The sequence below is a fragment of the Scatophagus argus genome, chromosome 5, assembly GCF_020382885.2.
Source record: "Scatophagus argus isolate fScaArg1 chromosome 5, fScaArg1.pri, whole genome shotgun sequence".
Taxonomy (NCBI): domain Eukaryota; kingdom Metazoa; phylum Chordata; class Actinopteri; family Scatophagidae; genus Scatophagus; species Scatophagus argus.
Genome location: NC_058497.1, coordinates 8,771,532 through 9,308,802, shown reverse-complemented (window position 1 = coordinate 9,308,802; position 537,271 = coordinate 8,771,532). Strand labels below are relative to the sequence as shown.

At 40.5% G+C, this 537,271-nt stretch overlaps 27 protein-coding genes and 1 long non-coding RNA gene across 81 annotated transcripts; 9 read left to right on the top strand and 19 right to left on the bottom strand.

The window, feature by feature from the left end:
• Positions 1-12,633: 12,633 nt before the first annotated feature.
• pcp4b (Purkinje cell protein 4b) lies at positions 12,634-43,961 on the bottom strand. Its single transcript, XM_046390503.1, has 3 exons — positions 43,680-43,961; positions 22,928-22,979; positions 12,634-13,356 (listed from the first exon to the last, which is right to left on the bottom strand). The coding sequence occupies exons 1-3, from the start codon at positions 43,686-43,688 to the stop codon at positions 13,226-13,228; spliced, it is 192 nt and encodes a 63-aa protein (XP_046246459.1). The 5' UTR covers positions 43,689-43,961; the 3' UTR covers positions 12,634-13,225.
• Positions 43,962-65,868: 21,907 nt separating this feature from the next.
• Positions 65,869-81,050, bottom strand: igsf5b (immunoglobulin superfamily, member 5b). Of its 5 annotated transcripts, none has more exons than XM_046390403.1 (11): positions 80,769-80,814; positions 79,708-79,794; positions 79,135-79,200; positions 77,538-77,852; positions 74,342-74,469; positions 73,923-74,088; positions 73,215-73,346; positions 68,534-68,558; positions 67,771-67,859; positions 66,705-66,781; positions 65,869-66,027 (listed from the first exon to the last, which is right to left on the bottom strand). In XM_046390403.1, the coding sequence occupies exons 2-11, from the start codon at positions 79,754-79,756 to the stop codon at positions 65,917-65,919; spliced, it is 1,158 nt and encodes a 385-aa protein (XP_046246359.1). In that variant the 5' UTR covers positions 79,757-79,794; positions 80,769-80,814; the 3' UTR covers positions 65,869-65,916. The 5 variants fall into 5 exon arrangements, with proteins under 5 accessions (XP_046246359.1, XP_046246361.1, XP_046246363.1 ...); XM_046390405.1 differs by lacking the exon at positions 80,769-80,814 and adding an exon at positions 80,902-81,050 and having other exon boundaries at positions 65,871-66,027; XM_046390407.1 differs by lacking the exons at positions 79,135-79,200; positions 80,769-80,814 and adding an exon at positions 80,902-81,050 and having other exon boundaries at positions 65,873-66,027.
• Positions 81,051-82,462: 1,412 nt separating this feature from the next.
• On the bottom strand, positions 82,463-94,108 carry sh3bgr (SH3 domain binding glutamate-rich protein). 19 transcript variants are annotated; one of them, XM_046390468.1, is made up of 12 exons: positions 93,691-94,108; positions 92,340-92,525; positions 92,127-92,207; positions 91,156-91,245; positions 89,245-89,457; positions 88,618-88,647; positions 88,512-88,532; positions 87,091-87,117; positions 85,569-85,595; positions 84,711-84,737; positions 84,074-84,135; positions 82,463-83,177 (listed from the first exon to the last, which is right to left on the bottom strand). In XM_046390468.1, the coding sequence occupies exons 1-11, from the start codon at positions 93,733-93,735 to the stop codon at positions 84,118-84,120; spliced, it is 765 nt and encodes a 254-aa protein (XP_046246424.1). In that variant the 5' UTR covers positions 93,736-94,108; the 3' UTR covers positions 82,463-83,177; positions 84,074-84,117. The 19 variants fall into 19 exon arrangements, with proteins under 19 accessions (XP_046246424.1, XP_046246425.1, XP_046246423.1 ...); XM_046390469.1 differs by having other exon boundaries at positions 88,618-88,644; positions 89,245-89,460; positions 93,691-94,106; XM_046390467.1 differs by having other exon boundaries at positions 89,245-89,460; positions 93,691-93,901.
• Positions 94,109-94,360: 252 nt separating this feature from the next.
• LOC124059919 (lebercilin-like protein) lies at positions 94,361-97,829 on the top strand. Of its 2 annotated transcripts, none has more exons than XM_046390359.1 (9): positions 94,361-94,543; positions 94,865-95,084; positions 95,204-95,469; positions 95,698-95,940; positions 96,071-96,208; positions 96,377-96,446; positions 96,553-96,671; positions 96,889-97,000; positions 97,268-97,829. In XM_046390359.1, the coding sequence occupies exons 1-9, from the start codon at positions 94,502-94,504 to the stop codon at positions 97,657-97,659; spliced, it is 1,602 nt and encodes a 533-aa protein (XP_046246315.1). In that variant the 5' UTR covers positions 94,361-94,501; the 3' UTR covers positions 97,660-97,829. The 2 variants fall into 2 exon arrangements, with proteins under 2 accessions (XP_046246315.1, XP_046246314.1); XM_046390358.1 differs by having other exon boundaries at positions 94,364-94,543; positions 94,862-95,084.
• A 13-nt stretch (positions 97,830-97,842) lies between these two features.
• Positions 97,843-101,903, bottom strand: get1 (guided entry of tail-anchored proteins factor 1). 5 transcript variants are annotated; one of them, XM_046390489.1, is made up of 6 exons: positions 100,916-101,028; positions 100,510-100,655; positions 99,818-99,983; positions 98,872-98,939; positions 98,481-98,595; positions 97,843-98,271 (listed from the first exon to the last, which is right to left on the bottom strand). In XM_046390489.1, exons 2-6 carry the CDS (start codon positions 100,597-100,599, stop codon positions 98,198-98,200), a joined length of 513 nt encoding a protein of 170 aa, XP_046246445.1. In that variant the 5' UTR covers positions 100,600-100,655; positions 100,916-101,028; the 3' UTR covers positions 97,843-98,197. The 5 variants fall into 5 exon arrangements, with proteins under 5 accessions (XP_046246445.1, XP_046246446.1, XP_046246448.1 ...); XM_046390490.1 differs by having other exon boundaries at positions 100,510-100,652; XM_046390492.1 differs by lacking the exons at positions 100,510-100,655; positions 100,916-101,028 and adding an exon at positions 101,755-101,903.
• On the top strand, positions 101,166-104,843 carry si:ch73-281n10.2 (Non-histone chromosomal protein HMG-14A-like). Its single transcript, XM_046390501.1, has 6 exons — positions 101,166-101,333; positions 102,404-102,433; positions 103,433-103,462; positions 103,575-103,613; positions 103,726-103,851; positions 103,953-104,843. The coding sequence occupies exons 1-6, from the start codon at positions 101,319-101,321 to the stop codon at positions 104,022-104,024; spliced, it is 312 nt and encodes a 103-aa protein (XP_046246457.1). The 5' UTR covers positions 101,166-101,318; the 3' UTR covers positions 104,025-104,843.
• A 1,629-nt stretch (positions 104,844-106,472) lies between these two features.
• On the top strand, positions 106,473-128,281 carry brwd1 (bromodomain and WD repeat domain containing 1). 3 transcript variants are annotated; one of them, XM_046390266.1, is made up of 44 exons: positions 106,473-106,716; positions 106,830-106,888; positions 107,008-107,037; positions 107,253-107,312; positions 108,219-108,369; positions 108,571-108,669; positions 109,806-109,966; positions 110,215-110,436; positions 111,449-111,549; positions 112,324-112,394; positions 112,582-112,682; positions 112,828-112,868; positions 112,979-113,080; positions 113,896-114,049; positions 114,172-114,306; positions 114,756-114,884; positions 115,112-115,260; positions 115,553-115,629; positions 115,777-116,007; positions 116,141-116,324; positions 116,729-116,819; positions 117,133-117,243; positions 117,372-117,442; positions 117,654-117,879; positions 118,060-118,176; positions 118,593-118,700; positions 118,926-119,050; positions 119,303-119,385; positions 119,697-119,808; positions 120,131-120,192; positions 120,350-120,505; positions 120,673-120,793; positions 120,967-121,092; positions 121,225-121,291; positions 121,560-121,610; positions 121,747-121,872; positions 121,996-122,148; positions 122,410-122,570; positions 122,875-123,041; positions 123,594-123,719; positions 123,802-124,002; positions 124,092-124,427; positions 125,437-125,592; positions 125,706-128,281. In XM_046390266.1, the coding sequence occupies exons 1-44, from the start codon at positions 106,680-106,682 to the stop codon at positions 127,130-127,132; spliced, it is 6,774 nt and encodes a 2,257-aa protein (XP_046246222.1). In that variant the 5' UTR covers positions 106,473-106,679; the 3' UTR covers positions 127,133-128,281. The 3 variants fall into 3 exon arrangements, with proteins under 3 accessions (XP_046246222.1, XP_046246221.1, XP_046246220.1); XM_046390265.1 differs by having other exon boundaries at positions 117,133-117,255; positions 123,808-124,002; XM_046390264.1 differs by having other exon boundaries at positions 117,133-117,255.
• Positions 128,282-129,253: 972 nt separating this feature from the next.
• On the top strand, positions 129,254-153,036 carry LOC124059905 (mitochondrial intermediate peptidase-like). The gene is made up of 19 exons (XM_046390336.1): positions 129,254-129,712; positions 129,860-130,033; positions 130,902-130,990; positions 131,174-131,260; positions 131,380-131,443; positions 131,622-131,804; positions 132,391-132,547; positions 132,762-132,810; positions 133,381-133,441; positions 133,624-133,676; positions 135,308-135,461; positions 135,695-135,772; positions 136,173-136,380; positions 137,363-137,472; positions 137,703-137,777; positions 138,648-138,764; positions 142,815-142,936; positions 143,932-144,005; positions 152,658-153,036. Exons 1-19 carry the CDS (start codon positions 129,566-129,568, stop codon positions 152,756-152,758), a joined length of 2,103 nt encoding a protein of 700 aa, XP_046246292.1. The 5' UTR covers positions 129,254-129,565; the 3' UTR covers positions 152,759-153,036.
• Positions 153,037-154,340: 1,304 nt separating this feature from the next.
• tnfrsf19 (tumor necrosis factor receptor superfamily, member 19) lies at positions 154,341-173,744 on the bottom strand. 2 transcript variants are annotated; one of them, XM_046390434.1, is made up of 10 exons: positions 173,562-173,744; positions 172,734-172,825; positions 171,806-171,919; positions 166,458-166,636; positions 166,161-166,246; positions 159,856-160,020; positions 158,241-158,369; positions 157,946-158,048; positions 155,695-155,978; positions 154,341-155,085 (listed from the first exon to the last, which is right to left on the bottom strand). In XM_046390434.1, the coding sequence occupies exons 2-10, from the start codon at positions 172,797-172,799 to the stop codon at positions 155,081-155,083; spliced, it is 1,131 nt and encodes a 376-aa protein (XP_046246390.1). In that variant the 5' UTR covers positions 172,800-172,825; positions 173,562-173,744; the 3' UTR covers positions 154,341-155,080. The 2 variants fall into 2 exon arrangements, with proteins under 2 accessions (XP_046246390.1, XP_046246391.1); XM_046390435.1 differs by lacking the exon at positions 173,562-173,744 and adding an exon at positions 172,973-173,014.
• Positions 173,745-176,528: 2,784 nt separating this feature from the next.
• Positions 176,529-201,831, top strand: sacs (sacsin molecular chaperone). 2 transcript variants are annotated; one of them, XM_046390259.1, is made up of 11 exons: positions 176,529-176,778; positions 178,859-178,920; positions 179,157-179,265; positions 180,486-180,636; positions 182,917-183,007; positions 183,086-183,171; positions 183,675-183,786; positions 184,087-184,233; positions 184,955-186,440; positions 186,820-186,911; positions 188,820-201,831. In XM_046390259.1, exons 3-11 carry the CDS (start codon positions 179,243-179,245, stop codon positions 200,369-200,371), a joined length of 13,740 nt encoding a protein of 4,579 aa, XP_046246215.1. In that variant the 5' UTR covers positions 176,529-176,778; positions 178,859-178,920; positions 179,157-179,242; the 3' UTR covers positions 200,372-201,831. The 2 variants fall into 2 exon arrangements, with proteins under 2 accessions (XP_046246215.1, XP_046246214.1); XM_046390258.1 differs by lacking the exon at positions 176,529-176,778 and adding an exon at positions 178,652-178,759.
• Positions 201,832-203,031: 1,200 nt separating this feature from the next.
• sgcg (sarcoglycan, gamma) lies at positions 203,032-215,230 on the bottom strand. Of its 2 annotated transcripts, none has more exons than XM_046390460.1 (8): positions 214,929-215,230; positions 210,844-211,041; positions 210,159-210,263; positions 208,501-208,588; positions 207,594-207,713; positions 205,812-205,884; positions 205,519-205,642; positions 203,032-204,518 (listed from the first exon to the last, which is right to left on the bottom strand). In XM_046390460.1, exons 2-8 carry the CDS (start codon positions 211,036-211,038, stop codon positions 204,351-204,353), a joined length of 873 nt encoding a protein of 290 aa, XP_046246416.1. In that variant the 5' UTR covers positions 211,039-211,041; positions 214,929-215,230; the 3' UTR covers positions 203,032-204,350. The 2 variants fall into 2 exon arrangements, with proteins under 2 accessions (XP_046246416.1, XP_046246415.1); XM_046390459.1 differs by having other exon boundaries at positions 210,844-211,045; positions 214,929-215,228.
• A 3,069-nt stretch (positions 215,231-218,299) lies between these two features.
• rps25 (ribosomal protein S25) lies at positions 218,300-220,969 on the bottom strand. The gene is made up of 5 exons (XM_046390499.1): positions 220,853-220,969; positions 220,153-220,242; positions 219,843-220,026; positions 218,490-218,588; positions 218,300-218,367 (listed from the first exon to the last, which is right to left on the bottom strand). Exons 1-4 carry the CDS (start codon positions 220,853-220,855, stop codon positions 218,494-218,496), a joined length of 372 nt encoding a protein of 123 aa, XP_046246455.1. The 5' UTR covers positions 220,856-220,969; the 3' UTR covers positions 218,300-218,367; positions 218,490-218,493.
• Positions 220,948-223,355, top strand: trappc4 (trafficking protein particle complex subunit 4). The gene is made up of 5 exons (XM_046390487.1): positions 220,948-221,334; positions 221,680-221,854; positions 222,277-222,380; positions 222,807-222,933; positions 223,084-223,355. The coding sequence occupies exons 1-5, from the start codon at positions 221,160-221,162 to the stop codon at positions 223,160-223,162; spliced, it is 660 nt and encodes a 219-aa protein (XP_046246443.1). The 5' UTR covers positions 220,948-221,159; the 3' UTR covers positions 223,163-223,355.
• A 156-nt stretch (positions 223,356-223,511) lies between these two features.
• slc37a4a (solute carrier family 37 member 4a) lies at positions 223,512-229,051 on the bottom strand. The gene is made up of 9 exons (XM_046390372.1): positions 228,897-229,051; positions 227,987-228,706; positions 227,532-227,764; positions 226,162-226,405; positions 225,554-225,712; positions 225,383-225,468; positions 224,604-224,717; positions 224,328-224,466; positions 223,512-224,056 (listed from the first exon to the last, which is right to left on the bottom strand). The coding sequence occupies exons 2-9, from the start codon at positions 228,288-228,290 to the stop codon at positions 223,890-223,892; spliced, it is 1,446 nt and encodes a 481-aa protein (XP_046246328.1). The 5' UTR covers positions 228,291-228,706; positions 228,897-229,051; the 3' UTR covers positions 223,512-223,889.
• Positions 229,052-229,457: 406 nt separating this feature from the next.
• On the top strand, positions 229,458-233,296 carry cfap45 (cilia and flagella associated protein 45). Its single transcript, XM_046390357.1, has 12 exons — positions 229,458-229,717; positions 229,821-229,931; positions 230,014-230,132; positions 230,542-230,686; positions 230,765-230,935; positions 231,062-231,240; positions 231,500-231,629; positions 231,773-231,919; positions 232,027-232,140; positions 232,303-232,496; positions 232,642-232,866; positions 232,977-233,296. Exons 1-12 carry the CDS (start codon positions 229,715-229,717, stop codon positions 233,041-233,043), a joined length of 1,605 nt encoding a protein of 534 aa, XP_046246313.1. The 5' UTR covers positions 229,458-229,714; the 3' UTR covers positions 233,044-233,296.
• A 37-nt stretch (positions 233,297-233,333) lies between these two features.
• Positions 233,334-257,808, bottom strand: LOC124059888 (clathrin heavy chain 1-like). Of its 2 annotated transcripts, XM_046390271.1 has the most exons (32): positions 257,284-257,806; positions 254,924-255,131; positions 250,756-251,024; positions 250,088-250,249; positions 249,773-249,886; positions 249,425-249,598; positions 247,513-247,710; positions 246,922-247,122; positions 246,377-246,529; positions 246,050-246,172; positions 245,670-245,807; positions 245,357-245,521; positions 245,056-245,236; positions 244,775-244,938; positions 244,527-244,652; positions 244,201-244,343; positions 243,832-244,066; positions 243,592-243,714; positions 243,204-243,349; positions 242,926-243,109; positions 242,618-242,810; positions 242,283-242,440; positions 242,004-242,168; positions 241,694-241,801; positions 241,361-241,528; positions 241,011-241,160; positions 240,746-240,877; positions 240,482-240,592; positions 240,115-240,285; positions 239,735-239,956; positions 235,041-235,116; positions 233,334-234,932 (listed from the first exon to the last, which is right to left on the bottom strand). In XM_046390271.1, exons 1-32 carry the CDS (start codon positions 257,323-257,325, stop codon positions 234,802-234,804), a joined length of 5,034 nt encoding a protein of 1,677 aa, XP_046246227.1. In that variant the 5' UTR covers positions 257,326-257,806; the 3' UTR covers positions 233,334-234,801. The 2 variants fall into 2 exon arrangements, with proteins under 2 accessions (XP_046246227.1, XP_046246228.1); XM_046390272.1 differs by lacking the exons at positions 233,334-234,932; positions 235,041-235,116 and adding an exon at positions 238,466-238,525 and having other exon boundaries at positions 257,284-257,808.
• Positions 257,809-258,229: 421 nt separating this feature from the next.
• Positions 258,230-280,907, bottom strand: vaspb (vasodilator stimulated phosphoprotein b). 2 transcript variants are annotated; one of them, XM_046390409.1, is made up of 14 exons: positions 280,436-280,906; positions 267,968-268,139; positions 265,413-265,593; positions 264,374-264,440; positions 262,874-262,971; positions 261,997-262,232; positions 261,684-261,805; positions 261,418-261,469; positions 261,229-261,256; positions 261,072-261,111; positions 260,803-260,859; positions 260,074-260,143; positions 259,796-259,853; positions 258,230-259,697 (listed from the first exon to the last, which is right to left on the bottom strand). In XM_046390409.1, the coding sequence occupies exons 1-14, from the start codon at positions 280,438-280,440 to the stop codon at positions 259,663-259,665; spliced, it is 1,221 nt and encodes a 406-aa protein (XP_046246365.1). In that variant the 5' UTR covers positions 280,441-280,906; the 3' UTR covers positions 258,230-259,662. The 2 variants fall into 2 exon arrangements, with proteins under 2 accessions (XP_046246365.1, XP_046246366.1); XM_046390410.1 differs by lacking the exon at positions 260,803-260,859 and having other exon boundaries at positions 280,436-280,907.
• A 7,434-nt stretch (positions 280,908-288,341) lies between these two features.
• On the bottom strand, positions 288,342-290,406 carry snrpd2 (small nuclear ribonucleoprotein D2 polypeptide). Its single transcript, XM_046390500.1, has 3 exons — positions 290,250-290,406; positions 289,238-289,417; positions 288,342-288,743 (listed from the first exon to the last, which is right to left on the bottom strand). Coding segments are annotated over exons 1-3 (357 nt in total). The 5' UTR covers positions 290,252-290,406; the 3' UTR covers positions 288,342-288,568.
• Positions 290,407-293,212: 2,806 nt separating this feature from the next.
• foxg1c (forkhead box G1c) lies at positions 293,213-295,756 on the bottom strand. The gene has a single exon (XM_046390411.1). It carries the CDS (start codon positions 295,118-295,120, stop codon positions 293,900-293,902), a length of 1,221 nt encoding a protein of 406 aa, XP_046246367.1. The 5' UTR covers positions 295,121-295,756; the 3' UTR covers positions 293,213-293,899.
• A 1,202-nt stretch (positions 295,757-296,958) lies between these two features.
• Positions 296,959-299,521, bottom strand: pglyrp5 (peptidoglycan recognition protein 5). Its single transcript, XM_046390495.1, has 4 exons — positions 299,112-299,521; positions 298,793-298,988; positions 298,435-298,553; positions 296,959-298,290 (listed from the first exon to the last, which is right to left on the bottom strand). The coding sequence occupies exons 1-4, from the start codon at positions 299,122-299,124 to the stop codon at positions 298,115-298,117; spliced, it is 504 nt and encodes a 167-aa protein (XP_046246451.1). The 5' UTR covers positions 299,125-299,521; the 3' UTR covers positions 296,959-298,114.
• A 127-nt stretch (positions 299,522-299,648) lies between these two features.
• polr2i (RNA polymerase II subunit I) lies at positions 299,649-301,744 on the bottom strand. The gene is made up of 6 exons (XM_046390498.1): positions 301,580-301,744; positions 301,329-301,383; positions 300,939-301,012; positions 300,772-300,846; positions 300,134-300,185; positions 299,649-299,985 (listed from the first exon to the last, which is right to left on the bottom strand). The coding sequence occupies exons 1-6, from the start codon at positions 301,639-301,641 to the stop codon at positions 299,923-299,925; spliced, it is 381 nt and encodes a 126-aa protein (XP_046246454.1). The 5' UTR covers positions 301,642-301,744; the 3' UTR covers positions 299,649-299,922.
• A 68-nt stretch (positions 301,745-301,812) lies between these two features.
• On the bottom strand, positions 301,813-303,050 carry LOC124059970 (complement C1q and tumor necrosis factor-related protein 9-like). The gene is made up of 2 exons (XM_046390496.1): positions 302,886-303,050; positions 301,813-302,422 (listed from the first exon to the last, which is right to left on the bottom strand). The coding sequence occupies exons 1-2, from the start codon at positions 302,989-302,991 to the stop codon at positions 302,028-302,030; spliced, it is 501 nt and encodes a 166-aa protein (XP_046246452.1). The 5' UTR covers positions 302,992-303,050; the 3' UTR covers positions 301,813-302,027.
• Positions 303,051-305,471: 2,421 nt separating this feature from the next.
• Positions 305,472-312,849, bottom strand: LOC124059982. The gene is made up of 4 exons (XR_006843469.1): positions 312,744-312,849; positions 311,906-312,179; positions 309,838-309,936; positions 305,472-307,315 (listed from the first exon to the last, which is right to left on the bottom strand). It is a non-coding gene; the product is annotated as an uncharacterized LOC124059982 (long non-coding RNA).
• lbhl (LBH regulator of WNT signaling pathway, like) lies at positions 311,495-312,866 on the top strand. The gene is made up of 3 exons (XM_046390497.1): positions 311,495-311,586; positions 311,956-312,256; positions 312,742-312,866. The coding sequence occupies exons 1-3, from the start codon at positions 311,515-311,517 to the stop codon at positions 312,810-312,812; spliced, it is 444 nt and encodes a 147-aa protein (XP_046246453.1). The 5' UTR covers positions 311,495-311,514; the 3' UTR covers positions 312,813-312,866.
• Positions 312,867-314,376: 1,510 nt separating this feature from the next.
• On the top strand, positions 314,377-316,932 carry c5ar1 (complement C5a receptor 1). 2 transcript variants are annotated; one of them, XM_046390453.1, is made up of 2 exons: positions 314,377-314,512; positions 314,932-316,932. In XM_046390453.1, the coding sequence occupies exon 2, from the start codon at positions 314,945-314,947 to the stop codon at positions 315,980-315,982; it is 1,038 nt and encodes a 345-aa protein (XP_046246409.1). In that variant the 5' UTR covers positions 314,377-314,512; positions 314,932-314,944; the 3' UTR covers positions 315,983-316,932. The 2 variants fall into 2 exon arrangements, with proteins under 2 accessions (XP_046246409.1, XP_046246408.1); XM_046390452.1 differs by lacking the exon at positions 314,377-314,512 and adding an exon at positions 314,635-314,724.
• Positions 316,933-317,070: 138 nt separating this feature from the next.
• Positions 317,071-327,498, bottom strand: LOC124059906 (dapper homolog 3). The gene is made up of 4 exons (XM_046390337.1): positions 326,993-327,498; positions 320,940-321,072; positions 320,453-320,563; positions 317,071-319,712 (listed from the first exon to the last, which is right to left on the bottom strand). Exons 1-4 carry the CDS (start codon positions 327,221-327,223, stop codon positions 318,205-318,207), a joined length of 1,983 nt encoding a protein of 660 aa, XP_046246293.1. The 5' UTR covers positions 327,224-327,498; the 3' UTR covers positions 317,071-318,204.
• A 1,811-nt stretch (positions 327,499-329,309) lies between these two features.
• Positions 329,310-404,798, bottom strand: gramd1bb (GRAM domain containing 1Bb). Of its 19 annotated transcripts, none has more exons than XM_046390298.1 (23): positions 389,332-389,385; positions 387,530-387,711; positions 386,363-386,452; positions 382,429-382,455; positions 351,398-351,608; positions 347,604-347,627; positions 345,021-345,041; positions 344,349-344,372; positions 339,150-339,234; positions 338,434-338,537; positions 338,221-338,316; positions 337,903-337,983; positions 337,666-337,781; positions 336,754-336,916; positions 336,396-336,588; positions 336,081-336,224; positions 335,845-335,963; positions 335,602-335,744; positions 335,385-335,488; positions 334,965-335,259; positions 334,367-334,474; positions 333,842-333,962; positions 329,310-332,876 (listed from the first exon to the last, which is right to left on the bottom strand). In XM_046390298.1, exons 5-23 carry the CDS (start codon positions 351,509-351,511, stop codon positions 332,787-332,789), a joined length of 2,145 nt encoding a protein of 714 aa, XP_046246254.1. In that variant the 5' UTR covers positions 351,512-351,608; positions 382,429-382,455; positions 386,363-386,452; positions 387,530-387,711; positions 389,332-389,385; the 3' UTR covers positions 329,310-332,786. The 19 variants fall into 19 exon arrangements, with proteins under 19 accessions (XP_046246254.1, XP_046246255.1, XP_046246252.1 ...); XM_046390299.1 differs by having other exon boundaries at positions 386,363-386,449; XM_046390296.1 differs by lacking the exons at positions 387,530-387,711; positions 389,332-389,385 and adding an exon at positions 404,497-404,798.
• Positions 404,799-441,932: 37,134 nt separating this feature from the next.
• On the bottom strand, positions 441,933-505,646 carry clmpb (CXADR like membrane protein b). The gene is made up of 7 exons (XM_046390425.1): positions 505,026-505,646; positions 458,912-459,063; positions 454,214-454,418; positions 451,294-451,461; positions 449,838-449,960; positions 449,190-449,331; positions 441,933-447,241 (listed from the first exon to the last, which is right to left on the bottom strand). The coding sequence occupies exons 1-7, from the start codon at positions 505,072-505,074 to the stop codon at positions 446,905-446,907; spliced, it is 1,176 nt and encodes a 391-aa protein (XP_046246381.1). The 5' UTR covers positions 505,075-505,646; the 3' UTR covers positions 441,933-446,904.
• Between the last annotated feature and the right edge of the window lie 31,625 nt (positions 505,647-537,271).

Sequence of the window (537,271 nt, the reverse complement as noted above, 5' to 3'; positions counted from 1 at the left end):
GAAATAATTTTTAGTGGTCTCAAAGGGAAAATTTACTCTCTATTTAAGAAGAAAATAGAATAGAAACTGCTGAAAACATGAACATAATTTTAGTGCTGCAGAATATTTTTTTGATTTTATTATATTCTGTTGATCATGTTGTGATCCCTCGGATTGATTTTATGTCTGCCCCTTTTGGAACCACTTGACATACAGTGCCGTACAGTGCATCCAGAAAGTATAAACACTGCTTCACTTTTTCCACATTTTATTGTGTTACAGTCTCATTCCAAAATGGATTAAATTAAATTTCTCCCTCAAAATTCTACATAAAATACCACATAATGACAAAGTGAAACAAGTTTGCTTGAATTCTTTGCAAATTTATTAAAAAGGAAAAACAATAAATGTAACATGTACATAAGTATTCACACCCTTTGCCGTGACACTCAAAACTGAGCTCAGGTGCATCCTGTTTCCATTGATCATCCTTCAGAGGTTTCTACAACTTGAGTTGAGTCCACCTGTGGTAAATTCAGTTGATTGGGCATGATTTGGAAAGGCACACAGCAGTCTATATAAGCCCTCACAGTTGACAGCGCATGTCAGAGCACAAACCAAACCATGAAGTCAAAGCAATTGTCTGTCTGATGAAACAAAGATTGAACTCTGGCATGAATGACAAGCGTCATGTCTGGAGGAAACCAGGCACTGCTTATCACCTGGCCAATACCATTCCTACTGTGAAGCATGGTGGTGGTAGCATTATGCTGTGGGGATGTTTTGCAGCAGCAGGAACTGAGAGACTAGTAAGGGTCAAGGGAAAGATGATTGCAGCAATGTACAGAGACATCCTTGCTGACAATCTGCTCCAGAGTGACCTGGACCTTAGACTGGGGTGAAGGTTTATCTTCCAACAGGACAACGACCCTGAGCATAAGCATAAGCATACACCCAACATCACAAAGGAGTGGCTTCAGGAAAACTCTATGAATGTCGTTGAGTGGCCCAGCCACAGCCCAGACTTGAACCCTATTGAGCATCTCTGGAGAGATCTGAAAATGGCTTTGCACTGACGCTCCCCATCCAACCTGATGGAGCTTGAGAGGTTCTGCATTGAAGAGTGGGAGCAACTGCCCAAAAGCAGTGCCAAGCTCATAGGATCATACTCAAAAAGGCTGTAACTGCTGCCAAAGGGGCTTCAACAAAGTATTGATCACAGGGTGTGAATACTTCTGTACATGTTATATTTTTATTTTTAATAAATTTGCAAAAAAATTCAAGCAAACTTGTTTTACTTTGTCATTATGGGGTATTTTGTGTAAAATTTAAAAAAAAATGAATTTAATCTATTTTGGAATGAGACTGTAACATAACAAAATGTGCAAAAAGCAAAGCACAGTGAATACTTTCTGGATGCACCGTATATGATGAATTTTAAGGAGAACACTTGTAGTTTTGGTACATAGTATATCAGCTTTTCATTTAATTTCTGACCTTATTAGATGACACATCTCTTACAGTTTAAGTTGAAGGATCACACCGCTGAGTTTTATAAGTTTGCCAGGCGTACACGCACACAGTTGTGTAATATTGTCTGTGGATCTGGAGGAGTGTGAGAAAATAACCCTGGCAATGTCAACAGGGTTATTTCATCCTGGGCATGTTACATACAGTATACATTTACAACAGAAAGCCTCAGTTAGAAACTGGTAGCATGGAGATGTCTAATGGAAGACCACACTGAGCCATTTGAATTTAGCATCCAGAAGTCCTCCAGTTCTATGGAAGTGCAGTACTTAATTGATGAAGTACTCCTATCAACAGAATACCTGTCATTTAGAGTTACAATAATATGTACTTTACATTTCCCTGGGATGATTTGAGCCAGAATGCTAAATGCAATGTAATTTTAACAATAGCTTTCATTTACAAAACGTAGACTTGGCTGTAAAGCACTCACAAGCACACACAAAATATTTCCAGATCAAAAGATTGCTTCGGCAATAAGTTTCTTAGATGGCTTGTTTAAAGACTTTGTTTGTTTTCTTTACCATTGACAGTAAGTACGGAAAATATTTTTAGATTAACATGTTATCCAACCTGAGCTATATATATGTGTAGAAATTGATATCATCCATAAAATACATATATAAAATACATATAACTAGAAGTATAGTAAGAGAAGATTTTCTCTCCTGGCTGCTTCAACACACCCTCACAAATCAGGCAGAGGTGAAGAACCTTGGCACGGTGCGAACATGAATGAACACCCTTAAAAAGGCATTGAAAACAGGTGTGCATTGATGCAGTTATGTCTTGGTGTCGATCAACAGATGGCGCTGTGCAGTCACTGAATTTGATGCTTACAGGGAGTGAGCTTGTGGCACTTGAGCAGGTGGAAATGAATGGTTCAGCACCAACACTATTTGTGACAACCTGGAGAGAGACATCAAGGGCAACACAGCAGTCTGTCCCAGTGTGTGTCTGCCATTTGCAGGAGCACACCACCCTGAACATGGTGAATTATTCATGCCACCGCTGACACTGGAACCCAAATCAGGTTTACACTGTCACAGTGATCCCACAGCGTCTGAGAACGTGGAGGAGACAGCAGAGGCAGGAAGAAAATTGCATGAACACACTTAACATACAAATATAAACACACACAAATACAGACACATTATAATAATCTTTAGGGAGATCACTGCCACTGATGTCAAATTGAGCATTTCTGTTGCTTAGCAGAAATTGAGAAAGATTATCTGTTGTGTGTGTGTGTGTGTCATAAAGAGGAAGGAAATGTCCTGCAACCAAAACTCATCTGCTTCAAGTCTTAATCATTAACCTGCTTATCCACAAGCAAAACTTTGTGCAGCTACTACAAATAATTCCAAGAAAATAATCACACACACAAGATCTAAAATTTGCTGTGGGAAAATGAAAATAACTGCAGTTTCCGTGCACTCACCTCACTGGTGTGTGGTGATATAATGAAGACAGATGATACACCTGCACACCAAGAAAGACTTTACGACTGTGCAGTTGCCCTCATGCATTACGAAGAAGCAGCACTGAGTGTTAGTGAGTGACTCGCCTCCCGGCTGCAGGCCATTATCACACCTCCCACTGCGATCAGCAGCCGGAGAGGGAAACTCTGCAAGAGAATAATGGGAGGAGGAGGTTTCAAATCTAATACGATTGTAAAGTGGTCCCCATCCCTTTTTGTCTAATCAAATCTATTCCTTTGAAGTGATTTTAAGCTAGATGTTATAGCGATGTTGATAATATAAAACACGTTTGGGTCAGTTTCACATTTAGATCGAGAAAAGCTGGACATTCAACCATTCTTTTACTTAACTATTTCAGCCTTTTTTTCCCCACTAGACTTTTAGTTGTATTAACTGTTTCCCCTCAGATTTTAACTAACCATATGAAATATTTAGCTGTTTTAGCTTTGTGAACTCTTTGTCCATTAAAGGTCGAATATAATATTTCTGATTTTGAACATTAATATAGCAGCAAACAACTCTTATGTAAAGATATGGTGGAGTGATGGCATCCTGAGCAGAGAATGATTTCTCGCTCCCTCTGTCTGGTCTGTCAATGAGAACTTTTTTGGTCTTTGTTTTCATAACCAGGTTGTGCTTATTGAAAACAACTTTGAGTTGATGGCCCAAACCATCAGCATTTGTATAACTGAAATCATACAAATAATAATTTAGATTATTTATTTCAAATTATTCATGAGCCACAGTCATATCCTGTTGAGTGGACAACAACCTCTGGGAATCACAGAGAAAGTGTGATTGCTAATTTTCTGAAGAAATCCTTGCCTGCTATATCGTTAGAGCACATTTTTATAAGGCCTTTTCTTTTAATTGTCCACTGAGGATACCATAGCATGACGTACAATGTCAGTGAACAGAGGCAAGTTAGGAAAAGAACAGTGCGCTCCCAACTGACTCTTATAATGAGGTGCCTGAAGAGTTGGTAGGAGACAGGGGGTTAATTTGGAGAGCATGAAACGGAAGGACTTTCCCCCTGTGTTCACACAACACTCCTCAGATCAGTCTCACCCTCTCTCCACACTTCTCTCTGCGCTCACTCTCTTCCATAGCCATTATTTTTGTTCTCTACTCTGTTTTGACCTCCCTCTTTCTTCTCTCTGTCTCACATTGCTCTATTGATCCAGCAACTCGTCCGTCCTTGTCCTCAGTGAAGGACTTGAGGAGTACAGCCTGTTTCTGACAAGAAAATTGTTTCCCAGGAGTTTCTTTTGTCAGATATGACAAACCGAACGTGTTCTCAGAAACTAGCTGGTTATTACACCACAGTTTTATTAGCACCGTGGACTTTGGGTTAATTCATAACCTGAAATATTTACAAATGTTAATATAGAAAAGTGATATTTAATAGATGCTGCAGAGCTTTCTCATGAGCTTGTTGGTCAAGTAAACAAATTAATTGAAAAGGACAACTCTAGTACTCTAGATAGCTACAGCCATTTTAAACCTTCATGTTTTTATTAAGTCTTCGCTTCCAGGTTAGTCCAGCAAACATAGCCTGTTTATTTTTACTTTTTACCCCTCTCTGAGCTCTCTGCTGTTTGTATTAGTTATTAATCCATCCTGCAAAGACATCCTCAGTTACAGATAATAAACATCAAAACACTATTATCTGTTGGTTTATTTAAAAATCTGCGAAGTATTTTGAGTGAGAGCGGAGATGAGGATTTTTACATGCGATTTGATTATTTAAAAATGAATAACGCCGCCACTCAAATTACTTTTTGTTGATTGAAGTGCAATCTACAGAAAAAAAATTTGAAGTATTTGCTATGTGAGACATTACAGATCACATGTCCAATGTTTGGACAACACTGAGATCTGCAGAACAGATGTGCATTGACTGATGTACACATTTTCTTCTTCTTCTTCTTCTTGTGTGCTATGTTAATGACCACAATTAAATGATGGAGAGTCTTATAAAGAGAGGTCAATGTCTAAAGGGGCTGTTAATTATACTTGTAATTGGTCATAGATAATTGGACAAGGGAGGAGTCTGTTGAATGCACTGACAACATAATATTTCTCTAGACTGATGGTGAACAGCAATTCCTTGATTTCACTACGTGGTTGAACGACAGAGGTTTATCGCTCAAGTTCAAACTAGTATAATTCACAAATTGTAAACTTCTTGGACCTGTATGTAATCAACCACGACAACAAACTTATTACAGATGTCTCTTATTGCTTACAATTGCAATGTGAGATTACATAAATGGTTGGACAACATGGTTGTGCACTGACTGACAGACACATGTTCTTCTTGGTTCCCATGTTAATAACCACAATGAAACGATGGGAAGTCTTGGGTCTTGTCTAAAGGATCTGTTAATTATGCTGTAATTGGTCATATAATCGGACACAGACCAGGAGTCTGTTAAATGCATTTCATCACAGAACAATGTAACGCTGCTGTACTTTTTATCTTTAATGAAGTTGGGAGTGTTTGCACGGTCCTAATACAACCAGTGTACAGAGTTTGAATCCGACCAAAGTCACTGTATTCACTCTGTGCATTGTATTGTCCTGTAGTATTGTAGATAAGTTTCCACCAACTGCCTCACTGTATGTTTGGCACACATAAGTATTCTGATCTGATCTCAGGCTGTCACCAGAAGGGCTCAAAGGGTAACCAACGTAACTGGCATCATAAAGCAAAAGTCCTCGTTTTCAGTAGGACTGTAACACTGTCAGACTAAATAACATTAAATCTTTCAGAGTATTGCATCACCTTTCGCCATTAAACAATGATGGATTGCAAGAGAGGCATGTTGTCTGCTCAGTGACTACAAATCTTAGCAACTAATGAGGGTTCCTCTCTGAATTCCGCTGCTGCTGATGTACCTGCATTGTTAGTGTCTTACTGTACGGCAGATTACCCATCAGCTACAGCGACAGCACATTTTACACTATGGACACAGTGCACCTGGCTGCTAGACAATGGACCAAGTTGACTATTTCCGCAAGACAAATGATCAGCTCATTGGGAAAGATAAGAAACTTGAATGCCAGAATTGCATACTCTCTCTCAGGGTCTCAGGGTCTCAGGCCTGAAACTACTGACTGAAAGAAGTGAGTCTGTGAGAACAGACTTTGGCTGTGGTAAGAACAAACACCAAGTAAACCTCAGGGAAAAACACTGAATCTGTGAATGTAAAGAATCACTTACCAATATACTAACTATATATACATTTATCTGGGTGGCATGGTGGTGCAGTGGTTAGTACTGTCCCCTCACAGCAAGACTGCAGGATTTCCAGGTTCGAATCCCTGTCTAGGGCCTTCTGTGTGAAGTTTGCATGTTCTCCCTGTGCTTGCATGGGTTTTCTCTGGGTACTTCCTCCCGCAATCCCAAAAACATGCATGTTACGTTATTTGGCTACTCTATGTATTGCATGTAAAGACATACAACATACAACTGTAGTAGGACAGAATAAGATGTTCATATAAATATAAATATATCCAAGACAATCCGCAACAATTGTTATGCAACTGCTGATTTAGGGTACTGACACAATTTTTTGGTCCAATTCAGGCACAGATTTCCAATGACTTCCGCAATAAAGGGAAAAATTTTATTTCCATTAAAGCAATAGAGGGGTATGTGCCTCTGTTTATTTTTAGAGCCTTTAAAGCAGATTGCCTTGTCATTTCCAGCTTTTCATCTAGAGAGATAAAACTGTTCTGACCTTTATAGTCTTTCTGTGACTGTGTATATTATTTTCTGACCAGTGATGGAGGAAAAATGGAACATTATTTGGGGATAATATTCTGAAACATATCCTGACCTTCAGGTTAATCCACAGTGTCTGACAAATCAAAATGCAGTGCTCCTTCAAATATATGTTAATGCATTCTATGACATTATAATTTCCCCACAAAAGAAAGAAAGATTTTCAAGAATATAGAAAATCCTGTATTGCACCCAGGTTTGAGTTGTTGCTGTTGGTTGTATCCTTCAGTGAGCTTGGTCTTAGCGACTGAACAGCTTCGTGTATATACTGTTTTTTGTTAGCCTCCAAAGCTTTCATGAGATGTTTACATGAGATGACGTTGACGTGAGACATAAAAGGGGTACAATGGACCCATGAAGAGATGCAGCTGCTCGTCAACGAAGCTACATGTAAAATCCAGACTATGCAATGTTGGCATCAAGGTGCCTTATGTGTAACAACACTTCTATCACCACCATTTAATGACTTGAAGACAGTGCAGGATGGATCCGTGGCATCAATTACCACATCACAGCAGAATCTAGGGGATCAGTTTGAAGATTTCTTACAGTGTTGTTTTGGGATAGATTGCCCACTGCTCCTTCACTGTCTTTAGTCAGCTGAGTAGAAGCTGCCCTGCTGCTTTAACCCGTGTTCTCAGATATAAAAGGTTGTGCAGTCAGAAAAGTTGTACTAAGCTGCTATGTGATCACTTTTCTGTCAAATCTCCTCTGAGCTTTGTCATACTATTTTACAGTAGTCACTAACAACATAAGATGACATGGCTTATTGCCAATGAAATAAAGGGCACCAACTGCTCACTGAAATACTTTATCATGTCTTCTCCAATGAGTGGCACCTTAAGGGTCACTTTTCATGTGCACACCAGGTCACCAGTGATCAGCATACCATCTACATACATGATACGTGGCAGGTGAAATCCTCATTATCATACATAACGCAGTAGTTAAGACAGGAGAGAGATAATAACCATAGATGAAAGATCATCATATAGCACAATACATAGTCCCATGAAATTACATCATTAACTAAATAGTCTTTGAAGCAGGATTTGCAGCTGTGAAGGTGAGGTCCCATTAGTGAGGGAGAAAACCAGGTTTAAATAGCACCTGGTTTCTGGAGTTGAATCACAATCACAGGGTCAGTGGAGCAGCGGTACCAGCTGGGGTTAAGGTACCTGTGACAGTGTTCAAATATGTAGATAAAATGAGAGAATATGCTTCATCACACATTAGAGAGTGTGGGATGGCAGATAAAAGGAGAGAGAAAGAGGGATCATTTTAGCAGCAATGATCTTTCACAGATGGTTCACAGCAGCAGGTTTTCATTTGTTTACTAAATGTTAAGGATCCTGTGGCCTGTCACATGATTATCTTACAGCATAACTGTTCACAGTCTGACAGAACATATTAAGTTATTCTGATTGCTGTTGGTCATCTGAAGTGACATCTTTGTGCCGGCCTGAGCCACAACAGAAGAGAAATCGGTGACTTGATTTTGTTTCCTCCCCCTTTCTATCATCTGCCAGTCCTGCAGGCTTAGAGATTTTACACTGCTCACTCATTATGTACTGGAGCGGCTACAGCAACTGTCACCCCGAAAGCTATGGGTCATTGGTCATCAGCTGCCTCTGAACGTTACCTTTGCCCTACAGCCCAAGAGATCCTTTCAGATTAAAATGTCATGAGCCATTCATAAGATTATTATTACTCACTCAGGCAATATGTAAAAGTATCAACAACTGCCGTTGTGCTCAGATTTCACCAAGATTATTCCAGCCTAGTAATCTTTCTATATACAGTATCATATTGATATATTAATCATTTGGCATGTGTGGTTCTCTGTCTTTGGTTGTCCCCTGCGACTGACTGGCGACCAGTCCAGGGTGAACCCCGCCTCTCGCCCGTAGTCAGCGGGGATAGGCTCCAGCTCCCCCGCGACCCTGACGGATAAGCAGTATAGAAAATGGATGGATGGACTCTTACTGGTGAAAGTGATGAACAGAACTTGATATATTCAAGCCTCTATAAATTATAACTATAACTGTGCTGCAAATGTCTTGCAGTTGATAAAATATTTAGAATGGGCAGGTCCCTTTTGACTGTTAAATGTAATACAACAGATAAGTCATAATCATGCCAATACTTAGACAACATCACTCTTGACAGGCTGATAACTGTGCTTTGTCATACTGCTACTGTCAGTAGACCAGCTCAAGTTTGGGAAATGCAGACCAAATACAGCACAGCCATGACTGATAGCCACAACTCCAGAGTCAGCTGTCAGATGACAAACGACAGACAGAAAATGTGAAAACGAGTATGGTACTCACCACTCGCCACCATCACTGTGGACAAGTCCGGTAAAACAAAAATATTGGTGTAAGAAGACTCCTAAAACTTTATCAAATAAATTTAAACATTTTATATATTAAGTTAACAGACACTGAATAAGGTGTTGCTGCTAACTGAACTGGATAACCAAACTATCCAAACTGTTTGATCACAGTCAGAATGGTGACAATTGTGAAAATCAGAACCTGCTCAAAAACTACCAGAATTATTATAATCATCACCACAGTCCAGATAGTGTGTGATCGCCTCAGTGTACCCTACGCTCAGGAGAAACTGAGAGGAACTTTTTATCTAAATTAGAACTTGCTGTGTTGTGCTTTACATCATTAAAACTGACAGCTTGCCTTAAGTGACTAAGATCTGTAGACTTCAAGATTGGCATGCAAGTGGTGTTTCACGCAAGAACATTAAAACCAACTCCTCAACAACAAGGATGCTAATATGAAGTTTAATCAGCTTTTACATTGACAGGAAGCTTTTTTTTTCTCTTTTTTTTTTTTTTGTTTTGCTCTGCAATATGAGAAATAAGTTTCATTTTATGTTGTTGTTGTTTATGTATCAACACTTGTTGTTTTTTTTTTCTTCTCACTGCAGGATTCTTTGGGTAAAATAATAATGTTTAAAACCTTTATTGTGCAACCATAAACAAAGTCAACTTTAGAGACAAAAGAATGCATGTGTCCAGCAGAGAGGAGAAGTTTGATATGAGATTTTGTGATGAGATGCACAGATTAACTCAGTTTTTGAAAACTTTGTGAAAGTGAAAGTCTTTTGTCTAATTCCAGTAAAGGCATCATTTGTGCACACAGAAATTCCTCACGCCCAACTCACAGGCACATTCACTTGTTGATTAGGTCAAATTCATGTTGCTGTTAGTGTGACTGGCTACTAATGTCTAATGTACATTTAATGACTGAAACTATACGGGAATCATCCATCTCCTCGTCTGCAGGGACTCTACAGTGGTGCTCAAAATAGCCTTGATTGACCGACACAGAGAAGAATGCATGAGATGCTCATAATGTAAAACATGTGTATACATGACAGGAACCAATATGAGCGGATTTGTTTTTTATTTTCAAGGAAATATATTCAAATGCATGCGCCAGTGGATTTGGGCAGCAGTGTGTGAACCAGTCACGAAAATGTCAGTTCTCATAAGAACACGGATGATTAATTATCATCAGTAACCACATGTGTGAAATGGATTTCTGTAGCTGTCCACATAGAAGCAAAGAAAACAGTACTATTAACACTGAATTCATCTTTGCCTTCTAAGCAGTGGTGGAGTAAGGCAATGATAATCTGAAGGACGATACCGCCTTCACATCCTATATGTTGCTTTAACTGACCGTGACAGTCAACAGAAATGCCCCACCCACCGCTTATCATTCTGCTGTCTGCAGGACTGATATCCTACAGGCATAGCAGAGGCACGCAGTGACTTTTGTAGTTTCATTCTCATTGCATGTGGAAATTTTTCACCATAATACATTTTCATTCTTCATTCTCAATCCATTATCTAAAGAATGGTTGATATCTGCCTGTGGTATACAGCATATCCAGGCTGTATTTATTCTGTTGTCTAAAGCTGTTGTGTCTTAAGTACACTGTAAGGTGCCTCAGATGACTTTTAAACCACACTCAAAATAGTACAACTCTGTCTGGAGACTGTGGTGCTATAATCTATCTCCAATTTCGAGGTGAGGGAAGTACACCTGCCAGACATACTCCAGGGACCAAGTGAGCACCCACAAGTGATGACACAGTTCATTGACAACCTCCCAATCTGAGAGGAGAGGAGAGGAGAGAGGCTTGTCATCTTGAAAGATCAGAAGAAAATCTCCATATGTTAATATTGTCATTTAAATACCATTACCATATACTCACACAAACACAAAGAAGAGACTGGCAGAGCCCAGGATGGGTTGCTATTCTCTGTGGGCCTTTGGATGACTTGGAAAGATGGTTTTTAGTAGTCATCTGGGTGGAAAATGAAACATGCAGGCAAACAAACAAGGAACTGCAGTGAGACTTTTATTTCCACAAGGCAGTGACCTTCACTGGGACTCTAAAGGTCACTGCACAGTCGTCGCCTTTAAGGGAAGCAGGGAGACGATGGCACCAAACCTGCTTTGTATTTATTTGTTTGCAGGAAATTCAAACGTAAAGATTGTACAGTAGTGTCACTGAGAGTTTTTACAGTTTTTACTGTTACTGTTTTGTTTTGGGTTTTTTTGTTTTTGTTTTTGTTTTTTTGGTGGGGGTTGGACTATATCAAAACATAATGAAAATTTAAACTTTGACTGTTTCACACTGTAAAGCATCTGGATGTGTGTATCAAGGAATCAGGCGTACTTGTCATGACAATTTAATCCTCTCAGGCTTACAAAGCTGATCTGCTGTGACGATCAATTCCCTGGGGTGCAAAGGTCATCACACGATAGAATATAGTCCAGTGAGCCACCCTTGTGCTCTTGTTCCTCCTAACCTTTGATGGTTTAAAGTTCTGACCTGCTCAATGCTGTTCAGTGTCATGTTAATTGTAAGACAACTTTTTCTAGATTCAAAGAGTTCATTGGAACAGGGTCACAGAAATCCATCCAATAGTTGATGAGGCATTTGAAGCTGGACAAACGTGGTGGACTGGAGGACGTGGTGGACAGACACTGCCATTCACAGAGCCATGCTGGTAAAGTAGCACATAAGATATAGGCAGATTTCTCACTAAGGAGCTAGCAAATGCTGTGTTTGTATATGGCATAAAATATAATGTCCCATTCTATTCCCTTGAAGTCTTACACTGTAGTACAGACAGTGTTTTTTTTACCAGTATTTGTGTGCTCTCACAGTTTTCCTTATGCAAACTAATGAGGGAGACTACATCATGTGCCTGAGCAGTATGCTGTATAATGATGGGAGCTTTGTGCTATTCTGTGATCCATTTTAAAAGGAGTAAGGCTTGTTTGTGACAGCTGCCTCACCACCAAAATCTTGGCAGCCTGGTTATTTACACGGAGCAGAAGGAAAGTCAAACAAAGTATGGAGCAGTAGCTGGGCATCTAAGACAAGAATCAAGATGCCAACGTTCCCGCAAATTTATTTATTTTTTTCTCAAACTTCTGTCAGAAACTAGAAAGAAATGCAAAAATAACCTCCCACAACAAAATATCAACCTACAATCACAAACTATATGGTATTTATGCAGGTGTGTGTTTTTAAATTGCCTAAAGCTGAGAACAGCTCAGTGGGAATCACAGAGCCAGTTAGCTTATGGCTCTACCCAGAGAAGGTCATCAAGCTGTGAGGGGAATAGATTCAGCTGAGCTCATTCTGAAGAGCTTTCTATTTATGGTTTGTCATCAGAATATATTGTAAGTCCCTCTGCTATCCCTGCACAGCATATATTAATGCAATGTATTAGACATAGTGCAGCACTTCAGCAGCCACTTTTGATATGTAGCTCAAGGCATTTTTGACATTTACATGCACTGTACACAAGTTCCACACAGAGTCTTTATTTATTCAATGTACATTGATACACAGCTTGACATTACCATGCAGGTAAGAAAAAATGCCTCTGGGTGAAATATTCTGTTCAGGATGGAAAGCTCCAGGCTAGGTTTCCTAAAAACTACCTTCTCTCTAACATCGGCTTTTGCTCCATCTACTCACACAAATACAGGTGTTTTTTTGGGAAATGTCATCCTTAGCAGTGCAGAGAGGGGTGGAGCAGAACTGAGTATGAGGCTAAGGTAAATACAAAAACATATTCTAACACAAACACCAGCTAGACTTGACATGACATATGGAAGAGGGCAGAAACCAGATGTTTATAACCCTTTCTATTGACTATTGATACAGCAGTCAAATAATAAATAATAATAATTATACTAATAGGATAATGAAAATTCACAGACATGTCATAAGATCGTCAGGCTATTGCATTCCCTCCGCCCTCAACCCCATCACAACCCCTGTAGTTCCAACAGGTATGAATTTGTTTACATGCAAATGTCACACCATCGTCACTGTGCTGTCGCTTCCACCTGCCGTCTCCACACACAGTGGCAGAGCAGCGTGGGGCTCACTAGGACTTCTCATCACGCTTCTTCTTCTGGAACTTCCTGAACTGGGACTGGATGGCGACAGCCGCCTTTTCAGTCTCCGGATCTTCCATGTCGATGTCGAAGTCCTCCGGGACGTCTGTCTTGGACGCATCTGGAAGGAAAAACAAATGAAGGGTGTGAAGCAGAGCGATGTAGAAAGATTGGTGTGAGTCACATGGCCAAAAACTTGGACAATATTGTTCAATCATAGCCATGATTAGGCGCGGTGCGAAACACACACATATGTATATATAGATATAAAGAGTTCAGAGGGTGTCTTTGAGCCTTTCCTAAAACACAATAGCAAAGTGTACAATGTAAGATGCAATTGTTAGCATGTCCAGCTAACTCTCTGCTGTTACCCATCTTTGGAAAGATTACACATCACTGAGTAATATTTCAGTCATGGATGTTACTATATACCAAATGATGTTTGGCATATAGCACCCTTTTTTGCAGCATTAAAAATGAAAACAAGAACAATGCTGCTTCATTATGTCCTATGAACTGGATCATCAGCTCATGTGGATAAAAGTTTCTCTGAAATACAGCTTTAAACTCACGTCATTTAGCGCAATATCATGTATGTAGCCATAAACTGCATATTTACAGCACCTTTACTGGATTTTTGTTTGAAACAAGTCAGCTGAGAAGATTAAGAAGTCAGGCAGAGACGATATTTTCAGCTAATTCATGGAGCAAACATTAGCTTACTAGACAGCTGATGACATCATTTCAAGAGCCAAAATGAAAGAGGGTGAGAATCAGAAGCTGCTGAAGTAAAAGGGGAATTTAATGACCAAAATGCAGCATAGCTGTAAGGCACTGGAGGTGTTGTAGCCATACACTGCACTCATTTGCTGGTACTCTCAAAAAACTAATCTATCTCAAGATCAATATTGTCACAGTAAACCAGGTGCTTTTCATTTGTCAGTTTGAGAAACAGTAATGTAATATAGTGGTAGACAGTAAATGTGCACCAGTGTTCCTCATAAACTCCTCCCCTCATTATAATAGTGAACAGAGTTGGGGAGAGCCTGAGCAGTTGTTTCCCAGGTCAAAGGCCAAACCATGAATTGATCTCCAGTTCTTAATCTTCTCTGGAGCACCCTGACCAAGAGGACACAGCTGTAATCCCAGTAAGAACTGATACAAGCTGGTTTGAGCAAGCATTAAGAAGAATTAGTGTTTTTATCTCCCGATCAGAGAATTTAAAAGTAAAAATACAAAAGACTAGTGAATCTATTAGGAAAGGACTTTTAGCCATGAACTGACGGACACAGATCTCTGTACCTGGATATACTGTCTGAAAAGCAGGAAATATATAATGTGTAGTATATAACTGCTTTTATGTCAAACATGCAAAACTTGTATTCACATATATTCATGCGTGTCACATGTGATTATGTCACATACATGTTGCTTGTTTTATGCCATAAAGTCTTAATTAAATAACTGAAGCATTATCATTATCATCATTCATGCATGAGTTCTCTATTGCAGGTTCATACAAGCAAAATAATGCTTTGTTTGAAGTAAGAACCATAACGCTAAGAACAATGATTTTGTAGACTTGTAGGATGTTTGCATACACATCAATGAACACTAAATGGGTTGTAGATAACAAAAAAAAAAAAAAAAAACAGAGAACAGAGATTAAAAACAGACTAAATGATCCAGCAAAGCTTATTGATTTAAAATCTGTCACATGCTGTTAGTTCACAGAAGCACAGGAACATGTTGCTGAAAGGAGAGCAACAGAGCTGCAGGCTATAATGAAGCAGGGATATTCAGGACTTCAAGAGGTTACAGCTAGCTAACATTTATCCAAGGAAGTTTCACTGCGGTTCTTTCATCTGTCTGTGACAGCTTATGTCACCAAGAATAACAGTCAGGAGACGTGTCTCGGTGGTCCAGCGAAGGCTGTGATCCCAGCTCTACTTTGTGTCTGTGGCATTATACAGGATAATTACAACGGACTGGACAACAAAAGTGGTCGCTTAACCATTTATCAGTCTGCAGTGAGAATGAAACCTAATCATGACCAGCTGTTTTATCCTTTTCATTTTTCAGAGTAACTACTTCTTTCTCTATAAAACTGGGGTTATTCCATTTCTCTGCCTTGCAACACTCATGCAAAGAATTGATCTGCATGAATTTAATGAGCAAAAAGGTAAGTGCAGAGAAGCACGCAAGAGACAGATAGATAGATAGAGAGAAAAAGAGAGGGAGAGAGAAGGGGAGAGAGGAGTACCGAAGGCAGAAAAGCAGAGAAGCGACTCATGTATTGACTTAGCAGCTAATCCCTGGGTTCCCTTGGGGCTGAGCTTGAGTACCTCTGTCTTGCCGTTCAAGGAGGAGACACTAACTGCTGTGTCAAGCCGAGCTTCGAATCCTGCATTAATTGATATTGAATTTTCCAGTGCTCTAATGCCTGCTGTTTTCATCCCAGCAGCATTAGTTATTGAGCTGTGCCTTCTGCCGTGTCAACACTAGACGTGTTCATAATCTTTGTACAACAAGCTGGTGACATTTTTCTGAAAAGTGTCTAGATTGTCAGAGTGGAAGCACAGCCAGGATGTGATCTGGTGCTGCCTTCAAGAACTGGAATGAATATTGTAACAACAGAGAACATTTTCTCTTCATTTTAGTCACAGAAACTTGTGTCAAGATTGTGTCAAGATTTTTAAAATATTCGTAGTTTCCTAATGCACTCTAAGTCTTTCGATCTGCAAATGCAACAGTCGGTGACCTGTTACTTTGGCATTCAACTAGTTTTCATTCATTGAAGTGATCACTGAAAAGCAGCATTTGCTCTGTATTGTGTATCATACAATGTCAGCAATTTCAATTAAATATGTGCTGTCCATGTTTTAAAAAACACTAAGTCTAGCTAAACCACACCATCATCCTGAGAAGGCTTAAAGTCCTGAGGCCAGATTTTTACCAATTTTTATAAGATAGGAGACGGTGGACGAATGTGACAGTGAGGGATCATTCTCCTCGTTTTGGGGATTCATCTCCTCCTCAGCACACACAACTGATTATCAAACCTATTACCTCTGGCAGGACTTTCACTGTCCCTGTCTGCATCTAATGGGACTGTAATATCTGCTGTCAGAGTGCCATTTTGGATCATCTTGGCTGTGCTTTCAGCAGGGAGGAGAAAAAATTTATATATTTATTTGCTGAAACAGAAGCCTGCAGTCTCCTCCAATAGATTTACTTTTATAAGACATGGTTTTACTGCATGTTGCCAACTTTTTTAAACAGAATGGGCTCTTATGTGACATTATAAGACCATCCTTGGGTGGTTGTCTTTCAAAATGTCTTTTAAAAGCTGTTCTGAAACCCAGTTAAAACTTATTGATTTCACTGCTTAAAACCAGTTGAGCCATGAGAGGGATTTGTGGAAGCAGAGAACTTTGAGACTTTGAGACAAGAGAGACAGATCGTGGACAGTAAAGCAAAACTCAGTGTTTTACACAGTGTTTGATCTGCTTGAGCTTATAATGCTGAAGTGAGTGATACATTTGTAAGTAAAATTTTGCATTTGCAGTTAGCCTTGTGTTTTGGGCTTCTGAAAAAAAAAGAAAAAGAAAGAAAGAAAAGGAAGAAAACTTTCTTCAAGCAGGTAATATTTTTTTGCTCTATGCTCTGGGCATTTCTTTTCTTTCAGAAAGGTACTATTATCGCAGATTTCAATGTCTGAATGCCAGGTGTGACAAAGAAACACCTGAATGCTCAGTGAGAGACCCACAGCTCCCTAACATTTGTTACCTGCAAAAAGGGAAAGTGCTCCAAAGGGTGAAATGCTGCCTGGAGTGCTGTAAGAATCATATGGTTTATAAATCAAACCACCTACCCACACTGGATGGTGAGCAAAATCAACATTTGGTGGTTGCTGCTGCTTGGACGTGATGATGATGTGTTACTTTACTAACCTTAATATCATTAAAGATACCTTCCTAAGGGATTTTTCATGTGTTCGCTGTATGTCTGCCTGTGTGTGTGGAAGGAATGTCGGAATCTATGTCTTATAAGACTTTATGTAGTTGACATGCAGTTGACCTGAGAAGCCTCAGTGCCTGTCGCCCTCAGCATATTTTATGTTGAGAGGCTCCCAACTGGAAGTAATGATAAGATGTCAATCTTTTTGGTGTTCCTGTGTAACACACACATTGTCTGTCTCCTGTCTGGTGAAGTGATGATACGAGATTCTCTACAACATGGGACATACTGTGCATTTTGTTCTTTTCATATCCAGCTATGTCCATCTATTCAAGCTGTACAGAGATGTTCAGATATGTGTTGTAAGAAATGTTTATATCCAAGTCAGGACAACTTTAAAGTGAGCGATTTTTTTTTTCCTTTTATTCATCAAAGTGAAGACTGACCAGAGGTTTTTCCGCATCACAGAGTTTGTGTGTGTATGGATATAAGTCAGTGTGTGAAAGTCAAGAAAAACAACCCTGAAGGCCCTGAAACACCAGAGGGGCAGCAAAGCGTGAGAGAGACCACAGCGATCAATACACAAATACACATGAAGGGTTGGGTCTGTATTGATGTCTGCTGGGGGCTCGCTTTTTCAGTGTGTGTCAACTTTAATTCTGCTTGGGGGAGGAAACATCTATGTAACTTACTTGAATGCAGTCACACATTTGCAAAAAAAAAAAGAAAAGAAAATGTGGGATGTTCAAAGACCTGCAGAGGGAACGTGTGGTTTCAGCAGCTCCTTCTAGCACTGAATGCTTCTGAAACAGCAGTATGGTGTGGATTTACTCACAATATCTGACAGAATAAGAAAAATTCATTATGGCCATAATTGAGTACAGTAAAGCTAATTAAAAAGTGCATAGAAAATGGGTCATCTTCACTTTGAGAGCTTGTCGCAGGCTAATTATAAAAGGATGACTTTGATCTCTAAGGTGAGCCAATTTGAAATTACCCCTGTGCCCGTATGAAACGAGGGGGGAGGTGCTGTTGGCGTAGCAGTTTCCACATTATTCTACTCCATAATACTCCATGAGCTTACATTAAGAAATGGAGCAGTTTCCATCTGTGATGTCCCGCATGAATAAGCAGATGATTATTTCAAATATGATAGCATCGTACCAAATGATTACCGAGTGTTAACCTACAATGTTTCTGTCAGTGTGGTCAGTTTATACAGTATGATGTAAAGTAAGGCCAAGCTGTCCCAGCCATTGCAGTGACAGGGACAGGTTGTGTTGGATTGGGACTCATGAGGTCAGCAAACATAGGGAGCATATGGCCCAAATACACGACATCTGGACTCCAACCACATTGACCAATGTCACAGAAGATGACTAAAAGGCTTTTATAAGGGCAAAGTGTATGTGAAAGTACACATATTGAGGTAAACGTAAGAGGGAAATATTGTACTTAACTACTGAAAGCTTTAGTTACTTGTTGGTTTGCAGGTTATGATTTTACATACACAAGCTGCGTTACTGTATGATGCACTGCAAAAGCTACTCAAAATTAATCATTCTGTAATTAAAGCTGGTGTTCAAATAATGGCATAGTTTAAAACAAGAGAAAATAGCACTGAGGAGAATCACTCTGACAGCTCACATGGTAGATTCACCATAAAATGAGTTTTCCTGTATCTCTTCCTGCATTTCTAAGCCTGTCAAAACAATAGCAAAATGATTCTATGGGTTTCCATTTTTACACAGAGGCTGTTTCAACTCACATCTGTTCATTCACATTCACAGCTGCTTATGTCCTGTGAAGTTGCTGCCAATAACACTTAACACTTGCAGATTTGTCAAATAAAAACCCTTCACATAATAGGAGGGATTATAACCTTTGAGTTGCTGGGACACTTTTGTGACACTCTGTGCAGGAATAGTTTGAGTAGAGCTGCAAGATATTTGCTTAACAGGTGTCAAAATATAGAAAAATTGATAATTAGTGAATGAAAACAACCCTGCTGTTGCAGAAAATAAATGGCAGCAGAGTGGGGAGTGTGACACCTCTGTGTTGTTGTACTGATTGTATCAGGGTAACGAAAAAGTACATTATACTTAATTTATCAAGATAATAGGTACACACAGGAAGTGTTGAGGTGGTACCAACAGTAAATTAAAATAAGAACAGATTGGTAAACCAGGCGGCGCTCAGTCAAAACATGATTAAATCCACACTGAGCGTACAGCGCTCAGTACAGTTTGTATTCTGTGTCTCAAAGTAAACAGCATGAGGCAGCAAAGTGGATAAAGTCTGATTCAGGTGTGACCATGTGCCAAACATTCATTCTTGTGCCGTTATCTTCACAATAAACAGCTTCACAGTTATCAGGTGAAGAGCTTTTGCTGCATTGCTGAGATGCATCACAGTTTCATGTACTTGTACCTACCCAGTTCAAAATGAGTTCCTGTGAATAATAATTCATATCTCTGTGGCTGTCCTTGAGCCTGTGAAAGGTTGTCTCTAAAGACTACTGTGTGCTGGTGGTATGCAGAGTGGGTGAGAGTCAATGGCAGCGTTGCTCCCTCCTCACCCACTCTGAGAGCTCGCTCTCTCTACAATGAGAGGCAATCTTCAGACACGCTGGGAAAGCAGTTTTTCCAGCATCAAATTAATTGTCAAGGTCAGACAACAAAGGAGTGTTGTGTGTGTGTGTGTATGTGTGTACTGCAGACTGTGTGCCTTCCCTTACTTTCTCTTTTCATTAAGTGAACAGAAAGGTAGACCTGAATCCTACAGGCAGTGAAAAATTAGTCTCCTGCAACACAGCGTTTTAATTCAGCCAACTGCTTGAGGTAATCTGGATCCCATTAATTGCTGTTGGTGAATAATGTTGCTGAACGGTGACTCTGTTTAATGGAGTGATTATATTTTTCAACCAGGGTCAGAGGCTGTTGCCTGCTGTAAAGCTTCCTTCAGTCAAGAGCGTCAGAAGGGGCCATCGTTCTCTCCAACTTTATGCTCCCACTTTAAGTCACTTTCTGTATCCCCCGTTTCATTCATTATTCACTCTCAGACATTAGGTACAATAAAGAGGGCAAACATACAGTAGAACGGGAGGAATACAGTGTATATTCCAACCAACAGAAATGTTTCAGTGCTGCACTGTTTAAGACATTACTCTAGCTGCACTAAACTATAGCTATCAATACTGTGACAATCTGCACACTTCTGCAAATATGTCATGAAAGTAAAATACAGTTAAGCCAAAACTGAACTTCAGTCATAATAATTTTACATCTCCAATGTCCACAACTCTGCCTGCCACTTCAACCCTTGAGTCAGTGCAGAAGAAGCACAAAGCAGCAGCAGATGTTTATCGTTCGCCTCCGACTCCTGTCAAGTAAACTGAATTATGGTAAATTGAGAAACAGGACAGAAGAACCGCTGGGCATGTTGGACAATAACTTTTCAACAATACCAGGTGGATTGCAGTTCTTTGAAACTGTGAGTGGTGAGTTTTTGATATATTTTTAACAATAGCATCGATATGGACACAATATTGGAAAACTCAATCCAAACAGTGGCCTCGGCTGCTGTTCAATAACCTTACACACTGTAGGCTACAAGCACACTTCTGAAGTGAATCAGGCACCCTTTCCTTCAGTCACACATAATATGGTATTTTACACGTTGTTATTTTCAAGCTGTTGCCTCAGAATGCATAATAAATTGATTGTGAATGTCGATTGATCATTTGTTTCTCTTTGAGGTGGACTGCTTACGATATTTAAAAAAATCTAACATTATCATTTGAGATTTCTTTCATTATTTTGTATAAGGCAACTTCTAAATTTAGTCGCTTCTTTATTACATTTTTGTACTCTTAGAATTTCAGCGTTACAACAGCAACTTCTGCTTCTTCTTCTTTGACCTTTTCAGACTGAGAGTTTGTGAGTTTTCTGCAATTCCCTGAGGATCTGTGGGAATGTGTTCAAGGTTGCATACTGTTTTGTACTAACTGTTGTGACACATGCATCACTAGCTGTATGACACTTTGAATCTCAGTCATACTTAAATACAAACATACTTTAACCCATGTAGCACAATAGGGACAGTTGCTGTTTCTAATCATGTAGAGCAACAAACAAACAAACAAACCAATCCTACATTTTTCACACTACAGTGAACCTGAAAAATGAATTAAGAATCTGACAAGAAGATGCAGCTGGTCCTTCAAGGTTTGGTTTTTCTATGTGTTGCTGTTATTCTGGTCTTGCTTAAAAAAGAAAGACAACTCTTTCTCACTGATTCCCTCCATTGAACATCTAGGGCCAACAGTGCTGCTTATACTGCACAAAGTTTGGCAACAGTCAGCTGCAGATGCTCAGTGATGTCCCAGCAGTGGCCCAGGACCTCACAGCCTGAGACATACCTCAAAAAATTACTGAAATACCAAAAAAAGTATGAAAACTGTGTGATATGACTGAGCTAATTAATTTATTTGGTGTGATTTGTGTAGTTTATCTTAGATCAAAGAAAGAATATAACATAGCTGTTTAATTACTGTCATTTAAAGAGAATATGTAGACATATAAAATGTTGGCAGCCAAAGTCTGGCAGCCAACCCATCATTTCAAACTCATTACCAAATTAAATCTTTTTACATCAGTCATATCAGAAATTTGATCATTCTAAGGTTAAATTTATGCTAAAATATCTGGTTTTCCTTCTATACCTAAAATAGTTTTGAATGCATTTATTGAAAAAAATTACTGGGCACACTATTTTTTTTAAATCCAAATGCCTCATTCTTCTTGCATCCATCTCAAAGTGTGATCTATTGCTGAGTCAGAGCAACACATCAAATCACTGCCATGATTTAGAGGAGGTGAAAGCAGGGAAGATATTAGTTTTCTCGTTGAAGCCTTTATTTGCTTTGCTGTGATAGGTTTAATGACAGAAAGCTCAACAATAAACATGATTTGTAATGCACTTGGTGCACGGAGCTGAACTTTATTTCCCCCAGGACAGAACCGATATAGACAATCTATCCCTGTTCAGGGAGGCAATCATCAGAGAGCTGGATTTACAGAGGCTGACGGTCATCTTACTTTTGTCTCCTGGTGTCTCCATTATTTTACCCAGCTGAGTCAGGGCATTAAAGCAGAGAGCAACTGTCAACTTTGTTAAAAGATTTATAAGAAAACTGTACAGTGGTATAGTACATAATCTCTGTGACACCAAACTGTGGTTAGCAGAGAGCTCATTTGCTCTCAGACAGGACACAGCCTTAAAATTCCTACATTGTGCTGTACTTTATTTTTGTGAGTCATTACAGGTACAAACTACAGAAAATGATCCATTTCTGGAGCTCATGCAGTCTTGACTAGCACAAACTGATGAAAAAAGACAAATGAACTGATTCAAATGTTTGTTAAATGTTCTCCATGTCATGTAAACCATGACATGACATGGAGACATGACTTGTTGGATCATGATGAGATCTGACAGAAAGCCCTGAGGCCAAGTTTTATGTGTGTGTGTTTGTGGACTCTGATGGCAGCCGTCCTTCAGACATTGTTACCGTCAGTCATGTGAGATGTGCCTTTTAAAGCTCGTCTCAGGTACATGGGACCACATGTACTTTAAACTGCAGCCCACTTATCATTAAAACTGATGCAGTTAAAAGTGAAACCCCTGAAAATAAATGTTGTGATGTCAAAGGGTTTTTTGTTTTTTTTCACCTTGCCCTCCAGATGTCTTGTTGGTGCCAGCAGCAGCTCCGGATCCTTGTCTCTGCAATGCAAAAACATCAAAACAGAAAAAGAAACATGAATAAGATGGACATTTCTTTTCACAGCACATTTTCCTCAAACATTAATCCACCAGACTTGAGAGCACAACAATAGATGCTTTTCAACAGTCTTGTCATCATATCCAAATGAGTTGAATATGTGCCACTGCTCAGTGCCCTTTACTAATTAAGTCTTGTCCTCATGATCGTTCTGTCATCTACTGGGGGCTAAGCTGCCACCTAATCTGATAGCACGCTCTCCAAAAGCCCCAACTCTGAAGCATTTTAGCCAGTGGGGTTGCCTTGTTTTGATCACATGAGCTGGGTGTAGGAGACCCTGCAGGCTGAGGGCTCGGTGACAGGAAAAAGCCCCTGAAGACGATATACAGTATGACCAGGAGTGAAATGATGCCTGACAGAAAAATACTAACTAGAAGCAAAGCAAATGACCAGCTTCCTACTGTATTTATGTTTGCTTGTGCTTATTGCGCAGAAGATGGCGAATTGGAAAAGGTCCAAACACCACAGCTCATCAACACATCATGTGTGCTTTCATAAAACTGATTAATTAAGACTTGAGTGAATACTGGATCTTCAGCTGCAAATACAAGCTTACAATTGAAAGGCAAAAGTCAATGAACAATGAACAAAATTCCTTTAATCATAAATATAATCTGGGTGTAATTTAATGGAGTGTAAACATCGTGAAACATTTATGAAACCATGTCCCCACTGGCATCAAAATATGCAAATGAAATATGCGTTATGCATTTCTAAAGTATTTGTACATTCTGCATATATGAAGGGTTTCATTCAATAATATCCATTTACAAGAGAGAAAAAACACACACCTCAAACTAAGCAACTGTGAGAATTCATTAAAGTTCATACATTCATACAGTGTCAGTCCTTCTTGGCCACATGGTTGTAATCACATTCACACTCTCATTTAAATTCACTCCACATCACACACAGAGGAGTAAAAAATGTGCAGACAGATTGATATAAATGAGAAAATCACCTACAGTACAAAGTCTCACAAAGCCCCACTAGCTGCCATAACATAATCATTACTTTTACATACTAATACAGCAACATTTATCTAAATGTCAGCTGTGATTATCCTACAGCCATCTACTTGCCACACCATATTACCTCTGTATTCCAAACACACTCACTTTCCTAACTGCAAACAGGGACTGATCTCCAGAGAAATCACACACAGAGTGGAAGTGTTAATGTACATGTCTCCTCCATTTTTTCTGACATGTGAGTTTTGTCAAAGAGCATTTAAAAACACGAGGGAACTCCAGTTTTTGGGTTTTACGTCACAAGGAGATACCTACCATCTTACAGACAAATAAAAGTTCACTTGTATTTTTAAATGCTTATAGATACATTTAAAAGTCCACATAAAAACCCCTGTATGGCATTTTGAAATAAAACCTTCTATCTCTGCACTGAGGTCTGCAAGGTTCAGGCAGGTTCTGACATTGTTAGAGGCGTGAAAAGCAAATATTAAGCTTGAGAGGCGTGCAGGAGTGACACCCCATCACAATGAGCAGATTACGCAAAGCTATTCTTAGAACCATATTATAGTCATGCTTTTAATATGCAGCAGAGCAGGAGAGAGAGAGGAGGGATATCACAGGGATATGAATGATAAAGGAGCCAGAGGAAGTATGTATGGCAAAGAAAAGGAGCCAGGATTGAATGAGGAAAGAAGATACATTAAAAGCATCTTATTAATCACACAGTATTTAGGGGGCAATGGGGGGACACGTCCGCTAAAAAGATTTATTTTGTTGCAGAATTTTCAAAGAGTTTGAAGTTAAACGTGCATGATGCATATGTAAAATGATTATTCAAAAGCCCATAATCATGAACTTTCTAACACTCAGCAAGGTTTTCTTAACTTGAAATATTTTCTTTATGAAATGTTACACTCGCTCAGAGTTAGATGAGACGATAGATGCTAATGTCATGTCTGTCTGTCACTGGTTTATGGTAAAACTCATGGTGACGATATCATGAGAGCAAAGACATACTTAAGATTTAGAAATAAAGCAACTTTCTGGAACCGAGTAAAATTATTGTTTCAGGGTGAATGTGACCTTCGTCCTGGCATTTCAAAAACTTCAAGTGTAATGTTATAATAAAACACTTTCTGAAGGTAACATTAGCATGGTGTGAGTTTATTTTAGCATAAAGACTCAAATTAAGTAGGAACTGCTAGCCTGACTCGGTCTGAAGGTAACAGTAAAAGATCACTAAATAACATTTTAAATCATGTTTTTATTATTTTAGTCCAATTACAAGCTGCACTGCAAAAATGACGATTGTTTTACGGCTGGTTTATGTGCTGTCAGTTTGTGCTAAGCTACATTTACCAGTTACTGAACATACCTTCATTTTACCATACATTCTGTATGGGAATGCTTTTCTTCTTCTCATCAAACTCTTAAAAGGCGACAACAAACATGCATATTTCCTATTCTTTGTATTTTTGCTGGTTCTGTATTCTTGGTTTAAACTACCGACTTGAACTGCAGCAAAATTTCTTCCAGACATCTTACTCAAAAGGTTTCAATGCATTTGTTCAAGAAAAGAAGATTTTAGACCTCCTTAATGGACATTAAAAACTGGTGAAATGGAGATTCCATTTATCACAGTGTTCACTGCTAATGCATGCTAAAACACCTGATAGCATCAACTGATCCTTTGGTTTGCTGCTCCTCCATATCAGCCCATTCTAATTAATTCAGCTTTACCCATCCCCATTATAACTGATGTCCCTGGGCCTGTTTTGGGCTCCCTTGGTGGCCAATTTATCTTCACAGCCACAACCAAAGAGCAGGTGGGATTCAGTGGAGATAAAAAGTGTAAAATCTCCAAACTGCAATGCTCTGTCACTGCCACAGACCTCACAAAAAACAGTCATTATATATATAAAGGTAAAAGTGGGCTCCAGGAGAAGCTCTATTCAAACTGGATGGTCAGTTGAAAATGATGACGTTTATGACATTTTTTGCCATGTTTGTGATTTCCTTCTGAAAACCACACATGACGGCAGAGGCTTGGGAGTTCCTTTACTGTCAGTGTATGTCAATTTGAACCTGGTAATATTTATGCAGGGAAAAAAACAACGTATGATATGAAATTATAGCAGGAATTACAGTGTCACTCTCCTTATCTTGCACAGTTTATTGCCAGCTGGCAGACAGGTTGTCAGCTTGTGTTTTCATATGCACATCCTGGGTGGGAGCTGTGATGGTGGGATATTTTTTTTTCCTGTAGTGTAGAGGAGGATGGGGAGAGGAGAGCAGGATCAATATCTCCCTCTGTATTTATACAAACATTGGCATTGGGAAGATTAATGACCAGAATGCCTCCTCTTGTCTGGAGAAAACAAGAAAATGGGGGAAGAGAGGGAGAGTTAAGGAGCACAGCTGTTAGTCTTTGCAGTCAAATAAGTTTCTGGAGCCTCTTAGTGACCAAAAATTAAACTGTCATACCTTTCAGAGGGTTAGATGAGAAGATCAATACCCTCTATCCCCTGCTCATTATTTAGAAACTACAGCTGGAAACAATTAATGTAACACAGTTTAGCATGAAGATTGTTGAAGTTTGAACTTTATTTTTATGTGTTGTGTCCTATATATTTACATGTATATAAAGTGAAGGAATTTGTTGGCCTGGCATCATTCACACAAATTTGAATGCTGTGCAATTTGTAACAGATGTTACGTTGTACACATAGCTGTAAGATAACGAGCAATATATTGATGAATTACAAATAATTTGCTTATATAATGCTTATAGAGGAAATAAACTCGCCTCAGGTGTAATACTTCCTATGCTGTTTATATGTTTTTGTTTTGTTACAGGTTTGACTTTTCCTATGTGCTCTTATCATCAGGACTTAATGAGACCTGGGTGTATTTTTTGCAAAGCATTTTGTAAAACCTGTGAAGGAAAAGTGTTATACAAATAAAAATGTATTATTATTGTATAGTATTTCCATCAAACATTTCACATGGATTGTTTTTTTTTTCTATTCCTTCTTGAACAAATTCAGAGCGAAAGCACTGGGGAATTGGCACAGTAAAGAAAAAAAAAAAAAGGAAAAAAAACAGATCAAGGAAATGGTTTCATTTAGGTAGCATGATCTGGCTGCCTCCTGGGGGATTTAGCTCCAGCTACTTTCACCACAACCTTTTCACAGCTATTCCTCCATTCGTTCAAAGGTTTCCCATTTGGTCATGTCAGATGAGTTTCTATGCTTTAATAGCTAGAGAGTCAAGAAGGCATCGTGCTATGTGTCCTCTTTTCTGAGCTTCTCTTTCTGCATTATTAATCCAATGCTTTCAATGAATTTCAAACAGCGTATGCCGTGCTTTGATGCTGTGGAGAGGGATGGGTGGTGGTGGTGGTGGTGGTGGGGTGAAGCATCCTTGCAAGCTCGGAACACAACACACCCGTGCCTTTTGAGAAGAAATGTCTAAATTGAGGCTGATCTTTGACGCATCTTTTGTTAAAAAGAAACATTTTCGTGTGAGTATGTGCGTGTTGAGCAGTCAGGCTAATCAGAACTGTACCTGCTCTCTCTTTTCATTTGTCTGTCAGGAAGCAACCCAATGTGAAAAAAAACTTTTCAAATTGCTTTGTGGTGTTTAACATTAAAGTCACACGGCTGAGCTCTCTTCAGCTCCCCTGCAGCTCCAAACAAATATCAGAGGCAGATAAGAGCGCAGTTTTGTTCTTCCCTGTTACTAATCCCAGTTCAAAGAGAAGAGCTGAGTCTCTCAATCAGCCTCTTGTGATGGCCATGAAATGAACTGGTGCCTGCGTTGTTGCTACAGTAGCTACTCCTTCACAACACACTAATGTGGCTCCAACAGAGTGAAATGGAGAGGGAGACCAGTCAGTCCATACTACACTGCACCAGCACCCTCTGCAAACAAAACTGCCCTCAAGCTCATCTGCTCTGGAGTTACTCACGATGGAGTAACTGGAGATTTAATTCTGATGTAACATTGCAGCATTTTTCCAAAAAGCTGGATACTGTATTACGGGCAAATGCAGATTGCGAAGGCTATATTGTTATAGCTGCAGCTTTTGTATCAACATTCCCATAGGCATTTAAGATAAATCAAAAGCATGAAAATCTAGGTTGATCCATATCTTACAGACTTCTATGTCTTCTTCATGTTTGATTCTTACAACCCATTTGAGCTGTTTGATGCCTATGACAAATATACATTCACACATGAGTAACGTTCCTCTTGTGCTAATTTTGTTGTTAAATACCATGTCATGCTTCTGTTGTTCGCTGAAAATCTGTTTATCCTACAAGTATAAATGAAGTACTTAAGGTTTTATGAGCAGAGAGGTGGAAATTACATTAAGCGAACACACTTGGTGAAGTTAAGCCTTCACTAACGATGAATCTGCTGATTGTCTTCCTGACGCTGATAACCTATTGATTGTTCACTATAATATGGTTTAATAAGTGGAAAGATGAGGCCATCAAATTGCTTGCTTGGCCCAACTAACACTGTTAAATCCAAAGACATTTAGCTTAATATTACATTATACTAAGAGAAGCAGCAGATTCTTACAATTTAGAAGCTCAAACTAGGGAATGTTTGGTACAAATGATTACTGTAAATGATCATCAAAGTAGTTGCTGATAATTATTCTGCTGACTTACTGACTGAGTAATCATTTCAGCTCTATAAAAGTTCAGTCTGATGCTCCATTCAATTTTAAAAATAGAAATATAAAAGCTTTATTTTTAAGGTTAATAGTTAAATGAGCTCATATCTGTCTTTCAGAAAGTATTTAACCCAAAAGGAGCATATTGGATTCTATTATAGTGCTTTTAGTCATGTGAGTAGGAGTTCAAATGCAAAAAGCTAACATAAATGACTCAACCCATGACCCTTACGATTCGGTGTACCTCGTCCCGTCTGAGGAATCTGAACTCCTCTGGAGCATGCTTAAAATGTTTTCATAAAACTAATAGTTGTAGAGTTTTAAACACCTATGATTAAAAAATAGAAACAAAGAAGCAAAGAAAGAAAGAATGACAAAAAGAAGAACCACTATAACCAACAAAATTAGAGTTAGGCGGTCTTATCATGATATCAGTGCTCTTCGTCACCATTAGAAACCTCTGAATCTCTCCTCTGAGATAATAGCATTGTAGGCGGAAGTGAAAACCACAGTGCTGTACTCAGGGCTTTGCGAGGTATAACAGGTTTCAACTTGGCTTAAATACAAGACGTGAGTTTAGGTCATTTTGTTAATGGCTGTTCAGCTCAGTGCGAGGGTGATGAGAAAATATAACACTCCCGAGGGCAGTGGGGAGAAGAGGAACCATCACGGCTGAGCAACCCTGGGGCCGAGCCAAGTGTAAATTGCAATAACAGCAGCTCAATGAGAGAGATTACTGAGGGGAAAAGGGGCTATCCTCACTCTGCAAATAAGACCAGTGGTGAACAAATCAGCATACCTGTGGACGTATCAGGGCATTCAGAAGCGAACACAGACGCAGAAAACAATCAAGTGGAAGGGAAAAACAGTAATTACGTGATGTTGACAGGGGAGATGGAGAGCGAAGAGATACATATTGTGCCTCTCATTAATCATTAACAGTTTCAGAGGGACACAAGGCTAACAAACACTGTTTTGATGTGTGTATTTCTGTGTGCCTTTAGGTGAAATACACACACACAAACAGCAGAGCTACTGTAGCATACTGCCTGCAAACTCCACAGTGGCTTCATCAGAGTTTGTGCCTCCAGGCTTTCAATTAGGATACTTCAAGGCGAAAACACACACACACACACACACACACACACACACATAATTTATACAGGCACACTCTCACAAACACAGGGTGAGTCAAGCGGAATAACAGAAGATTCAGTGTGCATATACTGTAAGCACATTTACAAATCAGAGAAATGTTAATATGTTTTCATCTCTGATTAGGCACACATCAGGGGATGGAGAAGAGAGAATGTGAGGAGGTTTTCTGAGAGAATCCTTAAAAGCATTCAGTCCTTTCACACTGCTGAGTACAAGTCTTTATTTCCCTCACTCAAAGCCAAACTCAGTTACCTGCCCTGCACAAGGCAAGCTGCCTCTTTCCACCCAATTTGTGTCGTATTTCAACTTGATTTTAGTTCCTGTGTGGTAAAATTCATACATTCAATAAACTCCCAGCATTGGGATCATTTCTGATTCCGTGGATGTCAAAATTAACAGTGCTTGAATCCCAAAATCAAACATGTAGCTTTAAATTTCATCCTCGTGTTATTTTGCCTTAATAAAGCAGATCCAGGAGTAGTTTTGAGGCATGATACACTGTGTGCATATATTATCAAACTTATTAGCATTAACACAACACACTGCATGAACAGAATGCACACGATAATAAATAAAAGTAGTGCAATGAATATACATGTGAAGAAGTAAAAGCGACAATTTTTCTCTAAAAATCTGCTCAATTATGCTTCATTAAAACTAATCTGAAAAGTGCAGTTTATTCAGACAAGTTCCACCACTATTAATTAGTGAGCCTTAATTAGTGAAATTGTTTCTTCCCTGCTTTCAGTCTTTATGCGAAGCGAACTGGCTGCTGGCATAACATAAGAGCATCTTGTGATACAATGATCTGCGAGACACTTGCATTAAAATGAAAAAGTCACTGTGTGTACTTTGATTCAACACACTGACATGGATGGATGCATGTGGGGAATAAAGTGGCCTTGTTTCCAGTGACAACAGTGGCATGTTTGAATGATGTGGTGTGTAACTCCGCTGCTGATGCTGCCTCTGAGGCGGCGTTCAGCGTATGGAGGAAGCTGCTCTGCTGAAAGCCTGCACAGTAAAAACATTGTTTCTCTTTTGATCCTCTGACCTCACTCTCCTCCTGCCTCTTCAGCTCTTCAGAAATCAGCATGCTCATCCTCACTAGTAGTGGGTGTGGAGCGCGAGTGTCTCTGTGTGCGCTTTACTACGAGTGTCTGCATGTGTATGTGTGAGTGCGTGTGTGCATGCCTGCGTGCTACAGACCACTCATCTGTATGAGCTCCATTGGCAGTTACATAAACCATACTGTCATCGGGCTACAGGGCATACTGAAACACTGCCAAATCAGTGCTGGGTCAATAGCTCTCAACTGCAGATTTTTTGGTTTTTCTTTCCTTTGTTAAGCAGCCAGCACACATCTGGCTGAAAGTGAGGAGGAAGTGGGTGGGTTCTTACTATTGCTGTGTAGCAGAGGTCAGTAATTACCATGAAACGTTTGCTTTCCCTGGGACGTTTTTCATCTGAAAAGACAGACACTAGTTTGACCACAGTAATTAGGATATAAAGAAAGCCATGTAAAAAGCACAGATAAGCATGAATTAAGGCTGAAATGTATCCACACCACCAGTCTATATATGGATGAGGCACTAAAGCCAAAAATCACCCTCTGCAGCCTCTGGCACTGAGAAAATGACCTCTTTTTAATGGTGACACCATTCATTTAGTTTGATTTTCCTCATTAAATCGTTTGATAACGTTTGTTGTGCTTGCCAAATTCTGTTTAGGGAACAAACCTACTTTGGGTTTTATGAAAATGATGCCATTTTTCAACCCAAGTGCTCCTGTTAATCCCCTTGCTGTGTGCAGGTGTGGGAATGACAATGAGATGGAGGTAGGTTGGTATCTTTTTCTATCCACAAGCCAAGTGTGGACACGTGTTTTCTCCTCAGTGTAGCCTTGGGGGCAGGTAGAGCGAGTCAACGGGGGGAGAGGAAGAGACGCCGATTTGCCTGTCACAAATATCAGCTGTTTGACCGAGAGTGGCGATGCTGGGACCTTGGCATGGTCTGATCGTCGAACCACGAGGCACAGGAACTCAGCTGCACACTTCCTATTTCTTTCATGGCAGCCAGAACTCCTGAGGTGACACTGCTGAAGTGATCAGGGCCCTGATGCTGAAGGTGATCTCCTTCTCAAACAAACACTAAAGCAGCAACTGATCTCTTTCTCAAACACACAAGTGCGGGTGCTGTCAAGCCATCGCCACACAATGCACACACCTGTCAGTGTGTGAAACATGCATCCGGTTGTTTTTGCTTCCTGAAGTTCAGACTGAGGAGAGTTTTTGCTAAAATTATGATTCGAAGCAGAAAGCAGGCCAGCTGTCATGTAACCAAGGAGCCGTCCTCAGGAAAGCTGTGATCAAACCGCTCACACTGACTCACTAACTTCTTAGCGATGAGCAGCAAAACTGTGGGTTCACATAATGTGGTCGACACCAAGCCAAGAAGCACTAATGCCTCCATGCCCCAGAAAAGCCTGAAATCACAAAACTACAAGTGACTTCTAGAATAAAAAAATAATTTGTTTTCATCTTAATCCAGCTGGTGTTGTGCTAAAAAAAAATCTTTGATTCACAGGAATTTCCACTGAGAAACATGATGAGGGAAGGCAAGAGAGAGAAAGGAAGGGGGGAAACACATTACAGCTCCTCTTTAAATTATTCTTTCAAACTGCTGTCCGTTATGCAACTTAATGAGCCTTGAAATTGGCGAGATTACATTTTTCGGCGTTTCTTTCATTAGTGTGGGTTTCGCCAATCTCTGGGGATTGGTTTGCTCACTTTGGAATTGCACAGCGCACTGCTGCGGACTGCGCTGCAGTGATGAAAGGAGCGACAAACCAACCAGCAGGCCAGTAAACAGATGAGGAAGTTTCCTGTGATCAGCCAGGGCTTTGGTTCAATCAGCCAGCTGATTTACAGAAGCTGTGCAGCAGGTTAAAGTATACCTCCCTGCAACAGATTTTATCATGTGGTGGACGATCTGTTTTTTTCACTTAAATAATAATGCTAATAATAATAATAATGATAATGATGTTGATGATGAGCTGACAGCTGTTTTCAAAGCAGATATTTCACTTAATTTTACACAACAGCTCAAGTTTGGGGCTTTTTTACTTTGCAGCTGCGAGTTAGATGTGAAGCAGCCAGTCTGCAGCCATTAACTTAGATCAGCAAAAACACTAGAAGCAGGTGGAAACAGAAAGCCTGACTCTGTCCAAAGGTAATAAAATCCACCTCCCAGCGCCTCTAAAGCTCCTTACTTTACATTTTGTATCTTGTTTGTTTAATCCATTTGAAAACGACACATCTGAGGTGTAAAAATGAATCATGTTGGACAACTGCTTTACAATTGGAAGAAATTACTGTCCAGCAAAAATGAGTGAGAAAAAATAATTAGTTTTTATCTGAGAAGACCCAATAAGAAGCTTAACTGAGATTAATAATCAAAATCAGTGATTTAATTTTCCCAAATTATGCTGCTGTTTCATGGCCCCTGTTGCAAACTTAATAAGTATAAATTTCATAAAAGTGTGAGGACTGACTCCACAGATATTAGTCAATGGATCCTCGTCACTGGCAAAAATGCGTGAATAATTTAAATTCTCTTCTATGCATATTTATTTTGAGATTTTCAGTCCATTTCAGATGTTGGGAAAAAAAAAGTTGACGAACCAATTTTAATGCAAAGTCTACTTAGATTTTGACCAACTTCTGTTAACTGTTGTTTCAAACATCAAGAATAAACTGCTGGTCTCAGCTTTAAGTGAAAGGACTCCTGTATGTTCTTAGAATAATCGCATGTTTGGATATCTGCAGGTCCAGGACAACTTAGCAAATGACATGTGCTGATGAAGACAAATGTGACTCGATGGCTCAGGAACAAGCAACATTAAAAGCCCTGTATCTAAAACTTAGCTGGACCATGTGTTGATTGAGTCCACTTGAATGTACATTTGTCACTGTCTCCCACCTGTGTGCTTCTTCACAAACTGAATGTGTTGGTCCTTAGTTAGTTTGACCCGGAAAGCTGAAGATGTTGTCAGACAACAGTGTCCTGCATCTTCTCACTTTGACTCTGTTTTGTGGGTAATCGAAACAGCACTTTTGTAGCACATGAAATGAGAAGATAAATATTGTGGACCCTGAAAGCTTCTTAGTTTGTTAATCTGCTATAACTGATTCATAAGCCTGGCTGGTATAATGTGATGATTGATGTTTTGGCCTCAGCTACTTCATCTGGCTCAGCAACACTGACAATTTTGGGCACAAGAGCTGAGACCCAGAGAGACTTGTTTAGAGGCAGGCCAGCTTGTTGGCGGGCATCTCTGTTGCTCCAATCCAAGCGGCCATCAGCTGCGAGGGGGGTCCATGTGACACAGAGAGTGCTCGCTATGTAACCAGGCGACCCAGATAATGCTCCAGTCTGCCTTTGTGGGCCAAGCAGCAGGAGAGTTAGCTTTGCAAATGAACTTAAAAGAGCAAGGTGTTCAAATTAAGACCCTAATTATGAGGAATGATGAGTGTGTCCCCTGCTTGTGCTGTCCCATCAGAGACTGTTGGATAGAAACATCTCACAGAACAACTTCCCAGGTAGCAGATAGCCAGGTATTTGATGTGATAATATAGTGAGGCATGAGGAACAACTCATAATGTGGATACCATTCCACTAATAGAGCCTCCATACCCAGTGGATCCCTAAAGACTCAAAGTCAAAGTAAGCAAAGCTGAGTGGTGGATGAAAATGAACATTGAAGATTTTTGAAAACAATTCTATTTGTTCATTTGTTTCTGGGGTTATTTTAAGACTGAGCAGCTTGCAGAGTACAAGAGTTCGCTGCCGCACTCAGTGGCCAGTAAAAACATATAAAAAGCAGAAGTAGGCCAAAGACAATTCAAGCAGAAACAACATAAGGCCAAACTGCCTCTTCTTCTTTCTGTTCTTCAGGTCTAGGAGAGAGACACATGAGTTGCTCTTCCAGTTAGGGCAGAAAGTGTAGAAATCAGCAGCTCCGGATCATGTTGAGGAAATCGTCAGCTCAACTTCTCAAAATTTCCTGCACCTCTCCCTTTTTGGACTGATAAAGCAACATGATCAAGCTATCCAACATGGTTTGTTTTTAAATGCTTCCTCATACGTTTAAATGTGGTTCTGAGGCACTGTCTTATAAAACAATCCCTCAAAAGCTGCAGTAAATTTATAGTGACATCTGCAGAGGGCATGTGTTGGCTCCCGGCTTGTGACCGCGAGGACGGCGGGAGTTTGTGACAGAGTTGCTTTGAGGAAAGACTGTGATTTACACACACAAAAAAAAGCCTGAGAGACATGGGGGTCTTGCAAAATTTACAAAGAAAGACTTTCACTAAGTTTGTGTTCATTAAGCACCTTTTGTTTTGTTTATTTCACTGTTTGTGTGTCTTTGGGTCTTTGGGTGTTGCGTATGGACCCAGAACACATTTAACATCATCATCCAGGAGCATGAACAAGTCGGTCCCCAGTTAATTAAGAGTTGAGATGTGATGACAAGCATTCATTGTCAGCAGACAGTAAATCTACATTTCACCTCAGTGCCAAAAAAACAAAAAAAAAAGCAACCTCCAACCACATTGCCAGCTGCCAGTTTGTCTCATTATTGTCTGTTACATCCAGAGAGATGCAATATTAACTTTGAGCAGCAGCTTTTTTTCCACTTGAGCTCCTTTGGAAATGAGCACAGCAGTTAGGCTCCATTTAGTCCATAATGAGAAGATCACAGAATACCGTCAATAAAACTACAGCATTTTACCCCAACTAGTCCAACACAGTGCTGCAGAAAGACGATGCAACTGTCCTGACCTTCAAGTGTTCATGCTAAGAGACACAACCTGCTGCCTAGTGAGGGAAACACATTCAACTCAATTCTGCAGTTCAATAAATTCAAGTGTTTGCAAAAATGTGATAATATGAGTTTAAATGATGCTTTAACCAAGCAGTTACATTCATTAATGCTCCCAATCATGTAAGTGTGCACACAATCTACTTAAGATTTACACCATCGTACAAATCCAAACAATGCAAACAACAAAAACACAACATAAAGTGTTGTTTTACACACACACAAAAAAAAAAACATTTTGATTTTAATTATAAAGTACATTACAAAGTGCAATGCCTGAAGTCTGACCTGTGGTGGTCACTGTTTGTTCTTTACAGTTAGATACAGGCTTATAACGCAGTAACAACAAACTAGCAGTGAATATCCTAAATGAAAAGTGCAATCTGGGAAGCAAACGTCTTCATGGTTCATCAGAGTACCAGTCTGCTTCAGAAAACTCGCCAGCTGTTCTGCACTGAAAGTGTCTGGTTGCAGTTGTCAGTGCAAACCACAACAGAGGAGAAAACTGTCTTTATGACTTTACATTGAAAGAAAGTCTCCACACAGACGAACAGTTTGAACTCTTTCTTGAACACATGTTCACTTAATATGTGGTTCCTGCTTCTTCTACCATGTCAGAGATTACAGCGCAAATGCTGGCCGAAACATCAGGAGGCACAAATTCATATCTCGCCATGTAAGATGGAAGTCTAGTCAGACCTTTAATGAGATCTACAGTATTCACAGGTGCTTTACAACATACAAAACCAGCTGAAAGACAACATGTCCCTATACTGTATTAATTTTATACATGAATTAAATAAAGATAAAGAAGAACAGAACATACCAGAGATTCTCTTCCAGCTTCCATTAAAACATTACAGTGGCAACATCTGGTATCTTTACCATTTGTAAAATCAAAGCAAACTGACAATAAGAATGCAATCCAGAGGTTTCACTGAGCTGTCCAAGAGCACATTGACTGTGATAACTGAGGGGATAAAACTGATCACATATCCGTGTGCCTCTGCCAAGGTTTTCCCATTTGTGCAGATATCTAAAGCGGGGACCCTGCAGTCACAAACCTGTTTCTGTAACCTCCTTACTTATTAGATTGGCCTGCAGACCCCAGCAGCCCCTGAGGTGTTATTTTCAACTTCAAATCTTCAGTGTGATGCTGTAATGATTTTGTGGGAGGTAAATTTGCAGCAAGCAGCAGTAATGTTGCTCTGCTAATTCAGCCCTTCCCCACCCACTCGACTTGTAGGGTGAATGACTGAAACCTAAAGACCAGCACGCACATGCATGGCGCACTACTGCTGACATCGCTGAAATGTGTGATTTACACGACTGCATGCACAGAGAAAAGATGGCCATGATGTATATTATTGATGTATAATGTTTGTTCATTTTTTAAATGTTAAATTTGTCATAATTTTTCAGCTTTCCTTTTTTTTTTTTTTTTTTTTTGTAATTTAATTTGACAGCAACTAATCCATCAGCCCCAGGGTGTAAAGGGTTCGATAAACACCTTCCAAGGCACTTCACCAAAGCAACATCCTTAATAAAGATGTCAATTTATTTTATTGATTCACCTAAAGTCACAATAGGTGAAGCTGAGGAATTCAGACTCATCAGCTCTGCGCACACAGCTGGTAAATTTATGCCAGCATAATAATCAGACAACAGCCACACATGCATTAAGAAAACTGTTTTCATCCCAGTCATTTAACCACCCAGTGTGTAATAGTTTCACTGTGCATTTGGCACCAATCCAAGTGATTTATGGCGCTGCGACTGAGTAAATTGCCACTCATATCTTCTTTGCTGTTGATAAAGAATGTGTTTGTTGATGGAGCGTTTGTTGATTAGACTCATGGGGGAAGCTGAGCCTGATATGAATCAACATGAAGATAATGAATATGCTAATAGTGTTAGGTCATTGATGTGATTGTTTTATAATGGAAATAATAGATTTGGTTTAAAGATGCCTTTAAAGCTTTAAATGTAGTGAGTTTTAAACGGTTAAAGGGCTTTTTGTTCTTGTTTTAAGTTGCTGAAATAAATAACAAACTCAAGGCTTGATGTTATAACCTCACTTTATGGAAGATTTTATAATATATGTTACCGGCCTTTAGTGCATAATTTAAATCACAAAAGAGGAGAGCACCAGTATGACATTAATTTGAAAGCATTTTTAAGAGTAAGACTGAATTTATTTTACTTAATTTTGTTGTAAAGAAGATTAAGAGTCTACAAGTATAGGATATTCTTAACTCTTTAGTGCAATTATGTTCACGATCTTAGTTTAGCATGTTGACCCATGTTGAGGCTGATAGGAACATTGCTAGTTTTGCAGGTATTTGGTCACAAATACAAATACAAAGTCCTGGACAAATTAATTATTTACAAATAATAATTGATGCTGAATGAATGTCTAACCAAAAATCACCAAAGTTATTATAGTCATCCTAAGGAAGACAAGGGCCAGTGGACAAAATTGTACCAATTCATCCAAGTGTTGTTGAGATATTTGAAGTAAATCCATCCATGACATATTAAAACTACTTTTAAAGGACAAAAAGCATTTGTGGAGACCAAATGCCCTCAAAATGCTTTAAGCTCGTGCAGATTACAACAGCAAGAGACCGACTGACAACAATAAGTCACAGCTGGTTGAGTGTTTGGGGTTTTTTTTCCTGCAAGTTTACATTTTAGCCCATTTACAAAACCAAGTCAATTTAACCTTGTGTACCATTAGGATGAAAAACAAGTCCTCCAAACATGGTCCATCTGCCTATTGGACAGTGAAACAAGAATCTGACCGACAACATTAGAGGCGACACAGCAGATCTATAAAATCCATCAGAGTCCCCTAATCCAGTAGTACGTGCTCTAAAGCTGCTTAATATCTGAATGTTTGGCCAGACCAGTTCTGCTGTGGGCTTACCAACCTGGAAGGACTTATCTTTTGGCTTGTGGTGAGCATAACTGATTTCTACCCTCAGATACTGTGGGCATTTTGAGCATCAAGCACCTCGTGCCACTCATGGTAAAACCTGATGATTTCAGTTTTAAATGGGATGAAAGACAAATGCCTGAACTCTGCAAAACAGAGGTATAAAGACATTCCCCTAATGACAACAAGTGATAATGGAAGTCACTATTCACTGTGTTGCATGTGATTTGATGTGATGCATCAAAAAGCAGCACAGAATGCAATTTTGTCTGAAGACCTTAAGATGAGTTCAGGGACAGAGTGAAATTCAACTATTCTAATGAAAAAATGTACCTAACTAACCATACAGTGTAGTGCAGTTCAATAGGCTCGCTTTGATTAGCAAGCAAAGGTCTTAGTCTCTAAAAACTGTGAAGCTGCTCAAAGTTGCCACGTTTGTGCTGACTACTTATATGATGACCTCATCTTTACATCCTCAGTTGGGGTTATTTCAGTCTAAGTGCTTAGAGAAATTCCAGTCTCTGCTTAAAGTGGATTAAACAGCTTTTCCTGTCAAATTTATGTTTCCTGTCCAAGGGCTGCTGAAATCAGCCAGGTTCAAAGTAAGGCAGGGCTCATTCAGAATAGCCTGAATACCACCAGTGATTTTTCACTAAAGTTATCCACATAACCAAAGGTGTTTTTTTTGTTGTTGTTTTTGATTTGTTTTTTTAATCATTGAAATCTCTAAATTTCCAGTGAAGCTGGTACTTGTAGTAATGATCTGGCATCCAATCAAGGCTAAGTTTATGCTCATTTCTAATCAAGCTAATTAGCATTTCTGTCTGTTTCCAGATGGGCAAACTTGCTTAAAAATGTTGCAGGTCATAAAAAATTTAGGGTTAAAAAAAAGAAAAATGCTCAAATGCACATACACATACATCCAACTTTTCATATATTTGCTCATAAACACAACCACTACATCTGTGTTGGTATGTTAAACTACAGTAGTTAATTAGCACAGAGCAGAATATGGATGGGAGGCGGCAAAATGAGATCAATAAGATCTAAAAATATCTCTGCCTCAGTTTAGACACACATCTTAAAGGTTTGAACAAAGCACTACTTCTTCTTGTAATCACCAGCTGTGACAAAAAAAAAAAAACATTCTTTTAATAATTTACTAATTTTTACCAGTGAGAATGAGAGCAGATGTTCATCTAACATCTAACTTGTGTAACGTCTAACTACAGTGCCATGTAAAATATTTATATTAACTTAGTTCCGACTTCAGAGGGTATATTTGCTCAAAAGATGCTTCTTTGTGCTTTGTCAAGTAATGCTATTTTACATTGGCACAGCTTGTATACACCCCCCACCCACCCCAAAAAGCCTATTACTTATAGGAAGCTGCAGCTTTTTTGACTTGAAGACGGCTTAGTTATGAGTCAGTGACTGCAGGAAAATAACAGCAGAGTGTAGTTTGCAGTCCAAAAATACCTGTGAGTCAACACACTGACCACCTACAGGCAACTGTGAAACCTCCCAGTGATGTGGAGCTGTCTTCAAATTAACTACAAGTGCTAATCCCACTGTAGCTGCTAGTCTTTATCTATAGGGATGACAACACGTTGCATTATTGCAACAGTGTTGTTGTTGTTGTTGTTGTTGTTGTTACTGATTTGCATTGTGTTTGATTCAAACACGAGTGTAGTCAATATCATTAATTATGACTTATAATTATTCATTATTTTACCTTCACGTGTGCCCTTTCCTGGGCTGGCTCAGTGGTCAGGTTTGTGCTGCGTTCAGGTCACATCATTAATTACATAATTACAAGCAAGTGATTTGGAAAAAATGCTCACGTCAGCCTGTTTCTGAGTCAGAGACATCGCGCAGTCCTCACTGCGACTTGGTGAAAAGAACTACAGGAAATGTTAAATGGTTGTCAAAATGGATGCAAAGTCATCATCACTGGCAGGTACATGTCTATAAAATCCAATATTAACAACTGATTCAGATAAATTACAATTATACATGTTTGTATCTGGTTTGACACGTTAAGGAACTGATGCAAATACATATCCCCAGAAAAGTGTTTAAATGACTCCCAGATCAAAGTGACATGAGCTTTTCTTATTCTTCCCATTGTGTTGACACAGAGTGAATGCAGCATTATTCAGACAATAATCTGTGCTTTTCCTGTAGAGAAATGTTGAACTATCTGCTGTGAAAAGATCTATTCTGAGGGGGTTTGTGGAGTGTTGCTTAATTTCACTGAGTCTGCCTCACATTTCTAGATATCACAATGTTGCTCTGTAATCTCAGAGAATTCAAAACATGTCAGATCTGTGAACACAACACCACAGAGGGGGAACGAGCTCAAACCACAAACTGTATGTGTCAGTCCTCAGAAAGTTGAAGGCTGACTGTCCTGATGTTTAGTAACTGTGTCAGTTGCTTAAACTGCAAAAGAAAAAAAATAGATATTAAAGTGTCTGAGTCAGCCATTTTCTTTCATCTGGAGCACCTGGTAGTTTTTCAGTCTCTCTTGTCAGCTTGTTCATTCCTCCTTGACACAAACACACTGACAGAAGTCAGAAGCTTCAGGGATCGTTCTGTTGGATTTTTGAAGCTCTTTATTATTTTTAGGTTGCTGATTTTGCCATGAGACAGAGAGAGATGGAACAAAAGGTAAAAATCTGAGCTTCATTGTAGGGGTAAAACTGTGCAGGTATGCGTAGATAAGGAGGGGTGAGAGGGAGGTGGAGAGAGCAGGGGCAGAGAGGGAGGTGGAGATGAGGGATGGAGCGCTGCAGTGCTGACCACTGCGAGACTCATCCATCCAGAACATGCTGAGCTGCTCTGCTTCAGTTACTGGCTTCTAGTCAAGTTTGGAGACTGAATACATTCATGACTTTGATTGAGAACAGCTCCACTCTGCACTCTGACAAAACATATCAACTCAGCAGGAAAATCATTTCACATCCCCTTCATTGCCTCTTCTTCCACCTCCTCCTCTTCTTTCTTCTCACAATTGCACCATGACTTTGTTAGCCCTAAAATTACACCTCTTTTGATCAACCGGTAACGGCAGCTTCTCTTTACTTTGCACATTATTACTAAACAAAAGGCTCAGGTGATTTTGCTGCCGGCAAGAGCTTCAATTATTCAAAGGCTGTTTCAGCTCCTGTTGTGTGTGCACCCTGAATTCATCCTTTATTGAGAAGGCAGGTGAATGATTTGTTAACAGCTTGCAGGGAAGTATGGTGGACGTCTGCAACTGGCCCATTTGAGGGAATGACATAACCCACACGCGCCTGGCTGCAGGACTGAACTCGGATAACGCTGCCTTCTTAACCTGAGGGCTGCTGTTGGTGTGTGTGTGTGTGTGTGTGTGTGTATGTGTGTTTGGATTTTTTTTTTTCAACCTAGGTACTTCAAAGTTTGAAGTGCCAGGTCTGAGGAGGTTTAAGGCTGTTGTTACACACTCTGGAGAACCAAATGATTTTCAACTATGTCACAACTCAAATTGAATCATTTGTGCATCCATCTCTGCCTGTGTTACCTGTTTATGCCAACATGTGCACATGTATAAACACATTTGCATGTGAACATTATAAAGCAAAGATATATCCACATATACATGAAAAAAATAGTCCCATAGCTGCAAAATAGGAAAGTCCTGGCTCCAGTTAGTGCTCTCCTCCATTTCCTACTGTATTGATGTACTGGATGCACTAGAAATTACTTGTCTGACAAAGTGTCAAAGCAGAATTGCAGGGCAGAGCCATTCATGTTCAGTCTCAACTGTTTTCAAATGTCACAACAAGCACTGGCCAATGCAAGTTAGCAGATTTTCATAAAAATAAATTGCATTTTCCTTAAGTACCAATTGGTATAACTTTCATTCGTATTTTAATGTTAATACCCGAAACTGGATGTGAACTGAACTTTGAAGCCCCAAAATCTGGTGCAAATATTTCAAACATAGACAGCTAGGATGACTCGGATGCAGAAGACAGACTCAACCAGTTGACACGCAAAATAAAGCTTCAGTTTGGAAATAGTGATCAAAGCATCAGTTCTTTATAAGACATGGGTGCAATCATTGCTGCATCGCAATCTTAATATCTATCATATACCGTCTACTGACATTTTATAACATGCCTGATAATGCCCGACCTGAAACACAAGTTGCTAACAAAGCCAGAATACTGTAGGGCATTTGGTAATAAACTTAATTGTTTGTGTAGAATAAAAACTCTCCATTAAAAAGAACTACTAATAGCCTCCTCCCTCCACATTCAAATGAGCTGGAACATCTGTGACTGCTGTGGGAGAAGCTAACAGCAGTTTTCCATTGCGAGCTGTAAGCCCCCTGTGGTTTCTGATGCCCAGGACTACTGAGTTATTTATACTGAGAAATAAACCAACAGTAATATGCAGTTTGATTGGTACAGTCGCCTCAGTGTAACTATCCACCCGCACTCCCACAATGCAGCCTACTATAATTCACACGCTGTCACATACATCACCTGCCAAATATTTCAGCAGGCTCCTTTAGATTACCAAGTTCTTTTCTCATAATCAAACAGAGACAAAGTAAAAACTGTTCAATCCTGCCACAAAAAGCTTCTAATCAGCGCTCGATTTTCTCCAAATTGTGTTCCTTTTGTTGGAAAACCACGCAGTTCAGTTCAAGTCATAGCTAAACGTGAAGGAAATACTGTTATCTATCGTAACTCCACTATACTATCGCTTCGGGTGGAGTGACCGATGGCACATCGGCGCGTCCTGGTGTTCCCTACACTGATGCTGTTCGGCGCACTTTGACAGAGCAGCTGTACAGTATCTGACACTGAATTAATCACATCCGCGCTGCAACAGTGCATGTCGGATGAGAAATCTCATTAGTTGAGACAACTAGCTCTTTTCAACGTATTTTCTCTTCGCGCATTAGCGCACGGATCGTGCGTAATTGGATTAATCCCCTCGTCTCTTTCTTAATATCAAGTGGTCCTACCTCGCTCATGATGGACGGTAAGGTCGAGGTTTCTCGGCTGCTTCCAGTACACGAAGTTTCAGCAACAGTGGTCTTTAAAAGAATGGCTCGCCGTGCACGGAGAAGCTTTATAAAGTGTTAAGCCCAACTCCTCCGTGTCATCACATCACCAATAAACCAATAGGAATGCCGTGGGCAAATGTGTCTCCCAAGTCACCACCCAACTCCTTGAAATATTCATTACGCTGTGTAAGCCCTTTTCATCATGATCAGCCAAACGGAGCTTCCTCCTCCTGTTGACGAACACCAGCACTCACAAATGTGAGCGCTGGGACGCATTTCATGCTCCAGTCGTCATGTCATCAATAAAGATTTTTATATCACTACATGTGCTATTGTCACTCCCACCTGAATGTGTGCACTAGTGCGAGGGTGTGAACTTCATAACAAATACCCTGAAGTGAGACCGTGTTGTAGCTACCCTTTTGTCTTTCCTGTCCAATACGAGGCATGCAGTTTGCCCGTGGTACTTGTAATGTGACATAATATGCTTCTTTCAGTTTATATCCACTATAATGTCACTACATGACATTTAATAGTTATTTTATTCTATTAAATGTGTTGTGATGTTTGCCTGGCATTCCCCTCACTTTCACTGCCGGATTAATTCTATCTAATAAAGGTTTTCTGTGGTATAATAACATAATTACATTTTCTCTGCTGAATTCCCAAACAACAACAAGTTAAATTTATTGCATCAGAGAGAATGAGCTCTGCATTCTAACTTTATTAAATTTCTTTTAATAGAGAAACAAGTGATTTTTCAGAAAGGAGATGCTTATTTCTAGTGGAGTTGTATAATGCTTATGCATCAATCTAACTGCACGCAGCCCTATCCAATCCCTGCTTTTCATTCCCTTCAATATCAATTTCACAAATTGAGGTAGCTAATTATTGTTAGTCCTAAATCTATATATCCATTTGTAAAATTCAATACAGTCTGTGTTTTTCAACTTGAGCATTCAAATAGTGAGCAGCAGCTTCAATCAAAAACCCAGAGAGTAACCTCCATCTGCTTCCTGCACATCTAAATGGAAATAGGGACAAATAGAAACAGGACAAACATTCACAAAGCTCTGGTGCGGATGCAACATGAAGGCTGCTCAGCTTCCTTATGGTGTGTCACCGGAGTGCCAGCAAACTCTCAATAGAGCCTTGATGGATGGGAGAAAAGGAAGTCGATTACAAATGAAGCCTAAGTCTCTGCTGCTCTGACCTGACCTGTGCGTCTCTGAGAGACTGTCTGATAAGGTTTTGCACTAAAAATGACTTTGCAGTCTTTGTTTTGCAAAAATATCTCTGCTTAAGATAGTTGGAGGGAAAGGATGTCATTTTGTTTTGCCAAGTAGAGCAGATGGTACTGAGGTTTTCATGGAAGCTTGAAGATAGCAAGACACATTGCAATCTGTGAAGGCTGCAGTGTAGTAAATTAACTGCAGGGAAGTTAGACACACTGGTCAGATCAGACGTGAAGAAGTGACTCAGAGGTCTTCTGTGCCTCGGTAGTGTGGCTTTGTGTAGAAAACAGAAGCCCTAATAATGCTAAATGACTAAAGATCCAACACTACATCTTCCACACCAACACCCACATTCAGATGATTTTGTATCACAGAGAAATTGTATCTGCTAGAAGCAGCTCAGCAGGCATAGTAAAGTTTAAAATGTGTATGTTTCAGATGCACATAAATGAAACATGCAAGTGACCCTTCCCACAGAAATACTAGAATGAATAGCTGTGCACTGGAGGAGGGACCCACTGAGAATGCCTACAAGATGCAGATTTTTTTTAGCCATGTCCCTGAGGCTATTTGTCTTTGCAGATGCATAATTTTGAATGTTCACACATACAGATAACAAAAGTAAATTAGGTGCAATTAGTTCATCCAAAAATCCAAGCAATTGGTGAGTGTCCACCCACCTTCTTAAAGGTACACCTTCAGGATGTAAATCAAGTCTGTCAAGGTAACATAAGCAAATGTTTAAGTGCCTATCAGCCGCAATTAAAATGCAAGTGATCGGAGATGAGAAAACAAAGAGGAAGAAAGGAAGATAAAGAATGCAAGTACTTTTTGTCCAAGGGGTAGGAAAGCAGTGAAACATTTAGGAACAGGCATATTGTCAGTCAGTTATGGCGAAGAAACATCAGATGGACATTTTGAGAGACAGCTGGTTGTTCCACAGGAGACAGTAAGCACACCTGAAGGCAAGATTTGATGTTTAAGTCAGAGGAACAAAAGACTGAATGTTTTGTACAATGGATAAAAGGGGAACATGAAGGGAAATGTGCTGGCATTGTGTGTGTGTGTGTGTGTGCGTGTGTGTGCGCAGTTTTCTATGCTACCTGGTAACCTGATTAAAATAGCTGCCTGAATAGAACAATCTCTGATTTGATGAGTGTAATATAAACCAGCGGTGCTCCTGGACTCAGTGGATCCTGGATTAACAACACATAGTGCAGAGTGGCTTGTTACACTGCGGTTTCTGTGGTTTTACAAAATTAACTGTTTCTGATGTGAAAATCCTGTCAAGGTTTGGCACAATCTAAGATAAGATAAGATAAGATTAGAACTTCCCACAGGTAATTGTTGTGCCAGGGTTGCAATACAAAGAAGCATACAAAAGTAGAAAGTAATTTCCCCACAAAATATAATAATATATATAAAAAATAAAAGAGTACTATTAAAAATAATAACAGAGTATATAATATATACATGAGATATAGATAGATAATGGCAGATAAGGTGCAGATACAATCTTAAAGTGTTAATTGTAGTGCAGGATAAATTGTTTTGTCCTGTGTGGAGAAAGGGGATGAGTTGAAGAGTTTGATAGCCACAGGGAGGAAGGACTTCCTGTGGCGTTCTGTGGAGCACCTTGGTAGTCTCAGTCTACGACTGAAGGTGCTGTGGCAGGATTCCAGTGTGACTTGCAGGGGGTGGGACTTGTTGTTTAGGATGTTGAGCACCTCTCTCTTCCTTTGTTGAATGCAGTCTCATAGGATATTTCCTTTAGACCACAGGTTATCTGTATGTGACATTGCACTCATCCCTGAAAAACTAAATGTTATTGTTCCTTGATTGTCTCCACAGGAATCAGAGGCCAAAGTTCAAGCCCAAAACACAGGAGGTGGTGGCAGGTCAGGGTGGTGATGAAGGGCACTTCAGCAAACAGGACTTCATTTGAACATTTTGTTGTGCCAGTTGTGCTTATTAAAGATGCATGTAGGTAGTGTATTTCTTGCTCTATTAAGTTACAACCAAAGTGAGAGCTGAAGATAGATAGATAGATAGATAGATAGATAGATACTTTATTGATCCTTAGGGAAATTCAAGAAGATGCATAATGCATAATGAAGATGTTATTTTGCTGGTTGAATATATAATATTGTTCAGTGTTTCTTTGAACTTTCTGTAAGATGTCTCTAGTTTTTGTCTTTTATCTTATCCATGGGGTAAATATGGTGATGCCGTTCTGTTATATTTCCATCAGGGTATTGATTTATGAATTATTCTGAAGTAACACCTTTATTTCTGCTTTGTCGTTGTGTGACTTGTGTAGAATCTATTTTTATGCTCTGCATTGTGTGTTTATGTGGAGGTGCTGATGATGTGATGCACACACATATGTAAATGTATGTTAACTAAGCCTTTTGTAGATGTTTGCAGAGATTTCTCCAAGATTAAAATGCAGAAATCATCATCATTTTGTAATGATATAATAATGTGTGATATTTGCACACTTCAAATGCCTGCAGACAAAACTGCTTCTTTTTTATTCCTGTTTATTTCAGCGGGAAAAAGATATATGGAATAAAATAACATAGTTATTACAAATGACTGAGTGAATGTGAAGAGAGTTTTCTTACAGTAAAACCATGAAGCCCACCCCCCCATCCCTACGCGCACACACACACACACGCACACGAGCACACGCACACACACACAAACACACTGAATCAATCTCACCTTTATTAGAGGATTTCTATCACAGACAGTTTTTTCTTTCATCTCAGTCTGAAGAAGCCAACCTCAGCCCAGCAGGTTGGTGCACAGAAACACAGAGAGTGACCTCAGTGCCCTTCTTGCTGCAGGCCAGTGCGGATAAAAATAAACGCCTTCACAGACTGCTGAAACTGTACAAGAATGAAACAAATGTCAAGAATAAAATATCACTTTCATCATTACTGTTGTTTTAAAATGCATTATAATTACAGTTATAGAGCATGTCTGACGTACAGTATGAGACTATTTTATTTACCCTGATGTAGTAAACTCAAATGTAGTAAACATTTAGCACTTGCCCATAGTGAGCATATTCTCACTTTGCTCTATGGTGGCTGAAATAGTGTGAATCTACTATGTGATGACTTTCTCACTATTAGATCAAGTTGCACAATTTATAGAATAAAGCTGGTAATATTCTGCATTTTGTTATTGCCAACAAATCCTATGTCAAGACCATAAATCAGTCAATCATCATAAATCCTGTAACACCAAATATGTGTTAATCCACAGCTGGAAATAGTCACCAATTACTGTGGAAATTACAGCTGTTTGAGTAACAATTTTTTGCCAAAAGCTATGATGTCTAGTTCTGAAAGTATGCATTTGTGACACATAGATGTTTGATAGGGAGTGGAGAGTCACATAAAGGTTAGAGAATTCAGAAAGTTTTGGGAGATGTACCAACACAGTGTTTATTTTGGTCTGTACCTGGCATTTTTTACATAAAGAAAACAGTAAAGAACAGAATTAGCCTTTAAAGCACAGCACAAGACATACAGTAATTAAGTGCCTGTCAGTTTACAAGCTTCTCCCAGAGCTCTCAAGCCCAAGATCTTTATAAGAACAATTAACTCCACCTGACTTTAGATTACTTTGCCAGTCTCTGTTTTTGCCACTGCTCCTTTAAATTATGTATTTTATTAAGTCTTCTTAAAAATGAACTGCTCCATACTAAAATCGTTTGTTTGAAACCCTTCTGTGAGGACCACATGCTTCATCAGTTTATGGAAAGGAAAGGAAAGGAAAGTGACATATCTTGTCATTGGAGGGAACTCACTCCAACGAAATTTGTTCTCTGCATTTAACCCACCCAAGTGACGTGCACACACACACAGCAAACCCGGGGCAGTGGGCGACCGCGTGCAGCGCCTGGGGAGCAGTGGGGGTTAGGTACCTTGCTCAAGGGTACCTCAGCCATGGACACCGGGACGGGGAATCAAACCAGCGATCCACCGGTTACGGGTCCGACACCCTAACCGCTGATCCACAACTGAATTGGTCATGCTTCAGAAAGTGGTTGCTTGTTTTTGACATTTGCTGTTGTCTCAAAAGAAGCAGTTATCTTGTTGAAAATAAACTGTAAAAAAAAAAACAAAAAAACAAAACTGAGATGGTCCTCTCAACTATTGCATACTGACTGGACTGACTATTCAGCAGTTGTTGAATGAATGCTGAGATTGCTGAGAATACACTCCGTTTTGCTCACCATCATCTCACCATCATGTTGTCCATCTGCAGTGAGATCCAGGTCCTTATGTCATCTGTATTCCTATAGCACTGACACATAAAGTGAACTACACATGAGTACTGCATAAAGGACACTGTACACTGTCATTGTACTGTAACTTAATAGCGTTTGGCTTTGGTACAGTACTTTATTTAATGTACTTATCACATTCTACCACCGATAATACTGCACTGTGGGTAATTGAACCTGTTTTTACTGTATTACTGCTTCTGTTGGCCTGGTGTGTTTTCATTAGACCCGTTAAGACCAAATAAAAAATAACTGGACTGGAAAACTTGAATTATTCACATGCAGTAGGATTCACAGTTTCCTTGAATCACTGAGTACAATAGTCACACACACAATTTGTCTTGGTGACACTGGTGCAGACTCAGTGACAGCTTACAGAGCCTCACAGTACACACAGTTTGAACAACAGGAGCTAAGTGTAAAATATAATTCACAGTCACTGTGTACTGCGGGGGATTCGATCAGATATATGATGCAGTCAGACGAGTGCACAGTACAAATCAGTCCACACGTACACATTCACCCTGCAGCCTTACACAGCTATGTGTTCTCATGCAGTGTGCTATACAGTCTGATTGTATCTGCAGAGGGAAGTGATTTATCTTTATCATTATGTTATTTCAGACTGCACAGGAGGAGGAGGCTGAGCTGCAGTTACAGATTGCTGCCCACAGAACCCGGCCTCAGATATGTATCACTAGCATCATGAAAAACAGCATGCCCATGGCTTTCAATTACACACACGTAATACTGTTTCCTATGACTGGCAACAATAAACAATATCCTTCCACAGTTCAACTCAATTAAACTGGACAACACATCTTCTTTTTCCTATTTTGTAAATATCACATGATCCAGAGAGAAGGAAATTAGTATTAGGAGTATTTTTGTTAAGCTCATAAAAATGATTTAATTTGTTCATAAGTAAATAATAAATCAAGTTAATATATCTGCAACAGAAGTTCAGGGCCTTCAGATTTTCATATCAGTGTGTACCATGAGAATGAGACTGGTAATTTGTAAAAACGTTAAGAAGAAGGGAAGAAAAAACACATAGCGAACAAGATGACTGTGAAAACAGTGAGATATAAAAATCTCTACACTCAGAATTGAGAACAACCAGATCAGAGCAGCCCAGAAGAAGAGTGAGAGGATCAAAGGTGCCTTTGAGAAGGAACGAAAAGAAGTGAAGGTAGACTAGAACAGTTGGTCACAAGGAAATAAGAAGATACTGAATCACATGATTACACGAACTAGGAGACACAAGAAAGTCAGACAGAAAGTAAAAACTAGTAAAGCCAGGCTTTGAAAAATGTAAGCCTTATATGAAGGTGTGTATGCAGAATAAAGACAAAAGTGGAGCTGATGAGAAAGGCGAGTGCAGCAAAGTCAGTTAAGAGGAGGACACCTCACTCCACAACATTCAGCTTAGCTGCATCAGCTGATCCTTTTGCTATGGCGTAGTGGTTCTCTGGACTCAAAAAACAACATCATATTGCATCAGGACAAGCATTTGAGAGCAAAATAAAAAGTCATGGAGCTAAATAATGGAGTAAAATAAATGTCCCTGTTTTTATTAAGTGTCACAACAGTTTTTCCATAACTATACACAAATGTTTTAATTGCCTAATAACCATAATTTGGGCTGCCATTATAACTTAACTGTATTAAAACAAATTTTCAAAAACATCTGCCTTGGATGTAAAAATGTTTTCACTAAACGAATGGAGTTTTGGAAAGTTGTCAGCACTAATTTGCAGAGTCCCATCCTAATTACAGATTCTGGATCACAAAATTATCATAATTAATATATAATATAAATAATTATCACTTCATGTTAAGAGGGATATTTTGTTCTTTGGTGTCAGCTGTAATCTCTCAGTGATTTCTACACATATATACAATATCCAATCAGCATTAGATTTCAGAACTTGTGTATCTTGGAGTGGACTGAACTGACAGGAGTCAAATCTTTCTTAACGCTCAGTTTAGTCTGTCTGCTGAGACGCAGAACAAAGTTAGAAGGTGAGGAAGAGGGGCGACCTCATTTCTCTTGTATCAGGTTGTTCTTTTTGTTTGCCTTGAGCCACTGAATCACTCAGCACTACATCTGTTGTCTCCACACATTTGATTAAAGTACAACAACGCAGAGCTCACCACCGGTCCATTCAAAGTGCAGCTCTTATAATTCTGGCTGGTGATGCTGAGATGTGTGACTGCAATGTGATGTTAAATTTGTGCTGATTCTGCTGGAGTGGAGCAGACTGATTCCTATGACCCATAGCTAACAACCTTATATTTAATTTACAGAGCAGTAATTCCTTACTGTGTCTTCTCTACCGTTAAGGAGGGTATCAAACAATGCTTTTGCATGCTTCTCCAACTTTGAATAAAAGGTCAACAAATGTATTTCATTTGGGTGAATCTGCCAGGTTTTTCAGTAATTGGGACACAGAGTTACTGTTCTATGTTGCAGGCTAATTTTGTGACAGGCCAATAAGACAGCTATTTTACAATGAGAAAACTAGTGCCAAGCAGAGGTAACTTCTTTCTTTGCCAGAAAAAAACCCTTGTTTTCATTGCTTCATGGAAATGAGAATAAAAACAATGGACTATAAAGATTTAAAATACAACAATCTCCTCCCCCTAAACTGAAAGCAGCAAATGAATCTGTAACAACAGAAAGAAATGCACCCACTCAAGAAAACAGGAGGAGCAAAAGAAAAAGGGGTGAGGAAAGGTTTCTCTGGATGTTGGTGTGAGACTGGTTTGGGAGTAGTAAAGAGTGAGTTCGACTAAATTCGGATTAGTGAGCTCACCAGCACTGACTGAGGAGGAGATAGAAATAAATGAGTCCCAAATAAATTTTTCTGCTTTGTTTTGTTATGCATATTTGATATTTTCAAGATGCAAGCAGCTCATTATCATTCTCATCCAATGTATATAAAAAGCTGGTTGAGAATCAACCGTTTAGTGATTAGGGTGGAGAAGATGTGAGCATTTTTCTGGGAGTTAGACAAGGAGGCCAGGGAGAGCAACCACTGCGACAGTATTACTGAATGGAATAGAGTCAAAAAGTAACTTCCACAAAGTAAATAATGTGGGCAAAGCCAAAACATGTTCATCAAAGCTGCTGGAGCCTGCTCACATTGATCAAAGGGTGTCAGTGTCAGATTTAATATCGTATCACCTGACCTTTGTCCAGTAAATTCAGTGAGTGAGCTTTAGCTGGATAAGATGGTGTCGGGCAGAAATGGAGAAAGAATGGATTCTGTCTAGAAAAAAAGAGATAAGAAACACCTTATCTGTTGTGGACACTGGTCTCCAGTACTATGAAGCAAGAGTTTTAGGATAATTCAACAGAAAATCTTTAGAGTTCTTTCTCACAAAATCACAAATCTGGATGAAAAGTGAGCTCTGGGACAACTGACACCGGGAAGCAAACATTTTATACGGTGTATACAGGTCTTCAAATATTGCAATAGCTCTCTTACATGTTCCTGAAGACATGAGATGCAGAGTAACCTTTGGTCCTTTTGCCAGTACTGCCTCCTCTTCATATTTAAGATTTAAAACATTCCTCTTATATCTTCCTCACACTCACTGAACATTGTGTCAAAGGAGCCCAGGGACTTTCTCCTTGTTTTTATGACTGTGGTTGGCAACTTAATCTAATAACGTGAGCACAGTCACCAGCGGAGAGCCCAGAGACAGGTGCATAATGAAATTTCATGCAGGAAAAACCTGACAGCTCTGCCTGTCTTCTTCATGATATACAACTATTGTCTCTCTCCTTCCTTTCCCTGTTCCTCTGCTTTTCTCTTCCTCTTTATGTTCTCTCTTTATAATCCCCTTCTCTGACGAGCTCCCAACTGCCGTCACGCACCTCGTCACTGTCCATGCTTGCGATGATTCCCATCGTCTGCTGTGGCCACTTCCCTTCGTGGTGAAACGCTGCTCCTCATCAGACTGTGCAGAGCCATTTTTATAATAAGTGCTAGCTGCTGGGCACTGACAGCCACAGAACCAATCAGCCTCCATTAGCTGTGTGCTCAGTGAAGACAAAGTAGGGTACAGCTAATGAGATGCCTACTGTGTGTTTGTGAAAGGACAAAAAAACATGGCTACACTAGATCAGTGCTGCAACCAAAGGGGGCCTTGACGCAGTAAATCACAAAATTGTTTTATCTATTTTCACAACCAGAAACAAAGACTGAGTCTAAATATTGAGTTGCAATTGACCAGTAAATGCTAATGTAAATTAATGCAAATTAATGAGACAATTGGTGCCACTCTCATGTCTGTACACTAAATATGAAGCTACAGAGGGCAGCTAGTAAGCTTACTCAACTTGGATAGTAAGCAAGACATACGTCAGTTACTTAGCTGTAGGGCTGTTGTTGCATTTTGTTACTGGGCTGAGCTGGGCTAGCTATGTCCCCCTATTTTCAGTCTTTATGCTAAGCTAAGTTGTACCCTGGTATCCTTACTTAGCTTTATTTACCGTACATATATGACAGTGGAATAGATATTTGAATCATGAAAGAAAATTTAAAAAAGCTTTATATTTCCCAAAATGTTAAACCTTACCCCTTTAAGTTCTGCAATATACTCTAAGAAGACAAAGTGGATAAAGCACCTCCTGATCATGGAACTTTATTCATATCTGACTCTCATGCAATATGGACACACAGCCCCTGTCATGTGAATATGACAAAGATGAACATGCATCATGCATGTGCATTTCATACAGGCAAACATGCTCCCACTTGTTCTCTTTTCACACAAATACACACACACACACACACATAAAGTCAACTTCCTGACCCTCTGCACATTCATTTTCCCGGCTGTGCAGCTCTCCAGCTGCCATACCCAGTGGGGCTCTCCAGCAGTGTACAGGCAGTTCATTTCATGTCTTAGCTCTGCACTCTGTAGTTATTAGTGCCTAATTACTAGGAATGTTGCCAGTCAAAGGACAGTGATGAGAGGCTTTCAACACGTCATGCACCAGTCAAATGTCTGACTGAAAGAGATGACAATGAAGGAACTGGAACCCACTGACTTGATGTCGTCAGAGTGAATTTAGTGCTCTTTGCCACCTGGTGAGGTCTGGATTCAATTTATCTTGCCTTGTCTGTACTGCTGATCAATACTGCACTGTCAGCACCTGCACATGGATTGACTGGTCTTAGAACATTGGCATTATTGCTGATTATTCATATCAGGGAGAAACACACTGATAGTAATTGAATCCAAGTCCTTTTCACCATGTAAATCAATAGCAAATTAAGGATAACTGGATTGTCATTTGATTGCAAAGTCGATTTGATGGTTGTATGCAATTTTGTGTGTCATGACAACTCGTACATGAGGAACTGAGGAGTCTGAAGAAGTTGCATGTGAAATAAAATACACAGGACAAACAAAAACAAACAAAACCTATAGACATGTACACGACAGAAAATGTCTCTTATTATTTGATATGGCATTTATATGCAATTTTCTTTGGTGTTTTATTATTTACAACTGCATTTGATCAATTGTTTTCTACATGAGTGTTTCAACTGTCACACCTTATGTTTAGGTTATGCTTTGTCTTTTGGTTTTTAGTCCATGTGCCTTGTTTCATGTGTGTCATGTGTGTTTCCATGTATTAGGTTCTAAGTTTTAGTCATGTCCTGTTTTATTTTGAAAGCGTCACTTCCCCTGTGTGTCTCTTTTTCATGTAGCTTTGTTTGGTTTATCATGATTGTTTTCTCCTCCCCTTACGTGTTTCACCTGTCTCTCGTTATGTTGTCTATTTAGTGCTCGTCTTCTCCGTCACTCTTTGTCAGGTTGTTGTTTTGTCTTCACGTTCTGGAATTGCTTGCCAAGCCATGATTTTTTTTTTTTTACCAGTTTTTTGCTGATTCTCGTGCCACAGTTTCTCTCTCACAATTTCTCTGTAAAGCATTTGATGAACATTTGTTGTTCATGTAATGAATTAAAACATTCACTGGTCTATTATTCTATCCATCTTGACCAGAATGTTGCTTCACCTGTTTCCTGATCTGTAAATGTGACATAGTTATTTGTGGAGCACTCATGCCAGGAATATTTAAACACCTTTTACATTACTGGGACCAGGTTTATGAAGCTGTTAAAAGCAGCTGAAGTGTTTTTATTGCCACATGATGCTTTACACATAAACAGTAACTCTGTAAAACCAAAAAGGCACAACCAGAAACAAACATCATGCACAGCAAACAGTCTTTATACAAACAGTTAATAAAAGCTCAGAGCTGTGAGAGTTAAAATGCCAGATAAAGTCAGACGCTACAGTGACACATCAGAGAGTTTCATTTGGAGGTAAACAAACGCTCTGTTTGGCTGAGTGCAGCTTTCTTGCTGAGACAGACAGACTTGCTTGCTTGCTACCTTGGTGTTTCTGGGATGAAGGACAATTCTCCACCATTTCCTCAACAGAAAGGATGTAAAATCAAGATGTTCAAGAGCATCCACGAAAAATTCCACTCTGGGGGAGGTGTGCAATTCGATTGTTTCACACTGTCCTCATCTCAACTGGGAAAGAGGGAGAAGCTGTAGATTCACCCATTAACCGAATAACGATGTATTTCAATCCTGAAAGAAAGAACCAGTCAAGTCAGCAGCAAACGACAGAGCAGCCATGATGAGTCAGTGCTTAATTACTTCACAGCCAGAAGACCTTGGTTTCCTCCAACTTCCCAATGACATTATTGGAAACTGGTTCTGAAGATTACTTCAAGCCGTATTTTATGAGACATGAAATTGCTGAACGAAGCCTCTTGAACAGGAGCACAAAAGTCTCTGGCAGAGCATGAGGGTACATTACTGTTGGCCTATCAATATCCATTTGCTTGGAAACCTATTAATCATTCCTCATTCACCCAAGTGCCCTGGAGGAAAGAGGAAGACAGAGACAGGCTGAGAGATCAAGACAGATTCATTTGGGTTGCCGGAACATGTGGAGACATTTTTAACACTCTCAAAAAATTAAACCAACTGAATGAGACAAATGGTTCTGTTAAATGGATATAAACTGGTGGGAAGTCCAAATATAGCAGCAAAGATCCAGTTAGTACGATAGACCCCAAGTGACATCACTGTGACCATACGGCATTGAAGAGGGCTAGTGTCTAGACAAGCTTGTACAGGACATAGAGAAATGTATTTCAAGAAAAAAATAATTCCAAAATAGTAAAATATGCAAGCGCAAATACACTGTGTAAAAGAGAAGGCTTCATGGGTCTAAAATAGGTTTGTTTGAATTCAAGGTTTGAACTAAAATGCCAAATTAGAATTAGAATTTCACAGATTTACAGAGAAACTTTGCACTGCTGAGGTTGCCAAATGATTTGGCAAGATGATCAGAGGCCTTACATTTTTCACTCAGTTCTTGGAGTGGATATTTGTCCTGGTAGCTGTTTTAGCTGCAGATATGGTGGTTGAAGTGAGAAGCACTTGCTTTTAGGTTTTAAACATTGTTTTTCTGTCTAACATGGATTCTTCAGTTCTTCAGCTATATATCTTCTACAGTCCTTGAATCAGTCTGTTTGTTTATTCTGTGGTAGCTCATGAACCAATCTCTTGTGCATAGACCTTACAGTAAAAGGGTGTGACCAACATTCACATTTTTCATCTCGTCTGCTGCAGGGCATGAAGCCTATGTTAAAGCCTGTCTTCTCACTTAAAGGAAATATGATGTCCTTGACAGACAACCAAATGAAACACACATTTACCTTGTTACCTTGTTACCTACCATTTACCAAATTAGAGATTTTTCTGACTACGAACATTGTTGTTGATGTAGCCCACACAGCAAAATATATAACATCAAATTTTAATTTGGTCTTGTAGTTGGCTGAGATCTTGTTTTTACATTTTAGTGAAATTAATAACTTGATTTTGGACTGTTGGCGAGACATCTGATAACATCACTTTAGATTCTGAGATATTGTGATTGGCATTTTTCATTTATCATATTGATCAAGCAATCAATCAATTGCTTGATTGTTTGCTTGCTTGATTGGTTGGTTGATTAACATAATCTGCAGATTAATTATGAATGAAAGTAATCATTAGCTGCCGCCTTTCATGTAGCCTTATGGTATGGAAATAAAATATGCTGTCCAAAAAAAAAGGAATTGATTAAAAATGAAATGAAATGAAAATGATTTTTAAAAAAAACAAAAAAACAAAAAAATGCTCCACATTTAAGATGCTTATCAGCATATGACATTGGATTTGCCATATTCGATTGAGCGCATAAAACCAAAATACAATCATCAATAGGAGCAGTTTATTAATGAAAACAGTAGGGCTCACCCTGAAGCAAATGCTTTTCAGATTTTGGCAAGTTTTTTTCAAACAAGTGCAAGTTATGTGTCAAAGGCTGTTAGAGTGAAGAATTAGCTGACTTTAAACAAATAAAGCTGCCACTGCAATATTTCAAACTGACATCAATTATGCAGTGAATGCATTTGTCATGTTGCTGCCATTGATTGGTTTGTGTTTCCGTTAAAGAGAGGGCGGTGCTCCTAACAGCCATGAGGACGTGGTGCAGAATTTGATATGGTTATTTCAGAGAAAACAAGAATATCTATCATATTGAAGGATAGAATAGGAGGAAAAGAAAAATCTCTCCTTGATTTCAGTGGCAGCATTTGAAAATTATGGGGTTATAACATGTTAGGTAACATTCAAATAAATGTAACTATTAACAAATGTAATGAAATTCTGTTAGTTGCTTTTGAAATTACATTACATGTCTAAGATATCATGAATTTTTATAGTTTACTGTAGACTCCAGTCCTTACACAACAGAAAAATAAGCCATAATGTGAAGCATTACTCACTTCCAGTACTGTGTCTTGAAATGGTTAAAACGTAACTGTGGGCTGGGGAAACATGATATTCTAGTGTGTCCAGGCAGAGGACATATAAGGGGATCATCCAAAAATGACAGCTGTACCATTTGATAAAAAATGCTGCAGTAGACTAAGCTGCACTGGCATGTTGCGACGAACTGAAAGCCGCTTACAGGACCAACTACATTCTCCACTTGCACTTTTTGCACCTGACTCAGCATTTCAGGAGCCAAAATATGCAACAGATTTGTCTAAAATTTGCTAAAAGACACTAAGTCACACAGCAATGGGCTGGCATATAAATGTTTTTGAGTATTCATTTGTTCCTAAATTTGGGAGGAAAGGCAAAATCTGCCTCTGCTTTCTGTGTGCATAAAAGACACCACTGAATTTTTCCCTTTTACTATTTTGAGGTGGACGGCAGATGACACGTGGGCGGCTCTCCTATCTGAGCCTGAGGTGGATTCTCACATGCGGAGTAAATACATTTCTTTCATATTCCCCCATTCTCCCTAAGATCGAATGATCAAACCTACCTCTAACATAGAGGTAAAACCAAAGTTCTGGATGCCTTGATACAGGAATAAATGTATATCTGATGGCCCTTTAGAAGAAGTTCTTCTAATATTTCAGATGCTCCTAAATTTATCCTACATCAAATTGAAGATATTTCTAATATTTTACCAATCTCGTTTAAATAAGAGTGTTTTTAAAAATTCAAAAAATAAAGCTTTTGACTATTCATGTACATTATATTACAATCTGTTTCTGTTTTCTTGTTTACTTGGAGTAGTTTAGAGTAGTTTTAGGCAATAAGTCAGCTGCCTGTTCCAGGGATGGCCGGGACATGGCAGAGAAGAAGCTCTTGTGTTTCTGTGGGAATTGCTTTAACAGGCTACTGCACAGGTTGTCAGATTGAGCGACGAGTCAGGACTGGATTTTATGAGAAGTGCTTTCTATTACAAGAGCATCGGCATGTAAGTCTTTTTGGGTGTCCATTCAATGACAGCTGGATATCATTTATCAGGACAGCGCTATTAGGGGATGTGGTCTGCAGAAAAGCTGACGTGCTCAACTGTTACCCCCTCACTGCCAATGTTGTTGCCTTGGCATGACAGATAGGCAAATCATGAGACATGAAAAAAAACACCAGATGAGTTTGTCCCTGTCCTTTCGAGAACTCTGTGTTCATTAAGAGTATGGGCTTGATCACAAGTGGTATCAGTTTGCCTGGTATCAGTCAGGGCAAAAACAAGTAAAACCATAATTTATTTAGCAACTAACTGTTCTTCTAAATCAGCATGCAAGTATTTTAAATGGCCAAGTTGTGTACCAACCATGCCTGCAAGAGATAAGTTAACTGTTAGTGGTGTAATCATCTTAACCAAAATTTCAACTTACTACAAACATTTAAAAATGGGATGACAATTTGAACACAGCTTCTCCTAAGGGAGGTATTTTGCGGTCACCAGCATTGGAGGGTTGGATCCTGGATTCTAGATCAGGTTGGTATCTGGGGAGTCTGCAAGTCATTTTTGTGGTGCTTGAGACATTCCTGAGCTGTTTTCAAAGTCTAACGGGGTGCGTTGTCCAGATGGGGGGAGGCTGCTGCTGATGGGAAGAGCCATTGCCATGGAGGGGGTGGCATGTATTTGATCTGAAATGTTTAGGTGGATGGTGTGTGTCAGAGAACATCCACATGATTGTCCAAGGGTGCCCAAGGAACTCAAGGTTTCCCCACAGAACACTGTATCTATTGGCATGCAGTAGAGTTAGTTACATACCTCCTCCAAAGTTACGAAACAGCCAAGACATGCCAGTTCAACCTGCTCAGGTTTCACCATATTAATCAGTACAAATCAATACTGATAAGTTTTCACGTTTTAATGAATGTATTGTATCTGAAATGGGAGTCAAGACTTACCTTTTCAAATTCAAGTCACTTTGAAACATTTTATGTTTCAGTGGATTTGTTTCAGTAGCAGATATTTGTTTCAAGAGCAATACAACTTTTTATGTTTGAATGCCAGTGTTTGTTTTTTCAGTTTAAATTCGGTTTTCAATGACAAATACTTTTCAATTTTTCAACAAATACTTTTTTTCAGTTTCAAAATTCAATTTCACCGTTCTAGCCCCATTGATGTTATTGGAAATACGTCCCAAACAGGTACTAGGAACGATTAATTAGGGACCCCACACAAAAGACAATTAACTCTATAATTGTCTAGTTTTCTCTCTCTCACACTGACTACTGAAAGGCTCCTAGCGATGTGCTGTGGTAATTAACCTACAAAGTTACTTGCAGAGTTAAATGGCTAATAAAGGGGGCCACATGCTAACGAGGTCGTGTCAAGGATTTTAGCCTCAATTGCTGATAATGGCACTACACACATAATACAGTGGCACAGAGTTACTTTTGAAAACCTTTCATTTGGTGGAGACCCCATGCTACAATGCTCTTGAAAACATTAGCTTTCAATAATGAGAGGACGTGTTACGTTATTCATCACTGGTACTCTATCAGGGTTGGCCCTTGAGAGTGTAAACCACGAACAACATGAACCACTTCATTTGCCCTGACCAGCACTGAGAGGGCTCATTTAATTCAAGTCGACCAACACAGTGGTATCCTGAAGCAGCAATGGTTTTACAGTCTGTTGTGCTTGAATACATATTTATGAAGTTGACAGTGAAATGTTCTGAGGGTATTATCATATTCATGTTGGAGGAGGAACAGCCAAGTCCTTGTGGCCTTGTGTATTATAAACCTCTGATAAGAGGTGATGTTGGTATTATCACTTGAGGTGAGGAGTTTTATAAACTTATAAAAGTAAACCTTGCTTGTATTCAAGCATCATAAATATGAGCCTATTTTTGTCATGCACTTGTTTATGTGCTTGGTCTTAGACATACAAATCAATGTCCATTACATTCAGGCCCTTGACAAACAAGTCCACACTATGTTTATTAAGTCTATCCCCACCAGATAACTTGCTTTCTATTTCAAATTTGAGTTTTTAAATCTGGAGACTGTGGCGACTTTCCCATGTTGGTGCACAGGTAGCAATGGATTTTCTGTCATTTGGCATAGATTGGTTTTTCCAGAGCTGATGGGAGCAACAACAGCAGCAAAGGAGTAGGCTTCATTTAAAAGATTACAGCAGAGGCAAACACAAAGTGTGCATCAAGAGGACATAACTACTCTCACTGAGATAAGGGTGGAGGAAAAGGTTCTGCACTTCAACTTTAGAGAAGTCTGGTGTTATTCTATATTTTCTTATTGTTTCTTATGAAGCAGTTTGACAATATCATGTATTTTCTATGTTGCCTAAACCTGACTTCCTGCTGTGGTCCTGCTTGACAACAACTGTTTGTACTGTACCACCTGATATAGTTATGCATTATTATTATTACTACTATTAATATTACTACTACTACTATCAAAATCATTATTGTTAATACTGTCACCCCTGCTCTCTTGCTCTCTCTCTCTCTCTCTCTCACTCTCTCAACCCAACCGGTCAAGGCAGATGGCCGCCCACATTGAGACAGGGTCCGCTCCAAGGTTTCTGCCTTTTAAAAGGTAGTTTTTCCTTGCTGTTGTCGCCAAGTGCTTGCTCATGTGGGTTTTGTTGGGTCTCTCTAAAAATCAAATTAAAGAGTTTGGTCTAGACGTGCTCTAACTGGAAAGTGTCATAAGACAACTGCTGTTGTGATTTGGCGCTATACAAATAAATTGAACTGAACCGAATTGATATATCTTATGCCTGTTGGACCACTGTGGTCAGGTACTATTCACTTTTAAACCGGAACTGGTACCTGAAATTTGCCCGACAATATCTTTTTGGTACCTTACTCTCTTTGTTATAACAAAAATGTAATTTCAACTGTGAAAACAATATGTCAGTATGGTATAACACCAGCATTACTTCAAAGGAAGAGCTAGTTCAAGGACCTGGCAGCAGCTGGAAAACTTTTTATTCTCAACCTAGATAACTTGATTAAAATAAAGAGATGATAAAATATTAATTCAGTATTGAACTATACTGTATAAAAAATAGAAAGCAAGCAAAGCAAACATAAATAACAAACAGTAGAGGGTAGCAATACCCCATTTCAGCATCTGCCTTCAAAGAAGAAGAAAAAATACAGTGCTTGCATATAATATTTCCTCATATTGGTATGCACCAACTGATTTGATGTACCATTGACTTCATTCTAAGGTTTGCGACATTTCACATATTGTATAATTAATTAGATAAAGTTGTCTCATTTAAAAGTCTGTCATTCATGGAAGGTTCGACTCTCCACAGGTGAAAATATTTCACAAAAAATACACTATATGGTTTTGTTTGACTAAAATTTGCTAAAAATGACAAATTTAATCTATTTTACAACTGAAAAAACACATGAGCCACCTTTTAATATTTACATTTTCAATAGGAAACACTGAGCTCATAGCAACACACAAGGCAGGCAAGTTGGAGAATCCAGGGAGCACTCTAGCACAGATATTTGTAAATGTGAGGTTTTAATGTCCTTGCTCTGCTCAGCGTCTTCTCTTCCTACAGCAGTTCACTGACTAGACTGCTAATGGACCCTGACGAACAGGAAGTGGAAAGCAGAATATAACAAGCCACTGGAGACATCATGTTGTACTCCAGAGAGCCATTAGCCAAAGTTTCCATTTATTTATCCATACAACAAAAAAAGTGTAGTGGCCTCTTGCTAATTGCCAACAGAAAACTGTTGAGGTAGTTGGGGAGCTACACCCTAGCAGCAATTCCTCTTCTGTTGTCCCTAATGGTTGTGTTCCATTCAGTAATTTTCTGTGATGCATGCAGGGAGGAAGGAGATACCTGCTGTACTGACAACCCGTCCCTTGCAGACTGGAGAAGTTTGCACAATGACGTAACGGTCTGAAAGCCACTGGAAACTGAGCATGTGCAGTGTGACTGTAGTGTCACACAATGACATAAGGAGAAGGTCAGTTTGTGACAGACAGGAGGGGCAGAGCAGACAGAGACTGAGAGACAGGGACTTCAGAAGACTGCCATAGTTATGAAGGGTGAAAGTGAGGGTTTTTGTTACAGCCTAACTGTTGGGAAGGCGGACACTGAGCGGCCCTAGCTGGCTCTTTTAACTTTAGATCTCGCCAAACAATATGAGCAGACCATTTTGTGGAGTGTAAACGACACCCATGGAGTGCACCGAGTAAGCCCCAGGGAAGGGTAAGGTTAAGGTGGAAAACAAAGCACTAAAACAGGTCATGTAATGGGCCTCTCATTTTGCGCCTGTCTTTGTCAGGCTCACTGGAGGAAACCTAATTTATTTAATAGCCTGCTGCCTTGATGCCAGGCGTTTGGTGCGAGAAAACAGAAGGCGGCGATGACAAAAGCGTAGCAGGAGAGAGAGAGGGGACAAACACTGTCCTCACACTCACTAGTGAGATGTGATTTCCAAAGTGAAGATCTGTGTCAGCCATCTGGTGATAGAGAATAGCAGGAAACTATGTCAGCATGCTATCTTCAATAATGCAACCATGCATCCTGTCACTACATTACTGATGATTCAAGGGGAAATTCCTGTGAAACATGAATCTTTTGTGTAAGTCCTATATGCCTCTATTCAGTTCCAGTAAATTTATTTATCCTTTTTGAGTGTCTTTCTGAAAAGAAAAGAAGAAATAGAATTACCATCAAGAAAATGTCAGCACAAGACAAAGCTTCACATCTCAAGAGTGGTGTGGTAAGTATTCAGTGTTAAATTCACCAATGGGGAGGTTTGTGGGCTAGCAAAGGGTCTCTTGACACTGTTTGTGGTATGGCTTCAAGTCCACCACTTTGGTCCAGACTGAAATATCTCAACAACTGTTGGATCATTTGCCATAAAACTGTATACAGACTTTACACCCAGAGGATGAAGAATACTGACATACTCCAGACTTTACCACAAGGTTCATATTTGTGTTTTCAGTGAAATATCTGAACAACTATTGGATGAATGAAAAAGGCATAAAATAGATTGACTGTATGCTCCTCCAGTGATCTGTGCACCACTGAGGTCCCTACCCAGTTTCTTCCTGACCACCCTGTTTCAGGAGGTAAGGTAGTCTCTCCTTCATACACTGATTCTTTATCATATGAAAATATACAACTACATAATCATGTTCAAAATAAAATGTAATGTGTTTCCTGTAGTATTTGCATTTAGCCACTACACCATTTTCTTCTGGGGTTGGAGTCATTAAGGTAATCAAGGTTACCAGCAGAGATACATCAAATCTGAAGCTAAAAGTCCCAATCAGGATGTGCCACTAGCCCCCACTGAAATGAAAGAATTGTTTCCCCTTCAACAAAGCACAAGCTGTCAATTGTGTGCCATTTTTTTCAGCCTCTATTCAGTTGTGAGAGGTGACAAATAATGAAAAAAGTCATAACATTATCCAGAAAGAGCTTATTTCCCAACTGGCACAGATTTTTAATAATATAACCAAATAAAACTAATCATTTAATTTACATTAACAGTCAAAATGGTGTCTGAAATGTGAAAACATAAGTTTTTTTTTCCTGACACCAGCAATATCTCCTCTTTAATGAATGCCACCTCTATTAATAACAGCAGTGCTGATGAAACTATGGTGTATGAAGGATTCCTATAGCTCAATCTCCATCACTCTGGTCCCCTCCATCCTGTACTATTATAAAATGCAAATGTTATGTCACCCATTTCATGCAAAGATAAATCTGTTATTCTGTGCATTATTGCGGAAAGCCTCGCCACCACATCGTTCTCATTGCAGCACCAGTCACATACTGTTAATTTACACTCCAGCCTTTACCACTGATTTTATTTTATAACAATTTCCTTTCCATGACTAAGAAATTAATTGAGTTTGGAATGAAACCACATCTGAAATAGGAAAAGATGCATATACTGGATTATGGCCTCCCTGAAAACAGGATTAGACCTGAGAGAACAGGCTACTCTGAGTTAGCAATGAAACAGTGTATTATAAGTATTATATAAGTAAGTATTATATGAGCAGTTATATTGTTGGAGGAGAGACTTCTTTTTATGGATCAAAAAAGTGAACTAACCCCAAATTTAGCCTAGGACTTGTTAGCCCTGCTCTGGAGCAGTTAGATATAATGTAACCATTAGTTGAATATAAGCCAAGACTAGTAACAGAACAGTGTGAATTGCATAGTCCTGGCCTTAGGTTAGCCCTGAATCAACATTATGTGTTTGTGAAAATTGGCTAAGTTATCTTGGGGTCAGACTTGGGATAAAAATATGCAGTGTGAAAAGCCCTTTTGGCATCATCTATTTCAACACTCAGCAAATACTGATGGATGTCACATCAAACAGATAAGGTCCTAAGCAAAGCTGCAACAATAAGTTATAATAAACTCAAATGTCTCTTTAAATGCTGATGTCTGTCTATAAAAGCAGATATCAATTTTTGTCCAAATTACTATGGCCTGTACAAACAATTTCAGTACAAGAATAAAAAGGAACACAAAATTAAATTTAATGAAGATTAAAAAAGAACGTTATTTGTGATTAAAAACAAAAGTTGACATATTTTAAGGATGCATTACATGTTAATGATAAAGGTATCACAATGTTTCACATGTATCGCAAAATAATTGCTGTACACACATACATAAGTTTAGATCACATAACACGAACTTCTACAAGAATGTCAAATATTATAATATGCAAACACATTGTTACCTCAATTAACCTCATAAAAAACATATTCAAACTGTAGTGATCCTCCTGACATTCTTGGAACTTTCCTCGGAAGGACACACCTGGGATTGGCTTTGACCGTGTAGAGATAGGCTGCTGGAGGACACAACATCAGGGACCTGGGATACAACATCAAATTTAGGATTTAGTGAGCACAGTAAATGCACAACAATCAGAAGAAAAAGCTACGAACTGAGATTCCTGTTCTGACAACTTTCCTGTAAACAACATGATTAGTGTACAATCACCTGTAGACATGGGAACAGGATGACTGGAAGACAACTACAGCCCAAATCCTCAAACTGATTGTGCTGCATTTTTAGTATCTTCCAGATAAGATGATCTTATTTGACAGACTCAAAGCACCTCAAGTCAAGGCCATTGTACATCAGAGGTTATTGGGGAAAAAGCCATTTAAACCAGTCTACAGAATTAATATTTTATATTATCCAGAATTAATACAACTATTAACTATACTAATACATCAATTAGTCGATTAGATCTATATATCTATCTATCTTGGGGCAGTCGTGGATCAGCGTTTAGGGTGTCGGACCCGTAACCGGTGGATCGCTGGTTCGATTCCCCGTCCCGGTGTCCATGGCTGAGGTACCCTTGAGCAAGGTACCTAACCCCCACTGCTCCCCGGGTGCTGCACGCGGTCGCCCACTGCCCCGGGTTTGCTGTGTGTGTGTGTGCACGTCACTTGGGTGGGTTAAATGCAGAGCACAAATTTCGTTGGAGTGAGTTCCCTCCAATGACAAAATATGTCACTTTCTTTCATCTTTCATCTTACCTTGTTGAAGGTGACAAAGTCCATCTGGCTAGCAGTATGGCCACCAGTTTCCACCCTCACCTCACTGTAATCTGCATCTGCAGGATGAAAAACAGCAATTTAGCCTGATCTAACCTCACAGCCCTCTGATCAGCTACAGCATACTTTGGACAAACGCTGACCTCAGCAAAATATTAGAAATTAGTCAATTCAGTGGTCCAACATGTATATCAAGTAAACAAAATTTTACAATGGATTTTAATCTGTTTCTGTCTGACACACAGAATAAAATGTTTTGCTTGACTGTTTTGTGTCAAATGTCCTTTGTAGCTGTTCAGGTATCCCTGATGTAAGAACTGCATTAAGCATTTGATTAAAACATGAAGCCATTTTAAAATGCCTCACGCAGCAAAAGATTATGCTATTATATTATCAACAACATTATAATATGGTACTAATCACTGTGTTCATGTACTGTGAGTGTGTAAGTGATAGAGTAATAAGTAAAAGGGCCATGCCAGTGTTTTTGCATGTATTTACTGTATATCCCATACTATACAATCATGTACTTTTTGGTTGCAGGGTTTTAGGAATTTCCAGACATCCACTGACTGCATTTCCATCCAATGTGACTATTGATTAGTGATTGACTTTTCTTTGACAAAGTAACATTATTGTTGTGGAGAATCTAAATGCAATAAGTTCACCACTGACATAATAATAATAATAACAACAACAGCAACAACAATAATAATAAATTAATACAGATTTCATGTTAAATGCTATAAATTTCACAACTCATTGCGAGACAACTGATTGATTTTGATGTTGAGTCGATATGAATGGGAACCAGCACATTCCTGACACAGCAGGAAAAACACATCCAAAAATATAACAATATCTAACATCAAATAGTGTTACACATTTGTAAGAATGTGACTCACATGTGCAGCTAGTACAGCAGTAAACTTAATGATTGTAATTTAAATCTACAGTTTGTTAGATTGAACTGAAATCTTTTTCTGTACCTGTTGCTACGCTTGTAATGAAACAGTTATAGCTGATGAATTACACATCACTCTCTCACCTGTGGGATCTTCACTAGAGTATCCAGAGTTGACCTTCCCCCCTGTCACCTCAACAACCGAGCCTCTCCCGCTCCATGATTGGTCAAAGCTGCAAAAAAATCAACGGTTCAATAGAGTAAATAACCTTTAGCCGAGACCCGGCAGAGCCACTTCATTAGAGGCTGCACAGTTGTGAACAGACAATTTTCTTTTCTCACAAAGCTGCATTGTGACAGGGGCCTCTGCATTGTTTTTATCACAAAGCGCTTTGACAGATTAAAAATGAACATTATTATAATTTTTCACTGCATTTTATTTGACCCAATCACTTCAGTGTGCTCAGTGGAAAACCTATAAAATCAGCTGCATGGGAAATGCTGACAAATATAATGCTTAACATGTCTGCTTTTTAAATGAGCTAATGACAATTCAAATTTAAACTAAGTTGTTACAAAATGTAATGACTATTTAATGCTTGTAATTTCAAATTTATGTCTTCAATTTACTTTTATAATGAGAAACAAAAAATAGCCCATTCATTCATTCTCAGAAATAAGTATTACATATGATTCGACATTCATGCTGAGGCTCCACATTAACTTATGTAAAGTATAAATGGAGCTCAGTACAGCTACATCTCTACTTACATTCTCAGCCTCTTTCCCTCAACATGTCACAGCTCATCTAAAAGTTATTTTTATTTTTAAAAAGAAGTGAAGGGTTTCATCATTTAAAAATAGTCCCATAAAGTAAAAGATGGCTAGAAAAGCTCTTAAATCTTACCTTATTGCCTCCTGTGAGCTCAGTTCTGAAAGGTAGAAAAAAAATATGAGGCATTAAGTTCACAGAACTATTATGAGCTATCAGCCACTAACTTTACTATTTTCACTGCATTGACCACAGAACCAATGTGCTCACACTACATTGTGCTCTACAGCAATATGAAAGCTGTAAATGTCCTCCCATTTATTAGTTTTGGGTTTAGCACTAATATCTTAGCCCCCAGTCAGTTTGCAATTCAACAGTGAAAGCTGGAGCTGAGTGTTAATGAGTTTTGTAACACGACTTCATGGTTGTGTTTGCCAAAGGTCCTCCTGGCCACAGCGAAAACATAACAATATAACAATGGTGCAGATGGTGCTTGCCTCAGGAGAGATATAAACTGTTCCTTTTACAGAGACAGAAATTGCCTTAATCATTATATTTTAAATCCCCACTGTCATGCTGTCCAAAGTCTTTGAGGGTGACTATACTGGATCCCTTCTCTTTTCCTAATAATTACAAAGCGTACATTACTCCCCATTGAGGTGGATTACTAAAAGAAGAGCTTAGTGACTTGGACGTATTCCACATCCTCTAACATGTGAAACATCCTCATGAAGTTAATTTAACTTGCTTAGGGATGTTACATTAAAGCTGCCAGGACAATGGTGAAGGAAGTATGAGAGTCTCAGGTACAGAATCAGCTGCCAGAGGAGAAAGGTCATACCTGCTTTATGATAATCCCTTAGCTCTAAACCATAGCCGTGATTTGCAATGGTCCACAATCAGTCACAGGGATTAGACTGACTTCTAAATGTGTGACTTAGGGCTACTTTTTGTTATCGCACACAAACAGGCCTCCTCCACCTCCTTGTACAATAAAACAACAGAGATGGCACTCTGGAAAGATCTTGGCAACAGACTTTTTACAACATCACACAGGTGACAAGTAGTCTGACCACATTACTAAAACGCTGGGTCAAGCTATGAGTTCTATAAGGGTTGTAGTTTTAAACCCTTATTACCCGTAATGGGTTTTGTAAGGCAAGTTGGTATAGCCTTAGTCACCTTGGACTTGGACTGGAAAACAAAGAGTCATAAAGAAACAAAGATTATTTTTTTCAAGAGTTAGATGAGAAGAAAAAAACACCCGTTTTTGTCAGATATGTGTGAAGGTACAGCAAGCAGTCAATTATCTTTGCCTAACACAAATATTCCAAACAAGAGCAAACAGCTATGACTCTGCCCAAAAGCAGTTAAATCCACCTGCCAACACCTCTAAAGCTCATTAATTAACAAATAGATCTTGTTTGTTTAATTAAAAAGAAACAACAAAAAAGCAAAGTAAAGATCACAACCAAGATACAGTCAGCTTCAACTTGAGTTTATTTAATGTGCACATCATCCAGCGGGTCTTTGTAGACTTTACAAGTAAAAAACAGTAACAAAAAAAAACAAAAAAACAATATTACGCATAAAGAAACATACATATGTGTTCACACACACACACACACACAAAGATGTTAATTAGACAACAAGGTGGAGGTTAGCAAAAAACACAGAGAGTGCAGTGTAATCATAACAGGATCATCCACAAAGAAAGCAGTCAGCGATTAGGGCAGCCAAACAGACGTGATTTGAGTCTGGGTTTGAAAATATCAACAGAGCTTGTCTCCAGTGCACTGACAGGCACACATATCAAAAGAGTTCTTAGTAAATCAAAGAATTGTTAAGCAACCGGCATCAAAGAAACGTAAAGGACATTATGGACTGTATAGAGAAATAACGACATATATATGGGAGCCTTGTATGTTAAAAGGAGGATTTTGAAATCACCTTTTGGTGGTCTGGTGGGCAATGCACAGACTAACGTGCTGGTTTTATATGATCTAACCTTTGCCATCGTGGGAGGATTCTGTTAGCTGCATTCTGGACCAACTGGAGATCTTTTATTACTTTAGGTAGGCTAGAGAAAAGTGCATTACAATAGCCTAATTTGGAAAGGACCGAAGGCATGTTATATTCTTATATTCGAGTGTGGCTCAAGCCTAAGAGAAGGCCTGAATACTATTCCCAGATTGTAAGGGTGTGAGAAACTGTGCAGCCATCCATCAAGGTTAATGAAAAAGACTGCAAAAAGTGATATGAATCTATATGGATCACAGCCTTGTGTGCATTGAAATGAAATTATTGCACATCCAGTGATGATTTCTCAAATTTAACCAGTGTGGAGGAAACAATGACTGTTATAGGAAGATATATTGTCATCAGCATAGCAATAATATGATATAATATTGTGCTATGTTTCTTGAAAATATAACTCTAGGGGAACACCACATTAGCACCATACAATTATAGTATGTCCAGCTTTGCGTTCCATTATTAAAGTATAAATTAAACAAGAAAAGTTCAAATAGTTAAAAGCGACACTTAAGTCTAAAAACAGCAAGATAGATGAAAGATTGGAGTCTCTTAATAGTTCATAGGTTTCCCTAGCTGTTTCAGTGGAGTGGATGGAAACTGAAACTGGGTTCACACTAACCAAGAGGTCTCTTTAACAAGGATGTAACCACAGGTGTTTTAAAAGCAGTGGGAACAATACCAGAGCTTAGAGATTCACTGTTAGCAACAATGTTTTTAATTATTACAATTTGTACATGCCAGTTCAGAGATTGTGTTACCATTGGAGAGTGTCATACTGGTTGTTTGACTCTTCTTTTCTCAGTATTTGTGCTAAACTTTATGCTAATTAAAGGAGCTGTAGCTGTAGCTTTGTTTTTAAGATACAGACAAGAGAATTGAATCCAGTCATTAAACTAAAAAAGCAAATAAGCATGTTTCCAAAATGTGTAGATATTTCTTTAAATGTACAGGATAAGCTGAGTGAAAAAGCTTGATGGGACACTGTGTTACAGTACAGGGTTGATAGCCTGTCCAAGGTTGCCACATTCCCACCAAACACCTATCAACTTATCTGCACATCTCAACGGCCTTTATCAGACCGTCCCACTGGTGTGACTGGCATCGATTGGAGATGAACTCAGTAACAGACATGGTATTTTCTGCAATATCCTGTAACACTGTTCTTAAATCATACACTAGTAGAAAGGCCACCAATCATACGAAAGTGGAAGCACTTTTTCATGGCTAATATTTAATAGAGGACGATATTGTAAAGCACACTAGCACAACGTTCAGATATTGCAGAAGATTTTGATCATAACAAACAAAAGATAGAACTGAGGAAATCAAGTGAACAAATAAAGATACATTACATTTCTGTTCTTCACTTATTGTTCTATGTGAATGGCTCTGTAAATATCCTGTTTCTGATACCCATGAAATGCTAACAACACTGCATTAAGTAATGGATGTACAACTGTAACATGTATGGTGCTTCATTAGTTGTGTGAAATAGTTAAAGTGCAGTCCAACTGAATCACATTTAGCCACCTCTTTTTACTGTCAAAATGATTTTTGAAGGTTCATTTTCGATAATAAAAAAAAAATCTTCAGGAAAATATAGAAATGTTCCTTTTACTCTTGGCCTCGCACTGGGTTTGTCATTGTGTCTGGTTGATTGACAGCAGAGCCAAGCTGAGCACCAGCAGGGGAGTTACAAGCTGTGGGCAGATGATGTTTTGTTAGCACTTGTACTTTGAATAAGAGTTAGTTTATGCCTGAACTGAACTGGTTCAAAAAATTGTTGTCTGACCTCAGCAGAAATCAGAAAGTGTTTTTTGTTTTGTTTTTTAAAAAAAAAGACTGGAAGGTGAAGCAAAAAAATAGTCACTTAGTTTCACTCTCATTGTGTTGTCCTCAGTTCCTTACATGAAAAGTGACTGAAACTGTTAAAAAAAGAGCTAGAAAAAGAAGTTCAAACTTTTGCTTACTTTCTCACCTTCATCACAGTGAAAAATTGGTGTAAATGTTGTGTTGCAATATTGGCTATTTTTAGTCTGTGGCTCTTTTGTCGTGTAGAAGAACATTGATATTATGGCACATATGGTTACTTCACAATCCAATTCGCTGTATGAAAACAAATTCTCCATCAGTTTGGATGGACAACCAACCCAACGGGTGAGCAAAAAGATGGCAGGTGTAATCATTAAACCAAAAAATCTAAAATGTAATTTCTCTCGTTTGGATTCTGATTATGACTTTTAATATATTTCTTTTCTCGTAGTAAACAGGGCAGATAAGTATGTTGGTGCAGAAAAAAGATGTGATGCTTATTTTCAGTTGGACTTTAACAACTACTCAATGAAGCTACCTTAATTGGGACCGAACTGTCTTCACACATTTTTACTGTGTAACTGTTGAAATGTTTTGTTCAAGATCACCTCTGCAGTAGCTGTTCAGGGTGTGGATAAAAAAATCATTGCTCCCTCCCATTTGAATTGTTCCAGTTGTTCTGGGATTTAAACCTGAAACCCTGCTTTCATACACATACTCCTTGCATCTTTCTGCTTTGTGCTGTTTCCTGAGAAGAAAAGCTTTCTGCTGACAACTAATGTTCCATCTTAGTCAGAAAAAATATCGCGTGCCCTTGGTGAAGGCCAGCACAGGGCAGTGCCGAGTCAGAGCTTGTAACCACCTATCTTCTTCATTATACTTTAATCACACATTCTGTACTGGAAAAGTGTAGGGGAAGGGTTTTTTTTTCCACCTCAAGCAACTTAAGTAAGAGAAAAGTGCCTACTTGTTTGTATCCTTTGTCTGTACCAGAGGACAGTGCAGATGCAGAGCAGGAGGAGCAGCAGGATAGCAGAGAGGGAGGCAGTTATCGCCAGCGGGACTGTGCAGTCACTTCCTTCCTGCTCCACCTCTGTAACTGAGGAGAGAAGGTCACATCAGTGTTTTGGTAAAGAAATGCTGAAGCGGTGTTGTTACTTTGCAGTTCAATTACAGATTTGCAGGCACAGTCCAAAGAAAGCTGTGTTTAATTTCCTGTTTTAATTTGCAGCAGTGGGCATGAGGGTGTTTTCTGGGGGATGCTGCTCGGAGTGGATTTCACAAAAATGTGACAACAACAAATGGAACATCACTAAGATAATAAAGTTGCATTTGGATTTCGAAGGTGTAGGCCTAAAAGAGGTTTGCAACCTCAGCTCCACTTCTGTGACTGTGATGCAAACTCATGCAGTGGTGATTTGTCAGCTCCTTTCTGTTCCACTCTTCAGTAATAATGCTCAGTGATGATTCAGAGGATTCCCAAATGAGAAATGTTGAAAGAACAAAATGAAACACACAAAGAGAGACAGATTTTAAAAAAAAAGACAAAAACATGCAGACACGTAGAGACGGAGAACTAAACTAGGGCACAACAGAGAGAGGATTAATAGAGACCTCTCTGTGTGCCTTTGTGTGCATGCATATTTTATTTAATTTAATGGCTGTTTTCACCCACCCACTGTCAGGCGGATGCTGCTCTTCAGTGGTGTGGGGAGGGCAGACACAGAGGCCAGACAATCCACACAAGAGCTCTTTGCTGCTGTCACACGGAGGCTGCTGTTCACAGTGAAGAGGCTTCTCCCCGATTCTTCAGTACTGATGTTGTATTCACCCTCGCTGATCTCCAGAGAAATAAAATGAATATTATTTGCATTCTGCTGACAAACTGGATGTTTACATTCTCAGTTGATGGAATTTTGCAGAGTCTGTAAAGATTCAAAACAGAACTGAAGGAACAGCTGAACCCAAAACCAAATGCAAAACTCAAAGTTCTTGTAATGTGAGTGTCTCTGTGATCTCTTTTATTCTAAGTTCTAAAAACTACCTCTTTTAATGTAAAGATAATAGTGACGAGGATTCGCAGTATGTACTTACCATTTTGTTATTCACCTGCCACTGCAAAGTAGGTTGAGGATACCATCCTGATGCTTGGCATTCAAACAGGACCGACTGCCCCTTTAAGGCCAACTTGTCATCCCCAAAGACTTTCACGCTGCCCTTTTCTGTAATTGGATGAAAACAATTTTTTTTCTTATTTATGTTCATGCATGCATGTATACTGTATATCCTTCTGTATGACAAGTTTATGAAAACTGACAAAAACTGGGTAAGAATCTTTGAATTTCATCAACAGTGTCTTTTGAAATTCATGTGGTTGCGTGCAGATATTTGAACCCAACAATGAGTATCACCTCCTCAGTTGGTCTGCTCACTTACAAAAGACGGATTTCATTCGTCCCGGGTGATTGATCGCATGTCTCAAAGTCTCAATTGCCTGACAAACGTTTCTCCTCTTTTCCCCTTCATCTCCTTCCATGCCAGCCAAATAAGCCACTTAAGGCCTTGAGAGATACAGTATCTCATATTTGAAGTCTATTGTCTGGTAAAATGAAAGGCGGTGAATGCAACAGACAATTGCTATAGACAGAAAGATAATTACAGAAGCTTTGGTGCTTTGTCTAAGCGAATGACATGTCTGTGTTGATTTCGGTTCAGATCCTCAGATGTTTTGTACGGATTATTGGCTGTCCCTTTTTTCCAGGGGTTTTTGTTCGATGCCGGATTAGGTGTCATAAACATCATGCCATCCAATTGTAAAAGCGACCGGTTCTGATAGTGGACTCCAGCTGCTTTCAGAGAATCTCAGCACCAGTGAATAAAGGTTGGCGAGGAACCAGCAGGCTCATTTGCAGTGACTGATGAAGGGCTCTAGGCGATCATGGCTGATTGATACATCTGAACAGAAAAAGGAACGACTTCATCACTCCCTCCCAACGCTCCAATCTAAGTGATCCTTGAAATAAGGTTTCATAAGGTTTGTTAATCACTGTAGGGGAACTCTGAAGACTTTGTGCTGCTGTGTCAGGCTGTGTGAGGCAGGGAGTCCTCAGTCAACTCTAATTCCAATGAGTTTTCAGCAAGGATTCTCAGAGGGGAAACTGCTATTTGAAGTCAGCAGACCTGTACGTGTCTGTGCAAAGGATTAGTGTTACATGAATGGTATATAAGACATTTATTGTATATGTGGGTATGAATTTATTCCAATGAGGGGGGCTCTATGCCCTACAGGCCGATCATCACAGGCATGTTCACCCTTCTCTGATCAATTGATTATCAAAGAGTTCTCTTTCTCTGCAGCGCAAGTCTTCACTGCAGATCCTGCTTGTACTCAACAGGGCATGCAACCATATTGATTTGCTCCAGTGTAAGGCTCAAGTACGTGTGCTGTATTTGCGCATGAGTGAGTACTAGAATCAGGCAGAGAGGGCACGGCAAGAGCAAGTAAGAGCGTATAGTCATGTTTACTTGATCTTCATATCGGACAATTAAAGTAGGGAGTGTGGATGATCGCATACAGAGTCAACCAGCCCAGTGCAGATTTGTGGCCACATTCCAACAGTATATTTGGAGCTGCAGTACACAAATCACAGCCAGAGTTGCTGACTGTTAACTGGCTGTGCCAACATGCACAATTAATTCAAAGGCTGTGTCAGGCCATAGTGATCCTCTGCATCAAGACTGGAGGGTCTGATTCACCATACACTACTGCTAATGGTCGCATATGTCAGCGGGAATTTGTGGTCCTGGCAGCAATGGAGGTTCTCTCCATAATATATTGGAGGCGATGGGTCATTGGTTTTGTTTCCTCTCGCTTTTTGCAGAGGAGATGTTTTTTATTTTTGTTTGTTTGTTTTTAGCTGAGCTCTCAGTTCAGTTTGTACATACCATACATGCAAGTAAGCTAAACGGTGAGGTCAAGAGACGTACGGGTCCATGGTCATTTATGACATTTTTTTCATCAGGCAAATCTTTGAACTAAGGGACTACACAAAAATATTGTGTTGGGGGTCACAATCCCTTCTTTTAATCATGATTTTTAATTTCATTACAAAATTCATTCTCTGCTCTCAAAAAAGTTAGATAACCCTCTCAGGAGTGAAAAGGAAAAAAATTGTGTACCCCTTTCTGACCTTCCCTCCATCCATAATTTTGTACAGTGCCTAATTTGTGTGGAAATGAAACTGTTTGTGAATGATACGGCCAATTTAAGTGCAGAAATTGCTCTTGAACTTGCTCGTTTAGATGTCAAGTGATATTTTTCTTTAGTTATTAATATCAGGGAAATCCCACTTGTTAAAATGCTGGTTCACACTGCAGTGCCCTCCAGCTCGAGATAATAACACTATCAGAACTGCCGAGAACTACTGGTTCTTATCAAATCCTGACTCTTAACTCTCCAGCAAATGTGTCACCAAGTCCTCACACAGCCTTTGGCACAGCATCGACAAAAAATATGCACTAAATGAGGGGAGGAGAAGAAATTGGTTGTAAATCCTACTCTGCTGCCTGGTCTGACTGGCGTGGAGTCCAGTACTTTCCACCTGGTATTTATGTCTGAGGGCCAATCAATTCCTATCCCGACACCACCCACACTGTCATCAACAATGTCACAGAGAGACTATCAAACATGCCTGGGCAACACTTCTCCACCACACAGTCCCAAATGATTTCCCACCTTTGATATACACCATGAATGATCACTCAGGTGCTAGATGAGCTCTATTTATAGGAAACTGAAAACTTCTTGAACCCACACTTCAAACAAATTAAAACGAGGGCACTTAATTAGGATGAGTACATTGGATGCTGAGGCACAACACTACATTTTATTTGTCTCTGGCTCGTTGTGTTCTTTTTTAGTGAGTACAGATTACGGCATGTGGGTGGGCACAGTTAAAGCGGCTTTTGCTTCGTCCCCTCATTTACCCCTTTCTCCACATACTGCTTTTTGCTTTGTCAAGGTTAAATTCGGTATGTTTCTGCTCTCTTACAATGCAATGGCTGCAGTTGAGGCTCGCTATCTGCTTGGTTTCCTTTGCTGCTTTGTGCATGAGGAAAATGAGTATCCCTGAGAGGCTACACAAAAGCCTTTGAAATTCTCTGGAGCAGAAATAAACAGTGTATTGCTGCCTTCCTGCTACAATGAATCAAGGTAACACACACAGAGGAGTGTAGACTCCTGTGAGTCTCTCTCACACTCAAACGTACATTTACATATGAACATGCAGACCTTGTACAAACAGGCTTGCTGATTTCCTTTCAATGCCCTGGAGGTCACAGGTCACTTGTCCCTGGTTCTGCCTCTCTGTGTTCTTCAGGACAAACACCCAGCAGTCTCCCGGTGAGTCACAGTTTTTCTCGGCTGTCGAATCAGTGTTGACGGAGGGAAGGACACCGGTCTCGTTGGAGATGGTGATAACCACCTCACCGTTTAGCAGCCACGTCATCACAGTCCACTGGGGGTTGGTGGTGCTGCAGGTAAACCGGGCCTCCTCTCCTCGCAGGACAGTTAGTGTTTCAGGTGACAGCTTCAACTGAGCTCCAGCTGTTATAAATACAAAAATACAAAAACAGACCTAAAACACATTAGCAAGTCCTTGCATCTTGAAGTTGAAGTAGTAAGTAGTTTTTGAAGTAAGAGAGGCAGGGTACACCCTGGACTGGTCGCCAGTCAATCGTAGGGCTGGCACACAAAGACAGACAACCACACACTCTCACACTAAGGGAAAATGTAGAGTAGCCAGTTAACCTAACGTGCATGTTTTTTGGGATTGTGGGAGGAAGCCAAAGAACCCAGAGAAAACCCACGCAGGCACAGGGAGAACATGCAAACTCCACACGAAAGGGCCCAACCTGGACCCCTCTTGCTATGAGGCGACAGTACCAACCACTGCACCACCTTGCTGCCCTTATTTTTTATTTATTTATTTTTTTATTACATTTTATTGGTTATGTACTCAACTATTTCTTGACTGTATGCAGTGGCTTCCTGGAGTCCTGCCGTCAATTAGCAGAGACTGTATTTCCCAAAATGTTGAACTATTCCTTCAGCAACACCTAATAAGAGCAGTAATATTAATGTTATATTAATGTTTGGGCACTCAGGATTTAGAAGATTTATATACAAAACCTAAACCACACATTATTTGAGAAGAGATGTTGCATTTCATGGTCAAGAGATAAATTGAAACTAGCAGGAAAACCATAAATATAGCGGAGAATAAATGGCAGATAAGTAGAAGCATCCACACTCAGTTTGTTCAAAGAAGAGAAAAATTATTAAGCAGTATTGTTTTAGTCAAATGTGAGCCAAGAGTTTTTTGTCATTAATCATAGTGTAGAAATCTAAATCTTGCTATGACAGAGGAACCGGTGTTTGTCATTTTCAAACAAATTCCAGACGTGGAGTCAGAGATGAAAGGGAAGTGAAGAGTGAAGAAAGGCAGAAAGAAAAGAATGATGTCAGCCTTAGAGGGATAAAGAGACAAAGAAAGAGAATGACAGCAACAACTCCCTAAATCTGTTTCTTACTCTGGCTGTCCAGATGGAGATTTGTGATTTGGCTGAGTGCATGAATGAGGGCAAATGGGATTTAAGAAAGAAATTCTGACAGAAAAAGGAGAGTGTAAATTAATCTGTAGCTGTCATCAACGGGCCATGGAATCATTGTGCAGGGTAAACATTTAAACAGGAACCTGCAGAATCTGATGAGGCCTGAAGGATTACACGAGGACTAAAACAGAAGAATAGACTTTATGAGGAAACATTCATATCTAGTGTGCTCTAGCTCTACAGAAACTCTATAAATATCACCCAGACATATGCACACAGATACGCATCAATGCACAGTTCCCCAGATGGATTCCAGCATATATCTTTGCGTCTTTCTTTCACTGACAAATTAAGAAGAAGACTAATTAATATTGATAGTAAACCATGAAAAATGAAATACCAGGTTTACATCACAGTACTTACGGTGATATATAACTTGTTTGTGGTGAGCTAACTGTGTTACCTTCTACAGCCAGCATGCAGAATCATAAATTATGCATCTTTTTTGGAAATGAGACCTTGGAAATATCTAGGCCAGCCTATACAGCTATTTCTTTTCATTGCAATCAGAGAATGGCAGACTAATGAGCATAATCTGTGCATGCTCCCACTGGGACCACAAACCAGTGACTCTGAAGTCCCCTGACCACTGGATACATCTTAGTGTTAACTAGATAGGCAGCCATTTTGAAGAAAATTAATTATAAAGTGCAGATAGATCATTAGGCTCTCTAATTAGATTGTCTGTGGGTTTAATCTGAGGGGTGCTGCTATTAAGCGCACCACGACACTGAATATGGCCATTAATATCAGCGAACTGCTGTGTTTGTTTTGAGGTGAACTCTCACCTTGAATCCTGCATGAAAGTAGGAGGACTAACACAGAATAGATGTCCATGCTTAATCGGTCATTCCATCGTTCAGTGCTGAATGGATCTGAAAAAAGAGAACTGAATTATTCCCTAAAATGTGGTACACATAACTTTGTTGCCAAGAAGATGAATGCTACTAATGTTGTTGATCCTCTGATTTTTCCTCCAGGCCACCATTAGATTTGTGATGTCAAATTAAACAACTGGACAAGTACAGGGTGGATGTCCATGACATTAGATATTCATGTCCCCCAGGTAATCTTGACTTCATCTTTAGGTCAAAATTTACATTTGTTAATTCCATTGATTCATAAAAAAATAATAATAATAATGCATTTCCATCAGCCTCAGCAGTACTTTGTATTAAGTGCGAATTATCAAATATTAGCATGCTAACATGCTAAAGACGATGAACCTAATAAACAGCGTACCTGATAAACACCTGTGTGTTAGCACTGCCATGTCTGAAGTTTACATTTAGCAGAAAGCACCACTATTCCTAAGTACAGCCTCACAGAGGTGCTAGAATGGCTGTTGTGGTGTTAAAATGTAAATTAGTATCATTAACATATATAACATCTTTTAAGACGAAATGGTAATAACATTATGAGTTTTGCTAAAGTTTCCTTAACAAAAGAAAAACAGATCAGAAAAATTAATAACACTTATTTTGTTTGTTGGAATTAATTCCTGTTTTATCAGTTCTGAGCTTTACTCAAGCTTGTGCATTCTTGTCATCTCAAACATTAAACATTGAACTCAATGATTTAATGACACTTGAATAAATGAATAAATGAACAAATGCAAAAATGTCTAACCAACCTGAAGAGACAAAGCAAGTTACAGGAAATGAAGGCAAGCAGAACCTGAATAAATGCTTTCATGCAGCATGGTCATCTCTGTGTATTTCTTTGTTATGACCACAAACTCTTCAGCAACTCCAGGGAGTTTTATTTCAATTTAATTCAGGAAAGAACTTGTTTTGATTCTCCAAATTATCCAGTAAAATCAAAGAAGTCTTGTATATAAGTAACTTACAGCACTGCACATGTCTCTGGGCCCTTTCTTTCACACACAGCTGAAAATAGCATCTCCTGAATAAAACTGAAATCCACATTAAGTGAAAAATAAATAACCACAATTCCTATAACACTGTGTCTGTTTGACTCACCTCAGTCTGGTGTCTCTGTGGATCAGCAGCAAGTGTCACAAGCAGTGGGTACATATCAACAATGCTGCTTTTTCTTCATGCTTGTTCAGCCATGTCACCCAAAACTGTCCTGTTAAATATTACCAAATGCAGTGGGTACTTTGCCCCATGCTACACACAGATGTAAATATACAGACTGACTCAGACTGCAAACAATGTCCCTTGAAATTCCCCAGGGGCCTCACAAGTAGACCTCCACCCTCTTCCAATGAATGGATTTGAACACAGTGGATGATGTATCTGCATGAGAAACATGGCAGATGAAGACAGTTATGCATGCTTTAATAAGCTTTAGGCATACTAGTGGCTTGGCTCTGGGCTGCAATGCCAGTCTGTCTGTAGGTTGGGCCACCACTTTCTTTCAGACTGAAATATCTCAGTAACATTTGGATGGATTGCAATAAAGTAAACAGACATTCAAGTTCCCCAGAGGATGATTCATAATAACTTTACTGCCTGTAACACTACTATGAGTTCACATTTTTGGCTTCTAGTGAAATGTCTCAGCAACTTTTAAATGGATTGAGAGTCACAAGAAATTTGGTTGACACTGTCATGATTCTCTGGCAATGTGTCATATGACTGCTGATGCTGCAACTTTTCCCATAGCACCACCATGAAGCTAACACTTGTAGTTTTTCCTGATTTTCTGTAAAACTACAGATTGCCATCTAGTTTTGTTCCATTATTTGGAATGGACTGTAATACCTAATCTCTTAACTTTTCAGATCATCTTTAAAGTTAACAGGTTACAGTAGGCTACTGGTAGCACTCCCAAGGAAATGTTTGTTAGGTTACTTATTATTAGTTTATTTATTGTTTGTTAGTTATTCATTATTTAAATTGATTTGTTTGACTGTGTTTATTTTATGTTACCACTTCTTTGCCTCAGTGATTGCAATCATACTGTCCTGACCATATTTGAAAAGGCAATAAAGTATTGAATCTTCACTGTAGATCTCAAGATGAAGCTGTATTTTGTGTTTAGTATTAATTAGAACATTAATGTTGTAATGCTGTAATAAGATGGTGAAAATTCACTGAGAGCACGCTGATGTTAGCATTAAGCTCAAAGGACTGCTTACATGTGCAGCCTCACTGAGTTGCTACCATAGCCGCACACTCTCATTTTAAAGAACTTTGGGCTAGTAAGGTCACACGTTTTAGGGCGTCATGTCACACCTTTTGTCGTTTCAGTGACTTGACTCTCAATTTGAAAAAAACAATAAATTCTTTGGTACTTCTACTTGGAAACTATACAGCAGTGATGCTGTGTTGATTACAGACAGATATATATTTAGCACATCAACAACACTGGTATTGTTAAGTATTTATTGTAAATGCTGTATCTGATTATTACTGTGTATGTCCCCTCCACTTATTCCCAGGATCTCTTGGGACAAGACATTTACTTTATTTTCCTGTTTGCCCTTGCACTGCTCACACTGTACAATGGTCCACTGGTCTATAAATATGTCAACAATAGACTTAAAAATAAAACAAAATAGAATGACTGAGGGTCTTTTATACCAGTTTACTTTATTGCATTTTTCATTCCATCTAAGTCTTAGTCACATGTTTCACACATGTTTCATTCAACAAAGTGCATTGATTAGACAGAAGTATTGGCAGAAGTAGCTACAGTTTGCAGTCTGCAGTGTGTGTGTGCACTGTTTTTCTCATGTAGCCATTAGAAGTCTTAGTTTGCATTTATATATTCAGTTGATAAAAGGAGCCATCAAGGCTCAACACTGGTAAAACTGGGATAAAAGGACAGAACACATACTAGAGAGTGAGGTCTGAATCTTTGAATCTGATGTGGAGGACACAAGCAAAGGTATGCCAAGGTAACATATTTTTGAAAAGGTCACTGCATCTTTGGGTTAGAAAACTAGAATTTCTAAAGTATGAGATTAACAAAAGAACAGTTTTGTATTTTACAAAAGCTACTCATTAAAAACAAACTGACACCATTAGACTACTCCACGCATTTTCATTACAGTATGTCTCTATTAGCAAAATATAAAAATTAAGTCAACATTGCAGTCAAAAGGGAAAGGGATGGGGCAGATGTGCGTGGGCGGTTTTTCAGTTTGGATGGAGCCTTTCAGCACATGACCGATGGTTTCCAGCAGGGTTCAGTGCGGCCTCAGGGACGTGTGAAGGGGATGTCTGATGGGGCTGAGAAGGTCAAGCATCGGGGGTCAGAGAGACACAGAACAGGAGGCTTCTTCAGGCTGAAACACAAGGCAAACAGATGAAAAGAAGAAAAACGAAAAGAAAGAAAAAAACAACAAAAAAATCGAGGTCACGCGTTCCTCAGTTGTCTGTGGTCAGTGAGGCAGCCACCACCGCTGCTACAACTGTGCCACCCAGCATGCCCGCTCCTCCGGAGGCACATCTGAAGCTCACTTAGCAGCTTCCTTTAACAAGGCATGACAGGGGCTCGCAGGGGCTGGGAGACAGCTAAGAGGAGGGAGAAAAGCATTGCCATTTCTTCAAAGCCTGCTCTGTGGCTCTTCCTGCAGTGGGTCATCTCTGATATGCATAGAAGGACTAACAGACGGGTGCTGAAGATTAGGATTATTAAACATCATCATCCACCATCATCATCATCACTGCCACTGCCTCGGAGGAACAAAAAAATAAAAAGAACTGTGGAATATTTTTGTTATGGCTCCAGATGATCCCCAGGCACTCTGTGTGCTCACTGAAGCTGTCTGCAGATAGAAACGGTAGCGAAAGTCCCCAGTAAACAGGCTGCTGCATTATTTTGTTACCTCTGACTGAGCACCTCAGAGTACATGTTAACATAAAACACAAGACATCTCCATATAGATGCTGTGAGCTCTATCACACAGCTTCATGCAGTAGGCGCAGTAGTCAGTATATTAGGCAGAGACAACTACTTGTTATAATGTGGTAGCCTTCATTTTGATAGCAGGGTCAAAACTGTTCCAAATACAGGTTTATCTTTTTAAAGAATCTGGTTACAAGAAAGCAACACCACAGGGACCTACAGTACTGCAGTTGTGTTCATGTTACTGCTATTAAATCACTTTATGTGTCACTGCCCCCCAGTGGTAAAGGAAAAGCATTGACACAAAGCAGTATAGAAGGTACAGTGTTTTACCTGAATAGCAGGAAGTCAACATCACTGCCATCGCTTGCCTTTAATTACTCAGCCTCTTCCTCCTGTTAAAAAGGAATCATCATGAATTATTTACAAATACTGACAGGTAAAACAGTGAAAGATAACAGAGGTAGAAAATGTATGAAAATCTTTGTGCTTTTTGAGTTCTGTAGAATTATGTGGTTCTAGCAGGTGGTTTTGCAGGCATAACTTGTGTTTGATGCAGTCTATGTTATTTGTTATTTCAGCGCCCTCGTATCAGTGACTCAGGTCAGATTATTTGGAAGGGGAGCTTTAAGCGTAGATTTCAGAGAAAAAGATTATAGTTGAAGCTGCTTAGTTTTTTGTTTTTTTTAATAAAAGCAAAGATCATTCCTCCGACAGATGGTGTAAAAAAAACAAGAGTTTTAAAAAACAACTGTCTTTTATCTTACTGGTCTCTGTTGTGACTTCTTATGTCAACAAAATCAATGATAACTTGCTCTAAATTACCAAGATGTATTATTAGTGTGTATTAGTGTGCCCACACAGATCCATCCGCTTAATAAGAGTGAGACAAGAGTTTCTGCATCCATGTCAAACACAGGCAGCAGTTCAGACGTGACAAAGGGGAATCCACCCGCTGCTTTAATACTACCTGTGTTTCTTCTACATCTTCTTCTTCCTTTGACGTGTTAAAAAAGAGAGAAAAAGAAATGGGCTGTGTGAGGCCGTGGTCCAAATGGCAGGAAAGTGAGAGGACTTCACACGTTAGTGGTAGCAGTGAGGTTGGGATAAAAATGGAGAAGAAGTAACCTGAGAGAAGTGTGCTCAGTAGAGATCGCAGCAAGGAGGAGAGGAAACGAATGACCCACAGATTTGTGTATATGCTGAGATGAGACAAGAGTGGTGCTTAAGACGGTGCACCTTACAGGGTGGTTTAAATTTTAAAGTTTGTTTGAGCGTAATCATGTTACAACTGCTCCTTGTTGGTTAAGTCTGATGACTGCCCATGTGAAGTAAACAGCACACTCACCAAGGGAAAAGGGACGTAATCGTAATATCATTATAATTAGATGCCACAATCCCTTGATGTCATCTTGTCATACAAGATGACAAATACCAAACACCATCACACAACCCCAAAGCCATGACTTCGTAAAAAAAAAAAAAGACATGTCCTCCTCCCAAATTTTTTACCTGCTCTCAAAGTATCAAAACAAGAAGCATAAAAATGAGCTGGGAGACTGACAGGAAATGCCTGATTGGATGTTAATTCATTCTCAATGCAACACTGAACTGACAACAAATATCCTGTGGTGCCAACTTTGAACTAATAATCACCAGTAAAAATCAGAGCTGAGTCATGTTCCCACACAGCTGCCAACTGGGAAGGACAGTAGAAACATTTACACAAATCTGTACATACAGTCTGTATGCAACCAGATCATGCATAAAAATCCCAGTATGATTCACACCATGCAAAACATGGACAAAGATTGCAATCCAAATATACCTCTTGTACTTCAGCCTCTTCTTCTTCCTAAGGGAGATGAACATCATGTGTTGTTAAGTACGTGAATGTCAAAAAGAAAGAAAGGAGACTGATGTAATTCAGCATAAGTGGTCCATGTGTGGAATTTTTATTACCACACTAATAACAGCACCAGGTTTAAATTGTCATATTTATCATGCTGCACACCATCAGGCATCTCCATGAAAAAGAAGTCCATGCAGGATAGAGAGAGAAAGAAGAAAGCGGAAGGACAATGAAAAGCTCTATAATCTACAAGACCTGAAAATAACTAGACAACACAAACCACGGAAAACTACCTCACCGCCATGTTCGTCTTGCTCCTGTAATAAAGGCTGGACAACGACAAAAAGATGGAAAGGCAGAGAGGAACGAAGGCAAAGCAAAGCAAAGCAGAGAAGGATTCATGACAGAAGACCTGGCAGATGTTGGAATGTGTACGAAAAGCAGAGCACTTATTACACAGCACTTTGAGCAGGGACCTGTTTTTAAGATAGACATTTTATTTACTTAGACTAATTTTAGGGTTCACAGTGTTTGCCTCTAATGCTGGCAAATCCTGATTTGGGATCTGAGCTCTCTAGGGAAGTCAACCCCGCACTAAAAAATGTAGTGAGTCACTGGGAATGAAGCATGGGAATTGATCACACATCGGGACTTAAGCAAGAAGCTTACAACCCAATGGCCTAATGTGTAGATAGACAAACTGTGTGTAAGCATGTGCACAGGTTTTGGTTTCAGGTATGGACGAGGCAAAATGAAGCCCAGGGTCTTCCTGTATGTGCCCTGAGTGGAAAAGCCTGAGTCAGAAGAATCAATATTCCCTATATGTTAGTGAGTAAATCAAACTGAAACTGATGAAGTGAGTCGGTCAGGGGACATGTTTCACCCTGTCCCCCTGAGACACGACATCTCTGTGTGTGAGCACATGCTCAAATGAGTGTATGTGTTTGAGCTTGATTGACTGAAAACAGGGATGCAGAAGAGAGAAAAAGTTACTTACTTATTGTGAATTCATTGCACACATCACAGAATGCAGTATCAAACTAATGTGACTTGGGTTGTAAAAGGATTTTATATTTTCACGTATTTAAAATTAATTCTTATACTGGCAATGCCATTGTGAAAAGCAGGCATTCAGAATCATTATTGCATGTGTTTGTGGAGACAACACACACTTGAAGTTGCGATCAAAACCTCTTGCTATGTCCTCAATCTTGCACTTTACTTGTTACTCTGTTTACAGAAACGATGTGCTTCTCATCCAGCCAAGTGATTGGTTCCTGGGACTTAAAAGCAATGACAAACTATGCCGACCATGGGAATACCTTTGGTAGGACAAAGTTTACCCAAAACTAGTGAAAACTGACACAATGTTTGATATGCTGAGAGGTGGCAAAGGAAGCAAGACAATGACTGAAAGAGATAGTGTCTTTAAGAGACTGAAAGAGGCAAGTTGAGGAAGGCTAGAGGCAGGTAAAGAAAAAATATCAAATGAATCTACCTCAAGCTGTCGTAGCTCTTCTTCCTCCTAGAAGGAATAACAGATAGCAGGTCAGCAGGCTGAGTGGGGAGCAAAAGAGCACCACAGGCATGCGCTATAGCAAAATCAAACTATGGGGATAGTTGAGGTTGTCAGGAAGCAGCTACAGAACTGGGAAAAAACGGAACAGGATGTTAGCAGAAAGAGAGGAGAACAAAATGGTAAAAAATAGAATGGGGTGATGACAAGAGAACAGATAGAGAGGGAGAGAAAGAAGAAGTCTTGAAGTGAGCAAACTAAAAGAGTATACAGATGAGTGGGAACAGCAGACCAAGACCCCCTTCCAACCCAATCACAGCAGCCTTTCCTGATTTCTGCACCATCAAACCCACACTGTTGATGATTACATGGAGGAACCGCAGAAAGAGACGATCACAGACGCACAGTTACCTCTGACTGCAAATCCTCTTCCTCCTGGAGGGAGCAAACCGAGAGATGGACAAAAGAAGGGCAAAGAAGGGGTCAAATGCCATATGGTGCGTGCACAAGGAACAAAACTGGTGTGAACACCAGAAGAAAGACCTCTGAAATCTGACTGATGTGGACTGAGTCAGGAGGTTTAAAAGTACCGGAGCATGAACCGAAGAAAGATGTCTTAAACTCCTTTTAAACAGTTTCTGTGTGGGCATACCAGGGCGTACAAGTGTAATGCTTGTAAATGCTTGTGTACAGTGAAAGGAATACAAAAATAAAAACCCCCACAGCCCGTGGACAGAGAATTGAAAAGATTGTACTAAAACCTGCATTTTGCTACTACAGTACACAGTTATTTACAGTCAATGTTCATTCGTACTTCAAAGCACCATCTGCCTGACATACTGGACATTAGAAGATTTGAGGACTGGACTTACTGTGACTTACCTGATAAATATTGAGTATAGACAATTATACATACTGCAACAAATTTCACATGAATATTGATAAAAGAACATTAGTGTTCAAGTGTTTCACTTTCAGATGAGCCCTGAAACAAATCATAAATTCATTTCACAGTTAGAGTAACAGAAACCCTATAGGTCAGCTCATGTTTGTAATCATTATTTTAGACAGATCACTGGCAAGCAGACGTAGCTGGGCACTGGAGAGGGAGAGCACTTATTGCAACCCAGAAATGACTGACAGAAAAGGAAAGAGTTAATGAACACCCACTTAATGTATTTCACACACATTTCAAGATATATAATTGATAATGCATCTTGTATTGGATGGAATTAATGACAAGGAAACATATAGTATCAGGTCTACTGAGTGCAGGCTTGTCTTACTGCAAGTGGCGTTGGCACAATGCACAGCTGGTATTAACTGCTCTTGTTGTTGCGGTTTGTTTTTATTAATAACACCCTTCAGATTTAGCATCAAGAACACCCAGCGTCTCTTCTTACCCTGTCATCATCAGCTTCTTCCTGTTTGGGAAAAGAGAAAGAAATCACTAAAACTCAGTTCTTTTAAGTGTAGTTCAGTGTTTTCACAAATGTTTGAGAGGCCTACCTGCTCTTCTTCCTCCTCTGCATGGGCCTGCTAACAGAAGATATGGGACAGCATTAGGAAATGTCAGACCCTCACATAATACATACTTAATTCCACACACATGTATATCCATAATGAAACACAACCTGCAGGGTATTTGAAGGACCCTACAGACACACTTTGACGAGGACAGTTAATAGTGAAAGGATATGCAGTGAAATGCGGGATGGATCATCAAGGCAAGAGGAAACAACGTCATCAGCAAAATACACAGACACATGGCGTGTAAATAAACAAAAGTTACAGAAATACAACAATACATGAGGTTAAATGTCCCATGGTGCTGAATAAATGGGGAACAGGAATGTCACACATTTTTGGTTAATAAACAAATCAACACAGAGAGAGAAATGATGAGGAGATGCAGTACGAAGACGACAGGAACTTAAAAAAAGCGGCAAACCCTTAATGTGGAAGAAAAGGACGACACTGACATTAAAAGGAAAGTGGAGATGCTGAGGGGAGGAAAAACAGAGCATTCCAGGAATGATGGGAAGATGGAGGAAAAGACATTCAATTCAAAACATTCAAGAGATGGAAGAAGAACTAAAACTATGGGAGGGTAGATTCTAGTTAAGTGGCAATTACTGTGTCTTCCGTGATCTCATCTGTTTCTTCCACTGCCTCCTCATCCTCTGCGGGCGCCTCATCTCCCGCTGTGTTTTCTTCCATGGCTTCATCATCTGCAGTCTCTCCCTCTGCTACCTCATCCTCCTCGCCACCCTCACCTTCCTCCTCATCAGCTGCCTGTGCCTGCTCCTCCTCTCCATGTGCATCTCCATTACGCTCCTCCACTGGAACCTCCTTATTGTAAGGCGAAAACAACAAATGGGGGTCAAAGAAAACAAATGATGTCATAAAAATAAAACCCTGAATATTTGTGACAATCAGGCACGGCTTCAACAGCACTAAGATGGTCAGCTCATCAGCTGGAGCAGTTGATAAACTTCATGGTTGTTAGGTGTTAGCTAATCCTGGAAATAAAGTGGAGGAGGAAAGAAGTAGAAGTTAAAAGATGGAAACTGGAGTTTGGTCTCTTTGTCATAGGTGTCATGACCTTCAAGGAATATTTTAACATTTTTACCAATGCAAATATTACACATATTTGCTTTCTTACCAGTTAGATGAGATCGGCTGCAAGTCTTACATTTGAACAGTAAGTAAAACTACAGCCAGCACCTAATTAGCTTAGCTTAGAACAAATGCTGGAAGCAGAAAGAAACAGCTAGCCTAGCTCTGCCTGAAGCAATAACAATAACAATAATCACCCATTAGCACCTCTAAAGCTCAGGAATTAAAACATTCAATTTTTGTTTGTTTTATCTGTACACTAACTGAAGTGTATAAACAACAATTTTGCAAGAAATGAGATAAGACATGACCGCGCTTTAACGGTGCTGGTGAAGATATTTACCTTTGTACAGAGCCAGGCTAGCTGTGACCCCTGTTTCCAGTCTTTATGCACAGCTAAGCTTACCCAGCTGCTTGCTGTAGCTTCACATTAGCATACAAATATGAGAGTTTGATTTTTGTTTTTTAATTCGACTCTCAACCAGACAGGAAATTAAGCATATTTCCCTCTAATAAGTCTAATCAGGAATGTTTCAAAAGAAGCAGAAAAAGCACAAAGGCAAATGAATTCCTGCTGGAAACAGAATGCAGCTAAAATGAACTCCGTTTGCACTTTCTTCTTGCTGCGCTGCATCAAACCCTGGGGGATAACAAAAGAGGCTCAGCTAAGCAGCAGTTTTTAGAAAAAACTACTGCTTAAACTACTTTAAATACATTTAATCTTCTTCAGCTTTTTAAAAAGTAGAAAATCAGATGAGTTGCATAAGTGCTATTGCAGCCATGTCAACATCCTGTACTGCAATGAGTAAAGTTAAAAAAAAAAATTAGTGCAGTAAAATCCTGCTTATGAGGAAAGTTTGCTCATATCCTGGACTTAAAAGTTTCAAATACATAATTTCATTGTTAAGCTGATTGAAGGTAGAAATTATGTTCGTGAGGACCAGTGGGAATTTTCTTTTGGAAGGAAAATTGTTAGAACAACACTGCACTCAAGTATAAAAGACACAAAATTCTCTTAACAAGTACTCCTTTGAACAAAACCATAAAAATGAAACAAAAATCAAATTTCACTATGCAAACTAAACACACTACACTTCATACAGTACTAATTATAGAAATGATTGTAGGAACAAGATGCTTCACAACTACAGTCTGCACAATAAAGCAAAGTTACAGTGTTATAATGAGAACTCAGGACATTGTGTTGTTATGAACTGAAATGTTTCACTCATGCAAACACAAAAAAATTAGTTGATGTGATGACTGGGACAGAACGGCAAAAAGGAAATTAAGAGTGATCAAGCTGACAGGTGTGGACAGAAGGGAAATTGTTCAGTTATACTGGATGAAGAGGAAAAGATGAAAAAGATGAGACACGGTGAAAGGAGACAAAACATGTGGGGGAAATGAAAGTAACGACGGAATTACTATTGATTCATCGGGGTCCCCATCTGCATTAGTTTCCTCTGCATGGGTCCCATTCTCCACAATGTGCGCCTTTTCGGCCTGTACTGCCTCCTGTGTCAATGAAATGATCAGGTTTAACAATTCTGAAGTTACAACCACTCTGACAAACCAAAATGGTTTTCCTCGAAAGAAAAGTCCATTGTGTCTATATCAACATATTTAACAACATTTTGAGCCCACCTCAGTCTGAAGTAGTGATATCTAGATTTTGATTCAGCATCTACCAGGTCAGATGTCAGTTATACTCAGAGGTGAAAGTCCCATTGTCTTCTGTATTTCACTTAGTACAATGACTCACAGGTGTACAATTTCTATGAAACACCCCAATATGAATGAACCTTGATCTATTCTGGTGTGCAGATGATCAAGCACTTATACATGCTTCGTCAGAAATCAATTCTGAATTCTGCTGTAGGCATTTAAGTATGAAAACATGATTATGAAAGTTATGAAATCTGGTGTTCCTCATAGTGTTCTGGACTATGTGGCATGGCTTGGAAAAGCTTGTGCAGCTTTACAGGATCTGGTTTCATTTAGTTTTGCTGCCTGTGTGGGCTGTATGCATGACACAGTAATAAAAACATCATCACACATATAGGTTCTTGGCAAGAGCTCATTTCAAGCTCTATGCATGGATTAAAACACATTGCTGGATATACTTAAGTCGACTGCAAAGATTTAAAGATTCTGCTGAAAATAGTTGTATTGTTGTAGTATTTAACATTTTAATGGAATATTTTCACTACAAACAGTCCTCAAGAATATGATGTACTGCAGAGAGCCAAAGCAGAATTAGTTTGAGTCAGTGTGCATATCCCGAGGGACAACTAACACCTGTTGATGTTGTCCCAATACAGCAGATTTACTGCCTGCCATGGGAGTAAAACAAATTAGATTCTGTTGTTTAGTGGAAAACAGAAAACAGTTCCAACCTTTGACCCAGGAGGAGGTGGCAGCCCCAGGAATTCATACACTGAATTGTCCTCCTTGGCATTGAAGAATGTTTCATAGTCCTGCATAGAAATACAACAAAACATCCTTTAATGATTCACTTTATCTTCTATTCCTACTTACTCATCATGTGCGCTGAGTGGAACAGGTCTGCACATTTAATGAGTGCTTGCCTGTTGTTTCTGGGTACTTACCCCACAGTAGTTGTCTTCATTGAAGATCTGAGGGGGCAGGGGGATGCCGTTGGTGGGCTTCTTCTCCACGGGAACATTCTGCCTCATCCACATTCGGTTCTCCTCATTGCAGGCGATGTCAAGCTGAGTGTAGTCCACTTTAAGAGCCTCCAGGAAGCCGACCACATCTTGCTGCTTCTTCTTGATCTGGAAAGCAGCAAAATAAATAAAATCTACACTGACTGCACAGTATGTGGGAAGACAGCTACAAATATAATAATTAATATTAAAATAACTTCAAAGATGATAGTGTGGCATTCTGGTGTTTCTTTCAGGATAATAAGCATGAACCATTTTAATTTCAAATCTGGTACATAACACCATTCTCCTGTCCAACAAATGAACATATAAACTAGAACTCAAATGATTAATTGCCAGCTATTTTGAGAATCAAGTAGTTGCTTGAATTATTTATCAAGCACAAACTCTGTTTACCTGTGTGGCCAAATGTTCCTTTCTACAAGTTGGACATCTTTGTGCTTCAGACTAGTTTGACAGCAAATGTAGTATGTAATGCTGGGCTTTGGGAAACTGAAAGTGTTTTTCATTTTATTATCATTATTATTTTCTGACACATTATTGTCAAAACAAGTAATCAATTTATTGAAAATGAAAAATTTTCAGCATTAGTAAATACATCCCATGAAATCCATGAAATGTATAAGTATTGGCAGGATTTGCGTTTTGTAGTCATTTATAAACACACTATGGAGACCTTGCACCTGTTCTTAAATACACTGGGTGGAAGACAAAATCCCAGCTCTATCTTGCTGTCAGACAACAGTGCTGTCCAACTGGGCCACCATGTCACTCCATGGACTGGTTCACACTGCTTATTTAACTTTGCCTAAAGTAGATCTAGAGGATGAATCCACCCCTCTCTGCTCTGTTGTTTTTTGTTTTTTTGGTTGTTTGTTTGTTTTTTCAAGGTAAATCCAGTAGTAGTGGTATGAAAAGGATGTTTTCAGGGTAAAGATTCTCCTCCAACACTGGTTAGCCTGTGTGGTCTAAAAGAGTCTGTGGGGTCCATGACACGAACAGCTTTGGGAGCCCCTGTTCTAGAAATCTCTGCGTGTGAATCGCATCGATTGTAAGGTAATTTAGCAGCCCTGAAGGATCGCTCGAGCATAAATCTAAGCTTCAGTCAAGTAATAAACACGCCAAAGGGCTTTAGGTGCGCAAAATGAAAGCCAAGTGACATTAGTTTCGAGGTTTAGCGCTTTTGAGTGAGCATGGGTGAAAGTCCTGCTCCGTTTTTACAACCAGGAAAGTTTCCTCTAACAGAGAGCAGTCGCACAGGTTCAATGCTTACCGCTGTGGATCCCGATGAAGAGGCGAGAAATACTTTGATGACCATTTTGTTAAAATATATTTTGTAGAGTATGCAACAAGTAGGCTCTTAAAGGAGCAGGCAGTCTCCTCTATTATTAGAGCGCACCGAGAACGGGGCACTGAGATCACTCACTCACTCACACACACTCACACACACACACACACACAGCTGAGGCTATTCTTGTCTCCAGGCCCCATTAGTGCAGGATTGGCGGATTGGCCCCTAGGGGCGCAGCACCACACAGACTGATTGGCAACTTCAGCTGTCCGTCCGCGCAGGAGACAGTGAAGTTAGTTTCCAGCTCCTTGCTGGGTGCATATATAGACAGAAATAGCACCATAGGCTGTACGTCTTTGGTTTCCAAACGCTGGAACTCGGGCCTGTTTGTGGTCCTTAAACAGGGTTCTCCAACGCAAAGGGGAAATGGCTTAATTCACTGGGGCTGGAACTATGGACTAACAGTTCACTTCCGTGTATCAATATTACCCCACATCTTCATTCAGAATTATAGACTTTGAAAATACAATTTGAATGGATGCAATAGCCTACAAACGTGTTGTGCATTTTTTTTCTCATTTGAATATGATGTTAATAAAATTTCACATTGAATTATTTCTTGCTTTACTTTGGATCTTGACGTGCTGTTATGCTGGTTACCATGACAACCTTGAAAGTAATTTTACAGAAAGTACCCTAGCAAACCCCTAGCAAACGTTGATTTTAAAAAAAAGAAGAAGAATTCAGGGTTAATTGCTTAATATTTACAGCCTGCAGACGTGCCGTCGGTGGTATGCGACAGGAGAGAAAAGACTCCCCTCAAAACCAAGAACAGGTATGGTGGTCTGGTGTTTCCAGGCTACATGAATTACAAATGAGAAGGGGAAAAAACAATCTTCTTAAGTTAATGGTGGCGTAAAATTGATTTTAAGTAACTTAGTCAACGGTTACAGGCCTTTTGGAACAAAATAGCTCCTGAGCAACTCCTGAGCAGGGTGTTTTACAGGCCTCAGAAGGGCAATTTAGGTTGATTTATTAACATCCTTTTAATGTTTTGTATTAATTTAGCTAGAAATAGATGTCCTGAATCATTTGGATTGTAAAATTAAATTAAAACCCATCTTTTTATTAACTTTTTCTTCTTTTCCTAAAGAAGCTTAAAGAAGTAGTGGATGTGAGAAAGCAGAGCCTGATGCAGCACAAGAATGAGGGTGAAGGTGACGCCATGTGCTGCAGTATGGACACCTCCAGGTGGTCCACTCCCTCCAGCCTGCACTGTGCCTCTAATAGTTTACACTACTCATCAGACTTTGAAGACAAAGCTGACTCGTTTGCGGACAAGACCCCAGAAGCCAAGTCACCCAGAGGGAAAAAAGGTATTTTATTTAACACAATTTTAAAACTGTGTATTAGGATTTACGCTTGTTCATAATGTAAACACACCGGATGTAATTCAGTCTATCACATACTGTTTTTCTCCTCTTCACCTAAAAAGCAAAAGGGCCCCACAGGCCACAGGCAAAAAACTATGCTACAACCCTCCATGTCTTCAAGTTGCCTCCAATCAAGCCCCTGCAGATTTCAAGGCCTCCGCTTGATTCTGACAACTTCAATTGCATCAGAGAGCTGAGGAGCAAGGTTTGGGACCTGAAGCAGCAGCTGAGCGAGGTCAAGACTGAGAACAAGCTGCTGAAGAAGCTCCAGCATCGCCACACGATGGCACTGCAGCACTACCAAGACTCAGAAGGCAGCCTCTCACAGGTTAGTTGGTTGGCTTTGGTGATTCTTGTCCTCACTGCTCAAATTTCATTTACAAAAACAAAGCTTTTAGTGGATATTCACATGTTCACTGGTTCGTCACTCCAGGTGGAAAAACTGAATTCTTCATGCCCTTTTCTTTAATTCTCCAATGAATGCCTGTATAAATTCCCAGTATTAATAATGTCAGGTTTCTAAATCACATTATCTTGATGCCATCCCTCTTCCCAGATCCTCACCAAACAGAATAATGAAGCCCGAGTGCTGCAAGGGTTGCTACACGAAACCCGCATCTGCCGTGACAATCTGGCAAGGCAGCTCCAAGCTAAGGAAAACAAGTTGCTAAACACAAAGGCCAGTCTCCAGCACCTACAGCAGCTCAGCCAGGATCAAAGCCTGCTGGAGAGGGAGGAACTCACCGTCAGGCTAACCAACGCCACTGCCGAGCTGGAGGAAAAGGACAAGAGGATAGTGGTAAGTAGGAGCAGGAGGGCAGGATGGTGGTAGGTGATACTGTTCACAGTTAGATGAGTCAGGGGGCGTCACATTCTGCATAATAAGATATACCTTTTTATGGTTTTATTCCTTTAATATTATAATCTAGGACTTGGAGAGGAATCTTGAGTTATGCCAAGCCTCATTCAATCGGCAAATAATCACTGAACAAAGAAAGATCAACAAAGCGAGACAGGTATCCTACTACCTTCAAGAGCAACTATGTCAGCAAAGCAAGGAAATTCAAGTAAGTTGCTAAGAGCTATTTCCCAGGCAATAGTCTGTACACCTGTAGTCACTGTTAACATGCAGTATTGTTTATCATGCAAGCTTTTGCAGTGTTGTCCACATGATGATTTCCTAATCTAAACATCAGACTACATATACAGTGGATCTTTTGTTTTCCCCAATACAGGATAAACAGAGAGTACTGGAAACACACAATATTTACTCCCACAAATTTCAAAAAAGATTGACCAAAAAAGGTATAAAAAAACACCACAAGCTACCCAAGCACAGTTTGGTCATATTTAATTTGTTGTCACTGAGTGGCTTGTTTTTCTGACAGTGTTTTCTGATTTACATACACAGAAAGCAAGACGGTTCAAACAGATGGGTTAATCCTTCTCCCCACTGAGGCGGCAAGGCTTCTGAAGTTGGACATTACGGAGACTGATGAGAGACTGGAGGAGGACAGCTCAGTGAAGGAGGTATGTGATTCAAATGGTGTAAGGCATACTTTTTGGGCTTTTACACCCTGTTTTACTCATCTATCTACGGTACATTTGTTCATTTAAATATTGATTTATGAATGTGAATTGAGTTGAGACATTAGGACATTTGGGGATGTTTCTTCATCTCTGCAGACTTTCCAGGTGCATATTTATGAATTTGTTTTATAATAATAAAAACTGTGTATCATTTCAGTGTTGTTACAATCCAGTGCAGGAGTTTTTGCTAATAGAGACCCCAAATATAGAGGTTTCTGCAAATGTCACATTAGAAGAGAATGTCCAAGAGGATACTGAGACATTTGCAGGTGAGAACTTAAATGTCACATACTTATGTCTTACTAATGTCTCACGTACGTCATACAGTATAATGACAAATTAACACTATTGGCAATGTACACATGCATAGTTTTAGAAAATAAGAGATACCACCACGACTCTCAGGATATACAAACAAGGCAAACATTACAATATTAAGAGCAGACTTAGAATTTGGCCTTGTTGGTGGAGCTGTTTTGATGTGAGATCATTCAGTATTTTTGAAAAAAAAGTGCAAAAGTTGAATTTCTTTTTAGATGCCAGTCAGCACAACAGCTGTCCAAAAGAGAGGCTAGAAGATGACACTGAGGGAGACAGTGTCATAGAAAAGGAAGCATCAGAGGTTCCAAAGGTGTCTGAGAAAGGGCAGGAAACAGAGGAACATGAAAGTTCTGAAAAGTCTCTGAATACAGCTGAACCTAAGAGAAATGCAAACACACCCCCCAAAATCAGATGCAACTACACCTTCAAGCGGTCTATTAAGAACCTACACAATGGAATCCCTGCATCCTCCAGGGTGGATCTGAATCCCTATGAAAGCTCCAAGAGCCTGATGAGTGTGGAAACCCACAGCTGTAAAATTGGTGCACTTCATCTGCCAGCTGGGAAATCAAGAAGAAGTGCAGTACGAAGCCCTCAGTGTGAGTAAAGACAGAAAGAGCAGACTGATGAGGATCCCGTAAAGTCACTGATGTAGTGGCTATACTTTCCAGCTGCCATACACACAAGAAAATTGTATGAGGGAATTTCAATTGTACTGATTTTCTCATCCTGAAATATTTCTAAATAAATTACTTTTTTTTAGATTCAAGCACAACACAATCCATTGTGATCCATTTACCTTGTTTTAATCCATTACAGTTTTACTTCAAGGAAACCAACTTGTTCTTTGCTATAACATTATAAGAAACAAAGGCCTTTCTTTTATTATCTTTACTTAAAAAGACATTTCAGTAATTCTCCACAACATTATTTTGAACTAATATACAATCAAAAAATCCTCCTGATTAACTTAAAATCAACAACAACAAAAAAAATCTACATCACCAATAGCCAACGCACAAATGCTGTTCATTTTACATGCTGACGTGAAGCAGCTGACAAAAATTTTGACATAAAAGTGTGACCTTCATCAACACAATTTTGTGCAATAATTTAGAAAATCAAAATCAACTCAGTTGAAGTCACTAGCTGACTGCATGGAGACCCAGAGTAACTACTTTGTTGCAAACCACCAACCAGCATGTGATTCCCACTCCACCTGAAAGAAAAGAGCAGTGATGTCAGTGGATGAATAAAAAGCCTATGTGTATATAGTATGTATTATTTAAAAAATCCATCTAAATGAAAGGAATGTGTTTTTTTTATCTATACAGACCCAATTTCTGTTGTATTACAAACAAAACTAGGGAGTTATTCATCATGATTTGTTGGTGAATTATATTCTGTCAAGTATGAAAAACAGTTTACCTGCCACTCCTGTTGGGAAGGCCACAAGGCGCTCCACAGGGGCAATCCATTTACTAGGGACCACCGTCACTGGATCAGAGTAATATTTCCATATCAAGGAGATCATCAGAGCAGCCTAACAAATACAACATAGGAATATGAAGGCATACAATATGTAATAGGTATTTTTTTAGCTTGTCATTATGCTAGCAATATCCAGTTTTACATTCTATTTCTAAAACTGGCATAATAGAAGGGTACATAAACAGTACTAAAATAGTAATACATATTAACCGGAGGTTTTATATTCAGGCCATATTCATACTTCAACAAGAACTGAAGAAGTGCTCGCTACGGGTCTCATACTTACATTAGAAATGCATTTGTGTTTCTACTAAGAATTTCCACATACCTGCAATATATAAAAGACAATGTTCACGACCCATTTCATTTTGGCTTGTTGTGCTGTTCTTGATTTCACTGTGAGAAAATATGCAAGCGTTAGTCTCAATACACTGTTCTTTATGGTGCTGCAGCCTCCAGGTTCTTTTAGTCCGTTAGTCAAACTGAGTCAAAAAATCCTGAGACATCATTATTTGAATCACTGAAAAAGCCTGAAACCAGATTAAGCACTGCTTTTTTTCTCTTTTTAAGCATGGCAAAGAAAAAACCCCTCAGAAATATTTATTGCATTGAGCAAAACTTTTGTTCAGTATGGACATTTCACTTTTTCTTCAAACAATGGACAGGTCCCTAGGTATTTACTGAAGTCATGTAGAGTATGACATGGGTGAGATTTCAACAGCACATAGTTGGAAAAGAAAAAGCTCACAACAGAAACAGTCTGAAACAGCCTTTGCTACGTTATATGTGCATCATACTGACATTCTGTTTAGCCACTTCCTGTCTGTCTGTGAACAAGACAATCCTGAGACTGACAGCAACAGGCAGCAGCTGTTCCCACTGAACACTCACAGTATGTTATCCAAAACTTCCTGCCACTTCCTGTGGTTGGTGGTTTTAATGCATGAATCTGCTGTAGGACACACAAAGGTGTAAAAGTGATTGAAAACAATCTGTGAACCTACAGGAGTTGGACTAAATAATAACAACACAAATACAAATCAACAGCTCAGCAACAGATGCTGCCTTTTTAAAGCTTATGTTCAATTTCTGTTGGGATTGATGTGTTGATTGGTATTCAGAGACCCTAATTTGTATTGTTGCTCTATGTTGTTGCTGGATGACTTTGTGAGTTCTGAAGATTTGCAGTCTGTGTAATTGCAATGGACTTAATTTTGGGGCTCCTGCCACATGCATATGCATGTCAATCACAAAAACCAATAACTGTTTCTCACCGTGTGTTTTCAACTTGTCTGTCATCTTGTTGATTTTGCGCTCCAGTCTGGCATATCTAGCAAACTCATCCATCATGCTAATTGAGGACTGCTCCTTCTTCATCTCCTGGATTTCGGCCCTCATCTCACTCTCCTGCTCAGCATCTTTCTGAACCATCTTTGAGAGCTTGAAACATGAAAAAATACTATTACTGAGAAAACAGAATCAAGGTTGATGTAAGCTATTGTTTATTGATGCAGAGGCTCAATCTTAGTGTTGTTCAGCGTTCCTGTGAAACAATGAAAGGCTATCACCTGAATGTCTCTCACCCTGAGTGTTAGACTACACGTCTCATTTTGATTGGCTCTGTTTAAGCTAGGTTGCCAATAGTTACACGAGGTTAACGTCACAGTCGGCTTATTACATTTGAACAATGGTGCTTCACTTAAATGTTTCCTCTCATGTGTAGTAAAGATATACGGAAATCTCGGGAAAACCCCACCCTCTGAACAGCTACATTGTTCCAATCTAGCTAGCTATCCGTTTAGCATTTACCCATTAGCTTTAACTTACTGTAAGCTTAGCTAGTCAACAATGGTAGGCTGTCTGTGATACAAGTCTTCAGGAATCACATTCACACGTATCATGTATAGCTATAGTATGTACCGTCAAGACAAACCCTTCACATACTCAGGCAGTAGCCCCTACTTACGAAAGAAGAGATGGTCGGCAGGAGGGTTTTCATGAGATTGCACAGAAAGACCGACCCCAGCACAAGAAACCACGCATAGCCGGCCGCCATGTTTTGTTCCTGTTACAGTTAGCCTCCTAACATTAGCTGTTGCAGCTGTGGAGCTGCTGAGTTACACAGCACACACAATAATTAGATCATTCAGGTAATGTTGGTTATAGCCAACTGTTTATAAAAGCTAATTCTTAAAAATCAACTCTAGCGAACTTATTTCGTCCTATCATCTGATATTTAAGTTATCATAAGAACTGCTGCATTTATAACATACGAGAATAATATAATTTAGAAAAAAAACTGGAATTTAGATCCTTCGTTATATATTATGTTTATACACGTGCATTCGTATTTGATATTAGTATTTATTTACCTCCTAACAATTACATGGTTGCCATGAATTTGCTATATCTGGAAAGCAACCTGGAAAACAATCCGTGCTGAAACGGGGAAAGTTGGCCGGGGTCGACTGATTGGCATACAATCCTGCCCACACAGGTAAGATGTTATGGTTCAAAAATGTGTAGCCCGGCCGTCAAAGCCAATCACTGGAAACAGGGGGCGGGGGATAACTCCTCCTGGTAGGTTGGTAGGATAAGGGATAAAATATACCGAAAGGGGGATCCAATCCGGTTTTAGCTAGTTCTCGTACTAGTCGGACGTTTATGTTAAGTTACAGATTGTTCTGGAGGTGTGGAGCTGACTGACATAGTTTCCTAAACTCTAAAAAGATTTAGTTATTCTAATTTTACCTCTGTCATACAACGTAAGGAACAATGGGAAGGAAGAAGGTAAGTTAAATAATACACGTTATGTGAAATATAACACAGTGTATATATCAGCATTCGCTCAAACGCACAAACTCGATTTCTCTTTCGCTACGGTGTGCGTTTTCACATCGCACTGTAATGTAACTTGCCACAGCGTTTCCATGTGCGTGCATGAAGTCGACCTATGCTGTGCGCAGCTCTGCCGTGTCCACCCTTTTAATAACAGGGAAGTGGCGCCTTTTTCTTACAGTGACACGCTTTTTCAGCAACAAAGTATGTAAATTTCATGGTGTCCTCTAATACCACTACCTGGTAGTTCATTTGCTTAACTGTCTATCTGGCTGCGGTTTAATAATAATTTGGCTTCACCGTGTGCTCAGATAAAACAAAGAGGTGTACCCACTGTCGTTGAACAGGTTGCCATTTCAGGGGAATTTCTTACCTAATTGCCTGTGGGTATTTGAACTTAATAGCAGTTGTAGGCGTTACGTTGCTATTTACGCAGCTGTTTGCCTTAGGGAATTCGTTTTATGCAGCCCACACTATTGAGATTTTGACCTCTGCCTGCGCGTACTTTAAAGCTGGCGAGCGTCACCCTTGAGGTGTTCAGTCTTTTCTTGAGGAGCGTCATGGCAGCTGAAACAGCATCGGAAGGACAGCGACATGTGTGGTCGTTTTTAATTAGCCCGTATAATAACGTCGGAAAGTTTTCTTGATAAAGTGAAGTTAAAGACACACTTGGAGCACATAGTAGCGTGGCTGTATTTATGTACGAAAGCGCATGTGGAGCGACACTTCTCTCTTGTTGAAGTAGCCACAGCACCATGCTTGGACTAAAACGTTTGTGTCTTATGAACGACGCTCTACAGTTCTTGCGGGGATCAACGAGTTCATGTTAAATGTTTTCTTTAGTCAATTTAGAAACGTGTCTGACTTCCCTCCCCACTTTAGGGTTGCATAATTTCTTAGTGACTTAAGGGTAGGGAGAGGTGCCCATCCCCCCTTTGCATTACACACCCACTTTAGCTCACTCATGAGTCGTTGTTGTCCATGCTTTATTAATTTATTTTCCCCCTCTCTGTCTCTCACAGTCCACCAGTGGTGCAGATGCAAGTGCTGAGGTTAGTATTCAAGTCCTGAAACCCAAATGGATCTCGACCCTCCCCAAATGAAACCCAAATGAACATTTTGTTCTACTTAAATTCAGGAGAAAAGTGAAAGTCTTGTTTGAGACAATATGGCTTTTGCAGAGTTTAGTGCAACCCAGTTTTAATGCTGCTCATGAAGACTGTGGTTCTGAGGAGGACCGTGATAATCAGCAGGTCTTAATGTACAGGTTGTGTTCCAAACATGTGCAGTTTATTGGGTTTGAGGAGCTGCACAGCCTATAGGGGGTGCTGGTTAATATACATCATCTGTATATGGTTTCTCAGCTGACTTTGAGTCGGTAGCATAAATACTACCTTTACCTTTACCCTTTGGACAGTTTAATGCAGCATTACTTTTAATTTATGATGTTAAGCATACAAAATCTCATACTACTATTCGCTATATACCGGTAGTTGTTTATTTGTAGAGAAATGAGAATAAGTGTAACGGTAGAAATGTAAGTTTCAGTCTTAGTTTCATCAAGGTAGTTTGCAAACAAACATTTTTTTTAATTTCCCCTGTGAACTATGTTGTGTTTTTACCTCTTTCTATAACTAATGAATCTTGAAAGTACACATTGCTACAAAAGCTTTTGATTTGGCCCTAAATTTGGTTGTAATTTGTCAATCAGAAGTCAGTGCCTTTTGAAGGAGTTGCAAGGATTGTTTAATAGGGTTTTTGAACTGATAAGTAATTTTATTCATTTATTTTTCTCCATACTTAGAGTTTATCACATCACAAGTTAAAAATTGCATTAAAAAAAACAAAACACATTACAAAGCAAAAAACAGATACCAAACTGGGGCATCTGGTGAAATTGTTGATGAAAGAATCAGGAATGTTTTGGAGCCTGACTTGTTTTAAGGATGAATTTTATGGGGAACAGCCTTCTGTGGACTCACTGTGATTTTGTAGTATGTGTTTCAGTACTTTCAAATGACTGAACTAACAGCTTGTATGTTCTTCTACAGCCAAGGAGAAAGTCCCTAAGGTTGTCAGAAGTAAGTTCTGCAAAAATCACGATGTTTTAATAGAATCTGTGCATATTGGACTATTCTATACATTTTTTATTGGTGTAATATTGGATATAATCATGCGGTATGTGTGTTACAGAAAGAGACAGAGCCAAAACCACAACCAGAAAAGAACAAGGTAAAAAGAGAAATCTTGTCAGTGCATAGGAGGGTTTTATCCAATTAAATTAACTGTTATTCTCTACGCAATTGTATATTTCACACTGCTTGATTTGCTTTTGACATGGTAGGCACCTCCCAAGACCAAAAAAGCAAAAGAGGTAGTAAAGGCCAAACCAGAGGAGGAGAAGAAAGAAGAAACTCAGGCAGAGAAAGAAGAGGTTCCTGCAGAAAACGGGGAGGCCAAAGCTGAAGAGGTATAATAAGTTTGCCACTTCATCATTTTTGCTTTGTGAATGATCTTTTAGCTGTTTTGCACTGTGGCAGTATTCAAAAGCATGTTTTCTCCATCCCCCAGCCGGCTGCAGCAGCGGATGATGCAAAAGAAAAGGAAGGTGGGACCGAAAATGAGGAAAAAGCAGCTGAGTAGTAGTGACACCCCGGAACTCACTTGCCAGTGCTCCCTGGACCTCGTTTCTTGTACAATGCAGAGATTATTTTTTATCTACTATTTTCATAAGATGGCAATGTTTTTAGGGACATGGTTGCAGAGATGCATTAAAAAAGTACTACAAATTCCATTTTCATGGCTTCTGTGAAGGGTAAGTTTCAGTCATTGTATTGGGGTTTTCTTTTCCTCTTTTTTTTATTGTTTTTCATCTCTCTGGCTTCTTATTCTTTTATCTTTTAGTTTGTAGTTTCCTGCATGATGTGCTGTCATGCTGATATCAGGAATCGGATTAACACCGGGCGAGTTTACCTGAGACATTCCCGAGACATTTTTAAAGGTTTTTTGTAACCTGTGCTGTTTTGGAATTAAATGCATTAAAATACTGTGTTTCACAGGGAATAGGATGATTGAAACTTGAGAGTTGTGGTCTCGGTGCTAAGCAATTCTTGTTCACAACGTTCACTTTAATCATGCTCACTAGTACTGGAATTGGTTTGGTTAATTCTTTTTTTTTTTTTTAAAGCAGTGAGTGATGGTACCTTTGCAGACAGATAAACTCATACATATTTTCAGCTGTATTCAACACACAATGCATTACAATTAACCATACTTAGATGATTTTCTCCTCAGTCAGCAACAAGCATGTGCCACAAATTTGTGGCTGTATCCATTGTGGTTTTTGGATTCTTATACCAATGTACAGTTTTCTCCTTTTTTAAAAAGAAAAGGAAATGGAAAAAGTGTTCTTTGTTAGTTTGGTATAAAATGCCAATTAAAGAGGGAATTTTTCTTAAGTGATCAGTTGTTTCTCATCAGTTATGTTTTCTATTTCATCCTGCATATTAAGGTATCAAGTCTTATACAATACTGCCTACTTAATTTTTTTATTATTATTATTATTATTGTTCCCAGGACTTTATTTTGCTGTGGTTATGCTATTTTCTAATCACTGCAGCAAGAACTAGATGGTAAAAGGCTGATAATTTTTAAATATCTGAAAGTAAATGTTGCATTTTTGTTTCAGATCCATTTTCCAGTTAAGCTTGCTAAGGGAACAAGAGGAGGTTGATGCATATTAGATTGACAGATGTAAAGAGAAAATAGTAGTAGAGTACATAAACTTAAAATAGATGGACTAATTTCTTAAATGCTCAATGAGTGATGAGTAATGAATTACTACGCACACTAACGGAATGTCCAAAGTAATGTGCAAAATACATACTCTCATTTACTACCAGACTATTAAAAAAAAAACAACTTATTTTTAAATTCGTAAAGTATTCCCAGGAATTTGGATGAAAGTATAAAACCATCTACAGCAACATGAGCTGAATTAGATGCTTGGGGCCCCAAGCAAAGACAAGCTACTAGGCCCTTATCGACCTTTCATTCTGCATATTTTGCAGAGCATTTTTATTCTGGAAAACTATCTGGTATCAAGTTTCTTGTGTGGTAATATGATTAAATATAGTTAAAGAAATATTTGTTTAGGAATATGCATTGTATCTATCCAAATAATGGTCTTGAAACTATACTTATGCATTGACACAGGGCTTTAAGATAAGTTAATAAATCACGATCATCCTTGAAGCCCTTAGGTTAGTTGATGTGCTATGGAGCATCTTCCCATATCACAAACACCTGGCACACAGTGTGGCCTCTGGGGATCTGGTGGCTTTCTTCACCCAGAAGAAATTATAACAAGTCTGGTATAGCCAATCCAGTCCTACATATATATATATATATATTTTGGTATTATTGTTTTTAAACAATATCCTTGTGACCTCTCATAACATATCTCACAGCCCTTTTCACTGACTGAAGTGACTTGTTCACGTTTTTATTAACACACAGCGCAGAAAAGACATTCTGCATGTAATACTTACACTTTTGACAAATACATACTACATATTTTTAGACTAGAATATTTCTACCTATATTTGAAAGGGCATGAGTACTTTTTTCCCCACTGTAGTTAGGGGAATGCTGTGCTAACATATCTAATAAAGAATATATGAGAAGCCTACCAAAATAAAACATCAAAAAATAGGACTTGAGCAGTATAAACTCAGTTTTAAGTACTACAGAAGACATGAACTCATTAACAATATTATAGTACATTTTCCCATCAGAGGACTGGTGTGATAATTTTACAAAATTGGTCAAGAGATTGGTAAAAATTGGCAACCATTACTTATGACGTCATGTAAAGAACTCACGACCTTGGTCACTAAAAAGGGGGCCGCCGTGTGATTACTGCGATCTGTGTAATTTAAAAATACATCTCTTTAATTAATTTTTTCACACGTGGTGTTGGAATTATATCAGTGCCGGGTGTTGCACTCAAATAATGCAAATGTTACGTCCGTACAGGCTAACGTTCACTTTTGTCTTTTGTTGAAAGTACTCCTCCCCACCCCCTTTTTCCTGTGTTACTCCGCTGTGGCGGAAGTAAGTCGTATCACCGAGGCCTCATCCTTCCAATGGCGACTGCAAACAGGCTGAATAGAAAGCGGGAGCAACCGTGGAGGGGGTCAGAGCTGTGTAACCGAAATTAAATAAATATATCCTATTCTCTGTACTCATAAAGTTAGCCTAAAATTTGTTTCACCTCTTCAAATCAAGGCCGATTCAATGGCCAAAAATCGGAACATTTCGCTCCTTGAGTCGGGTAAGCTGCAGAAGTAAACCCAATTGATAGCTTAATTTACAACGATATCGTTCGTGCTAATTGATATCCCAACTGCTTTTCTCACGGTTAATGTCCTCACTGTTCAATTTCAGAGCTCTATTACTTGATTTCTCGTTTTCTAACAACGGGTCCATGTCGGAGAGCGGCTGAGGTGAGCTGGCGTGCCTTGACTGGCACTGTGTGTTGTATTTCAAAATAGTTGACTAGCTTGTTGATAATATAGTTAATAGGGACAATCTAATCTGAATCGCCTGTTTTAATCCACTGCAGGTACTGGCGAGTGAACTAGAGGAATATCAGGTGTGTATCTCTGCTGTTTCTGTTGCTTGTTAACTGCTAGCTGCTATCCGTCGGTCTTGACTGAGTCTGGGCATAAAACTTGTCTCACTCAGTCGACTTTTTAATACCTCTGTACGTCTCATTCTTTTGACATCACCCTTTTTTTTAAAAGCTTAATATGTACCTGCTGCTGTTTTCTGTGGTGACTCCGCTTTACCAAACTCTGTTTTCGCCAGCTCTTACCCGGGAGATTGGACTGGCTTGGAAACGAGCATCCGAGATCATATGAAGATGTGGTGAGCTTTAACTGAATATCTGCTAAGTTCATTGTCGGCGGTTGTTATTGTCTTGTGACAGGGAGGACTCTGTGTCCATGCTCTGTTCTTGTTTACGGTCTTTGTTCTTTTTCCTGTTGGACTACCTACGTGTTTCTTTGAGTTGAAATGGCAGACATGGTCACAACTTGTTCCCTTTGACTTAAATTTTCAGAGTGGATTGAGGTTTAATCGGTCAGAAAATGGTATTTGGAAAGAGGGTTTAATAATATTTAGACCCGACTGTTCTACTGCAGATAGGGTGGGTAGTTCGGCTTCTTGCTACGTCGGACAGCTCCAGTGACCAATCAGAAACCGAGGTACGCTGTCTCTGCGTCGGTTTGCATGTGACCTGAGCTGTGATTGGTCCATAAAAGTGAAAAGTTTTGCATAAGAAGCCACGCCTTTTGGAATAGGAGTTGAGAAGCACATGAAACCACAAACTACCCTGTCAGATATTTATCCTGACAAAATTGTTTAGGCAGGCTGCATCTCTTGGAAAATTACTAGAAATGTTTAATATGATACATAAAATCCTACAGATAATCTGATATCATATATTTGTGTAATCCGTATTAAGGCAACTGGTTTTCATAATTTGCTTATTCATTGTTTAGTTCATGAAAATACCAGAAAACAGTCAAATACAGTGATCATAAGTTTTAACCACCAAGACTGACATCTTCACATTGCTTATCTTGTTGAATCGCTGCCTTAAATCCAAACTCTGAAACTGCGATGACATAAAACAAAGATCAGCAAATCTTTACATTTAGGAAGACTGTTAAGCATTTTAGTTTTATAATTGACTGTCAAAATTCTTGTTAACCAATTGTTTTTGCTGGACTTGTATTCAGTACCATGTCTCTACACTGTTTGCCTTGATAGGTTGCGGCCAACAGACATATTGCACCAGACCATTTGCTACGAATATGTAAGCAGATTGGACCAATTCTTGACAAAGAGGTGCCATCATGTGTCCCAGGTGTATACTCTCTCCTGGGTTCCGGAAAGCAGTCGATGCTTAGGACCGCAAAAGGTACACAAACTTTAATCCTTAAGTATGACAGGCATTTAAAATTTTATTTTCTCATTACTGTAAAGTGAAAATTCTAAAGACACTTTGCATAAATGGTTTGAAAAGGTTCTCAGTTTGTGTAGTTAGAAGAGCTGATACTTTCTCAGAAACAGCTGGTAGTCAGCTGAATCGGTCTGTGAACTTTTTGTTTTGTTTTTTCAGACTGCGACAATGTGCGGTTTCAAGCTTCATCATATGCAGCCCTTCATCGGGGGAGACCACCAGAGAGGCCTTTGAACTGCAAGAAACCTCTTCACCTTGGTAAGTCTGACCGCACTCAGTATTCCCCTGTGACATGTTTTAAAAATAAAATGCGAATGGATATGCCTAGAACTAGTACTTTATACACGCTATTGCTTGGCAGTATTTTTAGATGCCTCTCCTCACTTACCATGTGTGTTATGTGTAATTGTTTAGTGCACTCATTTTAGCAATATGAAGAATTAAAACCCTCATTCAGTCTTAAAACACCGAAAAACTGTACACACTGTGAGGTCACTGTGTATTCCTTTTTTTCCCCTGACTGAAATTTTAGTAAAAGGCATTTTGTGATGCTGCGCTTGACAAATATCAGTTTGGTTTACTGCTATGACATAGCAACATTGGGTGCCTTGATGTAGCATTTCTTGCAATTAATGTAACAATTACATAAGTTATTATCTCTTCTCTTGGTTTGCACGGAATTGGTTTATCAGTACTTCACCTCCCTGGTTCTTTAGCATTTTGACAATTCCCGTTTGCCTGTTCAGTTGAAGCATTTATCTCATGTGCACCGTTACATTAATAACAATGATTTCTATTTAAAATTTGTTTTTGCCTCATAGGTATAATATATTACACATATAGGCCTTTTGAATTGTTTGTTAATTTAAAAAATGCTATTGAAGTTACTCAGCTATGTTTGGGCTTCTTAAATACTCAAAATAACTTCTCTTTGGGACAGTGAGAACTTAAAACAGATAAAACCCTTATGGACAGTGTTCTTGTTTCTCTGATATTTTGTCGTTTCCCATAGCAGCAAACACAAACCAGATGCATCAGACGTCAGTGTGTCAGTGATATTGTTTACAGATCACATTTGAATTGGGGATGGCCTGTTTGTTTTTATGTTAACTTTTTGAGATCTAATGTTTATAAAAAGAGAGGTAGAGCTAGCCAGTGAGAGGGGCAAGCTAAGCTCCGACCTAAATTTATTTGGTTCTCTGTTTCGAAGCATAAGGTTTATTGGAAGTCACACGTACTTGGTTAATCTCAAGAAGCTTGAATTTCCTTATACTTATGTTCTTCCCATGATGATAATACACCTTACTGCTACTGTATTTGTGTTGATCCCATTGTTGTTGCAGCACAGTAATTACATGACTCTATTCTGATGATTGGCATCTTGTCGCCAACAGTGAAAGTCTTTCGAGGAAGAGAGCTGACGGGAGCACAACGCTTCAGCTCCATCAATCCTGTCAGCAACTATGAGCGCATGCGGCTACATAGGCGGATCCTGGGGCATCTGTCTGCAGTGTACTGTATCGCATTTGATCGTACTGGTCTCAGGATCTTCACAGTAAGATGCAACTTGTCAACACACCCCCCTACCCAAAAATAACCGCCTATTTAGTGTGATTTTTAATTGTGCTGTTTTAAATACAGCACATTTATAAATTTGGCACTCGACTGACTGTGATTATCATCGGATCCAAGTTGCTTATGTAATAAGAGAGGCCTCAAATGCAAGACCACCATCTTTACTTTGTACCGCAGACTCGTCTTCTAATGAATACTAAAGTACAAATTATTGTTTTTTTTTGTCAGGGCTCAGATGACTGTTTGGTGAAGATCTGGTCTTCATTTGATGGGAGGCTCCATTCGACACTGCGAGGACACTCTGCAGAGATCACAGACTTGGCGGTTAATTATGAAAACACATTAATTGCCGCAGGAAGCTGTGACAAGACCATCCGTGTATGGTGCCTTCGTACCTGTGCCCCTGTGGCTGTGCTGCACGGGCACAGTGGATCCATTACCTCCCTACAGGTAAAGGGATCTCTGTTATGATAATACGCTGGTATTTTAGAAACAGGGCTGTTCGGTGTTTTTAAAAGACAAAATGGAGTGGGTTACATTTTTTTATGCAAAAGTAATTTCTCATCTGTTGAATAGGATATGTATTATCCCTTTACTTTGGGAATGCTCAATTGTAAAAATCAGTCAAGCAAAGGAGTAAAATCCACAAATACCTTTTAATATTTTAAGTATTTCTGGTCATTCAGCTCTCATAAGTGCATTGACGGATAAGTTTATTATAGTAGCGTCATTTAGACATTAGGTGGCAGGTCATGTTTTTGCTGGACTGAGACTGCCTGAAGTAAACACAAGAAAAAGAGGTAGTATCAAGTCTGGCAAAGTCTTGTTTTATTCAAAGCGTGGATAAACATATTTATTGTTGGCATGGTTGTCTGTGCTCTATAATTTGCCTTCCGTTTCAGTATTGTCAGACCACAAATTAAATATGGACCACTGGCCTGGAAAAACAATATTGATATGCTTGAGTAGGGTAATATTTTTCTTTTGTGATACTGTATCATTTCTCAAACATTTTTTATATAACTTTTTTATTTATTGAATAGTTTACATGCCAAGATTCGTGGCTGTGGTTAATTTGTGTTGTGCTTAAACCCCTGACAGCTAGATAGCAGCACTGTAAGCTATCGTCAGCCTTTTGACTCTTTCGCTCTAATATAACAATGTCAACTGAGATAGGTTGTAAACGCATATCACTAGTATAAGAACACAGGCCTATGAAACAATATATCGCCTTGCTTACAGTATCACAATATATTGAACTGTAACCTGTGCATTGTATTCTTATCAATACACACTCTTATTCCAGCGTATCATTCACACTTTTGGCATACACTACAAAATAAAGTTAAACTTTGAGGGGATGGTAATATTTAACTCTCCATGTACAATTCATATCTGAATTTTAATTTAATTTTGTTGGAGTAATTGAGGTTCTTGATCTGTGAGCTTTTTGTGTTTCCAGTTCTCACCGTTTGCCAAGGGCTCAAAACGTTACATGCTGTCCACTGGAACTGATGCTACCGTCTGCTTCTGGCAGTGGGATGTCAACAACATCAACTTTAGGTGAGTCCTGCTCTAAATGACCATTTTATGATCAATATTCCCAAAAATTTGGTTATAATATTTAAAAAAGACGATCATATGGTTAAATAATATTAAATGTGTTTCATGTGGATAGTTATGAGGAAATATGATTTTTAAAAGCTCACAAAGAAGCAAAACATTGAACAGTGTGTTCATAATTAGAATGAATGTTCACACTGCTGATCTGCTGATATTTGAACAAAACATAGTCTTATTTGTTTGTATCAGTTCAACTGACGGGGCTATCGGCAAACAGTTTGACAGTTAACTGGGCTGACAGGTTTTTTTTTTTGGTTTTTTTTCCCTTCTGTCTCAACACTTAATACAGTCCCTAATATATCTGCATTCAGAGAACTTCCTTTATTTTGATAAACTGAACTAAGAAGCAGTTAGTTGTATCAAGCCAGCAGGTGAAAGCATAAAACCTCTAAACTAATAACATACGAAGACTCAACCTCAATGAGAATTACTGATCGTCTGTATGTAGAAAGAAATGTTAACTTGACTTTTGGCCTGACTGTAATCACACCTGTCATCCTGAAATGGCAGTTAGAATGGATGAAACATAAAAGGATGTTTTGTTGAAGGATGGGCCAACACCTAAACAATACTGTACGTGCAGAACTGGTACTACTGTGTATCAAGGCGACACATGCCCTGCTCCTATACTGTGCCTTTGTGTGTCAGCAAGGTTTAGCTATTTTTCCTATTTTGTATGAGATCAGTAACATTTTCACTACGTTCTGTTTAAAGTGACCGTCCACACAAATTTACAGAGCGGCCAAGGCCAGGAGTTCAGACTGTGTGCTCCTCATTCAGTCCAGGTAATTAACATTTGATGTAGTTTGATATTTTGAATGTTCTTGTTGTTGGTATACATGACCTGTACATATTCTACTTCATGTGTTTTACCATGTAGTTCTCAGGATTATCATCTAGCTTACATGCAATTATTAAAGATAGAAAAGTTAACTTCTAAATTTTGGATTAAACACTTTTTTTTTTGTTCAGGTGGGATGTTCTTAGCAACAGGAAGTACTGATGATGTCATCAGAATATATTACATGGGAAGCGGGAGTCCAGAGAAGATCTCAGAGCTCCACGAGCACACGGTGAGCACACCCAAATGTTGAATGTTGTGTATACAGTGAACATATTGACGTACACTTTCAGCTGCATGCTTGTTGTCTAAAGCCGAATGTTCAGTGTGCTAAACCAGTGTAATGATCACTCTCCATATTTCTGCGCTCTTTCCAGGACAAAGTTGACAGCATCCAGTTTTGCCACTCAGGTCAAAGGTATAGTAAAATCATTGTACTCACTCACCATTGATTTCTCATAGTATTTATACTCAGTTAAATGTAACAATATATACAGTAATGGTGCAGGGAGTTTGTTGGTGTCTTAGGTTTGTGAGTGGAAGTCGAGATGGAACAGCGCGAATCTGGAAGCTCCATCAGCGACAGCAGTGGAGATGCATCTTGCTCAACATGTCTGCCACTCTTCCAGGGTAAGGGGCGCCAATGTGAGTGTGGAGACGAATGAAGTTTTTGCGTAGATTCCTGAGGTGTATCCTCAGTGTCTGTGTCATTCTCAAGAAGAAAAAGTGAAACAAGGATGTATGCCACAGGATATGCAAAGACAAGATTCCCATTTTCTCTCGGAGCTTGTACTTGTGCATGTGCTGATGTCAGCTGAGAAATAAGTTAAGTGCGATTACAGGTTGGGAAGTCAACTTTTAATCTTTACAAAGACTAAAAGTTGAAATGTTATTATCTATAGGTTAGATTTCTGAAAACCTTTGCCTGCTGGTGTCAAGAATATTGCAAAAATACTACATTGCATACGTTTATTGTTGTATTCACAAATACATTCATCTCTTTAAGTTTATTAGTGGAACAATCCTGCCTCCATATTTGTTTTGTTTGACAAGATGCCCGTACCTCCATTCACCTTATTGATTTTTGCATACATTTGTATTAGGTACTGTGTGCTCAGCTGGCATTACATAGGTTTGGTTTTTTGTTTATATAGCTGGTGAAATCACACTGAGATTGCAGTAATTGCACCCAGTCTGTTCAGTATTAAAAATTTTGATTTTGTGGTGAGTCTGCTGAGTTTCTTTATGGAGCAGAATGGAAAGCATGCTACCGGTTTGTTTTGAGCAAAATTTAAGCCACCACCTAGTTTATCTTTTTCAGCAAAGTGAAGGAGAAAAGAACATGAAGCAAACAGTAAAGCTGCCAGTTATTTAATTGTCATTTGTGTTGAGTAATCAGTCATTCTTATCACTTATTATTTTCTAATTTTTTTTCCCTTTTTCAGTGTTGAACCAATGAGCGAAGAGGAAAGCTACTTCAAACCCAAAGTCACCATGGTAGCGTGGGATCGCCAGGATAATACAGTCATCACGGCTGTTAACAACCATCTCCTCAAAGTGTGGAACTCCTACACAGGACAGCTGCTACATATCCTTAAAGTAACTGCACACAATGTTTTGTTTCTCTTAGTAAAAAATAGCATAGTATCACAGCCACACGATTTAACCTCGATAAATGGACCAATTTTAAAACCAGAGACTAACCTGAACATTGCTGTCAGGGCCACGAGGCTGAGGTGTTTGTCCTGGAGCCGCACCCTTTTGACCCAAGGATCATCCTGTCTGCCGGCCATGACGGGAATGTCTTCATATGGGATCTGCTGCGTGGAACAAACACACAGCACTACTTCAACATGGTACACTCACACTATGCACCATCAGAATATTCTGCAGAACGTTCTGCCCCAAAAACAATAATAATCTATTTATAGTCCTACCATGACAGGCGTGACAAAGACAGCAATAAGCAACATGGTAACAGAATGGTCTCTCTCATTTCCCCTGAATCTGTTACACTATAATTACAGTCCTATTTGTAGGATTTTTTTCACTTTCCAACTGTTTTTCTTAAGGTCAACAAGTCTGACTATGTAATTATGTAATTTTTTGTTCTCTCTTTTACTTGTACTGTACTTGTGATTTTTTTTTGTTTTTTTAAGTAGAGGTCAAACAAGAAAGGAAAAATCATGCAAAGATACACTTTGTGAACAAGTACTGAAATATTGTTAAAAACTCTGCCTTTGTGCGGAGTTTGTCTCCCTCACTAACGAGTTTCTTTACCTGGGGTGATTTGTTTCTTGGCCAGATTGAGGGCCAGGGTCATGGAGCCGTTTTCGACTGCAAATTCACACCGGATGGCCAGCGTTTCGCCTGCACAGACTCCCATGGCCATCTGCTCATATTTGGCTTTGGCAGTTCCAAACCATACGAGAAGGCAAGGAAAAATCTCACATGCACATTCAGTTGTTTATACCAGCAATTGAATATTGTTACTGGTTGAAAACTACATTAATAACAACAGTGTTCCATTTTGCAGATTGAGAAAAATATTACAGTCGTTGAATTTGCACAATTTCAAAGCCCATTGTATAGTTTGAAAATGTATACAATTATGTATCCAAACATAAAAACAACTGCTTCTTCCTTCTGGTCTCCACATAGCTGCCAGACCAGGTGTTCTTCCACACAGACTACCGACCACTGATCCGGGACACCAACGGCTTTGTGCTAGATGAACAGACGCAGCAGGCACCCCATCTCATGCCACCGCCCTTCCTGGTGGACGTGGATGGAAACCCCCATCCTCCAAGGTAGACATAAGATTCTTTCCATTATATAGCAGCAAAGCAGTCTTCAACCATTAGCTACAAGTTCAGATATTCAAATGTTTAGTCCACGTAATTTCTCATTGTCCTAGGCCGCGATGATAAACATTAATAAGCAGAGTAGTTAAATTCTTTTATTTTTGATCTTCAGGTTCTCATATCATGGGCAGTGTTGGATTTACTTAAAGCTAGTGTTGGCCAGGTTGCTGTGTTCTATTTAAAATACACCCTGATGAACTTGTGCTGTGTTTTAAATTTTCTTTACTCAATTTTTCAGGTACCAGCGTCTTGTCCCAGGGCGAGAGAACATTGCTGCTGAACACCTTGTTCCTCAGCTGGGATACGTAGCCACCAGTAAGAATTGAACCAACCATAACTGACCCTTTTTGGCCTAATTTTTTCTGCTACAGAGAAATGCTTGATCATTTTCCAACTAGCCCACAGTGTTTGACCAGCTGCCATCCTACTCATGCACTTGGTCTCCCTATTTGACATCTTCAGGTGATGGTGAGGTGGTTGAACAGGTGATCAGCCAGCAGACCGCAGAACATGAGGAAGTTGCAGTAAGACGCAGTAGCCTTCTCGACGAGGCCATCCGACATCTCCAGGAGCAACAGGATCGGCAGAACCCTGCTGGGGTGGAGGCAGCACCCAGGCCTGGAGCAAGACCCGAAGGGCAAGCTGAGCCACGTGGCCCAGCCTTGGCACCAGCACCAAGCACACCACGTAGAGGTATCAATACACCACCAGTGATTTATTTGATTACTTTCTTTGACATATTGATCCGGCTAGCTTTGTGATTCCCTGAAAATATTGCACAGTCATTGACTGAAGGTTAATACTTATTATTTTTCCTTCATTACAGTGTCTGTGAATGATAGAGCAGATGTGCAGTCCCCGCCTAATGTGGGTCTGCGCCGCAGCGGACAGGTGGAGGGTGTTCGGCAGATGCATCAGAATGCTCCTCGCAGCCAGATGGCCACAGAGCGGGACCTGCAGGCCTGGAGACGCAGGGTGGTGGTGCCTGAACTGGCATCTAGCAACTACAGGTTAGGGACTTGAGATCGCAATATTAGCTTTACTATCCACACTCTTTGTGGTGTTTTTATATTGGATTATGTTTGTAAGCATAATTGATAAATTTTTGTAGTATGTTGTAGTATTTCAATCTGACCAAAATGAATCTCGTACTCCCGTTGTAAATCCGATCAATGTTCAAATAATATCCAACCTAATTCATTATTTTACACACTGATGGCAAGCAAAACTTTGTTTCATAGTCAGAAAGTCAGTCATAAATTTATAATAACAACAGATTAAATGTCCAGTATAATTATTTTTAGATTGTAAGCATAGGACATCAACAGATGTTTGACATCCATGGCATTTGTTTTGCTTCAGATTTTCTTTCTGTTGCGCCTCACTTTTAAATGTTATATAAATTGTTCCTCAGGGACCAGGAGGACATTCGAACAGCTAAAGGAGATGAGGAGGTGGCTTTGTACAACACAAAGAAACGACGCATTATCTACAGCAGCTGTCGAGTAAGTTTCTTCCCTTGTCAAAGTAGTAAGTCTTGAATGTCAACTAGAGAAATGGTTTGTGTACCTCTATTAGGCAGTACATACTGAAAGTAACTGTACTGTCTACAATCTGCATGTAACAGTGTGTTAATTAAAAATGTTGTGTTGGATGGCATCAGAGTACATTGACTCTGCCCTCTGTAGGATTGTGTTCATTTGATCAAACTTTCAAACAATTGTCTGCATTTTCCAACTTTTTTTCTCCTTTGTTCACAACAATTTCTGTACAAAATCCTTTGCACTGGTGTTGAGTCAGTCCCATCTGTCCCTTCAGGATGATTCAGATGATGAGCCTCCCACTGCCAAGCGAGTGCACGGCCACGGTGACACGCTGGAATTCATGGACTTGTCATGTGAAGAGGGAGAGGAGACTGCGAGCTCAGAGGTACACACTGAGGTATCACATTTCCCTGTCTCCTGTCACTTTGGTAAAGGTGTCATTTACAAGCACCTGGTGTCTTTTTGGAGGAGTTTTAAGCAGTTTCTTGTTTTTGTTTTTTTTAATCTGTTCAGGACAATGAGCTGGATGGCAGTGATCTGGATTCCTCCAATGATGAGGAAGAGTGGAATAGTGACAGCTCAAGGTACAAAGTTAACAGTCATTCTTCAAATTTGTTTGAACTGTTTTAGCGTACCATATAAAAGGGTTTTCCTGAATCACCAAAACTTCTGATAATAACACAAGCATACTGACTTCCATGTTCCATGTTAAAATAGGTTATTTGGTTAAGGATCAGTATCGTCTGTTTTCATTTATGTTTCATGTTGTAATCCTGACTGCTTTTGATTGGACAGCCACACGTCTAGCGAGTACTCGGACTGGACGGCAGATGCTGGCATCAACCTGCAGCCCTCCACCCCTGTCTCGTCACGCAAACGAGTGCAGCGCAGACTCAGCACCTCTGAAGAGGAGGAGGAAGAGAATGAGGAAGACGAGGAGAAACAGCAGAGTGACGAGGAGGAAAAGCCTGTGAAGAAAAGCAAAGACAAAGCCAAGAAAGTGAAGAACAAGTCACCCAGGGTGAGTTATTAAACATAGTGCATGCAGTGTGTAGTACTGCACTCATCACTAAACCTGATATGACTGAATCGTAACTTGTTCCCACACTCCACTTTATATTCTGTCATTGTGGAAATGTGATGATGTATTTTGTAATAAATATTTTAAAATGTGTTCTCATTTGCTCTCTACTCCGATCAGCGTCCCAAGGCCAGACCATCCATCAACAGAGAAGTCTCCAATGAGTTCAGGCCCTCACCATGGATTACTGATGTCATTCCCAGGAAGTCTCCTTTTGTTCCCCAAATGGGTGATGAGGTATGAAAATTATAGATGAGAAGAGGCACTTTACAGGACCATGAGAAATCATGTCATAGACTGGTTTGGTCAGAAATAGTTGGATTTAACATTTTGCTTTTTTGGACACACTGCTTTAGCAGAACAGAGAAACGGAAGCAGAGGAAATGTAAAAAGAATCTAAAAACATGGATAAAGTGTACATATGAACGTTAGAAATTCACGCATGCTCTTGTAAAACAATCAATTTTAACGTTGGACAGGCTGCATAATTGGAAAGAGTGGGAAATGATTTATTTAGAATTACTGACAGTATGAATTGTTCATAAATATACATTTGCTGCGTAGATGGAACCTGAATACTTTTGGAAGATCTTGGCAGGGCACCTTTTTCCACATAGAGAAGTAACACTCTAAGCTCTGAATCTGTCTTTCAGGTGATCTACTTTCGGCAGGGACACGAGGCCTACGTCGAGGCTGTGAGCCGAACTGAACTGTACCCCATCAACTTAGACAAACAGCCATGGAAGAAAATGGACTTGCGGGTAAGACAAATCATATAAGGAGATAAAACTGTGTTGGCGGAAGTGAATCAAAAATATACATGTAGTTCTAAAGAAGTTCAAACAAAATGCACAAAATATTGACGGATATCATGAAAAATGATGGAAATCAAGATTACAGTATAGGTACATAGGACACAAAAATCCTTTTCTGTTATTGTAAATGTTGTCACATCTGTTAATCAAAATGAAATGCACATTTCCCAGGACCAAGAGTTTGTGAAGATCACTGGGATCAAATATGAAGTCTGCCCTCCTACACTCTGCTGTCTGAAGCTGACTCTTATCGACCACGGCACTGGCAAAATCACAGACAAGTCGTTTTACGTTAAGTAAGCACCTCACTGATTGTACAAACCATATATGAACATTATGACTCTTATATGAGATATTTAGTATATGAAAATAATAATGCCTACATTTGAGCGTGCTGTTATGATAATAAAATTCTCGCTTGCGAAATTTTGAGGATTAAAAAGAAAAGTTTTTGGCTTTGACCTGCCCTCTGACTCTCTGAGTTTCACACTAATTCTCAGATGTTTATTGTACTTCCCCCATTAAAGTGATGCTGATTTCTCCTACAGGTACCACGACATGCCAGATGTGATAGATTTCCTTGTGTTGCGGCAAAGTTATGACGAGGCACTTCGTAGAAACTGGCAGCAAAGTAAGTAGTTGCAGCTTGTTAGACTTGTTCATTATTAATTTGTTTTGTGACCGAATAAATGTAAATAAATGCCATGTAAATGTTTCACCCATTTAAAAACTAAGTCTACACAAGAGGAAGGTCCTGTGATAGGGAAAACGTTTGCTACTTCTTCAAGGCAAAAATTAAGTTTTGTTCGCACACTCTTTAGTCAGTATTTTACACAAACTGTACAGCTCTCTGCATTTGAAACAGATATATTTTACTTTTAAATATATGTTGTTCATGTTTTTAGTGTTTTTCCTCCTGCTGAAACATCTTCTCCTGTGTAGATGACAGGTTCCGCTCAGTGATAGACGATGCCTGGTGGTTTGGGACCATTGTCTGTCAGGAGCCCTACCAGCCAGAGTACCCCGATAGTCTCTTCCAGTGCTTCAAAGTCAGGTGGGAAACAGCACATATTGTGATGAGAGGGTAACTAGAAATACTGCCAGCATCAGTACCAAATATTAGCTAGTTTTTAGGATGTACTACTTGTGGGTCACAAGTGGCTTTGGCTTGTCTGCCTCTTGAGATGGCCACTGAGACATATAAATGAATACAAATCCCAAACATCAAAACAAAACTATACTATATTTAGATACTTTTACAGATTACGTGAATCCAACCGACCAGTCAGGACTAGTCCTTCTGTCCTCTTGTGGTAATTAACTGAAGTAAGTGCGATTGTTGAATTTGGCAACGCTTGTGGTTGTGTTCTCACCAGATGGGACAATGGGGAAACAGAGAAACTGAGTCCTTGGGATGTGGAGCCTATTCCAGATGATGGTAATTAAAGACTATTTGCTTTTGTTTTTTTTGTTTTGTTTTTTTTACTATGTTGTTGCTGCCGTGTCTGCACAGAGACGCAGTGCTGAGGTCTGTTTGCATAGGAAGGTTAATAGGGTTTCAGTGCATATTGAACAAGTCTGTCTCTGCTGTGCAGCCCAGCAGCCAGAGACAGAAGGAGGTGGTATCCCTGTGACAGCAGATGAGATGTGCGAGCTGATGTACAAGCCTCTGCCGGGGGAGTGGGGGGAGAGGAGCAGGGACGAGGAGTGTGAACGCATCATTGTTGGCATCGATCAGCTCATTACTGTCGGTGTGTGCATAAACAGGCATTCTTTAACTTTCTTTTCTTTACTTTCACTCACATAGTCTGTCTTTCACTTGTCTGGTCAAAGCTCACACACACTTTAGGGGTATCTGTGGGTTCCTTTAAATATATCCAGTTATACTAACCCACTGCCCCCTGTGTTTCTGTTACAGAGATTGCAGCTCCCTTCTCTGGTCCTGTGGACTTAGTCCAGTATCCCACCTATTGCACTGTGATTGCTTATCCCACTGACCTGGGCACAATCAGACTGCGACTCATGAACAGATTCTACAGGTCAGTCCCGTCAGTCTTTTCCTCCACCTTCCTGATAATGCAAGCAGATCAAAGCATGGAAGTATTTTCCCTGTTGACCCAGCTCTTTCCTTGAAATGTCCTGTTTAAAAAATACAAAATAACTGATCTTTTGTACGGTTTGTGTGTGTTTACGAATCCCTGGCGATGCACAGGCGCCTCTCAGCATTAATTTGGGATGCCAGATATATCGCACATAATGCCCGCACTTTCAATGAGCCAAGGAGCAAGATTGCCCACTCCGCAAAAATCATCACAAACGTCCTGCAGAAGTTTGTCAAGTAAGTTTTACTAATTGTTCATTTAGACTTGTTTTCAAAAAATAATTTATTCATTATCATGTGATGACACCCAGATTACAGGGACAGTACTATTCAAATAAATTGTCAAAATAATTTACCCCTCTTTTCTAGTAATCCAGCTTGCACAGATATCATGGAAATTTACAATGCTGTGGAGGAAATGGATGATGACGATGAGGTAAATCTGGCTTAAGTAGTATGATATGTATTTATCATGTCTTGCTGTCAAATTACTACATGTTAGTTTGACTAGCAAATATATGCAAATAACAGAATGCAAATAGAGTGGATGATTAATAGATCAAGAGAAACTTAATTACTCGTGAGCACTTACAATTGATTGTTAGGTAGGTTGTTTTCCATTATTAATTGCAGCCCCCCCCCCTGCAGTTACCATTTGCTTTATGATCAGAATCAAGTTATCAAAATTTGATTTGCTTCAATAGGAGGAGGACCCAGAAGCACCAGGAACATCTTCTGGACACAGACTGCGTCAGGTAACTATAGATAGTATGAAGAATAGGAATAATGTATGTTAGCCTTTTAATATGTACAAGTGTTACATACATGGTTCAGTAGCAGCATGTGTTAGGTGTCATGCCGATTTCCTGTCCTTCTCCTTGATATTTGCAGCGCTCTGTAGAGGTGCCGCCTGACAGAGATTCCTGGAAGGAACAGTGCAAGAATCTGCTCAATTACATATTTGAGTGTGAGGACTCAGAGCCTTTCAGACAGCCTGTGGATCCTCAGAACTACCCGGTAAGTCAACACAGCATATTAAGGGCATGCCGTCAACAAGATAACACCGGCAGGTCATATTTTGAGTTTTTCTAGTGTTTTGGAAAAGATGAAGTCTAAATCATGCCTTGTGTGTGTGTCCAGGACTACCATGACATCATTGATACTCCAATGGACTTCGGCACCGTTAAAAGGACTCTTGGGGAAGACAGATATGAAAACCCTATAGAGCTGTGCAAAGACACACGGCTAATATTTGCCAACGCTAAAGCCTACACACCCAATAAACGCTCCAAGGTAGGCGGGTAATTTAAGTTGTGGCATGAATGTCAGATTAACTGCTGTCCAGTGCACTTCACATAAGTTAACGAAGAAAATACAAATAAACAAACAAACCCTTCTTAAGAGCAGTCTAACTTAGTGCAGGTTGGAGTTCATCTAATAAGATCTATTATGGGTCTAGATTTTGGATGGAAATATTATTTCATTTTATGCATACTCTTACTTTAAGGTTGAGGTTATGGTTTTAACTGACTTAAATTCTTTGTCCTGTCCTAGATTTACAGTATGACCTTGCGGCTCTCTGCCTTCTTCGAGGAACAAATCAGAACAATCATATCCGAGTACAAAACTGCCATCAAGAGCAGTGATAGGCTCCGCCGCAGTCAGAGGTTCCGCAAGAAAATGCAGCAGCAAGATCAGCCCTCGGCCACAGCAAGGTCTGTTTGAGTTATGCATTTCCTCAGCTCACCTGCTCAAAACAAGAGGAGCGAGATTCCTGTTTGAATGAATGGGCAGGAATTCAGATGTGCCTTAAAATATTGTCGCTAACAATTCTTGCTTGTTACTGTGTTGTTGTTGGGGTTTTTTTGTTGTTGTTTTTTTTTGGATGCAAACTAATGCAGAACGAATGCTTAACAATTATCTGATAATCCAGTCCAAACTGGTCAGAGCATTTAGGTCTTTGTGTGCATATGATGGCCTATCCCTGTTAATGGTTGATGAAATTCTTCTTTTCTCAAGTCAAAAGAGAGCTGATGTAAAAACTCAGGAAAAAGTGGAGTCGACATCAGTGACCAAATCTACCTCAGCTAAAGTGTCTGTTCCTGAGAGAGCCAGGAGGAGTCGAAGCAGCAGCTCAGGGCAGAGCTCGTCAGAAGACGACTCCAAAGCTGCTTCATCAACTCCAGGTATGCAAGACATTCTTTGCCTCGTACTACCTGTTCATGGTGATGATGGGACTATTGTGAGGGTGTGAAGTTGTATAGATAAATATATAGATAGATAGATCCTGAGGGGAAATTCATAGTTCATATTTTTACTTTCACTTGTGAGGTCTGTTAATGTAAGTCTGTAGTGATTGGTTTATAGTTGACCTCAGTTGCTTGTATTGTTGTAAAATAGATCTTGACTTAAAATGTCCCTCTCTATTCTGTCCCCAAAGTGGAGGAATGAACTCCCCACTGAAGTCACAACAGTAACGTCTCAGGGCTAACTAACCTTTTCAGACTACACCTTGACACCTCATGCTAGCTTCCATCGCTCTTCTTAAAGAGAAAACTGCAGTGTAGTTCTCTAACAGATAGTTGGCTGTTAATACAGGAGGAATGCATTTCCTGTTATTGATGATGTCTTGCTCCAGTTCCTTTTTTTGGGTTTTTTTTTTTTTTAAGTTTCAGTGCAGTGTTGTACTGCTTTGGGTGAATAATAATAATGTAATGTAAATATTTATTTTGCTTTAGAGTCTGACAGTGAGAGCGAGCTGAGTGAGTCGGAGGAGGAGAAACGTCCCGGTTCTTCAAGGCACCACCAACTCAGACAGAAAGCAAGAGTTACAAGACGCAACTGTGCCAAAAAGAGGAACAAAGGTGAGAACAATTTCCTGTTGGTTTTAAAATTGAGTGTCAGAAAAAAGTTGTGAATCATAACTGGAGCTGCTGTTGATGCCAGTTGCAGAGAGTGATAGTGAGGAGGAGGAGGAGGAGGAAGAAGACGAGGAAGAGGAGGAGGAATTTGATAGTGACGGTGAAGATGGAGAGGATGGAGAGATGTCCTCCCAATCTTCAGGTCATCGCTACCCCAGCAGGAGTAAAAACAGCAGGAGCACACGGCTGACCAGAAACAGTGCTGGTACAGACAGGAAGCGCACAGGTAAACACCAGTGTCTTCAGCCTGACACGCAACCATTTACACAAAACCCACCAGCCATCATGTTAAACATCCCTTTTGGCCATTTTCAGAGGGCAGAGCCGTAGTGAATGGTCATGGCAGCAGGTCGTCTCGCAGGGAGAGACGTCGCCACCGTGACTCCGACAGAGCCACATCCCAGGGCTCCGACAGGGAAGAGGATGAGGAAATCACTGTGCGCAGGTCACTCAAGAGAAAGACGGCGAGAGCAGCTGTGAATAGGATGAAACTCCTTGAAGCTTTCAGTGAAGACTTTGAGGAGGAGGAGGAGGAAAAAGTGGAGAAGCCAAGGAGGAGCAGCAGCCGCCTCCGCCACACAGTCCGGGCCAGCAAACGCACCGCAGTGATCCAGAGCAGCTCGGATTCCGACGAAGAGCCTTCAACGCGGGGTACTTTTATTGTGCAGTCCTTAGTTTTACAGTCATGGAAAATACAGATACGTGGCTCTCAGATCTTCTAACAGGAAACGGTCCTTTTACCTCCTTCAAATACGTTCAAGATTTCATTTATGTATCATATAACAAAATACTAGTTGTCGTCCCCTTTTCAAACACACAACAACAAAATTATATGAATAAATAACAAGCAATAGAAATAAGCGTTTTTTACGGTGGAGGGTGCGTTTATTTTCCTGCCGGACAGCAGCAGGGTGAAAAGGCTGCAGTGGGTGTTGTGTTTTCACTTCCTGTGGGCTCTACGCAGTCACCTCACTGATAGCACAGATGCTCAGTAGATACCAGTGAGATTCTGGACGAGTTTGATCAACCACTGGAGAGCCTTCCTGTTCTGGGCCGTTTCCACGCGGGATGCTTTCTGTTGCAGCTCTGTAAAAATGAACAAGAATTTGGCACAAGAATTTAGCCTAAGTTTTCTGAAGAAGTACAGTTGTTTTTGAATAATACATAATCTGATGATTTTAGACTGTCAGCATGTCAACTGGGGAGCCTGTGCCAAAAAAGACCCATCGTTATTGCAGTGTTGTTTTGGTGGTGCAAACGGAGAAATTCATAGACTGTTTCAAGCCTGACTATAATCTGCAGGACATTTCAAAATTAAGACAAAAGATAACAGTTTAGAGTGTGCGTCCTGACTGTGATTAAATAGATTGTCATTTTATGTTTCTTGGCCAGACCTCCCACCCCTGTTTCTGAGCTGTCTTTATCAGAGGTGAGGTGTGTGGTGTCCTTGACAGGTTTCCTGTGATGTTGATTCCTAGGAACCTAAAACTGTTCACCTGCTCCACCTCAGCTGAACTGATATAGATGGGGTTTTGTGTCTGCCTTCATTTTTCTAAAATCAAAAATCAGCTCCTTGGTTTTGTTGATGTTGACCCTCTTTTGTTTAAGATAGCTTACAGGATAGATTTTTATTCAGATCTGCTGTTGTTTCCCTTTCCAGCTTCTCGAAAAACAAAGGGGTCTGGTGATGAATCCAAGGACGAAAGGGATGGCAGTGACAGTGAAGATTCATCTTCCTCCCAGAATCGGCAAAATGGAGACACGAGGTCCAGCAAACAGAGGACATCAAAACAAGCTGCTACGACCAAGGGAAATGGTGAGGAAATGTCCTTCTCGGTCACTTTTACTATTAATTTCTGGTTGCCACTTGCTTGGACTTGAGATGAAAGTTTCTCTAATCACTTGGACTTTTTGTCCTTTTTCCTGCAGACACTTTGTCCCATGTGAACGGACACAGTGCAAAACATCACAAGTCTGACAGCAACTCTGAGAAAGAGGAAGCTGCAGAGGAGAGTTCTGGAGAAGCAGAAGAGGAGGAGGAACAGGATGCTGTGTCTCAGAAACCCTTGAGAAGCACAGCAACCACTTCAACCAGGAAAAAGAGGATCACAAGTGAGGAGGAGGAGGTAGAGGACACTGAACGAAGGACCACACGACACAAACCTCCTGCATGCTCAGATGAAGAGGACAAAGACTACAGGTCTCAGAAACATCCACACCAAAATGGAAGAAACGTGGAAGCTATCCACAAGGACTCAAAGAAAACGAGTAAAGTTTCACCTTCAAAAAGCCAAGATAAACAAAAATCTGCCTCAACTAATAAACTGGATGGTGCAGAATCAGAGGAACTCAGTGATTCTCCAAAGAGATCCAGCCCACGCAAGAAAAGACTGAAAAAAGATGAACAGGATGTAGACAGCAATCACTCCAGTGAGGATGCTGAAGTTGAAACAAAGTCAAAGAGGCCAACTAGAAATAAGAGTAAATCTAAACGGCTTCACAATGACACCTCTGATTCAGAGAGTTCTGCGCAGGAATACAAACCCCAGAGGAAGTCTAGGAGGAAACGCTCCACTGGATCATCGGACGAAGAGTCGGATAATTCAGACAACACGTCAAATCGACGAAAGAGCCTCCGAGCACTACCAAAAATGAAATACATCAGTGACAATTCTCTCTCTGAGGAAGAGTCTCCTTCTTCAAGTCAGGGTAAACAGAGAAATGGTAACAAAACAGCCCCGGCGTCTAGGGAAGTCAGGAATAATAAGAGAGAGTCTAACAGAACCTCTCCCAATGGAGCCAGGAATCGGCCGTCTTCCAAGAGAAAACGTATTTACACCTCAGACTCTGAAGATGTGGAGGAGGGTGGGGAGAAGGAGCCAGTGTCCAAGAACAATAAAAATAGCTGGTCGGGCTCCAAGCGTCCCAAAAGGGAATCCAAACAAGAGGATGGCAACAGCAACGAGGAAGATGCCTCTTCCCAATCTGATTCCAGGGAGGAGGAGGAGGAAGAAGATGCTGGTTGTTCAAGGAGCGGAAAGAACACGAGGCAACCAAAACACAGACGAAAGGAAAGCAACAGCAGCAGCAATCACAGTTCTGACTCAGAAAGCGAACAGTTGTCCTCAGCCTCTGAAAACTCATTTGCCAGCTCAGGGTCCCACAGCAGTCCAAAGAGGAGAAGTCACAGACGGTCAAGGGTTGGTGAGAGAACTGCCTGCCGCCAGCTAAGGCAGCGCCGCCAACGGTCCGTCTCAGAGGACAGTGATGAGTCATACAGCAAACCACAGCGAAAGACACGTGTGAACACACGAAACCGCGGGAAGCGGACAGTAACTTATCACGACAGCGAATAAAGGACATAGCAGCTGGAACTACAGAGGGAGACGGACATTAACTGGACACCTTAAAGACACTTGATGGCCATGTTATGGTAGTAGCACTGGAGTCCTCGAGAGAAAATGCTGTGAATCTGTTTCATTCAGGGATATTTATATTTTCTATGAAAAACATGTTTATAGATGTAATACAAATTCAAGCATTTGAACTGCTGGTTTTCGCAAGGATACAGAGCAAAACACCACCTCCCATACTGCTTGTTGTGATACGGCCAGCAGAGTAACCATTCTGGGGAATCTTGTCAGCTTGGGTGCTATCTAATATACCTCTGTTTAATCAAGCATATTGCTGGCTTGCACTAAAATACACTGTAATGAGGTATTTCATACACTAGTTTTGCATTAGAAACTCAGGGGTCAGCTAAGTTTACTGTAGTCTCAGACATGCAGTTGTTTTTTGAGCTAAGGTAAGGACAAGAAACAATTCCAGGTCGGCAGATGTCCAAGCACACTCACTGGGACAAAACAAATCCGTGTTCAGATTTTTGACTACAGCACTCCTTTGTAAATCCACACACTTAATGCTTGACTGTATTGAGTTGATATGAGCCAAAAGGACGAATATGAATTCTTTCCCCCCCACACCATTTCATTTTCTAAATTTAGTTTTGTGTTGTATTCTAGTGAATAGATGTAAATATGTGATTGAGATTGACAATGTCTGAAAGGTTTGGATCAGTCAGTAGCAAACCATGTATTTAAATTTGAAATTTTTTTTTTTTTTTTTTTTACTTTTTTGTTTCTTCTTCTTTTTTTTTTTACAGTTATCTGCATCGTCTTGCCATATGTCACAAATTGGTACCTTTTTGCCAAGTACAAGCAAAATACTGTGATTTCTCATATTGGGAAGACGTTTTATTGTTGTTCTGTGTTACATACTTTCAGTATTAAATTCTTTTTCAGAGTTGACTTAAATCATTTTGCCATTCACATGGTTTAGTTGTGTTCATGGGGAGGTTTCTAAATACAGTCGCTTTATGACATTTTGCTTAATGTTTTTCGTAATACACCTTTAATAACAGACTTGGCAGGAAAACTATTAAGGCAATGTGGTTGTGGAGTGCAATGAATGAGTTATTCCTCCTATTAATAAAGACATCATTTCAAGGGTGTGTTCTGTGTTTCACTTTATCCTGTTTATCAACATCATGACAGTCTCTTCGTATTTCTGTAAAATGGCCAGTCATTTTGTTATGTTGTGCTCTCTGCACTGGGCTCCTGCAGGTATTACAGTTCTCATTTAGTCGACCCATCATTCACAAAATCTGAATAAATGCTGTTCCCATATTAAGACTGCATTGCTCTTGCCCAGTTCAATTTTTTGTAGGTATAAAGAGACAACAATAAATACAGTAATACATATGCATTATCATTGAACGGGCCTTAATACTGGTTTGCACAGTGGTAATTAGGTTCTGGCATATTATAGTCCCAATTCCATTTGTGAAATTGGGGAAAAAATACAGTACTTCTGCTTACACGGAATTTGTGTCAAGATTCAAAACAAAACTTCAGTACTTTAGGGATTGCTTAAAGGGACTAAGTGTGGATCCCATTATCTTCATCAAATCATTTATATTAAGTTGACATCTGACACCCATTGAAATGTTCGGCATCTTCCTGGACGGAGAAATAGATATGTGTGTTCCCGCAGGACAACATCGATTTTTGACAAAGCGCGTCATCTTCCGTTTGGAAATTAACATACTTTTATTGCAAAGGGGTTTTCAAGAAACAGCTTCCGTCGCTTATTTGTGACGACATCATGTAACTTTTTTGGTAGCTTATCGCACTTTCGATAGATTTGATTTGCGTGGTTTTAATTACTGTTTTTACATTATAGATATTCCACATTATTCCATTTGGTGTACAGCGACATTTTATTTTGACCCTCTATTTGTTATGACGTTTTCAAATATATACACACACACACCTATTTTTATTTATTTATTTTATTTTCTTCCACGAAAATACCACCTGCTGCAGTTATTTAGATTGGCTTTCTTAGATTAACGTGAGCTAACACAAGTCATCCTGAGTTACACACTCCAATACAGTAGGTGGCGATATGCACCTTTCAAGTTGGTTGCAACACGCCAAACCGCCCTAGAGAAGAAGAAGAAGAAGACATGAGCTAACATGTGAGCAGTTGCATATGTTGTATTGATAGGTACGCTGTCTCACACATGACAAAGAACAATTAACGTTATCTTTTATTTCCCCTGAAGAGAAAGGCTTAGAAATTATTAAAGTTACATCAGTTATTTACACTCCCGGCCTTCGCAAACAAGCTAACGTCGGCGCTAAAGTTTAGCATGTCCTCTGTCAGCCACTGTCAACACTGCTAGCTTCAGCAGACATCAATAACACATAAAAGTAGTTTAGTGGAAAATGTCGGCGTGTAAAAGGTTGCTTTACTTGGTAAAGCACAGAAGCTTATGGACGCATGTTCGGAGAAATGTCACAACATGGTCTCCTGTTGGTGCTGCTTTTAATACCAAAACACACAGGAGGTTGAATCTGTTCGAGAAAAACGAGGTTTGTATTTTTATTTTATTTTTTTTAATGCGTCTGTTAAGTAACACCACTGCTACATCAATTTATCATTAATCGTTGCAATAATCTAAATAGAAGTTGCACCAGCTTGTGGTAAAAATGGTGTGTGTGTGTGACCTCTGCTTACAGGGTTTGTTTGGAGTGCCAGAGCTGAGCTGTCCTGCAGGCTTCGAAACTATCACAAAAAAAGCTCTGAAGAACACAGAGCGTCTGTTGGAAAAGGCTTGTTCTTGTTCGCCAGGGGTTGAGACAGTCGAGTCTTTTGACCAGCTTTCGGATGGTTTGTGCAAAGTAGCTGATCTGGTGAGTTCAACATCCAAAACGTGCTAAAACTTTGCATTACAACTGGCCAATGGTATGATTTAAGCTGTTGTCATTTCATGGATGCAAGGACACTCCAAGCTACCCCAGGTGATCTGTAGCAAGTTGTGATGCAGCAGTAGTGACCAGGTAGCTGTTTTGGAGGGCAGCATCAGCCCCACGGTGTGAACAGTGTTAGACTGGAATAGAATAAAATATAGTAGAACAGAATTTTACTGTCCCACCAGGGTATAAAATCAGCCTTTGTCTTATCAATGATTGCAATAATTACAGTAAACACCACACATACGTCACAAGTGACCATGCAATACATATTCCAAAATATTGATGTCTGCCAGCATGAGCATATTTTTAATGTTGTTTCGTGTTGTCCATTCTATTGATTACACATCAGGCAACATGTCTTTTTATTCAGCGGAGGTGTTCCACAGCAAAAAGCATTACCCCAGATTCAGCATGGAGGGGGATGTAAACCGCATCACTGTGCAGAGCATCTAATGATTTACCAACAGTTTTCCCAGCTCTTCTAACAACCCTAGAAATAGTCATGGCGCTGTAACAAACAGAGATGCTGAGCGCACAAATGCTGTCAGAAATGTAGTTTGTTTTCAGTGTATGTTATATAAGTTTGCTGCATGTGTCTACAGGAAAAACTGATCCAAGTTGGCAAGTAACGGGTTGCCTGTGATGATAAATTACATTATTATGACAAATGTGAGCATTTGTGACCATAATGTTTAACACTCTTTACTTGGGAAGCTGTGCGCCTACCTCTGACTCATGTATTGGTCATCGTGTACTTCATGTATTCTCTGAAGAGTAAACTGTCATATTTTTCCTCCTATAACAGGCAGACTTTGTAAAAGTAGCACATCCAGATCCAGAGTTTCGTGAAGCTGCAGAGAAGACCTGTATAGAGATTGGAACAGTTGTGGAGAAGTAAGAGGAAATATATTGCTACAAAGCTACAGATAAACACCACGGCATGTGTAGCTTATGACCAGAGGGAAAACATATTTCATTGTAGCTCAACATTAAAAGACAGAAGTCTGCATGCTACAGTTGAGACAGATGTCACGCCACACATGACAGATGTTCAGGTTTGCTGGTTGTATGTTTCAGGCTGAACACGAATGTTGAGTTATGCCAAAGCCTGAAAAAACTTCTGGACAACCCGGAGATTGTGGCTCAGCTGGACCCTGATACGAGGTAATTTTACCGTTATTTATTTAGGATATGACTTTATTGTAGCTAAAGCATGTGTTGCACCTACTTTGCAATATCATGTCCAAAGATGGTCAGTTAATGGTATATCTCTGTCTTTCCAGACGAGTGGCAGAGTTGTTCATGTTTGACTTTGAAATCAGTGGAATTCATCTGGATGTCAAACTGGTGAGGTCGATGCACTGTGTGATTTCCCCAGCATCAAAACAACCTGTGAAACATGAATGTGTGCAGACAAGTTATCGGCGATACATAAAAGACAACATCATGTTTTAATGTGTCTGTCCCCTGTCCTGTACACCACAGTGTTGTGCGTTCACTGAACTTGCTGCTGTTATCTGTGCAGAGGAAAAAGGCTGTCGCACTTCATGTGAAGCTGCTGGATCTAAACAACGAGTTTCTAGTCGGCTCTCACATGCCCAACAGAATTGCGAGGTCTGCGATTCCGGAGCATCTGCACCAGCAATTTGCCAGTGAAGGAAGCTTCATCCAGATTGGAGGATTACATGCAGATTCCCCCAATGACTTGGTATGTCCCTGGAACATTTCCTCCTTTTGCTCAGCAGATGGCGCCTTTGCCATGTAACATATCATAGGGCTGGATGTAAAGGCAGTTTGAAAGTGATAGCAGCCTGTTCTGTCCTGATTTGTAAGTAAATAATAATATCTTTTAAAACACTGAAAAAAAGTCTGTACAGTTTTTTGAGAGTGTTTTTGTTAACAAAATGTTCAGTGTCCTGTCAACATCTGATCAGCGATGAGTCATTCTGTTAGCCATAGCATCTGTCCTTATATGGTAGTGTAGATCAAATTTTAATATTTCAGTGACTTCAGTTTGTTTTTTTATGTATCAGATTTTCTGTGAGTTTAATATCACAGTAGTGATGCAGATGCGATTATTAGCTCACATGATTTAAAAGAGAGAACAGTATGACACAGGGATGCTTTAACTCAAATACAGTCAAAGCCACATAAAAACAATCTGAGAAGGCGGGCGAAGGTAAAGTAATGTTTGTCCAAAGTTAGCATTGATTAGTGGATTTCTTGTTCTGCACCTTTGTCATTATTTTGCATTTTAAATGTCATGTTGTATCTGACCTCTCTTCCATTTGTAGGTGCGAGAAATTGCCTACAGGATTTACCTCTATCCAAATGCAGATCTGATGGAGTGTCTGGAAGAGCTGCTGAAATGCAGATACAAACTGGCCAAACTGGTGGGCTATGAGTCCTACGGACACAGAGCCCTAAAGGGAACCATGGCCAAAACACCAGGTATCATCAGTCAGAACTGTGACTGTGTCGTTGTCTGGTGGAGAGAGTGCGAAAAGTATTTCAGTATTTACTTTACAAAAACTGTTATCAAGTTAATTCTCCTTTTATTGGTTTCATAAAAGTTTCAGAAATGATTTTTCCAAGCTGCGTTTTCTATGCCATCGGCAAACTAGTAGATAGTTTTACTTAACTTACTTTTTATCACCCTTTGCAGAGACGGTGATGAGCTTTCTTCAGTTGTTAACAGACAAGCTGTCAGACAGGTACAGTCTACTCCAAAAGGTTTTTGCCAAAGATGTGAAAAAACGTACAGATCCAGTTTATCATGACTGTCATGTCATTAAAGGCTCCGTTTAATCGGTGCTTCCCTTTATTGTCCAACTTAAGCTGGTGGCCCACCGCGGTATCTTAAATTAGTGTTCATATTTCCTGAAATGAGTGACCCACACTTTTGTTTACTCTTACAGGCCAGCTGATTAGTTCTTGTCAGGTTTCCACTGTAGACTCACACTCAGAAGGCCAAAGGGTCTTTGTGTTGTTTGCGTTTTCTTCCTTGTTTGCATATATATTCTGTGTGTTTGGGATTTTTCACACTCTCTCAGAAAATGTAAGTCAGGTGGACCAGAGACTCTCAAAACACCCACAGGTATGAGTGTGAGCCTGTTACCCTGGCAGTCTGTCCAGGGTGTTTCCCTGCTTTCAGTCAAATGCATGCTGGGATAGGCTCTGCCCTCCCCTTGACCCAACTAGAAATAGGTGTTTTAAGACTGGAATGAATGCCTCGAGTCACTTGGTTCATAACATGTTTGTGTGTTTTTCTTTTCATCCCACAGAACAGGTAAAGACTTTAATATGATGAGAGACATGAAGAAAAAGCTCAACCCCCGAAATTCTGTGAGTGTTGTTTTTCCTTGTTTCGGAGAATGGTTTCCTGACCCACACAACATGACAGCAAATCCTGATATTACACATTCCCCTCTATCACTGTGTTATCAGTGTAAGTTCTGTTTTATCTGTTGTAGTCTAACTAATTTGATGTCACATGGAAATAAAATAGCGCTGTTATGATTTTACAGGAGCTCATGCCGTGGGATCATCCGTTCCTCAGCGGTGTGTTGCGCGCTGAAAGGTAAGTGGTTGGGATCACATTGTGACATATTTTTCAGCCTGCTGTCATTTGATAAAGTCAGCTTGATCAATATCAGTTTGTAATGTCCTGTGCCGCCGCGGTGGAAGTTGTTGTTGGGTCCCAGCTCATCCTCAGGTGTCAGGTGTTACAAAAGGTGTGAAAGGAGAAGCCTGGGAGCTTTCAAAGTGGTCTGTCCAACTCCTTTCTAATTCAGGACAATATGATCTACTAGGATCAACCTCTCCTACTTGGGCTTGTTGTTTTTTTCTTTGTGGGTTTTTTTTTAGCATTGTGTGCTTTAGGCCCAGCAGTTCTTGCAGTCCTACAAAATTGTAAATTGTAACAGTTACTGCTAGCTGCTTCATAATATTTTAGATGGGGCCTTTCGGCATATTTAAACAGCTATTCACCTTTGTGCTTTTGAAATTCCAGCTGCCATATTCTAACTTAAACTCTTATTCATCCCACTGACTGTCAGGCTTTTTTTTTTGCTTTTCTTTTTTTTCTGTTCTTAATGAACTGCACTTTTCCCTCACAGCACTCACCAGAGACTAATAAAACGACATCTGAATGTTCCAGAGAAGTTTTAATTTTTATAGCAGACATTATAGATCCCTCATGTGTCCTTTGGCTTTAGGCAGCTACCAAATTGTGTCTGTGTGTGTGTTACTGTGTGTTGGTGACTGTTTCCAGAGTCTCTGAGGAGAAGTGGGTCTGTTCGCTTGTCCTCGTCTCTCTCTCTCACGCTTCCAGAAATTTCTAGTCCTCTCCTGTTCGTGGTTTTGGACTCTGCTAGCTGGCTGCAGATCTTTAAAGAAATCTATGATGCAGTCTGATTGCATTAAAAAGCAGTTTCCCGTGAGCTGCTTCTGTTTCCTACCGCACAAGCTTTAAAAACCTGCACACACGCACGCACACACAAACCCCAAAGCTGTTACTCTCTCTTACAAACACGCTAGTCACTATGTCATGCTTTTTTCTCTCAATCACTCACTCAATCATTTTCTCTTTATCTCAACTTTTGCATCAGTAGTTGTTTGAACTGGAAAGTGTTCAATCCATATTGACAAGGGGCACTGGTTCTGTGTGTGTGTGTGTGTGTGTGAGAGAGAGAGAGAGAGAGAGAGAGAGGTAAACAGAGCAGTGCTCAGCAGCTGTCTGTTATTCATCACTGATAATACATTGGATGTGGTGTTCAAGTTAAACAAGCATTTTGGTTTGGTGGTCTTTATCTAAAGTGCTTTATGGCAGCATGAATGCATCCATTTTGAGCACGGGTGGGCCCACATCAACCCTCCCCTCACCCTGAGCTTTCTGGCAGTCTTGTGGTTTTGATAATGGTCAGAGAACTTTTAACCAGACTGCTCAGTAGCCCTCAGAGCAACATTTACAGAAACAATGTGCTCAGTTTACAAATGCCTCAGAGTGAACTACGTGTGCATCGTGTCTGCATTAAAAAGAGCCTTTCAATACGTTTAGTCTGTCTGAAACTTGAGTCATAGAAGGCTTTTTGTAATGGTATTCTTTAGGGTGAAGATTGGACGCCTTCCTCTGAGGGTCATGTGATGCAGTCTCTCAAAATGTCTGCCTCCTTCATTCCTTTGTTTTGGTTTATGTTTTGCTCATGGCAGGTACAACATAGAGCCCAGTCTGTACAGTCCGTATTTGTCTCTGGGCACCTGTATGGAGGGTTTGAACAACCTTTTCTCTCAGCTGTACGGTGTGTCCCTCATGTCTGAGCACCCCAGCGCTGGCGAGGTCTGGAGCGAGGATGTCCGCAAACTGGTAACCAGCACTAATGATTACAAAACATCTTGGGATTTAGTCAGTTCTTTGTTCTAATGGAGCATCAGTGCATCTTTATGTAATATGACTTGATGTATGTTGTTGTTGTAGAAGTCCTCATTTTGTTCTAGAAAGATTGTTTCCTACCATGTGGTAGCAAAATCTGTATTTCTAAAGTTTGTATATACTTCTTGTGTTGATGTGTGTGTGTGTGTGTGTGTGTGTTTTCCCAGGCTGTGGTACATGAGACAGAGGGACTGCTGGGATATATCTACTGTGACTTTTTCCACCGACCTGACAAACCTCATCAGGTGTGCATACACAAACTCATCTAAATAGTTTTTACGGGTTCACACTGGTTTCCCCTGTGAAAGCGCAAATCTTCTTATTACACCTCGTTTCTATTTCTCTGCTCTCAGATATGTTTTATTGGCATAACAGAATAAAAGGTTATCAAGTCAAAAAATATAACTGAAAATGCCGTTAAATAAAATTTGTCATTAAATAATTGAAAAGAGTGTAAAGTCCTTTAACCTTCAAACAATTGATTCAAAAATCAGTTGACAGCACTGGGGTGCTATTAATTGGTTTAATAAAACAATATAATAATGATATGCCATGTAGTGTGTATTTCAGTGAAGAAAGTAACATTTACTAATTAGATCAGTGACAAAATCTGCATCTTCATCTACAATCTCCTCCTCCTCCCAGGACTGTCACTTCACCATCCGTGGCGGTCGCTGGTGTCAGGAAACGGGTCAGTACCAGCTCCCAGTTGTGGTACTGATGCTGAGTCTGCCCCACCCAACCAAGAGCGCCCCCACCCTGCTCACTCCGGGCATGATGGAGAACCTCTTCCATGAGATGGGACACGCCATGCACTCCATGCTGGGACGCACTCGCTACCAGCATGTGACAGGTACGGCGTGAGCAGGTTTTAATGGGAGTTACAAATAACCAAAGAGCAGGAGATAATTGAGCCTGGACTGTACACATGTATCATTCAGTAGCACCCAGCAAAGTTAAAACAATCCACAGATGTGGTGAGGGGACCGATACTTGACATATTAATGGCTATGCATTTCCCAGAGGTCGCAAGCCAGAATTATGTTGTTAGAGACAGAGCTGTGGGTTATTCATTACAGTGTGACGAATTCCAAATAGAGAGTAAATCCGATTAAGCCCTGAGGAGAAGTTTAGATTGTCCTTGGCTACCAAAGCTGTCATTCAATACTGTTTCACTTGTCCGATAAAGTTGATGTATGTCTTCTCCAGTAATTCAAGAGCCCCAAAGTATTTATTTTACACTAATAACGGTATCCATTACCTCAAATAGAGGCTGTTTCTTCAGTGAACTCCATGTTTACACCTGTTTAAATGTGTTAAAACTCAGAACAGTTGCATTTCCAGTAATCTAAAACCCCCTTTCTCACTTCTCATGTCAGGTGTTGCACTTGATATTACATTTAAAATTCGGCGGATGCTCAAAGTGACGTACAGTATTTGCAGACTAAAGCCTTGTTTCCACGCAGCTCTGTGCAAGTAAAGTCCAGGCATTCCTGTGGAAACCTTCATGCTCTCTGGTGTGTTTGCAAAGTTAGCATAAAGTTTGTAGACACATTTAGCAAATGCTGGTAAAATGCTTTCTGTGATGCCCCTGTGTAGACTAGGGGCATCTGTACTGTAACAAAGGGTATAAAGGGATGATTTTTCTCATTGCACCACAGATCTCTTTAGTTTTTAAGCACTGTCCTCGTGAGAAGCGCTGTTAGCATGAATGCCGAGCTACAGAGTGAGTGGTTGCTCTACGTTGACGTGTACAGGAAGAATAAAACAAAGCCACACCATCCTGTGTTTACGTCTTTTGTTCTTATATCTAAGCTCTGACATTTCTCCTGTAGGAACCAGATGTGCGACTGATTTTGCTGAAGTTCCCTCCATCCTCATGGAGTACTTTGCTACCGACTATAGAGTCATCAGCCAGTTTGCACGTCATTATGAAACTGGACAGGTACACCCAAACCCTCAGAATAAAGAGCGCTATGAAGACGAAAAACAACATTATTGAATGGCTGTAGAGGGATATTTTCCAGCACATGATAATCACTAATAATCACAATCAGTAATATTAACATTTGTTATTCATTGTGTCACATTATGCCAACCTTTTTAATCCATTTTGTATGACGCAAGACAGCAGCGTAATTCAAAATGTCATTGTGTGTGTCATTGTCCACTCAGCCTCTGCCTGAGAGTATGGTGGCTCGCCTGTGTGAGTCGAAGAAGGTGTGTGGAGCTGCAGACACCCAGCTGCAGGTACAATGACCAACCTCACGCACATCACTCACAGTATGTTTAACCTTCACAAGAACCCACAACTGCAGAAAAGTGAGTTCTTCAAGTACAAGAACTTGATGAAGGTTTAGAAATGCGCCTCGCCATAGACAATTAACAAGATCTGGTTCTTAAAGAGGTTCATAATGCCTTTGTCAGATATTGGAAGTTAAGTTATCTCCCCTTTCAGTCGCAAATGTATTTTTCCCCTTGTTCCCACTGTTGCATATTAGAGGTTCACTGTGCACAGGTTGAAAAAAACATGATTTGCCACATCAGAAGTAGTTGGGAACCCAATCCTGGTACAATATTTAAGTGTGATGTGGAAACTTGAAATTTCCAGTGCACATACACTGAGAATGGACTTTACAGTGAAAAAGGAGACACCCTGTGCCCAACAGTTCATAGGTCGTAGGACTTTAAACAAGGGAGAAGCAGTAGTGGTTATTTTAAGGATTTTAACAAGATAATGAACTGCTTTTGAGAAGAAAACATTAAAAATCATTTCTCAAAGTGGAGTATTTTATACACGTCTTAAAAGATATCTGGAGGGGGTCTGTGAACCATTTTTTTTTTCCTTGTGGAACACTGCTGGAACAGTGATTACACAGTCCCAAACTAAAACTAAAGCCAGAAGAGACACCCATTTAAAAAACATTTGAAAGAGCCTAAACTGAGGGCTTATGTAAAGTTTAAAACTTGTTTGTCTCTACTCCCATGGAGAACTCAGCCACTGTGGTGCGGTACGCTGACATATCCGGGCTGTATTTATTTTCTGTATTAAATGTGCAAGTGCAGGACTGGCTCAACAGTAACTGTGTATGTTGTTTTATTTTTATTTTTCCTGGGCAGATTTTCTACGCTGTCTTGGACCAGATCTACCATGGCAAACCTCAGAACCGCTCCACCACCGACATCCTGAAGGAGATGCAGCAGAAATTCTATGGCTTGCCTTACACGCCCAATACGGTACATCCCAGTTTGTCTGCAGTCTTTGAGGTTGATAATTTGGGGAAAGTTTAGTGCATGACTTTCTTCTACCCTGTTTTCCCTTTGCCTTTCTCTTTTGTTCCTCCTCTTTTTCTCTGGTTTTATATCTTTTACCCAGGGCACAGCAGTGTTTAAAGGATTAAAGCCTGTTTTTGAAGCCCTGCTAAAATAACAAAGCAGAAGTATATTTTAAATGTGCTCTCCCTGGGGGAAATATTCAAAACTCTTCCTCCTGGTGCTTTAATGAAAAAAAGTTCTCCATTTCCCCCACTTTTGCAGCTGTCGGTGAGGGGATGAAGCCAGGAAGGAGAAGGGAATCAAAAACACATAATTTAGCCGGGAATGGCCTTCATAGGGCATTTATTCTAGGCTATAATTATGTAGGGTGCCATCAGGAATAGAGATTACAGAGCTGCTCTGTATTCTCCCAAAACATGAGCATTTTTCCTCACTCCTACTCTGCTGCCCTGCTTTGTGGTTCCCTCTGCAGAGATTGTGGTTTATGTTATATAGTTTCCCACTGTCGCAGTTATTCCCCTCCAATGTTTCAAACCACACTGAAAGCTGGAAGAGACACTTTCACCTCCTTGTGCACAGCAAACCGCGGCAGGATCGTTTTTCCTCATTTGAACTGAACACGGGAATGGAGGATGATTGCAGCGTTTAGGTTTCTTGAGTTTGATCATCATTGGATCAGAGCAAGTGAAAACAGATTTGTTTAGATCCTTCGATGACAGACTTAAAGTTGTTTTCTTTTTTAAATCTGCCCCCAGTTTGTCTCTCTCTCTCTCTGTCTCTTCACCCGTCCTCATGGAAACACGGCTTAGGAAAAGTTTCCACAGTAAAGTGAACATTTGAGTGGCTAATAGGTTACGGAGAGCCACAGATTATAAACATTAGGGTGATACTGACATGTGTATAGTTTATAGAGTGGGGCTATCATTTCCCGCTGAGCGTTGAGAGAGGATCAGCTGTGAGTAACACAGACCACATGCTCGCCCTTGAACCGAAGATAATATTTGGAAATAAATGGCAGAAAGCAAGGCGCTCTGCACGCTGTGTTAACATTTCTCTAATGTGCAATTCTTGGCCTGAATATTTTAGGGCTAAGTGGTTTCTCCACTTTTTACTGAGCGGTGTTCTTAATGGACGCTCAAGCATGTATAATCCACATTCTCTTGTAAAACTTGCTCTTTAGCTCCACGAACAAAACACCACGAGTTGAGTTTAGAAAGAACAAAAAAAAATGCCTTTTATCTCACAAGAGGAACAGAGTAAAAAGCCTGTGTTGACTTTGTCTCCTTTGTATGTAAGGATCAAAAGGATATCTGGCTGACATGTCACCCACTTGCACTCTCTCACATAAGTCGACATTAATCATTTGATGTGAGGCACAGGGATTGGAGACGAAGACCAGCTTGGAAGTCTGAAAATCATTTATGTGACACATTATAACGAGTGTTTCAAAGCATCCTGTCAAAGTCTCAGACAGCAGACCAAACGGCTCTTCAATAGCTTCTTTTTTGTTTCCAGAATATCAGCAAGGGAATTGAAGAGTCTTCAAGTGAAAGGCTGGCTTTTAGGTTTAACACTTGATTTAATGAACAGCAAAGCACGAAACAGATGTTTGTTTTGACATTGTGTCAATATATCAATTAATTTTTCCCATCTTTTCTGTCATGCGGATGTGAATTAACCCCACATAGCTAAAACAGACATGACCGAAGGTACTCTACTGTGTCACTGCTGTGTTCAGCTGACCAAGCAAACTCGGTCAACTTCAGTTTCAGAGCGCTTTGCTGAGTGTCGTCAGGTTGACACATTGCATCTCAAGGATTTTTAACCCTGTTGGATCAGACGTCAGAGCAGCTGATGATGAGCAGTCCCCATTTTAAGCTCTCAAACAACTGTTTTAAAAGTTTGTTGCACTTTGTCATCCGGTAACATAATTTTGAATGTATTTATCATGAATTTGTTTGTAACACAGTTACAAATTATTTTAAAAACGTCACAATACATTTTGTGTTGATTTAAATCATGATAATGTCAAGGATTCATTTTGAATTCTTGGCTGTACCTTTGAACCTCAGTATGTTACAATAATTTGGTTCTGATTTCACAATACCACCCTGTCAATATAACCCGAAACTTGTGAAACAGACTTGATAATTTTGTCAAATTATTGAAACTGTTCCTAGAAGTAACCAGTGCCTTATAAAGTGAATATGCTGCCTTTAAAATAAGATCTCTCTCTCTCTCAATGAGGCTTACCAGATCAAAGCTGCCATAGTCAATATTTTCATATAAACAATAGATCACATGAATGTGAGTGAAGTGAAATGGGCTGCTTGTTGTGACAAAACCGCAGAGAATTATCACCCAACTCTCCTGTTCACCTCGGCTCTATGAGGCTATTTAGTGTATTTTAATTCATTATTTTATCACCCACAACTTTACTGTTTCAACATCAGCATTCATTTTGTTCAGCATCCAAACAGCAGACTGACCAAGTTATCAACTAAATAATAAATGCTAATGTTACTTCATAATATCTGCTGCATTTGTAAAGAAGCAACTGGTTGCTAACAAATTCAGAATAACAACTGTACATGGTGATGATAAATTATTCTGTTTGTTTCTGACAAAAAGTCATTTTCAGAATCAGAATCAGAATTCCTTTATTTATCCCTGAAGGGAAATTCTTATTCTTACAGACATTGCACATGCAGTATTCCCAACCAAGAAAGGTTAAAAGTGAAGAGTATAAAAATAGGATAAACAAAAACTAAAATCTCAAAGTACAGGTATTTACACTAAAATCTCAAAGTACAGGTATTTACAATGTGTTCAAATTTTTTAAGAAAATTTAAAAATACAGGTATGTACATGTGTAAAAAAACCAATATATACATTGTATATATAAAGTGAGTGAGTGTGTCCGTCACAGTGCTGAGTTTAACAGTTTGATGGCGACAGGCAGGAATGATTTCCTGTGTCGCTCTGTGGTGCATCGTGGCAGTAAGAGTCTTTTTTTATCATTTCTAATGTTGTTAATTAAATAGAATAACCTGCTGTATAAGGGGTTCTCTTCATTAAATTTTAGGCTGCAGAGGTTCACATTAAGCCACTTTAGCCACCGTGGACAATACAATGCACCAGGATTTTCTTTGAGGATCACGTAGGTCATTTAAGTCTGAACACAGTTCATAAGTTATCTAGTTGACAGTTATGTCACTTTCAGCTGGAGTTTAAAGTTATTATTATTTTTCATGTGAAGATGTAGGATTTTATTCTCCAGTCTGTCATGTCTTTTCTAAATGGCTGAATGTGTGAGTGTTTGCCAGCTGAATTCCCCGACTCCCCGTGTGCAGAGATCATAAAAGAGCTCGTCTTTATAGATATGGAGAGGGGCCCCCGCAGGCACCTGCAGGAAGCACAGAAGAGGCGAGAAGGGGGCTTTCTACCCTTTAGGAAATTCCATGTTTTCTTCTTTACAGAAGGAGTTGACAGGTTGAGGTTTAATGTTTTATGGTAAAGGTTTGTTGGAGGAAACGTGTTTTTATTCCATCAGTATAGTGACATCAATAAGACAGCTGAAAAGATTAAAATGGTTTAGTTTAGGCTTTTTGTTTGTTTTATTTTTTCTGTCCGTAGTTGAAGCTTTTAAGTTTCAATTGAAGTTACAGCCTAACTTTCTCTCTTTTTCTGCAATAGTTAGGAATCATGGAACAGCTTCCTTCAACAGGTTTTATGAGCAGAAACATTTGAGGCTTTTAAAGCTGTCATGTTCACCCTCTCACATTGTAGCCAACAAACACCTAACACTTTTCAGCATCTCAAAACTAGTGCATAGTGTCAAGGGGTAATCGTAGACTCTCAGAGTGTAATCTCTTTATTCTGGATTCAGAATTCTGTTGTATGTTCTCTTTTTCTGTCATATCCACTCTGGGGAAGTAGACCCTGTTGATGTCTTTTCACTCTGGTGAAAATCTTAAAGTTGTGCCTTCTCTTTTTAAATTTCCTCCACAGGCATGGCAGCTGAGATTCAGCCACCTGATTGGTTATGGGGCCAAGTACTACTCCTACCTCATGTCTCGCGCTGTGGCCTCAATGGTGTGGAAACAATGCTTCGTTCAGGATCCTCTTAACAGGTGAGACAGCTGCTTAAGGTTACAAATTCACCTACCAAATCGAGCATGCAGGGAAAACAACCTCTAATGAAAAAGCTTGACGTGAGACAAATCACTGGGCAACTAGTGTTGAATAAAGTCAACTGAATTTCTGTGACAGAACTGCAACACAATGACATGGAGATCTTGTCTAATGGAAAAGCTCAATGCCAAAGTAAAAGAAATGACAACAGAGTTATGGATCTGTGGCAGCCTTTTATAACTCACATGCATGGTGGTCCAATGCAAAGGAGGCACATTGGAGGTTCGATTATCTTTGTTTGGCTTTTTCCTTGTGCTACAGAGGACTACTTTATGTAAATGTGTTTGAAATGTATGTGCTGTTTGAGACCTGTACTGTTTAACTTCCATCTCAAATGAGATGTACTGTATTTGACGACGTGAAGCCGCACCATAAAGCTGTCTTGTATTTAAAGTTCGGAGACAGTTGCCCCCCTGACAGGCCGCCCACACTGGATACTGTTTAAGTGTCTGCCGCCCGACGTTGAAGGATGTTAATATGAAGCTCACACTGACTTGGCAGGAGTTTGCTATAATTCACAGACACTCACCAGCATCCACATCACCAGATCCTGCCTTATCACAAGTGCTTGCCTCCGGACAAAGCACAAAGACTTTGTTTTGAAAAACGAAGCCTCCGCCGTATCTCCATCGAGTTGAGCCCTCCAGCATTTTCCTTCTACCTCTCCATTCTCTCTCTTTCTTTTCCTTTGCTGTCTCTCTGCCTTCCTTTCTCCCCTTTCCCTCTGAGATTGTTTTAGTTCCACCTGCAGTTGTCAGATCTCTGTTTCCTGTCACCTGTCTGTTATGAACAGGCAGCTTAGGAGACTTGGCCCCGGGCTCCGAGTGACAGTGGCAGTGGTGGACGGGTTTACAGAGTATGAGGAGCCGACGGGGGAGAATACAGGTGTCTGTAATCTTATCTCCTTCTCTTCTGTTTCTTTCCCCTTTGTCAGGGACATGGGTGAGCGTTACCGTCGGGAGATGCTGGCCCACGGAGGAGCTAAAGAGCCCATGCTGATGGTGGAAGGTAACTTGAGGCACTTTGTTTTACCACCACTTCATCTCAAACTGTTTGGCACATTTCGGCCACATTCACACTAATTTAGGGTTCTCGGCTGATCTTTTGACCCCCACAGCCTTCAGGCGGCGGTCGTCCCACCTTGTGCAGAACATCTCTGCCCTTGGCAGATTTTGCTGTTTTGTACCACAGTTTAACATGTTTAGGATTCTTCAGAGTTCATCTCCAGGTTTCCTTCAGTTTCCGAAGTGAAATGTCAGTCCGTTAGCTTCCAGCAGCACCGCTAAAACACTACGTTACTCTAATGTCATAGATTGGTTTTGACAGGCTGAATGGTATCCTTTATGAAGCAGAAAAACATCCCTGAAAAAAACATTACTAGTTATAATCTGTGTTGGTGGAAAAGTGTCTTTGCATAAAAATCAAACTGTTAAAATCAACATGTGTAGAAGATTACAGTGAAAGAAGAAATAAAGGAGTCCATTGGGTATAAATAACCGTCGGACATGCTGAATAGACATAATATTTAATATTTTTATTTTAAATAAGACTCGGTGTCTTCATTCTGTCCATTGCAGTCCTGGTAAAATTTTGCGTTGTATCACCGGCCCATCTGGAAGTGTATTACTAACGTTTTAAGTTTGTCATCAGACAGAAGCAGCTGTAAGTCCATTAGTCAGGTTGTGGTTTTTTTCAGGCGTTCACAGCTGCTGCTGCTGTGGTTTATTTGTGGTTTGGCCTGCTTCAGCTCCCACAATACCAGTTTAACACACCTCCCAAGGTTTCTTATCTCTGTTTACAGGAACGTTGTTAACCCACAGACACAGCCAGCCCTTCTGTGGTAGGTTTCTGTAGTATAAACTGTCGAGTCAGCTCCTTCTGGCAACCGTACACTATTCATGACAGTCCAACCCTTTTCTGAGGTCAGTTATTTAATCTGCTTAAAAAACCATTCCTCCTAAATGACATTATGCTGCTTTTTTGAGCATAGACAAAATCCAGAAGGAGGCAAAGACAGACATAGATGATTATGGGTTTGAGTCTTAAGAACTGCTGACTCTGCAGGGCTGAATACTCAGACAGCTACGTGCCACCGTCTGCTTAACCACTTCTGATCACCTGCATTTTTCAGTCATGTTAGTGATGTAGCGCTAGAGATGCCAGCTGGTTGGTCCACCACTTTGGTCCAGACTGAAATATCTCAGCAGGTATCACATGGATTAAGGTGAAATTTGGTACAGACAATAATGGACCCCAGGGGTTGTATCCTATTCATTGTGGTGATCTCTTCAATTTTCAGTTTTCCTCCAGTGCCACCATGAGGTTCACATTTTTGTTTTCAGTGAAATGTCTCAACAGCTAGTACTTACTACTTTACATTGCCGTAAAGTTTGTTTACATTTGCATGGCTGTAGACTCTTAGTCTCGAGTATATTCTGCCGTGTCTTTTGGTTTTTCTCAACGTTTGTAGCTATCACACTGTAGGTGATCAGGTGATGTAACTTTAGCAAAACCTAACGAAAAGATAAGTAGGAAACATCTTATTTCTGTAGCCCTCTTCCTTCCTTCTCTCTTCTCCCATCACTTCCTCCTCTCCTCGTGGAGCAGTCACTGTAGCATGTCTGGACAGGACAACAGAAAAGAAGGTGAGAGGGAGTGACAATATCAGGTAACATTTGGGAGTGTACTATAAATCTCTCCCTCAGGGTCAGCTCCAACCAGGGACAGCTCCAACCAGGGCTGCGCCCAGCCTCTGAAATTACAGCCACCAACAGATCAAATCCTTGTTATTAAATCTACTGACCAATTAACTGTTGTTGAACTGACATTATTTGCTTTTATGGCTGCCTTTGAAGTGAATGCTACTCTAATTATAGGCCAAGGCCCTATGTGCAGGATAGTTATCAGCTTCACATTGATCCCTCAGGCTCTCATTCCCAGCCATAAGTTATTGTTCAAGCCTCAAGACAAAAAAAAAAAAAGAAAAGAAAAGAAAAGAAAAAAGTCTGCTTTGGGAATAATACTTAATAAATAACAGAAAAATAACAGAAAATGTGTATAAAATTAATTTCAGTCACATTTTTAGCAGTTTCCCATAATACAGTTTTCAGTCCAGTTTTACTCCATGCGGCTGCCTTTGTAATAATCATCTGAAACCCGTTTCTTTTTTTTTTCTTTTCTTTTATCATAAAATCTATTCCATGTCTGGTGAAATGCTCAAACTCTGGAAAAACATCCCTACGTTTTTGAAAGGAGACTCATCCAGCCGTCTCGCCATTTTGATGGCTACATATGTCCTCATAATTTACCTCAACATCATAAAAGCCATAGTCAGAGTTATAAAACTACATCAGTGCATGTGCTGAAACATTTAGCTTTTCAACACTAGTTGCTGTGGGGTTGAGAGGTTCATAGCGACCATCTTGAATTCCTACTGGAGAATGGAAAAGGATTTTGAAGCGAATAAGAAGGGCTCTTTTATGTCAAAAGCATTACTTAGGCCAGAAGACTCGAGGAAGGAGACAGAATCCAGATCCAACCCATTATACATAATCCTTTCAAACAAAGACTCTTGTAAATGGAGGTGTGTAACATTTCCCTTCTATCCCCTTCGGCAAGGTGGCAGAGGGGGCACAAGGGCATACAGGGAACCGGAGCAGGCCCAGCAAGGCTAATCAGAGGCCAGTCTTTATCTGCGTGGCTCCCTGCCCGCTTCTGGATGTTTCCCAGCAAAAGACGGTGTTGAAATGTAAACCTGGCATTAAATCCAGGGCAGCAGCGTCAGTCCGAGAAAAAGTGAGAGTCAGGGAAGAGAAAGGGAAGGAGAGAGTGAAAGGTGATCGACTGACTGAACTGAGACTCGGCTTCTGCTACAGAGAGGGCTTTCATGACCCAGACTGTTCCCATAGCCCAGACCAGTGAGCACAGAAAATGGATCTTCTTGGGCCCGGTAGCCAAATCCCTGGACCCTGTTAGTTCTTTGTCCAGAGGCAACTTCACTGAATGGTTCTTATGACTCCATGCATATCCACTAATAAACCCCAAGAGCACGGTGGTCCACAGAGTTCCACAGCACTTTTCTGACAATGATATAGGAGTTCTGTCTGAAGTTAACTGATCAGACCTAAAACTGCAAAGTACATAATTTATAGCCCTTACTTACGTGATTTGTGATGAAAATGATCTTTTTAGTGTGCCATACTGTGCAGGTACAGAGGGAAGTATCATATCGATGATTTATTGATAGTAGTTTGCCTCTTGATGACAGCAACTCTTTGAAGAAAGAAGTAATAAAAGTCCCAAAACGTTCAAGGTGATCAAGGTGATGAGTTTTAAAGAAATGTGACAGCTGTGTAAGGGCTGATAGTTTTAGGTGTGACTCACAGTGCGTTAGGTGAGTGTGGCCTGACAAGGAAATACATCAGCAAGACAAAGCCAAGCCAAGTTAGCTCTGTAATGCTGTAGTCTGGCACATGCACTGCTTTGAGCTAATTGCTAACATGCTGATACTTAGCAGGTATAATGTTTAGCATCTTCATTTAGTTTATGGTGTTGCTAGTGCTGAACACAAAGTAGAGCTGAGGATGATGTGTCTTTCGTTAGCTTTGTAGGTATGCAGTCATTGACCATACTGTTAGACAGATTACAGTTTTGACCGGATGGTGGTGGTGGATGAATAGTCAGGAGAATCACCAGTGCCAATACAATTTGTTCAACAAAACGTCAAGGAAAAAGTGAACAGTATATTTCACTTAAAACCACAAAACTGGAGCTCATGGTGGCCCTAGAGAAACAGTGAGAGGATCATCAAATCAGTAGGACCATGACTGTCAAGAAATTTCATAGAAATCGATACCATGGTTGTTGGTAGGTTTTCTTTCAGTCTGGTGATACACGCATTCTTGTGTGGCTAAAACTCATTTGTTTGCATAAACATTTCTTAAATAGCTGTAGATCCGAGGCACGTTTTAGAATCTCTCGCAGTGGACACATTGGGTTGCATCAGTCTGATTTCTGCATGTTAATATCGGTTAACTTCGTATAGGTTAGGTTAGTTACATTAGGAGGTTCGTTTGCTGAGTTTTGTATGGTTTATCTTCAGCAACATTGTAGGTTTTTCTACTCTTTTTTTTCTCCTTTTTTCTCTTATGTGAAGGCCCTTACTCAACAAAGAGCCTCCCAGTGCAGTGTTTGTCATCACCCTTGTCCTGCTTGCTTTCTGGGCCTGTCTTAAGTGCTGTTTGTAGGAAAAGCTTCCTGAACTTCAAAGATATAATTACAGAGGCAGTGAGTGGAAAGCTTGCCTCCAGGTTTGACAGAAGTAACTGCTTTTCACACCTTGACATGTTGTAAATGTTTACGAGTGGTGACTGAACAGCTACTGAAATAGCCAGAAATGTGTTTTGAAATTTTAACATTGTTAATATTGTTTCATGCACATACTGGGATTATGACACTACAGAGCCAGTGAGTCCGAGGCTCAAGTTAGTGCACGTTGCCGTTTGTTCACATTTCAGAAGTACAAATGTGGCGTACTGCTGCTCCCTCTAAGGTGTAATTGGCCTCTAAAAGCAACCAATTAAAACATGAAAGAACAGAACAGAGCCAAGCCCATGGGACTGGGATCAATAGCTTTTCTAATACAACCAGTTTCAGCTAAACCCTCTGAGCGGTGAGACTCTTTTCAGTAGTGCTGATGGGCGCTGTAACAGCAGAGTACATGTCAAAGTAAAAGCGCTTTGCGGCTCCCAATAAAGAAAGATATACATGTGTTTTTCTCTAAAGCAGTACAACTTTAGAAGTTGACTAATTTGACTAATGATCAAAATTTCAAAATTAAACCTACATCTATCCCATATTAAAAAAATGCTTATAAGCGTTCTTAGAAAAATGTAGGTCATCACAGAGTTTATTCTCAATTTCTTTATCTGTGACAGAAAACTCTTTGTCAGCAGTGACGCGGATGTTTAATAAAATCAGCCAGCAGTAGCTGCAGGCTGGGCAGCAATCTTGAAACATTTCTACTTAATTCTTGTCCCAAGAGCTGTCATTAGCAAAGCTCAGAGCTGTTAGCCAGCCACATAGGTCTTCATTTGACTGATAACCATCGCCCACCACCCTTCAACTAAATAAATTATACTGTGCAAGCTGTGTATCTTCTCTTGTGAGAGATAAAGCTCTGTTTACTCGAAATATTTATTTTAACTTTGAGTCTAAGTTCAGTCGTAGAAAAATACATGAAGTTGCGGCTACGTTTAGAGATCAGAGGGTGGACACTTTAACGAAAGGTACTTTTCACATGGATGTGCATCTTAAGTAATTTTCTGATTGACAAATGTAGCAGTACTAAGAAAAAAAAGAGACCCTATCCATTCCCAACAAGAGCTCTTGAAGTACCCCTGAGCCAAGCTACTTAACTGCCAGTAGCTCAGCGAGGCTGTTCAGAGGCTTAAGTGTGTGTAACTGTGACTCCACAGTTTGCCGTTATTAAGAAAGATCCACTTTTATTTTAAAAACAGTTTGTTCTTTGTCTTTTAACACCTGCCATTTCATTCAAACTGCTGGCCAAGTTGGCTAACGCTCCAGGCCCTGAGATGACTGTAATAGGTAGAAGCCTTATTCTTCAATGGCTCTGTCAGTGCCATTATGAATGGAAATGGAAACTCTTAAATCCGGATGACTCACATGGCAAAGCCTCTGTCCCAAGGCTTTCCTAACAATGGACACAAAGCACAGCCTATGTTTAATTTGGCTCTGGTTTTCCTCAGTGCATCGCTAGGAGTGAGTGTATACTTATGCCCACTTTTATGCTGCCAAGCATACAGAGAGACTCGTACCATATCTGTGCTGCGAGACTTCACTGGAACTACTTTGGTGAGAAGTAGTTCCAGTGAGGTCTGTGATTATCCAGTGTGTGGGGAAAAACATATTGCCATTGAATTGTTTGGTTTACTTTCTCGAAGCTGTGAGCACCACAAATAATAATAAAAAAAATAATAATCCCCTCCCTCATATTTGGGTGGAGGCAGAAATCTCTAAACCTGAATAAATAAAACTGATGAATACTGCTGGTGAGCGTACTCCTCAAACTCAAATTAAAAGTGCTATCACTGACACTGTGCAAGTTTTTGCAACAGTTTCGCCATTTAAATGTGTGGTGCCGTTCATTCAAAGGCATCCATTTTCTTATGCCTCAGTGCTTACCTTTTTACAGTGTGCTGATTGTACCCCTCCAGTCTGTTTTGTCTGACTTGGCTCCACCTCCTTGTGTTCACGTATAAACGCAGCTCCTCAGATCAGATCCTCCCTCACCATGTTGTTATGACTTTGAGGTTATCTGTGCATTCCTCTGAAACTCTCCCAGGGATCTGGGCTGAGAAAGGACTCACTCCTCACCACTTATTGTTGTGCCTCCCTTCATCGACTGTTGGTCGCCATGTGAGTCCCAGGTGCTGACACCCAGAGCTGTTGGTGATGAGAAGCCAGCGAGGGCGCTGTTGTTTACCTGACGAACCCCTTTAACAGTTACACCTCCCTTTCCATCTCTGTCTCTCTCTCTTGCTGTTCCCTCCTCCTCTCACCTCTCTCATCACTTTCGTCATGTTAACTATGTTTGTTTAACACACTAACCTGTGGCAGGCGAGGCTCCAGACGTCAAACCCACCCCCCCCACCCGTGGTTACACAGTCAGGAAATTACATCTATTAGAGAAAGTGCGGGTGACGCTGCAGACAGCGTGTGGAGAGTTCATATTGTTAGCTGAGCCCCACAGCCCTGTCCGCTTGCATGGAGCAGAAGTCAACCAAGTAAACAACAAGTCAGAGCATGTGTGTACCTGAGCGCTTGTTTCACTCACACTGGTGTAGTCACTGGGAAGGTAACTACCCCGCGATCTTTGATGCTCCCGTCTGAGCTTCAGGGATGCCGTTCTGTTATTGCCCTCTGACCTTTGTGCAGAGTTGGGGAAGAGAAAAGAGGATGTTTACACAAGGTTTAGTAGGTGTTTACTTTAAGTACTCACATACGTGTTAATTTGGTGATGTCTGTAGTTTTTGAATTTAAATGTCTTTTTTGTTTAAAGAGCACATGCACCCTAGTTACTATGGTATTACATTTTATTGTATTATTTAAGCGACATGCATGTTTACTTGTGATTATGTTAACGTGAGCATCTAAATGCAGCCTCACACAGCTGCTAGTCGGGCTGTAGACTCTTGCATGAAATGACTGAGAAGTCATGTGCAGGAATTTTGAGCTGATATGTTCCCTTTCGCTTCTTCAACACTATGACTATACCTTGGATTGAATTTCAGAATTGAAATTACCATGGTTAAGCACTTTTCTGTTTCAGTTAAATTGTATTTCCTTAAGATGCCAGGTCACTGAAGATGGATTTAAATTCGACTTGATAAGCTGGTCTCAGTGTCCGTTCTCTTAAGGCCTATTAATGCAGCTTGAGCTGTTCGTCCCATTTGGTCTCCATTTTAAAGGAGCCATCAGCCGTCACACAGACGTCAACAGTGGTCACGGCATCAACATTCTGCAGCTCTTTAATTACAGCTATCATTTATGGCTGTAAGTCGTCTCTTTCATGTGGCTGCCTTGTTCCCAGGAATTCAGGGGCCTTGTGGTTATGGACCCCTGTATGTTAGTATCATCTTGTAGCTAAGGGGCAGGGTGCTACCAGGGTAAGAGGAGATGATAATCCCTACTCTGGGTGCTCTCATGCAAGGTGATTCACTACAGGCTGAGCCAAACCTGCACTCAGTTTACCTGCTAAGCCACTTCCAGAGTGGCATCAACATGGGCTCCCAGTATATGTTTGTGTGTGTGCGCTTGGCTGTCCATGTCTTGTTGTGTGTCCAGGCATTCAGGATCACTGTGTGAAACTCTTTGCGTCTCTGTTCATGCATGCCTGTGCAGACATGCTTGAGTTTGTGTGTGTGTCTGTGTGTGTATGTGTGTGTGTTGGAGGTGACCCATGCAGGAAAGAGAGGGAGGGGGAGAGCGCCTATTTACATTGGCAGCTACACAAGGGGAAATGAACTGACTTCAAAGCGGGCGTGCAGCTGAATTGTAAAGCGAGCAAGGGAGTCCTCCACGCATGAGCTGGCAGACAGGCTCTCAAAACACAGACAGACATTCCCAGGGTTAGCTCGCCGGCTGCACAGTCATATTTGCTCTACAGCACTAGTCATAGTCTGCTGTAACGTGTGTGTGTGTGTGTGTGAGCTCTATATCACCCCTATGAAGCACTATAAAATGTGAAAAGTGCTATACCTTTTGTTAAAGATACGCAGTGTGTTTCTGGGTTTGTTTGCGCCTCTTTTTGGTACAAGGAGTATGTGTGAGATGCAATACAAAAAAATGCTGCACATCAGAGGAAGTGCATTTAAAGCAAAAGTCTACAGGTGCAGTGGCCTGTATTCACGAACTTAATTAGATTTTATATTTATGTTTTGCCTCTGCTCTATTTTGTAAAACCACTGCAATGACAGCTGAAATGTCCCATAAAGCTGGACTTTTGCTGTCAGAATGAAGTGATGGAAAATAGAAAAACAGTTCAGCCCAGTTCCCCTGCCAGAGCTTTTTCTTTCCCAGAGACACATGTGGCTCAGACACACACTCAAAAACGTGCTGCTTTATGTCTTTGTGTGACAGGGATGCTGCAGAGACAGCCAACCATTGAGGACTTTGTGGATGCGCTGGTGTCGGAGCTCAAACCAGACTTTGAGACTTTCATCATGGACTCTGAAAGCTGAAAACAGCCTTGAACCTTCACAAGTGAGCACTAACGATGCTGAGTCAAGAAGTGAAAGACACGACAGCAGACATTGCACGTAATGTAATGACTTATTTGATTCATTTGGCCAGGTTTACTGCTAATATTATGGCAATATGTTAAGAATTAAGCACTTGATACCAAGCCCTGAAAACCCCTGATTATGTCTATAAACTGATTGTTGCATATTGTGCTAAATTGCATCCCATTCATATATACTACTTCCCCAGTGGTGCCCATTAATGGTATTTAAACTGATTACTCTTTGTTTAATATTGTTTGTATGTACATTTTCTTCATCTTTTGTCAGCACTGAGCTTTGATTGAATTTTGGTTTTCATCAGTTAACTTACCTTTATTCTCATTAATTCATGATCCCACAACTGCTATCCCAACGTCAAAAATCCATTTTCAGCTCACACACTAGCAGAACATTTGTTTTTTCCTGATCAAATCAGCGTGAGGAAGAATACTTAATCTCCTCTTCCTGACATGTGGTCATTGTTTAGGCTTTAAATTAATACCACTCCATCTGTTTTGTCTGTCAGGAGCTTTGAGGGAGGAGGAGGAGGAGGATTGCTGGGTGTGGCAGAGGTCAGAGAGAGACATTCAGCACTTTGTCTCATGAATTTTCAGTCAGAAAATGCAAAGTTGTGGTCATTTCTGACCTGCATTGTCTTAACTTTTGTACTATAATGTAGAAATACAAGCCAGCTAGATTATTATGGGAAGTAAATAAGTTTTAAGTAATTTTTTTACTTCACACTGTGTATGAGTTGATCATACATCATTTTAAAAGCAGAGCAGTATGTAGTATGGCTTCTAAAGGAGTTTTTCCACATTTACGGACGCTCCAGAACATCTCATCTGCTCGACAGACTGTATGTTTCCATACAGGTAGCTGCTCGCTGTAGTCCTCGCTTGCCCAGCTCAGATATGATACTGGAAGGTGATGGCGTGCTTACTGAAGGTGTGAACACACCATCAGGAAAGAGAAAAAGAGCGAGCAGTTTGACTGGCTCCAACATGACTAAATTGACATTTCAGATGTTTTTAAATGAGTTGAACTGAGAGACAATTTTCTCAAAGAGATTCATTACAGAAGCACACAATTTTCCACACGAAAGTAAGTTCTCTTGCATGACAACTACTATCCAGCCAGTCATATACTGAAAGGTGTTTCTATTATTTTTTCCATCCCATTTATCCAACCTAGGTACTAATATGTCTATTTGTCTATAACGTGAAAAAAGGGGGAAATTCCTATCACAGTTTGTCACAAAATTCTTGTTTTATCTGACATAATGTCCAAAACTGAGTGGTTAGGCAATTGTCACAAATAATTTTCTTATTTTCTGTTGCTTGACTAAGAGTTTCAAGTCTCCTTACAGTAAGGGATCATGCAGGATTCAGCTGTTTTGGAGCTGAAAGCAGATTAGAGACAAATCGAGAATATATCAGCCTCTGGCATTGTCTTACACGTGTCCCCACAATTCGATTGAAATGCATTCATAAATCGCTTGATTTAACAAATTCAATAAATATATTTGTCAGTCAGTATGTAAAGTTGTTCAAGTGGTTTATTTACAAAAACAGTATGTGGAAGTGACTATTCACAGCCATAATCACTATAATTGTGGGAAGAAAAGCAAACATATCGTCAGTCATGTCTATGTTACAAAAATATTGACCTATTTAATATTTTACAGTATCTACAAAACATCTATCACTTTAAACATTCCTCATCTTAACTTGTTCCATATTATCAAGATTGTCTTTAATGTGCAACATAATCACTTTTGAAACTTTTCTTCACACCTCAAATTTTGCAACTGTTACCTTGTACACACAAAAGCTTCATAACACCAGCTGCTGGATCAGTGGTACAGTTTGTGTTCTACATGTGAAGATGCAAGACATTCTCAAGGCAGAGCAGAGGCTCACTTTGATTCACTTCGCTCTGCTCTATCAAGTCAATACTCCTCTACAATCAAACTTCATTTGATTTCACCTTCTGGGCCAGCAAGTTCACATTATGTATGTATGTGTGTGTGTATATGCCTTTGCCCTGGTGCTTTTCCTCAGAAGTGCTTCTGATTGCATGTACTTATTCTGTTTGGACCCTTTGACAAGGGCTCTGAGGTCAGTGGCAGGCATTTCAAAGGGTTGGTGCAACCACACTTGAGAGTGACTGCTGTGTGTGTAGGGGGGGACTAGTGCGTAATCTGATATGGGATCTGGCCGCGGCTGTTGTTGAGTCCAGGGTGGTTCAAGGTTGGAACACGAGCCAAAGAAATCCATGTCATCCTGGAAAGAGAGCAGGAAGAGGAACGCAGACACACAGCGATTAGTAATGTATCCACCCAGAGCCAGCCAGGGGCTGACTTAAAACAGGATAGTCTTGTCTACATCAAAGAGCTCTCGGTATCTCTTGTTTCTTTTACCAGCTGCTCTTCACGGACACACACACTGCAGTGTCCCAAGAGAAGTCCAAGTGTTATAAAACAGGTTACAGTAAAATTACACGTAGCACTTTGAATCTTCTGTGATTTATTCTGTTAAGGACTGAAGGAATCAGGAAAATACAGTGAACTTCGAAACATTCACACTCAGAGAGTCTGTTATTTATTTCATGTGTTTTCTGAATTGGAAGAAACCATATTTTTTCATTCTGCGTGGTCTACTTTTACATACTTCACTAATTGCTTGACACTGAATAATCAGAGGATCGTTTAGCAGTTTGCTTTCAACTGATTTCAGCTGCCAAGGGAGTGTCTCAACACACCTACTGAAACATTCATGAAAACTGATTCATATCCATAGAAGCAAACTAAAGGGGGCTCAGTAGAAGTATGTGTGCAGTTAAATGGTAATCATGCAAAATTATTGATCTGTTTCTGATGTTTTACACCTCACCTTCGTGACTTGAGGAGTACTGTTTGGAAAGAAGTGCATCTGTCACAGCATCACTGTAGCTCTGCCTGGTCCTCTCAGGTGAATTCTCCCTTGACCTGCACCCTTCCTCTTCCTCCCCTTCTTCCTCCACTTCCATCATTCCTGCAGGCTCAGCGCTGCACTGCGACAGTCCCAAACACTCTGCAGGCTCTGAACTCCCTCTTGTCCCACCAGCCTCTTCGCAGACAGACTCCAGATGTCCTCCCAGCTGTACCGGGGTGCCCTCCTCATCCTGGTTTGTATTTCTGTGCAGAAGAATAAAACCAGTTCACACCATAAATCTCTGTTCACAGCCACACCCTTTCTATGAAATGCCTATTTGTTCACAGTGCTTAAGATAATCTGATTACCACATGAAATTGTTAAACTGTTTAGCGTTTGGCTGCCTGTTGTTCGCAGGTTTACTGTGGGTGCAGTGATCACGAACTGATGATGGGTGGCATTTTGTGAAGTGAACTCAAGTGTCCCAGCAAATGCTGAGATGTTGACTGACCCTAAGCCCCAGTCTCCTGGTTCAGAGCCCTGTGTTTGACCCATCCGTCCACCATGACCTTCATCCTGCGTGGACTTTGTCGCTCTTTACACCAGGCACAGTGCCAGGACTTCAGTTTTGTCTGGACCAAAGTAATTTTGGCTGGACCTTTGAATTATTGAAGTTAATAGTTTCTGCCTTCCTATGACAGGTTCCAGCTAGTCTCACTAAAATAGAAACAACTGACTGGCACATGCGGGTAGTTTGCTCAAATCGTGAAAATGTGAGAAAAAATGAGTGTTCTCTATCATGTTTATTTTTGCAGATGATTGTGTAGACAAATACATCCATTCATTTAGAACGCAAAGGGTTTTAATCTTTAATCTAATCAATTAATAATCAATCATCTGGCAGGTTGATCCAAAGAAATTGAGGCCTGAGTGACCTGGACTGGCTTGTAAAAATAGAGAGAGCAGCACACTGTACTGTCAATTCAACAACTTGTCTCAACAGAAACCCTCTATACGCTTTCAAGGCAATATAGAGATGATCGAGTCAGGCAGGAATTTTCAGCTCTGCCTCCCATAAATCTTTAAAGGTATTTGCAAATCAATGCCTGTTGTGCCACAACAATGAATTTAGCTGTAGACTACAATTGTAGATTGACTTTTCAAACTGTTTTCTCTGGCCATCATCTGCCGCTGACCTGCCACCTTCACACACTGGTAGAAACCTAACAAATGTCTTTCACTTTTTTAGGAAGGGGGCAGTTGTTTTCGTCCTTATCGTGCATTAAATGTTCATTTTGATGATTTAAAAGCAAAAGTACAGAAAACATACGGTATGTTCTCCCATTACATGACTACCCACAGTGCCACGCCTGCTTTATACTGCATCACTCGGCTTTCTGGCAGAAACCCCTGAAGCCAAACTTCTCCCTTGTGAGATCAAAGAGCTTTAATAAAGACGCTTGGCTCTTGCAAACACCACAGGCTCAAGATGATGAGACATGTATCTCATTTACGTGCGTATATACATACGTGGCATAAAAGTGTTTCAAACTATTATCAGTTAAATATTATTTTATTTTACTACTGATTTTACTATCTTCATAACAATAATCTGATAAATATTTCCTGCTTTGTAAGAGAGGGTCTGACTGGACTGTTGTTGGATGTGGAAAAATCATAACCTCAAACTTGTTTTTGGTGTCCGTCTGACCACTGTTTTTCTGGGGTATTCTTACTTTACATGTTTTATTGTACACAGTATATCCTATGTGACTGAACTGAGCTACAGTAATCATCCACTATATATCGAGCCATATGTGAGCTGTAATTTATTTACGTTGCAAAGGCATGCATTTGTGTATATGATTCTGATTCTGTTTTGTGTGCTGAGTGATTGAGTTTAGTTATTAGCCAGCTGCAAAGGTTCAGTGCAGTCAGCAGAGCGTGGGGCAAACATTGCATGGTTTTATAGTCATTTCCCCTCTGGGCTGAAAAATGTCTGTAGTCGTGTTGCCAGAGGTGTTCACCAAACACCATCTTATGTTCAGTAGTATTGCAGTATGTGAAATATGTGTATCAGTGCACGCGTATCAACTGCAGCTGCTCAGCCTGAGTTGGTGATTACGTTCTTTGTGTTCTACCACCCACTTGCCGGTTTTGAGGAGAGGAAAGAAAAAAATTGTTCCAACTTTAAAATTTCTGTCACATTTTTGTGCCTATTCATCCTCACCCTTCACTGAGGCTCATCTGGGACTGGAAGGGACTGTTATCCTGGCTGCGGCCCAGACTGCAGCTCTCATCGCAGCACATAGATGGGATCAGATGGACTGGACCTGAACACCACACACACACACACATATGCAATATTACACAAATGGAAATTTGCTGTCATCATCTTGTACTCTAAAGACACAAAGAGGCCACTCCATGCTATACTACTGACTACTGAGAATACTTTCCTTGCTATGATCAGAGGTTTGATGCCAAAACAGTCGACATTTTCTTTAGTCTGAGGCACAACCTACCACAGGTGTGTCCTGCACTTAGGTGACACTGGCAGCAGGGTCTCTGGGGAAAATCATGGAGCCAGCGGGGATCCAGGCAGGACAGCTCTGCTCCACTGTAGGGACAATCCTGGGACCTCAGAGAGGCCGCTGAGGAAACATGTTGGAGACAGTCAACCACTACAGCAGAGATGTTCCACCACTTCAATCACAATAAGGTAGCCCTTAAAAGGGCTTTATTAATAGTCTTTATTAATGGTTAATAATTTGCTTATTAATACTTTATAAAGGAGCAACTTTTGGGTGGCCAGGTTGTGAAGAATGTCCTTGATTGCTAAATGGATTTCGTGATTACCAAACCAAAGGGATAAACAAAAGCTAGAAGTTTTTCAACAACCTGGCAAAAAACATGGTCCTATTCATGGCTCATAATTGATCTGTAAAGCATTATTAAAAGATTTATTCACTGTCTATGTACAGGATTTCCTTATAAGAAGGAACTTATTAAACTTTAAGAAAAAAAATATTTATTCCCTATCAAGTATAATAACAGAACCAGTCTGGAATTTTTTGTGTAAATGCTGCTGTCAGGTGAAATCCTCTCAGCTCCAGTTGTGTTTATCTGACTAAATTTATATGTTCTCATATGTGTTGGGAAATGCCTCACAACCCTCGGGTCCATGAGGCGATTAAAATTCCTTTGTATAATTTTAAAAAACAACCGTGTTGGCACTTTGTAGCAGCCTGGGTGAAGGGTGGGGTGCCTGTTTGTGCCGAGTAAAACTACTGGCAAAATATTTAACCCAAGCATTCACTTCACACCATTAGAGTGAGAAAAACACACAATTGCAAACGCCTTGGTAACTTCTACCACATGCTTTGTTTCAAACAAGCTAACCAGGGAAAGGTGATGTCATTAATTCTTGGCCTCGGGATGTTTCACATACTCAGATACTTTTGGTCTCAAGAATGCTGCTCATTATACAAGTTCCTGCAAATATGCAACATGAGGGTTTAATAAGGCTTAACACTGGAGATCACAACTGACAGATGAACTGGCACTCTGTTTGCATAGTTAACAAAAGAGTGATGAAATCATGCTCATCCAAATGGATGTACATTTTATTTATCTTATTAAGGGCTCTAAGTGCTACTCACGTTTAACATATGGATATTTAAAGCCTACACGACATTCATGCATTAAATGTTCAGTGTTGCAGTCTCTACAGTGCACTGGGAAATTAAAAAAACAAAACAAGAACAAACAAAGACTGCACACAAGTGAACACATTTGGTATGACGTTGTGTGTATATCTTGATGAAGAATGGGTTTTCCTCCGCTTTTGGAAATCTTGACTAAACTGTATTGGAGATTCATTGGCCATCCACTGAAATGCCAGCATCTGTTTCAGTACACTTCCTCCACAGAAAACAAGCTACACACATAATTTTAGGCCTCTGCATTGGTCTTAAGACTGCACCAATGCACTGCTCATTGCTCAATTTAAAGAAGCACCTAAAGCTCCAGCTCTTGTTACAATGCTTTTTTTTTTTTTGGCATCGATTGAACACACCTGTCCTGATTTCAGTGATACATTAAAAATGTGAACAAGTGTGTGCAGATGTTGTGACTCACCACTGGGTTTCTTCTCCAGCAGCTGTCTCTTGCAATAGATAACACACAGGACAAGCAGAGCCAGCAGCACAGTGGCCAGAGCGCTGCAGATGACCGCGGCCAGGGCCATGTCCCGCGGGCTGGTCACCACCGAGGGCAGCGGCACCAGGTTCACGCGCCCGCTGCCTGAGAAGAAGGCAGAGTGAAATAAATGTGAAGTACAGCTGAACGGCAAGGCGTGAAATGTTGGATGGTTCTTTAATTGACTACATGACAGCAAATTTCAAGGTGAGTGACATTAACATATTGTACCTGCGTAAACAACCTAAATGGAGAGTTTAAGGCACAACAATTTATCTCTCTCATTAACAGCAGTTATGAAAAAGACAGGATAACACACGACAAGGTGTACTTTCTTCGTATTATCTGACACTCCTCAGCAAATCAGAACTGGAGACAAATTATCCCCTTTAACCTCGAGCCAGTCATCTCTTTGCTAAAGTCTAATGAAATAAGCAGAGGAGTTCAAAGAAAAAACGCCTGTGGTGGATTCTCTCTTTATCTGACTGTCTCGTTCCCCACAGAAGATGATTTACAGACATCATCCACTCCTGCCCCGAGGTTCCCTCACATGAGACTCACAAGCCCTAAGACATGCTGGTCAGGATTTTGAAACAGGGCCGGTATGAGTGAGCGGGTGACGGAGGGAGGAAAAAACTAATTGGACACAGGACACGAGTGTTTTTGCACTTTGGATGTCATTGTGCACATGGTGGTGAGTTGTGTCCACACAGTGATTAAGCCACTGTTAAACAGGTCTCCTCCTGCCCCGTCTTCAGGACCCTTCACGCACTCTCACTGCTGGCCTCAAGAATGCTCCTCATTATACAAGTTTCCACAAATACGGAACATCAAGATCTGATACGGAATAACGCTGGATATCACACCATAAGACAGATGTATTGGCACTCATGTTTGAAAAACCTGGCCCCAGCGACGTGTAATTATCCTTTCAAGCACTCATCAGAGATAAAGGCGCAATACGTGATCCAAATGTAAATGAAAGGGGAGCAAAACAAGTGGAACTTTCAATCACTCTCAATCTTTCCTTGTTTCTTTAGAAAAAGAGATGAAAACAGATTTATGATTGATTTACATGTTTTAAAGCTGTGTTTGTTTTTGAAACAACACAACACTGATGAATTATAATCTCATAAAGTTGTGATGTGGAACATGTTAGCACATCTAGAAAACAAGTTTGTGGCCACTTGATGAATTTAAGTCCAAAATTTACTCACTTTTAGCTCTACTTTTGCTAAATCCTCCAATATGTTCACTGAATGTGATAGTTTGTTTTCTTTTACATTACACAAAGTAATTTAATTCATTTTTAGCATAAAAACTGTTGATTAGTGTAGCTTTAATGGTTGCTTTCATCATGAGTATCGTAAACACATCACTTGCATTTTCACGTGATGAGGTGACAAACACAAAGTAATTATATTTCAGTCCTTATATGCTTAAGTTTATGTGCATGAATTTAGCTCAGATTTACACTTTTTTTTTAAAAAAATGAAAATAAAGAACATTTGGGCCTTGAAACTATTGGTAAGAAAACCACAATAACCCAATGTTTCATACTCCGAGAAGAAACACAAACGAATCCCTCACATTCCAGTCGAGGGTGCATCACTCATTGTGAGAGAGAAATCACTTGTGTGTATAATTACTCCACAATCTTTGACAGGTGACATGTAATTCAAAATGAAAACACTCCTCTGGAATTGTACAGATAAGCACCAAGTTTACTTTCTGGCTACAGGCTGAGACCGAACTGTGACAATAACAAATCATTTGTCTTTCTGGATTTACTTGTAATCCTAAACCGGCACTATCCAGAGCAACATGCTACTGATCTTCTGTAGCTGTTCATTAAACACACACACTGTGTACAAAGAAAGAGTGAATGACGTCCAGTGTGATAACGGAAAGATCGAGGGGCAGCGTCACATCAGTGTGTGAGCTGCATGACACCCTCACCTCTCTGCTTTGTAGCTTTAAGAGGAAGTAAAAGAAGAAACGGGTGTATGTCTGAATTCTCAAATTGACTGACATTTTTCTCAGAGGCTAAGTACATGTAGCTTCACATAATTGTCTCTGATCATTATCAGTAATCAAATATAATTTTCTGATCAGTGTATGTATGATCCCGAGGGCGTGGGTCACAGCAGAGCACACATTAAAAGTGTGCTAGTACGACACTGTGAAACACAGAGCAGTCAACAACATGAGCGCAGAAAACAAACAGTGAGAGACTGTTAATATAACAAACGACTTTTTGCTTGAGAAAATCTTTTTCAGTTAGCTCTGCTGTTTGCTTTTCACTGGATTAATCATAAGGGGAACGTTTCAGCCTTTTCACGTCCACAAGCTCTTTGTTATGCAATGTAAACATTGCTTTGGGCATAGTTTTTGGCCAGTTTTTTATTCAGTCAGATAGGGGATGAGGGTATTTTCACATTCCTTCTAAGAGAAAAAAATAGAAAATCTTAAAGAAAAGATCCAAAACTAAAATACATGCCTACATTCCAGCGTCAGAGCTTTAAAAATCAATAGCCTAAAATCACTACCACTGCTCTCATTAGCTTACATAAAGGTTTATGTATTAAAGGACTTTGTATAATTAAGCTGAGAAGTTTGTATTTCATCCCATCATGCTTTGTATTTGGGTTTGAGACTCATGTAATTAGTTGTCACAGCAGGGATCACTATAACAATCTTCAAATGCACAGAAACCGCATTTGACTGGTAATCTGTACATGTAACATCTGACCGTCGTGTTTACATTTGGTCTTCACTGTCAAGGTCAAATTCAGCTCATCCAAGGTGAGCATCATCTGCACCACAACACAAAGGCAGCCTGTTATCAGAGGCCCAGCAGCTGCAGCAAACACAGATAAAACACTGGTCCATTGAAGAGACCTCACCTGCTGATGTTATCTCCACACAAACCAGACCAATAAACCACTGCCTTTCAGAGACTCCCTGTTGATTTTATGGAAAGCCACATACTTCAAATAAAAAAGCACTTCTTTACACCTCAGAAGGATCTTTGACTTTTGTCTTTTAAGAGCCTCTTAAGAGGAGAACTGAGCGCTGATTTAACCCTGAACATGTTTTCTGACTGCAGTCCTCTTTGGTTTACACAGTATTTTATATTTAAAGTAAAGACATGCATGTAAGATGGATGAATTTGTGAATCTGTATGGTTTAATCACATTCACATTCTCATATGACTCAACTGTCATATGAAAAATAGTGAAGGCATGACCAAAGTTTTTGTTTGATTAGCATGAACATGAAAGAACTAACCTGAATAACATGGATCCAGGTATTTCTTGAGACAGGACTATAGCTGCTATTGATGGTAGGGTGTCATTTAAGTATCTCTAATGGCTACATGTTATGATGAACTGTAACTATGATACATTTAAGGTCTCATACTTAACATGAGACATGAACACACTTAATGATCCTGTATTACTTTACAGTGGCTTTTATTGGCTATACTAAATGGTTTATTGCCCTAGCTGTCTGGTCACCTCTACAGTAATTAGTTATTTTAACTACAATTATGATCAGTATAAACAAGGGAATTAAGATGTTGCCTGCTTTGCTCTGGCTTTCAAAGATTGGAAAATATAACAGCTTTGTTGCCTTTTTGATTTAATGCAATGCAAAGCTTCTCCAGATGCACATGTGATCTACACAAAACGCCTTTTCAAGAGCCTTCTCTGAACCTTAGGTGGCCTCGTGTATTTCCGGGAGTAGGCCTATTATTAAGCAGAAAAGATAATAAATCACTATTTTGCATTCTTATAAACTGAAATGGGATATGTCTGCTGGAATGATTTATAACTGTCAAAAGTGTAGCATCCAAGGTGTTATGTGTTTATGGAAAAACACTTAATAATCATTACTTCGTGTAATGTGGCGACACCAAACATCATTATGCTGGGAGGTAGTGGTGTGATGATTGCGTGACAACTGGATTAAGACAGCAGTGAGGATAAGCTGATTATTCCAGCTGCTGGCATCTGTGTGGATTTTGTGAACAGGCTTTTGACTATTGAAAGGCTGAGGTTTAAACTGCCAGAAGACAGCTGTAGTTAAGAATATTTCCTGTAAATTGCCAGCCTGGTATGTTTTGTACCATCAGTGTCGAGAACCGAGTGCACGGACCTTTGCGGTCAGTGAGCACGCACAAGAATATGATAGAATATGTTTTCTTCTTGTCACAAGTTGGAGCATTGAGGTTATTGGGAAGGACAAGGACAAAGATTTGTTGGATCATGTTTCCTTTGGATAGTTCTCATCACGAGGAATGTAAAAGGGATAAGACAACTATATGAACCATTTCTTGTAAATATGTAAGTAGAGAAAGATGGGCTATCCCAAAATATCATAATTGATATTTTATGGCAGGATTTCAAACCCACACCAGTTTTCTCTTTATTTAATAAAGATAGATAACATTCCCATCTGATTTTGAGTACTGGTTCAAAAAGGAATAATAGCAATACAGGGATAAGCTACAAAGTGCAGGTAGGTTTCTTTCTCCTTATGTGGGTACATGAATGCATGTGTGCATGTATTTATCGACATGCCTGTGTATGTGTGTGTGCGTGTTAGTATGGTCTAGTCAGCTCAGTAAAAAAAAAAAAAACTCCAGCAGATGAAACACACTGAAAGAATCCATAAAATACAATCTCCTTTTTACTCAGCCCCAAAAAGCCACCGGGGAAAAGGGAGGAGAAGAAAGGAGGGGTAGTGTAAGATTTACAGTCCACCCCAGTCGGGACTGCCTCCCCTGCACAGCTGCACCATGGCCCCCGGGCCAGTGTGGCCTATTAGAATGATCTGCCTTTTAAGTTTTCACCACCCTCCTCAAGATAACACTGAAGGGAGGGAGAAAGACTTTCAAACATTTGGAAATTCTCTGCCAAGAGTCCCTGTGGAAGCAAACTACCAGCTATGTTGTCAGACACAATGGTCATTTTGTCTTCCTGTATCAGACTGGGAAGCAGTGCAGATGGACAAATGATCAGACAGAAGGAGGCCAGTTGTTCCAAGGCCGGCGTTCATTACACAAACAGTAACGCTGCTTGCAACAATATTTGTAAAGAAAATAGAAAAGGGCACTAAATTAAAACCCAAACAAACGCATGGATGGTCTGATGAACTCGTGATTCCTTATTTTTGGGGCTTGTGAGCAAAGAGCTACATTTTTTTACAGTTTTTTATTTTTTTTTTTAGTTGTCCAATATCCCAGAGCTGTCTCCATTTATTTAACATAGTGGTGCTAACCCTGGCCGAGGCTGCTCTGATGCTCATGCTGCCAAAAGTCTCTTCCGAAACAGCTGCAGCCTCTTCTGCCATCAGGAAGCCACACTCAATTACCGAAGGTATAAGTTCACTCGCCTGTTGGTTTTATGTGGAAACCTGAAATCATAAGGTTGTACTTAACTACTTATAATGGCCGGAAGACAGAAGTTAATTGGATCTGCGGCCTGCTGGAATGCGAGCCCTGCTTTGTGAACATACTGTAACATACCTCATGTCTACTTTTTGCATAATGGATCTGTGCAAAAGGTTGTAAATTCTGCGGTTTGAACCAGCACACCCCCAGTTGTGTTAACCCTGGTGCTGAAGCAAAACCATGTGGAAGATCGCTGATGTTTTTTTGTTTTTGTTTTTTTCAATGCTATAGGGACGCGTTTTGTCTAGGAAAATCAATGGAGGTTTTGTTCAAGGAAGTTTGCTCATTTAATCCAAATTGAGTGCTGAAAATGAGTGACAAGTTCTGAGCTAATATAATCCAGTGTTGGCAAATCCAGTATTATGTTAGAGGTATCCATTTCAGCTTTTCAACTGCTCAGCTTGTAAATCCAAGCATTTATTTGCACATATAGCATAGCTGCTCAGCTCAGTGAGACTTAGTGAATGAACTATGGCTCACTCCACCCTCTAAAGGCTGTGGTCCTGGTTACTCCAAGGACCTTGTACTGGCATGTTGTGTGTGTACAGACTTTGTTGTGGCACTGCAGCCTGAGTTTTGGTTCTTGTAGAATCTGGCTACGAGTTCAATAGTGTGCTGTAGCTGGTGATGTTTGCTTTTAGACTATTGTATCCCTGTTGTTTCATCTTAAAACATCACCTATTGTGGGCCACACTGAATAGCCTGCATTCATGGGAACATTTAACAGAATGTCCCACTGATGTCAGGCCAACTGTTAGAAGAGGTAAAAGAAAAGGAAGGTGCTTACAGTGAGGCTCATAAGGAGGTGGAGGGTCCCCACAGGGTATACACTCCATGTCTTGGAAACCACTTAATTTTGTCTTCCTGTAATATCTGTCGAAGACACAAAATTGCACGTTTTAACCTTCAAAGCTGTTGTGAACGCAAACATGCACAAACTCAGTTCATAGAGTTACATGTTAACGATAGCGGCATGTTGTAACATGCTTCTCATCTTTTTGTCAGACTATTATTGTGAAAAAAAAATTTTTTTTCTTCCAACCATTAACACAACTGTTTGGTGGATATGTGTCTGTCCTCTTACCCTGGCAGACAGTCGCCACACACAGCGTTACTGGTGGTGGAACAATTGCCCTTCTGGAAGCGGTTGATGAGTCCACAGTCCAGGCAGGGCTTGCACTTCTGCAGGCTCCGGTCCTCTTTGAAGCGACTGCTCCGGCAGGGCACGCACCGGGCATCCTCTCCATAACCAAAGCCACATTCCTGGGGGGATTAGAGGGAGAAATACACCGGGTAAGAGGTGGGGTCAGCGGTTTGGAGAGATGTGCAGCTGGTGAAAAGAGGGCTTGAATGTGGACTACTAGGGGTCTGGAATTAAAGAATGATCTTGGCTTGAGGGATCAGAGGAGAACAATGGTCTGCCTCTTTTGAGAGTCCATCTTACACTGGCAATAATCTCCCTGACTCTCTCAGTATGAATGAGCAGCCTTCCGCTGCAAGACCCAGAAAGGCCAGGCATTTCAATAATAAAGGCCCTGGGGGACACCCACTGTTGTATTATTGCAAGTTTATTGCTGTGTTTTTGTTTGACTGCCTCTCCGAGCAGACTCAGTGAGTGTCCCGTTGATTGAGAGGCCAGTAAGCAAAGGAAACGCTTCAGGAAGGGGGCAAGGATTATGGAGAGGTACATGGAGAAAATAAGATGAATACTCTTTTTGTGTTCAACAATTGAAAGTGCACTTTAAAAGCACAGCTTCCTACTTTTGTGTGACTGATCTAATGCTGAGCCACCTACTCTGGACTTGTTCACCTGATCCAACCTAAATCTAAAGTCTGAAAGATATGTTTAAGAAAAACATCAAATACAAGACACACACACAGTTTTCTGTGACCAAAAATATTTACTGAATATCAAACATCTTAGGTTGTATTATATTAGTAGTTTAGTTTATTAATTTATATTTATATTTCAGAGGCAGATTAAGACCTGTTCAGAGAAAACACTGCTTTCATATTCTATATAGCAGTTGGCAGTACTAAAAACATCTAAAAGTCTGGTATAGTGTAGAGACAAAATTTAACATTTCCGGGGAGAGGAATCTAGCCTCAGCGCTGAATTAACACTAGATTTATTATTTGTGATCATTACTCCAGCTGTTCATTTCCATGTGCCAGTGTTAGCCTTGTTTTGTCTCTTTCCTAATTGGTGCTCTGTCACATCCCAAAAAATGATGTTGAAAGACTGGTGACCTCAATGACTTACTGACATTTACATGACAGCTCATCTTACTGTACACCACACCGAGTGAAAAGACCCTGCAGGGATGACATCATACATTGATCATTCATTATCAGCTCCAGAGCAGCTGCCCTCCTGTTGTCCAATGTTGCCACACTCCAAACCCTGGAGGATAGACAGGGGCTAGGGTAGGATAGTGGTGGCTGTGCATGTACGTGTGTTTGTGTGTGTGTGTGTGTTGGGGGTGTGGGGGGCCCTCGTATATCATTAAAGTGAAGGCCAGCTTCAAACAGGGCTTCTCTCTTCTCTCCTCTCCTCACCCGTGTCCCATTTCACTGCCCGGGCATGCAGTCCTGCAGGAATGTGGGCACACGAGTTTGATATGGGGGTTGGGTTTGGGGAAGCAGGCTGGTGAGAAATAAAAAGGGAGGTTAGGGGCAAGGATGTGATCGTGTGATGGCACCGCAGTGTCGGGACAGAAGATGAGGATTTCAGTCCTTCCAGCCAAACACATGTGAGCCTGACATTGAACCCTCGGGCCAAGCCTGGCCCAAGGTGGACCAGTGGAGTCTGGGCTATTGCAGCTGTCGTTATGAACTCGCCATATAAGGCCCTGCTCTCCAGCAGGGCAGGGAACTGTGGAGGTGGGGGGAAACAGAGGGAGGGAAAGGAAGAAACAGAGAAAGAGTGAGAAACAGAGAGGGGGTGGCTGATGAGTGATAAAGAGGGGAAAGGCTGAATAAAGAAGGGTTGGCCGCCCACTGTTGCAAGCCATGATTTTGTCTGTCTGAGGGGAATGAAGCTCAGACTGAGCCAAGGGAGGCTGGAAAACTACCACAGCAATGAAGCCTAAAACTGGTCCTTAAGAAAGCACTGTAGACCCAGCCACTGCAGGATACCTCGTAGTGGTTCTGTGACCTATTTCCACATGAAGTAAGGGGCCCAGGGATGATTCGCCCCCACTAAGCCCAGCACTGGCACAGGCTGTGCCTGTGGGGCACCACATGGCAAGATGGGGACTGATGCCACGTAGACACAAGCAGGTCAGAGCACCGAAAAAAATGGAGAAAGCAGCCAACTTCTGGCCCTCTAATCCAGGCAGCACAGATCATCAAGGAGTGATCTCCTTCTTCTTTTATCTATGCTAACAAAGCTCAACAGGGCTGACACCCTGCACTCACGGAGACTGGTTTAGCAGCTGAAAGAAAGACTATACACAGAGGGAATCTGTGATGTTGATGTTATCATTATATGAAAAGGTGAGTACACAATGTGTAAACCTTTCTCAACACATGACTACCGCAAAGCAGACACCAACATCAACAGAAGAATACATATTCAGTCTGTTAAACCTCTCTCAAACGACCATATTTTCAGGTTGTTGGGAGAATACAATATTTGCAAAAATGATACATAACACACACCACAAACAAAAGGAGTTAATGCTCTATTACATATAACTGCTAGCAGGTGAGACATGCTGCTTTTATGTTGCTCTGCAGGTACAACTTATGATCTCATGTGGATACTTTTCAAATACAAAACAATAGAATAATAGAACAATAAAACAAAGCTTTTGGGGAGAAAACTACAAGGGAGTCTAGAAAAAAAATAGCCAATTCATTCCCATATTGCACTTTAAGGTTATTTCACGTCAAAAGCCAACAAAAAAAGCAGATGCTTAACATCCCCTTTCCCCATCGCCGTATCTCCTGATCTAGTTTTGGTAAGACTGCCAAGCATAACAGCAGTGTGGAGGGGAGAGCTGCCTAGGACCTGAAACATGTTCAGACGCACAGATATTTCTGAGATTAGGAGGGAATCGTGGGGGGTGGGGGTGGGGGGCAGTCAGATGATCTGGTAACGAAATAACGCTGAAAACAATGCTTGTTAATTAAATGAGTCTTATTGTTTTTTTTCTCTCTATTACATTTTGGGTTGATTTTTTTTTTTTACTGGCTGGCCTCTTTAGACACAATGCAGCTAAAATTTGGGAACTTCCCCTGCTTTTGCATTACCTGCACCTCTGTCTCTCTCTCTTTAGCCAGTGCCATCCAAAAGTCTGGGAACTGGGAGTGTGGCTGGAGGAAATGTTACACTCTTGCAACATAATGCATGATGTTGAAACATCAAAGATGTGTTCCTGCTTTTTTTGCCACTGGCAGTTTTCCAGAATGCACTGGAAAGCAATCCCCCCCACACACACACTCCTTCATGCTTGACACAACACAAGAGACAAAGCAACTTACTATGAATGAAACCTAGAATGAAATATGTCTGAAAAGAATAACTGCTTTTAATGGACGTTCCCTGTGTGTGGGTGGTTCTTTTAGCTACAGTTAGTGTGAAGTGGCTAATTGATGTTTGTCAGCCGCCTAAGAGCGGCTTCCAGAGGCAAACTTCCAGAGCAAACTGGGGCACATTCCTCTAGGATCTCTATGGCAGCTGCACAGAGTGACTCCAAAAGTCTGCTTCGATCCCAACAGTCAGTCTAGCCTTTCAGAGCATGGACAGATTGTCTTGGTTGCACAGAGCTCAGAACAGAAGTTGTGTCTCTGGGAAAGTTTCTCTGAGTGCAGGCCTAGGTTTCCACTGTGAGCCGACATCCCACTACCTTCAGAGAAAGAATGAGGCAGCCAATTATTAACCAGGACCCCAGGGTGGCTAGTGGCGCTCATGCCTGTTGAGCTGGCAGAGGAACACGAGGACTACTGAAGCGTATTGCCAACCACAGAGTGCATGTCTGTGTGCGCTGAGATTAAAGGCAACTGGGCTTAAATGCATGTGTGCAACAGATGTCAAGGGTGATACAGAGTTTTTTTCACTAGCACTCAAAGATGTAGTGAAGTGTAAACCTTCCTAAAGTCAGTTTACCAGCCTTTTGAGTTGCAGATTATTTTCTACTTAAGGCTAGCATTCATTTTAGTTACAAAAAAAAAATGTTAAAAAAAATAATAAAGACTAGGTTGTGAGGGCAAACAGTTTCTTCTGAGACCATTTAGGTTTGAGTCCTTTCTTATTTTCTTAGGCCCATCAGTATCTTTTGACTATATAAACAATTTTGATATATTTTCACATGCAACCATATGCCAGTTCATTAGGTACACCTAGCAAATCGAATACAACAATCCTGTATCAAACCCGACGTTCACAAAGGTTATAATGCTCAGTTTTTGTTTAAACTTTTTTTTAGTTCAGCTTCACTCTTGTTCTGGGGCGTTTTAAACTGTGTGCAACGAGATCAAAGGGCTGTTCCTAACATTTAGTCAACCACTGCCAATTTTAATGGGATTTTACAGTATTCGTCAGTCCGTGTACTACAGTTAAAGTATTGAAAGACCTGTCTTTCACTTTGGGAGTAACTACAGGTTCCAATCCAGTCTGGTGTTTACTGTCTCATATTAACCTTTTTAAATGTTAAAACAATGGAAACTGCACAGGTAGAATTATCTGTTATCTAATAGTAGTATATGCAAAAACTAATAAGATTTCTTAATAAGTTTGAAATTCAATATGTCGTCTTTACATCACTGTCTACACAGATGCATAGCTGCTGCCAGAGAGGACGGCCTTTGCTGACACTATAGAGGCCTGTTTGCACAAAGCTCACAAAAACCTGTGGCTAAGATGGTGGAAAAAACTGTATTCCCATATGAGAGAGCAGCAAGCTTAGGCATGGCTTGCCTCAAACAGTGAAGACAATGCATTGGACAGGGTGCAATGGGGAAAGACAATGGAAGCCATTCAGCTGCTGAAGGTCAAAAGTATGGGTGTGACTGATTAAAGAAGGGTCGGTGTTCTACAAAAGCTAATAGCAGCTCGGCTGTTCTCTGCATGAAAGAGAGGAAGTAATAAATAATGTCAGTTCCCTGGACTAGATACACTTTTCTAAACAGTGATGTCCATTCTTTTCATGAAGTCAACAGTTTTACTTTTATTGTGGAGATTTTTCTTTTCCACCATGGGAATAATCCAGTCCAACTTTTTTTCAGCTTAAGGAAGTTGATTCAACTGACCTGTCGTGAATCCTTTGTGTTACTACATTTTCCTTTTCCTAAATAAACAAGTGACAATACTTTTTCCTTTGTGCAGCCCCGTTAACAATGCTCCTGAATGAACACGGCACTTCAGAAAGATCTTCTCTATTAATACATGAGTTAATTTGGGTAAATCCAAAACAATTATGTTCCAACCTTTGATAGCTCCTGTCCTGCATCACACTGCTTGCAGGGTTTACAGTTCCCAAAGCGGTCCTTGTACTCCTGTTCTCTGCATTCTCTGGTCTCCTCCTCGGCCCTCACAGGAATCTGAGCGGGACAGTCATTTGGTAAAGGTTAGAGATTCCTATATTTCATTACCACTTTCATCCATAACAGAGAGAACAGACTGAATCCGAAGCTATGCATCATAATCTCAATAATAGTTTAAGGGGATCAACCCCCGCCTTGGACTGTTCTTAAAAACAAGTCTGATACTGTTGGGATGAGATAAGATGAAACTTTAATGAGCCCTGTGGGAAAACTCCATAGTTGCAGCAGCAAAAGCAACAATTCGGGCTTGCCAAAACCAGAGAAGACAACATAGATAGCAAATACAATCAGGACAGTGCAGTGAATAAAAGTAAAAATGACCATCTGCCTTGTCAGTGTGAGCAGTAAGGGTTTTACAGACACCGACAAGCAGTGCAGTTCAAGTTCATGAGCATGGGACTAAAAGTTCATAGTCTCTGCAGTTCACTTTTGCAGAAATTTCCCCCAGAAGCTGGGCTTTTCTCAGTCGTCATGGAGTAGGTGTGAAATGCGATTAAAACGCTTCGGAAAAAGCTGGTAACTGGACCACGAGTAAAGATTTTTTGTTCAACTACTATTTCCTAGGTCAAGAATGAACTTTCACACTCAAATAAAACAAAGTAGAGTAGAATTAAACTAAATGGAGCAGAAAATGTACTCATTTACTGTGTGTGCAGTGTATCTCCTACATGTCCTTTTAAACTTTTACAAGACTCCTGCAGACAAGCTATTATATATACTCAATAATAATATATTTTGGTTTAATAAAAGAGCTTAGCAGAAACAATAAATTGTACTGTATACAAAATTAAATAACGGAAGAGATGCTTACCAGGGTTGAATATATGACATGCACGGCTAATAAGAGCGAGAAGGCGTGTTGAAGCATCCAGACCATTTTGATGAGCCACTTGTTGCCTGTAGCTGAAACACAGACACGACAAGAAAAGACTGGACTTAGGCATGTTATTCTACTGTTTTCCTCTATAATACACAATCAATAATTTATCATGAAGAAAAACATGCTTGGTCAAATTTTCATGGGTAAATAAAAAAAATATATATCATTACATCAATATTCATAACAAGCATGCCCAAATTAAATATGATGATGAAATATGATGATACAGTGTGGAATAAGCAGGGACTCTCAAGGGTTAATACCAGGGGAAAGCTGGATGTACAATGAAGCAGGTATGGGTCGAGAGCCACACATTAAACCATAACCACACGCACGTGCAGCAAAGTTAAATGACGCTGTTTGATTAAAGGCCCATCATCAGCTGCCACAGTCCAGCCCTCTGTTTGAAGCTCAGACAGCTTTCATAGCTTTACATGACGAAGAACCGCTGCTTAATAAAAATGTCTCCAAAAAATAAAACCCTCAGAATACTGTCTCCATGTAACGACATCCCTGACTAAAAATCACTAAAATATCCGGAGGCTAAAATACGTGTAAAGCGAGAAGGAGTATCAGCAGTCTATTGCACATCTGGTGTCATTAAAAACAAAACTATTTTAGGCTTCTTACACTGTTCATTTCAGGACTGGACGTTTGTCGTTATGCCTTGTATTGTGAAATTAACCAAAGTCTTGTTCTATATCGTAAGCGCAATGACTGTGAATGTCCAAAGCTAGTTAAAAAAAAAACGTTTCTTACCTGCAAAAAAAAAAGGAGCCTGTTGCTCAAAGTCGTTAAAAGTCGAAAGCAGACCGGTGAGAGGTGTGGTGGTGTGTTTCCCGCACCGGTCTGCTCACCATGTCAGCGCTGCTGTCCCAGCTCCAGATCAACACTGAGCAACGGCGGACCGAGGACAAACTCTGCGCCCAGATCAAAGGCGGAGAGGGAGGGAGGGAGGGAGCGAGGTGGGGGTGGCTTCATGGATCTGAAGCGCCTGTATCTGATCTGTGATCAGTCTGCACGACATCAAAGACCTCAGTCCCACAGAGAGCCGATCACACAGCGCTCAGTCAGCGTGTGATCGATAACAGCGTTTCCATTCAGCTGCTTTGTCACGAGAGTCGATGTGGAAAACAGACGAGGAAATCTCTCTCCAGTGTGTGTGTGTGTGTGTGTGTGTTTGTTTGTGGTTTATTTGATGGTTATGCTGTTTTATGCCAGTCTGTGTTCTGATGTTTGTGCACCAGCCAAGGCAAGCGGTTCCCAAACCGTGGTCCGTGGACCCCTGATGGTCCTTCACAGTGTCTTTGCGAACAAGTTTAAAGTCATATTTACCGTAATGACCGGAAGTTATCCCAATGACATGTTATACAGACCACAGAGATATGGAGCTGCAATGTCAGTAACATTATTCTGAAACGGGCTATTCTGCACAATGAAAACTTTGTATGCAAATATTTTTGTACTTTTAAGTAAATTCTGAATGCAGGACTTTTACTTGTTACAGAATTGTTCTACTCTATGGTATTGCTACTTTTACCAAAGTAAAAAGATCTGATGCTTCTTCCCCCAATGGTGTAATGCTGGGTTGTAGTTGCTCGAGGTTGTGGAGGTACTTGAAATTAACTGGGGAAGTTTTTCATCTTTATGAGTTGCAGATTTCATGACATCAGTGTGCTGCTCCAGGATTGGCTGGTCACCGGCTGTCTTGTTATCCATCTGCTGGGGAAGAGCAGGGTTCAATTTTAAGGAAGTTCTTGATTTTCTCCTCTGTATAATGGAAAATATATGGTTAATTCATGGATGCAAATCATTCAGTGTGTGTTCCTCCCTCTTCCTGAAGCTGAGCCACAAAGTTATGTACCTCATAAAAACAAATTCCTCCAAGTAAATATTAACAGTGAAGAATCCAGTAAAGATGGTTCCTTTAAATCTAAATGTAAACAAAAATGCCAGATATCATATTGTTTATGGAGTGGGTTTCTGTATCTAAGCTCTTTCTACACACACTTTATTTTTTGACAAATCCTAAAACTCTAAATCCTCTTAAAAGGTTTATTGGTTTGACATTCTGTGAAGATGGTAGCAATAAGAGTTTCACGTGTACATGATCATAGCCATCTCTGGCAAAAAACTTGTGTGTGGTGTGTGTATGCACCAAGGCAAAGACACAGAGGACAAAAGTTCAGCACTGCAGCAAAAGTGGCCAATTACTGTACATGTCTGGACATGTTGCATATCAATTCCAGGAAATCAGCATTTACTTTACAAATGCATTTAGTCTTTGCTTACTTGCCTTAGGTGGAATATTAATATTCAAATTGCTTCATGTGTCCAGTGCTATTTCTATTATTTCTATTATTACTTAATAATGATAAAACCGTGTCATGCTACTGTCATCATCTTTAAGAGTTTTGATATTTTTTTAATGAACACAGAGAAAAAAGGTTTCACATTGTGGTGGTCACAATAAAAGTGATCTTATGTCTCCTGTTAGTGTTTATACTGTCTGGATTCATTTCCTCTGTGCTAAGGTCAAAGCTGAAGATGGTGACAGTGACATCACTGGCTGGGATAGCTTATAATACAGTCTGAGCTTCTCCCTCATACAGCAGGAAATCTAGACTTTGCTGCTGACTCCATCTACTGGGGGGATGGTGTCATGGTTTATAGCTTATCTCTAGTGCTGTTGAAAGTTTGATGCTGTGTGAGTTTACTGAAGTCTGCAGTGAAGCATCTATTGGGGCATAAATACTTATTCTATTCTATTGCATTTCTTAAAAAGACTGATATTCTATTCTAGTATAGACTCTACAGTCTACAATTCAGCTCTATACTACTGTAATATAGTCTATTTAATATTACAACATCCATCCATCCATTTTCTATACCGCTTATCCGTCAGGGTTGCGGGGGAGCTGGAGCCTATCCCAGCTGACTACGGGCGAGAGGCGGGGTACACCCTGGACTGGTCGCCAGTCAATCGCAGGGCCAACACACAAAGACAAACAACCACACACTCTCACACTCACACCTAGGGGCAATTTAGAGTAGCCAATTAACCTAATGTGCATGTTTTTGGTATTGTGGGAGGAAGCCGGAGTACCCGCAGAAAACACGCAGGCACAGGGAGAACATGCAAACTCCACATAGAAGGGCCCAGACCGGGATTCGAACCTGGAACCCTCTTGCTATGAGGCGACAGTGCTAACCACTGCACCACCGTGCCGCCCAATATTACAACATATTGTATATTTTTTGTGTGCTGCATGTAACATCCCATGGCAAACAGACTCTTATTCTATTTAATTTTAATTCTATTCTATCTATCCATTCTATCTATCTATTCCATTCTATTCAGTCTCTGATGACTCTACACTATTGTAATATATTCACTTAAGTATTACATAGTATCTTTGCAAACTTCACACATAGGTTCATAATATTCCGTGGCAAGTAGACTCTCATTCCATTTAATTTAGTTTGATTCTATTCTATTCATACTGCACAATCTCTGTTTCCAGAGTTAAAGTCTATGACTAAAGTCTGTTCCAAGTCTATTCCAAACCTGTTATTCTATTCTATTCTTTTCTATTCTTTGAGTGTACATATCTGATCTGTATACTACCCTAGTGTATGAAGTATTAGATATTTTTCGCACATTCTATTCTATTCTATTCTATTTCGCCCATCCCATATTTGCTGGTGCGTTGCGTCCCATCGGAGCTTCATACAGCAGCTGTCGCTTTAAGAGACCTGTGCTTTAAAACCTGCAGTATGAAAGTGTCCAGAGGTGTTCCCGGGTGTTAGATATTTCATCTTTTGGCCATCTCATTCTAACGGCGATCCCTTAAGTGTGCAGGTGGGGTTCCACTCTTGTGGAGACATTTACAGGAAGTTGAGCTCTCCGCTGCAGTGCAGAGGACAGGACAGAGATGCTGCACTGATGCTGCTGGCAGAATGCTTGTTTCCTAACGTGAGTAACCATTTCTCTCTCCCTCTCCAATGCGGCATTAAAATGCAGGCTACAAGGGGCGACAGGGTACTAGGAAATGTATTTTGGCTACAACGATATTTAAAGATTATAAAACAATGCATTTTTCTGTGAATCGATTTTCAACTGGGTGGAATTGAGTACCGAATAGAGCTTTGAGAAGCTGAAATCGTAGGTTACAGTACTCTAAGTTTGACGTATAATTGGTTTTGTATTCTGGACAATGAAGGGCTGCTTCTCTGCAGAAGACTTCAGTAGATTGGGTGCGTGTCTTCAGGAAAGCCAACGCGATGCAAAGGAGAGCTATTTCTATATTTAAAGGTGCTGGGAGTCCTTGACTTTGAAGTGGTGATGATGATGATGTCACTTTTCTGCGTAGTCCTGCCCGTTTCGTCTAAAAAAGGACTGCACCACAGTGAACGATGTTTTCAAAACAGAGTTTGCATAGTCTGTGCATCAGATATCAATGTCAGAACACCGTCTGGACAGCCAGCATCCAAACCAACCCAAATGGAAATAGATGAATAGTGGAATTATACTGCCCAATGCGGTGTAAAGGCTTTTCATGTGATTAACCCTGGGCCGTAAAATGTGACTGATCAGCGTAACAGAAAGGGCCTAACCTCAGCCACTGACTATGGTCTTCAAAGTTGATGTGCGCACCTCGACTGCAGTGTGCTGGCGTCTGATGCATTTCTGGTTTGACTACAACTCCCACAATGCAGCGACATAAGCCACCCAGGCTCACTGTAATGCAGCTGCTAGCAGTCACTAGTGGTGTTTGTTTAAGTACCTACATATTTGTCACTACTGTCACACAATCGCATATTAGATGGTTCTGTTACTAAGAGTATCTTCAGGCTGATATTTTTGAATTCAGCCAAATTCAGCAAATGCCTCTGAGTGAAAAGTATGAGTCAGGAGTATGCTGGCAGGTTTAGTTCTATTTAATAAAATAAATAATAAATGTATATGGTATGGTAAATATATTTGTCAACAAATGATTGTAGCTATTGAACAATGAACAAAAGAATGAAAATTAAATGTATAAAACTATGAATCTTAACAATTAAATGACCTCTCAGAGCAGTAACAGAAGGCCAGTCAGAATAATTTACATATGGAGCCAGTTAAGATATATTATTAAGTTTGATGTTTTCCCCTGAAATCCGAAAGCAGAGTGAATGTGAATCAGGCAGGAAAGAACTCCAGTTAATGCTGATTTGCTTCATGTTTGCTGAATGTGAAACTGCTTACCTACATGGTAGCCATTCCAACTTTTGTCAATAATGACACATTCACCAGTAGGCTATTTTTCTGCTCATGTTCTGCCCTCAAGTGGCCAAAAATCAATTAATGTAGCTTTATACTCTATCAATCAACCTGACCTTTCTAGTACAGATGCTCATTGTTTCAGCGGATGGTTTCAAGCCTTGGAAATAGTCCAGCTGCCAGTCACTCACTTATCGTTGTCAATGCAATGGTAATATCAATAGGTTTACTTCCGGAACACTGGGCTTAGTAGAAAAGCACAGGGTGAGAGCCCTTCACTTGCAGTCTCTGCAAACGGTGGAACTGAACTGAGAAACTTGAGTCATGTATACACTAGTGTACACTTTTACAGTATTGAAATATTAGCTATTTAAAGTGCAACAATTAGTCCAATTAGAATCAGTAATACCGCACACAAGATACTACGCATGCGCAAAACAAACCGAAACAAACTACTCATCACACTGTTTTAGTATTACAGAAGTAGAAGAGGATTATGAAGTATTACATAAGCCTCTCTGCGAAAGTATATATTGAGTAGTCTCGGATATAGACCATTTCTGACTCAGAGCTAAAGGGTTTAAGGTAGGTGGGAACATTGACTCTTTTTGACGGGATTTAAGACGACACGGAAGTAACCGGGAGGGAAGCCTCTCGCTTCGTCTCCAGAGTTTTTGCTCTTACGCACAGTGTAATTCTTTATTATTAGAACATCGCCTTTGAAGGAATCAGTATGGTGATGATGGGTAATAACCATGTCACTTGCTATTGTTGTTGTTATTGTTTCCAGGAACACATCCTGCCGTGAAATGTATCAGAGGACCTTTAGCGGCTCGCAGTCGACAGATTCAAGTGAGTGGGGGTGGTGGGATAGTGAGATAATGATCCGAAAGAGGCTAGACAAATCACCCGGCACCGGCGAGAAACGGTTGAAAGAAAGTCTCTTAGTCAAAATCACAGCAACATATTGATTTAATAGATTTTATTGTGTCGTAAACATTACCGACCGACAGTTAGTATGTATTTATTACACAATTATGCTAACAGGCAGGTGTTTGAGGAAAATAACGGTCTCTTGTTTGTTACAGCCGTTTTCCCGGTGGAGTATTCCTGCGCTCAGTGCATAAGATAGTCCAATGAATGTGTATGTGCTGGGACGCATAGCAACAACGAGATGGCCAACTGTCCGGACCCGGGGTGAGTTTAATGTCTACTGTAATAGTGCTGGTAACATTACTAGCGTACTTAATGTTAGCAGCTAACCCGTCCTGCTGTAATACTCCACTAGTTGTAAGATTGTTATTAGATTGTTCTCAGATGGAATGACTGACTTAACGATAACAGGAATGACGCTTTCTCACCACTGCAAAGTGTCAGTCTGTATGTTTTTTAATAGCAATACTACGGGTTCACTTAGTATTGTGTGGTATGGGCTGTGCTGGCAGCCACACCCACTCCAGCTCCAGTGAATGCACCAGTGCGAACTTGGCTGCAGGGGTCCAGTGTCCCGCTACTGAATAAGCAAGAATATTTTTGCTTTATTACTGTTAACGTGTTGACAGGCTAACTTACAGGTTTACCTTACATAAGTAAGGTAAAGCACACATGCTTAAATAGCAGCACGGTTCATATTATAGTGGGTGGTAGCTGTTATAATATTCATGAGGACAGAGTTGACCAGTAACAAAACAACGGCGTCGAAGGCCTGCTGATGGAAGACAACACAACTCTCTTGAAGATGGGGTCAGTCGGTGCTTTTAAAGATTTTTCTTTTTAAGGATAGTATATCAGCCTGCAGCACTTGAGGGCAGCAAGGATGCAGGCTGTATTTAAAGGTACACTGATCTCAAAATCTAAATCTAGAGCCTAATGCAGATGGCACTAATGGACCACCAACAGATGGACCTGGTGGGGTCTCCCGTCTCACGTTTCTTCCCAACCTAAACTTTGATCAATAATGACTGTAAGCAAGACTCTCGTATCCCCTGAATGCATGCATACTGAAGAGCTCCAAATAATCAGGGGTTTAATTCATTAAAATTTGTTCAACATCAAATTTGAAAGAAGCTGAAACTTAATACTGTACATGTATAAAGATACTCCATGAAGAATTGTAAACACTGAATTTTAAAAACTGGTCAGTCCTCCTGGTAGCTTGGTGGTTAAGACACTTGCACACTACAGCATCCCCTTTTTGATTCTGGCTGGGGAGCTTTGTTGCATTTCACACCCTTCTTTCTCCATATGTTTCCTGTCTGTGTCTCCATTGTCAATATTAAATCAATACAAAAAAAACTTTTCAAATCTTCAGACTGCTTATTATGAGAATATTTCCCATACTGATACTAATTCAAAATCTCTACCCACTCAAAGCTTTCATTCAAACCTCGAACATAACTTGTGTCTGTAATTTCTAGGTTGCCACGGGTGACAGTTTGTCATGAATACATTGGCCTGCGGTCCTACCAGGTCTCTCCCTTCACATCTGTTCAAGATGTCAAACAGTTGATATATGAGGAGACAAATCTCCCTGTCAAGGAGCAACGGCTGACTCACAATGGGAAAGTGGTAATTTATTCTTTTCTTCTGACAACAGAACAATTCGTACTTTTTCCTGGTAGGCGTAGCATAGCTTATATGTCACAAGAAAACAGATCCAAATTATGTAGCTCAGTGGTTATTACTTGATGTCTAGTAAAGATGTCTGTTTTTTGTGTTCATATGTGAGACTAATAATTTTGAAGTTTTTGGCTTACTATGATGAATATATTGCACTGAAACAACAACTGGATTTGCTTAAGTATTTTAAGCCCCAATATGCTAGTGATAAATTAGTGAATAATATAACCTAAGTTACGGTAGATCAAAGAATGAATGAAAGTTTTGACTTTTTGTCTGAGGCAAAGACAAACACAGAAATGTTGGTTTTGAAGTAGTTAAGCAGAGATCCATGCCAGTTGGTGTTGAGCCAGTATTTGTATCCTCATCATTCTTTGCTGCACTAAAGAGTAGTACTTTGTAACATACTCCCATTTCTATCTATCTATCTATCTATCTATCTATCTATCTATCTATCTATCTATCTATATATCTATCTGTCTGTCTGTCTGTCTGTCTATCTGTCTGTCAGTCTTTTTATCTATCTGTCTCTCTAACCACAGAACCATGCAGTGGTCCTGAACACATTATCAGCTCAGATGACTGCAGTCAAATAATGTGACTCATAGGCAGCATGACTGGGCATCTCATCGCCGCAGTGTATTGAACAAAACACCATTGTGTTCTTACAGTTTCATAAATTACGGTCTGACAAGCGCCGGTTATCTTTCATGCTATAAAAATCTTATTTTGCATCACACAGATGTGTCTGTATAGTTAATTTGAGTAATTAATTAATTAGTTACCCTTTTGGTGGATAAATGTGCTATATGACTCTTTTGTGGTAGTTTGTGTTGGCTGTGCACTGGGCATGGCCTAACATGACTAGTTGATTCCCTGTCTTGGGGCTCAGCTGATGGAAAGCACCAGGTGGTGGTCAGGGTTTGGCAGCTCCCACTTGATCTCATACGCAGAAATTAGCTGCAAGCCACACTCACAAACTAGTACCACACACACACACACACACACACACACACAAGGTCAGGTCCTATAATTCAGACAAGAGGTTTTAATAAAAGAAGTGTTTAATTCTTGAATTGTGGTCTGACTCTGAGTATTATCTAAGGTACACTGTTTCCCATAGACAAAGATTTCTATTGCAACCCTCCAGATATAAATATATATCTAAATTTCAACTTGGGTTCCTGTTGTGCCTGATGCAATTAAAAATGTGCAGCAATCTTATGGAGAAGGCAATGAGTGACACGCTGTGCTTAACTTAGGAGCGGTATGCACTTCAGGAGAAAGTGTAGGTCAGGTTTAGCTCGTTCTTTGTGAGTTTCAAAAGCATTCTTCCTTGTAAATGCCTATCTGCGAGTGCTTACAAATGAAATCTAACATTCAGGCCAAATGAGGACAAACACTTGAAACTATCACTGGTATTTGTATGTACACCCTTGGTTTAGGAGAAGAAAATGTACCCTCTGTTCTTTAGCTCAATGTTAAATAGACAAAACTTAAGAAATATATGCATTTAGATATTCAGTTTTATTGCAGAGTTATGTTGAAGAGCGACTACTTTAGCCTTTAAGCTCTTTATTTGTCTTGTATTAAATAACAATACGACATTAAAGACTTAAAATCCCTCATCCTGAATTGTACTAATGATTATTGAAGAGTGCAGTGACCATAATTAAGATGATGGCTGAGGGTTTTGCTTATGTCGAGCTCAGTTTGCAAGGCAGCATTATGATGTGCAAAGACTGCTGAGTGCAGTGGGTCACAGTGTCACCTTGAAAAGCCTCAAACAGCAGGGGCAGCAGTATCAGGTCTGGTGCCAAATCTGGCTCCCTGCTGCATTGATTCTGAAAGATGCACCAGGAAAAGATCGTCTGTCACGCTAATGTGTGCAATAATACAGCCCAAAAGATTGATACATTAACTTTGATGGCCAGAACTATAATTTCTGTAAGTAGTTCTCAAAAAAGTGACTTGTGACGTAAGTAATTTTTACATTGTTCACATCTTTATATCTTTCACAATAACACTTTCCTGACACATTGTACATAACAATTTGATCAGATAGTCTGGTAAGATTTCTGCACCTTTCCAACAGCATTTTCCATTTTTAACAGACCAGATCATTCAAATGTATTTGAATTTGAATGATCTATTTCTCAATAAGACACACTTAATTATACACTAGTTATACAATAAATTATGCTTTGTCTCCATATCAACCCCGTCCAGCTGGATGACAGTGTGCAGATCAGGACCTTGTTGCTTGCCGGAAGCCTAGAAATATCTGTCACACTGGAGGGAAGAGGCCTTAAAGGAGGAGGTAGGATTGAAATCACCATATCTCTGCAAAGTAACCAGTTCTTACAATTGAGAGGCTTACTGAGCTTGGCTTTCACAGGGAGGTTTGGACAGACTACACCACCGCTTGTTGAATTTCTGAAAGATATTCTGAGGAGATACCCTGAGGGTGGACAAATTCTGAAAGTGAGTCACGCTACATTATTATTTTTCACATTTTTCATTAACAATAAATGCATTTAGCAGTATTGCTTTGTGGATGTTGGCCTGGTACAATTCCCTCAAACAGGATAAAAGGATGTAGCTTTTATTCTTACTACAGTTGCCTCTCTATTAGTTGTTGTATAAACAGGTTTTTTTGTGGAGATTTCTCCCAGGCAAAGGCTGTAGTCACTAATACAGATGTCATGGGATTAGGAGTGAGAAAATATGTCAAGACTGCACAAACACAAAGAGCAATTTTATTTTGGCTTTACTTGCTGGCATCAGCTATATCACCTGATAAAAACAATGTTAGGGTAAAGCATCCCAGTGTGGCCCTCCTCTCTAATAGCGTGCTCATTTTACCAATCCTTTTTGATTAAATGTATCCACCAAAGATGATATCATTGGACATATTAGATTTCTCAAAACCACAAGGAAGGCCATGCCTTTATAAATGTGTGTATTTCTTGCATTTTATTTTGAAGGAGTTGATTCAAAATGCAGAGGATGCTGGAGCCACAGAAGTCAAGTTCATGTATGATGAGACAGAGTATGGAGTGGAGTCACTGTGGTCACCTGACATGGCTCAGCATCAGGGTGAGTACAGTAAAGAATTAAGCACCTCAGGATAGTCCAGTGATCGGTGATATACTGTTTTTAATTGGAGGGCATAAATTCAAACCCTTGTGTTGGCAGGAATTTGTCCTGTTCAGTCATTAAGCAGGTGTTCTGTAGCTGATCATCTGCTCTGACCCACCTTTGAACAGGGAAAAGGGAAAACACAAATACATTTGTTACAGGGATTATTAAAATCACACATTAGTCCACTGTACCTTTACTGTATATTTTATATTTTTAGATTGTGTGCTGACCTTGTGTTAACACATGGTTTTACAGGTACAGCATTATATGTCTACAATGATGCTGTGTTCACTGTGGAAGACTGGAATGGGATTCAGGAAATTGCAAGGAGCAGGAAGAGAGAGGATCCTTTGAAAGTGGGAAGATTCGGGATTGGATTCAATTCTGTGTACCATGTGACAGGTGAGGACTGTCACTCTCGCAATGCTGTTTCTTACTTCTGTTATCATTGTGCTTACTTACAGTACAAAGCATTTCCTCGTGTGGAATCAGTGGTTACAAACTACCCTGTGTGAAGAACTTTCCTGCCAAAATATTTCTTGTGTAACTTGAATGTGAACTTGTGAATGTTTGCCAATACATTTTTTCTATGCCAGTTAAGTTGCAATGCAAACAACCAATTTGAGTTGTACATCAGTATCAAATCAGAAAATGATGTCCGTAAATCTTTGGCAGTTCTATCTATGGCAGTTTTAATAAATACTTAAAGCTACCAAGCAGTACAACGCTATCTCTTAAATCCTGGCATATAATTACTTTATTGATATATGTTAAAAGCAAATAGTTCGTTAAAAGAAAGCTCTTTCTTAATTTTAAATTAAAGAAGGGTTGCAAGTATTGATTTTTTTCATTATCAGCTAATCTTGTCAGTTGATTAGTTCATTATTTGATCTTTAAAATGTGACTAAATATTTAAAAATGCCCATCACCAGTTCCAAGATATTTAGTTTAAGCAGTGAATTGTCACTTTGGAAAAGCTGAAAGTAGGAAATGTTTGTCATTATGGCATGACTTGAAATGACAGTGATAAACAGTGAGGCAGTAAATTAAAGCACAATGTAGAAATAGCAACATGTTTGAGTTTTAATTCATGGATTTTTGTGTTTTTCTTCTCAATACTTAGATGTTCCCAGTATATTCAGTGGAGACCAGATTGCCATGCTGGATCCTCATCAGACCCTGTTTGGGGTGCATGAGTCTGGACAGTGTTGGAACTTGAAGTCAGACCTTAAGGAGATCACAGAAATGGCTGACCAGTTTGCTCCCTACTTTGGGATGTTTGGGAGCTCTGAGAAAACCATTAAGGATGGCAACTTTCCTGGAACGTTGTTCCGCTTCCCGCTCCGGCTGAAACCATCCCAACTCAGTGGCAACATTTACAACAAAGAAAAGGTTTTGGAGCTCTTTGAGTCCTTCAAAGCGGATGCAGACACTGTGCTCCTCTTCCTTAAGAGTGTTCAGAAGATCTCCTTGCATGTGCGTGAGTCCGATGGTACAGAACGAATGTTATTTCAAGTTACAGCAACAGAGAATACTGATGACAAGTTAGAAAGACCAAATGCACTGAAGACACTGGGTCAGGCTATAGACAGCTACGGCAATGGTGTTCCCAGTTCCACCATCACATGTGTCACTTACCAGGTCAACATAGAGACTCAGGATGAAACAGCTAAAGAGACTCAGAGGATGACGTGGCTGGTTTGTAATGGAGTAGGGGGCAGAGGAATGTGCACTGAGTTGGACTCTCTGGCTGATGATTTGAGATTTATGCCTACCACTGGCATTGCTCTGCCTCTTACTCTGATTAACAAAGAAGACAGAGGTGCCACATCTGGTTTCTCAGGACGAGCTTTTTGCTTCCTTCCCCTTCCTCCTGGAGAGGAGAGTGAGACAGGGCTTCCAGTTCATGTCAGTGGCTTCTTTGGCCTCACAGACAATCGTAGGAGTATCAAGTGGCGGGAAGTGGACCAGTGGAGGGATCCAGCAGCCTTGTGGAATGAACTACTTATAATCACTGTCATCCCTAAGGCTTACTTCACGCTCATAACTGAGGCTATCAAAAGAGTGCAAACTAAAAAGGACCAAGACTTTCCATTGTCCCCTAAAGGGACCTATGGGGCCTGGCCAGACCCTAAGCTGGTCAAGTCCCGCTGGAAACCCATCCTCCAGCCACTGTTTCATGACTTGCTCCGACAGCAAGTAATCTATTCCCTCAGTGAAAGCTGGATCCAACCAGACCAGGCCGTGTTCTCAGAGCTGGACACAGAAGAGGACATTTCAGAAACTGTGATCAACTACCTCCAAAGCTCAGGAATGCAATTGGCAAAGGTGCCTGTCACCGTGGACTTTGTCTTGGCTACCTACATGGCTGAGTTTGGTGAAGTGAAGAAGGTAACTCCCTCTTTGTTGCGGCACGTGATCAGAAAGTACAAACACAAAGGATCCTCACAGGAGAAGCTGCTGCTTCTGGAGTTCACCCTTAGTGATGGCAATTACAATGATTTGATTGGACTGGAGCTCCTGCCACTGCAAGATGGGACATTTACAACATTTTCATCTTCTGTCAGTGAAAAGGATTCCATTTACATTGCGTCTGAAGAACACCCCAGGTAGAGATAAAATGAAAAAAGTGTATTTCCACTACACTCAGTGGCAAAGACAGTGTTTGTGTTTTAAGCAAACTTTTGCAATTCTCGTCTAAATGACCTCAAGTCTCCCCTTGATGTGCATTTAACTTTGACTTAAAAAATCATTTTAATAAGTGGAATCAGTACAATATATATATATTTGTTTGCTTGAAATCATATAGTATTTTTTTTCTTTTTTTGGGGCTAAATTGCATTTTTCTTTTGCTGCTTAATTTGAAGTCAGATGAATGATAGCTTCAAGCTTTTTGTATGAAAATCTTTCTGTACATAAATCACATGTACATGTATAATTTATTTTTGTAAAATGTCTCACATTAATTTTCTGTTGCTTTGTCCTAAGGTGTCTGTATCCAGGACTTGAGGGTCGGTTCATATTGGAGAATGTTAAACCTTCAGTGATGGACAATTTGAAGAAAGCAGCCAAAAGCAGAGGTAATGTAAAACATTTAATATACATGCAATCTCTTCTTCATAAATAACTATATGTGTAAACATCCTTGGTCCCAAACAGTGACTAGAAGACTTCTATATTATGAAATATTTTGACTAATTTACTTGTAATCTTAACAACAGCTGTCAGTAAAACTGTCCCTAAAAATCTTTGCTTTAGAATAACGGATTTTAAAGCATTGTGCTAAGTATGATTCATAGTTAAGTCTGAAACTGAAACGTGAAAATCTTCACTGCCCATGTGACCATGCTGGGACTACTCCCTCTCCTGCATTGCCAGCGGGGCATTACTGTAAATCTAGTGCTGCTGGTAATTTAGGAGAACATCAAGGGAACAAGAGTGAACATGCTGACTCACTGAAGAGTTGTTTTGGGGCCACACATTCCACTTGATGCATGAGATCAGATCCTGAGTGCATTCACTGCCATACTAAACCATGACTGAGTATGGCAGCAAGTCAGGCAAAAGAAATAAGCAGATAGAGAATATTGTAATTTAATATAACTACAGCTACTTGGATTCTTTTTCATTTTTGTTTGGCTATTAATTTTTGTAAGAAGTAGCATTTATCTGTTTGAAATGTTTACTCTCTTCGCCCTCTTTGGGCCCACCCCTGTGGATGATATTAGTGTACCACTTGGATCCTCTTACATCACCTGACCTTCCCCTCCCCACCCTTGTCTCACCATCGTCCTCTCTCTCAACAACTACTTTTTTCCAAACTGTGCATTAGGATGAGACAGGTTCAAACAATAGATAATTATGTACAGATGCTAAAAGATTTCAGTGCAGCACAGCCATCATAGGTACACTTGTGTGTTACTCAGACAAGTCAAAATCTATACCATGTGTGTAGGTATCTCTTAAAGGGCTAATTTTTAAAATGTTTTTAAAATCGATGGCCAAATCTTAAAATTTAAGAAAGAGAGTAAAATTCATCCTAGAACTCTAAAAATCTGTCACTTGAATTACAGTGCAGCAGTATCTTTGGGGCTGCTCTGGTATGTATTTCAAAGTGTGTTAAGTGCTGATGCTTTTTATTACTAACCTAAACTAATGGATGACTAATGAATGTAAATGGTACCATGGTAACTGCAGTGATAAAATTCTCACAATAGTAAGTAAGAAGTAATATAAACAACAGCTAACGTGTTTACTGAAACACATTAATTCATCATTCCAACTCATTTTTATGGGTTTCTTGCAATGTTTCATGGTGCACTTTATGATTTGCCATGTTATAGTAATTATCAGTCTCTAACTGAAATGGTTTCTGCTGCACTGAGTAACACTGACTAAAGGATAAGATTTGATTCAAGACTGACAAGATTATAGGATATATCTTACAAATCGTGTGTGATTGTGTGTGTGTGTGTGTGTGGTTTGTGCAAGTGTGTTTGCATGGTATATATCAGCGATATAAGATTGATTGGCTTCTATAAGATTGAGATTCTCATATGTGCTGCAATATTGTTTTAAGTCTTAAATATTGAGTATCCATATATTGATATATTTTGTCATTTTTAAACAAAATCTTATCAAAGTGAATTTGTTTAATCTTGCTTTCTAATTTATTTAAAAACAGTAATTTGTAGGTCATTAAGACAGCTATTTCCAAAACACCTGTAATATTTTTCCAGATTCCTGAAAAAGAGAACAGTCATCAGTCATCTGTTGTGCTGCCCACTTTACATGATACGACCTTGAAAAAAGTCTATTGCACCTTATCATACCTCGATGAGTGAAGTCCAAGGGGAAAAAATTATTTTCATCTTCAGAATGCTGCATTGTGTAATAACAAGAACAAACTTTGTCACCTTTGATGATTAACACTCAGCAGCTTCCATAATAATAACTGAGGCTAATTATTTCCCCTGTTATTTGAACAGGAAGACCCTGTACTCAGCTTCAAGTGCTCAACCCTGAAAGATCAGCTCGACTTATCAAGGATATCCTATTAACAGCCTGGCCAACGAGAGACTTAATTGTTCAGTGGGAACCAGGGAACAGAGAGTTGAAACATCCTACAGTTTCTTGGTTGAAGATGATTTGGAAACATCTCTACATAAATTTTGCTGATGACTTAAGTACCTTTGAAGACTTGCCTTTGATCCCGCTTGTGCCACTTGAGGAAACCATGGACATGGTTAAGCTTGTGCGTCTCAAAACTCCATCCCCCATAATTCTTGTGGATGAGGGAGAAACACCAGCTTCTGAAATCCTTCTTGACATCATGGAAAAGCTCGGAGGAGTAGTGATGAAAAAGATGGATTCATGTTTGCAGCATCCTGAACTCAAGAATTACATTCATCCTTCCTCTCCTGGTATGCTTCTGCAAATTATGGAGAGACTGTCTACACAACGGTTGTCCACCCAAGTCTCATCTTTCTCAGTCAAAGAAAAGATTGCACTCAGAAATTTTCTTGCAGGGCTAACTGATATTACAGAGAGAGAAAGGCATACCCTGCTTGAGCTTTCCATCTTTGAGAAACTGGGGACATGCTCTGAGGGTACCTCAACATTTACATCACTGAGAGGAGCTAGAGCTTTACATCACAGAGCCAAATATCCTCCAGATGTAAAGTTATCCTTAAATCTTGTGGGCTGCAGTGATGAGGAATCAATCCGCCTCATCAAGATGCTAAATGTAGAACAAGTGAAAACAACAGAATGTTTGAAGATGATTATTCAGGACATTGAGAGGGGGTTCTACACAACAGATGAGGTAACCCAAATCATGCTTTGGGCACTTAAACACCTGGCATTCCTAAAAAATGAAAACTCATCTGTCATTGGATGGCTCTCTGCTCTGAAATTTATTGAGCTGCCATGTGGAAAGTCAGTCAAAGCCTCTGATCTTTTTGATCCTGAGCTGGAGATTCTACAGAATCTTTTCTTCATGGAAGAGAAAACCAGATTTCCCACCAGTACATTCACATCTTCCTCTGATGTTCTTCATTCACTCAGGCAACTGGGACTAAGAAATGAGGTACAGCTCAGTGAAAAGGATGCACTCAAAGTTGCAAAAAAGATAGAGGAATTACAAAGCAGCAAAGAACCCGAGTGGGACTTCATAATCAAAAAGGCAAAAACACTCCTGCTAATACTCAACAGACAAACCAAATTGGTAAAATCAGCTGATGCTCAGACATCATTGCTAAAACTTAAATGGGTACCTGTCTGCAAAGAAAGACCTCTAACCTATCCTAAATCCCTTGCTTGGGTTGGAGATACTCTCAATATCTGCTCTTTGTCTGAGATGTGTGACATTTCCCATGCAGTGCTTGTGGGATCTGCAGTACCACTGATTGAACACACATCTGCAGGTATGAAGAAAGCACTGAAACTAACTGTGGATCCACAGGTGGATCAAGTATTACAGCATCTGAAATCAGTAAATGACTGGCATAAATCTCAAGCATTCACCACAGAGGACTGGTATCAGTTCCAGCAGATCTTGTTTGAGATTTATGGTTTCATGCAGGCTCATCTTGAGGACGCCAGAGAAGCAATGAAATCACTACCTTTTGATTGGGTGTGGACAGGGAAGACATTCTCATCACCTGGCCAGACTGTTCTAAAACCCCTCGCTGATCTTGACTTGCAGCCTTACCTGTACTCCCTGCCAAAGACAATTAGAAAGTTTCACAAGCTTTTCAAGTTTTGTGGTTCAGTTGAAGAGGTTTCCCCAAGCCACGTGTTTGAGGTCATCAGCACCATCCGACAAAAATGTGAAGGGCAGATTACCAAGGAGGAAAGCAAACATGATATCCTACTTTTGATCAACATCCTGAGATGGCTGTACAACAGTCAGATACCTGTAGATACCAGCATGCACGTGCCAGTTCTTTGCTACAAGGAACCAAACAAATTAGCGATGAAGCCCATTCATGAATGCACCTACTGTGACATCAAGGTCGACGATTTGAATGACTTACTTGAAGATGCATCAGAGCCCATTATATTAGTCCATGATGACATACCAATGAAAACCGCAGAATGGCTGAAGGTGCCTTGTTTGAGCACAAGGTTGATAAACCCAGAGAACCTTGGATTTGAGCAATCAGGCCAAAGAGAGCCCCTAACAGTGAGAATTAAGAACATCTTAGAGGAATATCCTTCTGTTGCAGACATTTTTAAAGAGCTTCTGCAGAATGCTGATGATGCAAGTGCAACAGAGTGTAGTTTCCTCATTGACATGAGAAAAAACACAGACATTCGAGAGAATCTCCTTGACCCTGGCATGATTGTTTGTCATGGACCCTCCTTGTGGTCTTTCAACAACTCTGTTTTCTCAGATACAGACTTTCTGAACATCACAAGGTTAGGTGGATCAGTGAAGAGATGTGAAGCAGACAAAGTTGGAAAATTTGGTTTGGGCTTCAACTCAGTGTATCACATCACTGATATTCCCATCATACTGAGCAGAGAGTTTATGATCATGTTCGATCCGAACATAAATCATATCAGCAAGCACATCAGAGACAGGTCTAATCCAGGGATCAAAATCAACTGGAGCAAACAACAGAAAAGGCTGAGAAAATTTCCCAACCAATTCAAGCCTTTCATTAATGTCTTCAATTGTCAGCTTCCTCTAGCTCAGGACTCCCCATACAAATACAACGGTACACTGTTCAGACTCCCATTCAGGACAGAGCAGGAAGCCTCGCTAAGTGAAATCAGTAGTCTGTACTACAACACCACAGACATCTATTCTCTGGTTGATGAGTTCAGCATATGTGGCCATCGGTTCATTCTGTTTACTCAACATGTTGGAAGTATGGTCTTAAAATACCTGAAATATGAAGAACCAAATCCAGCTGGAGCACAAGATGTCGTCACCATCAACAAAAGTGTGTGGTCATCCAAAGCCTCATATGGACCTCTGAGCATCTTAAAATCTGCGGCAAAGGTTATGAAGAAAGTTGCAAGTACCAACAGGGTACCTGCTGATGTTCCCAAGTCTGGTTGCATCATACGCATTTTAGTGGAGGAGTTCCATAATGTGTTCAAACGCATTGTCGATCTCCACTCACCACTATTCAGGGGTTCAGAGGAAGATCCTAACCAGTACTTTGAGATGGCTGCTAAAGGTGTTCAGACAAGAAGACTCACAGATGAAATGCCCCAAAAGGCAGTAGAGGTCACCAACTGGCTCATTTGCTCATGCATGGATGTAACGGAGGCACTCAAGTTTTCCCTCAGTGATAGTGGAAAAAGACTTGGACTAGTGCCCTGTGGTGGAGTGGCTGTTCTGCTCTCAGAGGAAGAAAATCGCAAATGGACAGTGAAGACAAATGCCACACCAATCGGAGAGGTGTTTTGCTACTTACCTCTCAGGATCAAAACAGGTTTACCAGTCCATATTAATGGCTGCTTTGCTGTTACATCCAACCGCAAAGAGATCTGGAAGACCGACACTAAAGGACAGTGGAATTCTGTATTCATGAGACATGTCATTGTCCAGGCCTATTTGGCAGCACTCACAATGCTACGTTCGATGGCTGAAAATGGAGAACTGCTTGACTACAGCTATTATGCAGCATGGCCAGATCCGAGTCAGGTGCATGACGACTTCACACTGATCAGCCAGGGTGTCTACCAAGAAATAGCCAAAGGAGGTGAGAGTGACCATGCAAAGGTTTTCTCTGATGGCAAAACCTGGGTGTCAATTCAGTATGTTCGATTCCTTGATGATACCTTGCTCTGTAGGCCAGACATTGGTCCTGCCGCTTTCAAGATATTCTTGAAATATCTCAGGAAGAGTGGGTCACAAAACCTCTGTGCTGTTGAGCTGCCTGACTGGGTGAAGGAGGGATTTGATGATGCTGGATGTAAAGGGAAGTTAATGGAAAACACCCTAACAGAGAAGCAGTTCTTTTCAGAGGTCTTTTTCCCTCACATCCAGGAAATTGACAAAGAGCTTCGAGATCCACTGATGCATTATGTTTTGAATGAGAAACTTGAAGATTTTGCATCAATTCTAAGGGTTACTCCTTGTATCCCATGCTCTGGCCCCAATAAGGAACTGGTTTTACCTTCCAGACTCATTCATCCAGAGGGAAGAGTTGCTAAACTCTACAACACAGAAGATGGAAGATTTCCCGAAGGGACTTCAAAAGACTACCTAAACCCTGTGTGTTTAGTGAAGCTGGTGCAGTTAGGCATGGTTAAAGATGATCTATCGTGGGAGGACCTGATTGAGCGTGTTCAATCTGTTAATGATCTCAATGAAAATGACCACACAGCTGCATGCTTTCGTAGCAGTATACTACTCAGTCTCATCGATGAGAAACTGAAGATGAGAGATCCAGGAGCGCCTGAGCTCTTAGACAAGCTACAGGACATCAAGTTCCTTCCATTCCTGACAAGACCTGCTGGCTTCTCACTGCCATGGCATGGAAACAACTTTTCCCCAACAACAATGTTCTCTGCAAGAGAACTCTTCACAACTGAACATCAGGACACAGTGTGTCTGCTGAAGCCAATTCTGAATGAGAATTCTCCATCTTTCAAAGGTTGTGGTGCAGTGTCATTGGCTGTGAAAGATTGTCTTGGTCTAATAAGGAAACCTTCAGTTGGATTGGTCATTAGTCAACTCAAGAAACTGTCTCAATCATTTGATGGTGTCACACTGTATCAGGAAAACATAACAAATGCCTGTTACAAGTTTCTTCATGAGGAAATGCTGCAGGATGAGAATGCAAAAGGGCAAATAACTGAGGAACTGAAAGCATTCAATTCCATCCTGGTGGAGAACACATATGTCAATCCCTCCAAAGTTGCATTCCTCCTGAATTTTGATGCATCTCCACATCTTTATCAGCTTCCTAACAAATACAGAAACAGCTGCCGTGAGCTCTTTGAAAATGTTGGAGTACAGCCCAGCTTCACGGTTGAGGATTTCTCAGCAGTTCTTGAAACTGTGAAGGAAGAATGTGGCCGAAGGTCACTCACAGAGGAGAACTTCCAGTTGTGTCGCAGAATTATTAGTGAAGGAATATGGAGTTTGATACGAGACAAGAACCAAGAATACTGCCAGGCGAACTATGGACAGATTCTGTTACCTGACTCAAGTCTAACGTTGCAGCCATCAAAATCACTATGCTACAATGACTGCCCTTGGATCAAAGTCAGAGACTCTTCTGTGAAATACTGTCATGGGGATATTCCAAGAGAGGTTGCTGTGAAATTAGGAGCAGTCCCAAAACGTCACAAAGCCTTGGAGAGATATGCCTCTAATGTCTGCTTCACTCCACTTGGGAGTGAATTTGGACAAAAAGAAAAACTCACAAGCCGAATTAAAAGCATTCTCAATGCTTATCCATCAGAAAAAGAAATGCTGAAAGAGCTGCTTCAAAATGCGGATGATGCCAAAGCCACTGAAATTTATTTTGTTTATGATTCAAGGACACACCCCACCGATAGAATATTTGATGATAAATGGATCCCCATGCAAGGCCCTGCACTCTGTGTATATAACAACCAGCCTTTCACAGAGGATGATGTCCGAGGTATACAAAATCTCGGAAGAGGAACAAAAGAAGCCAATCCAGGCAAAACTGGTCAGTATGGTATAGGATTCAACTCTGTCTATCACATCACTGACTGTCCATCCTTCATCTCAAACAATGACATTCTGTGCATCTTTGATCCACATGCACGGTATGCACCTGGGGCTACATCTATGAGTCCTGGAAGAATGTTCAGAGACTTGGACTCTGACTTTAGATCTCAGTTTTCAGATGTTCTAAACCTTTACTTGGGGGTTCATTTCAAGTTAGAACGGAGCACCATGTTCAGATTCCCTATTCGCTCTATGGAGATGGCAAAGACATCAGAAATCAGTTCTGTCCCCGCATCAGACAGAATGGTGCAAAACCTTCTGGATAAGCTAAAAACTGATGGTGCAGAGCTTCTGATGTTCCTCAACCACATGGAGAAAATATCGATCTGTGAAATTGACCATGCATCTGGAGAATTAAAAGTACTCTATTCTGTAACAGCCAAAATAACAGATGGAGATCGGCTAAAACGCAAACAGTTTCATGCCTCTGTCATTGATAGTGTGACCAGAAAGAAGCAGCTCACTGCCATCCCAGTCCAACAGATAACCTACTCAATGGACATAGAGGATACTGATGGAAATTTAACGACATGGATGATCTGCAACCGATCAGGGTTCCCTGACATTGAAAATGTCTCAAAAGGTGTGGTCTCCGCTCACAAAAATGAAGACATAACTCTGTTTCCACGTGGAGGGGTAGCTGCATGCGTAAGTCACAACTACAAAAAGCCCCACAGAGCCTTCTGCTTTTTGCCTCTTTCACTGGAGACTGGTTTACCTTTTCATGTCAATGGCCATTTTGCCCTAGACTCTGCTAGAAGAAACCTATGGAGAGATGACAATGGAGTAGGGGTAAGAAGTGACTGGAATAACAATTTGATGACATTACTGATAGCCCCTGCATGTGTGGAGCTGCTGATTCAGCTTAAGCGTAGGTACTTTCCAGGTCCTGATCCCACCATGACCATAATACAAGGAACACCACTTCATGTTGTTAAAGATACACTGCGGAAATATCTGTTCTTTTTCCCAGTCAACAGGCTTGATATACAACCAGATTGGTATTGCCTGGTTAAAGCAGTGTACAACTGTATCCATGCTGACCTTAAGCGCCTGCTTCCTGTAGTCAGAGCAGCACACAGTGACAACTCTGACATGCACTCTGTCATTTACATTTCATGGGTGAATACATCCACTGCAAACAAAGGCAGAGCATTTTTTGATAATCTGCTACAAGATGAGCTTCAGCACTTGAAAAACACAGAGTACAACATCACCTCAAGGAAGTCTGTTGCCGAAAATGTCTACAGGCTGAAAACATTGCTTCTGGATATTGGTTTCAACCTGATTCACAGCTGCGACGAGACAGCAAATCTCTACTTGTGTTTGGAAGATGCAGGAATACCAGTGAGTTACGTGACACCAAGAGATGTCCGCAACTTTCTTCACACTTTCTCATCACCAGACACATCTTGCCATGTTGGAAAACTCCCCTGCCGTCTGCAACAGTCAAACTATAAGTTAGCTCATAACTTGAAGCTTCTAGTCGACTACTGCTTTAAAGATATGGAAGTGGATGAAGTCAAACTTGAGGGTTTACCTCTCTTGATAACAATGGACAATATGCTACAGGTGTTTGATTCAAAGAGACCAAAGTTCCTGACACCACACCATGAGCTTATTTCATCACGAAAAGAAATGTTCATGAACACATTGTACATTAGGTACAGCAACATCCTTTTTAAGGAAGGAGCTGCAAAGATCTTCGACATCAGCTGCTTTGGTGACCTACTGGGGTCTGTTCTTCCAAGAGAGTATAGAACAAGAATCCCAGTAAAGTGGAGAGACACCTTTGCAAGTGAATCTTGGCTGAAGAACGTGTGGAACTTCATCAGTGAGAGTATCGCTGTTAAAGAGAATCAGGTGGACATCAAACCCAGTTTTGACACAATGCTTGACATTCTGAAAGACTGGGCTTTGCTACCTGGAATCAAATTCATGGCAAGAGAGAAGATAGTTGTCCCTGAGCATGATGTGCTTTTACCTCTGAGTTTGATGAATATAGCCATATTTCCACATGCCCAAAATGACAAAGTATTTCACATCCTAATGAAGGCAGGGTGCATTCAGCTCGCAGTGAACAAGATCTGTGTCAAAGAGAATCCCATTGTGCCTTTTCTGGCACAACACACAGCAAACACTGAAAATCCATCAAGTATTCTGAAAGCTCTAGAATACATGATTCACACATCCGCGTTCAAAGCAGGAAACTTGACTGACAGGGACTTTGAGGCTCTTCTGTTGTATTTCAATTGCAACCTAGCTAACCTCACACAACAGGATGCACAGAGCCTGAAACTCCTCCCATGCTTTAAATCAGTTAGTGGGAGATATGTAAGCATTGCAAACTATGGGGCAAACTTTGTCCTTGCAAAAAGCATTCCCACTGCAGATATTGACAAATGGGCTCACACAACCTCCTCTGCCTTTCTTGCTGACAGTCCGCAGCTGAAAGAACTGTACACCTTCCTTGGCTGCATGCCAATTGATGACTTAGAAGTCTACCTTCAACATCTCCTGCCAAAGTTTGAGAGTCTTTCCTATGATGCCAAAGTTGAACACATTGTCTACTTGAAAGAGAGACTTTTGTCAATGGAAGAATCGTGTGAGACGAAGGATCAGCTCTTTGAGAAATTGGAGGGACTGATGTTCATATTTGATTACTCAAACAGACTCAGGCCAACCAAGTTTTTTTATGATGAGACAATAAAAGTGTTTGAAGTTATGCTTCCTTCAAAGTCATTCATACCAAGTGACTTTTTTAAGAAAGTCGAGCAAGTATCAAAACCAAAGAATGGGGCATTGTTGCTCACCTCATGGATAACCTTTTTGAGAAATATTGGTCTCAAGCATGAAGTGTCACAGCAACAAGTTCTTCAGTTTGCAAAAGAGGTCAGCATCAAAGCCCAAACAGAGAGCTGGACCAAAGAAAAAGTGCAGACCATTGTTGATGCTCTCTTGAACCACATTTTCAAAGAGAGGACGGACCTATTCCAGGGAACTTTTCTGAAAGAGCTCTCAATGATACCATTCCTGTGTCCTGAGAGAGCCCCCAAAGAACTCATCAAGCTTCATTCACAGTACCAAGAGATGAGTGGCACACTGCCTCTGATCCGCTTCAGTGGGTCTCAGGTAAATCCAAAATTCAAGCAAACAGACATCATTCACTTGCTTTGGACATCTTGCCCAATTCTACCTGAGAAAGCTACACCACTAAGCATAAAGGACCAGGAAGGGAGCACTCTCACTGGCCAGGAACAGCTTGACCAAGTGCTGAACATGTTAGGGGTCAACTTGGACCCACCGTTGGAGAAGGTCATAAGTAACTGCAAGAACATCTGCAACATATCCAATCCAGATGATGAAATGGTGAAAACCAGGAATAAAGTTTTAAGGTCCACCTACGAATTCCTCAATGCAGACAAAAGAGATTTCCATTACCAACTCCGTGGGGTAGCGTTTGTCATGGTTGAAGAAGGCTGGAAATTGCTGAAACCTGAAGAGGTCGTCATTAATTTGGACAATGAATCTGACTTCAAACCCTACTTGTACAAATTGCCTCTAGAGCTTGGTACCTTTCATCAACTGTTCAAACTTCTTGGCACAGAAGATGTTGTGTCAACCAAACAGTATGTTGAAGTGCTGTGGCGAATTTACAGAAGTTCAGAGGGCAAACAGCTTGACCCAAATGAAATGAGAACTGTGAAAAGGGTTGTTTCAGGATTGTTCAAAGCTCTCCATAATGATCCAGTGGAAGTTCGTAAAGATCTTGAGAGTCTCAGAGATCTAACATTTTATCTGCCAAGTCATGATGGCAGATTAGCCAAATCCAGTAGCTTGGTTTTTGACGATGCCCCACACTATAAAAGCAGAATTCAAGGTAATGTTGGAGTTCAGATGCTTGTGGACATGAGCCAGTGCTATCTGGGCAAAGATCATGCTTTCCACACAAAGCTGATAATGCTACTTCCACAGAAACTGAGGCCTAGACTGCTGAGTAGCATTCTTGAAGAACAACTTGATGAGGATTCTCCAAAAATGTGCCAGTTTGGAGCTCTTTGCTCTCTTCAAGGTCGCCTTCAACTTTTGCTGTCGTCAGAGCAGTTTATCACGGGGCTGATCAGAATAATGAAACATGAGAATGACAATGCATACCTTGTGAATGAGGAAAAAGCCATACGTCTCTGCAAAGCACTTTGTGAAGGACTTAAAGTTTCTTGTTTTGAGAAACTCCAGACAACTTTAAGAGTGAAAGGATGTAGTCCCATCCCACACAGCCGCAGTGAAACCCTTGCCTTCCTCAAGAGATATGGAACAGCTGTGATTCACCTCTACATCCAACATTCAGACAGCAAAGACATTAATTTTCTCTTAGCACTGGCAATGACACTGAAGTCTGCTACAGACAATTTGATTTCTGACACATCCTATCTGATTGCCATGCTGGGCTGTAATGACATCTATAGGATCACAGAGAAGCTGGACAACCTTGGGGTTAAGTATGACTCAACTGAGCCTTCACAACTTGAGCTACCCCTCCCTGGAACCCCCATACCAGCTGAGATACATCACACACTACTCATGGATCCCTTGAATGTGTTTTATCCAGGAGAGTATGTGGGTTATCTTGTAGACTCTGAGGGTGGAGACATGTATGGGACCTACCAGCCTACCTATACATATGCCATCATTGTTCAAGAAGTAGAAAGAGAAGAGGAGGAAAACACAAATTTCCTTGGAAAATGTTTCCAGATTGACATTGGTTACAGTGAGTACAAGATAGTCAGTTCTCTCGACTTGTACAAATTCTCAAGACAAGATGAAAGTAGCCATGTGCGAGACGCCAGTACTCCATCAACTCCTACGAGTCCTAACAGTCATTCTTCTGGTCTACGAATGATCCCTCCTCTTTTTGCTGGTAAGGAAAACCTCAGACCTCCCCCTCAAAAACACTCTCCAAAAAAGATCAAGCTTCATGCATTGCCTGAAATTCTGAAAGAAGTGACCTTAGTAGTTGAACAAGCTTGGAAGCTTCCTGAGACAGAGAGAAAGAAGATCATCCGCCGATTGTATCTCAAGTGGCATCCAGACAAAAATGCAGAGAATCTGGACATTGCCACAGAAGTCTTTAAACACTTACAAAACGAGATCAACAGGATGGAGAAGCAGTCTTTGGCTGATCAACAAAATACCGACAGAGCTTCCAGGAGATCATATTCCACATCATCATCCCGCTTCCACTCAGAGAAGTTCTCTTTTCAAAGGTTTTATTCATCATGGAACCAAGAAGCAACAAGTCACAAGTCAGAAAGGCAGCAGTTCAGGGAACGTCATACAAGCTATGCAGCTTCATCACACTCTCAACGTTTCTTTGTGCCCCCTACTTTCAAGACAGTTGGAAATCCTGTGGAAGCCCGCAGGTGGCTGAGACAAGCAAGAGCAAACTACTCGGCTGCTCGGAACGATCTTCACAAAAATGCCAATGAGTGGGTCTGTTTCAAATGCTATCTGGCCACAAAGCTTGCACTGATAGCTGCCGACTATGCAGTTAGAGGAAAGTCAGACAAAGATGTGAAACCAACTGCTCTAGCTCAGAAAGTTGAGGAGTACAACACCCAGTTAACAGGCCTCGCCAATGATGTTCAAATCCTGGAAGGATATGGTGTGGACAGTTTGAGAACTCGCTATCCTGATCTCCTGCCGTTTCCACAAATTCCCAATGACAGGTACACATCTGAAGTGGCAATGAGAGTGATGGAATGTACCGCACGTATTATCATAAAGCTCGAAACTTTTGTGCAGCAAAAAATATAATACTGTTGTTCAAGATGATAATGAAACTATGCATATGCATATATCCTCCGTGGAATAGAGGAAACGCGTGGCTGTGTGCAATACAGATCATGTACAGTATATCAATTTGAATAAAATTTAATTATCCAGCTGGCAGCTTATAGTACATATGCAGTTTCTATCTGTGATGGGGGTTCTGTGGCCCATGCACAGTAAATAAATGTATGGCTCCCATTACTTATTAGACTGTCTCAATATAGATTTGCTGTAATATATTAAAAAAAAAATCTGCATATGCTGTACATACAAATGCCTAAGCAATATGTGTTGTTTACCAAAGTCCCCACATTGAATATATTTGCTCTGAGTTAAATTAAAAATATGCTGCTTTTTTTACTTTATCTTTTATAAAAAAAATATAAATACATATATATATATTTTCTTGCTGCAGAAAAGCAGTTGAGTGTACTGAAATGATGCGCTTATAATGAAGAAATAAATAAATCCTCAAACACTTCAGTTGCAGTCATGCAAGGTGTCATCAAGTCAAGGAAATTTCAACTATGTATGTAATTTTTTTTTTTTTTTGTATTTTAATCACTAATTTCATATCATTTCTGTAAAAGTTGTAAAATTTTCTGTAATATAGCCAGTCACTTGTTTATGGACAAAGCACTTTTTTGAAAATCCTCATATACTTGCACTTGGATTTATAGAACACTTATGTCACCCCAGCAACTTGGGAGAATCCAACTGTGAATGGAAAACTCTTTATATTACTTTGAAAGAAATAGTTTTTTTCACTGAAGATTTTTTTTGTTAAAGCAACGTTAAATGTTTGTTGTGCTCTATAGAGTAACAATTGGTTACTATTTTGCGTCATTAACTGTTCATATATGTTCTAAACCTGTAAACCATGTGTACTCTGGGGCTCTACAAAGACCAAGTCTGCTTTGATAACTTAAACTTATCTTTGGAGAGGGCAATGGTGACTGTAGCTCTGTTTTTGCTTAAAGAATCAACTAAACGTATCTATTTTCTTTATGCAGATGGCATGTTTGGGAATTCTCAGTAGGACAGTGTGATAAAATAAAGAGCCGCATATATTTGCCATAATTTGGGCACAGCCCTTAACATGCTAACCTTTGCCAGCATTAAACCATGTTCATACCTTTTTGGCAATTTCTGGTTTAAGGAACATAAAACAGCACCAAACTATGGTGCTTGTGTGTTTTTACTGTATTTTTGCTTATTTTACTGTTGATGTGAAGGACTACACACAGACTGACCACATATTGTAAATGTCATTTTCAAACATAATTTAAAATGTGCTTCATGGTACCTGTTGTCTTATTACCCCTCAAGCTTGAGGTGATACAACTGAGTGTGTCTCCATGACTAACCCGTGGAGAATCTTGTCTGTCGTACATGTTGATGTACACTGTGCCATAGGAAGGCCTAATAAATTCTCCTTAAACAAACTGTTTCCACTTTTGTTTCTAGGTTTATAAAAGAAGGAAAATTAAAAAAAAAATGATAGCTGTGTGTTTGTGATTTAAACTATTGGCATATTTTGTATTGCATCAGATTGTACTAAGTAATTTATTTGCCTGCCAAACAACCTATTTGTTTTCTAAGTGGAGAAATATTAACTCAGTTATAATGTAGTCTTTATGGTGGGATTGGTGGGACTGTCACAGCCAGTAGGGGCTCTAAGTTTATATGTGATAGAGAAAAAAGTTTAGTTGTGGAATAATGATGAAGTTCACACATAACAATAAAATCTGATTGATATGACTTTTTTTCATTGAAGTGTGACCCATATATGATTTAATCACTTAATTTGAGAAATCCTGATTTGACCAACTGGTACCAACATTGGTATTATCATGTAGACATATGCACAAAGGCCTCAAATGTGACAACAAATACTCATTTGGACCTACTGAATAAGATCAGAAAGTTTGTTCTCTTGGTTTGCAGGCTTAAGTCCATTTGTTTATGCTGGCGGTCAGATAATCTGTTTTGTGCATCCTGATGATACTGCAGAGCTTGTCCACTAGAGCGCATTAGAGAGCCAAAAAACATGTTTACAAAATGATTAAAACTGCATGAGCTATACTATATAGACAAAAGTAATGTAATGGCCCTGCTTTTTAGGGGCTGGGCTGGGCCTCTTCCTTCTAGTGAAAGGAAATCTTAGCGGTTCAGCATGCCAAGACATTTTGGACAATGCTATGCTTCCAACTTTGTGGCAACAGTGTGGGGAAGGCCCTTTTCTACTCCAGGATGACTGTGCTCCGGTGCACAAAGCAAAGCCCAGGATGAGTTTGGTGTGGAAGAACTTGATTAGCCCACGCAGAGCCCTGACCTCAATCCCATCAAACACCTTTGGAATGAACTGGAACATCAGTATTGGACCTCACTATTGCTCTGCGGCATGAATGGGCTAAGATTCACATAAAAAAAACGTGATGTCATTAAAGTCCCTGTTCATCTGACTATTACATGTCAGATAACCCAATACTTTTGCCCATATAGTGTATCTCTACATCACAGCTTTGGTGCATAGACCAACACAAGCAACAGTGGACCTGTAATATGTAATGCATTAACTAGAAAACATGAGCCCTATCATTTGAAAAACAAGAGGACAAGAATGATTCACTGTCACTGACACATAGAAGAATAGCACAAAGTTTATTCCCATACAAAATTAATAAATACACATTACACACTTCAAAATATGCCAGAACATAACTACCTATCTACTTATTAACACCGACAATGATAATACAATACCATGAGATGGCAATTTTGCTAAAAACAGTCTTGCAGTTAAATTATTGCTAAACTCAATTTAACATCACATCACAAAATATTGCCTTTTTAACATAGTGAACCAAAATCTTAATATTGTGGTAGAGGTAAATGTTAATTACCTGTCATGCATATTGTGTGAAAAGAAAATCAATGCATATATGATGCAAAACGCAAAATAATCCTATAATGTTTCCACTCAGAATCATAAACTTCCCACAACCAAAGTACATTTATTAGACCTGTTTTGTATGTTTGCGTTTTGCCGTGGTAATGTTTTTTTTATCAACACTTAGATGTGAATAATGTTACTGAACAAATACAGACTGTCTTGTAGCTAATGCATAATTATATGCTTAGGTTTTTAGGCCTTAAAAATTACACAGGCCAAGCATACATAACATTATAAGCTGAAGAAAAAAAACCAAAGATAATTACACACGTGACACCACACTAAAACTTTATTATGCCTTATGAATACAATATTTTAATCTAATGCCTATAAAGCAGTTGAAACAAAACAATAAACAAGTGTGTTGCCTGCTGTCGTGGCTGAATTTGAGTTAAGAAAAAAAGCAGATAAAAATCCATCTCTAAATTACCTAAAGTGTCTGTGACAATGACAAAATATATACCAACAATTCTATATTTTGTTTCTCCAATTAAATAAAGCATGCTAAACACCTAGACAAAAAGTTCCATACCAAGGGCTTGGAATAAGAAGCATAAGTAAACCAAAATCAATAAACATTATGATTAACCCAAGCCCTTGATATGCATCACTTTTGTTTATTGCACCACAAGATAATATTGCATAGGATGTAAGCTGTTACCAGCTCCTCATTGCCCAGCCAAGATTGTATGTATAAAAAAAAAAAATCCACAAAGCTCTGATGCAGATAAATTTAGAACTGAGTGCCAATTTGTTTCAGCTGAATAGTTAGAAGGTCATAAATGCAACTAAACGGATGCATTTCATGACATCTTCAACATGTAAGCCAGCAGCCATTTGTATTTTTGCAGGCCTTGATGTGCCAGTGGCATTTTAACACTGAGATCATCATAGATCCACTGTGGGATAAAGATTTAAAAAAAAAAAAAGTCAGATATAAACAGTTGTGCTTGTTGCCTCTCAGAAAATGCATCTACTGAGAGATCAAAAATTGATTACGTAGTCTTTCTAGCACTCCTGATTCTCACTGCAAGTGGAGGTGACTCCAGCCTTGGACAGGAAGAGCTTGCCGCTGGGACAGACACAGACCTCATAGAGACCCTGAGCATTTCCAGAAACTCCTCCTTTGCTCAGGGGCAGGCTCGGCATGCGTACCGTTTCAGCGTCCAGCACCAGCTGCACAGCAGACAGCACGGAGAGCAAGGAGAACAGAGTGGGATTGAATACACAAGAAAATATCACTCTGCTTCATTCTTCCCGCCTAATGCGAGTCCATACGTATAGCATGGCACAGAGTGCGGTGGGAGATGTCCAGTCCCTAACCAGCTGCTGGTCCGTAAGGAAGATATAACAAATAGAATGTGATACAAAGTCCACCATCATGTGACAGAATAAAAATTATGTGAGCACTCAAATAACTTTTACAATTATCTATGACAAGTTCACCCAGTTTTTTACCCTATAGCAAGAAAAGAGATGAGTATGGTATGGTATATGGTATAGGCTGAAACTGCGTTGACATACATGTGCCTGGAATTAATTCTAAAAGGTGAAATGCTTGGGAAAAAAAAACTTTATCTAGTTCAGCCATTTAGTTGCACAAGAGTAATTACCTAGCTATGATTCAGCCAGAATCACCAAACTGCCTCTGCTGAGTTCACATCTGTTGTCAATACTATTTTTTTTCCAAATCTGAGAAACATTCAAAAGGTATTGAACTCATCACAGAGTTTCAGATAGATATCTCTGTGCTCTTTTTGGCCATCTAAAGAACTCCTCAATCTAACAAATACATATTAACTAGAAGTCCAAATAGTTTGCATAATGTCTCTTCTTACTGTCAGTAACCTACCTCTACAGCCATAACCATATATGTCAATTTTTACAACAAAATTAAGAAGAAATGTAGAACTAAAATAGAACCTGTAATCCATAAGCTATTTTAGAGAAAAACATCCAATAAATGGAAAAGCACATCTAGTGTTGTACGTCACTTGATTGAGGCACTTTTGGGTGAAAAGCTCCCAGGTGTGGCTGTTAGAGATTATAGAAGCATGAAGCTACATGTTGCTGAAAAGCATACTTTGTATTATATACTCCAGTGATGGTCAAAAGAAAAAACAGACCAGAAGTTGGTGTATAGCAGATTTCAAGAAGTGTACAGTGTTTGTCTTACCAGTCCTATACTAGACTGCAGAATAACATCCATGTTGGAAGCGACCTCAATGTTGCCAGCCAGTGCTTTCATATGAACGCCTTTTGGTGCGTCCATACTAAGAGAGCGAGTAGGAGACTCCAACCTTAAACAAAAACAGCGCAACATTATATAACTTTTTATATACTGTAGCTATATAAAATTATAAGAACAGCTTTCATCCTTATTATTCATCATATTACTTCTTCCACAAATAGGGAATCAGTCTTTATGTATTATCCAATAATAGGACCCATGCAGTACAAGATGGCCACCTCAGATCTTTTAAAAGTTCTGATCTCAGCAGGGGCACCTCCACTGAATGCTGGAATAATGCTCCTTCAGGACCTGATGGAGAAACACATTCACATACTTATATATCACAATGCACATCACAAATATCACAAATATTCTATTACAGAAAGTATAAGAAACCCATTACCAGTGGAATCCTCTTAAGGAGCCCCAGGAGTTCCTGGACCTTACTTTGAAAACCACTGAGTTACAGATCTACTGCAGTCTGAAGGCCTGATGCATATGTGTATACTGATCCTGTAACTGTGTGTGTAACATTTTTAATACAAGACACAGATTGACATCCATCCATCGTCTACACCGCTTATCCGTCAGGGTCACAGGGGGGCTGGAGTCTATCCAAGCTAACTACAGGTAAGAGGCGGGGTACACCCTGGACTGGTCGCCAATCGCAGGGCAGACAACCACACACTCTCACACTCACACCTAGGGGGCAATGTAGAGTAGCCAAATAACCTACCTGCATGTTTTTGATATTGTGGTAGGAACCCGGAGAAAACCCACACAGGCACAGGGAGAGCATGCAAACTCCACACAGAAGGGCCCAGACTGGGATTCGAACCTGGAACCCTCTTGATATGAACCACTGGACTGCCCATAGACTTATACAAAAAGTTAAAATTATAAGATAACTAAGATAAGTCTACCACTTTGGTCCAGACTGAAATATCTCAGCAACTATTATGTCAGTTGGCATCAGGAGACATTCATGGTCCCCAGGGCAGAAATACATTTTGCTAATTAGAAAATGCTAGCATGCTAGAATGCTAATGAAAACTAAGACGGCAAACATTTTGACTGCTTAGCATGAGCATGTTAGCATCATCACAGTGAGCATGTTAGCATGGTGACATTAGCATTTAGTTCAAAGCAGAGCTGCTAGCATGTCTGTACTCTGCTGCACAGAGAACAGTTTACAGTTTGTTCTTAAAAAGGAAGAGTGTGTTGTCTGTTCACTTTGACTTCCATAAATAAGGCAATGCTAAAGAAGAAAGCGAGGCAGTTTGGGGAGACACAAGGTAAAACTGGATGCGATACCCCCACAAACCATGCAGAATGTGGATCCAACTGTGGTGGATGTAACTACTCGACAGAAGCTTTGTTTCAAATATCTTACTAAACAGCTCCTCTGCTGCTGCATGCTGCTCTGTGTGGATCAAAATGACCCCAGGCATTATGAAGCGATCAGCTGACACTCTGTTCAACATTAATCAGCCACCACAGTGTGTGGTCAGTGACACACAACACCATCAATACACAAACACATTGGATGCAGAGAGGCAGAAAAAAATGGGGGATGGTTCAGCCTGCTATTGCAGTTCTTTACCCTTCCATGCCTTGTTGTAAAATACGACATACCGTGTGGTAGGCGTTATATTTCTCTCACTGTCTCAAAACCAAAGATGAAATAATAACACTTAATGTAAATGGATCTCACCTACATGGCATTAATGCATGTTCAGGTTTAGATAACTGAGCTCCTGACATTTCATTTCTATGTAGGTGTACTTTAGATATATCCATGCACTCAGCTGTATGACATAAACAATTATGAAAATGACTGCATCCATTCTTTGTCCTTAGCTGATGGATTGCTGCAGAGAAATCTGCCATGAAACCAAACTGCCTCTGCTGAGTTCACATCTGTTGTCAATATTATTTTTTTCCAAATCTGAGAAACATTTTCGCCAAGAAGTGTGCAATGTTTCCAAGAAAATAGCAGGTGGTGGACACTGGTGTACCTGTGACTCGTAGTTTGTCTGGTCCAATCACAGTCTGGTCGCCATCTGCACTGAACAGCATGTTGTCATTGTGGGAGTTAATGAGCAGATTTCGAGCATGTCCCTGAGCCTCTTTTGGACCTGCAATGATGAAAACAACAACAGTTAGAATACCTGAAGGAGTTTGGTAATATTACATGGAAATATTACAATAATCAAAATCAAATATTTCTCTTCCTGTATACCTTTTAGATCTGCGGTACTTTTAGAATATAATGGCCATTGACTAAATAAAATGGGTACGTTAATCCATGAGGTAGAGAGTAACATATCTGAGGTTATTTCATTTTACCCCTCACTATGTTAATGTTCCCACTCCTGTGAGAAGCAAATCTAAAGCAGGTAGATCAGTCAGTGTGATATTTAACACCTTCAAATGTGAACCGGCATGTAATCTTCTCTAACAAGCATTTCACTTTTTAGAACTAAGGGCCAAGAGGATGCAAACTATGCTTTTTATGACTTAATGATCATGGACACATAACGGCACAGAGAAAAACGGCAATTAGTTGGGTCATTTGTTGGCCTTTTAATTATGACAAAATACTCCAACGCAGCCGTCAGTGAGCCATAAAGGAAGCACAAATATGATCCTCCACATGCCTCAGGCCCTCTGTGTAATACAGAGTGATCCAGAGGCAACGGTAGGGAGAGGAATGTTGCACTTAATGGATTTTAAATGGAAATCTAAGAGATTATAAATGGAAAGATGGCTTCTTGTCACTGTTAATGTTGGATGAGAAATTGCTGCAGGACAAATGTGTGAATGACTTTACCATTGCTCCCATACATCAAAGGAATACTTTGTCATGCATGAGTGCTATATGTGTCTCTGTGTGTGTACATGCGTCCTCTTTAAGGCTCTTACCCACTGATATCCTCCCTGTGACATCACCATTTTCATTGCGGGCATTGAGGGAAACATTTTCTGATGAGTGCACTAGAAGTGACGAGTCCTGGAAAAAAAAATGCCTGTTTTCTATGCTGTGTAAAAGCAACCGATGCACATTTTTTAAAAAAACAGAGAAAATAACACATATATTGAATGAAAGAATACTTTCTTAAAAGTTGTACAATTTGACGTGAACGATGAGGATTTTAGCCATGTAGCCACAGCATTCCCATCAGCCTCATCTATATTTGGTAGCTGTGATTTTAGCAAATGTTAGCCTGATAGAAATCTCTACTGAGATGGTGAACATCATAACTACTGAACATTAGCATGTTAGCATTGTCCTTGTGAGCATGTCGGCAGTAACTGGAAAAAAATAGATGGGAGAAAAATATGGCGCACACACACACTGGCTGAACACTTGTTCTGTCATTTTTGTTCATCAGAAATGTTCCCTTTAACAGACGGACATAAAAACATTTTCCAGTACAAACATGCCAGACCAGGAGAGAAAGATTTTGCATAATCTGAAAATTCAAAGGTTTTTCTTGTTAAAGACTGGCCTGTGAAGAATTAGTAAGTGATTTATTAAGCAGTAACAGCTTTTCAACACCTTCTTTTTAGTGTTTCATTCTAGTTTTCCTCTTTTTACAATGTTATGGCAGTGCATATTTCTTCATTTGTATTTTTATTTTTGTACTTTTTTTGAGGGGGTTGTCTTGTTGATTTTATGGTTACTAAGTTAAAGAGGTGTCGATGTGCCATACAGGACATAGGCTGCACCCTTTATAAATTATGCCTTATTCGACAGTGATACACAAACTTTACACAAATGTTAGCAGAGGACTTGACACTGGATAACTGAGAGAGAGATTACTGAAAAACTAAGCTTTTACAAAGTGTTTAAATGAGGCAACCACAGCAATAAATCATCGCTGCTCCTCTGCAGCTGTAAGGACGCCCTGTTTATATAAATGATCTGCAAAACTAACTTCCATGTCGAAGGTGAAACAGCGGCTCACTAAATCTTGAATCTCAACAGAAATCCAGACATTAGAAGAAGTGTCCGTCCATAAATGAAGAATACAATGCCTTTTTAATGAGGCCTATAAAGCAGGAAGAATGCTACAAAAATTGCTGCTATGAGCAAGAAAAGCCATAACATGTAAACAACTGCAGAAAAGTGTTCCCATCTGCTGCTAGCAGGCGGGCCATAAACTACTTTTCACCACAAATATCCCTGAGGTTAATGGGGAACTCACTGCACCACCACGTGCACCATGTGGGACTGCCAAATCCAGCTTGCTCTGACACATCTCCCAAAAAAGTACAGTCAGAAATATGTAGTTTGCTCACTACAGCTGGACAAAAACTGCTGTGTCCTGAGTGTCTGCAAAGGATTAGATTTTGTTGATCACAGCACATGTAGTCTGCTTAAATCCAACTCAGAACAAAGTTTGGTAAACAGCGAGATAAGATAATGGCTAGACTGTCAGGTCACTGAAATGTGCAAAGTAGTTTGGTAATGAAGAGGGAGGAGAGCAAACGGTAGAGGGGGAGGATAAGAAGAATGGCAGAGTGAAGGAAAATGTGGGAAGAGGAGCAAGAAAAGTGTGCGTTCCTGATTATCTTACTTCTCTGGAGTGGATCTCCTGAGCATAGACAGGGAAAAGAAACTCTGACTCGCCCTCCTCCAGCTTGACCCCGTCTGAGTGTACTTGGAGATATCCCATCCCTTCCTACAACCAAAACAAATGCACACGCACAGTCAAATGAAGATACAGCAAGATTGGTTTAACAGGCAAATGACAATGTACAAGTGAAGCTGTATGATTAAGTGTAAAACAGCTTTTTCTCAAAGTTAAGAATCCCAAACATGGCATGTTAGGAGGTGAGGAATCTTGATTTACTTGGAAACAGACGTAACACTTGTGTTCCCTGTAGTTCTGGGCACTCTGAGAATAAACTAGACAGCAGCTCTAGCTGTGCAGGCATTTCACAACTGTGTGTATATGTGTATCTAAGTGTGTGTGTCGGTTTGTTGCATTTCTTGGTTTGCTTCTGCATAAATCCACAGCCGCCATCTGGACTGACAAGGAAAAAAACACATTAACTATCTCTAGACAGCCAAGCATCACTCCATGATAGATAATGCTGCTGCTTATTCTGCTAATAATAATAAAAGGTCAGCAGATCAGTGTGTTGGACAAACAATCAAAGCCTGAGGATATAAAGAAAATCCATGCAGGAAAAAAGGGGGCAAAGAACAGAGTGAAAACTGCCCCAGCTGAAAAGCCTACCAAGGTGAGTCATGCGTACCGTGTTGAACCACATCACCCTGAGGATCCAGATGGTGAGGGCGAAGTTGACCACCAGTATGATGATGAGCAGCAGGACAAACAAGTAGAGGCAGCGCTTCCTCCAGCCATAAATGCCGATCTTGTGGACGTAGTCGGGCACCGGCCTGGGCACGCTGCTGCCCTGGGTGGTGGTGACATACTGCTCACGCACCATCTGCTGGCTGGGCATAACACACAAAGACAGGTACATGGGCAACAAAACAGATGTTAAAAAGAAACACGCACACACATATAAAAACGTTACTCTGGCATAACATACCACAAAGTCAGTGGTAAATTGTCAAGGATCAGAGAAAACAGGCCATGGAAAGTAACAGTATGTAAAATAGGCTAACTGGATACACAGAGAATCTGACAAAACCACCAATATATTTAAGCCCCAATAAATTATCATTATTATTATTACTATTGTTGTTGTTTTATTCATTCTCTTACTTTTGGTCACTTAAGGACAATGAAAAGAGCTGTGAATGCAATGCTGACATATTTAATTATGTTTATATGTAAAATGTTGCCTATCCAGCACTTGTAAAGCAAAAACAGATTCTTTGTAGTCTCTTTGTAGCTTCTGATACAATCACCTTACAACTGGAGGGAGCTGTTAACATAAAAATATTTATTATAGTAGCTTTTAGCATGTCTGTGAAGTATGCATTCATAGTGACTGTTAGCATATTTGTACTGCAGTTTGCCTGGTCCAGTTAACCTGCACATTCTATTTGTCAGTTCAAGAGAAGACAAATTTTTCTTTTCATTTTTTACCTTTTTGGATGTTTAAAGGAGAAAATTTCCACCCATCTGCGCCGTTATCCTGAATACAGGTTTTAAGATTCTTTGGACATCAATCAGATATCAATATCTTGAATCAATACAATATCGTGATATGAAAAATAGCAAGCAGCAACAGATCTTCGCTATCGGTTGGGGCTGAAATGGATTGCTGCTGTCAGAATTATGTTGTGAGGCTGATTTCTTTGACAAATATCTCAAATACATGCTGTAAAACCTGAATTCACTCTGTTCAGTTGCCGATGTACGACGGTACACACAGCGCACAGTATTTCATTTACAATCCCACAGCTCATGCACAGAACCAATGGATATCTGGCTTGTTGAGCCAATGGAAAACTTGACCAGATTTCCGGTAGTTTTTGAAACAGGCAAAGGAAAATGCTACTTATTACAGAGCAGAGGCGGTACCTTGTGGCCACACAGCAGCAGGATATCAATGCAACCAAAGAGATGAATGTCAGCATATTTCAAAGCACAGTAGTTCTCTGTATTCAGTTCGTGTGAGGGTACAGAGCTCCAGGACTGCAGGACTGCAGAACCTGTGAGCAAGCCCCCCAGTCAGCACATTTGGACCATCTGACACAGTGACAACAGGAAACCCTCAGGGACAGATTTCACAGCAACACGGGAAGTGTGTGTTGGAGCACAGTGGAGCCAAGGACCGCACAGCCGCACGGAGGGGAGCCGTGTCACTCTCTATTGAGTAATCTGAATTAATAAAAGGCTGCAAGGAGAGCTGCGTTCACTGAAGACAAGGCCTGAAGAAAATGCTGTACGTTGCAAATTGTTAGGAGTCAATAACACACCAAAAGCCAGCAGAAACAAAGACAGACTGCATCTTTATGCAACAAACTGCTCCTAATCTTCATCAACAGTTGCCACATATCAAATTTATGGGAAAAGTTATCTGAACAAAGATGTATGTTGGTTGTCTCAGCAGTGTTTTCTAAAGCCGACAGCGTTCAGACTCCAAGTAGTCAGGCTCATTTACATACAGGACAGATGTTCTGTCTTACTGCCACAGTAAAGGTGTTTTCCATCATGTTAAAGGAGCCACTTTTCAAAGCAAAAAGTAATTCTTTGACATTAACAGATGTTCAGTTGGCCCATCAACCTACTGTGACTCCCATGTGATGATACAAGCAGAGAAGGGCTGACAAACTCTGCATACAGCAGCAACATGTGATATGAACAAACTAAAATAAGTGTTTCTGTAAATAATGAAATAAATCACATTCCATCCTCACTACAAGGGCCACTGAATGATATCATACACATTCGCTGCTGGGATCTAAACTCTCTGAGGTCCAGGAGGAGACATTTTGTTGAAACAAAGATACAATCCTACAGTCTCCATGGCTCATTTCTGGTTGTTTGTGGTAAACAGAGGGAGGAGGCGTGGTGGTATAAGTAAGGAGTATTTCTATGACCAAATCTGGGTCTCGGCAGGACCTGTCACATGGCCTGTGAGCCCAGCTGTGATGAAGGGTCCTTAATTCACAACCATACAAATGAATGCTGCCTGAAAAGGGAGGAAAAATGAAATTTGCTATTTCCAAGGGGAGTGGGGAGCAAAGGTTGATAAGATAAGGTATGTGAAATAATTTTTTTTTGCCAGGATCTCACCTCATTTCTATTTATTAATTGTACTTGTGAGAATGACTGATAATGACAAACTGAATCTCAACAACGCAGCAGAGGAACAGAAACTTGTCATGAGTGTGTACGCCACAAGATGTCAGCTAGTTTAGTGGATTCAGCTAGGCTTTATTATTTGGTGTTTTTCACTGTGGCTCAGAAAAGGACTAAGATTAATCTGGGTCTGTTAAACTGACTGATTCCAATATCCACTCACTATACCCATTAACAGCTACAGATTATTTGCGTGTTAAGATGTTGATCAGCCTGTTGTGCACTTTGGGCAAATGAGCAGTGAGGATAAAAGAGCTCTGGACTTGTTCATTATGATCTTAATGAATTTGATCTAACTCAGCCTAATTACATTAAATGAAGTTATTAAGAGGTCTCTGCACTTCAGCGGCAGGAGGAAGCAGCTTTGAGGCAGGATCTTTGAAGGCATCGTCCAGCTCCAGTTTCAATGTTACCACCAGCCCTTCAGCCACAGACAGATCCTTCCATAGCAACCCAAATAAACACTCTCTGAACAGTCCCACTGCTCAAGTGCCAGGAATCCTCAACTTATGGGAATTAATGGACGGAAACACAGTCAGACTTTGCAGATTTAGAGAGAAAATAGTTTTTATCGGGTTGATGCCTTTATTTTCTAAGCCTTCTGGTGATAAAAACTGCTTATTTTAAACAATACCGTCAGTCTAAAACTTTAGAACTTCACACATATGGATCATGCACCACTGGAGAGACAATCTGAAGCAAGATTGAAAGGCACTGTAGACCCCAAACACAGTCTCCTGCTCCCAGAGATGAACAGCACTTGGTTCAGCACAGTTAGGAGGGCTATTTATCCTAGTGCAGCCTCTCAATTAACCTTAAACGAGTGATGCTCCCTGCCTGGCTCTGTCTCGCTGCTGTTCGACCTCTGGGTGTGCTGGGCCTGACAGGCGAACTGCTCGCCAAAATTCACAAGGTCTGGCTGTAATTGACAGTCCAAGCTTTCCTCTTAGCCCGGAGTTGACCTGACTGAATGCAAAAAGTTTCAGTGAGGAAAGCTCAAACTATTGAGCTGGAGGACGTTCGCAGAGGAATACTCAGAGGAGCCGGGCGTGTGGAGCGATGTAAAGCTGAGCACCGGGCTGTAGTTTGTGTCTGTCTGTGTAGTCAGTGACTCCACTCTCAACTTCTAAAAATAGATTACAGCATTGTGAACTAAATTTAACAGAAGAGGCACAGGACACACACAGACACACACATTACATATGTATAACTAATGAATAACAATAAGACACAGGAGTGTTGCTCATAAAGCACACAAAACGCAACTGAGGTGCCCTTTCACAAAGTTATTTTTGTATGCCAATATTGCTGGCCATGTATGGTAAAACTGCCGACAGCTGGCAACCAGAAAACACTTTTTTCAAATCCCAAACTACTTCTGTGAAGGCTGCAAAGTAACCACAGCACGAAGAAACATAGGAAAAAAATGGAGAAATTGTACAGTAGGTCAAAGGTTGCCATTACAGAACACTTTAACATTATATTAAGAGAAAGTTACAAAAAAAAAACAACAACAAGAAGACACAGAATGTGTGGAGTTAGAAAAGGCAGACCACTCACCGTGGTGTGTTGAGGCACGGCGCAACAGTAAGCGGAGCTCGGGCTGGTACGAGCGGCTTGAGAAGCAGCAGCAGCGGCGGCGCTTGAGCTCCTCACACGTCTGTCAGCTCCTCAACAGCTGCGTGCCATAAATCCAGCTCTGGAAGTGAGCTGTCCATTGGCCACGGGGCGGCGCTCCCACTCACTGCCCTCTGTGTACGGTACACTCCCACTCCTCTCTGCCCTTTCTTTTAGGCTTTCTCCAGATATTTGAATGTCACCAGCGTGTAGCCGTGTGTGTGTGTGTGTGTGTGTGTGTGAGAGAGAGAGAGAGAGAGAGGAAGAGGGAGGAGGAGGAGGAGGAGAACTAACCATAGGGGTAGAGGTCCAGACGCCGTTTGTCTTCCATACCAGTGAGTCACTTTCACCGGCCAGGCTTCGATGCAGTCCAGTCTAATCTGAGACTTCAGTCATGGCTCTCAGCACGAGGTGAAACTGTGTTGTGAGAGCACGTCAGAGGGGCAGAGCAGACAACACGGCATGTCAGGCAGCAGGCTGGACTCAACATACAGCTCATTTTCAGAACTTTATGCTTTAGGTGAACAAATGTTAATAAACCAAAGACATCCTTCAGTGTTACAAAATTACAAACGATATATGTCCTTATACAGGCTGCTCCTTATTGACTGTTTAGACCTCTGGTCAGTTTAAAATTGGGGGGGGGTATGCAGGGAACAGGCCTTCTTTTGACTTGTCCTGGCATTAAAAGCACAGGCATAACAAACTTCATTAATGATGGCTCAGTTCTATCAAGTTCCACAACAGAAAGACCCTGAAACTAGCTCACCTAAATGGAATGCACTTATACTTTTTCCCTAGTATGACACGCCAAAATGTCTGCTGTAACCAAAAAAGAAAAAAAAAAGGTCTGTTTTGAGTTGTCATAAGCGATGCTGATGGCTGCAGCTAAAACAAATTAAGCCATTGTTAAATTTCAGGACACGCCAGTTCTCTTTGTGTGATGTTTTTATGTTTACCTCAGCCTTTATTTAACTTTATGAAATATTTAAAAATATCACTTTAGAGGACCTACACAGCTGCGGTAAACCTATTATTGTGGCCTGTCTTTTCTCAGGATTGCGTGGGTGTCCGTACACTGAGCTCAATTAAATTATTTCCATGACTCCCTGTTAACTTTGTAGCACCTGTTAGGTCAGCCTGGTCTGTAAAATGCAGCAGCAGGTTCTCATGCATTGTTTACAATTCACATTTGTTTATGATTCACAGTGATGTCACACCCTTTTTTGAGAGCTAGGTGCAAGACACTTGCAGTGGACTGAGGGCTGTGAGGGTACTTTCCATAGGGTTTAGTTTACCGCCCCACCCACCTTCAACCTGCACAGATGACCAATCAGCCACAATAACTGAAAGCACAGGTTTGCAGAGCCTTTAAAAAATGTGATGTACTTATAAACAAATAAATATAAGAATTTACAGAGTTGGCACTCCATTGATTTTCTGTGATGCAGCAGGAAAATTACAGACTATTTTTATTCCATTATATTTCAAAAGGTCCAATATTATTACAAACACTGAGTGAACCATTTAGGAAGTTATAGCTCCATGTTGAGATGGGCTCCTGGGCTACACTGAAAACTTCATGTGTATAGACAATATAGAGTTAAAAGATAAAGACAGCACGATCTGCTCTGTCACATAAACGAGAATAGTTTCTGCAAAGATCTGGACATGTATGGCTTAGTTAACAATGGCAGAGCACCATGTGCCTACAAGTAACCAGCACACTACAAAACCTTTCATTTATCCCTGATAAAGTGAAGGAGCAAATGCTTGTGTCTAATAAATCTAAGTAAATAACACCACTATCAAGTTCATTCATTGCTGCCAAGACATATCTGTGCAGAAGTAGCACAATCCAGACAACAAACAGACTCCCAACAAAGGATCCCAACAAAGACGAGAAAAACTGCAATACTTGAATGTGTGAAAGTAGGTCTGTCAAAAAGCCACCCGTGAGTTATATCTGTGCGCAGTTGCCTCCATTGAAAAACAGCATTAAATGTCTGTGTTCTCACAGGCAGAAGCTGGAGGAGCTAACGGTAGTCATCTATCAGCGGTGTCCATCCTGCGGTTTGTGTTGCTGTTGCTGCTTGAGGTAGTGCTGCGTGGTGACAAAGGGACATCTGACAGCATCCATCACAAGACTGCTGTGTCTTTCATGCCCTGAGCAGACATCTGACAGCTTAATTTCATGCCATTTCTTATCACTATCTCATAACCTTTCACTGCCTTTGGCTTCTAACAGACAAATGGGCGACACAGCGATTAATCTCTCACACCAAGTTAGAAATGATCCATCTTACACTGATCAGTTGAGTCAGAATGTCCCTCTCAATTTACTGGATGACAACACTAGGTATATAGTGTAGCTGCAGAACTGGGGACTTTCATTATCAAGGATGCTGATAATTGAACACAACAGGCACACTAAATGAGGCGTGAACGCATCCGGCAGAACACTCAAGTCAGTGCAACACTCATCCCAGAGGAGCTCTTTCTAACAGGATACTGCAGGAAATATGGTTACTGTCTCCTCTTATGTTTCTGAGTTATGCAGCTGCATAATGGCCAGAACAACAAAACATCCTGAAGAAGCTGAACTTTGACCTTTTGGAAATATCCTCACTTGTTATTCTATTAGACATTTGTGAAATTTTTTAATAATTAGCCTATGAATTCTTGAGTAATGGCAAAAATGCATTTCGTGAGGTCACCATTTTCTAAGCGGTTCATCCTCGAGTAAAGCCCTCTTGACTTTTGAACATCAGATAAACGTGCCTCTTTTGAAGTTTCCCTTCAGGTACATCCAGAGCATCTGCTTCATGTTTTATCACTATCTGACCCAAGCAGTGCCTCCTCCTTTGGTTTGAGAGCATGTTTTCCAACCTTCAGTGCTTTCAGTGTCAGAATTTCATGAACTTGATTGATTTGTGCAGAGAAGACACACTGACTGCCCACTGAGGTATTAATTCTTTGTTAAGTCATTCAAACTTTAGGGAGCATTAAATGCACCACCAGAGCAGCAACCAGCTTCACCAGAAAAGTCAGGAGATATTGACATGACCTTACTTATAACTGACATGCAACCTTTTAGGTGGAAGAACATAAAACAGAAACCCATGTGAACACAGTATGTCTGTGTGTCAGCTTACACAGAAAGATTAGCTGACTTCAGAGACTGTGGGAACTATGAAATTGTGCTGTCTGCTTGGTGCCACTCTCAGAGTTTACTGTAACTAAAATGTGACCAAAAAGTGTACACACTTTGTTATACCCACCACATGAACAGTGAAAAAATACACAGTTGAGAATTTGTCTTTTCATTTTTTATTCACCTTTCATTACAAACAGCTCATCCAAAGAAAGCAAACAGGAGAACCTGCAAGACAAAAAAAAAAAAAAAAAAGGCTGCGGGTCAGTGGATGCAACGTTAAAAACAAGACAAAGATAGAAAAGAAAACAAGATACGATGCATGCACATGTATGCTTCTGCTGTTGTACCTGATTATGCCTTCTCTGCTGCTGCCTCCTCGTCTCCACCCTTGGTGTTACGTGTGTAAATCAGCTGTGCTCTGTGTTTGGACACCAGTTTGATCATGCCTGAAAGACAACAGGACCGTGTTCCGTTAGCATGTTGTCACCTTTTTAATCCACACGTTTATATTTGATCACCACTTAGTCTGCACTGCAACTCACTTGTCCAGAAACTGTATGCAGCACATCATTTCAACTGTCAGTCAAGCGCTTAAATATGTTGTTCAAAGAGTTACCAGATTCATCTTTGCCATATGGACACCAATACTAAAAGAGGACAAGGTGTAAACACTGACATGTTTCAGCCACGCAGCTTGAGAATATGACAGCCTCAATAAGTGATGGCAAAATTAACACCTGCAGTTAAAACTACAAACTTTGGCACCAGTTATTATAAAATTTTGCAAAGTACAACTTTTCTTTCATTACAAGTGGCGGGTTTCATGTAGAAACACACTGAAACAAGTTAAACATTAAGACACTTGATGCCTGGTGGGATGCAAGAAAGTACATCATCATTAAAATGTTTTGAAATAACACAGACCTCTTCTATTTATACTCCGAACGCTTTGAAGAGTAAAGTTCTCATGACTTCAAAAAAATGACAAACTCAGTGTTGCAGCCATAATTAGTGATGTTTGTGGTTGTCATGTTACATATAAACCATGCAAATAGCTGTCATTTTCAAACAAGTGATAGAACTGCTATATTATTAAATATAAATATAATAAATATTAGAGGCAACAAGCGGTGCTGATGACTGGGACATGACTAGGATGCGCTTATGGTTTCATCAAAGCGTGGTAGATGTCAAAAAATGTTATTGTTGCAGTTTTGTGGTGGCTAAGTTCGATCCCTCTCCACCACTACACCTAATGCAAAAGATATGTATTCTGGCAGCAAAGATTACTTGACAGGCCAAAGAAAACATTCAGCACCAGCTCTAAGATGTAACTTTTAAAATGGCTTTTCTCTGCACCCAGGTTTTCCATTGTGACAAATTTTGATTTGTTGTAATCATCTTTTTTTATTACGATCTTGTCTAAATTTCACTTTAACAAAATAACTTTGCTGCACTAACTTACAGATGAATATGGATCTTAAGTTATTTAAACTAAGTAAGCAAACTGAAAATATAATAAACCCAATGTACCAAAACTACATTATGTTTTGACAACCAGAAAAACAAGTGGTAGGATGCAAATCGCCTTGCCTTGAGTTAAACCCCACATCAAGAACATCTCAAATTTTAAAATGTCTGCACGTATTTTGCCTCATCCAGTCTGCACCATTTTGGGGGAATTGGGGAAATATGTTCACCTTTGGCAAGCAGTTCCTGCAGGGCATTCCTGGCCAGGGAGCCACGGATCTTCAGCCTCTCTGACACAACAGCGGGGGTGATGAGTTTGTAGTTGGGAACTTCTTTGTACAGCTTGTCGTAGGTCGCCTTGTCGAAGAGCACCAGGTTGTTGAGCTTATCCCTCACTTTTCCCTTGGACCACTTCTGCTCAGAATTAAAGAACATGCTGTGTCAGTGATTAGGAACATAAAATGTTTCTAGTTAAAAATTATTCAGCAACCATATCGCTTGAAAAGGACCAATTCTGCATGAATATCAACTACTGCATACCTTCTTCTTGGCTTTGCCTCCAGACTTGTTGACTGGGTCCTTGTCCTTCTTGGACTTCCCAGTGTCCTTCTTCTTGTCTTGCTTGGGAGGCTGAGAACACAACCATAGGTTATAACCTTTCACACCGTCTCACTCTCAGAATGAGGCTGTATGAGGGGCCTGTCAACGTATGCTTTAATGTCTGTAAATCTCGTAAGGATGCTTCAGCAATCAGGTAATGAATAACAAAACTGCCCGACTAACAGAGCCACCCGCTTGATGTTAACTTGTCTGCACGACATGGCCTTGTCTTCGCCTTCAGCTTTTCGAGGACCACAAATAGCATAATGATTATTCTCATTGTAAAAAAAGAGATTATAGTTTTCTTAAACATCACCTTAACGTAAGGTCGAGGTAAATTGCCTTTAGGATATAATCAAAATGTATACGTCATTATAAATGACAACTTATTTCGGCTTATTTTCTGAAACCTCAGTGTAGCATGAAAGCGTGGTGGAATCAGTAAGCTAGCTAGCTAACTAGCCAGCTGCTAAATGAGTAAAATTAAACAGCCGTTTGCGTGATCCACACACTCTTATCACAGCGTATGGAAGCACATTGATGTCGCCAGGTAATCCGAGTAATTTCAAGTCGGAATGAGTTCCGAAAATATGGGAAATTTTAAACTGGGTTCAACAAAACGTGTAATAACTGTCCTCACCATGTTTCCTCGTCAAGATGTCGGAGCGAAAGGAAGTTCACCCGTGCAAGAGCCCCTTAGAACAACCTGTATATGCGGAAATGGTATAGGGACTTGTGGGAAATTGAGTTTTTTCTCAGTTTTTTTTTTATCGCATTCATTACTTTCGATCCTTTTCATTGACTCAACAAAATATTGTATAACAGTGACTAACATTAAAATAACCAGAAGCTCAAACTAGCAAAGTATGAGCTCATTTTAGGTTTTCCTATCTTTTAAGACTTTTGGGTCACATGACACTTTGTCAGCTGGGCAGGACGTTGCAAAAATGGTGATCTTCAGTGTCTATGTGGTAAACAAGGCTGGAGGTTTAATTTACCAATATGACAATTATGTCCCGAGGACGGAGGTTGAGAAGACATTCAGCTATCCTTTAGATTTAGTGCTTAAACATCACGATGAAAAGGTCGTCGTATCTTTTGGACAGCGGGACGGAATCAGAGGTAACGTTTTAGCATATGGTTAGCCCATTGCTACTTAACGTAGGTAGCTGGGAATTGCTATCGTTATTCAAGCGTAAGAGTAGTCAAAATAGTCAAAGTGTATGTACCGATGAAAGGGTTTATCATCTATGCCAATCGCTTTTTCAGACTGCATTAATGTGGATAGTTTCCCATGCTCTAGCTAACACGTTTATACTCTGCAGTCTGTTTGAATTCAAAGTACCCTTATTGTAACGCTGTAGATGTGAAAATTCCTTCCTTAGATATCTTTCACCATTGAGCTGAATGATTTTACAAATTCTGACTTTGTTTTGGGACGTAAATGTGTGTGTTGCCATTGCCTAGTGGGCCATGCATTGCTGTCCATCAATGGAGTCGATGTGGTCGGAAAGAACACAGCTGAAGGAAAAGACATCTTGGAATACTTAAAGGATCCCGCAAATTATCCAGTGTCTATTCGCTTTGGACGGGCACGCCTGAGCTCCAATGAGAAGCTGATGCTAGCATCTATGTTCCACTCGTAAGTCACATCCATGTTTCACATTTACCCTGGCTGGGCAGTGGGTTGGATCCAGTGGAGTCAGTCATTTAATCATCCAGAGGAGACGAGGACAAGCAACATTTTATTTGGAAAGCACTCACTCGGCACCTCTTTGTGATTCTGATTTATTATCTTCCCGTGAAGGCAAGTAAAAGAAATAGAAAACATCTTTTTACAGTCTTATTTTCTGTATGAAAGTGAATGGCAGAGAGCTCTGGGTCTTGCTAACAAGGGACACACTGATCCATCTTTTTCTCCCCTGATACCAGTTCTGATGCCCAAACTCAGAGTATCTAACAATACCAGTGGTCTTGGGGACTGATGAAATTGCTTCAGCGCATGGTGATCAGAAGCGATGTTGTATTTTGCATTAAACAGCCTCACCCTGTGTTTTTACCCAGGTTGTTTGCTATAGGCTCCCAGCTGTCCCCTGAAGTTGGCAGTTCAGGGATCGAGATGCTAGAAACGGACGTCTTCAAGCTCCACTGTTTCCAGACTTTGACAGGTTAGTGGTTTGAGTGAGTGCTACTGTAGGCGAAGACAAAGACCAGCGCAATAAGCTTGTTGTTGGTCATAAACCACTGTTGTTGAAGTGCTAGAAGAGAAGGCAATCGTATGTCTTTAGGCTGTCGAAGACATTTCAGCTCTCATCCAAAAGGCTGAGAGGAAGAAGCCTTTCGGATGAGAGCTGAAATGTCTTCAACAACCTAATGATATACGGTTGCCTTCGCTTCTTTCACTTCAACTACAATGACTTGGATGACTGAGAACCTACATCGACATAAACCATTGTCAGAACAAAAGCAGGCTGTGTTACTTTGGTCCATTAAAAATCCACCCACTCAATAAGAACATGCCTCATTTAATTATGTTTGACAGTAGCTACTTTAAATTTCTCACTTCTCACTCCTTGTTCCATCTGTCATTTCAGGGATAAAGTTCATTGTGTTGGCAGATCCTCGCCAGTCTGGTATTGATGCACTATTGAGGAAAATCTATGAGATTTATTCAGATTTTGCCCTCAAGAACCCATTTTATTCTCTGGAAATGCCAATCAGGTAACGGAGAAGCTGGGTGACGTGGCCTTCCAGTGTGTTGTGTTGTTATGTGTTTTAAAGTCATATATATGGTACTTGTTACATTCAGTATAAAATATTAAGTGTCCAGTGTCCAATTGCTTGTGTCATCTGTAAATGTTTGATTTTCAGGTGTGAACTCTTTGATCAGAATCTGAAGAGTTCATTGGAGATTGCGGAGAAAGCTGGCAACTTTGGAGCTGGATCCTGAACCAGAGAACACTAGACAGAATGTGCTATAATTTCTAACCACAACAGATTCACTGACTTCGTCTGACTGGGATTAAAGCTCAGTTGGTGGATTTTCATTGTTTCTTTTTCCCCATTTGGTATTGGACTGGTAATTAACACACTGTAAATATGTTTTGTAAATACTTGAAGATTAAATTACATACTGTATGTAAGCATTGCTTATTTCATTTGTTTTTGGTTCCATATATATTGAATTAATGAGTGATTAAACTGTAGTCTACTCTGCCCTGAGCATGAACTGTGAAAGTGAAAACTTAAAGTGTCATTTATTCAAGACTTTAACTGTTCTCATAAGGAAGACCACACGCTTTCTACAAAAAGACGACCATTGTGTATTGTCATTTCATTCATGATTCAATAGTACATTTTTTTAAAAACACAGATATTGTGTAATATACCAGTTTCTAAACCAGGGTCCAGTTTTCTGCTCTCATCATTGAAATACTTTACAGTGGCCTTTGGAGAGAAAACATTTCTCTAGTTGTGTTTTTTTGCCACATTTCGTGATGTGACGTACATAATGCACATTTGCCTCTTGAGTTATTAGTGCCCTGTTTACAGACAGACTGTATATACTGTATGTAGAAAAGGCGTTTGAAGAAAAAGTGCTCAACCTCTAAGAAAATACGGAGATGGCTGAAAGTATCTAGTTCTTCCTTTGGTGCAGAGGATGATGTGTGATGTTTTTAGTCTGCCTTCTTGGGCACGTGACCCATCTTTGTTCGGATGTTGCGCAGCAGGAAGAATCCAATAGTGGTGATCCCACAGGTGATCTCTGCTACCCAGAAGGCCGTTTCCCAGCCGTGGTGCTTTGCAATGGTGCTGAACGGTAGTCCGGACAGGAAGCCACCAACTGAGGAGAGTGGGAACAGATAAATTCATAAGTTGAGGATTGGAGAATATAAAGTCTCAATCTGCTTCACAAAAATATGTTAAGTGCCCTGTGGAGAGCTGTGTGGTATCTTGCAGTATATAAACTTCACCAAGTAAAAGTATCACTAAGAAACTGTTGGTATGGAATTGTACTATTAGTGAAAAGGCATTTAGCAGTCAGTAACAGCTTGTGAACGTCCCGCATAGTTGATGCACATTGTGGTGACTCTGAAATGAACCAACTGACTCACTGTTGGCCATCAGGGCAACAATGGCGTGTGATGTCCCGCAGTAGTTGGATGGGGCGCTCTCATTGGCTATAACTCCAAACAATGCTATTGGTCCATACGAGGAGAAACCGAAAGCAACACCCAAGCTGAGTATCCACACCTGAACGTACACATGAGAGATAAATCGATGATGAATCTGATACACTGAGCGGCATATTAAAATGCACCTATTAAAGTGCATTCACTGCATTGGTTATTAATTTGTGTCCAATGGGATGTCAGTGTTGGAACACATACCTGTGAGCTGTCAGGAGTAACTGTGACCCTGAACAGGTACATGGACACAAACATTCCAGCCATCATGCAGATCAGGATGAAATGGCGAGGGTTGCCATGGATTCTCATGCCTTGCTGTACAAAATATGGAAAAATATAAGACAAGTTGGCTTTGCTGCCGATTACCAGAATTGCACTGGTTTCTTATTGTCATGAAATAGAAATCAAAAAGTGTAAGCAGTCTATTGTCATTTTAAGGTGCTGAGACATCTGTGTATGCAAAGACATTGTGCAATTCAATGACAGTGAGTGGTCCAAACATTTTTACCCTCCATGTGCCTAATAACAGTAAATGTGTGAGTTTTCTCACAGACTCAGTCCTCCTCTGTGCTAATCAGTAACACGTGTATGACCTTGTTGTTTATTGTGCAGGTCTAGTTAAGAGCAGCTTTTGCCTAACTTGCATCTTAAAAGAAAGAAGGAAGTTATTTCATAAAGATATGAGGGAACACGAAACCAATCCAAAAACAATCAGTGTGGTGGGAAGTTAAAATGAAGTACTTCCCTACCATGTAATATATAATTATCAGCAGTACTTCCCTACAAAAGTCTTTTGGGATTTGGGGTAATGATACAGTCAGCTCTGTTGCCTGTAGCTGATCTTGGAGGCAATGCATATAGGTAGATATGTGCACCTGTTGTCATGTTGCACACGACAGAAGCAACTGAATGAGCCCACTTGGGGCAGCCAACAATAAACAGGTTAACTGGGGTGATTTAGCTGCCAACCACAAACTCACTTTGGCCACAGCCTTGTCAGAAAGGAAACCTGCTGCGAGACTTCCCAACAGACCTCCAACCTCCAGGGCACTCATGTATGAGCTACCTATGAAGAATAATACAGTGATTCACTAGAAATAAAAACTCTTAAAATATTTCTCAACAGAAAGTGCACGTCTCCCTTTGCATACCAATAAGCGTAGACTGGCCCTTGTCCTGAATGAGAAACAGCTGGCCCCAGTCAGTGCAGACCGTCTTCACCCCAAACACCACCAGGTAGGACACAGACAGCAGCCACAGGTAGGGTGACAGTAGGAACTCGGACAGGGTGCTTTCATCACTGGAGGATCCTGGAGGAGCAGGAGACAGGCAGAGCATGGAGAATAATTTGCCAGTCCAATGTTACTGTATGCATGTGAAACAGCACCACCAACATGCCACAATGAGTGTAACATAACAGAGGTGTGGAAGGGAGGAATCGCCGCTTCTGATCAGATAAATGCGTGTCTTCTCAACACATACTACTTTGTCTCTTCGCTGTGCATGAGGTAGACACAGCTTCCACAAGAGGCCTGTGAGAGGCACACTGGGTGCAGAGTCCACCGACCTTAAGTCACAACACATGAGGCACATGCTGAATGAAAATGCACACCCATCTGAGTTAAGGATTAACCGAGTATTGCTTACAGATATACTAATTCAGTCACTGTCAGAGAAAAGCAATGGCTGAAACGGCATGTTTCTGATTGTTATTAAACCTGAAGGGTTATATAAATAATCCTGTGAAAATCAGTCTCACCTCCTTTGCTCTTCTTGGCTGCTGCCTCTATATTGGGCAGCCCCACATCCTTAGGCTCGTTCTTGATGAGCAGGAGACAAATGAGGGAGAACGCTACACAGATCATTCCAGATACCGACAGAATCGTCCTCCAGCTGTAACTCTGGGCCAGCACTGTGGCAATGATGGGGCCAAAGCTGCCAGCCAGATTCATGCTGCAGGAGAGAACTGACCACCACGTCCCGAACTGAGAGGGCTCAAACCACTGACAGCAGAGAAGAGAGAATAATGATGTGAAATCATGACAGAGTTGACAGCGAGCATCATTATCTTGTCTTGGACACCCAGGAGGGAAGAAATAAATGAACCCATGCAGTGTTCTGCACTGACAGCAGGTAGTAAGCGAATGACATCCATTTGACAGTTCCTGTATTGCACAATGATGTGACAGGCTACGAATTAGTGAGTTCATCGTCTAAATGTGTGACTTTCTGCTGAATCCAGTCCGAATTTAGCAGCATTTAAATTAAAAACAATGGGTCTGCAGTCATAGGATTGTTAGCTATTAATGCTTAGTGTAACACAGAAATACATTAGAACTGGAAAAAAGTTTGAAGTGGCTTTAAGGAGAAGGGGTGTTTAGGAGCATTTGGTGACTTTATTCAAAAATATGGACCAGGTCTACCTTGTGTATTACTGTGTGAATGAAGGGGTGATTGCATACTGCTCTTTCACTCCAAAATTAAATCTTCATTTCATATTCAATTATAACATTAAGGACTCAAAATTTTATGTCAGATGCTCCATCTGTAGAATGTCCCTTTGGGCCCATATATATAGAAAAACATTTGCCTGGATTAATGAATTAAAATACAGCAGAGGAGAAAAATATCCTTCCTAAATCAAAAATGCAAAAAAGAAAAAAAAAAACAAAAAAAACAAACCAAAACAAAAAAACAATTAGCCACACAAGCAGAGGTCAGTTTTCAATAAGCCATCAAAATAAAGTTTATATGTTCCTAAGTCCTGAAGAAGAATATACATAAAAATACTTTAAGTATTAAATATTTTTCAATAAAAAAAATCACTTAATTGTTCTGTTAATTTGTTAAGTAGGTCAAATCTTTCCGTGAGTCCTGAAAACTATCAGCCATGAATGTAAAAGGATCGCATGTGTTTCCTCAGTAGTCAGTGCGTGACATATTTATATTTTGACTTTTGGTTTGTGTTTATACCTATAACTGAACCCAGGCCATACTTCATGTTCCCAGTTCATTTTAAAGTCAGTTACAGAGCCTGTCTTTTCTTTGTAACACGGGAGAGAAAAAGAAAAATAACCATCTTGAATCAGATATCAGTACACGGCAGAGCTGGTATACTGGCTTGTGTACCTTGCGTAGCACTCTGCCGCAGGGAGGCCAGCCGAGGCCCTGGCCCAGACCGTTAAGGAACCACAGGGCAGAGAAGACTGCGACAGTGGAGGACCAGGAGAAGAACACGTTGATGCCTCCCACCATGCACAGGCCAATAGAGAAGAGCCAGCGGGCGCTGATTTGGTCTGAAAGCACGCCACTGATGAACTTACTGATAGCGTAGGCCAAAGATTGACTGCTGGTGATCATGCCTGAACAAAAGTAGGGAAGTGTGCACAGAGCAGATAAAATGTTATTATTTTTTTACAATTTTCAAGTTTCTAAAAAAAGTCAAACTTCTGATTTTTGGAAGAAGATATAATCGTTATTGCTAAAAATGCTATCTTTATATTGTAAGACTATCCATCATGATTTACACTTATTCTTATGTAGAACTTACAATGACAATCAAGCATAAAGTCAATGTCTCATACCCAGGTCATCCTTGTCCAGCTTAATTTCTTGCATTAGAGAAGGCATCACAAAGGAGAAAGTCTTTCTGTTAAAGTAGTACAACGTGTAACCAACAAACATGGCCAGAAATATAGTGCCTCTGTAGTATCCATAACTTGCTGAAGCCATGGCTGCAGATTTACTCCTATAAGAATAGCAAAAAACTGGAAAAAATAGGGGACAAATCCAGAGGACGGAGCAAGCTCCTGCCGTCCGACAGACTTCTGCTCCCTGTGACAGTGAACTTTGCTTCAGGATCCACTGTGCAGAAGCAGCCGCTGACATGTGGAGAGGTGCTTGCGATCGGTACAGGGGGTTAATGGTCAACTTCTAAAAGCTGATTAGATCTGGGGTGTTACCATGTGCTGCAGGCCAGCCAGACGGGTAGGAAAGGGATTCACCAATCAGTTCGTGGCATCAATGCTGTGTACGGGCTGTTGTTTTCTTTAGGCTCCTATTTACAAAAAGGGTCCTTCTACTTGAACAATGACCTTGCTGTTCTTTCTGTTGCTGTTTGTCCATCTGAGGATGTTATGGAGGGTGTCTGCAGATTGATGTGGTTAATGATTTACTGGGAAGTCCAATAGTCATTACAGGCCAGGGGGAGGCTCCTCTCCAAGTGATGGTGTGTGTGTGTGTGTGTGTGAACTGTTGATCCTCAACAGCAAACGATCTAGCGGACAGAAGTCCTGCCTACAAAGCTGAAAAAGAAACATTAATCAGTCATTGTGAGTTGTTGGTAAGATCTGTGCAAGGCATGAAACAAACTGCAAGTAAGCGTGAATATTAAGGTCAAGTAAAGCTAAAACTTTAGATCCCATGATTCACATTAGGTATGAATGCGAGGCATATTTATTCTACATAGTCTTTAGTGGAAGCAATCCAGTATACCTCTGTGTGTCCAATTCTTCTTTTTAGTATCCAGCTCACAGCTATTTGCCTGTCGTGCTTTCTCGAAAACAATAGCGTGGTGTCAATGCTGTTTGTGAAGCGCTTCAAGTCAAGGTGGCAGAGGAGGGTTAGAGCATGAAGCTTCCGCATTTCAACGGTGCCGCCCATCCAGGAAGGCTGCTAATACAACGCCGTGTTTCAGCAGCAGTGATGTTATTAATCATAACTGTGACAGACCCTTGTAAAAAATAAGAGATCAACAACATATGTGTTGAACCAACAAATTCCAACTTAACCTGTCACTTTATTAAAAGTCGTTCTTGAAGCGCAGTGCGTGGCTGCACAGCCTAACAGGGAGCAGAGGACTAATATCGGATGCTTGATAATATATAACAATATATCGCAAATATAGCATTTTTGAACGCGGTTTGAGTTAAGGATGCTAATGTTGTAGCCTTTCTTTGCTGTATATTTATTGTTCTTCTCGTTTTGCACATAAAATTGGCTAGCCCTAGCTAACCATGATTTTCACAAAACGAGAGTACAGGATGTTACGTCATCTGGTACCGTCCCTCTGCCAGCCCTCGCATCTGTTCCCATGGCAACAGACAACAAACACACTTTCAATCAAACGTTAAGAAGCTTAACATCTATGACATAAAATTGAGTTCGTGTTATTCATCCGTGAATCTTGTTCATAACTACACTGCAACAACTACACCTTTAGAGTGACTAACGCGGCTAGGGGTGGAGATATTAATCCATTCTCAGCTAACCTGGACATCACTAACTACACGAACTAACTACAATCACTAAACATGGTAAGTTTTAAGTTAAAATAAGAAGCGATACGATACCATATTTCATACTCTACTGTATTGTACGGTTATTTATTAGCATTTGTGGTGATGTTAATCCCTGTAGAGACTAGGATCCAGCTCAAGGTCTTCAAGGAGCAGCTCTGATAGCCGCCGCTACCGCAAGCTGGCACCTACCTCTCAGGTGGACGAAACCCTGTTTGGGAGCTCAACACCAGTGAGTGTGTCATGTACTGCAAGGTAGACAGTTAATAAGTTATGAGTGGGTTTGTGACATGTTGCCAACGAACTCTGCCCAGGCATCATCGGAGCCGGACAAACGTGTAAAGTCAGCCTCTAAACCCAAGAATGAGTCCCAGAGGAACCAAGACGAGGAGCCTGTTCAAATCATCACCAAAGACCTCATTCGCAGTCTCAGGTTGGCCAGCACTTGCCTGTCAGTTTGCTTTTGTGTATAAAAAAGGATATCGTACATTTTAGAAGATGCAAATTTCAGCAGCTAAATTCAATTCAAATAATATAGAGCAAAGTTGAAAAGTGAGTACTATGCAGAGCAAGTAATGTATAATTTTACTTTATAATCATAATCATTTATAATCATTAATAATTCATAGCTATAGTATCAAGTCAAGTGGGTTTTTTTAAAATTGTCATTTCAGCTGTATACAGTAGTGTACACAGTGAAGTGAGACAACGTTCCACCAGTGGTAGCATGTCATAGAAATCTAAAATGTGACAACATTGTACAGGTGCTTACAATTCAGATTCTTAATGCAGTACTAAAACGCACAGAACACATAAAACAAGTCATCATGTCTTCATGCTAGGATCCCATTCAAGGATCCTCCTGGAGAATCCATTATTCTGCCTTCAGCTGAGTTTGAGCGGATCACCTCAGCATGCCGGGTCCTCACCAAGGAGGAGAAGGTGGCCCAGAAGGAGGCTTATCAGATGAAGAAAGAGGCAGACATTGTAGGACACATCCACACGGCCATTTAATTTGCAACCATGCAAGTCCTTCATTTTTTAAAAAATTTCTCTTTCATCCAGAGAGCTATAGAAGAAAGGAAGCGACAGATCTTTGAAGCTGACCTGTCCCGTAAGGAGAACAAGGCCCTGACTGAGCTGGAGCTCGAGGCCCAGGAGCATGCCCAGCACCTGGTGGAGCGGGCCAATGTGTTAAGGATGGAGCAAGAGGAAGAGATAAAGCAGCTCAACCAGGTGGGAAGCAGCTGTGGTCGACACATCAATCACTGGCAGTGCTTGTGATTTTATTTGTAGGAATGTCCTCTGTACATCAATATATATATATGTGTGTGTGTGTGTGCGTGTGTGTGGTCCCATCAGTTGATTCTTGGTGCTCAGTGTCAAGCTACACGTGATGCCCAGATTCAGGAGAAGAAACAGATACAGACAGAGTTGTTAGACGAGGAGAAGCGTCTGGATGCCATGATGGAGGTGGAACGCCGCAAAGCATTGGAGTCTGAGGAGCAGATTGATGACCTGCGCAAGCACCAGAGGATCAGGTGAAGGCAGCTCTGCTGGGAGATACACACAAAATCATTCAGGCTTTGATTCGCTTTGATGAATGAAAACATTTTCTTACACTTGACTAACCGGATATCATCTTTGCATAGAAAAAAAATGCTTGCTTTTAGCTTATTTGATCAACCCAAACCACCTACAATCTTTCTAATAAGATTCCCTTCTGGCAAACAGGAAAGACAAAGGACTTCCAGTTTAACATGGTTACCATGTATGTGTTGTGCCTGTGCTGTATTCCAGTGGGATGCAACAAATTTACGACCAGATTCAAAAACGTCTGGAGGACCAGAAAATGCAGGAGGAGATGAAAGAGCAAGAGAGACAGCAGATCCAGGAGCAGCAGGAGAAAATGAACCTGGAAGACCTCAAGGTGGAGCACATGCAGAGACAATGCACACAAACACTCAAAATGACAATACTGACGGAGTCACATGCTCAGAGGGATATGCAACCACATGTGTGATGCACTTGCATTGGAGGCTTTTTGCTCTCAGACTGATTGTCTCCTTCCAGGCCTTGGAGAAGAAGAAGGAGGAGCAACAACATCTGCAGGAAGAGATCATGCGCATTAATGCCGAGACCATGCGGGCCAAAGAGCAGCGAAGAGAGGAGGAGAAGCTGGCTGACATGAGGGATGTGGAGTACATCCGAAACAAACTGGTCAGATGACAAGCAAATTATCTCCATAGACAGACCATGGACAATCACTAAACTCCACACCCAAACAGCTCAGTTAAATAACTCTTGGTGTTTCATGACCTCTGCAGGAGCGAGAGGCAGAATATGAAGCAGAACAGAGACGAATCAAGAAAGAGAAAGAGCTCGAGATTGCCAGGATGAGGGCTCGCCAGGAAAAGGCTAAAGACTATAAGGCAGAGCAGGTCAGTAATTAAACTACCAGCTGATCACTACAAGGTGGTACCTGCTACATTTTCATCCTATCATAGTCTCATCAGACTTCAAAGCTACTTAACATCCATGCAGATCCATGGGCATTCAGTATGTCAAAATTTAGTGCGTCTGCGTGTCTGTGCAAATGACAGGATGAGCTCCGTGCTCGAAGGCACCAAGAAAGTGTAGACCGAGAATGGAGGCAAAAAGAGAAAGAGCTGGCTGCGAAGAAGGCTCAGGAAGAAGCCATGCTGAGGGCAGATCGCTCAGAGCAGGTTCATCGAAAAGAGCACCTCCTCTCAATCGAGGCTGGCAGGGAGAAGGCGGAGTTTGAGATGGTGCTCAAGTAAGAAACTTGAAAAAAAAAATGTTTCCTTAAGATTAAACAACCCACAGAAAAAAGTACTAGTAAAAAGTTCAAAAGTACTATTTCACACATTCACCTAAACCATTTTGTTAATAATAGTTTTCTTCTACCTTTCACCACACAGAGCTCAACAGGAAGCAAGCATCAAAGACAAGGAGGAGGAGGAGAAGAGGCGTCAGAAAGCGCATCGTCACGCAGAGGCCATCCGACATCAGGTGAAGGAACGTGAGCTGTCAGCCATAGCCAAGCGCAAAGAGATCTTCAAGGACGCTGAGCGGTTGATTGAAGAAGCCCGGCAGAGACGTATGCGCCTCGAGGAGGTCAGAGAGAAGAAGCTGAAAGAGCTCAAGTGAGTATGGGCAAGTTAATGAAATGACAGCCTTATGAGGAAACACAAGCTCTGTTGTGAATGTGAGTGCATATTAACTGAAAAACCTTGATGTGTTTGTCAATGCGCAGGGCAACAGGGCTCTCGGAAAAATACTGCAGTGAAGTGGAAAGGAAGGCCCGGCCCTACATACTTTGATCCAAAATGCAGCCAGCACATATTACACGGTTTCATTTAAAGAGAAAAACTATGTTTCAATTATAAATATAATTTGAATGTAATAAGAATGTTCCAGTCAAACTTATAAACAAATTTCATTGTTGTTTCATGGCTGTTTGATGAGATTTTAACATTTGACATTTTAGTAATGTATGGTGTTTCAAAGGACTCTTTGAATGTGAATGTGAAAGTATATTGCAAAAATAAAACAAAATAAAGTGACTTTTTGAGATATCACTACTTGATCTCATACACACTGACCCCACAGGTAGCCTTGGTACAATTTTTAGTTTTTATTTTCTATTATTTCCCTTTCAGTTGAGTCATATTCTTCCACTTATCAATGACAGATCCCCTTTATTACTAATATGCATGACAACAGAAAGGAATTCAACTTATGGTCGGGTTAGGATGACACTTTACACACACACAGCTTAAAGCATGTAAGGAAGTTAAGTATATCAAGGTAAATACAGGCTCTTATTTCAGACCATTCTTGACAAAGAACTGGATGTACTGAGAATTAAATTTCTTCATCATAACCACCTAAACACACAACTTACAGGAGTGTTTATGGATCTAATCAAGCTGTCTCCTCTGCATCCTTTTATGTTCCTGCCGCTAAGCATTAACGAAGGAGGAAACAGGACAGGAGAGCGGGTGAAGGACAGATGAGAGGGGTCTCCATCTATAAGTTTTCAATTCATCATGTTCACATCTGTACACGCAAAAAAAGTAATGGTGACCGAGGGAAACACCACAACACCTGGCATACACGGACCTCAGCACGAGGAGGGGTCAGAGTAAATACACACACGGTACGGTTAAGGGTTAAGGGCCCTGGGGTTTGGTAGCCGTGGTCCCGTCCTTGCACATACACAGATACAGTCTCACACAAGCACTGTACACGGCACAAGAGGTCACCTAAATACATGGAGCCAATGAAGGAGAGCTAACATCTAGGGGGGGGAGGGGACTGGGTAGCCCAGTACAGGCTGAGAGGGGGTTAAAATTCTTATTTAGACCATCAGGTCACACTCACACACTCTCACACACACACACACACACTCTCATTCACACAGTGACATACGTCTGTATGCATTTAAAACTCCATAAAGCTACACGCCTGTGCAGAATATACTATCATCACTTAGTGTTGCTAGCTATAGCCACTGAAATGGCAATATATGTTCAAATATTATATGTAACCTTTTCCTCAGAATATACAATGATGAAATGCATTATACAGACAAACAAGACAATGTAAGCTGTTCACATGTTCAGTACATCAAAAGTAAGAGCTTCTCTATATTAATATCTTCACGAGTGCAAAATCCAATGCTCCTCCACCTACTTCAAAGGCTCATGGCTGAGCTTTAGTCCACTTCTGCACAGATCATAAACCAATAAAAAACATGACATTAACATAAAACACACAAACAAAATTCTAAATAAGTAGTCATAAATATGGAATGTGAAAAACAAACAAGTGGTCCAATTTCTTTTCAAACAAATAAAAGTCCTTCAATGCTGTTACATGTTTTATCTTGTAGCATTACAACATAATAAAAAAAAAAAATAGTACTCAAAACGAGAGTGGGCTGTTGCTTGCTTGTGGCCCCTGTTGCGAGTAGAAGACCATGGGAAGCTGGTGAGGAACACAAAGAGAAGGACAGATGGAAGGAAGGTGTTGGGTCAAGTCAAGGTGTGGGGGTGTGTGTTGGGGTCGCTGGGTGTTCACATGCCATAACCGAAGCTGGGCTGTGGCGGCTGGCCGTAGCCTGGCGCTGCTGTGTAGCCGTAACCATAGGACTGCTGAGGAGGCACGGTGACGTTGGGCCCTGCTGTGAGCATGAGCTGTGGTGTGCCTACAACAGAAACATCAGAGTAAAGAGTTACAGAAGCCCAGCTGTGGCCAAAACTGATGAAGACTAGATTACAGCAACGCATTTATCATCTGTGTGCTGTCTTTTTACCGTATACAATGGGTTGAGACTCAGTGGCCTGTTCCTCCTGTTTCCTCAGAGACTCTGAGGCTTCGAGTTTGTCCACCTGTGGAAAACACAACAGCAGTGACGTGTCACACTTCAGTTGCACTGTGGCTCATGTGGCTCTTGAAGAGCAAGAGCTGAGACGCCGGGTTTGTAAAAAACTGACCTCTGAGATATTTCACTGGCTGACGGATGGGACCATTCCTGACAGGCGAAGATGAATACAATCCAGATTTTAATAAAAAAACAGGCTGCAGGAGGCAGGCCTTGTTAATGTGTTGGAGGCCCTCTAGAAGGCAAAAGTAATAACTGCATCTAGAGAGCTACTGGCTACTCTATTGAGCTTGGCTACAACAGTGTGTCAGATAGGTGTCCACTTCTTTGTGGAAAGTATTAGGGATTAGGAGGGGAGACAAAGACAAACAGCTACTGGGCAATAATGGTCCCACCATCCAGCCAACCAAATCATCTACTCTAACATGTTGAAAGTGTAGAGTATGTAGAGAACCAGCCCCTCACCATGATGAACAGACTTACTAAGAACAACCTTTTTGTTTTGATATACTACTTTGACACTCCAGCAGAATATAAACAGGTTCTGCAGTTTTGCATTAAAGCTGACGGACAGAAAAGCCCAACGAGACCCTTTTGTAGCCTTTGACAGTAATCAGGATTTGGGCCTTATGTCAGTAATAGTTATAATCTATACTTTAAGTTGTAACTATGAACCTAACAGAGGAGAGGACCTGATTCTGAAAGACTGAGCACTATAGAGCCCTTGATACTAACATAATAAAGTAATACAGTACAGTTTATGAAGTGAAACCTGAGGCTGAAACGTGCTTAATGTGACTGTGCGTACACTACTTTGACAGAAGACTTTTGTGCACCACACACAAATATGTGCGCACAGTCACTTTACTGTCGTCGTTAGACACTCACGGGACATGTAGAAACGCTCACTCATAAAGATCCTTTAAAGATTTTCATATTCAGTGTTGAGGGTCACAGGAGCACATGTGAACTGATATCTGAGTGTATTTATTTGAAAATGCACTGAATTATACACATTTACCACATTTACTCAAACGGTTTAAGCTGAACAAAGGGCTGCATCTGCATCTCATTATCAATTAACGCACTGACCGTCCAACCAGTGAATGAATTCATCGTATGGTCTATAGTGTGTCAGAAAATAGTGCAAAATGCCCACTACAATTTCCTACAGCCAGGGGGAATATCAGGAAAAAATATTTCTTATGAAAATAATTGATTGAAAATAATATCATCAATTGATGGAAATAAAAGGTGATTTTTGTTTTTGATGAATGACTAATCACTTAATTGTCTGAACTGTAGTGAAAAGTATTTGAGAATTTTGCAGTTAAGAACAATATTTGCCTTTTCTATCTTTTCCAATTTTCAGTGAAAACAAATCACCAACAATGTGGAGAGTAATGTTAGTGCGTTTGCAACATTTTGAAAGACCCTGACCCTCACACATGCCCAAATCGAGTCACTGCTTGTGTGCCAACTGCTGCAAGAAACATGTGGCAGCCTTGAGAATCAACTTGCTTAAACTGCATGGTTTTCTTTGGTGCTTTAGTATTTGCTAAGCTCAGGGGCAGACAGTGACAGGGAAAGGACAAAAGATAGAACCAAAAACAGTTCAAAGAATTAAGCAGCCAGCAACAAGCTTTAGATATTACCCTCAGCTATGACAGTGTGCATCTTAAATAGTGTTTAAAACATCAAACAAACAAAAGACAGAAATAAATGATGCAACAGGAGAGGCTTCCTCTTATGGTGGTTTTGGGTTCAGTTCTCTACATACTGTCTGGTTTGCTACTACAGTTAGTCAGTCTGGTTAAGCAGGCTGTTTGAAGTAAAGAAGACAGGCTGTTGATTCGTTTCAGAAGAGAAGGGCTGAGACACATGCTGAAGCGGCAGTTTAGTTATTTTCTTCTTGAAGAGTGCATGAGAAAGAAAGACAGAGAAGCGGAGAGCACAGTGGAGGGAGTGTGAAAGAGGGTGGAGGGGATGCTTTTGTACAGCCAGTTCAAGGTTTCCAGAAGCAGGCACAGCCAACAACGATGCCTCCTAGCCTGGCCTGAGTGCTGCTGATGCTACCAGGGGAAGGGGGCAGGCATGCTTGTCGATCTACAAGTACTTTTATCCCCAGAGATCACACCCAGATTATTTGCTCTTGTGAACTCAAGTTGTTTGTTGCTTGAAGAGACCACACTTTACAGTAGGAAAGAACACTCAGCAAGACAGAAACTGCAGAAAATAACCCCCTCTTGAAATGACTGTAACTATGTTTACGGATTTTATCCTCTGTGTTCTTCTATAGTACTGAGATAAATGCAGCAGTACAGAGAGACATGGAGAAAAATAATAGAAAGGTCTCTGAAAGAATGGTCACTTCATTAAAATAATGCTTCACTGGCTCCTCTTTTACTGAAATTAGGTCTTACACTTAGCTGCAGTTTATGCTCTTGCACCAGAGTCCAAATGTAGATATGTCCTCGCCCCTCTCAACATAATAATAATATGATGGGATATGTTGTGAATAATATGATAATCATTTAGACCGGGAGGTGTTTAGCAGCAGGCTGCAGCTGAGTGTTGTGATGAGACTGTCTAACATTAGGGATGATCTACAAGTCCGTGAGAGAAGGATCAGACCACAGCAGGTGAGGTAGTCATCCAGAGTGGCACTCTTCACCCACACCTAATGGGAGCTGAAGGGCATGCTGGATTGAGTAGATGGCTCAGTGCGTTTGAGGAGAAAGGCTGTGATGGGGCATAAATGACTGAGAAGGGGGACGCTCGCATTGACACACAGAAAGCTCTAACATCATCAGGGTTATGTTGACTAGTCTCTCTGCTGACAAAACGTGAGACTTGGAACAAGAAAGACTGAAAATAACCTCATTACACAAAGAATAACAATACTGATCCTGTGCCAGTGCCGGCTATCTTTAGTTAGGATCAGAGGTAATGGTATTAACATGTCTGAACAAATCTGGGGACCTGACAGCAACGTGCCACCACTTTATAGAAACAAACAATCTCATGACCTCTAAGTCGGCGAATCTTACTGGTAATTATTAGTGGTGAATTAGAGGAAGAATACAAGAGTCATATCTTAAACACACTGGCTTTGTGCCTGCAAGCTCAGTTTGATCCAGAGCCAAAAACGATACCAGCAAACCTTACAGCGCCCTGAGGGATGGGTGTCAAGAGCCCCACTCTGGAATCTCATGGGCTGATAGGTGGTCTAGTGGAGATGTGGAGTTTACCAGTAGAAGCAGCAGAGTGACATGGGAGGGAGGGAGGGAGGGGGTGACATGCAGTTTCCGCTAATTTTACTCCTCCAAACTACAGGCTACAGGACAGGGGAGAGGGGTCAAAAAGAATGATTAGAAAATGGATTCGACTTTCACCTTTTCCTTTATCGCATCAACCTGGAAAGGAAATTCAGAGAAGCAACTTAAGGAGGAAAAAAAAACAATGGAAGTCTCCCAAAATAGAAACTGACAGAGAAAAGAGCAAACAGATGACGACTGGTCACAAACAAACAAACAAAAAATCCCTGAGAAAGAGAAATGCGGGAAATAACGCCACTTTTGATACAAATGCAGACTTGAGATAACTAATTCTCCCCTTGTTGCTTACAGCAGTGTAATAAAACACAGATGTCCACTAATTCGGGCTACAGTAAATTTTGACAATAAATAAGATCTACTAAATAATGTTCAGTGTATATAATGTGAACACTTACAAATGATTCTTTTGTTTAAAGTGAACAACTGGTGGGTTTTGCCACAACAAGCACCAAGAAAAAAAGTTGTCAGCCACAAGAAAGACTTGTGCGTAGCTAACAGCTTATAAAACAAAGTGAACTGATTTAATGTAGGAAAGTCCACTAACTTGGAATTTCAAGTTTGGGAAACAAAATAAGCAACTATCACAAATGCTTCACTTGGATCTGCTGTCTGTTATGAAACCAGTGAGTGGGTCGTACTTTTAGCCATGTGACAGAGATAAATGGCATGATGAGTGACACAGCAATTATGAATCTCCTCTGGAACACATTTGTATGGAAAAGTAGCTTGAATGGATGGAAACCCAAATGAAAAGGAAAACACCAGTGCTGACACAGGACTGACGGAAGCATAGGAAGATGAGCATGAATGGAGGAAAGATGGGCAGTACTGGTGTGTGTGTGTGTGTGTGTTTGTGGGGGAGGTGCATCTTTGATACTTCCTGGAGTGAAAGAATAGTATTTGCAAACACATTTTAGCAGCTGCTTTTTTCTTTCGGTATCAGAAAGGTGGAAATGCCAGACAGCAAGCAGTGGAAAAAGTATTTAAAGATTCAATTAGATATGCATTCTTTCTTCCTGTGGCACACCCATCTGAATAGGTCTGACATGGTAAATCTGAGACCATCTCCACAGGTAGGTACAGGTTTACAAATACTATTCCACAAGTATCACCATCTACCAGCATCAATACAAAAACGTGTAGATAATCTTGCCCCATCCACCTTCTTTTACTATGGTAACCTCAGATATGCTTGGATTTTGCTTTTCTCTATTAAGACACCTTATCATAAAGCCATCTGCCTGGTCCTTATATATGGCACACACTGGTTCCCTCTGGCCAACCCACCTTAGACAGGTACTCCCTCATGACCTGGATGAAGTATGGCATGGAGAAGTCCATGATGTTGTGTCGCCAGGCGGTCTCCAGCACCACGTCGGGCCGCAGCAGGTCATAGCAGGTGAACAGGCAGGCTGCAAAACACTCCTTCTTATCTTCCTTCAGGAACCAAGCCAGGAGCTCCTCTGCCAGCTCGACATCTTTGGACTCAGATGCGTACTGCATGGCATCCTGCAGACAGGAAAGCACAATTAGAGTTCAATACAACGACCAGAGGAAAAGTGACCACATCTGACATTGTACATCTGTTTCTGAGGCAGTGTTTACATTACTCAAAAGAATATAAAGGGCACAAACTGAAGTTATTATTTGTTTTAGTGGCCATGCACCTTGTAGAGCTTGTCCTTCTTGCAGAGCTCGACACTCTGCTTCCAGCGGTTGTTGCCCTTGAAAAGGTAGGCTGCGATCCTCCTAAACTCAATCAACTCATGCTTCTCCAGGCCCTGGGCCAGTGAGATGTTGTCAAAGTTGTCATAGGCATCAATGGAAGTGCGCAGTGCCTAGATTTAAGACAGTGGATTAGAAGATACAATGTGAAATGCAACTCTGTGAATACATTTATATTGCTGAACTGCAAGGTGTTTAGTGTGCGGTGCTGGTAGAGAATCTCTTAACAAATCCGAAATGTTTGTTATTAAAATAAAAGTTCATACTATCTGTTACGACAACACAACGAACAATATTAAAATATCTTACCGCATAGTCTTCCTCAATGATGAAGAGGTTGTTGAGTGCCTCGTTTACCGACTTGTTGTTGTGATTCTGGACAGACCTTAGGTAAGGTTTAACCAGAGGCAGCTGTTTCACCTAAAGAAAGAATGAAAATAATAAAAGAAGTCAATTTTCATCCAATCTCTTATTTAACTGCCTCTAGAGTCACTCATAACTTAACAAAAGTGATGTTTTATAATTAAATACAACCTAACACTTTGAGAATTGTTTATAGGAAACAATAATGACCTTGCTGAAGAAGTTGACGGCGCGTGTGTGGTCCAATCTTGGTGAGAGGACGATAAGCAGGTCATTCAGTAACAACGGTTTGAACTCCAAATAGAAGTGGATGGCCTTGTAGTACAGCTCCACGTTGGCCACCTACAATGAAAACCACACTCAATACTCAACTGAACATCTCCAAATAATTTTCAATACAATAAAAGCTCAGTGTTATGCTTTCAAAGTAGGATAACAACTAGCGTCACTTAGCATATACAGATTTGTTTTATACCTTGGTGACAATATCTTTGAACTGGCCCTCCTTCCAGGCATCAGCTGGGTGGTTCATCATGGTAATGATAGCGTTGTCATATTCCTCGTATTTGTCATAGAGGAACACCAGCTCTGCCCAGAGATGGGCCTGCTCTGCTGCCCTGAGAACCTGACACACACACACACACACACAGTTAAGTTCATGAACTTAAATTTGAATTGTAAATACAACAGGAACATTTTTTAATCAGACTATGTCTTCCAAAGCCACTAATGCAAAAGATAACTCAGGAATTTTGTGAGTATGTTGTGATGTTGATAGAAAACTGTGCTTTGTTTGAAGGTGTTGCTGTTGTTCCCATCAGCTACCTTTGGAATGTTGACACGGGACCAGAAAAGCTCCAGGTGCTCCCTCATCTTCTGCGGTTTGAATTTGGAGTAGAGGATGGCCAGCTCAGTGAACATACCCATGTGGGCACGCTCCAGCCCAAGGGCGGCCTCCAGCATGGTGATCAGCTCCTCAAAGTAACCACGGTCCTGAAGGGTACAGACAAACATAATCACACTAACTGTAACCCTTTAAAACCACTATAATAAAGAAAATACACACTACAAAAAAAACACATTTTTATTTTTCATTCATCAGCATTAACAGTAAGTCAGACGGGTGAAATTTACAATTTCGCCAGTCACCCCTGTTACCTGGTAGTAGTTGATGAGTTCCTCCAGTTCATCAGCATGGACGACAATATGCAGGCCACACATTTGGGCAAGGCGGAACTCTTTGCCATCTACACATGCAAAGCACACCTGGGAGAGAAGAGAATCAAATCAAACAAATGTGTTTAATATCTGGAGAGTAGACAGTACACTGCTCAAAGTATTTTTTCTTCACTGGCATTGTAGAAAAGCTTAGTAACAGGCAAGACTGAAGTTTTTCGTCAGACTTTTTATTCCTCAAAGAGCTCTTTCTCAGTGCAATTCAAAATGAAAGTGTATTGCCATTCCTCACCTCCTTCCAGGTGCGGGTGCTGTTGGCTTTGCGAGCTCCGTCCACAGCTGCCTGGTACTCTCCCAGGTGCACCAGAGTGGAGGCCAGGCGGCCAAAGTTGGACACATTGTTGTAAAGCAGTTTGGCTGCCTCATACATCTTGTCATCATAGCAACGGTCACCCACCTGAGAGAAAATGGAGAAAAGAGAAATGCAAGATGAGCAACAGTAAACAGGGTCAATACAATTGTGTGGTAACAGCTGTGTATTTTGTATGTATCTGTGTTTCCTAGGACATACTTGCTGAATATGAGCATTATTGGGTCCGTTGATGAACTCCTCCAGCTCAGCCAGGCGGTTGGTCTTGGCCAGGGCAAAGATCAACTCTGTTTCAACGTATGACTCGCGGGCCTTCTTACGGGCCATCTGCAGAAACTTCACCAGATCCTCCCAGTTTCCTGGACACGACAATCACCTCTCATCAGTTTCATAAGCACATCAATCTACTGCATACTTACTAAAACACTACTGAAGTGTCTTCATTAGTAAAAACAATAAATGACAACGCACACTGAATTCAGTGCTTATCAAAAATTTTCCAGACCTAAGCATCAAGTGAGCTAATTTAATCTTACCGCTTTGGGCTGCAGCTTGTCCCACCTCCATGTAAGCAGAGGGGTCATCAGCCTTGATGTAAGAATCAATGGCTTCTTTGACCAGACCCTTGTGAAGCTGGGCCTTTGCTAGCTGACTCCACACTGGTGGTTCATTGCAGCGCTCAGCAAACTCATAGGCTCTGTCCAGATTACCGATGTGTTCAATCAGAACCTGAACAAAATGAGACAACGTTCAGATCGTGAGACATCAGACTCAGTAACACAATTCTGGTGGCCAATATAATCAGATTTTTTTTGTTTTTACAGTGAAGCAGTAATTCACTGACCTGCACAGCAGAGGTGTTGACATCAAATTTTCTAAAAATAGCAAAGGCCTCCTCAAACAGTTCATTGCTGATGGCGATGTTTGCAATGTCTGGGGCATCGTAGTTGTCCAGACGGTTGATGTACTCCATGACGCGTGTCCGATCAGCTTTAATGGCTGTCAGGATGAGCAGATTCTGGAGGTTCCTGGAAAAAAATGTTTCGGAGAATTCAGATGCACATTTTAAGAATCACATTCAAACACACTTGGGAAATATAGGTGACATCAAGCCCCTCTCACCTGTGCTCACTAAAGACAGAGTTATCCAGGACTATCTTTTCTAGAAGTTCGATGAGCTCGTTGGGAAGGTCTGCAGTCATGAAGGCCTTGACTGTGACAGACACCTCCTCTGGATCCTGGGTCTCAGACAAGGCTGTCTGGACAACCTGCAGCAGAGAGGGACAACAAACTTGATGCAAAAGTAGGCGAGAAATATCCTAGATTATAATATAAATATATAACAAAACAGGTGGATATAAAACTAAAATTATGTAAACTGTTAAATTAATGTAATATGAAGATTCATTCTGTGATCCATGCATGACTTGAAAGCCAAGCCTGTAATGCTTTTTGCCTTAAATATTTAAATGTGCCATGATTTATTTTCAGAGATGCCAAGGGGTTGGACCTGGTCAATGAGTGGTCTTCTGTAACTGTTGGTCTCCAGCAGCACACTCGCCCACAGCTCAGGGTTCTTGCGACGCACAAGGTAGCGGGACAGACTCTTGAACAGTGAGTTCTCATTGCAAACCTGAGGTATAGTATACAAATACAGTTAACATGAGGGGCAATGGAGTACATCACAGTAATGCACATGGCATCTTTTTTCATTTGCTTCAATGAAAATATGAGATAACATTAAACCCACATGAATCAGTTCCTGGTCACACTGTCCTCTTTCATAGGCCACACAGGCCAGGTGGGGGTCTCTTTTCTCACAGTACTTGCCCACCACACGGCTGTCGTAGTACGGGTTCTCTCTCAGGAAGCGCTCAGGGTTGTTGTTGCTGTCAATGTAGATCTTGGCCAAGGCATTGTGGGTAGCAGGCTCCTCACAACCTTCATGAATACGGGCCTCCAGCCAAGGCAGCAAAAGCTTCAGTCTAGAGGATTTCACAGCACAAAGTTTAAAAAGAAACACAACTGCTGACTCATGACTCCATAAGATTAGGCTGCAAAGGGGTGACTCAGCAACTGCCCTATTGCAGTGCAGTTCAATTTGTTTCTTTCTTCTTACCGATTTCTTTTCTCCACTTCAGCCACCAGTTCATCTGTGGAGAACTGCCCTCTAACGACCATGATCAGGTTCTTAATCACATCCTCTGCACAATCCACATCCAGTAACCCCCCAATGACTACTGGGAGACGACTTGGGTTCACCTGGAATAAATGAGGATAAAGTGACTACATATTCAAGGACAAATGCACAACACTAATTTATTTTAAGTGGAGTGAGGCAGTCCGATGTTTACAAGCTAATCCTGATCAAGCATGTTGGACCAAGCAAAAGCCTTTATATGTCAGTTGAGTTAAATGTTACTTTACAAGGATGTAGTAACGTACCTTCTGGACGTAGATCTCAATGTATTTCTGCAGGCTGTTGCGGTACAGGTAGAGGACCAAATCGTGGACAAAATCAAACCGGTCACACACAATGATCAAAGGCAGCTGGTCAGTCAGCTTGGCTTCCTGTAGAGAAAAATATAATTGGTAATACATGTGTGCTTTGCTGAATTACAGGCAAAATTAGTGGCAGCAAGGATATATTATCTTATAGTGTGAAGTTTATTTTACACTGATCCATTTCTGACCTTGAGGAAATTCTTCACACGTTCAGGGTCGTAGCAGTTACTCTCCCGGCAGATTCTCTCCACCTCTTTTATCTGACCTGTCTTACAGGCGGCCTGAATATATTTGAAGTGAACCTCTGGATCTTGGCTGAAGTTCACAATAGAACCCAAGAAGTAGAACAAACCTAGAATACAAAAAAGGGGTCAAAAATCAACGGGAGAACCAACTGAAACTAAAATTAGCCGTTTTCTCAAAATGAACAGGACAGGCAAGATTTCTTGCACTCACACATCAGGCTTACCCTCAAAGCTCTTGAATGACTCAAAAAGTTCTGTGAGAGACTGAGTACTGAGCTGCTCATGGTACTTGGAGGCAACCTGGACGCAGATCTGCAGGTTCTGGCGGATGTTTGCTGACAGCATAGCCCTCAGACACTCCAGAGAGTCTTCCACTGATAAGGAGCCAAAAAAATTCACCAACCACTGCAGAGACAAAAAAAACCCAAAAAAAACACTCAGCAATAAAAATGCAAATATGATAATCACAAACTAACAAACTTCTGAGTGATAGTATTTTCCTGTGTTCCTTGGTCTGTGTGGTACCTCTGGATTGAGCAGGTGCGTGTGCACCACAGCACGCTTTATGTCATACAGGTCAGTATAATGCTCCAGCGCCCTCTGCAGGAGACCAGCCTTCTCACACAGCTGTGCCACATGAGCACGATCATAGTGGGTGAACATCTGGTTGCCCAGGATGGCATCTGCAACCTGCAAGGTATGCCACCTTAAGAATTACTTTCAGAAAGAATGACTTAAAAAAAACTGAAGAAAAAAAAAAGTCTAACTAATACATTTGATGATTGCCAAACTAAACAATGCTGTTCGATTACTAGAGCAGGTCATTTATGTACGGTACCTGCGGCGCATGGACCAAATTCATTTCCAGCAGGCGTGTCTGCAGTGGTCCTTCCATAGGTCTGTTGTTCTTCAGGGCATCTAATAGGAAGGATGTGCACTGCTGGATGAGGTTGTACTCCATGAACACATCAACAATCTGGAGACATGAAAGAAAGAAATTACCACAGATGTCACACTTACTAAGCAAAAAACAGCTTCCTTTCATTTATTATGTAGTTATTAGGTTTAGGGCATCAGCCATTACGTAATTCTGCTTCTGAATTAGTGATTTTCTGAACATAGTCATTCTTAGAGCCTTTAAGCCACCATTACCACAAGCAGTGCAAGTACAGCAAATGGGGAAACATGGTCAATCTTGCTTAAAGAAGTTTTTTTAACCTGTGTAATGTCAGCTAGTGGCTCTTCATCCTGAACCAGCATCTGGGAGAACTGAAGACCCTGCTCTGGACTGATCCGCATTACGTTCCTTAGCAAAAAGATCCAGTCAGGAGTGTAGCCCACCTACACAAAGACAAAAGATATGTAACCATTACAGCCCTACATCTGAGGTGTGCCATAACTATGATGGAACCATGTGAAACACATGTATTTAAAGGTAACAGTGAAACACAAATTACAATGCTATAAATTACATCTTTTAAAAGATCACACTCTTCTCTGTGACACAATACCATACAGGATAAACTAACAAATACGCTCACAAACCTTCTTGGCATAGAGGACAATCTTCTGGAACTGTCCAGTCTCTGCAAAGCACTGAATGACCTTATTGGGGACATTTGCTCTGAGGTAGACACTAAGGGCAAGAGTAGGATCTACAGACTTCACCAAGTCTCCAAGCTCCTCAGAGCACTCCAGCTGTAAACACAAACAAACGCAGAGGATCATTGAATATCAACCTAGGGGTTAGAAGAGAAGTTCTAGATTAAGCAATTATGGAAAAAGGAGTAAGATAAGATAAAATAAGACAAGATAAAATAATTTTATCAATCCCAAGGGAAATTAGACAAAGCAAATCAGAGTGGGAAAAAAAAAATCAGGTGCACTGAAATGTCTTCAAAAACATAGATGATTCTATTCCTAAAAAGCAAATATAATTGAAATCAGCAGTATACTGGTATTTGTAGAAGTGGAGGAGCCAAACAACTAGCTTTAGTGACTATTTTCCAAAGACAATTTTTTTTCATGATTAGTTCCTGTAAAGACAGGTTGAAAACTGTCCACCATTAAACCAACAGCTAGACACGTACCTTGTCCTCTTTCAACCATTTTTCTAGCAGCTGTTTGCGGCCCTGCTGGAGGACAGGCCTGCACAGCTCTAGAGATTCAAACTTATTGAGTTGACCTTGGTCCAACAAGATGCCAAAGTACTGGAGCAAGGGAGACGTCTGGCCTGGTTGGGCTGGAACACTCTGAAATCGACGGATGGTGTCTGGGGTTCGCAGAATACCCTGGAGAAGAAATATGGACAAACAGAAAACAGTTGCAAAAGACAATCAATGGGAAGATTGAGGTTCAGAAAAGTCTCCTTGGAGTATTGCGTAGAAGAATGTAGGTATACAGTTACACTAGGTGATCATTATTGACTGTAATGAAATAGATTTCTGAAGTATTCCTTTGAAAAACTTCTCCATCACAAAAAAAAATCTGTCTAACTGCTTTTAAACAATTTGAGCATGCAACTCAAACCTGTTTTACATATATAGTACCTCTGGGTGTTTATTGACACACTAAGCTACAGAAATCTGCTTAGTCTTAACAGTCTGAGCTTGTATTAGTAGAACTGTAAGCAATGTCACAACTGAGCCTGCTCTGAGTGTACGATGGCATGCTGTCAGTACCTTGGGTGCATTGGCTGCCACTTTGGCAGCTTCTGAATAATTTCCCGCTGCAAAGAGGGTGTTGAACTTGCGAGCAAATAACTCCTCAGCACCGGCTAGGTTGTTGCGGACAGCCATGCGGAGAGCCAGGTCTGGGTTCTGGAGCACATTGGTGATGTAGGGAATGATGTTTTCCTCCTCCACACACACTGACAACACCTGTAAAAGCACATTTGTATGCTTTATTATCTGAGCGCAACAGAAGATATCTAATGGATGAGATTTATTCCCGAGACTAAAACAATGTAGTGTCCATGTTATATTTAATATGTCCTATCTCAAGTCCATTAAAAAAAAACAATTACCACGACTGCAAATAAACACATACAACGATATAAATATCCAAAAGGAGTCATTCTGCACCCAGAATACCAACAGTCATTAATCCTGGGTTGGGTACCACAACTGCTGCTCCATGCATGCAAATACAGTTTACATATATGAGTAGTGCACTCTTCACAGTGAAATGTTAGTATGTCCATTATTCACACTTCTGCATGTAAAAATAGATCCAAGTGAATTACATCCCAGTATGTGTGCTTTTCACATTCCTAAACCACAAAGGGAGATTACCTCCCTGTAGTGTTACATTTGGTGTGTTTGCGTGCATGTGTACGATACACTGAGCTGTATATGGCAAACCTGCAGGTGAGAGCCAAGAGCAATAACAGGATTAGATTGTGTGTTCTCGCTGGCCAAGATTAGCACTCCTGCTGTGACTGTCACATGCTGCCTGACACCAAAGATGCTGTTACAGCCTGATATTTTCAGAGATTTCCTCAGTCAAGGTCATATGACATCACCTGAGGACCCATGCTGATATACAAAAGGGCTGACATACCACAGGGAAAGTGAATCATCAACAAATGTCAGTGGGAATAGTCATAAACAGGCAGGTTTCAGAAATAAACACTTTGGGTTTATATCTGTGTGCATTTTTGAACTGAACTGAATTTTTGGCAGAAAATCCCTTTTAAACTACATTTTCCAAAGCATGTAAAATTTGTACTGGAAGAAGTTCACTAGGATTATCACTGGTTGCATAGGTCTTGATTTTCATAATGTTACAGTGATAGATAATAGCAATGTCTTAACTGACAACTTGCACAAAAATAAAAATAAAGGAGCAGTTTCTGTATGCCAACACAGTGGGCTGTATACTGTGAAGCATATGTCACATTTGTCAGGCAAACACCTGACGTCATTTCATCAGTCAGTTCAAATAACAATAATCTATCTGCAGGGAGCCATTGCTTCTAATGGTCATTTCCTGAGAGACCTAATTTTTTAGTATCCCTCAAACACGTATCATTGAATAACGTTAAATAAATCCATTAAAGGTTCAAGCTGAGAACCAACAGAAATTATTTTGTCAAATTTGCATTTTATCGTCAAATATGGCTTGTATTACAGATGCACAGATTGACCGGCTAGTGACCAGAACTGGTTGGTTTTTAGCGCTCTCAGTCCGGACAGACAACCAACCGGTCAATCTCCTGTATCTCCGATTCCAAGCCGGTCTGTTTTACACATGCACCACAGAGTGCACAGAGGAGCAGGGAATAACCTGTAGCCACCACTAACAAATTCTGCACTGTTCTATGCCATTTGGCAAAGTAAAATATGTCAGGTAAGCTTCGGTGTGCGGCTTATTTTCAGTTAATTGTTATTTGCAACTTTTTCCAGTTGCTTTATTTTCAGGGGAAATTATTACTATTAAATTTAATTTAATTACTATTAAAGTAAAATTTTGCATAGAAGAAAAAATTGATTATTGTTTGTACATGCTGTCAATTATAGGTCTTAACAAATTGTAAATACAAAATTTACTCTGTCAGATAGACGGAGCACGAGAGAGTGTACATTAGAGTACCTGTCCTTTTCTGTTGACTCCAATGATACCAGCAGTAGGCTCATGGGGCGCTGTGACAAAAATGGTCTCCCCACTGATCCTGTTCATGTAGATACAAGTTCCAGTCTCCAGGTCATACAGGTGGATGTAGCCATATTTGGTTATGAGAAAGACTACATCTTGCTTGGAACTGATCTAGATGTACAGAAAAAGAAATGTGGTAAGTGAAAACGACTGAACTCAGAGTAAAGTAAATATTGCCACTGGACGCAGTAAACAAGACTCCCTCCTCTACTGTTGGGAATCTTGTTTACAGAAAAAAAGACAAGCAACAAATACAGCTGGTATTTGTTGTTTTTTTTTTTTTACCTGCATGGCCACAGGGAAGTCATTCTGGGCTTCTGGAGGAAAGAAAACATCCACAGCTTTCTTTGGAAATGGCTGGTTCCCAGTCGGTGGAGTACCAACTTCAATGATATGCAACTAGAGGCAAAAAGACAATCAGACAAAAGGAAACAAATTATTTAAAAGGATCTATGTAAAGTATTTTTAATGCAGTAAGTCTGCTGAGGATTCTGCATGCTCCCAAACACTTTGTTCGTGTTACTGATTTCAACTTTTCAAGTAAGTTAATCCAGATCTCTTTATTTTTACGGCTGTTATCCTTTGACTCGTAAATCTTACTTTTCCTCCTGCTTGTCCTCGCACAGCAAAGCAGAACAGGGTTGATTCTTCAGTGTTGCCCTCCATCTTGAACTGTGCAAAGCCAGCAGCATGCCCCTCAATGGGCTGTGACACCTTCCTGTCCACTGAGTACAGCTGCATTGCTCCGACGACACGATTTTGCTGACAAGAGGAGGGAAAGCCAACAAGTTAGGCCAAAGCCCAAGTTTTCTGTGATTTACATTCGCATTAAGATTTATTTCTGATTTACTGATTCAGCTCACAGCATCACCAAGAGCATCAAGATCTATGATGAAATCTGCAGTTTCATTCTATAAACTTAACCAGTAGTATCTAATACAAATATAAATCTATACTGGTATCTTCAGATCCCAGACCGAATCAGGGATTACTAGTCAAGTAAGACCGCATAGTATGTTATTTAATTGTTGGACTGCTACTCTCCAGCGTAATAACGGTTTTCTGAAACAGAGATGAACAACAGTATTTAGTAAATGTTTTAATAATAACAATTAATAATAATAATAATAATAATAATAATAATAATAATAATAATAATAATAATAATAATAATAATAATAATAATAATAATAATTAATAACAATTTCTCAAAACGATCAGGACCGATCAGGTTGAAGCAACTTTTAAGCCACACATTTTTTATTTACCTGTGCTGAAATGCCAATGAGCAGTAACCACTTCTGTTTGGCGTCAGTCCGGTAGTTGATGATCTGGCAGCCTGCCAGGCTGGAGTGGCGGTCGAAGACTTTGATTGGCTGAGAGTCACCCTCCATGCTCCAATGGTAGACTGCATTGTCTGTGACCAGGGCAACCGTGTTGAGGGAGATCCACTTCCAGAAGGTCACATCATCCGTCATCGTGTGAGCCTTCATCTTGCTCTTCATCTCAATGTTGAAGATCTGCAGGGTTTTTGCCGCTGAAAACATTAAGAGCTCAAGTTAATATACAAAAGGCAATGCTGTGAACCCCAAAACATTCTACTAATAGTAAAATAAACAAATACATGAACAAAATCAGTCTAGTGACTAAAGTGACCACACACAACCCACAGCAGACTCTGGGAGTAAACATACCATTTGGGGATACCAAACTCCAAATGCTGGAGAAATGTTGGTATTAAGGGTTTGGTTTGAGCAACAACAAAGGACCATACAAAAAGCCAGTGCCAGTGTCAAAACAAGAGGCAAGACCAACAAATGGGCAACCACTTAGGTGGTGGATCTGCATTCAGTTAGGTCTGATGCAATCACCTGCTTAAGAAAACATTCAAACGTGGCTGTGCAAACCTCTTGTGATAATGAAAACTGAAGTTTGAAGCATCTATAAAAGATATTTTTTTAACTGTGAAACTCAAACAGACTACACTGCTTTGATCGAGCCTTCAGGCCACTGTGATGACACAGCAAGGCCGGGCGACAAAGAAGTTGAACGCAGCTCATCTTTTTCGTTGTAATGTGAGGCCATGTCTTGCTTAATATGTGTAGGTGCACATTCCAAGTTGATTAGTTTGCAAGGTGAACAAGGTGTTGCTACTGCTGACCTTCCCATAATCAGAAACGATATTAAAATGATATTCACTGTGATTATTTTTAAGTTAATAAGTCATACAACCCTCTTTTGCAGGATTTTGATGTCTGGTGTCTCAACTGTCTCAGAAGATACCCATGTCAGTGTAGCTCCTTACATTTATTAACACAGATTCTGGACACTTGCTTAGACATATTACTACTATTACACGCTTTCTTTGGTTTTTTTGAAGCCGGATCACCTGTTACTCCTTTTATTTCCTTCTTCAAAAGCAGTGATGAAAAACACCAGGCACAAAATGAAAATAATCAGAGGCAAGGTACCATATCACTAGTTACTACCAAGCAATGTAATATTCAAAAGGTTTTACAAGTTGATGGCAATGGTAGGCGAAATGCTGATTCAATTCCTTACTGGTCTTTACAATCAAAACCAGATCAATTAGAATAATCAGAAATCAATATCTACAGAAAAACATTGTGCCCAGTGCAGTGAAAATGAGTCTTTATGGCTTGTGTCCAGCCCTCAATCCTGACCACCTACGAGACAAACAAAATTCCAGGCATGTGGCTATCACTCTTAAGGGATTCACATCAAAATTTAATCCTAAAATGAGGGATGTGGAAATTTGGGTTGGGTCTGCATGCAGATTAGCAAAAGAAGACCACAAAGCACACAAACAGATGTGATGATTGGAAAGACGCTGGATGGGTGTACGCACACCCATTCTGTTTTTCCTCTCAATGGAAAGACACTGCAATTATCTGGACCAAGTGCATTTATTTTAGAGTCAATCAAACCCAAGCAAGCCTTAAGCAACCTAAACCCTAAATTAACTGTTAATAAAGCAATGTCTTACAATCAAATGTATGATGTGAAAATTGTGAAATTTCTGAACAAGTGCTTTGGTAGTAATACTATGCGTGTAGCACATTGAAAAATACACTGTATACGCCTATATAAAACAGTGAAAAGATTGTCCTTTATTGAGCTTCCCTCTCCGTTAGGTTTAAAACAAAAGTTACTCAACACATGCAGAAGCATAAGTTACATAAGCCATTCAAAACTAGCTCTCTGATATAATATGAAAGGTCAGTATCCCCAGTCGCAATATGTAATGCAGAGTAATACTCTGGAATTGTGACAGCATTTACATAATTACTGAAAACCCACAAACAATGTCAGTACTTTCTTGATTAGAGTGAAGCTTGCCGTATAGCTAAAGCCAAATGAAGGAAAAGTAATCCAAAGAAAGCACCACATTTGGCCTAGATCTCTACAATGCCCTGGAGCCGGCCAGTCAAGCCTAGCAAGATTAGTGTCACAGGTTAATCGATGATCACCATTACTGTCAAAAACCTGACACCATAACTCTAGTTGTTTACACAAAAGTGCTACACTACAGAATTATGCTACATAAAAAAAAAAAAGGTTTCAGTTTCACTGTCTTGCTTGTTCAATCTCAAACTCGCTCACTTTCTTACTGGAAGCTGGAACAGATCTGGGCACACTTAACACAGATGTTTATCAGCCTGGCCAATTATTGGCTCCAATATTCGCTTTTTTGATCTGATTTCCAATAAAACAAGATGCTAATATGCTAATATTACTCTGATACAGCCCCATCTGTCTATACTAGTCTAACAATAATGAATAACAGGAATCTGCCAAGCAACTAGACACTAAAGTTATCAAACAAATGTAGTTAATTAAAAGTATGACATTTGTCTCCAAAATGTAGGGGAGCAGAAGTATAAAGAAACAGAAAATTTTGTAATTTTCAGTACAAGTACATTCATCACTGTTTATTCTAAATTTTGACCCTAACATTTTCATTTTTATAGAAAATGTTTTCAGTTCCAAATTTCGGTCAGTCTCCTTGACTGCTAATAACAGATATAGGCATCGGCCCTGAAAAAAACATATTAGTCGATCCCTACAACATACATATGTACCATACATTACTACCAACCATTTTCCAAGGCACATAACAATTTGCAAAATGTCTGAATATTCAACTGATTGCTTAAATTAATACCAGGGTCTGTTAGTCATAGTTTAATTCTATTCATATAACATTTTCTCCTCAAAGACAATTTTCTGGCAGAGACATGTATTCCCTTATGTGGATGGCTTCAGGTTGTGAATGACACTTTGGAATTCACAAAGGAACTGTAAAACAATTTAAGAAAAAACAAAACAAAAAAAAGATATGCATGTTCTTTGTGATTGCAATTTATGAGAAAAATTTGGGATGTTTTCACCAAGTCAGTGGATTCACTCAACTCAATTCAAACTATATACACAGAATCTGAGTTGATCACAAAACAGAGATGTTAGTTAGACAAAAACACATCTGGACAGGATGTTCATTGTAATTATTTACCTTTCTAAAGTTAGTTTTAAGCCTTATGTGCTTATTGTCATACTGTACAGAAGTTAATGGAAAGCATTAGGGATAGACTGACTACCGGCCTGGCCGATTATTGGATCTAATATACAGCATTTTTCTGATTATCATTATATGTGTGTTTAGTCTGAGAAAATAAAATATCGGTCTATCCCTAGAAAGCATCACAGCTTTTAAAAATGTGAGGTACAGTATGTTTCTGAAAATGGTCAGCTGTAATATCAAATGTATGTGCAGTGTAGCAAATGGGACAAACACACACACAAAAAACCAAAAACCATCCAGATCTTTAAGCTTCCCTCTTAATTTTGCTATGCCCTGCTTGTTTTATCATAATAGATTCAAGCATTCATTAAAATTACTATCAGTACTGTGCAAACATTTCAAGACAGTGCATACAGGATTACACTTTGACAATTCATGATATGTAAAATTCAACTCACCGTCTGCAAACATAAGAAAGCAGTAGGAAATGAAAAAAGAGCAAAAACAAGCAAAATAGACAAAGCATTCATGACAGCATGACATTTTACTACCACTAGTACTATGGCTACTTTTCCTAATATATCGGTGTCATGTACATTTAAATTTGTTACACTAAATTTTAGTTACTTGAACTTTTAGACAGAAATGGGGTGATCTACATATGAACATCAGAATGAAAAGCAAAATGTGACAGCTACGCAACTGACTGACAACACAAACAAAATTTACACAAATGACCCAGTGTGTTAGATGAGCACCACAGCATGTGTGACCCGCCAAAACTTAATTATTTACTTTTCAGTCTATGTGCTTTCAGAAACCTAGCCCATCTCTAGGTGGCACACAAAACTATGTGCTAACAGCGCTAAATATGAATTTTAGCTACAGCTTACCTTTCAGGGCAATAACTTTGCTGGCAGGGTTCATGATGGCGCTGTCTGCAGAGATGGGCCTGCGGATGGGATTGTTGGGGTCGGCCATATCAATAATGACAACCTGGGCCTGTTCACCCACTTTCTCCCTTATGCAGATGAACTTGTCTGACTCCATGGTTAAAGTGCTGAATCCGATGTTGGCTGGGTTGATTCCCAGGTTCTGGAGCTGAGATATGAATGCATGACCTGTTTTAGTAGCATGACCTACATTGTTTACTAAAAAACTGTCAAGCATGATACAGTATAGATTTTGTCTCCATTGTTGTCCTATACGTAAAGAAAGCAGATATGCCAAGTCCAAGTGACCAGGTGTCAAGGGACATCATGTTACCACCTAAACTACTGAGACATTATCAGCTTGAAAAATCATCTCAAATCTAACTCAAAAAAGAATGCATTAGGAAAAATGTCATACAAATTATCAAATTATAACTGGGATGATGAACTTACAATTTTAATGATCAAGTAACTGTGTTGGTACTACACAGGAAAATGCAAGTTGACACCCCTTTCTGTCATGTTGTTTTCTTTATGCAAAATGTCCTTGGGTTCCATAAAAATTGCTTTGTTCTTATAACTATTACATGCTGCACTGAGGCATGGTTGTACAGCACCATACTTCAAGGGTAATCATCACTAGTGGACTGTATAATATAGACTCCACTTCATGTGGTATGCCTAGCTAAATGTATTATATTATACAAGTGTTTCTATTATTTTGCCCACCCCATTTAGATCAATGGCTAGAGTTCAACAGTACCACTACATGCAGCCTCCTAAAAAAATAAATAAATAAATAGAAAAAAAAGAAATAGTGAACAAAAAGTCCAAAACAATTTTGACAAAAACTGTCTGTATCACTGACTAACCATTATATACTATAAATATTAGCCTAAGGCTGTCATGATAACACAGTTTCAACAAACAATTAATATGGACCAAAAAAACTCAATAATTATATCATTTTGATATGCATAGAAATTTTTAGAAAAATAATGCCATCAGTCAAAATCATCTTTAACTTTGTTTATTGTGTATTTTCTCTCCTTTTGGCAAATGAATTACACTCAAAATACAAGTGGGGAGGTGGAGAGAGAGTATGTCACTATAAAAATGAAAAAGGAAGCTGACAAAATGTTAGACAAAAGATCTACCAAGTCTAAAAGCTAGACTGGATTATTTACACAATATTATTGTATGTGTATTATTAACATTACATCAATATCTAATTTTTAAATATCACAGCTATTGTAAATATCAATATATATCGTGACACCCCTACGATAAAGGTAGGATTTATTGCATTAGGCTGCGTTACTTTAAGTTTGTGTTATTTGTATTTAATAAACTGGGAAAATGAGTCATGTATACAGGCAGAAGTTTATCCAACGTACTTAGCTGGAAAACTAGTCTCCAGCAGTGTTCAAGCTTGAATTTAAGGTTTTAGGAAGAAAACTAAACACGTCTGATAATCCCGTACAGTCAGAAGTGGAGATGTAACAGCTGAGCTTGACTTTGACTAAACGGACTCTAATCCGTTTCCAGGTGTTCTAGAAAATGATAATGCACGCGTATGAGAGACAAACTGCCCTTTCTGATGCGTGGACAGCCAGGTTCACCTCGGACAGCTGAATACTGAGATGACATTTCTATCAGAAACCCTTTAAATTTAGAGTTTCCTTTCGATTGTAAAAATCGTGTAACATAACCCAATTACTACATGGCGGAAGATGACATGGGTTCAGTCAGACTGCAGCTGACCACGGTTTTACAGTTGGCCATCATCGGGGGCCCGTGTAATAATATTTTGGCTGCTTGAAAACAGCCATCTCGGCGATAAACTTAGATGTTAGCCAGGTCGACGACTGAACGTCTTAGAAAACTACAATTAGATGACGTGATTCCAACATCCCTCACGACACAAATTGGAACGAAGCTAATGTCATAATGCAATAGATATCAGCTGACCTAAATGTAACGTTGGCCTTGTATACATCAGTAACGCAAAAGCTGGTCACTGAAGGTCATCAAAAGTGTTTGAGGTTAACTAGTTTCTCCCCGGGTTCGTCATTGTCAGCTACCGTCGGCTAACGTTGAGTCGACAAGGCAACACCATCCGTGCAATGAATGAGAGCTGCTAGCCTGAAAAACTAGCTGCTATCTGAAGGCTAACGGGGGAGGGGAGGTCATTCATTTGCTGCGGGTATTGACGTTTAATGGTAGCTCAGTTAGCAAGCTGTCAAACGACGGTTAAGCAGAGATATCAACACATAATGAAAACGCTGGAGTTTCCAAAGCTATCAGGTGTGCACACATACCTGCAGGTGCTCCTGGAAGCGGATAGGCAGGATTTGAGCCATGGTGGTTTCCTTGAGCTTCTCCGGAGTCCTGAAATTCTAGCCTTACAGCTAGCTAGCTAGGCAGTAGCACCGCGCTAGCTACGACCTCCTCACTATATGTGTAGGTCGGAACCAGTCAGTGAAAAACAAAAAAACACGATGGAATATAGTATGTAGAGTTGTTAATCTTGTTCCCGAAATTTGCTGTCAGAAGAAATGTTAAATACGTCCCCCTTCTACGTGTGCTTTCTGCACTGCATCGATGGATAGCAGTGGGTCTGGCTGATCTGTCCAAAATCCGCAATGGCGGCGGAAACGGCTCTGAGGCTTCCCAATCCGGAAGCATCTAGGGAGCTCTGGAAGGACACTGGCTCCAGTCCTAAGCTTAGGATGGATATGAGCAACTTTTATGCCTAAACCCCCCTCCGCGTTCACGCAAAATAATTAAATTTGTCTGTGTTTCTACTCTTTGTAGCTTCAAAGATTACAGTCTATACTCTATAAAACCAATAATTAATTATTACGTCAGTTCCGTAAACTGCTTTTTTTTAAACCTATGGCAGTATATTGGCAAAGCTCTAGTCCAAGTATTTACCCATCAAGGAAAATAATACAGCTTGGAAAATACATACATGTAAACAAATTTAGTAAAACCGTACCATTAAAATGTCCAATATGATGGTTCAGACAGTCTGTACAAATTGTCTTGAAGCTATAATTTAGTCACGAATCACACCTGAAAAATTTCAGATGGGGCAACATTTCTAAACCAGGGTCTAATTCAAATGCTTGTACAAAACAGATGAGTTTTGATTTCAGCCTAAGGAAGTGAGGGTAATATAGCCCTATAGCTCATAAAATTCCATTAGTCTGAATTCAAAGCAATCTTACAACAGGATGACAATGATGACTCAAGACAAAATAATGCATTTCAAGAAGCAGCTGTATTCGACTATAAAGGCATTTCTAATCCAGTGTCTCTAAGCTGTTTTCTTAATATTTCAGTGTAAAAAGCCTAGACTCTATTAGAAAAAAGAAACAGTAAACCCAAAATAACATTTCATAAGAAAACAATCATTGAAAAAAAGGAAAACAAAATCCCCATTCACCAGTCATTTCAATTAAAATAGAAACACCATTTCATTTTTGCTTACATTTTCCCTCAAAACAAATATATATTTTCCTTATATATATATATTTATATATTTATTCTCAAGGCAGTTGGTCATGGCCAAATTAATTGACCTCATAATGGCCATATTCATGTTTCAAAGTTAGAAAACATAGCTAGAATAGAAGAAAAAAAAAAAAAAAAACCTAGCTGAAGCACAGTGTAGGACCACTACACTGGCCAACAAATATCTCATTCTGAGTGAGAGGGAATAGTCTGTCAAGGCAGTGTGGCGCAGACAAACTTCCTCTGGAACAAGTGCAATGCAAAGAGAATAAATTTCTCACATATCATAAAACTACAACACACTCTTCTATCACAGCACTCAGGTTGTCCATCAGCTTCCCTTTGCTTGTGTCCTCTTCCTCCAACCTCTGTGTCTTGCAGCAGCGGAGGCTTGTGTTGTGCCGTTTTCACTCTTAGCCACTGCTGGGAGCTGAAAGTCCACTTGAGGGAGAGACACTGCAGTAGTCAGGGATTAAGGGTTTCTGATCAATCCTCAATTGTTGTTTTTCTACCTCAAACTACCATTAGAGACAATAGTTTACTAGCAGATGTCTGAACTGAACCATCTGTAGCAGTGTTTGAGGTTGAGTAAGTGTTTGCCAACTCACAAAGAGAGAAAAAAAGGATCCCAGCATGCCAGCATCTTGCTATTACAGTAAAAATGTGACTAATATGTTGTCCCTGAATACTGAAGACTGCTCTGTCAGTATATCATGTGTTGATAGCAGAAGGGAGAAGACACAAGTAGCAGGTTATCTGCAGAAAAAAGGGTTATTGGAGAGTGTACATGATGGCGAACTGGAAGAGCAACTGTGGCTGCAGCTATGTGCTCTGAATTGGATCAGATGAACAGAACACATGAAGGACAAAAGGGGACGGGATGGATGAGCAGGGGATAGATGCGATCACCTTCGCAATATTCTTGAGCGATCATCAAAAGTGCCGGAAGGCGATGTGAAGAGGTTCCCTGGGTTACCATTTACATGAAGTGAATATGCATTATGTACACGTAAGCAAGTATGCTCACATGTGTTTGTGTAAGAGAAAAAGAGAAAATGAGTAGGAGAAAATATGAGAAATCCCTGGGCTACATGGGAGGGCACAGTGGAGGAGAGGTCCCAACAGGGCCTCAACCAACTCCATCTATCACATCCCTCTGTTACACCTGACACTCAACAGAACTATGTGCTTCTCTTTTGCAACTCCTGAATAAAGGCTGTGAAAGGGGAGAGGAGAAAAAAAAAACATTCAATATCCCAAATACTGTATATTGAAGCAAAATTTAAATCTTTAGGTAGCAACAAGTATTCTCACCTCCAATAATTTCCTCCTTGACTTTTTGTAGTTCTTTCCTCACCTCCTCCAGGATCTCCTATAGAATGATGATTGACAAACAGACAGTCAGTCACAGTGACACAGTGGTTTAATTCTTTAATTTAGCACCAGCAGTGACAGACCAACACAGGTTTTTCAATGGCAGATGTCAACAACTAATTATTCCACACACAATACAATTATCTTAGCCAGTAACACGTTGTTTTAGATAAAATTTTTAAGAATGATTAAATATTAGATGCTGGTGAGAAAGTCACCTGTTTCATTTTCTCTAAATCCGAGTCATCATTTCCACCTGCATCATTACTGTTGGCAGCAGGCTTTGCCCTGTAACAAGGCAAGACACACACAAATACAGACAAAGAGTTTATGTTCATGTTTCACAGTAAGGCAAGAAGGTCCATGGCACTGCATTGACTGGCCACCAGTACAATAACCCTAGCACCAGAGGGATGAAGAAATAGTGGATAAAAAGTTGCAGAAAAGTCCTCACACCCAAAGTTGGAATTCTGTACAAAATAATTTACTTTGCTTACATTTCTTGTTTGCAGGAAATGTATGCGATTTGACTTTGTATTACATTTGATCAGAATTTATCCACCTTTTAACCACTACAGTTTCATACAGATCCCTCAGCTACAGCATACAGACAAGACAAGCCATGGAAGACAGCTATAAAAAAAGAGTGTGGTTAAGTTTACCACAAGAGGACAGCATCAACCCCCAGTGCTCAGAATTGACATATGAAAATAAGCACTGATCACACTGTCAGGCTTCAGTTTTATTATACAGTTTTCAGAGGTAACACTCAGCAGGGCCACCTTCAAGTCCCTTGGGTGCATGTCATTCTGTGATCCATTAGATGGTGCTATCAGTTGTAAAACATGCTACCCCAGTAGGTAGGTTGCAGTGATGCTGCGCTAACCTGAAGAGGAAAGAAAACCAAGGGGGACTAAGGTCATGAGTGAGCAGGACAGCATGTATACCTGGAACCTTGGGACAATGAGGAAGTGGAATCCATGCTCTTGGTGATGGAGTTATTCCTGTTAGTGAGACACACACACCCTCCTCTTAGAATGGAAATGGAAAACATTCACACACAAAAGCACACACGTTCACACAACCACAATCGCACTGATGAAAACTACTCTTGGGTGAGTTCAAACACGAGACACCAAACACCTGGGGCATGGGGGGTGGGGGATTTAAGATTTACTGATGATGCCAATGTGGCACGAACTAAATCCTGGATTACCTGGTCATAGACGATTTCTCCCAAGGTCTTCTAAGGGTGTCTGAAAAGGAGAATGTATAAAAACAAAAGCTGTTAGCATACACCCTGTGTGTTATGTAAAATGAATATTAAAATTAATGTGGGTGGCAGGCTACAGATAAAAATGTTCAGTTCTCACCACTTTGACCTTGAGGCTCTGAATCATCCTGTACAGAAAAGGCAGAGACCTTTTGTTACGCGTGAGTCATCCTCAGTCTGTTGCCATTTCAATTTTATTTGGAACTATCAATCAGCTACATTGTCATGACCGATATGAAAGCATGTTTGTAATCTCTGCAGCATTAAAAGTCTTACAAAACACCCTTACATTGTCTTGTGTCTTCACAGGTGGCTTCTCTCCAGTGTCTGCAGCTTTTCTCCTGATGTAACAAGGAGTCAGTTTAAGTTTTACCAGTTAAATACACTGGGAATTTTATGCAGTTACACAATACTTTTTAAATATGATGATTAATCACAGGAGAAAGGATATAAATGGCTACCTTCTACAAAACCAGAGTAAGTAGTAAGTTTAATTGTTTCACTGAGTTTAGGCATTGTATTTTTTATCCATCTTAAACTAGTGATGTCACCCACCTTCGTGCCAAGATGGCACTCATTTCACCCATGAGATCACCTCCCCCTCCTCCAATAGAGGAGTTGCTGCTGCGGCTGGAGTCAGCTCTGCCTATTGCAGATGTAGGGGCTGCATCCTCCTGCTGAGGGCAGCAGATAGCAGAGGGATACAAAAGATTAAAGTAGACACAGTGCAAGCATGATGACTTAGAAACCACTGATGGATGTGGAAACAAGACTCCATCATCATATTTCCATTGGCATTACCAGAAAAGCACAAGGATCCAACTATAGTACAAAGTAACAGGACTACCCCCCTAGTATGAATACTCACCTTGGATACTCTGCGAAGCTTAGCTCCTGCTAGGGCGGCCGCCAAACCCCCTCCACCAGGTCCACCACCTCCACCTCCTCCCGCAGCAGGCAAAGGTGGGGCAGGCGGAGGTCCTGAGGGAGGTGGCCCTGGCGGGGGAGGAATACCAACAGCTGGAGGAGGGCCGGGGGGTGGAGGAGGGGCTGGTGGAGGAGCGGGTCCTCCAGGGGCTAATGGTGGGGCTGGAGGAATAGTGACTACAAAACAACAGGAGACCATCGGTGACCTATACCAAACTATTAACCAAAATCAATGTGCTGAAGACAGATGATGCAGGTGCACTGTCGTGTTAATACAGCTGACAATTGTGGTGGAGGTGTGGAAATCGTTAGTCTACAATCCAAAACAGTGATCTTAAATCATAATGCAAGATGGCCGATTTAGATTTTTGGTCCCCAAGGACAGTATGTGTTAAAATTCTAATAATATTAGAAATTCAGGACCAAACTGCCACAATGTGACTGTAGCTACGGTGTACATTTACGTACCAATGTAAGGAAATGATGCAGAAAACACTGGCCGACGCAACAATTTAAAATAAGGTTAAAACATGTCAAAGCTGTGCTTTTATGTTGTTGATAATACAACTTCGCTTGCATATATATTTATTCTATTTACATCCCAGCACTATGATTTATTAGGCTGACATGCCTTGAAATTGGCATTATACAGTCAAAATTTTAACCAAGGCCTCTGTTATTGCAGTGTGTGGGGACTTAAGAAATGGTTATCACTTAGTTCCCTTAAGAAGAAGTCCAGTGAAATGTAAGGTACTGCTAATACTGAACTGTATTGTAGTTAAGTGCAGTTATGTTGACCAGCCCAGGTGTTTCCTGACCTGCAGCAGCTTGTCTTTCTCTTTCCAGTCTCTCTCTTTCCTGCCGCTCCCGCTCCTGTCTTTCTCTCTCCTGTCGCTCCCGTTCCTGCTGCTCCAGCCTAAGTGTAAACACATCTGTCAGCAACAAATACATTCAAAAGGCTCAGAGTAAAATTTGTGGATGAATAGAACAGACAAATGAAGCTGAAAGTTAGAATATTTCATTTGGCTGTTATGATTAGACCAAGTAAGCATAAAGCAGAGAGGAAAAAAAAAGGGCATAATGGGTAATGCCAGATTTGGATAATGCCATCCCCCGTTAATGAGTAAAGGTCCTGCAGATTATTTGAGTATTTCTGCAAAATCCATTGTTTTTGAGCAACTCCGTCTAATTATAGCATTTGGCACTGGGGTATAATGACGATTTGTATTCAATATGGCGACTTCGGTGAAACAATGAGAGGTTGATTTCATAGCATCTGATTAGCCTGCCACTGAAAAAAGTCCACAGTTGGACACGGTGGCCTAATTCGAGCTGCCTCAATTCACTACTACTCCCCTCCCCTTTCCCCCAACACATCTGCCACTCACAACAGCTGTATACAGAAGAGCACACATATAATGTACTCAGAATCACATGGGTCCACATACAATCATGCACACAAAGTGAGTCGCTGCAATTTAAAACACAGCTTATTGACTTAGACAGAGTGCCCAGGAGGGGGAGGGGAGATTACTTTCTTATATTTCCTTTATCAGCTTTCTTTTCTTCCAACCATTTGATAATAGTGAATATTACAAATCCATGTTCATTAGAGCTAAAATCATTAATACAAATAACACCCAACAACACCAGCATTGATGTTGGATTTCAAAGGTTTTAAAGGCTTCCTAAACCACAGTATATCAGCAGCCACTGGGAACACTAGTTATTTGACAAACAGGCACTCTAGCCAATCACAAAGCATCCCCAACTGTGTCACATATTACCTTTTAGTCTAAATGAGATTAAAAGGTTAATGCCTCGTCTACGCAGCCGTACACGGTGTCACCACAACAAATCTCACCGTAGGAACAGATAGATGGAGAGAAGGTGGGGTTGACGCGAGAAGTGGCCGCCTTTCTGTTCTTTTGAACTTTAACCTACAGGGCTGACTGAGGGTTTAGCACCGTCAGGCTAATGCCATCAAATCCTCTACATATGCGTGTGTGCGAACCTGTGCCAGCAGAGCTACCACAAAGCCAAGACAGCTTGACTCAATTGTTACGCAACTAAACCTAGCAGAAAAATATTGTAAAACGACTTGCTTTAAAAGAAAATATGCTTTTCAAATAAATACTGACATTTGCCATCTGTAGTGGTGAATCCAGCCTGTGGGCCCAGAATAAACCTCATAATGTTGTCAAATGTGGATATATTTCTTTTGTTGAATCAGGACCAGAGGACACCCAAGGGTATTCAGAATAAATTAGGACAAGAAAAACAAAGATGTGTTCCATTTAGAGAAAGTCTGACAGTACCTCCGCTGTTGTTCAAGCTCTTCCGGAGAAGGTCCATTTGACACTGGGCGGGGGAGGGTTGCATAACCTGCCAATAAACACACAGAAAACATTAATGCAAACGAAAAATGATAAGACGATTCTGTGGATGGTTTTAACTACTATTTATAACTGACAATAACTAGTAATAACTTAATTTATGACTTGTTTTATGTGACACTCTTAATGCGCTTTTATTGGCATACACACCTTTTCCACCAATGAAGTTAGGTGTGAGTGGGCTCACAGAGGGAGGTGTGCACCAGTGATTGGTCCTCTAAGGCATTTTATGAGCTATAATTACAGTTGGCTTGTCACACTCTACCAGAGCTCTTACAGTAACATGTTTTTGTTTATAATTCAACAGCAAAAGCATGCAAAGGAAGAAGTTTTATCTAAAGAGGCATTTGGTGTAAACAATTACAACCAAAGACGAAGAAGATATTGCAATGATTCCAATAACTGACATACAGATTGTGGCAGAATATCAACGAGTCTCACGAGTCAGAATAAACAGGAGAACATCATTAAAGCGGAGGGGAATAAGCAAATTCAATTTCACTTTAGTTGCATGAAAAAAATGAAAACCCAAGTGGTACCAGTCTTGTACCCAGAGCCAGCACAGACACAGCACAGCACACACAAGACAAAACAAAGCACATTCCTCACACAGACACTGAATATTAACAATCTCACTAATACATCACTTATTTAGATGTGAAAGTCTTCGGTTCGCACCTTTCAGACCACCCAAATAGTCCTACGTAAAGTCAGTAAACCGGTGTGACAAAGGCATTGGCAGAAATAATAAGGGCACAACATGGGAATGCAAGGTATTGGACAACTGATGAGGATCAATCGAGGGAGCCTAAAAAAATGTTTTATGACATTTATGACCAAGTCTGTATGTAGGCAGCATCTCATGAGTGAGGCTCAATCAGTGATAAGCAAACAGGAAAATTCATAAAGTAACTGCAGATGCTGATGGAACGAGAAATCAAGTGAGAACTTGAGAATTTACCTGCGTCTGCCATGGAGTTGAGTACCTCCAGAGCGTGAGACATGCCATTAGCAAACAGAGTAGCATCCTCTTTACTACCAAAGTTGAGCCCCCACACCTGCCGGGCGTCCCGCCACTGGTGAAAGTTTGGTGTGGCCTGGTTATACTTGAGACCTCTCACGATTGGACAGTTTATAACCACCTGGAGAAGGAGGAGGAAGAGGACATGAGGATGATCAGCATTATGATCCTTTTGGTAGAGAACAAAATTAGTACTATTGTAGCTTTTTGTCTAACAAATAACGACAAAGTTTACTTTTAAATAGTTCTAAAGGTCTCATTTCGATCAAATCCAAAAGCTCAGACGTTTGAATACTGAAAAAGAGGTAGTCGACAAGAAAAAAGGGCTTGGAGCTGTATCCCTCACTAGGAACCTGGAAAAACTATTAAAAAAACCCTCAAGCCCACAAACCCACATCCCTGCTTGTGTTTAAAATTATAGTGTCTGTTTTATTTTTGTTGGATTATCCTGGTTTATATTCCACCCAGCAGGTGGCGTGAAGCCTATGAACCAGGCTGAAAAAAGGGTTTGAGCACAGCCTGAATGTGCTGACGCGCCATTTCGCTATTTGTTTAACAGCCTCTGGATTCCACAGAGCGGAGAGGAGGAGAGGAGACCCTGTCAGGGTGAATATCACAGCGGGCAACATGCAGTGAAAAGAGAGGGTAGCAAGTTCAGCTGCCACTACACACAGCGGCATTCCTAAACTCTCCACAGTGCTGTCAAAAGGCAAGAAAGGCAGGTGGGACAGACTTAGGATATGAGCTGGGAAACATTAAAACTCAGGATAAAAGGAGCTTTTATATCTGTAAGTGAAAGAAAGCAGAATGTTCCAACAGCCTGAACGCCTGCAAAACGACCTCAAAGAACCTTCACTTGTGTTTTCAAAGCAGTTTAATCATACAGTCAGGCTGGGATGCACAGAACCAACTGAAAAGACAAGCGCGAAAACTACAAAAAGTTATTCTACGTAGACAGACAGTCAGAGAAAGAGCGAGCGAGCGAGTGGAGGAAAATGGAGAGAACATGGCAGCAGAGACAAAATAGCCATCCAGTGTTCTCTGCCATTAGCTCCTCTATCCTCTCATCCAGAACCCTCCCAAACCAAGCTGCACATCTCTATCCAACACAGAGTCCTTATTGGGTATCAGACTTCTCTCTAAATTGTCACAGGAAATGGCTGAACAGGCTAACTATCTCACAGGAAACATCATCCACTTTAAGACCTGTCTCTGGGGAACACTTCAGAGTCCTGAATGTTTAAAGAAGGAGAGACACTGAGGCAGCAGGGAGAGCAGGGGGTGTAGACAAGAATAGACGCACCCACACTCGGTTACTCCAGCTTTCAAACTCTGCTGCTCTCTCTGCTCACCTTCATCTGGTGATATCTGGTCAATTATCTGGTGATACAACAGGGAAACTCTCTCTGATCTCCTTGTCCAGTATGCTGGTGGCTTCTCAGGAAAAGAAAGGAAGTCTCTCACTATGCCAGCGTCATGCCCAAAATTAGCACTATGTTACATTAATGTGTATGCACAGTCATTCTACATTAAGTGTTAAACCATAATTACGAAAACAAGCAAACAGTGCAACATGTGTGTGTGCTTGTGTGGGCAGGCACATACACACATATTTTCGAGATACTATCAATATACCTCTGGATAATCATGTATTCTATCTAAAAATTAGGAAAAACTGTGACAGCTGGTTTGTCAAGCACCACAGGGGAAGAGGGTGATGATAAAACATGGAGGGGGAGAATGAAATTGTAAATACACAGCAGGAGGCATCCCAAATTAACCAGCATGGGGGAGAAGAACTGGTTACAAAAAAGGTGCGACTTCTGCAAAGTACTGCAAAATTAAATAACCCCTCAAGCACTTACAGAATTGTTCTTTGTATGTTGTCTCATTCGCAAAGCACAACAACAGAGAATAACTGCTGCTACTGACAAGATAAACAACATGAACAAAAGTGCCTGTCAGGTTGAGAACTTTTAGCAATGAATCCAGCACGGCAGCCTCTCACATTCTGCTAACAGATTGAGATTTTGATCATATGAAACAAAAAGCAGAAGTAGTGCAGTGCAACAGTGCAGTACGTGGCATACTTTTTATTATTTTAAAAAGATTATTATTGTGGTTAATATCAAAGCTTTACATACTGGCACTAAATGTCTTGCGTTTATACAGTCCAAGCTATTATATACTTTATATTATAAAGCAAATATTAAAGTAAATATTTGACAAAATGAATGCATTTAAGAGTCGATTAAAACGATTTAACGATTATGCCTTTTTAGGTATTATCAATTAAATTGATTAGAGTATATACAGTAAATATTCTCTGTGTGTCCTCTGATTATGGTATCAGACAAGTAATGTGAATTAATGGGCACATACAAAGATAGTCGGTCTCACACTTGCTTGCTTACTCATACAACGTCAGGTACCTATAGGGTGTCATATGACTTAACTACGTTCACACTTTAATAGGCAAAGACACATAAACACACCTGCTGATCCGTCTGCATCTTGCGTCCCACTATCCTGAAGGCATTGTTGGTGGGGTTGTGATAGATCTGGACTCTGCTGAAGGCCTGGGGCCCAGCTCCTGCCGGCAGCCACTTCTTATTGCCATCGTCATAGATCATCACAGTGGCCCGAGCCTGGCAAATACTCGACTCACTGACAGACAGAGAGAAAGACAACCTTAATTTGAGCTTTGAGAGCATAAGTCACATGTGAATTGTTAAAGAAATAAATACATTTTGAGATTCAGTCAGTAAGAATCGATTTGTTCATCTTCCAAAAAAGGTACTGACATCCAAGCTTCACGTTTAAGGCAAAACCAGTATGAGATGGATCTCATTATATCTGTAAAGGCGTTCAGAGGTACATCATTTTATTTGCTCGTTCAAGCCTACACAACACAACTCTACACATTTGGTGTGAACCTAAGACCAGAAAGCAGTGGCAAGCCACTAAATTAAACTGGAGGTTTGTGGTTAGAAATGCTCACTCAGCTGATAAAACTTTCTATCAAAGACCTTTACCATTATTACCACAAATATTTGGTTTGGTTTTTCTGGCAACAGCCCTGATGATCTGTGGAGATTAACAGATATTCAGGGCTGCATCTAGACACTGCTGACAATGACTCATTTCTTTTTGTCCTGTGAGAGTGACAGGAATGAGCCTGAACTTCAGCTTTGGTGAATCAAACAATTTTATACCCTTTAGCTATTTATTTATACAATATCTTTTGGTTTGTTTAATCACAGCTTTATACAATTGTTTTAACAATTTGAAAAACTATTAGATTATGGTATGTCATGAGGACTGCAGCTGAAGGAAAAAAGCAAACACACAGGGAGGTGAGGACGAACTGGAGACACCGGATGGACAAACAGACAAGTAACACTCATCATATACCCAATACATACACAATTTTAAGAGATGGGAGTCCCAATATAGTGCTATTGAAAGTGCGCTGTGATATTAACACACACCTGATGGACCATACAACATGATGTGTTTATATGCATTGACAAGCAAACATGAAATCCTCATGCTGGAGAAACTGTCACTCAGTGGTTTCAGATTAATTTATCGACAAATTATTGCAGCTCTTCTGATGATTGTGTAATGTTTAGCATCTGTGCAGAGAGCAGAGGATACTTTCCACCTCTTGTATATATGTATTCATGTCAAAACAATGTGTTGAAGTGAAAGACTAAGAGAAAGAATGCAGCAAAGTGTTGATCTGAGAGGAGAAAAAGAGATTAGTTTGATGCCAAACAAGATGGGAGGCGAGACAACAATGGAGGCTGACAAAGACAGGAAGTTGTGCCGAGCTCCGCCAAAGAGACGAGGCTCTGGAATCTTCCACCTGCTCTATATCAACCTCCACCTCCACACAGTTTGTAAAGAAAACATGTGTTGTGAGACCAGTGACAAAATATTTATTTATAGTACCATGCAGGCGGAATACACACGGGCTGCAACACATTCACATGTGCAAGTGTAGGTAGCAGCCTTAGAATCTGCAGAGAGTCTGCATAGGTGTTTGCATTTCAAACACTGAAATCTAGAGATAAACAAATCATTCACTGTAGGAGAGAATACTGCAATTTTATACCACAACAAATATGTCCCATGAAAACATGATGCATAAATAAACTGGAGCAAGTTCAAAATAACAACAGCAAGTACAGAAGGTAGAGAAATACACAGAAACAAAAGTGGTTGATTGTCAATTCCAATTTTTTTCCCCCATTCACCCCCTCCTCTCCTTATTTGTCCCCTTACGCACTCCCCATAGCACCCTAATCCATCTCTTCCACCTCTCCCCCTCTCCCTCCATCCTCCATCTGTCCTGCCCGTGATACAATCTGCTACTTCCTGTGACACAGCACCAAAGCCACAACCCACTTCCTGCTGCCAGCACTGCCTAATAAGGACAGCCCCAGCCTGAACAATCAATGAACACATATACATACACACACACACACACACAGGTCACAGTTTCCATTTAAATTCTATATTGACAAGAAATTATATTTTTGCTTCACGGTTAAATAAGAGCAAAATGAGCAAATAATTAGAATTAGATGAATGACGAAGTACTTGGGATGTACATTTTCTCTAACCAGGAACTACTTAAATTTTAAGCCTGCAATAATTTCTTTAAACTGTTCGAGTATCCCTGAAAAACACAGAGAAGAACTTAGCTTTAACTAACGTGTGGGAGTGGTTTACAATTTAAAAACACATCAGTTAGCTTTGGATTTGCTGTCAATCACAGAAAAGTGTATTATATAAACTTCAAAACACCTTCCTGTGATTGTGTTATTTGGCACAAGTCTTATAATAATTGTGCCTGTAGTGAATGTTAGTCCAGTTTTTCACAGGGACATATTCTGCTCTATGCTTTCTGCCAACCTGTACAGTACCTACAGAAATGACCAGTATTTTTATTTATTTATATTATTATTAATAATAACAATAACAACAACAACAACAACAATAATAATAATAATAATAATAATAATAATAATAATAATAATAATAATAATAATAATAATAATAATAATAATAACAATAATAAATACAGAAACTAATAAAAACTAACCTAACAACTGAAATGAGCAACCCCACACTGGAGACCAAATTGAAGTCAAAAGAAAAATTAAAAACGAAATAAAACACAAACTAATCAAAAGAATTGGTCACTTGGAGCAGGTTAAAACCACCTGGGTTGGACGGATATGTCAGCGAACTCTGATCTCATCTGCACTGAGCATGCTGTTGATGTGCAGGGCAGAGAGGGCTTATGGGAACTGGGAGGGGACACAAACAGGACTGGGAAATGAATGCATATTTAATGGCTGAGAAAGCGAGGGCTCAGGAGTGAGACCGAGAGTGAGTCGCTGCATAATTGATAAAACTACGGACAGTGAGACTCTAAAAGCGTGTGTGGCACACGCACATTAAAACAAAGACTTGCACACACCCTCAGCACCTGTCAACCTGCCAGCAAGTGTGCTCATTCGCTGACCCAGGTCCACTGGGTATTACAGGCCACAGAAGACTTGCTGCGTTCGACTTGTCTGTGTCACAGTACTGGAATAAAGCACAACAGGCGCAGCCGTAAAACAATCTTTTCCTCTTCCTCCTTGGACGAAGACCACCAGTCCACTAATGAGAGTACACTGACGCTGGCTATGGAACTAAGCTCACCAGTTGAATTAAGAGGGTTTTCTCTTCAGCACAAATAGGTCACTGGCTGATGCTCTCAGGTGGATCTGTGCAACCACCCTTTGAAATACAAATAAATAACAAAGGGCAACAGAGGACTTCAGCAGGAATGATCACCAGGGATCATGTGCAAATTGCACATACACCAAGAAAAATACTTCAAACATGCAACCTACTCTGTCTTCTCTTGTCGTTATTACCAGCTAGGGTGAGTTTCTCATCCCTCCGTGGCTTCTCGGCCAGCGAGGGGTTAACAGGAAACCGCAGTGCACGACTGGGGCACATGCTCTCTTGGAAATGTCTGTATAAGGCTGTGCTCTCAGAGCTTTTCCCCAAACGTGCTGGCAAGTAGAGTCAGGCCCAGTGGATCTGTCTTTTCTCTCCTCCTCCTCCATTTACCTGACCCCTCTTCACACTCCTCTATTCTCTACTTCCCTTCATCATTCTCTCTGAATCAAATCATTTAAAGGAATACAAGCTCTGTCAGGGGATGCCTCTTGGAGGCACTCACGCATATTATATATTACATAATACTGTAATTCATATTTATATATGGTGCAAAGATAAGAAGACCTAAAGCACAGTGAAATGAACATGAGTACATTCATCCTGTGTATCATGAAATAGTTTTATAAAAAGGTATACATGACAGACAGTCATTAGTCCTGAGACTGAGACAAGACACAGTGTTGTCTAGACACTAAGTACAGTAATAGCATTTGTCTCTGCATCCCTTCCCGGCTCACTGTCCCTCCTAATTCATCAGGCTCCTTTCTCCTTCAAAAGTTCATAATACCACTACTTGAAAAGCCTCTTTAGCCCTCACAACTACAGCTGAATATCATTTGTAATGATGTTCAGGCCTTTTGAGTAATTCTTGCCTTCAGGAAGAAAGTTTGCCCTGTGGGAAACAGACAGCCGAGAAGACTGAAACCTGCAAATGTGACTCAGGCCTGACATTTGACAAGCTAGTGTAATCAAATAACAATATGCAGTTTCATATCTTACCAACAGCAAAATGTTTTCCCACACATCTTTGAGAACCGATTCACACCCAATTCACAGCCACTTATACATCAAATGAGAAGCAGGTGTCACAGTTCATGAACAAACAGTGACTCATTACTTACTTTTATTTTGTCATACATTATTTTACATTTCTTCTTTCCCCTACAGTCAGATGTCACGTTTAAACCAGACAGGGAATGACAATAAATCACTTAATAACGTCTGTGTGTGTGTGTGACCAAACCACTTCCTCCTTGTTCTTCACATCCTGATAAAAATAGCGAACTGGGTTCCCAGACGAAGGTCACACCTGATAAAAACGGATATTATGGAAAAAAGAAAACTTTTTCTACATCTATCTTCTTCTTCTATTTTGTGACCTTCAACTGAAAATCTTAGGTATCACAAGAAGAAAAAAAAGCTTGCAAATGCAGCTCATTTGAGGAGGAATTTTTTTAAAGAAAATGTCGTTAGTATTGTGCTGCCTCCTTACACACAGTGGACTAAGATCATCTGACAGTACACTTACTTCAAACCACCCTCAGTGTATACACCTGTCAGTGATGTTTCGATGAACCCACACAACAAACTCAGTTCCTCTCTGAACATCATGCATATCAGGTCACTTGTTCGTTTCTCATGTCAATATTCAGTAACTATCACTGACTATAAAAGCAGGCATAAGCTTTCAAATAACAAAGTGTTGTTCCTGTTGAGTTGTTGAGAGTCTGGCCATCCCATAAATGTTAATATTTAGCCTGACACCCAGACTCGAGAATAAACTTTCCACGCAGCCTCCCTTCTTCAAACTGGACTGAGGACACCGGCAGATGCGGGGAATCTAAACACAAATGCTAATACATTCTGAAGATTCTGCTGGAGGGTGTCATAGATGAAAAAATAAAACTGAGGAACTGTGGGGAAATGTTTTTTTATAATAACCTTTCTGAGGTTTGATTGAAAGTTGTTGCAGACTTTAAGGAAAACAAGTTATTTTCCTGTGCTGTTCTACCAACTATGCTACAGGCTAAATAAAAAGTTTACATTTTTTTGGATTATGCACTCCTTCATTCCTCTACTTAACTTGACTCCCCCTTTCTTTGTCTTTAACCCTCATGCCTGCGCCTTCTCTCACAGGTCCTAGCATGCTGCTAATGAGTGAGCGCGCACACACACACACACACACACACTTGCTGCAGGCTACTGCTTTCTGCCTCCATGAGTCAGCCATACAGAAACAGGCACCTGGTCTATCTGAGCTAATGTTAAACTTTTCTTCTCCTCAGTATTTTTGACAGAATGGAGTGAGACATCTTCAGCTCAAACTCCTCGACCAAGATACCCCCTCAGCATTCTCTGAGGGCTGACTCATTTCCTCCTTTGCTTGGCATCGTTTGTCCAGCATTCTGGAAAAGTTTAACAAACACTTGGCCGAGAACTTTCATTTCGTTGTGTGACCACTTCAAGAGCGGAGATGAATTCCTTCCTGCTTCTGAGGCAGCATAGGCCAGTTGTGTGTGTTTATGTGTGTGTGTGTGTGCGTGCATGTGCGGGGCTGAGGGAGGGGAGGCACGGCACAAGTGGCACACTCAATGCCCATATTTGGAACCATCCCACCTCTGTCCTCCTCATTGAGCTCAATTCCTTTTACAGGTTGGAGCACATCCTCCTCAACTCGAGCCAGAGAGAAGGCAGGCCTGACTGTTCAGGAGAAAAACTCCCCTCCTCCTTCTCAGCTGCTCTGACTTGTGTACACTTTCCTTTGCACCAGAGAAGAAATGTCCTCACTCCACTCCCAGCTGAAACTTTTAAGAGACAGTTGAGAAAAGGAAAAAAAAATCATCTAATTATATTTCCTGCTTCTCCTAGAGTTTGGGACATGAGTTTTTGACCTTATATTAGTCTACTTGACAGACACAGGATACCTGGACAAAAGTCTCAGATCACCAGTTTGAACCCATTCCACTCTGTACTGCCACCTCTTAATAAAACCAACCCACAGTATGATGCAGACCACCAACCAAAACTAATTGTACAGCCATCAGAAGAAGCTCCTGCTGGAAAACAACAGGGCTGACCAACATGCTTCAAAGCTCTGGCCTTTGTCATGATGATTGAGGTCCAAATCAGACATCTCTGCAGCTGAGGATTTAGGATTTAAGACGACGGCAGCTTTACTCCAAACAATTTCGCTATGTGAACATGGAGTGCGAGAGTGATCTTTGGGATGTATAGAAATACAAAGAGCGTTACGCTGCTATGCTTCATGTGTAAATGAGGAGAACCTTCACCCCATTTCATCCACCTGCAACCCAATTATGACTGCAGTCCCCAGCAAAACTTTGAATATTCGTGGGTAATTCTCACTGAGGCTTTCAAAAAGTGATATTCAGGACAGCCTTAGAAAGCAAACAGTAAATAGTCTAAGACCTCTCGAAGACCTTGATGATTCATTTTTCCGTCTCGCAAGTGAAAGCTTTGTCGCCTACGACAAACAAAGCCTGTCCATTGATAACTGACCGACCTTGAGCTTAATCTTTGCACCACACAAGCAAATCCCAATGAAAATAGACATATGTAGACAGAGATCCAAACCGACCAATCCACGCAGCGTTGTTAATTCTGTAACTGACTGAAACTATGTAGAAACAAGTAACTGACCTCAACATACAACAGTGTCCTTAATTAACTGCATAGTATTCAAATAGACCAGACTGATACTTGGACAGACTGGTCAGAAAGAGTGGGAGCTTAACGTAGCATCAAGCAAAAACTGTTTCTGTAAACAAGATTATTATGTGCATCATTATTTATGCACAAAAATGTCACTCATGCAGAAAATGGTTCAGCCTAACTGAAGAAGAGCAAACAGGTTCTCCTCTTTATCCCAGGACTCTTCTCTATCCATGATCCCCATCTGGTCAAATTCTCCAGGGCAGACCTCATCTTCCCTTACTACTCAGTTTAAGTGGTGCCTAATGGTAATGTAAGAAAACTGCTGCCCAGCAAATCATCTGCAGCGCTTCCTCCAATGCTGTTTTATCTAATACTGCCTTTGTGTATCAGCAACCACCATCACCCCAGATAAGTGAAGTTAAGATCCAAGGACCTGAAAGATCGGAATGATTAAGAGAGCTGACAACATACAGAAGTTTTTATACTCACTGGCATCCATTACGCTCCATTAAGCAGTGAACCCCCGATGAACTCAACGTATCTTTGTGCCCATTAGCAGTGCTGACCATACAATATATTACTATAGTATTTCTGCCCACAACAATCTTTGGTTTCACTACACTGTTACACCCAGGTTCTCCATCAGCTGGGATAATGTCACACTGCTGGGCCACTGCAAAAGGACCACAGGTTTTGAGCATGTGTCTTTTACTTTGTTTGGCCACAAATAATGAAGCAGTTTGTTCTGCTTGAGTTCACACCGGTGCCTAAAATATAAGCAAAATTATCTAAACATCTCAAGGCCCGTATGTTCTCAGCCTGGCTTCAGACATCTGATCCACCAACCATAACTCAGACTTGTTCATCAATATGCATTAAACATTGAGTGGTAAATGCACCAAGGCTATATTCACGGGCTGGAGAGATAATCATCCAATCAAAGTTTCGTAAATGGGATGAAGAAGGGTGTCATCTTTCTTCATATTTAGTAAGCTACCTATCAGCAAAAAAATGGCCAGAACAATGACAACAAGTGTGGATGAGGTCAAGGCACTGACATCGGAACTGTTAAATATATGCTCTAGATAACTGCTCCTAGTAACCGCTATCACAACTTCTGTGGTGACAGGAAATGACCCAACAGGACAAATGTGTCAGTTGCTCATTTTTCAACCTTATCAGCAACAACCTGCCCATTAGGATGTGAGAATTTATTTCTTTAAACTGAGGTAAGCTTCAATTTAGTACCTCTGGTTTTACTGGACCTCTCAATGAGGATTACATAAATTTGAAGCAGAACCACAAATTGTCAGGTACTTTATTTATTAAATTAGTGATAAGTAGGCTCAGTCTGGTCTGGTTATTTTAATCATAAATGACTGTAATTCACAATTTCTCAAAACTGTTGATTAATTCTATCAGTTGACTAAATGAGTTATTTGTTTCAGCTCTAGATCACAGTATATGGACGTACTATATATAACAATAAAACTTCATGGCAGGACTGTGTCCATAACACTCACTGCTAGCAATTTACATAATTTCCCCCAGAAATTGAGACAAACATATTATGGGTGACACATGACCAACAAGCTAGTTAGGGTAAAGGTTAACCTTAAAATAAGTAATCGCAGAATAAACAGTACCATACAGAGAGGACATAACAGCCTACAGGCACAATTAAAGAATAAAAACATCGGCCAGAACAGAGGAAACTGGATTTGTCACCATGTAGACAATAGAAGGTTTTGTATGTTGAGCAACTCCTGTAGCAAAGCGTCTAATCCAAGAGGCAGGCTGGCATAATGGCCTATTTATGAGTATGCGAGGTGGGAGGACCAAGAGGGGTAAATTGTTACAGGAGAGGGGGGGGGGGTGGGGAAGCAGTGATTGGGTGTTGTGGGAGACAAATTCACAAGGGAAGACCATTTTTATAATGAAGAGTGTGGGGTGATGAAGTAAACGAGCTTTGTGATCATTTAGTCACACCAACTGTACAGCCATGCACCGAGCGGTTTTTCAAAGTGCGCATCAACAAGCAACTCTTTATGATGCCTGAAATAAAGCCACTATTCTTAATCCATTAGAGATAAGAATTCCCACAAGCAGACCCCAGTTACCTCAAATTGCTACTGCTTCTGGCGTGCATGGGTAAAAGTGGGTATTAGGAGGGGTATGGTTGAAAAATACATTTCGAAAGGCTGCTTATGCTCATAGTAAAAAGTACAATCATTTCATGCATGCAGGTGAAGGTGAATTGGAAAGGAGAATCAGTCTGCTAAGAACAACGCAGGCTTGAATATTTCTAACGATAAAATGTCAGCATTTAAGTGAAAACTAAACTGATCATGGAATACACAGGTATATCTTTACTGAATATTTTGTATTTTAAAACAATTAGGGCATAACATTGATTGTATACAGCCTGATAGTCTGTTCATATTCTGCCATTCACATCCGACTTCAAAAGAAAACATGACAGCAGAGGAAAAAAAAAATAGGGCAAGGGACTTAAGAGAGCAAGTGGAGACATGAAAAATCAACATCCCAACACACCAGACACACTGTAATGAACATTAGGCAACAACATGCTGTTATCGCAACACCAATGAGTTTCTTCTTGTTGCCCTTATATGGAGATACACAATAATACTGCTAAATGCCTTAAAACAGCTACCAGCCTGTTGGGACTTGAGGTCAAGTAGTTGAACACTTTGATAGAGGAAGACAACATGACAGCAAAACTGCAAAGATCGCTGCTAGAGCTGCATTCCTTTCCATTTACTGCCAAGGCAGGGAAAAAAAAACTGGAGCTGAGACACAAAGGAGACTGAGGGGGAGGCCATTTCCCTGCTTTTAAGGCTGATCAATAATACGCTCATACAAGAGTGTAAGAAGAAAAGAAGGGGAGCCCAGCTTGCCATCACTTCCAGCTTTTAAACTGAACGCAGGGAACTCTTTAGATAGCAAACAGTGTGTTAAGCTGATGCATTACACCTGTCTGTGGGTATGTTCACATCACATGCGTTAACTTTTGAGGCTGAGGCAGCCATACTGCTTATGTCATTCGGGACAAGTCTTTTAGTCAGCAACCCAGTCGGTGAATCATAGCGGGAAACAGGAGTCACCTCTGGCAATGAAGAGTGAATCATTATGCAGATGGATCAACTTCCTGTGCCACCTAACCAAAAGAATAAGATAAGTCTGAAATGCTGATACAGTGCTCTAAACACAGCCATTGTTCACCGAGCTTGAGGGGGGGGGGTTTAAAAATTCTATGGACACAAAAAGGAAAAGTACATCATTTTTTTATTTCGGAGCATCTGATTCAAACCAACAGATGTGCACTGGATTAGCTGGAAGTTTCTATACTGATGGCAAAAATGTGGAAGGCAGCTTAAACTGCTGAACCATTTTCTCAACTGGGTCAAATTGCTGAACTTTTGACCAACTGACTGCACTTCTGTGTCAACATTCACATACCACCGGGACAAATGACAATGAACATGAGCGGAGCTGCATTCCAGTCTTTACCTATTATACAAGGTGACATGATGTGAACTGGCCACAGTGGAGAGTCAGCAGGAGCATTATTCAGATAAAGTAAGAACTACAATTGTCAAGACAGATATCACCCATCAACCGCCTGGAGACACCACTTTGAAGGGTGTGATGACACATCTATTGCACGTCTGTCTGATAAAGAAGGGGGATCCCTCTTCTGTTGTTCTTCTTGAGTTTTATTCCTTTTTTCCAGCCAGTATAGGCTTTGTAAGGAAGTTTTTCCTCATCATGGATCGAAGGGCACAGGGTGTCATATGCTGTACAGATTGCAAAGCCTCATGAGGCAAATTGTGACTTTTGATTCTACACTTTATAAATAAAACTGACCTGACAAAACCTCAATACAGACAGAAATGTGTGACGTTGTCATATTTATGTGTGTGCCTGTGTGTTGTTGGTGCAGTCTAGTTGCTGCACCGAAGTGGTTTATGGTTGCAGATGAGCAATTCGACAATAAAGCAGCCGGCTTATCTTACTGTATGACGTGTAATCATTTTATTGTGCACCATGTATGGCGGGACAGTTGTTTGTTACAGTGGTGTGTACGTGTTGTCTTACACCGAAGTAGTACATCGAACAGGAAAATAGATGCCATTTCTTCTACTAATTCTTCCATTTCCTTTGCTTTGCCAGATCAAATTCTTACTGAACTGTCTGTGCAACATGTACTGCATGTTAACACAGTATTCTTTGCATTAACCTGATCAGTGGGCTCATTAGCAGGGTGCATTTAATGCGGAACTATGACAGTGGCAGGATTTCAGGCAACTCAAGTGCCTCCTGTTCCTGCTGTAATCAAAGTTTCTGTGCAGAAATATGTGAAAAACAAATAGAAACCTGGGACCAGCCCTTGTGTCGAGCTGAGATATATTGTTACAGATAGGGCAGCGCAGTAGGTTTGAGATAATGAACTAGTCACACAGGTTATCAGCCCTGCTCCACTCTGCTTACTATGCTCCAGAATTAAACTTGCATATGTCAAGTTTTCAAGCAACAAAAGTGGTTTCATCACAGAAGCGTACAACTCTTTTTCAAATGTAAAAGAGTGTGTGTGTGTGTGTTGGTGGGGTGGGGGGGGGAATAAAAGAGTCATCACAGAGAAGCAGTGGCTTCAAAGCATGTAATTGCCAACTGCACAGGCTGTGACAGGATGTGGAATTTGTGGACATGAGCTTTCTACAGAGCAATTTTATTCCCGGTGCAAAGCTCTGTACTCCCAGAGGGAGAAAAATAGTAGAAGAGGGATAGGTTGAATGTGTGGCTGTGGAAAGCATGGCTTTATATAAACAGCAGATGCTTTAGGGGCAGAGAGGCAAAGTGGTCAATGTGCAGCTGAAGGAGCCCCCTGTATGAAGGAGAGACCACCCTGCCAAAGGGCCTTTGAGCAAGACAGAATCCCTTTCCATTGCTCTATAAATTACCCTGACTTCTGGCCTTTGTTATGAACACAACATTCTTCATTTGAAATCATTTTTTAAAGCAGGTTAGTGGTTTAATTTAAGAACATCAATAATACTAAACTCCTGCAGTCAGAGAAGCAAAACAAAGGAGTCAACGTGGAGTGTTTGAAACAGATACAAAACTATGTTTTGTCACCTGACCTGCTCGACAACCCTCAACTTGTGAATATTTTTTTTAAAGGTAACTATACTTGAACAGACAGGACTGGGTTTTCTTTGCGACTGAGCACATTTTTTATGAAGTTATTCACTAATGAATGTCAGAAAAACCTGCTCTGCAGTGTCATGTGTGGCCCTGCTAGTTCAAACAACGCCAAAACAGCCAGAAGCTCGAGTTATTTCCCAGTAAGAAATGCGATTAAATGTGTTGGAAACCATTAGACTACTAGGCAGACTCCTAAGACACATTACAGGGTCAGGATTTAACAGTCGCCCTTTGTGAAACTCGTGGCCGAAACACAAAATGTAGCCTGGAAACACAATGAAGATGAAGGGATTTTGAGCCGCTTTACCCACCTCATTGTTCGGCCAGAGTGGAGATCCTCTCCTCGTAGGCAAGTTTGGCTTACTTCAGAGCTGAAGTCCGGCTTCAAAAGTCAAACTAGTGAAATAAAAAACTGTGGAAAAGAAGCGAAAAAAACACGCATCTACACCCTCAAACGGGGTAGCCACGAGCCGTATAAAAGAAAGCACACCTCGACGATTTCCTGGTTTGTGCGGAGCGGGAGAGGAGGGAGGAGAGAGTAGATACAGTAGCGGAGCGGGCTTGTCAACTCCAATCACTATCCCACACTGGTTTCTAAAGCGGCGAAGCCAAGAAAAAACGAGGCAACACCAAAAGCACAAGTTCTCTTTGCACACTTTGAGCTGGTTTCTTGCTCTCTTTCTGGAGATGAAAGCCGCGTGTCAGTGCCGGACTCTTGTCTCCGTCGGTCGGTAGGTCTGTGTAAATTCATTGGAGTCTGGCCCAACCCGCCAGCTTCAAAGTAGGCTACGATCCCATGGTGCATTCAAGTGCGCTTAAAAAAAAAAAAAAGACTCATCTCAGCAGTAGAAAGCTGCCATATAGATGATAACTAGTGGAGGAAAATAACGAACAGGCTACACTTACTCACACGCTGTACCCAGGCACAGTGTCGAAATGTTTGAACTTAAGATGCTTCTCCATAATGATTCAAGCTGTTTCAACTTTTTAATCCATTACATTTATTGGACAGCTGTAGTTTCTTTGGCACTGTGTGAAGTAGTTCGAATGAGCTTCACATCGAACAAATACAATAGTATGCTGTTTACACATTAATTTGTGTGTGACAGTCTGATAAACGGCCATAATTTGTTTCTTTTGATACTTTACCGCCACTAATATGTACACTGGATCAAGTACATTTAGACAGAGTTGACCACTGAGGTACAGTATATGTCTACTGAACCATTGTACCTTATTTTATCATCAGTTTCTGTTGTTAACCATTAAAACTGGAATTTCAGAATAATTTCCATGTGAACACAAAACAGTTACCTTTTCTGAAGCACAGAGTGATTATCAGGACCGGATTAACCGTTTACTCGAGAAGTTTTCCCTCCTCTTCCTTGCATTTTTAGGGAATGTATTGCTACACTGGGTGTAGTAACTCGGTAATACAGATGGGGAAGGAACATTTTCTTGGGTAATATGACGGTTGCTTTGAGGAAGTAAATTAAGACAAATAAAATTTGAGGGAACCTCGTCAGTTATGGATACTTAATTATTTTATTTGACGCTGCCCAGGATAAACACCGCAAACCAGACATTAGAGTTTATACACTGCATGCTTGTTTGTCATGGTTGGTCTTTTTAACTTCCAGCAGTACTTGAAGGCAGCATCTCATCCGAGCCAGGGGGGCCTCGACAAGCCCTCCACCTCACCCTGCTGGCTGTCTGGGTAACTTCAACTTTCGACGAGCGACTGTGGTTTTTGTGGTTATTGCACATAGGCTTTCTGTAGAATTTCATGAGTAATGTTATGGTACGAAAATATAAACAATCTCAGCTGTAATTCAAAAGATAGGTGATAGGCGAAGAAGTAGTGACACTGAAATATGGCAATCTTTTGAAAAAAAAAAAAAAAACTGAAGTAATGCTTTCTAAATCTGTTAACAATGAAGAGGAAAAAGAGTCCAATGCCTCATGGCCCAGTTTTCCACACTGAGATATTGCTCACAGTAAAAGCACTCTTTCTTCCTAATGGGGACAGAAGTGGAAGAGAGGATGAGAAAGGAATGCATTACGTCTGTGTGGCATGTGTAAACATCTAGAAAGCCAATATGCCTTTCGTCTCACTACACACACACACACACACACACACACTTGGACATACAAGCTGACTGCTCTGAGCAACTGTTAGTCTGCTATTTTTTTCACTCATGTGTCCCTACTTAACTCTGCAGACTCAAATTTTCAAGTAGATCCTTTTTTTTTCCAGTGCTGAGTGTGCAATTTTGCGGATATTAACATCAGATCCTGTGAGAGGTTGTGCTCAAAACATGTGCGGAGGTGTTCGTGTGTGATTTATGTCGGCTCAGTCTCCAAAAGTTGGTCCAGTTCCCAGAAAGTAGCCCGTAAAGAATTAGAAACAGTCGTGCAGTAATTTTAGGTTTCTCCTGCACTCCTCCCCATTACCACAGCTTTATTTCCACTGCTTGACGTCAGTCGGTCTACTTCGTCCACAACTGGCAGTCTGACAGAAGACCTGTCAGACAGTGGTGAGCAGGCCTCCATGAGGCTTGGAGCAAAGCAGCTACAGTTGGTGTTCAGATGTACTTTTTACAGTTTTTCACTAAATGAAAGATGTGCGTGAGTGTGTACAAATTGAAAAATGGGGGTGGGAGGGTGAGATGAAAAGCCACTGAAGAAACACAGAGCAGCAAGATTCAGATAAAGTGGATGTGCTTGGTCAACCAGACTGAATTACACCCCTGCATATCTCTATGTCCCCGTGAGGCCATTATGTAAACAGACTGCACTTACACTACACCTTCCATCAGTGAGTCCTGGACTTGTTGGAGCATCCATTCCTGAGGCAGCCTTCTGAAAGCCTCAGCAAGTACTGCTGTTGAATAGCAGCTGAATAAAGAGAATTATACAACTGAACTTCAATCAAGGAGTCAAAGTGTCAGTCTGAATCCTGAAGTTGGCAGCAGTTAGCCAGACAGGGATTAGCAGTAACAATATGGCCTAAACTACTCCAAACAAGCCAACGTTTGCTAGTATTTTTAAGGAAACCCAGAGGACACAGTATAAAAATGGTACTTAAGTATGTTAATTCTCTCTCCATCTCTAGTTGACAGTGGAGGAATGTGACTGTAGGAGAAATAAAATATGTCATTGTGAGGCAAGACATGTTCACTAAGAGGTCTGGAAAGGAGGCCACCTCAGCAAAGGGCAGCAGTAGGACTGTGGAGATTGTACAGTCTAAAGGACATGTCCTGAAACTCAGACCACTGCACACTGACAAAGAATACCGTACCAGGTTACTATCCTTAAAGTGAAGGAACATACAGGGAAATAAAAATGAAATAATTCAGTTCTCTGAATTCAGAACTGTCATCTTTTTAATATCTGTAATTTTAATATGTGAGCATTGTGTTAAGCTACTTACATATAAAGCAAATCTGTATGTGACAGATTACTGTGATAAATGTCAAAATGAAAAACCCCAAGAAATCGTTTGCATGTCATGTTACATTTTTGCATGTGTATCAGATTAGATATACGTGCAGATTAGATATACAGGACTGTCTCCTTTGGGAAACTAGGTATATTACTTTTATAATCCACTAGATGGCAGTGTGACCTCAATATATTACAGAAAAATGTCACACAGGAACAAACTGGAAATGGTCCTCTTAACTGTATTCTGGTATTTTCTCGCTGTGTAATCAGTGTGAAAATCCTATAGATTCACACCAGAATTAAGAATCAACCTGCAATTAATTAAAATTGTTTCATATATTTTCAATTAAAATATTAGCTAAGATGTTGTTTCAACAGCCAAGATGTCTTGGGATGTAGTCTGTCAAAACACAGATCATATTGCTATCACTTTTGTTCAAAAAAATATATTGTTATCTTACAGCCACACTGTCTATCAGTTTTGATATTACATAAACATCAAAAGGGGAGAGTATATATTAAAACTATGCACCAATGTCACATTCTGTGTAATACATACTTGAATTTGTGATGAACATAGCAGCAAAAGACTATATGATCTTCTGTTACATACACATTCATTCATATTTCACATTCTGATTATTTTTAAAGCCTAAGCCTGCTATCCTTTAATCTAAATATTTGATTAAAAAAAAATCTTCTCAAAACAGCTAAGATATGATACAGTTAAAGAAGTATAGTTCTCTCCACCATCCATCGCAAACATGGACAAGTCCTACAAGTGCAGTTTGAAAGTCAAAAGGTTTGAGTTAATGCGCTTTGAGCTGACATTACCATCTGTTGTTACCAAGGTCAAAAACATTTTGATCTAAAATCTAGGGAGATCAAATGTACACAATTTCTAATGGAAAAGTAATATCGAAAAAAGCAATCTTGTTTGTATCTTTTTAAATCTTAAAATATTTTTATTTGGGTGGGTTGGGGGGATCTGGACTCATAGAAGGGGAAATGCTGGCTACGGCCTTGCTAAAAGCCTGGAACATCACCACTGACTGTCAGGCACAATATAAAATATAAATATAAAAACATATATATTTTTTGGTTTTAACAAAAACGTTCATTTATGCTCCACAGCCCTCTAGTCTGCCGCAGTGTTTGTTTGCACGGGAGTACGTGCAGCGGCTCGGTACACCTGATCCCTCTTGTTTTGGCTGTCAGCTGAATGTGTTGCCGTTACTGTCATTCACACTTAAAGGGAGATGAGTGAAGGCCGTGTTTGTGTTTTCACGGAGCTGATACCCTCTCCTGCTCCTGCTCCTCATCGCTCCACCTGGCCTGTCGAGGCTCTGACACCCGGACCGCGGCTCTGCTTGAAAACAAAGTGCGGCGACGGCTCCGGTTTCCGGGCCCGATCGATGCGCTGCATGCGCGGTGTCGCGTTGCTCGGGGGCTCGAGTATCGATGCATGGCCGATCGCTATCATAATCACACTTCCCCCCTCTTATCGCTTACCTACTGAATAAAACATCTGCCTTCCTGCTCATGGATCACTCAACCCTCCTTCCCAAAATCTGGAGGGAAAGAGACTTCTTGAAATATCTGAGATTGAGAGAAGTAACATGAGAAAAGCGCATGATGATACCCAACAAACGAGCTCCCCAAAGGTGTGTTTATCTCAGGCGTCTCCAAATAGACCCCCCCCCCCCCCCAGCTACTGACAGTGCTTTGTCCGAGGAAGCTGCAACACTTATTTCGAGATGTGATTAAATCCAAAATAACAGTTACAGTTTCTTGATATGCACTCATTAGTGGGATTAAATAACATAAAAGTTAAATTATCCATCATCCACTGGACATCCTGAACACCTTGTGGCACCTCATCCCTGCTATTGCAGCAGAGGTGACTTTCTGCTGGGGCCTTGTATAGGATTTGCTTTGGGGTCTTCAATGGTGGCCACCATTCAGGCCCTATGAGCAGATGATCAGTCTTATATCTGACAGCCTCAAATGTGTCTAGTTGCTCACAGAGTTTTTTTTCCTTGTTGTATTAGCTCTGCACTTTTTCACTTAATGTCAGAACTGGGGCTTGATCGTCATTTTTCATAAATGGTCTGAATTAGGCTTCCAGTTTGGCACCAGAATCCAGTCAAATTCAGTCCTTTTTGACTACAGTACAAAGTGACAGCTCCTCAGCTCGAGTGCAGCAGTAACAGGCAGGGTGCAGGTTTTATAACATTTCTAACATATTTGTATTCTCATGTTGATCGCCACTGAATTGGTGCTTCATCCTTTCCAGCTTTAAAGTTAGTTAGGTTACAGTGAATTATAGCGGTTAAGATTTACTGAGCTCACATAATGTACTTCTTCCTGTGGATATCAGGCAAAAAACCTGGCCTGGATTTTCTTACCAATGAATTTGCTTGTTGTTGTCCAAACAACAGTGTCTTCACTGCAAAACCTTTCTCATTTTATTGTTTTGTGAGAGAAAATATATATCACACTTCAATCTCAGTCTGAATAGAAGCTGTCCTGTAACCACTATATAAATCATCTCGGCAGAGTATGTTCATTAAAGTGTATCTGAGTCGCCAGGTTTTCTGTTTACTTGCTGGGAAGAAGAGAAATTCAAATATGTGTGAACTGTGAACAGTCATATGTTCTGTAACTGATTAACTGATAAATTTGTCCTGAAAGTCATCTTATATCAAACTGTGTTAAATACATGGTGGCCACTCATACACAATGTTTTTAAAATATGCACAAATACAGATGTGATTCAATTTTCTATGTGGCCTTCACCTCTGAACAGAAGACATTCACATCACAGCTGGAATGTCTAAAGGTGGGGAGATCAAGCTCACATATATGAGGTGGTCAGATATTACAGCTGCAAACAGCTGCTGTGGACCCGATGGTGCTGCATCAGTCTGCTGGGGTCCTGACTCCTGTCCCTTTACACTTTTAGAAGGACAAAGCACAACACAAAAATACATCACAAATGTGGTGTCCTGAAAAATAACCATAGAAGGTAAAAACGCATTCAAGGTAATGGTGACCTCTGTGATATTTCTCTGTAACAGTACGTTAACACTTAAAATTAACTTGGCAGTGTTATAATATGTGGAGCAACTAAAAATAATATCACTGCAAAAAATCATCTTAGTCTCACCCAAACATCATCTCTTAAATCATGTTTTGAATTTGAATATAAAATATTCTAAATTGTTTTAATTGTTTAATAATAGTATATTTATTTACACATAAAATACATAAACAATAAGTTAGATTAAAAAAAAAAAGATTGTTTGCTAAATGACCATCTGACGCAGCTCCATTTGCTAATGAACATATCGTCATGGCTAAATGGTTCAACTCTCCAAATAATCCATTAAATGGACCCTTGAGTTGAGATTATTTTTTGCCCTGCTGTTCTCAAGATCAAGAAAGTTTAAACTCAAATGCTATCAACATGTACAAGATCAACCTGGCAGTTTTCTAGCTGACAGTTCAGTCTGATATCAGACAAGTTTTCTTTTTATTCAAAGTGCAAGAAGAACTTCGGATTACATTTGCTTCTGAAAAAAGCAAGCAGCTGACTCGTCTGGGGCCCTCCTGGTGGCCACAGGGCCCTTAGCAGCACCTGCGTTTCCTCATGCCGTGGGCTTGCGGCGCAATAACTTTTCCGGCCCCTGCAATTTGATCTTGTCATACTTTTGGCAGACGTCAAGATATGCCTGGAGCAGGAGAGCAGTAGGAACCATAACATTAGTCACAGAAAAGTCAGAAAGGTTCACAGCATTTCAAATCCAGTGCTCACACTGTGGCAAAGTCCTCCTTCTGAGCCAGCAGGCTTCACCTGAGAGCTGTAAATCAAGTGAGGCGCCCACACACAGATCTATCACAGGTGTTGGCCTCAGGCATGCTCGCGTTAAAGCTGAGAGCAAGTTAAGTTATCAGGCCAACAGAATACTAAAGCAGGGAGGGAAGTCTAAAGATGATTTTTGGAACACAATAGTCAAGATTGGACATCAAAATGACTGTCAGGGAAGTTATAATGTAATTATGCCTTCAGCTGCACCAAAGGGGGTTTCAGTACTGACTCAAATATTGATAACTTTCAGCTCTTCAAAAGCTGGAAAATACACAAACAAGCTTTTTATTTACTCACACAATCAAAATCCTGTAAACTTGACCACTAAACGTGAGAGCAGCAAAGAGCAGAGGTGAGGTGCCAACTGCTAGAGAGACGTAAGTCGAGACTCGCTGTTAAGCTATTAAGACAATTAACAAAGTGGTCAGGAGGGGCTGAGCAGCAGAGGGGAAAGCGTGAAATGGAGAGAGACGAGGGTGTGAAGTGACAGTCAGCACATCTGGTCTCATCAATAATGCAGTGGGCCTTTAAACGGCAGTTTGTCGCATATTGAACGCTGCTGAGTGAAATCAAGACCGACACCTTAGATGCTGTCAGGGGAAGAGTGAAAAAGGGTGACAGTGGGAGGAGGTGGAAAGGGGGAGGAGGCTGGCAAGAATACCCAAGAAAAATAATATTTTTCTCTGATACATCTGATGTAGTGTACAATAAATGAGCAAGATAAAGTGATACACTGAATAGTTCAGAAGAATGGAAACACACTACTGGTACAAACAAATATTCAGTAGCCTAATGAAAGAAATGTTATTAAAGTTATGAGTGTGTTAAGAGTTTAAACAAGAGATTAACTTAAAAAACTGACATGTTGTTGCATAAAAAAAACCTTCAAAACACTTGAATCGAGTTACCACTTTTATTATTAAAATGAAAAATACAGAAGACTTCCATCAATAATGCAAAACCAGTTATTTTTATGCCCAAATGGCTCTAAGAGGGTTCGATTAATGGCAGTCCACTGGCACTGCCTTCAGATGATTCAAAAGTAAACAAAAACAAAACAAACAACAAAAAAAAGAAAAAGAAACAAGGCTATGAGAGCAGTTCAGCTAGGTTTCCATTAGAAAGTTCATTTTCCTGTGATCAGAGGATTTCTCAGCACAATGATGACAGAGTCACCCCTCAGGAACATTTTAGAAATGTAGCGATCCTTATTCACTGGCTTAGACTTCTTCTTTCCCTTCCCGCTCTTTGGAACTTCTGTCCACATCTCTTTTACATTCTCCAAGACCATATTGCAGTGCCTGAAATGACAGTGAGGATACTGAACATTAAAACTTAGTATTATAGATTTTGAAGGAAAAAAAAAAATCCATGAAAAGACAAAAAGACTTGTGCAAACAGACTCATTTTTAAGTGGCACATACACTGCATACACAAATTTTAACATACTTTTCTCTTAGCTTTGAACAAAATTGAGTGGTAACACTCTCTTCCTGTCTTCACAGGGAAAAAAAAAGTTTGACTTCATAATCGTAATACCTCAATCTGAATGAATTTGGTTTAAATAGTTATTAGTTGATGTTACAGTACAGCTTTGCTCTGAAAACACACTGTTCACAGCTGTACTAATAATACTTTCTAGTGTTTCAGGTACCTCATACCACAAGTGACGTGACCACATTTTTTCATGTTGTGGACATATGCACAATTGGTATTCATCAGGCTAAAAACAAGCAATTTATGAAAAAAATGTGAGTTAAATAAATTAATAGGTTTAGAATAATGGGCTACATACCTGTCAAAAGCCTTGACTCTTCCCAGCAGCTTCTTGTTGTTGCGACAGTTAATGAGGACCTGCGTGTTGTTCTTGACCGACTGGGTGAGCACAGACAGAGGACCAGTGTTAAACTCCTCTTCCTCTCGTTTCTGAAGCTCCTCTGGAGTCATCTCTGACTTGGGCTTTGTTAACAGACTCCTGGAAAATGACACAAAACAAAACCCGTTAAAATTTGGATAACAGAAAGTTCTGATCTGAATGGCATGTTGGCATTAGTATTGAATGTCTAGTGTCAGTTTTGAATTTCCCTCGGGATCAATAAAGTATCCATCTATCTTGTCTGATATGCGCTGTAAATACACATAGCACATTGGTTCGCTGTATCTATAGAGCACAATTCATTTAATCACAGTATTCATCAGACAGTCCAACACACTGTCAGATTATGCACAATTTTGTCCAGAAACTACCACTGACATATATAACATATATGGTAATCATTTTGTTTCACCTATAATTTTCAGTAGGTGAATTGTTTTTTTTTTTGTTTTTTAGGAATAATTAACTTCAAAGACAAGAGGTTTTAGTCTCCCATCCGACTATTTACTGCAAGCTAAAATAACAAGTAATCACTATCAAAACGCATGCCCTAACACTTGTGTGCTTAGCGTTAGCAGACGGCTAGCTAGCTTAACGCTATTGTGTGACTTCTCACTAGCAACTCTTCAATCTTGCACCAAGACAATTTTAAAAGTGCGATTTCTGTTTTCTTACTTGGATACTGTAACAGTAAAGTTGCTGTAACATAGCTGTACGTGAATATATAGACAGACAAAAACATACCACGGGTAAATCTGCTCCAGCTAACCGGCCTTGGTCCCTATCACTTGCATTGCAGACATTCTAAAATGCTAACAAGGTTAGCATTCGAACTGTTAGCAAATAGTTGCAGCGATTCAGCGTCCATTCTCTCAAACCTAGAATGAACAATCCCCCAATGACTTATTATTTTATAATCATAAATACTTACATGGTCGCTGGTGTATAAAAACAGTATTCTCAGATCGTATCCCACTCGTTTCCACCGGCTGCCTTCTTTTCTACAACGATTCAACAACGCTCGCGTGGACAGAACTACTTCCGGGTCAACTAACACGCGCCCTAAAGTTTTGTAATGACTACCGGGTAATTATGGCTCCTGGTACATTTGCTTATTTTCTTGTCAGCACCGGTTTGTGATGATACTGTAGATGCATTTCATATACATCTGTAGTACAGACTGTTAATAAAAACTGGCCGTAGTGGAAAGTAGGCTACATGTACTAATGTAGTGCCCTTAATGTACAATTTTCAGGTGGCCTACTTGTAGGCTACTTGCGTTTGCATTTTGATGCAACCTTATACTTCTGCTCCTCTACTTTTAAAAGGCAGATAGTTATTTGAGAATTATAGTTATTTTTATAGTTATTTTGCAGATAAAACACAAAACAGATTAGGCACATAAAACACAGCATACTGTATCTGAGTACCTATTCCACTAAAGACAGGAGATAAGAGACTACAGAGGAAGAGAAATACATTTTCTAATTAAAAAGAATTATTATTCTTATTATTATCATTGTTGTTGTTGTTTAAGATGTGGTCTTCTAATAAGAACCACCTTTCTGTTAAAAAAGTGATCACAGGAAGAGATGGCAGAAAGAGCAGCCAAAATGATACTGCAGACCTAAACAAATAAGTCTTTGTTTTGCTCTTTAACACAACAAGAACGATGGGAATGTGCGTGGGAGAGAGATGGGGATGTAGGCTACATTATCTACACACAAGCAATGAGACACTAAGAGATTGGCTTTCTGGCAAGAGACAGACAGACGCCTGGGGGTGTACAACCTACCCACCTTATTTCAAAGGGTGGCAGATCTACCTGTGGAAGCCACTTGCTGTGTATAATGGCACCCTGTGTCCTGTTGAGAGAGGCGAGTGTGTGGGATTGATTTCCAAAGTTCCATCTCAAATGGTGGAGCGGTAGACCTGTAAATTGAGCTCAGTGTGGCATTAGCTTTACGTGTGATGGAACTGCAGTAATCTGAAAACACTTTTGCTGTTGCCCAATGAAGAGAGCAGAGATGAATCTGCAACCATTAAATCAGATGGACAAGAAGAAAACACTGACTCTGTAACAGCTGAACCATGTGCCAGATTACATTTTAAATTCATTCATTTATTTATTTATACGATTATGGCCAAAGCATTGCTTTCTTTACAGACTGTACATGAATTATTAGGCTGGGAAGGGTGATTGAATCTTTTTTTAATTAAAAAAAATGACTCCCCAGCTGGCACACCGACAACATGTGTTGCTGAACTAGAGATATTTTAGGTGCACTTTCACACCTTTTACTGTTCATCTTTCATTTATCATGCCAAGATGGAGCTGCACGGGCTCAACCTTCAATCACTATGAAGGCTTACTAACTATGACAAATTATGAGGATGTCTATTGTGATTTGCAAAACTGACATATTGGTCCTACAATCAGATTTTGATGGGTACATAGACATATAGACATATTCCTGATATAAAGACAGGAATAGTATCTTTTGTGCTTCATTCATTTGCAAGAAAGGCATCTTTTTTTGGAGTATTTGACCCTTTTTATTTTATTATTATTGTTAATTTTACAATTAATCTTCCAATGGAAGACTAAAATAAAAAAAAAATGTCATTCTAAAACTATATTATTATATTAATTCTCGTGGCAGAATTAATAGAGAGCGGGTGAAATGAACACAATGAGAAATCCAAAGTCATGTTGAGAAAACTATTTCCTTACACAAGTTTCAGCACATGATCAGCAACAGATAGCCACACCAAACTGTCCCAGTCCAACTGTCTGTGTTCCAGATAAGGTGAAACCATATGTCAATTTATCTGTATCAGCAGGGGCGATTTATAGCTCTGCGACTGGCTGAGCTGTTAGAAGAAGGTGGTGTAAGGTGGTTTTATTATTTAGACTAACAGCAAACACTATCTTCTTACTCCTGCAGGGTATAAAACTACTTTGCACCATTGGCCCGTTGATTCACACCTCTGTCCCCCTGCTCTCCATGCTGCGACCACAGTTACTCATAATGAAAATATTATTATCTTTGTATCCATCTAGACCTCGAGTTTGCCAACTCTGAAGTTACCTGATCCAACCCAGTCTGCTTTAATCACGGGCGACTGTGAATGTGACTGGGCTTGGAGAGGTGACAGGCTGGGGTCTTTTGATATAAAGAGTCTTTTGTCTGAAGGAGGCGGCGGTCTAGGAAGCTGCTCTAATCCGTATCCTCATACATGTATTTTTTATGAATTTATATCTGAAGGGGAGCGACAGGGAGAGGTGAGGGAAAGTTTAACAGGCAGTGATGTCAGTGCCAGGTGAAACACAAGACAGATCAATAAGATCAGACTGGAAATGTCATGTCTACCTGTTGAACTTACATCATGGTCTGCACGCTGTTTCAACACAATGTCTTCTCAGTGAAAACTCAGGTGCACATTTAAATTAGGGATGTCAAGGGCAAAAAGTAGAGAATCACAGGATGTCCATAAAATTATAGTTGGAATATGTCAGAATTTACTTTAAACAGTGTAATATGTAGTGAACATTTAATAGCACGTCTAAATAAGAATAACAACAGTAGATAGATGTTATGAAGTGAAAAGAAAGCACAAATAGAAATGCATTATTTATCCTGATTAAAAAAGTCGTGGAATTTTTATTTAGTTGAATTATAAACGAAAGCAAGAATTGCAGCAAACGAGCAGTTTAATGGTATTTGTAGTACAGTGTGTACTTTCCTAACTTTTAAAATATTTTTCAGTTTTCACCTCTCTGGACAAAATAATTTCATTGCATCGTTTACTCACTCATGTCAGAGCTAATCCTTCCATTTTAATAATTTTTAAATGTGCGGTCAGCATGCTGGCAAACAAATAACTTCAGACAGAGTGGTGACCCCGTTTTTATTTTGTTTCATTTAAAAGGCATTTATTTTTTTAGGTATTTTGCAGAAGGATCATTTCAGAATATTGCATTAGGCCTAAAACAAACATGCGCGCAAAGATATCAGTTTCAATACTGAGAAGTACATACACATAAGGAAAATGTTGTTATTTGTTCTGCTGCTGTAACAACTTAATTTCCCTTCGGGGATCAATAAAGTCTTATCTTATCTATCCGTGTTCAAGTGGAGAACACTGTTTCTAAAACAAGAATACAGTTGAACGGATATCTAAGCGACATTTAATTACATTTTAAGAGAAGATAATTTCTGGTTACATGTGTTTTAAAATGGGAAAATCTGGGAAATGTGTCAGACGAAGCCTTTGTTTAAATGGCAGTCAGAGCCTTACACGTGTTGTTCATGCGTCAGCTGATATTTGTTAATTTAACAGACACAACGCACTCATACAGGCCTTCCCTTTTCATCGTATCTTTCCCTGTAGCACAAAGAAACTATTAGGGTGGTATTGCAGGATTTGTTTTGGTTAACTTTTTCATAAATTCAAGACATTCAAATTTGCAGGTAGTCTCGTATTTTAAGTAGAATGTTTTGGCATTTTAGTCTGCAAATTTTGTTCATCTAAATCCTACAGCAATATTTTCAATCTTAGATAGATTGGGCGTTATTACTATTTTTCTATATTCCAAGACGAATGGGGGCTTGAGTTGGTTTGAGGACAGTAATTTGGAAAGTTATTACAGCATCCCCCGAGGTCTGAGTGACCGTTCTTGGAAAAGAATTGTCCCGGAGAAGTCTTGGACGTGGCGCACTCCTCTTGGCACGGACTAAACGCTGCGCCACATGGTATCTGGTGAGAGTAAAAGTAGCTGGCTTGTCCGGAGATCATGTTAAAAGAGCACGGATCCGACAGTGGCAGAGGGCATGCAGGGATGGATGTGGAGAAAGCGGTGCAGGCAGTGCCAATTTGGTGGCGACGGGACTGCGCGCAACTGACTCCAATGTAAGACATCTCCCGGTGCGTCTGCACGAACCGGCTGGCGTCTGTAGCACTTGTTGCATTCAACCGGGACCGCTGCGAAACAAGCGATGTGGCGTGGTTGGGCAAGCGGGGGTGAGCACTGAGATAAGTCCCTGCACCGAGGTGGGTGCGCACTGGTGTTTGGAGAGGCAGAAACGGCGTCACCGGCCAGTAAAAAGGACCAGCTGCGGCCAGTGTCACGCTGGTTGCAGTGCTGGAGGACATCAGACGACCTCCTCCCCTTTTTAGTGCAAGCTTACCCCTAGAGCCAGCTGCGGCTCTGCGCCGGAGTTTCCCTGATGCGCCACCTATGAAGACGTCCTCGCTGCAGGGGTCCAGCATCCAGTAGTTGCCTTTTCCCGGGTCATCATAGTGGCGCGGCACTTTAACGAAACACTTATTCAGACTTAGGTTGTGTCTGATTGAATTTTGCCAGCCTTGCCTGTTCTGTCGGTAGTATGGAAAGTTGTCCATGATAAACTCATAGATGCCATTGAGTGTGAGCCGTCGCTCCGGGCTCTGGCGGATCGCCATCATGATGAGCGCGTTATAACTAAAAGGAGGTTTCTCAGGTTTATCGTTTTCTTCTGCTGCCCCGCTTTTCTTCAGTTCCTCCTTATCCCCCTCTCGTTTTCCATGTGCTGTCACCGCTTTAGTCTCTGCATTAGGGCTCCGCTTTAGGTCTTCACTCTTCTGTTTATTATCGAAGTTTTCCTCCTGACTGGATTTGTCCGGATGCGCGGAGCGCAGTTTGTGGGACGGAGACGGAGACTCCCGGTCACCCATCACTCCCTCTCGTCTCCACAACAGGCTGCTGATGCTGAATGGGGACTTGTGGAAAAATCGGTCTGAAGTTTCCAAATCGTCCATCTTCTAGGTTAAAGTCGCAGCCAAAATCCTCAAAGGTGTCTGGTGATCTGAGCAGAGCGCGTCACTGAACCCACTGAGCAAAGATGTGCTGATTCAAAGTGGTGAGCTGCCAAAGGTGCTGGATAGACAGCGTGACAACAAATGCGCATGATCACAGCGGTTCAGGACTCGTTGCCTTCATGAAAGTATTGCTCTACTACTGGATCTACCAGTGGGACATTTGGGGCCTCATTTGGACATGTTCCAGTACCTCTACTGGACAGATCCTAATTTTACAGGGTAGAATGACTTTTTATCACATAATAAGTCACCTTTTTACGTGCCAGCGCTCATTTGAACCCGGGATGAAATGAGCGTGCTGTCAATCTGTGTGACTGATCGGTGAACTCTCGGCTTCAATCATAACACTTCCGTGATTCATGAAACTCGAGCCTCTCACACGCGCCTTGCCTTCTGGGATGGCCTCACCTTCCCCTCTTTTTCTCCGTGTTTCTGCAGTGCCACCTTTGTTCACCCCAAAAATTTGCCAAAATGCTGCTTAAAAAGAGAGAAACGGGGTTGGGGCTGCACCGTGTTTCGCCACTGCGTCTACACACACGCACACCAAAGCGCTTTGGACAGATGCAGATTGTGTAAATATGGAACAAGTACAGCAAGGTGGTTCCGCTTATTTCTAATCATGTTTCTGCAAGATTTAAAACAAGTGTCAATATCTTGAAAAAAAGGGGAGGAGGGGGGGTTCCACCTTGTTTTAAAATGAAAATGGATTACTGAGCAGACAGAAAACTGACAATGTCACCGTTTAAGCACAAATGCAGGTGACATTATCTTCAATCAAATTTCATCAGAGTTCACAGGAGCCAACCAGTTTTCTTCTCCTGCTAAGGTTTTAAAATGACCAACATCTTAAAACTGAAGCTTTAGTCTAAATACGTGACTTCAGATAAATACTGCTATTTACATTGTTTCTACTATTTAATGTGGCTTTTCCATACCACAGAAGGACAAAGTAGATTCATAATTAATGCGAGTGCAGGTCTCCGTGGGTGAAAGGACCAGAGAGAGAGAGAGAGCTGTGTGTGGGTTTTTTTTTCTCATATTTGAGGGAAATGATTCATTCCATCAGATGTGCATGAGGCATGTTAAGACAGCCAGCTAAATAACATTCAACTGTCTTCTTGGTTTAAAGTTCAACACTCATTTATTATTTTCAGATATCAGACAACTGAAAAGAAGTACGGGAATTTTTAGCTGCCTGCTTTACCACTTCAGTGATTTCTGTCCACTGTGATTAACACTATAACAGGACACTAACAGAAGCAGAGGACAGTGCGGTTATGTGCTTTCCAAATCCCATAGACGAAATGAAAGACTGTGATATCCGTACCTACATACTTAGTTCTTGAAACAAATCTGTACAATAATTAATCCGTCCACTAATCATAACTTGAGGGACTCTAGTGTATGTAGTCTTTTTCCTTTTCTGTACTGTGTACAGCTGCAGGTATTTGTTTCCTGTGTATTTATTCTTTCTGAATGGACACTTCTTCTTTTTGAATGCAGGTACTTGTTTCCTATGTATTTATTCTTTTTGAATGCACATCCTTCCCTTTATCCTTGCATGCTTTGCACCCTCTATATCCTGTCTACTGCTGTAATATTTAATTTTCCAGTAATGGGACTAATAAAGGATTATCTTATCTTATCTTATCAATACTCACATTGATGACAGAACAGATCAAAACCAGCTTATTGTTTATTTGGCCATAAATGCAGTTATGCAGTGGCCTAAAAGTGACATTTCTAAGCATTTCTGGAAATGCATAAATGGGCATGTACAAATTTATATGTTCCTTTTTATTGGAAAAGATACAAAATGGATCAGCTGTGTTCCAGAAGAAATTGTTCCATTTAATCTTATACAAAAACTACAGAAAAAAAACAACCGAATGAAATGAACCCAAATACATCAAATAAAGATAAAATACTTGATAATATTTCAACAAATGATTGGCCACAATAAGAAACAAGGCAACTCTTAGTTTTGCTACCATGCAAACTGCACTTCAGCTGAAGGCAACACCTTCTTGTTAACTTTCATTCTTATTAATCAGATCAACTATTTTGCTGGGGTGTTTTACAGTTCACATGTCAGACATCAGACATGATGAGCAGAACTACACACATAATCTGTTACCATCATACCTTCTCTTAGTCTATTTGATAGGGCCCTCCTTCCATAATCCCTGTGCTGCACAAGTGAGCACTTGTTGGGAATGTTTCAGGCACTGCAGAAAGCACACATTGTTGTCTCCATTAATAATATGATATCATGAACTGCACCACAGTTGCACCCTGGATACATTTGTATGAGATTACTGCCCTTACAAAAACAACTTGTCGCCTCAAAGTTTATTTAATATCATTAGTTGAATGAATTTGGTTTGATGGGGACTCTTTGGCCACATCATCCTCTGTGGGAGAGGTTAAGCAAAAAGAGAATCCCTCACACAAATAAAAAATAAATCAAGTAGTTATGATACTGCTAATAAATGCAATTTCCAAAAGACTCACCCCATAACATTAGAACAGATTAAACTCATGTGAAGGTTTATCTTGCAGCACAGTGCATTAATAACAAAGTATTCATAAATAAAATGTGTTACCAAACTCTTACATTGCACTTAGCCCATTAAGTAAGCCACTGTGAGTCCATCACAATTTGTCAGCATATGAATTAAAAATTTCTGAGTTACTAAACTATACAGTGTGGACAGCTTGAGCCTCTTAGTTTCATCCATTACGATGGCTGGATGGCTCCCTCTGCTGTACAAGAAACACCTGACAGGCTGTGAAACCTGCAGGACCGCTTCAGGATTTCAAGCATGAATCCTCCTCAGTTAAGGAAAAACCCACGATAAAAACAAAAGGAAAAAACCATTGAAGGAAAAGAAAGAATCTTGCACTAAACCCCATCATAATGTGCAGTCAGCTCTACATGGTATCCCTTAGCTGTGGAAGTGCAGCATAAAGTTTTTTTCCTGGACATTCTGTGCTTCCCAGATCTCTGTGGCCTAACAGGACAAATTGTGGGTTTAAAAAGTCCTGAGAAACTCCAGACTGCAGCAGCTGTTTGACTGACAATATTGCCTCCGCACTTGGAGTGTCATCTGAAATCAAAAAAAGGAACATCATTACATGCCAAATGTTACCCAGACTTCAAAACACCATCCCGAAGCCTTATATTTTCGGCTTCAATCTATATATGTGCTATTATTGTTGTCACATTGCAAAAAGTAAACAAGTGATCTCACTGTTGAAATTGCCCATGAAGGCAATCCCCACTGAGTCATGATTGTTGCCCTTGGCATGTGCTCCTACCACACCCCAACCACGGCCTTCGTACACTGTGCCATCTCCACCAACAAGAAAACTGAAACATATAGAAAGTATGATAGTTGATGCTATAGCACTGAAAAGTAGCATTAGAAGGAACAAATAATTAAGTTTCCTCCAATATGTCCGTGCTGTGTGTGTATTTATTCTTTTTGATATCCTGTTTGCTGCTGCAACATTGTAATTTCCCAGTAATGGGACTAATAAAGGATTATCTTATCTTATGTACGTCACTACATAAACAACACTCGACACTGACATTTTAGAACTACTCACTTATATCCAATATCATCAAAGCCTCTTTCTGTCATATGTGCTCTCTGAATGCTGACGAGTTGGTCCGTACACTCTTTCAGACTCGTGCACTTTGGGAGAGCAGTGTGGTGTATTACAACTCTCTGAGCAGAGCCTTTCAGTTTCCCCTGTTGTCGAGGCTGAGCCGCTCCCCACTGCACCCTTGGAACAAAATTCACTGAAAAGCAATTCAAAGATTATCAAATCATATTCCAAATAAAATAAGTTGTCTTATGTCGTCACTGAAAACAAATTATAATTTTTTCAACTTTCAGTAGTGTAAAGCTGTTGGTCATCATACCTTTTTGGTCCATACCTCCATACACTGATGCCTTCGGTCTTGATGAATGATCGGCAGCCAACTGCTCAAATGCATTATCAAGGAGCCTAAATGAGGAGGTGTGGTCATGGGAAGTACACCTTCCTTCTTTGTTGGAATTTCATGTGGATGCATGTTGCTTTAATGAGCACACAAGATTTTTTCCCCACTGGTCATGCTGGCTGAGTAATAGCCTAGAGTTGCTCAACAGGTTGTTTGGAATATACATTTGAGAAAGGAGGAAGTTGAATCGACAATGTCAACATGCCAGTACCAACGTAACACAACTGCTTCAAAATAATATCGTGAATCATTGGAGTTTTAAGAGGAAACTACTAGTATCTGTTTTGCAATATCGAGCGGCATGTGTGTTTTTACTGCAGGAGGATAGAGTAACTAGTCTGAAAAATGAAGAGGCCAATTAAGTGTCTGCTGCTAAAGGCATAGGTGTGTCAGCTACAGTGAGTAATTACTGCATTTGTTGCACATGTTTACCCGCCTCATTAAATACTCAGAGACTTTTGAAACAATTGATTCTTTTAATCTAACAAAACACAACTGAAAACGACAACTGCTAAAAAACTATTAATTACATCGTATTCACAAGATGGCGTCTGACAAACTGCAAGTCAAATACAAAAATAACTTCAGGCTCTACAAACATGAGGTGTGCTGCCGTTTGAGAACAAACTGCACAGTAAGAATAAAACTGAACTGCCTTATATATTTGAGTCGCAGGTAGGAATATCTTTTTGTGAACAGCAATATGTAGACCTGAACATTATCACGGGCTTTATTCTGTCCATCTGTGTCCACAGTGAGGGGCCGTGCAGACGTAGTAGAGTCTCATAGCATCCTGCCATGGGAAACAAGACATAAGGTTTTCATTAGTGGGTGAAAAACAGCATGTTGCTGACCACAAAAGGCTAGTAAACGTATTCATAGATGTACGACATTAGGACTAAAGGTTGTGCTTAATTTATTTCCTTAACAAAGATCTTTACCTCAGCCTTCATACTGTGAGACTGGAAGAACACTGCCTCCTTGTGACCACATCTGAAAAGAGACAGAGCACAGTGTTGGAAACTGTTCGATACACAGCTAATGAGTGTTATGTCTCAGTAATTTCACAATCAGTTACAGTCCAGAAGGATCATAACATGTGTAAAGGGTATATGTGCTGGTGCTGCCGCCCAAGAGGAAAACTGAAAAGTATTGTTGGTTACAAATGGACCCAATAATTTTGTGTTTTATCACTCTTTGCAATCTGAAGAGGTTGTTTAATGTACAATTATTTATTACACTGAGATTTGACGCGTGGTCTGCAGCTCTAACCAATATGCGGTTTGCATGTATCTTGGTATCTGTGAAATTTTACACAACTGCTACTAGACCAGACAGGATGTATGATGAGTATATAATTATTAGATAAGAACTGTTGCTGTGAATCACTAAAAGTCAACTTTCTGCCTTCCGGTGGTCATGCAGGTTGCAAGTCTGCCAAACCTGTTTTTCCCTGCTCAATGTCCAATGATATACCGAATGTTATTCCAAACAAACATTATTACTCTTAAAAAAACAGACAAACAATTAGGGGTTTCCTGAGGGAACGAGTGAGGCTCATTTATTATGTAAAACTTACTTGGGACAGGGATGGTCCTCTGTCCTTGGTAGTGTTGGATCCTGAGACACATCAGCTATTATTTGAGTCAGCTCACTGGAGAAAGACAGAGGCAAGACATTGGATGACTTAATAACAATATGCAAGAATTTGGTCACTGATGTGGCCCTGTGGTTTGTTTTACTTACTCAACCTCGTGTGTGATCTTGTTGACATAGATGCAGCTGTTGTCTGCCTCTTGTTGGTAGTCACAGTTCCTGCACTGTGCACAGGGCATTCAGAAAAGTATTATAACGGGCATTTAATCACATGGGTTTCCTGTCTCACAAGCTACCCCTCTATACTTTGTTAATTTAACTAATTATATGTACATTAATTCATTTTTACCCTGCCTTACTAAACTTTACTCGAATGGTCAAACACGACGTTTTAAAACTATGACAACAACATATGGCTGACTTAAAACTTTACTATACAGTCGTTATAACTACATACACTACATAAGTTATGTATATTATCTGAAGTGTCACGATTATACTGCCAATAACATTAACACTGAGATTCAACTGGAAACTTACCGCATACAGCAAGATACGGTTCTCCTTGTCTTCTTTGGGGTATAACATGTTGTTACTGGAAAACAAAAGCAGCATGTTTGGTGGCTTCCAGAGATGTTCAGTTCTTCGATAAACTGACACTTTGCGTTAACGCTGGCTATTTATGAAGACAACGTTGGATTAACATGCGTGCGACGTTAGCTTCAACACACTAAACGTTAGCTACTAAGCTAGGTTCAGCTGTCTAACCTCTTTTTTGACCACAAACTTACCATTCTTGACAGAATCGTATCCCAACAAATCCTGGTTCGTATGCTCCAGTGTCTAAATCCATTGGGAAAAAAAATATTAGTTGCAGCTAACCTAAAGTAATAGCTGTGAAGCTCTATCACTTCTCCCACCTCCGCAATCGCTTCCTCTTGTTTGAAAACAGATGATTTACGCATGCGTGAACACTTAAATATGTGATGATTTCTGGGACAGCGCCTCTAGGTGTGGGAAGACAGACAGGAAACTTTGAAGCGTACTTATTTTTTATTTGCATTAAAGCCAGACAGTATTACATTTTTATTGGGCATAGATATCGACACAAGAAAGTTCAATACAAGTTCATACAAACACAATATATGGCAAAATGTGACAAAACCAATAGTAAAAGTAATATCCAATAGTATTAATTGTATACTGTATTATGAATGGATCTTTTTGACACTGATGTCATCAATCCAAACGAAACCCAGAGAAAACAGTATCATTATCTACAGTTGCAAAGATATCATTTGTGCAAGGCCCCCAGACATTCACCCAGACTTCATCTTTTTTAGACAGTTGTATCACACTGCTGATACTAGCCACTTGGCTACACTTGTCTGGCAGAGAGGTGTGGTACAGAGACACTACTTTTTCTCCATTTTTAAATATTGCACACTGTCCACGCCCATACACAGACACATGCACAGTGAAGTGATAGAAGCCATCCACAGGGCAGGTGAAGATGCCTGTTTCAGGGCTGTAGCATCTCCCCTCGTTGACCAGCACAGTGGCAAACTTCAGGACTCCACAGTGTTTGGGGTAGCTGTCGTCTATGTCCAGCTTGGCAGTGAAGGCTACGATGCCTAGAGTCAGAGGACATCATGATAATCAGAGCAAGGTCTGTTGTAAAACTGCACCTATTCTGTGTAACAACCACCAACACCCTTCAAATGAGCATTTACGATTGCACTCAATCAATCTTTTATGACACCTAATGTTGTTTCCTGCTGAGACAAAATTACTTGTAAAATTAGCTGTATAAAGATAACCTGGGAGGAACATTATGTTTCACTTTTCAAAAATGCAAGGCCTTTTCCAATATCTCAGATATTGTTTTTTTTTTTTTTACCCTCTGCTTGACTAAGAGAGCAAGTCCAATACAAGTCCAATTGTGCGATAAAACCACATAGACAAAGCACTGTTTTGGCTCAGCTAACTCAGCTGACTGTTTTCATTGTAGTTTGTTTGACTCTCTCTTTAAAAAAGTGGGTCTATGAAATTTTGGTAGCCATAATGGTTATTGAAATGCAGTTTTTTGTTTTTTACCTGATGGAGGAATGCTGTCTCCGCGGCTTGGTTCTGTATCCATGACTAAAGTTTCGGATGATGCTGTTAAAGTAAATGCAATAGGTTGATGGTTGCAACATAACATCTGTAATTTAACATTCTGTAAGCCACAGTTGTTGTGAACAGTAGTTACAATATATGTAAGAGAACTTGTGACAGATGCAGATAACCACGTAAATCACGGTCTTCAAAAAAGATCTTCTCGGTCAATCTGAATTCCAAGGCACTTCTCAAGCTTACACGATGTAAAACACGAGTGCATTCAGATTTTTTTCTTTTTTTAAATTTCAGCAGTAAGACAAGGTAAGATTGAGGGTAAATTCGGTCATTACAGCAGCCAACGTTTAGCAGGACAAGACAGTGCAAAAGTGCAAGAAATTCTAAAAATATAAAAGATTCTAAAAAACACAAGGTTATACTAAAAAGTACAAAAGATATACAGTTGTGTAGCTGATATATATATATATATATATATATATATATATATATATAGTTGAGGCAGAGAAACATAGTGGATTAATTTCTGTTAGCATTATGAATATCATAAAAAATTAACATTTCCAATAGGAGCATTGCATTGTGGGAGGAAAAGTATTGCACAGGTGAGAAGAGGTGCAAAAAATTAGTTAAATTAAAATGGTTAATTTAGTACAAGTAGTGCAAATAAAACAAAACAAAACAAAGAAAAGATTAGAAAAGGTAGAAAAGAGCTCCTTACCTGTTGCTGTCTTGCAGAATTCTGAAAATGTCAGAACAAGCAGAGACAGAGGTTGAAGCTGTTCCTCTGGTTTCCTGGTACAACCTGTTCTTTCAGCTTTAAAGCTTCCTTTCAAATTTAAATTAACAGAGAAATTTTACCTTACAGGTGAACAACAAATGGTAAAAGTTTTGTGATTTTTTTTTAAAGTAAATGATTAGTCCTAGATCATCATTAAAATGCACAACAACATAAAGACAGATAGACATGCAGTCTGATTAGAATCAAGTAACTTCATTGGGCGCCTGTCCAAAGTTTATATGAGTTTATGTGTGTTTTCAGAGACATGCTGACACAAACACACATAGTATAACAATGCAGACTGAATCATTCCATAACAGCAGGACGAGACAATATTGAAAATGACCTGGAGATTCAGTGTATTTGCTCTGAAACTAAACTCATAAAATATTTTACATGCTACCCAGACTTGAAATACAACTGCCTGCTCCCATAAACCAGTAAAAGAGTCTTGTCATCAGTCCAGATTCTTCAAATTCTTGTCAATCAGCTGCTTGTAGCTGCTTGATTTTAAAGTCAAAGTAAAATTATTCATTATTACATCAGGAAACACTGAGTCTTGTACTGCTACTCTGACAGATACTCACTTTCTTACTGCTCTCAACTTCCTTTTTTCTGTTTTGAGATTTCCCAGACAACTGTGGGCTTTTTATTCTGAAAAATATAAGCAAGTGTATTTTTTTCTGGTCTGCAGTGCCACCTGGTTATGCAAAGAAACTGAGTCTTAAGATTAGCCGTAATAACTACAATTTCATAGTATTTCCCAGGCAATTTAGTGTACTAATAATAATGATGAGCAATGACACAGTAATGTTTATGCTGAAGGTTTCACACTGAGGTATTTTGGCATGGATGAATAAAGGAAGCGATATTAGTATACATGTTGTTTTACAACTTAACAGACCGCAGAATGACAGCACAGACACAGTGCAGCAACATCAGGATGTCACACGCAGTGCAAAGTGACAGTGCAGGGAAAAAGACGACAGTGGATACATACAAGATAAATACTGATGATGATCCACTTTAAAACTCAATCAACTGACTAACTGGTTAAGTGTGAAAAACTCCACTGACAGAAAGGTGATTGCAAAGATTCCTCAAATTTTTGTCCACTCAGTAATAACAGAGCTCCTTGTCTGTGCTAATTACGGACTTGTTTAACCTCTTTGCAAAGGTAAGACTCATTTCTTTTTCATAATCTTGGTTTTTATTTTTGTTAAAGACATCTGGATATGCTGCTATTTTTTTTAAATTTATTTTTATTATTATTAGTACTTCATTCATTTTACACACTTTTTTAAAATCATGAATATTAACCATTAATTATTAATAACTGTGACATTTTGTACTTTTATTTTGATATCATTTCTCTTTTATAGGTTGCAGTCATGATAACCATTATTCATTTTTGATCATTAATTTATTTATTTTTAAAGTTAAAAAAAAGGATCATATTTCTTCTGATTTGATGAATGGAACACTACTATCCGTCTATTTATTTAACACCACCGATCAATATGGCACTGTCAGTCGGTCAGTGAATCAATCGATCAATCTGAGACCTTTTGAATATGAGGAAGGGACTACTGGATACACTGCTGAAGATAAAAACCATATTAAGTTTAGAGTTGCACACATACCTTCTTCATTAGCCTTTCCCTGAATGTGGTATGAAATGACACAGTTTCACACAGCATACACACACTAATCTGTTTTATAAGCTCTGCCTCGAGCTGCTTCTATTGAGTTTCCAAATCACCTGCTGCACGTGGCTGCAACTCATCATACAGCATAATGCATGTGGAGAGAGGTTTTATATTACACGATTACTGGAGTCTCAATAAACAATAAATTATACTTTGCAAAATATTAAATGTTGTGGTTGTTCTGGATTTTTATCTGTAATAAGTAATAACGGGTGTGGTCATGACAGTTGCATTAAAATCAGCTTTGACAGGAGCAGCATATGTATATCCTGCTGTGATATATCATAAATACTCAAGTGATACACAAACACGTGAGTTCTGAAGGAAAAGTCCTGTCTCTGTTAAGGAGAGTGATTACAGACACTTTTGAACTGTAAAAATCTGAAATTATTTGGAGGATGCTCTTTTTTCACTTAACTCAAAGTTGAAGGTTTTATTTGTCATTATGTGATTCCAAAATTTTATTATCAACATGAAAATAGACTATTAAGTAGAACAAACTATAAAAGTGGCACTAAAGGAAAAAAAAAACAAAAGAAAAAGTAAGTTATATTTGCAATATATAGTTACATATAAACGTATATGTTTATAGCCTCAGCACATGTATGTACAAAGAATACACACAGTATATGTAACATCTGTGTAACATGAGTGTTTTAAATTATAATACAAATAGAAAGATGTTGTTGTAGTGGGAAGGATAGTAGTGCAAAAAAGATGGCGCTATGTGCAAAATCAGCATAACAGAAGTTCTGCAGGAGCAGAACGCCCTTCATCCTGCACTAGTTCCCTCACTACCTTGTTCCATATATAACCTACTGACTTAGCCTACACAGGGGATTACACACTGCTGGTAACAGTGCTCTGTCTGTTTAGCAGTGGTTGGAGCCTGTTATATATATATCCATCCCCTCTCCACCCCTGAGCCCTTGATCCCTGGGCTAATTCCATGAATCGGCCAAATCTAAATCCACTGAGGGAGCGACAACACATAGGGGAAAAGGCAGAGAGAGGCATGGTCCAAACAGACAGGATGGGGAAGACATAAAGGAAGCCAAATTATAAGGTGCAAAACTTCTCCTTGTTCATTTTGTGAGCAGTTCACAGTTCATTTTCCTCCTGATTCAAATTAATTTCCATCAACAGCATGCCATGTTTGTGCGCCCTTTATGTGTTTCTGTACAGATGCACCATTGACCCAGTCTGCAAACTCATCAGAGGGAACGGTCAAGCCTGGCTGACGTCACCCATCCAGCCTCTGTAATCGAAAGAGACGCTAATCCTGCTCCTCTCCAAAGCCTGGCAGTGGGGTGGGACAGGGAGTGATATTGAAAGAGACATGAGGAAGGAAGTTGGATACAGGAGACAAAGGAGTGCATGTAGGTTTTGGGCTAGCAGACAGACTCAGCACTGACAAGTGAGACAGGTGCTGTCCCAAAGAAAACCAGGCACACATCCATCTCCTGATCTTCAGCTAAACTCCTGGGACTCCTGGGAACCCATTCCCCTCCTCCATCCAGGCTTCGCCCTGGAGGCCAAAAGCCTCACTGAGGGCTCTGCGGAGGGGGAATGCTGCAGGAGCTGCTCACCTCCCCCTGCACTCCCCCTCATGTCACCTGTGCCCAGTGTGGAGGAGCCAGGCTTCACCACTGTGAAGCTGTGCCAAGATGGAGAAGATGGCTGCCTGACTGCAAGTGAGGGGTAAGAGGCTGCTGAAGTTTGCATATTTGTATGTGTGTGTTCATTTCAGCTACAAATATTATTCACATAAGCAAGACCTGTGGATTTTCCCCAGGTTGAGTTCTCCTTTGTGTCCTCCAGATGCCCCTGAACTGGCACTGAAAGTTCAATCTTGATGTAGAAATTAAGAATCTTCTCCGGTGTGTGAATTTCACAAGTGAAGACAACACCCATGAGACTTCCTGTGAAAGGAGAAAACATGGATGACAAAGCAATTTCACCAGAAATTTCATTTAGGACCTGCTCTGAAGATGTGACATAATCAACAGATTTCTTCTCAGTGCCTCAGAGATTTTGATGTGTTTTGATGCTTAAAAACTGAGATTGTGACTGGGAAATGAGACATAGAAGAGAAGAGTAAACTAAACTTGAGTGATTCAAGAGGAGGTAGTGGGTTAAAGTAATAATATTCAGTGTTTTATGTGCACCACAAGTTGGTGTAAAACCTGTGTTAAAGGATGTTTGTGACCATTTTTCTGTGTAGGAATGCGTAGGACTTTATGCTCAAGATATGCACATTACAGGAAGAGGTGACAGATTGGATCTGGCCAGTTAACATGTTTGAGTGGTTATCAGGTTTAAGACTGTTTGCTGTGTGACTATACAGTGATGAACAGTGATGAGTTATCAGTCCATTAATTCATGCTGTCAGCCTACTTGATACAAGAGTTCTTTAAATCTCATACGTCACGTGGCAGTCCAGAGCTGCTGACTCTGATTCTGCAGTACAAAATAGTTGTGGTAAAACAGGAAGCCGTCATGGCCTGCTGCAATGGGACCACAGAATTTCATCAGCATTATTTTGTCCATTGCATCAGATCAGCACATTCATTTAAAGGAGTTTTTTCTCCTGGTTTGTGGTCCATTTATTTCACTCGTTTGTGTCTGAGTGGACGAGAAAGTACTGAACAAGAAAGAGATAAAACATTTTCGTGATGGAAACAGGAACAAGCTCATCACTTAGTGTGCTAAGTGCTGAACTTAGTAGTGATGAGCACCCAAAACCACAACCATCAAATTTCTTAGATCCACCACTTTCCTCTTCCTGATAACACTAACAGATATGTATTGCACTGATGGCCTGGTTTGTAGTCATTACAGAAGCATGAAGTCTTGGTGATGAAACACTTTCCATTTCCACTTAAATCTCCACACAAGGCTTGTGAAGAAATATTTTTTATTTTATTTTATTATTTCAATGACCTTACAGGTGAACAACAAATGATAAAAGTGATGAGCTGAATTTATAAAGTCATTTGCTAATCATTTGCTGTACCCTGCTTATTTTCTTAAATAGTGATATAACGTACGTTGGAACCTGTGGTTGCGCAAAATACAGTACTGTGCACGGAAAAAGAGTGATTGTTGACTGAGCTGAAGCATGCAGGTGTTCAGAGACAGTGTATATGAGAGGGATTACACAGAGGTTAAGCCTGTTCATCATAATAGCTGCTGAAAGTTTCCATCCCAGGTGGCACACAAACAGCTTAACATGACACAGTTGTCAGCAACATAATATCAGAAATTGAACTGCACGGCTGCGCATATTCACAAGTGGGTCAAAAATGATCACGTCCTCCCAAAGCTGATCCTATTTAGGCAAGAACGGGCTGTCCTCGATTTGATGGCTGTGCAAACTGGCTTACGTGTTTCTTCATTTGTCGTATTATACAATGAACTTAACCACAGTAAGCCTGGAATCTGTCACATTAAGGTATTCAGACAGAAAGAAAAACAACTAAGATCAGTTCAGCTAAGATCAGCTAAGGTCAGTTTAATTCACTCCATATTATGTTCTATGTTCTATGCTATATAAAACAAGGTTTATACAATTTTAACACCTATAGATATAAAAGAGTTCAAGTAGCCTACTGTAGGTCTGTGAAGCTGCACTTTCCCAGTGGTGCTATGTGAAGTAAATGCTATATTAGCATGCTAACATGCTCATGATGACAAATCTAACATGCTGATGCTTAGCAAGCAAGTTCACCATCTTAGTTTAATATTAGTTCAATTAGGATATATCAACTAGAAACCATGAATGATTGTGGCTTACCATCTAACAGTTGCTTAGACATTTCAGTCTGGATTGGTGGTCCAGACTGAAGATCCACACTGCTAGTATGGCAAAAATGCACCTGACTGTGTATATGTATACTGTATACTATAAGATATAGTTTTGATGGGGAAATAGGCCTAGATCATATTCATGTACCCTACTGTGAAACATAATTTTCCAAACAGCCATTTGTTACACATTTTGCTTAATTTTAAAGCAAAATAATTATAAATTATAAATTATAATTATAAAATTAATTATAAATATATAATTATAAAACTGAGCAGCTGTGAGATTTGCTCGGTTGCTCTGGTGCTTTCGTTTTTTACTCACTGATAAAGGATCTTTGGTTTATTTAGACCCTTTTCATTCATGACATCCTCAAGTTCTCAAGATATCAAGATATCTGATTTCCAGGAAGAAGCACTTTCAAAATAGTTTTACTCACACTGGTATGTCCTTAGTTTGACATTGCGTGTAATTGGTACTCCTGTTGGCCAATATCAAAAATTACACAGGTTCTAAAAACAGAAGGAGATTAGATCTGTCTTTCTACTGAAATTTCATTAAAGAGTAAGCAAGATTTAACAGATTTTGTCATTACAACAGGATGCCGAACAACAACAAACCATGACTGATACTTACAGAGAAGACAGACACTGAGACTAGAGCGGGAGCGGGAAAGAGGGATAAACAGACGATTCGGACAGATCCTCAGTCCTTCTTAATCCCCCCTCAGCTTTTCTGGAGACCATAAACAGATTGACGTTGAATGGGACAGGCTCGTGCATGTAACTGAAACAAGTGACTACAGATACTGTGGAAATCAATAGACAATATGACAAAGCTCATCAGGTCGGGGCTCAAGTGAATAAAAACAGAGGTGGCTTTCAGTGGAGGAGGAAGCACTCACAACCCTTTACTCAACTAAAAGTACTAATTCCACATTGTAAAAATATTCTGTTACAAGTTACAAGTCCTGCAACGAAAATGTTACATAAGTAAAAGTATGTAAGTAGGAAAGTGTGCTTAAAGCATTAAGAGTAAAAGTACTGAATGCACAAAACGTCCCCTTTGACTGTCGTCCAATTTATTATTTTGCCATATGCTTTGTGAAAGCAGGATTTTACTGTTGTGGCTGGTTGATTTGGATCTCTTTTTGACTCTGACTTTTTTTTTCATTATTAATATTTTCATATTAATAATTTCATACCCTGCTTATTTTCTATCTTAATTGATTATTTGGTCCAACTAATACTGCACACCTCTTTAAAAAACAACAACAGTAAACAATTCAAGGAAAAGCAGCAAAGCTGAAGCCATGAAATGTTTTTACATGAAAAATGGCCAGAATGGTTATCATATCATCATATCTTTTCGCACTAAATACTCCAAATTGCTTTTGTGAGATGACATCTGGTTTTCACAGGCTTCTGCTTCTCAGGCTACTGGCCAGTTGTAATAGCTGACAGAACCAAAACAGCACATTTGTTCAGCCAGACTCAGAAAATAAAATCTGAGTGCCAGAGGACATAATCCATTTTGGTATCAAACCCTGTTTGAGTTCTGCACTAATCTGAGTGTGTGTGTGTGTGTGTGTGTGTGTGTGTGTGTGTGTGTGTGTGTCGTCAGCGTTGGAAAATCAGATGTAGGACAGGAAATCTCTGTCTGATCAAAAGCCTGGGACCCTGACTACTAGTGTGATTCAGCATACAGCAGCATTATAGTGCCTGTAACAAGGCCACAGTCAGTAGGCTGAATTTCCTCATAATGTCATCAGTCACTGCAGATTTCTGTCTCTTGTCATGTCCTGTGTGGCAACCATTATTTAATTGATATCAATAAATGAACAAATAATATTTGGGTCAGGAGATATTCAAATGATTGTTTTGAGAGTTATAGGTGTATGTAAAACTATACTGACAATAAAGTTTGAAGTCGAAGTTGAAGTTATAGAATCAATGTAATGACATCTTTCATTCAAAATTATGGGGAGGCTTTGTTTCTAAAACAAGCAACAACAAAAAGAGATGTCACCGGGATTCCTAAGCAGGTTTTGGTGGAGTTTAAGTAAGCTATAGCTGAATTTTAAGTCCAGGTAAAAAAGGTGATAATACAAGAGTTGAATAACAGTTGCTCTACCGGGATTCTTGAAAATCTATTAAAACATTTTTTAATTTTTAAGTGGTTTCTATGTATGGAGAGGAGGGTTTCATACAGGATTCAGATTAGCAGTGGGAAGTGAATGTTTCCATGCTTGTTCCTTTATAGTGTATGTTTGTTTCAAGTCTCATCATGGCTTTGTTTTTCCTCTGTAGAGACATGGATGAGATGAGCGGACAAGATCCAAACTCTGAGGACACGCAAAAGAAGGACCAAAGATTGCCGTTCCAGGTATGTCTCATCACCATACCGTGACCAGACTAGTTCACATAATTCTGAAAGTGTCGCAACCCGATCTTGGTTTGTCATAAAAAACAGCAGAGATACCAGCACTCAAAAAAAAAAAAAAAAAACAAGGATTAAAACTGTGAGACACAACGAGTACACAAAATCCATGGTCCAGACGTTGCGTAGGTGTGTGTGTTTGTGTTTGCGTATGTGTGTGTGTGTGAGAGAGAGAGAGAGAAATCTGTAGGATTAGTCAATATGAGAGTGCTGAAAACTGGACCTGATTTAAAAGTTATTAAAACAAACGCAGGTTTATACTTACATTCAGTACATCTTTTCATGTCTTCATCTCTCCTCCCTTTTCTCCTCCAGATTTTCCCGGACCCTGTTGAGGTTGTCCTGGGCCCAGAGACCACCTTGAACAGCCTGGACCACGACCATGAGAAGGAACGCCTGCCCTCCATTGTTGTGGAACCCACAGAGGTGAGCGAAGTGGAGAGTGGTGAGCTGCGCTGGCCTCCAGAGAACATGGACATGGAGGAAGACGAGGAGGACCTGTTCCTGGAGCAGTGCATTCCCCCGGCCAACATAGCAGACTGGGGAGAAGAGGAGGAGGAGGAGGAGGAGGAAACGTCAGTTATACTGAACCAGCAGCAAGGCTTGACTCTCATTGGTGAGATGGACATTTGTTCATACTGTCCGCCATTAGAAAGACTCATGAATATGGGAAACTTCAAAATAGCTGCTTTCAGAGACCTGTAACCAGAGTACTTTCTTTGGTTTTGTATCCTATTTGAACAACCAACTCAGCAACAGCTAAAGTGGATCACCACAGAGTCAGCATTTTTAGGGCCCCTCGCTTCTCTAATTTTTAAGTGGAAAATGTGTGTGTGTGTGAGTGTAGGGGGGGGGGGGGGAGGGGTGTGTGTGTGTGTGTGTGAGTGAACCACTACCCAGACTTGATGCAACTAATAATTAATAATAATGATACTGTATGTGACCCAGAAACATTCAAATGTGACATTCAAAATAACTTGGCTTGGACGACTGCGGATCTCAGAGGGAACTAATGTTTTAAAATGCAAGTTGTGCACTGCATAGTGCCATGCAAAGTGACATGGCTGATGAACACTAAGACAGTGTGCTTTTATCATGCAGACCTTCAGTCGGATGCATTTAGAGACGACACCCCCACGCTTCCACCGAGCAGTGCTCCGGCCCTCAACTGACTTAACCTCGGAGAACTCAGCACCTCCGATGACCCTGTGAGGAAACATCCTGACAACTACCATTGGCAGCAACTATGACAAAACCAAGTTTGACAATAGCAGCTGACACAAGCGTGGACTTTAAGACAAGTATCAACGTATGCTCTTATTGTATTATGCTGATAAACAACTTCACGCACTGTGATTTTTATGTACACATTTATATGAATGCATAGAACAAGAGCCACGCACAGACACTGAGCGGGAAACCTGAGCGGTGACACAAAGACACAGATGCATATTCTCAGACACATAAATCCCAGGTTGCTGGTGTTGATGACAGCAATGTGAGCAACATTATGTCTCTGCAGGAATTTTTTTTTTTTTTTTAACTTTCAGGACCATTTTTGCTGACGTTGTGACTTTGTGTTTCATTTCTCTTATTATTTCCTGATTTTTAAGGGCTCAGTGATGTCAGATGGTTAAAGAAAGCATCCTGCCATGGAAACAAATAGTTTGTGCTTTGTCCATTTTCTGTACTTCATCTCTCTCTCTGATACTATCAACATACTGTCCCTTATTAACCACGTTTCTCATACATCATCATTTTGACCCTACAGGTCGCTCATTTCCCTGGTTACACCTTCAGTATGAACCTTCATTCTGAACCATATTAGTGCTGTAAAATGTGCTGGCTATTCTCTGGATCAGCTTGCTGTTTTGCTCTGTCCTCAATCTACAGAGCATCGTAAAATGTGGTTTTAAAGTGATTTCAGTGACTTCAGTGATTATGTGGTCTAAACCAATGAGGGAGCCACATCATCGGACACACGTCTAATCGCGCGTTATGCGAGTGACTAATGCTGACAAATGTTGTTGGCTTTGATTCAGAATTTTCCACAAGTTTGCATAATTCACTAGTCAGAGGCTGTGGGAGAGGACTGGACATTCAGTTTGTTCATCCTGTATGCTGATAAACCATAAGAAAGGAGAGCATTTCTAGTTGCTTTTCAGTTTAAATTGTAGTTATGTAATAATAGTCTAATTTGTGTGTAGGCTGATTTGTGAATAACTTGTATATATGGAAAAGTTGTTGTGTTATCATATAATAATTAATGAATTTGAATAAAGTGTTTTGTCCCACTAATAGAGAAAATGATTTTGGGGTACTGACGGTTTATATTATTTTTTCACATTCAGGGAATCAATAGATTATAGATCCTCTTCTTTGGAGCCTTATACTTGATCTTGAGCCTAAACCACAAAGTCATGCAAAATGTGCCAGTCATATCTGTAACTGTCTGTAACTATTCACCACAACCCAAGAAGTGAAAGTGTCTTTAGCCAGCTGCGCATGATAAATTTAGAGAAAAGTTGTGGTGTATTATTTTTCTAGGAATATTTTCCAACGTCAGCACTAATTTCTTCATTTTTCATGATGTGAGCATAAAACGGAGCACAGGACCTCAGTTCGAAGGACACAAGGGTGTTGCCTTTGATATAAAGCTGAGTTTTGTTAGGTTTCTGAGAAATTAGAAAATGTTATTGTTATATATATGTTGTATCATCATTCGGAATTTTGGGTGAGACCTGCAAAAAAGTGCAGGTCTGTAAAAATCTAAAATCTGTGCTGTAAAACTGCCATATGACGGAGATATGTGCAATATGAGAGGAGCTCAATTTCAGCAATATTGTGTTGTTAATCCCTTTGACTTCATCTGGTAAGCACTTTTACTGTATTCTATTTTAAACTGAACTTTTTCCTCCCTCAAGTAAAACTACTTAATTCATATATATATTTTTTTTTAACATATTGTGCAAGTGTGTGTGGGTGTGTGTTCTTGTTTGAGGGACCAGAGGTATAAAGCACACTTAAAAGCAGAACAGCCCCATAACTTCCTGCAATCATTTTGGTGAAAGCTCAACTGAGACCGTAAGTTCAGACATTCTTAAAATTTACTGAGTTTTAGATATGGCTGATCTGTAAGTAGAATTTACACATTTATAACATGTACTTCAACTTCATTCAGATTAAATCTTATCACTTATCTTATCTCTCACACATTGTTAAATTTTAGATTTGTTTTTCATTTGGTTATAATGCTGGATTTCTCAACACTGACAGCTTTCTCATCTACAGAATTAACGAAACCATGGCCACAGAGGATGATGAATTTTTCCCGAGCAATTACTTTGACAGCAACATCACTGACTACATACTGCCTGAGGAGATCCCTGACATTCAACCGATCCACATAGTGTCTCTGGTTTTCTATGGCCTTGTGGTCCTGATTGGAGTCCCTGGGAACGCTCTGGTGGTGTGGGTGACGGGGTTCTGCATGCCCCGCTCTGTCACCTCCATCTGGTTCCTCAACCTCGCCCTGGCTGATCTTCTGTGCTGCCTCTCCCTCCCTCTGCTCATGGTCCCTCTCGCTCATGATGACCACTGGCACTTTGGCTCGCTGGCCTGCACCCTGGTCAAAAGCTTGTTTTACCTGGTGATGTATTGCAGTGTCTTGCAGCTGGTTTTGATCAGCGTGGACCGCTGGATGCTGGTCAGCAGACCCGTTTGGTGCCAGAACAACAGGAGACCGAAGCAGGCTGCCTGCGGCTGCGTCGCTGTCTGGTTCCTGGCTCTGATAGGCAGCATCCCCCAGTTTATCTACACCAGGGAGATCGAAGCAGGCGAAGTGAAGAGAGAGTGCCTGGCGGTGTACACTGTAGCCAGCGCTTGGTCGGTCACCTCATTCCGCTTCCTGGCGGGGTTCTTCCTCCCTTTCGTGGTGATTGTGGCCTGTCATTGCGTGGTGTACAGGAAAGCCGAGAGCGGGATCTCCCGTGGTCGGACCCGCTCCAAGCGAACCCTGCGGGTCATCGTCGCTGTAGTGCTGAGCTTCTTTCTGTGCTGGCTCCCACTGCACATTGTGGACTTCCTCATGCTGGTTACCCCACGAAGATCCACTTACAGCCCCCACGTCTACCTGGCACATGTTTTAGCCCTCTGCTTGGCCTATTTCAACAGCTGCCTCAACCCGCTGCTTTACGTGTGTCTGGGACGGGGCTTTAAAGACAGCATGAACCGCTCCCTGCGCAACATGCTGCACTTCATCAGCGAGGATCCTACGAGCCGAGTGAGCATCACTACCGACACCAAGAGCACGAGCAATGGAAAGGAGACAAGTAAAATCTGAGAGTGTATTGACTTTTACACACTGTGTAGTATGAAGCGGTCACACTTACACTGAAGTTGATCACATCTTGATTTAGTTTGTCAGGTGTGAACTCTGCGTACACACTGCATTAATCTGGTACATCATAAAATCTGGAGTTCACCATGAACTGTCAGTCAGTTGCTTGACACTCTCTGGTCAAATAAACTCAGTCTGAAGAACAAATTTCAGTATTTGAAAGTGTGAACACAGCAACTTCGCTGTTTGCTGTGAGCTTTTTTTAACTGTTGCTGAGGCAGATGAGGTCTATGTAAAGATGTTGTCAGGAACGACAAATCAGGAACTGCTTTTCTGCAATATTTCCGGTGAAGATTCGTACCTCATGCAACAAAAATGCTTCACACTTCTGCTTCATGTATGGATGTGTTGTGTTTATGATATTAATAGAAATGTGGAAATGGTAGTGTCCCATCCCTGGATTACTCTTTGCGCTCAAGGTTCTTGCCAGATATTAGACACTGAGATGAAATTATAAACAAGCATTTATTAGTTTTTGCAACACATATTTGATTACCTCATGCAGCTTCACTGTAGTGATAATACCTGAGCAACAGTACTGGGCTGGGACCACATGAGGGAGCTACACTCATCTCTAATGCTCAGTGGCTCAAGTGCATGTAGAGGCTAGCTTAGCTTAAGACCCAATGTGTTTTTGTGATGGTCCCAAAAACAATAGATAAGACTAGTGAACAGAATGAACCAAGCTTAACTGATGTTTGTCAAATAACTACAATTCAGACAAAGGCACAACTTAGCATGTCCACAGAATTCAACAGAAAAGTAAATTCATAATGATTTTTTTCCCCCCATTTGACCAATACATGCTTAATTTACAATGTTTTAGACAGATCTTGTTGTAGCAAGGCAACAACATTTGTGAATAAAGAATAAAAATGTGCTAAAGTACCAAATTAAGAGCAAACTTGCCTTTATTTATAAACTACATTCATTCCAAACAAGGCCACATGATGGTATATACAAAGCATACATATTTACAAGAGTGTCTGAGTCCCTCTGTTTCAGTGAATCTGTACTTACACATACTCTATGTGCATGCATGCATGTACACTGGTCTCTTCCTATGGCCTCTACTAAATCCTGACTCACAGACATCTGTTTATGCTCACTGGACCCTAAAGCAGTTGACAGCTGCAGCAGCAGCAGTAGAAGAAGAAGAAGAAGAAGAGAGGTAATGGGCAGTTCACTTCAGTGTGAATCCACATTTTACAAAGAGGCAGAGCTGAGTGTAATGAACAAAAAAGATTTTCCCTGTTCAGAGATTCACAATCAGTCCTGAATGAATTTTGCGACCGTAGGAAAATTAAAAGTAAACAAAAAAATGTTATAGAAATGTTACATGTTTATTCATAGGATGGCAGCTAAAAGCAGGACAAATCTGCTTTAAAGCTCCAAGTCGCCAATGCTTTAATTTGTGGCTCTGTGTTTTCCACGAGCACTTCTCCAATACTAACCTTTATTTGATTAACTGAAATTAATAACGGTAAAGCAAAGATTTCAGAGAGCTGACCATGTTCAAAATGTGACTTTCTAAGAATAAAGTTTCCAATAATAAATTAATGTTTAATGAATATTTATTTATATTTATATATTCTGTGCTTTCAAAGAAGTTCCTGTTTTCCCATTGGTTAAAGGACAATAGTTCTTTCAAGGAAATTAGAAGTTATTAGGAAATTTTGGTCATTTAAACATAATTTCCAGAGCGTTTGCATGTTTGGAAATACTTGAAGCCATATATATCTTAGATTTGGCCAACTCTACAATGTTGGAATGATTAATCATAAATTTGGAATTAATAATAAGGCCAACAGACTTCAAGAAAAACTATGCAGCATATTCAGTCACTTAGCTTCGTCGCGGTCCCTGTCAGCACAGTGTAAGTTTGCACCACATCAATTATCCTCAGTTAGAGCGGGATAATGTGCATTAGTCTAGTGTCTGATGGTTGTCAGTTACAAGATAAATTCAAACAGATATCAGAGACAGATGATCTCTAGCAGATCTTTAATCATTAATGTAAATATCTCTTGCTAAAAGCATACTGTAATTAGAGGTAGGTTGATAATAAAGACAGGATTGGTATGTGACCAAAAGAAGTGGCCACAATGTTGACCTGACAATGGCTTTACAACACAGCAGTAACAGATATGAGTTTGACCATTTCCTCAAACAGTAGTCATGACTTTGAGGGACCCTGAGCGGAATCTGAGGATCTTCTTTTTGAGAGCATGTGAGGCTTTGATCTTGACAAAGGCTTTTGATTGAGAGGGGGCATTGGCACTAGCCTGTGGTGATGGTGAGGATGAGGAGGAGGTAGAAGCGAGGCGAGGTGGCAGTTGCTGGGGCCACACCAGACCTCCACTCTCATCTGAGTCACTGGACAGTGAGCTGGAGGCCGGTGAATACACCTCACTCATGCTGGACTCAGACTCTGCGGGGGCAGCACCGGCATAGCCCTCCTCTCCCTGACAGAGGGGTGCTCTCTCTTGAAAGTCTGTGTGCCGGCGCTGTGTGTGCTGCTGCTGGTAGTTCTGGGGTTGGGAATGGGGACAAGAATGACCATGGCGAGTTTTTCGCGGTGGTCGTCTTTGTGCCTGCCCTGCCAGGGTCTCACCCTCATCCTGGCTGAGCTCCAGGTTAGAGCACCAACGCCGGCACCCATTGTGGCCATTGTTTCCTAGCTGCGGTCCAGTGACTGCGCCGTGGTTCGCAGCAAGCTCTCCTCGACCTTGGTGCCTCTCTGTGGTGCTGTACCTGCGCTCAGGCAGCACTCGCTGGCCCAGGAGGCTGTTTTCAGACTGGGATCGACTGGTTTTACTACTTGATTTCTTGGCTCTATGACGCTCATTGTTGCTCTTCTTAGAGCTTCTGGTCTTGGAGTTTGGATGGTCAGGGGAAGTGGGAGCTCGGGTGGACTTAGGCTGCTCTGGGTTGTAGTGTCTGGGTGAGCGCACAGGGGCATGGCAGCCTTGTCCAGGGATATACTGAGCACTTACTAAATTGTGTTTGTGATGACTAGGGGGTTGTGGATGTAAGTAATGCTGGGGGGATGGGGGCTCGCAACAAAGGTCAAGAGCCCCAACACCACAGTTGGGGTCCAAAGAGGGCAGAGGTGATGGTAATCTCTCAGCCAGGGAGAGTGGCCTGGGCTGGGGGTAGGGCAGAGCCAGATAACAGTCCTCCTCCAAAGATGGGGCCTCTCCTCCACAGGCTTCTCCCTCCAGCAGGCCACAACCCCAGCCCTGGCTTTTAGGGTTTGCCAAAAGGTCAACCTGGGGTCGGAGATGGGATTCAGGAAGGCGGTGCTCTGTGTTCAGAGTAGGAGTTCTCCTGTGTAGGGAACTGTGTCCAGAAGCACTGCAGTATGGGGGGTCGGGGCTCAGGGTGGTGCGTGGCTGACACGGCCGTGGCGGGAGGGTATGGCGCTGTATGAGATTTAGGATGTAGCCCTCTACCCTTATGGCTTGCTGGTAGTTCTCCTCAGTGATGTGATCCTCTGCAGGCTGCTGCTGCCAGGCTTGGTTGTCACTGTTGGGATCCCACTGGCAGGAGTCCATTCCTGTGCCCTCCTCAGCGATGCCCTCCAGAGGTGGGTAAGGGGCAGAGAAAGAGCGGGGTAGGGTGGTGTGAAGGACTGGCACATCCAATTCTCCATTCAGCATTAGAGGGTCACCTAGTAACAGAAAATAATACCAAGGTGCAGGGCATCATTACAATACTACAAACAAAATAACAGATCAAATTAAACTTAAGCAATAATGCATGATATAGTGTCCAGGTATAAGAAGATAATGGACTATGCAATTTGTTACAGAGTCTATTATTTTCTATAGGGTGTTTACACTGAATACAGTTTAGCTGTCAATAGCATAACTTTCACTACTGAATCAATATGTAACAGTGTATCCACTATAAATATTAACTTCACCACAGAATGCAAAGTATGTTTCCAAAGTATGTTTTGTTCAGGTCTTCATGCATAATTTCATGGCTACTCTGTGCCTTGATGCTGACTTTAAACAATTGTTTTCATTTGATGAAATATAAAAGCTTCTAGCATATTATGTTTGCATGCATTTATCTCACGTATGATGATTGCGGCTAGTTCCACCACTTCCACCTGATCTCCACTGCACAGATTTTCAGGCTTCAAACAACAAATACAACAGCAACAACAATAAACCAAATCTGTTTGTTTTAATGTCTATGGGGTAGTTGCAAGAGAACACGTACCAGAGGAGCATAACACATTTGTCATCTTTTTTAAGTTTAGAAAACAAAAAAGAAGAAATGAATACATGCTGAACAGATAGCTTAAAATGCTAAAATTACATGGCAGGTTTGTTCTGCTTCACTTGCACATAAAACAATAATGTTTTATGCATATATTTCTATAAGTATACGTCTACTTACCCACAGACTTTGGCCTGTCATTGGCATAAGCCCAGGAGGAAACTGTCTCTGTGTTCTCAGTGGACAAAGATCCTGTTTTTGGTGAGTGACAGTCATTAAACTCATAGAAACCTAGGAAATACAAATGAGACAGAGGATATGACTATCTCATTTATCATAGTTCACTGACCATTTCAGTTCTCTAAAAATACACAACGCAACGCAGGCAGTGTTTCACTACATTTCGCAAATAGGCCACAAAACAAAATTACATGCAACTGGAGCATGAACAAACAATAAGCATGTCTAGATAGCAAACTAGAGCATATTTCAAACTGCTGCAGAGAGAGACAAAAGAGAGTTTTGTTGTACAGAGCAAATATTTTCTGACAAAAAAATTTTGCTCACTGGCTTTATTGAAAGCGAGTAAATTACAAAGGCATATTTAGAAAACTCTTAACTACAAGCACATCAAAGCCGAGATCAAAGATTAAGACTGTGGACGTACCAGAACTCGGCCGACTGTCGCCTGGGTCTCCTCGAGCTCCATCCTGGCAGCCATCATCGGTGTCGATCCTCAGCTCTCCCACCTGCTGTTCCAGCGCTTGCATAAGCCCCCATGGGGAACTCTGAAGGGCGCTCTGAAACACAAATACACACACACAGACACACACTCAGTCTGTTTCCTTTTGTGATTGCCCCGGTGAGAAGTTCTTTTTAAGTAGACTGTAAGAGGCAACAATCAGCGATTTCAACAACAAAGCAGAAAGTTCAAACGCTCCTTGCAATCAAATTACGGGTTCGCAGAAATGCTAATGACGGAAGCACAGCTGTGAACACTTCACTGCTTGTTTCTCCAGCTGCATGCCACCTCTCATTTTGTTTGGCACTCAGATAATTGTCAGTCACCTGTTGAGATAAACTTGGAAATTTGCATGCAAGTGCTTTAATTACGGGTGCATGGGTTGCATTTAAATAAACAATGTGAAATAGAAAAGAAGCCAGCTAGTGTAAGTTGCATTGCGATATCAGCTACTGACTGAATTATAACCATTAGTACAAGTGGCAGCCACTTTATTTCCAAAGATAGATATTTCAGTCTGATGAAAGATTTTTATTGCTATTGTTGCATATGTACAAGAAGTAGTTTTTCCACCCTAAGGCTCAGTTAGCAGCGATAAAAATACAAAATGTCAAAATAGATAAAGACACAACTCAGATGTAGCTTCTCCTTCATTAATTACCACAATACAAATGAGGCCACGTTCAGGAGCCATATCTGTCACTGGGCTCCCTCGAGTAAGGGTGTTCTTTCATGCGGTCGGGGTATAAATTCACAGAAACATGCTATCCACATATACAGACAAATGTTCATCAATAGACAGAGAAACAAAATGTAAGAATAAATAAACACACACACACACAATAAAATTGGACATGCTAGTTCAACCAGCCAGCCAATTTGTGCCGGTCTCATGTTGACATCATCTGACATACTGTACATACTCACATCTGCAGACGCTTGCAGGCAAGCTTGTCCACATGGTTTAACACAGACGCACACACACACAAACACACTCACATGCACACACAAAGGCACTTCATTGTGTCAGAGATGGTATTGTTGACACCCAAGGCTCATTAAGAGCCTTCATTACCAGAAGATTGAGCGTGTCCTCATACCACAGTGACACTTCTTTACGAACCTGCTCTGATGGACCACCTGTCAGACCACTGCTATGGTCTCCTGCACTTCCCGAGCACTGTCTTTGCACATTTGTGTGACTGTGCCAATAAAACACTTGACTGTAGAAAGGACAAGAGGGTCTGTAGTGTGCAAACAGGCCCGACAGCTGAAGAGAAAACCCTAGACTGGTTGCAGCATGGCTCCAGGTGTGGTAATGCCGGTCTGTTGGTCGATCCACCACTTTGAACTGGACTGATTGCAAATATACAAATTGTCTTAGATGACAAAACCATGAAAATTTTATGTACATCAAATGATATCACACAAGGCTTACTTCCTGTTGCCAGTAGGTGGCACAATGACTCCTGATTGGTACGTAGATGTCTTCAGACCAAAGTTCTTTTCAAACACGGGAAATCTGAGGCAGACTGGACACGTATATTGAGTCACAACACCTTTCTCTTTCATGGGGAAGCACTGAAATATGCTGCCATGTCCATGCCATTCAACAAATACTCAAAAGTTGAACAACTTTTCATCATCAGGGTCTTAGGATTCCACTGACCAAACCTGATCTATAGAGGGAGTTTGTTGAAGTACAGCATCTGCGAAGGGCAAAATCGAGCACTGAATTCAAAGTGGCTGACTCCCTGCTAGGTATACGTCATAGCACTGCGAAGCTCTTTTGTCGCTCTTGATATGATACCCCTGCCTACTGAAATTCATACGTGTTGGTGAAACTGTCTGTGAGGGCTGCCCTTTAGGGGTGCTCTCGAGCCATTTTGCCAGCACACTTGTGTGCAAGACCCATAAAATATACAATTTTTCATCACCTCTAATGTGTGTGGAAAGTTTTGTGAGTTTTCAAGTATCCCAAGCCAAGAAAAGTATTATAAAAATAAAACATAAAAAAAAATAATAAAATAATCTCTACAAATACAAGAGGTATCCCTTCGGTGCCCCTCTGTGCTCAGGCCTTAAATAGCCTGTCTTTATGTCTCAGAAAAAAAATTTATCTTCTCAAAACAGTAAAATATCAAGAAAAAAATTCCAGGAAAACGGGAAACTAGAACCATCGAGAAAATGCTTGAGCTCTGACTGCTTTGTCTGGCAGAGTAAATGCAGTCATAATGCACATACTGCCGAGGGGCTATTGACCCAAGCTAACCTATGCTTCCCACACCACCTCTTCACCCCAAACACTGTCATTTCTTTTGTCTTGACAAGGGCGCCTATTGTCTTAGTATAAACAAAGCATTAACATCATTACATCAGTATGGTTTTGTGGCAGAAACGAAGAGCAGGGATCTTTGTTTCAGTCACTGCCGTGGGTTAAAGGAATAACTGGGAGGAGGGGAGACTATTGGAAATCAATTTATCAACGATGCAGATTCACACAATTGATTGCTTGCTGCAGTGTTCACAAATGCACACACATACACACACTGTGGAAGCTGCGGTGATGGTTATTAAATTATGATGCTGCAGAAAACAAAGAAACCTTTGTGGACTAACATACCAACCAAACACAAGACAACATTTAGTAGTGTGGCTTTGGAGCAGGTTCATGGTGTAGCGGAGACCATTTTGCAGGCTGGTCTTTGATTGTGCTCTATTATTAATGGTCTCACACTGGTTCCCTGACACTCTGCACACTGTATCATTACTGTTTTACTGCATCCTCAACCCTGGGACGGTGGGGGATGGGAGAAAGAGAGGACATGCTGCAGCCAGCTTCACCTAGCCATCAAGCTGTTACACACCGGCTATACAACACATCAGGACGCCCCGCTCTTTCAGGGAAAAAGACAGGCCAGTAGGTGAATCCAGGACAAAACAATGACTGGTTATCGAGTGATTCACGTGTTATATCTTATTCAGCTACTGAGGAGAGCAGATGATAAGTGTGAAACTGTTTGAAGAAAGAATTTCAAGCCAAGAAACAAATAATATTTTGATTGCGCAAGAGAGGGCTGGTATATATGTGCCTTCCAAGAGAAAGGCACAATATTCCCTGGCAGTTGAAAAGAGGATTTTGATCTGTAGAGCAGACCTCTAAGCAGTCACCGGTTGAAGGCTTTTGAAATGATAACGCCAGGATGTAAGAATCTATGCAACAGGGCACATGAGGCATGCAGCCACACTGCCGGACTCTCTATAATTAAAGCAATGTTGTGACTGGCTCCACACAGTGAGGGCTGTGGGAGGCTGGAAACACACACACACACCGGCTTAAACCACTGATCTCTTCCTTCTTCAAATACACACAGACATTTTAAATGCTTTATTTTAATAAGATAAATTAAATTTCAATGAATTCAAATTTAACAGCTGTGAATATGTAAACACACTCAGTGTTTACATAACTGTGGTGAATGGCATTCATTAGCATGCTCTGACTGTCCTACGTGCACAGAGGCTTGTAGGCGGCAGCAGGGTGGGTTGGCAGTGAATGGAGTCTCTAAAGAGAGATGTGCACTTGACATTTGTGGACAAAATGTTTGCAAAAGTGTACTGGACAATGTGCTTTGTCTGTGTGAATGTGTATCTACACGTGGGTGTATTTTCAGAAGCTAATTTACCCGATTGGCTAGAAAAAAAATAAACCAAATCACACACGCAGACCTTTTCTCCATCTTTGTGAACCAGAACAAAGAGGAGGACAGCATCCGGCGATCCACTTGAGAGATCAGTCACTGCTGAGTAGACGAACTGCCCTATAGTCTCGCTAATGAGGTGATGCTGTCCTAACACAAGGACACACGCAACCTGGTCGATGAAAAGTCGATGACAAGAGGCACAAAACAAAAGCAAAACTGCAGACATGTGCACACAATCTTGCAAGAGGAGGGCACCTTCTGCTTTCATGTACAGCCCCTTATGGCACGAGCCAATAAACACACACACATACACAATAAACCCTTGATTTGTGTCCATTCAGTGAGTTAATATTTTTCAGAGGTGATTACTACATCACTTGAAAGTTTCTATAATCTAACTCTCCTCCACGTATGTAGGCCACACACTCACGCACACTTCATATATTCCCCTCTGCTCTCTCCAAACACACACAGTAGGTAGCAGAGAGGGAGGTCAGGGCTCCATGCTTTCCCAGCTGTTGCCTGGCGTCCCACAGCTGTCAACACCTACAACAAACCACACTGTATCCAGCAGAAAGGGCCTCTCAGCCTGTCTGGGGCCACACTTACGTTCAAGGCAGCTATACGCACGCACGCAGGCACGCGCACTCCCATGGGTCAGCTGTTTCCGTGTCAAACCGTGAACCGTACAGTTTGGAGACTTTAACCCACATGGAAGATGAGACTGGGGATTTGACTCGGACGCAGATGGCGACCAGATATCATGAAGACGCAATTTCTGAAAGTTCAATTAGACTCCCCGGAGAATTTCCCGTGTAATTACTCACATGCTTGGATAAGCATAACAGTTAATAAACATTGATCGACAGACGCGTTGCGCAGAAAATGAAAACGCCGAAATATGCGACGGGGGTGGGGGGCGCGTGTTACTCCTTCACTGGTCTTGAAAATGGCTGTTTCCTGTCAGTGCGTGGACGAGGAGGCAGGCTGAAACGCTCTGACAGCTCCAGCAACACGAGTGGGATATGAATTTGCGTGTCTGCGCGCATATTGGAAACACCTGACCTTCGTGCACTCCTGTTAAAAGCCTACGTGAAACTGGTTTTCCAATTAGCTTAATCTCTGTTTTTATCAGAATTATAAAACAGGCTCAAACTCATTAAAGCAAAGAAAAAAAAGCACAGTGCCCGCGTCATTCCGAACCGAACTGACGCCAGCCTTTAAGGCCACCTATGAGCCTCACTGGGGCCCCGGTCGGCATCATTAGTATTCTGCTCCATATGCGTCTATTGTTAGGGCCCCGACGGAGGAGAAGGAGGGCGGAGAGAAGGAGGTGTGAAGAGGAGGCGGCCGATTTAATTTCTTTTTCACCCTCTTTTAATAATGGCTTCCTATTGTCGCAATGTTGAGACACGTTGCAGACCGCGCGAGAGCCGCAGCCAAACAGCAACCAAACTCCCAGTCACGAAAATCAAACCTAAGCAGAAATAAAGAGAAATAAAATAAAACACAAACCAATGGGGGAAAAAGAAGCATAATTTAGGGGCATGCTCAGTGGTGCGTAAAACTTTATGTGGAATGTGCTGTTAAAGCAGGCTAATGTCGTCACTCACACTTTCACATTTGTTTTGATTAACCCAGTTTTTAATTCTCACGTTAGCCCTGACGCCTCAGCGGAACACTCTCAACTTCGCTTGAGTCACAAGAAAAAAAAAAACATCTCATCAATCTTATGGAGAGTAATTATGAGATAAAAATGTTACATGCAACGACAACATACAAACTGAAGGGGTAATTCATTCCTTTATAATACGTGGAGAGCACAAATATGGGGCTTGTTAAGTAGTAAAAGCTACAAAAGTCCATGATGAGGGAACAATGGGCCATTAAATAGTCGGTCTGTGCCACAAACGGCGGGTGCTCCACCCCCTGATTTCGTTACCCAAAGGCATAAATCTCAGCCCATAGCACAGAAACGCATTACATCCTTTCAAACAGACACCCTATTAATCAAGTTGAGTAACTTTTTTTGCAGACAGAGGTCACTTCCAGACAAAAGGCGCAGCCCAGACCAAGAGTCCATCCAACGGTCAAGCGGGTTACAATGAGAATATGCTGTAAAGGCTATTAGATATTCAAAACTATGTAGGAGTAATGCACAAGGGGCAAAGGGGGGGGAATGGGTTTTCGGCCCGGGGTGTGGTAACATGGTGAGCAGACGTGAAAGAGCTGCTGGAATCCAAACATGCAGTAAAAGACGCTCAAACTTCTTACCAGCTGACGCCTCAGTGTCAAGTTTTCCTGCCCCCAGCTGCTAAAACACGCCAGCTCTCCCCTGGAGCTGTCCTGGGGCGGGGGGTCTCCCAGAGCCAGCGCCCCCAGCACCAGGCACTCCTGCCTCTGCTTGCGGAACTCCAGCTCGCACAGCCAGGCCAGACTCGCCTCCAGGCGCTCCTTGGTTCGACTGCGCTCCACAGTCACCGGGAACGAGAACGCACGGTGCATGCCCCCCACCCCAAAAATCCCAGGCTTATATGCACAATCAACGTTATTATTTCCCTTATTCCGTGCTTCTTTTATCTTCAATTTGACCTGATTTACGAGGGCATCCGTGAGCTATAAAGCACCATGCTGCATCCCTCCCCTCGGAATAGTGTGGCTGCCGTGGAGCGGCATGGTTCCCGAGACCATCTATGCGCTATACATTTTCTATTTCGCAGCTGTCAAACGCAGGCACGGAGCCCCGCCTTCTGCGACCAGCTTCGACGAGAAAGTGGGAGTCATCCTCCCCTTTGCAAATCTAATCTGATCCTTCATTGGACGTGAGAGGCTGGTGGGGTGCTGCGCGTTACGTTGTCCCATCCCCCTTGATTTATTACAGTGACGCCTCGACCTCACCCATTTTCCCATCCTGGTCCGGGACTAATGGACTTCTTCAGGTGACGGTTATTTCCGGGCGTATAATAAACACTGTGTCTGTGTGTGTGAATTTTATTATATTGAGACGATTTAAAGACACCACGTAACAAAAGAGCAAAGACTGCAACTGAAACAGGACTGAATCAGTGGCGAAGGAGCCCGTCCAAATGGACAGCACTCAGACAGGATACAATAACCTGCTGCTAGAACATCAGGGCAGGCTGCTAAGTGCATAGCACAGATGCTGCAGGACACAATAAAGCATAGACCATCCAGGCGTCTTCTGCCAGCCACCTGTTAGTACTGTAAAGAAAGTATGCATATGTGTGTGTACCTGGAATATACATAATGTGTGTTTGATAACTCAAACTTAGAATAAAAGCTTATATCTGGCATTTTCTACTTTAACATTTGCATAAAAATGAGAAATGAAACACCAACAACAGACTTAAGTTTTGTTTTTTTTTGTTTTTTTGTAATTTTATAAAAAAAATACTGTGACTATACTTTACACAATGTTAATAAATGTCTTAATGTTGTTGTTCTATATTTTGTACATGCACATCTCAGTTGTTACAGGGCTCCCCTCCCCTCATAGCTTCCATCTGCATTCACTCACTGAGTTTATATAACATGGCGACAGTGGTAATTAATTGGTAATTTATGCAAGTGTAATTAAAGAGAGACAAGAGGGGGGCCACAGGAATCCTCTGAGCAGACGGATGTGAACATACAGTAGAATGTGAGGAACTTGTGCTGCACACGTAGAGCTCCCAAAATAACAATGCTTTCAATAGCTGGCATCAATATTTTAAAGTCTTTTGATTTTATTTTCTTCTTTTTTTTTTTTACAGTGCTGTAATGGATGAATATTTCATTCGGTGCCTCATGCAATCCTCCTCTGTACTACTCCACTGTAAAGTCTCCTGAGGTCAACCATGGTGGGACTGTGAGGATAACAATTCTTGTCAGGAAGACATTAAATATATCCATATATAGACTGAGTCATAAATTTCATGGAGGAGAGTGTGATTTGTCAAATTATAAATGAAGTATAACCTCCAAAAATATCAACACTACTTTTCTATATATATTTATTCATACTTCCAATCTCTACTTCACAGGAACCAGAAAGCTACTTTCATCTTCAGTCTATGAGGCAAAGTCATCGGCAAGTCAAAACCTACGCGCAGCGCAGGCTGGATTCTTTTGTCAGCACGTGTGCACACACTGCAGATGTACACAACATATACTTACAGTATATTTATCTCATGTATAAATTTCACTAAAAGTCTCTCTAGAGATCAAAACATTTCCTTAAAAAAAAAAAAAAGCAACAACACATACAGTAGAATTCTTTTTGATCAGAACTACACCAGTACATTTTTTTAATCAAGACACACTCGAAGAAGAGCATTTGCTATGAGTTTGATCAGTGGTTGTTCTCAGAAGGTTGTGTGCGATTCCTACCGTGTGTGTTAACCAAGGCTGATAGTTAGTACTGTGTTGTGTGGGTGGCGCTTGTGTGTCGCCGGCCCTGTGACAGCAAGGCAAATGCCAATTAGTACAGTCAATGAAACGCACGGTTCATTAGTAGTCAGTGACAAAACGGTGGCATCCAGAACTCTCAGGTCACCTCGGTTCCACATGTGCAGTGATGGCCATCATACAATCATTTCTGTAATGCAGATAACTGTGAGAGTGCACACCAGAAAGGAAAGAAAGACAGACAGAAAGAAAGAAAGAACAAAACAAATAAACAGCTGTTATCTGTGAGAGATTTGCATAAGTTCAATTTGTTAATACCAGTGAGAAGAAGTTTTGAAGAACAGAATGATGACTTAATTTGAATCATTGAGGAAATTAAACTCAGGTCTGCTGTGACAGCTCCTTGGAGGTCAGAGTGAATATTTAATTTGGACCAAGGAGGATGTGTGTTTTCCAAGAGTTCACACAAGATTTCAGTTTCTCAATACTGAAAATCAGGGGACAATAAAACCAAAGTTGGGGAGCCAAACCAACTTAATCAAGCATTTATCATTTATCACATCTGGTTCAAAAGGAGGTTTGATGAGAAGGTTTGTAATCTACAAAAAAAAAAAAAAAAAAGAAAAAAAAAGAAAGGAAGAAAAAATTCAAGCATCTGAAAAAGAAAAATCAATTTCATCATACACTTTGAAAAACAAACTCTTTAAAGCATTTCACTCACATTTTCATATATATGACATTTCTGTACCGTCATACACATGAAGCTTCAACATCACTTGAATCTTTCAGTGTTGTCAGGATTGTGAAAGTGATTTCTATAAAACAGAAAACATTTCCAACCAGTCACATTCAGGTCTTTAAGGTTACCCTCTGTTCATTCCATCATTACTCTCTGCCTTCTTCAAATATAATGTACGTGCACACGCACACATGCACGCACGCACACACACACACACACACACACACACACACACACACACACACACAGCAGGAGTCCAATCCTGAAGCTTTTCTGCAGTAGTTTCAAGCTGTCAGTCAGCAACACGCCCCGCAGGCACACAGTAAAGACACCTTTTCCCTCATACAAATCATTCATTCTCGCCTTGCCCTCAAAAACGTGTCAGTCTTAGATTGGGCTTTGGGATGACACACTGAAAGAGATCCACATGTAATCATTTTCAGAACAAGAAAGCACAAATACTGTATTCAGGGGGAAGTAAGTATTTTTGAGCGGTAGCAAACCAGCAGGATTAAAACCCAGTTATTTCTAATGAGTTTGGAAGCTGTACATCACCACTGACAAATGAGCATACAGCACAAAAACATTTTCTTCAGCCCTGCATTTGGCTCCAAACTAACTCGCTGCCATGTCTTTCTTTCATTCGTCTACCTGAAAAGGTCTTAAAGTGCTTCACTTTCTCTTTTTTAAACACAAGGAAGATTTTTTTTTTATTTTTGGAAGTGCTTTCATTGCTGAAGTCTGTCAGATGTCAGGGGTGTCTGCTGACAAACTCCTAAGAGATGCTCTTTACCGCACCCAATCCAGTATATATATAATACATGACATACATGATAAATACTTCATTTAAAACAATATGATCATTTGTGAAGGTACATTTCTACTTCTTTCTTTTGGTTCAATTTAGTTGCATACGGTTAATTCTCATGCTTTCATTGCATCCAAGACAGACACTTGAAAATGGGGGAAGGGAGAGTACATTATGGGTCAGAGTAGATGGATTTTAAAGGAACAGGCTGACATTTTGGGAATTGTGCTTATGTGCTTTCTTGCTGAGAGACAGAAGATTGATGGCACCCTCAGGAGAGTGGTATTAATCCTCTCATCTCACTTTAAACATGGAAGCAAACAAGTACCATTTCCCAAAATGTCACACTAGTCCTTTCAGACTTGTCAAGCCGCTACTGTGTTGACATGGACAAAGAGTTGCTCACAGAGGGCAGATGAAGGGTTCATCTCCAAAATGTTATATATCCAAAGGAAAAATCAAGTTCATCATTCAGTCAGTTAAAACTTTAGATGATGGAGTGATTCTTTGTCCCTTTGTCAGCCACAGATTTAAGCTACTTAGCATGTGGCGTTAATTGATAGTTTAAGCAATCAATCATCTCGTAAATGTAGGCATAACTTTGTTTTCACATGTTGGATATGTCATCTTGGAACCAAACTCTTCAATTGTAAACTGTACCCTGGTGGGGCTAATGCAATGCATTAGCATTAAAAAAAAGGCAGTCTGGCTGCGGGAGCCAGGAAAGAAAAAAACATAAGAAACATACAAGTGTGGAATGGTAAAAATGTCACACTTTACAGCACAAACTTGTGTGCACACGCATGCATTCACACACACACACGCACACGCACACACACTCACACGCACGCGAATATAATCGCGCGAATGCAGAATCATATTTGCACACTGGACATGTCACAGACATATCTGGCATGCATTTTTAGAAGAAAACACTTTTTGTTAGAAATTCTTTAACTGACCTAGAACTCTGATAATTTCTTTATGTACATAAATTAACAATAAATATAGGTGATGTTTATATATTTTGAAATATATATATTAAATAATGAAATATTCTTATATATTTCAAATATATTCATAGAATTCTTTCTAATTTGAAACCTTTTTAAAGAGAAATAATCACAGTTTAGTAATAAAACAAGTAAGAACTCAGGCCTCCCTATCAGTCTGGCTGCAGCATCCCTTCTTTTGAAGATGAACAAGTTGTGAGCAAAGTCTGGCCGTTTTGTCCAGACTCATACATTCTACTACATTAGAAGGTGGAGGAATAATGCCATGAAAGGTAGCTAACACTGTGGAAGGGCCAACTGATGAGGTGAAACATGTACAAGGATAGAAGTACAGGCTTAGGTCTCATCAGTCTTGAAATTTTCCTCAATAAATATTTCAGCACATCGGTCTGACGGGGAACCAGCCCCGACAGAGACCACGCACCCAGGTTCAAACAAGGCAATAGGGACTGATCGGTGAAGCTGAGATCCCACCTACAACACGTCTTTTTTTGTTTCTGGTGATGGGACGATACTGTACATGGAGGTCTACTGAAGGGACACTGCAGTGAGGACTTCTTGGGGGACAGTTGGTTTGGAACAGTCTAGAGAGCACAGAAAGCCGTTAAGGCTTAAAAGGACCCCCTTTCTTGGACTGCATCTCTTCATCTTCTGCTCTTCTTTTTTTTTGACACACATAGACTGGACCACATTAACACTGACTGAGGGGAGCTAGGTTGTCTAAATGCATGCAGTAGTTCTCCATCTCTCTCTCTCTCTGCCGCTGCCTGGTCGACATGGCCTACAGTAGGATGCACTTGGAAATAAGAGTAGAAGGAAACGGTTATCCCACACGTGTAGAAAAGAAGGAAGTCTCGCATCTTCCCACTGTGCCTCAGTGATGTTGGAGACACCTCAGTTACTGTGTGTGGCAGGGGCCTCCTCCTGGGGGTTTTAACCTCTGTGCGCTGGACACGACTGTTCCTCTCTTTGTGTCTGCTGGACCAGCTCACTGTTGGTCTCGCCTCCCCCGACTCCGACTTGCTGCTGCCTGCATACTGGTTCACAAACATAACAGGTCCTATATTGCACAGAATGCCCTTGTGGCCTTCTGGTGGGGTGTCAGTGATAGCGACTTCTCTTCTCTTCAGCCTCAGAGCTGTAGTCCCTTAACCCAATGCCTCGCTGGAGATTCAATAAAGAATCTTTCATCTGAGGGAGAGAAACAAGGGCGGAAACAAGGGGAGAAAAAAATCATTTGTGGAATCATTTGTGGAAGCAAATGTTTTTCAATAGCTGCCCTAAAGTTCATGTTATTTACAGGTTACATTCAATCTGTACAATCACTGTACAACATGCAGTGTTACTAATTTCTCCACTGACTGTATGAGCAATGTGTCATTAATATAACCACAAAGTGAGGTGTGGTTCTTTTGTTGGACGCCTGATGTTACCATGCGTTACGGGGTTTAAACTACAGGGTGTAGCCAGTGGTTCAGGGGTACTGGCTCACAGGCGTCCTCTCTGCAGCGATGAGCGTCTTTTACAGTTATTTTATTGTCAAATGGCGCACTTGGCAAACAAGCTAGCTAGCGTGGTTATAAAATAACTTGCTGGATCTGAGCTGTCTGTGACGAAGCATCTGTATGACTGAGCAGAATATGCACAATGTAGAATGTGCAATAGCCCCTCACCATCTCATTCTACCTCTCATGTGCAATACCATGTGCAAAATTCATTATATATTTCTGGACAAAGTGCAATATCGCCTCATAATTTTATTTCACTACTGAATGTTTACAATGTATATATTTTTCATCAATGTAACAGTTTTGACTCCTGGTACAGTATGCTACCAGTTCCTTGTTTACAGTGTTCATACTTCAGTTGCATTTGTAGTTGCAGTTATATTCATAATTTATAATTTATTTATTATATTTTTATTTTATGGTTCATTTTCTTTCTTTTTATTATTTCTTGTATAGTGTATGTGACTTATCCTTTCCTTTTAACTTACATGACTCCAATATAGCCCTGCACAAGAATTCCTATGTGCCTGGACTGTTTGTTTGCACACAAATGGCAAAAAAAAAAATCTTGAATCTTGAGTATGTTGTGAAAGTTATAGCCAATAACCCATAAACAAAACCAGGCAAATTCTCTGGGAGCTCTTGTACCTGGTCTAGCAGCACTACAGATGACTTGATAATCTCCCTCCACTTCTGCAGCTCGGCATCATGGTAACGCTGCTGCGCCTCCAGGAGCTGCGCCCATTCCATCTGTGTTTGAGGCAGTTTGCTGGGAAACACACACGCAGAAACATACACAACATCAGGGTGCAGCCGCTGAAGTGTGACTTTTTTTTTTTTTTTTTCTTGCTTTGAAGGACTGCCAACAAACAGTTAGGGTAAACTGTTTCGGTAAGCTAAGAGATATGCTTTCCTGACACACACAACAATGGTCATGTGGATATCATTTAGTGAAAATGTTTGTGTGCACACGTACAGTATATCTATAACTGCATGCATGTATTTGTGTGTGATCACCAACTGCAGTAGGACTCCTTTCAATCTCTGCAGTGATTTGTCATGAGTTCTGCTCTAAAACGTCCAAAGTATAAACTATCCAAAGTTGAATCAAATAAGCTTTAATAAAATAGGGCGTTGAAACTGTAAACAGTGTGTGTGTGTGTGTGTGTGTACCTTTCATGAAGCCGCAGACCTTGCCAGGTGGTTAAGGACTGTGCAGAATACTCCAGCATCCACAGCTTGTAGAAGAGCATCATGTTGAGGAACACCAGCAGAACCAAACTGAGGGAGAGACAACAAATCAGTCTTTCCCTTTGCATTTTATTCAGAGAGAATTCCCCTAATCTGTACATGACAATGATGCTCTGCTGGGACTACTTTTGTTATTATATGCATCTGGCTATGTTGACTAATCAGATCATGTACCTTAGACAGATCCTACGGATGGCAATGAAAGGAGAGGAGAGAGAGGGATTACACTCAAGACACTAACAATGAATATTTACAAGAAAACAAAACATTTTATCATTCTAAATAAGACAAAAAAAGTGCACAAAACCTATTGGAAAAATTGATGAAATCATGACACAAGTGACTCAGACAAAACTTTCGATTTTAAGTGAGATGAGCAGGTGTATGTACCTATGTGGCATGTCAGCATGTGGCAAATTTGTATTTGCATCCTCATAGCCAGATACACAAGCAAACCTATAGGACTGATTGTGCACTTTGTGTGTGTGTGTGTGTGCGTGTGTTGTGATCAGTTGCCTACACAAAGCTGATGATGAGCAGCAGTTTGGAGACGCTGTAGAAAGCCAGGCCGCCCGGCAGTTGATGGTGTTCTGGACTCTGGTGTCTGGTTTGTGTGGAGCCTGCCACTTGTTTGATCCTCTGAATCACTTCCTCATCGGTCGGCGTGGTAACCGGGCTGAGCGCCTCATCCAGGTGCTGGCTGCGCATGTGCGGGAGTGGCCTCTTCTTCCGCCTCGAGTTTTTCACCACTTTGGCCTTTGGAGACAGCTGGTGGGACTCTGTCAGAATTTCCTCCAACTTGGACAGCGCCAACTCTGAGAGGGAAGAGGAAGACGGCTGTCACACATTCATATCCATCCAGGTTCAATTACTGATTCCAAGAGTTGCTGAACTTGCTGTTTATAGTTTAAAAAGATCAACAAACTAGACTCAACCTTACCCAGATGGCGGAAGTTGTCTTCTATCCCGCTCCAGAAGTTTCTCTCTATGAAGCCCTTCACCAGACCCCAGGGCTGTTTCCTGTAGCGCAGCTCTGTTGATACCCTGACACACAGACAGCAATACATTAACGCACAGAGACACAGTCTTTTACAGTGAGATATAAGACGAGAACTATGAATAAATAAATACTAAATTGAAGCCCATGTCTTACTCACCGTAACCGACACTTGTTCTTGGCCACCCTGGTGAGCATGTAGTGGTTAAGAGTGTAGAAGTAATCATGATAGGGCACGTCATGTGTGATGACCTCTGCGTCGATGATGTAGCACTCACTCTCCTGACTGACTTTGTACAGAGTCTGATAAAAGGAGGAAAATGTGGTCTCACTGGTTGTCACTTTAAAAGTCATTTCAAACCCAATAAGAAATGTAGAAATGAAAAACTAGAGGTGAATGTACCTGTGTCTCACTGACTGTGGATGTTTTGGGGGCTAAAGGGTTGGACAACGAGATGGTGTACATGATCTCTCTGGTCTGGTTGCCAGCCTCCTCCTTCTTCCAGGGGTGGTACACCACATCTAAACAGCAAAGTGGCAACAGAGAGCGAGACAGAGAGAGACGTGATTGAATTAATGAAGCCTGCAGGGGGGGTCAACTTCCTTCACTTCAGCTGTAGACGCATCAGAAGAACTGACCTGAGATTCGTCTCTGTTCCATGAAGTCACTCATGAACTGCGACTCTGTGAAGAGGATGTCATAGAGCTTGTCCACACTGAACTTGTAGACCTCATTGATGTGCTGTTTGCCGTTCAGATCTTCATGGAAGGCCTGTACTTCACCTACATGACCGAGATACACACAAATAAATTAAGGGGTGACTACACAAGCTTGTTGTCATATCTTGTTACTATCATCACTCACATCACCCTGTTGGTGAGAATCAGTAAAGGAGCAGACTTTACACTAGAGTGTGCATATTTGTAAAACAGCGAGGCGTTCGTGTTCTGTACCCTCGTCGTGTGTTTCTGAGGAGTCACTGAGCTCAGTGGGGATGTCTTCGTTGTCATTGAAGTCCAGAGAGGGGGAGGGGACGGGACCACCAGGCCCGCTGTTATCATTGTTCTTCTCTTCCGCCACCAGTGGCACAGCAAGCAGCTCGCCGTCTGGTAGGAAGTCAGCATACTCTTCTGCTGGGAGGTCAAACTAGGACAAAGACAAATCCGTAAGTAAAGCGTAAATCACAAAAAAGTCGCCCTTTTTATAAAGGAAATAACGTATAGTTTCTTTAACCCTGAAAGGTCTTGCACTTGATCCAACATATATAAATGTATGTATGTTAAAACACAGCATAGTACACACATCACTTACTGTTATAGGTGTGTCATGGTTGCCTGGGCTGGGGATGGTGCTGTTTGGGACGACTTTCTTGTGTAGCAGAGGGGGGCTCCCCTCAGGCTTGGCCTCAGCGCTGCTTTTTGACAAGTTGTCATTGTTGATCTCATTCTCCTCATTGGGAATCTCTTCACTGAACCTGAAGGCACCACAGAACAATAACAGACGAGACCTCAGCTCTCCTCATTTCACATCATGATGATTGAGGTTATTGCAAAACCTCTGTAAGTAGTGTTTGCAGACTTTTTTACTGTGGGATTTAGCTTCATTAGATGCTAGGTGGGAAGTAACTGATGTAGTGAAATTGCTATCAGTGTTTGGACAATCACCGCAAAATGAACGAACCTAAAACACATAAAATATGCATTTAAGTATGCATGGGAAACAAGTAAAAGTGATCTAATAGGTGTAATCCCTCATTAACAAAGCCACAATCACCCATTATGGAGCTGCTAATTCGACAGCGGCTCAGCTTTAGAAGTAAGGCTTCACTTTTCCTCATACTGATTCCACTTCAGACGTGACAGGAAAATGTAAATGAAGGATGCAGAGAGCGATGCTTGAGGCCTTCAGGCAAATGCAGTATTTGCTGTGTTGAATCTTTTACAGCTTTGAAGTTCTCCCTAGTACCAGGGCAGTACGCAACCCAGCTGGTAAACCAAGGTGTGTAAAACAGCTGTAGTACAAACGACATAGCGGTGCGTCTAAATGGGTTAGCTGAGAGAGCTGGGGAGTGTGTATGCTTGTATTTCACTGAGGATGTTGAGAGTTGCTTCTCACAGCTCACACTGGACTAATTATTTTGCGATTTGGATAATGAGCTCATGAGCCGACAAATGTTTATAGTGATCACCATAGTAACTGATGCTGCCGCGTAAACAGACTCACCCCATGGTGTTGAAGTCGTCATCAGGCGGAACGTAGTCCTCGTCGTCACTGGTTAGGCCGAGCTCGTTGCCGTAGCACTGATGAACAAAGTGCCACAGTTCTTTGGGGCACAGGGGCTGCGAGATGCATCAACCAGTCAAAGTGGGAAAAGACTTTGTACAAAGATCTACTTGTGTGAACACGATCTTTCAGATGAACATCAGCAAAACCACAAACTTGCACATCAGATTTGCTCACCTTGTCTAGCAGCGCGTTCTGCCACAGCCTGAACATCATCATGTAGGTCCTGTCCCTGGCTCCAAATGAGGTGAAAAAGTGCTGTGGAAAATGCCCAGTAATTAGACAGTGTAATGAAATCACACTGACGCTTAGATTAAGAAAGATTAAAACCCAAATCTTCCTGTCACCAGCCAGACTTTGTACCTGTGGGCTTGCCTAGTGTGTGATCAGATTTAAAACATACAACTGTTCAGTAATAGCTATGCCTGCTTTAGTTACTCTGTGTGAGTTGCTACTAATATCAACACGTATAGATTGTCAGTCTGTATCTCTTACCTTCTCAGTGTCCGTGCAGACCTGGATGGCATTGGGAATGAGGCGGGCAGTCTTCTCTTTTGTCATTGAGCAGATGTCCTTTAGTCGCACTGTCAACTACACATACACACAATTACACATACATGCACACATTATAGTTCCAAATATGACCAAATACTGCCAAATACCAAATACTAAAAAAACCCAATGGGTTCTGAGCATTAGCAAGCATACCAGTGTTTCCCAGCGGAAAATGTTGCTATAAAAACAGATCCAGTTCTCAGAGAGGTAGAGTCGTCCCTGCAGGAGGATGTCCCGCTGAAGAGCACAGGAGTAGTCTGCAACGTGAAGATGTCAGAACAATCAAAAAAAAAACAAAAACAAAAAAAAAACAACTACCGCCACACACATTAAGTATGATGCAAAATCACAAAAGACATCCACTTCAGTAAGACACAAATCATAAAAAGCAAGACTGTGACTAGATCAGACATAAGAACATCCAGTCAGATTCACTGCCACACCATCTGTGCAGTGCTTAGCAGCATTCCTGCTTCCTGCTGTGCATCTTGATTATTACGAGTCACACTCTCAGCTCAGTTTTACCCAACAATTTTACTTGTTAAAACATACAAGAACAAGGACAATATCCACTGCAGAGCTGGGAAATCATGCAACAACAAATCAATTAAACTTGTGACATGTGCTCACGGTGCAGTGTGACATGTGGCTTACACTGCTGGAAAAGTTCATTATCAGAAGTTAGAAGATCTGCTGATATAAGCAGAGGAGGTTGTCTGAAAACTGGAGTATTTCCAACATTATTGATTTATACATACTTGAATCATTTCATGATGTTAATCCTTGTTCTGTAGGGATTAATCATTTTCTAATTAGTCATAACGTAGCTGCACCCTGATGGCACCTGTTTGTTTATGGCGTCCACTCACCCACAATGAGTCTCTCTGTGTCAGGGAGCTGCTTGAAGAGTTTCCTAAAGTCCTCATTGCGCTGCTTGTATGTCGGGCTCAGCACCTGCAGTGACAGGCAGGGTCAGAAACACACCACACACACACACAAACACAAACACACACACACTTTCAAAACTCATGCTGTCTGACTCGCTCACTCACGAGTCTCCGTCACGCAGCCCCAGTTATTTTGTTTCCATAAGCATGGTCGATAACCTTGTTCAAACCACCCACAGGTTTGATCAGGATGTTTTACTCTTATTACACCCTGGATTGCACTCTGTGGGTGATTTTGCCAGGCTCTGGAAATGGATGTTCAGTGAATGGCAAGCAGAGGTGTGAGTCATCTTTACAGCCGCATCATTAATGACACATCATGAGTTAAAGCATAATTCCAAAAACAACAGCCGGCTGCACATCATTCAGTATACATGCTGCTGTGACTATGAGCATTTGGTGCAAGTCATATTCTCTGATTTGCAGTACAGAGCAACACCTGTCTGACAATGAGGCTTTTGTTTAATGACAAAGGGCATTAGACAACTGACAAATATCAAACAAAACGGTTAATGGTGCTTTGATTAACCTGGCCCTACACAAACTTTTCAGTGATACCGTATTCAACGTGAACACGCTGATCTACTTTGCCCGACTTCAGCACACTTGGTGTATAAAACCTCCGAAAGTGTGTGCCAAAATGAGAGCTCTCACTGTCCCTGCCAGATGCTTTCCTTCAACAGGAAAGCTTCAGGAAACAATAGCTGCCAATACAGTAACAAGAGGTTTGCTAAGACAAAAGAAAAAATATATTCCACTGGATCATGGTGGGAAAAGAACAGCCTGTTTACATTAAGAATCACAGCATGTGCCTCCCTAATAAAACAAACACGCTGAACTGAAACACCGTATGGGAGTGTCTGTGTCCGTTTCTACATGCTGTTGAGAAAACCGCTCTGAAAACATGTGAGTGATATCTCTGAAAGCCCTTACTAATTGCTTGGAAACATCAAACTACTTTTTAAAAAACCTTCATCCACGACTACAATCAAGTAAACACACCTACACTGTACATACATCAAGTCGCTCACATAGGAGCCCGGCGGACACTCCAAACAGCAGGCCTCTGTGAGCTCTTACAGGATTCAAACAGATATGACTCATTCACGAACCAGTTGTTTTTTCTTCAGTAGAGGGGAATTACCACAAAATGCTTACAGCAGCATACTATTAAAACCCGTTACCAAATGTTTTCCCTTCTCTTGTGACTTCACTTTGCCCCAAAAATAGCTCAATAATCTTTCACTGAAGCCAAACACCATTTTGTTCCCTCCTCTCCTCGTGGTTTTCAGCTTACAAGTGGAGGTCAACTTACAGCAGGGATCTCCTCAGAGTCACACTCGGGATCCTGAAGGTCTGAGGCTGCCCAGCCCCACTCCCAGCCCCACTCCCCTCTAGCTGGACCCTGCAGAAGCCACCCTGCCAACGCCTCATCCAGCTCCAGCACGGCCTCCCAGTCCGACATTGTACAATCCTCTTGCAATTCCATATTTTACAGTGCCAAATCTTTTTTTTTGGCGCCTGGATGGAAGCAAATTTTCCAAAACAGAGCCCCCAGTGGGCTCCTCTGACGCTGGGGGATCTGTCAGTTCCAGTCGGCTTGGAAAATAAAAGTCGACAGAGCTTGTGAGTCCAGTGGTTTGGAAGCTGCAGTACCCGCCCCCTGTTTTGGGTGCTGCTCCTAGTTCAGTGTTGAGTGGTGGACATAGCACACTCCAGCCACATGATCCTTGTCTCGCTCTGTCATTCTCTGGCTCTTGCTCTCTCTCTCTCTCTCTCTCTCTCTGTCTCTCTCTTCCTTTCACACACACAGGGAGAGGAATTACGGCCATTGCCCTCTAGTAACCCTCACCCAACAAGTCCTTTATTATTGTGCCAGTAGCTTTTTCCTTTTTTTCTCTCTCCTGCTTACTTCTCCTAGAAAGTGTGTGAGCTCAGTGTGTGTGTGTGCTGTAATTACCCAGTTTACAACTGGCAAAAAATGGAGCAAGTTTACTTTGCAGAGTGGATGCAAACAAAGATATGGCTGGCAAGATAGCGGCTATAAGAAGACCAAAGAACACAGGACTGAATCAAAGGCTGCTAAAGCATGGTGAGTCCTTCTTGCTGTCGGACCAAGTGATTGAGTTACAGAGAACAGATGTGAGCATAACCTCCAGTTACCTCCGCCTGCAAAACAACACCATCAATCTTGACAGTGCCTGCACTGGTTTTGCATTCCAGATCTTAAATCGCTGGGTGAAGTGGCTGGACCAACATACTAAATATTTAGTAGTTGGTTTATTTTATCAGTGATTTTAAGTATGAAAAGCTGCTGGGAAGTTACCAAACGCTACCCAAAGCGCTGATCAGCGATGACTTGAAGTTGCTGAAGGTATGAAGGCCTCCCCTGAAGGCCTTGCAGCTTCTATTTTAGCAGTGCTTGAAAAATATAGCGTGCATGTCCTCCCACTATTCTTAACTAAAAATATTTCAACAGTCAAGTAGGTGGGCATAGTGATGGAGATCCCCATGGCAAAGGACACGCCAGTCTCACTACAGCTTATAGTTCATTGATTTGTGCTGGATTAAACACACATGTAGTAGCCAACATTTGCATGCTGGAATTCAGCCACGACTTGGTCTGCTGTTACTTCCCAGTCCCCACTTTGACTAGACGCTGCAGATGCTTTCTGAAGAAGGAAAAATAGATGAGACTTGGAAAATAACCTTCAGCAGCAAGCCTCTCTGGAAAACAGAGGTGATCGTTCACACGCCATTCTAAAAAAGGCCTTCACCCTCTTAAGAATGCCTTTACATCATGTGGATGAAATTTCAGTGGAATGAATGGTTCGTCTACTAAAAACTACCGCCAGAACAAATCGGCCCTTGACATTAGTGTGGTGTCTGCACTGAAAGAAGTCCTTTATTTCCTGCTTATTCAATTAATTTGCTCCAATAAATGAAGCAAACAAAGAGACCATTGTAGACTGCTGCGGCGCCCAGTGTTCAGGTGACAGTATGAGACTCGGGACAAGGTGTGACAGTGGGTACACTGTGTTTATGGATTTGGTTATCTATTAACTCACTGGACAAACAGTGGGAGATGGAAGAGACTGGTACTGTAAACCAGGGTGGGGTTTCAGTGTTTTAAAGAGGGTGAGGGTTAGATGTGTGTGTGTCCATCCTGTTAACAACAATCATTTCACTATGGAGGCAAGGTGGGCATGTGCGGTGATTCGAGTGAAGGCAAACATACACCCTCTGCTGCATCGATCTATGCAGATTTAAACAAATTAACTGTCTAAAGCACTAATCTCACTTCTCCATGCCCTGTTTGTCACTGTTTTTTTCCCTCTCGTTGCTAACTTCCCAGAGCCTGTGGGTATGGTTGTCACAGAAGCAGTGCAACAAACAGTGCAACAAAGCTGTCAGAAAGACGGCCAATGTGCGCATCTCAGACTGGCTCAGAGCTCACATTAGGACGGATGAATTTTTTTTTAATCACTGTGGCTTCAGTGCCATGGGAGATCATCATTGCCATGTAGAGGTGCACGCGCGCACACACACACACACACACACGTTGTCTTGCATGCAGGTACATACACATTCAGTTCACATATCGATTGAAGGTAAGGCTGGCGTTGCTCTGTTTTTCTTTCTGCCAACAAATCCCAAGAACAGACTAAAACCAAGCATCTTGATCCTTTCAGATGTTCCCACGCTATGAGTGGAACTCTGAGAACTCTGGCTGCTGCTGAAGACAAATCTGTAAGAACAGGTCACACATTTATAGCTTCATTTTTTTGTGAAGCATTAATAGTTTTCTGAAGCAGCAGTCACTGTAGTTATGAACAAATATTTTGAGCAAATATTTGCAGTAACTTTTGCTCAAAACTACAGTGACTGCTGTAGTTATTCTGACTGGGTTAAAGAGTGTGTCGGTGTGGACTGTTTTCAGATTCAGATAAATACATAGGCAACACGTAGGGTAGTGACTATTTCCAGGAGCAGGATTTCTGTATGTGTCACAATAAAATCATTGATATGTCTTTAATACCTTCTGGCAATACTGAAGCTCTATGGTACTGATGAATAAGACATAAGGTTAGCTTAGTTTTATGCATTTGTAGAATCAAGTTATTGCTGTTTTCGGTCTTTTCATAGGATTTGTTGACAGTATGACGAAATATCACCAGCTTGATCCTTTAAGAAAAAAAAAGAGTTTGGCACTAACTAGTGGGTAATACAAGATGAAGCTATAAAAAAGATTATGATCAGGTTTGGTGAAGTGCATTAGATGATGGTCCTGGTATCTGCTACGCTGTGCTGGTAGTCAGCTGCACATTATCTGCAAACATGACATTTACATCTGTGAGACATTAAAAGTGTAGAAGACAGAGCAACATTAATTCTAGATTGTTACTTGTGATGCTCCTTTCTAGATAGCACGTCAGTAGAGGAAATGTGAGTGGCTTACTACAGCATTAGAATGCATTAGAGAAGTATTTAAGAACCTGTCTGGACTTTTTGGACCAAGCCTCTTTTGAACTCAGCAACATTCCTGCCTTTTCCCTTTTCCCACACTCTGAAGGCTAAATGTCCCAGTGTCCACGTTTATTGGTACCTGGACACAGAAAGTCAGACTTGTGGGGAAACATGCTACGATCCAAAGCATCATGCTCCATTCCCCCGTTGTTCAAAGGCATTCAAGGCTCGTCCAGAGGCCCTAGTAATGACTTGCTGATTTGTTTAGTACAATGAGAAACTCAGTGGGCTTGTTACCACCTGTCGCTTGCCAGAATTTCATTGGTGACAGGCTTTTGACCACATCCGAGAGACTCAGATGTGGTCAAAGACAAAAAGACAAATCTCAGAGCTCTCTTACTGACAGTTCAATTTACAATCAAAATTATTTTAGACAAACAAAACATTTAAAAGAATTAAATTTATCTCAACAAGCCAGTTTGATTTCCTTCAGCGTATGGTTTTGCTATTAGGTGGTAACAACACTGGCTGGAGTCAATGGAATGAGAAACAGGCAGGGGGGATATTATCATTCCACCGATCTGAGGACCAAAACACAGAGCAAGAGAGACAGAAAGATTTCCAGGGTTGCACAAGAATACAAGTCATGCTTACTCTCAGGATGTGTTGCCTTTCATGCTGGGGAGAGAGGGGAACAGTGTATACACAGGGAATACAAAAAAAGAAATAAAACAACATAAAATGGGAACAAGTCCAACAAAGACACTTCTGGATACACTAGGGTTTCACACTGAGAGGTGTGAAGTCTAATGTGCTCATTCTCTCTCACTCTGTGGGATTAATTAAACTCAACAGGCACCTGTTCATGGTTTAAGTTTGGCTGGGCTTGTTCAGAAACTGACCAGCACTGTAGTGGGGGTCAGAAATAGTGTTAGCACTCCATCTTGTGGCCAAACATAAAAATGCAATACTTTTTGTTAAGGTTATACTGCATGCACCATGAGGTTTGGTAAAATTAAGTACCATATCGCATGTGCTAAGTCCTACTCAGTCTTCTCATTCCTTGTCATCCCCGCATCAGAAATGTCTGCATATTGCTCTTTTAAGCTAATGCTAATTCCTGTCTGGAGGACCAGTAACCACAAATCACCAGTGATTTGGTGCTCCACAAAGCAGGGACATCTTTTCAGAAAAACTCACCACTAAAACAACTCCAAGTGCCACCCATGTAACATCAGCTTACAGTAGCACACATACACACCCACAAAGGACTTACAAAATCACATAAACAAAAAACAATGTAAACAAAAGCAAGATGTGACTTACGTTGTACCAGCTTTGGCTTTTCTGTGGAGAGAGAAAGAGAGACAGGGGGTGTGTTTAACTCTGTGATACTTGTTCAAATTGATGCAGGCGTACAGGCTCACACAGACATAATGAGGGTGTGGCTTTAAGGTCATAATACATCTCACACTCTTTGGATTTACAGGACATTTCCCACAAAGTCTAAAAGCCCAAAAGCATGTGTTTGCTTTAACTGGACTTGATTTTGAACTTTAGAGTGCCGAGGTGAGCACAGTGAAGTTATCTTTCAAGTCACCCACAATGGCACTCAAGTAACAGTGACATTCACAGAATGACACAAGGTTCTCTGATTTATATATTTTAATTAATCAAATACAGAAGTCTTTCAAAATAAAAGAATTTCTGAGGAAAATCTGCTTCCTGTATCAGGAGAACTCATAGTAATTTCAGCCCAAACCTGTCATATACTGCATAAGTACAGTGCTTATAAGTGTAAACTGCCACTACTGTACTACAATATGTTCATCTTTGTGTCTGTGACACCTTTAATTTATCTTAAAGTTGATCAAACAAATGCTCTGAAATTATTCCAGGAATTTTATAGAAATCATTTTAAATAGTGTACAACCTTTTACAGTTCAAGAAAGAGCAAGTTAATAACAAGTTCACCTTCTAGCAGTCTTTTGATTTGGGGACTTATAATCATATGTGATTCAGTTCACTCTTCATAAACATCCAGTTGAATATGTTGCAGTAGTACAACAGCAGGGGGCAGCAGAGATATAGCTTAACCATCACCATGATATTACCACATTTTCTAGCCACATAAAGCACACGTTCTGCTCCAACACCACAGGAGCAAAAGTCCCATAGGGGATACATGCAGGTGATCATTCAGAGGGTGAAACAAGGAAGAGGGTATTCAGGGGAGAAGAGGCAGAACAGAGGGGTGAAAAGTGATATCCAGTGTCTGATTCCAGTTTCACAATAAATGAAAGCAGCCTATTTTAAGTTAAATGAAAAAAAACAAAAAACAAAAAATTTTTGTTATGCTACAATGAGTTGGATGTAGTCCTATCCTCGTAAGACCACTGTTAAACATCACTACATTTTTGGGAACTTTATAAACGCGATTATCATAAGCGTGTTTCAAACATTATAACGCTGCCATAACATGACCACAAAATGTATCTAAATGTGGCATAGTTTCCCCTTTAAAAATCTAAAACCCACTGAATTTTGTCATCAGGCTTTTCTCAGCATGTGTCAGGGTTCAGTGGCTATCTGGTGTGTGTGGTGTCAGCCCGCAGTGAGCTGCAGCTGCAGGCCTGAGGCCTGGCTCTGACGACTGCAGGGCTAATGTGGGCTAATCTGATTTGAAGGTGACAGAGACATGAGAGAGGAATTACTTTGAGGCCACTGTCTGGATAAGGAGTGTGTGCGTGTGTGTGTGTGTGAGCATGTGTCCTAGTGTTTGATTTTGCAAGATTTATGATAGTATTGTTCATATGGACAGTTTGTATTGCATAGTTTGTATGTGTGTGTGAGTGTGTGTGTGTGTGTGTGAGAGAGAGAGAGAGAGAGAGAGAGAGAGAGAGAGAGAGAGACTATGCCAACAGTTCAGAGTTTTGCTGGAGACCCTTCTATGATTTAGTGATTAACTCTAAACTATTTCATCTGGTTTAAATGTCAACACACATGGAACTTTGGATTACAAAACTGTGAACTTCTATGTCAACATCTTTCTTTTGAACTTCTGTCATTTAATGAAAAAGTGAAGTTTGAGGGGAAAATCAAACTAGAGCTCCAAACATCAAAACTGTCTCCCTCACAATGGTAATCAGGCCCTCTGAAAGACTTCCACAGTCGTCTTTGTCATGACAAAGTAAACTGCAGAACTTCTAAACTGCTAAAGTCATGGACCCTCCCTGTTGCAGCAAACAAGTACTAGGATGACATGAGCTTTTTTCAATTAAAGGAAAAATTCACCCAAAAATGAAAATTCAGTCCTTATTCAAAGCCCAGTGGATAGATAGTTATGGTAAAGTTTCTTAGTCAACAAAACATTTCTGGAGCTTCACAGTGAACTTACACTGCAACATTCTCCTCAACAACTGAAGAAGTCAGGGACTTGTTTTAAAATGTTTTAAAAAAAAAAAAAGAGCTTTCTTGAGCTTTCAAGCTCAAGTTTCCATCTTAAGCTGTTCAGAAAGAAGCTGCAATGCTGGTTTGCTGTGAAGTTCCACAAATGGTTTGTTGATGAAAAAATCCCACTTAATTCTCCATCGACATGGGGGTTGATGATGACAAAAGTTTCATTTTTGGGTGATTTGTTCCTTTAAAAAAAAGAAATCGACTCTTTAATTAATGCAGAATCTTCAGTATAAAAACATTTTAGAATAAACAATTTTGCACAGTTCACAAATGACTGTCCTTTCACATTAATTCAGGGGATGGGAAGCATGGGAAAGTACACGAGGGACTGAAACTATCAAAGGGAATCCTACAGTCGCACAGCTACAGAGGAAGTGGAGGGCCAGGGGATTTAATGGGGGCCAGCAGGGATTGTCAATGGGTCAAATGAAAACAAGAAGAAATGCTTACTTTAATCAGGTTTAGTCTGTCATACTGAAAGAAAATTAAAGAGAAAACAAAACGTTAACCAAAGCAGTGAGCAACATGAACACAAAAAGAAAGAGGAAGTGAGAGAGAGAGAGGAAGCTGAGGTCTGATGAGTGTGTGGCTCGCAAACAACTTGGAAGCGCATCACTGTCAGTACAATGCGACAGTTTCAGAACTCTATTGTTGATGGTCCAAATGGTCCAAAATCTGACTCTCCACCGAGCTTGTATGTTACACGAGAAGCCCGTTTATTTTTGTAGCATTGTGACAACTATCATCATATGGCCTTTGCTGCAGAAGGGCCCCTTTGCTGAATGCACTCGTTTATTTGGATTGCATTAGGACTATGGGTGATCAAGCTCACGTTGCCTGGATGACCTCACGCCATGTCTGAGGTCATGTGATTGCTGCTGACCACAGAGGCTCGTGTGTGTGTGTGTGTGTGGGTTGGGGTGGGGGCTTGGACTGTGGCATGTAATTGAAAAGTGATGTAATCAATTAGGATTTGTGTGTTCGAAACAAACTGTGCAACTGCATAGCAGAAAACACAGCATCACAATGCTGCTATTCACACCAACCTCCGACTTACCGTCTCCATGTGTCTGCCTGTGTATGTATGTACAATTTTGGAACAAATGAGATCCCATATACTGACACTCAGCAATAAATTTAATGAGTGACAAAGTCTGACAAGCAGCAGTTGGATGGATGAACATGGGTGGCGCACGAAACGTGACACCAGCCTGCTGTGTGTTTACAGGAAGGGGGGAGTGGGATTTTTTGGAAAGAGAGCAAGAGCGATCCTCTCATATGACAACAGAGAGTCTGCTCAAATAATGATGTAGTCCTGGAGCTCTGAAGCGGGATGCTGGCAGGATTTTTAACACTTTATCTCTCCGTCGTTGAGCACTTACACAGCATGACAGATATAAAGCTCTCATTACCGAAATGTAACAGTGGGACAAGTTTGTAAAGAGAGAGATGGGACAGGGGCTAAAGTGGAAAAAAGGGAAAGGATTTCAGACAATTATTTGTAGTATTGTTTATTATTCATTTGGAATTTGAACCAGAAATATTCATGTTCCTTCTTGATATCTTCTTGGAAATGATAACATCTTAAAAATAAGACTCCATTATATCTATGCTTTCATTCTAAAATTTGTTTTCCTGATCCTGACTGTGTTTATATACATCATGTATACCAACCTTAATACAAATATTTAAAGATATAATCAGGAATTTGCTACATTGCATATCACCGGAAAGGAAAAGAGAGGAGAGGAGAGGAGAGGAGTGCGGTAATGTGGGGTTGTCTGTTTTAAATGTCCATCTGCTATGACTGTGGGTGCAGATAGGGCTTGTAACAGTTGCAGTGTGCACAGGAATGAGCTGGATTCAGGGTGAAGCATTGCAAACAGGGTTGGGACACTTCCACAGAGAAGCTCACAAGACAAGAGGTGGGGCAGAGGGGAGGTGGGCACAGAGATACTTGAAGAACAGAAAAAAGAGTAATGCTTACTTTGGAAAGTCGCTTGTGAGACTAGCATGCAATCAGGAGAAGAACAAAGAAAAATCAGATAGAAAAAAAAACAAAAATATAAAAGAAATCAACTGCAAGAAGAAACAGCTGAAAGTACAAACAGAAGAGCTGAACAGTCATCATCAGATGGCACACATTATCATATGGCATGTAGCAGCAGCAGCAAAGAGAGAAGGCGTGCACACTGTGCCGTGGAGACAAAAATCATGAAGGAAAAAGAGACAAAACCAGCAAGTGAATTAATACAGATGAGGACAGAATGAGAAGGTAAATGCGGATGTGAGTGACATGGCTTACTTCTAACATTTTGGAAGCTCAATGAGTGCTGAGCATACAAAACATTAGGGCCACATGCTCCTGTGAAATAACCTGAAAGACTCAATCCATCACTGAGTTCAGTTGTGATGGGCAGATGCAGATGACGAGGGTAGGATAGCAATTACAACACCTGAACAACAAGTCTGGTTTCCACAGACTGTTTCAGTAAGAGCTTAGGATGTCAACAGATGGAAGGTCTGCAAGGCGTTAGGACAAAGAGCTAAAACAAATATGTCTGAAAAGCTCCATCTCTGTTCAGTAACATGGAAGCAATTACAACACAGCAAACCTTCGACCACAAATTTTCCAAATTTCTGTTACAGGATAGGTTTTCCAGTCTAATAATGCTAACATCAGCCAGTTTTAACGGGGAGAGAAATTACCCCCTGCATCAGTGTTCATATGGGCCTCCGACTATTGTTTTTAGACAGACTAGATGAAAATGTGAATCTGTCCTTCAAATCCAAGAACACCATTCTTGTTAACTGAATTTTCGGTTGAAATTTCATAAATTTTCACATACAATCAGGAGACAAGTGCTAAAAATAAAATGCTGGAAGTATTGTAGTTGTATTATCAGCAAAACTTTAGCTCAATGTGTTGAGGAAATCTGTTGAAGGAATATCCATCAGATCAACAAACTAAAAGAATCTAAATTACATCACTACATTCGGAGGGATAAGCTGTGGAACAATGTGCAGAAAGAAGCCTTTTGATAACCAGCATGTCTTCACCAATGTAGCTTTGCCCTTACAGTGCACCTTATTCAATGGTTTAACTCTCTTTAACTGTGTCCACCAAACTGTATCCCTGCAGACCCTGTTCCATTGTCCTGTCTGCTGAATCACTCATATGAGCTCAGAGTTGGCTGCTGCACCAAATTTATTCATCCCTGTCTTACATCACTAATTTTGACCTCTAATTCCAGTGTGCCCTTGTGATAAACATAAAAATCACAACAGTGAGTGAATATATGAAATATATAAAGAATGCTTTCACTACAGTATTTCAATATTAGACTGTTCTGTCTATCATTTAAATGCAGTTTTAGGAAAGGAAAAACAGACTAGGGAGCGTATGGGATGTAAAAATGAAAGGCTGGGATGGAGAGGAGGGTGCAGTCTTTCCTGAGGGGGGAAGGGGGTGAAAGCTGCAGAACACTAGTTACATCAAGTCAATAACCAATCACAAAGGGTGCGTCACTATGTTGGGTAAAAGGAACCGAGCTGCACCAACTAATGCAGTCACAGTTAATGAATGGCTGCCGTATCATCAGCTACAGCATTGTAAAGTCACAATGATGGTATCACTATAACATCAAAGAAAAGCATTAAGCTAACCTCACTTCTGATTTCTCGTCTTTGAAAGAGATAACACGTGTAAGCTTGTGTACTGTGCAAACAAGCTGTATTTATAGAATTCAAACGTGCCATTACATACAACAGTGTGTTGTGAAGGCATGCTGCTTATGCTTTTGGCCAAACACAACTCACACTTTCAGAGAAGTGTCTTAAGCCTTATCCTGACCAGTCTAACCCTAATCCATGTGTGTGAAACTGGCACCTTGTGTCCCACAGTAAAGCTTTTCACAACAGCTATTCTGTGAAAATGTTAGAGCAGCTTTGTGAGGCACAAAGCTCGGTATGATTGTTCTCTACTGAGAATCTCTCTTCACAGTGCCACATCTTCTCAGCGAGAAGGACACGGGGTTGGCCATTCTTGACAGAGCTGAGAACCGAAAGCAAGATACTAAATATGTACTATAATAATAATAATAATATGTATTATTAATAATAATACTAAAAGTGTAAGATGCTAAACCTTCATTTCTGCCCAACAGGTAGAAAGGAAATATGCCAAACAGGTAATAAAAAAAACCAAAACAAAACCAAAAAACGAGCATCTCCTGGTTGCTCACCTTTGAATTCTTTGCCCCACTTCTCGCTGACTGCAGGGAGTACGTTCTCTGGACAACCTGCTCAGGCGTGGAGGGGGATTTGTCAGAGGAGTGGTCTGAACCCTTCTCGACCATATTCTCACCCTCCTGGCTCTGTGGTGTGGGGGAGCGCGAGCGTTTACGCAGGACCGGTGAGCAGGCAGGTGTGCTCTTGTTTGAGTTACTGGCAGTGCTAAAAAGAGAGAAAGGAAGAGGGATGAGAACATCATCTGTACACCCATTCTGATGTTGTCTATTTTTACAACATAATGTAAAGATACACAATAATCTGGTCTTGCATCACAGAAATTATACAAACACTCCTTGAATATATCAACGTAAACACCATGCAAGTTAGGGCCGTTGGTTTACAGCTCAGAGTGGACAGCAGGACAACACACAAACTGTTTCCTCATGCTTACATCACTTGAGGCTTAACAGCCTTGAGGTGCCATGTGCTAACCTGGCTAATACCAGCTAAGCTAATGCGAGAAACGAAGAACAGCAACAACAACAACAACAACAGCAGCAGCAGCAGCAGCAGCAGAAGTAAAGGCAACAAATGTGCAAAACACTGCCATGCATGACTTGAGGATTTTCTCACTAATGGCACACTTTAGAAGCAACAAGACAATCAATATGTTTTTGAGCCCATCGCCAATTTGATTATGAAATGTACTGGAAAAACAGCCAACTTATATCTTCTCGACCCTGACATTTATTGAGCTGTTTACTTGAGTCGATGTAAAACATGAGGCCTTACAATAATTAAGGATATTTTTCCCTGAAATACCAAAATTGTTTTCACGACTGGAGCAAAGCCACTCTGGATTAGATGATCCGAGATACAATGTCAGGTACAAAGCATCATTACTGCAACTGAAGCATGTCAAACTGAGGTACATGTTGACTTCAGCAACGGGATTTGCTTTAATGGCTTCACCTACAGCTCTCCAGCCAAGCCGAAGGACCGTTGTCTTCAGACAGGTAGTCCCCATCCTTCCATTGAACACTAAGTTCCTATCAGGTAGCCTGTGTGATCCAACACAAGACACTCTCTTTTCTTATGTGCACGCACGCATGCACACACAAACACACACCGTCTCCTCACAATGACAGAAGCTAACAAAAGGCTCTGTAAGTGATCTGTGTGGCAGGGTGGCTGCAAGCCACCGTTACTTGACATGGCGTTATGCAAGCCATTACGTCACTGCCAGCCAATAGCCACTGTTTGCGCCCATGAATTACTGATCTACTGTTACATTGGAGACTTTAGAGCAGCTTAGAGCACTGAATCACAGAGAGCAGCGTTGACAGCTTCTGTCCGGCTGTCAGGGTCTGCGGGACCCATAGCTGATTGATTTTAAAAGGCAGGGACAACACAGAGGCTACACATCTGTTTGATGCACATCTAGTATATTAAGGTACCTCTGACATCCATTTATATGATTACCAAGAGGTCTGCTGCTCAGTGGATGATCATTTTGACTGTTCTGTACATTGTGTACTCTGCACTGACTACTGATTAGTCCCTGCTGACCTGATTAAATTTGCTAGGAAAACTCTCTTGGAAAAACATTAATTGTCGCAAATAATATATTATGGAAGCAGACATCTACTGCCATAGCTCAGTGGCAGGTGAATGCCAAATAAATCTCAAGGTTCCTATGTTATCTTTATTATTGTATCATAAGCTCACTTTTTTTTATCTGTTATATATAAGTACAACTGCTCACTATGATGGTAGAAAGCAGAGTACATTGATATTCAGCATGCATCATAATCTCTCCGCCTGAGACAGGAGACTGTCTGGGCTGCACACAGATGCAGTACATGGGATAAACGTGAGGAAAATATCGCAATTCATTTCTTGTACATGTTGGTGTTAGTGCTTCTCTAGTGCTCTGTTTGGGGCAGACGAATCAACCTGCGTTTCCCTCTTGTCCAACCTTGTCTTGTGAATGTGATTTTATTTATTTAATGTATTAAATAAATAATTTATTAAAATAAATAAATACAATTAATTGATGGTGCATTAAGTAACAACCACACTAATAAATAATATTTGCTGGGCGAAATAGTTTCTCTACATTTTCCTTGTGTATTGTTTTCCTTGTTGCTTTCATAAGTGTATTAATTTTTATGTGATCTTTATATAAATGGAGGAGGTCTTCACTTCAGATGTAAAGACCGCATTGGGTGTGGTGGAGTGATTAATGCGACAAATGCTCCCCCCCTCCATTAGCCGGCTGATGTGCCCTTGAGCAAGGCACTTAACCCCCCAATTTGCTCCCCACTGCTCTTCTGTGTGTTTCACTGCATGTAATTTGCCAGGTGTTGCATGTGTTTTCAACTAAGGATGGGATAAATGCAGAAGACAAATTCAGTGTGTGTATGTAAAAATATACACACTGTCAATAAAGTTGATTCTTCTTCTTACGTAGCGGCTTGCCTCCACTAACACACTGAGTGTAGTGTGAGAGTATATCAGAACTTGACTGAATTTGACTGTCCTGATGTGGGACACAAGTTGTTGCAGGGGATGTTTCAGTCGCAATTAAACAAAACAATGCAAGGCAAGGCTGGTATTCGGCTTCAGTTATCCATCTGTCCTGATCATGTACTTATACACACAGTATGTAGGCATAGTTTGAATGATTGTGGTGGTGGTCAGCGTGTGGCATGGAGTATGAGAGGAAATTGTAGTCATATCGTCTACATGTCAGGTACTGGCTGGTGGAAGCCCTCCGGTTCTGTGTCTAATATCACTGAACCATTTCCTACAGTGGGCCACAGTTCTCCTCGGGTCAACGCAACACATTATTAAAATGGGTGATCCGCTCCCAGGATTGTTTCAGCATGGGCTGTGTCCGTCTTAATAGACATGCTGCATATTTTCTTGTGGCCATTTTGAATGTCTTGTCCAACGACATCAGTTTTTTAAAGCTGTTCTTATCTAAAATTATAAAGTACTACAAAGTCTTAGTAGCACAGAGTACAGATGGTCTCAAATCGTGGTAGGTGTTTTTTTTTTGGTTTTATGCAAATACAACAGATGGATGTATCATCAAAGTATTTTGTACCATTATGTATCTACTTCCTGTTGGTTTAATTACTGATTTTGGCCTGTTAGTATAAAAGGGGCTGGGTCTAAACAAAAATAACTAAAAATTAGAGTTAAAGTTATTTAAAGACTGCTTTAGGAGCAATACCTGTAAGAGCTGTGCTTAAGTAATTCCAACAGAGAAATTATAAGAAAAAAACAAAAAAACATAAAACAAACATTAATAAGAGGATCATCCCTTATGCTCTCCCTCTGCACAGAAAATGAGAGGATTTCCTCTGGTACAGGAAACCCCCTTGTTGTTTTTTGGCAGATGAGAAATTCATGGATCACCTTGTCTTTTCACACACCTGGCAGTAAACAAAAGGGACACGTCTCCATCATCGGCAAATGGATGACTAAGCCCAATATCAGCCATTCACACAACAGTTTGCTCTTTGAGCCCGTATGGTGGTGTGGATAGAGTGAACACGCAGCCGACGATAGCCAGCAGGGGAGCTCACAAAAGCTTCTATCACAGCTGCTTTGTCATCAATGGCTTCATGAAACAAAACACTGAGAGTTTGACATAAAGCAAGAGTACCAGCCAGGGCTTTATCTCTGGACTGTGATGCTCGGGGAATTAAATGAAAAGGCACAATGAGTTCTTCAGCTGTAGAACAATAGTCACAGCTGTTGCTACCTGTACAGCAGCTGACTGTTACTACAAACACATGATATATGAGTCATTTTTGACGTTACGAAGGACAACCTGCCTTCTGGTGCAACGATAAAAAACCAAGTCACTAGCCTTTTCAATTTAAAAACACCTATTGGAATCAAATATCGGAATCAAACAGAGCCACAGTCAGTGACAGGAAAATGTGCTTCACTTATGAAAACCAGTGTTTTCAACAGCACTCACGTGGGCTATTGAGTTATAGGGTTGCCCTGATTAAGTGCTCCGAAGAATTCAGTCATGTACTGTAGAGAGAGAGAGAAAGAGAGAGAGCTGACAAACAATTTAACAAATTAAAAAGCCATTTCACTTAGAGCACTGCCCACACAAATACAAAGCTCAAACAAAGCTCAGCTTAGAATGAATATCACTATAGCAACTACACAGAGAGAGAGAGAGAGAGAGAGAGAGAGAAGTTTAAATATTCAGAGTGTGTGACTAAATATACTTCGCCAGCTCTGTTGTTAGACATGCTGTCTGGGCAGGAAATACAGCAGATAGGCAAAGTGACAGACATCAGGCATCACGGCCCATCGGGGCTTCATTGACGTCTCAACATAGTGATACAAATATCTGTAATTCAAATGTCTGGATGTTAATATTTCCTAATGAATTTCTGTACTCATTTTGTAGTTTTGTGCAATATTTCTTTTATTAATTTGCAAAAGCATGAGCATAATTTGCTTTACTGAATTAATTTTACAAATTATCTAAATAATAAATGTGTAAATACATAGTAACAAAGAACACTTGATATTGCATATTAAATACCAGTGGTGCTTTGTGGTATATCGTTCTAACTTAAACTGACGAGCTTGTTGTGACCCAAATTTAGCTCAGAAAATGAAAGAATATTGCAGGGTTACAAACAGTACATCACAGCTTGTTTTGAGTCAGATCTACTGTATGCAGCATTGTTAACATCTTATTGGTTATTAAAACACTAAAGTATCATATTTTGCACAGCACGCTATGCTCATTTGCATCCTGTGCAAGAGTGACTGGTCCCACGGGCTCAAGCACTGAACCCATCAGCATTACAGAGCTTTGCACAGAGACAGACGACTGACTTCAGAGTGTTGATCAGACAAGGCCCCAACATGTCAGTGTCATTCAAAATAGGTCAGGTTCTTACCTATGGAGTGAAAGGAAAAAAAATAAAAAAAGAAACAAGCATGCTGCTTGCACCACTTTGTTACAGTCTTTTCTTTAAATAAGCTCTAAATCTCTAAATCCAACCAGCTCAAGCTGTCCAATCGTTCAGCTTTACAATAGAACAGAGTTCCGGGCCTTTCCAAAGACCCCGCTTGTTTTCACAGTTTTGCTGACCTTGGAAAATACCCATCTGGCAGTGGCCCCCTCAGCTCCGCTTGGTTTGAAAAGGCCATGAGGAACACCATGCTCACCAGCAACCACTGCGCATGCACACACAGGAATGCGCATACAGCACACAGAAGCTCACGTAAACATGGCCATTTGTGTGGACACATACGCCCACATACTGCAGAAACACATTAGAGCTCAATGCTACACACCTAATCTAACGAAAACTACAAACTCTACTGCAACTGTACATATTATGCAATCAAACCCACCCTACCCCACCCATCCACTCTCTCTGCACATGTACACTGGCACTAACATGCATCACAAAGCCTGCCATACCCCTGCTGAAAGACACAGTCCCTCAACACCTCGCCGTAGCAGCCCTCGAGGCAGCGACAGCCCTCGTCGGCCACCGTCACACACTCAAACACCACCATGTCCTCGTAGTCAGCCCCCAGCAATGAGCTGTTCATCCAGCGGATCATCCCAAGGACTGCGCCTGCACTTCCCTTTCTCTCTCAGTGTAAAAGTAGAAAGGTAGCTGCACAGATAAATGGAAAAACAGAGAGAGAGAGAGAGGGAGAGAGAGAGAGAGAGAGAGAGAGAAAAGATGGAAGAGACTGGCAGGGAGATTTTCTTCGGCAGGCTTAGAGCCACTGATCTTCCCCGGCCAGCTCTGATCTCCTAATAACCAGCTTACATCGCCCTTAACACCACCTGCCAAAGAAGAGGCACTGGTGGTCTGAGATGCAGCTGCCCTCCCCTTGGACTCTCCTTCCAAATAGTACATGTTGATCTCGCCAAGCGGGTAAACCAATCATTATGCAGGCTGCATGTAATTCTGCCTGAATTCAGGCAGGTAGGCAGGCTGTTGTTTCCAGCACTAACCTGGTTGTAGCCATGTAGAGAGCCACTCTGCAGCGATCAGCCCTTTTCAAACGGCTTCATTCACGCAGCGGGAGCCGCGGACAAGACATCGAAGCGAGGAGAGGAGTTGGAGGAGGAAGAGGAGGAGGGGAGGGAAAGGAGAGAAGAGAGAGGGATAAAGGGGAGGAGGGTGTACGAGTTCTGGAGCATGCCAGCAGGATGGGGGAAAAGGAGGAGGAAGCGGACGCAGTAGAAGGAGATAAAAAGACTGTATTTTCTTCCAGAAAAAGAGAAGCCACTGAAGCTGGAGATCGCGCTCTGTCTTGTTCCTCCTATCATTTGCTCTCTTGTCCTTTGTCTAATTGAGGCCGATTAAGTGCCCCCCTCTCTCAGACAACCTGCACTTTTATATTCTCCCTTTTCCTTCCTCTGTACTTCCAGCCGTTGAATCGTCTGTCTGATAACTGCATCCGCGAGTATGCGAGCAAGGTTCTTCTCTCGCGATTTCAGCCTCTCGTTCACGGATTTTCACGGCGGCAGGCTGACAAAAGATGGAAAGAGATTGAGGGTGAATGTGTGAGTGGATACAGAGAGAGAGAGAGAAAGAGAGAGAGGAGGGTGAGAGACAGAGACAGAGCAAATGAGGAAAGAGATGGCTTTCACTTTGCATTCCACCTCTACTTGGTGCTGGTGCACTGAGCCTACTGCTTCCTCAATTATTCATGTGTTTCATGAATGGAGGGGCTGACATCACCAGCATTCAGGTTCACTTTACATTCGAAGCTCCCTCTAAATCTTACAATAAGCTAGATCAGGCTATATGGTAAACACGATTCGTGGTTTCGCACTCACACACATACACACTTACATCTTTTAAAACTAAAAATTAACTAGCAGTCCATAATCAGCAAAAGTAAATGCAAAGGACAATCTTTGGCTTTCAAAATGAATAAATGCTAAGGAAATGTAAGCACAACATATTTAACATATGGATATGGCAGTACAATGAGTCTAAAAGAGGATTTATTCTTAATTCAAATATTGCAAAACTAGCAGCATTACATGCTTCTTGTGTCCCGCTAATATCCAACATATACTTAGACTGAATGCCTCATCACAAAATCAGCATTAACTTACATAGTCTGTGCTTTCAACTGTGTGGCATGGTCCAATAAATAAAGATACATGACAAAAAAACATCTATCTACCATCTATTTCCAGCTGTGTCATATTTTGTACTCGAAGAAAAGACTGCGACATTAAATAACTAAGCTCCTAAATACATATGGGAATGGTGATTTAAACTTCAGATGAACCAGCTTTCCCCTTTTGACTTTTGTGAAGTTTGTGACAGTTAGACATTACACATCTGGATCATTCGGAACATTACACAGTCGGTCTGTAGGTGTATAGTTAAATCTTCTTACACATAATGTGTTATTATATATGTGTTTTTAAATCAGAAAATGTAAATGATCTCAATAGCTTAGTTGACTTAGTTATCTAGAGCCTGTATAGAAGTTGAATGGGGCCTAATTTCAATCCTCACCACAAGTCATTCAGTCGGAAAGGTTTTATCCATAGTGCTACAACTGCACTGTCTGACACTGGGTTACAAGTGTTATGGTGGGTTACACACTTACTGGAGCATTTAACTAAGTGGTGTTTCCAATCAATAAACAAATTCATTGCTATAAGAACTACAGTGCTTTTTACTTTGCAACTATTTTATTGAAAAGAAAAAAAAAGATGTACAACATTGACATCAATCAATCCTAAAAAAACCAATATGTAAGGAAAGTTAATTTTAAAGTAATCCACTGACATGCACATAAAGATTAACGCCGTATCTCTGTAAAGAAGCAAACGGAGCCCTGAGCTGTGCTGTTGGAAAGATCTGACCCCGGGGCTGCTGCAATGCTGGCTGCCTCTGTGGGAGCGCTGAGCCGAGCCGTGCTGTGGAACAAAGAGAGCTGGTCCACTGAGCTGGACCACTGTGTGCCCAGATAAGCCTGCCCAGCCTCACACCAACAACTGACCTACTTAGGGGACCTCTGCTCTCATTGTTGTTGCACACAGGGGACACGCAGATGGTCAAATTGACCACACACTCAGAGTTATAGTATATATTGAACAGCCACGGGCCCTGAGTCGTTGATTCATTCATGTTGATTCACTGACGACAGGCACATTTGACAGGCGTCAACAGCTTCAATTTCATTTTTTACCCCGATTAATTCTGGAGTAGATTTAAACCAAACACACCCAAAACACTGAAGACTCTAGCAAATGTCTCCATATCTTTGAGAGGAAGGCGTGCTATTTACCAAGTTGCCATGGAAAAATCAAAGTGGCGATGCCTGGCTGGGTCGGAAATGTCTGTCAGCCTGACTGTGTCTCGGCCGTGCAGTTGCCATGGCAGCCCGTCAAGCCATTCATGTGCACCGCCACTTGAAGTGTTCCCAACTAGAGGGAGAATGAGAGAGCAGGAGGAGGGTGTGTGTTTGTGCGTGCGAGGGGGTGATGCTGCTGCATAAAGCATTAACACACATAATTACTTATCTGCAAAGGAGTAGTATCAGTGGGGCGCTGACAGATGATATCTCCATTTTACTGAGAAGATAGTTTGAAAGATCACGACACAACACTCAGTATAGCACAAAAACAAGCAAATACAGAGTGAAGCCACTGTATGTCACTGTATATATATATATACGAGTTTAATCCCACAAGCATAACTTCTGCATTTAATCCCAGGCTTAATTAAAATGCTTAATTATCCTCAATGTGTGGCAGCCTAACATAGGCAGGCCTTTAACAATTTTTGGGTCCTCATTGAAGCTACGACCTACTGTACCTCTGGGTACAGGAACCTGTTTTAAAAGCAGCTATAATTAAACACACTGATTTAAATTCAAGAGGACGACTTGGGCCAGTGAGGTAATTCAAGGACTCGGTGGAGATGTCAGAGAGGGGCAGGAGGGGGACAGGAAACTGGCAACCGGATTAAGCCCCCGTGGCACATGTTGTCCCAGTGGGACAAGACACAGCCACCGCCATCTGCAGGGGATACGTAAGTGGAAGGAAGCAGGCTGTGTGACAAAGAGCGGTGGGCAGAGAGAGGACGAGGGGCGGAGAGACAAACAGTGTGCGTGTCTGATCTTAGTGTGAGAACATCTTATTTTTTAAAACTCAAATTTTGCAATACTTGCCGTACAAAAAGCAGCCACAGAGCTTGGACAAGAAAAGTCTTTCAGAATGACTGTAAAATGGGAAAGGATTCAAATTAGAGATAAAATGATTGCTAAGTTAATTGATTAGTTTAGTAATAGTTTAGCAATTGTTTTTCTTTGTACTGTATGTTCAAGAAAAGGTTTTGAATTCCTGGACAATATGAGCACTGAGTTTATAAAGACATAGACTTTTCTGTACTATATTCTAAAGTGAATTTTACCTCATCTTAAAACCACATGACATCTTAACAAAACTCTGTTGTTGTTCAAAATCGAAATCTGAATTTATGCTGGTGTTGTACACTTACGCTGAATACTAAAATGCATAAATCAATGACTGACCCACCTGCACTGAATGCAACTGTGGCACAAACTGACTTCCTGTTACTTTCAGTGTCTGAAAACTGAGTTATTCAAATGAGCCTTTGATGCTGTCAAGTGCTATACAATATGCATGATTGTCATGTCAGTCTGGACCTCTCCTCTGATGTGTCGACAGAGTTTTATCTTCAAGTCTCTGGCTCCTTTACAGACTCCACTTGTGTGATACAGTAGAGAACAGCAGGTTTGTTTTGCTAATAATATATTATTGTTCCTTTTTAGTAACTGTGAAGAAATACAGGGCTTTGTTGACATGCTTGATGGCTTTTATGAAAACTTGAAATTCACTTTCATATATTGTACAAAAATTGTCAATTTCTTAACTGATATGTCACACATCTAGTGGACACAATGCTGATAGTACAGGAATTCAACTTTTTAATTTCATTTTCATATGTCCATTAGATAACACATAGTCTGACGTCTACTCTATGGATATCTTTGGATTTGAGCAAAAGTAATATGCATATATCAAGTTGGGTTCTGGGAAATCATAACAGCCCTTTTTTACTATTTCCAGACTAAAACAATCAGTTCATTAGTTGTCTGATCAAGAATATAATTTAGAGATCAAACTAGAAGGAAAAAAACTGTTAGATGCAGCCTTACTCTTTTCTTATTGTTAAATTGTGTTTTTTAATATAAACACACAACATTCTAAAACAGACAAGCTTATTAACACTTCCGACTGTTATCATATCAACATTTAGCTGTTTATACTAAATGTTAGCAGGTATAATGAAACACAGGCAGCAGTGATTAGACTGGGCAAGCAGAGCAGGCTGGGGTTCAGCAGTGTAGAGGATTCAAGGCAGACAGAAGCAGAGCAAGTTCTGTGCTTTTGAAAAGCTCAATGGAAAAATGACCTTATTGTTTTGGCAGGCTTCATCTGAAAGACAAGTGTATGGAATGTTAATGTGATGTCTTTTCAGATGACCACCAGGGAGTGGCACACATGACTGTCTGTCCCTGAACGCAGCTTCCAGTCCATTAATAATGAGGCTGACAGACACAGAGGGAAACGGGGACATTCCCTCCAACAGCAACAGGCATGACTGATATTATTATAGTTATCTGGAAGTAAATTAATATTTTTTATAAAATGTTATAAACATAACATTTCATAATTAGTGTATTGCCAATACAACCAGTTGTCCTGGTCTTCTTTCCTTCTTAACACTTAATGCCAATTTAGACACAGTTTCTTTGTCTTTAAGTTCTGTGCAAGCATCTGTAACCATTAATCACTGCAAAGTCGATGCATCATCAATCATATTCTCTCATTCCCAAAGAGAAAAAAAATCTGGTTCAAGCTGTGTGTTTCATGGAACAATACAAAGAATAATCAGCGATGACAAATGGCTTGTGGAAGGGATGCAGTAATAAAAAAATAAGGGAAAAGGAGACGAAGGACAAGAGAGGGAGCAGTTAATAAGATGTGGCCAGGAGGGAAACAATTCTGCGGTTTCTCTTCACTGCAGAGCCCCTGCTGTGAACTTTCACTGTCCATTGTGGCCCAGTCTGATGATGCAGTGCTTTATCTGTAAGGCTGCATTTGGTTCCAAGCCTCCCGGTCCATTCCAAACAAACAATAAGCTGAAACATTTCATGATTTTGTTTTCAGAGCAAGTAGAAGTAGTTTTGCTCGAGGGAAGGGGTTTAATAATCACTTTTGATAACCAGAACAGATCTCGAGCTGATCAACCTATAGTTCACCTACAGTTAATGCAGAGGTTCTGTTCCTTCTCCTTCTCTAATACTTTACATATTGAAATGAAGCTTCCTGGTGCAGAGGCTCGGGAGCTACAATTTTCAAGGCAGTCTAAAATAGCCCTGAAAGATGTTAGTGGCTCGCCAATGCACAGTGCATGCCTGGGGATGTGGTTTGGATGTATGTATGTATGTGAGGATCTGGGGTATGGTGGACGCTATGAGCTTCTAAGTGTCTTTGAAGTTCTGTTTCTGTGTATGACAATATATACACACACGGTACATGCATAGGCTGGGCTCAAAGCTGCAGTCTCCCAGAGATGTAAACGCAGAAATCACAAATGGAAGACTTGGGTTCTCCTCCTCTGCTCTGCTGCTCTTTGACCATAACATGAAACACTGCAGTTGCCTGTTCTAATTAGCAATGCTCAATAAGATAAAGGAGCTGAGCAGTGGACCAGACAAGTATGGGGTGATAAACACAGGCATTTATATATGCAAGTCTGCACTCACAGTCTGTCCAACTGTCCTGCAGCAACAAGCGGCTTTTCTGTGGTGCCACGTGCAGAGAGTAAACCCTGACTCTAGCCTGCTGTCAGTGCATTGCTGTTGCTACAGCTGCTGCTGTTGCCTGTGTGTGCACATCTGCGTCTGTTTGAGTGTGTGTGTGTGCAGATTAAAGTCACACCAAATGTCATATCAAGAGCAAACATCCCAACACTGGGGCCACTGCCAAATCCTGAGCAATCTCCCTCTCTTACGCTTGCATGTATGCACACATGGTCTCTCCCTCTCTCTTCTGACAAGTAAGTAATGCTGCCAAAATATCCCTTCACGCTGCCTCTCAGTCACAGCACATGACACATTCAGTAGTGCTGCCTGGGTTTCCAATCTGGAAACTCACTTCCTCTAACATCAGCTCATAGTACATCACATGAGATCCTTTTGCTTTGTTATTGTTTCCACCAGCTCAGAGTCACCATCTCACTTATTCTATCTTTGGTTTTCTTTTGATGTAATTTTAGTACACGTGCAGATGATTTTGGAATCAGTCCATAAATACAAGATCAAAAACGAAGAAAAAAAAAAAAAAAAAACGCTGATGCAAATCCCAGCAGTCAGCCTGCTGTGACATTAGACAGGCTTCCCTCTGTCCATAAAGGTAATATTAAGGATTGTCTTCAATTTCTGTAGTAGGTTGCGATTACATATGCTTTAATGGTAATGTATGAAAGCATTTTATGTGCATAATACAACACAAAAAAATCAGAACTTTATCTCTGTCTATCAGCATGATCTTAAGGTTCCTCTACAAGCAGACAAAATGGTAAGAAGAAACATCTTTGTACCATTAAAGAGGCACTGAGAAACTTCAAGAATCATCATCCAGCTCAAGCATGTATGTGGAGAGATTTGAACCAGTTAGCACCATTAAACTACTGTATCCAGTATAGGTGAATAAGCCGCTATATCCAGTGGCAGCTAGTAGTTTATAACACTGTGCTGATTAAGGTATTGATTGGTGGAATGACCTCTAGGTCACAGCGTTTTGCCTGCATAGCAAATTGTCCCGAGGAGAACGGAATGCAGCTCTAACAGACGTGAGGAACAAGAGTGAGATTTCAGCTGGATCCTCTCAAACTGATACTTAACCATTATCATTTGCTCCTTGATTGGTTTTTATTTTCGCTTCGAGATGAATTGGCCCACAGTTGAACAGAAGCTTTGGGATCGTTTTCTTTCAAAGAGCAACCACAAGCATACAAACATACTGCTACATAAAAACATGGCAGCGAACTGCACAAAGCCAGACAGCACACCTCCACGTAAAGGCGACTATGGGACAGATGGCTGTTCAGCGGTAAAGTAGTCGGTGTCTATCAAGGTGCTGCAAACAGATTAAGCGATGACAGACTGAGGTTTAATAGTGTTTCTGTGCTGCAGAATGATAAAGAGGCCCTGGACTGGTCTGACAAACACACACACACAGGATGATAAATTGGCTGACACACATACAGTGCGCACTGCGTCTGATTAATCTTATGAAGCCCTGAGAGAGAATTTTCAAAGTTACAATCCAGAGACTAAAGAAAAAGACCCAAGGATTAAGTAGTAGATTTGAGAGGCATAAAAATAGGAGGAGAGCAGAGGAGAGATGGACGTAAATGAGAGAAGGACACAGACAAATGAAGAGAGAGACAGAGACGTTGGGGAAAAGAAGAGGGACGCACGTTGCCGAAACTGCTCCCCCTCCGTTTTTTTTCCTCCTGCAGTGCTCTGTAATTCGTCTCTAAAAATATCAGGCAAGAGGAGGAGGAGGAGCATAAACAAACACAAGGGGAGGAGAGGAGGGAAAGAGGGAGGATGGAGGGAAAAGTGCACAGAGAGCACGCGCTGGAGCAAAGCAGGTTAAAAAAGAAAGCGAGAGCAAGGGCCACCTGGATGTGGGTCTGTTTGTCCATGTGTGAGACGACGAGGGGGACGGGGAAACAAGCGAGGAAGATGGCGCGAGAGAAAGCCGGGGAGACAGAGGGAGCATGTGCCTGCTCTTTTCCAGGCAGCCACGTGAGCCACGTTCTCCTCAGCTGCTCCGCTCACACTGAGCCCGCCAGAGGGGAGCAGAGCGGGGTCGCCACAGTCACCGTGGAAAAAAAACAAAACACGCTAGCCTATGCTGATTGCACTGGATATACATACCTGCTGTGGTCAGAGCGTAGCGGCGTCCTGATCTAGCCCTCGTTAGACATTGGGATGTTTTCTGGGGATTTACATAACCATCCAGAAATGCACAGGTGCAGATGGATGCAAATAAATTTTGTGCTTATGTTTTTTGAAAATGCAGATATTTGACAATCCATCCAGCCTTGCAAAGAGAGTATATAGCCTTAGAATGACCTATGACAATACAACCAGAAGAACACCACAAAATGTTCACAGATGCCTAGTCCCCTTGTGCTTTGCATACATGACAGCCTCAAAGTGTCACACGCATGCATACACTCACAAAAAAACCAAAAAACAAACAAAAAAAACAGCTCACATTTCACATTCACGTCATCAGCAGAACACAGCTCTCTAGTCAGCCTTACCAGGTGAGCTTGAAGCCTTTCATTAGTACAGCGAGGAGTATCTGACTTCCATAGCGTGTTGTGGGCACTGGGCTGCCCGTTCACACCGCTGCATGCTGACTGACAACCTGCTAAAGCCTCACCTCCCATACACAGAGCAGGAGAGATGCACGGATGGAAGAAGGGATGAGTGGATGCAGAGGCAGATGGATGGTTGGGGACCACAGTCTGGAAGGACGATCCTCAGCTTTGCCCACCGTTCCACCGCATTCCTCAGCATGTACCGAGGTGCCGCAGTGCTAAGAAATTGTGCCAGAAATTCATATGTCCCTGGGGTTCTTCAGTTCCCCCAAAAGAGAAGGAGGTGACCTGCGACGCAATATTCACCATGCAAACTGAGGTGTGCAGCGGAGGCAGAAGGGCTAGCGACTGCAAATAAATGCCAACATGGCTGATGGCTGTTCATTTCTAAATCTGTGTCTTTTCTGTCAAGCTATCACACTGTCCCTCAAAGCTCGTGTCTGCTCGCTCAAACTCTCTCCGTCTCTCCCTCAGTCCCCGCTGCAGATGAAAGCTGCACTTGCTGTGCTCACAGAGAGCAGGCGCAGGATCTCTACCCTCCTCCCTCCCTCCCTCGCTCCCTCCCTCCCTCCTGCTCTGTCGGTCCTCTTCCCTAGATGGCTCTCTTTCTCCATTTCTCTCCAAGATAAGCCTAGCTGGCCCAGTGTGGAGGACTAGAGCAGGATTGTAGCCTCTGGCCATAACATCCTGTGTGCGCCGACCCCCACCTCCACCCTCCGTGTATGAGAAGGGTATTAAGTGGGGGGAGACCTGCTGCAATTCTTTCTTCTTGTATTGGACTCCCTGATCGCTGTCAGCAGCTAACCCTGTTAATCTCTTAATGCATTGAGTGTAGTGGGGTACTCCCCCTGTTCATAGCTGTGTGCTGTGTATGTGTCCTGCATACATAATGAATCAGACTGACATCACGGTGAGTCAGCTTGCTTTGTTGGCTACTAAGTGTTTTATAATAGCAATAACCTGAATTTAAATCTAACTGGGCCTTTTCTCAGTGGCGCTCATTTGTCTAATTGACCAGCATGACAGGCACGTCAGCCTCTGCATTTCTCCACATGCTGAAACTGTGTGCATGGGTCTCTAATAATAAATAAATAAGTTTATTTCAAGAATTAGGAGGTTGGGGTCTTTTTTCTGTCTTTTTTCTGCACAAAACACAGGAACAAATGTGTAGGAAATTGATTTAACAGTGTGTTTATCTGTTCTGATAGAAGCTGCAAATGTTAACACGAACAGATAACTACTGATAATAAACTGCAATTTCATGAGACAAACCATTTAAAAAATACTTCTAACAACGACAACAAGAACCTGAATCAAACAGCATGCAAACTAATCCTTCTATATTTGTTTACGGATTAACCTTTACACTATAGCAGTCCACTGTTTAATCTCTTCTCTTGACCACTTCAGGCCACAGAGGTCAGACAGCAACCGACCATTCACGTCAATGGGAGTTGTCATCAAAAACAATGGCGAGCTTAACCGCAACCACTGGGTCAGGATGCAGCACAGTTTTCCTGTTTAATCTTCTTAAAGTCCTGCATGTTACAAATTACACCTCATTACTATGGTTCATGCAAGCACACACACACACACACACACACGCCTTGATGATCAAGAGATTATTATTATTTGATTCCAGTAATTGACAGCCTTTGTTGTTTGATCTTATTTGCCTTGTGATGACAGCATAAAACACTTAGTACAGCCAAAATAAAGTTTTAATTATTGCTATTGAGCTTAGCCTGCTGAGTCACTGAGCTCTATTCAGTCACTCTACTTTTTTCACATGCACATGGTGCCAGGAGGGAGCGAGTGCATGACGGACTGATAGAGAGGTAGGAATCCAAAAAAAGATAATAGCACGCAGATGATGCTGTTGCACTCAGGCTCTTGGTATGGGAGGGCACAGACAAGCGGGACCCAAGCCAGGTTCAGGATGTTCTTTAGAACTGAAATCAGTAAACACTTCAGAGTCAACACCTGACTTTAGTGATGTGTACAGTAACATGCTCTTGGTACTTTATCTGTGTTATATCATTTTTCCATAGACGTCCGAACACAGTCTAAAACACGTCAGGGAAAGTAACACCATCCCTGACAGGCTACTGCAGCACAATCTTTTTTCCAAACGACAACAACACACAGCAGCACAGCACAGCGGGCTGGCCAGACAGACACCGATGTCAGTTTTGCCTAACAGAGGACTTGTTACATGCCAAGTTAATTGGTATACACTCTTTTGAAGTGGATGAGAAGTTTCTGTCAATGGACAGAGGTACTAGACAAAACAGCAGTGTTAGTGTTCATCTATAATATGTTACTGTCAATAAAAGTCCATGGTCTGATGTGTTATTATCCTACTTTCTTCACGGCTAAGTAGTACAGACCAATGAAAAATGAGAGGTGGTTGACATAACATTTTTAATTATGACTCTGCAAATGTAATTCTTAGTTGGCACTGGTTCATTACTCAAAAGCGTAGCCTGGCAAGTACAATCTAATGTCCACGTTTGTGACGTATCTACATGTGTGTTTCTGTGTGTTTTTGGTGTTTTTGCACATGTGTATGTTAAGATGAACAGGGTGCCACAAGCAGTCTATAACTAACAATCATTAGCCAGTAGCTGCTGATTCTTTAAAGCTCCTCACGCTGTACTGTCATTACTTTCAGTATAAAGGTCTCTCAGAGAGAAAAGGATCATCATTCATCTCAGAGCCATGGGGCAGGAAAGAGCAGACAGAAGGACATGCACTTTCTGTTGTTAGCCAGCACTGTCTCTCCCCATGGGCTACTATGAATGTGGTGGGACTGCAGAGAGAGAAAAGTGAGGAAAAGAGGCAAAGACATGAGAGTGATCTAATCCCTTCCCAGGGTGAAGCAGTGAGTGCTGTAGTCTCAGCTTCCGTCAAGCAAGAGGACAGTAAGTCATCTCACACAGAGTCCATCTGGTGCCCACCTAGTCATGGCTTGCTAAGGATTTCATTAACGAAAATAAAACAAAACAAACAACAACGCCAAAACAAAACTGCAGTCTTGGCACACCTTAATAATGTTAGTATAAATCACATTAACCATGACTGATGGCCATGGTTCCTGGGAACATACAGGAAGAATGCAGCCTTCCAAAATGGCATCCTGACTCACTGCTAAGGTGACTGATGTTAGTTTAGTTAGTTTCCATCCATGCTACTAGGGGTCACTGTGACATGTTATCACTTTCCAAAGAATACTGGAGCACTACCTGCACCATTTTGTGCCTGACAAAAATAACGGTTGGAGGAATAAATGTGTGAAAGGTAAATGCAAATGCAGAAAAAAAAATGTGTTGACAATCATGACAGACAGTTGCAGACTCCAGCCCGTTATGTCTCATTATGCAAGAGTGTAAACAGAGGTTTGTTTACCTCAGTTTTAATACAGAGGCTGGCCTTGGGTCAGATTTTGGTTAGCTGAATTAACCCAACCCAACCCAAGGACACACAATAGCATGTCTGATTGTTGAGAGATGGATGTTATGAAACAGGACAAATATTTGGTTACACTTTTGCTTTGAGGTGCTTTGAGACTGTTTGAGTGAGCCTTTCTTTATTTTCCATCACATTTCTATCATAGTTTGATTCTCACTATTGTTCTGTCCGGCCTGCTGAGCAGAGGCAGCGAGCAGTGCTGAATGGACAGCTCCTCTAGACAGAGACGTTTCCTCTCACTGACGCCCCCTGCTGACGACACCACAGCTGAGCTCTGCTCTAAAGTAATGCTGGTGATCAAAGAATAAAAGAGGCTCCTTGTATGTAAGACTAAACTGACTTTCCCAAATACTTGCTAGGTTCAGTATGCCCTTAATAAGAAAAAGAAATACACGTTTCTCTGGGTTGTTGTGATTTGAAGTTTGCTAAAAGAAAAGATAAAAAGAATAGGGGTTCAAGATCACATATCATGCTGTGAGTCAGGCCCTGACAGACCAGTTGTATTGGTCTGAAAAACATCAAATAATCAAAATCATCTCTGCATCAGCTTCGTTTTTAGCATTCCTTGAACCCTAATCTGGTCCAGAGATTTTTCATTTATTTCCAGTAATAGCACTGGCAGATAATCTGTGTTAATCCCGCTACATTGCTTTGTGGGACTGGATGCCGTGGTGAGCTCGACTCTCCCGTTCTGCTTGGTGGGAGTTTCTCGCTCTGTAGCACAGTCTGGATTACACTTGTACAGTTTTCTTTTTCATGCTGAATAAACCCCTTATAGATTGATCTCTACTGTATGACCAGTAAGGGCAATGGACTGATCATGTAACTGATGGCTGATTGTTTATTGTTGAGTTGATTAAGATGGATAATCCGGGCCCTTAAGACCATAACAGGGAGACAAAGAGGAAGAAATGCATTCACAGCCTGAAAAGATAGGTATACACGATGTGCACGTGTGAATATACAAACTCATAAAAAGACAGGAATCAAGTTACTTGAATCTAACTTTAAATTAATCAGTAAGAATTGCAATTAGCCTTCAGGGTGCACTTGTTTTTGAATGAGAAGGAGGCGTGGATTAAAGGCAGATGGACACATAGAACAGGCTTACATGACTGATGAGCAGAGTCACAAGCAACAGATAAGACAGAAGGAGCATCAAGAATAAGGCTAAACAGGTGCAAACATGGGACAGCAACAGACAACAGAAACTGGCTCTGTAAGAGGCCAGAGATATTATGCAGGGAACACACCAGCAGCAGACATCCCACTGAGGACAGAACAGACACTGCATAGACAGCCAACACTGACTAAAACATAAAAGAAGCTAAAGGAGGGGGAGAAAAATGGCAGAACGATGACAGTGATGGTGACTGACACAGTATGTTAGAGCAAAAATAAGAAACACTGCGAGGGGATAGACATCACGTTCGATAGCGAGTCAGCCCAAAAAGGGATGAAGTGAAATACAGATGGCCGTCTGCAGAGCTGTCATGTGTGCCATGAATAAAAGAACAAAGTAGTGCACGTGCTGACATTAAAGCACTCATTTAAAAAAGCCTTCTATTTCCTGTTTCTGCTGCACCAAGCAGGATGAAAATAGGCCGAGGTTTCTTTTTCCATAAACCTCCAACACACACACACACACACACACACACACACTCATAACAACTAAACAAAGCAGAGCAAGAGAGAGGAGAAGAGAGAGGTGGTGGAAAATGGAGCTTGGGATTATCTCCATTAATCAAAACAATGGGTTTAGGCCTAAGAGAAAACAGACCTGCAATGAATTTTAATAACCAGTAATTACTAATATTAGACTTGTAAAGACTAAAAGATGATTTCAACACTCTGTCCTCTGCTGTTTTTGTATTTGGGGCTATCTATAGGATGCACTTACATGTCAATACCCGCACCAGTACTGACCTTATTAGGTGCACAGGGTTGGCCAGATGCTGTTAATCCACCAATATGCATTAGAAACTGCTAGTCACTGTCACTGTAGAATTCAATCAGAGTACAGCACCACAGAAATCCCTTGTTTTCAGTATACATTAATAAAGAATACTATTTGTTAATTAGTCAAAATTGTTTAATTAAAGTTACGTGACTTTTTAATTTATCTTTCCCCAGCTAATATTCCTATTTAGGCTAACTAAATGTACCTGTAGTTCAACACATTGAGCACCAGCCTTTTCAGCTAGCTACCGAGCTGGAGCTAACGGTAATCATAACCTGCCAGTGCATGTAATGTTAATTATCACTGCAACACTGTATAAACTGTTATAACTAAAACATTTTAACCAGTAAGCTTAAGTTAACAAATTCCAAAGACTTTTGTCTTTGTTGCCAGACTAACAGGAATAATGACTGCTTTAGTGTCATTGAAAAATCTTATAAATATATAATTCTTGCACCACCAACCACGAACACATTCACTGTGTCTGTGTTATCAGTGAGTAAATGACATCCAGATTCAACAGAAGTGCTTATCAGTATCAACAAACTGATAATGAATGCAGCATATCACTATGGGCTACCTGCAAAAAACGTAAGTGATGTGTGATATCTCCAGCCTACACTGGAGCTGTAGATATTATGCGGTACAACAGCAGTGACTCATCACATCCATGACCCTGAGCTCTTCTCTTCAGGAAAATGATGCCACAACACAGAGAGATCAGGTTCAGCTGATGTCTCCAGATCCAGTCCACATCCAGTAATGTATGGTTTACAGTTTAGCTGCCGTCTCACCGCAGTGCTGACACTGCTGTCTCGGGACAGAAATGTCAGAGTCCCATGAGGGAAGGTGTTCAACTACTGGAATGTAAATTTTGTTCAAGTGGATTTGGTCTTTTTAGTCAAATATCTACATTTATAGTTAAGCCTCTGAGTTGGAGTCCCTTTGAGAAATTCATCTCTGACATCGACATATCATCAACATCTTTTCCACATTATTTTCCTACAGTAATTACATAACTACACAATACCAGTTCAGTTGTTACACAATTATAAAATAGTTCCACATGAACTCATCACCAGTGAGCGTGAGATACTGTGGGGTGGAAGCCAACGTGGTCAGATGTGCTGTCGCTGAGGGGTTGTTCACTGTTGCTAACACTCAAACATTAACCTCCTCGGGTGAAAGACTAACCCCAACTGTGTCCTCATGCTCTGTCCTCACAGCATCCTTTGTCTAACCTTTATTTAAACATTCAGACAGATGACTAAAGACTGCATGGATCGTGCTGTGTAAATCAAGTCAGTGTTCATTTTTGCCTTCTTCCAGGTATTTAAGTAGCAATGACTTTCAAGCACTTACATGCTCTGTAGCAAAGGCTTGAGGTACAACGAGGGAAGCTATTTTCATAGTAAAGGACTCTATTTGTAGAGTGAGATAAGGGATTGGGTGTAAAGATATTGACTGACCCCTCCCAGACAAGTCTTTCATCCAGTCAGTCAGGGCTGTTGCCACAGAGACGACCCTGCTATTATCGAAGCTGGGAGACGTCCCAGCCCGCTGCTTCAGGGCCACATACAGACCTTGCTCTTTTCAGTCAAACAGACATAAACAGGGAAAATAAATTGCAATATTAATCCCCACAGAAACACACACGCACACACACTTTACATTTGATTACCACTGGTTGCTATGCCATTATCACCCACAAGGCCGTCAAGGACAGCACTCGAGCTATTTCGAGCTTCTCAAATGATAAACGTCACTCACGGAGACAAAGCAACAATCACCAGGCGAGGCTTCAGACTTTCAAACACCTCAACTTTGCACTGATACACTGAAAAGCTGAATCACAATGAAGACAAACTGCTTCTTTCACGTCAAACCCACGCTGTAGATACAAACATGAAACTGTGGATCACAACAGACATTAGTTGTGTCTCGGATAACTCCTCAGGTAATCCAGTCGATAATACTCGAGTTTATCATGTTTACCAAGCTGGCACTATCCTGGTCTTCTAGTCCACACCAGATGCTTAGTGCTTCAAAATAGCATGGCTGGTAACTAAACCACTGTGGGATTGATTGATTCCTGTCACTAAGATTTACAAGGGTGCATAAACCTCTGAAATGGACACTGCTCAGTGCCTTGAAGCAAGAAACTGGTTGATAAAAGATTTATATCATAGATTCTTCATAGAAAGTGAAGGCATCTATCAATTCTCAAACCAACAACTCATGTCATCATTTTAAACAGCAATCTCTTACTGTCCAGACAAAGTAAATTATATGTGAATAATCCATATTTAAAAATGCAGATTTCACTTTCCTTAGTCATTTTAAGTCACACAATGGTGTATGCTAAATGACAGGCCATACACATACTGTCCATGTCACTGATCTGTACTATACAGTGTCAGTAGGACGATTGAAATCGTTGAAATTCAGCACATGACGTGCTGAAGACTGTTTCTACACGTACATTTGATATTGGACTGCATTTCATAAAATGCCTCTGAATTTGCTGAGCAATCAGCAAGTTGTTATACATTGGACAAGAAAAAAATTATTTCTGTTCGATGTTTAAAGCAGTACTTCAGCGATTTAATACTGCACCTCTAGTGTGAATCTGGAGCATTTAAATATGAATGATCAAAACTGGTGCAGCATGGGCAGAGACATCCTCACTTTTTCTGTTGTGCATGTGCCAAGTTTCAAAATACACTGTGTCAGACATTTCCCAGGATGCACCTCGATTTCACTGGCTGAGTAGGACTAGCAAACTGACCTTCTAAAATCAGCAGAATGCCTGTTTGTTGTTTTACCTTACATCTCTACATTACAGCCTTGAGGAGTTATATTTTAGATGCTGGGACCAGAATGACTCCTCCTGCAGAGGACAATGCTGACAGTGTTTCAGTGACTGATGCTAAAGCAGGCTTCTTCCTGGATCTCACACACACTGTGAAATCTGAGGAAGAGAATAAATGGGGAGGAACTACTTGCGCTTGTGAGATTTATGTACAGTGCCATACTGGAACAGCTCCCTCTTTTGGTGTGTGTGAGTATGGCATTCTCAGACATAATAAATCATTTTCAGGGCTTTTAAAAATTTACTGTTATTAAAAAACAGAGAGTATGCAGAGGACGAAGGGTGGTATAATGTGCTGTAAACCGTTATTTGTCTTTGCTTTAATCACTTAAAGCAGATCTAAACTGCATATAATGTTACTACTCATGTGTGGAGTGTCTTTTGCTTGGAGAGTTATAGCCTACCTTTGGGGCTTCCATATCAGTTTCTTCCACTTCTTTTGCTTGGCCTATCAGTGAAGGTAGAGAAGAGTGAATGACAAGTTTTGGTAGGATATCTTTACTCTTTCATGATGTGATTGTCCAGATGGCTGTTGATGCTGACTAAAATTGATTCCTCATATTTTCTACAGTTTCCAGATATAATAATATAATAAAACAAAAATATTATAATGGGATGTACTCTTTACTATTGTCTCCGGTCTTCACAAAAGGTAATAAACCTTTTATTTTGTGTTCTCTGTAGTTGGTTCAGATGACCATTCAGAAAACAGAAGAAGGACACTTTCAGTGTTTCAGAGTTCAAAAGACAGACCCTAACGTGGTTGTAAATATGTCCTGACATTTACTGTTATTCTTATTCCAACCCACGCAATTTAAAACTGAGCTGAGACTTAACATTTCACACTAAATTACATGTGCATTTGTGTGTGTGTGTGTGTGTGTCTCTAAAGTAAAGCAACGGGTAATTGGGTTTGCAGAATGCAGCCCTTTCACTCCAGTCGCTGTTGCCGTCAGTGACTCAATACAGAGCGCCCACATGTACCATGAATCACTGTGATCACAGGCCCTCAACCACTCCTCCATCTATTCAATCAATTCATTTTTGCTGTGGCACCTGATAATACATTTGCCTCTCCAGTCAGAGCAATTTCTTCCCACTCCTTTACCCCTGACTGAGCTTCTCAGTGCCTTGAGAAGTCTTTTTCCCTCCAGGTCTCACGTCTGTCAGTGAAGTAATCAAGTTTAATATTTTCTCACTAAGAAAAACTAAGAATTTAATGTTGAGACTAAATGTAAAGTGTAAGTGTAAACATCTTAGCCAATGCTGCTGTGTTGCTGTTTGATCAATGAATAAATGTCAAATCAAAACCTTTTAATATTCACTCTGACAACTGTGAACTGTGTTATGTTTAAAGTGACCCTGATTGATGTCTTCTCTTGCAAAAGCAGGATGCAGAGGGACATAGGAAGCCCTACATAAGAATAATCGATGGTCCCAAGAGGAGAAATCACCCATGGCTGCTACAGAGGAAGGCAATTCAGAGAAGACAGATCAAAGATTACACTACTTGATTTATGAAACCTGAAAAACAGACTTTCCATTAAAGATGAAATATGTGCAAGAAAGGCAATCTGGCAGAGAGCACTGAATTTTACTGTTAAGGGCTTTGGAGTTCAGTGTAAGTCATCAGCAGCTCTACAAAGGTAAACCTCTGGATGAACCTGCAGCGTTCAACACAGAACAATTCTGTTATGAATTACATGACAGGTGGATCTCCACCTCCAGCATACAATAAGTTTCATCCCTGTGGATAAGCGTCTGGGTAAGACTGCTTATTTGCAGAAATAAAAACACATTAAATGTTGCCCTGCTGGGATGGAGATACAGATATTAGGACGATCAGCAGGACTGATTTGCTGATGAACATATGTGAATTATGCTGTGAGTCACCAGAGGCCACATGATTAGTCAGCAGTGAAGGCCTGCTGACACACACATGGCCCACTCTGATAGATACAGTAGGGGGTTGCAAGGTGATGTGAAAAACCTGAATGTAAATTATCACTAGCCTGCTCCATAGTATCTCCTCCTTATCCTAGCTTACATACCCCAAGTGCAATAATTTACTGCTTTGAGCAGTATAAACGACTGAAGGAGCCCCAGCTTTATTATCTCGCAGACCTCTAATCCCCCCCCCCTGCAAACAATACTCCATGAGTAAGAGACTACATTAAGTGGGCTCTGAACAACTGACAAATGGACTAGTATCAGTATCAGCTTTGACAGACTGACGCATCTCTAAAAATGAAAGATAAAGACAAGTCTAAATTTAGTTTAGTTCGTACCATTAAATGGCATATGTGCATGGCACATCTCCTTGTGTAACTCTACAGTGAGGCAGATGTCCACCCAGCATGAAAACAAGACCTTTCACAAGAGCGGTAAGTGGGTGTGCCAGTGACAGACAGATTTTCTACAGACAGGAGTACTTAATGAATTGCCTACAGTGAAGGACGTCAGCAGCTTTCCCAAAATACAGGCTGTGATATGATAACGACAGGTTCAGATGGGTGAAAATTTTAAAAATAGCTTTATTTGTTTGTTGGTTTGTGAAACTTTTTTTAGACTAGTGAAGGCACTCGTTTGAAACAGTTCCATCCAATCCATCCAAAAAAGTCTGTAGATAAGAGCCATATGTCCCATTTTGAAGTCTATTTCTAAAATTCAGCATCCAAAGCAGTCACTCCCAAAGTGGGTGCCATACCAACAGGCAAGATTTATTCTTGTATTTATTTGCTACCTTGTAAACAATGTTCAATGATCTCAATTCAACTGATATTACATATTAACAAATATCTGATTGGAAGATGTTTAAATATGCACTGCTGAACTGACATACTGAAATGGCACAAGCGTTTATTGTCTGACAGGGTTCAGCATTTATACAGCCAACCTCATTGTTGTTTTACATCAAAGTTGAAAGCATTAGAACAGCGCACAGCAGGTAGTAGTGATGGAAAGATTGGTCACAGTATTCTTACAAGACATGTACTGTATGAGTCATTTTTAGCTTGGACATGGTGGCAGCTGGTAACTCCGACGGATGAAAAGAAAAAGAATAAAAAGGGTAAAGAAAAGAATTACATAAATGACGTGCCACTGTATGAAAGGCATGACGCTAATCGTATGTGTGGAGCAGCGGGTCAATTTCATGGATGAAATCTGATGCTTTATCAAACCCCTTTTCCATTAAAGGACAAGAAATGATTGTTTTTTTACTATCTCATAATAAAAATAACGAATCAAAGTGCACTTGAGCTACTAACACTTCTTTCGCACCTTAATGATCATTCGTGATTCAGTTAAGGGCTAAGAGTAACACAGTAATACCTGCGAGGAGTGTTTATCACCGAGCGGTAACCTGAAACAGTGCTAGGACTGCCCTGCATCCCCATCGACAGGCACAGTAAATCTAACCAAATTGCCCTTAATGGACCTGGGGAGCAGAGATCACAGTGGAGATTTAGGAAGCCAAGAAGCCAGCTGGAAAATCCCTTCTACTCAAATGTGTGTGTGTGTGTGTGTGTGTGTGTGTGAGGTACACTGCAGAAATACTAACATATAGTGATTTATTTCGTTGCTGCATTCATCAGGTTAAGGTCAATGTATGTATGTAAGCCCGCAAAAAGTCCTTTTAACACTGAACAGACTAATGTAAGCCCTGCCACGCCCACAAGAAAATGTATAGGGAACAGTTAATGCAGTCACAGAATTTAGGCTTTTCTGAAGTGATAGGCAGCTCTCCACGATACACTGGCATGCTTGTTGCTGTGTTTTTTCTTTTCTTCTCATGTGTACAGAGATGTTTTGTCAGGAGCGAGTAAAAAAAATAACTGTTTGGAAAAATATCAGTATACGTGTGGACAAGGCCTAAATGTTTGAAAGAGCTAAACATGCACCTTTAAATGTGCACGTTTAACCCTTTTAATGCTGCACTTCTTAAGCAAATCCAATCAGTGTAATTGACACATGAAAGTCTGCTGTGGACAGAGAGAAAGCACATGCATTCTCTCAGCAAAGGTCGCACAGAAGAGGGGACAGCTGCAGAACAATACCCAGGATTGTTTAGTCCATGCCATTTAGTTGGTGGAAACTACATCAGCTCTTAGGTCAGTAGATAATCAAAGGGTGATTATCAGACAGCCAGTGGACCAACTCTGAATTATACAGTATAAAATGGATTATAGTATAGTAGTACATATGTCAGTATATATGTTGGGTTTATTAAACAATAACAGTGTAAATAAGATTGTTTTCAATGTTTAATGTTCAATATTTGCATGTAATTAAACCTTTTTTTCCTTATCTAGTTTTCTATCTCTCTTAATGTTTACAAAATTCATTTCCCTATAAATTTTGTGCATCTTATCCACTATGCATCTAAGATGATGTGCTGAGCAAAATCAAGGCTACAGCATAAGAAAGTAGCCCAGCTAGAATAAAGGTAACAGAAATCAGACCTGACCTTATGTTTGTGCATGGTGAACAGGCAGACACCATCCTGGCCTCTCTCCTGGCTCTCATGGCCTCTCTTCAATCACTGTCCCGCTGTCTTGATGTCAGACTGTCACTTGTCCAGCATGCTTTGTCATCATCGCCAAGCCTCATAAAATCCCCCTAGTCCTCCTCTCACACACAGCACATCCAAAATCAGTCAGGAACGATAATGTGAGCGGCTCAGAAACTGAAAGTTGCAAACAGAGGTGACACAGACGACACTTGCTAGGCTAAAATGCCTGTTCACAAATTGCAGGGTGTACACACTGACTAGAAGCCACTATCCTGATATGAATATCTCTAAGCCAGTGTTCTCTTCTTTTGCCCGCATCACCTCACATCTGCTTCGCTGAGCCATGGATGAGCAGTTGTACGAGGGAGGATGGGTCAAGGATGCGAGCGCTCTGATTGGCTGGCCAGCCATGGTGTGTGTGGGGGAAGGTTCCTTTGGTAGGCTCCCTGGGAAGCTCGATAAGAGTGTTCCTTTACCTCCCTTCCTCCTCTTCCTGCTTTATCAGCCTCCCTCCCTCCTCTCTCTTCTCTGTCTCTTCTCCTCCACCTCCCTCTTCCTGTCTGCGCTACAAGCTGCAGGCATGCATTTGCAGTCCTCGACCAAAGCATTACAAGTCTCAGTGGGGAATCAAAATCAGCAGTACAGCCACTGCACGCACACATACATGCATGAATATGCAGAGGGGATAGCAACTATGTCATGAATTAAATAAAACCACACATATCATCACTGTCATCGCCTTCATAACATGTTGGATGTACTAACATGATCTGGTCTACAGCTGGAGCTGGACAGGTGTGAAACCACAGGAAGAATGAGGCTACAAACATGCTACAAATCTACCCATGTAAGGCTAACAAAGGGAAACTGGAGCTGTATCTGTGATTTAGATGAAGATGATGTGTGGTATGTGTCTGTATTTGGGATTGGCTCAGTAATGGGCTTTCATAAACATCAATAAATATTTTTTATCACTAAAAATGAAAGAGTGCATGAAATATACTGGTTTAGAACAATTAGAATTTTCTGTAAAGCACTGTGTAACCTTGTTAAAAAATGCGCTAGACAAATAAAGATTACTATTGTTTTTATTTTTATTTATTTATGGGAAAATAATGGATGGAAGAATAATGAAGTTTCTTACAATTTGTTATCTTGGCTGATGTATCCCCACTGTACTGACTTATTTATTTTCCTTGTCTGAAAGTGATCCAGAACGAGAAACAGGAACTCACCTATTTTGTGGGTATCATTTACTCGTCCTTGCTTTTCTGAGGTCCCAGCACAAACTAAGGAGTAAGATCAGATTATGCTGACCTCCATCACTGGAAGCACATGTCTCAAACCACAGACGATGATCGATAATCTCGCAACTGAGACAGCGGAAGAGCTATGTGGACATTAGAACAGACAGCAAAGACAGGATGTACAATAAAGGACTGTTAAGGAGAATCTCACAAACAGAACTGAAATGATAGTCACTATAAGGACAAGATCAGTTACTGTCACATTATTCAACTCAGCAACTACTTATTTTATCAGCCTGTTTCTCCTTGAAGACTGAAAGCAACTGAAACCTCTTTCAAACGTGCAAACTACAGAATTTCCAAATGCACTTGCATCCTGCCCACTTAATCCGGCCAGATGGCTTTTTGCATGCATTATTTACAGTTGGCTTTATAACAAACTAAGTATTGATCTTGTGAAGTTTGTGCGACTCATGAGCACTTAGGAAATACCTGCAGTGTAAGGCTGTCAAAAGTATGCAAAATAGAGACTTTTCCATTGCCACATGTTTAACACAATATGACATCTGGATTTAATGGTATGTGGCTTACAGATAGTCTGATTGGCTGCACTACAGTAACTTTTAATTTTGCTCTATTAGTGTATCACAGCCCCCATGTCAACAACTTCAACAACAACTAACCGAAATATGAAAGCTGGGTGGTAATATTAGCCCTGTTAACCCTTTAAAAACATGTGCTCTTCTGAGGGCATGTTATCCTTGAATCATTTGTCTGATTTGTACTCACTACACTTTCCAACTCAAGCATTATTTTTAAAACAGTACAGATGGGGGTAAAGTCACTTCTGGTTCCACATTACTCAGCTGCCAGTGTGAACCTATTTAAGGAGGACTTTCACAGGTCATAAAGCCAGGCAGTACGGCGCGAGAGCAGCATAATCTCGAAATTAGGAATACACAGCCGCATTAGCATTCTTATCTCAAACATCTTTAGAGATAAACTGCGTTTTGAAAGATAACTGACGTGATTCTGTTTTTCCACAGTTTATTCAACTAGTTAAAAATTCTTAATGTTATTTTTTTTGCTCCTCGTGAGCCGACAATAGATTTTGCTTGATATGTAAGCCATGACAACACTCTAAATGCTGAATCACTGAAGAAACATTGCCAAATAGCTGTCATATATCACACTCAGGGTTAGAAAACCGACCCATATGACAGTGGTTTTGCGGTTTTGTCTGACTTTCACTAAATCCTGTTCATTCAGAAACACTTTAACAATAGATTGAAACAACAGCATTTTAATCATAATTCCCTCAATCTCCATTAAACTTGAGATCTACTGCCCTTCAAGAAATGTTGTTAGCAGTTATTGTAAGCTATTTCTGCAAAGATAAGTAATATCAGTCAACCCAAACTGAGTCCAACAAACAATCTCTTAGTCGTGTGCTGGAATGCAGAGTCTCCTGGTGGCTTAACCCCAGGTTGCGAGTCAACCAACTCGCATGACTGACCGTTCAAAGAATACCACACCAGACACACACATACCAGAGTGCACACACACAAATACACCAAAATAACATTGCTCACTCAGCTCAGAAAACATACCAGTTCAAACATCACTTCTCCTGGCCGATCACAACACACACACACACACACACACACACACACACACACACACACACACATCAAAAAGCAAAGTGGTTTCACGGTTATGACCTCACATCAAGCTACAAATGTCACTTCTCACTGTCACAATTAATCATCAGTAAAGCACAATATTTAGTCAGTGCATCATCAGGTGAAATTCTATGTCATTCAAGCACACATGAAGTAAAAACATGTATAATGAATACGGATTATTAAGTCTACAGTACACTGTACCTGTGTTCAGGGGATGAAAAATGATGTTGAATCAGTGCACATTCAAGTTCCCCTCCATCAAGTAAAGCATAGAGGACCTACTGGAGCTATTCCTAAAATTCCCCAGTTTCAACATTTCTCATGCAGTGCACTACAGACCAAAAACATCATGACCTATCACTCACCTTTTCGCCTTGTGCCTTGAAACTCTTAGCTGCAGGACTGGCACAGTGTCTCCTGTGACAGCAAAGCCTTCACTCTCTGAAGAATAAAGTGTCTGTGCCCACAGTGCTGACCTGCCACCACTGGCTAGCTAAAAGACTAAAAGCTGCACAATAGTGTCCAACTCACAAAGCCCTGTTTGTGTCTGATGTTGTTTGTCCAATAAAAGCAAACAATGGCATTCCATGGCTTGCAACTGTATTCAGCGCTGGCCTCTGTGAATGTAAAGCGCATTCAGACACCTTGGTTGGCGGACAAAGCAGTGAATCTGTGTCACATGCAGGGTGGGCGGGTCAGGGAAAATGGGGTGACAGCAAGGCCAGCCCCACTGTATCTCTGCTCCAAAAGCCCACCAGCATGTGATGCATGCTCACACCTGTACATGGTAAGAAAAAATAGTTGACAGCAGACTTACCTGATTTTGTCTGCCGCACTGTCAGACCTGCACAGGAGAAGAGAGGAGACACTTTAGTCATCCTGGTACTGAAACTACTGCCACTGATTTCAGTCCTGCTTAGATTCAGTGTAATCTTATATGCTGCACTACTACTTCAAATACTACAAACAGTAGCAATCATGAGAAAATCAAAACTTTTTTTCAAAAACTTTTAAAATTGTTTTCGTGTCATCTTTGCAAACTCCTTTATACTCCCTCCTATGAAGTACCCATTATTAGTATATAAATAGTTGTTGTATACTTGATAACCTTATAACTAATATACCACTAACCACTAATATACTGCTCCATTCTTGGGCCTCAACCTGTTCAACCTGCTCTCACCAGCTCAGATTATGGAAAGCAACAAAATGCAGATGAAACCGTGATTTATTGAACAACATTGCCATGTGACTAAATGTTCCGTAAAAGCACTAAGTGCATTGCACAATTCAAAGACCAGATGTGCCACAATTTCCTCCATACAGACAAAGATACAGTAGATATGGATATTGGCAAAGATATAGATGAAATTGAAATCTTGCCAGAAAATTTGGTGAAGTCAAGGACTCCAACCTACACATAAAGACAGTTACAAATCAACCTATTATCGGCTTTAGAATATATTGAGAATTAAAGGACTTCTGTCTCAGCAGGACACTTGTCCAATGTGTTTATCTTCAGCAGGTTCTACTAAGTGAAGCTGTACAGGTCTCTCTGACCTACAATGTAGAGTGCAATATCCAAATCACAGGAACTGCAATTCTTGGATAAATGTTTAATGAACCACAGCGGTGCCCCGGCCTACAGCCATAATTTTCAGATGTTAAGGGAAGATGCTTATTTTGTACAGAGCCCAGCAAAAATCATCATTTTAATATTTTTCAGTGAAAATGAATGGCAAAAATGACCAGTAAAATTGCTATTCATATCACAATTGGAACACCTGTCAAAGTTTTTAATAAAATTTATTCACTCAATTGTATATTGCTCATCCCTATCTTGACTCTAACAGGTCTGTTACTGCCCCCAGAAAACTTGAGCTCTGCTCAAACTATCAGTTCATTTCATTCAGGGCTAAGACTTTCCTGTTTACCACTGCATTTTATTTAATTCAATTTGGGACTATTTATTTGTATCTTGCATTGCAATGTGGCTGCACAAAAAAAAAAATTCTGACATCTTTTACTTAAATTTATTCTTATCTTTTATTTTTAGTCTTTTTTAAATGCTATTTTAAATGCTACTTTTTACATTACATTTTCCTATATTGTCTTGATGCCCTTATGTCTTATGTAAAGGACTTTGTATCACCTTGTTACTGATGGTAACTATATAAACAAATAAATAACCAAACTTGCCATGCCCAAACCTGACAAACAGGGGGTTAAAATAAAGTGAAACATGCCTTTAATAGACAACCTAGAGTGAAATATTGCAACTGCCCTGTAGCTAGCCAAAATATATAACCTGTACTAGTAACTGCTCCATTGATGGCATGTCGTGCAACGTGTAATCACGTTTCACAATTATGTGCTGCGTCATCTTCACTGATGAGTCATATTACACTGTCTCACAAAGCTACATTGTGATATTACATAACCATATCTGCAGTTACAGTGGGGGAGTTGAACTTGATGGAAGAAGCCTCAGATGCAGATAAACAAAGACGACTACAAATGAGCAAACTTGTCCTCATGCCTTCATCTGAATATCATCAGTGTCTCTCCCTGAACCATCACGGATGCCCTGATAGTCTGGCAGAGGCAGCCAAAATCACAGCTAGTGCCCGACAGCCGGCTGCTACTTTCCCAGAAAACACAGCTGCACATAGCACGCCAGTATTCTGCAGCACACGAGACAGACAGACAGATGCAGCAAGAGCAAAACAAGACTGACGGACATGGAGGCAGTGCGACGGGTACAGAGGCAGCGGTGCAAGCCTCCAGGCAGAAATGCAGCTGTTTTTACCTGCAGAGGAGACATGACATTCCGTGCCCTCTAAAGCCGGCTACAGAACGCTGCTCTCCCTGCAGCTGCCGCAGACACCCCTCACTAGCTATCACCAACACAGCAAAGAGAAGAGCAGCGAGAAATCCCATAGGTTTGACAGGTGCTGCTTCCTAATTCGAGCAAGTGGAGACACTGAGTGAGAAGAGTGCGCGGGAGGGAGAGCCGGAGAGAGAAACATGGGGAAGAGTGCAGGAGAGAGAACGAGCGGAGGTGTAGTGAACGGCAGACAGAGCAAAAAGGGAAAGGCAGCTGAGTGGGTGGTTGCTATGAGCCTAGACGAAGAGGATTCCTACACACTCAGTTTCAGAATTCAGTTCTTCACTATTTTTGGGATAAATGAGGCACAGTAATACGCGTGAATGCTGACAAAATAAGAAGCTTCTTCTCTGTAAAGCATATTCAACTATAAGAATAATCACTAGATTGCATTTTCAATTTTTTGATTCATTATGTTCATTATGTGAAGGCTAATTTTGTACCACTAACAGAAGAAACCATGGTGTATTTTCTTGTGTTCTTGGCAAGAAGGCTGTGCTTATCAGATATGACCATAATCTACTAGTCTGAAATACCTAAAAAGCTCACACTCAATACCTTTGCCAAGACCTGAAAGGTGTTAATGTTGACTTAGATTTCACCGAGTTATCCGCAGTTCAGCAATCTATTTAAAGTTTTGAGGTCATCTAAATCTGACACTTCATCCACTGGATATCTTTTTAATTTAGTGCAAATTATTTGACTACAATTATGTGCCAGTGATAAAATTTAACAGGTTGGACCAGTATCTTAGCTGATTACTACAAGAACCATCTTTGCTAGAAAATAAACACAAAAGACTGAAACTCATCACTGACCTCAAACAACTTTCTTTAATTTTTCACATTCATACTCTGTTTCATAACTGTATTTCAGGGCAGAAAGTCTTACATTTATGTAATGCAGAAAGATCTGCTTTCATGATACATCCTTTTCCTGATCATGTGGAGGGTAAGAAATTGCTCACTGGGTTTCTTCCTGGCTATTTTATGATTTTAGAAATAAAGTATGTAGCCAAGCACACACACACACACTTATGACAGAAACATACCCATGCTTTCATGGCAGGTTCAACAACTAATTTGATGTCCAGGCCTGTCACCGGTGCTCCTGTGACAACTGCAGCACATTTCAAGGTGATAAAGAGCTAATGACACTGCCTGTCTGTCAACTCAAACTGAGCTATGGAGAAGTAGCAGTAACAATTTCTGGTGGTGTAGTTATCTGGAAAAGGAGATGGTTCACATAGACAAAAAGGGTGTTTTTGTCAGTAAGTTTGAAAGTTTGAAAGTTTTTCTGGACCCATTAACATCACTGATTGTTACTCCGTTCGCACAAAGATAAGCCTCTTCCAAAACAAATCATGTTAGCTGGTTGAAGGCTTGAATATCTTGAAGGAAAAAAAGTAGACAATTAAAAGCCACAGTAAAAGAGATGTAGCAATGTGTACCAGCATGAAGAGAAAGCGCCCCCTGGTGGGGAATGCAAGATAAAGTGATGCGACCAGAATACACTGACATTTGGAGTAGTCTTCCCAGTAGCATGAATCAATCAACAATTTAAAGTTAAAGTTTTAACGTTTACTGTACGCCAACCAGCCACAACATTGAAACAACTGACAGGTTGCCTTCTTCCAGCTGCACAGCACCCAAAGGATCCTGAACATTCCAATGACCACAAAATACCCCCAGAGGTCCAGAGTCCCTTCCCCTGACAGCTCAGAGCTGTTTTGGTAGCACTGAGCACTGGTGCAGCGACTGAATGCAAGTAACATTTTCATGAATTCTTTGCAAGTCTAAAAGTGAGGCCCACACAGGAACAACATGCACATGCACACACATCAACAAACAAACTGATCACTCACCTCTCCTCTCGGATTAATGGAGTCAAGAAACGAGTGTTGTCATCCTCATGGCTGCTCTGCAGGCTGCTTTGCTGACTGCTCTGCTGGCTGCTGGATGACACATGAAAGAGAGGTGAGGTTGTCAATCGTAACAACACGGTTCTATTAAAGTGACATGTAAATTGATGGTGTACATACATTTCCTCTTTTGCTTTCTAAGTTATTAGGATTATTAGGATTTCTACCTAGTTTATTAGTCACTATGTGCTGCCGTTGTATAATTGGCACAAAAGAATCCCTAAGCCAAAAACATACATATCATAAATAGAACCTCTTGCATAAACAAAACAATTCATTTCTCTCATCACATTTTGCTGTTTTGCACTCCAATCGAGGACCCTACAATGCAAAAATGGCACAGTTTCTGTCATAAATCTGCTGGGACGAGATCCTGAGCTGTCCAAGATCCTGCAAATCAAGCCTCAAATATATACCACCGCTGTCAAATATATAATATATGTCTGTGGCACCTTTGTCCTTTTGGATAATGGTAGAGGTCCTGTCCTTCATGCACATATCCAATGCTAACACTAGAGGGGGCTATATGACAAAAGTAGTTGAACATACAGAAATCATGTTTAGGTTCAACAAGCACATCATTGAGTTCATATTTTTTTTACAGTGATCTCCCTGTTTTGTGATTCTGCTGTCCCCATCAACACTTTGACACTAAGAATAAAGCCTGACTGTCAGGGAAGGTCTTTATTGATACACACTCCAACTCTCCAGGGCTCCCCATCTGATTCCAACAATAGCAATGCTCCATTCAAGGCTGGAGGGGTACGCTGGAATGTATGAAAAAGCTGGGGACTTGGGGAGTTGAGATATTTATGGTACAGTATAGACAGTAGCGATTATGCAGTAATTTAAGCTTGTACTGAGTCTTGAAATTTTATTTAGTTTTATTTTTGTTACTTTTCTATATAAAGTTAAGCAATCCACTCAATATTTATTTAACCTTACTCAAATGAAGCTTGAAAATTTCATTTCATTTTAAAAAAGACTTAAAAGGTGAGAAATTAAGTGCAGGATAGTGTACCCTTGAATACGCATGAAACTGACTAGACATGTTGACTCAGTATAGATAACCGTACATTATAACACTGCTCTTAACAAAATAAAGATTACCAGTGCTGTCGGTGAAAAGTGGATCAGTTCAAAAATTGCCAACTTTTCACCATGAATCAGCCTACACTGGCAGAAAGGAACATCACTTCAGCTGTGCTCCCTCGCATTTGAGCTCACGCCTCCTCTGCAGCAGGCGCAGCAGCCAGTCTGCAAGCTGTTCACTCCGAGGGAAGACATGTGTGCTCTAAAAGCAGATGTGTTTGTTCGGTTTTGTGCAAGTATTTGTACTTGTATCGCTGTCCTTCAAAGCATGTTCATTTGAAATCACAAGGACAGAAAGCTGACATGTGCCTTTGCCAAATTATTCATAACTCATATACGACTGATGTGGGCTTTGAACAAGATAGCAATGATGTGTTACAAAATACCATCAGAGTACAGTACATGGCAAAAACACACAAACATGTGATCCAAGTCTGAATCATATTTGCGCATTTCTAAGCGTTTCACATACGGAATGGTCTTCAAATAATATACCGAAATTGGTATGAATTTACTGTAGTTTTAGAAATGTAATCAGAATCAGCCACATTATTAACCAAGACTTGAAGTAATGAAGTGACAGATGGTATCTTTTCAGCTGTTGTGATCCCAAACCATACTTTTGGATTTGTTAGCATTGCAAAGACATTTGTTTTCATTTAAATTCTGATCAACATGAAAAATACCTGGAAAACTGTAAACTTTGGAGTAAGTAAAGTTTTATCATTTTGCTTCAATTTGAAAAACTAGCAGACTTCTTAACATGTCTTCAAATGGTAACTTTGTGAGAGGTTGCATGTCTGAAATATTTAAATGTTTGGGTGAGGTGAAAGCAGTGAAGCCTGGTGAAAGATACTGCACCAGTTCCTCAAAATAGCCCCGCTCTTATCAGCCTGCAGAACAGCAGATTCCACTGTGTCTGCAAGCTTCCACTGTTCCCAGACACGCAGTCACACACACACACACACAAGGACACACAGATGCACATTTACAGTCCACACATCCACACAAGGCGAGAAAGACAGGAATAAGATGTCAGAGTGACAACACCGAACTTAACAAAATCACAGTGATGACTATGGACTCTTGTGCTTGACAAAGAATGATTTACTGACCAGAGACCAGGATCCGCCTTGAGGTCAGAGCATTTTAAAAACAAAACATCTTTTCACGACTTTATACCCTATCACAAAAAGCATAATGGCTTTAAAGCAGTCTGAGTGACAAACAGCATCATGTTCCACCTTAATGCAGGAAAGCCGGACTGAATCAGAACATTCCACTGCATCAAGTGTTTCAAATAATCTCTGAGCAAGCCAGACAGGCAATGATTTACATCAATTCATTTCTGACCACCTTTAACCCTCCTGTTGTGTTCATTTATCATGAACAGCAAAGATGCTCCCCGGTCAGTTTGACCCTTTGCATATTTTATTATCCAAACAAAGTCTGAAAATAAAAAAGAAATTCTAATAAGCATTGTTAATATTTAATTACTAACTCCATTACTATCTATTCTGTCAATATTTAGTGCAATGGTGTTCCTTCCCGCTCACAGACAATGGTTCAATGTTTTTTTTAATGTTTCACCACTTTATTACTTTTGAAAGACCAACATACAAAACACAATAGTTTTAACTATTCAAATTGACCCGAACAGTATCTATGTGGTTGCAAATATGTGCAATGAACCATTTTCAATTTGTTTGTTGATTACAATAATTAAGGCAAGCAGAACAGCACTGACAACAGCAATGATAAACTATACCGAGTTTCACACTTCTCAGTTACAGCTTAATAAAATGCGTTTGAATACTTACAGCATTTTAAACCGCTGTGAGGAACACAAAGCGATGTTGACGGTGTTCACACTACACTCTAAACAGATCATAAGTATTCCATTAACAATAAATGCTCTGCCATGTTTATATATTAACTGAGAGATACCAGCAGTATTCAAGTCACAAACATATTCATGAGCAAAGTGCATTTGCCAAAGCTAACCGTGCTGGGTTTTGTTTGCATGAAGCAAGTAATAAGCAAAGTGGCATAATGAATGCACAATAATAAAAATGTATTTTTCAGAAACTTTAACTCGCCACAAGATAACTTTTCAGCTGAGAAAGTTCATGGATCAAAAAGAAGCTGATTCAGCAGGTCAAAGTGCTGGGCAGCCATTAGTTACCTCCCTTGCTGGAGGCAAAGGTCCAACGTTGTGATTAAGAATGGACAATGCTGCAGATAGAAACAATGAACTGTAAGAATTACATTGGCCTGACACAGATCTCTGACATTTAAGATTCACTCACAACTTCAGTTACAACTTTGAGGTGGTTTTCCGTTGCTTCTTGTCAGATTCTAATTATCATATCTCATTGTTGCCCTGCTTCAAGTGAAACATTTTTAAACCCTTTAATAGTATATAATTCTGACACAACAAACTAAATACTTTATTGAAATACAATCTTTAGATACTCTACGTAAGGTATTTTTATTTGTGTTATTTATGTAGACTAGTCTTTCTGCTTTTCCATCAGAACATTTCAGTGGAAAAATATTGTACTTTTTACTTAAAACGTGGTTAATCAAAAAGCTTTCTAAAGTTTAAAATCCTCTTTTTCAGAACAAGGAATTACTACAAAAAAGTGTCCATCAGTGTCCCTTTGTTGCTTCCTGCTTCTGTTAAATTACCAAGAATTTATTAAATATACCTAATCAAACTCATGTAGCCAAGTGTTGGACCAAGGGACTATTATACACACATATACGTGCATTTTTGTTTTGGTGACATTTTAGACTGAGTTCACCTCACAACCCAAGCCAGAAATCTCAGTGTAGTTTTTAACACCCATATTAAGACAGTTACAAAACCTGGTCTTGACTGCTGGAATGTTATCTTTATTGTTTTCTAATATTACTAGTTGATGAGGTCCGAAATTAGTTTGGAAAGGTGTCAATGTTGTACTATTTGTCACAACTTTTTCTGTCACTATTCACTTGAAAAGCTGAGTGCAACATCAAAAATGTTTTCTAGGGTAGACTGTCTGAACATCCCATATCGACACAATCTTCACGTCTCACTCCTCCAGATGAGGCAGCTTTACTCTGCTTTTGAGTAAGACTGCTTTGAATACTGTTGATTTCCACTGTAGTTCAACAACTTTACAAACTATGTCTGATTGAGAATAAAAGACCAAAAGAGTGGAACACATCATTAAAGTCTTCAGTGGCTGGCTTCCAGTGTGTCAAAGAACTGATTTTAAAACAAGGATTTTGCTTTGTTAACTTTGCACTGAACAGCTCATGGACAAAAATCAACTTTTAACATGCTGCTATGCTGTGGGATGGGATGTAGCAAGGATCAGAACTCTTCGTGTCTTTTAAATTTAGGCTTAATGCTTATTTGATGCTTCTGCCTTTCATGAAATTGAACTTAGGTCTATTAATTTAGACTGTGACTGCACTATATTTCCCATTCCCAAGTTCATTCTGCTGCATACCATTTTAGCTTATTTAGCATTTATTATTGAGGCAAGCACTTTATGAAGCGCTGACAAAATAAACTTGGCCATGCTGCAGGTGCAGCTCATGTAAGGACAACATGTCCTGAATCTTATGTACTGCATCATCAGTGAGCATCCTCCTTTTTATGTGTGTTAACAGATAACCATCCTCCATACTCTGCACACCAGAGCCAATGTGCATTCATGAAGTGCTACAACTAAATAATTTAGCCAGAAGCTGAAATATGTAGGCAACAACACAGATATTGACAGAAAATAGCAAACTGTGAGGACATGGTGTACAACTTTACATTTCAAAACCTGCTTGTTCTGTTAAAGTGGTTAAATAAAGATAATTGTTAAGATCTGGATTATTTATTTTTATTTTTATTTGTCACTCCCACACTGTTTTAAGCCTCTGGATTTTTTATACACCAACTGCAGCTCATAACAAGCAGCGGCATGAGGAGGAGACATGCTGTCTTAATGTCACAGTATGGTATTAAGCCAAGGAGCCCTTGTTAGAACGATTTACATTACATCCTGAGGGAGAAACTGGGCTGTACGCATGATGTGCTGGATAATGACAGTATTTCACACTCAGAGGTGCTGTCAGGGTTATGTACTCAAGCCTCTGGAGAGACTGTGTCTTCCATTCAGACAAAAATAACACACTGAGAGTGAGTAATGAACCTGTACCTGTCAGCCAGCTGTTACCAGCGACAGCTCTTGGACAGAGGAGAAATGACTATCAAATATTCAATTTTTCATCTAAAAGAACTGCACTTTCACAATCATAGACTGTGAAACGATTTCCAAAAAATGATAAAAGCAGGTCACGTCTGATCAAATTTCCCATGACTAATTAGAGTACAATGATGCAGTAGAAGTCAGTGTACTGTACAAATTCTGTGAACGGAAAAAAATAATCTGGTTGACTCAAACTTTCCTAACTGCTGCTCAATGATGGCTCTAAGATCAGTGGACTCCTTCAAACTCTCAAGTAAATCAACAATCATTACCTTACTAACCGCAAACAACACTCATGTTCTTTAAAAAGTTGTATAAGATACCAGAACTGAGTTCTTTTCAATCTATATGTGCTCTTTAATATGTTTTAATGTGGAGGATCACTTTCTGAAAATGTTTAGACATTTTAGAAGCTGATTTATTTTATTGACCCTATGACCTTTCCTCCATCACATGGTGTATCTCAGAAGTCAATATCTCACAACCTAGAAGGAACAATTTAGAAGGAACCAGGAAGAAACCTATTGATTTTGTAAACCCCTCAGCCTTTCCTCCAGTACTGCTGTCAGGCCAATCTTTAAAATTAAAATGACCTTACAGCATCTCCTTAGCCCTTTGTTTTAAACACACAATGCATATAGTGTGAGCATTTATCCTGCTTAGGAAGAAGCAACCATATAATTTTGATTACTGTTGGGCAGAAGTTGGTGAGAAAATAAATTAAATTAAAATAAAAATAAAAACTACAAGACCAGAAGAAGATGAAGGGGAGTGAACACCTAAGAAGCCATCCCTACAACTTCCTCTTGTATTGAATTGTATGCGGTTATTAAGCCGCTTGCTGCTGGACACGCATCACTGTGCAAAAAGACAAGAAACCTCAAGCTAAGAGGAAGCTACACACTCGTTAGTATGGGTAGCAAGAGCCTTGAAGCAGCATGGAGGTATTAGGGAAGATGTGGGGAGAAGAGGGGAGAGGTGAGTAGGGAGGGCCCATACCAACCTGCTCTCACTGCCTTGCTCCTTCTTCTCTCGGACCTTCAGCCACTTCCTTAACAGGAAACGCTTGCGTCGCGGAGAGGCACTGGGTGTGGAGCATCTTGACCAGGAAGAGGGGGCGTCTTCATCACTGGATGGAGTAATCTCAATAGAGGGCAGCTGGAGGTACTCCTTGGAGCCGGAACGGGATCGGTCTGTGAGCTTACCGACGGTTAGCCGATCCCTTTCGATCTCCTTCTCACTGGGCACGTTCCTCATACGGCGCATCTTGAAGCGCTTGCGTCGGAGTGTCGGGGTTGAGGAGCTGGATCGCATTGAGCCATCTGACACGACGTTGATTCCTCCATCTGAATATGCCGGAGCATCGTTTGGGACGCTCACCTGGAGCGAAGGTGGTCTAAGAGTGTCACTCATGGTAATGGACAAGCTTTCTAAAACCCCTGAAGCACTTCCGTTCTTACAAGAATTACAAAATCTGCAGTTCTGCAGCTAGAAGGGTTATTAGCTAAAGAAAAGCTGAGGTTGAACACGTTGAATAGATGAGGCACAATTTAGATCTTGGCAATCGTTGGTGGACCTCACACAGCCCCCTCACTCTTCTTGTCTAGAACTCTCTCCATGTGCTAGCCAGTGGACTGAAAAACTATCTTGGAAGTCCTGATAGCAGATACCTTGGCCTGACCAAGTCCTTCTGCTGCTCCTCAGCTGTTGCTTGATATGTATCAGTTCAGTGGCTGTCTGACAGACTGTGAGGAGCAGTCTTGTGGCAGTAAACTCAGTCTCTCAGGCTGGGGAGGAGAGGGCTGGATTAGATAACAAAGGGGGCTTCTGTTCTGAGAGCAACAGATTAAACATGTATAAGGCCTGTCAGGGAGTGTAACACGACTCCTTTGCTGGTCCTCCCCAGGGACAAGAAGGCCAAATTACACACACACACACACACACACATTCACTTACACATTGGCTATGCTACTGTCCAAGCTGCCAAAGCTGTTACCTTAGCTGCCGTTGCTAATGCTAAAGAGGAAGGCACTAACTGTCAGCCCTTGAATATTGATGCTGATGTTGTGAAAAGGCAAAGTGGTTGTTTGTTGTCACTTTGTGCTCATGTTGAAGTTGCTGCAGCAGAGGAAGACACTGTTGGCCTGGGGTGTGTCCATGCTCGAGGGAGAGGTCCGTTTTGTACCAGTCAATACGTCGTTGTCTCCACGTAGTTAGTGCCTACAGGTGAGGGAGGGAGGTGATAGGATTGGAAGGTACAGGCAAGGCTGAAGGTGATGATGACCAAGTTAAGCAGCCACACTCACACACACACACACAGACACTCACACACACACAGATAATCAAAAAGGCAGGCTTAGTGTACAAAAACACACACAAGCAGATACCTTGATAACCAATCACAGGAAACAGGAAGCACTTCTGATGAGATGCACAAACACCCAAACACATTCACACATGGACGAATTCTGATCAACTAAATATTACAGTGCCTATTCACCACCATGCACCAGCACAAGTTCATCAACACCTTTCTGCCCTAAAACAATGTTAAGTGTACCACAACTTTAAACGTTATATCAGTATCCACAAACAAAATCAGAGATAACAGACAGCCTCTAAAGATCACCGTCTCTGCATACAATAGCTATCTAAGTGGTGGCTAACTGCTGCGCGGGTTAGAGGGCTTCCACAAAAGATCAATACACACCTAAGTGAGGACATCAACTAAAAAAGACTTAACAAAGGACTGTCTCACCAAAAGTTTGACCTTGGTTTAGGAGCCAATGTCCTGATTGCCTGTTTCATAATAAACCCTTGCTGTTTTACTGCAGTCAACAACAACCACAACCGTCAAGTTTTGCAGGTGCAACTGTCAAGCAAACAGGAGAGAAAAATAAAATAAATAAAAAAGGTCATGGTAGCACGATCACATAGCAAACAGTCAGGGTTAAGTGAACTAGAATAATTTCCCTGCACATATGGCTTTCTCAGCTGGGCATCTATGAGGTGAGAAAAATACCAGGGAAACTGTTACGTGTCTACTAAGTGAGAAGAAAGAGCATGTGCTGTTTGTACAGAACCATTAACAGCATACAACAGACCCACTTATTCCTGCAAATAAAGTCAATGCTTAGCAAATGAAATAAATAAAAGCTAGTCCATAAAAGATTCTATAAAGTTTCTTAAAGGTACAGCACATAAGCTTCTAGTCTAAAGGTTTTGACAGGATGGTCCAGAGTCAAACAGGCCCTACAGAGGCGGAAATGTGTTGCAGAAGCTGGTGTGGATTTAGAAGATCACATATGTGGAATTGTAACTGAATGGAACCTGAACAAATGTGCTCTCTACTGTAAATCTAAGCTTTGTTCCTGCTCAGTTCAGCATAAAAAAGCCCTTTCTTAGATGGGACAGATAAGAAAAGGGCTGATCTTATCCAGGATGATCATGGAGACTTGATAGAAGAGGGATTTGAGATCAGTAACATGGACAATAATGGAGGGCAAAGACAAAAAAGGTAGAGGCTTTTATAAAGTAGTAGCCAAGAATCTTAAGTTAACTCATATCTTGCATCCTGAAACTTAAGCTTTAAAAACTAGAGTGTAAAAACTACTGAAGTACAATAAGACAAAGATAACTTTTACTGTCTGTGTTCAGAAGAAATAAATTGTGAGCCATTCATTTTTAATACAACATTTAAACTTCAACAGACTTTTACATCTATCATCAACACAACAATGAAATATATTTATGAAATATGAAATGAAATATATTTATATGTCAAGATATACTGCTTGCATCTGTAAGAGCATAAATGAAGAACAGGACTAACAAGTTATTTTTACAGCATGCAAATAAATATTTTAAATGTACATAAAAGGGTGTCTATCTAAAAAGCAGGATGTAAACCACTGAAACCACATTGACAAGCTGCGTCAGTCTGTTCAGTGTAGCGTAATCATTTGAATCAATGGCTGCATTAAGGTCAAAAGTCCAAGCAGAAAACACAGACTTTAATCTGAAGCCACTAACTGGAGTCATGGAGCACCTCAGAATAGACTTGGACAGGCATCCATTTTTCCAGTTCAGTGTACGAGCTCAAACCAACTGAACCAAGATTTGTCTGGTGAATATTCTGGTGAATTAAAAAGTAGACAACATCACCAACAAGTACAGATAACACTAAGTCCAACATGTATCACATTACCAATAAGAATTAGGTCAACATGATTCAATTTTGATTACAGTTTTCTCCAGAAGGCTACCATTGTACCAACGAAGGCTGAGCTGCGATCATATCTCTTTCAGAAGCTCGTTAATTCAGTCATGAACTATAGTGATTTTGCAAAATAAATCCATAGTGATTACCATTTTTCCTTGTTGAAAAGTCACTGCTTATGTTAGCTAGCTGTTCGGGCAATCCCTGGCCAATGATGCCACGGGTTGAGTCTGTCAGCCAATCAGAAGCTGTGTAACATTTTGCTATTAGTCCTAGTTGTTCTAGGTCACAGCTTTTTTTATTTATAATTTTGATGTCAAGCTTAATTTTGACATTAAATTGATTGATTGTTGTAATAAATGAGAATATGACATGTCACTCAGCTGTCCTGATTGTGGTGTTACACTGTCAATCCACTCAAGAGTTGGCTGAGTCAAGTGGAACACTGTAAAACTGGGGAAATTGGTATTGAAGTCTGGTCCGATCTGGTCTTTGCCTTAATATCAAACCAATCTGACAATTTTAACACTGACCTATTCCATCTTTACTGTGGAATAGCTGCAGCTGAAAAAGTCACGGCGGATACTGATCGGCTGCTTCTAGAACTCACAAGGAGACATCAATAACTTAATAAAAAAATAAAGGCATTTTGGAGATGGGCCTATATTTATTCAGGACACACTAATAACCATGAAATAGTCAGATAAATGGCTTGAATTAGAACTAGACTAGCAATGTGGGGCAGATTATTCCTTTTCCCAGAACTCATTTTGGGACACTATAGATAAAACTGTAAATTCAAACACTGTTATCAGTGTACTGGAGATAACCAGGCAAATACTGTGCATTCCCTTTGAATTTTGCCAGCATGGACTCATTCACAAATATTTGACTTAAAGCAATTGGATTGTTTAAAGGTCAATGCTGAAAGGCACAAATACATTTCAGTATGCAAATTCCCATTCGTAAATAAAACCTTTCAACTTACTGATTGGGACTGGTTGCTTTTATTGCACTCGGAGCAGGAATAAAACATCTTTCAATGATTTAAATGAGAAAAGTTGGAATATTTAAGAACTAAAACTTTAGGAAATTAAACTAACAATTTTACAAAATACTACTACAGTATAATACTATGATATATCTGCATATTCTTCATTAAATGATATTCTGCTATAATTACAGTTAATCTAATTGGCTATCTTAACATTTTGCACATTGTCCTTTTGTTTATAAAAAAAGATGATAGACTCTGAGCTTTCAAAATGCAGATATTTTACCCATCCATTTTAGAATGCTTTTTAAATTATGTACTTTTAATAAAACAGTCACATTGTGTCAGTATCAGTGATGTCATTGTATGTTATAAATTAATAAATGAAGATAGATGAACTCGGGAAAATAATGAATTATTAATTTATTTTACTTCCATTATTAGATCATTTAGAGGTCATTATTTAATATTTATAACAATAGCTGTTTCCAAATTCATTAGTGAATTTGAAAACAAAAGGGAGCAATTGGGAATATATTTGCATGTTTATTTTATTTTGTGGATTAAACAAACATTTCTAGAATGTAAATAACGTGTAAATAACAGAAGTGTGGCACACAGGTCCATTTGTAAAGTCAGAGCCACATGCTTGAAACCAAAAGTGGAGAGGCGGCAGAGCCAACTGTGGTAGAAGTAAAAGGTGTGAATTGTTTTGTTATAGATAGATTTTTTAAGTACACAAAATGATGAAAGTCAGCCGCGCATACAGCACTGCATGTATCTGGTAAAATATCCTGTATTCTTTTCATTTTGCAGTATGTACAGCTGGAGAAAAAAAACATGGTAATATCAATTTTTCCCAATATCGTGCAGCCCTAAAAGCAGCTGCCGATGGACGCAACATCATCCATGCATGATCCATCATGGCACTATTTATGTTCCAACAAACATATGCTATACAGACCTAAGGAAATGCACAAAGACAGACACACACACACACACAACAACACACACTCTGACCTCGAGGCTGAGTGTGGAAGTGGGGGAACATCATGCATTAATCATAGCGAGACAACGTTTCTCATTACAGTTTCACATGTTCTAGTAGCCTCCGGTCGTACTCTGACATCGCCGCTGAACAGCTGATGTCAGGGTTGATTGTGCAAGCACGGCTGAGAATGTAGTTTAAGAGTGTTGGGTTGTCAAGTCATTGCCACGCCATATTTTTTGGGTGTTGATAGTCACGTATCAAAAAAGAGAAACACGGTGCTCTCAAGAGAGTCTGGAGAGTGAATTCACACACCTGTGCAGTGTCGGTACACTATAACAGTATTTAAAAACATAAAGTGCACAGCAGGATGGATCCTAATGGTCTAGCCATGATGCATATGTTAGTGAAGTCAACAGATGGACCCACCACAGAGAAGTTTTGCTGTTACAGCTGACACAGAGAGCACAGTTTTCCATCGCTGTGATGGCTATACAACACAGAAAAGCCATGGGATTGCTTGCCTTTCACACGTCATTACCGACCATCAAAGTTCAGCTCTATTGTTCCCTGCTCCTCTATTCTTAGCACCGTGTCCCTGTCAGCACAATGTCAAAGAGCGTCTGCAGATTACAGAGGCATGCTAATGCTGATTAAACTAACACTCATGAAAATACATGCTGCATTAAGTGCTCTGATTAATCAAATGAATTCTTTACAAAGACATGAAACATAGAGCATCCGAGGACTGGGAAATCTTTTTGTCATGGTGGATAAACTATGAAAAAAAAAATGAGGATGCTGCTGTAACAATCCTTAACAACCCTTTATCAACCTGTACTGATGCAGAAAAATACAAGTCTGGTTGCTGGAAATAATGTACCTATGCACCTGGTTCTAAGTGCTGCCATCGAACTAAAGTCTAATGATTACACTGTGAGGGATCATAGCTTCAATGGTATTGTATTTGGGTGCTACAATGGCTTCACAGTAAAGGCATGCAATTAAAATAAATGAGTTTACTAAAATGGAAAGGAAAATGTATATTTAGCTACTTATTCTGTCTTCTCTTTCACAACTAAAAGTATTCTGAGTCAGTGGTGTTTCCCATGAACACAGTCTACTACACAGTCAAATGCAAATTCCAATTTCTTATTTTGAGTAGTCATTCATTTGTATAACCCAGTTAACAACACAGAAGTCCAAATCAGTAGTCAGGTCTGCAGCAACATAAGCAGGCTAGGCAGCATGTGCTAGTCAGATGCAGAGTGCCGATGCAGGGAGAGGACCTCTAAATAACTCTAAATCCATCCATCCATTTTCTATACCACTTATCCGTCAGGGTCGCGGGGGAGCTGGAGCCTATCCCAGCTGACTACGGGCGAGAGGCGGGGTACACCCTGGACTGGTCGCCAGTCAATCGCAGGGCCAACACACAAAGACAAACAACCACACACTCTCACACTCACACCTAGGGGCAATTTAGAGTAGCCAATTAACCTAATGTGCATGTTTTTGGTATTGTGGGAGGAAGCCGGAGTACCCGGAGAAAACCCACACAGGCACAGGGAGAACATGCAAACTCCACATAGAAGGGCCCAGACCGGGATTCGAACCTGGAACCCTCTTGCTATGAGGCGACAGTGCTAACCACTGCACCACCGTGCCGCCCCAATAACTCTAAATGAAACAGAAAAAATACAATGGAACAATGTCAAATCAGAGCATTGACAGTACTTTGTTGTGAGCTCAGAGGTTTGTGTGTGTGTGTGTGTGTGTGTGCGTTGCCCTGCTTATTGAAACTTGCCGAACGACCGAGAGACGCAGAGGAGCTCTCGAATTGGTGAGTCACAGTAAAAGTAAATAAACACAACATGCTAGGCTAAGGTAAGCTAGCAAGTTCAACTGAATAGGCCCAGAAATAACAAAATTAGCTTGTGATGAAAAGTACAATTAGTTGACTGTTGCAGAGCTCAACTAAAGTAAAGCTGTCTGACAGCTCAAATGGAAAGGAACAAAGTAATGAGCAGAGAGCTGCTGGTAGGCTTGCAGGTTCAGCATTGGCACCTCCCCAACAGCTGAGACCAACCAGCCATCTATGAGCAATCAGCAGAGGACAGAAGGATCCAAAGTATCCACAAGCGCGTCTTGTCCATGCACACATGAATATCTTATACCTGCAAGAGCAGGTTTAAAATGTGCCTTTTGTGTTTAACCTTCACGTTAATTCTGTTAATTATTTCGACAAATAAACAACACATTACAAAAGAGAATGTAAACTTGATTTGATGTGTGTGACGTGAGACATCTTCATCTAAGAAAGTGCTATTTTCAAAGAGAATGAACAGAGGAGGCAAATAATGTGAAATAAGATTTTCACATAAAATATTTATACTCTGCCTCTGCGTAATGTCTTTCTCACAGGCATGATACTATTGATGTGCCGCGATGTGAAGTCCATACCAAACAAGCTGCTCCACATACAAAAACTGTGAACAATTACTCATTTATGTATGAGTGCCTCACGCAACACAACAGAACTGCAATCTGTTATTACTGCTGAGCTTGTAGAATGATGGGAGGATATTACATGCACTGTGAAGCTATGATGAGATTATAAACCTTGTTCACATAACAGGCTTCACTCCATCTTACCTTTTCCCTTTTCTCTGCAACTCTACTGTGTAAATCTTGCTAGGGCTCCACTCACAATGGCATCTGATTGCACACAGATCCACTGCATAGAATGAAGGAACACACTGCATTGCAAATGACTGCATTCAAAACAGACTACTCTCTTTCTCAGTGGTCTGCACTCTGTCTGCTCTGTTCTGCTGTTCGCAAGCCATTTAACTGTGAAATGGCTTCACTTTGAATATAAATAGTCATGTTTGTCATTTATTATGTACATAAAAGTTCACATACTAAAAGGCTTTCTCACAAATGTTGGGAATTTTTATTAGGCTTCATATACAAACAAAAACATGCCGTTAGTTAAAAAGGATAACATGATGTGGCCAAAGTGCATCGTTTGTAATCACAGCTGGCAGGCAGTGCTATGTTGTGCCGTTCTGATCTTAAAAAGGACTGCCTCCTCCTTCTTTTTGGTCTACGTCTACGGAGAGCTGCTGTACTGATCAAAACACAAGCTTTCATCTCTTATTTAGACACCCTGCCTTCTAAAAATAGCCTCAATAGGCTACAGAAACAGGCACAGTTCTTTAGCGAAGTATAACACAGCATGTGGCACTACATACAGTATGTGAAGCTGTGGTTGGGACCCACATTAGCTCAATCAGAGAGAAGAGAGTCAGCCAAGACAAACTGAAAATAAGTTTGTCTGGTTTCACAATTAATGCATTTTACTTGAGGGCCTGCACTAGGAATGAACTGGCCAAATCAGTTCTGAATACATTTGAGACTGAAAATAGGCCATACAGTTGTGGAATAATGCTTTGTTTTCTTCACAGAGTTCAGAATTGACAAAAGGCTACATGCTGCATCCTCAATGAAACACTTCCATACAGTAGTTCACTAGTAGATTGGTACACTTAACAGATTCAATCAATTCCCAGTGGAGGTTTTTCAAGACAAGGACAGAGTAAGATAAAGATAAAGAGTACACAAAAGGGTTAAGGAGAATCCAACAATGAAACATAAAATAGTAAAACAGCCCATTGTTAAGTAACTGCATAAGCAGTTCTCAAATACTACTTGGGAAATAACACCAATAACAGCATAGAAAGGAAGTAACAGCTTTTGCAGAATCTGATCAATATAGGTCCTAAAAGTCTGCACAAATGCTATGAAAAGTCCATAATGACTGTATTCTGCATGCAAGGCACCAAGCACAAAGCCAGTTTATAATTTGTTGCAGAGTTTTAACCTACGTGATGGCGTAATTTGTCTGAATTAGGTCAAATTGGTTCAATTAGATTTCAGTTTTATGATAAGCGTAATTAAGTGATGGCACTTAATGAAGTGACGACAAGACATTCTATTTGGATCTGTCATGCTGCACTGCTTCTCACATCTGGTGCCTCTAAGATGACTGATGTGTTTATGTGGCTGTAGGTGTACCAATCCTGTACAAGTGGCCCCTGCTGCTAAACCTGGGATGAAATCTGCAAGTCCTTTCTTTTGCTTTGAGTATAATCCTAATTAGAAATAGCTTTACATTCTTTATAGTGATATACCGAACGGAAAATGAAACAATAAAACAAAACTCCCATTAACTATAGAATGAGTCATTTCCCTCAGTCAGCTCACCTCCTAACACTGAAGCCAGTACATGGGAAAAACCCACTTATCCTCCACTTGTACATAATTTAGAACTCTGAACCATCTATACAGAGTCAGCTGTAAAATAAATGTTTATCAGAACACCATAAATAATAACAATGAAAGTAATTATATGCTGCACTCCTAGAGAAAAAGTATGGTAAGTAAAGTCTGAAAGAGAATACAATAATCAATGCAACAACAATTGTGATTAACAAGTACAACTGAGGTATCTACAACTGCAAGCAACAGTGCTATCTGTTCGCCAACTGTCATTTCCTGTGGGGTTAAGAGGCATTTTCCCAGGCCTGACAGCCACAAACAGCTGAGAGAACTGGGGCTGCCGGAAGCTGTGGAGCTGTGAGTTGCATTCAAAGCGGTCTTATTCAGAGACAGAGAGAGGGAAAGCTGGCCACAGCGACATCCACAAACAGAATACTGACTGCTGACGTTAGAAGCTTTGTGCTGCCAGTCAGCCACAGGCCTTTTCTCAGTAACACAGTCTCCACATCAGCAATACATTCAAGTGTTTCTTTGATCTGCTTCATGGCAGAAGTGTGCAAAGGTGCGGTTCTACTGTGTTGTTTAGCTCTAACACCTACTGCAACTGGTTCCCTAAATGCACTGTTTTAAAGGTTGAGTATTATGCATGGTATACAAATGTAGGTCATTAAAATGTTGAAAAAAGAAACAGGAGAAATCAGAGAAAACATTTTGTTTTCTAGCTTCAAATGTCATGTATTCATGCTGTATGAAAGCAAAATGTCAGAGCCTATAAATTCAAGCTATCGTGTCTCCCAAATCACAGGGCACCGAAAAAGACAAACACACACACACTGAACTGAAGAAGACACCGCTGTGACACATGGGGATAAAGTGTAGACTCTGCTCAAGCCCCCCGAAGAGTTTGTCGCAACATGTGATGAGCCACATGTGTATTACACCAGAGACATGTCCTCTCAAACAGCTGGGCAGCAGTCACACCACTGACTCATTCAACCAAAGATCTGAGTCACCATCACACAATCTTCATGCAGACATCTGTGACTTGATCAGGACAGGAAGGTCAATTGATCAATAAAAACATTTTCACAAAAATTACATTAACTTTTAGACCACAGCCTACATTTCATATTTAGGTAGGCTACACATAGGCTTTGAAATATTGTCTATATGTTTAATTACCTATATACACAAGATTGGAGAGCTCCTTCACAACACAAGCTCTCGCTCAGGCAGGATGAGGCACACAGGAGATATGGCCAAAGTCGGGAACAAATGCAGTCTGTGATTATTTTAGGAACAATCTGTAAAACTGTGCTTCATGGAACGACTCCTACTCCACAAAGCAATTCACTACAACTAACCCAACTAACAACTAAGTGATTATTGCACCCGATGTCAACATTAAAAGTTGGTACGAGCAGGATCATCGTCAGAAAGGTGGGCTACACGCATCAAGTTATGGCCTATATTCACACAGGGAGAACTTGAATTCCTTGTTTTGTTCTTTTCAACATGATCTGTGTAGATTTCTCTGGAAGTGAAAGCTCCTGCGTGAAACAGGAGACACTTGAGAGACACTTGACGAGCACACACAGTCAGTGTAGTGTTTGGTGTGTACTGCATTTTCTTGTAAGAAAAAAAATAAAAAGAATGAAATATGAAACAGCATAAAAAGAAACTGAAACCAGCAGTTTGCTCGTATGTAAACCATTAAGCAAAACCAACCAAACAAAAAATTCCTGGATGAAACCTCTTGCTTCTTTCACTTCTGTTCTGATGACATGCACACAGACGCTAAAATGGACATGTTGGACATGAACGAACACAGCAATCAGATGTTTGAACTGTGGTTTACATGTTGACACTGACCAGAGTTTGGTGATGCACACACACACCAGCACCTGTCTCAGACACGAACTCAGGCGGACGCAACAACATGCATGGGATTATCGCCTGCATTCCGGGATTAGGTGGTATTATTTGGTGACAGAAAATTCAGTTTACCCCGTACCCCTCCGTATAATCAATGTATTTAATCAATGACGACGCTGTGAATCTAAGTCGAGCACTGAGTTTGTTTACGCTTATTTAACTGCTGGCCGACTGACTTCACCGGGTGAAGTTGAAAACATTTAAAGACCAATCGACAACTTTTCTGGTGCAACAAAGACGTAAAGTTTAGAAAACCCCTGCTAAAAGTCTGACACCTTTTCATCAGGGTCTGAGGTTTTTGGTTTTTTTTACCTTCGATTTGACCTCGCAAACTTCCCCAAATGTGTCCGTCCGCCAGACTCACACAGCGCCGAACCCGGAGGAGGACTTCATGGAGGAGAACTTCATAGACGGAGTTCTTCCGTGCTGACAGTTTAAATAAATCCGGTGAAATCGGCCGCTTTGTTACGCTAACTGAAATCCGTGCATCTTAGAGGCGGAGACCTGCAGCCCGTTACTTCACGGATGAGAGCCGCCGAGAGCAGACCACTGAGCTGTGACCTATCAGTGTCTGACCAAACACCACTACTGACCTCCCTTCTTTTAACCTCTTAGTGGCTGCCCGAGATCCACCTGATGCTCACGTGGTTTAGAAGGCGTTATTATTTATGAAAGATTGCATCTGTGGACCAGGAGGTATTTGGTAGTTAAAGGCATCACATATAGGAAATTCCCTCATCAGAAAAACAAAGACAAGGAAAGTACAAGTACCTTTATTTTTGATAGGCTACTTCCATCAATCGAACCAAGCATATGTCAGGTTGGAGAGAAGCTGGTATGTGAGGTGTACTCTCATGGCCATCTAAAATTACCCAAGGGTACTTGTATCTGTACAACATCACTTACTTACTTACTTACTAGTGGTTTGGATCGTTCTAATGAGTTTAATATGTGGAATTTGTTAGCGCCTACAAAGTTCTTCAAGTTTGATTTTTGTCATTAAAAAAAAATTATTATAAAAAAATTGTATTGCTATTTAGTGTAAATGTGAAAACGCCGCCCTATAAAATGCACGTGTGCATTGCCTTTCACCGCCTGTTCACAGGACACGGCTTTAAGACTGCAGTGGTTCTAAATGTTAGAACTGCTGAAGTTACTGTTATATTCAGCACTGCGTGATCACTAACACTGCGTAGGTAGTGCGTATACAGTGTTTAGCATGCTCTAAAGCCAGTTTAGCAATGAGAGCAACATGGGGTGCACACTCACTCAGATTTTCATCTGCAAACCACCCGACATCTGAAAAACACACAGACTAACAATTCTTGTTCTTGCGTTGTTGTTATGAAATAGACCATGTTGGCTTTCATGTTTTGCTTCTTCTAGTGCTGTAATGTAAAGACTTAATAACCATCTAATGCAGGTGGACAGCCAGAGACACTGATAGTATGTCTAGCAGGATATCTGTAACCTTCAGTATCCAGTGCATTCCCACGTGTATCTTTTAATTTATGTGTGAGATTTCAAAACCAACAAGTCATTTGAGCCTCTTCAACACAACAAAGCTGAACTTCATCAGCAACTGACCAGTTTTAAAAGATGTCACAAGGAGGGAAGATTGCAGTCTGCAATGACTTGTTATGTCACGGATTGCGAAGTCTGAACTTTTCCGCCTCCTTGAGAACAAAGGGTTAAAGGTTACACACAAACAATGTGGACTGTCTGTCCGTTTGTCAGTGCGTGATTATTAAACTGTGTGCCTGCAAAATGCTGTTGTCTGGCAGAAACAACTCAGTTCTTGGATTCTATGGATGGCGTGAACAATGTCTCTATTGATGAGACAGTGAGAGAAAGAAAGACAGAGAGAGGAAAAGGCAGACAGGCCGACGGACGAGACAGAGACAGATCTGCAGTTATTATCTGATTACAATCAACATCATTCACTGTCACAGAAAGACTTCTTATGAGAAATGAGGCTTCTTCTACAGCTCAAACCTGTCAGTTCTTCTTCTGAGATACATTTTGATTTTACAGGTGCATTTTCTGAACAGAAGTTTAAAAGGAAGTGCAACTAACCTGGGATTTCCATTGCAGTGCTAATTTATCATGCAGATGAATTCAATATATTATGCAGTCCAACCATTTAAGGAAATTTAAACTTCCACATATCCATCAACCTGTCACGTTTGTCCTTTGTAAAGTATGATATTTATTGCATGTATGTTTCCCTCTCTCTCTCTCTTTCATCCTCTCTGTCCTGTCTACCTCTTCTTTCCCCCCCTTCACCCAGCTGACTATATCAGCAGGACAGTTCTCCCTTCTGATCCGGGTCCTGCTCAACGTTTCTTCCTGTTTAAAGGGAGTTTTTCCTTGCCACTGTCTGCTTGCTCGGGGGTTCAGGCTCTGGGTCTCTGTAAAGCACCTAGAGACAATTTTGATTGTATAAGGTGCTATATAAATAAATTGAATTGAACTGAATCAAAAACATCCTGATTGACTTACATCATCTTCTCAGGCTACAAAATGAGTTAATTTATAAATCATGTGTTCTCCCTCTAAATCTTCTGTGCCTGTAACTTCAAAGATCTGTTGATGTATCAAACAGCTGTGGAGCAAACTATCTCCTCAGACTCCAAAACACAAGGGAAAACTTATGTAATATTCATATACAGCAGATGACATTTTCTAAAGAGCACATGCGACACACAAACATGAAGCATAGACATACAGACACTAAAGGTAGACTGCACAGTCACAGAGCAGCTAATGAATTTTCACACTTGAAGGTAATGACATTGAGTGATATTTGATATTTGCACCAAAGAAATGAAATATTTGACTTCAAATTGGTTAATTATATACGACAAACAGAGATTTGGTGATTTTCAGCATAGCTTGTACACAGACACATAACTTGTAACATCTTAAACTGTTATTTCTTTTGACTATCCATCCATAAATTTAAATATAATCAACCTGAAGCTATAGCCACAAACCTCCATTGATGGACTACAGCTCAAAATGTGACACAAGAGTATGAGTGCATGGCATTGACTGACAGGAAGGCAGTCAAAGCTTTAGACTTTTTTTTTTACATATGTATTTAAAAGAAATTGACTTTGATGCTTTTCCTAAATCACAGACACATATTGCACATTTATCCGTCAGAAAAGTGTGTGCTTGTGTGATAGAGAGGAACACTGTCCGTTTGTAAGTCGGGGCCTAAAATAGCTCCGGTTTGATAAGACTCCAGTTATACTGTGAGAGGCGTCTGTTACAATGAGTCGGTGGCAGTGCTCAGAGGAACAGGAAATCACTGGTGCTGTTATTGTAATGTGCAGTCACTGAGAGTAATTCATGGCACACACTCTATAACCATGCTGTCATTCACAGGCACCGCATTACTGCCCTCTGGGAGGCTTAAGTACTCATAAAGCCCTATATCAGTTATCCATTAGCCCACATGCGCAGAGTGACCGCAGTGTCTTTGCATATAGACAAGGTGGACAAAATAATACAATATAGGGCAACAGCTATGTCCCAGATCACTCTCTGTTTAAAAGATGGTGCACTTCATTTTTTATTATTTATACTTATTTGACTGTGACTGACTGAATTTATCCACAATAGCACTCTCTATTGCTATACCGGACTTAAACAGAAGTGTCCATGGTATGTACACATTCATGGCTCCAAAATTGTCTGAAAAAACTAAGCACTATGTGCCTCAAAAAGATAATGTCTTATCTTATAGGGTGTTACTGTTATTTTGTCCACTGTCTGTATGTCCCCTAATGAGTTTAGGTTAGTTTTTTATGATCAGTTCGCGCATGGTCTGATGTGTAGCAACTCCACCACCAGGCTGGCTGAAACCTCCGAGTCGTCACTTAGTTTCGTTGCTGATCAACATTAGATTAATATGAACGGTACACTGTAGAAAAGGCAAAGGTGCAAAGCCACAGAAAAAGAGTTTGAGGCAGTTTTGGAAGAAAGTACAAACTGTCAATACTTAGCTGGAGACTTTCCTTTGCTTTGGCTTTTCATTTCAGCTACCATAATATGAGCTATTGATATGGGTTTACCAGAAGCCGTTATATTTATTATGTATGAGCAAACTATTGACAGAGCAGCCTCAGAATTGAACTCCAGATCAATGTTTTTGATTACAAGAGTAGGAGAACTATTTACAGTGAATAAATAACTAAATAAACTTGAGTCAGCTATCCAATGAAGAATTTCCTTCACCACGAGTGGAAATATTGACACATTTTACTCAAATGATACTTGTACTTGTAAAAAGTACATTATATGTACCAGATACTCATTTTGGATGAGTACTCATTCAACCCTAGTTTTAACCTTATTCTCAATGCCAATCATACGAACCTCTAGACCATGCAGTCACCCGAAAAGCAAAATGTCACCATTTCTATTTTAAAGAAAAGCTGGAAACCTGAGCTGCTCTCAGGCTGAATGCTTGATTTCTAAAGCTATTTGCAGTTTTGAAGTTGAAGCTGTCTGACATTGACAGAACTGACAGCAACGGTAAACAAGCCAGGCTGGCTACATGTGCTTCAGTGAATTGCTGCATATAGCTATACTGCACAGGCTGCTGCACTGTATAAGTGAATGCTCTTGTGAATTTGTGAGTGCTGGAGAGAAAGGATCATAAAAAAGCAGGAAGGAGAAAAAGTACGAAACCAGCAGTGGCAGATGCATCAGTCCTGGTAAAGTAACTGCAATATGCTCCAGCATCACATTCATCTTCAGCCGCCTATCTGGAAGCTTCAGAAGAATGATGAGGGAGAGGAATCTGTGGCTGTTATTATCTACTCCCCCTCCTCCTCTCACTCATTCATGAAAAGAGCTTTTCACATACTGTTTGTGTACAAGATGAGGCAAGAAATACACAGAACATGCGTGGGGCTGAGACACATTTTCAACGGTAACAAGTGGAAGATGAATGGTTGTTTACAGTTTTAACTCTGGATTACTATGTTGCACGTATTGTTTACTGGTTTTTGTTTGTTCTTGTTTTTCACCTCCAAGTGCACATTCTTACACGTATGTAGTCATATACAAACCTGCATACATGCAAATTACTGACAGCCAAATGTGCATAATTATCACTATGATGTTGCATTGAGGAAATCCTAAGCAGCTGCTTCCGTATGTAGATTATACGCTCATAAGGTTAATGCTTTCTCATCCACACTCTCTCAGAATAAAATTGCAAAGCTTTTTTATCTGCTGAACCTTAAGAGCCTCTCAATGACAGTCAATGAACACGGCTGAGTCGAACGAAAGTTTATCATTAATGTGTCAAGTTTCAAAAAAGCCAACATCCACAACCACAAAATGACTGAATGAGAAGAAAAGCAAAGTCTCCGCTTCTAAACTTTTTATGCTCTTTTCTCTTAAAGTGGGAAATTTGCAGCAAACACAGTTCAAATACAGTTTCTCATACGCTCTGTGTGATTCAACTAATTTTGCATTATAGTTTAGTGTTCATGTGCTTTGTTCATGGCAGAAACTTGTGAAGAAAGCAATAAAATTGGACAAGTTGCACTTACAACTGGTTACCATCAGATGTTACTGTAGGGTCTGTGCTGTGCTTTCTTGACCGTGCAAACACTGCCTTTCACGATTTTATACATAGTACTTGTATGAGCTATAAGGGTGCTGAAGTATAAAGAAGAGAGACAGAGAGCTAAAAAAGTCTGGTGTTGGAATATCTACTCAGCAGAGACAGCAGGGGCCCTGATGATAAAGTATTTAATAAGGCTTATATGATACGATATACATATGCAGAAGATTTCCTGTCCAATAGTCTAAAATGCAGTGAAGATTAAACATTTGATTCTAAAAATAAAAACGGATTAATAGCAACAGTTGCCTGTCAGATTGTCATGGTAATTGAACACGTGAGCAGCTCTCTAGTTTGCTGTAAAAGAAGTTTTTCACAGAAGCTACCAAACTTGAGAATGCAAAGAAAAATCTCAAAGATTAAAGTAAACAACGTGGACAGGAATGGCTAGAGTTTATTTAATTCTCTCTCAAGATGCATTATTAAATAGGTGCTGTGTTGTTTAAATCTTAAAATGTTGTGTGCGTCCATGTTATGCAATGAAGTATGAAGTAATGAGGTAATTTCTTTTTAAAATTTACATGTGAACAGCTTAATTTAAAGCTGGTTTTCCAAGTGCTGCTCCACAGCAGACTGCAGGAGAGAATTCTGACTTGTAATTGTACAAAAGTAAAACTGATTTATTACTCATAATCACATAGCCAGACATGAATTATTGCTATGTTCTAAGCAAAATGGAAAATTCTTCCATATGCAGATCACTAATGTAAAGATATTTCACATTTACCATGCACACTTGATCTGTATAATGCAGATTACTAATATTTTAGATGAACAGCTCATGTTTTCTTCCTGTTATGTGTTTATGCACATAAAGAGAGTCATGAGGGGGCTGGAGCCGATCCCAGCTGACTACGGACAAGAGGCAGTTTACACCCTGGACTTGTGGCCAATCATTCACAGGGCTGACCCACACAGACATACAACCACACACTGTAATGTAATGCAATGCAGAGCAGCCAATTAACCTAATGTGCATATTTTGGGAGAGGAATCCAAAGCACTTGCAGAAACCCCATATAGGGGCAGGGACAACTTGCTAAAGTCCACATAGAAGGCCCAACAGACCAGGATTTGAACCTGGAACCTTCTTGCTGTGAGGCGACGGCGCAAACCACTGCACCACCGTGCCGCCCTACATACAGAGGGCAGAAACAAAAAATATGTGAACTGTTTCACTAACTGGGCTCCCAAACAAACGGACATCTAAATAATGCATGGACAAACTCTAATTCATCGCATCCCGTTCTGGTGATGTAATCAATGAGAGGACAACTGCTGAGATCAGCTTGTGTTACCTGAAAGTCCTCATCTCTCTCCACACTTTCATTCCCCACAGTGCAATTCAGATTATAAATTTAGAGGAACCAGTTGCAAATCACAAAGTGAATTGTACCTGTGTGCTGTATCTGTCTCTGTGTTGGGTCATACCAGAAGTGTGATGTAAAGCACCTCGGGGAGCTGCTTTTTTTTGTCAAATGATGCTGACAGACTACTTAAAAGTTGACTTTTTGAGGATTTCAGCTCTTTAGTCTCTCTTGAAAAGCTTTGGCAACAATCCTCCAGTCTTTTTTTTTTTTTTTTTTTTTGTAACAGGATGACAAACAATGTGCATCTAAGTCTGCAGACAGGGACAATCTGTTGTTTTCACTACACTCTCCGAAAAGATCCTTTGATTAAACTGTGTTGAAGTCATAGGAGTGAAAATCACACTCCCAGAGACATGTGAAACTGCACAATATGTTGCTGTGCCTATGCGTATTTCACACTTTTAAATGAAATTTTCAGTTCTTTAAACTGATCCTGCTTCACGGATGTGTTGTTATACTGTATGTAGATTCTATATGCAGATTAGGAATGACTCAAAATTATAATTATAATTGGTATTAGATTAATGGTATTTTAAGATCTTCCTCCATCCCTCTACAGTCAGTAGAAGTGCAGGCTCACACACTAAAGTGATGATCTACACATTCAGTAGTGGTTCTACCGTAGATCTGAACCATTAGACACATTCATTTTAAGAAATCTATCAACCTCAAGTAGCATAGATGGAAAAGAATAATAAAAATGCACTAACTGATCATAAACATGGCAGTGTCTGAGATAGGGGACTATAACTAGTCGACGGGCAATTAAAATCAGCTGGCAGATGGAAGCTGGGACTGTTTCTGTAAGCAGAAAAATAGATTTTTTTAAATTGTTGGGGACTAGAGGCTGAGTCACTGTCTGTACAGTATGGTGCCCAGGGGTACCACTTTAGTAGAGATAATGGGCCTTGAGTATTTCCAAGTATGTCTATCTGTCCACAATGAAGGATGTTATTTTACAGGAAACAGTGTTAACATAATACAGTCACTTTTGGATTATCACATTGACGAGAAATGATTGATGAAATATTAGAGACATCTTATTGATGGTTGTTCACAGGCCCTTTGGCTTAATCTAACAGTTGATGAAAACCAGACAAATGTTTTATTTGCCCTGGTAGACACATCTGTTCCCCCTCTCCCATTCCATCAGATTTCTGTCAACACCCGCACACACTTAAAGTGGCTCACAAGTGATGAGAGAGAGATTAGTTTTGTGTGACTCTATCCATTTTTTAGAAAATCCCACATAGTGTGTCTTTAAGGATTTCTTTATTTCGTTTATGTCAAACGTGAAACCTCAGTTTTTAAGCCAGCACTCCACAAAAAGTCCTTCTCGGGATGTGATAAAATTAAGACTTGGAGATCTAAATTCCATGAAAACGCAGTTGATGAAAATACACTCAAAAGCTCTAAAAAGCTCCAGAGCAGCAACTAAATGGATCATACAGCAACACTGTTTTCTCAACTGCTTTTTCCAAAGTCAAGAATGAACTCTGAACATCCAATCTTGCATGATTACATTATGATTTCTTAGGATTAAAACCTGTTGATGCCATCAAATAGAAGATTTAAAAGGGCACAAGGAAATTGCCAGCTTGATGGGTAATCAGAGATATGTTCTCTTGACACCTCTCTTGCCTCAAATATAAAAGTGTGCAATTATCCATATCCTTACATAACCTTCTCCCTCAAGTGTGGACCTCTAACTGTGTTGCTACAGAGAATATTTAGCTTTGGCTAATTACATGCAGTATAATTTGACCAAGATTAAGTTTTAATTAAGTTAGGGTCATTTGCTTCAAATAAGATTTTCTGCCATAACACATAACATGAAAGAGCAATGAAGAAAATCATTGGGTCATACAGATCAGTGTGAAAATATCACTCTCAGTAAACCATCCATTTTTTGCATGTTGTTCCGCACTTTCTGAGAAAGTTAACTTGTCATTTTTGGGATGAGGTCTGAAATTTGTCCAGAGGTTGTGAATTATAATCAAGCTGAACCCAGTATGTTTCAGTATTTTCAGTGACTTGATTAAGTGGCCATCTGGAAACAGCTACAAGTAGGTAATTAGCGCTGAAAAAACAGGCACATTTCCAGCTGTACCTGAGGAAAATGTCAAACACACTCAGTGCCACTCTGGGGCCCACAGCATCAACTATTCATTAGTAGGTAATTGGAGAAAAACTTTACTTTTTGACAGTAATGGAGAGCTGCAGTTTTACTCAATTTTCCCTGAATCAATACACAGTTGTGTTTTTGTACGATACCCTTATGTGTTAAATTACATAGTCTCACTGGCTATACTTATTACATATAGCTATTGATTTATGAGACAAAAGCACCCAGGAAGTCATTACTTCGTATTACCTTTCCATAACAACACTTGAAGCACCTTGGTATCCAGCAGAAGAAAACACCTTAATGTGAGTCAACAAGTGTCACAGTTCCAGGCTGCAGTGAATTGGGAATAAATGCAATTTCTTTCTCACAACACCCGCAAGCAGATCTCACTTCCTCTCTTATTAATAAAGCCTTCGGTGTGTCATATGCAAGCCAGAACTCATTCATAATATAAAATCAATTTGTCGTGACTGTAATGTTTTCAGTACATAACTGCAATAATATTGAATGTCTAAATGCCACTGCTGTTCAACAGAATAGGCAAAGCAAAGAAATGAGGAGCGGCGTGGGTCTAATAAGCGAGGACATATTAAATGGACAAGTAAGGCATAATTAATGTGCACTGGACATTTTGCAACAAAGTTTTAATTTGTATATTTACTCTATTTTGTGTCAGGACTGATGACAAATGAATCCAAAATGAAAATCATTTACCCTGCGAGTCAGAAAAATAAAGAGGATTCTTACAACTTTCTCAACACTAAATTCAAGGACTTTTAAAGGACTTTCCAGGAGCAATTATGATTCATTATTGTTGAACTCAACAATCCAACACAGCAGTTCTAGACACTGATCAAGGTTAATTACTGTTACAACTCTGAGAATCTTTACAAAACAGCAGGCTTTAAGAAGAAGAGATAACTTTGTAAATGTCCTTGGTAAGTCACAGGTTTTCCAGGATTAGCTGAAAGTCCACATCCCTTGCTTGCCATAGCCTGCACCTTTCAACTTTACTCACTCACACATGTGACCATCACATTTCAAGGCAGGTGGTGAATGAGACAATGACACAACTGTGGAGACACACATGGATATATTAACCTTCAAGCATTTTCAATTACTCATATCAATTTATATGTGTTTTCAAAATTAACTACCGAACTGGTGTATGTGTATGTTTGTCTTTTAAAACGGACACCTACAGACACCTTGTATAATAAAAGGTCAGAATGACAGAGCGTGATGATCACTGGCAGCTCGACATATGGACAGGAACTGGTGTCAGCGCAATGTCAAGATGACAAATTACCTGACAAGACAAAGACATTTTTCAACTCCATTTGGGATCAGGACTATTTAGTGTGGGCTCTGTCCACATAAATGTGCCATCCTGGCTTTGTGTTCCCTCTGTCGTACTGCTGTTTAACAGCTGGAGCAAGCAAACAGCTTTTGTCAGTGAGTGTTGAATAAGAGTCACAGTTTTAAAAAAGCTGCTTGGATTGCTGTGTTGAAGTCTTGGCAGTCAAAGTTATAGTGACACTGTTTGCTCATTCAAGGTGTGCTAAAGCTGTAGTTAATGTGGAATAATGGCAATAATAGCACAGGTTACAATAGAGAAAAGCTTTGCAGCTTAAAACATAATACGATGGTGAAGATACAATGTTTTCATATGTTCTTCTTGCTCTTCAAAATTTAACTGAAATGTGAAATGACAGAAAGAGAAAAACCTAAAGCCTGTTTCTGTGTCATCCTTTTGATCTCTCATGTAGAAAGAAAAATGATAAAGACTATGGTTTTGAATGAACACCAACATATGGCTCAGTTTCAGTCACTACAACTATTACATGGAGAATCAGAGGTCAGTGTTCTCTTTAATCACTAGCAGAGACCTAATCTCTGAATCACAAGAAAGAATCTTTTTCCTTACTTCTCAGGGACAATGAAATTCTCCACTCAATTAATCTGCCGCTTTCCAGAGGAAGCTTCGCATACTTTGGACCTTATTTTAACAGCCTACTGTGTGAACTTAATTTGCCCACACAAATCAGTCTTGTAAAAAATGCCCCTCAAGACAGAATGAAAATGAAATGACAGCCTCACTTTGATTTCAAAGCAAATATGGTTTTACAGCTAGCTAGAATTTTTGAACATATGGGAATGTTTTAATCCAGAATGCATACTAACCAAACCAAAATTACTGCCAAAAACTTGAGAGTGTGATTATACATAGTATTACATGATTGAAATTAACATGTCAAGAAATTACACAATGGGTATGAGAGGTATGGAGAAGAACTTCTCTTAGTCTGTTTGACTTGATTTATTCAGGATTTTGCATTTTTATGTTCCTTGCATGTTGACAATAAACCCACCTGTCTCTGCAAGCAGACAGACATCAAACACATGTCCAGTCTGTGACCAGTCTGTCAGACCACACTTACAGAATGAAGCATATCTTATATACAGTATATGTTATTGTTACTGTACAAACATTAATGTGCAAAAATATCTTTTGTTGTAATACAAAAAAACAGTGATGGTACTATATAAGAGTACTACTGCAGGGTCTTCAGATTTCCAGTGATCGGGGACAGGAAAATATCAAAAGACACTTTATTATTGTCATCAGTGAAACTGATGTGAAACAATACCAACACTGTCAACATGTCTGGTGTTGTGTATGATATCTTAAATAATATAGTAAATAAAATAGTTGATGCAAATACAATGTAGCTTCAATACAACAAACTCTCAATTAACTAACATCAATAAACTGAGACTGTGAATGAAAAAAAAACATTAAATTGTACTATCATGTACTGTCATTTAAAACTTAAACACAGATAGAGCACAGCATAGAGTTAGAAATGCAACACATAAGGAGCCAGAAAATGCACGCAAACTGCTGGGTCTCATTTAAAAGTGTGGAAAATGGCAAATTTGGTACTCTTGGTAATTTTAATGACCAGTGCCATTGTACCTAACAATGTCATTCTGGGACCTATTTCTTTAAATCTACAATATGCCTGAGAGCCTTGGGCCTGCTTCAGCTGTGTCTGAAGCCTGCTCGGGCCATCTTGCAGGTTAAGTGGTGGGCAGAGATCCAGTTCCAAGCTCTGTAAATCTTCCTCTCTTGCTCTGTGTATGTGTTGTGTTTCTGTTCTGCTATCTGGCATCCTTACCAGAGAGTCTTCACACATCCTCCCTCCTACAAATCACTTGTACAATATGCCCGTTCTTTTGGCAGGTATATCTTTAGGTATATTTTTGTGTCTCTTTTTCTACAAGCAAGTGATCAGCAAAAAGTTATCACTAGCTCTTGCTTTAGAACACCTCATGATGCAATTCACATTTAAAATTACAAATTTCAAATGAATGCAATTAATCATATACTTTAGGAAACTGATGTAAAATGTTTATTGCAATGTTTATTCTGCAATAGACTAACAAATTCAAAAATAAGTCTTTGGCAGGCAATGGATGATTAAGTGGAAGGCAACAACAGAACTATTTAAATTAATAGTTCTTAGTTGAGGTCGGCACGGTGGTGCAGTGGTTAGCACTGTCACCTCATAGCAAGAGGGTTCCAGGTTCAAATCCCGGTCTGGGCCCTTCTATGTGGAGTTTGCATGTTCTCCCTGTGCCTGTGTGGGTTTTCTCCGGGTACTCCGGCTTCCTCCCACAATACCAAAAACATGCACATGCTACTCTACATTGCCCCTAGGTGTGAGTGTGAGAGTGTGTGGTTGTCTGTCTTTGTTGGCCCTGCGATTGACTGGCGACCAGTCCAGGGTGTACCCCGCCTCTCGCCCGTAGTCAGCTGGGATAGGCTCCAGCTCCCCCGCGACCCTGACGGATAAGCGGTATAGAAAATGGATGGATGGACATTTTTGTTGACTAATTGGGTTTACTCATATATACAATCCACTGAAAGACCTTACCCTTTTTGAAATAAGGGCCCAGTACCATGTATTGATATGGTCAGGCAAAATAAGCAATAGCATATAACACAACAACCCAAAGAGAGAGAAGCAAGCAAGAGCGAACAAATACAGTAACACTGACCCTAACCCTAGCACTGAGAACGATCAAAGATCAGGAGCAAGTAAGAAGAAAGAACAAGATGAAGAAGAAAACTCACACATAGAATCCAAGTCAGACACTGACCTCGGCGTTGCTGAGGAGCCTTGTCTTAATGCACAAAGAAGAAGAAAAGGGGTGAGTCTCTTGTGAGAGGACAAGACTAAAAATAGAGATAGTTGTGTTTGCTGGAAAGATGAAGCCTCTTGACCAGGTGCATCAAGTTTGTAAACTACCCTTTTATACTTTGCGGAATAATTTGAATTATATGCCTTTGGATTTTAGTAATGATCTCCTGTGATTACTGTTTTGTGATTGTTTAAGACACCCAGTGTTACCTAATTCAGTTTGCTGGCTGTTTATTCACTCTACTTTTTTTTTTAATATGGGGGGAAATGATTACTAATGTAATTCTCAAAGTAAATGACACAAATTTTAATATAGGTAAAATAACAAAGCTAGTAGTCTACAGCCATACTAGCAGCTCTGTGGGGCTGTACTTACACACAGAGGGGTTTTGAACTGCTAACATCAGCATGCTATGGTGCTCACAGGGACAATGCTGGCACGCTGATGTTTAGCAGGTATGCTGTTTACCATGTTGACTGTCTTAGTTTGGAAATTTAAAATACTTAGACTGATCAATTAGCAGTAAACACAAAGTACAGCTGAGGCTGAGGTCAAGGGATCACTAAAGTTGTTACAATTCATCCTCAGGGAGACATTTAGCCTTTAAAACTAATAATTAACAGTTGTCACACAATGTCCTCTCCTCCTCCTTCTCCCACTGAATCTCCATTTTTATTATCTGGCACTGAAATTTGCCTCTTCAAACTGATGTTATGTAATACCAAACCTGCTATTAATTATGTTGATTCAACTTTGAGTGCTGCAGAGGAAAGAAATCTGCCCAGACATCTAAATCTAGCCTAAATCTAAAGCGCACCAAATGTCTGCTCCACCACTGACATGCTGTGTTTATGGGACGTACTATACTGCTCCTCTGTCCTACTGTGTGGGTTAATCACCAGCAGAAGACGTCAAATCTCCAAAGGTTATCTGCAAAGTGGAAAAGGGTTTAATTTTATATTGTAGTAAATGTCCAACACACCCATAAAGGCGGAGAAGGCAGTCATTTGTGAAACATGACTCTGCCACCATCTGCAATCAGCATGTACGATACTTGCAGTTTATGGTTGCTAAATGAGCTTGTGGAGATGGCCGCTGTTTGCAGTAAGCAAAAACATGAAAACCTCTCTTTTCTCATGCTGGAAAAATGATGACAGCTGCTAATTATAGCATATGCTGTGCCCACCCTCTGGTTTTTGTTTTTGTCTCATCCGCTCTCTTGTGTGACATGTAGGAAGTTAGTTTTGCTTGCTTGTTAATTTCCCAGAGGTACAATAAGCAGTTTCCTTGCTTTAGCTAAATGATCATTGGATGTTATAATTTCTGTTCAACCAGAGGAAAGAGTACAAAACAGCAGAACTTAGCTAATATGTTATGATATCCAGAACACTGTAAACCACACTAAATCAACTCGCGGGGTGTGAACAGAGTGGATAAATACAATTCCCAGGACATAGATTTTTGCCATAAGCCTCTGATTGTTCATGGTCATGGAAGGCTCCTTTCTTCATAAGTAATTCAAGATGATTTTACCCTTGACATCTCTCTCTGTTAATCACCTTCAGTTAAAATATTTTCGCCCATACAAACTATGTTTTCAGATTAAAAAGATCTACTACCTGAGAGTGGGGTAGCAGAATTAATCATTTTGCTTATACTGGTGTAAAGGCAGGAGGAGTGTTTTCATTTTAAGATGTGAAATATAGTTTTCTTTTTCATTAGTGTGGAATCTTCCATCTTCACTGACTGTCTTGAGATTAAGCTGACAGCAGCAACACCCTTTGGCTATTCTGCACTGTAATAATCCAGCTTCAATGCGCCACCACAAGAACAACTGCAGCCACAAAATCAGTTGTTTCAAGCCAGAGAAGCGCAACCCTTTGTTTCTTTGAATGTGCTGTGATAGCAAAGTTACATTTATACTAAGACAGAGTTTTAGTCATCAGTAGGTTATGTAAAGCACTTGTTGTGAGAACTGAATCATTTAAGTAAATCATAATATTCAACTGCATTTGAATTAATAAAATAAACTATCAGGCTGCTAAAATGGCGAATTCCAGACAAACCCTAAAACAGAAAGAGAATGTCAAATTAGCATTAAACTAAGTCAGTAACTTGCTTTCCGACTTGTGTGGTACTAATTAAATAGCGCACTTAATAAAACTCAGCATGACTACCCACAACTTAATTCAATCTGGCTTATGGTAACACCTGTTAATACCAGTCAAACATGCCAACTATGCTAACCCTCCAAGCATTTGATTTTTATAAGGGAGTGAACAAGCGATTATCCAGCCGGGAATGCTAATAAAAATGGTTTATTAGCACAGGGATTACACAGGGACACAGTTTCAACACAGGCCACTTGAGTGTGGGATTTCATTTAATTTACTCTATGGCACTTGAAGTGAAGGAAAAGCTTTAGAGCTAAGCACCTATAGAATGTGAATACAAAGTCTGAACCAACAGTAACACTGTGCATTTAAAACACCCCGCAGACATTCATGCAGCAAAGTTTCACACAAAAGAGAGACAATGTATGTTCTCCAGATGGCTGAAGGTGTCGAGATAATGACACTGCAGCTGCTCACAGCAAGATGGCGAGGAGGGTCGGCCAAGAGACATAACAGTTATTTAGTGGCAAGAATAGAAATGTGGCTATCGTAATAATATAGAGCAGTGTTATGAAAAAATCATGTGCAGCACATGCATAGCAAACTCAATACAAAGCACACGTATGCATATTTTGTTCTCTAGTGCTTATTTTTTTTAAAAAATGGGTTTAAAAAGGACAAGCGCAAGATGAAACCACTGCAAAAAATGTGATCCCTATCTTTCCCTCTCCATCTAAAGCAAAAAGATCACAGCATGACTGTATAGTACAACTTCAAACTTCACATCTGTCATCTGAAACGAAACATGAAACTGGTTAAACTATGGCTACAGGGACTACAAATCACCTGCTTTGTCACTTTGTTTGGGTGACAAGAAGCCACAGCATCCTCAATCTATAGCTAATGGTGTGAGTTTTAGCTCGGGCACTGGGGAGGAGGACAGTGACCCTGGGAAGACAAAGGGAGGGAATCAAACATCAATCTTCATTCTGAGCACAGTTAATGAACACTAAAAATAAACACATGAAAGTGACACTGAAAAAAATAACACAGCTTGAACTATGCACCTGCAGACACCCTTTTTTAAAAAGAGGGAGCTGTATATTGTTAAGAATAACTAAAGATTTGTGGATTCACTGTCAACATCATGATTTGATTGCTAAACGATGATGGGAAGATAACAAGCTTAAAGCTTAACACCACAACCCTCAGGAATCCATATGCAAAATTGTGAGGAAAATATTACTTATACGTATACTATTCCTTTACAGTATAGCATCAACAGTCGTAATCTGATGTGAGTGAACAGGGTCTGACATCCATGTTGCCATGTCTGCTAAATATTTAATTAGTTCAAAGTATAGGATTTCTAGTACACGTGGATGCAGAGGATCTCAGCGCTGTATGACTCACATGGCTATTTTATTATCTGGTGCAAAAAATAGGGTTATAACCAGACTATGCGTGTTCTTGGAGTTTTTGGCCTTATTATGTACCATCTGGCTTTTGTTACTTTCAAAGTCAGGCTTGAAATGAAAAAATCTTTGAAGGAAAGACGTATTTAAATTCAAATCAGATCAGATTTCAGATCAGATCTTTCAAATCAGAGAACTCATGCCAAACTTTAGTCAAAATATGATAAACAAACGCATACAAAGGCCAGATGGTTGGTTGGTTTGGTTGAGGAGTTAACACAGAAGCTAACTCTGTGGTAATTAAGTCTCATTGTGAAAACTGCTTAGGGGGTAGTAGTAGTTACAACATTTCTCAGGCCTCTTTCTGTTTATTCTGTACATAAATGTTCTTTGATGGCCTGTTAATGGTAACCACTGGTTCATGCAGGAGTTTTGTTGGACAGGGTTTAACTGCACATTTGAGGGTGGGACTTCTGCAGAGCTTTGTGCAGTCACAGAATCTGAGGTATCTGCCTGATGGTTGGTAAATCCCTCCAAACTGCAAGGTTGCCTGCTTGTGAATCCTCAGTTTCTCATTTTCTTCTTCCTCTTTCTATGTGAGCTGGGCTGAGTAATCAAACTAAAGTAAAAACTAAATGAGTAATGTAGCACACTACTTTTGCTACTTTTACCAATTAGTAGTATTGTAATTACTTTTAAAATGAGCAATGTGCAGTGAGTTATTGATTACACTTTACAACTTAACTGTCCAACACTCTTTGGCATACAGTGCGGTTTCAGGAATTGAGACCCTTGACATTTTAGATTTTAGTTTCAGTCTTGCTGACAGGTGCACCTGGGGTTTGGGCATAGATAATGTGTCCTTGATTCAGCTTTTGCCAAATCACCTGTACTTTAAAAAGCACATATCAAAAGAACAAGTTCCCTTTTTGTTCTGTTTAACACCATCACATGGCATTCCAGCAAACAAAATGTGCGTAACGTGCGTAATTCTCATGGATTACTGTCTTCAGTCCCTTGAGACAACCTAGTTTGCATTATGTGAATGTGGATTTCTATTATGTGTATTATATTTACAGTACTGCAGTTAGTATATGTGTGTGTGTGTGTTGGGGGGGGGGGGGGGTGCCACTGTGGGACATGAGAATGTAATATATTAACAAAAGTATCCAAACACACCTCTTTATGGGGCTGTTGATCAGGGGTTACTTTCAGTGGAGGGAAATCTTAATGCTTCAGCATAGAAAGACATTTTGGTCAATGCTATGCTTCCAACATTGTAACAACAGTTTGGGGAAGGCCCTTTTCTATTCCAGCATGACTGGACCACAGTGCACAAAGCAAAGTCCATAAAGACATGGTAAGTTTGGTGTGGAAGAACTTGACTGGCCCACACAGGGACCTGACCCCATTGAACACCTTCTGGACGAACTGCAACGCAGACTGCAAGCTAGGACTTCTTGTCCAACATCAGTCCTCACAAATTTACTGCACAAATGGGAAAAAAATTGTCACAGAAACACCCCAAGCCTTCCCAGAAGAGTAGAAGCTGTAATAGCTGCAAAGCTGTCCATTTAGAATGCAATGTCATTAAAATCCCTCTTAGTACATGTATAATTGCCAGGTGTCCCAATACTTTTGTCTGTCTAATGGATATCCATTCATTCCTTTTATATTTAAATGAAAAGTTATGCCACAATGTGGATTAATAATACTAAAATTAATTTTCATTTTTGGAAGGTTTGTTCTTATGTGCTTTTATCACTTAAAGTAATATAATAACTAACTATGAAGATAGTATAGTGCAGTTTAAAAGCACTTGACTTGTATGTTTTGTTACATGCTTCCCACAAAATAAAATATATATTATTCAAAAAGTCTGGAATAGGCTGCCACAATAGGTTGACTCAGTCAGATGGGTGAGAGGATGTCTATGTCTATGTCTATGTATTTAGAAAACAATGTCATTGCAGTCCCCTTTGGTGTACTGGTCAGTTGTCCCAGTACTTTTGTCTATACTGTGTATCTGTTCATAGAGATTTATAAATCAAACTACATCAGTACAAAAAGCAAGAAAAAACAAGAAACAAGAAACTGTTCCTCTTTGAAAAGGGAAGTAACAACAATAAAATGAATTTCCTTAATCTGGTAATTCAAGGAGACTAAGCTCCAACATTCGTGGTCATATCTGAGTAGCTGTTTGTGCTGTAAAAAGCCTGCACTATTAATTTTATAATGTTACATTGCTGTCTTATTTAACTTAGTATCCACAATCAATGTTCTGTCTGATTCCTCTGAATATTAACCCCATGCTGATAATAAGAGTTAGAGGAAAGGAGACAGGGACAGACTGTGTGTGAAAGACAGCTGATGAGAGAGAAGGTGAGTGAATTATTACACAAAGACCAACTTGGCTAGTCATCTATTGTTTCTGATGCAAACTTCCCTACATTCAAAAATCTCACTAGATATTACGAAGACTGTCATCTATTTTTCTAAGGAAATTAAACAATACGTTTCCAACAGTGTTGGCGGCTTGAGAGAAGCTAGCACATTGTTTAGAGAGTTTTAAAAGAAAGGCTGGCAAATGGCCAGCAAGTCATCTGATGTTAATCCTGACTTAGAAGGAGTACAAAAGTAGAACAAGATCTACATATCTCTTGTTATTCGTGTTTTCAGACGTTATTTTCTAGTCATTCATAATACAGTTATTTAATGAAAGGTGCCCTTAAATATAAATATGTCTTTCTTTTTACTGCAGTCCGGTGTTATAGCTGTTACTGCCAATTATTCAAACCTTTCCCAGGTTCAGACTTGGTTTCTTGAAGGCTTTTTGTAACTTGAAAAAGTACCATCTAATACAATGTGGTGTGCAGTAATTCTTGCAAGCTGACAGGTGACAGGCTACACTATGTTACTTTTCCTACAACAACAACTGCACAAATCCCAAATTCTCAGAGCGTCACAAGGCACATGCATAACCTGCAACACTCCACATCACACACTGTACAACTCGTCTCCAGGGACACTACCTATTATTTCCACCACAACACCTGTGTCTGTTGTAACTTTTGCCACAACGACAAGTCTGTTACATTCAGAAGAGACACAGAGACAAGAGACACTGGTTTAATTTAGTGCAGGTGGGTGCAGACTCAGGACAAAAAATGCTGGCAGCAGGGTGCTGTCCTTCAGCTTGCCATGACCACCCTTCACTTTGGACCTCAGGATACCTGGCACACAGCATATGAAGGTCAGTCATAGCACACTATCACAAGAAGAAAAAAAACCCACTGATAAACAGCTGATAAACAGTTTCACCAACTAAGCCATGTAAAATAACTCCACACACAAGGTGCTGATGGGGTGGTGATTGAGCTACAGTACCTTCTATCCCCTCATCCCTCTTGGCACTGCCAGTGAACTGAAATTTCAGGCACACTTGCATGCACACTGAGCTGCTGTATTCATTTTGCACATTCATTCGAGCACACTCAAGGCAAACAGTGCAGCAGAATGGCTGTAGGAACATGCAGTGTTTTCTTTTTCTTGTTAAAAGCTGTGGAGAAGAGGTGACATACGTTACCTCAGTGAGTGGAGCAGGGACGGTTCGCTGGGTGAGAGTCAAAGATCATTCTGCCAGTGCCATCTGTCAAGCAGGTTGGGCACAAAGGAAGTAGGAGTAAGTGTCCCTCTCCCTCCCTCCTTCCTGTGCGCCTCTCTCGCTTCACAACAAAGTCCAGTGTTACATTAGAGGAGAGAGACGTACTCCACAAGCTGGGGAATCCTCTGTCAGACTGTAGCCAATCTGAAGCCAGTTTAAATTCCCAGTGAGAAGATGGAAGGATGCACCTCCCTTTTTCTGGGGAACCGCGACTTGCTCCTCAGCCAATGCATAAAGATCTCTCTCTCTATCTCACTCTCTCTCTTTCTCTCTCTCTCTCTGTGTGTTTCTTCTGTCTCCCTCTCTGCTCTCTTTCGCTCTCCTTCCTGATCCTGCTCTGTTTGTACTCTCGTTCGCTCACTTGCTCTGGCATGCACTCTTATTCACTGTGGCTCAGGCACCCACAGACACACACACACACACACACACACACACACACGGCACTGTACAAGAAAAGATATGCAAATAACACAGACACAGGCAAAAAAAAACAAAAAAACACTCCTGTCTGCTTCTTTCTGTACAACCTATCTGATTGCTTCAAGCTAAACATGCGTTTCTGTGATCTATCTCTACTACCAACATATTCTCACATATATCACAATATGAGTGTCTGGGAATGTAAGCTCTTCCAGCTAGAAAACATATTTGGATACCATTTCCAGTACATTTAAACTGTATTATATTTATCCCTTGCTTTATCAGTGACAAGAAAAGAGAGGCAGTGTGTGTGTGTGGAGGGATTCAGACAGGAAGGAGGATGCCTCTGCTGTGATGTAAAAATGGATATAATGAATAAAATAAATCTTTCACATTGAATCACTGTACAGTAAGACTTCACTTGCAAATCCTATTTCCTCGTGATCACATGAAAAATAGGCTACATTGTGTGTGTGCCTTTCAGTGTGCATAAAGCTACCATACGCGCGATTGGATCGTCTCTCGAGATGTTCTATTTTGGGCTTTCAGTCGTAATGCACAACAGAAGAAAGAGGACAGCAAGGTGCTATTATGTGAATCTCCCCTAAAACTATGCCAACCCCTCCACCCACCTTTCAACCACTGCCACCACCTCCACATCTCTTTCCATGCTGAAAATCTCCACGCTTTAATGGGATTAACAGCAGGATGGAGTGAGGGACAGAATTGTATAAATACTGCTAGAATGACCTGAGCCATTATTAGGTGGTGGAGAAAAAATCCAGCATCAACATAATGATCAGCAAAGAAACACACATATTTGCATTTATGCCCACAAACTACACATGTCTAACACAACTACACATTTCCAGTTGATCTCACACTGCATGGTGATAATGATAAACAGACACAGAAAAGCCAACTTAAATAGTAGATAAAATCCAACAATAAAGTGAAAAAACACGAGAATTAAAATTTTTAAATGTATGTAAAACAAACGCAATAAGCTTATAATCAAACAGACCTTGAAATTCTTCCAAGAACTAACACAGCACAAATAATTCATTTGATAAAAGTAAAGCATGGTGGCTCTAATCTGTAGATTAGCTCAAGATTTACACAGTTAGAAGTCACCTGCCTGCAGTCTTATTGCCAGCAGGCAGCTAGAGAGTAATCAACCAAAACTCAGAAAACCTTTCAGGAGTTGGAGCAATGTGGTGCTGTAGTTGAACACAGAATCTCATGATTAACAAGTAGAAAATCAGTCTTTCTAAACGAATGTTTAACTAAAAAATCAAAATCAACACAACTGATTTTTTATATTTTTTATTATTTAATGTAATTATTAACCAAAGCTCTTGTAGGCTTGTATTTGTGAGAAAAAGCAAGAAAATACATCAGTATATAAACCCATCCGTACAAGAACTGTAAAAAACCCACTGGGCATGAAGGACATTAATAACTTAGTCGCTATGGAGTTTTTCTGTCTTACTTGTTGACAGATATGTTTTTCAAAGTTAGCTGAGGGCAACTTTTCCCACACAGCTGATGATATGGCTGGGATATATTAAAAAAACAAATAAATATATCCCTCTCTCACTCCCTCTGGGGTGATGTGTGTCTTCCTCAAGCTCCACCAGAGGCCTGGGAATCTGAGGGTTCTGCGCAGTATCTTAGCTGTTCCTAAGACTCTTCTGAGCACAGACCACCAGTATTGTACCAGGAATCTGCTGGAGCCACTCTTTCCAGCCCCCAGTGCTTTGATTACCACTGGCACCATTGTTGCTTTTACTCTCCACATCTTTTGTAGTTCTTGTTGGTATTTTTCGAGCTTCTTGTGTTCCTTCATTTTCTGTAAAACCTTTTCTGTATAATAACACTGACTCCTCTTTTGTCATATGTACCGCATGTAGCTCTACAATGCAAGCAATTCTGTTCAAATTACAAATGAAAAATAAATTACTAATGACGAGTGACAGGCACAGAACAGTCATCAGCATGATTACACAATCTCATCTGTCACTTGGTGGTCCACAATAAATGAGACAATGTTGTCATACAGCCAGCTGATTACTGGTCTTCAGTGATTATGCTGTGCTCTTTCTGATGGAGGGATATGATGAATCAAATTAGAACCATTTAAGACTTAAAGCACATTTTTAATCTGAAAAATTGACTGTCTGCATCCACAATGACTCATGTGCGTCACTTTCTTGCAGGGGGATTGTCCAATAGACAGATTCAGGTTGCAGCTGAGTCTCAACACTAATGTAAACACCTTGTTCAGTTCACATTTATCCTCATTGATCTAATAGAACTGCACGTTGAATGTGATCCCTCTTCACTTTTAGTACCCTCAATTCAACAACACTATTGAAACCCCTACAGCACTGCAGACAGTGCGAAGCATAACCTTTCTCTCTAAAGCAATGAAGGAGGGAAGCAATAGTAAGAGGATAATTACCAAAGAGAGGCGGGTGTGATAAAGTCAAGGCACAGAGGAAGATATTGTTACAGAGTGACACTTTATTCCACCCTCTCTTCTTCTCTGTCAGCAAGGGGGGAAAAAAAATGTTATACTGTATATTTGATGAGGAGGATTATTAATGTTCTTACTGAACGTGTGCTGGGGATAAAATGATCTGCTTGATTGTGATTGGGCAGAAGCTATATTAGATGACAAACTGATCTTTGGTGTTAATACAGGTATAATCAGCAGAACAGGCTGAATCCTCTCAGGGAGGAAGAATGGTGTTTGAATACAGAGGAGCCATTACAAGGCTTAAGTACATCAGCGGGATCCCAGGCTTTTGTTAGATAGGAGCAAGGGAGCGCAAAATACACAGAGGAAAAAGACGTGTGTGTATGTGTGTGTTTGTATGCTCCATTGGCATACTGGCAATTGAATAATTCTGATTGGTAGCTGAGCTGTGTGGTAAATTAAATTGAGCATGCCACATGTACAAGAAAAGGCAATTGGTTTGTATGTGCTGTCTTGGCTTTTGGGTAATAGTTGTTATTGCTCTGCTCCACTATCCATCATCTGACAAATAGTTCTTCGCATTTGTTATCATCTCCTCGGCTCAGGGAGAAGATAACAAATGCAGCACCTCTTAAGCTAATTTGACTAATACATATGCCGTAAATCATTTGTTTAATCCAGACAAAAAAAAAAAGAGCAAAGTGTAAAATGTTAATTTACAGTTTAACAAGGGGTAATGTGTAAACTACTGACTGAGACCAGTTGCTTGCCAAAGTTTCCACTGTTTGCCGAGTAATTGCTTCCACCAAAGAAATAGTATGGCACATAACTACCTATGAAACATACAAATCAACAAGATATGACACCAGTGGGTAGATTTTGTTACCTTTGGACAGAGGCAGGTAAGCGATTTGCTTCTGTGCTAACAGCTAACATAAGCTAATTGGCTGCTGGTGATAGCCTTAAAGCATGAATGAGAGTAGTGGTCACCAAACTCTGCTCAGAAAAGTGAATAAGTGTTTGGCTTAAAGATATGGTAAAGAACAACGAACATGACCGAGTGTTGTTACTCAAAGTGAGCATAGATGAAAAACTTTCCATGTCATTTCATAAATACAGTTAATTGCAGTATACTGACTTGTTGTGTTGGCAGTGTTTCAAGTCATGTCTGTGTGTAAGTGTTTGTCTGACAAAAGATTCATTAAATCACAGCTGCAGTGTGATAAACAGACCTGACTTAAACATTTTAATGCCCACAAGTATAGCTTTTTTTCTCACCTGTGGAGTGTGTGTAAAATGATACTGAACATCAATATCAGCTGCCAAGTGCAGCAGAATTATACATTTTACTTTTGTGGTACAATAACCAGAGAGCTGTGAGGAGAACAGACAAGAGACAGAAGACAGATCACTCACCAATATTTCATATCATTTTGGGGTGCATTATTATTTTCAGTGATTCAGAGGAATACAATGTGGTTGCGACTTAACAGTGTATTGGACTGATACTATAACAGAATATAAGATTCTTTCTTCTGCTGCTCCCTCCGTGCATAGCTGCTGAAAACTAGGTTTCAGACTAAAAACGCAATTTTGGGCCGCTGCGCAAATTTGATTCTCTTGCTTTAAATAGGAATCTTTTCCCTGACTCCCATTAATAATCCAAAACAACCAACCTACACTACACTTTACCTTGAAAGGTGGCCCATGAAAGTCCGTGGTGTATATTATGGTGTTTTGGCACTCCTTTCTGCCCTGCTGCTGCAATATCCTTCAACTTGTCTGAGAGTCTTGGCAGGACCTTCACCTGAGTATAAGCTCATGGGGAATCTGTCTCAGCTCTCAAAAATTTCCAAAATTTTAACTTTCTACAGTTGTAACTACAGTTGTAATTGCTCAATATTTCTCAGCAAATAAGAGCAATGTTATTGTGCCACCATGTGGTCAGTAATCTACACAGCATCAAATGATATGGAAACAATGAATAGTGACAATAGAATCTGGCTGTTTTAAAAATGGGAGATGCAGGTAAGGCTTAAGTACAGTTGGATGTTTCATGAATTTTTATGTAAAACGTGAAATAGATTTTAAAAGCTCCCACTGCAATTATTCCTGCTGAGTTTTGAAAGAATGTCTCTTCTTATTCTAAAAATACATTTCTACTCACTCTAAATGTGAATGAAGTACAAAAGACATCCCTGCTTTAAGTGGTGAGTATTAAATAGGTCTGAGCAAATTCACAGATTTTATTATACTGTTATAGCTTTCTTGTACTTTTGGGTCCACTGTACTGTATGTGTAGTCAGGGACCACAAATTGCTGTCCAGTGTTCTGGAAATGTTTAATTTAACCTTGAGTAGCAAGGAAGATTTGCAAAACTAAATGCACTTTTTGGAACCTGCAGAACTTTTATTGTGAACATGATGTCAGCGTATGTGGTAGGAGAAGATATTTAGGACCTTTACTGTTTATTCATTTAGTACATAATGCTGATTTGTGCTTTAAAATATTTGTCATTAATACAGATGGTGTTCAAGCAGGAATGTTTTCAAAAGTGTTAATACAGACTTGACTACATTCAAAAACATTTAAAGAACATTAGCAACATTTCTTCAGCATATTACCACATTAGATCCTGTTGTATGCTACCCTACACAAATTGGCTTTCCATGTTGAATGTTTGCTTTTAAGTATGCCGTACAAGAGGAATAAATTATAGCAGCCCAAGGAAAAATGCATGTAATTACTTTAGGGCACAAGTACATCTTTACAACCATTAAGGTACCTGCTAACAGTGCAGGATCGCATATATTCAATATGCTCACTAATTAGACCTGATCTAAGTTTTTATTGGTCTATAAATAATCTGGCTCTTTGGACAGAGGAAAGAAAATGACTTTGAAGGGCTTTACTGAGCCATGACCCCGGGGACTCACCCTATTTTATCTTTGGCCTGCACGGGATTGAGATAGCGACGACTAAATCAATTTCCCTGCTGTGGCTCATTAGCTCGGGCCCCTGGTTGAACCAGGCCCCGTGGTGATGCCCTTGGAGGGGAACGAACCCAAGGCACATGCATCGTGGCTTGTGGAGCCAGGAAGTAAGAAGCTGTAAGATGCATACACCTGGTATTATGAAAAACAGTACTGAGATATGATGCTTTGCTGATACTCAGAATTAACACTTTGTTAACACGATAACAATTAACACTATAATCAACAAAAGTAACACAGTATGACACACACACACACACGTGTATATATCCAGTTCTCACCATGGCATATGGCATAATATTAATGCGGGTAAACTAGTGAACTGTCATCCAGTAAACAGCTCAGGCTTATAATCTCTCTGATTGTTAGCAGGTCTGTCAGTTCAACACCAACAGAATGCAGTGAATTTGAGCAGGATTATGGCTTTTGTTGTTTGGATTATCTGAATCTAATTACCTTGCAGAGGAGCTTAACCGACTCTGCAGTCTATCTGTCTGATTGCTCAGCTGCTGAATGCCAGGGAAATTGATAATTTTTGGACCAAATTAACCTGCAAAGATTTGTTATTTATGGAAATGAACTTCTAACATAATAAAAGTCACAGACAAGTGAGAATCTACAATCTTCACTCAAGTTCCACAGGGTTGTCAGGATGAAAATGTTATGTTTGAAGCAAAACATAACACAATCAGTGAACTGGGAGATTATGTTGTGAGGAGATTATATTTAACAAAGTCTTGGGCACAGTAATTTAATGATATTCACTTTTGCAGGAGACATGTTGTCATTGTATTGTTCATTGCTGCTGCATTTTCAGACTCAGAAGGGCAATTCATTGGTAGCTTACCCAGCCACACACGCAACTCCAATCCATACAACTTCAAACTCAGACACAGCACAGACATGTAACAGACCCAGCAGATGAACATATATAGATCAATACAAGGAAAACAATGAACATCAATAATAAAAGCATTTTTTTACAGTTCATATCAGTTATCAAAAGAAAAGAACAGTCATTTAATATGAATGATGTCTGCATTTAGCAGCACCTATGTATTACATTTATGAGGAAAAAGAAACATAAATCAAAGCATAATTTGTTCCCCTTCACTTAAATCGACTTCTAGCACATCTACATTGATACACAGCATAAAGAAGCAATACAGTTGGAATGCGCAGCATTTATTTTAGGGCTACAGTTGATTTTCAGTATGATTACTCTGTTGATTGTTAACTGATCTAGCATTCGGCCTGCAAGTTGTCAGAAAATAGTAAAAAAATCCCCATCACAACTTCCTGAAGGCCAAGATCATGTAATCAAATTGCTTGCACTCTAACACTTACATTATTTAGTGTCACACAAGCAAGTCCTCACAACTAAGAAATTCAAAGAAGGAAATGTTTGGCATGTTGGCTTGAAAACTTATTAAAAGCTTATCCATCAACAAAATGGTTTGCTAAGGAATAAACATCTCCAGTTTATTTAAAATATATCATTCCCTTCTGCATCTATTCCAAAATGTTAAATAGGCCCTGGGATGTGTTACAGCAATCAGTCCATCCAGATGGACTATTTACCATAACTGGGAAGCTAAAACCCCCATATGAAATATTAAATGGAAGCTGCAGGTAAAGAACCCCAGGTAACTGACTCCTCACTGAAATGGTGAACTATTTGAAAGAGTTCAGAAAGCATTCTTCTGTAATATTCTGACTGCAAGTGGAGTGCGGAATTTTAAAGAGTTTTCCTACGCCTCCCAGCAGGTTTCACTGAGCCCATCACAGTACTGTACCATGCAAATGAGTACCAGTAAGTAAAACTCATATTATATACACATGTGCTGCTAGCCCAAATGTGCTGTGAAAATAAGAAACCTGCCATGCCTCATATTTTCATTCTTGTATAACATTTTAATGAGAATATAGAAATTACAACAGCATTCCCCCCCCCTCTCTCTCGCCCTCTCTCTCTCTTTATTGTCAACAATCACCCATTCAATAGTTTGGCTTGAAAAAATAGACCAGGATGGTGGAGCCTGTTTCTTAAACCCAGATTTAACTTGATGGCTTTGATCTTGGCTGTGTTTGTGGATTATCAGAGGGAGCTGCGGGTTTAAGATTTTGCTGGGATAAAAGAAAAGATCAATTGCTCGACCGAAGCTCGGATCTGCCTCACTTACCAGTCACAGCTTTGACTGAGTCCTCATTAGTATCCTTCTACACATGGTGGATCCACCGCCACAGCATCCAAAAAGGGAACCATGACAGAGAAGAAAGTGCATCAAATTAGATGCACTACACAAACTGACACAATTCAGTAATTTGAACCACTCAGGCTCCTTATCACACAGAGTCTAATTAGGAAGGTAAATGTTTCCATAACCTGCATAAGCCACAAACAGCAGATATGTTTCTAAAGACAAACATTTTGGTGACTGAATCGCTGGCTTCCCTTCTCTGTTCCTTTCCCTCCCAGTTACATTGACTGCTAGTATGTACTCACTTTGATGCCAACTTTTTCTAGCACTCAGTTTCACTTCACACTTTCTGACTGTTTAAGTGTGTGTGTGTGTGTGTGTGTGTGTGTGTGTGGGGGGGGGGGGATATGTGAACTACCACTGTCCAACCAATCCATCCTCCACAAAATATGCTTTGACTTGTAACACTGGAGAAAGAAGTCTGTTTCTGAACCAGGTCTCTGCAGATCCTGAGCTCTCTGTTTCTGCCTCACTGGGCTGCATACTCTCAATGCAACATGAAAAAAGAGCCAGTAAATCCCTGTGGGACTCCCCTGACCTTGTGTGATGCATGATGTGCGTCACCACAGCCAGGTCATCTGGCTTCAGCATGGCCCAAGTGTTACCTGTGAGCTGACTGAATTTCCTGGTGACAGAAGCTTTATGAGCTCTGAATGTGGTGTAACAACTCAGTCAGAGAGGTTCTGACTTTTATGACAAGAGGAAATTTTTAAACTATTGTGCCAATACATAAATAAATAAATAAGTCAAAAAATCATTCGATCATTCAGCCAGATTTCTCCTTCTGTCTACATGCAACAGTACAACTCTGAGATTTGCAGAAATACAACAATCTGGACTAGAATCCAAAAAAAATTTCCAATAACAAAATCCAATATATTAATTCCAAACCCAGCTTGTTATGTATTTACTGTCAATCACACAAGGACAGAATTTGAACACATTATCCTACAGTTCCAGTTCAACAGTTCCTTGAAATCATACCATTAAATAAAAATCAGCATACCATATGATATTTTACAAAATCCCTTCACAAGCAGGTACAGCATGACACCAAAGTTGGCAGCAGTGGGCTGTTAATTCTGCTGAATGGAAATGAGCAGGTGAAGTAAAGAAAACAGCTATACTCATCAACTTGGAGTGAATCCAGCTTAGCAGAAGTGTTATGGGTTGAACAAGATGAATTCTTTATCAGTGCTTCTCTAAGAGCAATTTAATCAACGGGCAGTAAAATTCCTGCTGACCGAAACTGTACAGCAGGCATGTCAAACCGGTCCACAGGAGGGCCGGTGTGGCTGCAGGTTTTCTTTCCAACCAAGTAGCAGCGCACCAGACTTGACTCATTTAATCAACTGATCTCCGTCTTCAGACAGCTGATTGGTCAAACGGTGTGCTCTTGGTTGGTTGGCACAAAAACCTGCAGCCACACCGGCCCTCCTGTGGACCAGTTTGACATATGTGCTGTACAGTGTGCAACCCAAGTTCTAAGTTTTCTATAAGCCACCCATGTAAGAAGCTGCACTGGCACAAATTTACATGACTTTAGTAAGTTGTCACATTATGATTTGATATGTGATCCCATCATCATTTGTGAACGTATTTGCAGGCAATACAAAAAAAAAAAAAGATTCCGCGATATATAAAGTTACAGATTAATAATGACACAGATTTACAACTTGCCTACAGCAAGAAACAACAGCAATTTAGCTCAAAAAACTATCAGGATTGCAGTGACATTTTTATAGTGTTATAGTTCCACAGAGACAGCTGAAGGGGCTGGCACCACAGTTATGTAGAAACTCAAATTATATTCACCTGAATCTGTTGGGATTCTGTGATTTTTTTTTCCTTTTCCCCCTTTTGTGTTTTGTGGGTGTGCGTTTTGTTTTCCCTGTGGTCCAATCGAAGACTGAGCTAGACGTTCTTGTGTCCCTCGCTGGTGGTTCCCTGCGCACCTGTTGGCATTCAGCTATCAACTCACCTTCTCCCCTGCCTATATTAAGACTGGCTTCTTAAGACACTTTCTTACTTGTCATGCTATTCAAAACTATTTACATATTTTACTGTATCAATAAAATGCATCATGTTGTCCAGAAATTGCCAGTATGAACACAGTATTTGTACTATGTCCAGAAGTGTAATGATTAATGGGGCACTTATGATGATTATCAACATTTGTTTTGACCAGAAAAGATAGCACAATACTGCTTCCAGACACACACACCAAACATTCAGTTTCAGTCCCTCAGAACATGATTCCTCTGATTAACACAACACTGATGCAGCTTGTTATGGCGGTAGTTAAGCTTGTGAATTTCAGCCCAGAGTGAGGGTACGTCTTAAGAAATTTAGCATTTCTCACACTTTTGATTTAATCTGATTATCGTGCAGAACAAATTTATTTTTTAGCCCAAAAGCACTCTGTGGAAGTCACATCACTAGACAGATGCCCTTTAGTGCTCTAACGCTATCGCTGAGCTGTGTAATCTGGCTCTGACACAGTTGGCATGCATCATTTCTACCCAGAGAGAATCACAAGATAGATTCACGACATTGGAGAGGTTGATAACTGCTCAACAGAGGAAGAGATGGATGCCTAATCATCACACCACTGTGGCTGCTAACAGCCAGTTTTCATAGACAGTGCCCCAATTAGATCCAAACTGTCCCCATCGACAGCTCCCATAGCAGCAGGCAGGGACGTCTCAAGTTTCACAGCAATATCTCACATCAGTCTTGCTCTAACATCATGCAAGAGTGGAGTTTCTTAAACCTTAACTAAAGCTCAAAATTCATTTAACTTTCTAATCAGCCTCTTGTTGGTAAAACTAAATAAATGGTGTCCTAATTCCAGACTATGTATAGATACAGCACACAGTTACAGCATTGAGTGCATGTTTACATGCTGGCATTTTACAGATTTTTCCTGCCATGTTTTCAATGTTATCACTGCACACACAGAAAACACAGATTAACAAGGCCAGTACAGAGTGTAAAAAATGGAAAATGGCAACCTTCCTCAAAATTACTGCATGACTGCTATACTGTATATTGTAGCACTATTGTTATTTCATGCTTCACAGGCTTTAATCTGAAAAACAGGTGAAATAATATGAAATAAATTTTATCAAACCTTACAGGCTTTGTTATGCTAATTAAGCACTCAGAAGAGACCATTTCTACAGCAGACACTGACTTCCATAGCAGCAAAAGCACAGGTGTAATAAATTTCATTAAAGGTGGCTCAGTTCCATGAAGTGTCTCAATGAGCTGCTCACAGTGAGTCAGCATGCACAGTATCAGGACGATAAACCTATCACAGCTAAATGGAATGCGGTCACTGTTATCATTTGCAGCTGCACTTTCTTAGCTATGTTGTTAAAAAGCTAACTGCCACCTTTACCTCACACATTACATCATTGTCATCAAGACAATGAGAAACTGGTAGAGAGAAACTGCGGCTACCTTTTGAAGAAACCGTATTTTCTCATGCAAACTGAAAGGGACTTCACTAATCATTAATAGTTTACAAATATGCAAGTTTAACATTTATATATTTTTGCTTCAGTAAATCAGTTAATAATTTCAAGCTTTTTAAATGTGTTTTTATGCTGTCACTATTTTCCATGCTAATATTCATCTACAATTAAATGAAAGTCAATTTGGAGAAAGAATGTTTAAGGTCGTCCTGTAAGCTACATCATTAAATATAAAAGAATAGGCTGCAACCCAACCAAAAAATCCAAAAAAACAAAAAACAACAAAATATGTTAATATGTTAAAGAATAGCCTAGCTTAGACCCACATGACCAACACAAGCAGAACAACATTGACATCAGTTTGTTGATATTATATCTTCTATATCTTTCTTCTTTTTTTTGCTCCGCTTGCGTTTGCAAGCAACTGTTATGTATATATATATATATACACATATATATAGTATGTTAGATGTTAAGTACATGAGCCAGCTGCTAACTCGGCTGTTTGCTGCAGGGCATAGATGATTTTTTAATTGTTTTTTTTAGTGATGTCACTGTAATATCTCTGACATTCAAAAACAGCAAGGACGAGAGCTGAAAGCATTGCGCTCTCAAAGTGGATTAGGGCTACGGTTTATTTTTCATTACACTACAGTCTATGGCTGGTAAGGTTGTAACTGTGTTTCTTGTCATCCGAACATTTAATCCTTTCAACATCACCCACAGTAATCGCCTTGTGCATTCATAACTGTCTCTCTCTGGAGGCCTAAAGCCCTCAAACGTCTTACAGCCTTACAGAAGTCTTACTTGTGTCGTTTTCTGTCACCACAGGGAGAATTTGACTTCCCACGGTGGTGGTGTCCATGCTGGAAGGGGCGAAAGGTGATGCTCCTGAACGTCCCGTCCTCCGCTGGCTCCTCCAGCCTCAGCTGAGGGATGAGATGCCCAAAGGCCATGTCCTGTTTCCAGAGGAGCAGAGTGTTTCCACTGTTAGCAATGTTTAACAGACTTGGTGGCTCGCAGTTTTCTGTTCAGTGCGGCTAAAATACCAACGACATACTGAAGGCTACACAAGTATTAATCTGCAGCATCTCGGGCTGCAAAAGGAGGTGGAAGTGCCGGGTGCTCAAAGTGAGTCTGGGGACCTGCAGGTGCCCTCCAGAGGGCTCCTGGCTAATTGAGAAAGTTACAGTCACTAACTTTGTGCTTCAATCTTCATCAGCACAGTATTTTGACTGTGAGAAAAAAATAAAAAAACTTGCTGCTTCAGTGTCCTCGTTATTTAGAACATACTTGAGCTTAACTGTCAGTGCACATCATTGTAACTTTTGGGACATTTGAAGAAAGTATAGTCTAAGATTTTGAGAGGCTTGTCTAATTGTTGTTCTCTTGAAGGTAGTCACAGATAAGGTTAAGATTATTATTATTTTGTATATATTATTAGACTATCATTATGTAGTCTGATCAGCCCAAGCATAAGAGATTTATAGTGTCTGCTGTCTGAAACAGAGGGTTCAGATGATCAGTCAGTTAGTCTTCATTACATTTGTGTTTAAGTCACTGTTGATTTCCAGGATATGAGTGAAATGGTGACAGAGATGGTGAGATTATTCAAAGACTTGGATGCAATAGGCTGAAATTTTACACATAATTCATAGGCTACAAGTCAAATTATATTGGTCTTTTTGTCACGTATGTGTCAGTAACTATCCTTTCCTGTGGCTTACAGAAAATAAAAAGTAGCTCAAGCATCGCCTGTGCCTGTACTTTACACTGTATTGTGCTTCATTTTTTGGATCTGATGGCCAGTGTTGTTATCAGTGAGCACTAGTAAACATTCCCTGCTGTATGTCAAATCAAAACCATGTATTATACAGTACCACAGAGGCTGAAGGTGAAAGCCTCAGCTGAGTGCTTTTCTCTTCAGATAGATCTCCTTTGTCTAATTTAACCAGCAGTTAATTTTACTTGCTTTATCCATTAAAAGATACTCTATCATTAATTGCTTCATTTTTCAATTAGATGGACTAATAGCTTTCAGAATTGAGACTCTAGTTTACTAATTGATATTCATGCATATTGCTTTGCCTATTTAATAGAGAAAATCAGACACTTACATTGCTGAATATTATGATCGTGTGTATTTTGTGGACACTAAGCTGGTCTGCGGGCATTTTTTGACACAGCACCAGAAAATTCATCCTGCACTGGCCTGATTAAAAGCACTACATTAAACACAACTGTTCCAGTTAAGCAGCAATTTTTTTCATCTGCTCACATTTACAGGAAGTGTCAAAGGTACATAAATCATAATCTGGTCTGTCGGATAGAACAGTACAGGTGGTTCAATTACAATTTAGCCTCCACACACGGCTAATGTTCCCCTAGTCCATCTATATGCAACTCTTAAAAGTGCGATTGCAGCAGCGAACGAGTGTCAAAAATAACATGCTATTAACCTCTCTGTCTAAATTTATGGCAGCATTATAATTAGTGTAGTTGTCAGAGGGTGTAATATTCTTAAAATGTGGGTCACGGAGCAATTTTCATTAGAGAGATAATCAGTGCAAAGACACACAAAGCCCTGGTAGAGGTCCAAAGTAACAGCATTGTACTGTTAAAAAACCGACACCAGTGAAGTCAATTTATTACCATTGGTACTGTGCTGAAATACTGTGCTTTTATTCTATGCAGATTAGCTTTTTCTATTGAAGTGGAAACAGCAACATGTAGACTCCCTCTGCTGCACTCCTATTTAGTTTTATCTCATGGTGCACTTGGTACATATCAGGATCCACCAGAGGGAGCTTTAAGCAAAGCCACTCATGTCAGTCGGTACCTGTACTCAGTGAGAGCCACAAATGACATTACTGTTATATTCTTCCTTCTACTTACAGGACGGCTGTGCACAGTGGGTAATGACATAAATGGATAACGTCTTCTTCTCTTTTCCTGTGGGGACCCACAAAATGAGATTTGGTTATTAGTGATAAGGTCAGCGTCTATGAAAGAGGAAAATATTATCCATACCTCACAAACTTAGATATAAGGAGAGAATTATACAAATACAGTTCATCTCCTACACATTTCTGATTAACTGATCTCAACTGATGGTGTATAATATGTGATTTATGATATTCTCTCATCTCATTAAGGTCCTCTCAGCATCGCAGATAACAAGAGAGCCATCCCCAATCAACACCAGGGGGTGCAATTATATAAGTGGCTTCAACTATGAAGGCCTTGTGTTGCAATCTCCAAGTATTGACTTTGCAGATTACAGAAGAAGACCAAGAGCAAAAGATGATTTGGTATTAATTAGGCTACAAAGCTCGCTCAGAGCACAAATATTCCTTATCTGTGTGATGACATATTTTATCCCTTTTGTATTTGGGCTAATTAGAGTCTGAGTGTCCGTGTTAATTCATGATTGGGACACATCATGTTATTAGATAATTTGCAATAATTTGCAACACCAGTAATGTATTCTTAGATTATTTCTAATACTTCTAAAGTGTAAATTATACATATTAAAAATCACCAGCTTTTTTGTTTGTTTGTTTTCTGATGGTCTAAATTATAACCAAAGGGTGTCAATACAGTGCATATGAGTGCATAAGGACTATTACATTTTAGGATGAAGTCTTAGTTTAACGTTAAAGGTTTAGGTTGAGACTTAGGTTAAGGTTAGGGTAAAGGTTAGGGTTATGTAAGTAACAGTTATGGATACGGTCAGAGTAAGTCTCTAGAAAATGAAGGAAATGAATGTAAGTCTATGTAATGTCCCCACAGGGCATGAAAACACAAACAGACTGTGTGTGTGTGTGTGTATGTGTGTGCGCGCGCAGTATGGTGATGGGTGTATGACAGTGTCATCACACATGACTAATCACGTGGAACAATGGGCACAGAGGCTTGGAACAGGGAGTGCAGCAATGTGATCTGGCCTTGAAAATTTGATCTTGCTTAATATGGATGCCATGAAAAGATATAAATTTACCAAGCAGTCTGCAGCCAACTTGTCAACAAGCAGATGTCAGAGAACAAACTGGTAATTTCATTATGCACCATGTCTGGTTCATGTACATTTACTCAGTGTTATTTCCACTTGTTCAACAGTGTTTTGTGATGTCTTGTCATACCTTTTGTGTGCATCCTTGAAGTAGAGATAAAGTCACACCCTGTCTGTCTAACCAGGGTTGACACAGACACTCCATCTTGGCAGTTCAATAGAATGTCAACATAAGAAGAACTTTTCAGAGGAAGGAGATGAATGTCAGTCAATAAGTGCCTGACAGGTCAATAGATATTGCTGACCTTGTTGCCACGGGTGTGAGTGTCACGTTGAAGGGCTGGATATCAAGGGCCTGTGAGGAGGAAGGAGGAGAAGGATCGCCTTGCCCAGTTACAGCCGCTAAAAGGAACATTTGTTTAACGGGCTTAATTGTAACAGCTGCACAGAAAGGGGCATCCATATCCATCCATATATAAAACACATTCAGTGATGTTGAATTTTTAAACCATGGATCTCCCACTGTGAGATAACACGAGCGTGCCCAGTTCATTCCAATGAGTGCTTACAGAGTGCATCTGCAGAAAACATTTTTGAGGCATTTTTCATTTGCATTCAGGTACAGTGATGATTTAAGCTAAATGCTCAAAACGTTCACCATGTTAAACAGAATATTATAGAAATTGCGCTTTGCAGAAAGTACAGCAGAAACTAATGGGACTCTCAGTTGTTTTCCAGGTATTGCAATTTCACTCAGCTCGGTGCTGGTGTTAGAGGAAAAGCTAGGGGGTCACCAGTCAATAGTGTTAATTATCTGAAAATCATGTCTGTCCCAAATCTTGTAGAAAATCATGCTGCAACAGGTTGAAATATTCTCAGGATAAATTTCATATTTGACCTGCCAGTGGAACGGGAACAGTCAGGATCACCATAGGTATTAGGATTCTTTAGTTAAGATATTTCAGTCTGGACCAAGGTGTTGGACCAAAAGAGTGACGGGGGGGAGTGACCAGCCAGCAATGTCATCCTTAGGCTGTTGGAACAGCTTAAATGCATAAGGATCTGGATTGATTTCCCACGTTGTGAAAGTCACGTAATGCTCACGTAAAGCTGTGAGCAGGAATTGTTTTGACATTTCCACATCTTTGATGACAAGGATGTTCAAGGACTTGGCCGCTCAAGTGCACCAACCTGTTTCTTGCGTGAAGTAAAATATTCAACTTATGCTTTAGATAACATTCATGTTTGTTTAGTTTCCCCCCCCCCCTATCAGTGTTAAATTTTTCTGGCAAGTGGGTCAAAAACGTAACAATGTTTTATCAGCTGTCAAACTTCACTTCAGTCAGCGAACAATGACTGAATTTTTTACTAAATACCTACAAACAGTACCATAGGTAGAAAAGCATATGAAAAGAGGCTGTGAATAATAATCACACAGTACCCAAGCTGAATGTAACACGTGTCTCTCACTCAGCCAAGTTAAATATGTGGTGTTACTCCTGCTTTCTATTTTCAAAATCCAAATGAAGATGCCACAAAACCAATTAAGTTGTCATTGAATATTTTATTTGCAAATGAAAGAGTAATAACTCAGAAGTCGTAAAAATATACATTTTTTTTTTAACTTGTGATATTTACATGGATTGTTTTCATCAAACGAACAAACCAAAAATTCTGTACTGTTTTACAAAACCAAAGAGAAGCCACCACAGAAAAACAGATGAGCTTAAAGGAAACAAAAGTGTCTTACATTTCCCTTTAGTAACGCCGCGCTGTGCGTGTCTCCCACTGACATCGAAACAATGCAGTCAAGAGAAACAGCCAACCACACAGATCCCACACAGGCCGGTGATGAGCACAGCACACAAAAAAGTGCAAAGTATGTGTATGTTAATTCAAAATAATGAAGACAAAAATAAAGCTTCATAAAATTTTCTGTGAAGATATTTACAATTTCCTTTTTTTTCTTTTTTTCTACTATTTTTAGCCGATACAGTTATGTTACATCAAAGCAAAGCATTCCGGTTCGTCTGCTCAATCCCATATGACATGCAGGTACCTTTGCTCTCCTTCTTGAGGTTGACTACTGCCCCGTCCATCTCCTCTCTCAAAAGTAACGATACATCACATTCTTCTATAATGATGCACAAGGCCAAACCACGAAATCTGAGCATTGCTTTCAGAACCAAAATTGCAGAACATAAAACATTGTGGCTACATGAGATTCATACTCCTATCATATAACACAGGATAACCATGAATGATTTCATGTTTACTGCACCTTTGAGTGAAGATAATAAGACAATATATAGTGCTGAAAGATCCTGTTTGAAGGAATGGTGTTGGATGTGCTGCTAACACTCTGAGGTGTGTTAAGACTTTCGTCCTCCACTCTTTACTGAACTGACAAAAGCTCCTTAAAATTCATTTGTTGGAACGAGTGCAGGTTTGTCAGACCACAAAGCTGCACACATGACAGGAGAGATACAACGCAAAGGCTCATAAACTGGGGACTATGCCACCTGAGACTTGCAGTTGCTGGAAAGCAAATCAAAAAAGCTTGGAGGAATTTAATATCTGGAAGACTTGCATCCCATCCTCCACCTCCACTGCTACTTTAATCTGTGGTGGGGGGAATTTCAATGGCAAGAGCCTACAACCCTGGCTCAATATCAATCCTGTTATACCTCTCCTGATTCCCAGCACTACTCTCGCTGATTCCCATGAAAAAAAAAAAAAAAACGTCTTGAAGCATATGCCATCCAGATTTTTAAAATGCACAGCAGTGTTTGCATGCACGTATGTGTGTATTTTGTTACAGTACCTGCTTGTGTGTGTGTGTGTGTTTACAGCTGTCCCCTGGGTGATGCAGTGTAGAGTGTCCCTTTTTGTGCTGCATTTAGTATCTTGGTTCCATCAGTAAGTCATAATACCTCCACACATTCGATCCATCAAATTGATTCTGAAGCAGCAAAAATCAGTAAGATGGCTGTTTGGGTTTTTGTTTGTGCAACGTGTGTGTGAGTCTGTGCGCACATGTGTGCATGTGCAACCGTGACTGCGCATGAAGCACACACCTGTGTTTTTGTGTGGACCTGAATGTGCCACGTTTACCTGTTTATGAGTGTATATACAACTTTTACCTGTTTGTATTGTATGTATGTCTGTGTGTGTGTGTGTGTGTGTGCCTTGAGATGCCATCAGTACACCCAGGGCCAAGTGCATTCTATGTTAAGAGACAGCAAGAGCAGGAAGGGAGCATACAAGTGGCCTCCAGAGCTGACAATAGTTATGAAATATGGACGTGCTTTGTCTCGAGACACCACCCCCACAAGCAAAAACATGAAGCCAAGTGCAACAGGCGTATAAGTCAGTGGAAACTCAAATAAACACTGCCAGTCTGCAGTCATATCAATTTGGATAGAGGTTGCTTTGCCTGACTGGATCCTTCTCACTCACTGAATGCCTAACATGAGAATGTGTGGGTGCGGCCCAAGGGCCTATACTGACTTTACATGCACACACCCACACATTCACTCTCGCACACATTCACAAACATGCATGCATGCATGCATGCATGCAAGCACACACAGGCACACACAGGCACGCACGCACACACACACACACACAGTAGCTTCCCTGCTTGAATATGAACTGTTGTCTGTGGTTGAATATAAAAGGCATTTTTCTTAATATTTTCCCTTACAGTTAAGTCACATGTGAAACCCTGAATGTGAAGTCAAACCACATGTGCTTTTCAGACAGATGTTGGTTTTTTTTCAAAACTTCTGATGCTAAATTACTTCATCTTAGGTGAAAGGCTTTACTTTAGTGTTAACATTTATAAGCAAAAGATTTAAAGCATCATTATGGGCCCAAAGAAAACAGCAATATTCATTATAAGCTATAATATTACAATGTTGGAAATACTGTGAAGCTTAAATTGTTAACTATATCCTGAGAGTACAGATCACGGAGGCATTAAATTAAAAATAGCTTATTTCTTTTGATAGTATGAGCATGCTCACAAAAACTTCATGGCAATCTACTATTGGATTTTTCTCATGCACAACTGGAAATTTTAGATTAAAGGTCACGGTTCATCAAAATATTCATTATGTGCTGACTATAAATACTTCAGATTTTATGGAAAACCTGGCAATTACTTTTCAAGATAACTTGTCCCTTCCCAATTTCTGTCCAAAGCTAAATTTAGACCCTGTGGTGCTGGTTGAGGGAAGGTCATTGGGTCACTGAAATCAAAAGAAATTATTTTCAGGGGATCAATAAAATCCATATGTTATCTCATGAGAAGAGCTGTACACAGTAGCTGTGAAAATGTCTTGCTTTGGACTGAGATATGGGCTTTGCAACCTTCCATTATGTATACTGATATTTATTTCACATGAATACTGACTTCAGAGACGAAAATGTCATATCAGAATAGGGAGGCTTCACACAACATGTGTACAAAAAACACACGGTTTAAACTCACCTTTGGGTCCCAAATGACTGTTTTGTAAGGGGTATATCTCCCCTCAGTTACCCTTATTTATTAAATTAAATGACATCATGTGCGTACATCTATCTGTATGTACAATATAAAACAAGACTGATTACAGAATGTACATTACATTGTCACATGGCATGGGATTGCTTTCTCACCATGGATAATTCACTCTGCTTGGTGCTCCCTAGGGTGCATCTGTTATTACTAGGGCAAGTTTGTGAAGTTGTATCCCACAGCATTTGCTACTGTTGACCCTCAAAGCTGGATGTGAACAGAGACTTAACCACTGGTGTGCTGAAGATAAGGACAAAGAAAGAAACCATCAAAGGGAAAAGGGATTGCAAAGGCACACTAGATAGGCTACTTGCCCTTTTTGTTCCAGATACTTTCAGTCAAACTGCACTGGGTCTGTCTGCGGATGTAACAACTGGGGATTGGCTAGCACAGCTCGACCAATAATCCAGCAGGACCTGGTGATTCAGCGAGACAGCAATCGAGTGCCACTCCATTGTTATGGATCCAGGGAGAGTACTGAAGTAATGATAGCATACGCACCCTATACAATTGAACTCTATCGAATCATACTCCTTGCTCCCTTCATTCAAACATAGTAATTGTAAAATTGAACGTCAAGGTCAATTCTTTGTGCCTTAGCTCAAATACTGATCCAGCACCTTATAGGAAGCTGAAAATAATGGGATCCACCATCTTTGTACATCACACATTCATGGTGACAGATTTTGGTTTCAGTTCAGAAATGAAGCAGGTAAACATAAGAGTAAAAATAACAAAAAAAGCAATAATAACCCATCTTTGGGATTGGTGGCACTTCTTTATATGGATGAATGGACACCCTTTACAACCTGCTCAGAGAGAAGAGACACAGAAGAACAGAAACAAAACAAAGTTCAAAATAAGTCCAGCCGGTCTAATAGATGCTTATCCCCTATATATAAAGTATTGACTCGCTATAGGTCTAATACATACTACGTAATTATTCAGGGAAAATATTCAGTACCAGAAAAAGATGTCCATAGAGCTAGACAGGATGTGGGAGTGGGGTGGGGCAACAACTCCACTGATTTGACTCCACTGTCAATGCTACATCCTTGTACCTGAAGTTTCCCCTGCTGATTGGTGAAGCAGATGAGCTGTTTGTGAGCCAGCTGAGTCCGTCTCAGGACCGCTGTTTCTTTCTCACAGGTCCATGATGAGAGCACGAAAGACCGAGAGCACCGAGGCAGATGATGCACACGCCGCACACTGTGTCTGTCCACATGGATGGGCACAATCTGCCCTGCCCATGGGAGGCAAAGGGGTTTGTGGTGTCAGAGCAGGTGCTGGGAGCAGTGAGTCAGAGGTGCAGGTTGACATGAATCAGAGAATCACCCTACCCCTCCCATTGCTCCCAGATTAAAAAGAAAAAAAATCAGTAGCTGTTTTACACTCACGTAAATTTTTCCTCCTTGTTTTCACCCAGCTTGTATCCATCTCGTATTTGTCGAGCAAAGCTCAACAGCAGTATGTCTCCATTGATACCTGGCTTGGATTTTATATTTGATTATCCAGTCTTTACGCTTTCCTATTATCTCCTGTTCTTCTCCACTGCATGCCTAACCCTTTGATTTGATAAATAAATAAGCTCTACTAGGGGGCTCCTTCCACCTCGCTGCACATGGTGCTTCCCTGTGCCTCCCAAAGCCAAAAGAAAAAACTCAGAAAACAAGTTCTGCCTTTAGCCTTGAGACACAAACACTGTTGCATCTCGGGTCTTGTTTATTTCTTTTGTTTTGTTGTTTTATGTAATTCAGTAGGGGGCAAGCATGTCTTATTTTCCCTTTTTAAGTATGCATTCAAAGTACTTTTGGACTTAAAGTATTAATTCTTTTAATTACATCCTTTTAACTAGTTGCATTTCTTTATTTATGGAAGAGTCTTAGTCTTTGGGAGGGGGCTAGGGGTCTTGGGCTGGGCTGGGAGTTTAACATGGCTGCAGGAAGGGGATCGCTTTCAGCCCTACACAGTCTGAAAGGCCTTGGTCTGGGCGGGGACCATGAGGGTTGGGGGTGTGGGCCCGGACATGTTCCTGGAGTTGTATTTGGGAGTGGCAGGGGGCTCAGGGGTCTTGGGGGGCACCACTGAAGTGTAGGCTGGTGGTGATTGGGGGAAGCCTGGAGGTTGTCCATTCTCCTTGAGAGCTGCTACAGCAGGTGGGCGGGGGCGGTGACCGCGCTGGGCGCTGTTGTGCACCATGGACTGGGTGGAAGATGCACCAGAACGTGAGCTGCCGGAACGGGATGAGGACAGGGAGTTGGGCTTCACTAGCTTGGCCTTTGGAGCCTCCGCATCCTCCCTGTGGGTTGAAACACACACACAGGCACACAGCAAACAATAATGACACTGGTCCATTTATTTTATATCAACTGTATTTCTAAAGAAGATTAGAGTAACCCACACGCACACGATGCACACACTATTTTAAGACCCTACTGACAAGGGTCCTCATGTAATTCATGAGAACCCCCCCTTCCCTGAGTGTTGTGAAATACATTTGCATTGAAGAATGAAATCATAGCTTCCCAAACACAAATGCTGAAAAAAAAAAAAGTTTTGCTGAGAACACAACAATTCTACTTTCATGAGAAAAAAAAGATTAAAAAATGTACAAAAAAGCACAAGAAGAATAGAAACTGAAAAGCAACAACAACTTGAAATTGACAGTGGCATTAATCTTAGAAACTCAGGTAGTTTGTGCTGTGATTGTTACTCAAATGGTATTGGAACCACAGAGGATCTATGCAGTTATTATAAATCACTGTCACCTGTTTCACCAGGGTGTGTGGGTTGTGAAGTCACCAGGTAATATCAATCCATTGACATGAATCCGTACAGAAATTCTGAAATAGAAAACTCCCATCTGTGCACTCTTGATTATGTGGTACCTTCAGACAAGGACCCATGGAATGTGCATCACTAAAGCTGCTGTGGTCTGCTTGAGCACATTATTGGAAAGGCTCAGAGTCTTAACATGGTATAAAAACAGAAAGCACTTCATCACATCTACATTATTTACTTGAAGCTGTCCCTCAACCATGCTGCATTATTCATTGTTACATCAGTAAATATGCACCTACACCAACTCCAATCTGTCATAAAAAATACTTTTCCTTTTTACAAGTGTCATTAGCAGTCCACAGGGCCCACCAATGCATGCAGGCTTTAGAGTGAGGAATAAACACTATTGTGATCCCTCAGCTCTCACAGAGGTGAGAAAAGGAGGCTCTTAAAAGATAATCGATGAACACTTGACCTTGTAGTTGTTTTTATTTTTAGACACACGCATGGCCCATGCTCACAGGCAGACAGCACACACATCCAGGCATACAGGGGCTGTTGCTTTGTCAGTTTGGGATTGACTTGGCTGCTGAATTTCTGAATGATTTTGCTTGAACTGGTTCTTATTAACAAAGGTTAATGCACAAATACCTAGGAAAATCAGTGCTATTGTTCAAAAGAGGCCACTAAAGTAAATGTGCAATAAAATAGCTGAAACTTACTCTCACACTTTTAGGCTAAGGAATACTTTAGTCTCTCTCTGTTGTGGGAACAGTGATCTTCTCTCCAAAGAGAAAAATTTGGACCTAAAAACTGAAAGTTAATTGTGCCATTTGCTTTTACATTTGTATGCCTTTGTTTTATTGGCTCCCCTGCCAGCTTTGCACACATGCATATCATATCTCCTACTAAGCTTGAGATGATACTGGTGTGTGTACGGGTCCTGCTCCCAGCCCCAGATGGCTAATGTAAGCTAGATTTTCACCGTTGGAATATATCTATATATGTTATATATATATATATATGTTTGATGTCTCATTATACGCCGCATGCCTCAGAGGTGCATACATACATACATGCATACATACATTGCATGAGATATTGCATGGCTGTTTAAATTTTCCTTTTAGGTTTGTCCAGTAATCAAAAAAACATCCAGCATAATTACGGCAAATATCACATATTTTAAGTGCGTGCAATTATATAACATTGCATTAGGTTGGTACTTAGAGTACTAGCAGTACATATCTACAGGAGTGGAGTGTAGTTCCATGAGGTTTGTGGAAAACAGCAACAGGTCTGAACCCATTTAAAAGTACACAAAGGACCTAACAGAGCAACAGCCCCCAGAGATACAGAAATTAAAGAACATACAACACACAACTGTAGCATTTTAGAATGAGAATGAAATATTATCAAATGGCAAAAACGTGAAGCAGTCCCAGAAGAAAAAAAGATGAGTATACCTAATCTCATTTGGAGTCTCTTCCTCCTCGTACTTCTTTTTCTCTTTCTTCCGGAAGACGAGCCAGATGATTAATAAGACAATGAGGACTCCAAGGGATATTCCCACCACTGCACCTGCAACCATACCTACATCCCTCACATCTGTGAACGGAAAAGAGGAAGTGCTGAGTGATGACAGCTAGAGCCACTTACTGTCACATATTACACATTCTTTTCATTCTTAATCTTCACATTCCCAAATACCTACAGTCCAGCCTCATCTGGCGTAAATACTTCAGCACTCCCTGCATTTGAGCCACAGTTTCTAAATTCCAAATTCAATTCAGCACCAGAGCTATCAAACTGCTGAGCTGTTAAATGTGTCATTCTCTCTACACATGACCCCATGGCTCTCAGAAAATGTATTAGTGTGACAGTGAAACATAACTGTTGGTGCATAGGTGGTGACCAGTAGCCACCATTTTAAGTTTAGTGCAGTCCCTACAGTGCTTGAGCACAAGGGGAGAAAGGGGAGGTAGATGGAAATGCAGGGAGGGGAATAAATGTATTTCCAGCTGCAGTTTGAAACAATAGCCATCAATCACAGTGGCAGTTTGGTGTGAGGTGAAGGCTGCGAGGTCGACTCTCCCTTCCCTCCCAAAACTCACGCTGCATTGTGACCTCAATGGTGCAGTTTTCCTCTCCCACATCATTGCTTGCTGTGCACCTGTAGACACCTGCGCTGTCCATGGTGAGATTCCTCAGGGTCACGATCTCTGGATTCTTGAGATCTGGGGAAAGAGTAGTTAGTTTTTTTAAATAACTGTTTGTGTAAAAGTGTGTGTGTTTTTTTTTTCTGCATGTTAGTCCCCAACTCAATTACATCTGCAGGACAGACAAGACCGCTGAAATGTATATCATGTCTGAAGAAGGCCGAGGGACAGATAGAAGATAGACGCATGAGGGATTGAGAGATACTGATGGAGTGTTTATTTAAGAAGGGGGTCCATCACACTGAGGAGGACTTGAGGAGAGTAGCAGTGAGAGAGCGATGGAGCCCCACAGCCCCATGGGATACTTAGTCATCCCCACCAATGACAACCATGTGATATTACCTTTCACCAGACCCATAAATAATGGCTGCTGACGCTGTGTGTTATCGTCCAATGAAAACTAATTAGATTGAACAGGTGTTGTTTGGTGGAGGTCATTAATTTGAAGGTTTTTGTCTGGGCACACGCCATCACGGATGCCAGTTGGGCACTGAGGGGAAAACAGAAACAAAAAAGTTTGGCATCCCGGGGGTGTTTATACTGGTTTGCAGAATACACAGTAGGGAGAATTACCCTACCATTAGCTTTTCACTTATAAACTGTGTCTGTTACTATTTAGAGGCAGATATGCCTGGTTACGATCCAAGAGGAATGCCAGAATCCACGCCATGTGAATGAAGGGTGCCTCAGGGCGATTAGCAAGCCAATGTTTTTTTTTTTTTCTTTGGGGTTCAGAATGTAGTGGGAGCTGCCAATCCAGTTCTGTGTATTACATCTGATTTTCTCCACTTAACACATAATCCAAGAAACTGCCACTGACTTCACACATGCAGGTATAAGTCACTTGAGGCATGCTAGGCTGACATTTCAGTGTCACAGACAACTTCATCAGATCACAGAATCAGCCTGGATTCTTGAGTTTATATAACCCATCCCAACAGAGTACAATTAGAAATAACAAAGCTGCTTTCTGTTTGTATATGTATATATAATATGTGCTGTGCATACTGTGGTCTTTAACAGTAGATGGTAGTGCTGGTACTGGTCTAAAGATAAGAAAGACATGCAGGACTAGTGGCCTAATTGAGTCAATCTGAGCCCATCTAAGTGCTCTTCAGTAAAGCATTGTAACTGTTAATTAATCTGTTGAATCAGCCAAGGAGAATGTGGTTATACTGGTCAGCGACTGCAAATGTATGAATGTATGAAGGTGGAAGGAGGTGAAGGATATAAGTGGATAAATTCAGCCTATAAAAATCACTAACATGAAAATGAGTCTTCATAACATATGTCTGCAGAGGGCATGGATGTTGAATCAGCATGTCAGTGTAGTGCCAGTTATCTTCCTTACCTATCAGTGCCAGGTTTGGCAATTTGCCCAGACTCTTGCCTTTGTCCAGCACTCGCTCCCACTTGTAGTTGATGGGTTCAGAACCATCGCTGGATTTGCAGCTCAGTTTGACATCACTGCCCTCCAGGAGTTTGCCATCCATCCAGCACCTCGGCTTGGAAGGTTTGACTGTAAGAATGCATGGCAGTCAGAGACATTTTGATGCAAATGTGCAACAAACAAGCACTGTATACAGATAAAAGCTTGAGCTTTGCATTGCAGCCACTGAGATGACGCGTTTTATCCACAGTGATGTGATGACAGTGTAAAGTAAAAACAGAAGTTAATATTAGTTAACAGTTAACAGTTAATATTGTTAGCGCTTATATGTAGTGCATCAGTAATGGACTTTCTAGCTTTTTTTTTTAATAAACACTGTTAATTATTAATATTATTATCATTAATATTGTTAATAATTTGACTGGCAAATATGCAGTCATCTTTTGATTAGTCGATGATCGAATGATAAAGCTTAATCTACTACAACATCAATACAGGCTGTTTGTAGTTGTGAGTGAGAGACTCAGTGAACTGAGGCCTGTGTGATTATAAGGGAATACAGACACATTTCCTTTGAACTTTTATTGCTTTTCTAAGATAAAGTTTAAAGGCTCAAACACAAATGCCAAGAGTTCATAAAATTAATCTTCCAGTCATAGTTGAATGACAGTGATGATATTATTCTGTGTTTAAACAGTTTACAATATATTTTCTTTTTAAATAGAAAATGAACGGAAGCACAAGTGATTTCCATAACATAAAGCCAAGCGAAAATCCAAAGCCAATGCATATCACCTCAGAATAAAGCACTGCATAAGATGAAGAGCATAAAATAGGCATAAAAATGAGATAATATTAACACAAATGGCTTGTTAAACATATAAAAAACAAAACAAAACAACAAAAAAACAACCAACAAAGCAAAAAAAACAAAACAAAACAAAACAAAACAAACAAACAAACAAAAAAAAAAAAACAGTCCCGCAGGAAATGGATCAATGTGACCCCAAAGCTGGTGGCTGTGAATGCTTGTGGTAATGTGTTCTCCACAGGTCAAAGGTTTTGGTCATAGTCCAGTAGCTGGAGGCACAGTACAGTATAGCGCTTTCCCGCTGAGCTCTTTACAGCTGCTCTGTTCAGATACATGCCGAGAGGCACTGCCAAGCTATAAACGCAGGAAAATAGCACACTGTTTTCTCCCTCTCAAGTGACATATTTTTAGATCAGTGGTGAACTAAATTTAAACATCTATTTTGTATTTTTTTACACTGTCATATTAGCGATGCTGACTTTCGTGTACTGGGCCGTTGCTGCTTGTCAGCAAAGCTGCAGTCTAAGTGACTCTGTAACACTGAAGTGTCGTGAGTTATAAAGGCTATAAAGGCAGACAGTTTCAGTGTATCTCTCCCTTTGTTCATCTAACCCTTTTCTCTCTATCCTATTCCCATTTGTCTGAACATCCCACTGCTTTGTCATGAACAGCTAGGCCTTAATGTGGCAGGGACAGTTAGCATGCATAACCTCAGACACACAAACACGAATGCAAACACACCTATATTTGCCCAATGCGCACACACAAACAAAAATTCAACACATGCATGCTCAAGCGTACAAATCAAAAAAGTGCACATGCAAATTCTTACACTCTGTAACAAGAACAGTGTAGACATTTCTATGCAAGCTTGCACATAAACACACGCACAACCACTGGAGGCACTCATAAACCCTGGCATGGGCACACCGCTCACACACTGTCTCATGCCAAGCCAGCTACCAGCTGGGCTGCCAAACTATTATCTTAGCGTGGGGAGCGGGAGAAAAATGCAAATGTTCGTCTCTCTCAAAATCGAAAGTGTCACCGCAAAGCTGAGGGCAATTTGTAAAAATTGAGGCACTAACTCACTGAAATGTCTTTATGGAAGAGAGAGGAGAGTGAGTGCGAGAGGATTAACAGACTGTTCCATTAGAAAACCAATAACCGCGGGTTGAACTAATCTCCCATGATGTTTTAATAAATCGCCTGCTTTTCTGACATTGAGAATGATCTCACACCTCCCACTGGACTTTGTGGCCGGCTTTTGTCGTACTGCTGCTCCCCTTTTTTTGCTGTCTGTCCTTCAGAATTATTTAGCTATTTGAGATATGCAGGCAGAGACACATATTGCCACTGCGCTAGTTGCTAAGCCATTTATAACCATCTGTATATTGGGCACATGAGGAAAACAAAAAGAATGGAAAAATGGGATAAAATCTATAATGATGACTTTGCTGTGGTTTATGAGGTCCAGACGGGCTTTTCGATGGTTGGGTTAAGACATGATGTGTAAAACAATTTTGCTAAGTAGCTTATCAGTAGCAAAGATTGATCACAACTGACTTTTTTCAATGTCATTTTCAACTAGTAAATTTCATTACAGAATGTCCCTCAGAGTTGGAACAGGTCTGCTTTCTTACAGATCTGAACACATGTGCTATACGCACATAAATAGTTTAACTCGATGCTTGTCCATGTAGCTGGGACCCTAACATAATCAGTCAGTTCCATGCTCTTCCAGACCCAGTTGTATGTTTCTGGTCTCACCTCATCAACAAACCAATCCAAACGAACCCAAACAGCACGGGCAAAATCAAATCACACCGTCTGAATCAAATTGAATCATTAGATCAGTCAGCATGACAGAGGAAATGTGCCAGGCTAATGATCCAGTGATTAGGTCTGTGTGTGTGTGTGTGTGTGAAGGAGAGAGAGAGAAAGAGACTGCGTGTGTGTATGTGTGTACAAATAGGTTTGGGTCTCTTCAAAACTCAGTAGCAAAAATGCAACCTCTGTGTGTGTGTGTGTGTGTGTGTGTTTGTGTGCAAGTGTATGTGGTCCACTCACCCAGCACAATGAGGTTGACCTGGTTCCAGTGGTACGTTCCCCCATTCTTGACTTTACAGTAGTATTCCCCAGAGTCGGTCAGCAGGAGGTCACTGATCAGCAGGGAGACGTCTCCACCCAGGTACTCCCCCGCAAAGGACAGACGGCTGGCCTCACTGCCCATCGCCTCATTGGTGTACACCTGACCCCCAGAGAAGGTAATGATCTAGATATATTGAAGAGAAGGAGATTTATTTAAACATTGCCTACTGTATTCAGTAACTCAGACTCTTAGCAGATATCTGTCCTTCTGTGGCAAGCACTGAGGGATGGATCAAATCACAGCTGTCCCGCTGCCACTTGACTTGACTTGTTCCTTTTACAAGAATTTTCTCATTTCCACTTGAACCTGGTCATGTAAACTAACATTTCCATTCCTGTTGCATTCATCTAATTAATGCAACCAATCTCCAGAATAAGGCTTTGTTGTGAAACATGTTTGCTTAACTTCATTTCCATATCCTAACAGTGATACCCTCGATATATTTGACTGGTAGTCTGCCATTAATGTTTAAAACTACATAACTCTAATGATGATGTAAGTACAGCTCAGATATATCCACACAGGCCCTCACCGGGTCTTGAGAAAAACTCAATACCAGCCCTCATTGTTAACATTGTTAACAATCTCTTTTTAATTAACACTCTGGAAATAATATTTTACAACTGAATGCATTTGCTGGAATGCCAGTATCTTGCCAGCGTTCATTTAGTTGATTATCTGCGAGCGCTGTTATCTTCTAATGCTCTTTCTACAAGTCATGCTGTCAAATTGACCAAATGAAAATCTATTATTGTGCTGAGATGAAAGATTAAAATATCCACAGTGAAGCTGATGTGATGCTAGACAACTAAACAAATGTCTCACACCCAACACAATGAGTACAAAGAGGTTATACATCTTCAGACAAGAAATGTGACTTTTTTTTCCTGAAAGTACTAAACATAATTTAAATGGAAATAAGAAAATAAGCCATGTGCCATGTTTTTTTTGTCTTATCTGGATAGTGCTATGATATTATCATTTTAAAGCCCTTTTTAACTACTGAACTGTCTGGTTACACAAATCAGTAGATGCATTGATTGTCTGGTCGCTCTTCCTACAAACTATTTTAGTTTTCAGCAATTAAACAAAACAAAATAAAAATAATTTATTCTTAGGTTATTCTTTTGTTTCATGATGTCATACTGTGATCTTATAATTGGTCACCAACTTTTGAACATTGACTCCTGAGTGCATTATGCTATTGTCAGCATATTGTGGTCGTCCCATCAAATACCTTAGCACGTGTACATAATGGTATGTTTGTTGGATAGCTGGGTGGTGCCACGACATACAGTGTTAGTGTTCACAATGAACAGCCACAGACTAGTGTAGGCAGCAAATTTTATACTGTATGACTGTTCAGTTTTATACTGATACAGGAAACATAAAAAATCAAATAACCAATCAATCAATAAAAAGTCATTAATACAATCAATAAAAGCCTAAATGAATAAAATATCAGCAACAGAAATGTGAACGTATGAGTATATTTTATGATATGATATAATTTTCTTACAACAGAGCTTTTGTGTACAGTATGTCTGCATAACACAATAAAAATATAAAACACAATAGAAAGTCAGATAAAGTTTGTCTTTATTAGAACTTTATTAGAAAAAAAACATTAAAATTAGATTAGTCTAGAAAAAGAAGTTTAAAATTGACAAAGTCTATTTTCCTTTTTTATTCTTAGCAGAAGATTTGTTGATATTTGCAAAGACTGGGTCTTTAAAGGGATAATTTGAAATTTCACTGCAGACATCTAAAATCTGTAAACCTGTTACTTCTCTCTCTTTTTAAATGTTGTTTATTTCTCTCCTTGTTCCTCTTTGCCTCGCTCTCTCTCTCTCTCTCTCTCTCTCCATCCACATACACAAACACAAACAAACACAGCTGTCACAGTGGCCTATTACTCAGGGCAAGTGAGAGCCTGCAGATGGGGACTGCTAAATGCTGGTGCCACAGCGCATCAGTGCCGAAGAAACAGGGACACCTGCTGTGATCACAGGTGACGACTGGCCATTTACACACACATGCACACACCTACACGCACAACCGAACGTCTAAGCAAACATGTTGAGTACAAACGCACTATGAATGCAAACAGACATACATTACTGTCCCACGGGCACTGAGCAACATGGCCCTGGCACCTAAACAAAGTGGGACATATTTTAAAAAGCATCTGCCTCTGGGCACGCTCCTGCTGCCTTCATGAACTCTTGACATTTATTCACAAATACATGAGAGTAGTCTACAGTACATGTGTATGTGTATTAATGCTTCTGGTTATGTCTGGGTGCGGGCTGGTAAGGCTTTAATTAAAGAGGAACTGTTATTAGGACCAGCTCACAACCAAGAGTGTTAACATTCAAGACATTCAGGTTCTGTTTTAAAACTGTCGTCCGTAATGTAACATTAATCAGTCATATCTGAATAACAGTGTAAATACAGAAGGAGATGAAATACAGAAAAATACATACATTGTCATATTTGCCATTGTTGGAGATATTCTCGTCCTTTTTACTTGCTGTTAATGAATATTAATCAGCTCAGTCAGTCACAAAGTTTAGTTTCAAAATTGTGTGCTGCTGGAGGGATAACAAGATTTAGCATTTTCTAAAACTAAATAACATACAAGGTGCCTTATTATCACACTGCTGCTGGTATATTTTCAAAGAGAGAATAATAATATGTGAGAAATATTCAGCTTTTATGTTCATTGTTTTCTACTTTATTCCATTTTTTTTTTTTTTTTTTGGAAATGATATCCCTCCAGGTATGTGCCCCAGCTGTTGCTGGTAAAACGCAGTCTTTTGTGTAACTGTATTTATAGTTGCAGGTCAGCACAGTGAAAACCAAGAGGTCCAGCTTTATATAATTCATCTTGAGGAATGTGGGTGAACTTTGGTGAGATTTGTAAAAGCAACTCTCGTACCCTGTCTCAAGCTCCTCTGTGTCCATTACACATGTAGCCTGTACATTTGCTCACAAACGCTAAATGTTGACACGATGCTCTTCCCCACTCAACATGGCCTTCCAGCTGAACAAAAGAATGATTTATTCATTCAGCTACAGGCACAGTCTCCTTCCTAATCAAATTTTCAGATGTTTGATTTTAATTAATGGCGTCTTCAATGTTATCTTCCTGTTAAATATTCATCGCAATGTGGCAGCCCCCCTCTGAATCATCAAAGCGTAAGACACTTGTTTTCCCCTTTCTTTCAATTCTGGCCCCTCTGTTTCCCCACCACACAGTCATTTTCTTTTCTTTCTCTGCGCTAACCAACACATCAGTGAATGAACAAATGACTTCCAAAGAGAGAGGAAATCTCTTTCTTCCGACAGCAGACGGGTGAGATTTTACGCTCTGTCTGTTATCAGATACTATGTTCAATTTGAGTGAAGAAAGGCAATGGTTCAAAACCAGTGAAACGATACCAAAACGTATTGGGAGGCTGTGTAACACAGAACCAAGTTAAAGCAATTTAAAGACTTTCAGCCAGGTCATACTGGACTTGGCTACAGGACAGAAGAGTTGTGTTTTTTCAGAGCTGGAGGATAAGATGAAGTCTAGAATCATATATCTGGAATTAAAAGTATAACCTAATTCTGGCCTAACTAACAAAAAATAATGCCTTTTCTTTTAGCTTGCCTTAAGTGACACGTCTGGTTTTAGGTTAAAAATTTAAACAGATGTTTAATATGCCTTGAACAAACAAGTAGAATAATTTGTTGAAAAATCAGGAGCTCTTTAGTGTGACTTTTTGTGTCTGTGTCTGTGTCTTTTTCCCAGAAAGTTCCAGAAACAGTGTTTCTCACTTTGAGCTTAAAGGAGTGTGTGTAGTGTCACATCAATTGTGTATTGGGGAAGCAGTGTGGAGTAAAATCTCTAGAGAACCTGAAGTCTCTGCTGAAGTTATTTCAAGGAGAAACACTGCAGTGATGATGCTCCCTCTCTTTTAGCCACAGATTGCAACTTCTAACTTAAAACGTTCCAGTTGAGGTCAGTGTTTCTGTGCCATAGGTTCAAAAAAAGTAGTCACATTTGTGAAAGCTGCTATACAAAATGGGAACATTCTGTGGCATTATTGTTCCTTTGTGAAAAGCACTAAAACTTGAAGTGCCACAATAACTTCAGGCATTGAGTTAATGTGCAACTGTTATGGTTCCTGTTGGAAATCAATCAGCATGACTCAACTCGAATAAAGATAGAAGATAGATAAAACACAGAGACAGAGAGGGAAAGCAGAAGGAGAAAAAGACACAGGGTAGATAAAAAAACACACAACAGCTGTAGACAAAGATTTGTTTTTAGCACAGATGTTCCCATTGTCATTTGAGAGTCCATTGGCAAAGGTCACAAAACTTGTAAGCCCAGGATTCCAAGCCATCAAAAGTGCAAGTTTATCTTGTGTTTATGTTCTGCCTGTAGCACAAAACTTTTTCTATCAGAGAAGGACAGAAGTTGGGCTTTATTTAGCTTAAGTATGGCTCAAGAAGTGTAACAGTAAGTTTTTGTTATCACAGTCCATCTCAATTAATGTACAGACAGGCCAAATTACAGCAGAAAGGTTGGGATAAAACAGAAAGAAACAAAAATCTTTTCTTACCACTTTCTGTTTGGAGTTTGGTTTCTGCAGTAGCCACTCAATGTCAAGAGAGCTGGACGACGGCAACTGATGGTGGCATGGCAAGGTGGCATTGTCCCCAACAACCTTCTTCATCTCCGTCTGGGCACCCACTGACAGCAGGCTGAATAGAACTGAGGAACAGGACGAGAGACGCAGTGAGATGTCAGATGGGGGCATTAGCTCGATTCAAACACAAAACCATGTTGATAGAGGAAATTGAGAGGGAAAGATGCAGCGAGAGATATGGCCCAGAATCCCAGTCAGCATCTGACAGATGCTGAGATATGTGTCACCCATACGCTGAAGAGAGAGGGAGTTTGAATTCTTTTTTTTTTTTCAGGAAATAGAGTTTGACAGAGAAGAGTATTATGATAATATTTTTGTTAACCCCTTTTGACAAGAGCAAGGAACACATTCTTATTCACAGCAACAGCTGTGGGGAGTTGTGTCATGCAAAGGAAAGGTACATCGTTTCCAATCAACGAGGAGCTACACTGATGAAGGCTTACACATGCTGTAAGGGTGAAAATACACAGTTATTGAAACATTTGAAATATTAAAATTTGCCCTGGCATCCTTTCTAACATCACACATGACGAAGAATGCAAAACAAAATCAGGTTGTGTCACTATTCACAACCATTAACGGAACATGCACATACCAAAAAAAATCCCACAGTTTACTACAGTTCGGGTTGTAGTAAAAAGTAGCAATAATTATGAGTGTATGCACAAGTGTGTGACTTTGGGCACTGATCAGACTGTCAGGGCCTGCATCTCAGTGGGGGAACAGCAAGGCTAATTTACTGGAGGATGCTGGACTGGAATTAGCCAGAGGCATCACAGGGGTTTGTTGGAAGCTCAAGCTATGGCTCATGTTGGTGTGTGTGTGTTTGTGTGTGTCTAGAGAGGGTGGCGCACTGCTGAGATATTCTACTCCCTCCACCTGGTAGAAAGGCTGTGCAATACTGCAGAGCTCCACTATGCTTACACACTCACATGTGACAGATATTTTTGGCTCTACAACATTTAATTTAACTACCCGCCTTTAATTTAACTGCAGAGCGAGCCGATCGCTCCCAGGGATTTTGAGTGCTTAAAATAAAATAAAGTTATCTCGTCATCATTTGAAATCATGCAGAAATGTACAGGTTGTGTAAATATTCTTCCATCTCTTTCTCATTATAATGCTGCTTAATGGCTTGGAGGTTTGATATTCCCTACTGTTTGCACAGAATAAATAATGGACATGGTGTGGGACACGTATTTGAAGTAAAACTATGTTCAGTCACAGGTGTTAAATGTCTGTGTGCGGTAGTGTGATTCCACTCAGAGCTGCTCAATGAAAGAATGCCTTTGTGTTCAGCAGACACAATCACATGCTGTCAAATGTTCCACAGGAGGCCAAATGTGGCCTGTGAATGCATCAGCACTCGGTGAGCGCCTGTCCACTGGTTCGCTGGTCCACCCTCATAGGAGCCAACACCCTGTCCCATAAGCGATCTTCAGGCCAATCAAAATGTCAGCTCTGTGCTGTGAAACCAATGAGTCAGTGCTGACGCAGGACACAGGGGCGTAGAGCAGTCTCACACAAACCACTTCTTCCATACGGATGACATCATCTGGTGGATTTCAGCAGTTCTTCAACTTTTCTCTCTCTACTTGTGAGACTTTTGCTTTAAAACCGAGCTCCAGGCAACTCACTGTCAATCAAGTTTAAGGTTTCCAGTTGGCATTCACCAGCTGAATAGAGAGAGACAGAGCACTTTATAGTTGGCAGAGTGTTTGTGTGTCCATTTTGGCAGCTCAGGAGTGAAAGGACAAATTGCTGAGGCCATTCTGTTCTTTGAACCACTTGCTCAATTCAATTCATTAGCCAGGAAATAAGGACACCCCTCCCCACAGAAAAGATCCTCGACCCGGAAGGTTTCCTCAGTTATGACTTTTTAATATGACATTTGCGGGCTCATACATCTTGTGGGCTCCCCCCTCACATTAGCATAGGTGTTAGAAAAAAGAGGGAGATTTGCAGCATAAGGAATATTCCAGAACAAGAATGGTCAGGCCATGTGCGTGCAGTTGGTTGGATCTAAGGGTGAGATGGATGTATAGGGGTCTTCAGGGAGACCTGTGCCCACCATCTCCCCTCAGCTCCTCAGGTTAGCCTCGATAATCAGTGCTCCCACACTCATCCTCAGCCCGGGGCTGAAACCAGCACAGTGCAGCAGGCCTGATAAGAGCTCCCTGTTCCCTTTCTCACCTCCCACCCACTACTTAACGGCCCACTGCCTCAACTGTAGGCTCTGTAAATGGGAGCGTTTCTCTGATAGATTGGGGATAGCCATGGTGACCGCCAGAAGAGGGGCACTGCAATCTTTTTCCACTCAAACTACTTGACCTTCCACAAGCTGACTTTAAATTGACCTTCAAACAATGACTGGGGTCAACACACTAAATATGACATTGTTGGAATCAAAAATGTGCTTCATTGATCAACAATGAGGCTTATTTTGCCATAAGCTGTATGTATTTCACAGTAAAATGTAGACAGTACATATGCTCTGTGAGGGAAAGAAAACTGACTTAGTTTTTGCCAGAAAGAGTTGGCAGACAAATCAAAAGGGGCTACTGACTGCTATACAATCATTGCTCCTCACTTTCCCACTTATTTATGGTCTTGCAGAGGGGCTTTTGTATCTGTGGAATGGATGACACAGTGCTCCCAAAATAAGCTTGCCTCAGTATGAGTTTTCGCTTGCATTTGGATTGACCTCATTCACCGCGCAGTGTGCACAGCTTGGACGGTTGGACTGTAAGACCCTACCATTTGTGTCAACACAACAGAATCCTCTCTGTGGCAGCTATGCACACAGTATGAAAGATTGTTTTGTCAGTTAAATTTGGGTTTATGACCTTGGCTTTCAATTTGCAGTAAGGTGAGCTGGAAACACATCACCAGGTCACAGTGCTGCATGAATTCACATGTGTTTAAGAGATTCCATAAGGACATAGGAAATGCTGTCTGAATAAACATGGCCACCTTGAATGAGAGCTAAATGTGGAAAGGACCTGTGATATGGTAGCTGGTGCCATATATCCTAGGCCATCACCCCCATTCCTTTTTCTCTTTCATTGTGTCTGCTTTCCTCAGCTCTGTCTGGCTCAGCTTCATGCTTCCATTTGCGCTCGGTTCAGTCTTTAGCCACAGACAGAAAGGAAAGAGGCATATCATAATTAACAAAAGAAAGTGGGAGCTAACACAAGAGGTTTAGATAGAGAGGGCGTGAATGTGTGTGTGTGTGTGAGAGAGAGAAAGATAGACACATTTCACAAAGAGAAAGACAGGCAGAGAGGCTAGGGTGAAATATGGAGGAACCCATTTCTGTGACAAGGCCCTAGGGGGAGTTGTGCTCCAGTAAATCCGCCTTACAGAGCCCTGCAATCTTATTATAGTGTGGCCAGTGAGACGGACAGACAGACAAACAAGACAGGCTTGGATCTTTCACACTGCCCAAAGTCAAGCCCCATATCCCTTCAGTCAGCACATTGGCCTGGCTGGGGCCTTTGCAATGTCCAAAGCTTATGACCTCTGGTACTCAAATGCAGCAGATCAGAGAAGAGAGAGAGAGAGGAGTAAGAGGACAGAGAAAAATAGGTTGAAGGAGGGGTGGAGGGATGGTGCAATGCCTTCTTTTGAGCACTTACTGTAAGTCACTGGTGTGGAGGATGGATTAGACCATCACAAAGGTGGTTTTAGACACAGGTGAGCAGATGCACAAAGGGACAAAAAGATTGGAGATAACACTGCTTTATTTCTGCTTCCTGTTGTGTGCATTCACGGTACTTTTTGGGTATAGAACACATGTGCACTCATCTGCATTTTGTGCACATGTGGAACAACTGGTGTGGATGATGTATACTTCGTGTGAACATGTGTCCTGTCACAAATACATTTCCACTGCTGGCTGTGTGCGTAACAAAGATGTGAGGTAGCTTTTTGGCAACAGTAAACAGTGCCTCAGTACACAAGCCTTTGATTTGGAATTCATCTGTCATCAGGCATACACAGTCAAGTCACATATTCAAACAAACAATCATCTCCCAACTCTACCAATCTGTAAAATAACTGTTTATGTTTAGTGATTTCAGTTACATTACAGGAGTAAATAAAGGATAAATGAATGTTTGGGCTATGACCTTAACACAGAATTTTCGAGAATATACGATTTCTTGCATGTCACTAGCGCAGTCTGAACATTCCTCCTTTCTTATTGCTGACATAAAGTTCGCTTTTAGCTGAGTTCCTGAGAGGAGCATAAGGCTGATGAGACAACAGTGAAATACTCATCTCAGCATGCTGTTTCACTCTGTGTATGCTCCCACCAATAGTACAGCAAAGTGTGACCTGAATTGGCTATTCAAATGCCAAACATATATACTATAAATACCACCAATGTGGCACAGAGATTTGCAGATAAGAGGTAACATCTTGCCCTTCTCTCTTCCCTTATATCTTTGAAGATTTCCAGGCAGTCCTGCTTGAAAACGCCAAAAGATCTACAGATGCCTCAGCAGACAAGAGGCCTCCTCCAGTTGTTAATGCAAACTGAGTGCCTGCAAAAACAACCCCCATGCACACTCTGTGAGAGTCCTTTAGTCCTACAGCCACAGCTCCCTTTTTAATTACAGCTTCTTAAGTGGTAAGTCTCTTTAAATGTACCAAGTTATCATGCCCTATTAAAACACATGTTTTGCATATGGCACACTACACTAGTCTCCTTGTAGTTTCAAGGTCCAACTCATGAATTTATTGCTTCTGTGAAAATCAAAGGGGCTGTTTTTTCCATGACTGGAGGCTGGCTCTTTGAAGGGATAAAATCCCATAATCCTCCTCGTCTCACACCCAGCGACCGACGCTCTCCTCTACTGACAACAGAGGGTTTACCCCAGAATGAGTGAGGGGCAAATAAGACCTAACTGATAATTACCAACAGCTTACAAGTGGTTCCTGCGTAACTCCTTTCTTGTTGCTCAAATATTTGCTACTACTTTTGTTCCAGGCTTATATGAGAATTGTTACTAGAGGCATGTCCCTACTTCATGATTATTTACCTAAAACTTAAATTAAAATTAAAACTTAAATAAAAATTAAATTAACACTTTAAGTTACTGGGATGTACCCTGGATGCAAGACAGTACACTAACTATTACTATGTGAAGCACATAAAAAAAATATATACATTTTCTTTTGGTCATCTGTTATTGAGGATCTCCCTTTACTTCCATTATTTGTTGTACTATGAGGGCTACTTGATGAGGGCTACTTAAGTCATCTGGAGCTTGAAATGCAAACATCTAAAAGTGATGCTTTCTTTGTTCATCTTTGATGAGAGATTTCTAAGAACTCAGGCTGAAGCAGTAATGGGTGGGTTTGAGGAGGGAAAGAAGGAACGGAATCATTTCCACGATAATCCCTTGAACCTGCAGGGGGAAGGCAAATGGGAAAAGAGAAGGAGGACCAATGGGAATGGGAAAAGGAAGATGAAATACCACTGAGGTCTGAATAATGTAAGGCCCCGTGGTAAATGTTCACCTCGTGCTGCTCTTATTGCCTTCATTAGCATCCCTTTCATGCCCTCGTCATTGCTGTCACGTCAAACGACAGGAACGCCATCCCGCTGACAGATCCCCAAAATAGATCCAAAATTAGTTTCACGACAAGCACTTTTAATTCCCCCAAAGCATTCTGCATTTTCCTTCAACAAAATAAGGAAGTAGGGAAGAGATGGGGAAAAAGCTAATTACACCATTCCCCAAGGGAAGGAGAGCCAGCAAACCTGCTTACAGTACTATGCACATCTTATCAGCACTGCATCTGGTGGCGTCACCCACACTCATGGGTCTAGCTGTCCAAGATGCTATGGCTTCTCCGTAATCCTTCTGGATTTAGGCTGAAATGGTGCAACGACCGCAGAGCTTCTCATTAAGGGCCACAATTTTCCACTTTCCGAATTCTTTCCCTCACATGCAACACTTTGACCAAAACTACATGACAAATGCTGGTTGTCATCTTGTTTTTGTTAGGAGAAACTGTTTCCAAGGTAGAAATCTTTACTTGAGTCAAATTAAAATTTGCATACTAAAATAAATTGTATCACACAAACTAGTATGATCTCGTAAATTAATATTTACACACACAGTGAAGTAACTGTAGTGTCTGTTGTACAGTGTAGAAATGAGAAAACATTATGTTAAGCTGAAAATATGTATGTATGTCTGTACATTTATAACCGCATCTTAGTTTGAGAAACTTCTCTCTTTCTTGGCACATGCCACACCCTTCCACCAAGAAAAGAAAATCATAAGAAAGAAAATCAGTCTGATATGACTGAACTGAAACCAAAAAACATAAAAAAAAAAAAAACTTCTTGTGTGGAGGTAATATATACACACAAAGTGAAAGAGAATACTGAGACACTACACATTACCAGTCTGAACTTTAATTTGTTCCAATTTATGTGGCTATTGTAAAAACCACAGCTTGACACGTGACCGAGTGTGAAGAGTGACAAGCAGAAGACTCAGAACTTTTTGTAGTACAAAGAAAACACTGATTGCCAATGGTAGGAAGTTTTTTTTTTATTTAATCAAAAACCAGTTCATCATTTTGGAAACGATGGTCACTGTTTTAAATGTTAAATTACAGCTCTAGTCTGACTTGCAGAGTCATCTCCACAAGCTTGTGTGATGTTAAACCATGTTCAGGGTTACATTCAGCTTCAAAAACGCCACTCAAGAAAATTTTACTGCTTTAATGTGTTCGTACTGAACAAAGTCCAAATGTCAAATGGTGTGCTTTGCACCAGATAACACGCTTCAGTTAAATGGGGCTTGGATGATGACCTCTCCATTTCACTGAAACCTTGGATCCTCCCAACATCTGGCAAAGCCAAGCAGACGAGCATGTTGTGCACACTCACTTTATTCTGCATGACTGTTTCCAAACCTGAGACTACAGCAAAGCATGCAACAAAGAGAAGGGAGTTACCGTCGTGTAGAACTCATCACAAAGGTTACTGAAGCTCTCTGTGGGTATGTGCATGTGTGTAAAGGGCAAATCCTCTCTGCCTAGCCACACAGCCTTGAATAAACCTGCTGTCCCCCACAGAGAAAACACATTTTAATGGAGAACAGAGGAGGGTGAACATATTCAGACATTTTGTTATTTTTGGTTTTGCTGATAACATTCTGCTGAAACCTAATATGACTAACGTGTTTAAGACAGGAGAGAAGGCACTTGGTCAGTTTCAAAGTGGTAAGTAAGCAATTTGGGCTATTAAAAGCAAACAATTCCAAATCCAGCTAGACATATTGTACTTCCTTTGACAGAAATCAAAACTGGTTTCCCACACAAAGAAACCTTTTTCTGCACAGAAAATTTTTCCCATTTTTCCATATATGTCCCGAGGTTGTGCTTATTTCTTGGTCTGTGTGGCAATATGGATTATTTGTTGGCAGAGCTTTGTGAATAAGAGTGGAAAATATTAATCACAGGGATCTACAGTAAAGGTACAGACACCACAGTATAGACAACACAGTTGAAAGCTGTTCTTTGCTGAGTTCAAGTTCTGTTTCACACTGTATGCCTGACAGATGGTGCAGCACGAAATAAGATGAGCTGTATTCATTAAAACACGGTGGAAGACAGGCTCGCCTGCTGCTGATCAACTTAAAGCTCTCCTGTTGGGCTTTGGTATGGTATGATATCATATCAGCTGCAGTAAGCATGGCTGGAGACAGATGGGCTTGCTATGATATAAACAGCCATAATGCCTACAGTGCACATAAACAACGTTTTTCTCCTGCCTCTTTTCCTGGCACATCTTGCAATCACGGGCATGGCTCTCTTTTGGACACAAAATTCTCCTCGATTTCCCCCGTTATTTATGTGGTCTAATCTCAATTTGTGCCTGGCAAGCCTGTGAACGAACTCCTCTCACATTGTTGGAGTGGCTGGACATAGGCACTGACCTCAGCAGATCAATACTTAATAAGCTTTTGTGCTGCCAAGTCCATTTTGCTGCAATCTGCAATTTTTTATGTCCATTAGGTTGAAAATAGAGCTGACTGGGTGTATGACCACAGGAAGTGGAATGTATCGCGGTCGCCCAGGCTCCCTCTGATGATGGATGCTTCACAATAGTGTGAGACTGATGAAAACTTCCAATACTATCTACCTCTTGCACTATAAAGTATGCACCCCTGACTTTTATTAAATGCAATTCAATACCCAAGTGGTGTTTCAAAGACGTGTTTAACAACTTGTGGAAAGATAATAAAAGCCACAGTGGGCTATATGGTTAAGTTTGGTTGCATGTGACAAACAAGGGGAATGAGAGGAAAACATGTCTGAAGGTAGTGCTATATTAGGAGCAGCATTAACGCTCACTGTAAGCCATCCCCATTGTGGATGTTTAAGCACTAAATTTTGGGAGCTGATAGTCAGGAAAATGTGGGGACACTGGATGCTCCTTATATTCTTCTCCTGCTCTTCACTGACTCTTTGCACACACAGATTTAATTCCATTATTTAGGTCACTGTGATTATTTGTCACCGTCAAAGTCAAAGTTCACCTCTCCCACCAAAGACTCCAATTTACTTTGCTGGATCCACATGAGAATAGGAACTGAATGCAACAGAGCAGCTCCCATGTTGTACATTTCATCGGCTAATTGAAAACAGACGGGATGCTAACTCCCTCTCTCCATCCGCCCAGCACTAGCTGCGTCACTGACATATTAGTGCTGTCGCCACTCCTATGGTATGCATCTGACATATCATTTTACTTGATCAGTTAAGCAGAAAATAACAAAGCAGGGGACGGCTCATCCACAAATGAGAGGATGATATTTTTACAGCTGCTCAAGCTGTAGCTGCTGCTGCTGCAAAGGACAAAGAGGTAACCTATCCATCCAAGCCCGTGACTAGGAAGGACGCGTCAATGGCTGCCATTTCCCCAGAGGTGAGCAGATGCCACGTCTGTTTTGGCAGCTGTATACTGAAAGGTGTTGACTGGTGGGGCAGCTGACAGAGGCAGAGTGGTGGCGGCATGATGGCCAGAGAGGTCAACAGGGGCTGCAAGGCTTCCGAGAAAGGCCTCACTTAGGCTCATTTAGGACAGCTAATGGACCAACCTACCATCTGTCCTTTGCTAAGCCAATTCATGCAGGACACTAAACTTATTCACCTGCTAGACACACACAAACACACAGAGATACGCACACACACACACAAACAAGCACTTACTTAAAACACACCTACAGTAGACATGTGGTGGAACAAACACCTCCAATATGGCAAATATCCACATACAAATATCCATATTATCTGCTTTATTTTTATATATTATTTTTATTTATTTTGACTTAAAAAAATAAACCAAAAAACAAAAAATCCACTCGTTAAAAGTCAGAATCACCACAGCAGCTTTTTTAAAGTCACCAGAATTAGCAAGTCCTTGTCTGCACACTGACACACTCCAAACAAATACGCCTGCCCTTTGTGCTATTCAGCACCACTTCTACCCACCCCCCTCCCCAGTGTCTGGAAAAGGAATGCCCACACGGCAACATCCGAGGGCGGAGAGAAGATTGAAACCAGATGAATGGAGCTTGGGTACAGCTCGCTCGCCAGGCCCATATTTCACTCCCCCAAGCCTGATTAAAACAAGGTGCGGCACGAGCTGGGCCAAGGCAGCTTATTCTGACTCGGAGAAGGACATTTGCTTGCAGTAACACTCTGGGCGAGGAAGAAACAGGGCGAAGGTCACAACTAAAGTCTCTGCAAATGGCTCACATTGCCTCAGTAGAGATTTCTTTGATAAAGCATAGCCAGTTTCTAAATTTCTAGCTTTCAAATAAATCCAGTCTTGATTTAAAGATGAATCTAATTAAATTCCATTCTGTCTAAAAGCAAGGAGGAATCTGTCACCTTCATTATGTTTTACTTATTTATTTATTTATTTTGTGGGCGGGTACAGTGGCTGAGGAGGTATAAAGTAGGCCATCGGTGTGGAAACTGTTAACTGATGTGCCAAAGAAAATGAGGACAAACTGCAAGAATTATTTGCATTGTACAGAAGTTGGATATAGAATGTGATGTAATAAAAATGAAGAAAAAGCCATGATACTACATAGAAACTGGATTTTTGTAGACACAAATCCAAGCTACAATTCCATGTTTAACTTATATATACATCACTTTGCCTTTTATAATTTGTGCAATAGTTGAATTACTTTGGTGTCAGGAAACCTTTTAGAATAATGCCTAATCACATAATGTGCACTGGAGAATGTAAAGAGTTTCTTGGGGATCCTGGAGGAGTATCATGTAGCCTAAAAAAGATAAGTGTATAGTATTTAGCATGTGCATGTGAAGAGTAAATCCACAGTACTTAGAGGATATGACTTTGTTTTCAAGACCTCTGAGGCATAATGTTCATGTTTCTGTCCGCAGACATTACAGTCAGAGTTGAGCAATGTAGCAAACTTTGGACAAGAATTCAGTGGGACTAAGAGGAAGGGAAAAAAAACCACAGCTAAACATGCCACGTGTTGTTTCTTCCTGCCTTGACCACTTTGCGTGCTCACCCAACGAGCGTGTCTTTACGATGGAGGTCATGTCATTGTATGCATGCGTGTGGGCAGATGGAGGAAAAGGGTGTCATTTGTGTTCTCTCTGAGTACATGTGTATAGACAGACAGCAAGAGAAAGAGACAGGGGGAATCTGGGTGCATTAGGTGTGAGTCTGTGTTTGCTTGTAGAAGTCTTACGTATGCGAGTGTAACTGACTGATTAACGGCCTGTTTCCATCGACCGTCTGCAGTCCCCTCTCCTGAGATAGCGAGACAGAGTGGGAGAATTTTGGAGTATTTTCCATTACTGGCTGTTCTCTCTTTCCTTCCCATGCAGCTGGTTGGCCACACTCACCGCTTGATGCCAAACACACTCCCCTCTATCCCCTTGACGGTTTAGCTATGTTACCGCTGAGAAGGCTGTGGCTCGCCTGCCTGCCGCCTGCCCGTACACATGAGTAAATAAAACCCAGCTCATTTCATTTGGCCATAACGTTTAATCTACATTTGCTTGGTCAACGCGAGGTTAATCTCATTACTTTTTGCTAAATGGCATGCTTGGGCATCCTTTGACAAGATGAAGGCTAGACGCAAGTTAATTAAAAGAGCAATTAAAAGAAGACAGTAAGTCCCACTGAACAGCGGTACTATGTTAGCTCCCTCGACAGTAGTGCAGTGATGTAGAACAACATTGTGCTAAACTAGTCTGTCTCTAATAACAAAGCATTTTTCCATAGAAACAAAGGGGACTAATAATAGTGGAACAATAGAAAAACCCTGGCACGAGATAAACCTGTTTTGTGGTTGAACATGTGCTTCAAACTAACCTTTAACACTCTGCATGGTTTACCTACTGTGAGATGCCTTATTAAAAGCAACCCTCACCACAATACACACGCACACTATTAAAGCAGTTAATCAACTCCAACAGGTTCAACAGGTTGTTACAATCTGACATGCAATTAGCTTGGAGCCTGGATTGGCGGAGACTTAAATGTAATCAGTAAAGGTAAAACATTACAATGGAGATGAGAAACTTAAAAAAAAAAAAAAAAACACTAAAAAAGAATAATTTGAGACATGAGAAGAAAATAAAAAATTACAACTATTTAATTTTTTTTTTTTTTAATTATTTGTTGTTTGTTAGTACTTTTAATTGACCGAACATGAATGTATTTTGATGTCCAACCCTCTACACCATTAACTGGTAAGAAGATTTTAAAAAAGCAGTGCAGGACTTACTTCATAAAGATTTACGTCGTACTGAAATGGGTGATGCGACTTTACAAGAAATCTCTCATTGTGTAGTTTCTCTGAGAGCCGTTAGACACTTCTCAGTGTCCAGTGTCCTGTTGGCATACAGGAAAGTGAGGTAGTTGGGGAGGTAGCCTGCTAGCTGCCTGCCCTGTGGGTACCACTACCGGCTCCAGCCTCCTTCCAGATGACTCATAAACAAGTCCCTTGGCCTCTGTGACTTAATCCCCTGTGACATCGCCACAGGGAGATGGAGAAAGAGGGAGCACAGAGAAAGGAAAACATGCCCTGTGCTCAACTTTCAAGTGAATTAAACATTAGAATGAATGTGTATGAGGTGTATCTGAGGATATGTCGTTGAGTTGAAGGGGGTGCAAGGGGACTTTAATTTTTGCTTCATAGAAGTAGAAGTCACTTCATCTCAGGCTCTACCTTTGAGCTCCCTCTTTTTCTCCATGTGTGTATTATGCAAATTCATGTCCCACAGTCCTTTCATTTAAATTTGGCCACACAGCTTAAGCTTGGGTAGTCTACAGAGTGTTGCAGCTAAAGCTATAATCAACATCGTGCTCCTTTTAGGCATGAGAAAGCATACCCAGGAGGGAGCAATAAATGGATTTATTTTAGGAACCAGAATGTAGAATCTTAGTTGGGGCCAGACATGCTAAGTGCTTTGTCCCTTATGCATCAGCCCTTGGGCAGTTTTCCCTTCCTAATTAAAAAAAGAAGAAGGTGCATAAGAAAAACAGTGCTGTATCAGAGGTGGGAGCAGCCCAGCCTGGTGGTGTATTTTTTCTTCTAAAAGTTTGGGAATTCTCACTTGCTGGCACTCTGCAAGTTGTGCTGATGTAAGGAGCTTTCGTCTTGAGATTAATGACAGGCGTTTGGCTCTTTGGCATTTTAGATCCCACGCAAAGGTTAAAAACAGCCTCTGACCAGCGAAAGGTTTATGTGGTGTGCCATTGAGAATGTTCTGCTCATTCTTGGGAACACTTCTTTCATCCCACACCGTTTTTACCAACACAACAATTGAATAAAAAAGTAGAGCTCAGCTCTGTTTCAAACAATTCTCTCCAAATACATCTGCCTCTGTATTTTTTGTGCTGACAAATTCAATTTCAGTCTTTTTTTTTTTTTTCTATTTTTTATTTATTTTTTTAATATGTTAATTTTTATGCTTCAGTGTGTTGAATATCATGCTGACACTGATAACAACAATCTGGTTAATGTATGTCTATGTCAGGAGAAGGCCTCTTTAACAGCAAACTGAATCTTCCATGGCTATGCTGGCATAGCTATTATTATCTAGACAAGTGACTCAGGAATCCAGGTGGAAATTACAGGTCCTATCTGCCTGTCTGGCCAACATCAGGTGGCTTACAAAGAGTCTGATACATTCTGAAATCTTTCCTTTTTGTTACAGAACTGCAGGGCAACAGCTTTTAACTTCTGGCCAGGCTGGGAGATTCTGGGAGGTTGCTTTCTAAAAAGCATCCAGAGTAAAGATTGTTGACATAAGTGCTTAGTCTTATCTATTGTGGTGGAACGGCTCAAATCTTACAGCAGGCTGTCCCTGAGATAAACTGTGAGACTGTCTCTTATGGCAGGGCTAAAAGAAACAAGTGTGAACATCAAATATTACTTGACAATATCCAAGATTAGCATAGACCCTTCATGCTTGGTTAAACAAAATGAAAAGTGCAAATGCCACTGGCTAACCTAGGAGCCTTTGAGGAGGAGTGCTAAAAGAAAAAAATACAACTTGCCCCACTGGATGTGATAAACTGCTCTAGAGGAAATGTGCATCCTCTCAGAGTGACCTCTTCTTTGAATTGCTCTACGTATGGCTCTCAAGCCCCATTCTCCATCCCTGTTTGTCTGGCCAGGAGGAGAAAGCTGGGGGCCTAAAGGGAGAAGTTACTACCACCACCAGCGCCACTGTCCCATCATCATCATCTCTCTTACATCTCTCTCTTAATGCTTGGCTTTTCTGTACATCAGGCCTAATAAATAACTCACAGACAAACGGTCATTGCCATAAAGTACCACTAGGGTTGGGTGATCTGGCCAAACAATAAAAACTTATGAATTTCTCCATATTCACCATTAAAACTCAATATTGCATTAAAAATATTTCTTCTCTGACACAAGCTCCTGATCCACCATGTTGCTACCTATAACTCATCTTGTATTGTTCATAATACATGACCCAAGAAAGATCCATGTGAATTAATTCATTCCAGTTGGCATCAGCTATCTACTTGGCTTCATCACTCTTCTGGTTTGTTCACATAGCATGGACCTGCTAGTCAATAAATTTATGTGAAGTTTGGAAACAGAAGTATGAAGACAATTTGCCTGAATAGTAGATGGAGGCCTTCAAGATCAATCAGAGTGCCCACCTCTAAATCATACTTTTGCCCCTGCATAGAGTCTGCTCATCCAAGAGTATATAATGCCTGTGCCATGCATGGCTGGACCAATGCCAGGATGATGACAATGTTCTTCCATGAGTGCTGAAGAAAAAACTGTTCAGACAGCTCAGCTTTGCTCCTATGTGCTACATGCTGGCTCGGTACCTCCCTAACCACTAATTCCATCTGAAGAGGTATCTGGGTTTGAGTAATAACACCCCTGCTGAGACCAAGGCAATGATGCAGCCTGGCTGAAACCAAGGCCACAAAAAGCACCTGATGCCAAGAGAGGTATCACAGAAGAACAACCAAAGCTGCTGGAGACATTTAATTTTGTACAGAATGTTTAATCTGAATCCTGTATACATTTATTTGTTTCAAGAAACAAGTTGTCTTAATGCTTTGAGACTGACCCACCTTATTGTACTTTCATTTTATAATGTACTGAGGAAACCCCAGAACCAAGTGAAACAGGCATTGAGAAACAAATGGAGTTATCCCACTGGCAGAATTCAATTATCTCAAATAAAGTCCAATTTTAAGATAAAATTTGTGACGACATAACTTAAAAAAAAGCCTTCTGCATTGTGGATCCTTTTGCAACAGATGTGTTTATTTATCTTAGTGTAGCCAATCAGAAACGATTTATCTCCCCTTATCCCTGGTGGATTAGATACTAATCTGTTTGCTGAGGGGAAAGGAGAGAAAGGGAACGAAAAAACCTTTTCTCTCTCATCTTCCCCGTATTAATATTTCTATTAGTGGTGCTTCCCAATGATGCGATGTGACACTTATGGCTCTGCATGAAAAGCCAGGCTAATAGGGGGAATCGAAGAGGAGGTCAGTCTGGGAGACCGAAGTTTTGGTTCCACCTGACATCTGGCACTGTTGCGAGTCTGTGTGTGTGTGTGCGTGTGTGTGTGCATGTGTGTACGTAAATGTGTACCATACAGTGACCGTCTGCATAATCATGTGATATGTGCATATAAGCACATTAGAGCTAGATCTGCTGGACTTGCTCATGCAGATGTTCATTCAGTGTGCAAGCAGTGTGATTGGAGCTGAACAGAATGTTGATTAAGGCTCTTGCTCTGTGCAAGAGTGATGGAGAAGAAGACTACTCCTGTAAGGTTTAATGAGCAGAAGAGTTTAGCCTGGAGCGAGGTCTTTGGGAGCAAACACGCATCCAGAACATAGCCAGAATGTCCTCTTCTCTTCCCATATCCTCACTAGATAGGGCATCCATACCTAATTAACTTGTGCAAGCACATACACGAACATCTCACATGCACTCACATACACACTACTTATTGTGCATACCTAGCAGATTCGTAAACACACACGTACATGCACACTTAAGTGAGAGCGTAATGCTGCTCTAAGCAATGTGCTACCGATTCCATTGTATGACCTTCAAGCTCCAATGTCCTTTGTCCATGAGATGTCCTTTATTACAGTCTTGCTCTTATCCCACACTAATGCAAAGGGAGGAGGGGTGAGAATAACATCTGCATGATCACGAGAGTGAGGACATAACAGGAGAATGGGTTGAGGGGGAGGGGGGGCTCCCCTTCTCTCTTAGCTGATCCATTCTGAATAGCTAATGTATTCACTACAGTAACAATGTGCAATTCCTGCACGCTGCGTACGAGAAAGTCACAAGGTTACAAGTAACATAACCATGTGCAGGTCTACATTGTGCATGCATAAAGCATTTAACACTCGCAAATGCATGTAACATGTTAATATCCCCAGTAATAAAGGCGATTTAGATTCTGATCACGGCTAGATGAAGACTGCATCCCTCCTTTTCAATCCCTCAGTTACTGTGTACAGTGTAGAGCATTGCAACTGCTAAAAGTGTACAGAAAAATGCCTAATGACATTTGAGGGACTGCTCATAGCTGTAGCTGTTCCCACTGGCAATTTCCCTACACAGTGCTGCATTCTTCAAGAATGAACACAGTAGATTAAAGATGGTCAGTGAATGCCTGCGCTTGACTGCTGCTGTAATGTCACTGGGTTTTAGCAGGATTTAGTTTTAATGTCGCTCTGTCTCCCACACCTGAATGTCACTGGCATTTAATTGGCCTTCTTATGAAATGTCTGTGTTACTTGTGGCTGGAAGCTACAAATGGAGGGGTAAGGTTGAGGGTCACATATTTTACACATCCATGTATTTCCATGTTGGGACCAAGCAGTACAGTGCACCAGACCTTGCACCAAAAAGTGTGCCCACATGCCCCACTGCAAGTGGACCGATTCATACCAAAAATGGACTGCTACATTGTTTGATTACTGCCTTTATGTGAAAGAATGTGCACAGGAGATAAAAGTTGAGTTTTCAATGCCAAAAACTGTTCCATTATTATCACCACACATAAAAGATTTCTGCGCGGCCACGGACACATTGCAAAGATTCATGCTAACAGTTCCATAGCACTTCAGTGGTGCAATACAAATAATGTAGAGGGCAAAATAGACCATACTGTATATCGTGCACTTCATCCCTGATGCAGTCAAGAAAAGAAGTATTCTTTTGTAAAGCAACACAGCATCCTGGGATGTGCGTGGGTAAAATATTAAAATAATAGCAAAATATTAAGATATCAGGGTCAACGCAGTAACAGTTGTTCTGCAGTCCATGGCTGATGGGCTCTGAGGACTAATCAGACACACACACACACACACGCACACACACACACACACACACACACACACACGCACACACAAAAGCCAAAAGCAGCATCAGTGACAAAAATCCTCTTATGAGACCTACATCATGACATTCATTATTTCCATCAAGTTTCAAGCAAGACTGAACTCTGCCTCTTGTCTTCTTGCAATCCTTCGGCTTCAACCCCCCCCCCCCCCGACACAAGCAAACACATACTGTTTCACATCACAGGACACCACATGCCAAATTCCTTGCCAACATCTTTCTTCCATTTGACCATAATGACAGTAATGTGTGGGATGGGTGTTTCAGCTTGTGCCAGGCTGCTGGGCTCACAACAGCCTTTTGACCACAGTGGCACCTAAGGCAACCTGCAGTAAAGTGAGTTCCTATTGTTCCTATTGTCAAATACACTGCAATAGTTAAGAGACAAGTAGTTATGGGAGTGTACAAACACCATAATTCAAGCTTAGTCTGTCTACATTTATGACCATTACAGCAGAAAGAGGTCTAGGCCATGTTTCCTTGGGGAATGGGTGAGATTAATTTAAATGAATTGTTAATTTGTATAAAGCAATATACAATAAAGTCCTTTTTTTGTTGATATGATCAAGTTCAACACATAGATGCAGTGTGCTGTGACAGTTTCTGGGATCTTCAGAGTAAAATAGCAGTGAATGCAAATCTCATGTGCACTCATCGTGCCCTCTTAATTCACTGGAAAACTCGTGATATGCAATAGCCCTTTTTATGACAAGGAACTAATGATCCCCCTGGCTCAGGCAAAAAGTAAAGTTTCCAAACCTCGACTGTATTTCACCAGTCACCCTGAGGAAACTGCAGATCCACTGTCAGTGGTTAGTTTTGAAATGCTACAGGAATCTGAGGAAAGAGCCAAATGGAAATGTGTTGTGGAATGGAAAAAATGGAAAAAATATCTAAATATATAGATAGATATGTGTGTGCGTGCGTGTGTGTGTGTGTGTGTGTGTGTGTGTGTCTGTGTCTGTGTGTCTTTGCGAGGTTTCCACTTTCAGGAAACGAACAAGTACAGAACATAATGTTTCAGAGGAAGCACTTAGACTCAAACTCAGACTCAGATTTTCTTGAACTCCCTTGTGTATGATTCTGGTGCAGACTGAGTATGTTCCAATAAGGGTGAATTTATCATCTCTATACATGGCAATCAGGTAAGTCAGAGGATTAGAATAGTCGCCCCACCAAGAGGGTCCCGCAAGTTAACACAGCACTTCAAGTACACACTTACATACATTTGTGGAACAACACCCAAAAATATAGGAAAATGCAGTGACAACAAAAAGCTGGTCTCAGACAAACAAACACACTAAACCTCCCCACCCGCACCACCCCCCTCCCCACTCTGGTTGACCCTTTGTGTCCATGACCAACAGTGCAAACATTCCTCATTCTGGCTCAGCCAGGGCTTTGTTTGGATTAGCTGAGAGAGAGCAGAACCTCTTCAGTCCCTGTGGCTACACGGCACACGTCAGCCTGCTGCTGGGCTGCAGTCACACACAGACCCACACTCACATGCTGACATGACATACACTCAAGTGTGAGCACGCACACACACACATACACAGTCAAAGCTAAAGAGAACACACAGTGGTAAGTACATCCACTCAAACACCCACAGATAAACACAAAAACGCACACACTCAAACTAACACACGCCGCACTGGCCAGTCATCTGGCCTTATACAGGCATGGTGGCGACCCATTGCCTTTCATGGGAGCTGACTTCCTGACATTCGTTCCTCAGGCTCTGTGTTCTCTGCAGCCCAACTAGTTCACAGCAGGAGAGGAGGGGTGGGTGAAGAGAAGGACAGGGAGAGAAAGATGGACAGAATCAGACACAAAGCAGGGCTAGATTGAAAATGGATAAGATGGAGGAAGGGGAATGGTGGAGGAGGTGAGAACGACACACGGAAAGGAGGGAAAACAGGAATGTGATGGAGAGCAGAGACATGGTGAGGGAGAGATGAAAGAATCAAGGAACACATGGCAGGAGACAGAAGGGATGAAGTGTGCTCTCACAGTGTTTAGGTTTTTCTCGTTTGGCACCAGCCTCTTCCCCTCGCAAAGCCTCTGTTCCCAGACTCCAAAACACCTGTGAGACTTCCACAAGATCCAAGCCGAGTTGAGATAGCTGGACTGTGACGGCAGTGTGTAGAAAATGTGACTTCAGCTTCTCAGCAGATAAGGTTAATTCACACAGTTCTGTAATTATTATAAATATGGAGCCATCCCCTTACACATGAGTACTGTTTAATGACACTTAACATAAAAGGGTTTGTCACTTGTTTGCATGCAGAGCTAATTGGATCAGGAAATGTGTAATGCAATAAAACAAAATAGAATTTTCTGAAACTGATTATGGTGCATATGAACAGTTGTGAAACCTGACACATTACATTGAAAGTGTAAATACATAGAACTTCATCAAATAATGGAAACAGAACTTTAGAAACCTGCTCAGGCTAATCCAAAAGTAATGATAACTGTATGGAGAATCATGACAGCAACAAAACCGATCTGGTGCTGTTGGTTGTTAAAAAATTAAACAGGTAAATAAAAGAGGAAGATAAAAAAATATCAAATGAAAATGATAGTGTGCAGAAAAAAGTTGCATATCACAATATTTTAATCTAAAGCAGATTAGCAGGATCAGATTAGAAAATCTACTGGAGTGAACAGAGATGATACATTTACAGTCCTGGACGACTGGTTTCCTAAAGTTGTGAATATTGGTACAATCTTTTTCATGCTGAAAAGAGTCAATCACAAGCTGAAGCAGAAGCATGGACATCCATTTTTTGATGACAGGCACCAAAAACATAATAGTCAAGGCAGTTAAAGTAAAAAAATGTTACACTGAAATTTAATGACACATTTTACTGACTTTTCTTCTGATACTCATAAGAAGTAGTAAAGGTACAAAGTGGCAATGTGGGCAACTTACATACCTGTCGTATCAAATGCACATTTAACAAACCTACTGAGTTAGAATATTTTTAAGGAGACAGAATAGATAATTGGGCTCCAGTGTTGTTTAGTCAAAAACTACTGATTGAGGAGATCTGATCCTTTTCCAGTGTGGGCCATTCAGACGATCAGCGTATTTGACACAGGCAGATTATATCTGGAAAATGACCATTAATATAACTATTACTATGGCTATTTCCTAGCTGAATAATTGCCACCCCTCTTGGCCAGGTTTTTGGTCTACCAAACTGATCTTTCATGGGATACAATCATGACGCCACAAACACAAGCAGATTTAATAATACTAACAATGGCTAAGATCCATTAAATGTGCCAGTAACAATGAGCCAGCATACACAATAACAGGATCTCCAATAAATGCAATGCACCATTAATATATGTGTGAGTTTGCTGCTACGACATGTTCATGTGTGTGGTAGGCAACCAGTCCACTGCTTGACTTAAAAGAATTCAACTGCATTCTATCTCTGAAGTAATGATGATATGATTTTTAAAATGACCTCAAAAATGAATTATGTATACAGCTTAAATATATAATTATGATCTTTCAATTTAATCCTCTTTTGGAAAGGCTGCTGTTAAAAAATTGTTAACAGTCAAATTTCTTGATTTGATTATTTTGTGGTCATTTGTGATCAATTCTAATTATGAGATTTTTTTAAAATCTGAGTCTGAGTATATGACTAGTGGAGAAGCATGTGAAGAAGCATAGAGGTCATTCTTAAACACTCTCTTTTAACTGACTGCTTTTCATCTATTTTACATGAATCAAGCAGCATAAATTCAACAATAAGATTCTAGACATGTACAATGCAATGATCAGAAAAAAAATTCTGCTAATGGCCCATGGAAGTGCAAGTGCTTGCATGCTCCCTTTAGTACCTGATATTCATTATGAATTTATACCTTAATGACTTTAACCTAAAGCTCAGAAGCTATGAAACAACATGTAATAATAGGAACCTATGAGAGAAGAATGTTTATTGGTCACATACAGTCACACTAAGTGCAAAGTAGTGAAACTTTCATTTAACCCACACTTGAGGAGCAGTGGGCACCTGGAGACCCACTCCAGATATAAGACAAAGCCTTGGTGAAGGACAACTCTAATTTAATGATTAGCTGTTTTGCTGTGAAGAACCAGAAATGTTTTGTGGACAAAGAAACTTCACTCGACTTTCAATTGGCATAGCTGTAAGTAGATAATAACTGATATTGGATAAGGGACAGTGTAATGCAATGAAACAAAATAAAATTTACAGAAACTGATTATGATGTATATGAACAATCATGAAACCTGACACTGTGACACACTATAAGTGTAAATACTTAACCTAGAACTTCATCAAATAATGGAAATAGAACTTCACAGATCATACCTGAGAGGGATAAATGTATAGAAACCTGCTCAGACTAATCCAAAAATAATGATAACTATATGGAGAATCATTACAGCAGCAAAACTGATCTGGTGTTGTTGATTGTTAAAAATTAAATAAATTTATAAAATAAATTAAATAAGATAAAAAATGCATCAAATGAAGATTCATTTTGGGTGAACCTCTCTTTTAAAGAAATGGTGCCATGTATGTGTATATTGAAAGTAAAGAGTACCTCTTAAACTTGGTACTTGGTACCACCTACAAAGATGTGTATTATTAATGTGCTTAGAAAATATGACTAATTCCACAGTAACAACCATGGTGTTTAATTTTTTGGTTAGCTCCAGATTCAGACCTCGTGAAATTCACTTCAATATTAAGCAAATGTTAAGCTTCAGGTCAAATAAACACCTGAAAGACCCCACAGCTGAAGGATTGTTTTTTAAGCTTTTCCGCTCTGTGATGATAAACTTAGAATTATGACCAAACGTTGCACGCTAAATGGAACTGTAATTTCCAGCCTCTTACCAGCCCGCTTATTAAAGCATTTTTCTTGCACCATCTTGTGTTACAAACACTGTACAGGGGCACATCTTTGCCTTCCTGTTCCAACAGGAGGTTCTGGTTGACTGAGCAGTAAGACTCTAGTCTCCAGCATGACTCAAGGGAGTCATAACTGACTCATTATAAATGAATGAGTTGGGCCAGGCTACAATACATATGCGCAGCACGACAGGCATTGTGAAATGGAAGGGACATTTCCATACTTTTTTTTTTTTACCAAGTCGCAGGAAATTCACAGTCCAGAATATTGATTTTAAGTTAAAATAGTATGACCTGACTTAAAAGCATTGCAAGAGCAACTGGATGGATGTTTAAGACCATTTTGTAAATGACCTCACCTTACGCGCTCACTCTAGAGAAGTAAAAACACAACACTGAGAGTCTAAGGTCGGTTGTGGTAATGCATATGTATGATGCATGACAGTGAGGTGTATGGGTATGGGGTGATGTCCCATGGTGGTGGTGAGTCACTGGATAGTGTCAAACAGCCAAACAACCTTTTACAGATGCGCTAAGAGCTCTCAAGACCTTGGATAAGAACGAGGGCTGTTCGGCAAACCATCAAGGAGCCAGTGTTGTACTGTATCTTGAACATCTGCCAGTATTCTTCTCTGTCACTACCGTGAGCTAATACACATTGATAGAATAGCAGGTCATGATTCAGGGCTACAGAATGACCATTTAAAAAGATCCCCTTTTTCTGTGCTGCAGGTCCTTTTAGCGTGAATTGGCGATATACTACATTCTGGCCCTCGCTGGTTAAGCCCTCCAGGAAAATAATGCATGTTCCCATCAGTCATGCTACACTGCAGTGCTCCGCAACCCCCTCCGCTTCCAAGCACCCTCAACCCAATCCATCATTCCTGAGAATGGTGGCGTCAAGGCACTGTCTGGGAGCTCTCCCTCTAAAGGAATTGGGTGGGGGCAAATAGACCAGAAGTCAAAAAGGGAGCATAACATAAAGACAGTGAGTTACACAAAAGAAGACAGAGAGACAGGGGGTATGTACAGGAGATGGGGCAGGATTATCTTAGGCTCTTAATAAGAAGGTGTGATGCATGACATGACTGCAGGAGACCACTCCCATACTGTTTCAGTAACATCTCTCTGCTGTTCTGTGGAGCTACATTTTATGTTTTTTTGAGAAAGGAGCTGAAGCTGAGTTTTGTTGTTTCATTGCCCCCTCCACCCCTCCTCATCCTCATTGTCTGCTGTTTCCCATGAGCTCAGCTCTGCCTCTCTCTGACGTCCCCCTTTTTTTGTTTTTTTCTTTTGCTGTTTTACTTCATTTCTTGCTCTCTTGTTTTTTGCCTTTTTGTGCTCGTTCTTATTTTCTCACACATTTTGTTCTTTCCACCTCTTGACTCCATGTTTTTGTCTCCCTAATTTTCTTCTCTTTTACTTTCTGTTCTCCTTTACCTACCCCTTTTTTCTCCTCTCTACTCTCTAATTAACAGACCATCTCCCCCTCTCTCAGCTCTTTTATCTATCCTCTGCTTTCCTTGCTCCCTTCCACTGTCTCATTAACTGACAGCTACAGCAGTACTCCTATGAGAGGGCCAGATGAAACCAAGAGAGTGCTGTGACCTTCGTTTCACAGAGAGGCCACTATCAGTGACAAGCCATCAGCTGCAATGTCATCTAAGGTGCACACACACACACGCACACATGTACATGCTTGCACATACAAACACATAGACTTCGTTCTAATAGGCCACACCAAACCACCATGAGCACCCAGACACGCACATGCACACACAAGCATGCTGCACATTCTGGTGTATCATGGTTTGAGTGTATGTCAGCAGCCTTCAACCTTCAACCAGCTATTCACCAAGGCTAAAGAGGTGACACGTCCAGTAGAAAGAAATGACAGCCTTCTTGGCCCTCCTTCCATTGCACGCTTGGGGGATGGGGAGGTTATGAGGCCAGGATCCTACTGGGGCCAGAGTCCTTGAGGTGCATGCACACGTAAACACAACACACAATACACATACAAGGGCCATGCAGTAAATAACACCCATCAACCTGTGCTTTAATCAGCTTCAGGGACGCATGGGTGCTCCCTGTGATGCTAACAGGCCATCCTTCATTGATACGGTGGGCGGTGGGGTGGTCGAACCATCGCTGTATAGACCTGCAAGGTCAGTGATCAAGCCCTCTGGTTGACCTCTTGGGCAAGATAGTGACAAGTTAGCTAAATGCTGCACCATAAACCCAGGATGAAATAACCATTGGGCCAAGAGGAACTAACAACCTTGAGACCTTGAGACATATTTGCAAGATGAATGTGTGCAGTGGACATAGATCTTCATTCAATCTATGTATCTTTTTCATTGGATACAGTAGTTTGATGACAGTCAAACTACAATGGCTTAAACCTCATATTACCTGTAACACAGCTGAGTCTGCACTTTGGTACGGAAGACACAATCAGGATTATGTAGGCACCTCTGCTGAGATGATTGCAAAAATCGACCAGATGCCGATGCAGGAAGAGATGCATTCAAGACAGTGATTGCTAATTGCCTTGATTACAGGAGCTTCCATCTTTCCATTCCCTTAGTTCAGATATGGCTGTTTATTTTCTGAGGGCTTGTTAGAACAATATCATACCCCTGTATTAAAGTATCGTCATACCTTGGAATAGAGAGAAAAAGAAACAGCAATAGAAAAATAAGTGAAACTGTTCAACATAATGACATCACAGGAATGTTTGATGTCTTGGAAAGGGATTGAGGCTGAAGTAGGGGAGCAGCAGCTAAGACGAGGTTGCACACACGCACACTGTGCCAAGGAGAGAGCTGGTTTGACTGTGCCAAGGTTTTTCACATCTTGCAGCATGCTGCAAGGACCTGCCTCGCTATATTCCCTGCATGTTCACAAACATCTGGCACCCAACCCATCCCAGCCCATCAGTGACAGATAAACCAGATTCCTCCAACCCCTGGCCTCCCATTTAGTGAATCAAAACAGGCTTTCACAAGCATCTCTGAGGTTACACACTCAGAGGTTTCTTTTCCTAACATACTAGATGAGAGACATCCTAAACTTTTCTTCCGCAACAAAGTAGATTCAGTATTAAAGACTGTGCTTATATAATTGACTGCATAAATAATTAAAATATATTTTGTTGTTTTAATTCACTACTTAATATACTGAGCTAAATTCCAGAGTGCTGCATTGGAATTGCAGTTAATCTGAATTGCTAATTCAACACAAAGCTCAATGGACGACCTACACAAAGCATAATAAAGTATGGTTTTACCAAGTTGTGATTAATACTGAACAGATCTGGCAAAAAAAAAAAAAAAGAAAAAAAAATACAAAAATTTGTTGACTGCATGCCATAGGATTTACACTTGCTATCATCAAGAGATTCTCATTTCCTCTTGTGTTTGCTGAAATGTTAGCAGCTTTATTATGATTAGCAAATTAGCCGCTATGAAGATGAAGTGGAGCCGAGGCATCAGAATCAGTAGCTTCCAGAGAACTTGGCGGAAACTGTGTCAAATATGCAAGGCATTCTCTGGTGTCCCTTTTGTGGCTTCTTCTCTACTTTATCCCGGGTGCAGACACTAATTGATTGCAGCAAATACATTTCTGAAATCAAAAAAACAAACAAACAAAACAAAAATTACATGCTTTTGGCAGTTGTAAAAGACGCTGGCTGAAGAACAATAGAGAGACAGAGAGAGGAAACAAAGTAAGGAATTAAGTGTTATTGTAAGAAATTGTCCAGCTTTCCTCTGATTTTTGCCTGTCCTCTCAATTATTAACAACACACACCTTTAGCTGTGCAGACTCATTGTCTCCTTCCTTTTCCTCATAGATAGATGAAACAGCATAAACCACGCTCTGTTACCATGTGAGACTGATCTTCAACAGCTCTCTTGGTGAGTCAAAACCGCTATTCACTCACTAGATCATCTCATAATCAGCCATGCTGGAGTCTTAGGCTTTACTGTCGTCTATTTGTATGCCTTGCTAATTTTCCAAAACATGCTTGATGATGCAATGGCTTTTGTAAATTGAGCTTTTGTAAATGGTGTCTCGACTGATTAGGATGCAGGTGTAGCTGCTCAATTTACCAGATTCATCCATTTAGGGCAGATTAGTGTGTTTAAACACCCTTTCTTTCACATGTTCCACTAGCATGGGAGTGTGAGGGGTGCCAAGCTCAATCTGAGAGTAATGGGGGAGGTGTCTCTCTTGCTCAAATGGATCATTGCACTCCAGCTCCCAGGGTGCGGCAAGAGATAATTTGTAGGGACAGGCAGTGTCTCAAAGTAGACACTGATGTAGCTGGATAGCCAGGGTCCCAGACAGATGATCACATGAAGGGAAAGGGTTAAGAAATTCCACCATAACCCCACCAAAAGAAAAGAAATCCAAATGGTCTAGTATATTAGCTAATGGCGCTCTGCCTGATTAAAGTATCTGTGATGGTCGGCAGCAGGATTCAAAGAAGTGCATACTAGACAGACCAAAAGAGGTCAGCTGGGCTGTTAAACACGCTAATTAACATAAACTGTAATAGCCCGTAAGGATGTGTAGAGAGACAAGATTTAACACTTTAAACCATTAATGCCCTCTATCATCAGTGTGGCAGGCTTCCTATTGCACTGTGCTGTAGCTCACAAATTGCCACCAAGAGCTCCATCTGGCAAAAGCCATGAGAACTCATAGGTGATAAGGATCGGCTCCCACCCTGGCCACTACTGGCACTGCTTCATCATCACAAACAGTCCACCCGAAAACAATAAAGCAGGAAAATGGGCTGCGATTAAGCTGCCCCTGGCATATACTCTTTTTTTTTCTCTAATGAAATGGTCAGTAATAATTAATTTCAGTCTTAATCATGGTAGATGCAGTCATGGGATTTTTCAAGAAACTGTAGTTCAGCTAAAGTTCTCTCTACCTTACTTCAGGCTCAGCCATCCTCCTGAATTGGATGTGATTAAATATTTAGATTGGTGTGACTCCTATATTTTAGGATTGATTATTCCCTCTGCTCTCTTGTCTAAATGAGCCTAAGTCAGCCAGAGTTCAAAGGGTTTGTTTAGTAGACTTGCTTTGCCAAATGAAGCGGACACACAGAAATCCTGGGTGGCAGGCTGCAGAGGAGAAAGAAATCCAGTCACAGGGAAAAGTGGAATACTTCAAAGTTGATTGCAGTTTGCTGTACCTCCAGAGGCCAGCTACACAAACAAGCAGAAAGTGTGTAGCAATCAGAAATGTGGTGTTAGATATGAACTGGAGAGCAACAAAGAAGATAAAAGCGCCTTTTGCAGCTTTCCTGCTAAGCTTCTGGCCTTCCTTTGTTCCTGATGAGTCCAAGTTAAACACACCTCATGTAACCTGAGACATAATACTTGCAGTCCAAAGCCAAAAGGGAGAAATATTACTTATTCCAACCTCATGTGTAATTTACCCCCATCGGAGATTTCAAAAAAGAGGACAGCCATCTTAGCTTCTGCCCAGTTGCTCCACAGTCATCTCTAAGGCTGCTCCTTAGAAATCCAGAAGTAGCTCAGACATTATTTTTAAACTCTGGCTTTTTCAGATTTCTATTTTCACACACAATCATATCCTTTTATTCTTTCATGACTTTGAAATATAATAATAATAATAATATTACCTTTGGATTATGTAATCTCTGTTTGATGGTGAATTTTAGCACTTCTCTTTAGTTAAAGGCTCATAAATTGTCAAAAGTGCACAAATACAGCTCTTTTCAGGCAATCTGCTTCAATGTTTCTTCAAACAAATGTTTCATTTATTTATTTCTTCAACTAAAAGCCAGTAAGTTTTCTCTTTTCTACATTCTTTTTTAGCGTAGGATGAGAACTTAATGAGTCACAGCTTTGGGAGAAAATGTGGGTGTATCTGAGGGAAAGATCCTGAGGAGTCAGTGTTGAAAAAACAAAACCCAAAAACACCAGGATCATGTAAAATACAGCACACCCGTCACAGAAAAATAATAGGGTCTGTGTTTGAAATGCCTGTTATGGTGTTTGTCTTGTCTATGGAGAGAGCTCATTCTGGCTTGGTCACACCTTAATTTGCAAAACTGTGGGAGTGACAGACAGACACACACACACAGTGGCGTTGCCCTCCCGATGATTATAAGCTTGACTTAATAAGTGATGGAGAGGCTCCAGGTGTTTTTAATTGTACTTTAGGCCTGTTTATTATGACTGACTGAGAATTTCACAACAGGATCCGCTAAACACTCTTAAACATCTGCACTTTTTCACTTGTGCCTCATTTTTTTCCTTTTAACATGCTGTCGATTGAACATGGGATATACAAATAGCATGCCCCATATTCAAACGCTCTCCTTTTCTTCTTTCTTTCTGCTCCCCTCTCTCTCTTTCTTTCTTTTCTCTCACCTTTCTCTGCCTCTTCATTATCCTCTCTCGCCTCATATTTGTGATACAGCACATGATATGAAATCTACAGCCCAGTCCAAGCTCTCAACAGGCTTGTCAAATTCAGGCAGAGTTGGCACCCATTTTTGTGTGCAAACTTCAGGTTCAGTTTGGATTTGAAATTAATGAAATGTTAGGGATATATCAAAATTACAGTGATACACTGCCTATAAGCCATAGCTATTTTAATTATGCCCTTGTATCAGCTCATCGCACATCACACAAGAATCACTCAGAACTGTTGCGTGGTGTTTTTCAAATATGATCTTCTTTATTCCCTATTTTCTGACACTTTAGAGACCAAACAATCCTCTGAGAAAAAAATCTGTAAATTTTTTGATGTTGAATGTACTCATTAATGGCAAACCTTGCTAGATTGCCATTATTTTTTAGAACATTTACGGTTGTTTTACTGGTGTTTCATGATAGATAGGCTGATAACTCGTAACAACACATTAGACAGGAGCACGAGCATTTGTGTGTCGAAACCTGTCCAGAAAATTTTCAGACCCACCCAAGGTTAAATGTTACATACTTTACAGGCATCATCCAATGATTCTCTGTAATCTCTAAAGGCGCAGTGAAAGAAATTTAAAGATGAGAGGAACACTGAAATCAGAATGCACTGTGATGTGCTGGAATGTCAGTCAATTGCATGATCTCGTGAAAAATTTAAGCTCTCCCACTACTGGCAAATAAAGGTTTAGCTCATTGGCTATTGCACTGCAATGAGTTGCTGTTCAGATCACGCCATGGGGCTATATCTGTGTTAGGAGATGAGTGAATACTCCCTCTACCACTAATATCAGCTCACATGCCATGAGATGACAAGGCAGAAGAGAGTGATTAGATCAGACAGGGAGACGCTAAGTGGTTATGCTAATGTCCTGAAAGACACGCACGCCAATAAATCTATAAACTAACATTCATAAATGCAGACCTGCATGACATACAGCTGAACACACATGTACATGACGCATTAGCACAGATATGCAAATGTGCATGCATGGACATGCATGTCCTGTAAGTGAGCCTTTCATGTCGAGTTAAATTTAAATACAATCAAACAAACACACAAATATTCACTCATTGGCATATGGATGCATCCTTTAAATTAAAATATACTTAAGTCAGGATTTAGCATTGGTCCAATCTTACTTGCTGACTGTTTTGCCCTGAAACACACACATACTCATGCACACACACACACACGTACACATCTATTTATACTTGCACAAGTCTCTATAGCTTAATATCGGTGCAGCATCTGGTGCAGTAGTAAATAACCTATCCCCTTAAAGGGAGGAACCTGCTAATGAAGTCAACTGTATACTACTGCACTGCGTAACTCACTGAGGCTGGCTGGCCGCAGCATGGGGCTCCTGCTCACCAGGGCACTGTGCCTTGCTATGCTAGTGGCTTATACTGCAGCGACACAGATCAATTCATGAATAAGAGAGATCAAGCCACTTTTCACTTGTGTACTCTCCTCTCACTTACACTCTCACTCTGCATATGGCAGAGATAGCTTTGAATGCAGTCATTAGAAATCCGCTGATAGTACTGGGAAGCAGAATGGGATGCAGATGATGTAGACAGATAATAGAAGCTTCTCCAGTGCAGGGGCCCTCCTCCTTAATGTATGCCGCACTATCATCTTGATGTCTTTGTGCTAGAACATTGTTCCCTAGTTTGGAAAATGAGGTAAATCGGATTCAGAAAACAAGTGGATTAACTTAATCACCCCTCGGCTTTGACAATGACCTTCGCTTCTGAGGCATAATAAGGATTAGTTAGAAGTGGAAGGACATATGCCACGCAGAAGAAAAAGATTATAGTTCTCCCGTGACAGAATGATTGAAATATGCTATCGCCATTCCTTCATGGTGAGAGGTTTTGATAAGAGGCCATGGAGCAATGCATCATAACATTTGGCTGTAATATGCACAAGTAACCTAAGATATTTGTAACCCTACATATTAAATGCCTTAAGCGTAACTTTTAGTGTATAGAAATGTACATCAACAAGCCACAGTAGAATCACTGAAACAGGAAGGAAAGAGTTTACATTTACATTGAGGCTATTGATTCTAGGCTGGCTAGCATACATTCTCCACGATTCCTGTCATTATTGTGAAGGAAATGGCATAATATTTCTTTCAGCCCATGCTATGTTATTGATCCCATGCACAGGAAGGAAGTTATTCTCAGGGCTGTATGAAAGACAATCCAGGTGCGCCACTGTGCAAGCAGCTCAATAGGACATTAAAGTCAACAAGGTCATGCAAATTAATAACAAGGGTTGACCTTCGGCCTGAATTATGGGAAAGGTGAGGTCGGGTGGGAATATGAGGTCGCTGGGCATGCTGCTATGGGAGGAAAAAGGCAAATGGAGGAAACAAGATCTCCAGTACGAGAGGACAGATGGCAATTGACCTGCAATGACAGAATGGGCTGATCAATCGCCTATCAACCCTACATGTCCTAACAGGATGCTTGCAGCTCTGGTACATGATCCTTTATAAAAATAAAAATTGAACCAAAAAAAAAGAAAAGAAAAAAGTTTTATAGCAGCCACAGACAGGGGAGGATGTGCTGACGTGGGTTCACTGAGGGACGTGGCTGTCCAACGCTGTTGTTATTGTTGTCGGGATCAGGATTTATGCTATTGTTGTTATTGTCAGCTGGATATCTGGTTATCTATGAAAGGAGGCTTATTGAGAGAAAGCTGTGTGTCTGTGTGTGCCCCTGCTGACGTATCAGTAGATTTGTGTACAGTGTATGCTTTTCTCTGGGTGTGCGTGTGAAATGGCAATGACTGCTTTAGCTGCATTTAGTATCTCTCTGCTTGTGTTTCCCTCTCACGTCCCCCTTCTCCAACAACAAGGTGCCTTTTTGGGAGAAATGACATTAAAATGTGGTGACTGCAGTTACATAATAGGAGCTGGTGGTTGAGCTGCGGCTCTATGCGTTTATGTGCTCATCAGTGTCTGTGCTAACAGTGTGTCTTTTTGTGTCTCTATGTTAAACAGCACCCACTCTCGATTTGTCTAAAGAACTAATGTGATTGTTAAAAATTGTTATATATTTCAGCCATGTGTAAGCTGTCCTCAGAGTATCATGTACTTAGTGACGTGCCTACCTGCAATGCAGCCACGCACGTAAAATACAGACTCATACACAGGTTTACGCATGCATGCACAATGCACAGTGACCCTCTGATTTTTGACGAAAGAAAAAGTGATGCTGTGTGTTGCACCAGGCCTGCTGTAATGCAGCAACACACACTCATCTGAAACTGAGAAAAATCATACCAGCATACAGTTTTCTATTGCACTTGCTCCTCTTTCTCATTTCATCATCTCTTGCTAGATTGTACAGCAGTATCCCTTTCGGATGACACCTATCTGTCTCAGCAGCTGATGAAGTTTGACCAATACGTGCTAGTGCTGTCCTGTACTGGCAAATCCACGAAGAGAGTTGGAGGACATGTGCACACACGTACTCCACACTGAGTCACGAAGCAGTAGCAGGAGCAGCAGCAGAGGCAGCAGCAGTAGCAGCAGAGGCAGCTTGGCAGCACGACGTTGGCATTTTCTCATCAGAGGCGAGTGTAAGCGGATCGACTGGGCCGCTGTACTGCAGTTGCTCATGCTGACTCACTCTGTACATTACCAGCAAGGGAGAGACACAGGACAGGGCAGGGAGACCATGTTAGGCTCATAAAGTGGTCTCATCCCTCTCCTTCTGTCCCCTCCTCCCCTCTTCCCAAGGTTATCCTGCAGGGGTTGGGGGTAGGATGGGTTGCAAAGGTGACAACCCACTTGAAGCAGCCTCACTAAACGGCCCTGGACAAATGAGAGCCCTTCAATAGAGCGCTGGCTCTGATTAGCAATCTGTCCCTGTGGATATGACGTGTAAAGCTGACGACAGGAGAAGAAGTCTGAGACTGTTAGAGGGATTGTTACTGCGGCGTCTACGCTGGCTGGTTGGCTAGGAGGAGGAGGGGGTGTTGGTGGTGACGCTGTGGGTGGATGCACCATTTTTCTAGACCAAAATGAGCCCAATGTCACTGTGACAGTGCAGCGTTCCTTTGAGGGCATCGCAGGCCAGGGGGGAAAATGATGGATGAGTCGCCAAGCACTCTCTCCTGCTTTATCACTGTGTACACACACACACACGAACACAAACAAGAAATATATATACATGTAGTATACTCACATGATGACAATGCATACCTTGCAAAATATTCACACAAAAGTATCTGGGGATACACAGATCCAGCATGCACTCACACGCACCCACACCCACACCCACCTGCACAAATAAAATACACACACAAACATGCTCACACGAGGCCATTTGGGGATAAACACACACATGTGCACACATGCTTTGAGTGATTTATTTGTATCATCAGTTATAATTAATCACCCGGATATAAACACTCCAGATGCAGATATTTACAAGAGTTGTCAGTTATACACACATGCACACACACTTACACATACAGCACACAGCACTGGCTTCATTATGACTGCAGTCCAGGTTAATGCCACAAGATCAATGACAGATCCTCTCTCTCTCTCTCTCTCCCTCTCACCCCCTCTCTTTCCCCTCATTTCTCTGACCCAAAAGCAGCAGTGTGCTGCCATGCAGAGCACCCTGCAGCGTTTATTCCTTCTATGACCGAGCAGTAGCCTCCAATAAGGCCCTTGGGTCATACCATTGCTAATACTGCACCTCAACATATCATCCATCCCCCACATATCCCACCAACTCCAACCAGCCCACCATTCTCTACAATACCAGCTATGAGGGTTAGGAGGATTACACTCAAAGGCAATTACTTAAAGCCCTGATTACCAGTAGAAAATTGTAACCACTACTGCTGCTGGAATGGTTGATTTACGTCACTCCAATAAAATCACTCAGTTAAATAGGGCCCATTTTAATGTACAATTCTGCAAGATATGAAAAAATTCCACAGTTCAGATGTAGCAATTGTACTGAGCAATGCAATAACTCTGAAGCATCATAAGCATCTGTGATCTGATTACTGCATATTTACAGTAACTGCAACAGATTACAGATGTCATCTTTTTGGAATCAGATTACTCTAATTCCATTACACCTAATCAAATACTCCTCCTCGGCTCTGCTGAGCTCACAGAAAGCAACATCTCTGACAGTTCCCATGCAGATGCGGGTCTACGCAGGCAGTGAAGGAGAAATATGGCCGGCCTCTGGTGAGCAAGGCGCGTACAGCTGAGTGGCTATCCATCACGACCCTGCGGCGGAAAGCTATACACACTCTGGCCACTAAGACCCACCCCGTCTCATAAGAGGGAGAACGGATTTGGAAGAGACTGAATTGCAAGAGAAAGGCCTCATAAACATATTCCCCCAGGATAGGTGGTGGTGGTGGTGTGTGTGTGTGGGGGGGTCATGTAAAATCCTCCAGCATGGGGTTGGAGAAAAAAATGTCTGGCCTCTTAGATTGATGGACTAAGCTTCAGCGCTTGTAGTGTTTTTCCTGCAGCACAATACACAGGGCTGTATGGCTATGATTACTTGTAGTCAAGCCATGGCTGGGAGTGGATGGCGGCTACAGTATAAATATTAGGATTAATGACCATGCTGGTCAGTCTAGTGAAACATCATTCATACTACTATTGCATTCCAATGTCATGTAGGCAAACAATGGCACTAAAAAGAACATTTGGGGGTCTACAAAAAATAAAATACATTTGTTTACTAACCTCAGGTCAAACATGATGCTGTACACTGTGACAGATGTGCTAAATAAACAATACGTAGGATTACTTGGGAACTACAGGTGACTTAAAATGAAAATCAGTATGTTAAAAAATGAGGGCTTGCATACCATTTGTTCTGTTGGTCACAAGAATGATAATGTGTGGAATAAAACATCAAAATGTTCACCCAGCAGAAAGGGCAGTTGAATGTCTCCCCCTATCCATACTCACACACACACATAATCACTACTCTCCCTTTCATGAGATCAACTGCATAAGGTGATTATATATGCAGATCGTCTGGCTCAGAAAAGGACAATAGTGAAAGGGGAAAGTGAAGCGGGGAATTGAAGGAGAGAAAGGGCGGTGCTTTAACTAGGTCGCAAAGAGAGCTTTGTATTGCGACACAATAGCTTTCATTAATAATTAAAAACATGCCAGCGTTGTATTATGATTTCTCTTAAGCTACACCATTGTGTTACCAGATGACAAAACAGAGCTGACTTGCATGTCGATGAAAATGTTTCCTGATGCACTTGACTGGGGCAGCACGGGGGGCCAGTGACAACACTATTGACATTGCTTCAGAAAAACTGCGCCCAAGTCTCCCAGGTCTGTTGGCTTGAGCTAAAGGAACGTTTGTGAAAAGCAAAAGTCATTTCTGTCATCATAAAAATTCTGTCTCAAGTATATATGTAGCCAGTGGTTTAAGTCCAGAATGAGATAAAGAGGACTGCAAGGTGTGATGTTGGTGTTTTCGGTGCCATTCGCTATATTTTGCAGTAAAGGCATGTAACCTGTTGTGTCCAGCATCAGTGATTTTTAGCCAGCAGTGAACAAACATTGTCAGTTGTCGGTGCAGGCCACTGCTAATTGTGCACTTTTCCTTGTGTCCTTGCCACCATACATCTTCAGTGTCCTGTCACTGAAAACCGTCAGCTCTGTCACTCTCCAGTCCTGCCACTTCAGAGGTATCCGTGTCTCTACACCGAGTGGAGGTAATCTCTCAGTATGGATTTGGTCACATGGCAAAGGCAAATGTGTTAAAGTGGACAGTGGGAACTGCACCTGAGAGTTGAGTTCTGATGCTGCGAGGAGCCACAATGATCCTTTTGTTCTTTTGGCTTTAACACTGTATGCTTTATACATATGTCTGTGTGGATTCATCACACCTTTTTGCCTGCTTACATAAGCTCCCATGAATTTCATCTGATAAGTTGTGGCAGCCACATACTGTAGAGGAAGCTTCAGAAGACGGGCACTGATTTCAAGCAAATCTGTCCGGACATCTCCTCTTTCTGGTTCGGTACACCTTTACACAGCTAATGAGCGGGCGTCTTCATTCCCTGCCTAGTGAGATAGTCTTTTTCATGCCTTGTGTCAAGAAACACTGGCGATTCATTACCAGGAAGGAGAGATGGAGGAGGGAAAAAAAGAGTATGATAGTTAAGCCTGAGCTTTAAGACAGACAGCTATGTCCCCTAATCCCTTCTGAGCAGCAGTAAGCCTTTCGTTATCGCTCGTTAGAATTGTGCATCCCTTAAACACATTAACTTAGGCTCTAATGCTGGCCCTTTTTGTAGGACACAGCGGCTGCTCATAGCAGCCAGTCACTGGGCTGAGAGGGAAGAAACATGCTAATTGCAGTCAAACTCATCTAATTGGGTAACAAGCTTTTTTTTTCTTTCTTTCTTTTTTTTTTTTTTTTTTGAAATGGATGCAGAGTATCAGCACATTTTACAGCAATGAACCTTATCCTGGAAAGTTCTTTGGCAATTCCTGTCAGAGAAGGAATCTACTGGTAAAGTCTGGAACGAACACACACATTGACAGTCACTCAATCATTTATGTCTGCACATGGTTGTTTATTTATATCATTCTCTTTCTTTCTGCATTACATAGCTGATTGGTCTTAGTCGCCAGGTGGCATGTGTCAAAGAACATCCACATGCTTGGCAGAACCCAACATTGTATTGTAAACAGATGATTAATGCTATTCACTTCACCTGTCAGTAATGTTGTGGCTGATTGGTTAATACATGTTCAGTACAGAGAAACAGAGGCAGAACCTTGTTTTTCTACATCCTCACTCCACTCTTCTGTAGTCTACAGTAAATCTCCAACCAGTGTTTGCCACTCTTGACACTGACCAGCAGCCCATCATCCCCTCAGTCTGTGAACCAAGTGCTCTTTTAGCTGAATGAATAACTCATAACATTCAGAAACATGATAAATATGCAAGCAACAGGACACAGAGAGGCAAATAAATGAACAGGTACAAGGCTGTGCTGGAAAAATTTCAGCATGAAACATGATCCGATATAATATCTGTATTTCTTCCTCCTGTAGTTATTCTGAACCATGAACAAATGAATATGAAGGAGTGATTTGCTTTATCCCTTAACAGTGCCCAGGGTACTGTTGTACTGTATACAGCTATGTTACACAGTTGCTGCCCACCATGGCTTCAAAATAGTGCAAACATAATTTTATTTCAATGTTTTTCTTTCATTTCTATTTGCTGCAATTCAGTGCACATGGATAAATACAGCCTGATGCCGCCTGTGATCTCCAACTGTAAAAAGGGTTGCAGTGACAAGGGAGGACCACAAAGACGGAGCGGCCACTACAACAAAGCAGTGCTTGTTATGCATTCTGACTGCAGGATGGCTAAGATGCTTGGTGTTTGCTGAGACAGCAGATGACTTGCCTTGCTCTCCCTGCCCCTTGCTCAACCAAGGCAGGATAGACTTAATTGCCTCATTAGCAAAAGGGCCAGTGAGGAGTCGGCCTCTTCCACATTGTTCAATGTCAAGAGCGCAACCGAGAGGAAAGGTTAATAGAGTAAACAGCATCTCCCTCTCCTAAATGGGAAAAAATGTTTGTTTTCTAGTATGATTGGTCAGTGGACAAAAGCTTCATTTCACACCACAGTGATAGAATTATGCATCTTATCTGCACACTGCACAGTCTAACCTTCATTACTCCTAACTTTGGAGTATAACACAGCTTGCTGTTGCTATGTGGTGACTCCCAAAGCTGTCTTTTTTTAAGCTTGGACCCGTCTAGAAAGCACAGTCATCATGCCAACTTTAATTATTTTAAGAGCTTGAATTTGCAAACTCTGCTATTTCCTCCTCCACAGCGTCTTTGGACTCCAGACAGCAAATCAAGCCAAATGCTAACACTCTTGATTTCCCTCTTGAAGAAAGACACACAAAATAAAAATTATGTCTGCTGCTGAGAGAAAATGAGAGGTCCAAAAAAGCCTCATGTTTAATATTTTTGAGAGAGACATTAACTCAGAGTACAGCCTGGTTTTCACTCGCTTCTACACTTTTCACTGAAAAGCATCCCCATTCTCATTCAGCACCACAATATGACAATTTCATTTGAAGTGTGACAGTTTGGACAACAATGCCAAACTAAAACAGGCATCTTGACTGCAGTTGTAAGCCTCTGTCTGTCTCCTCACTACCGATGTGGTAATCTATATGTCGGGTCTGACAAATGGCATGATGGTCCGTGCTGTACATACAAGTGTGCACTAAACAGAAATGCAGATGATGACTTATACAAATGCATGAAACATGTCGCTACCTTCACTGAATAAGCTGCGAGTTATCATTAGAAAGTGGCTGGCATTAGTTTTCTTGTCTCTCAGCTACACTCCATTACTGTAGTGAGTGTACACAACCACATGAGCACTAGTAATGGAGAGTTGCACAGAGCACTTGAGTGTTTATCCAGCATTAAGAAGCACAAACACATTCCATGTTCACCTTATGTTCATGCAAAGCCGGTCCTGTCCTCCATGGAGGAAATGAGTCCAGTATAGAGCACTGTAAGATATATGTGTAACATCCATACTGTAGATACTTCATGCTGTGGATTATACCACCCTGACTGCTGGGCACTTCACGACACAGGCTACATTAAGAGATGCACAGCCACACATCTGCATGGGCAGTATAGCGTAAAGGCTCCATAACATCAACAAGTCGAGTCTAACGAGTTGGAAAAAACAAAGGTGGTGTTGCCATCTGTTCTGAGCCAGGTTGCTGGGAAAAAGGGAAAAAAAGTATGACGACATGAGGGGGAAAAAAGCTTTTTCAGTCAGCACTGGCAGTATAAACTATACTTTGACCACAGCCTGAGCTCCTGCATGAGTGACATTTTCTCCTGTGGAAACTAACTTCTCAACCTTTCGGCCCGTTAAAGGGCTCTGCGCTCTTCAATATGAAACACTGAGGGGAGAGCTGTAGAGTAATCAGTGACATTATGTTCTTAATTTCTGGACAACCGAGCAACTGATCAATGACATTCAGTCTACAATGTTTTTGCAGTGCTATGAGAGAACAAATGGCTGGCATTGTGGTTGGATAATTAAACCATCCATCACACAACATGCACTGAAAGAGAACAGGGCTAGCAACGTAAACCCAAGATTGGACACAAGTTACTGCATTACACACCTCTTAATGAATGGCAATTACATGACGTAAGGCTTTGATGACCAAAGATTTCGTCCCTATAAAGAATTAATCAGCAGACTGGCATATCTTACAGAGCTTTAAAGGTCATTCCCAAAGTTTTGTTACAGTCAATAAAGACATTAAGCCCGCTATTTTAAGTTACTGCATGATCAACATTTTTTAGTCTACAGCTCATAGAAAATCCTTTTCTTCTTTACACTTAGATCTAAATCAGACAGATGGCTGAGCTCTGACTTCAGAGTGAAGGGGATTCTCCAGCTGGTGTTCAGGTCTTGTGCAGGTAACCGCTTTGTCTTCCACCACTATAATCAATGGCCACCGAATTCCCTCCCTTCCAAACACCATCCATCTTTGGGTCTTTGCAGGCTGCTCAGTGACGACCAAAAGCGGCTGAAGATAAATGTTTAAGGGGCAGAAGGGCCTCTACTGATTAAAGCCACTAACGCTTTAGGGAAGACTGGCAAGCAGAAGAGGAAATGAAGTGAGACAATGGAGCATGCGGGTTCAAAACACCTAATGGAGTGTCCTGCTTGCTGGGCTAATAAAGTGTTTCAAATTGAAAGGAACAGCAGGCGTCTAAATAGAGCGACGAGGAACATTTCCTCGCGTTCTTTCAAGCTTCCAATTGGAAAAGCAGGAGAGGAGGGGAAAAAAAACTCGCCTGGTTGGTCATTGTTAGGTGCAGTGCAAGTTTCTTTATCTGCAATCAATTATGAGGATTGAATTACAGCTGAATGCCATGCAGAGTGAATGAAAAGCCAGTGTTTTATGGCATCAGTACCACATTGGACTAAATACAAAAAATGTACGTTTCAGAATTCTTTCTGTCTGCTTGAAAAATTCTTTGCTTTATGATTTATGAGGACAACATCATGTGGCTGCAGTCTGGCTGTGAGCTGTATTCTCTTGCTGGTTCTCATCTCAGCAGCAAGATGCTGTTTAAATGTCCAAGGTGATATTTGGACATGATAATCAATATTCCCAGCATGTGCCTAGGAGCTGCACAGGTTGGGGTCTGACAGGTGCACCCCATGACCAATTAAAGTGCTAAGTGTCTAGTAAGAAAGGATCAATTTTTGGCAGACAGTTTACATTGGCTTTGACACTATGTCACTTACTTATGATCAGTCAAGGCAGTCAAGCCTTTTGTCCAGAGGTAAAAACATCAAACTGTTGAATCAAGGTCTCCTCAGTTGAGTTAAGAGAATGATTTCATATCATCTTGACCTGATGTGCAATAATCTGTCAGGCATGATCAACCTGTGGACACCTTCACCCTCCCAGTTGACAGAAGAAATCTTTGAAGAGACACAGGCTTGCTATACTGTAACAATGTCACCCCAGTCCTGCTCATTGGTTGTAAATGTTTTATGAACAGTTTGCTTTTTCTTCCTTTGTGTCCTTGATGTAAACACTATGCAAAGCTGCTTGAAAGTGAAAGACACCTCAGCAATAAGGATTTTGGTTTTTGAGTTGTTTATTTTCCTGCACTGTTAGATCGCACAGCTGCACCGAAAACAGAGATATACCTAGTTTCAGAGACAGAAAACATAGATCAAAAGCATGTTCCGCATAGAGAAGACAAGCATGCCAGCTTTCTTCCGCACTGCCAGTTTTCACTACGGCAGGAAGCACTTGAAAGCAGCACAGCAGGGCTGGGAGCTCTTGGATGATAGCATCTCAGCCCCTACCACTGATAAACAAATCATTTTAAATGGCATTTTTGTAAGATGTATGAATTTTGCTCACTTTTGCTCTCGCAGCTGAAGAGCCCTTGGTTGGCGATAGACGGAATTCTATTTCCAGCAATGTCAATACCTCCAAAGAATTAATATCAGGACAGACCATTAGTCGGGTGAATCGATGGGAGACAATTCCATGCTCCACCTCGCCGACAGCATCAGTGTTTATCTCAGCATTTTGTTCACTCTTTGATCTCATCGGCGCTTACATAAAACAATCATAGACCTTGATTAAAACATTTATGCACACAAGCATCAGTTCACTTCACATTTTCAAAAAAGGCTGTAATTTCACTTGCTCTATTGACTTTCATGGTTATTCAAAAGACAGAAATCCTCGCTTTAGTGGAAATGGTCGTGGCTACATAGATTACAGTGAACTAGGGTTCCACATTTAGGGCCGTATTAATTATCAAAACAGAATAATAAATGGGTAGGGCTCTATTGATTTTTTTTTTACAACTCAGCCCAAAATTGTGTTTTTAAATAGATCTTTTTATATTATTGTTATTATTATTATCTGATAAACTGCCAAATAATTTAACTTGAGATATAATCACTAATCCTATATCTGAATGCTTGGATTTGATTGACTGGATAGCATCATGTGAGATGATTTATAATGCATGCATTTGGTCTCATGGGCTGCCAGTGCCATAAAGGGTAGGAATGCTTAATTTAGAAACACTCTGTCAAAGTGTAATAATTCTCAATCATTTTGCTGTTAAGGTCTGAGTCCAGATAGAATGCCAACTGGGTGTGGACCGAAACCGTGATCTGCCTGTTTGTGACCTCGGCCTACTGGGCATAAAGGTTTCTTGCTGCAAAACGTTATTCTGCAGACATATATTTACACTTTATATCTTGTATGTTTAATCTGGACTAGTGCAGAAGTGACAATTTTTGCTTTTACAGAACTTCATGTGCTGGAAAATTTCAGAGATGGAAACCAGCAGAGAGTCCAGTCCAGTTACTGGTCCAGGCAAAGAGTGAGACCAACACACTGGCAAAGTCTCATTTTTACACTTGTTTATATGCACATTAAACTAACATCTAACTCAGCAGTAAAAAAGCATGTTCTGCCCCAAAATAACAAGCTATAGAACTTTCCTCATGGTAAACTAATCAAGAACATTTCATGTTTTGATCAATAAAATGAGCTTATCATTACCTGTTGTATAAAACAGCAGGTACTTGTTTTATGCATATTAGTTTTTCTTGAAGAAAACGTCTCAAGAATTGTTTATGTATAGCAGCAGAGCACAGAGTGTTGTGTAGTGTCATGTGTAGGTTGTGCATGTGGCTCCAGTTAATGTGGATGTGAGCCTCTCCAGAACATCTGTCAAAGATTAGCAGTAAAGTGAAAGAGGCAGTTCCTGTTCATACGTTCCAAAATAATCTGGCAGTAATTTTCCCAGTGAAGGATGAAAAGGGGGAGGGTTTATAGGTCAGGAACACTACACAAACCCAGCTCTGTCTCGGCATGTATCTTGTGTTTTACAAGAAATAAGTGACAAAAGGCTCGTGCAGAATAATACTTGGATTGTTTGGAAATAACGGGTGTGGCAGAAACACACTAGGAGAAAGAAACAGGGAAATACATATTGTCAAAACAGCAGCTGAATTCAGGACAGACTATGTTCATCCCACCAGCGTGACCTTTATTTTTACCTTGAACGTCTTTGGTTGCTATAAAAACACAACCTGCCTTGATCCTCTGCTAGCAGGAATAAAAGCACTTATAGTACAAAGCAGGTACAACTTCACCTACAAACACTCCCATTCGAAGCATGGCATCTAGCTCGCTGCGACAGAATAGAAAGACCTTCTGACTAAAAGCACCACAATCAATGAAACATGAAGAATCCCTCAGGTACAAAAAAAGGACGGCTTGTTATTCAGGGAAGCACACTGTCATTCAAAGGCCATACACATCAGGGGAAAGTGCTTGGAAGGCAAATCAGTGTTTGTTAATGATATGGGTCAATTGTTTTGAGGACGGCTGGACCTCTGTACTCATCTGTAGGTCTCTTCAGTCACCCTTGGTGGAGGTTTTATATTCCAGAGAGCTCTGGCCTCACTGAGAAATTCAGATTTGCCATTTTTGCTTTGAGTAATGCAATCCTCTCTTGATGTCAGTCTGTTTGCACTTTCTTCTACATGGCAAGTCGCTGACATCGTAGGAGGCAGGGAAGTCATTTAACTTGAGCAATGCACTGCTAGCTGTTTGCTATGTTTATATGTATTTTTTGTCATACGGCCTGAATGTGACATCTACTGGCTATTAATTCCAAAGTGCTTGTTTTGTGATGCATCACATTTTAACGTCGTCCCTTTGCTCATCTGGGTGTGAAAATGTTCTTAATGTGTTCGTCTGCAAATCTGCATTACGTTCATCAAATAAACTCTCTAACTAAATTCATTGTACCAACCAATTAAAATTAAGTTTGGAGCTATTTAAAGGTTTATGTTTTCACAATGTGAGATAAAGGTTAACCCGCTGTGCGAGGCTCCACACCTAACTGACAAATGCTTTAAATCTTGTGTCCTGCCAAGCAGATGTGCCAAATTCATCACATGCTCTAAAAAACAAATATTTTTAAAGATGAGAACATGCATAGGGGATGCCACATGATAACGCGGAAGACTAATGCGCGTCAAAAGGAGATCAAAATGAAGCCTTAATATATAGTAACTACATGTCAAATATTGAAATGTCTCTGGCTTTGTAAGAATGTCAGAAGTCTATGGTTGGGTGTGTGTGTGGGAGTGTGATTCAGGCGCAAACACATCAAGATGTCACTTCATAACCTCTGGCTCAGGAGGCTCCTGTCATCTTCACATTTCAGAGATCCTCTGCCTACCCCGGCAGACAAGCTAAATATAGAATGGGGACAGAATTTCTGTTTGGAGCCACTGCTCTCTTTATCTACATCTAACACTAGCATGCGTGCACATGCACTACCATCTTCTCACTGTTGTACACATGTGTGGATGCATGCAGACACACAAACATCAGCACACACACACATGCACTAATATTAAAACTGTACTGCACTCATATGATCACTGGCATTGCATTGTCTTACAGACTGATGCTCAAACGAGGAGAGGTTGCAGACGTTTGAATCCTTGTACAAAAGCTGCTCATTCTTTCCAATTACATTTCTGTCAAGTTACTTACACTGTGTTATTACTTTTTGGACGGTCAAATTCCCTCATCCAGAATCATTTAATCCTTGCACAAGGACAGATAGACAATCTATCACTGGTCTCCGTCACCTGGCTGAGTTTACCACACTGTCACTACGTTCTTACTTTATAACAGCAGAGTTACAGAAGGGAGCTACGGAACTCTCTGTGGCAATTAATTGTGCTACTTATCTGTAATGTGAACAGTGGATATTACATCTCCAACAGATATTAAATTAAGGATGTCTCAGGACTTGCGAGGCCAAAGCCAAATAAAAAGGAAATGAGCCCCTATTAATGACTATTGATTTTTTTTTATAATAAAACAGCCACTTCCTCCCTTTGCTTGGCCTTGGTGTTGATCTTGAATTAATACAGGCTATAACTTTAGGAAAATGTTCTTCAGAACAGCAAAGCAGGCTAGTCAGAAGACATGTAGCAGATATTTTGTTGTTGTGTTTGAGACACACATGCCCCACGTGGTGACGGCTCTGGATGCTCACCCTACTGGTATTATTGTCAGCTGTCTGAATTGTTTCATGTATTCATATCAGGTGACATGACAGGGTAAGGAGAAAAGGCTTCACCATGGAAACAACAAGTCATTTAATCCTCCAGGCAAAAGCTGATGGTTATTTTAAGAGAAATGTACCATTATTATTATTAGCTGGGAATAAATAAATGACTGTGTCATGTTTTTACCTTGCTGTAGCTGACTCAGCTGTTCCACCTAAGAATCCTTGGGTGTGTTTATCGTCACCATGACCATCAAAAGGGATTTATGGTTTTTAGATAATCTAGATTGAAGCACATCTAATAGAACGAGGCTGATGGCTGAAACCACTAAATGTGCTGGTATGCGGTGGCCACTGCTGAGTCAGCTCCTTTGATTAAAGCACAGGATCAGTGACCATCACCACTGTGCACATAGTGTGGATTCACTGCTTGACCGAGCCTTAACAAATCAGCTTGTATGCAGGTCCACATTATATCTCCATACTTCCATTTTCTAAGCTGCTTATCTTATTCAGAGGTGACAGGGGAAAGGAACCTTTCCCAGAATGCACTGGGAAAGGGGCAGGGTACTCTCCTGAGAGATCACCACAGTATCGAAGTTACTGAATAACGGGAGCTGAAGATAACAAACTCTCTGTGCTTGTATGAACTGCACAGCACAGCCCACAACAAGCATAAGCAGCACCAGCTGCATGTCTACACTAACAGAATGAAAACATTAAACACAAATGACCAAATCCTTCAAGATTCTGTCCAGACTGCAATGAACAGAAAGCATCTCACAGACTACAGCACAACTTCTGGACTCAAACCAAAGCAGACAAGCTGCTAGCTCCTAAGTTCATTATCCCTCATATGGCCACTGCTCTCAGTGTAACTCAGGGGTTTCCAAACTTTTTTATATGCAGTATTCCTATTCATAGTCACATCAGACTGTAAATTCCCTGCTGAAAAAAGCTGTTATATCCCCAGTTGCACCCAGCGAGGGAAATTCCACTGCAGGTGATGAGACAGCAGTATGGGAGTGTGAAACCTCTTACTGGAAGTCGTTTTTACACACTGTCTCACAGCAACTTCCAGTCAGTGAAGTTGCAGGGAACAGTTCCTCATTTAGCTCTGAACCTTGAATCTACGGCAGGCACTCAGGCAACATTGCTGTAGGTAGTCATAAGAGCAGTACTAGAATTAGTATCAGCAGTGGTGATAAGATATGTTGCGGTCATTGCTGATAGACAAAGGATGCTTTCATTTACGATCATAAAAAACACATTTTAATTCACCTTTTCAAGTCTGGTCTCAAGGTGGAGAACAAATGATGCAGCCTAATTAACTCCAACAATTTTCTAAAATCCTAAAATTATACTCAGGGCACTCAAAATTGGGCCAAACAGTAAGAAATATCATATGGAAAATATTTAACCTTAGTGGTTGCTGTATATGCTGCATTTGAGATTTCTTGCCTTTATTTAACGATGGTATAAAAACCTATTCTGTATCTGCATCAGGCCTGTTTTTGAAGAATAAATATCAGTGGATGCACATACAGGGTCAACAAATCTCCTTAGTAGATTTTAAAAGGAGGGCTCAGATGAACTTTTATCCCCTTGAATTCCCTGTCTTTTCAGAGCTCCCCCCTTCAAATAGAGCAGCCTCTGGTTTGGAAATCAGCGTTTACTTGTGCGTTGTCATTTTGCAAATATGCCTAAATATAAATAGCAATTTCTAGACATTTATGCATTGGAAAGTTCAAGGGTGACTGTAATAAAAGAAAATGAACAAAAACCAATAAATGTATTCTGACATCATAGTAAATCGGAGCTTAAAAAAATTTGCCAGCTATGTTGTTAAGGACGGCTTAAACATTAGAAATGTATGTAAAAAAAAAACACAAACAGAAACATTGTTAACGACAGACATCAGTGTCCACATCGCCAGTGACGATCACGCTGCACTGCTTCTGAAATTAATTAAATATCCTACAACGGAATGGGAAGTGACTTACCCAGAAACAAAGAGCGAAATATTGCAGACATCACGGCTGGAAATCCCATATGCAACGGAGCTGGAAACAATGCGCTCAGACTGCCTTCAAATTCATTCGGCTGACCTAAGTGCAGGCACAACGAAGCGACACCATCAGCGAATTGAGGAGCGAAATCACAGATAAATAAATCTTCATTGAAAATATGAGTCCAAGGACATCATATGTTGAACACGCCCGACATATCTAAGCTTCCCAAGGAGAAGAAACGCTGCTCTTTCTCTTCATCGACATTTTCATCGCAGGCTACTTGGCGTCAAATCAAAGTTCCCTGGCTGTCTGGCTCTGGCGTGGGACGTGTTGTCTCAGGGTCCCCTCTGTCTCCACCTCAGCAGTCTTTCCTCTTTTCCTCCTCCGCTGCACAAAATGCTAGAGAGGAGGAGGAGGAGGAGGAGGAGGAGGGAGAATAGGTGGATGATGAGGGGATGCTGAAGGATGGAGACCTCTAGAGTCTGAAGTTCTCTTGCACAGCCCGAGCATCGTGCAACAAACACTGAAAGGTTTGTTAAGAGGATGTCTTGTTAGGTGTTGCTGGTACGAGCCATCAAAGTGGCGCTTTAAAGAAAATGATGATTATGGTGAACTGCATGTAACGATTATAGCGAGTCACTGCTGGGTTTCTAGTGAGCTTACACGAGCTTTTTTAGCTTAAATTTCTCTATGTAACTACAACATTAATATAGGGTCAGTGTTTTTAAAAGGTATTTTACAATATTTAATATCACTGTGCGATTTTACATAATACATGATTATAGTGATGAATAATTCTACATGTTTTAACTGTTTTTCAGAGACTGAACCAGTTAGTAGTTTAATCGGTTAATTGACTGTCAGAATATTAAGAGCACCTATTTTCTTTTAATTAACTAATTTTAAATTCGTTTCTAAATGTGAAGAGTTCAATATATATTTAGGATTTGGCCAAGAAAAGTATCAGCTCTGTCAATATCATTTTGGTATTTGACATTTTGCAGGACAAACAATTAATCAATTAATCCAGAAAATAATCATAAATAATATCAATATATATATCGGTTCATTACTGTCTTGTTGTAGGATTAGTGTTTATCAGTTTATTAGTTTATTTTTGCACACTTTTTGCACTCTTCTTCTGTTCTTGTGAGCTGCCACGACAAGTGAATTTCCCCACTGCGGGATCAATAAAGTTCATCTTATCTTATCTTATCTTATTATTTCTTAAGGCTGATTCTCCATCAAGAAACAGAAAGACCATACGTTTTAACTTCAAAAGCATGATGCATTTTCTAGACTATCTACATTTTTCAGGCTATGATGACACATCCTCTTGATCAAAGGCACATTACACATCTTTTTTCAACTAGAAGGCATATTTTTGTTTACTTATTATTATCATTATTATTTTTTTTTTATTATTTGTTCACCAGCCTCTGAACATTTGAATTATTCTATCAGTTGTTTCAAAACAGCCACACAAAATGTATCCCATCACTGGCTTTGGGTCAGATATTAAGAGATATATAAGAGCAGCGTGGTCTAACTTAGGTAAACAAACAGCAGAAATGGGGAGGCTGCTGTCTGCTGATGGCTGCTCTCAGACCTTGAGACAAATTAATCCCCCCTCTTCTGTGTCTCAACAATCTACAGAAATAACAAAAGATTTTCACTCGCCAGTGGCCCCTCTGCTCTCTCTCTCTCTCACTCTCTCTTTCTCCCTCGAGTGGCCTGCTCTTCAGCACCAGCCTTCCTCCTTTCCTTTCCGTTCCAGTAACTAGATAGCTTGAAACAATGTCTCACATGCACAAGTAGACACGCACGCTCTTACACTCTCTTTTTCTCTCTTCCACAGTGCAAAAATACAGGCACAAAGAAACACATGTTCACAGAGAACAGTTGATGAGGCACAGAGGGGGCAACAAATACACACAACGTAATGCCAGATGTCGCAAGAGCAACACAAGACATGGTGGGGTGATGTTTTCAGTCTTGTGTGGTCAGGTATTTTGTTTGGAATAATACTCGGCCTCTTTTCTCTGCTTGTGTTGCTCTGTTTATCTTTGTGTTTCCAGCGGAATTTAAAAGGTCACAGTCTCGTTGCAACTCATCTCTGCAGACGTCGGTGCACAGAAGTCAGCGTAATAATGTACAAAAGCAAAAACTGCTCTGAGCTGGTGCAGTAACAGCTGTCAAACTATGATGGATGGCTGGTTGTAACAGACACGTTTGCTCCTGCAATCACAGCAGTCCTACTGTAATCAAAGTTAGGATAAAAACACTTGATTGAAAACGCACCTGTTAGCCAACACATATTACATCTGTGTGCCCCCCCAAAAGCCCAAAAGCATAGACTTTTCTACAGCAAGACGAGCTCTGGAGGCAGGGGAGAGCAGCTGTACAATGCCTTTTACAGACCTGAGGTTATCGTGATTCCTCCTCTAAAAGATGGCTTCACTTATGAATGGGAGACAATGATGCATAAGATATGGGGCAGATCCATTGTTGATTGCAGCAATTCAGCGTTAGGTTACATGTCTTGCATGCATTGTAGACAGTGCCATGGGAGGGAACTTGTCTGCGTTTGGTGGCTTGGCCTTGGTGCATGATATAGCACCCCAATGCAGATGGCCTCACAGATGGCTGATATTTATACCACTGGGCCTTGAAAAGTCACCAGTGTGGAAACTGCTCTTTCTCCCCGATTAGTTTCACCAAGAAGCAAGAACACACCCATTTCTCACTGCACTGAAAACATATGAGCAGTTGTTGATGTATTAGAAGACATTAAGACAAACATACTATATTGTTTTAGAGTAAATATCACTTTTTGTGTGGCGCTGCCTGTTTTGGAGGTGACAATGATCAAGTGTTGGGACTCTCCCTTTCCCTTTTTAGCCCATGAAAATATAATCCCCCTAAGTGCAAGGTCCATGATTTTTTAAAAATCTTCCAGACCCAACACGGCTTGCATTTTAGCTTGAAGCACTCTTGACTTATGTAGTTTAAGTGGATTTGCAATTTAAATTGGAGCAACAAGATGCACCTCCGACCTGCTGGTGGGGACGGAGTGCGTCAGTAAGAGTGTTCCCATCCACCAGAACAGCTGTATCTCCCTCATCATGACATCACAGGGATGTGTTAGTGTTTAGCTGACGCACTGACGACACCCTGCAAAAAACACGTGAGCGTGCTGGAATGCCCGGCTCTGGCCACCTCTCTCTCCTGACCTCAGGGAATGAGAGAAGAGGATAGTTAAAAGGATTCTTGAGTAACAATATGAATATGGAAGAGAAAAACACCCTCTTTTGTTTAGGTCTCTCTATTTTTAGCAACCAGTGTGATGCGTCGCTGTTAGTGTTTCACGGCTCGCAGATCCTTTATAATTTAATGAGGGAGAGGGCGGCCACTGCAGATTTATGGCGAGCATCTCAAGGCGGCATTGGCCACTCGACTTATTGATCCAAATTGAATGTTTGTTTATGGGTCAGTAAAGCTCTTTCCTTTCTGTACCATGCAACCCCACATCAGGAACACTCAGATTGTCAGCTTCTTTTTAAGCCAGTAAAATAAAATGTACTCTAGGTCAGAGTTGATTATTTTAGCCTCTCTTTAAACGTAGAACAGTTCCCGACAGCAGCCAGTCAGAGGTCTGTCTGACAGGTCTGATCCGGTTCATTTTTCTAGAGGATAAATGAACTTTTCACTCCAAAAAAAAAAAAACATATGAAGGACTTACTTTAATTTGACATATTTATTTAATAGCTACTAAACTATTCCTGTAACCATGTAATGTTTTGATGGATTTAATCTTTGTTCATTCTTTGTTTTGTCGTTGCAGTTACAATTACTTATAATGGTCTGAAATGCCCATTTTAGACCACTTCCTGTCATCTCCTGCTCCACGTTCCTGTTACAGCAACACTGGTCTCCATGTACTGCAAAACCCACTGAGTTCAAAAGTGAATGTTCCTCCTCGATTTATTCATGAGCCTTTCTCAGGGAACATGAGGCGGAGAGGGATAGAGTTTAGAAACATGTTATCATGCTCTAATTAAAGGCGAGGCAGACAACTGAATCGCATTGAGGAACACAGCACACAACAGCACACCCAGTTTTACGTTACATGCGTTACTCTGTGGTGAATGGGCAAATGAATGAGCTGAAGGGGAATGATTGAATGAATAAGTGAACGAATGAATTCATCAACCAAAACAAGAGTAAACGGCTGAATAAACCAAACAGGCATGATGGTGCCATTTGGAAGAGTGAAATAAGACTGATTGTTGTTTATTTTAAATCGCATGACTCTGCCTTTGGGAAAGGTAATAATGTTAAATTGTTGCCTGCTCCCGTCCAGGATAAACAGATCAATCACGTTTGAATATAATTTCCACCACATTGCACGCTGCATTAGAATTTGTTTTCCTCCAACACTGGCATTTTCCACGCCAGCAGATACAGGAAAATGCTGTCTCCTGCCTGTCTCCAGCATACAGAAAGAAAAATCAAATCCATTTTTAATTAGAAGAGGTGGTTTGGGCTATTTAGACATGGATTTTCATTAGTGTGAGGGCATGAATGAACACTACGCTACCACCTCATGGTGTCTCAAGTGTAACCTAAGAAACCTTGCAACAAAACTTCTGACAATTATTTGATTTTATCCAGCATAAAAGGCACCAAAAAAAAAAAAAAAAAAGATTTTTAAAGTTAACCACACAAATAAACCTAATTTTAGCACAGCAAACTGCTTGTAAACTAATTTCTAAATTATTTCCATTTTATACTCATAAATCCTGAGCCAGTTATTTAACTGAAACTCTCTGATCTGATCTGATTTAACTTGCTTATGCAAATAGAAAAAATATATATTTGAGTAGCCTTTGTTCGGTACTTAGGATACCACACTGAACCAAGCAAATTAGCTGATTAGCCAAGGTTTTAAACGTAAATTGAATGCATTCTTTGTCATTGATCGCTCTGCCTCTTCGGGTTTATTGACCCAGGATTGAAAGCTCACAGAGCCAGTTTTCGTTTAACAAACAAACAAGACAAGCATGGTTGAGGGGAGGTCTATTTAATTTGCCTGATTTTGAAATTGCTCTGTCCCTTCCCCCTCTGTCCAAATCCCAATCACAACCATTACGACTGTTGCCCTCTCCCTGATGAAGTGGTCTCCATTCTGGTCATTGGGGAAATGAGTGATGTGAGCCATATGGTGGTGAAGAACCAGCGTAAATCAGCACACACTTGCATCATACTGTATGTCAGGTGTGGGTGTAGCTTGGGGGCATCCATCTTCCAAACATCTCTATTCATCACTCGAGGAAATGACCCTGCCATCAATAAACAGTTTGAGAGTAACACCACATGGCATATTTAAGAATTTAGCTCAATCTCATATTAAATATCCAGAGCACTGGGGAGCTAATCGTTTAAGAAAATCCGCACTCAACAGAAACTGAAACACTACAAGAAACCATTGCTTCTTATTTCAGTGGCTGAGAGCAACCAGGTAAACAGATGCAGTGCGTTAAAAGGTGAAGGTTGCTTTTGTGATGTCAAGGGGCTTTTGAGTGAACCTGCTCCATTTGTCTGTTACTGAATGGTGCTTGCTCATCCCCTTAGATTCTCCCGAAAGCAGAGGCAGCAAGGTCACATGTGTGATTGCATTTTTAAAAGGATTATTTGTATCAAAAGATTCTTCGCTTAGCTAAGGCCATAAGGGCTTCATTTCAATTTGTAGACGCAAAATGACCTGATATGGAGAGAAGCTTGATGTTCTTGAAAAAACATAATTGCAGAGATAGGGATCATTATGCCCTGCTGCAGGTCTTCAAATAATTTATGGAAATAGAAGTAGAAATAAATGGACTGTAAAAAAAAAAACAAAAAAAAAAAAACTAGGCTATATTTTTTCACTTAAAGATCCTGGATTACTGGCTTGGCTGCTTGAATTTAAAAGGAGTAGTGTATGAACACAGAATTTGCAGCTCCCCACAGCTGTACAGAGGTGTGTAGCACCTTCTTCTTTTGCTTTGTTTTGGTTTGATTTTGGTTCCCTCTCATTGCTCTTCCACTGTCATGTCACTGTTATAGCAGGCAGCTCTAAATGTATCTGTTGTTCAACTAAGCAGATATTTGTTTGTCATGTCGACTGAAAGGTGATTATATGTCGGTGCTGTACTTTGAGTGTGTTTCTGCTGCCTTCACATGGCCAAATAAATCAGTTTTTGCATGTGCAGATGTTAAATATGGCTTAGATATTTGTGATTTAAAATAGTGAATGAAATTTGAAAGTTTGTAGGCCTAAATTTACATTTTCACAGCAGCATGTATTTTATATTCTATCTATATTTTGATCAGTTAGATACAGATCACAGAAAGGCTCACTTTATTGTTATATATTTGCATTTGACAATTTAACAAGGGTCTGCAGCAGAGGAGTCACTGATATGATTTTGTGCTTCTGACTACATTTTTTTTTTTTTTACATTATTAAAACAAGAGAACTTTCATCTGACAGACTTGGCAAAAGCCAGTCATATGTTAAATAAAATATGGACACACAGAGCTGAAGGACCTAAAGTTTTTTTTAACTAGACCGTAAAAAATAGGATTATGTTGTGCATGCTCTGGGGGTGCCTGAATAACCCTTCAACTTAAAAAATAAAAAAAAAAAACCATAAACTTTTCGAAAAGAAAAAACAGTATCAGTCACAGATGATTCCATGCCCTGAGCTGGGGACTATTCTAAAGCTCAGGCAATTTTCCAGAGCAACTAAAGGCTGAGGCATGACTGATGCAGTGACCAGTGAAGCAAGATCATTTCTTTGACAAGCCCTGCCAAGAAAGAACGACAAGAAATGAAAATTTCAGCACAAACCAATGATACCCTTATAGTGCCATATGACACACACATATCTAACTGTGCAGGGATTTCTTTTGATACAGATGATCATGTGGATCCACCGTGTCTCACCTCGCCTGGGTTACTCTAAATGTTGTTCCTTCTTGGGGGTAAAGAAACACATTCCTCTCTGGGGTGACACTGCCTCAGCACAATGATCAAACAATTCAAATAACTGGCCTTTAGAGAAATACCAAAGGTTGTCAGCAGACAAAAACCATACCACACACACACACACACTGCACCCACTCTGTCTGGATATGTGTGTGCTGTTTGGGCTGCTTAGCATTCTCAGTGGGAGGCTGCTAATCATGCTGAGGGGAATTTAGGACGATATGCAGGTGACCGGGATTTACGCACTTACAGGAATCAATCAGTTGATCTGTCCATTCATAAGGTATCCAGACTGGTGTTTGATTCTGCATGATTTCTTCACTTCAGCTCTCACAAGGCAACAACTGAATTAGCACATGCATGCACACATTTTAAATAAGACTGTTTGTTTCAGGGAATTACATAATCACAGGAAAAATAAAGTAAAAAGCAAAAAGAAAAAGCCAAGATATCAGCTAAAAAAAGTTCTCTTTCCAGGCTTCATTTTCATGAATCGTCAGTAAACACTTTGAATGATTAACATTGCCTACCAACTCATATCAAATCTGTTTTTGCTGATGGATATGATGGATGGGGTGTTACAGCAATACATTATCAAAAGCAGAACAGCTGCTATATGGATAAAAAGTTCATTTCTGGTTATCACTGTTTCGATTTATCACCTTTCTGACTGTGAACACAAGTCTCCATCTCTGTCCTCACTTTTCAGGCTGGGTACAGGTTTCATTTATCACCAAAGTTTGAAAAAGAAAGATATCTCTTAGATCACTCCTTCTTCCTTGCAATGAAAGCACGACTGTTAGCACCAAACATTCAGGTTATATCCAGGCCAGCCATTTGGGGTAAATCAAATAACTTCAGCTTAAGGCCATGGAGGTGCTACTCGGATGCCTATCTTGATTCCGTGCCTCTTTTGTCACAGACAAGTTTATTCATGGTCTTCCTGATTTGCCCTGATGGGATCTTGCCGTGTGCACACCCGTCCACAACTTGGATAGGACCAGTCATGATGAGAGTAGTTCCATATGAGACTAACATTAGCTAGAGAAAAGAGGCACAAGTAACCTCTGGTCTCCTGGGAAGGCTGAGGTATAGAACTCAGCTCTGCATGTGTGGTTTCCAATAACACAGGTAATGAATATGATAATGGGGGTTTGGTCTGCCTCATATGTCAATCATATTTGAATCAGGTAAAGTGGCACGAACTATGGAAGCTATCACGCTTGAGTTGATGCAAACGCTCCAGAGACATGGACAGAAGAAACACAATCAGCTGCAGCTACAAGACCCAGAGTCCTCTGGGATGCCTTGCGGCTAAGTCTAAACAGAGATTGCTTCGCCCTCTTTCTACAAAAATAGAGTGCTATTTCCATTTATTAAAATGAGCAAACCACATATAAATAGGCCTGTAACAGTATTGCTTGGATTTCATGTGCATGCACTTTTCCAGAAAAATTTCTGACTCTGTTCTAACAGAGATTGGTGGAATAGGTGAGGAGAGTCGTTAGTTATGCTATGATATGCTATCATGGTGAAGCTTTGGAACTAATATTTCCTTTAATGGTTCAGTGTGTAGTATTTAGGAGGACCTATTTGCAGGAATGGAATATAGTATGCACTCATTAGTTGTTATGCTACATTATCATTAGTTTATAATCACCTGGAAATAAGAATAATGATTTTGTTACCTCAGAATGATCTTTTTATTTCTACACAAGGAGCCTCCTCCACAAAATGCTGTTCGTGGCCATTTCCGTGTCCACCTTATTGTTCTCCTGCACACTTGGAAGAGGAGGGTGAGGGGTATTTAGTTGGTTGCAAGATGCCACTAAATCCTACACCCTGGGTCCTTCAGTGCATTACTGCTATTGCTGTATTATCAAGCAGCATATACTAATAGCTAGTGTCAGTCACTTGTTTGTGTAAAGTTATCTGATTGTCCAGGTTGGGGTAAAAGATTTAGTCCGCCTTATTCAACATTAGCCAAAGTAGTAAAAGTGGATCTCTTGAATCTCTTGTTTTAGGTTTAAAATGTGACATCTGACATTATTCCATAGGGAATAAATGGTGCACTGAATGGTGTGTTACCCAGATAAGGTTTAAATTGTATTTTGCTCATTACTTATGCATAATTCTGACAATAGCATATTTTTGTCTGAATGTGTGCATACCAGACTCAAATTGTACATTTCAGGATTTTCACAAGCATCATGCAAACTGGTGCGAGTTTAAACAAACTGATTGGAATAAACTGCCCCTGTACAGAGACTTAACAAATCCATGTTCTGGGCCATTTGTTTAAATATAATTTTGAAAAAAATAGCTTGGAATAAATCATGCAGATGGAAAAATCTGATTCAAGAATAATATTTTGTGTAATTTGTGCTGCACAAACAACTTTAAAACCAATTTTTTTTCGTGCTGAATTGAAAAACTGCTGTCGTTTATTGTCAGATACACCTTTGGTACAGTGCAGCTTGGCAGACATATGATCCTCTTGCATGAGCCCTTTGATACTATAAATTTGTGCACTTGAAACTGCTGTTTACTCACCATAGAAATACTGAGTGTGACACATTCTCACATGTAATGAGCTTGGACACCGAACTGGGGTTTTATAAGAAACAAATTACAACCTAGCATGCAGCTGTCACTTTGCTTTAGTCAGGAGGGCCACCCACTAAATATCACCTTGCTCATTACTGTACAGAGCGTTATGGCTGCTGCACATGGAAAAAGAAATCCGTTCCAGAGGTATATCTAATAAGGACATGCAGTGATATACCACAGAAAAATCATAGCATGAATGCATACTATTATTTTGCAGGTCAGGACGTGCATATTTTAATTTGTAATATTTATCCATGTAGGATATACACTTAATGTTATTCACTCATATTATATTACACTGTTGTGGGAGGTGTCAAGCCTAATGCTACTTTCTCCTATAAAATGGTGAAAGTCAGTTTTACTGAATGTATGCTCACAAGATGAGGTTAAACAAGGTATTTTTTGTACACAACATGCCCCGTGGGCATAGTTGCCATTTATGCATGACTGAACTGGTCTGCACCACGTAGGGTCAGCTGCCCCGCTGTAGGTGGACAACAGGGCTGTATTTAATGCTTCTAACACAAGTGTTCATTAGATAAGCTAAACAAGGGACTTAAGTGAATTAAAAGCAAAACGCTTTCCAGGTCCACTCCGGTGGGTGTGTTCTTATGCACCACAATCCACTTTGATCGTGTTCCAGTGCTGTGAGCACTTGCTGCTGTTCCATGGTTAACACAAGTTGTGAATACTGAGTCACATAACACTGACTGATTTGTGGCCCCACAAAATGAATTTGTTGGGCCGAGGCCAGCTGTGCAACCACTCTGTCTTCTCAGTCTGTCACCTCTTCTCTCATTTTTCATCAACAGTCTTTCATAACCTTAATTTTCCCTTTGTCTGCTCTTTCTCTGTAAGTGAGCACATTTAGGCGAGCACATTCACTCCTATGTTGTCTGTTATGATTGAGGATGATCCTACAGGTCTTAGGCCTTGATACAACCTCCAGTTTGTGCCACAGAGATATACATTTTTGACCACTTTGATTCTCTCATTGCTAAAACTGCTAAAATGCTAAAATGTGACAAAAGTTGCGACCTCTTCTGAGCTGATGTGGCTTTAAAAATGGAACAAGAAAATTGTGTGTTTTGGACTGGGCTCACATCCTACATGCGGTAGCCTTGACAACACCGCTAGCTCCAGCACTGAATATGGCCTCTGTGCCGTCATCAAAATACAAATAAGAAAATGCCATATGGTTGCCATAATTATACCTGTCGCATTCAGAAGCAAAAATAACTCCCTGGATACAGAACAGTGAAATCCTATGTTTTCTCTTTTACAGATGAATGGACAGAACAGAGGAGCAGTTCCACTGTTCTGCAGCTCTCCTGGTCCAGAAGGATATTTTTAGAAGGTGATATAATCACAGAATCATATCACTCACATGTCTTTGTCTTTCTTCAAAAGTGCCCCAGAAACAATGTGATCAAGGAAATCAAGAGATTATCTCATCTGATCATTTTTAAAGTGGTTGATAACACCGTGCTCTGTGCGTCTGAGGCAAGCAGCTGAAATGAGGGAAAGGGGAGGGAATTTTTTTCCAGTGACTCTGTTTCTTCTCTTTTGGCAGGGGGGGAAGGGATAGTTACAGGCCAAAGAAAAAAAAATTAATGGAAAGAGAGAAGTGTTTTGTACTTTTAGGAGAAGGAGAAGGAAATGATAGTCAAACAAAAGAGGAGAAGACAAATGTTTGAGTAGAGAATGAGAAAACAAGTGTGTCTGTACATGTATTTCTGTAGTTGTGGGGACAAAAATCTGTTTACACAGTCACATTGTGAGGACCCATCTCACTTACAGGAACAAAACTCAAGTCCCCAAAATGTAAATCAGTAAATATTAACGTGAAGACTTGCTTTAAGGTTAGGTTGAGGTCAGGGTTAGAATTGGGCAAGTAATGTTTATTGTTATGGTTAAGTGGTGGTTAAGCCTTTAGGAAATTAATGTAAATCTATGTAATGTCCCCAGAAGTGATGGAAACAGGACTGTGTGTGTGAGTGTGTGTGTATGTATGAGGGGGAGAGAGAGAGAGCTGTTCCTGCTGCTGCTCTCAGCTTGTGGTGCTTGCATAGTGGAAGAGGAGGAGTTCTCTAGCCTGCATTAGCACTGCAATGTCAATGAGGACTCGTGTATATCACTGACCGTATGAATGGATTTTTGCATAGCTCCAGAAAAGCCTGGCTGCACAGCTCATTAATTTGCTCCTGGCTGACTCAAATTAAAAGATGTGACACAAGTTTTCTAAAAATACCGCCCATAAAATCTTCAATACCCTTACTCTGCGTATCAGTGTTGTATTTTTTCTCTCTCTGTAGTCACCTTCTCTGTCTATTTGTCTGCCACCATGTGGGAGATTAAAGAGGTGGAAGAGCATGACACTCTGCAATTTTCCGTCACACAGGCATGGAAGTGGACAGTGCATGGACCTGATCATGCGCTGATGCCCAGCCAGCACATGGTACGATCCGCAGTGATGCAAGAGAACAAACTCTTCTTCTTTCACATTGGAAAGAAGAAGAGGGAGGGAAAACAAGGATCAAGGCCAAGCACCAGCTGTTAAAAATAGCTGCCCTCCCTGGCTTTTTTCTATACCTTCCAGCAGTTCTCCACCTAATAATAGCAAATATGCTAACATAGCTCAGGGCCACAGCAAACAGAGTGGGGCAGGCCAGCATGCCTGGAGGATAAAAGCGCCAGGTTATGGTAATGCTTTTGGAAGACAAGCTTCCTCCTCCGGACATACAGCTCACTTCATCCAGTCCCTTAGCCCTGTTTAATGAGCTCCAACAGACAGAAATGAAATACATGAAGAGGAAGCGGAAGGCAAATATGGCACAGTGATAAATTGCTTGCTTGTCCACAGCAAACAAGAATCATTTCCAGACGTGCCATAAAACACACAGTGAGAATTCACCTTGAATCTTGCTGAATATCAAAGCCCAGGCCAAGTAAGGCACACCTGCTAAAGCAGACCTTTAGGAGGAAAGCATCAGATGCTCAGGTCACTTAATTGGTTGAACATCCAATAAAATGACTGTAATTACATTCATTTCATGGTTCCACTATAACGTCACAGTCAAGTAGACAAGGCCGTAAGGGAATAATCCAACAAATGATGGATGCTTTCCTCCACAATGGTGTAATACTAAATAGGTCTTTTAAATTCATTAAATACTCCCCTTACTTTGGATAAGCCCATGCAGGCTGGAACGATTATACTTGCAGATCACTCTGGCAATGCTCAGGCTGAAACTCATTCCCAGAGATTTTACATATCTGGCCACTGTGGCGGAATATCCTCTGTCACTTGCTGTTTGTGATTGGTGAATACACAATGTGTGTTTTCTCCTGGCATGCCAAACAACAGGGGGAATATATCAGAACATTGCATGGACATGAGTGTTGTGCTTGAAGGAGCACAATTTTTTCCTGGCCAAACCTGAGGGGACGCTTGTTGAACTGAAGGTGTCTTTTGTGTGATTCGGCAATCAAATTACTCAAAATGTGACAAAAAAAGTGGCAAACACTCATAAATAATGGAGGAACTCAGACAAATGGTGTGGCCTCCTAGGCCTCCCACACCGTTTGAAGTCGCAGACATCATTCAAGCGAGGCAGATGAAATTCACAAGGCAATGGAAAACAAATGCAGTCAGTCGTCTGCAATGTGATCCCTAATTTGCTATTTGCCTTGGCAATGTAAAAGTGATGCTGTTTCAGAACAAAAACATCTGAAGGTGTAAATTGGATGTGCAGTATAACAGGGGGTTGTTAACAACATGTGGGTCACACTTCCCTTCCAGTGGCTCCAAAAATGTCTGAAGGCATTACCTGAAGCAAGATGGCATACATTTACAGAACAGAATGACATTAGTGAGTGTATGTTACCATGGGCAAGTGTGAACCAAGCAGCATAATTAAGCATACTACATAATGAATTTTCTAAATTTGTTACTGCAAGATCATTGTGAGGCCACAATGTAGCACTAATATAAATAAAAGAGTCCACAAAGATACTTGAATGAATAGCCATGGATGCAGGGAGGGACATATGGGGAATTCCTATGCTACAGGGTCCACAATTTTATGTGTTATGCCCCTGCTTCTTCTAGTAGCAGAGGGTTGTTGTGGGGAGTTTTGAGTATTATTAGCTGTAAGATTACTAAAACACCTCTTATCTCCTACCGTCCAAACTGTTGATATTAGTTACAGTTTCTCTCACAAAATGCTAGAAAAGTGACAAAACATTATCATATCATTTTGATGACACACGTATGATTACAGCTGTGTACCTGGGCTTCCCCCACATACATAATTGCCCATATTTCCTTAGTTGTAAATGTAGATGTTGCAAAACAAAATGTAATGTCCCGCACTTGTGATCAGAACAGATGGCAAATTGATTGTTTATTTTTATAGTTTATTTTTATGTGTTCACACACAAATAGGGTACCAATTAAATTTTTTTCTCCCACTAAATATCAATGATAATTCCTCTACAAAGACTCAACCGAAGGGTTTTAAATCCCAAATGGTCGTGTCATAATCCACTAAATTCGGGAGCCTAATTGGATTTTTGAAAGGCCCAAAATAGTAGCAGAATATTAAATACTAGCGCTGTCAAATTCTGTAATGGAAAAGGGGTCAAGTGGAAAAGCCATCAACGACACACACGCCTACTGTGGCCTGGGAAGTAATTTTTCGCATATCATTTGCCGCCATACCAAAATGTGGTCAGTCACTAGAGCCAAACACTAATGGCGAAGTTAAACTCCGGAACAAATCTGAGAAGTAAGCCCTTCAACATCCAAATATAGACACTGAGGATTGTAACACAGAACCTAGAAACTAATTAATGCCCGTCTGTGTGACGCACAGTGCCATGCAAGTAAACCACTTTCACTTCAGTGTGCTGAGAGTGAGACTGTTCAGACACAGAGCCTTCAAGCGCTATCCGTCTCATTCCACATCAAAATGGGTCCAAACACAACAACTTGCTTCTGTCCATGCTCTTGAAATAACTGGCCTCTGAGGAGGAAGTGAAGAAAAGATGGGAATAGGACCAGCAAAGTGCATCAAATCTCCAAGCTGTCAACAAAAAACAAATAAAGCCTGGTTGAATTTATTGTGCTTCGAAAATAATTTGTTGGAAGACCAAAAACCAACATGGGAGTGGAACATGGAAGTTAGAGACCAAATCTCATTCACATTTCAGTCACAGTCTATTGATCAGTTTTTTGAACGAGAAGTACACAAGCGGAGAACAGTTTTAGAATATTATTTGTTAATTTGTGATCAAAGTGATCTTATCTTTATAGAGATCACAAGATGCTTTCCTATCAACTGAGTACAACAAAGACCATTTTATACTATAATTGAGATGTTAACTGAAAAGTTTGCTTGAGGGGACTTTTGTAGTAGTCTTAAACCACGTGTACATACTGTATCTTGATTTGCTGAGCTTCTAACCCGACCTTTAATCCCACGGGTTTTAACATCAAACTGTTTCCTTGACATCTGAGTTACTGGGGCCATTCTCTCTTAATTAGAGGCTGAACCTGGACTGGAGCCACCGCCTTCTTTTCCTTATGCATATTTCAGGCAGATCAGTGGAGGTGATAGCTCTGGGCACCCAGTGATTACCTCCCCATCATTTCTTTTAATTGCACCTAATGCCATATAACTGCTAATGGCTGTCATACTTGAAGAAAGCTGAAATCAAAGGTGTTTATGGGGGGGAACATTCACTTCCCCCTTGACAAATACTTCCCTGTGAGAAAATCATGACAGGTGAGGAACTGGAGGTCTGTATGCTGTAATCACGCACCTCTGTGTGCACACTAATGAATGCAGAGCCTGATCCATTTCCCAATCTGCCCTCCGTAATGAAAAGAAGAGAAGGCTTTCCCCTGCAGCACTGCCTTGTAAGCCAAGTTAACACACATGCATGCCACCCCTGTGACTTGCAGATTGGATTTGCCATTAAATTATTCACTAATCTCTATCTACAAAAATGCCTCCTAAACAGGCTGCTGTATAGTTTGGCCTGATATGGTATTTGCATTTAAAGTGCTGGCAGTACTTCAAGGGGCGGGTGGATGGAGGTGGGTCTGGCAGAGGTTTGCGCAGGGCACAGGTGGTTCAGAGGGAACACAACAAGCTGAAATGTAGGTTAAGATGACGCTTGTCTTCTGTGATCTCTTGGGATTGAGAACAGGCATAGCTTGCTGTCTGTTTTAACTACTCATTGCAGGCTGCTGACTGTCAAACTGGATTTTCCCATTCTCACTCTGTCACACCTCACACAGTTCAAAATCAGGATGCAATTCATTCCATCTGTTCTAAGAACAATATTATGATAGCTTGGATGACAAATAAAAAGCTGTGTAAACAGTTTACTGAGATTGTATACTGTGTTTTCCGTGCAGGTGAATACTGATGTAGTGGCTGGCAATTCAAGTCTTTTCTTACAGTAGTATGCTCAAAACAACAAAACTAGCAACAAAGATGCAAAAGCCTGCCTTGCCAAACCCTGCAGGCACAGTATCTGCAACCTGTCATGAGACAAGCATTGAATTCTGGTTTGTGGTACCTGAACAAATCGCTGAAAAGCAGCACTCACTGAGACGAGCAGTATCTCCAGCATGCAGTGCCACAAATGAAAGACTGAGCCAAGTCTGAGATTTCACTATACAGGTCATGTGCTTATAGTGAGAGCTGTCAACACAGAGCACTTGAATGCATGCAAAAGCTTTGTGAGGAAGAGAGGCAAAAGGTAGACACTCGCTGAATACAAGACCATGGATTTGTTTGTGGCCAGCTACGATTTGTCATAAACAAATTGGTTACATCATTTTATTGATTTTAATATTTCTGTAAACCTTCTTTTGATAGTTAGTTATGGATGACTAAATAGGTGTGACAAATAAGACAAAATATCAGGTCTGAGCATTTGCTAGAACATAAACAACCGCTCTGAGTATGGTTGATGGATCGAGAAGAGAGTTGTGCTGTGATTCTGATGCATGCATTCTGCGTAACATTACATGCATGTGAGCGCCAACAACCAGTACAAGGTCATAATCTGATAATACATTCAAGCATGTTAGCAAACTTGAAATATGCTGATTTTCTTTGGATGATAAGTTTTTAAACCTCTTGCTGTTTGCTCTAGTTTTTTCTACCTCATTGATATTAGAGCTCCTCTACTAACTGCTCCCAGAAAAAAAAAATAAATGTGGTTGACATTTAAAGATACAGCTTCTCCAGAATATAGCTGTGGCAGGAGATTATGAGACTGTATATAATGTGTATGCATGAAAGATTACCACACTATCTGAATGCTTCCTCTATTTTGTTTTTGTGAATGTTATGGTTAATTTCTGTGGCTGATCATTAGAGGAAATATTTGACCTTTGTCACAGTTCCACTGTCTATTTTCTTTCTTTAACTCACTTTTCACTGCCTTTCTCCTCCAACAGTGCTCAACTTATCAAACTGTACCAACCTCTCGGTGCTCAGTTTACACTCCACTGAGCCGATGTCATCATTCCTACATATCTTGCCAGGTAGAACTGGCCTCCTTTTCTCCTTCCTGTTGTTCAGCTGCTAAAAATAAAGCTCCCTTTTGCGGAGCTGCCATGAGGTTCCAGTCTGGTCCTCCGCGGGGCTTAAAACTTCACTTCCTGACAAACAGACTCCAGTCTCAAGTGTCAGAAGCAAACCTCTGATTGTTCAAGCGTGGACCTACAAACATGCTGTAGCACTTTTTTCTCATTACCACACCAAAAGTTTTTGTAATAAAATCAAGCTAATTCATGATCCTTTTGTAATCAAAAACTGTAAATCTGCATGTTAAATCCTATTCGTTTAATTGTAATTTTATTTTATTAGTTTGTCTGTGAAGGGCAGGGCTTATTGATTAACAGAAAAAAGAAAAAACAAATTTAAAAAAATACAGTATAAGATAACACTAATTCTCATCTGCTCTCTCTGGCCAAGGCACAAAAAAGCACGCCAAAAATAGTATGAAATGACATCCTGTATAATTCATATACACAACAAACCAGATTTGCAGAAAATAGACAGCATGCAAAAATTGAATACACAATATAACACAGAATAGGTAGCTGTAAACATACTTGATAATTAAGAATAAAAGAACTTTTGAAGTTTCAACTTAAAGCTTTCAACATTGAATCAAATTTTTATCTTATCTATTTATTTTATCTATTGTTTTGTCATTCCCACTGAAAATCAAACGTGGTCTGGCACATATCACACATGATATTTGTATCAGCAAAGTGCAAAAACGTCAAAGCGTCTCACAGCTTGGTTCATGTTTCAGTTAAGTGTACATTCCCACACTTTTTCAAGCCAATCTAACACTTTGGTTCAGTGTAAAAATCTAGGATAACTCGTTTCAAGTCTTTCGCCCTCAGGGACAGTCTTTGTTCAACCTTATGGAACGCAGTTCATAAAATACGTAATATTATTGCTATAAGTGAAATTCTGCAGGCCATGTTCCATTCAACTCTTTAATCCACAGTGCATGTGCTCTAAGCGAGCTGCTCATTTTTACACTTGACAGCATCTTTGTTGAACTTCTTAAGACTTGCTCTGTTTTACAGGCAGAATTATATTTGCTCTGAACTTATAAAGCAATTGGACATAATTGCATCTTTCTCTTTGATCTCAGGATCCAAAGCACTGACAGGCACAGATGTACAGATTGCCTCCAAAATCTTGGTTGAAAATCTGTTCTGCTGATCGTCATTGATCATGGATGAACAAGACAAGTTTGAAAGGGTCTGACCACTTACTAGCTTTGTGAGATTGTATAATGGGACATAAGGCAGGGACTCAAGAGTAAGACAATGCTGTGTCTGGGACATTTTCAATAATGTATTGATGCACTAAGTTGAAGGACAGATGGTTTCTTCCTGCACACTCTTGTCTTGTTTCAGCCGTGCCTACAGAACAAAAGTGCTGAATGTTACAGCAGCATGCTGGATTAGTCATTTGAATTAAAAAGGTCATAATGCTTAGTCAGTGGAACTATGACTTGAGGAGGAATTTTTGAGGAACTGTCCCCATGTTGGCACATTGCTGACATTAGGAAAAAAAAAACCCTAGAGTACTTTGTCTTCTCAGCACATTCCAAATACAGATTAGTAATGGCCCTTGTCATGTATTCTTTTTCACAAATGAAGAAAATAATAGTACACTTTCACAGGGAAAATTAAAGGGTATTATTATACGTTATTGTGGTAAAAACACTTTGGAAACATATTTTCTTTCCTCCTGCACTATGGACCTCCACAAAATAGTATTGACAGCAGCCCTGCAATTTTATTTGATTCTTGAATTCAGGAGAAACATTTTGAATTTTTCTCAGCCCAACTGTCATAAATACCAGTGCTCACCTTGATCACTGGTCAAGTTCACCTGCGAGCAAGCAGAAAGCAAATCTTTGTTTCTACACAGATGGGACTGGACAGATGGAGATTTTATCAGGGCAGCTGATGTCCTTGGGCATTGGAGAATTTAAGTCTTGTGGATGAAAAGTAGGTAACTGCTCAGCGTTGTACATTAGGTGAGGGACTAATCCTATGACTTCAGTATGCAGGACGGGGTCAACATTTCGTCAGATCTAACTCTGACACACAAGAATAGAGATTATATGCATTCTTTAAATAGGAAATACAAGCATAATAGTCAAATAGATTTATTTTAACATCTATCTCCTCCATTACAGTCAAATATCTTGAAAATAATGGAGAGATTTTGTTTTTAGTCAACATTTTAACTTGCCAAACACTTGACAATTCATGGCTTGGTACCTGGTGACATGCTAACCCCTCACAATAATGATCAAAGCACTTAGCTTAAACTGATAAAAGCTGAGTAAAGTTCTGTCTAATAAAGTGAAGCTGTCGTGACCTAACATGGCACACAAAAATTCAAGCATTTCTACTGTAGAACATAGCCCTCCACCTGCGATAGTTTGACCATTCTGACCCTCACTTCTAAGTTTTGCGTTCCCTTGTTCCCCTTGTGGTGTCTCCTTCCTCCCCCCCGTCTGTTCGTGGCTGTGGCCTTTCTGGCACCTGGATGATTTCCATGCCTTTATGTAATCGTCTCTTCTCATTTCAGCATAAGAACCTCACTTCTATTCACTCACAGATTGTTCCACCTGCTCAGTGTAGAGTGCGTAGATCACCAGTGCCAGTTTGTCGTCCATGCCTCAACTGCCCACAACTTCAAGCCTGTGTCTGCCCATGCTTTGTGTTTGTCCAAAACCTGACAAAAGAATGAGAATGATTTACTTCCATTTTTCATCCAACAATTTATTTTCTGCTGTATAATAAGCCTTACAATTTCATCGCAGCCAGTGCTGTGGCTGTGGACATTTAGCACAGTTTCCATCTTACTGGTAGATACCAGATTAGATGATTAAATGTTATTGATTCAGGACTCTTTTTACATCATATATTGTTACTGACTGACAATCAGTTGGATACACAGGCTCCAGGAACTGAACACAGCACTGCTCAGGCCACCCTGCTACCTGAAGTGTGAAGACAAAAGTGTCACTGGAATATCTGTAAACAATTCCTTTAGTTTTGATATTGGATTTTTATAAACATTATACAATATTCCCCTTGAGAGTGAAGGTCTATAATTTGACTTCACCATCGAGCTTTGACTTTGGTTGCTCAATCTTAAAGGGCCATGGGTTCAACTGTACTAAACCCTTGAAGCGTACCTCTTCGCTTCTCCACCTCTTATCTCTCTTCCCTCAAGAGGTGATTAGCTTCAATGTTTTCATTTTTTTTTTTTTTTTTTTTTTTTTTAGTGAGGGAACTTTTCGTCTGCACTTCTTACCAAGATGTTACTTAACGTTAAAATAACCATAAGACAACCAAATCAAATGCCTTCCCCATTGCTGGAGCAGTAAAATGGAACATGGCTGAGAAAAACTGACTGCCCTGTCCTATTTTGGCAATTTAACATTTTCTTTCTTCATTCCAAGGATTCTAACTGATACAAAGAGTAATATATATATGTTATAAATCAATAAACCAAGAGGTAATGCTTTCAGTGAAACATTGCATGGGGAAATGATTTTTTATGTGTCACTTAGTGACATTGTTATTAGTATTATTACTGACTATGTATTGATCTTCTCTAGATATCTTCAGTAGCCCCTCCCCTAGTGAAGCTAGGAAGCTCTTCTTACCAGGCACTCACCATCTCACTGTTGTATGTGTGGATGCAGAAGTACAACAAAGCAGCATTGATTTTTTTTTTCAACCCCTTGATTTTAAAGGACAAAGGAAGGGGAGTCCGATGCCTTGAAGAATCTGCCTTAATGGAAATGCAGAGAGATGCATTAGCTGCTGGCAGGTGTCAGTCACAGGGACACACTGCAAGCATTTGATAGAAAAGTCAAGTTTTGTTATAATTAGTTTGTGATAAGAGCTTAGAGGCACATTTTATTTATGTGATAATTTTGTCTGCTGGAGTATTGCTGGCCAGTATCATTTGGGACATATTTTATATAACATTAAAGTCTATAACCTGTCCATTGATGACATTAAATTACATATACATGTGGAACACAAGTAATTTCTTATTTGTATTAGGCCTTCATGCTCAGATTGCTCAGATGGAGCAAACTCACTTCATGTCACTAGACTGCAGTGGAGTGAACAATGAATCACAGCAGTTAATTGTTGCTCTCTATTACCCAATGTGTCAAACCAAAAAATGGATCCCGCAGGTGTAGTTATTGTAATTAGTCTGCTCAAAGCAACTGGAGGAAGAAGCGAGTGCTTTTGCCAGTGGGGGGTAGAGTGAGTAAGAGGAGATGAGAGAGGAGCTGGTGTGTAGAAAGTGTGGAAAAAGGGATAAGCTCAAACAAAGAGAAAGTGCCACCATTTAAAAAAGTCCTTCCTCAACAACAACCCAAGGACAATCACGTCAGCGAAACTGACCCAGAGGTGTTATGGTTCATTGAATATATTCCTGTCCCTCTGTCAACACAGTACTACCGATACCTGAAGGATGATGCTGTGGCTGCACTGTAGGAGTGTGGTGCAAGGGGGGAGGGGCACCCTGCGACCTTTAGAGTACAAGAAGGTGGTCTCAATTAGCTGCGTATCGGAGGAGCAGGCTTGTCTTACAATCCCAGTGGAGGAGCACTTTAATTACATCTAAGGAAGGTAAATATATGCCTTTACGACTGTGTTAGGAACTTGGCAGGGAAACCATGGCTGCACTTTAATATCAGAACACTTTTAATCCCCATATTCACTTACAAAGATTCAGACACAGTGAATGGCTTTCAGGAGTTCTGAGCAAGATGAAAGCTCTTATCAAAATATCCTATTTTTTGTGCATCTTGCTAATCCAGAGGTTCCCCATCATTAAAGGTATGTGCTGAATAGACATTATCTTGCATTATTTACAAAAAGTGTCCTTAAAACTTTCTTAAACTTTTTGGGAAATATCCTTATTTGCTTTCTTGCCAAGAGTGAAAAGACCAAGAGTAACATCATATCTGTCAGGCAAATAGTGAACTACAGCCAGTAGCTAGTTAGCTTAGCACAAGGACAGGGTAAAAAAAGGTAACTTGGCTTTATCCAAAGGTGACAAAATGTGCCCTTCAGTACCTTTAACCATCACTCAGTAGCACTCATTTATTTAATCTGTACAAAAAGTTGTAAAATTGACATAACAGTTTTACAGAAATTTATGTTCACAGTCAGGAGCAACTAAGCTAAGCTAACTGGCTGCAGGCTGTAGTTTTATCACTATCAGAGAGACTAAGATTGGTATTGATTTTCTCATCCAACTCATGGCAAGAATGCAAATGAGCATATTCTCCAAAACATTTACGTCAAAATGACTATTCCTTTAGGCCACCGTAGCTCAAAAAATTTATTTCATAATAATCTTTACTCTAAGTGGAATACATGAGTATATACTGCAGTTTGACATGACCATCTCTTTTATTTACAAGCCAGGTTTTATCTTACATCTTGTATCTTAATTTAGAAACATAACATATTGAAATATGTTATATTGCAACAACAGTATGGACCTTGAAACCAAAACCGCTGGCATATCTTCATGCCAGGATGAAACCACATTTCATGGGCATGCTGCTGCCTCTGAAGCCCATTGTATTTCCCAGCTGTGCAAACACTTACTAGCTGCTGATAGATTTAAGAGGGTCACCTTGGTTTGGATGCTGTCACCTGTCTGCTGGTCTGCCTGTCTCTCTTTCTACTGAAGCGGTGGTCCTTAGAGTATGAGTGATTATATGAGTGTGTGTGCATGTAGCATTTATTATCACACATACTCATACAACCTCCTTCAAAGCCTCACACGAGGTACCACTTCAAACTACTACATTTCCATTGACAGACAATTACCTCAGTCCAGTTCAGAATTTATCTGTGGGTTTGCTTTCACAGGGGAATCATTTGCAAATTCAATTGAGTGAAACTAAAGGTTAATAGGTGTGCAGGAGGCAGAGAATATAAACAGTTTGCAAAAGAACCTGGTGGAAATGGATTTTTAAGCAATAGGTGGTTAACTAATTTTTCTCTCATGATTTTATGCATGTCTCTGTCATCAGAATGCCAAATAGCAGGGACTCACTGTGTAAACAGAATACCTGACAGGCAGAAGAGCTTTTGAGGCAGATTAAGCAGAAGCAGAGGCAACACACAGTGGTGGAGAAGAGGTCATATGGTGCAGGCCCTTTTGGCAACACCTCAAGCTGCTCAGTTTTCTGTTGTGTGTGTGTGTGTGTGTAATTGAATTGAGGGACGAAAGACAACGTGTGTTGTATACTGTGCACACTGTAAAGACCACTGAGGCATCGTGATGTGTAATTTTGGGCTATATACTGTATATATTAAGAAATGAACATAAAAATACAAAAATTGCATGTTCATGGAGAACGTATATACAACAATTGTGTTCTTTCCTTATTGGGATTTACAATATTACCATTTACTTTTAGTTATTTAAATGTCTGCAAACTCAGAGCTGTGTTTGTCCTGCGTTGGTGAAAGGAGGAAGGCTCGCTAACTCTATTAGCCGCCTCTCTTTCATGGGTCCAGTTGTGGTGATCACAATAACCAGAATGCGACAGTTTACAGCATTGTGTAGTCCTGCAGTCTTTTTGCTACTCTGTATTTCAAATCACTGCATGGAACTAACATGCAGAGTCCAGGCAGAGTCTCGGAGTAACATACGGAGGGCTCAAATCACAGATGGGATAGATATGAGCAATAACTACATTGCTTGCCAGCTAGTTAACTACTTGTTTGGCCAATGGAACTGCAGTAGTAAGAATTATTTATTCTATCTATCAATCAATATATATATATATATTTTTTGATTGATATATATATGAAGAGAGCAATACATAAGTAAAAAAGTACACAAGTAAGAACAAACATCAGCACATACAGTGCTGTATATGCATGAAATGTCATTTTTAGTGCTACTTCTTTGTTATGATATTTGTTCATTTAATGCTCTGGCAATGCAAAAAAGACCATATATCAATATATATTCTTGAATTCAAATAAAAATTATGATTGGCCACTGCAGTATGACAAAGCAGCCTGTGCAGACTTGAAACAGTGCAGTTCCAGTCATACAAAATCCACATTAATGAAGAGAAGACAAAGCCATGCCACACTGCAGCAGAAGCCTGGTGGGATGACGCATCACCTGCTGTCAGAATGGAAGACCTCCAGTATGTTGATGCATGTTCTGTGCAATCGACTCATTCAGCATTTCAGCAAAGTCTAAAAATACTTGACATTTTCGAGGGAGTAAAGCAAATTCACAAACAAAAACAGAGCCTGTGTCTTTCCACTGGGATGGGGTAATCCCTGGACATCTGTTTGTGAGGCATCCTGAGAGATGGGCCTGTGGAGAAGAAAGCATGGTCGTTTATTTTGGTCAGTGACGAGCAACGTCCTGAGTAGAACAGAAAGAGCTGGTCGGGCCACAAAGCAATTACAGAGAACAAGGAGACCCTGCAGGTATAACTCTCATGATATGCTTGATAAAGCTGAAGTCTTGCCTTGTAGATATATAAATGTAGGAAAGAGACATTTTCAGACACGTACAAGGGCAACTAAGTATGACTTTGTCTTTGTCTTTATCATGTACACATGCAAACAAAGAAAAAAAAACACAGACATTGAGGAAGCGGCTGAGTTCACACAATGAGGTGAGAGACGTGTGGTTTTGTACACTCCGCGGTATCCTTTCACACATTGAGGTGCTGGGATCCATTTACAGACTGGAGGGCAGGAAATATTCTGTTTACACTTCAGTCATGGCTCTGCTTGGTGTAAACGCTCGTATTTAGTCCTGATTATATGTTACATTTATGGTTTGGACAGTTTGGACAGAGTGAGACTTCTCAATTGCAACACTTTTTCAAGTGCAGTAAAGAAATTTAACATGACAACGCCCTGCTTGGTGGGGTTTTAAGGTAATGCGATGAAATGCAATGCAAGACATGGCAATAGATGCTGCAGTTATTACAATAATGAGGTGACAAATGTTTTAAATTGGTGATTGCTTTGTAGGGAAAACTCACTTGGAATATGACATTGTATGCATTAATATATTTTTACATTTTAAAATAGTTTACATTAGGTATAATAACATTCCTGTTTTGCCTTAGAATCAGTTGTATTAGTGAGATTGCAAGTAACAGGCAGCAAGAGTCAATTTGACCTTTTTGGTGGATGACATTGGCAATTATCTTTTTCATCAGATAACCAGCAAACTGTTGCAAACCATATTTTTCTATTAATCTTTGCAACCTTGACATGAACCCTGTTGACATTCCAACAGTCCATTAACATTGTTTCATAATTCTCTCATACCATCCTCTGTCATTTTGTTGTTTAGTTGATAATGCCAGCCAAGTTACACAGTTACCATGGAGCCTTGCCAACTGTTTGAGGCTATATTGCTGGTATACACAGCACTGGTGCAGGAGCTGTAAGAAAATCTTGATAAAAAATAAGGTGTCTATTTTTCATTGCAAAACACACAATTCTGTTTTTTTTCCTTTACCAATGAAAAGCAAATTAAGTGTTGTGATACTTTAGAGGTCAAACAGTGTTTAGATTTATTACAGCACATAATCAGATATTATTACTAACAATTTGGGCAGTGTAACCTAAACAAATATATTTCAAATGAACATCTTGATGTTGCAACAGGCATATATTGGACCTTGTGACTTAAAAATGAAGTACTACTCTATAAGCAAGAATATATTCTTAAATATTATGTCATGTAATATAATATAGTATAATAATAGTCTTCTGTTGGCTACTTTTCCTACTCTGATTGCTTCCAGAAGATTACCTGGACCCAAGTGAAAAAAATGCATCCTCTTTATGAAATACTTCACACAACTTAAGGTGTAATTTCACCTGTGGTGGAAGAAATAATTAAATTCTTCACCTAAATAAAAGTACTAATGCCATACTGTAAAAATACTACACATACATTACATCATAGACCTGTTACAAAACAATCTTGTTTGTTTATATATGTAGTTATGGTGGGGTGATCATGCATAATTGAAGACATGTCTAGGAGACGGGGCCTAACGTGAGAATGGAAGTCTGTACCATGACGTGAAGCAGCAGATGAGATTGCTGAAACCAGCAGAATATCATGGGTCTTGAGCTCTGGCATAAATAAATGCAAATGTTGGCTAAGTGCCCGCAGAAGGGGCTAGCTTTACACAGCTGGATCAGCTTTGATTACCTGCTTGTGAATCTGGAAAAGGTACATTTTCTTAGTTCTGACAAAAAAAAAAAAAAAAAAATACTTTTTGCACTTTTCAACAGTTCTTTCTTCCTTCTGTTTGTCTTCTTCCTTTCCCTCTTTGAAGCTACCATGATTACATCCAGACTCTTCTTTTTCAACAGGAGCTGTAATTGAGCCAGTTACCTTATGGTACCAAACAAGCAGGGGAGTACATCCACGACTTAAGTGAACATCATCATTGGAGTTGAAAATCACATTGGCCTGGTGGCCACATAGATTGCACACAGTTACGCTACATGCCTCTCTTTGATAGGATTCCTGCCTCTTTGGATTTAGTGAGAGACATCAGCAGGGATAAATAGAAGATCAGTGGTTTCCCCCTGAATATACTCTCCATTTAGCTCAGCCAAAAGTCAGTCACAGACTACAATCCCACATGTGCTACCCATTTGCACTACTCATTAAGGGCAAATGGGGACTCTTGCCTTTTAGCACCCACATAAGTGAGAAAATGACAGCATTACTCCCAGGTTAAATGTACTTGTGATCTACTACCATAATAGATCATCATTTATTAAATGCCACTTTATAGGCCTTGCCACCTGGTATCAGATGTTCTCAGTAATCAACAAGAGTTGTTTTGGTGTTCAAGAGACCAGTGCAGGAAAGAGGTTTTCACATGAATGACCCTCAGCTTTATAACTGACAGGGGGCAAATATAACTGTCTGATTCCCAAAAGATGGTCTGATGTGCCCCAATAAAATGTGACAGCAAAGAGGAAGAGACTTACCTTATCTCAGTATTGTGACCTTCCAGATATTTTCCGACTGATTACTTCTCACATAACTCCCTGTTATTCACTTTCTGACAGTCTCATGTGTATCAAAGTGCATGGACAAGGAGCTGCTAAGAGCCTTTTGCAGGCAAAGGCCTTCCTTCATTGGATCCCTGAATCTCCACTTCCATCCCACAGCCACCCTTTGAGAGGTGACTGAAGGGGTGTTAGAGACAAGGTGTCCAGGGTTTTCAGGATCTTGTCAGGGCTGGGGATTGGGGGACACAGAGTATACGCTTGTCAACAGAGGTGCCAGCCATCATCAGCTTGCAGGAAATACGATATGATAGGCGCATGCCCAATATTGGGATGTTTTCCCATAGTGGGTGCTGTTTGGGGAGAAGGTCCAGACGGTTACTAATGACCCTTGTCTGCCACCAGCTCTGCCAAGGGGAACTGAAGAATGGTTTGGTCTGATGGTCCATCATGACAGAATAGAGGAAAGTTGAGAAAAGAATAGAAGTGAAAGAAAGTGTGGAGTTGCCCTCCCCCGCAGCAATGAGTATCCCACATTTTCACACTGGAGAAAAAAAACAATCTGGTAACTGACAACCTGTCTTCCCTTGATTGTATGACTATGAATTATTAATGGGCACACTAGTTCCCTTGAGCCATGGCACAGGCATTTTCTGCTATTTTAAAGGTCCATCATTTTCTCTGAGTCTTAAGTAGTTGAATTGCTGTGGTAACAGAAATCTGTAAAATTTCACAACATGAGAAATACTTTTAGCGAGAATGGTGAATATCCTTGGACTCAATCCCTTCTAACTTACTGTGCTCTGTGGATGTGTGTGTATTTGTGCGTCCGGCCCATTAGATGGGCACTTACAGGACCAGTGGTTTCCATTAGGCCTGCGGATCAGCTCTCTCTGTTTTTACTGTTGATTTGCTGGGACTGACTAGCTTGCAGTTGTCACTCATTACAACCAAGTCCATCCACTAGAGCGTGTCCGGCTGGCTCTGCAACATCAGCTTGTCATTTCTCTTCAACTGGAGAATGAGAGGGACAAGACAGGGAAAAGAGAGGGAGGGAATGGGTGGCTGAGAAGGAGAATGCATCATATTGTGAAATCGACTGCAGATGTGACCAAATCCTTCCAAACATGACAACAATGCGCCTAATGTTTAGCTGAAGCTGTAAGAACAAAAACAGAATCTATATAAAGAGAGCTGGAGCTCTGGAGTGAATTAAATGGCAACGTTGAGAGGATGTGACAGAGCTATCATGAGAAAGAAAGAACAACGGAGACTCAGGCATAGATCTGATTTAATCAGAAGTGATATGGAAGTAATCCCCATGTTAGGTCTAAGAAATAGAAATGCAGATGGCAAGAGCAGCACAACCGAGTCATCAGTCATGGTCATCATTCGTAGACCCTGCCCTGAGGAGCAGGCTTAGGCAATAACAACGTAGACTAATGCTCTGACTCAGCATCCTGGCCCAATGCAAAGGGCAAATGCCATATTATGATAGTAAATTACTCCTTACTGAGTTGATCAGGCTATGAATTAATGATTTTACAAGAGAATTATTGGAGGTCATATTTACAGCAGATTATTTTTATAGTGCAACACTATCCTGAGGCACTGTTGTGTCATGTAAAGTTGAAGGCTATGTTAAAATAATAATAAATAATTTCATTTAGGAAATACTATCAGTAATTGCTCTATATGTACCTGTGAAAACTTGGTTCTCTTAGTCAGTCCAACAAGTTTGGCATCCTTATGAAATGACAAGTGACTATACACTAAGCTTTAGTTCCATCACCTGCAGCATCTTCCTTTCAAAAACATTACGTCTTAACCAACAATGTCAGCTACATTGCAGGTTCTAAGAAGGAAAAAAATATGAACCTAATGCACGTAAAATCCCACTGTGTTGGGAAAAACTATGAAAATGTGCAGATCCATGTATTAACATTTATGAAAAAGTAGGTTTAATGTTAAAGTTGCTGTGCATGTAGCTAACATTTTAATGTTTTGTGACTGTCAGCCATCTATCTTCCACATAAAGGAATTTTACCTAAGGTAAAATTTCACAAACTAACACAAACAATATTTATATGACTAAATCTGACTACAACTGATACATATTTTCATTTAAAACCAACAAGTAAATCAATCATGTGCCAAAATTAGCCCTGTTGGTTATGCCCATGGTCAGTAGTTATTTAAACCATTTATAGCTTTCCCAAATCACAGACTCCCACACAAGTAAATACTTGCTATCTAGTACCTGGTTTGGGGCAGAGGCTATAGAGTGTATGTATTTTTGTCTTTATGCATTTATATATACTCCACTGCAGATTCTGATCAACAATTTTTTCTTTTATGCAGTGATCAGAAAGATCAACTTGCAAATGGATTGATTCTGTGTAGGTGCACTGTCCTCTCTTTGCAGCATCACCATTTTCCCCACTTGCATCAATCATGCTTATGTCCCATAATGCAATCAAAAGCTTAATGGCAAACACGGCCTAGCGGCACAATGCTGATGCAGGACATTTTTCTTGCTGGCATAAGTGGACACGTAAATAAGTGAGTTATGGTAATCAGGGAGTAGAGATGGTAGTGGCTCAGGCTATGTGTGTGTATCAGTCTTCAACGTCAGCCTGATATTGATCACGTTCACAGTTACAAGACCATGTTGGGCGCCCTGCCTGCTAGTTTGACAAGCGTCCTTGTCGGCCTAATTCTTCTTGCACTGCTTTGTTTCTCCTTCTTCTCTTTTTCCTCACTAGGGCGCAGTACCCTAGAGGGATGTTCATGTGACAGGTGTCCCAGTCGATATGGAAAACACAAAGAAAGGTGAAGTAGAAAGACACCTGCTACTGTGGCTCCCTTTTTAATATGTCACCAGTGACCTGTACACAAAGTCATGTCCACACTTAACACCTGCTTTAGCACATAAACAAACATATAGACGAATAGTCAAACAAATACCAAGGTGTCCTCGTATGACTGGATTGAGGTCAGGTGTGAGACACCGCTGTGTGTGACGACTCCTTGAAGTAACTAAATGAGTAGCTGTGTGGCACACTGAAGGAGGAGGTAATCACTATTCAGAACGCAAAGGCTCTTTATTATAGGGATACACTGCAATGATGCAAGGCAGTCTTGCATGAAATTGAAGAACTGACATACTGTGTTTTCATCTCCTTTTTTATTTGTCAGCTTTGCACAGTTCAATAATAAGCTGAGTTAGTCACTCACTCAAGTTGAATGATGCTTTGTTATTGTTTTCTTTTCTTTCTCGTGCTCAACTTTTTCCTTATCAACACCCCAAATGTGGCAGCTGATTGAAGCAACGTACATTCGTGGCACTTGAAAACTTGTGTGTCTCCATCTGGAAGGCCTGTGACTGAAGGAGTGAGACCTTCCTTTGACGTGCAACAAAAATATGTCCAGGAGAATGGGTGATAAAGGGGTTTTGGGAAGGGACTGTCAGCAAAAATGAATATCAGCAGGAGAGTACGCAACACATGCAACGGTTCAGTGGCTCACCGTGACCTGGCAGTTATTCACCATGGCAACTTTTCGAACACTGCTTTGCATGACTTCAACTCTGAAATAATACATTTGAAAGTGCAGAATCTACATGGGTAAGGGAGGATACTCCAAGCTTGTGTCAAATAATGTGATGTTAGATAATGTTGTTGTCATTTTATTGTGTCCCTTCATACAGTTCAAATTACACTTTATGGACAAAAGTATTGGGTCACCTCACCAACAGGGACTTTAGTGACACATTCGAAATACATAAACATTACTATGGAATTTTTTTCTCTGCCGATGAATGTTTTGGGCCAGATCCCTAAACCCCAGGCACCATGAGATTCTTTAGGATTTCTAAGAGATTCTTGTGTCTTAGATAGCCTTCTCTTTTATTGTTACCCATTTTCGCCAAAATATAAAACAAGACTGTTATGTAGCTGCTATTAAACATTTTGATTACCCACCCTGAACCATTTTAAGACTTGGTTGCAACAGTTTACAGCTCTAAGGATTTCAGTTTTGGTCAATGGTCAGCTGGTTTTATGGTCTTCCGTCATTTGAGTTTGGCAGTTATTCTGCTAGTACAGCAAAGGGTTTTTCTGACTGACTTTGCTGAGTGCCATGTATTGCCCCACTAATGAAAGTGTGTTTTGAGTTCAATAACTTGATGCTTGTTGTTCAACTACTTTGCTCTCATATTTTGTTGAAAAGTTTCCTGTGCTGTCTGCAGCTGGTCTTTCATGCAGTCACTAGAACAGTTTTGGCAGAGATGCACATGGAGGTGTTATTGATTTGACAGTCACCAGCCTAAAGCATGTGTTTGAAGTCTCTCCATCCTTCTGAGTGCAGTGTTGTCTCCTTGCTGCTGTAACGGGGGATTTTACTGACAAAATAAATTCTTCATTTGGAATAAAGGAACACCTGTCTTTTGTGCCTAACCAAGTTTAACCATGTTTGTACTTTGTTCTGGAAAACCTGCTGTAGTTGTGAGCAGTTCTGCAATGTAATAATGGACAATTGTGACAGCAATTTTAGAAAAATTGACCATTGTTTTCTAATGTTAAAAATGAATAATAATTCTCTCAAGAAAGTAGATATGATTGAGGTGGAGAGTAAAATGGTCTTATTACTGATTAAATGTGTGGCCATAATTCTGAAAGTAAGACCCAAGTTGCAAGTTGTAAAAAAACACCCTTAACAACAACAAAGAAAAGACAATTTTTTTTTCTCATCTTGTCTTTTGTGCTGTTCAGCTGTACACTAAACAGACATTTCTTTTTGCCTAACCTTCCTTACTCTTCCGTTCACTGTTTTCTGTCAAACTCAGACTCTCCCTCTACTTTGGCATATCCCGCAAGGCCTCCTGTCCCGACACTGCACTCTCTGCAATGCATTTGTCCAGCTCTCACAAAACATTTTCTTTCCGCTAGCTAA

Coding starts and splice junctions, on each gene's coding strand:
- igsf5b (XM_046390405.1), bottom strand. CDS start 79,756: ATGGACATCTATTCTGTGTTAGTCCTCCTACTTTCATGCAGGATTCAA. Junction 74,089..74,341: donor GGCAGGTGAATAACAAAATG/GTAAGTACATAC, acceptor ATTTCTCTGGAG/ATCAGCGAGGGTGAATACAA. Junction 73,347..73,922: donor CAGCATCCGCCTGACAGTGG/GTGGGTGAAAAC, acceptor TTCTCTCCTCAG/TTACAGAGGTGGAGCAGGAA.
- get1 (XM_046390489.1), bottom strand. CDS start 100,599: ATGGCGGCCGGCTATGCGTGGTTTCTTGTGCTGGGGTCGGTCTTTCTG. Junction 99,984..100,509: donor TGCCGACCATCTCTTCTTTC/GTAAGTAGGGGC, acceptor TCATGTTTCAAG/CTCTCAAAGATGGTTCAGAA. Junction 98,940..99,817: donor AGACAAGTTGAAAACACACG/GTGAGAAACAGT, acceptor ATTTTCTCACAG/TGAAATCAAGAACAGCACAA.
- LOC124059970 (XM_046390496.1), bottom strand. CDS start 302,991: ATGTTATGTTGCAACCATCAACCTATTGCATTTACTTTAACAGCATCA. Junction 302,423..302,885: donor AGACAGCATTCCTCCATCAG/GTAAAAAACAAA, acceptor CTCTGACTCTAG/GCATCGTAGCCTTCACTGCC.
- tnfrsf19 (XM_046390434.1), bottom strand. CDS start 172,799: ATGGTCTGGATGCTTCAACACGCCTTCTCGCTCTTATTAGCCGTGCAT. Junction 158,370..159,855: donor GCTGGAGAAGAAACCCAGTG/GTGAGTCACAAC, acceptor ATGTTTCCTCAG/CGGCCTCTCTGAGGTCCCAG. Junction 158,049..158,240: donor AAGTGCAGGACACACCTGTG/GTAGGTTGTGCC, acceptor TGTGGTGTTCAG/GTCCAGTCCATCTGATCCCA.
- LOC124059905 (XM_046390336.1), top strand. CDS start 129,566: ATGTCGGCGTGTAAAAGGTTGCTTTACTTGGTAAAGCACAGAAGCTTA. Junction 136,381..137,362: donor TCGCTACCAGCATGTGACAG/GTACGGCGTGAG, acceptor TTTCTCCTGTAG/GAACCAGATGTGCGACTGAT. Junction 137,473..137,702: donor GTCATTATGAAACTGGACAG/GTACACCCAAAC, acceptor TTGTCCACTCAG/CCTCTGCCTGAGAGTATGGT.
- LOC124059919 (XM_046390358.1), top strand. CDS start 94,502: ATGCGACAGGAGAGAAAAGACTCCCCTCAAAACCAAGAACAG. Junction 95,470..95,697: donor CAGAAGGCAGCCTCTCACAG/GTTAGTTGGTTG, acceptor CCCTCTTCCCAG/ATCCTCACCAAACAGAATAA. Junction 95,941..96,070: donor AAAAGGACAAGAGGATAGTG/GTAAGTAGGAGC, acceptor ATTATAATCTAG/GACTTGGAGAGGAATCTTGA.
- sacs (XM_046390259.1), top strand. CDS start 179,243: ATGGCCAACTGTCCGGACCCGGG. Junction 179,266..180,485: donor GCCAACTGTCCGGACCCGGG/GTGAGTTTAATG, acceptor TGTAATTTCTAG/GTTGCCACGGGTGACAGTTT. Junction 180,637..182,916: donor TGACTCACAATGGGAAAGTG/GTAATTTATTCT, acceptor AACCCCGTCCAG/CTGGATGACAGTGTGCAGAT.
- LOC124059906 (XM_046390337.1), bottom strand. CDS start 327,223: ATGCACCGTGCGTTCTCGTTCCCGGTGACTGTGGAGCGCAGTCGAACC. Junction 321,073..326,992: donor TGACACTGAGGCGTCAGCTG/GTAAGAAGTTTG, acceptor TTTGTGTTTCAG/AGCGCCCTTCAGAGTTCCCC. Junction 320,564..320,939: donor CGACAGTCGGCCGAGTTCTG/GTACGTCCACAG, acceptor TGTATTTCCTAG/GTTTCTATGAGTTTAATGAC.
- lbhl (XM_046390497.1), top strand. CDS start 311,515: ATGGATGAGATGAGCGGACAAGATCCAAACTCTGAGGACACGCAAAAG. Junction 311,587..311,955: donor ACCAAAGATTGCCGTTCCAG/GTATGTCTCATC, acceptor TTTCTCCTCCAG/ATTTTCCCGGACCCTGTTGA. Junction 312,257..312,741: donor GCAAGGCTTGACTCTCATTG/GTGAGATGGACA, acceptor TTTATCATGCAG/ACCTTCAGTCGGATGCATTT.
- trappc4 (XM_046390487.1), top strand. CDS start 221,160: ATGGTGATCTTCAGTGTCTATGTGGTAAACAAGGCTGGAGGTTTAATT. Junction 221,335..221,679: donor ACAGCGGGACGGAATCAGAG/GTAACGTTTTAG, acceptor GCCATTGCCTAG/TGGGCCATGCATTGCTGTCC. Junction 222,934..223,083: donor TCTCTGGAAATGCCAATCAG/GTAACGGAGAAG, acceptor TTTGATTTTCAG/GTGTGAACTCTTTGATCAGA.
- brwd1 (XM_046390264.1), top strand. CDS start 106,680: ATGGCCAAAAATCGGAACATTTCGCTCCTTGAGTCGG. Junction 116,008..116,140: donor ACCAAGCACACCACGTAGAG/GTATCAATACAC, acceptor CCTTCATTACAG/TGTCTGTGAATGATAGAGCA. Junction 117,256..117,371: donor GCTCAGAGGTACACACTGAG/GTATCACATTTC, acceptor TAATCTGTTCAG/GACAATGAGCTGGATGGCAG.
- snrpd2 (XM_046390500.1), bottom strand. Junction 288,744..289,237: donor AGAGTCAAGGCTTTTGACAG/GTATGTAGCCCA, acceptor CTGTCATTTCAG/GCACTGCAATATGGTCTTGG.
- vaspb (XM_046390409.1), bottom strand. Junction 261,806..261,996: donor AGCTTCGCAGAGTATCCAAG/GTGAGTATTCAT, acceptor TGCTGCCCTCAG/CAGGAGGATGCAGCCCCTAC. Junction 261,257..261,417: donor CTGTGAAGACACAAGACAAT/GTAAGGGTGTTT, acceptor TTTTCTGTACAG/GATGATTCAGAGCCTCAAGG.
- rps25 (XM_046390499.1), bottom strand. Junction 220,027..220,152: donor GAGGCAAAGCCAAGAAGAAG/GTATGCAGTAGT, acceptor AATTCTGAGCAG/AAGTGGTCCAAGGGAAAAGT. Junction 218,589..219,842: donor GCAGGAACTGCTTGCCAAAG/GTGAACATATTT, acceptor GTTGTCTTTCAG/GCATGATCAAACTGGTGTCC.
- si:ch73-281n10.2 (XM_046390501.1), top strand. Junction 102,434..103,432: donor GTGCAGATGCAAGTGCTGAG/GTTAGTATTCAA, acceptor GTTCTTCTACAG/CCAAGGAGAAAGTCCCTAAG. Junction 103,852..103,952: donor GGGAGGCCAAAGCTGAAGAG/GTATAATAAGTT, acceptor TCCATCCCCCAG/CCGGCTGCAGCAGCGGATGA.
- gramd1bb (XM_046390280.1), bottom strand. CDS start 393,177: ATGAGTGACACTCTTAGACCACCTTCGCTCCAGGTGAGCGTCCCAAAC. Junction 336,225..336,395: donor CTCAGAAACACACGACGAGG/GTACAGAACACG, acceptor TCGGTCATGTAG/GTGAAGTACAGGCCTTCCAT. Junction 335,964..336,080: donor GGAACAGAGACGAATCTCAG/GTCAGTTCTTCT, acceptor TTTGCTGTTTAG/ATGTGGTGTACCACCCCTGG.
- clmpb (XM_046390425.1), bottom strand. CDS start 505,074: ATGGGATTTCCAGCCGTGATGTCTGCAATATTTCGCTCTTTGTTTCTG. Junction 451,462..454,213: donor GGTCAACCTCATTGTGCTGG/GTGAGTGGACCA, acceptor GCATTCTTACAG/TCAAACCTTCCAAGCCGAGG. Junction 449,332..449,837: donor CATTGAGGTCACAATGCAGC/GTGAGTTTTGGG, acceptor TTCCGTTCACAG/ATGTGAGGGATGTAGGTATG.
- cfap45 (XM_046390357.1), top strand. Junction 229,932..230,013: donor TGTTTGGGAGCTCAACACCA/GTGAGTGTGTCA, acceptor AACTCTGCCCAG/GCATCATCGGAGCCGGACAA. Junction 231,241..231,499: donor CGCAAGCACCAGAGGATCAG/GTGAAGGCAGCT, acceptor GCTGTATTCCAG/TGGGATGCAACAAATTTACG.
- c5ar1 (XM_046390453.1), top strand. CDS start 314,945: ATGGCCACAGAGGATGATGAATTTTTCCCGAGCAATTACTTTGACAGC.
- polr2i (XM_046390498.1), bottom strand. CDS start 301,641: ATGGATTTAGACACTGGAGCATACGAACCAGGATTTGTTGGGATACGA. Junction 301,384..301,579: donor ATACGATTCTGTCAAGAATG/GTAAGTTTGTGG, acceptor TTTGTTTTCCAG/TAACAACATGTTATACCCCA. Junction 300,186..300,771: donor GAGGACCATCCCTGTCCCAA/GTAAGTTTTACA, acceptor GTCTCTTTTCAG/ATGTGGTCACAAGGAGGCAG.
- pglyrp5 (XM_046390495.1), bottom strand. Junction 298,554..298,792: donor TTTGATGATATTGGATATAA/GTGAGTAGTTCT, acceptor TATATGTTTCAG/TTTTCTTGTTGGTGGAGATG. Junction 298,291..298,434: donor CTTCATGGGCAATTTCAACA/GTGAGATCACTT, acceptor TTTTGATTTCAG/ATGACACTCCAAGTGCGGAG.
- foxg1c (XM_046390411.1), bottom strand. CDS start 295,120: ATGGACGATTTGGAAACTTCAGACCGATTTTTCCACAAGTCCCCATTC.
- sgcg (XM_046390460.1), bottom strand. CDS start 211,038: ATGGTGCGTGAGCAGTATGTCACCACCACCCAGGGCAGCAGCGTGCCC. Junction 210,264..210,843: donor GGGTGATGTGGTTCAACACG/GTACGCATGACT, acceptor TTTTGGTTGTAG/GAAGGGATGGGATATCTCCA. Junction 205,643..205,811: donor GAACTTTTAAAAGATCTGAG/GTGGCCATCTTG, acceptor TTTTTGTTTAAG/GTTGGAGTCTCCTACTCGCT.
- sh3bgr (XM_046390467.1), bottom strand. CDS start 93,735: ATGGTCATCAAAGTATTTCTCGCCTCTTCATCGGGATCCACAGCG. Junction 92,526..93,690: donor CTTCATCGGGATCCACAGCG/GTAAGCATTGAA, acceptor GCTGCTTTCCAG/ATCAAGAAGAAGCAGCAAGA. Junction 84,738..85,568: donor AAGAGGCTGAAGTACAAGAG/GTATATTTGGAT, acceptor AACACGTCAAAG/GAAGAAGAAGATGTAGAAGA.
- slc37a4a (XM_046390372.1), bottom strand. CDS start 228,290: ATGTCAGCGGCTGCTTCTGCACAGTGGATCCTGAAGCAAAGTTCACTG. Junction 227,765..227,986: donor GCTGGACAAGGATGACCTGG/GTATGAGACATT, acceptor ACTTTTGTTCAG/GCATGATCACCAGCAGTCAA. Junction 224,467..224,603: donor TTACTCCTGACAGCTCACAG/GTATGTGTTCCA, acceptor GTGTACGTTCAG/GTGTGGATACTCAGCTTGGG.
- pcp4b (XM_046390503.1), bottom strand. Junction 13,357..22,927: donor CAAGACATCTGGAGGGCAAG/GTGAAAAAAAAC, acceptor TTTTCCTTCCAG/ATGCGTCCAAGACAGACGTC.
- LOC124059888 (XM_046390271.1), bottom strand. CDS start 257,325: ATGGCTCAAATCCTGCCTATCCGCTTCCAGGAGCACCTGCAG. Junction 247,711..249,424: donor GAGTCAACAGAAAAGGACAG/GTACTCTAATGT, acceptor GTGCTTTTACAG/GTGTTGTCAGTGTGTGTGGA. Junction 242,811..242,925: donor TCAACACCTCTGCTGTGCAG/GTCAGTGAATTA, acceptor CATTTTGTTCAG/GTTCTGATTGAACACATCGG.